Source organism: Poecilia mexicana, unplaced genomic scaffold (assembly GCF_051168715.1).
Source record: "Poecilia mexicana isolate PSO_F unplaced genomic scaffold, ASM5116871v1 scaffold_7, whole genome shotgun sequence".
In the NCBI taxonomy this organism is placed as follows: Eukaryota; Metazoa; Chordata; class Actinopteri; order Cyprinodontiformes; family Poeciliidae; genus Poecilia; species Poecilia mexicana.
Genome location: NW_028263376.1, coordinates 11660766 through 12218866, shown reverse-complemented (window position 1 = coordinate 12218866; position 558101 = coordinate 11660766). Strand labels below are relative to the sequence as shown.

The window sequence follows — 558101 nt, the reverse complement described above, 5'->3', positions numbered from 1 at the left end:
AGTATGTATAACTTTCTCCTGGACCTGTCTGGTCTCCATGGAGCCGTTTGTTTACCCATCCAGTTCACTTCTTAATGTAAATAGCTCCAATGGATTTTATTTAGGAGCATCAGAGTAAAGAGAGGTGATTATAAACATATTCCACATTTTTCAGATTATTTGAAAAAAAAAAGAAAAAATATAGATTATTGTCAATTATTCATTATTTTGTGTTTGTCTATAACACAAAACCCCCAACAGTTACTTTGAAACTTGTTGCTTGATTGTGATAAAATATAATATAAAATATAATAAAGTGTGAGTACTTTAAATATATCCAGTCTAACTCTGTTCATGACACTGGCAGATATGAAATATGTTTTTGTTTTAAAGTCAGAGAGAGAGAAATGTGTGATTTAAACTCAAAAGGTCAACATTTTTATCAAGATAAAAGTACATGTGGGCAGCTTTTTACCTAATGAAATATAAATTTGACCCACAAGAAAAACAATCAACTCTATTTCCTAAATCAACTGATTTTTTTTCATCCTATTATTTCCTACTCGGGGAACTGGGTGAAAACAGACACTATGGAATATTAATCTATTTTAACAGATTAGCTCTTTAACTTCCTCATTTTCTCCACTAATAGATTCTCTAGTCTTCTTCACTGATGACTCACAACAGAAAATGTCATTTTTTGAAGAGCTTCCTCCTTAAATGGACAATGTTAAAGTAATTTCGTTGATCAGAGCGGTCAAACTGTCATGGTCATGTTTGCTTTGCTCAGTGTTTAGGTCACTGTCTTGTGGTGAGCTGCTGCATTTTTGTCATGGCATTGCAACGCATGCTGCGGTTTGTCAGTTAACTTCAACCAGTTCAACCAGTTGCCGGCTGAAAATTGATGCACCTGAGGCTCCAACAGACATGGAGGGTGTTAACAGGAGCGTCTTTGTCAGGTCCAGATCACGTTTTTTAAAATCCTGTTTGATAGTCAAAAGTTATGTGAGCTTTAAATAAGATAAGTTAAACTTCCTGATTTTTCTTTTTTTTTTTTTTCCTGATTGATGACCTTTTGATAAATAAACAAATTCAGGCCTGGAAAAAAAAAAAGAAAAAAAAAACAACATTTGTAGACAATGAGTGCCCAAGTCCAGACCTTGAGAGTTCCTCTACCTGCAAATTTAAGATGCATCTCTGTTTCGACACACCTGAAATCATTTAGCCAAATTCTCTCATTAGCACACAGTCAGTCTAGGAAAAGACATCATGCAGTCAAACATAGCGGTGGCAGCATGATGGGCCTCAGACGCTTTACTGCTTCAGGACTTGGGCAACTTGCCGTAATTGATAAGATCATAAATTCTGCTCACTAGAAGAAGAAAATTCTTAAGAACGCCCATCCAGGATCTTACCATCGAGAACGTTTGGGTTATGAAAAAGGAAAAGGATCTGAAACACACCATCCCGTTCACTTCTGAATAGCACATAGTTGTAGTGGTCTATCCAAAGTCTTGACTTAATGAGATACTCTGCCATGGTCTTTAATAGGCTGTTTAAAGACCCTCCAATATGGCCAATATGGCTGATTTAAAGCAATTCAGCAAAGACGAGTGAAGTTAAATTTCTTCACAGCGATGTAAAAGACTTGTTGCCAGGAATTACTCATGTTTGCTGAAAGTCTCTGCTGGCACATGTTAGGTTCAGGAGCCAATTGTTTTTTTTTTCTCATTAAGTCAGGTGAGTCAGGAAGTTTTCTTCTCTCATAAAAAAAAAAATGACGTCATTAGTTGAAAACTAATGAAACTAATGAAATTTAACCAACTAATGAAATATAACCAGGGTAAATTTCATATTCACCCTGGTTATATTTTTGTTGTAAGTTTGATGACCATGGATTTCAGAGTTACTAAAATCAGTCAGTCTGTGAGGGGTAAAAAAACAAAAAGAGGAGAAAAGTAACTTTGAATGTTGCACCTTTTAATTAGAAACTGATTCCTACATATTTTGTCACACGAATGCATTGACAGGCATTGTGTTTGGAATGCCATCAAAGCATTGCTGTGATTCATGAGAAATGTTTCCAACCCCGCTTGCCAACAGCAACCCGTTATCATGGGAAAAGGAAGAAAACTCTAAATGTGTCTTCAACGTATCCACCTGAATATTTTCCATTTCAGTTTGAGGCTTTTAAAAACCTCAATGCGACGCTCTGGCAACATTACAATGGTAAGATTATTAGGTGTATTATCTACACTTATTATAAGCTCACAGTTCAAAATCAGACCTGTACGGTAGCTAAAGGTGTAGTAAACAAGAAAGAAAAAAAATGCTTTGGATACATTTCTTTATTTTTTTTTTTTAGCTTAAAATGTTGCTGTGACTTTACACAGTTCTTAAATGTAAACAAGGCAATGTAAACCTTCCCGGTTACAGTTTATAGAAACACATTGGCAACAGTAATCCGACATAGAAACACCACGCTGAAAATAGCAGAACTGACGCCCCTGATTGTTGAGCCTTGCTGGAACTTAATCCTCTAATTTGATTGGCTAATTTGAAGATTACCTTTAAGTGAAACTCGGCCAATGATGAAATTCTGCAGTAATGCTGAGCAGACATTAACACACGTTTCTGTTCCGCTGCTCAAAAAAAACCCAGCAAGACATCTCCCCCACCAAACCATAAAAAAGAAAAAAAAATACAGTGACTCATGTCTCCTTGAGCTCATCATAAAAAGAAACCAGCCGGTATGGGATCATGACGATACCCAATCAGTTTCAGTTGAATCTTTCCGCTGGGTAGAATATTTCTTTTCCAAGGAATCTCATCTAGAGGCGCTTCGAAGTTAAAGTGGGTAGGCAGACGTCCAACCGAAGTTGAGCGTGTTTTACTACTCAGATTTGACCGCAGATTGGAACAGTGGGATCCGCTATTTGTTTTGCTGCTAACTACTTTTATCAATACATCACAACAATGTATTTCTTCCATTTTATGCGTTCAAATATGAAATGATTATGTATTGACTATGTGTGTCACTGGTTACAAGCCATCAGAGTTAACATGATAAATGGTTAACACCAACAATGTTCTATGCATTCTGTCTACATGCAGCCGTATTGGATGCCGGTCCAGTTGGTCAGAGGGCCCGGTGGCGCCGGTTCTGGTTTTTCCTGACTGTTTATCTCGGAAAATCCAACTGGTGAATACAGAGAGAACGTAACAATACTTCCCTACATGCTAGCATGTTTAATTTAGCATTATTACTGCATTTTCAGGTGTTGTTAGCATAGCACTGAATACAATTGTGGCACATTGCAACTATTGTACCCACAACCTTATGTTAGATAATGCAAGCTGCTTGATGGTTGAAGTTAAAAGCATATTAAAATTTCTGAAGTGATATTCTATGAATTTGTGGTCAGCAAGCAGAATCTTGTTTCAGTTCGAAGAGATTACGGCAGCTCTATTTGCTAAATGCCTGAATAATTACATAAAGGCTTTTTGGAAAAGACTTGACACACACTAGGTCATCAATCCTTTAAAAGGTTTGGGAAAGCCCAGATGAAGATTTCATAGCTCTGTACACTGCAAATGTGTGATTTCACAACACTTTAATTACATGGAGGTTCATCTGTGGATGTTTCTAACCTGCACTGCTTCCTTGTGTGACATCAAGGGAAAAGCAAAAGAAAAACAAGAAGAGAATTGTGAAACGTTGGAAGCCCAGTTTATCCCTGATCATTTCAAAATGCTTGAAGGTGTCACATCCATCTGCTCAGCATATTATATGCTAGTAGAAATGCTAAGGGGATGTCCAGCCTCATATGTACTCTGCCTCCCAGAGGTGAACTGTTGTTGGTGTAAAATGTGATTCTCAACCACAGAACAAAATCTGAAAGACCTTGTGAAGATTGTAGCTGAAGCTAGTGAGAGAGTCTCCTTGTCCACAGTCCTTTACCGGCACGGACTGAATGGTCACTCACAGAGGAAAGAGCCATTACTGTAAAAGCAGCATAAAAGCCAGATTAGTTTAAAAATGTTGGGCGCAAAAAGCCTACTTTTTGGATGAAAATGAAGAGTTTGGCCATAATTGCGTCACATTTGGAGGAAAATTGATGAAGCTTGTCTGAGGGGAAGAATCCTTATGTGTGAAGTTTTTTGCTGCAGAAGGGGGAAATATCTGAGCAGCTTCTCAAGACATCAGCCAGGAAGCTTTTGTGCAAAGCTTTAGAGTGACCATCACAAAGCTGTGTTTCCAGTCCCATAGAAAATGTGTGGGCAGATCTGAGAACCTGTGGGATCAATGCAGACAACAAACCTGAGTCAGTTAAACCAGATCTAACAGAAACAATCGGCAAAAAATTACAGCAAACTAATGCGAGGAGCTCATGGAAGGACATCCAAAGGTTTACCCAGGTCACACGGTTTAAAGGCACTTTCTACCAAATAGTCAGGAAATGTATGCTAATGTCTGAATTTGAAGAAAGGTTGAATAAAAACATCAAGAATTCACACAAAAACAAAAAAAAAACTAATTTTCAAATGAACAATATCCTGCTTTTTCATCAGATAGACATCTTTTGAGATTCACGTCATGATTGTATCATCTTCTTTTCAGCTGTGCTCCTTCTGTCTGCTACTAGCTCGACGACTAATTTGTTTCTCCAAACTGAGACGACACCGATGGCAACCAGGTAAGGTACTGGCTGCAGATAGCAACTACAATGATCAATCTTAATACTTGTATATATTTGTATATATGCAATATTTGTCCCTCATTTTTCACTGGGAAGAGAAACCCCTGACTTATTATCAACAACAACTCTATAATAATTTCCAAATGCTAAGCCGTTTTCCATCAACAGCTATTTGAAAAACGTATTTATCTTGTTTGTATGCCGTAAAGTTAATTTGGATTTGCTTCATTTTCTTTTTTTTATGTGCGCCACATTAAACTGAAAGCTCTAGCCTTGCTAAAGCTGAAACCTTTCTCATTCTTTTGGACCTCGTCTCCGTGTGTGGTGGGCTGAACTTTGTCTCTCCCTGAGAAATTACTCGGCTGTGTTTTTCCAGACTCAGCGGGTAACTGCATTAGTGCTGAAGTGACACCTCAGGCCACTAAAACGGAGTCTGGATATGTGAACCCAAACATCGGGCGTCCATCTGAGAGGCTGAGGTGCTAAAGTTCTCACAGAAAACCACCACAAAGAAAAGCGTAATTAGACCCCAGATTTGCTTTGAAGGGATGATTAGCCTGATTCGGTTTCAGTCTCTGAGCTTTTTTCCACATTCTGCTCATGGACATGATCAAAACAAACAAAAGAACGAGTAAGTATGAAGCTGCTTTTACTTGCTGGTAAAAGCAGCAAGTAACAATAGATTTGTCAGAAATCGAAATGTGCAGAAATCAACTGAAAAAATTAACTAAACGAAAGTACAATAGGTGCAACTGAAACTGACTTTGGCTGAGACACCTTTGATTACCATTAAAAGATATTCAGAGTAAATAAGCATCTGATGTCCTTTATCATTATCAGTAATATTTAAAGAGGAATGACACATGCTTACTGATATCTTTGGCAAAGATATACGAAAAACCTTAAAATCTATAATTTAATTTAATTTGTTCAGTGAAGGTTCTGGATGGTTCACTTCAAGAAGTAATTATTTCTCACAGTATCAGCTCTGTCACAATTACCGAGACCCCTTTCAGTCTTACTTTAGACACCATCTACCTCTGGATAGAGGTAGATGGTAACCAAATGGTAAAAATGCACGTGCGATACAAAACTCCACCCGCAGCGCTACCATGGGAGCAACCGTGCATACGACAAGAATAATAACAGGCGGTAAAATACTGCTGGAGGAAGTTGGAGTAAAGAAAGAATGATGGGGGTAACCAGAAGATTAATGCAGGTGTGGCACTTATTAAAACATCTTGATGAATAAAGCCAGATCTGTCAGCTGGAAAAAACTAGATCTACCAGGAAACAAAGACTGAAAAAAGAAGCAGGAAATCCTTCCAAAAACAAGCTCAGCACTAATAAAAAAAAATAAAAAAAAAAAGCAATTCTGATACCAGAATTAATTTCAGGTTAACTTTATAGTTAGGGTTAACGAAAAAAAATGAAAACTAGACTATGAATAGTTTTATTGTAATGTCTAAATCATCTTGTAAAACATAATCGTCATCTGCTGAGGAATTTGAGCTCTGCTTGGCAGCAAATTGCCCTCGGTATGCATTAAAAGTAGATTTTATTGAACTGCAACTTCCTAAAGTTTGCATCCAGTGCTTGAGAAAGTGTCATGGTGATACGGCATTGTCGGCATGCCGACAGCTCCAACCTCTCAGCCCGATTAGGGCCTGCAGACGGGGACACCAGGTGAGAAAAGGGAGGCTGTGGCAGATAAGCTGCAGCAGCTCTTTCAGAGGGAGAACATTGGTCTAGACAAGCTGTAGCCTCATTAGCATCCAGAGAGTCGAGGAGATGAGCCATGGGTAGAGACACTCAGCAGCTGATTAACTTCTGATACATGCGGTGGATCGCATATTGAGGGGGCGCTTCAGTCTTATCTTGGCAAATATAAAATTCATTATGGTGATCACGTCAATCAGGCTTGTATCGAGAAATAGAAGTCTTTAAAGCTTCGGTACGACACTCCTGTGAGGCTGATTCTGTGGGAAACTATAAGTTATATAGAAAATCTTATGCTGATTTTGACTAGAAAGGAAATTCTCATATCAGAAAATATGAGACAGACCTCGCAAAAGTATTCAGACGTTAAACTTTTTCACATTTTGCCAGGTTACAACCATAAATATTTCATGGACAAATAAGGGGTTAAAGCCACACAAAGTGGAGAATACATGATAAGTGGAAGAAGGGGGACATTTATTTTTTAAGTTGGTACTTTAAAAACTGCCTTTCTCTGCTGTCAGATGTAAGTTTTTTTTATATTTATCCCCACCAGCTTTGCATATCTGCAGATTATTTTTATTTTTTTTTTTGTCTTTATTTGTTTATTTATTTGCTTTTCTCTTTGAAAAATACCTCAAACTAAATCAAACTGCACAGGGAGCATCTTTGAACATCAATTTTCAACATTTTTTTCACAATCTCTCAATTGGTTGTAGGTCTGAACTTTGACTAGGCCATTCCAAAACAAGGATATTCTTTAACCTCCCCTTGTAGCTCCGGATGGAAGATGAACGTCCCACCACACCGCATTTTATATGTAGGCAAGAAAAATACAATTCTGGCCACATCTGACCTGAGAAACTGCTTCCCCACAGCATGATACCACCATCACTGTGTTTACAGATGGGGAGGGTGTGTTTAAGATAATGTACAGTGGTAGATTTAGTCCATGAAAAATGTTTTGCATGTAGGGCAAAAAGTCCAACCTGGTCTCATCTGACCAGACCACCTTCCTCCACATGTATGAAATTCTGCTGAATATGCACATTTATCAGCCCTATTCACAAATCCCAAATGACTTCACTATTCTTGTGGTACATTTGCACACAGGTTTGACTCAGTGTTTTTGATATGTATGTAAAAAAAAAAAATTTCCTACTTTCTTGATAGACTTTTTTTTATGTAATTGTGCAAAATTTATAAAATAATGTCCCACAGTTGTTCTGTACAAAAATACCTGATTTATGGGCATCTAAACTCCAGTTAGTGGCTTTTCTCTCCCTTACCGTTTGCTGGTTCAAAGAAGTGTGGTGTTTAGAAGAATGTTTATATTATAATAATTTTCACCCACATTCTTGAAGATTAGCTATTTAACTATGCCTTGGCTATCTGCCAAAGTAAAAAAAAAACAAAAAAACCAAAACAACAAAACCTTGAGCTTAGTTTACTTCAAAGACATCTGTGGTGGCATCAGTCATTTGGAATGCATTCGTTGCATCAACATGCTTTCTTTTTAGTAAATAATCTGAACAGATGAATAGATTAGTTTTTCCCGGTGAAAAACTTGGGAGTCTTACACTTTTGGCGTCTGGATGTTTGGGTTTTGCGGAGTTGCAGGCGATCCGGCCGGGAGTTTCTAGGGGCAGCCACAGGTGTGAATGCCATGTGACTGAGGTCAGGAAGGGGAAAGTGAGAGTGTTCAGCTGTCCGTTTAAATCACTGTGATAGACGAGTATGTTGGAAACCTACCAAGGAAGTGTGTACAGTGAACCTAGCAACGACCTCGCTCTGCAGCACAACCTTTACTGTGTGTGTGTGTGTGTGTGTGTGCGCGTGGGTGTGTGTGTGTGTGTGTGTGTGTGTGTGTGTGTGTGTGTGTGTGTGTGTGAGTAAGAACATTTTCAAGGAAATCCAGCTGCTCTTCCATGCACAGTTGCAAACAGGTTCCACAGAAGCCTGTTGCTTTATTTGCAGTTTTAGTGAAGCACATCAGGACAGTTGCCACATCTGAAAACATCTTTATTTCCATTTTTGAGTGTACTGTATTGCTCCACTTCGCAATAGTGCAAAATTCAACATATTAAAGTCTGTCATAAATAACAAACATATAAATAAACACATATCACAACACCAACCACAAACTTAAAAAAAGAAGAAAAAAAAGAGTCTACAGTCACATTGACATTGCACAAACAGAACTCAGAAACTAAGCAATATATGTACATTTCAATCCAGAGAATGGAGGTTTTTAGTCTTATGTGAATTTGTGCAGCTTGTTATCTTAAAAGTTTACAGAGTAGTCACATTTTTATAAGGCCATCAGAGCTCCACTTCTACCTCATACGCCTTTGCACACTTTAATGAAACTGAAGGTAGTTTTAGAGAGAGAGAGAGAGAAAGAGAGAGAAAGAGAGAGAGAAAAACTAAACGGATAAATAAATCCTTCAAAATAAGGAGAAAAGGCAACTTCTTAGAAGTCTGGAATGATATCACATGAGCTGAACTCAACTATCATTTATAAAAAGGACAAAATGATCATTGTGAGTAGATCAGTTTGACAAAGTAGATTTTACTTGAGATATTTATGCAATGGTAATGCATTTCCTTTATTATTTTAACTGTTTAAACAAAGCTCAACTTATTAACCACAGTTAAAATAGATATGGTTCAATTTAAATAAATGGAATAGGATGGCATCCTCCAGCCAAGTCTATCCATCTTGAGGGGGAAAACAATGCACCTCGATGTGGTTTTGAAAAATAATTTAGGCAAACACAATAAATGCTGTTAGATGTACAGTGAGGTCCAGGGTCATGTGGCAGTGAATAAACATTAAGAAATGCAAATGAATCGCCGCACATCATAACACAGCAAGCAGTCCTCTCGTAGTCTAAACCCACACAAGCGTCTCTCAGACTAAGACATTCTTCTCTGTCATTTCCATTTGTGACATGCACGTCACACGTTAAATAAATATATTTAAAACACTCTTAAATAGTCATCGCTCGGATCCGTTTCTTTCTCTGAGCGTCTTTAAAACTGAATATATTATATTTTATAAATGCATCTACTTCTGTATTATTCGTTCTTTTATATAAATAAAGATCCAAACTCATTCGCAGTTCTGAGGGCCTAGCTTGTCGTTTGTGTCCATGCTTTCTTGCAGCGCTTTTAAACATTGCCCGTTACTGCCACCTAGCGTGGCACAGCAGAACTACAACTACATTTCTCATCTTTTGGGGTGGAAGGGTTTCTGTGTCGATACGTAGTCATGCATGGTACGACCACTGAAAAAAGCTACATTCCAAAAGTAAAATCATTCAGTTTTTATATATATATATCGATATATATTATTGTGAAAAACTCTTGACATGAAAAAAAAAAAGGTTTTGCAGGGAACTACGACATCAAACCAAAAAGGTACAGCACACATTACAGAATAAAGTGCCTACCTTGTTTTACGATATGTGTGTCAAACACTTATCATGGTGGGCACACCTTTTTTTTATTCTAGTTTTATTTATTTATTTTTTTTAAGAAATAAGTTTTGAAGGGTATGGTTTTGATATTCAGGAGAGACTCTGAGGAATCCAGACTAGGTACGGTGCAGTTCAGAGCTAACAGCAACGTGGCAAAAAAGTAAAGAAAAAATGACTAATAGGGAGTAATGATTAGTTTAAAACAACTAAAATTATCATAATTTAATAATACTAATTGTTTATCATCTAATGAGATATATTAAATTATATTTTTATTATCATATGGTAAAGTGTTTTTTTTTACAATTACTTTAAAAGTTGCTGTCTTTAGTTGCTATGTAAAGCAAGTCTGGTTTTAACCAAGTTTGCTAATAATTCTGGAGTGTACCGTACCAAATAAAGAGGCCTCATTCACACGGTGTGCCTTCAGTTCTCCCTCCCCTCGGCGCTCCCAGCAGTCCCTCCTCCTCATCTCACACCGAACAGTTGCGTCTCTTCCCAGATCCAGTCTGGGCTGTAGCAGTGGCGGCCGAAGTCAGCCAAACGGCGACCCCGTGTCAAAGGCTGGTGGAGGACACTGAGAGGGTGGGCGAGGAAGGCGGCGGGAAGTTCAGGAGCTCGAGCACCGCCACGCCGACGCTGCTGCGCCGCGTGAACATGCAGGAGGCCGCAACCCACTTGTTGCTCCGCGGGTTGTACTTCTCGATTGAGTTAAGGCTGGAGCTGCCGTCGTTGCCTCCCACCGCGTATAGCCACCCGTCCATAGCCACCAGGTCGTGAGTGCTCCTAAGAAAATCAGAATATTAAGAAATATTACAATATGTAGGTCTTCCATTAGAAATACATTTTTATTGCAGCTCTGCATGCGCCCATAGACTGTAGCACAGTCTGTCACTTCCCAGCCACATTTTATGCCGTTTTATGATGCATCAGGGGCGTCAAACTCACTTTCATTTCCGGTCACCTCAAGATCACAAATATTCTCAAAAGACCAGCTGCAGTAGAATATACTGACAAAACTACCTATTAAACTTAAAATATTAATAAATAGCTTTCTCTATGTTCAGTGATAAGCTCTTAAAATTTAATAATAATAAGCATGTTTCACATAACTGTAGTTTGGATACTGTATACTTCCAAACTGTAGTTTGGAAGTATACAGAAAAACTGCTTTGATTTGACCTGTAAAATATTTTAGAACAAAACTATTATCTTGAAGGTCATATTTATGTGGCCCTGCCGGCCACATCAAAACCTGTGGCAGACCGGTTTTGGCCCCTGAGCCTCGACTTTGACACATGCTCTCTAGATAAACACAAAATAATGCAGCGGTATGAGGTGGAAGGAAATTATGAATGATTTTTCTTAAATTTTTCCAAATCTATTCTGAGTATGAGTGGAATGCTTTTTTTTTTTTTGTCAAAGCCTAAACCTAAATCTAGCTGACAGTTCGTGGCAAGAGTTGAACATTTATGTTTTTATCCAGTCTCACTGAGCTTGAACCATTTTGCGAAAATGAATAGTCACCAGTCTCTAAATGTGCAAAAGCTGGTAAGAATATACCTCCCAAAAAAGACTTGCAGCCATGATGATAGCAGGAAGTGGTCCAACAGGCTCAGAGGAGAAGAACACAACACTTTTCAAGTGTTAAATCCAGGATATATAATTTCCTTCCACCTCATGAATGTATCCTATTATGTGTTGGTTTACCACTTGAAAAACCCAGTGAAATACATATTAGGTGTATTTTGGACATGATTTACACACATTGATATATCAGTGCAGTGGGATGTTTTAGATAGCGTAAATGGAGACTCACAGGAACTAAATAAGAAAAAAAAAAACCTCAGAGACAAACATGAGTTATTCATGGGCTGTTATCGGGTTTCCGTTCTCTCACATCCAGAAATGAACCTTTGTGTTTGTGTAGGAACAAGTGAATCTGCTGCTGTGTCTAAATGTTCCATCACGAGGCAAATCGGAGCCAACAGGCTGCTGGAAACGTGTGCCTGTTCGTTTTTAAAGACATGAGAAAAGGTTGACTTTTTCTGAAAGGGATGTCCTCCTTCTGCCTGAAGGAGGACAGAAGAGAAAAGACGACATGAAAGGACTGAAATCCTTTAGTTTGAACAGTGGAACGTTATTTACTCCAGGATTTTCTGCTGGACGCGCTACAAAAAGCAGATGAATAAATCACTCTACCTGACAAGAAAGCCTTTAGATTTTTAAAAATGATTACAAAAGAACTCCTCCATTACACGATGGTACTCTTCAAGCCTTCACACCCTCACACGTTTAACACAGGAACATCATTAACTTCAGTAATCTCTGCGGAACCATAGCCACTCACCAGTTGCCACAAGCCCAACAAATACATTACTTCCTCAGGAAGTTAACCTCCCTTGCAGTTAAACGTTTACCGATCTGTGATAGAGAGAGGTTTAACCTACTGAACAGAGTAGTTTTCTAGCTGCCCTTCACCAAACAGAGAAAACCTGCAGCAAGTGTTAACAGACCGCCATCTTCTCTTAAAAGACATGAACTGCACGCTGGCCGAGTCTGAAAAAGGTGGCTGTATTCTGAGAGACGACATTAATCTTAGACTGAGTCTGTTTTTACCATTTTTCCCCATCAAAGGAAGACAGAGACTCATCAGAGCTGCAAACCTGAACAAACCCGAGTTTTTCTGTGAGAGGCAGCAGACACCATCAGAACAGAAAATATATATTTATTTTACAAACTTGTTAGAATTTGTTTGGTCTACTTTTTCATGTCTGCTCATTCAATTTATCCATGAATAAATTATTTGCGGTTTGTTCTCTTCCTAATTGATGCCCTACACATTTCCAACACACTCCCTTAAAATGTTGTCCCCAAACTACCGATAAATCGTCAGTCACTATTTACAGAAGACTAAAACATTTATTGGATTAGAATGACTGAAGAGTTTTCTGCAGCTTTTTGTTTGAAGGATAAAACCGGGATATCTGTAAAATGTCGATGCCCGTTCAGGGTGTCGTTGCCTCCTACTGCTGAAGCAGGAGGCAGAACTGGGTCATCCTGATGGTTCAGCCGGTTAGGGTGCGTCTCATTTCATTAGCTTTCCTGAAAACAATCCAGGTTATTCATCGTCTCTCCCACATTCTTTCTCTCAAATCTTTCAACGTCGCAGCATAGAGCCAAAAACAACATAGAGAAAGAGAAACTAAAAAAAACACAACATAGCTTTAGATATGTCTAACTTTGTAATACTTAAAGAAACGATGGTGGGTCAGTGAGGTTTTCCTGCTGCAATATGGCTGACAAGGCTGCCCTGCACGGGACAGTGAAAGGAGCTAAAAGTGAAGAAGTGTCTCAGCTGCAGCAGGAAGTGTTTTAGTGTTGTACATTGTAACCGGTTGAACAATGTTGTCATTGTCATCCAAAGCAGAACCATCCAGTTCTTCACAGCTTTCTTTCTCATTGTGCACTTATGTCACGTTTTATATCCATATTGCGTTTCATTGATTAATTCTATTTTGCCCTAATCTGCAGAAGATCCCAAATAAATGTCTACTATTTTTATGCTACTTATTTTAGCTGATGGTTACTGCTTGAAATAACTAATGCTGCAGATGTTTTAAGTGCCATGGCTCCTACCGTTTGTCTGTGATGTTTACGTTTTGGGTTTCTTCCGGTTTTTAGACGTGACATCACCTGCAGTGTTTGCGTTGCTGCAGACTGACCTGCGTATGTTCATGGGAGCGACTCCTTCCCAGGTGTTTGTCTTCGGGTTGAAGCGCTCCACTGAGTTCAGGCAGCTGGTGCCGTCGTTGCCCCCCGCCACGTACAGCATGCCGTCCAGCACGGCCACCCCCGCGCTGCTGCGCCGGCTCAGCATGTTGGCGATGGCCGTCCACGTGTTGCTCTGTGTGTCCAAAACGAGACGCTGAGAATTAGCGACGCGTCCGCACTGCAGATTTAGCTGAAGTGATGCGTTTTCGACTGGAAGGTTCAGTGAAACTAAAGCAGCCAACATTTCTGAGGATACATTTGTGAGCGGTTTACCTGCGGGTCGTATTTCTCCACCGTTGCCAGATGCGAGGAGCTGTCGTAGCCTCCCACCGCATACAAGCTGCCGTCTGGAGGGAGAATAGGGAGTAAACGCGGTACGTAAATATTAGCAGACAAATACCAAGGCAGCAACTCCCTCTGTATCTCTGAGACTAAAATAAAATCAGAGGATATAAACGTGCAATAGATCAGCTGTTTAAATCTCTCTTCCCACCCAGAGTCGCAACTCGAACGTATCTCCTTCTGGTACTCATCGCTGCAATTGATGTCCACGTACTGGTCAGAGGGTCGTAACGCTCCGCGCTACAAGAGAGAAGAAGATCCGCGTTTACTAAAATTACTCTGGCAGTCTAACATCAGATCCACACAGAAGAAACAGCATACGATTAAATTCACAATGTCCTGCCATAACTGTTCAAACTCCTTGCAGTTTTTCGCATTTTTGTTTTATAGGATTCCCAGTGAGGCGATTCCTTTTTTAAAATAGCTTAAGCTTAGTCATATTGGACAAATATTCTGAAGTAGCATCGCCACAGCACCATATTTTACTCTGAGGGTGTCGTCTTTCAAGGTGATGTCCTGTGTTGGACGTCGGCCACACGGCGATTTGAAAGTAGGCCAGCCTTGCAGCTCTGGTTGTGTGCTTTCCACCACACCCAGCTTTTTGTTTGTAAGCCAAAAAACATAAGCCTGCTCTCATCTGACTGGAAGAATAGCCTCACCGCATGATGCAGCCACCACCATGTTTCACAGATTGTATGTAGGGGTATCAAAACAGAACTAAAAGCAAATCTTGAAAATCATCTTTTTATTATTTTTTCCCCCTTCCACAGACATACAACTTTAATACCTGGGAGTTTGTGGTTGTAAGAAAACTTCAAGGGACATAAACTGTGGATTTAAAATATCAAGGAGTTACGTTTGTCAAAATTTAGGTCTGTGTTTACCTGTTCAGACAGGAGGCGCCATCATATCCCCCAGCAGCATACAGCAGGCCGTGCAGAACAGCTACACCCAGACAACTCCGCCTCGTTCCCATGGAAACCTCCGGCTGCCAGGAGTTGGTGATGGGATCGTAGGACTCCACGGTTGCGAGGTCTGAGGTGCCATCGTACCTTAAGAGAAAGGTTTGTCGCAGAATGTCAGCGTGGTTTCCTGCACTCACTCTGAGGAAATTTTGCTTCCTGCCTAAAGGTTGCAAAGAGGCAGACCTCAAAGATAAAGGAAATTAGATGGTTATAATCAGATTCAAGGACGAACAAATAAAGACATGGTCTGTCTTTATTTTTATTGAAGCACAAGTCTGTTAGTGAAAAGTCAAAGCTTTGAATAAACAAGACTGACAGTTTTTTAGACCTTGAGATAACAGTGTGTTGATCTGTGATAAGACGGGGATCGCCCATGTTCAGCAGAGCAGTTAGCGCCAGAAAACACGCAGACAGGTGTTTCAGTCAGGGTAAGGAATGACCTCCGCTTAAGCTGTGCACTAAAGATTAGTCCCCAAATCTTCCATTTCCTGGCACCAGTTCATGTTTTATTAAAGGTCACCTCTGTGGGTGTCATCACTCACCCTCCGACAGCATAGAGTCTGTTCCCGATGGCTGCCACACCGACTCGTGCGCGCCTGGTGGACATGGATGCCACCATGTGCCAGCGGTCTGTCCTGGTGTCGTACGCCTCGCAGTCTCCGTGGATGGCGAAAAGGCTGCCTCCACCTGCAACAGAAGTTCATTTTTGTAAGTGCATTAAATATGCAAGAAAAAACAAAAAAAATCCAGGTGCATTTTCCAAATGTACCCTGACGGGTACCTTCAGGGGCACACTGACCGACGGCAAAGAGCACAGGGCTGGCCCCCTCACAGCGCCGAGGGCGCGTCCGGCTGTTGCTCAGCACCCCCCTCTGCTCGGGCATCAGGTGGTACTTCAGAGCCTCGATCAGCAGATCTTTGCACTCCGAGTGGTGACGCACCAGCAGCTCCGTATCGACGTTGCTCATCAGGAAGTCTCGCCTCAGCAGAGGCAGCCGCACGCACTTCATCAGCTGGTGAGACACGGCAGAGGTGATCGATACGGAGGAGGTGGGGGAAGGAAAATCGGTTGCGTTTTCCTCCCGACTTACCCAAGGCACATGCTGCCTGCGTCCATCGATGTCATGTTTCACCCAGGTCAGCACGGCGCGGTACACCTCCTCCTCTGACGGCACATTCAGATTATCACTTGAGATCAGGTCAAGCACCTGAAGAAACATGACGAGTAAAATTCAGCTTCACCACCACCAAAGGGGGCTTTCTTTCTAATTAAAAAAAAAACAATAAAATGAAAAATACAGAAAAAAAACTAATATAAAGCCGATCTGAATATTTTAACTCTGTCCATTCTCTCACAAACTCAAACCAGCTTCCCTGTCCCTGCCAAAGAAGAGTATCCCCACAGCATGATGCTGCCACCAACGTGTTCCATCATGTGGATGGTGTGTTCAGCATAGTTTAGTTTTTTTTTGCAGAAGGACAAAGATTACATATTGATCTCAACTGAGTATCTTCTTTTGTCTTTCCGTTAATAACTACTGTTGAAATGTAAAACAGGTAAACTGTTTTTTACTGCAGCTGAACTCTCTTATCTTCCTTCCTCCTCGTCTTAATTTCAAAATGCCACCAAAATGGAATCAGTCCAGATTAAATCCAGTTAAACATGCACACACACATAAACCTTTCCGTTTTTAAATCATGGTCTCTGTGCCGTTATCACGATGTATTTAAAGCTGCCATTATTCCGAGCACATAAAAACAAACGCAGCAGTCTGAGTGGCTGCCTGGCACTGTTCCCAGGTCAGCGCTAAGCTGGCCAGGCTGCAGGGGGAAAGGAGCGGCCAGCCGTCGGCTTTCCTGGCCGCAGCGACACTTTGCTGCCGCTGAGGAACACAGCCTCATCTAATCCACAGTTGCAGAAAGAGAGAGAGAGATAGAGAGAGAGAGACAGCTCAGGCCCCACCCTGCAGCCACTGCTGCCTCTGCATGCACATACTGCATCACGAGTTTACTAAAGAAGGAAAAACTCTACAAACAAACCATTAGCAGTAACCGTCCTCTTACTGGCGGTAAGGAATGCAATAAGCATGAACGACATGAGTTCCAGCAGACATTAAGACACAGCCATCACGCTTCAAAATGTCATGCGTGTGATGTTAAATCAGTGAGCCATCAAACCAAGCCGACTAGTCACAATCCTGTCACGCCTTCTTGATTTTCCCCCTCAGAGAACATAAAAAAATTAAAAATATGGGGAATATTTCACAGCCCTGTGAACTTCGAGTCTTTCAGAGCGGAGAGGATATACATCTAGATTTGGTGCAGATTTGGACCAGTTGTGGACAGAAAAAAGGAAAAAGCCACAGGAAAGAGAAGAAAGGGTCTGAAGGAAAACTGTATATCTTTAATTTGCTTTAATGTAGCTTAACTGTTGGTGCTTTAATGGCGTGCGCCCACACAGTGAGAGCAGATTCAGTTTGAGGCCTTTGAAGGGCTGAAACATGGTGAGGCTTAGCGTTCGACTCCCGTGGAGCGTCATCGCTTCACTGCTGCAGAAACCATGGAGATAATGGGGAGCGGTGTCTGCAGCTGTGTGTTTTTAAGCCACTGTCGTCTGACGTTTTGTTTTTCTCCTTTAGAGAAACTAGAAATTTTACCAAACACTTTTGAAGATCCTTCTAAATCTAATGACATTGGTGCTGAGCTTTTTGCTCTCAACACATTACAGAAAAAATACAGATTGAAAACAGAAAACACAACATACAAATAAAATCCAGTGGAAAAGTTTAGCATCACCAGCAGACCGGACAAAATCAGAAGAATCGCCAGACAATTAATTCAAGTCATTTAACCAGAACTAATAAGGAATAATTTGTTTATAATGTAAAGATGGAAGGTGCAGTAAGGACAGTCCCATTTTGTAAGATAATCCTGATTAAAGCAGAAACAAACTCCTCTTACATCATAATTGGTCTTCTTTTAAACAGTTATAGCAGCTAAATTTGAACTGTATGTTGTTAGCTGACCAATCCCAGCAATCATGCCACATTTTATTTAGCTTGTCCAAAAAATTTCAAATGACCTCTAAAATAGGAACAGTGCCATTTCTCATATAAATAAAGAAAAAGTCTTTCCAAATGAGTAAGATCTTGCTTTAATAGTGCACTTGCAATAATTAATAGTACAAATTTTGAAGTTTGAAAACGGACAGCTCTTACACTTTCACTATATAGTACAATATCCTGCATACCTGCAAATTACAAAGGACATCCTACATTTTTCTCTGGAGCACAGAGCAGAATTACCCCACCTGATCCAAAGCAGAGCCATTTCCCCTTTACTACCCCTGAATTAGTTTTCCACAATGGGCTGAGTTTGAAGATGCGCTTCCACCTATATGGCCCTGAAAGGTTGTGGAAAGTAGCTGCATTGTCATGACTTCCAGGGTTTCCTCCTTAAATGAGGCTCAATTACCAAATAAAGCAGCTACTGATTACGCTGCAAAAGAAACAAAAAACAGTTTGATCCAGGAAACCTTCACTCCTGTGAATCAGGCCAGTCTGAAATTGTAAAATTTAACTAAAGTGACACAACTTTCCGTGGCCTGCGGAGTGCAATGAATCATCAATCATATATTTGCCATTATGAAATGAAACCTAATAATTTTGCACCCGTTTGGAAAAATAATTCTCACTTCAGGTATTTTTTTGGCTATACGCAAATGAGGGCTAATGTGATTATACCACAGTCACGCAGTGCTTTAAATGACACAACAATTAGCACAGTAAATAAGAGGAGTCTGGTCTTTTCTCTTAAAACCCTTCATTTATTTTCTCTACTTGTTTCATCCTCCTCTGGGTCACAGTGGAAGCTGGAGTCCATCAGAAAACCAGGACAGGTCACCAGTCCATCAAAGGCCCTTGGCCTAAAATGTTTCTCATATTTAGGCAGACTGTGTCAGGTTCACTGCACATATTAATGAAACTGACACGGCATTTATTTCTATTCACTAAGCCTTCTTTGTTAATGTGTTAAGTATGTGTCATTACCTATTAACACCCAAATACCAATTTAATCCAGGACTCCTTGTATATTTTACCACATAAATAATAATATATTGGTTCATCCAATAAGAAAAGGCTTCAGAGGAGATCAGGCTAATAAATGAAACCAATTTGCAGCTTTGCAAGCTAACCCGATAATAAGAGAAACAGATTAGCTGCAAAATTGATAACTTGTATATACTTCATATCCATCTCTGCTCTTGAAGGACTTATAAGTATAGCTACTAAATTGGTGGATAAATCTATTCTAAAATTGGATTAAACTGGTGACAATAACATACTGGAGCCAGAATAGAAACCCTCATTGATATGCAAGAGGCGTAAACGTGGTTGTTTGCTCTATAAACAGTAGAGCAGCTGTGAAAATGTCACTGGCTTTACCTAATTACCACTTCCAGGACTGGAGCAGCAGCACTGCTGCAGCTGAACCCGAACAGGAGTGAGTGGTGCTTCAGCTGAGCTGATGTAGCAGATAAACCGGACAACAAGCCCTGAGGAATGATAATACCTCGGGAGGAAAGGAGTCAACAGAAAACACAGGGAGGAAAGAGGCTTCTTACAGGATGTCCCACCCACAACCATTTATCCAGGGCCAGTCCCACTGGAGACGACCAGCGATCCCCATCCCTGAAAACATAGCTCCACAGGGAAGCATGGTGGTGGCCTCATCATGCTGTGTTAATGCTACATCTCAACAGGGACAGGAAAGCTGCTCAGAGTTGGTGGGAAGATGGATAGAGCTAAACATGTGACAATCATGGAAGAAAACCTGTTAGAAGCAAAACATACCTAAATACAACCAAAGCCGCCATCTGATGCTATAGATTGACACTTATTTTAGTGTTGAAATGTCCCATTCAAAGTTCAGATCTAAATTTGAGTAAGAATCTGCAGCAAGACTTGAAAATTGATTGACATATGCTCTACACTTAGGTCGTAACTGCACTTCACAGTGTGTTTCTTTATGTTCCATCATAAAATCCTAATAAAATACAAGAAAGTTTTTGGTTTCAATGTTTCTTGAAAAAAAAGTTGAAGAATAAAAAAAGTAAATAAAATGGGAATGCTTTATATAACATGTTCCAATTCGACGACCTGCTCATAGAAAAACACAGGAAAGGTAGACAGCTTCACGGCCCCACAGTGAGAAAACCGCTATTAAAATTCATCAGGATGAGTCAGCAGAGCGCACAGCGGGAGGCAGAGACAGGCAGCAGCCCACCCACCTGTTTCAGCGGCAGCAGCATGAACTCCTCTGTCTTGGACACTTCCACAAAGTGCTGCAGCACGTACTTGTGCGCCGACTTGAGCAGGTCGCTGCAGGAGTGCGTGTCTGCGAAGCCTCGGATGCCCAGGCAGTTGGAGGGGTCCAGCTGACTGAGGAGGAACTTGCAGCACGCGTCCCTCACCCCGTTGAGCTGCAGCAGGCTCGCTGCTGGAAGCAAGGTCTAGAAACAAGGCAATTTACAAGTGGGGGCGGGGGGTAAGAGTAATATTTCTTTTTATATTTTCATGTTCAATTTGGCCAATAATTTAGGAAAATCTCAACCTCACCTGCACGTTACCTTCCCCGACTACGATCTCCGCTGTGTAGGCATACTGGACGAGCTGCTCCAAAGCCTGAGGGTCGATGTCGTGGAGGGTCACGTGAGTCTGCCGGCTCTCGGACATCTCGTCTGCACGCCCACACAGAACCAAATCAGCCGAGCGGCGGCCAGCAAGTCATTACTCCTCAAACTTCCCGATAAAAATCCCCTCCCTCTTCAGTCATGTTTGAAGCATGGCATCTGCTAACGTATACAACCCTGCTGCTACATGTAAGCACCACTCATTTCCTCCCGTCTATTTAATGAGATGTTATGACAGAGACATATTTTTTTTGCTAGTTTGTTAAACATAAACAGCAGAAATATGCAGGAGCTCCTGCAAAGCAGTTTGAGGTGTAGAGGGCGGTGTCTGAAGAGCGACTCGTCTGACCACCTGCACCTCAGACAGGAACAGAGCTGAGGAAACGATGAGCTGCAAAGGATGTCGGGGCTTCAACTTGACAACAAAAGGAAATGCTTGAAGTTTGCAGTCAGAGGGTATTCTGTCTCAGCCTTCCTAAGACCGACCTTGATAGATTTCAGATAAAACACGGCCTCACAAAAGTATTTATATCCTTTACACTTTCCAATATTTTATGATGTTACGACCATAAGCTTAAACGTGTTTTATTTGGATTTTATATAATGGACCGACACACAATAGTGCATAATTTTGAAGAGGAATCATTTTTATTTAAACCTACTTAAAAAAAAAAAAAATTGAGTCAATAGTAGCTGTTAGTGGTTTGTTTGTACAAGCTTTTCCCATTTTTCCATATGGATATGGATATGTTTCAAAATATCCGTGCTTACATTTTGGATGTGAAGAGCTGTGCATCGCGATACGAGAGGTTGCAAAGCAAAACATCTCAACTTGCATGGCTAAATATTCAACGGCAACATCGTCACATGGAGGTAGAATCAATTTGAGCTTGTGAGTAAGATTATCACGTGTGAAAAAAATTCCACACAAACAGGCTCTGCAATGTGAAGTTGTTGAAAATAAATTGCAAATGAGATTTGTGTTTATATGCAACAATGTTTCCACTATGGCAACAGGACAGTAAACACAACTTCTTGACTCTGTTGCTGTGCGCGTTCAGCTGTCCACTCCCTGTGTGACTTTTGAAACATTTCTTGTAGTTGTTTGTATCAAAACTCAAGTTGTGTCTGCAGAGGCAAGAGCAGAGCATGCCTGAGGAGTTGTATTCAAAGCTTGATGTTTTGGGGGGGGGGTTTCTTTAAATTTCTCCACAACTTTCTCCGTGACCAATCTGCTGTGCTCCCAAGTCTTCATAATAATGTTTACAGAAATGATTTATACTGAGATTCATTTTTTCGCTCGGGGACTCTGTTCACTGATTAAATGCTCTGGATTTTATTGAAGGACGCAAAAGTAAAGGGGACCAAATACAAAAGCACACTGCTTTTTTGTACATTGTTTTTGCACAAAAAAAAATGTTTGAAAATGGTTTGAAGAGTTTTAAATACTTTTCTAAAGTAGAGCATTAAAGTAGATGATCTGGTCAACTCACTGGTAAACATGGCATGGAAGTAAGGGCTGCAGGACGCCAGCACCACTTTGTGCGCCTTGATTTCCTTGTTGGAGACGTGAAGCACGATGTCACACAGCAGGCCGCGCTGTCGCATCCTGTTCATCGAGACGAACGAGTCGTGATAGTGCCGCTTCGAGTTGTGCGAGATGCTGTGCCCATCGCGGTTGAGCAGCTGCATGCCCCCCTCCATCATGATGCCTGGCGCTGCCGTGGTGGGTTTGTGTTTGGGCCGCACACTGGGCAACTGCAACGTTTAAAAAAAAAAAAAAAAAAAAAAGGTGTCATTAGTACCTTACTTGTTTGATTCCTTGAGTCTTGAGGGATTAGGCAGGTGGTTTGACAGGTGTCCTGAGCCTTCATCATAAATATCGTCACGGTGGTAGAAGCCATCTTGTCAGCGGTGACAGGAGGCCCGGCCAGCGTGGCAGAAACCAAAGTACGACAACAAAGTGCAGCTGGATGCAAAGTGCTGACGGGATTTTATGACAGTCGAGTCTAATTAGATTCCACTTTGACAGCTGAAGTGTCAAAGGTTTTCTCCCTTAAATAATCTTAAACCAAATAATTCGATTTTTTTATTATTTTTTTTTATTTATTTACAATTTCTTCTGACTTATTCCGAGGCAAAATGTATGAGAATGTGAAAATGTGTTTGTTGAATCTTAAGGAAACACACAGGAAGCAACAGACAACACAGTAAGGCTCCACAATACACTGTTATTGCAATATCAGTGTGTTCAAAATTGATTAGAGACACACCAATCGATCAACATCCACGTCTTTCTTTGTTATCAGTGATCGACTGGTGAAGTACAGTAAAATACTATTTTATTCCCTATTTAATGTTTTATACTCAATCATTTTTTTCCAATAAATGTACCAACCAACTCTGGTGCACTCTTTTTAGTTCAGTAATGAGATAAATATTACAGACATATGCTTCGATGCATAGATCGTGACAATCTTATTGTTCCTTCTTTTTCTGTCGCATTCAAAACAATCTGACACAAACTTCCATCAAATACATTAACTGATGCGTTGATACCTTAAAAGAAAAACAAACCTTAGAATACAATTTAATGAGCACAGACTGATTCATGTATTTTTTTTATATTTTTTTGAGAGGCCTACATGCCAATCATAAGTCCCTACATAGAACCAAGTTTTGGCTGGAGCCCAAAACTAACAACTGGTAGAAAACAAATGAAAGACTTCCTTCCTAAGCCACCTGGTCTATTCGCTGTGTCCCAAATGCTAATGTCCCTCACATACCTTCTTCCACTAGTCATAAGGCATAGATAGAAACACAAAGAAAAAAACAAATGGCAGGATATTTACTTCACGGTCCGAACAATGTGGTGCACACATAACAGCAGAACACTTGGCTTGCCACTAGTTCAATTAGCCCTGCAGCAGGTTTTGTTAAAATCCTTTATCAAGATACACGAGGTTCATTTAACTTCAGTCTATTTTAAATGGGGGAGTTTCAGTTTCACAACTTAGGCAGTGGACGTTTTTAAAAAGTTTTTAATAACCACTTCATGTTATGTTCTGGTTATATTATTGTTCTTCTGCTTTAAGACCTCATGACTGCTTTTGACAATACTAGAGCTAAATAGTTGGACTCCCATCTATAAGCTTGGTGAATGTGTCCTCTCTTCTTCACGTTCTTGAACAGTGCCTCAAGGCTCTCTTCTTGGGCCCATAACATTCACACTCCACAAACTCTCCTTGGACTCCATCTTAAAGAAACGTCACATCCCTCACATGAATGTGCAATTAAAGTCTAACAGTTTTCTTTCTCTTGAACTGTGTTTTGTTTGCTTGCTAACATCTAAAGTTGATTTTAACCTTCAGACACAAATAAAGTCTTTGGGAGGGAAAAAAAGGTTTCTGTAAGCCAAGGCTTTTATCACAGATAAAGTGCTTCTTTTGAGGTCATTTAGTGACCTCAAAATGGTGATTTGTGATTTTATTACCTTCAGACTGGTACATGTTACCTTTAGCTGGTACCTCCAGCCATCCTTATCAAAGCTCTGGTAGGTCCAGCTTATCGCTACACTGTTAACTTGGATGAGAAAGTAGGAAAATTTCATTCCTGTCTGCACAGGATCAACTTTAAGATTTTATTTCTGACATGCAAACGGTCAAGCTCTGAGGTATCTATGTACCTTTTAGATTTCACTTCAGTCGGATAGTGTCTTGCTCCAAGTTTTTTTAAGGGGGTGATCAAGGATTTTGCAGATTTACACATGTTTAAAAATTGTGTGGGTATTTTTATTTTATTACTTTTTAAATGTCTGTTCAGGCTTTTTCCTTTGCCTTTATATAGGCAGTATTTAAAAAGATCCCTGTTTAAATAGATTTCAGTTGACATGTCAGTGAAAATAAAGGGGAATGGTGCTCAAGTAACCCACTAAGAATATCAGAGCAAATTCACAACTCCCACAATTTCCTCCTGAAGAAATATTGACCAGTCTGAAGTCCACGTTTCACATACAACGTAAGCACAAGTCTACAGTTGTTGCTGCATCTTGACAATATCCACCAGCTCTCCCAACTGCACACTCTCCAGTATCCCACCGACATCTCAAATGTCATCACAGCTGCCTGGCGACCAGCTCCGGGTCCCATTTTTCCAAGACACAATAGACCACAGAAACACCAACTGTACTCCACAATCAGAAGACAATCCCCTCTGAGGCTCCAGAGGGAATACTGCTGCAAACTGAGACGTGCACACACAGGAGGGCTGAGCCTGATGTGACAGCACTGGATCACAGTTAAAACTAAAGAGCTGATCACCTTTCTTCCTTTCTGTCTCTGGCTGACATCCTGCTTGACACTGTCGAAAACAAATGTTTCGTAGCACAAGAGTTGTTCTTGAGTGAAATCTGAGCAATCCTCAACCTCCACTACATCTATTTTAATCAAGAGCACCCATCAGCTGCAGCTGCAGGAAAGAATGGATGTCCAATTTCTTTACCGGTGGTCGTGTTGCGGGTATCCTTGGACACTGCGTCCTCTTCGGAGTGATGGGAGAGAAATCACCAACTGTCTCAGTCACGCTGCCTTAAGATCGGTACCATCGTCTGGCTGTTATGTCCATATTCTGACCACAGCAGCATAGGAAATATGAAGAAAGCCCCTGTTTTGTGCTGTATGCACTGACGTCAATGCAAAAAAAGAACTGCATGAAAGCAGACATCGGTTTGTTAAGGTGGAGCCACTTCAGCTCAGAGTCCCAATAGCGAAACTGCTCAGGCTGCCTCAGTGTAAAGCCGCAGTAATAAAGACGCCCTAATGAAGCCCCATCACACGAGTAACTGGTAACCCAACACAAAGAATGTGGTCGTGAAAAGATAACACAACAGACAGAGTTAAAAGCCACCTTTTGTTTGGTCTGATCAGGAAGTGCGTTTGGTAAACACTTCCTCGCTGTCGCGAAAGGGCGGGGTTTGCCATAGCCGTATTATTGTTGAGAGGTTGGTCATTTCGGCTAGCCCAGACCAAAAATCAAACGTCCACCAACTAGCTCTGGCGATTCAATATTTATACATGTAACGTTACGCTGTTTAGCATAAGCGTCAGATACATATTATATCATTATTTTTCTAAATTGAAACATCAGCATCAGGTTACGAAGTATTTAATCCAAAATCTATTGTTACAGTGTGTGCTAGCTAGCTAAACTAGCATTGTCTTAGTTTGACAATCGGCTCGGTCTAGAAATAAAGGAGGCAGTCCTCACCCGCAGCCGCCTCCGGTGTCGATGTGACAGCGCTGATTTCTGTCGGTTCGTAAGCTTGCCCAGGTTTGTGGTCATGTAAAGCAACGGATAAATAGAAAGTGAGAAGCAAAACTAGTCTCCCAGTTTGGGATTATTTAATTTAAACCTCACGTGCCGCATCAAAACACTGCTCACTCTTGTGTGCGGACGCGGAGCTCTGGCTGTAAATATAAAGGTTGACGTCAACACTTGGATTAATTTGTGTTTTCCAAATTAAGTCATAATTTTTGAAAGAGCTTTTTCTTTTCTTTTTTTTCAAGTCACTCTACGTACAAGTGTCACCTTGAGTGCATTTAATATTTGGGATAACTATATTAAGTTAGTTAGAATTACAAGTAATGAAACCCGCACACGAGAAACATAAAATCAATTATGTGGGTGAGCACCATTTTTCACCCTGCGAGGCAAGCGGGGGCGAGGCTTACATGCTGCATACTCCATCCTGCTTGGGAAGAACGGAGGACTCCCACTTGACTACTTTGATATTTCACAACAGAGTTGTTTGGTTGATAAAATATGTGTTAAGTCCTGAACAAAGTGAATTAATTAGCGTAGCCAATAAGGCAGCAGTGGGTCAACCACCACTATAAATTTGTTGGTATTTTCACAAATTATCCGCGGTATAATACTAGGCAGTTGCATGTATAGCATGTCCCCTCCATCGACTGTTAACTGCTTCCCCAATCAGTCTGTAGACTGAGTTGGAGAATTATTATTATTATTTGTCTAATATCAGATAGATTTCAATACAACAAAAAATAGGAAAGCCATTGTTTGTTTTGGCAAATAGTGTAAATGTTGCACCACATCCAGGCCGGAATAATTCCCCTCCCACAACCGAAAATGCTTTTAACATCCTTTCAAGAGGAAAAGTCACTCAGCTCCGCTTCGTGCCCACTTCTATCCAATTCGTCTAGCGGCTCAATGTTAGGGAGCGCTTCCATTCCCTGAGCACAGGAGGATTATGGGTACTGCAGTTCTGCGTCACACCGGCGTCACGTTGTTTAATCCAGCATGGCAGCGAAACAGAAAAGGTTTGTTAGAGGTTTATTTATTTTGACTCGTAAATTGAACTGTTCATCTTTCGGCTCCGGTTGTACTTTAAAGGTTAAATAGTTTTAAATCACTGGGAAGTTTATTAGAACGAGTTTAATGCAGTTTGATTCTATTTTAGCCATCCACGCTGTTAGCTTAAGGCGGGCATGCTAGCACACTTTATATCTGATGTACTTTACGACAGTTTTAACACATACTTTGGGCTAATTATCAAATAGACATCCAAACTTCCTAACATATTTCTCGTTGCTTTACACTGCACGGCTTGTTCACGCACGTGTGAGAGTTTCTGACTTTAGTTTATTAATTTTAATCTACTACAGGAAATTAGAAGACCTCAGTGTGGACGAATTCCTGGTCTCAGGATTCGATTCTCCAGACGAAGATGAATCTGAAGAAGAGACTCCAAAACAGAAGAAAAAGAAGAAAGCAGAGCCTCCGACGTGAGTATTGTTGTAAACACAAATATTAGTCTGTTTTATTGTATCCATGTTTTATTGTTGTGTACATGGAAGGAAAAGTAATAATGATTTTAAAATGATTACAAATGAATTCTGCAAACGTTTTATAACTACATTTGCAGACTTCATTTACGACCCGCTTTACTCTGATATTACTACATAAAATCCAACCCTGGTGTCTTCAGGAGTTCATTAATTGATAAACAGAATAAGAATATATTCATAGGACAACTCTTAGCCATTTTCAAACAAAAACTGTAGAAGTTACATTAGCAGCTGACTGCAATCATAGACAACACAGAAGATGCTTTGGTCAGATGACACCACAATATTGTATTATGACAAAATGTAAAAAGGTCCAAGGGATATCAATACTTTCTCATGGTGCTGCACATCATTGATATGAACAAACCTCTTCAATGTAGATCTGTTTCTGTATCATGTAGAAATGAAAAGAAGGGTAAAGCCTCTGAGCATAAGGAGCAGCTGTCCCGGTTAAAGAACAAAGACCCGGAGTTCTACAAGTTTCTGGAGGAAAACGACCAATCGCTGCTCAATTTTGATGACACGGACAGCTCCGAAGAGGAGGAAGATAGAAATAAGTACCACAAACTACCGGCTGAACTGGAGGTAAGCCGGCCTGTGGTTTGTGCGTATCTGTAAGAATCGTGTGAAATGAAAGATGCTGAGACTTTCATGTTTTCCATGTAGGAAGCTATCTCTGAGGAGGAGGATGAGGAAGAACACACAGCTTCGAAGAAGATCAAAAAGGCAGTGGAGTCCATCAAAGTCACAGACAAAATGATTGAAGAGTGGAGAGCTGCTTTGAGGAAAGATCCCACTCCTCGCCTCTTCAGAGAGGTCACACAGGCCTTTAAGGCTGCCGTTGCCACGACGAAGGGGGAAGGAGTCGGTCAGTGTCGCTACAAGGTGGCTGACAGTTCAGGTAGGTCGTCGCCTAACAAATGCAGCCTGTGCTTGTAACGACAGAGGGATTTTATCTCCACATATGAAACCATGTTGGTTTCTGTTCACAGCATTTCTGTTCTGCATAATTTGTTGTGGCTTCTTATATTATCATATGAGAAAATTACAAATAGTAACATTTTAAAAGATGGCTGTTTTTCTAGAGAGTGGTGACAACTTGCACCACTGGGATTCCATGCAGCTCTGAGGCAAAAAAGTATCGCTCATGCTGACTTTCTTGGTATGATCAAACTCGTTAAAGATGATGTTCAGAATCCAACAGGAGTGACTTTACCTTTGCTTACACTTTACAAATTCAAGAAAAGAACGGACCAGAGCCTGCTCACATGTTATAACACCATCTTTAGGAATAGTACTGATAAACTACCCTCGTGCGTGCAGGTGGATGCAGTTTCCTTTAGCATAACAAACATATGAATAAGGAACATACAGGGTTGTGATTTGATTTGCAGTTGGACAGTTGTGAGTTTGATTCCAGTTTTCCCCTGTCACATGTTGATCCCAAGTTGCCTACTGATCTGCGACTCGGCGTCTGAATGTGTGCAGGTTAGCAAGTGGACCTGGGTGAATGTGGCTCTCGTTTGAAGGGTTAAGTGGTTAGGATGTCTAGGAAAGTACCATGAAATTAGACAACTTACATTTTGTTTTGCTGACATAAAATAATGCCAAGTTTGACACGCTTCAGTCCATGCAAATATCTGACATTTCCTTCTTTCATCTCTGCAGTGTTCAATGCGTTGATCCTGCTCTGTATCAGAGAGATTCACCTGGCCCTGCAGAAGCTGCTCAACGTGAAGCCCAACAAAGATCAGAACAAGTATAAAGTTACCCAAACATCTGCAGATCTCTCTTCTTATTGTTCAGCTTTACAAAGGCTGCATTGATTTGTGTTTTGTTTTCAGATTGGTGCTTCCTTCATCTAGTCCAAGATGGCAGAGGAATCTGAATGACATCAAGATGTATCTGGGTGGAGTAGTTCAGGTTTGGCCGATGTGGTTCAATGCAGAGTAAAACTGAGAATACATTTCACATCATCCCGCTAATTGTTGGTTTTCTTTCCCACTCCTCCGTCTGCAGCTGTTATCCTGCCTGACAGAAACCACCGTCATCACTGCTGTCCTGAAGCACGTCAACCAGCTCGTACCGTATTACCTGTGTCTGCCCAAACAGTGTCGGCATCTGTTGAAGGTTGAGCTTTAGCTCGGATTCGTTGCAGTAAAGAGATGCTCATGGTCAGTTTTTAACCCGTTGCGTTTGGTCTACAGCAACTTCTAAAGCAGTGGAGCACAGGGGAGGAAACGGGTCGGGTTCTTTCCTTTCTGGCCCTCAACAAGATCTGCAGACACAAACAGGAGGCGTATCTTAATATAATTTTAAAGGTAACCACAGAAGTTGGCTCAAGCTTTGTTCTACCAATAAATCCATATTTCCCATCTTGCCAGGTTTGAGTTTTGGGTCGTTTTCTACAGAAACGTCTTCTCATGTTAGTTTTCTTCCTCTTTGCAGCAAATGTACATTTCCTATGTGCAAAACTGCAAGTTCACATCTCCCAATGCGCTCCCCATGATTAACTTCATGCAACGAACTCTGACAGAGATGTACGCCTTGGACACTCACGTCTCCTATCAGCAGGCCTTCATCTACATCCGACAGCTGGCCATTCACCTCAGGAACGCCATGACCATGAAGAAGAAGGTTGGTTGGTTCAAGCCCCACTTTCTCAAAGAAATAAAGTTTTATTTGAAACATTTGTGAAAGACGTCGCATTACTTTTAACTGTTTCTGATCATTTTCACCGTTTGTTTTTGTAATTGTTGCGATCTTGGAGGTGCAGCTTTATCTGTTTGCTTGTTTCTACAAGTATTATAAGATCCAATATATTTCTAACCGTATTTTGCTAAATATATTGTAAAAGACATTCATAGCTGTTTATATTTTCCTACCAGACTAGGTTTTGTTGATAAAATATCGTTTTAAAACATTTAAGTGATATTAAAACAGGTTTTATCTGAAATCTTATGTGACAAGGGAGCAAAAAGGAGTTGATCAGGAGAAAAATACAACGAATAAAGCTCAAAACTGTTTTCATAATCTTTTATTAGTAATTATTTAGTGAACACTAAATATGTTCCTCTGCTCTTCCCCTACCATCATCCAGTCACCCTGTTTATCTTCATATTTTAAGATGGTAGACTGAATGAACAACCTGCATGCCTGCACACAAAATAGTTTTCTTTTAAATATTTTGTTAGACCTTTTGATCTTCTCCAGCACTCAGTGATACCGTCCACACCGAAGATTGTTGTCATTGTAGTCTTTAAGTATTGCATTCACTGATTGGGGAATTATCTGATTTTTAGTTTCTGACAGGCAAGTAAAGAACAAACAAAATTTCAGCCAGCCCTTTTCTTAGTGCATCTCTTAAGAATAAATATATCCAACAGTAAATACAGTAACAAAAAAAGAGCACAAATCTTTTCTGTGTACAGGTGTGGCATTGGTTGTATTTATTTTATTTTATTTTGTTAGGAGACCCATCAGGCGGTGTATAACTGGCAGTTTATTCACTGTCTGTATCTGTGGTGTCGGGTCCTCAGCACCTTGTATCCCAGTGACGTTCTCCAGCCGCTCATCTACCCTCTCTGCCAAGTCATACTTGGCACCATCAAGTGAGTATTCAGCTTTGAGTACATGTGGGTGGGTAATCCAAAAAATTATAATCAAAGGAATCACTGTAATTGTAATGTTTACTATGCAATGAAATGTTAACTGCTGTATCCTTATGTCACTTTGTATGAATAATTTTACTTTCAGTTTTGCTCAGAATGTAATTGTTCTGAGTAATGGTCAGTTTTTAACCAGTTGTCATGTTAATTGTTAATTCTTTAATCATCTCTCATAATATCAATATTTTATAAGTTTACCATTAACATTCTGAAGAGCTTCAGAATACTCTGTGAAGACGTTTTATCATTTTAGAGATACAATTTGTGAAAAATGGTAAATTTTTCAAAACTAAGTGAGAACTTAGTATACACACAAAGCACTTTGACACATTCTGAGTTTGTGGCTCTGCACAGGTTTTGCCACATTACATTTTTGATAAGACGATATAATACATAGTTTTTACAGAGAACAACCCTGTAAAAACACGGGCAACTAAAATAAACCATATTTGGTTAGTAGGGTTTATTAGAGTTTGTTTTCTTGTAACTTAAACTTTTCCAAAGATTTTGATTCAGTGTGAATTAAAGCATGCCTCACTGGTTATCTGAGTCTGGAAAACACTGGATTAAAGTGGTTGCTGTTATGGAAACTATGCCTAATAAAAACACCAAGCATTGTTTTTTTTGTTTTTTAAAGTTATATATCCTTCAGTTAAAAAATAAAAAGCAAGTTTTCCCAGAATTACAAACTAAAACAAATTTACAACATCCCTCATCTGAAGTTTCACTTTTCAACACCAGGTGGCGTTTGCCAGCAAGTCATTTCTATTTTTCCTGGTTAAAGTCCATTATTAGAATGTGTTGCTTCAGGTGGCATCCTTTCTGCTTATTTCCTGAAGTGGTGTCTAGCAGAAGGCAATAAAAATATTTGTGTGGACTCTGTGCATGAATGTTGCACAGCATTAAAACACAGACAAAAGACATAAAAAACAGAAGTGAGAGGACTTGAAATTATTCAATAAAATACATTGCTTGCATGCATTGCTGGATATAGTTTCTTTTTCTTTTTTTCTTTTTTTGGATTGTGTTGTAAACATTTAAGTAAACTAACTAGACCAGCTAACTTTGTAGTCCTTACTTTAACTTGGATCTGATTTAAAAACCTTGAGATTCACGTTTGTTCTACTTAATTTTAGTTTTTCTGATGGAGAGTAAATTCAGTTACAAATGGTAAATCAAAATTTTAGACTTCCTTAAAAGGAGAATAAAGAAGAAATCAGATTTAGAATGCAAAATGCCCATTGGCATTAACTCGTGTATGCATGTAAATATTTAAACTTTTAAACTTTTCTGATTTAAGAAAAATTTCAGCACTAGCAAAGTAGTAACATCAAAGTTTTGACTTTCCCAGAGGGATTTATATCATTTGAAATGGGATACAAATGGATATGAGGCAGATTGAAGTTGTTTATTTTATGTTTCAGCTCTCCGAATACAGGGACTACAACCCACATGTCTAAATCAGTTATTGATTATTTAAGTATTCTGGTGAATCCATCCTGTTGTTGCACATTTTTCCAACAGCAGGTGGCGACACTGACCGCTCTTTCTGCTTTCAGACTGGTTCCGACGTCCAGATATTACCCTCTGAGGATGCACTGCTGCAGAGCACTTACCTTGCTTTCTAGCAGCACCAACACTTTTGTGCCTGTTCTGCCTTTTCTTCTCGAGGTAAGCCCCCCAAACCCAGAAGTCACCACCCAAACCTCAGAGTGAAAGTCTGTTTCCAGCACCGTCAAATCAGGTTTTCACCATCAGAACCCAGTGCGAGCACCTCAGAGGGTGCAAATGATCTTCAACCAACAATAGTGCGTCGCTTGTCTCTGTCTCAAGTGGAAACAGTGAAAAGGTAGATGTGATGAAATGTTCCGTCGGTGGTTGGCTGTGGAAAAAACATCAGTGACATGTGAAGTGCATCTTGGTCTCAACGGCTACAACCGAAGGAGCTCAGGAGGAAACATGTCGAGGAGCAGCGCTGCGCTCGAGGCACCTTTTGTTATCAGACCAATCGGGGGTCACCAACCGACAGCTTTTTTTCTCTGGGTCAGGTGTTAATCACGTGCTCACACGCGCTGGTTCGCCTTGCGTCTGAAAGTTTGCGAAGTGTTTGCACACACAGCGAGTCTTTGTTGCGGTTCTTCTGGATGGGAGCAGCACCCTGGCGACAACAACAGGCTCGGCCCACCAGGGAGTGGTCACTGCTGGCTCTACGTATGCGTGTTTGTGTGCATTCAGCAGTTTGACCGAAGCGACACAGGCACGGTTGTGGTTCACACTCTGGTCCTAACGCGCTGTGCAGACCACATCCTCTTTGCCTATGGCCCAATTGCCCCCTCCAACGCACTCTCAAAAGCCCCTCCTTCTAACCCCCCGCAGCAAGCTGTGTTTATTTGTGACGCACAACACTTCCTGTGTTTCTCTTTTTTTGTTCTTTGTTTTTTCTTTTTCCTCCCTCACTGTTCCCTTCTTGTTAAAGGCAGTCTGAGGTGTGCTGCTGCAGTTTTAATTAGAGCAGCACAAGCACCCCCCCCCCCACTTTTCCTCCCGTGCCCCTGTGCCTGTGTGTGTTCTCGTATCTCCGAGGGGGGTGTATGATTTGGAGCTTCCTGCTTCTGTAGCTGTGTGTGTGTGTAGAATCGCACCAGGGTTGGCCCATGCCTTCCCACTTCCCCCTGGCTCCCCCGCAGACCGCCACCACATCCTATGTTTGTACAGACTGCACCGGCCAGGAGCGTTGCACTGCTGCGCACGCAGAGAGTATTAACGACCACACACACACACACACACACACACACACACACACACACACACACACACACACACACACACACACGCACACATACATTCTCTTACTGGGAGTCAGAAATAGCTTGTTTCTCAAAAAACAGAAATTCACTTGCACACTGTGGGCAGATGTGGAAGCTAAAGCTCGTAGACGAATAGCCCACACGTTAGCTTCAATGTACTTTCGCAAACTAAGAAAAAAGCAACACCGGTGCTTTTGAGTAACCCATGTCACCTGGTTATTGTTATAGCAGTCCACACACAGCTAATGAAATGCGTTTGGTGTGTGTCACACACTCTGATGGACTCAAAAAGTGTATAGATTACACTTTCCGTCTTTTCATTTTCATACCAATACAGCAATATTCGAAACGTACCAATCGGCCATTTCCAAGTTGACACTGATTTCTAGTTTTCTTTGAGGTTTGAGCTACGAATAATAAATAGTAGTCTTCATGTTTTCTGAAGACTAGAACACATTAAGGAGAAAACTGTGTTGCAGGTTCTTAGACTAACATTGTAGGTTTAAATCCAACAGGAAAGTGAATTACAAGATTATCCCTATTTATGCATCAAGGCACAGGCCAACTTCAGGAGAATTTTAATTGCGATATTATCACTGAAAGTATATCGATTATAATTAACCATTTATTTTTTTAAAGAATGAAATAACTGAAAACTAGATAAATAATATAGATATGTAAATCATTTAATGATGTTTGAATTTGCATAGTTGCACATAATCGTTTTAAGACGTCAGCGTGCGATCACTAGGATCTGATGTGACATTGCAGCCCAAACACACAATTCACTCTGCATGCAGACTCTTGTAGTTATTTGAGCACAGAGCGTACTATACGGTATAAAGTGAAAAATATACTTGAACTTCATTTTAAGCCTCCCCAACTTGGGAAACATCCATACTTTACAGTTGCATTGCCGTTTAGAAAACATGGACTTTCTTAAAGCGTGGTTGGTGACTGAATAGAGTTTTATCAGTTTTCTGTTAGACACGTTAAAACTACCTATTGGAAAGTTTGTCACATAGTAATTAAATAATTAACACATCTTTTGTTTTGTCCCTGCATTACATTATAGTAAAGTAGATTATCAGTGTAATGCTGACAGATTTAAGGCAGTTGTAGACCATTGGATGAAATTTGCGTGAACTTCCTGTGGATTTCTTGATTGGATAATGTTATGGGTTATAACGCGTCTCTTATCTTCTCATTCATAGTCTGAATCAACTATTTAAAACATAAAATTAAACTGTGAAGCATAATTGACGTTTGCTCTTGGTGCTGGCGTCATTCTTCTCCCTGCAGATGTGTTTTGTAATCATGCCTCCTGTTTTTAGATCATCCAGCAAGTTGATTTCAACAAGAAACCGGGTCGAATGAGCAAGAAACCGATCAACTTTGCAGTGATCCTCAAGCTGAACAAAGTCAACCTAATGGAGAAGGCCTACAAGGTAAGAGGAGAGAGGGCGTTTATTTCTGGCCGCTTCTGAGAAGAAACAGCTGATCAGAGGAGTAGTTCACACAGCCCGGGGTGTGTTCAGGAGGGGATTGAGGGCAACGCTGACAGCCCCTCGTCAAGGCTCTAAAACCGTCCTCGGGTTGCCAAGCTGAGCGCGGCAGCAAAGAGGATTGCGGCACGGCTCTCTGAGATTATCCCCCGCGCTCTCCGCTCGCAAGGACTGTTTGTACTGCTGTCACCTTAGCTGCCGCCACATAAACTCACAACAAACCGAAATGATCTGCCTAAAACTTTAGAACGCATTAGATCACACAGGCTGGAAGGCTTTTTCTTAATTGTATTTCCATGACAAGACTAATAATAATAATAATTTATTTGTATTACACATTGTATGCAGGTCTTCTAAAATCTTTGGGTTTTGAGGAAATAATAAACACAAATGTATAAAATGAGTAACCTAAACAATCTCGCATATTAATGTTTTTGTTCATCTTTTCAGCCTTTCGCTGTGATTAAGTAATGCTAATTTACAGCATTGGATCAGTTTATAGTTGCTACTTTTGAAAGTGAGTGTCCTTGTTTTAATTCGGGTTGTTTCCTGTTCTTCTGTATTTTGTGTATGAGGTTTGTAGAAAAATCTGTGGCTTACCTTTTTAATAGTAAAAACAGAAGTCTCTAGCATGCGAAACTAGAAGACATAACTGCTGAAATTACATTCCTAATGAAAAATCCATTTAAAGAAAATTGATTTATGTTTAGGTGTTAGCGTTTGCTTATTTTGAAGCTTTTTGCTCTCAGTAGCAATCAATGAATTTATTACTACAATGTCTCAATCTATGGCTTCAAACAAATTAAATGTCTGGGTAGCAGTCACATTAGATTGTCTGGTTAAAAATCTTAGTATTACTATCTTAATGTCATGCCATACTAATACAAATGACTTTTATAAGTAGGTCTTAATAAGTAGAACATTTACTGTTGTTCTTAAATATTGTGAGCAGATGTGCTGAAGGAGCTGAGCTGATGAAGAAACATTTGTTCAAAAGTTAAAAGTAGCAGAAATGTTGGATTTGTCAGGGTATGATTAAAGCACATTGAGTGGCAGAGTCTAAAAATGTTGCAGAAAACTGCTGAAGAATAATCACACTTATTGAAGATTTCTCTACATAGCATCAAGATGTAAAAAGGATTTAAGAAATAGAGTACAAGCGATTTAAACATCAGAAGCTAAAGTCACGGCAGACAGATCATCTGAGTAATTGGCTAACTTTAACTTCTAACATGAACACGATGACTATCAATAGCAAATATAATCTATGTTCAAATTGATTATTATTATCTAACTGCTAACATTAAGATTAGCATTAACTATTTACTGCTCTAATAGCAATTAGCTGTTATTGGCTAAAAATACTGACATTCTCTTAAAAGTTAACGTCAGTAAATATAAAGATGTTGGATTGCGAACATTCACTATCACTATGGTTTTACTAGCATACACACTAATGCTTATCATCTATACACCAGTATGCCAATAATGGCATATTATGAACTGCTAGATATTATCTTTCATGATTTGTTTTGTAAAAGGCTTGAATTTAATGAAAAAAACGATTGACTGCCAGCTATGTTCATTTGCATTAAGAGAAGCTGCTCGGTAAATTATGAAAAACCCTTGCAAAGCCATTGAGACTTTGAATTTTACGCACAAATATAATATCTTTTCCTCTGTAATTTCAGGATGGGCTGATTGACCAGCTGTACGACTTGATGCTTGAATACTTTCACACTCAGGCCTACTCTATTGGCTTCCCTGAGCTCGCCCTGCCCACTATTGTTCAGGTAATCAAGATCTGAAACCCATTTAACCGATATTTATCTGCACAGTTATACCTCGCTAATCCACAGGCCAACAATTAAACACATTCAGTTTAGCATAGAAGCAGTGATGCAGAACGCAACAGCAGTTTTTGTTCTGTATGTAAGATTCTCGACGGCTAAATCTGCTTCCCTCAGGGGAAACAATCACAAACTCTCTGCCTGAATGCAGCTCATCAGTAGACAGGATCATCTCTTCTGCTGGTTCCATGTTTTTTTTCCTCCCTCATCCATCTCGTCCATGTCCCTGCAGCTGAAAGCTTTCCTGAAGGAATGCAAAGTGGCCAATTACTCCAAGCCGATGCGGCAGCTGCTGGAGAAGATACAGGAAAACAGCAGCTATATCACAGGACGGAGACAGAAGGCCGCCTTCGGAGTGGCTGATTCTGCCGCCGTGGTGAGTACAGCAGGAGGTGTAGGAGGAAGAGGATTTAGTTTCTTAAAATTGTATTTTGTACCGGAGTAGTTGAAGTTTTGTGGAGCTTAAAATTTTAAACTAAGGTAGACAAGCTTCAGGTTTACAATTAAGATAGAAAATGCTAAAATATTTTAGTGCAACACGTTTTAGAAAGTTGATATTAGTTGCATCAGTTTTCATATTCATGTAGAAAATAAAATGTTATCTGAGGTAACATCACATTCAGAAGAATATCTACAATTGATCCAATGATGTATTTTGTTTGATGTCTCAGTCACCCTCTGCTGTTGTTGTGAGGCATTTTGGGAAAGAAATTTGACCAGTTCAGTCCCAATAATTTATAAATATCATATTCAATTGAGCATAATGTGCTTTAGACTATATTTTTGGATGTGTGGAGCCAGCATCATCTATCAAACCAAAAAAAAATCAGGCTCAAGTAGGAAAAATTTCTTTTCATGAAAATACCAGCAAGTCATGTCATTGTTGTTTCCTCTAATGGTCACAAACAACGGCGGTGTTTAGGATTCTGATTCATTGTCCAAAGTCAACTATGGCTCCAAACTCTTACAAAAACCACATGTGGTAGGAGCACGTAGGATGAACGCAAAATAAAAAATCAGCAGAACTGAAACAGAGACACCTGTTGGAAGAGTTGCCCACATAGTAGCAGAAATATAAGAAGTTTTTGAAAAGCGTGTTGGAAAAAAGAAAAGTAGCAGAAACTAAAACTGGGTTAGAAAAATGCTGAAGCATCCACAGACAGACCATCCGAATGTCATATTTTAAATTATTTTGGTGCAGAACAAGCATTACTAATTCTGCTGTTGTGTCAATAGCAGTTCTTATTCTTAGCGACCAGCCTACCACTAGCTAACATGCTAATGTTGGCTAACGGTCAACTGCTTCTTCAAATCTAAATAATTTTAACAAATCACATTCAGATGACTAACATTAGCTTCTAATATGCCACTTTGCTAGTATGGTTTTATTTTTTTTACTGTATTCTGACTTTTACGTCTTTCATATTGTGAACTTTTGTGCATCAAGTTGTTGTATTTTGTGAAATAAGTCGGGATGGAGATGCATAAATAGGATCTTTCAGTAGCTGCACTAAAATGTAAACAAATTTGTTTAGTTGTGGTTAACATTAAGGTGCTTCTTTTAGTGTATACGTAAAACTTAGTTTGTAAACAGTTTTCTTTTCAAGTTTGCACTTAATTTTCACAAGACTGTTTTGTTTGTTCATGATATGCATTTAAATATCAGTCATTTTAAGGGAAGGTTAAAAAATGTATCGCTGAGAATTTATCGTGTGAGCAAAGACATTTTTTTTCTAATCTCTTTTACTAATCAGTTTTTAATAATTAAATCATTATTAATCAGAATAAATGTTACCATAAGCAGGCAGCCCTTGCAGTAGGTTAGTTTGGCGTCTGTTAATCTTTTTAAAGATTATGCCTCTTAATAATAAAAATTTTAGCAACATGATGAAAATTAAAATTTTTCTAAATTGGGCCTTTTGGTGGCGGATCTTCCTAGATGATTGTTTCGCTTCTATTTTTTTTTTTATGGATCCGAATTTTTCAGTTTTTTTGCGGGTCAAAAAGTATTTTTTAGAGCAGCTCGTTTTTCCTTCTATGACTCTATAGGTGGTGGAGACGTTTCATGATCACAGATATTTCTGCTCTGAGACGTCATGCCAAGCAGCTCACTGCTCACTAAACTCCACCTGATTGATTGCACACTTCCAGTCGAGCAGCACACAGACGCTGCCTGGACGCCCTGCATGTAGTTGTTGCTTTGAAATGCGACTGTAAGGTCCCACAGGCCGCCCCTTTAATGTGTGAACCGAGCACAGACACGCCTCCTTGTTATTGGCTGTGTTTGCTCAGCCAAAATCGATAATAAAAAGAAATCAATAAGATTGACGCAACTTATTTGCTGTCTGATCGATTAGCCCGCCTCCATTTTACAGTTTTCCTCATTGTTTTTATCTGAAATCGTCAGCGACGGCCAGCCAGCTTCCAAAACGTGATCCGCTAAATTAGGAGGAAGCAGCTGAGGGTCCCTCCACTGGCTTAACTAAATACAGTGTATCTGTGAGGCTGCGCAGTGTTTTTATGAGGAATTATTTAGTGTTGTAAACGTTGACCTCTGAAATGGATGCTAACTTCAAATACTGCTACTCCTACTTCACTTTAAAACAACAATAGCTGTGACAAAGTGCAGTACAGAGCTGACCTGAGCTGGAGAGTTCAGATAAGCAAAATGGGTCAAGCTCATGTAAACTTTTAAAAACAAATGAAAGAATCTTGAAATGAACTCTAAATGCACAGGCAGCCAGTGGTACAAGTTTTATTTTTCTCAAATTAACTTGTACCTGCTGCTATGGTTCAGGTAATCCCCAGGAAGCTGAGGGTGTGAACTTCTTTCACACTTGACCTTCTTTGAGGCTTTTAATTGTTAAATGTTGCTAGAAACCTGTTATTGGTGTCACTTTTATAGTCGTGTCTGAAGTGTGAGGAACGTCTGAGCCAAAGTGACTGATGTGTAAATGACTGAATGCCGTTGGTTTCAGGCAGACGAAGCCTCAGTTCTTCACGTCTTGTAAAACTCAGCTGGGTACATATATGCAGAGTGATGCTAGTCACTTTACAGCTCAAGTTTTTATTAATCTGCATTTGTAATGAGTTTTGCCATTTTTGGTTTGATCTTCTGATAAAAATCATGCTTTATAATTTCAGCATATTCTGCTGCGGCGTGCCTCAGTAGTTCATCTCTCATCAGCCGCTTGCCACCTCGGTTTAACCATTTGTCACGTTTAACGGACTTTGAACTAACTGCTGGGTTATGACACATGTTACTTTTGAGGTTCAAACGGCGCACAGACTGACACACATCAGAGCCTTACATTACTGTATGTTGAAATGCTGCTGCAGATCTAATGGTCTGATCAGTGTCCCTCATTATCTCCCTACCACGTTTGTTGTGTTAAGGCTCTGAGCTGTTGGCCGTATATGACCTGCATCGGTAGCTCTGTGGTTTTATATTTATAGAGGTGTTCATGTTTCAACAGACTTCCACACACAATTTGTTTTTGTTTTTTTAATATAAAAACACTAACAATCGGCAGGTGAAAGGCTTTAATTGGCAACAAAATCTAGTAGTAGTGGTTACTGATAAAACTAAAGTACTCTAAAATGATGCATTTAAATCTGTTTTGTAAAACCAGAATATAACAATTGTCTAAACCGGTTTAGACAGATGGTTAAGTTAGATTTTTCCTCTGGGTGGTGCTGTAGTTTAGGAAGGAGGTGCAGGAGCAGCACGGCTGCTAATGGAGGAAAGTTTTGCTTTTTAAACTGAGAAATCATCCTGCGGTCATTTCAAAGCTCTTAAAGGCTTTTAAGGTAGCAGCAGGGCTGCATTAATGAGCATCAGTTGGTTTGTGTGCATTTTATGGCTTTATATTACAAATCAATTCATACACGAATGTTTTGATGTGACTTGGCTTCGAGTTGATGCCACATTGATATTTAGGAGAATTGCAACAAAGAGTGGATGTTCCTCGCTGATGGCTTTGTGGGGAAGAGTGTGTGTGTGTGTGTGTGTGTGTACGTGCACCAGGACGGCTCCGTGCCAGCGCCTGTCGCCTCGGATCTCAGCTCAGCGGAGGCTGTCGCGATGGCGTGGACTCCCCGGCATCATGGCAGCAGTGGAGGTGTCGCTACAGGCGGAGGAGAGGGGACAGCCCTGCTGCTGCCGCCGTGGAAAAGGCCACGGCCCCCCTCTGGGCGCCAGGCCCCCTGCTTACCAACATGTCACCCAAACTGAGAGCGAGCCTAATTAATTATGCCCTGCTTCCATCCAGGGTTCTCGCTGGGCTTTGTGAAAATAGTTTAGTTTGTGTATGAAAACCCAGTGCATGTCAGTGTCTCTCATGTTTAATAGCCATAGATTGTGGTAAATGTGTTAAGGCTGAACCAAACTGCAGTCTGCTCGCTCTATTGGGTTTGTCGGTCGGATAATGTGATTGGTTCTAATCAATATCATCCACGTAGACCTTTAAGAGATGGAGAAGATCTCTCCTTTCATCCCCCTGCAGTCGGTCTTCTGTTTTTGCTGGGGTGTGAAGATGCTTTTAAAACTCAGACCGTGCCTCGCAAATGTATTCGCACCACTTACCACCATTAACACGAAGTACACTGTAATTGTTGAGGGGAAAGGGAATGAAAAATGTTTTTCCAAGTTTTATGCAAATATAAACAACTGGATGCATTTTTATTTTTTACTCGCTTTACCCCATATGGGTTGGGATTTACCGTATCTTTATCATTTATTGTTATAAGTTTCTTATCTTGTCGCAAAAAAATTCCAATTGATGATTTTTAGTAACAGTATTTGTGGGGCTACGATTGCCGTCATGCAGTTACATCCATACAGTTACCTAAAAAATAAGTAATAACTAGTTCTTATCATCACTTTTCCCATTGTCTCAATAGTACCACAAAATACTGCGATAAAAGTCCATATCGCTCAGCTTTACTATAATACGACTAAATAAGATCCCGTGTTCAACTGTCTTTAAAAGTCTCATTAGTAAGTAGGATTGATTTAGGGAGGAGCGATATGACAGTGCTGTGAAATGATAGTTTTGCACAAACCATGAACTAAGAACCAACTCGTGTTTTGAAAATAGAAATGTCTCCGATCTCAGCTGAGATTAAAATTAGCTACTTGGCTATAATCTGATGTATTTATATGATGATATTGATTAATGTGTTTTGTCCCATTATCAAAAAAATGACTGAACTGAATAACAGGTTTTAAGATTTTCAGGGTTTTTTTTTTTTTTCATAAAATAAATATGTTTTCATAACAAAATGACACAACTAGTACCAGTAAAAAATTTTTTTTAGATCTATTGTTATTGTCCTCAGGTTTAAAACTGTGCTTTTTAAAACCATAATCTACCCAATCGGCAATCTATGAAAAAGTTTTTCTCAAATATTTTAAAACCTGAAAACAGAAATAAAATAATAGTTATTTAAAAAATAACAAATGTCTCCACAGTAAATATGAATGAAAAATTATAAGATATCATTTTTCATGTGTCATTTGCTGCTCTAAATAAGATTTATTCAACCGGACTGAGGGGAAAATGTCTTATGGGATGTTAAAGACTTCAGATCCAGGATCTAGAAGAACATGCAGATGAAACTAGAAATAATCTTCTTCTCCGGCCTCCATGTAAAATATCAGATGTGGCGGAAAAAGAACAATTCTTATTTTGACAGCATAATATGGGCAGGATGCTATCTTAAATTACAGCTAATTAAAAGAATTAGCTGTAATTTAAGAGAAAAGTGGTTCTACAAAGAATCAAACTCAAGCGGGAACAGAAACAAAAATGCGAAAAAGTTCAAGGCGAACTATTTTAAGAGGATTTCAGGGCTTAAGTGAACCTGCTGACAACTTTAGAAAGTTTCTGCGAGGCTCTGCGTAGTTTTTCTTCCGTCGGTGCCCATCCACGCCTCAATATGTCCGCCGTGTGTGTGCTCTGTGTCAGGCGGCCTGGGAGAAGCAGACCCAGCAGGAGGGGACTCCCCTCACCAGATACTACAACCAGTGGAAGAAGCTGAGGGAGAAGGAGATCCAGCTGGAGATCTCTGGCAAAGAGAGGGTAATTATCCTGTTAAAAGCCCCGCCCACATCAGCCTCAGTCCTCATGAATGGCTTCTGGCTCGTCTCTGCTACCAACCTCACTGTTACCCACAACAATTGCTCTTGTGCATTAATCATAAACCAGTCACGCTGAATGGCGGAGCCTCTTTACTGGAAGCAATATCATCGTTAACACCGCCGTCTTTTATGTGTTGTCTTGTAAAAGATGGAGGATCTGGACCTGCCGGAGATCAAACGCAGGAAGATCCAAGAGAGGAAGGCGGAGGACAAGGAGGAATTCAAGGGTCTGTTCCAGTCCGACAGCGACTCGGACGACAGCGACACAGGACTGAAAATCAAAAGTAAGAAAAGTCCCACTTTGAAAACTCCATACAGTCCGAGTCTCACCATGTCTTGCTCTGACGTGGGTGGAGTACCGATCTCGGCCTCTAGGGGGCAGTGTTTTGTCGCACCAGGCTGGAAAGCAAAGTTAAAAGGTTGATGACGGCTGCCTCTGATTGCTCTGCCTTGAGATTGGGTTCCATGGTCCGGATCACGTGTGTCGCCGTTTACTAAGCACGTCCTCCCAGGCTGTTCCTGTGGAAATTAAAACCTCTGCTTTATCAGACGCTTTGCTTCGCTGCCCCTCCACCAGGAGCCGGCTCATCCTTTTAACTCCCCGTACGATCTGAGCGCACGGGGTCGTCGGCGGGTCACATGCAGCTGGAGCCTCTCTCCCACAGCCTAGCATAGGGCTCGGACGCGCTCCAAGCAGAAAAATCCCTCTGGAGGAAAAGAGGAGGCTGTGGCAGGGTTTAATTTTCCTTTTTTTATTTTTTCTCTCCGTTTTTTTTTTTTTTTTTTTTGAAATGCATCTGGACTTCATTGTAGGGAGAGCCCCCACAAACGGATGGGCCGCTGCTGGCGAGCTCACACACACACACACACGCACACGCATGAGCTGAAATTCCCCCCAAACAGGAAGTACAGGCTTGCATCCCAGCAGGGAGGGGGCTCTAATTCAAAGCAGCCTGCTGGAACAGCCAGAGGTGGCGGCTCCCTCTGAACGCATGGCCGCCACTCCGCCGTCCAGGCCGGGTCTGGCGAGAAGCGGTGGGGAGGGGAGGGAGGAGAGGAGCGAGGACTGATGATTCAGTGGCGGTTATAAGTCATCCAGGTCATCTGGGGGCAAAGCTCTGAGGCAGCGCTGCGGAAATCTGCGTGCGGCGTGTGAGCCTCAAAGAGTGAGCGCACGTTTGTTGTCTCTAATTCAGACGGGAGCAGAGTGCTACCTGATGCTTCAGTAGACGTTGTTTATTTCTCTGCGTGTGTGTGTGTGTGTATGTGTGCGTGTGTGTGTGTGTGTGTGTGGAGCTCCACGCAGAGGAAGCAGCGCTGCTTCTCTCTCCATCATGCCGTCAGCCTCTCATCACGTCTCCAACTTCAAAGCCCGTGGACCCCGCTCTGTCCCTTTGGCAAGACAACACACACACACACACACACACACACACACACACACACACACACACACACACACACACACACACACACACACACACACCTACACACACAATCTCCTCTGAGGACAAGTTCAGAAGAACTCCAAACTTCACACACACACACACACACTGCCGTCCTGATTGTAGCTCTGGAACCTGTCTGCTATCTTCATTTGCTATATTTAGGCCGTGAGCAGGAGATGTCTGAAATTGCCGGTAGTAAACTGTCATGGGTGTTTGTGCAGCAGCGGCAGCGGCGCCTGTAATCGACTCTCAGCTCCATCTCAGGAGGAAATAGACACTTCCAGCTGCCTATGATACCTGGCCCACATATCCGCGTCTCCAAAGTCCTCAGACGTCAGCGGTGCGGCGGTGCAAGCTTTAGGAGTATCTGAGGGAAGAAACGCGAGACAAAAATCAGCGCACTTTGATGTTTTTTTTTTTTCTCTGCCTCTTATTTCCTCGCAGGTAAGAAGAGCAACCAAGAATCAGACGAAGATGAGGACTTGTCAGACGGGAGCGATGAGGAAGGGTCAGAGGAGGAAGACTCAGGTCAGTTATAGTATAATTGTTGAAAAAAATAAAGTTTTTTTTTGTATTTGATGGTAATTTCAGTAATTTTATTAAGCTTTCAAGTTTAAATGTGTAAAATAACAGTTTTTGTTAATTTTAGGCAAATGTGCACAGTTACTGGTCCTCCGACTGACCGTACTGTTTCCTACTGCTCCCCATTTAACCCATCGAGACGACACAACTGAGACTTTTCTCTGCTGATTTGGACAATTTAGCATCAATATTTTACTGGAAAACTCCACTGTGACTCTACCAGATCTTTATTTAGGTTCTTATGGTATTTAAAAACCTCAACGGTATCTCTAAAGATGATTCCCGGGCATTTGGAGGCAAAACAGGCCCACAGCATCACTGATCGTCCACCATGCCCAACAGTGAGCATGAGGGACTTTGCCTGGAGTGTTTTTTTGTTTTCTAATTCTCAGTACTCTTGAACAAACTGCACATAATCAGATTTGTGACAGTAGAACAGAAACGGCTCCGACATTATCTTCACCTACAAAACACGATTTCTTAGCAAATGAATCTTTTCCCAATTTAATTAATGTATGGAAATTAAGTTAAAGGTCACTCTCTAGGTTTGGGATTATGCTGCAATGAAACATGAGTTTATTTTTAAATTCTTCTTCACAAGGAGGGTTTGATCTTTAGAAATGAACTAGACACAAATTAAAATAAATTTACTTAAGTACACATTAATACTAATATAATCAGCAAAAATTCAAGATTTTTAATAATTTAATTCATTTTTTGGAACCTGTATCTTAAATACTGATTAAGGTACAGGCCTTGTGAGGAAAGTGTGTCTTTTAAATGTATCAAATACAGAAATTATATAAAATAAGAAATAAATCTGAGCTTCATTTTCAGCATTAAAACTGAATAAGATTTTAAGGAAAAAGTCAAGTAGAATAAATCTGTTTCACTGCTTTGTATTGCTATTAAAGCTATTTAAGAAGCTTCTCGCACTTCGTCTTTACAAGTTGAAGAGCTGCTGTTAACCTCATTTATACTCTAACCAATTAGAGCTGGAGTTCTAGGAAAATGCTAACTTGCTAAAATAATAGATTAAAGGGAATGAGCGTGTGGCTAATTGGTGTGTCAATACTAGCAGGCTATTTAGCGAAGCATTTGTGAGCCACTGCAGCCATAGCTTTGATATACATCAGTGGGAGAAAGTCTCAGAAATGAAATGACGCAGCATTATCTCGCAGTTTCATTTACTGCTGTTACAAACATTATAGTTTCTGTGAGCTAGTTGCCAGTTTTCGTTTGTTGTCCAACAAGATCTGCAGATGCAATTTTTTATTTTTCGCAAAGTGAAATCTGTCTCCTGAAGATCTGATTAGCTGCCGTCAAAATGTCTGTCAGGTGAAGTAAGGGTTAAATGCTGTTTTCCCGCATTGATGTGGAGAGTAGGGTTTTTGAAACATGCTTTTATTTTGAAGTAAGACAGGAAGCAGTTGTTTCATTACCCGATTAGGGATGACAGTCGACTAATAAAGATGCTCATCACAGCTTTTTCTGCAACTAGGATCACCTTAGATTGTGACAAACCTGTGTTGGATTATTCTAAACGGATCAGTTTGTGATCCCTGAATCCTTTTAATTAGGAAAACTAGGAATCTTAGTTTGTTAAAAACATTACTAGAATGTTGTTGTATTCTCATGGATATTGTTGCATTTAATCAAAAATAATTCTACGTGTAATTTAAGATTTTATTCATGCCATTGTGCATTAAACATAAGCGGGAAGGACAGATTCATGCAGTTTTCATCTGTCATACTTGCATGTTTTCTGATCGGACAGAGTTGAGAAAACACTAATTGTGGTTTCCAAAGGAGGATGATGTTTGAGGGGAACAACGCGGTTCAAATCAACCTGAACATACGTGGAAATATAAATGTTTTCTTTTGTTAAATATAGTTGTTAATCACCATTTTTGGACAGTGAGCTTTAAATTTCACTCACCACAGCCTGAAGATAATTACTGCTAAATCTATTGAAACAACTTAAAACACACCCGTCTGACGACATGAAGCTCATCAAAAAGTGACGCCTCATGCTCTGATGTATAGAAAATTCAGAAAAAGGTTGTTTTTAAGGTTTTCAGAATCCAGGAAACCACAGTAAAAGCCACTAACTACAAATAATGAAACAATGAGCCTCTGATGAGTATTGCTCTACCAAAATTACCCTTAGTTGCTCATTGGGGAGGTTACAAAAGAACCAAAAACATCAAAACTCTGCTAAAACAATGTGGCTAATAGAGGAACCAGGAGGCTGGTTGGTTAGTTTGTTTCCTGAATAATCCTTACTGAGATTATCTCCATCTGATCTTCAAATTAGTTTCATCTAGTGGGTCAAGAACAGAAGAAAACGTGCAAAGTTATCATCAGAGTAGTGAAGAACATGAATTTGGGAAAAGAGAAAAGTCTTAATTTTTGTTAGTCAGATTAATGAAATAAAAATAAAGAATAATAAAAAGAAATAACAGTATTAACTTGTATAGATTAAGTCAGAGATGAGAAATGATGATTGGGTGACCTTTACATTAAAATAATAAAATACAGTTTGTAAAGGGAGTTAAAATGATTCTTAATGCAATACTGAACAATAAAAACTCACACCATGTAGCTCCTGTCTTCTGTTATTGATGGTTTTATGTATCGGGGCTGAGATTTTAAAGGACATGTCTCAATTTATATTCCAGCCGATGACGACGATGAGGAGGATGAAGAAGCCTCCACGGCTCCCCAGCCGCTCTCCTCTGCTGCTCTGATAAAACTGGCGGAGGGAGAGGAAGACGTGGTCGAAGACCTGCAGCTGTCTGACGAAGACTGAGCCTCCGAGTTCGTTAACGTTCAGGCTCACTGCATGTTTTTGGACTTTCCACTTTAAAATTTTGTATCGCTTCATGTGTGCAGAACAAATAAGATCATAATGTAAGTTTATTGACCCAGAAAATGTTCTGGAACCCCCAGATTGTGTCATTTTTTATTATCATTATTAAAAGATTTAATCGGTTGTGGGGTGTGATGGATGGAAGTAAATCCTCTGCACATGTGCTCACCTGCAGTTCCCCTCAGGCTTTGAGAGAGGGAGCTATTTTGTGGCAGCTTTGAGCCGGGCCAGAGGAAGGGCGTGGAGAGGCGGGCGTCGGGCCCCGCGGCGGCGCTGCCTTGCCAGGACGGCAGGGCGCCGTCTGATGTGGTGCCAAGACTCTGCCCAGGTGGTGAAGCTGCAACACAGGCTGTTCTGTTTCTGTGCCAACTCCTGCCTCTCCCACCCCAACCCCAACCCCCCGCCCGGACCACTGTCTCCTCCGCCTGTGTGTATTCATATGCCCAGACGCAGCATTTCCACGTTTTTTTTTTTTTTTTTTTAAACCAGCGTTTCTATCTGGGCTTCCCTGCACATTTTCCACAGATTCACAGCTGAACTGAGGGTGATATTGCAGGAATCTAGCGCTGCAGTGTGGATTTGTTTTAAAAGCCACAAAACGGATTTAATTAAACAACCGCCTGTCACGTTTCCTCTGCAGTAGATTTCAGAAGCTTCTGGCGCAGGAGCTCGCCTGAAGCGGAGGGAAGTCCCATCAGAGTTAACACAGCGTGGTGCTTTGAAGGAGGAAGGTGAGTGTGAGTGAGGCGCTGAGGCTGGTGTGTGTGTGTGTGTGTGTGTATGAAGAGGGTCAGGTTTGCCCCCACAGGCAGGGAGGCCTTGGCCTGCGGCTGAACCTCACACTTCAACAGCTGGTGTTGACCTGAACTGTGCCCCTCATGGGTCACCTCCCCCTTCTACACACACACACACACCTCAGGAGACCACGTCCCTCCCCCCCCTCTCCGCTCGTTTTTTACAGAACCACCACAAACACACAAGAGACGGCAGAGTATTTTTCTGTAGGATTTATTTCACCTGTGTGGTGAATAGAAAAATAGGATGAAAACAAAACTTCTGAAGGGAAATCTAGAGAACATTTTTTTTATTAATTCATTGCTTTTTATAGTTAAAAAAAAATCCATAAGAAATTCAAAACACTTGCATTAAGAGCTTCTTGTGCCTTTTTTTTTCCCTGCAACCAAGAGAAAACAAAGTAAAAGTTATCTTTGGAATCCATCGTAAGGGCTGATTTTTAATACATATCATAATCTGCTTTTATCTACTACATCAAAATGCTATAAATATTTTTGTCCTCATATTTATATGCTGGGTTAGCATTTGAGCATTTTTTTTTATACTTTCTTTTTTTTCTTAAGAAAATGAACAAAAGTACCACCAAAGTTCAGCAAGTCACATTTGTCAGTAAAGAAATTCTTACTCGTGCAACTACGTTAAACAAAAAGTACCACCAGAATATTTTCATCTTAAGCGCAATTCTGTACAATTTTGCATGTTTGTCCTACTTTAATAGTAGTCAACACAAGTGTACAAGGGACGCCGGAGACGCCCTCTGAGGTTTCTCCATGTCTGATAAGTTGTCCTCAAATTGTCACGATGCATCAAAATAAACTAGAACATCATTAAAAAGGTTTATTTCCATAATTTCAACGAGAGGAACTCCATGTAGATTAATTACAAATGCATTTAAAATGTTTTTTGTGTTTTTTTGGCTTACAGCTAATGAAAATCCATAATTCAGTTTTCAGGCCAGCAATTTTTTTTTTAAATAAGAAAAAAAAATAATTAACCGGTTCTAAGTTCTGTATCCAAGTGTGTTCATTGAAAATTGAGTGGAGGGAAAAAGTGTGGTAGAAGTCACTACAAAAGTAACGCCTATAACGGCAGCCTCACATTTCCGTATTGAATCCTCCTTTGGGGGAGAGTGTTTATTTCATTAGCTGTACGCTAATCACCTGTCAAACTCGAGGCCCGGGGGCCAAATCTGGCCCACCATAATTTTTTATGTGGCCTTCTAAACCCTAAAGAGAGACACAAATAGAGCCTTCAGAGAAACAGTTGTGCCTAAACATTGTTTCATGAAGTCAAAGCAGGTTTCTCTGTATTTTGCCAAATTATATTAATGCAAAAAGATGTTCAGGATTAAGTCATCGAATGCAGACACCGATTTATTCATATTTTAACACTTTAATGTCGTTTTCTCAATATATTTTGCCACAACTGGCTCTTTCAGTACATTCATGAACTTGATGTCGCCCCAAATAAAACTTAGTTTGACATCCCTGATCTAAACCAACAAACTATTGAAGTACTGATCTACTGAATCTATACGATTTTCAGTTTCTGAATCAAATTACTGAAATAAATGAACTTTTCAATGATATTTGAATTTATTGAGATGCAGCTGCATGAGGCTCCTCCGTTTGGGATAAGCGCCAGTGGATGACGGGTCTACCTCAGAGTCCGCTGTACGAGGCCCGACCTCGGCAATTCCCTCTGGGGCCATTAATGCAAAAAGAAGCAGACACATGGTGAGTTCATGTTCCACACGTCCGGTCATCTTTGGTATCAGGACAGTGGAATGCATAGTTGCAGTGATATAAGAGGGAGCTGGTGCTTTTTCAGCACAGGGTGACGCTGCTGCTTGGCCTCAGGGAAGGAAGAAGAAGGGAGACGCACTGCTCTTTATTCCTGGATCCTGGAGAAACGCAGAGTGAGTGAGGAGAGCTTCCTCCTGCCCAGGAAGGAGAGAAGAGTTTCCGCTAGTGTCTGCCTGATTTGCAAGAATGTCGCGTCCTGTGGCAGGGGTCTGTTTCTTTTTCTTGGCAACCCGTCTGCGACCAGCTGTCTCCCCCCCCTTCCCCTCCGCTCCTCTGTCACTTCGCATTTCTCCCTTCCAGCCCGGTTTCTTTGGGTTCTGCTCGTCTCCAAGCCACTGCAGACTCTGTCCACTAGTCTCTTATTCCAGTCTAATTTTTCACCGTCGTTTTGAAATGTCTCAAACGTCGGCGAGTCTGGTTCGCTCACGTTAGCGCGTCTGCTCCTACGAGGGGGTTTTAGCCTCGTACCGCCCCACCACTGCGGAGCCGGTGCCGTTTTCCTGTTTGGGGGACGAGCATCCGGCCGTAGGGCCGCTGTACGGAGAAGAGCTGCTGCTGGTTGAGGTGGGCCGGTGCGGCATGGACAGAGACAAAGGTAGAGGGGGGTCAGACGCCGCGGGCGGGGGGTCTCTGTCCCGATCCGGGGGACGCAGCACGGCAGAAGGTGGAAACGGGAACGCCAGAGGAAATCCTGTCATGTAGAAGAGCCTGCCGACACGACGCGCCACCTGTGGAGTTGAAGAGACCAACACGAGTGTCAGAACGGCTCGATTAGCTTCACGCCACTGACTATCACTTTGAGAGAGAGAAGAAAAGAGGCTGCAGTTTGAGGGGCAGGCGAGTTCAAGGGGGGGGTCAGCTACGCTATGCTAGCAGCTATCCTAAGGACAGAAACACGCACACACTCGGCTCCACTCAAACACACCGAAACACACACTCGCAGGTGTGTGGTGCGTGTGTACCTGAGAGCGAATCTTGAGCGCAGGCCCCAGCTTTAGTCCCAGAGTGTTGAGCAGGTGCTCCTCAGTGAGCAGCGGCAGTGTCTCCCCATCAATGGCGTGCTCCCGAAACACCTGGCAGAGACACAGCCGCTTCAGCCACAGCCCCGACAAACACACACACACACACACTAGCACTACAAAACACCCTCTCTACTGAAGAAACCTTGCACACCCATCAGTGTTTAAACAGAAAGGCTGAAGCAGTGATGCAGAATGGGAGAGCTGATGGTTGGAGAGTTGTTTTCTCTATGGTAAATCCATCCTTATGTAAAAACTGATGTGTCAAATTTGGCAGCTTGGATAAACTTTTTTTTATCAGAAAAAACCTTCATTGCCTCCTAGTCGCTAGTTTATTGAAATCTGTCGGACAATCAAAATTAGGTCTTGGATCGATGCCAAAATATCGCTCACATCTACCAGTCTGGTGGTTCATCTCACCGTTTTCCAGGTCTAGATAAGTATGAAAAATCATCTTTCCAGTTGGAGTTGGATTAGCACTTCCAACAATGGGGACTATGGTTTTAAGCCAGAAACATCTGGTGTCTTCTCCTGGTCGGGGTTGGACAACTACCCCAAGTGTTGGGCTTCAAGTGTCTCTGGGTGTTAAGGAATGAGGAAAAAGTGGAGCAGGCGATCGATTGGTGCTGCGTCTGCAGCAATGCAGGCGTTGTACCCGTCTGTCGTGATGAAGAGAGAGCCGAGTCAAAAGGCAAAGCTCTCGATTTACCGGCTGATTTACGTTCCTACCCTCATCTATAATCACAACCTCGGGGTAGCGACTGAAAGAACAAGATGGCGGATACAAGCAACCGAAATGAGTTTCCTCCACAAGGTGTCCGGGCTCTCAGAGACGGGTTGAGAAACTCGGCCTTCTGGGAGGAACTCAGTTTTCCTTCCTCCTCTGATTCTTCTTTTTTTCGTTTGTTTGTTTTACTTTCCTTTTGTGGAATTTCTGGAAAGTTGGATCTGGAAAATCAATGATGGTTTGAAAGTCAAAAATCTGATCTTCTCTTTCCACCACTGAGCACATCTTAAAGTGCTACCAGGTTCTACAAACACTAAGTTTTAAAATGTTTGTTCCCAGACGCTGGACTGGTGATGCTTGTACATACATTCGATTCACACGCACACTTGATCCCTCTCATTCGCACACAGATCTTGCTGAAAGGAAGCTTGAGCATTCATGCGTCCGCACACACATTCCCAGTAAACCTGAAAGCTGTTTTACTGTCACCACCTCAACATGAGGACGTTCATCTTAAAATACCCTTCAGAGTACCTGCTGTTATTACTACTATTCTGTGGTTTTTAGCCTGCCCCTGGCCTCCGTCTCCTCCTCTCTGCTCTCACCTGCGCGTATTCGGCACATCCAGCCAGGCTGCTTATGAAGCCACACACATCCTCCACGCTCCACTTGCTGACGTCCTCCACAGGGTTTGACGTGGCTGAGTCCTCCCCGTCCATGAAAAGACCCCCCAAAGAGCCTGGAAATACGAGAGGGGAAAAAAACAGAAAAAAAATCAGCGGTGTGAAAATGATGTCAATATATGCAGAGGCCACACAGCTGCATCATATGTCAAAAAAAAAAAAAAAAAAAAGCGGTCACTCTTAAGCTGCGGGTGGGTTTAAGGAAGAAAGCTAATAATGAGATAAACAGATGGGGTCGATGTGGAGGGAGCAGATCAATCGATGCGTGTGAATCGACAGGATCGATGCGTCTGAGTGTCTTTAGTGATGGTCTTGTTTGAGTAATGTGGGGAAATGCCAATCAGCAGAGCAGTGAGGGAAAAGCAGAAACAGCAGTTCGACATCCTGGTTACTGTTGCTAAGGCACCAAGCCTTTAAAAAAACGCTCCTACTGTTGAATGCTAGAGAAAGTGCTAAAGTCGCCAGCTATATGGAGAAACACCATATATTACTTTGCACTGCTGGCCAGCTGACTGAAAGGCTGCTGCACTTTTCCCCCTTCTGTCTTCGGAAATATTTCAATTCACGGAAAAACAGACAGGTATGGTGTGGAAACTAAAGGAGCACCAAACATCAGTGTTAAATAAGCAACCAGCTAATATTAGCTTGTGCAGGTTATTCAATGAAGAGCAAAATGAATTCTGCAGAACAACTAATTGTATATGAAAGGAACTTCTAAATTGATTTCGTTTTTGCTTAAGTTTATACATAAAATAAAAATGCTATTTAAACACACATAACGATTAATCAAGAGGCTGAAGTTGGCTAAATACTGAAAGTCGTTGCCACCAAAGTTCTTCCTAAATTGCTGTCTTATTTTTTTCCAGCTAATACTAAAAACAAACTTCCCTAATAAATGATGACCACTGATTAATGAAATACATTTAAAAAGTCTAGGGAAGAAGCACTGAATAATCAATATCTAATCAATCAATCAAATTTTATTTGTATAGCACATTTCAGCAGCAAGGCATTCCAAAGTGTTTTACATAATTAAAATGCAAACAGCATGTGACATAGAATAAACAGTGAGAAAAAGAGATTTTGAAAAAAGATAAAAACATTAAAACCCACACCCCTTTTAGGACTTCAGTTAGCTAAGACCCAACTAAATATAATTTAGGACCTAAGATGGACGCATTTATTAAAATGTTCATTTCCAGTCATCTACAACTTGTTTCTGACATAAATATTGCTTCAGTTTCCTGTTGGGTTCCAACTCTGTCAAAGAACCTGCAGAGCATTTTTTCCTCTAATGTGTCGCAGTCCTTACAATAAAGAAAAGAATCTGAATCAATTGAAATCAGCAGGTTGAACCTTAAAGCTGCAGCAGGAAACTTTACTTATTTATTTTTTACATATTTTTTTAAAAACTGCCACTATGTCATTCAGATTATTTATATCCCAGCATATAGATAATCTGTTAAAAATATTTGAGCTGCTCTTCTTCATTGTGGTCCTACAGCCATCTACGGAAATGCACCGCTCTGTCAGAAGCATCCAATCAAAGCCAGGAGGAAGGTCTTATGACTGTCAATCATGTTTGTGTATGTGCTGCTCAAGATTGCTGGTTAAATGTGCAAAGAAAGGAGCAACCTAATGTTACAGGAAAACTGTTCATCCACCATCGTCTTTGGCTCCTCTGTGGGGAACTAGCTGTAGTCTAGCAAAGAGCAAGATGGAGGGTGTGAGCACGGCATACATGGACATGATTGACAGGGCGAAGCCCCTCCTCCTGGCTCTGATTGGACCACCAGGAAGAGGCAGAGGAGCTCAATTTTTTTAAGATCATCGGTCTCGCACTATGCTATCACAACATAGTGCCAGTTTTAACAAATATGTAAAAAGAAAAAAAATATGCATTTTGTAAAAGTTATGAACTGCAGTGCTAAAAAAAACAACCTCCAAATGTGGATTTCCAGGTTTGTTTTAAAAGCAGGAGCAGTGCAGCTGTGGTGATAGAATATAAAATAAAATAGTTTTTGCAGCAGTATGACTAGTCATTTATCTTTTTAATGAAAGCAATGAGTTCATGTTAAACTTTTTTTTAAAAATATGTTTGTAAAATATTCTGGGTATTTTATATCATAACAAGAGGCTGAAATACAGCGACTCTCACATCAGTCTAACTTCTGTTGCTCATCCTGAATTTCTTATTCTCAGGGAACGGTCTAATAAATGGTGTAGCGGCTGCTGTTGGTCCAGAAGCGGTCCGGCCTGTGTGTGCGGACAACAAACTGCTCCTCCTCCCCCTGCTTTGCTCTCGTGGCTGTGCTGCTGGGGGTGTGTGCATGGGTCACTCTGGGGTCAAAGGCAGGGCCCCTAACAAGTAGAGGTCGCCACACTGGAGACATCCACACATAGAGTGATGCTAATGGGTTTCACATGTCACCTCTAAGCTCCGAGTGTGTGTGTGTTGGAGACTCTCACCCGCAGGAAAGTAAGGGCTGGCGTAGGGAAATCCAAAGGGCAGCGACTGGGCGTGAAGAGCAGGCAATGGCGGTATGAAACCTGGTGGCAGGTGATATTTGAGATCGGCCTTGCCAAGTCCAGGGGTGAAAAGGTTGCGACTAGGTGACTCGGTATCTGCTGAGCTGGAGGCGCTCAGCCTCCCTGAGCTCCCTCCGGTCTCCTTGGCGCTCTCGCACCCCACCTTGCTGCCAGCCTCTTTGCCCCTGCTCCTCTCTCTGTCCCTGGGTTTACTGTCGGGCTTGGAAACCAGCCCCTCTCGCCTCTCTTCGCTCATCTCCGTCTCGCTATCCGAGTCCTTCATCTCCTCGTCGTGCACCTCCATGTCTCCTTCCCTTCCCCCGTCGTCTCTTCCTCCTCTGTGATCCCCGGCGCGGAGCTCCGTCTGAGCCTCCATGCGGTTGGCCTTTCTAGATTCGGCACCCAGCCCGACAACGGAGCTCTGCGCCTGCGTGTCCTTGGGCGTGGACGACGCCCCTGGCTGCTGCTGCTGGTTGAGGGTGAGGAGGGGAGTGGCGGCCCCGTGGCGAAGCACCAGCATCGCATTGGAACGGCGGAGCAGCTCCTCGCGTAGGGGGTGTCCCTCAGGGATGTCGTGGAGACTCCGCAGGGCTGGGTGGTCGGGGGGCAAGCCGGGAGGAAGGCCTCCCAGAGGGTCTGACCCGAGCAGTCGCTGCTGCTGCTGCTGCTGCTGGTGCTGGTGGAGGTTCTCCAACTCCTTCTGTCTCAGCAGCTCTGCCGACATCTCGAGTCTGACAAGAAAAACACACAGAGACTTTAACCAACAGAACTTCTCCTTCTTTTTCCTCACATCTCTTGTTTTTATGCAACAAATCCAGCTGCAGTTAAACATTCAACATATATTTTATGAAATGCAACAAACCTGGCCAGATTCTGCTTCCTTAAAAGCTCCTGTTGTCGAGCCAGGATCTCCGCTTGCGCCGGCTGCAGGAACCCGTAGCCTGGAAGAGACGCACAACGTCAGAAACACAAATTTACATCATTTCACAGCTCTGTGCTGAAAGGGCATGGGAATATCTGCACTTATTTGGAGCAAAACATGTCCGCTAAATATTTGTGCACAAAAAAAATGTAGCGGACAAAAACAAGAGCTTTTTGCAGGAGCTCTTGTTGTTGCTTTAAATCCAAATAAGCTGCAGCTGGCCACGCCTCCCAACTCAGTGTTTACACTCACACTTTACATGAAACTAGCTGCAAACAGATGCGCAGTAGTACAACGGTACGTCTTTGACCCGCAAGTCAGACCCAGAAGCAGAAGAGTGGAGCCTCCAACAGCAGCCATGAAACATGCAGCAGCAGTTTGTGAATCATAAATCAGCAGGAAAATACTCGTCTTGCTCGAGTTTTGCTTCGGTTGCTAGGTGATGGGCTGGGATTAGTGGGTTTTGCTAGGTAACTGCGCATTGCCCGCCAGTTCTGACTTAATAACTGTGAGCTTTAAGAAACGGTGTGTTTTCCAGATACCAAAAAACATTAACATATTGCCAGAAAACAAATGGCTGTTTTGGACTTGGACTGTTTTTAGAAGCAGAAATGGAAGAATAAAGTTCGAAAAGCGAATTTTATATAATACATCCTCCTTAAACAAAAGGCAAGCAGTCTCTTGCTGGTTTTCAATTTGCTTTATAGAAATTTGTTTTGGTCTGTCTGCAGACCAAAAACAGTACGTGGGCCACTCTTTCTTCAAAAGCTCCTGATTTTACCAAATTGCACAAGTCTGCTTTCGACTTGCACCATTTACTAGGAAATTAAAACAAAAATTCTTTGTTGATTCAAAAGACGCATACGTAATATTTATCATTTTAGGTAAATTTTCATTTGCTAGAGAAAATTTCACCAACACAAAAGCATCAAGGGACTGCAAACCTTCAGACCAGTTTGGACGCCCCTGTTTTAAGTGTTTTCCTTTTGGAAATTGTAAAAATAAAAACATTTGATTTAAATCAGCTGGAGTCATATAGATAGAGTATGTTCATCACTCACCAGGAGTCTGGCAGAGGGCAGAGGGCATGCCCAGGAAGGGGGGCCGCAGGTGAGGCCCTAAGGTGACGTGAGGAGCAGTTGGAGGGGACAGGAGGGGCGGCGGATGGGACAGCTCTCTGTGGACACAAACCAAAGCGAAGACATTAGTTCACAAATAGATTTCGCTATGCAGGTTTAGCCGAAGCGCACCTTCACGAACAGAAAAGGGTTCTCCCTGCTCTGAGCTTCAGAGAAGGGAAAAGTGTGCATTCGCCTCCAAAGCGAATGCACAAATACTGAGCAGAGTATTTTTATCAGAGGCGCTCCAGAGGCCCCGGTGCCTCATCAGTCTTGTCACGACGCAGCATCCGCCGTTGGCCATTGCTGTGCCCTGGACGGCAACTCTTTCCTTCCCCCTGCAGCCTCTCCGTGCACGCACGCACACACACATAATGAGGGCTGAATGCACAATGCCAGTGTGTCATGCTCCAACAGCTGGGGCGGCCCCTGCGTCTTGACCGGGGCCACGGGGCTGAAGGACCTTCTAATTAACACTCATCCCTCCTCTTCCCTTTTTTTAAACGGCCCTCGCTCAGCCTCCCTCCCCGCCGCTCTCTCCACCGCATTGAAAAGATGGAGCATCCTGGAACCTCTCGTTCTGAAAAGGCCTCTCCATTATTGCGGTCGTCTTTTGTTCTCCTCGAGGGGGAAAGGTGCCTCTCACCTTTCTCCCTCTCTTTCTGTCTGGTCTTTACTCCCAACTCTACACTTCTGTGTTCACAGATTTTTTTTTTCATCCCCCCTTTCTTTCACCTTTAAGTGTCTTCCTGCTCAAGCCCTTCATTCTGTCTGTTTATTCTGCTTATTTCACTTTTTCTTCCTTCCTTTTTCACTTCTTTCGTCTCAGCTAAAGAAGCACAGACGATGTTTGCCAATGTAACTTCACCCCTTGAACCTTTGCACATTTTGTCCTGTTACAAACCAGAAACATTCATATATTTTAATTTGTATTTTACGTGAAAGACCTTCACAAAGCAGAGTGGCATTGTAAAGTATTATGTAAAATCGACTTTTGGAGCTTTACATCATGTTATAATGTTGTTTCCTTATTTAAAAAATTCTTGGAGTGTTGCTTTGATTATTTCCTGCATGCTTAAGAAATCCTTTACTCTCCAGTAGCAACCATTAGCAGTGCATCAGTGCTTGCTAATCACTAAGAACCTCCTATTTCCACAAAGCTCCTCCTCAGAGCTGCAATCTCCAGCTGAGCTTCCTCGCTCTGCTCCTCCAGACTAGCGGCAGCAACTAACCTGGTGGACCGGCGCATCTGCTGAGCTTGTATAGAAACCACTTCTCAATCCAAAGCTCCTAAGAAAGGTTGTAAACAGAGCGAACACTGTTGTGACATCAAGCTTCTTAAAGAGACAGGGGCCAATTTCAAGGTGTTAAATTGAGAAGTCAACCCTTCTGTATCCTAATTCCTCAAAATAAACTTCTTGCATCCGACTGAGATTGAAGTTACTTTGCAAAAAGGAATGGGTCAGAATTGGGTAGTGGGTGTGCAAAGCTGTACCCTAAAAAGAAAAGGAACTGTAACTACAGAGAGAGGTTCTGACTCAGGAGCTAAACATGCATGCCACACAGACGTTTATTTGTACAGCATTTACCATTAATTTTACAATTAAACACCACTTTTTGTCCATGACATAAAATCCAAACAATATACACATTTAAGTTTGGTGTTATGTTAAGAAGCATGACCTTTTATTTAAGCTACCATAGGAAGCTGTGACAGGACTGAACCGCATCACTCAAGGCAGATGTCAAGTGGATGAAGCTTTGACCTTAGGGTGGGTAGCGAAGCCTTCTCCACGACCTTCCTTGGGGTTCAATTTCTAGCTCCGCATAACCTCTTCCCGTCACCACCTCAACGGTCGACTGTGTGTGAACACCGGCTCGACACACACACACAGGAAACGAGCGGAGCCAAACTACAAAGTCAAAACCAAACGCTGGGACGCATGAAACCGCAGATATTGTTTTGAGACCGTGTTCAAATTAGCCAGCGCCCGCCAGTCTCCCTCCGCTCTAAACGGCAAGGACACATGCTGAACAGGAGACGGCAGATGAGATTGAGGGGGGAGAAGGTTAGCCATCTGTGTGTGTGTGTGTGTGTGTGCGTGTGTGTGTGTGTGTGTGTGTGTATTCATCGATTGCCGCCGAAATGTTAATACTAATCGTATAACCGTTCTCTCCGGCGGTGCCTCGCACTCCAGTGGCAGCTCCAATTAATCTTGGGTGAGGGCTGTGGCGCGTGACCCCGGAGCTTCTAGCCAGGACCCCGTTAGCCGCCGCTTATGTAATTACACCGCCCAGTGTGTAATCACCTGGCCTAATCCCTCAGGGCCAGCAATTAGCCCCGCGACGCGCACTTCCACCAGACTACGCCACGGCGTCCGCAAAACTCTCATCCACCCCCACCGCGGCTCCCGCATGCCACTCTCATCACAGCCCCCCCCCCCTGCCTTCCACCTCCTCGCTCGCTCCCTCCTTCCTTTTCTTTCTGATATTCCCTCTCTCTTTCCTCTCCTTGCGCCGCCTTGCCTAGCGTTAGCCCGCAGATGAATAACGGTCAATTAAAGCTGCATGACTGGGGCTGCCAGGCGTCTGCGCCACCATAATTAGGCCTAATCACGGGGAGGAAAAAGAGGGAGCAGAGAACGAGTGCGTCTGACACTCCCCTCCTCTCCTCCATCTCTCCCTCTCTTCCTCCTTTTATAGGAGGCAATTTTGAGGAAGGAGTGGCAGACATTAGGCGAATGTGTGTGTATTGGATGCATGATGCACACATGTTTGTGTGCACTTATTTCTCCGAGTCTGTGGTTTTCTTTTAGCACTCTCTGTGCATTTTGTTGGCAAACCACTGACATGCTATAAAAAGATGAAGAAAAAACATTCACCTTTTTTTTTCTGCCCCCCCACCCCCCTCCAATCCCCACTCTTTGCAAAAAGGCTAAAAAGAAGCACAGATGCAAACTGGAAGGTGGACTCATCATCGCGCGGGACCTCTCCCTGCAGAGGGGCCGCAGGCTCATGGGGAATTCACTGGTGTGTGGCGACCTGTCAGAGCGGCGACAGCGGTCCCGTCCTGCAACAGCGCAGGCCCTGTGTGTGTATGTGTGTGTTGGTGTGTGTGTGTGTGTGAAGGGCTGCCCTTAATGACTGAAGCGTGGGGGGATTAGGAGCGCCGCGCGGCCGCCTTCGGCTCCCTCTCCGCAGGAACACATTTACACAGGAAGCTCATTAAAATGGATGAGGCTCCCTCCACGCTTGCTCTCTCTCCCTCCCTCTATCTCCGTCGCTCCCTGCACCCTCCCTCCGCCCCTATTCCTCCCCTTATCTCGCACTCTCTCGATTTCCTTACTCTCTATTTTAGTTCATCTCTCTCCGTCACCTCGCCGTCTCCTTTTGCTTCACCCCCGTTCTTAGCTCCCGTGTTTTCTACTCTCTTCGCTTCCCTCCATCCCTCCCCTGTTTGCTTTGCACATGTTTGGTGAGCCTAGTGCCATTTAAGGCCAGACAAATGGAGCGCCAGGCTCTAAGCCTATCGAGCAGCCCTAATGATTTGTTTTTAACAATGGGCCCTAATGGGCCCCAGATAATCAATGATGAGGGGTCGATGGAAAGGTGAGCTGCGGAGAGAGTTAGAAAGGAGGAAGCTTCCATCTCTCGCTCGCTCGCTTTCGTTTTGCTGCCGTTTTTGTTTTACTTTAACTGAGCAATTAGATTCACTCACAAGTTTCTCTTCACTTTTAACTCGTGCAACCCTCACGTTTCCCACCGGTTCTTGAGGACAACTGGTGCAGATTTTACACCATTACACCTGCCTGATGCATCCAATACACTGGCACTCATATTAATCAGGCTGGAGACGCTTTTCTCTACATTTTGGAACTGGTCTTCAGAACATTTCTTTATAGACCCCACAGAGGGGCATTGTCATGTAAAAACATGAGGGGGCTTCCCTAAAACTATCATTACAATGGCAACAGTGAATGCGCACTACGGCTCAGAGAAAATGTTATGCTGTGTCGTTTGGATTCTCTTCAAGGGGATGAAAAAGCCACGGTCCAAAACTTTTCACCGACTACAACTTTTCACCAATTTTTGGAGTATTTTTGGAAATACTCCAAAAATCATATTTCATTTTGGAGTATTTACCCACTGGAGGAGCCTGCTTAGCGTATTCAGGGAGATTTATCCCTCATTTAATAGAGATTAAATTACCCTCACATATTGTTGCTGAATTTCAATACTCTTCTACACGAAAAAAACAAAAAAAAATCTTTACATTTTTCAAAAGCAGCACCTCCAAGCACCAGAATAAAACGGCATAACAGAGAACTTCCTTTGGCCGTGTAATATGTATGCCATTACTATATGCACCTGTAGTAAGTCATTTTCAATGCTAATCTCTAAATGTTTGCAAAGCGAAGGACGATGTTCCCCATAACAAATCTAAAACAGGCCCAATGGGAATGCATTGGTCCAATTCAGTCATTTGGTTGATACTTCAACTTGACAGATGCAATCATCAACTGGTGGCTTGTTGCAGCAAAAACAGTGATGCTCACTGAAGGATCCACCTAAAACGTTTGTATCGGTTGTATTCTTAGCAGTATTTTCATGAATTAAACACTATAATAAACAGTACTGCTGTTCATTATACTTTATAAAGTAAAGCATAATACTGTACTTTATAGTAAAAGACAGTTTAGTATAGGGGTAAACACTAACTCTCTTAAATAATTTCATTGGAGTCATACTGCCATATTTCATTAGAACAGACTATGAACTGATTAGAGAAAGTTACTTTTAAATCCAGGGGTTGTCAAAGTGGGATGCGAACGAATTGACACATACTTGGCACAAAATGATCTGTGGAAGTCACTTTCCTTCAGTAAGAGTCAAATAGGAAAGATTAAGTAAAAGTTTTCTGCACATAAGAAAACAAAGAAGAGTAGCTCTAAGATTTTCCATCAAATTAGTTACTTTCTGTAAAGAAACTAACCTGTGGTGATTTTTTTTTTCTTTTCACTTATGCATGCAGACTTACAATAAAAACACAGCTTGGTATGGATGGATTCCTACTGTGGGATTTTACAAAATCAAAAAAAAAAAACCCGCTAATTCGGTTTTTGTGCGATTTAGCTGATGACATCACAAAAGGCACAGCAATCGAGTGCCATACTTGTTGTGCCTGTATAAAATAGAACACCTTTGAAGGACAAATTTGATTTAAAAAGTGCAAATAAAATGGAAAAAAAAACAAGAAATCCAAATATTCAATTGCCTTTTGTGATGTCATCAGGGGTTTGCGTGGAAGTTTGTTTTCCCAAGTTTTCTCTTCATTGAAAAGGTTTTTACAACACCTAGAGTTTGATTTTAGAAGAATAACTTCTATACCAGCACAAGCAAATAGAAGCTGAAGCATAGGCCAAGAGGCTAACTAATGTCAAGAGTCATAACCAGCCAGTTTAGCCTCGTCTTGTCCTGTCATCACACGGCCCGTAAGCAGATGATTACATACATGCCGAACACCAGGCTGAAGTTATCTGCAGCATGTTCCTCGTTCATCAATCTTTTTTTAATTTACTGCAAAGCACGTATTAAGAGGGATGGGGTTAAAGAGAGCTCACAGCGAGATGTGAGGATGGGTTTGGACAGTAATGGATGGACGGACGGTGAGGCGTGGGTAACTCTCCCCAGTCCTGTGTGGCTAATTACTCAGTGTTCTGTCAGAGAACAGGCGCGCCTCACCGACTACGTTCACACTGCACCACTGGCCTCTCACCCTCACACACACACAAATTAGTAGACATATTCACACAAACAAACCCAGATTTAGTACGCATAGATGAGCGCGCATCAGAGCGCCGGCTCAAAAAATGGAACAAACAAATATGCGCAAGCACTAAGCTACCCCCTCCTCACTCTAGCACACAAAAATATATACACCCCCACCGTCTCCCAGAGCTGCACCACACAGCGCCTGGCCGATCTGCTTCCTGCTCATTTCCCCCTCCTACCCCTCACCAATCTTTCTCTCTGCCTCGCTCTCACACACACACACACAAGCACACATAAAGATACACACACCCCCTGCTGCCGCACCGCCGGCCCATTATCGATCCCCCGCCTCTCCCGCGCCACATAAATAATCGACAAGCAATTACCCGCCCACTCCCGCTGCCCCTGGCTTTGTTTGGGAGGCGTAGGGGCCAACGCTGGGGGGGAGGGAGAGGAAGAGCAGGCGTGCAACTCCACAGCGGTATAGCTGAGATGTTACTGAATACATATATATATATATATATATATATATATATATATATATATATGTGCACGTGTGTGTGTGGAAACTGGGCAAAGCGAAAAAGCCCAACATAAGATTAAATCTTTCTCGAAAAGCAAGACAGAATACAAAGAAAAAACTGCAAATAGTGCGTTGATGAAAACTGACAGGTGTTTAACCCTTTCAGCTCTTCTGCACCTTCCACCTGAGGATGAGGCGATGCTTATTTATTTATTTATTTGTTTAATCTTTTATAATTTCTTGTATTATAAGCAGGGAAGGGCTGCAGCTGTTTGTGACGTAGCAGGTTTTTTTACCTGTCAGTGTAATGCGCGTCGCGGTGCTGCGGCAGGCCCTGCTTACGTCTCTGGCTGGATGATGAAGAGCTGCCCGCTGAGGGCAGGTGGGCCTCCAAGGCTGCGGGATTCCTGACTGCCGCAACCAGCGCCTCCTGACGAGCCCGCAGTATGTCTGCAGAAACAGGAGAAGCACAGAGATCAGTGAGACGACATCATAACGATCGGGATGGATTTATAGTTTTAGGCTGCTAAAACCTGACCAATTCCTCATCTACTAACTTGCTGTGCCTGAATATTGGTTTACTGGGAGACTAAAGGGCAATGAAAGGAAGCTTTTTTTTTAACTATAAAAACTACTAATTCAACATAAATATTTTAAAATGATACTAAGAATGGGTGAGAAAAAAAGAAAATCATCTGGTGGCTGAATTGATTATCCCTTACTGGAGACCGGCAAGTCCAAAGCTTAAAAATACCATATTTTTTTCCAGTCAGTAAACACACCATAAAACAGCTTTTGGCGTGAAAGTTCTTACTGAGTAAAGACAACTCAAAGCTAGGCATTTAAACCATAAGTAATGTTTTTTTTTTTAACAATCAATGTGTTACATTAAAGTAAAGGTTCCTACAACATGCTATGACATGCCTTGGATTCATTACAAGAGACTGAGAGAGAGCAAGACTTCCATCAAGTAACAGGAAGGCTAAATGGAGTTCAGCAAAGTTTCTCTGTTTCATGCTTTTGAGTCATCAGCATTAGCGCTGAAACATGGTGGACACGCTAGCAGGTCACACACAGAAATGGCTGTTTTAGTAATGCTAACGGCAGTAACCCTGCTAGTCGCTAATAAAAGAATCATTTCATCGTTGTTTTAAAATAGCAAAACAGGGATCTAAATGGTATTTAACCGCCACTGCTTTCCTACAAACACACACAGTGTGACTTCGCTTCTGATCCTACGGTAAATAACAGATGAACCTCAAAACAGTAAGATTCTAAAAATATTTAACATGTATCTTCTCATATTATAGTTCTTAAAGTGAAATCAGAATATGATTTTAAAAAATTGGCATCAGCAGATCAACACTATGAAAACTGGAGCTCAGATTCTGTTTTGAACAAATAACCAAAAAAAAAAAAAGCACACAATGTTTTTATTCCTCCCCACCCCTGCCGGCGCCGCCGCCATCATCATGCCCCCCTTCCTCCGTCCCTCCACCTCCACCTCCTGCCCTCAAACGCTCGCCTCATTCCACCTCTTCGCTCCCTCGGCCTCGCTCTCTCTCTCTCTCCCTCGCAGGAGAAGAGGACTCATCATTATCAGCCAGGCCAGGCCACACCAGGAGACATGGCTTCTAATGAGAGAAAAATCCATCCGGCTCTTTCTCTCCTCCCTCTCGCTCCCTGCCTCAATCTATCCACTCCCCCCCTCTAACACACACACACACACACACACACACACACCCCTCCGACCCTCCACCACCCTTTTTTTAATTAGACGGATCCCTCGGGAGCTAGGGGCCATTTCCGCCGCTGGTACGGGTGTGATGTGTGTTTTTGTGTGTCTGCGTGATTTAGGTGCCTGCTAGTGCGTGCCCGACTGTGTGTTTTGTGTGTGCGTGTGTGTACTGAAGCAGCTGAGTGGGCGCCGGGGCGGTGGTGGGAGGGGGGTGAAGCGACAGATATTAATGCGGCCTAGCTCCGGTGTATCGATCTGTTTGCTGCGCCGGGCCACAGGGGACTCGGCTGGCGGCAGACAAGAGTGCGTGGGTGTGTGTGTGCGTGTGTGTGTGTGTGTGTCTGTGGGGAAGTGGCGGGGTAGAGGTGGGTTGAGAAAGATAAGAGAAGGATGAGAGGGAAGTGAAGCCCCAGAGCGCACACACAAAAACACACAGTCGGGCTGTTGTGCGCCTGTGACAGGGAGGAACAGGTGACCTCTGAGTTCTCTGTGGTCACAATCCCGTCTCACCAATTACTTTGCATGGCTGGCTCTGTTAAAGGGATGCTTTAGCAATTTTTATTATGGGACCTTTACAACATCCTCCCAGGCAACTGATTTTAAAAGGAATCAATGCTGCAGACCCAAAGGCATCCCGACCGTATCCCATCGCCTAACTTTAGGCGTCGGATGCTGCTACTCGAAACCCCAAAACTCACGGCTGAAAAGAAAAGACGAGTAAAACTGAAAATAGCGTTTTTAAGTCATTTACATTACACAAAGTATTTAGCAAAAACAGATTTCTGTTATTTTCTTTCAGTTAAATAATAGAAGCATCCAAGATTTAAGTGCGAGTTGGTAACATGTGCGTTTAATGTAAGTTTTGATGAAATAGAGTCCTCGAATCCAGACCTAGGAGGCCAATGTTGTCCAAGTTTTATCTATGCTTCAACACACCTGACTGAGTCAAATGGCTGAACTGCCTCCTCTAACAGTGGCAGTACACCAGCCCTCCAGGCCTGGATTTGATAACCCCACTTCTATATGGTTGTGTGCTATACATTGTTTCTCTACGTAAAATAAAAAAAATCCTGAACTAATTTTAATTTGGATCTTTAGACTCCTTTCATACGCTATGTGAAATACCAAGCCTAGCAGTTTGCCAGACCTAATTGGTATTTTAGCAGCAACATGGAGCCATCTGCTGAGAACTGTTCTTTTTTTTTTTACAGCAGCTGATCAGGATGAGGCATCAACTCAGACTTGCTTTCTCTTGCTCTAGATAGTCTTCAAAGAAGTGAAAGTTATTTAGCTTTTCTGCTCATTCACCTCTCTCAAAGTAAAACAAATAAATAATTACAGCATTACAATGGACCGCCACCTATTCACAGATTCACCAATTTGCAGATTATTCTGTGGAACGTGACTCCAAATTATTCAGATTATTTTCAGAGGGTATATGTAAAATATTATAAAAGAAAATACAGCTTGGGAAGCTGAAATGCTTCGGTGCAACGCTACTTGACATGCTAATGGCTGACACTTGCAAAGCAGCCAATCCAGGAGCGCCATTCATTCTCCTTGGACGTGATTGGTTGGACCCCAAAAACGGGAAAAGGAAGAATATAACAGCAGTAGAGCTAATACCACACTACTGCACTGTGCTTATTAATACGCATTAATGTATAGCATGTGGCTGAACAGTTAAGTTAGGCTACTATAAGTGTTAGTAGACGGGATCGCATGTGTTCACAGACTTTGTATGTGCAAATATCAGCAGTCCACTTTAATTACTATTCCTTATTTGAAAGTCCTAACTTAAAGTCTAATGACAGAGAACGTGAATCTTATTAATAGCTATTTTCTGGTGCTAAATTAAAGGAGTATTTAAACATTTCTTTAAGAACTCTGCACTTGTTAACCTCTATTTCAATATTTTGCACGTCTGAACTGGTCAGACATCAACTGGACAATTCTTCATCAGAGAACACAGAATATTTAAAAAACACAGTTTGAGATTCATGAAAATTCAGTTCCAATTTTAAAAAGCAACATACCACGTATCAGTCCCCGCTTATAACTCACTATAACTCCTAATCAGTTATAATCAGATCAATATTTTTGGTTATGTTCTTATGTTTCTATTAAGTTGCACAGTAAACAGTATTAGATTGGACTCTGTTGGCAGGGTGGGAGTGTGTTTGGTGTGTGGAGGCAGAAACATGGATGCCAATTATTCAGGGAACCAATTGTGCAAGAACCGCCACTGCTCATGCAAAAAACACGATTTGAATTCAACAAGAAAAGGTGGTAGAAGTGATCACTTACATCTACACTGCAAAAGATAATTTTCTCAAAACAAATTTACAAATATGGAAAACAAAACTTTTTTTCCAATGAAAAAATCTGCCAAAGGGAATAGGACTTATAATCAATGTCCATTAATTATTGACTTAAAACAAACTCTCATATCTTGTAGAAATGTTCGTTTTTCCTTATTTCAAGCATAGCACGATATCTGCACTAGAAACGAGACAAAAACACTAAAAAATACTAAGCAACACAATTAAAACATGTAAAAACTGCTAACTGTGAAGTGGTAATTGTCTTTATTTTTTTATTTTTTTTTGGATTCTGCTGTTATTGACATCTATATTTATCCTGTGTATACTTGTAAAACCTCACCGAAGCAACAGGTCCATATTTTTTCCCTCCCTTTCTCCCTTTATTTCTCTTTTATGTGAGCAGAGGGGAGCGGGGTCACCCGAGGCGCTGCCCTTCTGCGAGTATGTCTGTGTTTGTGTCCACGGAGAAGGTACTCAGATGTTCCATTTTTCTACTAAAACTCTAGTCTTGTATTGCAGCTGCAGGATCGCACAACGAGTGTCCCTCCCATTACAAATTAAAGTCCTAATTGAGAACACAGAAGCACTAACTGGCCCCTTTCATTCCATTAAGTTGCTTCAGAAAGCAGTCCCAGTTTTTTGTACAGTCCCATTTTCCTCGCCATAATCATCCCTGAAGTTGTAAATCCCCGTAGGTAAGCTGGGTTTTCCTCAGCGCGAGAATAAAGGCTAATGCCGCGCCGATGCAGCTTGGCTGGATCGGCGATGAATTTCGTGGATTGGCAGGTTGACAAAAGCCAAAACCCATCCGCTAAAACTCTGCATGCACCAGAAAATTCAAGTATCTTTTCCACAGGAGGGCATTCTGCCAGTCGTCTAAGCCCGAGCAGCTGTAAAGACTTGGTGAATCCGCAGCGCCGCACGTCTTTGTCCTTTCACCAATCGCCTGCTTGAGTTTTCTCTACATTTTTAGGACAATGCTAAAGATGCTTCACGTTTTGAGTCGTGGCCGAACAGCAGGAGACAAAACATCCAACCCCTCCTCTCACTTTCATCTGGATCTCTACCCCCACCTCTCATTTTACTTTCCCTCTCCCTCAACCTTCTTTCATCATGTGAAGAGGGAGGGAAAGCCCTCCTGGCCATTTCTACAACCCAGCTACCCCCCCGATCCTCCCTCCTTCTCTTCTTTTGCCCATCAGGTCCAAAGAGAGCTTCTCAAACAACACCTTGCACCTAGACACATACACAACCAGACACATGCACACACAGAGATCCTCTTCACCCCCGCCTCTTTCGCGCGCACACACACTTTCATTTTCTGTGCCCTACACTTCAAACACATGAAAGGATGCTCTGCGGGGACCAAGGCTAAAGGGAGAGTTGGCAGTAAGGAAGAGGAGGAGGAAGAGGAGGAGGGGAAGGGGTGCTGGAGAGGGAGATGTATAGGAGACACGAGGGGCCCAGGGGGAGTAGGGAGGAAGGGGTCGCTGGGGGCTTATTTGAGACCAGGTCAATGTCAAGGAGGGCTCGGCGGGACGATTCATGTCAACCTCTTGAGAGACAAAACATCCATCTCTCCGCCTGTCCCATCGTCTGTCTGACAGTGTCAGTTTCTTATCAAGCTCCACCTGTTAATTAGAGGAGAGGAAGTCTAATAACGTGTCTTGTAAATAAACTAATAAACCGTCCTCAGGTATCTTGAGGAAGTCGCCCGGTGTGCCGCCTCGGGCTCCTCCAGGATGTGAGGACGCAGGCTGCGTCTCACTGTGCAGAGGTTTTTACCGAGAACTTACCCTCAAGCTCGCAGTCGTACAGGTTCCTATCGAAAGCATTGATACTTAGTAACTTTTCCCCTTTTTGTCACGTTAAAACCCACAAACATCATTGTGTTTTATTGGGATTTTAAGCAGCAAGGTCAACATAATCAGTAACTGTGAAGTGGGAGGAAAATGACTGATGCTTTTTAAACCTTTTTTTTTTTTTTTTTTTTTTACAAACAAGAATCTGAAAAAACAAAAAACCTCACGGCATTTGTATTCAGCCTCTGGAGTCGATCCTTTGTAGACCTACGTTTTTCTAATGTTCGCCAACAAACCTCTGAGGCTTTTACGGAACGGCTGCATTTATACCGAGATTAAATTACACTCAGGTCAACTTTATTTACTAATCAAGTGACTTCTGAACTGATTGCAACGGGTTTTATACGACGGTATCAAAGTAAAGTCTCAACACGAATGAATGCCACAAATTTTGCATTTCTACTTGTAAACAATTTTAATTTATCTTAACAATTATGCACTTCTTTGTGGTGGTAGATCGCATAAAACCCCCACAGACTGAAGTCTGCAGTTTTACTGTGACAAAATCTCAACAGTTCAAGAAAAACCTATTTTTTTTTATTTTTTATTTTTTTAAGGTGAAATAAATGTTTGCAGGACAGAAGATGATGTTTTAAAAAAAACTATCTGTATTCCTACACTAAGGAAGCGAAAGCAGGGAAGCCTCAGAGGGCCTGGATAAAAACTGTCAAGGCTTCTGGGAAACGAAGCCAGCGATTAGACCGAGCCATAAAACCCTCATAATGTGACGCATTTTCCCAGTAAATCCTCTACGACACAGGGAAAAGGCAATTAAAGCATTTACAGGCCTTCCCCTCTAGATCTGCAGCCAGCAATTAAAAATCAGTACTAATTAAATAAAAATTAAAGTTGATTGACAACAATTCGGCCAAAAAAGCAACTGAATTTATGCCGAGCGAAAACATTTCATAAAACCTGTGAGATCTGACAGCTGGGTCTTTAGAGGAGTTCAAGGAAATTGCTGACGTGTAATGACGGGAAGGTGAGAATCCAAACAAGTAAAAAAAAAAAAAAAATGTTTATTTTCCTCCAACAACTCCACCGTTTTTTCTATCTGTAGACACGCGTAAATCTGTGAAATGCTGGCGGTTTTCTGGTCGTTGGGAGATTTAAGAGGAGTCAGATGGCAGCCAATGAGAGTCCCCGAACCAGCCGTGGCACTGATGCATGTGAGGGCTTGTGGGTGTTGTTAACAGCAGAGAGCCAGGGTGGTCAGAAATCACCCAGAGTGACACTTTGACGCTGGGTGGGCAAGCACCGCAAATAGAAATGTCAGCCATCTCCGAGGGCCTGGGTTTTACCGTGCCAAACAGAGTAGCAGAGCGTACCGCAGGACTCTGGACATGACGCTGCAGACTGAGGTGGAAGAGCTGCACTGCACCTCGGCGGGTTGGTCGCAGCTGAACTGGAAATTGTTGCAGAGCCTCAATTAAGTTTTGAGTTTCACCTCAAAGTGAAGAAGGCAGGACTAAAAGTTAGTCTACACTGTTTCTGGGAAACGTCGGTATCTGCGGTGTTGGATGTGATAGCGAGGACGATGCCAACCACAAAAAAAAAAAAAAAAAATCCCCGGGCCCGAAGACTGACCGTGGCCGGGAAGGCCCATGCTGCTCGCCAGCTGGTAGAGGCGTTGCTGCTGCTCCTCGAAGGACCCCTGCTCGCTGAGCGCTGACATCATGCGCCTGTAATGCTCCACGGTGCTCATGTGGCCGTGGCTGCCGCCTGCCTCCACCACGGGACTCTGCGAGTTTTCTGAAAAACAGGAGAGCATATTCACCAACTGAGTTTCATCAGAAAGTACATGTGGGGTTAAAGAGCCAGGACACAGCACCGTAATGAACTTAGTTCTTAGTGCTTTTTTATTTTTATTTTTTATTTACCTAAAAATAATAACTCTGAGAGTCATAAAATGGAAGTTTATATCCAAGTAAATGGCTTTAAATATAAACCAGTGATAGATTTACGTCTGAGCACAATTCAAAACACACTGACTTATATTAACTCATCTTAAGCAAAGAAGAAAATGCTCTTAAAGTGGAAAACTTTCATTTCTTAGCAACCTACAATGTTTCAGGTTTAAGCTTTCACTAAAGTAGTATTGTCCTTTTAATTTATTGAGATGGGTCCTCATAAGCAAGAGTATTTTCATTTTAAAATTCCAAACTAGAACGATACAGAGAAATCGGATCTGAAATTGGTCTTAAAAGTTTGATTGGTGCATCTCAACTCTTAACATTTTTCTGACTTTGCGGATTTTCTTGGTAGTTTTGTTAACATTCTGCTTATTTCTTGTAAGGTAAAAGTGTGGCTGCCTTCTTTCAGCCAGGTGGCCACCACTGCACAGCAACATGTAGGGGAGGGGCATATCGTCCCTACAAGTTGCTAAAAACCAGGCCGCAGGACTTTTTCCATCATGTTGTTAAAATGAGTTTTTAAAGTACAGTGGATAATTTGTGGGTTTTTATCTAACCTAGCTGTACCATGTTCTTAAATGTCCAAATGAAGGAGAAAGTAGATACAGCAATAGCAAATTCATTTAAAAAAAATGTTTACAGGCCTGAAATGTTGCACTTTTAGAATTCATTTTAAGACATAATCATTCTTCAGATACCAGCCAGAAATTTTTCCATATATTGTTCACTAAGACAGACCGGAAACCTCCTCATATTAAGTTATATACACAGAGTCATAAGCAGAGACTGACCCCATGGTGAACTCTCGGTTTCTCTGCAGAAAGCTCTGCACTTTCCATATCCACAATGCCTGGATTTCAATTTAAAATAAGGAAAGCACAAATAAAACCCATAAGAATAAAATGTATGTGAATGCATCAAAGTGGTGCAGTGTAAATGATTTTGTCTATGATATCCACAGAGCTGTCAGCCCTCACGGTTAATCTCTCACTCTCTGACCTCACTCCTCCCCCCCTTTCTGTCAATAGTAACATGATCTAAGGCGAAGGTGGTGGGGGATTCAAGGGGAGGTGGTTCAGGAGTTAGAAGAAGGAGACAGAAGATGAGGCGGAGGAGGGAGAAGCGGAGGGAAAGCTGGGGTTATTTTTACCACCCTCCTCCTTATTGAAACCTGAGTCTGGCCCCGGGCAGGCGAGCAGGAGTGGCGCTGAGGAGCGGAGGTGGAGGTGCTGAGGGGAGGAAGCAAAACACGCAAGCATCTCTGTCTCCGCCGCCAAGCTCCCGCTAATCCACCCAAGGTCCTAAAGTGTATGTGTTTGCATGCATGTGTGTGCGTGTGTGTGTGTGTGTGAAACTAGTCTGAGCCTGTCTAAAGTTTTCCTTCTCTCTAAACACAGCGGTTGGTGCCGGCTTTGCAGCTGAAAGGAAAACAGACATCATTTACACAGCGGCGTGGCTCCATCCACACGCTGCTCTCTTTCTCTCTCTCTTTCTCCCTTCTAGTCTATTTCTTCACCTGCATTAGTCATCAAAAGATAGCGTCTGTCGCCAGACTTCAGGGCCAGTACATGCAGCCGGCAAATCCAGCTCATAAACAGGTGTAGCGCCAGGCTTTGGGCGTGAACAGAGCCAAAGGTTAAAACACAACATCAGCATCGTATTTTAAAGACTTTGATGCAGCTGGTTAACCATGCACAGGGACGACTCTATCCCCAGTTTGTATGTAAAGAGAACATATAGGAATAATAAAAAAATAAAATTTTCCCCTATTTGCCTTAAAAAAAGGAAGCTAGGACTGAATCCTAGCTTCAGCACTACGCAAACAGGCTGCCTCTCAACCAATAACTAACCCTATGCATCTTTTAGAAGCTGCCTTGTGTCTGAGTAAGACTATAATGGTCAGGAATGAGTGCCTCTGCCCACAGAGGAAGTGGAAGAGGCTCCAGGCAGGACTGCAGCCGGTCACAGGTCACCCAGTGGGCAGAGGTCAGAAGGAGGACCCAACAGGACCTCAAAGTCCTCCTACATGTGCCTTTAGCAGATTCCATCTCGCACAGAAACCATCAGAGAGGGTTTTGTGGGGTGCTTGTCTGATAGGACTGACTGTGTGGCGAGCTGCTGTATAATGCATCAGCTGAGAGGTCTTCCTCAAGCGAACAGGGACGGCGCTCAGCGGCTGCCATGGCCACACGCCGGGCGGCTGGTTTCACACTACACAAGGAGGGAATATGAATAATAGAGAGCAGCGGTGGGACTGCAGCACTACGGAGGGGCTGTAGTTTAACCCAGGTGAGATGGTTGTTACTGCTGAGCTATTTTAAACCAGCACCAAAACATGGTACCATAAAGCAGCTCGGTTGTCTTGGGTGGGAAGTTTCAGGCTGAGTGATATTAAAAAAGTTACATTAGTTTCAGGGGTTCAACACTCCAAAAAAAGTAACTTATTGAAATCTTCAGAGGCAAAAAAACAAACAAAACAAAAAAACATTAAAGAATATTCAAAATGCTGAAAATCAAACTTTGAGTGTAGCCTCACATCAACATTCACCGACTTGGAGAAGATTAAGGACAAAAACGGTGGACCAAGAAATTTTTTCCTGCAAGATGAAGACTCAGTTAGTTGTTCTCAGTCTCAATCAGGTGGAGGCCAGAAGAAGAGCAAAAAGAGAACAAAGCTGCTAGAAAGTGAACTACTTTCAGTAGATTACAGGAAGGATGAATCTGTTGGAGCAAAGCTGTGGTTTTAGCCATTTATAGCAGGGAGGAGTGTTTGGTGATTTGTTGCTGTCCACTAATATAAGGTGCTAAAGAGCTTAAAGTGTCAACTATCATTATATTGCCTTTGTTTTGAAATAATAGTAAAAATCATGTTTAACTGCAGAGTGATGACTGCTCTCTCACACAGTGTGACGTCACCTCTGTTTCTAGTGCAGTGGACAAAAGCCTTCTTAAGTACCGTATTTTCCGCACTATAAGGCGCACCGGATTATAAGGCGCACCTTCAATGAATGGCCTATTTTAGGACTTTTTTCATACATTAGGCGCACCGCATTATAAGGCGCATAGAATAGACGCTTCATACTCTATTATTACACATCCACATTAATAAAGAAATGGTCCCCGAGTACTTTATATAGTAGGCTGGCCCAGCCGTTGTTTCACTCACGGTGTTGGTGTTGCGATATTATGCCCAACTGCTTTCTGGGTAACACAGACCAACCGACACGCTGCCGCTGCAGTCTCTGTCTCTCTTCCCCTGCCCCTCCCCCCCTTTAAATGTATTATCAAACTTTATTAACAAACCAGTGTTCTGACAACTATCCCAGCATGCACCGCGCACCACTTCTTCTACGGGGAAAAAGAAGTAGGCGGCTGCTTACCGTAGTGGACCAACTACGTAAGCAGCCTACTGCATGTCTGTGTAAACATGACGTCTTTCATTTCGATCTGAGTTAATTAGCGTAGCATTTCTGCCGGATTTTCACAACATATCAGCCACGACAATGGACAGGGGAACCAACAAGTTCATGTCATCTTTTTTGGACGACATCAAGGTGTTTGAGCCACTGGATGCCTCCAACATTGTGCGCGTCACAGCTAAAAGCTACCGATAGATGAGGAAAACAGCAGATCCTCACACCCTCAGCATAAATATAGCTGTGGACAAGATCACTGATGCCTGTTGTTCTTGCAAGGCTGGGTAAGTCGGCATTCATGGTTTTGAATGTACATTAGCATATGTTTACTACTGTAGCTTGTGTTTGTGAGACGGTCACGCACGTGGTAGCTGCACTGTGACCTAAAATGGGCATTAGCCAATGAAACGCGGCCCCTGTGGTAAAGTCCGTTGCTGGACCTGTTGTGGCTCAATATTGGTCCATATATAAGGCGCACCGGATTATAAGGCGCACTGTCGGCTTTTGAGGAAATTGAAGGTTTTTAGGTGCGTCTTATAGTGCGGAAAATACGGTATCTCAAATAGTTACATTGAATAAATAATAAAACAATATATTATCTAACAGTAAATCAGAGCTTTTTCTCTAAAATATCTGGTAGAAAACATCTGCTCTTTTTTTTCGAAATGTAAGAAATAAAAGTCTTCACATTTGTTATAATGCTTAAAAAAAAGTAAAAAGTAAGGACATTTTAAATTATTCTATTCTATATTATTTACTTTCATTTAAAAATAAGCAATATGCAAAGTAAGTATTTAGCTGTAATTAATAGTTTTTTTTAACGGAAATTACAAGGATCTTATGTTCAGGGGTTGGAGTTGTCACCAATCCAATCTGTGATTGGTGGAGTTGATGAAATATTGATCATGATCATTATTACATGTTGCTTTTCCTTTTTTAATAGGGAGAAAAATCAAACATTAAACTTCCTCTGTGTAACTTGTCTTGATAGTTCTCCTAGATTTATTTATATTTGACACTTTTCAATTTTGTTTCTCCTTCATTTTGCTATTTTGTTCTGTCATCCATCACAAATGACATTAAACTCGTATGTTACTCCAAAAGGGGTCCATTTACCTTTGTTGTTATGACATATCAATCTTACCTTTTGGAGAGACACTGCGTGACTTCTTGCTATCAGAGGGACAATCGCTGCTGCTGTTGGGAGAGAAGCTTCTCCTTTTGCCCAGGAGGTCGTCTGCGAATGAAAGACAGAAGGAGAAGTCAGAAACAAAAAAGACAAAAGCGCGGTCACGATGCCGAGACTATGCTCTGCTGTGTACCTGCATACATGGCTGCTGCCGTGGAAATGCAAAGGAGAAAGTGATGGTTGGAAAGAAGGAGAAATGAAGGAGGTGAAGCAAAGCCACGGGCAGCTGGAGAAGTGCCTGTTCTGTCAGTGATGAGGAGGAAGCCTGCACCGCTGAGGATGACAGATCTCATCCAGCTAATTCACATGTGTGCTGCTCTGTCTGAGGCGGGCGCAAGGGCTCCGTTTTCCTGCTATTTCTCCAAAAATCTCTATCCATCAGTACAAACTGAACTGCTATCAGAGCCACCCTCTCCTCCTCGTCTTTCTCCAGATGTTGGAGCAAAAGTCTCTGGCCTAACTAACGTGCGCTGCATCGTCTCTCTTTTCTCCCTCTGAAGTTTTTGACAGGTGACGTTATGGCGAAATCATGTATTTTTACACGGCTTCGCTTACTCTCCCGTGATGAATGCTCATTTCTCCGTCTGCGTCAGTCTCCCTCTTCTCCCATCCAGATGTGTCGGAGCCCTGCTCCCATCAGGAGCTCTTCGTCTCTCCTCCCATTAACACTCGCCTCTTCCTCTCTGTTGTCTCTAACTCCCCCCCCCACCCCCAGCCACCAAAGAGGAGCATCTAGTGTACAATTACAGAACCTCCCCACCGCCATCTCCTCCTCTCCTCCCCTCTCATCTTCCTCTCTTCCTTCCCGCCCCATCCGCCTCATCTCTCCCCCCCCCCATCCGCCTCATCTCCCCCCCCCCCAAACACGCCTCAAATCAATATGGGCCTAATCAGCGGAGGGAGGGGATGCAGAGCACACTGTGCTCAGCGCCGGCAGGAAGGAAAGAGCCGTTTGTCACTGCTCCCTCGGTCTTCTTTATTTCTGGTGCACCTCTCGTTTTTTTTCTTCTTTTTTTTCCTCCCAACTATTCTGTTTCTTCCTGCACAAACGCAGCCAAGCCACGACAGCAACTGCTTCTCCTCTTTCTCACCTCTCAATGCATATTTTTAGGGATGGAGGGGCGGAGGAGATGGGGGGTGGTTTTTCCACCCTCGAGGAGAATGATTCCACTCGCTCGCTCCGTCTCTACAAAGCAATTTTTCATCATTTGCACAGCATGTGCAAACAGCATGCAAATATAAAAATAAAAAACGGAGCTACAAAAAAGAAAAAAAAAAAAAACAAACAACATATTTTTGTCGCAAAGCCGAAGCCGACTCAGTTTGATATTTACGGACCACGTTGGCTGTCAGAGTCGTCTGTCTTCGAGTAAGAAGAACTTTGTTAGCCGTGTCTAGTAGCCATCTTGAAATTTGTTGTTTTAAATGCAGGCTGAAACATTTATTTTCACGTTAATTCATAAAAAGTGGTGCTTATGCATTTAAATATTCCGAATTAGAATCACAAACAACTTTATTTGCTGATTTTGCACCGCAAACAAGGAATTTGACTTTGGTGCCACTTCGCTCTCAGTGGCGACATGTGAAATAAATAAGTTAGTTTTTATCTTGACAAAGATTGAGTTTATCCACCTGGGTTTAAATCAAAAAGTCTAACCAGAGCGCGATAAATTTATTGTACCAGCGGCTTCCAAATTCTCTGAAACGGCCTAAGAAACGTTATAAACAACACATCTTTTCCCTTTGGTGAAAACGGTGAAGCATTTTGATATTTTTTAACCCAACACAGATGTAGAAGATGGTTAATGTTTAATGTTCCATACATAATATCTAAAGCTCCTTTAATTTTAGAATGCTTTTTCATTTAATGCTCTTCGCAATGCATCAGTGCAGAAAACAAACATGTAAGGAAATAATAAGCATCAAACTTCCTCAGTTTTCGTAAGCTGCTTTTTTTTGGATGAGCTTTGAACACTGAAATGTCTTCATGCAGTTTTTTTTTCACACTTTTTGCACCTATGTAGGATATTCCCAAAACACATTTTATTTTTTGGGAACTATTACTATCATTATCATTAGAGCTATTTATATGCAAGTATGTAACATCTCACTTTTCAAAAAAAAAAAAAATCAAAGATGCTTAATGAGGTATATCCAAGTCTTTGATTGCAGTATGTGTTTGTCTGGATGATATTGATTGGGAACTTAAGCTGCTATAAGCTGCCTCTCATCCTGTTGGCATATGCAAAATGCTTTTAATGTTGGTTTAAGCGTGAAAAAATAGAGTCCATTTTGTGAAACGTCAGGTTCTATTGCATTTATGAAGTTTGCGTTGCACTACTGCTTTGTAACATACAAGCGTATTGGAATAATAATATATGTTCCTTTTTGCATATCCAGTGGTCACTTGACCAAAGGGAAAGTTCAACCCTCTATACACAGACTGGATACCCTGGAGCAAAATTAGCTGAACATTGTTAAGAAAATAGGTCAAAATTCCCTGGTATGTCACCGATTTGAAGAGGAGTAAATCTTCATCATTGCAGACAGAGTGTCAGACTAGCGCAGCATGAAATTACCACCAATAAGTCGGTGTGTGATGTATTTTCACAGCACTTACGCTTTGCACTGCCGTCTACGTTAGATATTCGTTGCATTTCTATGTTCTGCTGGAAACGTTACAGAAATTTTGGACATGCCAAAAAATGAATGGATGTCTGATAAATATTTATGTTTCACAGTCTCTTTTGAAACAGAAGTCAAATACACAAAGATATAAAATATTAGGTAAATTATGTTAAAAGGCAGTAAGACAAGAACAGCTCTATCTCATCATATTGCAGGAAAAAATTTTCAAATGACGATCCCTGACATCTTTTGCTGAGCTTATATCAACTTGTAATTTTCTGCTGCTTCACAGATACACAACATAATAATGTATTTGTGGTCTTATTGTACTTTTCTGTTTCTTTTAGAGTAAAAAATACCAATACAAATGCTGACTTGGTGAGATATCACTCATTGACTCAACAAAGAGTGATTTTTCAAACATCATGAGTACAAAAAGACGCACAAAAAAAGGGGAAAGAAGAAAAAACTTAGCTGGGAATCTTTGGATTTTGTTACTGTGGAATAATTCAGAAAGAAAAGGAGAAAAAAGGTGGTTCACTAATGACCTACTGTTCGATGTTTCTTTTCAGGTCTTAAGGAGATTCAGTCCTTATAACATCCAAAGGAGATGCAGATAAAAATATTAAAGAGCTCTAATGTACAAGACCACGTACACACACACACTTAATGCATGTGACAACCCTTTTATTTCTCTGTAATCTTCTTTTATGATCTCTTAAGTTGTTTTTTTTTTTTTTTTTTACATTTTCAAACAATGTACCGCTTTTGTGTTCACTGGTCCATTCACGAACAGAAAAAAAAATAAAAAAAATAAATAAATCGCTGATGGTCTCCATCTATCGTATTAGAGAGTCTCCATTAGTTAAACCTCTTCTTCTTCCAAACAGACACACACTCACATCCACACCCAGAGCCTCTCATGATCAAACACACAAAAGTCGAGGCGTCTCTCGAGCCGTCCTCACTCAAGACGGCGTGTCTCCTGAGCGAGCGCCCGAGGGCCAGAGATTTGAGGGCGGAAAGCTTTTAAAGCCAATTAAATGGGGCTTCTTAGAGCACCGGTGCTCCCTTTTAATGCCAAACCGAGAGCTTTGCAAGCAACTACACAAACCATTTTACCCCCAACGACACTGCTTAGAGTTAAGTTTCCAACTCTGTGCTTTTTTCCCCCCCATTTCCTAAATTTTACGGAGGAATTACTGGTTGCAGAGTGAGGAGCTCTGTTTCAGCTTCAAACCTGTAATTTTCTCCGTCAAAATACCCAAATTATTAGCCCAAGACCATTATCCTAGTAGTAATAACAGTCTAAATGGTAACTTCTCAAGGCATGTTTTAACTTTTGTTTTAGTGGGGCATTTGAGTTCCTCTGTATTCACTCGGTGAAGGACAGTTTGATCAGGGAAGGAGGAAAAGGCGTTTTAACTTTCATGTGACAGGGCAAATCTAAGGGCAAAAGGAGCAATTCCACCTCCTTTTTTCCCCGTTTCCTCCTCTCCTTCAAACGTCAGTCGCCCTCCTTCCTTCTCTCCGTCCCATAGAGCTTGTTGACAGTGCAGACAGCCAGACTCCTTAATTCCTCTCTTACTCTGTTAATCTGTCATCTTTATCAGGCCGGGGAGGAGGGAGAGCAGGAGAGGGGACGGCGAGGAGCCGGGTAGCGGCGGGGCGGGGGTGTGACAGGTGGGGACGTGGGGTGGGCCGCAGCCACAGCCCCCCGATCAATCTCCACATTACAGCTGACAGAATGGTGCTAATAACTTATTGATCCCCCTCCGTGCGCCGGGGCCTCCGCCGGCCCTGAAAGCCCTGCCATTGATTGGCTCACGGGCCGATGCAGCTGGGAGAGGGAGCGGCGGCGGGAGAGCGGGGGAGGAAGGGATGGGGTTAGCCGATGGAGGCGCCTCTGGTCATGCTGAGAGGAGGATGCACTGCCACCAACGTGTGCAAATCAAATGGCGAAAGGCACTTTTTTTTTTTCATGCACAAATTCAATGCTTTCCTAGACCCAAATTTCAAGAGAGAGAGAGCAAGTGAGGGTGTGAGTGATAGATGGATGGGCGGACAAACATTTGCTTGGTCAGCATCAGGACCAATAAGTGACTGAATTCTGACAATAATTTCACTTCACAGCCTTATGAAGCGACATAAAGCTCTTTGTGATGATGTAACTAATGTAACCTCTTACAAGAGCAAAACTTGAAGAATACACAATTTAAAACCAGAAAAACACATTTTGTTTGGACTGATTTCTGTTAGAATCAGTCTGACTTCTGATTTCAGGAATCAGACAGTCACCTGCTTCCCTCTGTGCACCAAACCATCAGACTGGATCTGGAAAGTTTGCAGTCTGCTACATGTCCTGCTGAAACCCGAGAAGGCCGACATGTCAGCAGATCTAGCTTTAAAACGTCAACAGGTTGATTCTGTAATGTTTTATGCTGTCTATTATGTCCCAACATCCATTTATTTATTTAAAATCTCTGATTCACAATGTCACAGAAGCAAAAAATATTTTTGAGCTTCATCTCTAATGAAAGTAATGAACATTCAGAGTAACTAGCAACAGATCAAACAAAAAAACTACCTTTCATATTTCTTGCATAAGCGATTTTGTTCTTAAATGAAGATTTTAAAAGTCCGTCTGATCTGTGTGACCAGAGCTTTGGGAAAATCAGACTGCTGATTCATGTCCTTTGACGCTGCCCTGAAGACAAGTCCTTTCAGTCTAAGGTGTTTTATTGGATTTTAGAGTTAATGAATACAAATGCTTCTCTCTGTTCTGCTGTGGGCTTATTAGAGGAGACGACAACATTACTATAGTAAAAGCGACAGGAAAAGAGCAGCCGGGGTTTTCAGCAACCAGAACAACAATATTAAATGCTTTGCAACAACAACATGATTTAATCATATTTTTAACTTTATTTTGACAGAGCACGAGATTCTGATTATTTACATGATCAGATAACATGCTTTAACTCCCCACAATCCTAAATCAATATGCATTTTAAAGCTTTCACATTAGTTTTTGATTTTAAGTTCTCCTTAGGTTGAAGATGAAGCGCATGACTAAAATCACTCATGACTTTTGAGAAGACCACATTAACAGGTTTCTGTTGCTTTGCTGCCATAAATCTGTTTGTGCTTTATTTGCTTTTGTTATTTTTAGTATGTCTTTAAGCTGGTGTTCTCAGTGTAAACAGTCTTATTTGCATGCACTTAAATTGTAGATTATTTTATAGTCTGATGGGTAATAATGGCACACTTCCTGTACGTTCTGTATGATAATAAACTTGCTACTCAATTCAACATGTCCATCAACCAACAGAATGCACTTTCCTGCTCTTTTGAAGAGTTTAAGCGGAGATGTCTTTGTGATTCTTGTGTGTTTTGTTGTATTTAAAGCTAGTGTTGCTATCAAATAACTTGAGGCACTCTGTTTTGTTTTTCTCTCTTTATATTTTGCAACCCTTAGTGATCAAAATTGTGTTTTGCAGGTGGGATTGTTAAGAAAAACTAAACGGGGACATAAGTCAGAAAAAATCTGATCGGTGCATCTTTAATTGCCACACATTCAAAGTAATCTGCACATGGCGAACATCAAATATGCAACATATTTACGTAGCACTAATGAAACCAATATGGCAGCTACATTTGGATGCCCTGGTTTATTTAGTACCAACAACTGAAACACATATCTGTTTGCTTTGCGTTAAACTCAGGTGTTTTTCGTTGATTAAACAGAAGCTTTCAGGCATAAAAAGAAAAAAAAATAGTTTATTGAGGAGATATTTTCTAAAAGCATTCAGGTGAATTTATGCGTTTATATCGGAACAGTTAAAACGTCCTATACAAATATATACCTGCTTTTTGCCTACTTGTAAAAACTTGCATCATTTAGACACGTTTGCCTTGAAAACATGCTAAACGACAAAAACAACTGAATAATTCTTAATAGTTTATCGATTTCATTCTTAGTTTAATCATAACAGCATTTTTCTGTCCCTTTTGTTCATGGCCACTGCATATAAAACTCATAAAACTCACTCGTCATTATAGTGCCACGAAGTTTTTAAAGCACCTTGAATCAAGAATGTGGCAGAAATTATTTAGCTCTTCTAAACGAAGAGTTAACTTCACAACTTTGTATTTATATCATCTTTAAATAAATCATCTGTAAGAACTGTTTTTACCTTTCTGCAGTAATGGGCTTTTTAATATAGCAGTGCACTAACACCTCTGTTAAGCAGTTTAATCTTTATAGCTGCGTTTCCTGTGTGTTTCAGTAAGATCAAGTTAAACATCACCGCTGAACCTAGTATGTCTGCTTTGATGAAAAAGTTCCTCTCTATGCTGCACAAACAATAACTTGCTGGGAGGACTTTGAAAGCGATCCCCTCTTACAATTAACAAGACAAGATGCAGATTCACATGCGAGCAAACACCTAAAAACCGTGCAGGGAAAGGTACGCATGCACTAACACACACATGAAAATGTGCCCCAAACCGCTGCTGCAACCCCCCCCCCCCCACACACACACACACACGCCGACAGGCTGTAACTGCATCTGGGAGCCTGAGCGTGCAGAGCGAGGGAGAGAGAGCGAACGGCGGCCCGAAAACACCTTATCTGCCTGTTTGAGTCTCTGGTCTGACCGCAGAGCCACAGTTTACAGTCTCCACAGGCAGCCAGACTCTCAACGTCGGCGCCCTGCTCCCTCCACCGCCTCCCCCTCCCCTCCCTCCGCTCCTCCACCTCTTTCCCACTTCTGTCTGAATAGCCAGTGGCTGTGGAGGGAGAGAGCGGAGGATGGAGCGCGGAAGAGAAGGAGGGAGGCAGCCCTCCTGTCTGTCCCTCAGATTTAATTAATGGCCCACTCCGGCTCAGAGACAACCCGGCAAGCCTGCTTCCCTTTGCTCCTGACCTCTGACACACGCACACACACGTGCACACTGAACCTTTCTCCACCATCGTTACAGCTCTCCCTCCTCTTGAACCGCCGCCTCACTCATCAGCTTTCTTTTTCTCTTGATTTCCAAACGTTTCTTCCATCGGTATCGTCTCCCACTGTTGCGGACTTTGAACCTGTCCTTCACAGTTCGCTTGCTAAGACTTCAGGTAGAGAATGTCAAACCCTGGGACGGACTGGGTGCACACAATTTGATAGCAGGAAGCTGGTGTTAATGTCTCATCTTTCGCTTGTACTTCATACACGTCTCACCCATCTGTGTTTGGCTGCAGCTTGTGTTGACGCTGCGTAGGCATGTCTTTACGGCTATGTGTTGGTCGTGTTTTAGAAAAATTTGCGTCTAATTTCACTGGCAGACAGAATCAGAGCCAGTGGCTGATCGGATTGGACTTGTTTACAGACACAAATCGAGCTGCTTAGGCAGCCTGTTAAATCTCCCGTTAGTGCTCAAACAGGCCGATTTTAGGGTCTTGTCAGAGGGCGTGCTGCGCTAACGCCGTCCCCACCATCATCACCCCGCGTTTACCTCAACCTACTTTTCTCCTCCTTCATTAGAAAGAACAAAAAAAATCTGGTGCAGGGTTTAAAAATCTCCATTAGCTGATTAGGACAGATTTTTGGGAGGGTGGGGAGAAATCTGTCCCAAACGGGGGGTCTAAGACTCTGCCTAAGCTGGTTGTGGCGCAGTCTGATAGCCTCCTCCTTCTAACAGCTCCACCTGATATCACAGGCACCGTATGGTCAATTAATCCGGCAGACAGAGGCGGAGAGCGCACAGGGAGAGGGTATGGAGGTGTCAGGTCGGGGTGATTATGCCACTTGCTGAGCCTCCAGCTAGTGGGGTCAAGATGAAGAGGGTCCAACTACGGAGAGACTTAGATGAAATGTATTGGCTCCATAATTGATTGATCTAAAGTTTGTTGGAATAGATAATGACATGTTTTTTTGTTTTTTTGTTTTAAATGCGTTTACCTACTTTATGTTGTCAGACTGGTTCTATTTAAGTGGTTTATTGACTCTACAGGGAGCAGGCCAGGCTGTGGCCACTGAAATGAACTCTGTTTTTCTAAAAAACTAACTACTGTTTTCAGAGTTAATTCAAGGTTTTCCACACAGGGACAGGTTGGCTGGGATAACATTTCTGTTCTCCGATATTGAAAATATATGGTGTTGTAAAAACATCGGGCATATTAAATGTTTATAGATGCAACTTTGAAGTAGTATGGGAAAACATACAAATAGTAACAATTATTTTAGTTACTAGTTATTCCATTAATCATTCTGACAATCAGATTTAAAAAAATGGCACATTCAACAGATTTTTTGGTAAACCACTTAATTTTTATATGACGTTAGAAATACATTAACAGCTAAATGACTTAATTATTAGTAAATTTGAATCAGGTGAAGCTAAATCTATACCACTTGAGGAGTTTTGGTTAAAACACATTTACAGACAAAGGTGTTTTTATATTAAACGCACAATTTTCTCTTAACTGCTCCAAGTACGTTGTTTTTTTCTGGAGATTGCCTCTTTTTGAGCCTGTTAGCGATCAATCGATTACTAAATTAGTTGATGAATGTTTTAATAATCGATTCATCGCGGTTGATCCGATTAATCGTTCCAGCCCTACATACAGAACACAATCCTATGTTCTGTATGGTAAGCCATTGAGTTTTGTAATACTAGCCAAAATGCGACAGTGACACGCGACACGGAGGTGAGCTCCGTTCGAGGAACAGTGACCAACGAGTAACCTCAAACGGTTTACCTGACAAATAGCTGTAATTAAATGCAGTCTGTGTCCTATGAGTAAGCTGCAAGAAAGGCTATTAGCCTAATACATGCACACTATGGTTCCTGGGCTCACATGAAACCAGATTAAAAGCAAACAAAGCTATTTATTCTGAAGTAATTTAAAACAGGGGGTTTAACATGAAATCCTGGGGTGCAGCAGAGAATCTGGGAAGAACATTAGGCGATCAACTTAAGAGTGACCTTTAGGAAGGAGTAATAAGCTTATCGTCAGTTCCCTCAGCTGAACAAATCAGCGTTAATTACAGAAAATGGAGCATGTACATGTGCAACAGGAGTTATAAAAGGCGGCATCTATCATAGAGCTAAATGCGAAGGCAGAGAGAGGGGGACTGTAGAAGAGGACAGAAGCAGGAGAGAAGGAAGATTGTGGGTTTCCTACCTGTGTGTCGAGTACTGGTGCTGTGGTCAGAGGCTGACTGCTCCTCGGGCATACCGTGCTGTCTGGTGTGGTGCAGGTTGGAGATAATTGTAGAGAGGTCACCGTCCCGACTGGAACAAACACACACAGGAAGGGACAGCGCACTGAGAAAGAAGCTACAAACTTAGCAAAAACAAACAAAAAAAAAAAAAAACACACGCTCATTCGACCAGATTTAACCAGAGAAATCCTCGACTCGGATAGAGCGGCGCTCAACTAAACACAGACTCGGCTGCTACAGGTAGCCGTCCTGTCGGCCGCCTCTTAGCTCTGAGGTCTGTAATACACTGTGACAGACTACCGTATCCAGCACTTTCAGCTCTCATCCCCTGCTCATCTTACGCACTAAGATGTATTAATGAACATATTCACAACTCATAAGGAGTTTAGCAGCTTAAAACCTTAATATGGCTCTTTTAAAACCGTAGCTACTGATGGCCGCTTATCAGAAATATGGTAACTACATTCTGTGAAAAGTTGTCTCAATATTTATATATTCCACCAAACGACAGTGTCAAACCAATGGCCTTCACTGTTATATTTAGTGATTAGTAATGCTTAGCAGAAAAAAAAAAACGACACAATCTTAGCTTAAGGTTTTACTTCGACCTTAACATGAAGTTCCTCACAAGCAAAGGAGTCCAAAAGCAACATGTTGTGTCCTTCATCACCAGACGTAGCATTAGGAGAACGGTTTGCAGGTCAGGCCTCCATTTGACTGAGCCGTGTCCTTCCAAATTTTCTATCTCCTGTTTTTCCTAAACTCCTCACACAACTGTGACATGGAGCTGTTTCATTTGCAGTCTGATTACCATCCTGATTGCATTAAAATGGAATAATCATAGGAAATAGGTGCTTAGCGTTTGCGGGGCGTATGTCGGCGCCGGAATATGAGTTGTTAGTGCTGTGGCAAACCATCTCTATGGAAGCTGAATAAACCCTGGTTTAAGGTTTAAAGTGCCGTTAACAACTGTTCTTCAAACCTTTTCACATTTTGTTCCATGTGGTTTCATGTGACAGACCAACACCACAATATTGCATAATTCTAAATATAATTTATTGGTGTCAAAGGAAAGGATTTGCAAAGTTTTCACAAGATTTCTAAATATGCATTTTCCCCTTGTGTTCACCCTCTTTTACTCTGTCACCCAAAAATAAAACAAAATGTTTTTAAAAGTCACCATCTGCGTGTAATTTTTCCATCCCATTATAAATGCAATTTAACTGGCAATATGAGGCTAAACTTGAAAACTGATGTTTACCAGGGGTCAGTGATTTCAGCTAAGACTTTACTTTTTGATACTATTAATCAAACCTGCAGTGAAAATATCAATTATTCAGCTGACTAGTTTTCAGCTAGTCAGCTGAAAACTGACTAGCTTTTAGCATCTCAGCCATTAAAGAAATGTTAGCATTAGTGGCATTTGGAACCCATCCAAAGGGAAAAGTAGATAATTAACACATAACATTTGAACAATCCTACCAAATATGGCATCTGAGAAGTCAATTACAATATATTGGTAATGTTTTGCACACTTATCATGATCGTGATTCGGTAAATATTGTGCAGCTCTAATGTTCTCATGCAATGTTCCTGAAGTTGAGCTTCTCTGTCAAGAAGAATGGTGAAAAAAAACAGTCTTAAGTTGTACAAAGCTGGTAGAGATGTGCCTGAAGATATAATTGTTGTGAAAGGTGCTGCTACAACATACTGACTCTGGGGGACACAAAAATAATTGAAAACAACACATTATTTTCCTTCCACTTAACAACTGCACTGACGTGTTGATCTGTCTCTAAAGATCCAGACAAAACCTTGACGTTTGTGGTTTTAAGAAGATCAAATTAGGAACACTTCAATGGGTGTCAATGCTTTTGCAAAGCAATGTGCTACAACATACTAGGCTGCATTGTCACATTTAATTTTTTTTTCAGTTAATAAACGTGCTGAATTTAAACTTCACATATCAGCAGCATCCATTGATTCAAAACAAAAATCTCATTTAAATCCTTGAATGGTCTCCCTACCGAAATCCTCTTTGAAGTAGATTTTGGTACGACACGGTAAGCACAGTTTAACGGGGAAGAAGCGGTGAATGGTTCTTAGCTGCCACCACCGTGACGAGGCCACACTGTTTGCGGCTGCTGGATTTGGGTTTTTTTACAGTCCCATGATTACAGGCTCCTGCTGTAATGTCAGGCTTTCGGTCTCCAGGCTGTTTTCCACACACTAACAGTAAAGCTGAAGGGTAGTACTGAGGGCGTCACGCTGGCCTCACCAGTCACCTCTCAGTCACAGAGAGCCAGTGACTCAGAAAACAGCCCCAGACAAAACAGCCCCCTTCGGTTGCTAGGCAGGAAGACGCTTGATTGGACTTTGACTTCAGACTTTTTCGACTAATTACAGACTTCATTTTTAGGGTGTAGCTTGCTAAAATTGGTAGCTATCTGTGTCTGCGAGCCCCGTGATTTTCTTCAAACAGAAAACGAGAAACAAAGGAGGTTTGTTAAAAGTCGTACAATAACGTATTATCCAGGGAGTCCGGCAACAAAACACAACCTCCACAAACACTACGATGCACCAGCCTAAGAAACTGCAGCCAAGTCAATCAGTCAGATAGCTGCTTTATAACACCACCCTCTGTCCATCATTTAAAGTGATCATGATAATGCCATCCTGAACTTCTCAGAGAGGTGACGGGGTTATTATCCCATGGCGAAGTGGCTCCTCTAAGCCATGAACGCCAAGGACATTGTTAGTTAGGTAATTAGTGCACTTCTCTTGAGCTGTCCCGCCTCAGCTTGGGCTAATGAGGGCTTAGCCCTATCCCCACCCACCTCTGCCCTCCCTCCACCATTCCTGTGGGTGGTGACAAGGTCATACTCGACTCATGGAAGATGGAGAGGGGGCTGGGGATGCGGTTTAAAACCCAGCCACCTGAGTCAGCGCTCCCTAAGGAGCTTCTGAGGCCACGGTAAACTGGGAAGGACGGGGGCCGCGGCGAGGATAGACGGGGTTATGTGGAGGCTATTGGACCTGGCGGCTAAGTAGGACATGAGCCGCCTCCTTATCACCTGGGCGCATGCCGGAGACAATCATCTCATCCTACGCTCATCCCTAAACTGGTCAATACCGGCCCTTCATCGGCTCACACAGAGCAGACCCGCTGACCCCAGAGACAGAGGGGCGAACTCAAAAATCTGTCCTGAATTTAACTGGTGTTCAACATCACTGATCATACCAAAACCCAGGATGATTTGATCTGTCATCCTAATGCCTTTGAAATCTGTGGTGGTATATAACAGCTTGATTTATATGTCCACCCCACAGGGGGCGGAGCACATCCTGAATAGGTTGCTAGTGCAACACAGAGGCAACACAGAGACAAACTCACCCCGAAGGGCAATTAAAAGCCCTTTGGTGTTGAACTTGCCTGGTTTTGAAATGTGGAAGGAAGCTGGAGTACCCAGAGAAAACAACCATGCACTTGGAGAACAGGCAAAGTCCACCTAAACCTCAGGCCTTGGTGATGTAAGACAGCAGTGCTAACACAATGCCCCACCAGTTAATAAAAGGTAAAACCACAAGTCTGGACACTAACTTTGTGGTCAAAATATGTATTAAGTGTTACATTTACACATAAGAGCAATAAAAAAGCAAATATTCTTTAAGATTTCAATGTAATGAACATAATGCAACACAAATGTGGCAAAAAAAAAACAAAAAAAAATTTCGATAAATTTCTACATCGTTTACAAATCCCTCCTATTAAAATGCATCAAACGGATGAACAACTACTTTCTTGGAGTTTAATGTCTGCAAACTCAGTAGAGACAGAAAAAAAAATTGTCAGTCCAACTTTACAAACATTTTAGAGGACATGGAAAGGATATTCTTAAAAATTAATTCTTTATCTTTGCCTCTGGAAAGTCATATAGAGACAACACTGCTGATTCCAGCATCAATACACTTTTTAATTTTGGATTGATGACAAATTTATCAAATTTATCAAAACGAATCTAGCACTACATCCACTACATCCAAAAACCCTCCCCTGGAACATTTGTTGAGCTCGGATCATTTTTCTAGGCGACAAGTAATGAGAACTTTGGCTCCATGTTTCTGCCTCACCAACTCCTCAGTCGTTTCCCTGCTTTTTGGCTGACATTAGTCCTGCTTCGCTTGTCTGCTTGATCATTTTTGGTCAATAATCAACTTGACTTTTGTAGAAAACATATCCAACTTTCACAAAGCTCTTCGATGTTACAAGCAAAGTTCATTCCGATTTCATAACAAGTGAGACTGGTCGCGTTGTGGACACTGAAGACATTTAAAGTGAGCGACGGCCGCTGCAAAAGAGAACTGTGGAGAAAACAGGGCGACGTTAAAGCAAATCCTTCTTTCCTTATAAGTGGATGTGCTTCCCTCAGCGTGTACTTCCCTAAAGTACATGCTGCAATTTAAACCAGCCCAAGCAACATAAAAAGCCTCTTCCACTCACATTAGGAGTCAGCTCAGTATAAATGCACAGTAGTGCCCCACTGTGGCATTGGCACATGAAGCTGAGGCAGCAGAGCTGGAGGTCACAGTGTGAGCTGGCAGAAGCTGGCAGCCCGGCACCCTGACGCCATGTCTCACACCAACGCTGGGAAGGCGCTGACAGTCAGACAGCAGGGATGTGAGGGTGTGCGAGGAGAAATGGAAGCGAAGGAGACAGAGGAGCGGGGTTGTGAGTGCTGCAGAACATCTGGTGCTTACAGGTTTGCCGGAGACAACAGCCGGACTGTGCAGGCTGCTGAAACCGGTGCAGGTGGCCCGGCAGCAACAATCGAATACAGCCAGGCGAGATGCAATATTCACCGAGCAGAGCACAGAGAGGCTAACGTCTCAGCTGCAACACAACAAAGCGTCTAAAGCGGGACGCATTCCGTTCCTGTTCGGTAGTTTCATTTATTTATTTATTTATTTTTGATAGTTCGGCTGGTTCCTGTTAGCGAATGTGTTCACACAAGTCACGCTCCTCGCCGTCGAATCAAGCGGGACTCAACAGTGAGCAGAAACGGTAATGAATAAATACAGAAATAGATACATAAATAAGTAAGAGTAGCCCGGCTACACTTCTCCCAGTTGTTCCTCTGCTGTACGGGCTGACATGAGGTCGATAAAGCAGCCAAGGGCGGGAAAAAAAATATAAAAAATACACTGAAACAGAATATGCCGCAATGCTGCCGTGCTGCACTGAAGTTCCTCACAGTCTTTATGGAGTTATATATGTTTTACAAGCTGCCTTTTTAATATGCTTTTAATAATATTGAGAGATATTCATGTTTCAAGCAACATTTGATCCTTCGTGCTTCCACAAAACTCTAGCTTTACCTGACTTAGTGTAATGTTACATTTTGAATGATAGCCTCTGTTTACTTCAAGTTAAACTCCTACTTTCAGGCTCTAGAGACAAGGCAAACGTTATTTTCCAGTAAATATATCTAAAATGATACAGCCCTACACTGAAATAATGAATGTTTTTGCTGCTAGCCAACACCCGATAAGCAGCTAAGATCTATTGACTGTGTTTCCATGGTAAACGCATGCAAACAAGGCCAACATGTTTCAAAGTGGAAAGCTCAGCTAAAAAGCTATAAAACCTCCGAGCTCTCTAATTAGCGCTTCAGGGGCAGAGCCATTTCCAGTAATATCACACTGTTCGTGACCCCTGACTGGCATAAGGTAATGACACGGCTGTTCGATAAATCCGGAGGACAAAATGTCAAACCCGTCACGCACAGAAAGTACACTATCGGTTTATTTCTCTTAATTTTCTTTTCTTTCAGAGGAGTCGGAGTCAATGCTTCTCCATGAAAAGATCTGATTTTGTGCAGAGAAGCTGAGATAGTCATATTCTCCGACAGGAATGAGGCAAGAATTTAGTTGACGTGTGATACCAATAAAGTATTCCTAATCTATGCATTATCATTAAGGTAACTCTTCCCATGCTAAACTTTTTACTCAAGTAAAATTGGTGTCATGTTTGTGACAGAGATTGAAACAACTATCATGTTAATTTCTACCAATCAGAAATACCAGGACGTTTGGGAGGGTTTTTACCTAGTTTTTAGGTCCTGGAAGGAAGGCATCATCAGCGGCTGCCAGATAATCACCCAGACTGACACAAACTCTAAAAATGGTTCTCCTGGCTCTAGAGTAAGAGGCCAAGAACTTCGAACCGTCCACTCTACAACCATCACATTCAACCCACCACCGTTTCATTGTGACAGTAAACAGTAATTTTGATAAGAGGAAGGAGAAGTGATGCGTCTCTAAAAACTGTGACGTACTTTGATGCTGTGAACCAAAAGGTCAACGCATCGTTTGACTACAGCCATTCAACTCCAGGATCTTCTGATATAATTTATATTAATCTGTGATACCATAAAGAAAAAATACAAAAACCGGCTGCAGCATCTAAACCAAACCAAAGAAAGTTCTCCTCAGCTATGATGTTCTCAGAAGTGACGCCTCCCTCCTCCTACCCTGCGGAGATCCTGTCTACAAACCCTTGAAAAAGTATTCGTACTACCTGACCCGTTTCCAGTTTTGCCTCATTACAACCTCAACTGAGTTTATTGGGAATATAATCTTGAAGGACAATCTCACACAGTCTAAGAGCTGCAAGTCAGAGAGCATCTCTGAACATCACTTTTTGAATCTTGTCAGATTTTTGGTTGGAAATCTGGACTTTGACTGGACCACCCAAACTCATGAGCATGCTTTGATCTAAGCCATTCGCTGAGGCTTCTGCTCTATGTTTACGGTTATTTTCTGGTGGATAGTGAATATCTAACCCAGTCTGAAGTGTTTTTCAACCTCAAAGTGTTTTTTTTTTTCCATCTCCAAATAGACTCTGACCATATTTCCTGTTTTTGACCAGAAAAAAAAAGCATGATGCTGCTACCACCATGGATCTCTGTCTTAGTTTTTGGTCTGTTCTGTTGAAAACAAAACTTCATATGGCTTTCTTATTGCCACCAGTCCATAAAAGTCAGATTGGTAAATAGCACAAGTAGTAGTTGGTAGATACCCTGATCTATGATAGGGAGACATTATTGTGATGCAACGTATTGGTCTCTCACATGAAATCCCAATAAAATACCCCCAGAGTTTCTGGTTGTAATTTGACAAAATTTACAATCTTGCCAAATTTCTTGACTTAATTATCTGGTGGTTTCTATCGCCGAAGACGATGAAACAAATTTATTCAAGAACAAGTGAACCAAACCTAAAAAAGAAATCAATAAAATCTGTAAATAATCTGTGAAAAGAGGACAGACTGACAGAAGGTTTTTTTTCAAAACACATGTCTGACTGATCTAAATGCCTCTTTTATGCTAATTAACCATAAAAGTCAACACTGCAAGTTAGCACTCACTCTAACTTGACTAAAAACAGGAGCGGAGGGAGAGCGCTGGAGCAGCACAAAAGACCCGTTTCTCAGTTAGGAACCGAAAATTGCCATGACATATCTGATGTATGTATTAGAGTACAGTAATAGTAGACAAGTTGTTGCAGCTGAGTGGGTGTGACAGACCTCCCGTCAGCCCCGATGATGTGAGGGAGAGGCAGCACAGATACACTGACACATGTACACAGAGGCCCTGTATTTTTCACATCCATTGACCAAATCCAATTTGTTAAGACCCTTCTACGACTCACTTACGAAGCTGCGGTCAATGGAAATCACATTTTCATGATTGGACATCCCATTATCCTGTTTGTCCAGACCCACGTCGGAGGGATAAAGCCTGGCCCAGACAGATGCCAACGACAGACCGGAGCTACGGCTCCAGCGTGTCCGCCGCCTTTCAAAAGGGTAAAAACCTGATATATTAGTCATAAGTGTTCTTTAAATTCATTATCATCTTAACACGCCAGCGGCACAAGTGTCAGGGGGAGGGGAGGCCCTCTTAAACGAGGTTAGTGGATCCATTTAAAACTTCACAGTTGCTGTGCTGTCCACCGCGTCACACGCAAGCCTCAAGAGAGGGAAAAAACATCCCCCATTTTAACAAGGTTGCACAAGCTGTTTGTGATGCAGATGGGGATTTTCTGAGTTCATCAATGAATGGATTCAGCTTCATATCGGCCAAATATAGCTCATACCCCCAAAAAGAAAAAAAAACTTGTACATGGATGCAATGTGAGTAGAAAATCCACGTGGTAATGATGAAACCATAAATCGAGACAAATTAAAAAGAAATCTACAACCTCATGAGTTTTGGAAGATTGTGTGAGTTTGAACATCATCTCAGGTCTTTGTTTGTACTTCCTCTACTGAGTTGCGCAGCATTTCAGAGGGTAGAGATGAACTCCATCACAGGTACGAATTAATTACACAATCAAACTAAAATTACCCATCTTTAAACCATGTAAAATAGATCATAGTACAACACCAAACATAAAGGTAAGCCATACTAAGAACTCCATCCTGATCAACACCCTCCAATCAAGCTGCTCCCCATCAACACGCAGCTTAAGAAGAAGCAGACCGAAACTCAGCCAAGAAAGATATAAGATTTAAAAAGCAGCAGCATTAACAAATAAACAGCTTCAAGCTTTCAGTAGCTGGTCCAAGCTCAAATTTAGCATGCGTTGTTGAGGCATGACTCCCTCTCTGTCTGAAAAACGAGCCAACTGTACCCAAGTGTTCAGCAAATGGTGCTGATCGAGGATTGTTTGTTTCAGTCTAGCAAGCCAAGCCACCACGTCGTGAGTAGTTTTTAAAAATCTCAGCCCAGCTTTGTGTGCCCACCTTGCAAAACCGTGTTGTAAGGTTTGCTAAAACAATTTGGGTTTTCCTGAACAAGTCAAGACTGTTTTACCCCTTACAAGGACAGTGAGTGATTGTAGTGGCTCCTGCAGCTCATGGCACTAGCAATGTATTTTATCATGTTCAAGGCAAAGCGTCGAGTTTATGAAGAGTTGCCTTTGTGAAAGTTTTATCTCAACACCACCAACTGAAACTTGTTACAAGACAAATGATCAGTGACTCATATCAAAACAGAGAGCAGAAACGCTAACTGAAGTTATCCAGTTCAGCAAACCCCTTTGGATAATAAAGTTAATTGAAAATCGCAGCTGTATGGAAAAGAAAAAGATAAAGTTATGCAGGTTCTAGACATTGGTTTGCGGCATTGTCAAAAATAATCTTTGGATATGTTGGTACAACATAACCTGGGCTTCCTGGAGATGCTATGATAAGGACAAAACAGCTTTACATTTTTAGGAAAAACGAACAGCTATGCTGACATCAGTTCAATGTGTTAAAAGCCACATATTTCAAATACAAATCATGCAATACTGATAGTGTGTCTTATCAGACAGAGACTCTGCATATTTGCTAAATTACTCAGATCAGTGAAGGGGACAAAAAAATCCTGACAGGGGCATTCCTCTATGAGACACAATATTTCTGCTTACAGGCAAAAGGACGAAACCTTTTTAGAAAGTGACGCATGAAATTTACTTCGTATTAATTTTATAAAATAAACAAAACAAAGATGGACAGAACCAAAGCTCCAGAAACGGGAAGCTTTTCAGGAACACAGCTGCCATTTTTCATGTCGAGAAGAAGACATGAAAAGACGGTATTGGCGTCACAACTTAGAGGTGCCTTACCTTTTTCTCATGATATTGTAATGCAAATCCTCCTCCTGCTTGATGTGGGCATGATCCCCGCTGGCCCGCTCGCTGCCTTCGCTGTCGTCACTGCTGAAAATTGAAGCCAGTTCCTTCTTGGGCACCCGGTTGGGCGGAAGAGGGATGGTGCGCTTCTCTGCCAAGCGCCCGCGGTTCTGCAAATCACACACCAGAAGAAAGTTTAGCAAGTTAATCCAGACAACTCAGAAACACGTAGGAAACTTGTTTCATGTATACGAGTGTTGTTTTAAAACGTACAAACAAAAATTAGGTCACCAATATTTTATTGGGATAATAAAGTAATTATTTTTCACAAAATGCGGGCAGCTTCTTTTATCATCTTCATTTTATGGATGATATAAAATTTAAAAAAATCTAAAATGTTTATTAGTAAAGTCACACAAAGTTATTCTGCTCAGCAGCAATTAAATGAGCAGTAAATATATTTGTCAACTTTTCCTTTACAAAGTTCTGGACACTAGTAACGAGAAAAAAATGCTCCAATCTTAAGTATAATTTCATCTAATTGCGTACTGCTATATAAGGTTTTATTTTTCACCCCGTTTCTGATTCCCAATTAGGACAGCTCATGTCTTCTGATAAAACCAAAATAACTCTCTGCATCCTCCTGTTGGCAGATCTCATTTATTCGCTCAACAAACCTAATTTCCTAATAGCGGACGATGATTGGATCAGGCTGTCATGGAGGGTACGAAACGTTCTTTAGGCCATAATCAATTGACACGCGGTTGGTACAAAAGCTCCCATGGCCAATGGCAGATGGCTCCGTTTTGTCCACAAAAAACACTGACAAATTTCACAACACTGATTTGAAAAACAGTGATCATTTTACAATATCAGAAAACTGAGAAACTTATAAGAAATGTATAAATTAATATTAATTGAGAACGATTTTTATGTTTTCGTATGTCATATTAAACTCGGATAGCCATCTGTATTTATGCTGTTTTAAAATAGTACAGCAATGTGGTATGATGTTTTTAATATAATCAGTTCATTTCTCTCTTGAAGTTGCATAGTTCTGGGGCTTTATGGAGCTAAATAATACTAAAAATCCTCATATTTTGAGTATAATTTAATTTAATGCTAACTTCGTTTGTTGGGATTTTATATTGCACCTCGTTTCTATTGTTTTATTGGTTCAGAACTTCATTTGAGCCAGTCGGCTCTTCTGTGACAGATTATAACCTCATATCAAACCAAAATAACTCTTCAGTTTTTATTTACTGAACCAACCAAACTTAATTTCCAAACAGAACACCATGAGTAGATAATTTAAAATGACGTTAAATTATCGGTTGTCAAAGTGGGTACGAAACGTCCTTCAGACGCGTACTGGTTGATAAATGGTCAGCACAAAATGTCCCATGGCAGACAGTTTCAATTTGCTCACACACACAAAAAAAATCTGTCTATTACCCAGAATCACAAAAGTACAGTGTCATTCGGTTTAGGAGATATAAAAAATAAACTGCTAGGATGCCCAAATAAATGTAAATAAAATTGGGAAATGAGGTTATCTGTATTTATTTATCTGTATTGTAATATGACAGGATTTTCTTCCTTCTCCTTTTGTTTGAATTTGTAAGTGAACACTGATGTATGTAAGTGGCATTTAAAAAAAGAAAACATGTACATTCTCTGAATCAGCTCACATTAATGCATCAGTGTTTTACACTTTAAATCAAATGGTCGGGGTTTTATACACAGAGCATTTTGATTATAGCTGCCAGAATTAGAGAAAAGAGATTTAGTCGAGTGTGGCCCTGGGGGAGCACCAGAGTAAAGCTGGGTGACCTTTAATGTGACCTAAAGAGGTCAGTGCAGATTACCGTGGTGCCATCGGGGAGGAAAAAGGCGAACAGGGGCAGGAATGGGAGCAAAGGGAAAAACTTAGCTGAGAGGAGCGGGAGATGCTGGGAGTAAAGAAGAATGAGTCAGAAATTGGAGAAGAGCAAAGGAACAATAGGCTGAAAGGACAAGCTAACACAGGAGAGAAGGCGAGCAGATGTGGGTTTGTACAGGAGGAGAGAGCAGATGAGAGAAAGTACAGAAATAAAGGAGAATGTGGAGGGTCGAACATTAAAGAGAGAGCACTTCGAAGTAGGAGCGCCTTGTCCAGTGTGGGAGACTGGACTTGGATTGGAAACTATATTCTCTTTCACTCTCTGTGCCTACATCACTGCTCTCGCTCCCGGTCGCCTTCGAGCCCTCCAGCTATCCCTTCCACCACACGCAACCCCACACTCCTCCACTCCTTCCTCGCTCCATCCATCCATCCCAGGAGGAGCGGTAGCTTGAGTGGCAGGCGGGGGCAGGAGGAGGGATATGGGGGGGGGGCTCCTAGCCAAAAGGCAAACAGGTGCAGCCCCTCTGGAGTATCTCAAATGGCAGACATTAAAACAAGTTGGGGGAGCAGAGAAAGATGAAAACATCCCTTAGGATGTGCAGGCCACAGGGTTCTGCACATTGCTTTCCTTTTTCTGCTTTGCCAGGAAAGAGATTTTTTTGCCTTTCTTTTACTTTATTGCAGTATGTTACTGCTGGTGGGTTTACACAAGTTGTACTCCGGCGTCTAAGGATACCGGTTTTACTTCCTGACACCACAGGTCCGTCCTAGCAGTAGCAGGAAGGATCTGCCACTGCTAGGAAGCCCAAACAGGACAACAGAAGAGGTAAACAGCGACAGAACATCACTTCCGAGCAAATGAGGACTTCTGGTCAAGACCAAATTTCTTCACACTGTCAGGAAAAAAACACTCAAGTACACATGTGAACTTTAAACTCCACATCCGCAGATGTGAAAGTGCATAAACTCTTTCTCACAACTGTTCAGGTTCCTTAAAATTCCCCTCCAAAGCAGAGGGGCTTTACTTGGAGCAAGCATGCGATGCAGTGCATACAAGAATAGCTATTCTAAGCGTAGTCGTGACTGCGCCTGAGTGTGTGTGTGTGTGTGTGTGTGTGTGTGTGTGTGTGTGTGTGTGTGTGTGTGCGTGCATGCGTGCGTGCGCGTGCGTCTGCGTGTGTGCGTGCGGAGACAACCACCCACATGGCCGTGACATACCCAGGCTGACAGCCCCCATCCCTTCCTCCCTCCTCCCGGAAAGCCCCAATCCTTTCTTTAGTGGCACTGACGCAGAACCGGGGGTGAGCTCCCACTGCTTCCGGCAACACTTCCGTAGCACGGAGGAGGGCTCTCCGAAACAAAAACATGAAGCAGAACACACCCCTGGCGGCCCACGCAGGCGTGCTTGAAGGAAGAGCGCCGAGCATGTGCACGCACAAACACACGGGGGTGCTTGCTGAGCCCGAGCAACCTTGCTGTGTGTGTGGTCAACCTCCTTTCAGCCATGGAAAAAAGTCTCTCATAAAAGTCCCACTAAAAGCACCTCTATGAATATCGCCTCCCACGCTTTCAGTCTGACAGTCAAGCAGCCAAGAAATATATCTGGGCTTCACGTTTAGATGCCAAAAAGAAAAAGAGAAACACATCCATACAGAGGTACATGCACGGAGACACACAAGATAACACGGATCCAAACAGCCTCAACAATTAAACTGAATATGCAATACGGGACAATTATGAAACAATATTTAAACCAACTAAAACATTTTAGACAATTAGCCACATGGGCTTGTTATAATTTACAACCTACTCTGAAGATATGCACTCTATATTAATCAGCCAATCTGATTTTTAGCTCATTGTTCATAAGTATTCTGTACTAATCTGTGTATGAAGTGACAACAAACACACCAGATCTAACCATTTCAGTACATTTTCACCGTCTCCTCCACGGCTCCTTAACCCTGTAAGTACTAAACAGATCATCGGACATCCAGCCAAATTTGCAGTACCGTAATTCCACCACACTTTGCGCCATCTGAAAAATTCCAACTGTTTCTGGCGCTTTCCAGCAAATATCGGGTTATTATGGTAGTTTCGGGGAGTGAAATTAATATGAAGGGTGCACTTGTAATAGACGGTAAAGTCCGAAAATAGCTTGCTAGATATTGAAAGTTCCAGTTGTTATAGATAAATGGGCAAACATATTTACACACAGGACATTTAAAGAACTGCGTACAATTAAAAATCCAGGCAGAGATTTTAAATTGAGATCATAAAGGGTTAAATATGTAAGTGCTGGACTCTCCGATTGGCCTAAATAAACACGTCATACTGCAGCACAATGGCATCCCAGAAAGTTGAATAAAAGCATTTTTAACATGACCCTGAAGTGTCACATTTAAGATACGTCTGGTCTGAATGCATCATCTCCTGTGTGGATGAATCATCTTACTTTACAATTTATGACTTCAGGATGAATCATCCTACTTTACAATTTACAGATTCAGAAGGATTTTTACAAGAATCTATGATTACTTTAACCAATGCAGCGTTTGATGTGTTAACTCTGAAATGTGAGCCTTTCGTTGCACATTGAAAACCTTGAACACAAACAGGGGATAGCATGCTAGCTATCGTGATAGGCTGTTTACAGCTAAGTCAGTTCCTAAGTTAAATCGTTATGACAGGAAAACAAATTGAATTTTTCTTATAAGTTCTGTAATGTGATGTGAACATGTGATCTTTTGACATTTAAATTAACAGATTTGCAGATGATACTGTGTTTTACTAGCAAAAAGAAAGTATTAAGATTATGCTGTGTAAATGCTTCAATCCCTCCCTCATGACTCATGTCTGCAGAAAATGTGTTCGATGTGAGCCAACAAAAGCACACAAAGGCCGGTCATGGTCACAAATTTTGCTGGACGGTGAATTATCCCAGAACTTATTGCGATAAACGATAATATTGCTGTTTTGAGACCATTTTCAAGCAATATGGTAGTAATAATGGGATAATAATCCAAGAACACATTCTGAAGAATCAAACTGGAACTGGAAGACATTTGAAATATTGAAAAATAAAGAAAGAAAACAACAGAAACAATAAATAGAATGATTTATGAAGTCTCTGTAAACAAAATTATCATTCAAACAAAAGGCTGGTTGAAACCAGAGCACCAAACTGAAGTCTTTTATCATTCAGCTTTTGGTAAAAAGAAAGAGAAAAGAGAAAATGATAAATCAAGCAAATGAAAATGATTGAGTTTCTTTCAATTTCTCATGCAATTAATTGATGTATTGTTTATTGTGACATGCCGAGGCATATAACAATAATAATAACTTATTGTATCAAATACTTTTTTGTTGTCAGCTCTCTCTTAAAGTGCTCAATGGTCTGTGGCATTCTCACAGAGAAAAAAACAACAGACGTGTTGCAATTCACTCCTGAACCATGACTCAGTGTGTTTTGATTCAACAGAAAGCAATTGGATATGATAAAATTGATGAGGATGGAAGACACTATGGTGTTATACTGAATGAGAATCATTACTAAACAAAGAAAATCTGTTTCTGCCCCAGCGTATCAGGCTAGTAGGAGTCCACAAGTACTGAAACTATTGGCCACAGTGCAGTGTTAAAAATATGTATTTATAAATAGAAAAATGTCACCGTTTTCAACCTACATAGAGGTTTAATGTGCCACACTGCTGCTGCAGTTCTCCTCCCACACAATAGGTGTTGCTACTGAAGACAATAATGCTGCTATGGCAGCAACCTCTCAGTCAATATGAAACAGACTCTTCTATACTATAGACCACTAGCAGCAGGAAGGATTTTTAATAAACACTTACTCTTATACATGTCAACATTTTAGTTCTCAATAGGAAAAAAGACATGTGCAAGTAAGAGCTTAAAAAACAGAGACTGAAACTTCACAAAATCTGATGGGTGCATTTCTAATAACTACGCATCCTGATATCAATGATCAGTTTTACTAACTAAGCAGGTTCAATCACAGCTTAAATAATTGTAAATGTACAGATTCAGTTTTGTGGGAGGAGGAGTGTAATAGTACTAACGGACAAAGTCTCAGCAATAAAAATTATTGCTCTTGCAGTACAGATAGAAAACTTAAGAAAGAAGTGGTAACGTTTGTGCAGGAATATGAAATCAACTTATTTTTTAAGACATAAGGAAGTGAACCAATGCAGACATACATAAACTTTAGTTCAGATGTTAAATATTCCAACAACAGGTGGGGATTCTTTTATGTATTAATGTTTTGAAATAATTTTTGGCTCTACTTTGAAATAACTAGGAAAGATGGTTGTTACAAAGCGGCACTTTGTCACTCATTTGAAGAGTTTAGTAAAGATGTGGAACAAAAGGTCACAGAAAATTAAAATGAGGAAAAAGGTTACATTTTTCGGTTCTTCATTATTCTATACCTATAGGAATATTGTTCTCTAAGTAGAGATACACAACATATACAACATACATTTCTGTCGTGGCGATGTTGCTAAGGCGTCCTTTTGCAGCAGGAGAACATTTTAAAGCCAACAAAATGCTTTTCAGACAAAGAAAGACGTCAACAGAAGCCAGGCCAGCGAGGGTGTTTTTCTGTTCAAGGAGACATCATAAGCTTTCCCTCAAAATTTTCTTCAGACTTTTAAATGAGCTCTTGGTGGAAAAGTGAACTAATGAGTGTGTTACTTTTTTTTTTCCCTCCCTCTCTTTCTCCTTGCGTTATTTCCTGAAAGGTGCAGTAGCCCGCCGCTGGCTCCAGCTAGCGTGAGCAAGCACACACCCACACGCACACAGCAGTAGCTGCCCGTGACATTCCTGCAGCTGCGCCGCTCTCTCCCAGCCTCACACGCGCCCCCCCGGCAATCTCCCTGGGGGACGAATGCCTAATGAGTCACGCGCCTGTCTGCCGTTACCTCGCAGCCTGTGTGTGTGTGTTTGTGTGTGTGTGTGGAGGCAGGATGGCGGGCCGACTTGGCGCGAGCACTGGGGGGAAAAGGGAGGGGGCGAATGAGGGATGGAGATGGAGGGAGGGAGGGAGCGTGAGGACGGTGGGAGAGGGAGTAGAGGCGGTCATTACAGCGATAACCTAAGAGCTTTGAAACAGGGCCAAAACAAACTATTACTTTGCCGTGAGTAAAAATCCTCCAATGTCTAAAACTCCCAACTCTTCTTTGGCCAAATTCCCCGCCGTCTTTATCACAAAATAAAACGTATGGACAAGACATTTTCACAGGTTAGCGTATGAAAAACGGGATTTTGATTCGTGTTTGTGAGCGTTTGGACAACGTGAGAGCAGTCAGCAGGCAAACATGACCTGCTGTAACCTTGCTACTGTGAATAATCAGATTAAGTAATGGTTTGATTTGAGTATTAACAAGGTTCACAGTAAACAGATTTTCCCAGAAACTCAATCAAGACATTTATTTTATTCAATGTGAGCATAATGTCAGAGAAAATAAGCAATATTAGAAAATCAAAAGGAAAAGTCAGAATAACAGTAATAATGGCGGCTAAGCTGAACTGGATGACTCTTCTGGTGACCGTCCAGAGACAATGGAAGCAAAAGAGAACAGCACACTATACCGTACAGGCCACAGAAAAGCTTGAAATCCGCCTCTTTGGTTATAGTCAAATCATATGTGAATAGCTAAAACAAACTTGACAAGCAACTGGTGAAAAAATGCAAACAGAAGCCTCATGGTTCTGAGCTACTGGTGGCCAGTAAGTCCTGTTTGCTTCTGTACCTGAGAAACAAATCACATCCTTTGTGTTTTTAATAGATTTAAATGTCAATAAATTGGACCTGAAACTGGTTTGGGTGCAGTTGTTAGCTGTGTTACCTCGTAAAAAAGGTCCTGTGATGTAAATCCCAGCCAGGGCCTTTTTGTTCATAGTTTGCATGATCTTCCATTGCATGCATGGGTTCTTTCTGGGTATTAGGTTAATTGTGCACTTTTAATTACCCTGACATGTGTGTGCGCGCAAGCGCTATTATTAGTTCTGTGTGTCTCTGTGTTGCTTGTGAAAGGCTTTCAAACTTGTAAAATAAAAATTATTTACTTGAAATAATATTTTTTTATATATATTGGCATTCCCCTTTTTACATAATTTCCCAAAAGCACGTCTTTTTAACTTGCATTAATCGGCATTTTATATCTACTGTTGATCGGTTCAAACTTCTTTTGTTACTGTAGTACGATCCATCAACCATCTGCTGTTTCCTACAGAGACACTTCAGCATTGACTTATGGGTTTAATGTCCATCTATCAGCCTGTTGGAGTTTCTTCCATATATCCCAAAGAAATAAAACTAAATATCTATCGACTTTTTGAACAATGTAACGTAATGTGATCCCACCAATCTGAAAAGCTACAAAGGTGAAGCTAGCGAGCTTTTTATCTAAGGCAGTGTATGCTTAAACTTCACATAAATGAAAGGCAGAAACACACAGGCGGTGGTATGAAATTCAAGCTTGATGTTTAAGTGTGTGATGCATTTTAGTCTTTCATACTGCAAAAAGAAAAAGGTGCCACTTCATAGACACAACAATTAGTCGACCACGTGATTACGTACCGATGCTTCATGAGGTAAAAATGGATAACAGCATGTGTGATGAACAAACAGACTATGGGCAACACTTGGTTGTTGAAGACCATGTGTGAGAAGGGAAAAAAAAAAAAAGTGAGAAGCACTGTAGGGCAAACAGGCATGCGACCAAGACCCACGCCTCGCACACACAAGGAAGGGCGCGCACACGCTCACGCAGACACACCAACACGCGTGCTCTCCTGCACACTCAGCCCCCACGCGCTGAGCCGAGCGGGCAGTTGCAGCCCAGTGGAGCGGCACAAGGCGGGGGGCGGGGAGGAGGAGGGGGGGCTGGTTCGAGGGAGGGGAGGGCGAGGGGCGGCGAGGTGGAGGCGAGGCTGCCGGCTCGGCGCTGGGAGGTCAGTGCCGGTGCAGTCAGGCGTGCAAGCGCGCCTCTTGCTCTCCCCCTTCCCTCTTGTTTCTTTCCTCCCTTATTCTATCGGTGTGTGTGCGAGCGTTTGTGTGTGTGTGCGTGAGTGTGTGTGTGCCTCCTCACTGAGTTTGCCAGAGGAAGGCTTCAGACAGGTAACCACTGTGCCATTCCTTTCCCCCTTAGCTAACCAGGGAAGGACGAGCCAAGAGAGACGACGCTTGATAAAGGTTGAAAAGTGTTCAAATTGATCTCGTCGCGTAGAAAGGTCTTCATTAAAGTTCAGCAATTTAGAAATCAGCTCATAAAGGCAAGATAATTACACAGATTTGCTGTCTGATCTTCAGAGAAGCAGCAGATAACCTCAGCCACGGCTTTAAGGGAGAAGACCAAAACTTCACCAAATGAAGCAACTGAAATTATGGAAAATTCCCAATCTAGTCGCAGCCTGTTATCCTCCCATACTTAAGTGAGTTTCTGAATGTACTGATTAATGTGCGAAATGTGGAAGATTGACATAACAGGCCTGCTGGTGTACATCTGCGGTGGCAGAAAGCAGCCAAAACTATCAGTGGAAATCACATGCCGAAAGAGGCTAGCACATATTTCTCCACACACCACACACAGATGTTGGGGAGGCGGCTTTTCAACAGACACCGCCATGGGCGTCATCGCGATAAACCACATTAGGCTAATAGACAGATGCTCCGGCATATTTGAGCCATATTTTAGCAGAGTGCACACCCAAACGCTCACACTCGCATCAATCACATCAGTGCACTCGCACGGTGTCACACGGAGCATGCAAATAGAGACAACATCTTCTAGCACGGAGAAGGACGCTTACCGACGCTAACGGCTAACCTTTTTTTTTTTTTTTTTAATAATTCTGAGTTAATAATTCATACGCAGGAAGTCTCGCACACGTTCAGACTAAACTGTGTGAAGCAGAGGACTAATTTGTCCAATCGAGACACACAACGAACGTGCATATTTATATTTGGTAACACTACGGTTCTACAGTCAGTAAATACTAATGTGCTGCTGTTACCATGGCACCGCTGGATCAACAACGGAAACAAAGCAACAAAAGATCCGCAAAGCAGATGGACTCTCTCCACAGCTGACTCCATCACGCAGGGTGCCTTGCAAAGAGTTTTCAAACACCTCAAACTTTTTCATATCAGATCTATCTGTGTCAAGTATTGCTTTAGATTGTAAATTCACAAAGTATGGACTTTGATTAGACCATTTCCTTTAGCCTTCCTATTTTAAACTTGACTGTAGGTTTAGGGTCATTGCCATACTGGAAGAGAAACTTCTGCCGCAATCATTTTACCTCTTAAAAGGTTTACTGAAATTACCTCCACCCACTAGCTCCCCACAGTATGATGCTGCCACCACCATGTTTCGCCATTGGTTCAGGGTGATTTCGACCACACACAGCCTTTTGAACATATGTGGTCTAGAAAGTTACGTTTTTGTCTTATCTGAACACCTTCTTCTAAGTCTTTGTTGTGTTTTCATGGTTTTCTTTCATCAATTACTTTCCTCCTACTCTTCTTAAAAGCCCAAATTAGTGGGATGCACAACTAAAACCTGTCCTGTGAACAGATTCTCTGTAGATCTATCCAACTCCCAAATACCAATAAAATGAAGCATGAAGTCCGAGATTGTGACATGACCAAATGTGAAAAAAATAATCAGCGGATATAATTTTTTTTTTTTTTTTTTGTTCTTTTTTTTTTGCAAGACTCTGAAACATCAGCAATCATCTGTAATTTCACTGATTATAACAAATGCTCATGACGAAAAATATGTTGCGATAGACTGAAAGTTCAGGAGCAAAAAAAAAAAAAAAAAACGTGTCTGACGTGTTATGATTGTGTGTTTGCAGTGAGTTTAATTCCACTTTGCCAAGAGGAGCCCTTGATTGAAGGAGGTCTTTACGAGCCGGAGGAGGGGAGCGCAATTTCCTCCCGGCCTCCGCCAGTTCCGCTGAAATAACAGAGCAGAGGAAGCCCAGCTCCCCCGGGACGAGACACACACACGGACACACTGATGCACACGCAAGCCCGACAAGGCGGCCAGCACTGGACTTACAACAATCATACACAAAGACACACCTACAAGGCAACCCAGACTTACGAACAGACAAAAACTCAGACAAACCGCCAACTTGTGATAGAATAATATGTTGAAAGGTCAACCAGAGGTAAAGATGAATCACCTACATGTGCACCATAATACGCTGGAATGTTATCAAAAGTTAATTTACTTCAATAATTAAATTCCATGAATGAAACGTTTAGATTCATCACACAGAAAGTGATAATACTTCACAGATTTATTTATGGGGATTTTGCCGCTTCTAGCTACAGAAACCCAAAAATTCAGGTTCACAGAACATTAGAACATTAGAAATGGAAAAAAAAATCCTCACAGAAAAGTCTCCACAAGGAGCATAAGGCACAAAAGATAAATGCTACAAATACAGCTTTTCCACATGGTGCAAGCAAGCAGAATACTAACAGAAAGTTGAGTGGAAGGGAAAAGCATAGAAGAAACCTCATTAAAGTGTTTTGAGGAGAACCACAAGAAGGGAGATGCTGCTGGAGTCAGAGCTTTAAGACGTGTTGCATCCCTTTTGTAAAGCTTATGATCAGAAACATCTTGACAAAGTCCTCTTTACTGAGTAAATTTAGCATATTATTGGATTTAAAGCTTCCAGCGATTGGAGCAAGAGAGAGACAGAATCTAAGGTGCTTCAGATTTTTGCAGTTTTCGCAACAAAAAAAAAGTTTGGGAGCAGAGGTAGACTGGGAAATGTGACTCTCATAATAACAACACATTTAGCAACAAATATTTAAAAAGTGGCTGAATTTGGACTTACAGCAAACACAAACGCCACATAATGAGTAGACTGTCCACCTTATCACCTCTTCTTAAAACTTTTTCTGCTGCACTAAACAAGAACTGCCAGCTAATATATGGGAGGCATAGAGAGTCTGAAGGTTTTATACTTAAATAGTCAACCAATAGCTACTGCAGTCCAGTAAGTTTGTCGCACTACTGTACTGCGCAACAAACAGTTGCATACAGTAATAACAATAAATTTAGGTTACATTGTGCAACCCTGCTGAAAACCGTCAGAAAGAGGCTGTTTTAATTTTCCAGCAGGATTTCCAGCCCACACAGCCAAAAGTATTAACACCTGCTACAATGACCAAGGTAGCAGAGTGATTGTCCTGCCAGCGAACTTTCCAGAACCCTACAGAGAATCTCTATTTTCAATAGAAAAAGGAGGAGCACCACACTAAACAACGACGACGAGCTGAAGGCCGCCATTACAGCAACCTGGACTTCCTTTACACCTGAGCAGAGGTGATCGCCTCCATGCCACGCCGCACTGATGCAGTAATTTATTAGCTGTAAGCCATAATCAGCCAAATTAACAGAAATAAACGTCTGACATGCATCACTCTCCGTGTACGACTTTACAACACAAAGCAGCGCCACCGTTTACCTAAATTACTGCAATAAATAAACTCTTTTTTTAATTTATCCTAGCCTGATTTCATTGTCGAATCCAAGTAATCAGAGTTCCCTGCATTTCTGAACTCTTCGGCAAGTTTGTGTCGTGATGAGCAGCTTGTGGGCAGGCAGGTGAAACCTCTTCCCAACAGCTGCTGCACTTTATGATCGCTTGCCTCATGCCTATAAGCGAAACAAGATCACTCAAAGTTCAGCCGTCAAACTTTCAAAATAAATGTCGGCATGAGGTAATTTGTGTCAGTAGGCAGGCCCGTGTGTGTGCGTGCTCGTGTGTGTGTGTGTGGGTGTGCGTTAGAGCTCATCAGCGAGGGAGTGCTGCTGCTGCAGCCATGCCCTGAGGGGAGTCAGTCAGTGGGGAGAGAGGAGAGACGCCAGTACAGGCCATACAAGTCCCGCTGCCTTACCTCCTCCGCCTAACCCTCACTGCCTCGCATGGACCTGCCAACATGTGCGTCAGTGTGTGTGTGTGTGTGTGTGTGTGTGTGTGTGTGTGTGTGTGTGTGTGTGTGTGTGTGTGTGTGTGTCAGGGTAATATTAACTTGGTGGGTTAGGCTTTAGGCTTCGCCACCACACAAGGAGAGGGAGAGCAGGAGAAAAAGACTGCAACAACAACAACCTTAAGGCTCTCATATCTCTGCTTACGTAAGTAACAAAGTTTTCTCCGTCACGACTGTAATTGAAGTGGAACTGCACAAGCCACGGCAGGCCAAAAAAACCAATCACTCTCAAATCTGTAATGAGCCTAAACATAAGCGAGCACACTCAGCGCCTCAAAATAATAAGACCCCCGTCGATCTTGCGTAATTTGTTTTGGCTGAAGCCCTTCCGTTAAGGCGCAGGTCTCCGTTGTTGGCTGAAAGAAATGTCACCAGTTTTACCTATATCACTCAAACACCTCCGGCTTATCAAAACCGCCTTTGCCTTGCGTGCCTCGCACACAATAATCAGCGGTAGCCATGCTCAGTAGCTCGCTAAGCCTCTTACACCCTTCCCTCAAGATTAGTGCTTGGGAGCGACGACAGATGCGCTCCGTGGTGATAAAAACACACACACACACACACACACACAGTCGGCTGCACCTGTGTGAACAGATTTGACGGCGTGCTTGCTCAAAGCTGACACACAGACGCACAGAAGGAGAAAAAAAAAAAAAAAAAAACCAGAGCGCGGTGATGCCATAATCGTGACACACCTGCAAGGCCTCAAGGTTTGGCTCGGCGCCCTGGTTCAAGCCCCCGAGGAAAGAGCTAGGCAAACAAGAGTTCAACGGCGGACAGGTGAGGAGGAAGAGGATTCAGTCAGGCTGAAATGAGTCTGACCAACAATATGTCTAACGTCTAGGGAGAGTAATTGGCAGCTCGGCGCCTTCAACTAAAGAGCTTTTCAATGCGGAAAAGATGAGAGTGGATCTGATGTTCACGCTGAGAAAAATCACCATCAAAGTTGGCGTGTGAGCCTGTGGGGTCCTCACCATGAGGGGTAAAAGAGCCGCAGCTTCCACATGTTCACACACAAATCACTCTGAGAAACATCACCAAGACTGGTCCAACTTTTAAACAAGCTAAACATCCTTTAAAAAGTTGTAGCAATATTAAATCAGTCAGTAGTGTGTGAAACAGATTTAGAGGATCTCTGATTTTTAGCTGTAAAAGGATTGATGTGAATCAATACGAAATGAAAAACCATTTGCTTAGATATTGCCAAATCTTGACCTCATCTATGGAATCAGATCCACATATATACAACCATATTGAATCTAATCTCAATCTAATTCACTCTAAAGCATAAATTCACATTCAGATTCAATTAAAAACAATCCAATTGGTGGAGTTCTCCATCTAACGAAGTTGGACCAATCCCACACACAAACATTTTGTCTTTATTTCCAGTGAAGTAAAAAAAAATAATTAAAACAAACAAGTGTTTTGACCCTAAATAACTGCGTTGTATCAATAAATGTTCTGTTTTGTACTGATTTTCCTTCGTAGGAGGCTGCATGACCCTCACTCAGCAAACCTTTAACCGTTTTTACTCTTAACACAAAAGTAGCATTTGTGTTTCGATAAAATAAATAAAAGCAGCAAGTATGAAGAAAGGTCTGAGATGACGCTGCAGCAGCATTCTTACCACTGGAGACGAAATCCGGCAGCCAGGACAGTCACAAATCGGAGGGTGCACCTGTAAGATTCCTTTGGACATGAGAGTCTTGAGACTTTTTCCTGAAAACCAAGAGAGATGCACTTCAGTGGACATTTAGGAAGGAGTCAACATTTCTCCTCTGTCTCATATGACATTAACAGTTCAGGCTTTTCACATCTCCTGTAGATGAACTGAGCATATACTCAGTTAAGTTCCAAGATAATTGTACCCACTGCCCAGTGTGGGCTGCTAACGAGACTACTGTCATCTGTCCATAAGAACTGATATAACTAACTATTAGGCTAGCAGTTTGGACCTGGGGGCGCCATCCCTCCCCCGCACGCACACACATCTTAATGCGTCCTGCCTCTGCCTGTTTGTGTAAGAAAGAGTGCAAAAAAACTGGACGCAAATACACTAGAAAATGCATCCAAACAAGGCAAGATAACAATAACACAACAGAATGACAGCTGGTCAGATTATTTAAGAGCTAAAGTACCGAACTCCAGCTAAATTCATCCACAACAGCAGCTATGAAATTGCTTGGAACACGTGTAAATGTGTCTAAAGTTACTTTAAATCCAGCATAAACTGCGTAAAGGCATCAACTCCCAAGCAGGACTCCACGATCCATCCCGCCAAAAACATTCAGTAAATATTTTTTATTTTTTTTAAATGCAGAGTGTCTTAATTTGCATCTATGTCTTACTTCCACCTCATCCCATCCAGATGCCCCGGTCTGGTGAGCGATCGCAGCCCAAAGTCTGTGTCAAAGCCTCGGAGGGAGTGTGGAGGCTACCCATGCGCCTTTTACCCATCTGTCTCCTTACGCACTGACGGCTGTAACCCTTTCACTCCAAAACCCAGCTCGCTTCGCGCAGAGTGGACTCCCTGAAGCTTTAAAGTGATGATAAAAAAATGTTTTCCTCCCCACAATATGAATGAAAGTTAGTGCCGCTCTTACCTTTGTGTCTAATGCTCCGCTTCCAGTCTTTGGCAGTCTCCCGTCCACTAACAAACTGGAACTCGTTGGGGGTGAGCCACTCGCCCCTGTATTTTATCGAGGGTCCCTTACTGCCCTGACACAGTTTGTTGATATAAAGCAAAGCCTTGTTCTCGCCGCACTCCACCTCGATGCACGGCTCCCCGTTGTCGAAGAAGGGCTGAAAGTCCGGGATGGAGGAGAACCTCTCCAGCATCAAGTCGTCCGTGTGGTGGTGGAGGTGCTGGTGATGCAGCGCCGAGTCGTGGAGCCCCAAGTACGCGCGGTGATGGGCGAAAATGTGCTCGTAAGGCGGCGGGTGCGGGGTCACCACGGGGATGGCGGTGGCATTTAAAGGGGCCAGGTATTCGGACTGGTTGAAGGCGGTCAGAGCCATGTCGTCTCCATCCAGCCGCTCCTTCTTGATGGCAGGCATGTTAGTGGGAGCCGAGCGCCGGGAACGAGTGAGAAGCTGCGCGCCCGATCCAACTTGAGCGTCCTCCTGGCGTGCAAGCGGGGCTGAGCCAGACTGGAAGACGCGCCGCTCGGTTTTACGCAGAGGAGCCCCCGTGTCGCCGTGAGAGAGCGGTCTGCTGAAGTTGCCGGATAGATTCCCATTCAGTAGTTTCCAGCTCGCAGCGGCAGCGTCGCAGCTCTCCTACCTCCCACATTTAATCTCGCTCGCTCTGCTAATACCCGACATGCTGGGAAGCCCTGAGCCACTTACATTAGGTTAGATCACCACTGCTCAGAGTGACTCGTCCTATCACATTTGGGTAAAAATTAAAAGATTTTTTTATATATTATGATTATAACGAGGCGAAATTTAAATAAACCCAGACCAATTACTTCCAAGGGCAAGTAAGGAGTTTTATATATATGACCAGTATTCAGTTTCACAGCTGATCTAAAAAATAAAAAAATAAAAATTTAAAATTTAAATAAAAATTAAATAAACCACATTGCCACACGTTTTCAATCAGAAACCAAACTCAAACTGAGAATTTTTTTTTTTTGCGTCATTAATGCCGCTGTAAGTTTAGAAAGAGTTGTTGAGATTCAGACTGCTGGGTGTTGCTGAAGTCACGCTGAAGTTCACAGACCCAGACCAAACAAGATTTGCACTCTCCGCCGCTTCTCAACTTGGCCCATTTAAACAGCGGAGGCTTGGCGAGAGCGCGGCGCAGGAAGGAAGGAGAGGGGGGCGGGAAGGAGGCCTGCGAGGGACGGCGCTTCAGCGACAAAAAAAAAAAAGAAAGAAAAAAAAAAGCATGCAGGAACCGTGAACTGGGAGCATGAGGAAGTATAACCTGCCACGAACTCAACAGATTAAAAAGAAACAAGCTAACGGTTTCATTTCCATCTACAGCCACTGTTCAGCATCAATGAACAGAAATATTCTGTAAAACTAGTCAAAAAGAGTTTAGTTTATGTTGCAGGTATAAGTGACATCAGCTCAAACTGGGATTTTTATTGACTTTGACACAATAATTTCAGCAGGCGCCAGAACTGAGAGCAAAAGTATGATTATCTACATAGGACATCATTATATATAAAGGCTGAAAAATATACATACAACGCGTTAATGTTTGGATGATTAGACAATTGAAGAAACCACAAGCTTTTTGCAGTTTCAGTGAATTTTACCCATCTTTTTCTGGCACAGTCCACAGATTTTCAATATCGCCAAGTCAGGGCCTTTGGTTTAGCCTTCTTTCGTCATTTCAAAACCAGTTCTCATGTGTCTGGAAAGATTGCACACCCAACAAGTATCAATCATCTTACCCAAACTCTCCTCCTCAACAGAAAGGAAATATGTTTAGGATCCACCAATGGCTCTTTTCACTAGCTCCTACTAGCTGCCTTATAAGTGTTTTTGATCACCTAGTTCCTCCTTTTTTGCACCTCCTTTGCTGGGGTTTGAACCGTGTTGAGTCAGGCTGAAAACCCAACATCAGAAGACTATTGGTCACAAGTAGAGAGAATTGTTGTGTCACAAGAGTGACTCTGTTGATGGCTTCTTACAGGTACAAGTGAACACAAAAACAAAGTCATGAGGAGCTTAAAAAGCTGCAGCGCCATTACCGGACCATCAAGGACCACAACGAATGGTTCAAACCAAAAAACAAAATGGAAGTGGTACGACCAAATAGCATTTACAGGCACTGATCAGCAAGCAAAGTTGATTTGACTCTGTCCTTGAGTTACTGGATTCCACAATGGATGATGGCGAGTCCTGAACAGAAAGCTGCAATCTTACAGTTCAAAGTAAAGTTACTTTAAGATGAACATGAGCTTAGAAGGTGGCGGCCAAAAAAAACAGTCCTTTCTTCAAATTGGATGCCTGCAAGTTAGTTTGGAATGTGTAATTCCCCACAAGGATAAACCAGATGCCTTTTGGAAAAAGGTTTTATGATTTGATGAGACAAGCATTCAGATATTTGGCACAGAAAAGATTTTGTACAGGTAGCTCAAACTTGGACAAAGACCCCAAAACACACCAAAAATCATAGGTAGCATCAAGGTGCAATTTGGTTAGAGACATTCAATAAAATGAAAAAACACTGAGTGTATGTATTTAAACCTTTAAGTGTTAATTACAGTAACAAATTTGGGCTACCAATTTTTCTAGTTTTAAAAATCATTGAACTTGTACATTGTTCTAGCATGTATGAAAAAACTTCAAAGAAATCACAAAGTGTCAAAGGAACCTGAAATCCATGCCAGTGATGAGTTTCTGTACATTTTCAGACCGGTTCTGGTGAAACAGAGAAGTGGGCTCCTGAGTAGAGGCCACAGGCCACCTGAGGTATCCACAAAGGCCCACACTGGCAGCTCAAACGCTCTGGGTGGGGTACAGCCTCCTGTCTGAATGCAACCATCTATTTGTTATACTTCACCTACGATAGCTCCACCTCGTCTCCTGCTACCACACAGCACCACCCAGCTGCTGCAGTCAAAGACGTCAAACCTAAACACCTCTTAAGCGTGTCAGGCATCAGGGTAAACATCACAAAATGTGAAAACGTTGAGAGACGTGACTGTTATTTCACTCACTAAGAAGTTGTTTTTAATTTCTTCCACTATGAAATAAAGCAAAACGAGTTACTTAAAAAAAAAAAAAAACAGGCTGTGGATTGTTATGTACTGGATCCCCAAAATACAGCGTAGTTTTGGTAATCTAGTCCAATTTTCTGATGTTACAGACACAATCAATGTCTTTTATTGGGATTTTATGTGGAAAAACCAACACTAATCAGTACATAACTAAAGTAGAAGCAAAAGGAAACATGGTTCTGAAAACAATTAGAAGCATATAGGAGAAGGTTCTCTGGTACAATGAGATCAAAGTTGAACTTTTTCACCTATATACAAATAACACCACAGATTACCCGAAATGAACCATTTGTGAAAACATGGTGGCGGCCGCATCATGCTGTGGGTCTGCTTTTCTTTGTAGGGACAAAGAAGCCAATAGGAGATAATGGAAAGACACATTTAAAAGACTTTAGATTGGGGTAGAGATTCATCTTCCAGCACGACTTCAACCTTAAACATAGAGCTACAGACCAAAGCACAAGCTAGATTGGCCCAGTCAAAGTCCTTTTGTCAATCCAATTAAGAATATGAAGCAAGACTGAAGATGAAAACTAATGCTCATAGGTGTCAATTTGCAGAGAAGAAAGGGCACAAATATGTCTCCAGATGCTCAAAGCTGGAAAATACACCCCAAATAAAACACAGCTTTATGGCTTTTATTGGTAAAATCTTTTGAAAACCGTCTTTCCTTTCACTTTCACAGCTCACAAGTATACACAACAAGCACTGATACAGAGAGGACCTGCAGAAAAACATCAAGCCTGTAGATGTGTGTCTCTATAGGTCATGTAGGCCTAAGTTTTAAGAGTGCCTTATAAAGAAAGCACTTGCAGAAAGGATTTTTACAGCTTCAGAGTTTTAAATTCCACATTCCTTCTGGTGTAGGCTAGATTTACCCTTTTCATTTTACTTAACCAGGTTTACTTGTAGAGATATAAGTAAACTGTGAACACCTGTGGCTTTAACTGAAGAACAAGCCTGGAACCAGATTTTTCTAAAACCGTTTTTTTTTCCCCCCTCCACGCTGTCTGCGGGGCAGGTTCCCCTGAGCTCCTGGAGCTGCTAAGCAAAACCACATCTGACCCCCATCCAGCGGAGAACCACCCAGGTGGATCTCACACAGACACATGGAATAGCCATTCCAACAGCAGAGGAGGGGTCCAAAGCGCAGTGTGTCAGGAGCTTATAAATCAGCCCAAACTGCCTCTGACACACACAGGAAGGAGGCACGCCACACACCGCAGGCGGAAGCGGTGCAGGAGGCGGCCAGGGTCCAGAGCCTGGCCGGAGCTGGTGTGAGGCCTGCAGCCAACGGCAGGCGGGCAAACACCCAGCAGAAACACACGCCAGCAGCTACCTCACTGTGACGGCGGACTGTAAACGGACATGTTTCCACTTGGACTGAAGGAGCTGTGATGTCTGAGGGGAATGTAATGGAATTAGTGGTTTTGTGGAATAGGCGAAGAGCGGAGAAGATTTTACACGCAGAGCAGAAGAAAAGCAAAAATAAAGAGGAGCTGCCATCACTCATCTTAAAAAAAAACAACTAAAAAAAATAAAACAGCCAAACAGCTCAGACTGAAAAATGAAATTGAAAGGTGACATTTTTTTTTTAGCTTAACAATAATGTCAGCTGCCACATGTCGAGTGCGCCGAGCAGCGCTGCTGACATCAATCTTGAACTGCTGACATTTAGGGCGAATGTTTACAAAGCCGTTTCAAGGAAGTGGAACGCTACGTTTCAGATGAGAAGCTCTCTGATTCTGTGTTCATCAAACCAGCCCTCGCCACATCGAAATGTCTCGATGGAAACCTCGCCGATCGATGCGTTGGCGTTGGAGCTGCACCGCCGGGAGAGCCCTGATGAAACTAGTCATAAAGGGGACACCCATGCCGACACCCACTACCAGTCCCTGATCAATGACTCACCAACTGGGGCTAATCACAGAGGGGTTCCCCAAACCTGAACAGTGACAACACTCAAGCTTTCACAACGCATTAAATTTGGCTCATGTTAAATGAGTAAATTTTTTCCATCAGCACGCAGTGTGGCTTTAAGAAAAAAAAAAGCTTTTCATACCAGGGAAACCTTCTCTAACCTTTCATACTTGTTACCGACTTCTCTACATATCTAACAGATATCTTCTGTTTAACGGTGAATTAGCATACAACCTTATTACAGTAAAAGAGGTGCGCTGTTCGCATGCTGCCTCCATTTTGTTTGTGCGACATTTGTCAACGACTCAGCTTCATTATCATTATCGATGTTGATAATTTCACAAAAATTTGACTATCGTGAAGTGGTTTTGAATCTTCTTACTTTTTGACATTCGACCTTCTTTAGCTACAGCTCTCGTCTGTTGAGACTCAAGTGTTACATTTAAGATCTGACTGTCTTTCAGTGAGAATTTAGGTGAATAACTTTGCGGTACAGCGCCTTACTAAAGCTTTCATCAGGTTTTTCCATTATGTCACTTTACAACTATAAGCTACAACTCGTCTTGCTGGGTTTTATGTGACAAAGTTCGCGTCTCGTACTGATGATACCAAATATTCATATTTTTTGGCCTGAAAATATGAGAACATAATGTCTTGTCTGGTGGCCAAACAGCTCAATTGTGGTTCTCATCAGACCAAATAACTTTCTTCCACTTGGCCATGGAGTTTCTCCCACAGGCCTTTTGGCAAAATGTCTGCAGTAGAGCCTTCATCTGAGTTTTCTTCAACCGTCTCTTTCTCATTGCATAAAGCTTTAACTGGTGATGAACCTGGACAAAAGTTGCATCCCTCGACAGTTGAAGCTTGTATCTCCTTCAGCGTAGTCATGGTAACCTGGCGTCCTATCTCGCCTCAGTTTGTGAGGACGGCATGATCTAGGCAGATTTACATACGGGACATAGTCCTTCCATTTTATGGTGATGGATTTAAGTCAACTCCAGGGGATGTTCAGGGCTTTAGAGATTTGTTTTTATCCATCCCCTGACTTATACCAGTTGCACCAACTGGATGGTCCCTTGTTGAATTAAGTTAGTCACTTTAAAGGGAGTGAATATTTATGCATTCGCTTATTTTATGTTAAGCATTTTTATGTAATTGTCAATATTTTTAGGGTCAAAAAGGTAAAACTCTGAGTGATTTGCAAAGCATTAAAACAAATGTAAAACATCAAAAGGGGGTGAATATTTGTTTAGAAAAATATTAAATTGTCATGTAATAAAAGCAAAGAAGTCCACATGTGCTTTAACATGAGTTGAAGTCTGAGTGGTGTGTAGTTTCAGCTGGTAAGCTACAACAGAAAAGGTCATTTGACTTTATTGCTAATGACACACCTAACTTAGACCGATATAGATCAAATTACTATGTTAGGATAAACTTCATCTTTAGGTTTGTCTTTAAACCTATAAGTTTAGGTCAAATGTCTGTAGAGATGTTTTACAAAGTAAAACCTGTGGTTATAATTCTAATTTAAGAAGATATTAATAAATAACTCATAGCTAAATCCAATACCGCTTTACGACTTTTTTTTTTTTTTTTTTTAATCGCTAATCCTGACAAAAGCTTCACAGGAAATATCCAGCTGGACGGCTCTCTGTTAGGGAAAAACACCGTGCAGGCTACTGCCTTCCCTCTCACAGTGCAGCTTTGTCCTTTCCTTCTCGTCATCGTGCAGCAGGAACCCCCCTGCAGGGGCCCCCGCCTCTGCGCCGTTGTTGGCAGCGGCCCCGGAGCCGCAGCGCTGCCGGCGGGGGAGAGAGGTAATAAATAACCCGGGGAGAGGAGCGGAGACCGCCGGGCGGTGCACAGTCTGACCTGACAAATACTCACTGGAAAACCATCAGAGAGCGAGAGCCCACCCCTAGCGCTTGGAGCCAGCCTTTCAGACATGAGCAGCAGAATATATAGGCCTGCCCCTGCTGGAAAAGAGGAAAGAAAGACAGACGGAAGCGTCTCCGTCTCTTCCCCCGTCATCCACAGCCAGACGCCGCCGGAGACACGGCGAGAGTAATTAACTATTAAAGGAGGGGATGAATTTCTGTTGAAAGGTTAGACAATACGCCTAGTCCAACTTTCCCACAGAAAAATAAACGACCGACACAAGAGGTTAAAGGAAAAACAGTTATCTGGACTTCTCTAAGCACCGAAAATGTTAAACTTTTTTGTTTTGTTTTTCAAAATAACCCTGCTGAAAACTCTGAATCAAAAACACACCGAGCTTACAAACTAGCTGGCTGCTGGATAAGTCGGATTCAACCGGATTTTTATAATTTAACAGTAATATAAAACTCAATCTGAAGATACACATTTCTGCTGTTTTTTTTTTTTAAACCACGTTCAGTCAAATCTTAAATTTTCACACACAAAAAAAAAAACAAGTGAATACAAAAAAGTTTTGAAATTATGTCATTTATTATAGAGGAAAAATATTTACATGTTAATCTGGATCTGACAAAGTTATTTCAACACTCAGGGTTAGTAAATGGAAACATTTCTGTGAAGAGTAGTACCCTAAAGGTCCTTCAAAAGTGAGTCGGGGGGTAGCAATATTTTGTCATACAAGATCCCATGATGTTAACATTATTGGGATTTTTCTGGTTGGGGGTATCTTGTGAGCAATAGCATAGTTACCATGGTTTTGAATGGTGAAGTTGTGATAAATAATAGCAGTCATATAATGTGTTTAGCAGCATTTTGGGTGACCAGTAGGAGCTATTAAAGGTTATTTAGTGAAAGATAAGAGACAAACAATAAGTCTGCAAGTTGCTCAGATGATGTAAGAGGCAAAAAAACTTCTCTAGAACAACCGATGGCTGGATATCAAGCGGTACATTGAGCTACATCACCATCACACTGCACCATAGTTGAAGCACTGTCCTAAGGTCTGGAGAGACTCAAGAAATCAGAAAGAGGCACCAGTTTGTTGAATTTGTGGCAAAAATCTGTAAGAATGCAGAATAAAGGCCTTTTCATAGCGTAAATTTGATCTTTGAAGTTTTCTTGAGAGCTTCATTAAAAGCTCATCCTGTTCTTATGAACTCAGTATGGAGCCTCGTATCGTGTTGTGAGCATTAGGTGCTGCTACACCTCTAAAAGTGACATAAAGGGCACATTCCCAATCTTCATATATGCTTAAAGGCAGATGTTATCACCAAGGTTGGTACAACCAGTTATTTTGTTTTTAGGACAGTATCTTGGATCCAATTCCAGATTTTGACCAGGCCTCTCCAAAACCTGTATTTTGTAGTTTATTTTTTGTCTGCTTTTTGTTGTGCAGCGTAGTCCAAATGTCCTTGAGCGGAAGCTTCTGTACTGATGGCTGGACATTCGTCTTCAGGATTTTCAATTAGAGGAAAAGAATATGTTTCCATTAATTTTAGCAAGTCCTCCAGGTCTTAAAGAAGGAAAGGACACCCAGACCATCACCCAGCCACTCCCTCATTTGAATCTCGGTGTGGATTTGAAATCCAGTGATGTTGCTTCTCATCTGTTCTTAAATTTCTTTGGATCAGGTCACACTGTGCTGCTTTCTAAGATCTTTTGTCCTACTTTATGTTGTCAAACAGTTTCTAGTCAAGTTATTTCTTTATTCTACTGAATATGCACACATATGGTGATGAAAGTACAAACTTGAAATCCAAAACATGGTTTATCACAATTATTTTGTGATTTTACAAAGAGGACCACTATATTTATTATCAAGTCTGGGTTAGTTTGTTTAGTTTTTTCCCCCCTATTTAAATAATCACTTGTAACTGTAAAGTGCTTTTTGTTTATATTGAGGTTTTTCTAGTCTGACTTAGGTTCAGTGAAATAATTCAAACTCTCTGATGCTCATCCTCAACAACATCTAAAGCCAGTAAACCACCTTGGTGCATACCATCGATCCCTGTTGTTCAGTCCAAACACCAAACAACCAGTTTGATACAACCAGAAGCCTTACTGAGCAAAATTTATGTTCAAAGTGTACGTTTGCACGGCAGCTTGAAGCTGTAAATGATTTTTAAACACAAACACTTGAAGCTGAGTGGTCGACTCTGTCCAACCAAAACCAGCTGCAAAGAAAAAGGTTGTCCTGAGAACACCTGAAAAAATAAACCAGGTCAAATTTTGTCTTTAAATTTAATTTAAAAAATAAACTAACTTATGAGTCCTGGGCTCTTAGTTGAATCAAAGCAAGAAAAGTCTGTTTCAAAACTATTCTAAACACAGCAGCCAAACTACTTCATGCTTGGTAAAAAAAAAAAACATTTTACCCATAATGAAAAAATTAACACTCATTCTTATTGCCGTCCAGATTAACAGGGGAATGTCAGGGGAATTTCTTCAACATTTTTATGCATGTCTGATGGAAAAGATGCAGCCATTCACAATAAATCAATCAGAAACACAGATGTTGTCTTTTCCCCTGTATTGATTTTGTCTGCATTGACCTCAAATACACGGATGATCCACAAGTTCAGCACCCTGCCTGTACGCCTAATGTGTGAAGACAGAATATACCACCTGCAGGCTCTGCCGGGCCTCCTAAGTGGAAATATCACGGAAAACCTGAGGATTATCGAGTGACAACACAGAAAGTGTGACCTTGCACCGGTGTCAGATGGTGAAGATGCTCAAAATAAAATGTAAACATAATAACAGATTTGAGAAGCATGCAGGATTAATTGAACTGAGAGCAGAAAACCGATTCACGACGCTCAAATTCACTGCTTAACTAACCTACTTCATCTTACGTAGAGTTGCTTCTTCAGATCAGCTCTTCTTGTAGTAGCCTGTAATATGCCTGGATCGTTAAAATGAAGCTCCTTCTGCCAACTCTCATTTTTATTTATCGAGACATGAAACTTCTCAGGGGTCCTGAAGGGAGTTCGACTCTCCGAAGTTGGAATTTGTGGAATTTAATTTCAGAAAACGTTTCAGGGGATGCAGACTCTGGGCCCTGAGAGTAATATTTTCCTGCGCACATGGAGATACATCACAAGTGGAAAAAGGGGGGAATTTAAGGATAAAATTGTTAAAAATTAGGCAAGAGTCTTTTTGGAAAAGCTTGAATTTTGGCATTTCACAACCATCCATCTGGTGGTGGTACTAAAAAGCACTACAGAAAACTCATCCAAAGTGTGTTTTACTAATTGCCCACCAGACAGTGTTTTTGGATGAAGAAACTACAACAGCCCATCTTTTAATACAGTCTGAGACTGAGGTTTTAAAACATTTATTTTTTTGACCGTATCTGAACCTGTACGCACAGGTAAAACTATCTTCTGTTCTAGAAATTTACCCAAGAACTCCAGGTAAATTTTCTTCAAAAAGCCTTTTAAAAGTGAAAGAGTGGGACCAGCAGTCCTCTATCTCCTGAATTTTAGAGTTGGCAAGCAGGCAGCGTAACATTAAACCAGAGGGGAGGAAGAGGAGGAGGAGGACTGCGAGAGAGGGAGGGGGGGTTATGCTGTCGTGTCGGCGCCCTTGGCCTCCCCCAGTGGATCTGGGGGGTCAGGCGGCTGTCTCTGATCCCACACAGCGGCTCTTCCACATGGGATTTATTTTCTTGCTGGATGGGCAGGCAGGCGGCCCAGGAGGATTCTCATTTTAGACCAGCGTCTGTAGCTGTCAACGCCAGCCGACAGAGGCGAGCGGACACCCGACCCCGAGTATCCTCCCTCAACACTCCCCTTTGGACTCCCTCCCCTCCTCCTTTTATTCCCTGTGCACGCACACACTGAGAATAAACATTTTTTACAGTTTCCCATCTCGTCTAAATGAAACTTTCACTTATTACAGCTCAGTTTAAAATAACTCGATTAAAAATTGAACATCATTGTTTACTCCGTTTTGTTTTTAAACCCCCGGTGCGGTCCAGGAGTCCTTATCTTTGGTTGTAAAGCTCCGTGGCGAACTTCAGGCTTCAACAAGCAATGAGCCAAGTCTATCGAGAAAAAAAAAAAAATGCACAGCGTCTCCCCTTCCTCCCAAGCGCCGTTAATAATTTGTGCAGTAAAAGATAGCGTGCCTCTCTGAGTTTGTGGGAGTTATTGGCACAGTATTCCCCACCATATTTGTGCGAGGCAGTGATAGGAACATAAATTATTTCTTATCTCTTCCGCAATCCATTTTTCAAAGGGCTCTCTCTGTGTTTGAAGGGTAGCAGCGCCAGCAGCCAAAGCCCAGATAGTGGGCTACATTAGCCTCCAAGAGATCCGGCTTGCTGATTCCAAACAAAGCTATATGCACAGAATTCATTGATATGTGCAGGGCCATTTAGGTCCACGGTTTAATAAATAATTAGGCCTCTGGAAGGTAAACCCCCAAAATATGAGCAACAACTACAACAACAAATGCAAAAAAAAAAAATTAAAAATAGAAGAACATGAGGTCGGAGCAAAAGCAAATTAGGATTATTGTCGCAAAGCTTCGACTGTGCAGATTCTACAAACAGACAAAAGCTGTTCATCCAAACATGAACCGAAACAAATTCGGAGGTGGGTAGTGAAATAAGAGCATCGCACTGGTTTCAAAACAGAAATCTGAAAAGCGTGGTGCACATCTACAGCAGTATTTTTGTGTAGTTTCTAGCACAAATATCTTGAAATAAGACAAGCCTAAATCAGAAGTAACTTTTCAGCAAGATATAGGAGCTTGTTTTAAGTAAATAACTTTTTCATATTGATGAAAAAGTGTTAGTTCCATTGGCAGATTATTTAACTTATAACATGGGAAAAATGCCTAGTTTTCATCTGAATTTATCTGTCAGTGGAACTAGCACTTTTTCGTCAATATTTAAACAAGTTCCTATATCTTGCTGAAAAGTTGCTAGTAAGTTAGTTTTTCTTACGTCAAGTGAACTGAGATATTTGCACTAGAAACTACACACACAAAAAACACTTGGCAAGATTTTGTATTTTTGCACTGTAAAGACTTTGATTTTTCTGCCCATTCTTCTTTGTACAACAAAGAAATTTATTTAGATTGGGCGGAGAGCATCTGGGAACATCGATGTTCAAATCTTACCACAATTATATTTATGTCTGGACTTTGACTGGGCCATTCAGTTTTATTGTTCTGCTGGAACAGAAACCTCCACCACAGCCTCAAGTCTTCTGCAGCTTCTATCAGATCTTCTTCCAGGATTTCCCTGTAATTAGCCTCATCTATCTTCCTATCAACTTTGTCCAGCTTCAATCAGTCAGTTTTTATTTTAGTTTTCAATATACAGAACAACAAAAATAGAACGAAATAAGCTAAACGAGGCAGAGGAAAATAAATCGTACAGATATTCGATGGTGATGTTGGTTTTAAGGATGTGCTTGTCTCTGCCAACGCATCCCACAGCATTATGGTGCCACCAACATGTTTAAACATGGGGATGATGTGATTAATTTTCCTCCACAAATGCAATCCAAGAAGCTACATGTTGGACTCATCTGACCAGAGCACCTTCTTATTTTCAACAAGGGCTTTTTTTCTGGCCAGCCACTCAAACCTCAGTTTTGTTCACAAAAAAAATCCTCGACACTTTCTCCCACCTGAGCTGCAGACATTTGCAGCTCCTCCATTGTTGCCATTGGGCTCTTGTCTACCTCTCCAATTAACGCTCAGCTAAGGCAGACAGTCACCTTTCTTCTCTACTTTTGCAGTTGTTATACTCCATCCATTTTCAGTTAAGGCCCTCAAGGTAAATCTGGATTATGCCAAATGCTTTATTATGTCACTTCACATAAACCAGATGGGTCATAAACAACTTTTAATCCATATTAAAAAAAACAAGAAGTTTTAGCTGAAACTCAAGAAACAACTCAGTTCATAAGTCAGATCTCCTGACTTATGAACCTCTTCCTAATCAGTCGTTAAAGTTCGGAAATAATCTCCACTTCTGGCTGATCCGCGGAGACAAAATGACAGATGATAAATATTACACTCTGCTCTGCAAAAGCATTAATGTCTTCTTGCAAAGAATAAACCCGAGTTGTTCCAGCTACTATTGATTTTTTTTCCCCCTCCCTGTGTGATGTGAAACCAGCAATCAGCACTGCGGTTCGAAATAGCCCTGAAACTGGAGCCGAGACGTCAATGAGTCGCCAACACATTTCAATTAGCAAGCCGCCCGGGCCGATCTCTCCCTCGGGGCACAAAGCACACACGGGGTCGACAACACCTAACCCAAGTCCACATATGGTCGTGTATTGGCTCAAATGAATCTGATAAGGCAGCGAGGGGAGGACTCAAACATGCCACAGCTGGCTCGTCGGTTGCCGTTTCTGGATGTAAAAATGCAGAAGATGAACTCATTTGTTGGCAGGTTAAATCAGCAAAATGAACGAGGGCCAAACAATGTGGCAAAGATTCGTGCGCCGCTGCATACTGCTGCATCCAAATTGTGCTAAAAAGTCAGACATGGATCCTGTCTGGATCCATGACACAGAAGTCCAAATTCTTCAGTATTTATTACAGCTGACGCATAAATACACCACAGTGAAGTTTGCAGATATAAACTATTTATAAGTGCTTTTGATCATTTGAATAGCATCAAACCAGATGCACACATAGCATAGTGCAACCTTTACCGTTTGAAAGCATAAGAACACTTTGTCATTGGCTTGTATTGCCACCAGTAATTAGCATCACAATAGGGAAAGCCCCAGTGGTTTTCCAGTTTGTGAACAGAACGCGTTCGTCCTGGATGTGAGATCCAAAACCTCCTGACCTCTGAGGTCAATTCAAGGCAGCAGAAGACACGACGACAGCAACCAACAAATTTTAGCTTTACAGATGCATCAGTGTGTGAAACTTACTTTGTTTCCCTTTAATACTGCTGCATTATCAGAAGGTCAATATTAAATAATCAGAATATAGTAATTGATGAAAAGACTGGAAGTACACAAACATATCAGGTGTTTACTCCTGTTCACAGGACCAACAGAAAGGGATTTTTAGCCGACTGTAAAATATGTCCATGTACTTCACTGTATATGATCAATACTTGGTTTGGGCTCCTTTTGCATGAATTACTGCATCAGTGCAGCATGGCACAGATGCGATCAGCCTTTGGTTCTGCTGAGGTGTGATGACAGCCAGCAGGTCATCTGCAATGCAGCATCTGGGGTTTGTAGTCTTCCTCTTCACAACAGGTCACAGATTTTCTACAGGGTTCAGGTCAGGATAGTTTGCTAAGAGCAGTAACACCACTGAATCGGTTTTTTGGATTGATACCATGTCCTGCTGGAAAATAAAAACAGCTTCTCCATAGAGTTTTTCAGCAGTAGGAAGTATGATGTGTCCTAAATGTTCTAGCAGACAGCTGCTTCTCTGATGCTGGATTTGATAAACACACAGTGGACCACCAGTGAATTTCCCTGTATGTCTTTAATGGGGTTTGCTTCGTCATCCTCTCAAAGCTTCTTTTATCTCTGGTCTATGCCATTTTTCCAACAAACTTTCTCCTTCCACTCAACTTTCCATAAGTATGATTGGATGCTGGACGCAGTAAATAGATAGCTTCTTTGGGAATTACTTTTTGTCCTTTAGCCTCCTTGAAGAGTGTCTCACTATTGTCTGCTGGACAACCGATAAGACAACAATCTTTGTCATGATTGTTGGCCATAATATTACGATTCTGTATTTAAAGTTATTTCTTATTGCTGTAATGTTAAAATTTTCTGACGTATAAGCTATAATTATCAAAACTATCAGCTATAAGCCCTTGAAATATGAAAATCTGAGTAATGATTATTTAGAAATGTTCACATTTGTATTGGATTACTAAAAGAAATTAGCTTTTAAGGTGTCTATTACCTTTACAGTGCAAAATCTAATAAAAGTGCAACATGTTAATAGGAATGGGATTTGTCCTATTAATGAACACACCTTTGCTGTTTAGATATCGGTCACCAAATGGAAAACTTAAACTAAAATAGAATAAACAGTATACATACACTAATTTGTTCAAATCAGACTTTTAGTTGATTAAAATTGTTCTAAATATCTAAAACGAGATTATATCCTCCTATTTTCTCTTAGTAACACACCCTAACAAATTACTTAAAGTAAGGAAGAAGTATTATATCTAGCCAAGTAATAAAAAAAGTTTAAATAACTCTCAGTCCAAAGTGTGAGACAAGATAACTGGATGTTTCTGTGTGTTTGTCAACCCCATGTCTCTTGCTTGCAGCCATGTTGTTTCATTCTCTGACAGTTCTCATCAACAGCAGCAGACTAGCGCTGGAAATGTGTGCAGGAGTGTGTGTGTACAGGCGTGTGCGTGAGTGTGTGCTGTACATTCTCCACCGAGAGGCCAGGGGGTTACGGTGGAACCACGGGGCCACTGCGACAACTCGCCGCCCTCCCCTTCGCAGCCCCCATGCCCCTCTGGCCTTTTGCTCTTCGCCTGGCTGGCAGCCCTGCATCAGACAGACACACAGTCACAGGCTCTGCTGCAAACCCCCCCTGCATCAGAGTCCATACACACACACATAAGGCTTCTCCACCATCACCACCACCACCACCTCCACCCCCCGCTCTGGGCCGATCGATACAACTCTTCGCCTTTCATCTGACCAGAGCTTTGGAGGAGCTGCGCTTCCACAAGAAAACCCAATACAGCACTCCCTCCCCGGGTAGCTTATTCTGTATGTGTGAAGCCTGCCTTCATGTTCATCCGTTTGTCAATGAGAACGTGTGGGGGCGAGCGGCAGAGAAGGAAAGGATTCATGCACTGCGATACAGTTGCTAAAAACGGCAGATAAATATAAGCTGTTTGATTAGACTGGTGTTGCTAGGGAAGATATGCTCTGAATAAAACATGTAAACATATCTAAAGCGATGCTGCCAGGATCAGATCATTCTTCCGTCCTAGCATACATCTCCTTGTTTTGATTTAAAAAAAAAAAAAAAAAACGAAAAGAAAATCAACTCACTAAACTTAATGTTCCAACCATGAATACCTTAAATCTCCAGTGAGTGAAATTTGTTTTATGCAGGAGCGCTCTCAAGCCAGTACGGGAAAAGTTCAGTCCTGGTGGAAGATCCCCATAAATACTTTAAAGCAAAGTGAGGCAATATTTGTTTCTCACAATCTGCCCTAAACTTATCCATCGCCTTCCAGAGTTGCTAAAGTATTGTGAGTTTTAGCTGCTCGTCCAGCAGATTCCCTCTGCCCTGCTTTGTGGACAAGGAAACATCACTTCCTGTGCAGAAGATGAGCCCAAGCATCCAGGTGTTGAAAGAAAAGATGCTGTTGAGGTCTTAGAGAGGTCGGGTAAGAAGCATCACTTCCCAGAACAAAGTCATACCAGATGCAGACAGCTGTGGACATTTGGAACATCGCACCACATGGGTTTAACACTAGAAGTGTCCAATCCTACAGTACCAGTTGGGCATAATGGGACAAATTTAAACTGATGCAACTGGGAAGTTACTGGTGTAGGCTGACGGTAAAGAGGAAGAGGATGCCACTTACTGATGCACCACCTCCAGTGGGCTACGGACATTTTGTTTCTAACATTGCAAAAGGAGCATTTTCTCACTTTATTGTACGTAGCAAGACAGTGGTGGTTAATGTTTATACTGAAGAGCTGGTGATGTGCTCCAAGAGACAAAGGAACTTGGTTTCAGAGATCTAAACTGTAGTCACCGTTTGGTGATGCTCAACTGTGTCTGCATTTTCCACAACAGCGCAACAGAACTAAACAGAAGCCTTGAAAGATGTGGTCGGCTCATTGAGGCACATTGTCTTGCAACGGTACAATGAACGTTTTCACATGCCGTTAGTTAAAACCACGCTCTGTCTGTTGGTGAGGACTTTGTTGTACTTTTGTGTCTATGGTAACACATTTGAATCGATTTAAAATTAAAGGTTTTATTTGTAAGATTGCATTTAGCATCATCTGTTTCCCCGCCATCAACTATGACCATTGTTCCTGTCCCAGCTGAGGAAAACAAGATTTCTCCCACTGTGTCATTATTTGTTCATTACATGGGAAGCAAAATCAGAAGGAAAAAAAAAAAAAACACAGTTCATGTGGTTATGATCAAAGTTAGCATAGCGCTAAGAAACATAATTTTACATTTTTAGACATAGATTTAGAAAAGTATTTAGAAAAGCATTATATAATCTGAGTATTATATTTAAATCAATAACAATATATACTGTGGTAGACACGTAATCAGTATGTATCGATACTGATTACTTGCTGATACTTGCTGAGGGTTAAAGTGTAAGAAAATAAAAGCTTGTGCATTTGTTTGTCACTACCTGAACTTTCATTTCAGTTTTTACAAATTAATGCTACAGTTACAGATCTTTTTTTTTTATCCAGATACTTCTAAATGCAAACCACTCAGCCACCTTAGAAACGCCAATCAGTAAGTTGTGAGGACAGATGTTTTGTCTGTCCAAAATAGCTCTCCGTCTTCTGTTTTAATTGGCACGATGAGTCAAAGGCTCGACTCAAGAGGTACCATCGCTGGCTAGACTAAAGTGACACCCTTGCTTTACCGCCACCCCCAACGCGCTCCACACAAACATCCAGCAGACCTTAAAGGTACGACGTGAACGGCTGAACAACAGTGGAACGAAGCAAGCCGTTGCCACATCCATGGCGCTGCGGCTGGCGCAGCGTAAACAAAGGTGAGCATTGCCACATGGAACTGGGACATTATCCCAGTGGAAATATCTGGCTCTGGATGACTCAGACGCACAATGCGACTGGAGAGACTATTTCCAGACTATCCAAAACAGGCTAATCCCAGACTGATGCTAACCAGATTTCAAGCGAAGAATAAGCATGTTTTGTCAAGGCAGAGCGCTTCAACACCTGGCCTGTATTCTGGCCTGTAGCACGTCAAGCAGGTTCAAAAATGTGAAACACATGTTCATCCTGCTGTTAACGTATTATCAGGTGATTAGATGGGATTTTTTTTTCCCATGCATTTCCTGCATGTTCAGTGCTGTGGCAAATTATTTGCCCCCTTAAAAATCAAGATATATTCTCCTTCAGGATTTTTGGCATATTGCAGAATTTATGGATCCACAAATTAGGACAAGTTGTCCAAGTCCTGAAGCAGCAAAGTAGTATCAGATCATCACGCTAACACGACCACATTTGACTGTCGTGGACTAACGCCAGGTGTAACGGGAAACACACCTCAGAGAGAGCTCCACCTTTGTCTCATCAATTTACAGAATATTTTATAAAAAGTCAAGGTACTTCTTCGCAAATGTGAGACAGGCCTTTGCCTTTCCATGGGTGATATTTTTGTCCAGTCTGTCTTTCTTAATGTTGAATCATTAACACTGGCCTTAAAGGTGAAGGAGGTAACTTCTATAAAGTGACAGTTTTGAGACAAGTAATTTGAGCAGCATATACGCAAACATGACAGACAGCGCTAAGACACTCCTCCTTGTTCTGGTTAGTTGTTTCTGTAGATAGCAGTAGGACCAGAGGGAAGAGGTTGAGGAGCAACATTTTTTCACAGCTTTTCCATCTCGTATATTGTTACAAAAGAGACAATTTTAACAAATATGTATAAAACATTTTTTGTAAAAGTCACTTAATGCAGCTTTAACAGACATGAGGCCTGCAGCGCCTTATGTGTTGTTTTGGTTTCTTTTGTGACCTCCTGGATGAGTCGTTGATTCACACTTGTAGTAATTTTGGTAACAATGTTCAATGTTGCACTAAATCTCCATTTGTGAAGAATTCCAAAGCCTTATAAATGACTTGTCCTTTCCAAACTGATGGATGTCAAGAACGCTGCCAAGAACCCCACCAGTTCTCCACAATCAGAGCTAAGAAAAGCAGGAGAGCGAGAAGAGAACGAAGCAGACGCTGCGGTGAGGCAACTGACATAGCAGGTGGATGAACGGAGGCTCAACCAGTCAGACAAGAAGGTGATTAATGCGAGAGGGAAGAGAGGAAAGGAAAACAAGGCTATAAATCAGTCGCCAGGCCTCCATGCTAATTGTGATTGAAATGAATTTGTCTGACCCACAGCACAAGGAGTTGTGTTTTCTACTGACCAACAGAATCACTTTGTCCAAAAACAAGGAGGCTGGCAGAGAAAAGGATCACTACATACTCTGCAAATAAAGTTTGACCAATACAAAATGGAAATATGTGATTCTACAAACAGATTTGTCCAATCGGTCCTATTAACTCTTCATATTCTTGACATTTAGAAACCATGCCAGAGGCGTAACCATTTGGGTAACACTTTATTTGACGGGGTGTGCATAAGACTGACACAACACTGTCATAAATATGACGTAACATTTGTTATGAACATGAAGGAGTCTTTATGAATGACTCTTGTCATAAAGTGTCATTCGGTAAATAATGACAGTTTTAATGCAAAGTTGGCACTTTTAATGGACTTTCAAGGCAAAGTTTAGAGCAACTTTGCAATAAAAGTGTCATTTATTTACTGAATGACGCTTCATGACAACAGTCATTCATAAAGATTCCTTCATGTTTATGACGGTGTCATTTCAGTCTTATGCACACCCCATCAAATAAAGTGTTACCACTATGGGTAATCATAGATTTAGATTTTTCACCTATACTTGCAGATATTTCATTGTTTTTCAATCTAGTTATAAGGTTTTACGGGTAAACTGTTTTGTAGTTAAATGGAAACTTTGTCCATTGTTTGAGCCGATGTAGTTTAATCTCATTTTACTGCTGGAGACAAAGTTTCAGTCATTCATAAGTTTTAATTATGCATAGATCCTAAGGATCAAAATTATTCATACAGACTGTTATATACCTAAACCCACATAAATGTTTGGTTAATGTCTAACAGCAAAACTATACACTTTCTAATGATCAAAAAGCTTTGCCACAATTCAGGGTAGCTATTTGTGTGTGTATACATATATAAAATATAAACACCCTGGTACACAATTTCATTTATATATTTTCTGTATAACAAGATCACTTGTGAAGATAACCTATTTGACTGAAAGCAAAGGAAAAAGTAACTTTGGACAAGAAAATGTGTGTGAACTAGCTGAGCATCCAATGCTCTGGTCTCAAAGGGATTTTCTCTCTGTGTTTTGGTCCCATATTGGGGCCCCAAGAGGCTGCAGACAGCAGCCCAAGTTTGCTCCAGGAGGAAAACACACAAAACACAGAGAAATACAGTATTTCATAATACACAATCATCAGATCATACTTAGATTAAACAAATATAGGTCGTTTATTTGTGACTTTTGTACTGGATAATTAAAATCAAGAATGAAGACGACTTTAGCTGGATCTGGAGAGTGTTGATAAATGCATGGCCTACTGTAAGGGGTGATTATCAGAGGTGCTGAAGATTTTACATCCTCTGACGAAAACTACGCATCAATCACCTCCACATCTTATTGTTCTTTGAACCCTGTAGGTACAACAAACAATAGCAGCGTTGCCTTTCAATTGGGTGGGACAGTGTGCACTGCTCAGCACAGCGGCCTTCGCTATAACTATCGGGGTTGTGTTTGCTAAATGAGCCAGAGCAACACTGCAGAGCTGATACAACCAGGGGCTTTTCTCTGCCTGCACACACTCTGCTCCCCCCGCCATCCTTCCCCTCCGTCAGAAATCTATATTTCATAAGTGAGCTGTGGAGCTCCAGTGCCCAATTATCAGCAGATAAGGCACAGGAAGCCCTGAAGCGCCGGCACGGCTATTTAGGCGGGGAGGGGGGAAGGAGCTGGAGAACGAAAGGCAGGCAGGCAGGCAGGCAGGGACCCAACCCCCCAGGGGCACTTCGCCCTCACTGCGTTATTTTTTTCCCCCTTTTCTTTCTCCTGCTGACAGCCTCCTCCTCCTCCTCCTCCTCCTCCGCTCCCTTACCTTCGCGGCAGGGTTCAATTAATGCCGGCGGCGGCCAGCACCAGTAGCCTTGCTGAGCCTGGGAGCTGGAGCCTCTATCAGCACACAGCAACACGCAAGGCTGAGTCTAACTAGCAAACTGACGTCAAGGCAAGTTGGATTCAGAAATGCAGGCGCAGGCACACGTGCACATAAACCGAGGGGCTTTCAGTGTCTCAACAATAAGCGCGATTTGGTCAGTCATGCAAGGTCTCAAATAAAACTAAACGTTTTACTTTGAAACCAGGAAAATAGGGGGGAAAGCATGCCGTTACTGCGAGCTTTAACCCCGTCTCATCTGGCAGAGTTCCCACATATCCATGTGAAAATTTCACATTTTTTGGGAACGAAAATGTCCACAGTTCTTAATTTCTTTGTAGCCAGTTGTAATGGATGGATGGATGGATGGATGAGTAGACTATAAAATTAAGATAATATTTTTCCCCTAATTATCCAGATCTGGAAAATTCCTAAATAAAATGCTAAGCTTTTCCAGATTGCGAGGAACTGTGGAATGCTGTCTTTAAATAACGTTCTCTTTGCTGAAAAAATGTCATTATTCGGTTTAATATTAAACTGAACGTGAATGCGATTCAAAATCCCCACCAACTACACATTTTTTTCATGTTATTTTCAGCCGCCTCCTCGGACCGTCACTTTTAAGTGAGGACTGTTCACACTCCTCAGTAACCACAGTCCTTTTTTAGTCATGGGGCAAAACTCATTGTGCCTCTCACGTTTTCAGACCCCAACGAAAAACAAACTCTTAACTGCCAACGCCGAGCAAGGTCGGCCAGGGGTCAGGCACAGCTCACGGATACGAGACGGATATCGATTCGCTGGGACAGGCCATTGCACGCACACACACACACGCACGCACACACACACACGCATTCTTTATTATTTCCCCTCCTCTTTTTCTCTCCCTCACTCTACAGTCACAGGGCAGGCATCAGCCAATAGATCAGCCAGGGGCAGGAAACGGACAGGGTCAGAGGGGACATCACTTGTGTGTGTGTGTGTGTGTGCATGCGCGCGCATGTGTGTACATATGATGATAAGACTAACGGCCTGCTGAAAGCAGCTCTTACCCAGGGCCATGCAGGACCTGCGGGCTCTGACAATTCACCTCCAAGCGGCCAAGAAAACAGCTCTGGCCAAACGCTGACGGAGTATTTATAAACTGATGGTCATAAACTCGCATCCAGACGCACAAGTGTTTGTGTTTATGAGATTGTCTGGTTTCAGAGTGCCGCACCTTGATATTTATCATTGAAAAACGATATCCCGGGACACTTGTCACCGCAGGACAGTCAGTGTGTGGACTGCGTTGAGCAATCCACCAGTGGCAAAAAGACTGGGCTACGGCCCAAGCGGGGCTTCAGCGAGTCTGGGCAGACTGGAGGCTCAGCTGGACTGTGCAGCCTCAGCAGTGCACGCGTGATCATATATATATTTATGTACCGTGCATGCGGAAACAACTCTGTGCGTGTGTGTGTGTGTGTGTGTACACACACTAAATGCACATTTGTACAGTATGTGAGAGAAAAATCGAGGATGGGGTGGAAGAGGGCATGCAATGCTCCCAGGCAGAAAAAGGAGGCCAACTCCATCGCCCAGTATGAGGAGAGACACCAGTATACGAAGACAGGAAACCAAGCAGAGCAGCTTCAGTACTTGGTGTGTTCAATTAACACAAAAACAACAACCCCAACACAATCTGGGAGATAAAAATCGTTACAAAGTCTTAAAACAAAAAAGCATTTATACCCCTCAAACCTTTTTCAAACTCTGCCACTTCAGGGATTTTATATGATAGAGTAACACAAAGCAGAGCATAATTGGAAAGTGGGAGGAAAAGGATTCTATGGTAGTCAAATGTATTTCAACAAACAAGAAAAGAATCTTTAAATAAAGTGTGGTGTGCATATTCAGCCTACTTAGATGTGATATCCCGAAATAAAATCCAGTTCAACTAATTGCTTTCCCCTAAGTCTTAAACAGAGTCACACTGTTTTTAATTTAATCTCGGTATAAATCTAGCTGTTCCGTGAAGGCCTCAGATGTTTGTTGGAGAACATTAAAGAACAAACGGCTTCACAAGGACCAAGCAACACAGCAGACAGGTCGGGGAGAAACTTGAAGAATTTAAGGATGAATTAGGTTATAAAATAAACCAAGCTTTGAACATTTCACTGCTAAGATGCAAATATTACATAGGAAGAGAATGTAAAACAGACTGCGAAGACTTGGCCATCCACCTAAAACAGAAGGTTTAATGAAAGAGTGAAAGGAAAAAGGGGGATTACTAATGGAAAGCTGATTTTAGACACCTTTCACCTCCAATTACCTGTTGTCTTTAGCATTCAAGAAAAAAGGCTATGTGTGGCAGAAAACTAACACCACACCCTGAACACACCGTCTCCATGGTGACGCATGTCGGAGGCAGCATCATGCTGGCAAAGGGAAGCTGGTCGGAGTTAACATGGAGAAGGATAATGCTGAATGAAAGGCAGTCTTGGAAGAAAACCTTAGAAGAGTAATGGTTGAAAGTTTTAATCTCTATCAATCAGTCAACTTGCTTTCGTAGCACATTTCACCTCCTGGAAACTAACAAAAGGTGCTTCTACAAGTTATTGACGCAGCAGTGTTGAATGATCCACACTTTCCACATTTTATATGTGAAAAAATTTAAAATACTGCATCATTTTGTTTACACCTCACACATATCCACCAAGTTTTACTGGTTTATCTCATAAAATTCCAGTAAGACGCACTCTAAAGCAGTTGAAAAAATTCAAGGAACATAATTGCACAGTCGTGCTCAAAATTATTCAGACTCCTGGTAGATTTAGTTGTAAAGTAATTTTTTTAGGTTTTCAGCAATTTTCTTATGATTTAAAGTAACATTTTAGAGTGGCCCAGTCAAAGTCCTGACTTAAACCTGTCTAAACTCAAAGACTTAGATCTTCTCACCAAATATATAACCCAAATACTGGTGGAAACACTCGCTCAGCAATGTTTAAGAAGGCCTTGATCGCTATAATGCTAAAACAGATTTGTGTATCGATTATTAGAAGGGTTAAAATAATTTTTTTCATGAATTTTAATACATTTAAAATAGCTATTTTTGTCCAAAATTGACACTTTACTCATGTTTTATCATTTGAAACAAACTTCCCGGTTGAAAAGACATGATTTTAATTGGAAACGTAACATAGGTATGAATAATTTTTGGCTCAGTTGCGCCAATTTCTCTGTGTAGATTATCAAGGGTTTCCCTTTTCTGCCTGCGCAGTATTGTAGTTTGCTAGCAAAATATACGAAACCAAGCCAAAGAGAGAAAAAAAAAAAAACGAAGAAAAAAGAAAAAAAAAAAAAAACAGATGCAAAGCCAAGACAGAGAGACAGTCAGGGGAAGTGAACTTCCCCCGCTGACGCTCTTGTTCCACAATGAGAATCCCCCGGCCGGTAGCCTCAGACATCTGGTTCCAGTTAGCTCTCTGCGCTTTGACGCGTTTCCTGTGCTGCTGCTGCTCCACGCAGCCACGGGTGCGACACAGCCCTCCCAAGGCCATGACAGCTCTGCTCTGTCGAGAAGATATACTTTAACTCCTAACACACCCGAATACGCAGTTGATCATCCGCTGTTTGTATTCAAACAAACACAACAGGGCTGTGGCTGTACCTCGCCCTGTAACGCAGTCAGGTGCAGATGAAAGACGTTTCACTGAAATTCAGTTCGTAAAACTGAAAGTGAGAGTTTCATTAAATAATCTGTGCTGCTCTGATACCATCGCACATCAATAAAGGCAGCGATAATCAGTAGATTGACTGATTCTCATTGGCTTTTAAGTGTAATAGGCGGCAATTGTATTGCCATGAAAGGTAACAGCTGCACATAAAGCGGCGCTGTTCACATCTGTTACCCGAGCCACACGAGGCAGTCGCCTGTTAGTTACTGTGATAAGACAGTAAAGAGATTCTGATACACGCAACTAATCACACCCCTAAACTTCACACATTTTGTCATTTTATAAGATGTCACTTACTGAGATTTTTAGACGGGTTTGAATATCACGTTGGAATAAAAGTCAGAATTTGTCTTCAGACTTTGATGGCGTTTTATAACCTAAACCTGGTTAGAACTTCTCCGCTGTAGCCATGGTTTAAAGGTAATGCGACAAAAAGTGAAAACTTTCAGGGATAGAAATTCTTTAAGACTTTGAAAGTGTCGCATTTGGGAACTCTTGGTACGGCCTCTTTTGTCACCCATTCTTTGGAAGTCGGATGTTTCAACCACCGATTTAGTCAAAACGCCTCTTGGTGAGGTGATTCCCTGTGTGGGGGAGTGGAAAAGGGTGACCCCAGAATGGAGAGATAGATATCAGAGATGCAGCGAAAAAAAAAAAGAAACAAGCGCCCACTCAGAAATGCTTCTCTGCAATATAACATAGTAACCTTGTACGCCACATCGGGGATTACGAGTAGTGAAAGTGAGAACGAGGGGGAGAGAGGAAGAAACAAAAGTGCATTGAGGGGGAGGTGGGGGAGGTAAAGAGACAGGAAGGAGCTTCTCAAAGGCTTTCCTGCGTTGGAGGGACTCCCTGCACCTGCACAAATTCTCTGTAAACAATTTCTCTGAAATCGTAGCAAGACTGGAAATTTGCTGACCTAACTTTTACCCTCTTTTTTAAAAAAAAAAAAATACAAAACAAAAAAAACACAAGTCAGACTCAATTCTTTCTAAATTTACCAAAGACATTATGCAGAGACACCGTAAATCAAGAGGAAATAGCTACATCCAAATTACATTTGAACATGTTTTCTTCAAAAGAAAAAGTAGCCCTTTAATTGAATCCAATTGGAGGTGAATGCGAGCAAAACGAGGCCAAATGAAAGTTTAAGGAGGCCGTATTGATCTGTGTGGAGGTTAGGGGTAGGTCACCCCTATCAGAGAATCAACAAACAGCCGCCAGCGCCCTCCTCAGCTAATCCAACCACCTTCTGACCTGCCCCACCGTTTCCATGGCGAATGACCCTGAACCGCACAGACCATACACTCAGCTCATTTCTGAGTGAAAGCAGCTCTGCAAAGATGCTGGAACTACAAAAAAATGCTTCGCACACAGTTTTCATTGTTTTTTCCAATACAGTTTGGTGACTATTCAGAAATGTTACCTTAGCTGTTTTGTTTTACGAGATTTGTAGTAATTTTTCCCACTGTAATCAAACATTCATGTAGGTTTGATTGGTATAATATGTGAAACCTCATTTAGATGAGCAAGACAAGTTGCAGAATTTTTTTTTTATGAAGCTTAAGAAGCTGAAATTGTTGCACTGTTTAATCTTTCTAGGACCAAAGATGTTTATTTGTGCTTTAACATACATTAATAACACTGAACTGTGCCAAGGATTAACTTAATTCACCAAAAAAAAATTTGCTGTGTCCTTTATGTCAAAGGATAGTTTAACTTCTAACAGATCAATGAGTGTCTTGCAAATAATGTCAAAAGAATTAGAAAAATGTCAGTCATTTTAAAACATGTTAAATTTCTGCATAAAGTGCAGGGACCGGTATATATTTCTTCTGAGGAACAGGTTGAGGGTTAAAAGGTCAAAGTTGGGGTCATCTAGACTGTCTTCCTTGACTTACGAATATTTGACCTATTTAACCCCAATACTCTCCTGGAACAATGATCTGGTTTTAACTCTTTTATAGTTTGTCTATTTTCCAAATCTCTCCCTTTTGTCTTCTGCCCAAACTGAAATTGTAACTTCTATTCCCCACATTAATCAGCCGGTGTTCCACACGGTTCTGTGCTGGGTCCAGTTTTCTTCAGTGTGAATGATAACAATCTACCTTTAACGTATATTAGTAAATGTCGATGACGCTGTTATTTTTGAGAAAACCACATAAGTTGCGAGCAGGTGTTTCAGTAAAGATTGCTAAAATGTTATTCTCTAAAATTAACTGTGCTCTGATTTTTTTTTCAGTGGATGAATGACTTCCATTTATCTCACCATATAAAGATTTAGTTTTGTGTTTAAATTCAACATTCACATAAATAAGGTCTGTTCAAACCCACATTACAAACCAAAGTATTAAATTAAATTAATTAATTTGACATGTTGGTCTAATACAAACCCTATTGTTAAATTTTAAATGTTTTTATAGTTTCCATCACTGCAATAATTTAAGGAAATGAACTTTGATAATATTTTTAAAAGTACAGAAAATATTCTTAGTTGCTGTATGGTGTAGCTTCTGCTCCTCTGCAGGGTCAGTCTTGATTCTTTCTTTACTTCTTATAAAATGTAAAGCGATGTGTTTTTGAGAATCAGAGCGGTCTGCATTGGAGTCATCTGTTTTAACTTGATTAATTATATTTATATTATTGTCTTGGACGACAAGCTGGATGCCTATTAACATCAAACATGTAACGTGGGTACATTTACATGCAACTTTCTTTTTTTTTTGCTTATTTATTAATGTAAGAAGTTCCTTTTTCAATCCTGAAACAGAGTTTGACAGCCATGCCCTTCATATAACATTTTCTGGTCTGAGAAATCCCAGATTCTAGCCTTTCCTCACCGTTTCCAAATCACCCTCCCTTCATCCTTCTCTCCTGCTCACACCCCTCCCTCCCTCCAAGGCAGGCAGGCGGTGGTGGTAACCAAGCCTCTGGCAGTGTGTTCCTATCCTGCAGGAGCCCTCAGGTTCCAACCTGTCAATATCCCAGGCAGCATCTTGGCTCTGCTGCGGCTCAGTTAACCTCCTCGCCCACTGCAACCGCACGAAGGGCTCCTGTCCCTCCGCCAGTCCAAAGAAAAGCACGTCACCCCTAAGCCATCTTCTCCAAAAAAAAAAAAAAATTTGCTCCAAACCACACACAGTGCAAATTACATCTGCAAAGGGCAGCATTCTGGCAGGAGCAGCGAGCAATATGGCAGCTGACAGCAGCTTTCTGCTCGGATGTTTTGGATGACGGTCGCACTGGAAGCTTATGATGGTGAAGAGGGAAGAGATGAAGCCCTGACGAGAGAAAGGCGCAGTAAGTAAATGACATAGGTTACTCCGTCTCATGATTATTCATTTCAGAGTGAGAAAGTGCTACTTAAATTACCAAAGCAAGGTATTAAAACGGATTTCAGGACGAGATGAGGACAGACTCAAGATGGTGGTCTTGGAGAGCGTTTTTAATCGTTACGTGTATATAAACCCAGTCCCAAGTGTGGTAGCAAACATGTGGCAGCATGTCACCAATCCCATATGAAACACACACACACACACACACACACTCTCTTTCTCCTCCGTGCCTGACTGCAAGGCACCGCGGCTGTCTGCCCGGATCTCAGGTTACGGCCCGACCAGACTTTGTGGAAGCTTCTCTCCCACACCCTCTCTCCCCCTCCGCAGGCTCCGGAGGACATATCGGGTTGCCGGTTCAGCGCCGGCCAGGCTTGGCGCTGGCGGCAGCTTGTGATCTTGGGTGCCGGTGTGTGTTTTTATCTCCCACTCTTTGTATCGGCACAGACTGCTAATGTCTCTGCAGGTGTGTAGGTGTGATTACCAATACAGTCCCTTGAACACATGAACCTCAGCTTCAAACCTCAAATTAATATACCGTGTTACAGGGAATTTTTAACCCAAACAAGCAAACATGTGGTGCTACTAAGGTGTGTGCAGCAGTGAATATAAGTTTGCTTTTAGGTTTATTCTTCTAAACAAAGAATACTTTATCCATATCTGAGCAGCTCGCTGTAGCCCGCTTGTTAGAAAAGCTGCAGGGAAGCAAGACCCACAGGTCAACATGCAGCAGATCTTCTATAGGAGAGGACCTTGTGATGGTTCTACAGCTAGCTCGCTTGCTTCCTAGCCCGGCATGGAACGGCACTCATGAATTATGCATAGAGACATCTGCCACCTCTGAATTATAGATCTGTAGAGGGCCCAGCATATGGGAACAGCCCAGCAAGTGCTAATGGCTAACTCCCAGAGACAAAATATGGGTTAGAGACGCATGAATGATAGTTAGGTCATGAAACCTTCCAGTCATTTGGGTGTGAGGTGGAATGTAAATGTGATTATTAACGTGTCTGTTTTTGTTTGTGGCTGTGCTTGTTCGTACTCAGGCTATAGAGCAGAGAGAGGCTGTACTTTTTGACAAGAAACAGGCAATCTTAAGACTTTCACTTTGCTCCCAGCCGTGGGGCGGTATGAGATGCCTATGGACAAAAATGTTGAGTAGAAATGTTGACAAGGAAAAAAAAACAAGTCTGGTATGATCTAAAACAGCAAACAGCTTTTATCTACAACATCAAAAATTACCCTGACTGATGCTCAGTGGTAGTTCTGGCATGAATGTCGCCCTGGGCAAGAACCGGTACAACACAATGACCCCACCCCAATCAATCATGCAAATAAGACAAAAACTCATTCAGGAAGAAGCTGTGTGATAACAAAAGACGGCCTTCTGCTAGTGCCTAATGCTCAGGGTGGCATGTTTATCTGAAACCGCCACTGCTAATGCACCTTAGCATGTTGCTTCAGTCAAAATACCAATGAGTTGATTCTGATGCGCAGATTTAAGCAGAAATATCGAATAAAGTCCTCAGTTTAGCAGTTTTTAAGTGATTATGGGTAAAACCTGTTTGTGCTTTATAGAGAGTATTACAAGAATAACAAGTTGATATCTTCTGGTTAACGGCTCAAAACAGTCTCAAAACACCTACCTGTTTATTTTAAAAGCACTAGTAGTAACTATACAGAGCCAGCAATTAAAACTGTCTCATAAATGTGTTTTCTGTCACAGTATTCATCTTTCGCAGTCATTGACTTCTTTAGCTTACATGTGAAGTTTAATGGAAACAGAATCAGGACAATGTGAGACAGATGTGCAAAAAATTGGCTAATTAAAAAATGATCCAGTGTTTCTGTGGGTTCCAACACAGAGTGTCAGGGTTTGCATGTGCAACGTTTGCTTCCTAGTCATTGTTTTTAATAACTTCTGGATATCAAAACAACAGCCATGTGTTTCAAAAAGAGGGTTTTAAAAATGTCCACGTTGAAAAGTGCTTTTAAAAATCTATGTGAAGAGGGTTTAACAAGACTGATTCACGAGGATCCTTTAGTTTCCACTGCCTATTTTTCATGATCAAAGATTCTTTGAAACAGATACATTTGCCCTTTTTTGAGGGAATAGCATGTTAGTAATCTTTCAACCAGCTGACTAGCAGTGTGCAGCAATAGATAAATCTACATACAGACAGGAAACCTTTGTTAAGCCGGTATGTCATAAAAAGATCTGCAAACCAGGAACAATGTGATGGAAATGTGAGGCTTACATTTACAGCCTGCACACTCTTTGTACACCGTAACACCAGGAAATGACACATGTGTGTATATACCACACATGACAGAGGTAAGAACATCTATGACTAATGAAACTTTCAAGCACCGGCAAGCTACTAAGCAATGTCAGTAGAGTGAAGTGTCGCGCTACAGTACATCAGCTTTTTAAAGCCCATTTCAGCCAAAGTGGTGGATGGAAATGAACAAAAACAGAAACCATGAATCTAACAACTGATGACTGGTGTCTCTGAGCCTTTTATGTAGGTTTCCTCCAACTGAAGCGCAGCCTGCCTGAATATTCTATAACCTGATTGCAGGCCCCGCTCTTTAAAGGAGCACAGCGAGGATGGGGGTGGGGGGCTATATTTTCTTCCGGCCCAGTCAAGCAGGAGGCCTGGTCTACCCAGGACCACTTCGATCGCCGCTTTTTTCTCTCTCTCTCCAGGATTATCCTCTTATCAGCCCTGCAAAAGCCAGGCTGCGAAGCGCCAGTAATTAGCCTATCTTTAATTAACGAGCACTCTGCTTCAAAACCACCCACGGCCGGCGTAGGCTCCCACTTGGAAGGCAGTCGGCGCAGCGCAAGGATGAGCAGACTTAATCTTGTTTTTGTCTGGGTGAGGGAGAGTGAACGCGTAGAAAAGGGCAAAGTTCATCTTCAAGTAGTTGGGGAGCCGTGCTGAGCAGAACATCCCTCATGCATGCTCGCTTGCAAACAACAAGGGAATCCTGCCACCCACAACTGTTCCACTTCACTGTACGTATGTGTTCGGGCGTTCATTTGAGGCTGTACGCTGGTGTGTGTGGATGAATTGTTGCACATAAATCATACTGCCTCCTCACTCTCATTAACAAACCTAAATTTACAGGTTTACTTAAGCCTCCTTCAGATCTGCTGCGGAAACTCAGGTGGGAGGATATGAGGGACAGAAGTCACTTTAATGAGCCTTACTCAAGTTTACAAGACTCACAACTTTGCTTGTGAATACTTTTCAGAACTTGGAGTAAAAGAAAGGAGTAAATGTTAATGCAAACCTCAGAAACTTTGGTCAGGTGAGTGTAATAGCTGTAGATCAAAGAGGACTGGGACAGGCGAGGGCGGTGGGAGTGACGAGACAGATCTGAATGAAACCTGGACAGGGAAAGGGGACGATGCCTGAGATCGGCCTGGTCCTGGGACTGTAGAGCAGGAGAGGCGACGGCGGCCCCAGCATGCATACATTAGTGGTGCTTAGGCTCACTAATTGCTTCTCACTTAGACAAATCTCCTGCAAATCACGGCTGCGCCGCCAGCACTGGCCGGGCCCCCCGGGAAGCAGAGACGGCAGGCAGGCGGACAGAGCGAGAGACAGGAGGGGGGGAGGAAGAGGAGGAGGAAAGGCAAGTGGAGCGTGTGTACCAGAGGCGCTTTGGAGCAGTATGGAGGAGGAAGGAGGGTAGGTGGAGGGGTGAGGCGGGGGCGGAGGGAGGGAGGGAGGATGCTCCCATGAGAATGGACAGAAACGAAAAGAGAGCGAGAGAGAAAAGCAGCACTTCAAGTGTGGCTCTCTTTCTGCTCATCCATAGTCCGGACCGAGAATGCCCCCCTCCCAACCTCTCACACCCCCTTCACTCACAAGCCCCACCGCTGCTCTGTTCCTCCATCCACCCCCCACCGTCTCTTCTACAAGCTCTCAGATCTCTGTTCTGCCCCCTCGCCGGCCCCTCCTCGCTCTCTCCATCGCTCCATGGAAAAGTGAAGGAAAGATGAAACTCTACAAAGAGGGTGGGGGGAAAAAAAAAAAAAAAATCAATAACACAGATGGATAGCTGGATAACAGGGTCCGGCATGCTTCGGCAGTGAGGCAATCCAGAGGGTGCCCACACAACTTCCACACAGGCGCAGAGAGATGGGAAAAAACAAGACGCCGGGAAGAAGGTGGTGATTAGCCTCAGGAAGTAAGCATCGCCTGCAACACACAAGCACGCACTTGTTCATGCCCTGCATGCGCTACAACATATGGGATGCACCCATACACGAAAAAATAATGCACAAGGCCAAACATGCAAAACTAAACAACCGCAACAAAAACACCTGGAACTTTCAACCAGGCCTTAATTTTTAAGTGGGTGAGATGCAGCAAAACAGTGAGACGTATGATGTAACCTGAGGTAGGAGAACACGCTCCACCTTAACAACAGAATAACTCTGAAGATCAATATTATTTTCTGATATTAACCGGCTGAAGGCAACACTTCTTTTGTTAGTTTAGTTTTTTAGGAACTTCATCAGGATAACTGTGTACAACAGGGGCCCTCGAATCCAGGTGTCCTGCAACTTTGAGATGTGGCTCTGCTTCAGCACACCTGAGTCTAATAATCAGGTCACTAGCAGGACTGGAGAACTTGACTGAGGATTCAGGTGTCCTACAGGTCAAACTTGCAGGACACCAGTTATCGAGGACCGTAGGTATACGATTCATTGTTGTCCGTGTGTTACCGAGATGTGATGGTGTGTGAGTGACTAAAAGGTAGCTTTGGATATGTGTGTGTGTTGGAGTGGATGAATATACATGTAAATATATGTTTACATCTGTGTGAATATGTGTATGTGTGAAAGCCAAACCAGGGACTAAACTACTTTAGCTCTAAACACATCAGATGTAGACGCTTCTCTGTTGCTATGGTTGTCTTCATCGTCCTTGTTAAATAAATAAAATATCCTGCAAAACCACTCAACCTGGAGCTGAGAACATTCAATACTGTAAACAGGTTTGAACCCTTAAGTCTCATGAAGAAGCCTGCGTCCTCGTGAACACGTTCACTTACATGTCAGAGTTTTGAAGGTGACAGTTAAGGAGTTAAACATGTTTATTAAAAATCTACTGCATTAATTTCTCTATGGCTGTAAATCCCCTGCTTTATCCTATGATACATCCATTTGCTTGTTTTCCAGTTTTACAAAATATGTCACAATACAATTTTGATTCAGTTCACAAATATATGACGAATATGATGCATATGGCCAGATAACACAATCATTTATGTCTACATCAACTCAGAAAAACGACTAACAAAATATGATTTGATAAATTTCTTTCTAAGCTTTTACAGACATCAGGCATTGACATAAAAATTTAAAAAAATAAATACATATCTTAAGTTTGGCCATGTGGATTGGTAATTACAATTAGCATTGATGTAATTGGATTGTTAATCATTTAATTGAAATATTGATAAAGATTATTGTTACACTCCCAAAATGTCACTCAGGATATCCTTGACACTTGCCAGCAAAAATAAGTAGCAACACCCAGAATTTATGGATTTTTTGTTCTCTGAATAAAGAAAAATATTCAACCAAACCAATTAACTCCAGTCCAACAGATTTCTGAACCACTTAAAAAAAACATAGATATGAACAAGTAACACTACTGTTTCTTTTTTTTAAACCATTTTGGCGATGTGGGTTGAGATTATCTAGATATCTGTGAAACCAGTCTGCTTGCTCACTTTGAGGTTCCAGCTTGGCCTGATGCTGGAAGATAAATGATATACTATTATCTATGTTTTTCTTCTAATCATCTCTGAATCACAGTTTAACTCAAACAAAAAGCAATAGCAAAAGAGGTTCTGACTTTCCACCACTGAGTTACAGTTAATGCACCACAAGATAAAGGTTAGCGGAGACATAAAAAAAATACAAGAGAAGCTGTGATAATGTGCACAGTGAGCTGGAAGCTAGAAGTCACTGTAGAGGGTTAAAACCATCCGAGTATAAATGTATGTGTCATGGCAGCATTGGATGACAGGTTATGAAAAACAACAAGATAAGTTTCTTTGAATCCTATGAACTTCACATCATCCTACAACACAAATAGCAAAATTGTTGCGCTGTGCTAACTAACGTAAGCAGAACATCGCTGGTTAGGTTTCCTTGGAGGAATGCGTTCATTAAGTAAACGTGGCAAACTAAATACCTTACGTAGGTTATTTGATTATTTCAAGTCTAAAGAGAAAAACATCTTATTCAAAATAGGCCTGCCTACAGTTTTTTGTTAATGCCTTCATTTCATTCATTTTGTCACAATTTACAGATACAGAATAATAACACAGGATCAAGAGCTGAGATCTATATTAAAGGCTCTCTTTGCACCCTGAGCTTTCTCATTGCCAACACCACCAACGTCCAGGGACCAAACAAAAAAATATTTAAATTCTGACATTTCAGAAGTTCTGGTTCCTCTAAAACACAGACAATCATGGGAATATCTCACTTTAAGCAGGAAACGTGATGTACTTCTCATATGCAAATATGTGTTGCTCACTAAAATGACCTTAAAGCTCCAGGTTTGTGTGGTTTTTGTGTTGATTATGACCAAATATAGTATAAAATGATTAATTCCCCTTGGAGATTAGTTTCCAAATTATTTTCATGCCACCAAAAAGTTTGCTCTTATAAGAAATAAGACGGGTAAAGCAATGAAAAGGTAGCATCAGTTTAAGGATTATTATATATTTATACACATTATATTTTAAAATGACATGAAGAAAATTATTCAAACCCTTCTTCAACTGAGGCATATTCATAGTCGTTCCAGAAATCAAACCTGTGAGCTTTCTACTTGTGTCCGCTGGTATTTGGATGATTTATCTTTGGTGCAAGGCCTCACAGCCATCACCCTCATCTTTATTTCCCTCCACAGATTCCCAATTAGATGCGAGTCCAGACTCTAGCTGGTCCACTTCAAAACATTAATATCACCTCCAGCCAGAAGAGGCACTCTGGTACATTTAAAAGCTTTCTTTAAACCTTAACTTGCAGTGGTGTATGAATAATTTTGGGCCTAAAATACAGCTAATTATATGTATTGTTTATGGTTGTTAAGACATTTTATATTATCCACCACGTCACCAGGCTTCACAACTGTCCCACAGCATGCTTTCTCCACCTCCGTACTTAGGAGTTTATACAGCTGAGTTTTAAATATTATCACCAAAAATACACCGGCAGGCATCATTATGGTCAAGTAATTATTTTTGTCTGTTTTTTCCTTGTTCATGTAGTAAAACTCATTTTTACTATCCATCTGTCAATCTCTCTGTAAATAGTAAAACTTTAATAGATGTAAAACCAACAGTATCCTGGTAGGTTTCCATATTTCTCAGTTCTGAGTCTTAATGTCTGAGCTCATGATCCGAGTCTAATTCTGAACCCAGCAAACTTTATTCACTTATCAAAGACCGGTAATTACATCCAAATGTTTTCACTGAAAATGTCGCAACCTGCAGTTGTTCATAAATTACAGTAAAGCAAGTCTGACTTTTTGAAATCTACGATGCTGTGAGATATTTCCAGTGTGTTGGTCGTTCCAAGGGGAGCCGTCACATAAACCGTTCTCATGTTGGCACGGAGATGTTAACAGCTGCAGTCAATCATGATTACTAACGGGAAGTGAAGCGGTCCTGGCAAGTTAAAAAAAAAAAACACACACATTTTGGAGCTCTTAGTTTTGCTAAATTAATAATCTATGTGGGCGTAAAGACGCTTTGGAATCTGTCAGTATAATTTGTACTATGTAGATTTCTGTAAAACCCTCAATAAATTCAAACTTGTGCTGTGAATTTATGGACTTTTTTTCTCTGTTAAAGATCAACAAACAATTAAGCTCCAGAAAAACAACATTTAAAGAGCTGACAGGACGCGCAATTTTGCAATAATATTATTGTCTCTACTAAACAACTGTTTATAGTGTTGCATGTTGTACCTTATGAAAAGCCTCACTTGTGGAAAAAAAGCATAACTCAAGGGCTGGCAGCAGCTTGTGGACTTTCTTAATTTTGGTCATGACATCCTGAAACAAAAACAGCATATTTGTAAAAAATCAGAGATAATTCAGCAATAAAAGTTAAAGTTAATACAAACAGACATCATGGAGGCATGTTTACATTAGAGGTGACCTGAAAATGTGAATATCCAAATTAGCAAGGCAGTTTAAGGTATCATGTTCATTCAGTCACTCTTTGGATTTTGAAGGTCTTGTTTTAGCTCAAGAGGGTCTTCAGGGTTCAATTACAGGCAAACACGTGAAGCACAGATTTTTGTGAAATACCTCACAGTGAAATTGGCAGTGCGTGCAGAAGGTGTGGCCAATTACATACCACAAGAAAATTCAACAATGCAGACACTTATGTCTAATGTTAACTGCAGGAGATGTCAGCACGTAACATTTAGGTTTTTCAAAAAAGTTTTGCAAAAATTTGATTCAAATTGCTGCTAAGAAAAAACATCAATTTGCTTCAATAGTCAGAACTTTGCTGCATTTCCGAGGCAAAATGAACGGCCACATATGTTGACAAATAGACGTGGGCAACTGTTAATCGGTTCAAAGGTTAAATGTTTAATAGTTATGAAAGAAGCAATTAGCACACCGAGTGAAAGTTTACTTTGGTTATGTTGAGGTACTTTATGTCAGTATTCCTCTATGTAAAAACCCTGATCTGAACTCTGATGTGGATTATAGAGATCTTCATATTCTTTCCTCTGACTGAAACCCGTACGTACTGGTCACAATGCTTTTAGCAACAACGGTAAAGGTGAAAGGTCAAAGACTTTATAATGATGATGATGACCCCAGTCTTCCATGCACATATTACATATACAAGCACACACTCACACACGCAAACAGGCACGTATTTCACCCCTCTTGCCTCCCACAGTCCAGTCAGTGTAGAAATCACTATAATTACCTCGTGGCCTTTTTAAGGTGATATTTTCTGTTTCAGTAAAAAGCCATAAGACTGCAAGACAGCCATTAACCTTAAGAGACTATGAAGATGTTATACACAATGTGGCAAATGTAAACTTGTTTCCTCAGATTAAACACAATGACTTGCAAAAAATTATCGTTGAAATTTCAGAAAAAGACAGATTTTAAATGACGCATTAATTTTAAGAAGCTTATGAAAGCAATAACCTGCTAGTTTCCTCCCACCACTGTTCATAACGCAGTAAAATGATCTTGACATATTTAATCGCACAAGTTTAACTAATTAACACAAGCATTAAACTAGTTAAATATTTACACTTATTCAAAGCTGAACCTCAAAAATTGTATCCGTCATAAAACGAATCAGCAGCACCCCCTGCTTGTACAACTGGCACCTCGACGATCCACAATCACAAGCAGAAACTCCTAAACCAGAGGAAAATAAATGCACTGGCTCCATCCTGTGGAGACAAACGTACATCTCGCATTTTGTGTTTATGACATTTTACTTATTTAGGTTGAAAGTAACCTCAAAACCAAATAATTTACACACCTCAGGAAGAACATATAATGTAGGAGTGGCAGCACAAAATGATTGAATTAGTGATTAATTACAGCAAAGGTACATATCCTACAAAACTTTAGTCTGACTGCTAATTAATTTGCTAACAAAGTCAGAGTAAAGTGTCTTCCATGTGCACTTGGGGACACAACTTATGAAAACAACATCTGAAAACATTTTATGGAGAGAAAAACAGGCAGATTGTCTTTTTTCTTGTAAGAAAAATAACAGAGAAATAATAGAGAAAAAATAGCGACAGTCACAATGACAACAGAAACTTTAAGATGCAAGAGTGATGGTCAAAGATGATAAAAAAAAAGTTTATTTTGCATTAATTTGAAGACATTTATGTAAAATCGAGTTTTCACTTGAAAACTGTTACAAGAAAATATTTTTTATGTAGTCAAGATACCAGCTCTCTCCGTTTTCAATCAAATAAGCTCCTAAGAGAAAGTGTGAACATTGCATGTTCATATGAATAATCCAGCATAGTTTCAGTTCTGTAAAGATAACCCAGTATGCGCTAAAACAATAAACTACAATAAATGTATTCTTTCTACAGGCCAGCAGATGGCGACCACTGTGGCTCCATAAAGGAGTGGGGCCCAATTCATCAAGCTCTTACCTGATATACTGTCTCAGGATTTTCATATTAACTTTCAGCAATCAGTTTTCTGTGGAAAAATGTTGATTCATAGCATAATTTCCACATTTAGGACATAACTATAAGCCAACACAGGAGAAAAAAGATTTATCGGAGATTGCAGCTCACAGGTAGCTGGATTTATTAGTTCAACAAAGAGGGGTTATTTCACCGTTTTTATTTATGAGCTACAGTGTATATAACCAGTATGAATCAACTGTTATAAAGGCCTTCCACTGTAAACATTATAATCCAATAACAGAGACATTCCTAGGCTGAAAGAGCGAATTACGGCATTTAAAGGAAACAGACATACCTGCCTAACAAGCATCATTTGTTATCCTGAGTAGCAGACTGAACACCAAATTAGAGGGGCAGATGTAAATAAAGGTCTGCAATACAAACCACCATTTCAAAATGTAATCGATGCTTTACATCGGATACACATCTTCTTGTGACTTCTGGAAGAGTCTTCAATGAGCCCTTGGAGTTATTTCGGTAAGCTAGCCGCTCCTGGAAGGTTCACTGAATGGCCATGTTTCTCCCTGCGTAGATGTTGGCTTTCACTGTGTTTTTTTTTTATCCCCAAGCATTACAATTAATCTGTTTTTGAATATTTTTTCATCTGCACATGATGCTTTGCTATTTAAGGTTCTTTCTGAAACCTTAAAGGACGTTTACTAATAAGCATGTCCTTTCGGTTTTCTCGACTCTATAGATCTGGTTGTGATCAAGCCTGGATGAGAATAGTTCAAATAATGTTAAAAATTGATTAACAAGTTAATTTAAGATTTAACAACAAAGACGACTAAAATTTTAAAATAGATTTGCATAACTTTTTGTTCCCTTCTAAGCAAAACCACCAATTAACAAAAGTCAGAATATTTACCTCTTGTCCTGATCTTTAAGCCAGTACACGACATCCCAGAGTTTGATGTTACATATTACAGTCCAGTCGGTTTCTGGAGCTAACAGATTGTCACACTGTTTTACTTTTTGAAGATGTTAAATACCATTTCACATGTACTTTTAAAATTAAAATAGAAGTTAAGCTACTTATTTTTCTCTTGAAGTTGTGGCTAACTCCAAGTGTAATAACTTGACTTCTCTAAGTTTTCTTTTACAGACGCTGCACCTGGCCTCATGTTTCGATGTGTTGCATCTCCTTCCTGGAAGAAGCTGTTGATTGATTAACTATATTCCATAATTTTATGGTTACTCTGTTCTTTTTACTTTGAAGACACAATAAAATAGAAATCAAAGGAGCCTTACTTGATGTCTGTCTACAGTTATAACTTGCTTTCTCATGAGGATGGATTGATGCAAAGTCTATAACGATGCATTTGGCTACAGTTCCTTATCTACATCACTTTTGACCGGTTGGCATTATAGTAAGAGACAGTCCTGCTTTACATTTAGGTTCAGACGGGACGGTTTTTATTTTTTGTGTATTAATAGATAAATGGAAACAAATTGGACATTGTGTACTTCCAAAGTTACTTGAGTTGAGATTTTGCATGAATTAGAAAACTAAAATAAACCGAATTGAATTTTTGGTAGGTTTGTTGCTACTCTATGGACTGAAATAATTTATGCAACTAGTATATTTCCAAGGATGCAAATACCTGCAATGTATCAGTGCGCAAACTTCACACCTCTGAGACAACCGAGTAGGAATCAGGTTTGTGAACAATGACTTTGAATATGGGCAGTTCCTGTGGATTGTTTATGAACAATTTTAAGTCCAAAGTACTTATGTTCTAAATTATATACGTTTTAATGTTTTGGTGTACTTTTTTTATTTATTATTTTCCCCATGTACTAAACGTATATAACAAACTTCAAACTTTGGAAACACAAAGGTTAACATTTCAAACATTTCGAAATGAGCTCCATGAATATTTAAAGCAAATATATCCTTACAAACATCTCATGAGTGAGCATTTGCACATATTTGTTAGTGATGGCTTCCAACACTTCAAAGAAATCTGGTTAAAATAGCAGCACTGTTAGATAATATCTGCAACTCAAAACATGATGCTGTTGCTAAAATGGAGAGCTCCTGCAGTGAGCGACTGCTGCATCCGAGATGCACAAAGGAGCATTATCACATGTCCTTCCTCCCAGCAGCTGTTGTACTTTAGAACCGTCACTACTCCAAAGAGCCTCAGTCTCAATTAGTGTTTACATCCCTGCTTATATTAGCACAGTTATTTAATTTATTGTAAATAGCTATTGCTGTTTTCTATGAAAAATATGGACTCTACTCATTTTAACATTTCTTTTTATCTTAGTCAGCTATTTTCTGTGGAGTCTCTTATTGTTATTAGATTTCCATTAACCCTTAACCTGCTTCTGTTACACCACAGTTTTTCCAATGTGGAACCAAAGGATATTTCTATTCTATCTATTCTGTCAAACTTCTGAGGAAAAAGTCCAGTCAGGCTTCACTTCTCTACTTGTGGCTAATTGTATCGTTGTTGCCTTTATATTCTCCTAAAAACAAAAGGACGTTTACTAATAAGCATGTCCTTTCGGTTAAAAGTTGTTTTATTAGTTACTCACCGAAAACAGGCAAACTGCAAACAATTTCTTTAATAGATGTGCCGAAAGGAAGCAGCCATTGCAGTTAGCTCATCCGCAGGCCGTCGGGTGACAATGAGGCTACTGACGAGCTGCCGTCAAGTGTTTAGCAAAAAGCTGGTGTTGCAAAGACGCCGTTTGAAAATATGAATTGTTGTTAACATACCATACTTTAAAAAACCTTATTTTACAACAAAAAGGTTTATTCTGAATTGTTATCTTTCAATTTGCATACTTACTTGAGTAAATCCTCCATCCAAACCGGAAGTGAGCGGCTGTAGATTTGGACGGTCTTACCCAGGCTGATTAGATGTTGTCACTAAGTTTTTAGGTTTCACATAAAATAATGGATGAAATCATCATTTAAAAACATCTTTTTTATTCAAATTATCTTTGTCTGGTATTAAAATGTGCTTGATTATGTAAAATCTTTAGGGATAAAAAGAGGATATCTGCAAGAAGGGATGAAATTTTGACTGCACCATCAATGTAGTGTCATAGCCTATGGTCATAGTGGCGGTCTGGCGCCCCCTTTTGGCTCCAGACTTAATAAACAAATTACACTATAAACATATTTTGCTGTAAATGATGAGAGGTAGAAGAAAAAATGAGAAAAGGCAGAAAAAAAACTTTAAATTTGTCTCACCTCATGTGTCTTTGGATCATTTAAAACCATAATCATTTATTCTAAATATTGTAACAAAATAAAATAAAAGATATAGACCACATCAAGGAAACCCAAGATAAAATGAGCAGCAAATATCTAAATATGGCTGCATAGAGCAAAGAGTAATGGGCTTTTTTGTAATGTTTTTACTTTTCTCATTAAACTTTAGACAAATGTAAGAACTTCAGTGTGATCCTTTGTGCCTTCTTTTGTCATTTTGCTATATCTAACTATTTAAAATAATCCTCTAAAGCATCAAAAATGAAACTACACCCTTTATGAATGTAATGTTTAACTAACTGTGCCTCTAGTTTCCTCTACTGTTGTAATTAACCTACCAGAAGCCTAGAAAGTCACAATATTCTCGTTTGGGCTTACCTAAATTGCTTAAAGGCAGAAAAATGTCTCTCAGTAGCATAATGAAATGTTTAATTAATATACTTCATTCTAGTTATTGTATGTTTTTAATGTCAAATTCATTGTATTAAAAATCATTCACTAGACCAACTTGTGGATCCTAGATGTCAAGAAGCAAATTGTACTTGCACCAGTTTCTGCAGTAATTGGATGGGATTGGGCCTAATTAAAACATATTTACTCTGAGACATGATCACCACACCCTGATACTGTGTTTTTTTTTTTTGCTGCCTTCTCTGAATTCAAAGCCATGAAAGTTGGGTTTGGTCAGCAGTTTCAAGGTTTCAGAACCAGAGTCATGACTGATCAGGAGGAGCAAAGTCTTGAAACGATCAAATTATGTCGGAAACCCTGTTTGTAAACTGCATGTTTTTTACAATACGAGATCAAACTAGCAGTCATTAATGTGGAAATTTAGAATGGTGGTTGTTGAGGCTCTTTGTGTTGGTGTTTAAGAGGCGTAGTAGAAATGTTTTAATTCCACTAGCAGAATACAAACTACAACTGTGCTGCTCTTCTTGTCTAGGTCTGCAGATTAAACTGTTGAGAGTTACTGGGTCACTTCAAGGTCCGTCTCTGCATTACCTCTGTACGTTAAGAACCACCACACAAACAGCATCTAGAAACACTCCTCCAGCAGTCCTCACCAGGTTGAAGGCAGCACCTTATGCCAATAGGTGCTTGAAGGTACTTGAGACTGATGTTGTGGTGGAACTGGGAATTGTCCAATCCTGACAATCAAGATGCTGTTACTGGGCAGAAGCAGTCTTTGAAAACACAATATGAGCATGAAGTGATCCATCTTGATGTCTGTGTAAAATGAACAACTTGGATTTACCAACCATGTTAGAAAAAAAAACTAATCTTGATAATCTTCCACAATCTGTTCCTCCAAAGCCTTTATCTTTTTTTTTTCTCGAAACAAGATCAACAAGGATTTACGGGGATTAGTAACAATATTGCACTTTTTCCCAGTTATATTTTACCCACTCCTTGCTCCTGTTACTTCACTTCATCCCACCACCTGCCCACAGCACTCTCACTATCAGTGCAGCTTTCATTATACAACGAATGATCTTGTTTTGAGACGTTATTTTTCTGTGTTCCTGGTTTCTCCCTAGCTGCTCTTCATGAAGGTTGCAATCCAGAAATTAGTGAAGCGAGCACAAAGGCAGAGCTGGTTGGTCTGCTGATGTGTGTGTGTGTGTGTGTGTGTGGGGTGGGGGGAGGTAAGACAAACAGGGTGTGACGGGTCCGCTCAGCCAAGTCGGAACAGAGGGTCACGCTTGTAACAGTGCTCCAGACAAGGTCAGCCATGAAGAGACTGACAAGCAACGCTGGTGGAGATTACACACAATAAGCCGCCTGGGCTCGCGTTTCCTTCCCCGGCCTTCTCATATCTCTCGCCGTTTGCTCCACTGAGAACCATTTTGTTTGTTCAAACCAAAACCATGCGTCCCTCAGCCAAGCGAGGGTGTTTCTTTCTTTTAACGAGGCCAAAGAGCCCCGTGTTTGCAGGAGACCGTCTCCGCAGTCTGCTTTCATTCAGAGACGTCACAAGGAAGAAGCAGCTTCTAGACTTAGAGACGCTGTGCTGTAACACAACGTGCGCCGACAACAAACCTGCCACACTTTACTCCCACACAGTGTCTGAGCTGCTTCTGTCAGCGGTCGGCGGGAGAGCACGACTCTGCGGAGTATTTGCAGACATACAGACTCTGCGCAAACACAACCTTATCGGTGTTTACACATATTGCCTGTTGAAGCTCATGTATGCACAGAGTAGCTGTGCAAACTGCAATAAAACTTACCTCAGCCTCAGTCTGTTTGGTCTGCAGCAGCTGGTTAATAATCCAGGAGGGGGAGAAAGAGGGGTGTCATTGTGCAGCGACAATTTGTTCAGCCTGCCAGATTTTAATGTGCATGTGTAAAATGTTTCAAACTGAAATAACAGGAGCAGGGAGACAATTTCTGAAGATTCAGAAGCATTCTAATTAGAGCTTCGACTCATTTTGAGTGTAATTCAGAGAGTGTGGCATAGAATGAGCAAGAAGATATGGCCATCAACCTAAGGCTTAGTAAGAGAAGCATTAATTAGGGAAGGAACCAATAGGACTTTGCTCAGGAGGCAAAATATGTGAACAGGACAACCATTGGCTGTACATTTACATAAGCGTGCCAGGAACAGGAAGCCATGAGAAGCCTAGTTTAGACTTTGCCATAAGCCATGAAAAAGACAAACCAAACATGAGGAAGAAGCTCAGATGAGCCCCAAACTGAGGTTTTTGTCCTTCATGCAAAACACTACATGTAGCAGAAAACCAACACTGCAAATTCCCTTGAACACATCGCCCCACCATGGAACACTTTTCTTTAACAGGGTTAGAAAAACTGGCCAGGTTGATATATGGAGCTAAATAGATAGAAAATATAGTCTGGAGACTCTGGCGAAGGTTTGCCTTCCAGCAGAACAATGACACATTATAACTTCAAATCAAAGTATACAGACCTGAATTCAACTGAGAATCTGTGACAAGACATGAAAATCAGTTTTCACAGACAATCTGACTATTTTGCAAGGCAAAAGAAAATACAGTTTTTAAATAAAAAGTCTCAAAAGACTTGATTGGAAACAAAAGTAGGCTAAACATTTCAGACTTTTATTTGCAAAACATGTTGAACCTGTTATTTTCTTTACATTTCACAATAATGCACTAATTTATATTGAGCTCTATTTTTTGTGTTTTTGGTTGTAATTTGATCAAATGTGACAAAATGTTCTGAATACAGTGGTTTGCAAATATTCATTTGAACGAGGCTTATGACAGCCAGATGAATAGAAAAAAAATCTAAATATCTCAGTAAAGTTGAGGAAATTATAGTTCTGGAGTGGAATACTTTTAAAAAAAAAAAAAAACTGCAGGTCAACCTATAAAATCTAAAGCAAATGCAGTAATTTTTGCGTGCTCCACTAGAGGGCTCTCCACACCACTTTCAGTCCAAATTTAAAGCACGTTGAAGAGCAGATGTGTTTGGAGGATTATGGCGTAACCTGAAGAGGGCAGCCTTGTTAAGTGCCTTTAAATATACTGTTATATCTGCTGCTGCTTCATAATTTAACAACCAACACCAAGCACACTGACACATGGGGGAATAGAAAGTAAATAGTGGCACAATGCTGTCAAAAAGCAAATACAGCTCATTTCTTTCTGCTCGGCGCGGATGAGATAAACTCTCATAATAGCACAGCAAACCCAGAGCTTAGAGTAAAAAAAAAAACACAAGGGGGTGTGGGGAGGGTTATCTAATAAACGGAACGAGCACAAGCTGTAAAACAGTTTTAATGGCAGACTCCAGGGCCCTGTGGCTGCACCCAGTTCGGGATCAGGCAGTCGCAGCTTGTGCCATGGTGATCGCTGCTCTTTGTTCTAACCAGAGCATATGCCACAAGCCCTCGCTGCTTTTCCTCAGCAGCTGCTAAACCCATTAAATCTGCAGCCAGCCACCGGAGTGGAGGGGGTGGTGGGGGCTCCACTCATCCAGCCCCGCATGCACGGCGCTCCTCCATCATAACCTCCGGGGGCTGCCGCCGCGGAAACGGGTCCAACATGGACGTAGATCACCAGGAGGAGCGCGCCGTGCGTCCCGTTTTGAGACGTGTGTTTGCAAGGATGTGATCGCGGAGCTGCTAATGCGAGGCGATATTGTCGAATTCACTTTAGGTCCTTATTATTGCTCGTCTAATGTAATTCGCTCCAAGTGGCGCCTCGCCTGCGAAGTGAGGCGCTGTAGAGGAAACGCATTGTTGAGCCTCGCTGCTCCACAAGGCGAGTGTTTAAAGGAGCCTCGTTTGAGGAGTGTGGTAATAATCCAACATCCATTCTGCATCATTACATGAACCAACACTCCGGCTGTTTGCTCTGCGGTGCAGCTTTGTGCCTCCAGGCTTTGAAGCTCAATGATTCCCAGTGCTTCTATTTGCTGTTGCTGCAGGATATCACGGCGCTGTTCATTTCCAGGCTTCACATCACCTCATTAAACTGACCTGTCCCCCTGCACGCTATTAAAAACTGCTTTATGTGGACTTTACTTTCTCTCCCCCCCCTCCAAAGAAGGGAGAAGAAAATTAGTGCGGTTGAATATCTGTCTCATTTGGAGGCTCGGTGTTTGTTCTGAGGTTTCTTCAGCCGGTCTGGACCCACTCAGCTCCACACTGCAGGGATTAGGAACATCTTCTGATTAGGGGCCCACCATGGCACCTAAAGCAGAAACTTATACACAAATTAGAAACACTTTCCTGATCAAAGCGCGCACTTTCAGTGCCTGCAGTAATTATTCAGCCCCTTTTGCATCTTTCACTTTGCAACTTGTTGTAGTGGGATTCTACACGAGGGGCAAAGACGTTCGTCACAGAGCTCAAGCTCAATCAACAGTCATTTCCAAATATTGCTGCAGATTCTCAATTAGATTTAGATCTGGACTTTGACTGGACCATTCTAACTCATCATTTAAACCTTTCCATTAGATCTCTGGGGGGTTGCTGCTCTGCTGCTACAGATTTGTTTATTGCACAAATACTAGTCGTCCTCTCCCCTGAGCTGCTTTTCTCTGCAGCTCCCCCAGAGTCACGTTGAGCATTCCATCATCTTCTCCAATCAATGTTTCCTTTATTTGCCCTTCCTCTTGGTTCAGACAGACAGCTGTGGCTTGTGCCACACTACCTTCATTCTCAGGTGAAAGGTTGAGCCGTGCTTTACAGTAGTGAGACGATCAAAGCTTGAGATTGTCACAATCTAAGATCCAAAAGTGCAGGTTTAAAAAGACACCCGAGTTTGATAAAGAAGGTGAAAACATAGCGGATGTTACCCATTTAAAACACGACTGGCAAAAAACCCCAAAACTCAACCACAAAAAGAAGGGAAAGTGGAGAAGCCAATGATAACAGCTTGAAAACAAGAGAAGATGCAGCAATGAGTGACTGAGGCCTGGAGGAATGTGTGCAGAGTGATAACTGAAAAGAGAAAGAGGTGTGAATAATTACCTGAAAGGGACCTGCTGAGAGAGAAACCAGGAGACTGAGTCTACGGAGGGAAGGCCTGAACAAAAACAAACACAGGAAGCAGAAAGATGTTCCTCAGAAACCCAACAAGACCAGCATGGAGCTCGGTGACCGAAGGAAAACAGATTTACAAAATAAAGCAGGAAATGAAGTTGATGGGAAACCAGTACGATTAGTCTAAGAAAAGTGGGAATATAAAGTAGAGTAGCAAGGATAAAATGGACACAACCATAATCCAAATCAAGCTACTTGTGACCCTTTGATTTAACAGAAATTTGGCTTTACAGGACGAGTGGTTGATGCAGATCATGGAGACTTTTTATTTTGAAGATTTTACCAACAAACTGAACCGTTCTTACAACAATACCACATTAAGTAGTTGACCGTTATTCCAATCGTGTGCACAAATCTGCCTTAATGTAATCTGTTAAACTTTCCTGAACATGTCAAATATTTGCACAGAAAGATTCATCCAAACTCTGTTCTTATCAATGAGAATACCTACTACTTCTTTTTTATTTGTATTTATTTATTTATTTTTTTCAATCAAGCTGGAAAAGTAGACAGGAGTGCAAAAAAAAACCATTTTAGACAGCCCTTTCCTATAAAACAATCTGACTACTTTGTTTAAAAGAGTTTGTTGTTAGAGAGATAAAAACAAATTAGGCAAAAAAACAAAAGTTCAAAGTCGTAATTTCAACTCTAACCCCTGATTTTTATTAATATCAAATTGCAAACAAAGTTATTTCAGTAACTGGTGAACGTGTGTCCACTATTAAAGCTCCTAGAAGACTTAAAGTGTTTTCTTTTAGGAAAACGCATGAACCGGATTATGATTAATATGGTTTAAAAAATAAACCAAAAAAAATCCAGCTGCACTCTTTCGGGTCTTTCCGAATCCCAAAGCCACTCTGTGTGATGTGGCCAGGTTTGGGGTTTTCATGCTCACACCACGCTGACACAGAACATAAAACAGTGAAAGCGCAGAAATATCCGTTTGCTTTAAGCCATTTTAGCCCACAGCCTTATTATCCTGTGAAATGGAGCAGAAAACGTGCGCTGCAGCTGAGCCTATAGGCAGACAGAAAGCAGGCCTCCGAGAAAAAAATAAAAAATAAAATATGTGACGGCAGCGGCGCTTGAGACGCTCTATTACTGCTGAATCTTCCCGCAGAAGCTATTTCCATCCAAGATAAATTGTGCTCCTGAGCAGGGGACAAATATTGTGCCTCACAGGTTCTTCCTTTTGATAACCAAGGTGATGGCGGAGGCGGCATCCATTTAAACATCTTCTTTTGCCATCTTCGTGGTGGTGGTGGTGTAAAAAAAAAAAAAAAAAGAAGAAAAAAGGCTGGTCCTACTCGCCCTGCCGGTGAGTTTTTATCTGCCAGCGGCCATATAGTCGCCGAGCACCTTCTTCCATGAAGTTGCGTTGATGATTAATTTCACAGTGGATGGAAGGGGGGCAAAAAACAAAAGGTCAATCCATCTGCGTCAGGGCAAGTGGACAGCCCTGTGGCGCAGCAGGTGAACGCTCTGGCAGCGCCATCTATCACAGGAGCGGCCATTACAGCATCACAAGGTCAGGGCGCCGCGTGTCCGCCGGACCCCCCGGCTACAGCGGGGAAGGACTCGGTTTCTGAGGTCCTGCGGTGGCGCACAACCAGATTTTCTTTATGGTTTCTTGATGCGGAAAGACAACACTGGGATCTTCACCGGTGGCGTCATCACAGTCACAGCGGAGGAAAGTGATGCTACTGAGAGAAACCATTAGTGAGCTGTGAGTTTACTTCTCTAGCAGCAGCAAAACAGGAGGAAAAAAAAAAAAGATCATTCCTGCTTGGTTAGAGGAGATGCTGACATCTGATCAGCTGATCGTCTCTTCTCCTTGATCTTATTAGAAAATGCAAACGTCCACTCGAGGAGAAAGTGGTCCACTCAGCAGTGCTCGATTAAAATACGTTTTAAATGGCTCTTCCAAATGGACAATGACTGAGTATTAACGACGCTGCGCCATTTCATCAGACTTTAACCCAGATGTAATCTCAGGGTCACGCTGTCACCATCTTCATGCCACTCTAATGGCAACTATTTACTTAAGAGGGAAAATTGTTATTCAAAATCATGAGAAGAAAACGGAGCATAGTGCTGCATAAAAAGACACACTCTTATTTTCTGAATCCCTCTTCCTGAGATTACAGACGGGGAACTCACGGCTCTGTCGCTATAAACGGACGTCATGTTGTCTTCACGTCCACTTTAACAGTCTGAGGTTGCTGCTTTGAGACCCTCAGCAGAACTGTGAGGCATGCTGCTGTAAAAGCTGTAAGCAATGGTTCCGTGCTGAAATATATTCTCAGGCTTTAAAAGGGAAAAAACAAAACCATAACATGTTTAGCTGATTAGCTGTTAGCTGGACTCCTGTTGCACCCTGGAAGGGGAGTGGGGGGGTAAGATAATGACTGCTACTCCATCCAACCCCACTTCAAGTGAAATTTCAACTGTTGATTTTTGTGATGCAAAAGTCAAATCTGAGCCACAATAAATCTTTTCAGAGTTTTTTTTTCCTTCTTAATTCTGTACTTTAAGTGTAAAATTAACCTTTAAAGGGGAAAATTTAAAACTAGACGATCCCACACTAAAGCTTGAAGGTCCTGTTGAGCTAATTTCAGTCTTGTGTCTTTGATAGGAGTCCATCCCTCATGTTGACTCGGTAATGTTTGCCTAATCTGCCTTGGAAATGATCTCCAAATGTCTCAGTCAGTCAGGAAAAGTCTCTGTTGTTCAGAGCTACGAGGTTAGCCGCCCTGTAGATTTTACACAACGTTTAGCTTTGCTCTCTCTAAGCACACCTCCATCTTCTTCTGGTGAAAGCTCTCTCTCTTCTTTGCTGCTTCCACTGCCGTGTTTGGCTATTTTTGGACACACTGTCCTTCTCAAAATGCATAACGTGCTTTCTGTAACACAAGGTTTTTCAGATAAGAAAGCAGAAAATTATGAACAACAAAATCTGGGCGTTCTCAACAGGTCAGCTATCCTCCCTTGGAAGGCCTCCCTACCATCACCCTAATCGCCAGCTCCCTCCACAGATTTCCTATCAAATTCAGCTCAGCACTATGGATGAGAGACTTCCAGTCAAAAGAAAAACACAGCAAAACTAAAAGATGACTTTAAACTGGCGTATGAATCATTTTGAGCTGAACTGTGTACCTTTGTTTTTTTGTTTTTTTTAAATCAAGCCTTGCAGTGAGGAGTGCAGGATGACCTGGTGTTGGAGAGGCAACATCTTTTCAGAACAGATTTGGAGAGAAACTTTTGATCATTGCTTTTGGATTCCTCTGTTCTTTAATTTTGTGCCTTTCTCTGAGCTTCTCCATCCGGTGTCAGGAAGAGGAGCCGATCCAGTTAGTATCGTCTGACGGAATTGTACCGACTTGGCTCTCGTACCGTCATGGTTTTAGGAATGTTCCGATCCCACATGCAGCAAAACACTCAGGAAGACTGAAGATTAAGGGTTTTATTTACAAACTAAATAATGTGGTATGAGTTGGAGAAACCATAAACAGCAGGCAGGCCAGAAGCGTCCGGGCTAGGCTTCGAAAGGACAGATCCGGAGAGGTGAGTATACGAGACCGACAGAGCTTAGGGGAATAACGTGCTGGGCTTACGGGGTCCGAAGAACGTCTGCTCGGGGAAGCAGAGGGAGAGGGAAGCCGACTTGGGGATGCTCGCTGCGTCAGGACACCCCCAGGGCGAGGAGATCCAGATCCCTGCTAGCGGGCTCGACTGGTCCCGGACTTGATCAAACCTGATCAAACCGGGCTCGATCAAACCTGAGACGAGGAGACGTGAGGTTAGAACAAGAACGTGTCACAACACAAGGCTTTCTAATGGCTCTCAGTTACCACAAGGGTCAACACTCTGGCGTGGAAGTGTTGGCTGGAGGCTCCTCTTATACTCCTGGAACTGATCAGATGATCTGCAGGTGTGTGCTGACACACCCGCAAGGTGGAGCGTCAGGAGAGAGCTGAGGGAGCCCCCTGGTGGCGAGCTGGCGGCAGCACGGTGACAGAAGACGACAACGCGTACGCATGTAAACGTTACAAGAAAAACACTAAAAAAATAAAAAATAAAAAAATAAAAAGCAGACCTTTTTATTCAAAGTTCCTGTTCTATTCCGCCCCGTTTTTCTCCGCACAATTCATAAAACGGCGCACAAACATCAAAACCCCGCACAGAGAGTCAAGCAGCTGCAGCTCTGCAACGCAGCGCGCTGAGCTCCCTGGGTAATGAAGGAATTTGTTTGGAAAAAAGCTCGGAGTAAAACAAATCTGTTTTTGAGTTGGACGGGGTTATGAAAGCCACATGACGGCATGTTAAAGGGGATAGGGTTAGCCACATGGCAGCGCGCAGACCGGTTCTGGGTTTCTCTGCCTATTAGGAAGAGGGGAAGTAAATCAGAACCCAGCCTGGAGTCTTATTTCCCCCCTAAGAAAATAAATTCATGACAGAGAGTGCTGCCAAAAGAACCAATTTTCCTCCACTGTCCCAATATTTTAAAATGACAGCAGAGGATGTTTGATTTCCCCCCTCCCCCCTCTTCTTCTTTTTTGTATGCCCTTATTTTTCCAGATTTTCCACTGGCTGACTGATAGAATCGAGAGGCTGTGAGGAAGCTGAAATGTCAGGTCTCTTAGACTCTGACAGTGCGCAGACACGGCGGCGTAAGAGACATGTACGAGGACAGAGAGAGGGGGCAGCGCCCGGGCCTGACTGAGCAAAAGCGAAGTCTCTGCCAGCTCAGTGCTTTATGACAACACATTAAAGAGGAGCCAGGAAGTCTGGGGAGCGAGCTTTGCATTGTCTCTGCTCTGCCAGCAAGGACCCAAACCTGGCTCGCTTTGTTGGACAAAGAGTTCCTGCGACTCCAGGCCGCTACTGCGAAATGAAACTCAGGACAAAGAGACAGAAATGAGGAAGGAGTGTATGTGCGAGGGTTGTGGTGAGCGACAGCAGAGGTCTCCTGAGGTTGCTGGTGTGTGTGTGCTGGGATGGGTGAGGAATGCGCCGCCCGTGCCAGTGGCCGCGCTGGGTTGATCCGCTGGTGCGGAGAAGGGGGAAATCCAGATCAGCTATGACAGGAATGTGAGAGCAGATATCATTAGACGTGCAGGAGCCTCAAACTCACAGCAGGCAGCAACACAAACAGATAATATGACTCTCTCTCTCTCTCTCTCTCTCACACACACACACACACACACACACGCACACACACACACACACACACACACACACACACACACACACACACACACACACACACACCTATACAGGTGCCGGTGAACTATAAGGACAATTTTCCCGAACCAGTCACAGTGGTGAATTATGGGAGCACCCCTTTTCACTTGTTCTACAGACTGGCTGAATGTGTCAAAAAATCTTTTATGAGCCACTCAACTAAGATCTCAGTTAAAATTGTGTATACACACTACAGAACTCTAAATATAATGACCTGACTTTATGCAACATTAACAGGACATTGATAATTAGATAGATAAGCCACGCCCCTGACATAACAGTATATTATAAGCACCAATGAGAATTGCAAGGACATTTAAAATAAGACTTCATAGAATGTCCCTAAAATATATTAAAGTACCCAAATGAACATCAAATGGATTAATTCACACCCTGCAATAATGGTAGTGTTCATTTGTCATGAACACAGGTATGGACTACAAAAATCTCAGTCCAAATATGAAAAAAATAATGATCAAATAGAAATATGGTCACCAATTGATTTCCCTTGTTCATTACCAATGGGGTAATGTTTAGATCTATACAAATTAAAATGTATAATGGAATAAAAACAACATTGTTTTTATTGCAATTTTTATTTTTTGGAGCAAACCAAAACACAGGCTCTTATCAAGCTTAGTTTTTCAAAACAGTTTGACTAAAACCTTTAAACCCAAGTTCTTCTAGATACCACACAATACACATGACTCAAACAAAACAAAAAATCCTACTTAAACAGATTCAGAAGCAAACAAATCTGTTTCAACACCGCTGCAATTTCTGTAGGAGACCAGGGCCATTTTTGATTTCTCTGAGGATGGTCCTTTTCAGGATAATCTACAAACAAGAGAGACAATTTTACTTTTTAAAATATAAATCATATGTGGGAGTGTGCTATAAAAGTATGCTTGTGATAAAGTTTTACATTCCAGTTCTGTTTATTGTGTCCATTGAAGAGAACCCTTTGACAATTTGATTTCTCAACGTGCAATGAATTAAATATGTATCCACCTAAAATTATTTTTCTCCAATTTTTTTATTATTATTAAATTGATTACCAAGTTGTGAAACAGTGCATTTATTACACATAGAAATCAAGAAGCTACAACCCTGGTGTGTCAAATATAAACTATCACTCAAAGCTTCATTTTATATTACACTGCAAGCTTTATTACCTGTTACAGAACAAGGTCATGCTTGTCATGATTCATATTCTGTCCTGTCGATTCTGTGTTTAAGCAGTGTATTACTTGTTCATAATCAGCAACTAACTTTGTAAGATTGTTTCAGCCTTATTTTTTAAAAATTGCACAGACCCAACCACTTCTCTGCATGTTTCTTACTGTGCTTTTTAAAGCTAAGGATAATACTCAATTCTTGTAACATGTTATGATGAGCCTTAAGTCAGAATCTCTAAACCTTACCACTAAGTAAAGAACCACCATGAATAGGAAGACAGCCATACCATCTTGGGGTTCTGAGGGTTTTTCAGTTGGTGGAATAATCTCCTTTCCCTTTCCTGCAATACATTAGTAATACTTCAGGCCAACAAAATAAAAGATACAAAATTTCAAATCAGTTACTAAATGACCAATGAAAGGTTAATTGAAGTAAGTCATACCAGAAGAGTTCCCATGTAATTCAACAGGAGATCGAGGTTTTCTGCATCCTGTCAAATTAGAGATACAAAACAAGTTGTCTGTTATATTAGTCTTAACTGCACAGAAACCTAACCTTTAGCCAAAATTAAAGAACATTATTATATTGTGCAATGATTACTATGTTAAATTATTGAAAATAAATTATTAATCAGGAGGAGGGGGAGGGTTGTTAAGGTAGTCATATCTTATACTGTATCTGACAGCTTTTAAAAACATTAATTTAGAATTAACACCATGGTAGAACACTTTCGAGTAAAACTGTATATAGAGCTATGGTAAAGCTAGGCTAGTTGTTTGGGAATAGTATTTAAAACAAAGTCCCAATGATTGCCAGCAATATTACTCTATGGGTCATCTACACACAGCCCTCATAATGCTGTCCCCTGACAGGAACAAGCATTGCTGGGACTGTGTCTACTCTCCCAAAAACCCATGTCCACTAAAATCCCTGTCAGAAAAATTAGAAAGATTTCCAAGTCAGAAAGCTGTTCACCTGGGTTTCAGGAAATGAAGATAGTGATCCCATCGGTTTATCACATACAGTTTTGTCAGAGTGAGCAGAAACCTGTGGAGAAGACAGCAAACGAGTCATTAAGATTCATTTAAAATTAACTTCAACGTAGAACACCATAGAGTAACACTCTATAAAGAGCTACGGTAAAGCTAGGCAAATTGTTTGGCAATAGTCTTTTAAGCAAGGTCGTAGTGATTGCCAACAATATTACTCTTCGGGTCATCTACACACAGTCCTCTTAATGCTGTCCCCTGACAGGAACAAGCATTGCTGGGACTGTGTCTACTCTCCCAAAAACCCATGTCCACTAAAATACCTGTCAGAAAAATTTGAAAGATTTCCAAGACAGAAAACTGTTCACCTGCATTTCAGGAAACGGGGATAGTGATCCCAGCAGTTCATCACCTACGGTTTTGTCAGAGTGAGCAGAAACCTGTGGAGAAGACAACAAACGAGTCATTAAGATTCATTTAAAATGTACTTCAAGGTAGAACACCATAGAGTATCACAGTATAAAGAGCTACGGTAAAGCTAGACAAATTGTTTGGCAATAGTATTTTAAGCAAAGTCCTAGTGATCGCCAACAATATTACTCAACAATATTACTCTTCGGGTCATCTACACACAGTCCTCATAATGCTGTACCCTGACAGGAACAAGCATTGCTGGGACTGTCTACTCCCCCAAAAACCAATGTCCACTAAAATACCTATCAGAAAATTAGAAAGATTTCCAAGACAGAAAGCTGTTCACCTGGGTTTCAGGAAACGAAGATAGTGATCCCATCGGTTTATCACCTACAGTTTTGTCAGAGTGAGCAGAAACCTGTGGAGAAGACAGCAAACGAGTCATTAAGATTCGTTTAAAATTAACTTCAACGTAGAACACCATAGAGTAACACTCTATAAAGAGCTACGGTAAAGCTAGGCAAATTGTTTGGCAATAGTCTTTTAAGCAAGGTCGTAGTGATTGCCAACAATATTGCTCTTCGGGTCATCTACACACAGTCCTCTTAATGCTGTCCCCTGACAGGAACAAGCATTGCTGGGACTGTGTCTACTCTCCCAAAAACCCATGTCCACTAAAATACCTGTCAGAAAAATTTGAAAGATTTCCAAGACAGAAAACTGTTCACCTGCATTTCAGGAAACGGGGATAGTGATCCCAGCAGTTCATCACCTACGGTTTTGTCAGAGTGAGCAGAAACCTGTGGAGAAGACAACAAACGAGTCATTAAGATTTGTTTAAAATTAACTTCAACGTAGAACACCATAGAGTAACACTCTATAAAGAGCTACGGTAAAGCTAGGCAAATTGTTTGGCAATAGTCTTTTAAGCAAGGTCGTAGTGATTGCCAACAATATTACTCTTCGGGTCATCTACACACAGTCCTCATAACGCTGTCCCCTGACAGGAACAAGCATTGCTGGGACTGTGTCTACTCTCCCAAAAACCCATGTCCACTAAAATACCTGTCAGAAAAATTTGAAAGATTTCCAAGACAGAAAACTGTTCACCTGCGTTTCAGGAAACGGAGATAGTGATCCCAGCAGTTCATCACCTACGGTTTTGTCAGAGTGAGCAGAAACCTGTGGAGAAGACAACAAACGAGTCATTAAGATTCATTTAAAATGTACTTCAAGGTAGAACACCATAGAGTATAACAATATAAAGAGCTATGGTAAAGCTAGACAAATTGTTTGGCAATAGTATTTTAAGCAAAGTCCTAGTGATCGCCAACAATATTACTCTTCGGGTCATCTACACACAGTCCTCATAATGCTGTCCCCTGACAGGAACAAGCATTGCTGGGACTGTGTCTATGCTCTCAAACACCCATGACCCAGTGATTGCCAACAATATTACTCTTTGGGTCATCTACACACAGTCCTCATAATGCTGTCCCCTGACAGGAACAGGCATTGCTGGGACTGTGTCTATGCTCTCAAATACCCATGACCCAATGATTCCCAACAATATTACTCTTTGGGTCTTCTACACACAGTCCTCATAATGCTGTCCCCTGACACAAACAAGCATTGCTGGGACTGTGTCTACTCTCCCAAAAACCCATGTCCACTAAAATACCTATCAGAAAAATTAGAAAGATTTCCAAGACAGAAAGCTGTTCACCTGGGTTTCAGGAAACAAGGATAGTGATCCCATCATTTCATCACCTACAGTTTTGTCAGAGTGAGCAGAAACCTGTGGAGAAGACAACAAACGAGTCATTAAGATTCATTTAAAATGAACTTCAACGTAGAACACCATAGAGTAACACTCTATAAAGAGCTACGGTAAAGCTAGGCAAATTGTTTGGCAATTGTATTTTAAGCAAGGTCCCAGTGATTGCCAACATTATTACTCTTCGGGTCATCTACACACAGTCCTCATAATGCTGTCCCCTGACAGGAACAAGCATTGCTGGGACTGTGTCTATGCTCTCAAACACACATGTTCCAATGAATGCCAACAATATTACTCTTTGGGTCATCTACACACAGTCCTCATAATGCTGTCCCCTGACAGGAACAAGCATTGCTGGGACTGTGTCTATGCTCTCAAACACACATGTTCCAATGAATGCCAACAATACTACTCTTCGGGTCATCTACACACAGTCCTCATAATGCTGTCCCCTGACAGGAACAAGCATTGCTGGGACTGTGTCTACTCTCCCAAAAACCCATGTCCACCAAAATACACGTGAGAAAAATTACAAAAATTTCCAAGTTGGACAGCTGTTCACCTGCGGTTCACGAGACGAGGGTAGTGATCCCATTGGTTCTTCTCTTACATTTTTTTCAGAGCGGGCAGAAACCTGTGGAGAAGACAGCAAACGAGTCATTAAGATTCATTTAATATTAACTTCAAGATACAGTAACACTATATATAGAGCTAATGCAATGATAGGTAAGCCAATTGGCCAAAGTATTTTAAACAAGGTCCTAGTGACAGAAAACAATATTACTCTTCTGGTTATATATACACAGTCTTAGAAATGCTGTGCCTTGACAGGAATAACCATTGCTTTGACTGCCTCGAGCAGGTACCTTAGGAGTATTCTTAAAATACATGGTGAAATGTCCTCACTAGTATGTAAACAAGCTATACTGTGCTTATATTGGAGACAGGTATGCTGAAAAAGACAGATATCTAAAAGTTGCAGGAAAATATACAGGACAGTGGGCCCTTAGTACCATGGTTGACAATTAAGCATAACAAAACTCCTCTTTGATTTAATAAAAAAGGGACTGAATGGGGAACAACTTCACACTATTTGTTGTCTGATGTTCCTTCCTGAATACATGCACTTATTCATTACTCACAGTTTTTTTTTAGTTTTTTTTTTTACTGCATTGTGTTCTTATCACAATCATGAAAATTAACATAGGGCTGCACTTCTCTTAACCTCAGTTGCAGCTAATGTTTCATATTTTCATATCTGTTTAACTTAGCCAACAATAACATCTACAAAATATTTAGAAAGCACTACTTTATAAAACGAAAATGTTTAACAGTAGACAAGGTTAGCTGCACATGCTAACATCATAACTGAAGTCAGCAGCCATTAGCCCATGTTGCTGTTTTTGTTTCTAGTCGACATCTAGTCAGTTTGAACACAAATGTAACATTCAAATTCCTGTTTTTAAATGGTCATTCCATTTAACACATGGAGTGTTTAAACCTTGTTCTAAGTGGTCACCTGTTCTCAACACAAGCTAGCTTTTGCTCATTAGCTTAATTAGCAAGTGCTGCATGAAAATATATGTTGGTCACATTGCAAATATCAGTAAAAGTTTGCTAACCTTGCTTATGTTCAAAGCACTTTAACAAAGACTTACCTGCATACTTCTCCACATCCATCTGAGTTCCAGTGCAGTATAATTGTGTATCCTCGCAGAGAGTGCAACATCAGTCTTGGGAGGAAAATGACAGGTGGGGAGGGATTAAGGCTCCACCCCTTTTCCTCTCTCCAATTTGGTGTTCTTTGATGAACAAATCATCCACTAGATTTTGTGATAGAATAATTATTTATCCACTACCTGGGACCTTCATGACAGTGATTTCCAAAATTATTACAGATGTCATTTCCATAGTGATCAGTTATATAGTATGTGCAATTGTGTATATCAGGGGTATTCAATTTATGATATCTTAGCAATATTTCATGATGCCAAGGTCTGAAGTAATATTATATATATATATATATATATATATATATATATATATATATATATATATATATATATATATATATATATATATATATATATATATATGGCAGGGAAAGTGTACATGGAACGACATAACCAAGTGGCGGGCATAGTGTACAGAAACATCTGTGCAGAATATGGACTGGAAGCCCCGAGATCAAAATGGGGAACAACCCCAAAAGTGGTGGAGAATGACCGAGCTAAGATCCTGTGGGACTTCCAGATCCAGACAGACAAGATGGCAATGGCGAACCAACCGGACATTGTGGTGGTGGATAAAGAACAGAGGAAAGCCGTTGTGGTGGATGTAGCAATACCAAATGACTACAACATCAGGAAAAAGGAGCACGAGAAATTGGAGAAATACCAGGGCCTCAGAGAGGAACTGGAGAAGGCCTGGAAGGTGAAGACCACAGTGGTGCCAGTGGTCATCAGGGCCCTCGGGGCAGTCACCCCCAAACTGGAGCAGTGGCTAAAACAGATCCCAGGAATGACATCAGACATCTTAGTCCAGAAATGTGCAGTTCTAGGCACAGCCAAGATACTGCGCAGAACCCTCGACCTCCCAGGCCTCTGGTAGAGGACCCGAGCTCAGAGGATGAAGAAGACCACCCGCGGAGGGTGAGAAGGGAACTATATATATATATACTTAAAAAAACTTAGCTAGGTAGTTGTTTCAGCATCTGCATGACTTGATTTGCTTTTCAAATTAAATGAATTCAGTCTTATTCGAGTACCTTTTGACAATATTTATTGTCATGAAACAGGGAGTTGAACATGTATGTCTCAATCACTGAGTAAAAGTAGGATGTCAAGTCAAAAGAAGAACATAGGTGAAACAAGAAAACTTGTTTACAAGTGACTAACCTCAGAAAAACAAATTGAAGAAAGCTTTATATTTTTGTTTACCATCTGGACTTAAACTATTTAAAAATGAACAGATTTAATAACTGAACATTTTTAGACTTAGATCACTTATTTCTTTTGCTTTCAGTGACAGAAGTGAGTGCTTGCTTGTCATGCCATAATTTTAACCTGTGCTTGAGTGATGTCAGAACCAGTCTCATGTATGTGGATGTGCTCATTGGTGAGCCAGGAACAATATTTTGTTTCTATAATATTCATTGTAGAGAAAGCTGACTCACGTGTCACGTGTGTGGAGCCAAACATAATTAAGATTTACCTACTAAGATTTAAGATTTACCTACTTACCTCAGAGCTGGGAAAGCTTTGAGGACAGTAGCCCTTTGGAGCCAGGGGATCAGTCCTTACAGACTTTTCCTTCATGGATAAATCTGCTTAGACCAGTGTTTCTCAACCCCAGTCCTCACGCCCCCCTGCTCTGCATGTTTTAGATGTGTCTCTATTCCAGAACAGCTGATTCAAATGATTGCATGACCATCCAATACTGCAGAAGCCTGTTAATCACCCAGAGATACAATCCAGGTGTGTGGCAGAAGGGAAATACCTAAAACATGCAGGACAGTGGGGGCGGTGAGGACCAGGGTTGAGAAACACTGGCTTATACTGTAAAAGCTGCACCAGTAAATCAGACAGTGCTCAACAAGATTTTAGGTTGTCATTTTTGTTTTGGGTCCACATGAGACATCATTTTAGTCTAGATGCGGACCAGGGTCCACCTATTAGTGACCTGTGGTGTATATCTTGATCTCATTGGGTCTTTATTCAATTAAATTCAAAAGTAGTTTGCTTATTCAAAACGGAAATTAAATGTTGACGTAACTAATTAAGGAGTTATAATAGATTGTGATGGCTGTGGCCAAGAAAGATCTCCTGTAGCAGTCCGCTTTACAACCAATCTGTAGAAACGTCTGGCTGAAGAGACTCGGATTTGAAATAACAGGATGGTGAGCATTGTCTAAAACTTTTTTTGATTTTATGCAAAATTCCTCTGTGGATCATCATCTTCAGAATTTTAACAGTCGTCCCCAGAACAGAACCAGCCTTCTTTATCAAATTGTTAAGCTTTTTAAGTCCCTGGGTCTGATGCTGCTCTCCCAACAGATGACAGCAGAGGAGACGGTGCTCTCAACAACAGACTTATAAAAGATATGCAGGATCTTGCTGCAAACCTTAAAGGATTTTAGCTTCCTCAAGAAATACTGTCTACTCTGTCCTTTCTTGTAGACGGTTTCACTGTTGAGTTTCAAGTCTAGTCTGTTATCTAGCTGAACACCAAGGTGTTACTCCATTTTCCTTAACCACCTCCACTTCTTCTCCCATGATGGAAATGGGGCTTGATCTAACACTGTTTCTCCGGAAATCAACAATAATCTCCTTTGTTCTATTTTCATTCAGGATGAGATAATTGTCCCCACACCATGCCACAAAGCAGTCCACCAGCTCTCTGTACTCAGCCTCTTGTCCATCTCTGATGCATCCCACAACTGCAGTCAGCCGAGTATTTTCATAGGTGACAGAAGTCAGACTTATCCTGAAAGCATGATGTGCACAGAGTGAAAATGAATGGTGAGAGTACAGTGCCCTGTGGAGCTCCTGTGTTGTTGACCACCTGGTTAGACACACAGTCCTTGTTGAGGCCTCCATCTGTGTCTTCTGAAGTTTCTCACAGAGCAGATCAGGCTGAATTGTGTTAAATGCACTGGAGAAATCAAAGAACATGATCCTCAAAGTGCTGCCTGCTTTGTCCAGATGACAGTGGGTTTGATGAAGCAGGTATATGATGGCACCATAAATTCCTACTCCATGGCAATAAGCAAACTGCAGGGGGTCCTGATATGTGCTTGTCAGCTTATTCAGGTGGGCCAACAGGAGTCTTTCCATGACCTTCATGATATGGGATATCAGGGCAGAAGTCCAACAACAGAAGTCCAACAACAGAACACCTATCAGGTTCAGGTCAGGAGATCCATTTCTTCCTACCGTGCCCCTCCAGGTCTCATTGTTATTGCCCAAGTGAGCATTGAAGTCTCCAAGCAGAACAAGGGAGTCCTCAAGAGGTGCACTCTACATTAACATTCAAAGGACTCCAAAAAGGGTGGGTAATCTGAACATGCACATGCACAAACCGTCAGGACCCAGCCCCCCACTTCTAAGCAGAGGGAGGCTACCCTCTCACTCACCGGGACGAACCTCAATGTGTAAGCACCGAGATGGGGGGCAACAAAAGTATGTCCACTCTGGCCAAATGCCTGTCACTGGGGGCAACTCCAGAGAGAAAGAGTGTCCAACCCCTCTCAAGGAGACTGGTTCCAGAACCCGAGCCATGGGTCAAGGTGAAACCGACTATTTCTAGATGGAACCTCTCAACCTTGCACACCTGCTTAGGCTTCTTCCCCACCAGAGGTGACATTTCGCATCCCAAGAGCCAGTTTCTGTAGCCAGGGGTCAGATTCTCGGTTTTCCTCTCTCAAAAGAGGAACATTGGAGTAACCATAGGGTACTTGGTTACCTTCCTGACTAAGGCCCTTCTCTCCTGATTACTCAATTTAGACAACCAACTAGCTCTATACAGAGTACTAGTTGTTCCAAACTGATTCAATTTATGAATGAAGGAGGCCACTGAGCTCATTGGGGCCTTCAAAGCAGGAGAATGTTTTATATCTTTCCCCAGATTTTTGCCTCAAAACAATGCTGTCTCTGAGGTCTACAGACAATGTATTTGATTTCATGCTTGGTGTTTGCATACTGATATCCATTGTCCATTTTGGGACTTTATAAAGACAGGTGTGTGCCTTTCCAGATCTAATCAAATCAACAGAATTGGCTATTACAGGTGGAATCTATTTAAGTTGTAGAACTTAATCTCTGCAATTATCAGTGAAAATAGCTCTATTTCGAGCTTCATGAAAAAGGCTGTGAATACTTATGTATGTAAATTTAATTTCTTAGTAATTCTGTTTTTAGTTAGTTTGCAAAAATTACACATTTTTCACACATCGTGTCATAATAGGGCATTTGTGTTATGAATCTTGAGGAAAGGGACTAATACAATTTGGAAAAATGTTATAACATAGCCAAACATGGAAAAATTGAAGCGTTGTGAATACTTTCCAGATTCACTGTATATATGGATAAAAAGGTGTTGTCCAGGGATGTTCACATAACCTCTTACAAGTCTAAGTCTCTTTTTAGTGAAATCTGCAACATCTAGTGAGTTGCATTACTCTAGGTTAGGATTTAGTTGGGTAAAGTTTGTCCCTATACCTAAGCTATTACATTTGCATGTGATAATTAACTTTCAATCTCCCAATATTTATTAACAACTATCTTTTAATCATTCAAAATTTAATTTACAATCCAAAAATATGCTATGGCCAGTAATACCATACCATTAAGCCACTGAAATTTTTAGACTCAATATTATCAATCCTCTTACATCCTTCAGTATACTATAAAACCATAGATTAAAGATTAACTTTGTTGAAATGAATCACTCAACAGCCAGTTACAGATTTAGTACATCTAAAATAATCAGTGTTTTAATTTAGCCAGATTTGCATTCAATAAAGTAGCATATTTTTAGGAGAATTGTTATTTAACACACATTTTCCTGACAAAAACCTTCATTACAGGGACCCGCATATGCTGGCCAATCAGCGTGTCTAAAAAGATACACATGTGTGAATTATTCATGAGCAAGTGCAATACCAAGAGTTACCACCCGGGGCGCAAATCGATACACACATTATACACACATGTCTTGTAATTGTGACTTATGGGGACTTTGCCTGATTTTTGGAATTTAACCCTTTGACATCCATTCAAACCCCCTCCAATCATTTTTATGTTGCAAGAATTATGAGGACATCGGCACTGTCCCACTAATTCAAAATGTCCCGTTAGTGTTGCGTGTATACAGGCGAAATGTCCTGTTAATTCACCTGTGCAAACACACACACACACACACACACACACACAGCAGCTCAGAAGGTGCGTTTTAGTTGGCCAGATCCTGACAACGAGGCGCTGGGATGTGATGCGCATGCGGGCCAGGGAAAACGGGAGGGATCCGCCGGTTCACCGGGTCGAAACAGATCCTCCTTTAAAATGTTCTGAAACTGGAAGACAAAACTTCCTTCGTGTTTTTCTCCATAGTTCTTGTGTGAGGCTCGCAGCAAAAAGATCACAGTGTGCACGTTTAATCCAAGAGCAGCTGCAGAGAAGCTGCTTGAAGTGTCACTCGGCTGAACTTTTTTTTTTTCCTCCACGTTTTGTCATGTTACAACCACAGTTTCATAGAGCAAAATCTATAATTTACAATTCTAAAGAGAAAAGAGAAGCAATACATCACTTTCAAAAATGTCAAGGGTGGCGTAAATTTGGATTCAGATTTTTCTCAGATTCCAGAAGATGAAATCCAGTGTAACCAAATGACCAGGAGTCCTTCTTAGTCTACAATTAAAAACAATGTATTAAGGCACAACAAAACTAATCAATATTTCATCTAACTTGATATAAAATGACATCATATGAGCCTGCATTGTTGTTCTTCAGTTTAGACATTTAGGATCTAAGTTTTGGGAGAAAAAAAAAAAGGCAGAAATTTTCTTTGTCAGGGCAGGAAAGCAGTTCCCAAATTGTAATAAGTTCAAATGCCAGGGCTTTGGGCTTTTAGACTATCGTTTTAAAACTTTCTCCTTCAATTATAGCACAAAATAATACAAATAATGATTAAAACAACAACAACAACAACAAACATTAAAGCGATTAAGAGGGAACCATAAAAATTACAACAAAAGATTCAGCAACCCGTCTGCATGAGAGAGCGTTAAACCTCTACTGATAGAAAACCTATTTTACCAAACTGATTGTCAATGCTAAATGCTATGTGCAACAACTCATAATTGAATCCACCCCAAGTCCATCTGAAGACCCCAAAACATGATGCTGCCACCACCGTGTTTTAGTCATGTCTTTCTACTAGTTGACTTTATGCAACAGTAGATGGACAGGAAGAAGGACAGAGGGAGAGAGGGAGAGCACAAACTGTAAAAATCTCCAAGGAAGATTTTGTTTTTAAAGTAATGCACATCCAACAGTTACATTTCACATCTAGCTTTTAGCACTGGTTCAAATAAATGATCTCTATTTCCTTCCATGTTTCCTCTCTGTGTTTTCCATGTGCTGAAGCCCAGGAAGGAAGCAACCCGTTCGAGGAAGAGGAAGTGGTGATTAGAGCGACATGAGAGAGAGGTCAGAGGTCAGTAACCTGGAGCCCCTGATGGATGGATGCGTCTGCGTCCAGATGTAGTTGGGATTTCATTTATTTTATTTTTTTAATGATGCCGTTTTGACAGATATAAATATTCAGGCTGCAGAAATGTGGAGATGGAGCCCGTTTTAAATAAATCACACACGAACGAACGAATGCATATTTGGCTCATTTGCATCTTGGAGGCGTTTAATTACTTTAATCACATGCATCAAATTCTGACAGCTGCGCTCCATTTATCGAGAGGAGTTTTTTTTTTTTTTTTACATAAATACAGGTTTGCTTGGTTTGTAAAACGACTGAATTTTGGCCCAGATGCTGAACAAGCTAAGCGGGTTTCAGCCCAATAACGGACGTGTGTGTGTGTGTGTATATATATATATATATATATATATATATATATATATATATATATATATATATATATATATATATATATATACACACACACACCTGATACAGGTTTGCTTCTGTATCCGAGGGCGGCTTTTATTTAGAGATAAACAAGAAAGCTGCCTTCCGTCTGAACGCACTAAAATCTCAGGCTCGTCTCTGCAGCAGCAGCAGCAGCAGCATCATCATCCAGGCCCGCTGGAGCGAAAGGAGAGACAGGAGGCTCTGTGGTCTGAGACCTGCTGCTGCTGCTGCACACAGTAACAGCACAAGACATATTGCTATTCAGACGGAGAGATATTATTTTTTTAAGGCCATGAATCCCTGTGTGCCTGCCGGAGGGGTACACACAGTATTATGAGGAGGATTTGAGCTGACACAAGTCACAGTCGCTCCATCGCTGGTGTGAAGGAGGACGAGGAGGAGGAGGAGGAGGAGGAGGGGATGAATTATTCAGGCAGCCGGATTTGAAGGGCTCTGACGTCTTGTTGTTTTATTGGGGAGGTGAAACAAGCAGCCAGAAACAAGCCGCTCCTCCTCTCAAAGCGTCGTTACCTCACATCCACAGCTTCAAAAAAAAAAAAAAAAAAAAAAAGCCACAAGGAAGCTCAATTTTATCCCCCCCCCCCCCCTCCACCACCACCAGAGGACAGGGGCATCATTTCAGAGGAGCAGCAGTGGAATAATGGCTCCCTCTCAAAATGACAGCCATCGCTGCGGCGCAGCATCACAGATTGCAGGTCTATCACTCCCCACACGGTGAGGCGAAATGACAGCCGCGGCTCGCTGATAGCGGAGGCATCTCAAACCCGAGAGGAGGTGTTCCTCCTGGCTTAGCCCGGCTTTCATGTTTTTAAAGCGCAGCAGAGCAAAAAATATTCAGCTCAGAGATTTCGCAAGCAACCTGCTGCTGGCTGCCGCCGCCGATCTCTCTCTCAAAAAGCTGTTTGTTGTGAAGCAGGAGAAAAATCGAAGGCTGCAAGAAAACAAGCCGGAATGAAGGGCTGGTCTTCCTGAGACACAGGGAATTATGAGCTTCTTTTTAAACCAATCAGACCTACTTAATCCAATAAAATAGAAAAGGATTGAAGTGTTTTTATTGGAGACGACCACAATAGGAGGGCGCATTCCAGAAGTAATCACACCAGTTGTTTTTAGCAGTTTCTCGTGTTTCGACAAGCGGCTCCAGTGTGTTTTATTGGGATTTTATGGGACGAACCGACACACACAGTTGAAAATGGAGTAAAAAAAAAGAGACACAAACACCATTTCACCCCCCTCCCCACTCGCTCACCGTCAGAGGTTAAATCAGAGCAAATCTCTCGTTTTAGAACTTGCAGTAACTTTGCAAAAAACAAGCAGGTGGTGGTTTGGAGCAAATACCATTGACTGATTTATGTTTTGACTACATAAATCAGAGGAGAGAATCAATGCTCACAGATGCTCTCCATCCAATCCCACCAAGATTGAGACGTTTTGCAAAGAAAAATGAGTAAAACACAACATTTCAATGGGAGACTGATTGAAGCGTACCAGAAATCACATAGTTGGAACTGCAGTCAAAGGTGGTTTCAGAGCCTGAACCCAAAACCATGGCACACTTTTCAGATTTTCACCGATGGAAAATGTTGAAAGCCGCCACTTTTTACTGGTGCGCCACCTAAAGTCCAGAGAAATCAGCAAAAATAAATCCACGTCGGCGACTGAAGCAGGACGACGGCGTGGTCTGTGGTGTAACTCATTCGTTTATTTCAATTCCACAAATTTTTCAAAAAAATTACAAAATACTCAAATGGAGAGAGAACACAGGACTCACAATTTTTCTTATTATTTCTACTTTTTGTTTTACATTGTGTCATCCCATGGCGACTACTCGTATATACAATAAGCTTCAAGATACCAGTATATATATAAATCTTAGCAGTCAGAATTTACATTCTGCTATTGCCGCTTTGAAACAAGAAGCTAAACCATTGACAACACTTAACATCAAAGGCTTCGGAGACACAAAAAAGAGGGAATCAAAAGGCGAGGCGAGAGGATGGCGACGATGATGATGAGGAGAGAGAGACGAGGAGAGATGGGAAACGGTGAGACGGAGTGACAGGCAGTTGTCAGCGTTTCAAAGTCCTTTTTTGATAAGTTTGAATTTTGCCGCTGTTTAGATAAAAATATAGTGCTCCGTGGGAAAATGTGTTGCAGTTTCAACTGGCTAGACAAAAAAAAAAAAAAAAAAACACACATAAGAAAAAGCCACAGATGTTTTTTTGTTAGTACGTCCATGACAAACAGTCTTAGTGCACAGGAAAATAGCAGAACCAATAAAAACGCGAGCTTGTGCACAGATACGACGGGTAACAGTCAGTGGCACACAAACGAGTCCAGAGCCGCAGGAAGCTGGGCGTGTCTTTAAAAAAACCCCAACAACAACATAAAAAACCCATAAAAACAAGGCATACAATGAGAATGTGAACAGAACGGTCCCTTCGCCTCCTGCTGGTCAGCAGAAAACCAAGGAGGCGGCACAAAGGGACTCCAGGCAGGTCCTGAACTTCTTCAGCTCATGTGTTGCTTCTTGACGTCTTTTGGCCTACTTCATGTCGTCAGGCAGATCCTATGTAAGTGGTTTCCTCATACAACATGTGCAGCGGGTCGTGCACTACTATTGGAAGGTTGAAAAAGTCCTCTTGGGCTCTAAGATTGAGCAAAATTCAAATCCTGCTCGATTTGAAACAACAACAACAAAAAAATCAAACAAACAGAGAAAGCGCCTCTTATTTGGCCTAAAATTGGTCCATGTGGTTGAAATTAAAACCGTTCCACCACACACGGCGACGGTGCACCGCTCCCTCCTGCTGATGACTTGGACACAAATTAAAAAGGATGACACCGCCTTAGCCGAGCTCCAGGACGCTCACTCAGTGCAAAGTTCTCCTTTTTCCCGTCCGTTGCCTCTTCAAGTGTTTCAGATCAGTAACTCAACACGCCAACTCTGACAACCCCGCTGCGCGTCACAGCCGATGGATGGATGGATGGATGTGTGGGGCGGGTGGATGCGGAGGCGTGCGTAATGAGGGGGCGGAGGGGGGGGATCGTGGTTTACATACAACAAGCGTATGTGGGACTAAATCTAACACAGTGAGGTCACAACCGAACCGCAACTCTCAGAAACTGCTCGTATAATGCCATGGTGCTCCCCTCTGAAACAAGGGATAATGCTTCAAAACAAGTTATATTGGAGGCTGAAACGACTTGGAGTCCACACCTAGTAATAATAATAATAATTATAATTATATGTTTATATATACTATTTACAGACTGAAAAACGCCATGCTGTAGCTCTTCTTAAAATTATGAAAAACCTCCAACAATGTATTAAAATAAAGGTTGAATTTAAGATAGCACTTGTTATTTTTCCATAAATGGTCTGACAGGTCTTTATTTGTTTTGTTTTTTTCTCTGTTCTTTTTTTTTCTTGATAAGCACAGTGTCTTGTTCTAGCACCTACAAAACATCAGGGAAGCTTGTCATGCAGGAGTCTTGAGGATGTTGTCACTACTGGTTATATACCAAAGAAAGTCAATGTCTTGGAAAAATAAAATAATAATTAAAAAAGAAACAAACAAAAAAAAAAAAGGGAAATCAAAGGTCCTCGACGGGAACAGAAACTGAAGAAACTCAGACGATCCGCTCGGCCTGTTCCTGTTCTTCAAGACTGAAGGTGTTCAGAGGTTCGTGAGGAGCCTCCAAGACCGCTGCTTTTGTGACAACTTCCTGTGTCCTGCACTCGTCGGTCGCCGCCTCCTTCCGGTTGGTTACAGCTGCTTGTCGCTCTCCTTCTTCAGTCGGCTGAAACACAGAGGGGAGTTTTAAAGACGCGGAACGCCGGGTTTTTACGTTCCTGGCGTTTGGCGCTCGTCTGACCTGTAGTAGTCCTCCTGACCAGGAAGCGGCCCGCCGTGCATGTGGTGGTGGCCGTGGAGCCACTGCTGCTCCATCGCCAGCCGCTGCAGCTCTGCCGACTGGGCGTGCATGGCCTGCAGCTGGTGGGCTGCGGACATCTGCGGCGGAAGACCCCCTGGTAGGTCCCGTGGGTACGGAGCACCTGGAGGGACAATATGCGGTCAGGAGGCGCGCCGGAACACAGGGGTGATAGATTACGTTGACTTGGAGGAGGGGAGGTGTGCTTACCGAAGACCGGGTGGCGCAGCATCTCGTGTTCATGCGGCGGCTGGCCCAGGAGAGGGTTGGGGATGGCGCCGGGCGGGTAGGGGAAGCGCGCCAGGTGAGGTCCGGCTGCCAGCGGGTCGACGGCCAGCGGGTGGGCCCCCGAGCCTGGAGGACAGACAAGACATTCACCACCACCTTCTGGGTGTCAGAGTCTTAGGGTCAAGGTGCACTCATCACATCATAGTGCATCAGCAGCAGGTCATGCTCTGCTGCTGATGCACGGTTTCATTCAGTGGCACTCCTCTCATGGAGCAAAGCAGCGGCTTGCAATCGTTTCGGTTAGCGCGGATATTTAAACATTTCGGCGATACGGACTTGAAGTTTCATCGCAGTATTTTCTGGTACTATTGTGATCACGATAGAAGAGACAATAATAACTATCACTTCTTTTTCAGGTGACTGTAGCTGTGACTGCATGATAGCAATCATATCCATACAAACATAAATATGTAATCTGTAAGACACTTCACATAAAGAAGTGTAATTTCTGCCACCAACTGCATACAATTACATTTTCAAACTTATTTATATTTATTGATACTCTCATTGAAGAAACTGGAGAACATTGTAAAACTAACAATCAAAACAATACCGACAGTTTTGGGGGTTTAATTGGACTTCATTGTGACAATAAATCAAAATGCTAATCGCGATATGAAATTTATTACGGTAGATGGCAAATAATACGATAAACATCCGCCCAGTTTGGGGTAAATTGTTAAAGGTTGAACGGTGAAATTTCCCGGTTAGCCGCTGCTTACTGCGATGAGAGGAGTAAAACAAGCATTGACAAAACATCACAACTTCAATACAGAAAATATGACATTAATTATCTACTAATAAGGCCTGTAACTCCAGGCCTGCACTGTCCTGCAGCTTTTCCATGCATCCCTGCTCCAACACGTCTGAATCAAAAGGCTGAATTTGCAGCCGTTCATTTGGAGCAGAGAGGGACGGCGGCAGTGAAGGCCTGGAGCTGCAGATTCACGTCTTCAGAGCCTTGCAGAAGCATCGCCTCCCCTTAATCTTCTCCACATTTTGTCACATTAGACAACCACAAGCTCCATTGGTTTCATTTGGGGTTTTAGAGGATTGATTTTCAAATCTTTTCATGAATAAATAATAAACTCATAAAAATCACATTTTACTGCAAATACAGCAGCATGGGTGCATCTCTATCAGCTTTGCACAATCTACTCAAGTTCAGCTGCGCTGGATGTCTGTTAACGTCACTTTGCTGGTCTTGCCACAGACTCTTATAAGATTTAGGCTTGAACTTTGACTAGGCTAATTCTTCTAATGCAAAAAAAAAAAAGAAGCAAAATTAACTATTCAGTTGCAACTCTGGCTATATAATAATAGTTTATCTTCCTTGAATGTAAACCTCAGCCAGAACAGCTGGTAAACTATAATTACCAATTAGGACAAAGAATGTACAGTATACTTTTCAGATTTTTAATTGTGAAATATTCTGTAAACTACATTTATTTTTCTTCTGCTTCACAGTTAAAAAGCCTAAAACAAATTGAAGCTTCTGGTTGTGATGTTACAAAAGGTTTAAGGAGTGTATTATACTTTTGCAAGGGACTGTAAACTTATCACAGAATATAATTTGACCAAATAACACTGACAAGTTCAATAACTACAAGTACAAAGCATCTTATAAAACATCTAATATTTTATTTAATTACTTTAATAAATCTTATAGATCAAACAGTTTTAACTTCATGACAAAGCAAAAAATCTTTGAGCTAAAACTACAGTAAGCAACTTTTATAAAAAAAATATATATATACATATTTGTTAAAACTGTCAAGTAAGGTATGAGACACAATCTGTGGAAAAATTGAGTTCTTCTGCCTTTTCCCTATAGTTCTACTGCCACCTACAGAAATACACTGCTCTGTCAGAAACAACCAATCAGAGCCAGGGGGAGGGTCTTAGTGCTGTCAATCATCTTTGTGTATGCTTCTGCTTGCTCTCTGCTATGCTACAGCTGGTCCACCACAACAGAGGCAAACTACTCAAGCTAGTTAGCGTGACCATGACTAATAGCGGATAAAAGGTTTTCCTGTAATGGTAAGTTGTTTCTTCACCATTAGCACATTGAGCAGCACATACATGGTGTTGACTGACAACACTAAGGTCCTCCTCCTGGCTCTGATTGGTAGTTTTTGACAGGGAGGAGATCGATCTTTCCACAGATTATCTGTCTCATAGTAAACTATCACAACATGCTGACAGCTTTAACAAATAACATATTTTTTATTAACTACATACTGTAGCTTTAAGCTACCACAGCATGTTAAAATATCAAGTTACCTAAACTTTCCTGACAACATGCTGTAACTATCACAGTAACATTGTTAAATATAAGCAGGGCTTTCGTTTACCTTGGTGGAGCGGGTCCTGCTGGTGGAGGTGGAGGTGGGAGTGGATGTGCGAGTGCTGGTGGTGGTGCGGCGTGACGTTGAACATCTGCAGGCGGGCGATGGGGTCGTTGGCCACCGTGGCCATCCGCTCCGCATGGAGCCTCTCTGCTGCCAGCCGCTCTGGGTAGGTCATGTCCGGCCGCAGCTGGGGCCCCGGGAGGGCGAGCCGCTCACGCTCCAACGGGTTCAGGCCCGGGTGGAAGGAGGCGAACGGGTGAGGGCCGGCCATGGGGGGCAGGGTGAGCGCCCCGTGCCGGGCGAAGTGCTCCATGGGGTTTGTTGAAGGGTGGAGCGAGTCCATCTCTGGGGGTTTGACTTCGAAGCCCGGTTTCATCCGTTCCCTCAGCTCGCGCTCGCGGATCTCCCTCTCCCGCATTTCCCGCTCCCGCAGCTCCCGCTCCCGCATGGCGGGGTCGGCGTTGTACAGGCTGGGCATGTGATAGGCCAGCAGCTGGTCGGCGGGGTTGAGCGAGACGAAGAACGGGTGGTTCCTGTTGGTGGGCGACATGACGTGGGGTCTGGCGTACTCGCTGAGGGTGCGCAGCGCGGGCGTGTCGGGGCCGATGTACGGAGGCACCGCTGCGATCGTGGTCGGGGGGCCGTCGAACGGGGGCCGCATGTGGGTGGGGCCGGCCATCGGGGGCTCCCCCATTCTGCTCTCGTGAGCAGAACTGGAAGCTTTCTGTGGGGAGAAACAAAACATTTGCGCTAAATGTTTTGTAGAACCTGACAAATAGGAGCTTTTTCTGTTCATTTAGGAGAAGGTTCTTCTTCTATGGCTCCTCTGATTTGCAGCGTCCCTCAAGGCTCTAGTCTAGGTCTGCTACTTTTTAACCTTTACATTTTGCTTCTGGGTTGCTTTTTTTTTTTTTTAAGAAAATATAACATTTCACTCCATTATTTTTGCAGCTGATATTCAAATGTATCTGTGAACTAAGCAAAATAGTGTCAAGTTGTCTTCAAACACTATTCAAACTGCCTGACCACCATTAAAATCTGTTTGAAAATTTGTTTCTTGAATTTAAAAGAAAATAGGACTGATGGTGGAGGTGGGAGAGCAAGCAGCAGGGTTGTACATTTGGGAAATGTACAACCCTCGACAGTCTTAGCTGCCTTGCTTCATTCCTGCAGTCAGGAATTGTGTTTTATCTTTGATGCCGTTTTTAAACTAGATGAAGAGATAAATGTTTTAAAGTCCAGTTTTTTCCAACTAGACAAATTACCAAGGTAAAGACCTTGAAAAAGTGATTATCGTCATGCTTTCTATGTTGGGCTGAACAAATCATGTCTGCATCGCCTACAAACCGTCCACAATGCAGCAGGTCGTCATTTAAAAAACGAGAACGCACATCTCCGCTTCTGGCTCCTCTTCATTCATTTCCTGTTTATTTTAGGATTGTTTTTAAGACTTTATTGATAATTTTAAAATGTTAAAAGCCCTTCATATCTTTGGTCGACCAACCAGTTTCTCTTACATGTTCATAGATCCTGATTAAAATTCAGAGGTGATTTTGCAATTTGTACTCTTAAACTTCAGAAGGGTCGAAACTGTTGAGACTTTTAAACTTTGCTCAGCATCTATTTTTATTCTTTGGTGTTTGATTCAAACAGAGTTTGAGTTTCTTTTATAATAACATTTATGGATTATTTTTGGGTTTTGTTTTAATCTGACTTTTTCTATTTCTTGCTTCGTTTTATTGGTTGTGCAGCAATTTGGTCAGCATCTGTTGTCTTTATACATGCTTTCTTAATAAATTGACATTGACAAATAAGATTAAAAACAAGGGAAAAACGAAGGAAGTACTCACCGCTGCACGCTCCACCTCCTTTTCCCGCTCCCGCTCTCTCTCTCGTTCTTTTTCCTTTTCCCTTTCCCGCTCTTTCTCTTCCCTCGCTTTCTGCTCAGCTTCTCGCTTTGCTTTCTCCAGAGCTTCCTCTCTCTTCTTGGCCAGCTTAGACGAGGCCAGCGGAGTGAAGTAGAAATCTGTCCGAGCGCACGAGTTATAACCTCGGTCCAGGTACTTGTAGAACCTGTCGGAAACACAGGACATTTCTGGTTCGTCAATTCGGACCAATCAGAGGCGAGCTACAACTCAATTTTACACTCTGAATGTGACTCTAATGCCCTGTCGTGTATTACAACAGTCCATTATTCAACGAGGAAATAAACTCCCACTGCAGCCACTTTTGCTGCTACGCTGACTCTGAATTAAAATCCTCATTGCTATTCATTGGCAGCCTGAGAGTCACTTAAGCACAGGGCAACCACAGATAGTCATACTCAGAAGCCTGGGGTTTGCTCACGTGTCTCTGTAATTAATCTGCCCCAGCTCCGTCCTCTGTAACTCTAAACTATCTGCCACCTCCGGGCTAATTGCGGCCTTGGACCGATGTTCTGCTGACCACATTCAATCTGCTGCCACAAAACGCGGAGCCAGCTTTTTTGATTATGGAGCGAAGCAAACCTGTAACCACGCAGGTAAATATTAGCTTATGTCCAGGCTGCAACATATTGACTAAAGACGCATCTGCTGTATTTTAACTGCAAAGCTTAACCCACATTTCCTCACGCTGCTCTCTCATCACCATGACGTCTCCAAAGCTGCGCATCGGTTTTAGGATTTGGGTCACTATAATCTGTCAGCTTTGGGAATCAGGGGCAATTAAACTTCGTCTGACAAGTCAAATATATGGTGGACGAGCAAAGCATAAATGGGATTTAAAGTGACTGGCCTCTCCCAGCAGCCTCTGCAGTTCTGATATTGTACGTTTTGATTGTGATTCGATTGTGGAGCTCCGGTTTGTAGATTGTTTTCTTCGGGTCAGTTAACCAGTTCATTTCATAGAGCCATGAATTCCCTAAACAAGTTTGTTTTTCTTTCTACTAAAGTATTGTCAAGAATAATGAGAGGAAAATAGTCATAAAATAATTTCACATAAATGTGTATTTTTTTCTGATGATTGTATTAGATCCTATTTTAATTTATTTTGATTCTGATCTCCATTTGAGCCGGTTGAGTTTCATTAGATCACTCTGAGAAACCTCCAGTTATACCAGTTAGCATGCGCGGGATGGCTACTGGTGTCAAGGCACATGCATGTTCATTAGTTTAGGTTTTTAAAACAGCTAAGTATTCCAGCAGGGACAACAGATACATCTCTGCTCCCACACATATATTTTCCAGGCACATTGTGCCATTTTATAACTCAATAAAGTAATTACATTACCTTCAGTTGTTTTAAAAATGCTTTATGTACCAAACATGACAAAAGAAATTTTGACTTTGTAATTTGATGCCTTGAAATTGAGCGCCTGTCTCTTTAAGACGCTCCGGCTCTTTCAGATGCTCTGCCTTCAGCATTTAATTACAACAATGCTCCTCCAGGAGTTTGCTAATTGCTGCTGCCACTAGTCTGCAGGAGCTCGACTGGAGCAGCAGCTTTAGATAAACAGGCGGCGCTTTGTGAGGCACCCCAATGGTTACAATGGGAGACTCAAAGATTTCTCAAACATGCACAAATGAATCAAACAAACACTCCAGGTATGTTTATGGTATAAGAATAATGTTATAAAAGGAAATAAAGCACAACAAAGTTGATTTTACATAATGCCTCCCTTTATCATACCAGCCTGAGGCTGAATTTTGGTACGAAACGAATCACTGCCGATACGAAACAACAATAACTGCAGAGGTATGAAATGAACAACTCTCTCATCCCTCCAAACGTACCGTGCTGACTGGCTGGCGTGGCTGGGCGTATTGACAACAGTGGGCTCTGGGGAGGGGCTCCTCTGCGGGGGAGGCGGGCTCTCCGGCTCCTCCGACTCATCTGGCGGCTCCTCTTTGATGTGTACAGGCGGGACCGCCTGGGTGGGCGGAGCGCAGCTGACCGAGGCAGGGAGTGGCATGGAGATGGAAGAGGACGGGGCGGAAGAGGGCGGCTGTAAGCCAGGCATAGAGTTCGATGAGGAAGGTGGTGGGCCGCTTGGAGGTAGAACTGTGCTGAAAGGATGTGAGGAGAACGGGGGCTGTTGTGGCGCCCCGCCGGGATGTGAGGCCGCTGCCGGAGGGGGCAGGGGCGGCGGCGGGGGAGGCTGGTGGCTGGCCGACGGGGGTAGGCTCTGGGACTGGGTGAGAACCGGAGGCTGGGCTGGTGGAGGCTGGAGCTGCTGTCCCCCAGACATCAGCTGGAGGGGCGGGGGGTGTGCTGATGGAGGGTGGTGGTTGGATAAAGAGCTGAGGGGCTTCAGGGCAGGAGGAGGGGGCAGGTTTGAAGGCATCTGAGGGAACGGAGGGACAGACCCGTGAGGGGGGTGTTTGTGAGACTGTGGGGTGGGCATCTGGGGAATGGGGGTAGTGGGAGGGGGCTTGATGTGAGGCATGGGCATGGGCGCAGGGGGCAGAGGTTGCTCTCTGGGAGGCTGGCCTCCGCTCTGAGAGGAAGGCTGAGACTGAGGAGGAGGACTGTGAGACCTCTGCTGTGATTGGCTAGAGATGGGCGGGGGCAGGACCTGAGAGGCAGCCACAGGGAATCCCTGAGCGGTAATGGCGTGAGAATGCGGCAGGAGTGGAGGTCCTGGCTGTAGTGGATGTGGCATGGGGGGGATAGGGCCATGATGGGGGCTGGGTAACGATGGAGGCGGGCCAGGGGGCGGAGCCTGAGTCAGAGGCGAATGAGGGGACGGTAGCCTCTGGGGGTGAAGCGATGCCCCGGCCTGGATGAGAGACATCGGGCTGGTCTGGGGCAGCGGCTGAGGAGGTAGAGAGGTGGAGGTGGCAGTGGGCGCCACCTGCAGAGGCAGAGAGGGGGCTGAGGTGGTGGGAGGTACAGGTGCTGAGGAGGCGACTGATGAGCCCGGTTGACACTGGATGACCGGCGGATGCTGGCTCTGCAGGAGCTGCTGCTGCTGGGCCGAGGAGTCCGAGTCGCTCTCGTTGTCACGGGGACTGGGGATGCTGGGGGAGGAGCTGCGGTTGTCCTGGTCAATGTCTTTTGGATCGCTGCTGAGCTCCTCGTTGATGCTCCGCCCATCGGAGCTCTCGCCCTCCCCTTCTCCCTCCCCATCACATTCAGAGGGCGAGTCCGGCCGGGTGAGCTCCTGTGAGACACAGAGGAGGATCGGATGAAGCTCATCATAAGAAGCTTCAAAAAGAAACAAATATGGAAGATCGAACAACTGAGTTTTTATGGCGGCAAAGCTGTGATGTGAAACTCAGAAGATCTGATTTTATTTTTAGAGATAAATCCACTCCTATAATAGATACACATTATTATTTTATATTAAGTTTTTATTTTGTGTATTTTTATTCATTTCTTTGTATTTCTTACTATTTAATTCTTTTCATGATGTGCATGTGTATGGTTTATGATGTTGACTATGATGTTGATTCCTGTTTTGTAAAATAGGAATCAATTAGGATTAAATAAAAAAAAAGAAAAAAAAAGAAGCTAATCGCTACAGCACCAGACTTAGAACAATAGAAACCCAGACTCACCTGTGTCTTGGACTTTTTGGCACTGGCCCTTTCAGGTTCCTCCGTGTCCGAAGCTCCCTTCTCTCGTTGCCGTTTGACGCTCTTAATAGGTGACGGCGCTTCCTCTTTAATCTTCTGCAAAGCAGCGGCACCATTAGAGGACACAGTGCAAGCAGTTGCAGAGCAAAAAGGCTTTTTTGATGCATCTGTGTGATGTTTACCTTGCTTGTCTTCTTCATGGAGTCCGTCTTGCTGTCGGTGCTGTCAGTACTCGCTGCGCTCGGCGAAGTGCGGCCGCTGGAGCGCAGATCCTCGTTGGTAGGTGAGGCTCGGCCATCAGGACTGACTGTCTGCTTCTTACGACCACTGCGTAGCGTTGACATCTGTCATCAGAGTCGAGACAAAGGGTGTTAGGCCTCCACGTACAACAACATCAAAAGCTGAGTTCTTACAGATTTTATGTCCCAAACTCAAAATCACTCCAGACTCTCACTAGCAAAGATAAACATTATAGTTCCCTAGAAACGTACAGATGTGTAAATTTCTACATAGAATGGACCTGTAAAAATCCAAGACCGTAAGGCTGATGAATAAAATAATTGATGGATGAATGGATGGGTAGAAAAATACCCATCCATTTCACTTTCACTCAGATTTTCTTCATTTTCACTCAGACAGTGAAAAATAGAATAAAGTCTGAAAATACAAAAAATTGCCCAAGCCTGCATTATTTTTGTTCATATTAACCTATTATAATTCTTTGAACAGGTTAGGATATGCACCATACAAAACATGTTCGTTACATTTTCAAATTAAAATAAGCTGCTGGTAGCCGTTTACACTCACACGTGAAAATGGCTGCAAACAGATGCACAGTTATACAACTGTACATATTTGAAAAGCAGAAGTGGAGCCTCCTGCGCTACCAACAAGAATGCAGCAAGTGGTTTCTGGATGGTAAGTTAACATCCAAACTGTTCTTTCTTAGCAGCCATTGTAGCCATTGTTTTCTCTGTAAACCATTGTTTACAGAGAAAACAATGGTAAAAGTGACTGCTAGGTGATGGGCGGGGCTTGGCTGGAGTTGCTAGGTAACAGCACAGTGCCTGTCGTTTGTGACTAAACAACACAGAGGTTTCTATAACACCTCATTTTCCAGACACCAAAAAAGGCATTAACTTAATGTCAAAAACAGCTGGATTGTTTTTTTTAAGCACATGGGCTGCTTTTACAAGCAGCTGACGTACATAAATGGTCCCCTTTAAATTAATATCCATACATTTCCAGACTGTACAAAACTCTGAATATAATAAAAAGCTATTTTCCTGTACTATTTATTTATTGTCAACAGGCCCTGTAGTCTAGCTGCTCATTTCTCCAGGGGAACAGCCAGAGGATTTGTTTCGTGAAGGTGAGAATAGATGGATGGGTGTGGGGAGCGAGTGTTGGCGCACCGAGCCTCGGTTCCGTCGAGTCCTCATGCTATGCTTCCCGCCGAGGCCATCCTCTTCCTCTTTGACGGGTTTGAACATAAATGGTGGCGGGTCCACGGGCTTCTCGATGGGGGGCAGCTCCCCGTACTTCTTGAAGTGGATGCGGCAGTCGGTGCACAGCAAGATGTTCTCCCGGCCCCCGTGGTGCCAGTCCTTGGAGGCTGAGGAAAGCCATTTACAGTTGTGAAATAAGACACTCTCACTGTGGGTCGGAGGGGGGCAAAAGGAATAAACAACACACTGCAATAAACCGACAACTACAGAACACAAAGAAGCGCCTTGAGCAACGTCTGACTTTACATTTCCAGTGCTATACCCTGCACCTAAATTGTCAGTGATTTATTATTCTGTGTTAACAAGGTGAGGCGAGACGTATTAGCCACCCGTGTGATGGCAACCTTAGACTGTTCAGCTGGCAGCCCGGTTCTGGGAGCCAGCTGTGTGGAAAAAAAAAAAAAAAGAGGGAAGGATAATGAGGTGGAGAGAGTGAACGAGCTGTGGGCTCATGTCTGATTTGATCAAATTAGTCCTGACATCCTCTGATGCCCATCTGTCACACGGCTCTGTGTTGGGGCGGGATCACACGGATCCCGGGACAGACCAGGAATAGCAAGCCGAGTCCAAATGATGAGCAGTGTGCCGAAGCGGTTTCGTGTGGTTTGCTTACTGGTGGTGAAGCAGTGGCGGCAGGCGTAGCCCTTCAGCTCCTGTTCGCTGTCTTCACTGTCAAAGTCATCTTCGCTGGCAGAGCTCAGGTCCACTGGAAGAGAGACAAATGCACCACATTTTCACACCGGATCATCCAGGATAGGCGTTCGTCTCAATGTAATCTGCCACATTCAAAAGTATTCACACGCCTCGACGGCCACAATGCTTCAGCGTATGCAACTGTTGGTTTATGTGCAACGCACACACAACAAGTAGGGCATAATCGTGAAGTGAAAGGAAGAGGATGCTGTGGTGTGCGTTTGCATTTACCATGTAGATCCACCTCCAGCTGCCGTTTCAGCTGCAAGTCGTTTGGGGTATGTCTCTACAAGCTCTGCGTGTTTACAGACTGGAATATTTTGCTGTTCTTCCTTGTAAGAGTTCCAGATTGCTTGGAGGCATCAGTGAATAGTAATGTTCATAGATGCTTTATAAAGATTCTCAACTGAATTTAGCTCTAAACTGATCACAACACAGGAATACGCTTAAATATAAAAATCACAACACGCCTGTTGGTGCTAAACAAACAGCTTCCCCACAGCTGGACTGTGCCACCGTCAGAGTTGGGTATTAACTTGTTACATTTACTCAGTAACTTCTATTGGGGTAACTTGTTTTGGGGGGCAGGGGGCTACTTTTAGGAATATATTTACTCTGCTTAACTATCTTTACTAATGGTTTCAACATATTCTTCCACCCAAGCTGTGAATCTCTGCACTTCCTCCAGAGTTTTAAAGTTGATTAAAGTTGTAATTGTTTCGATTTAGTAATTTTAAATACATTGTTCTATATCCATTTTTGATTATTTTATTGTATTTACTGTTGACCTCAACTTTTCATTGAAATCACCTGTTAAAAGTCCTTGTAGGTTTCGGCTGTTGTATATTAGCCTTTTCTATAAACACTATGATGAAGGTATAAGATTGTCTTGATGTACATTTCTTGTCCATACCAAATAAGCAAAAAAAAAAAAAATTAAATAAAGTGCCTCTTGACTGCTACTCTGATTATTTCTCCACCTCCTGACTTGTCAGTTTAAGTGGGCAGTTGTTTCATACCATTTTAATTATTTTATTATGATAGAGCAACAATTTATACTGATAATAAATTACACAGGTTGGCTCTGTTTACTAATTAGGTGACTCATGCAGGCAATCGGCTGAAAATAATTTTATTTATGTTAGTAAAGGGTTAAGAGTAAAGTAAGAATCTGAACATAAATCTTATTTGTGGAAAATAATTTTCTTCCTTCCGCTTTGGTCTACCCTTATCCACATTGCCTATCACATAAAATCCTATTGAAACATCCTGAAGACTGTGGCTGCGACCTGACAAACGAACAAGATTTCAAGGGGTGTGAATACTTTTGCGAGGGAGAGTAACTGGGGTGTGTGTGTGTGTGTGTGTGTGTACGCACAGAACTCGCTTGAGGGCGGGCGTGAGGGGGTGTTGACAGGAGTCGAAGCGGTTCGTGTTTTGATGCGGCGGAAGACAGGCTGGCGGCGGTGTCTCCTGTGGGCTCGGCAGCTGGCTGCCTCCGGTGTCTTCTTCCAATAATAGTAGAAAGTAATCAACTCCCCCTGAAAAGAGAGCAGTTAATACCATCAAAAGAGTGGCTCAGGCATTGTGTGTTTTGGCTGCATAAAGGTGTCTGGATCAAAAACAACGTTTTGAGTCGACTTGCTAAAGAATATGCGTCAACTAAATCTGCGGTCAACACAGCGTTTGGGAGCGAGGGGCTGCGGCGCAGGTCAGTCCATGTCGGGATTTGTAGGTGCCTGAGGCGTGTTTGTGCTGCAGCCCTGTCTGTCCCTGGATTAAGCAAGGAGGCTCGCTGAATGCGGGGATATTAGGATCAGTGCTTTGGTGGCTGCCTGGGTGGCAAGAGGTTGAATGGGAACAAAAGAACATGTCAGGCAGCGCTTTGGCGCTACAAATAGGGAGTGAAATGGCTCCTCGCCCCTTTGCTGGAAGAGTCAATTGAACTTTAATCAAACATTCGGTGGGGTGCACTTGCCAGCGAGCCGGGCGGATAAATCCCACGCACAAAAGGCCGCCAGGAAATCAATACCCGACTGAAACATTTACACATGCAATCATGGATCGGAAAGCACTTTGCTGCATATTAACATCTGCTTTGCAGTATCGCAATAACGCATAACAAGCTTTGGAAAGTGCTGTGTGAAGTAGTTAAAGCAACCTTTCCTACCGACCGTAAACTAACTAGTGGAAATATCTGGATGACAAATTCATGAAGTCATGCTGTGTGACTGTTTAGTGAGCAGTAAGTCACCTGTAATCTTTAAAGCCCAGAGGGCAGCCATCTACAGGCGGCGGTCTGTTAAACTGCTGTTCGACAAAGCTCCCCGGGTTTAATGGCTATTGACTGTTTTCCTTCCCGCTTCAGCTGCAAAACTTGACATAAATTAGTCAGCCAGTTGCGCTCTGAAATGCATTAACGGCTTCTCAGCAATAGCGCCACGTCGTCTGTAAAAAATTTTTTTTTGCCAAAAACAAAGAGCTGGGAAAACCAGTTTGGTAAAAAAATTAATGTTTATAAACGTATTTAACCAACACAAAGACAGCTGTTCAGAAGCATTGTACGTTGGACTAAAAGGAAACAAAAGGGCTGCAGCTGCTTTAATTCCTTATCATCAAAGAAGTCTGCTTGAGGCGGGTAGTTGTTGGCTGTGAAAATACAAGAAAGCAGCTTTTTTTAATTTTATTTCTTATTTCAACAAGTCATTTAGGTTCAACATTAAGGAGCAAGCTTGGTTTTACTGAATTGCTGCTTTGATTGGTAGATGATGCTCAACTCAGTGGGATTTAGGCCAGTTAATGAGATCTCCATTCATGTGGTTCTTAGGGGAAATTCATATCTACCAGAAACAGTAGGGACTCCCATTTTATCAGGCAAAGCAGCACTGGAAAGTATTTACTGAAGTGCGTTGGGGTCTAGAGGAACCTGCTCCAATTTCAGAGGAAATCACGGTGCTGCAAAACACATGCAAGAGTTTCCTTCACATCTCCACCAAACTCCAGACTGGTTCTCTATGCTGATGACATATGAAGATGCTCTAGCAGATATTTAAACAGTGGCAGGACTGAAGCTGGTACAATAAGCAATAAATCAATTAATTGCATGATAAATTAAAACGAGGTTGATCATTTCCATTTGGATGATTGGTTTTCTCACGTCTCTCTTTTTCTACCAAAGACTCGATGAGAAAAGGCTTCAGTGTAGTGCATTGGTCTCGACTAGCCCCTTTTTTTGAAAAGCAATTTTGTTTCCAGGGTCTTTAGTATCTGTTTTATTTTTTTTGGGGGCGGGGTGTTTTATTTATTTTGGATATTTAAAATGTCTTCCAGTTCCAATGTGAATTTATTGATCTTTGACAGTGTGTGTTTGCTTTATTAGGCCACAACCACTACATTACTTGAAAATGGTCTCAAAACAAAAATATCATCCTTTATCAAAAATAACTTCTGGGGCAATTTATCGTTCAGCAAAATTTGTTATCTTGACAAGCATAAGGAGGAGTGTGAATTTGAAATCTACAAAAATGCCACTGGAAAGATGCTTAGGATGCATGGACAACCACATGTTTTAATAAATAACTGGTTGAATGCATGGACACATGATGAACAAACCGATGTACGTATTGCTGAATAATGGACAGATTGCTGAATAATAACAGATGAAATGTTATCCAAATGTTATCCAAATGCATGGATAACAAATAAATGGATAGACAGATGGATGGACAAGTGACTGGAGAAACTGATTAAACTTTCAGAAAATTGGATAAGGAATAAGGCCTGGAAACACAAATATTTGTCCATCTTCGAGCTTCTGTCTCTGTAGTTGGATCAATTACCACATTAGCTTGTGTACAAAACCAGCTGAAGATGGAGGCCATCTTGAAAAGTTGGGCCAATTCCACTTGCAAAATTTGCATGAATAAAAAAGAAACTATCTTGGATAAATAAAATGAACAGGCAACTCAAAACAACATGGACTTCCTGCTCTCACTCCATAGAAGCAGGGAAGTTAAAGATAATTCCCTGAAAGCCGTGCTGTTTGTGCATCCATTTCAGGCGGTTGCGGGGCGCGCGGGTCGTTTCCTGTGCGCCTCCCTCCTCAACCTGGCCGGGGCCAGCTGGAAAGGCAGGCCGCAGGTGCAAACTGAGGGAAAGCAGGCGTCCTGATGTGAAATCTAATTGAAATGTGCAGATCAAAAGTGTGGAGCGGTGCCGCGCGCTGGCTTTGCTCTGTGCTTAATGACTCTTCTCAGCGGTGCTCCGCTGCCTCCTCGCTGCGGGCTGACAACCACACGGCCTCAGCACCAGCTTGGCAGACACGGGGAAAGGTCACCCTGCCTCTCCATCACTTGCACTGTGTCAAGTACCATTACATTAGGGCGAGCCTAATGAAAACATTAACTCGGGCTTTTGAAAGAGAATTAACAGGTGCACTGATGAGCCGCTGCAGCCGGATGGAAATGAAAACCGAGCTACAAAGGAGGCGGATTAATAACGTCTGGATGAATTTAAGCAACCGAGTGCCGTTTCTGATGAGGAAGGACGGCTAAAGTGGAGTAAAAGCCAGAAAGATAATCCTCTCTGTGCGGTTCAAAAACAACCACTTCCAATGAGTCACTGTAAACAAAGGAGATTGATTGTGAGACATAACGGGTTCAACATGCAGCCAAGTTCCACAATATGCGAGATAAAAGCAGCTGAAGACGAACACGGCATTACTGCGGCTGAGGGAAGCTTTGCGCTGTAAATTAGTGTCAAAGGGAGACAGACAGATTACCTCTCGGGCTGCCTGCATGTCAAATTTAGGCCCTCTGAAGCCACATCAGTCGCGTCTCTCACTCCGACTGTGTGCTTTTCTCCATCAAACACACTTTGTCATGCCGCCGCAGGCCCCCAGCAGCACTTTAACTTTCATTACCTTCTGTTTCTGCCCCCGCGATCGGACGTCTGGGCCGCCAGTTAGGCGCTTAAAAGCGAAATTAGTACCAGAAAAGCTGAAAACGCCATGAGCCACGTTCACGTGAATCTGGTTACCAAAATTACGAAGGTATTTGAGCGAAAACCTCGACAGGTCGTGGCTTTCGCTTAATAATTTTCTCAGACTCCGCCGAGTCGCTGTGCGACGGCACAGACCTTGCTGTTGCTGCTCTGCAGAACATGAGATAGTGACAACATAAGCTCAGCATTATAAGACCTTTTAGATGGCTTCCATCGGCAGGAGCTTTCTGGCTGCTGGATTATCCGACAAGCAAAGGGCTTACCCCTCTTATCACGACACTCAGAGCTTCCAGGGCAGTTATTGCCACTTAAAATAGGACGCTGCACACAAATACAAGAGTGTGAAATAGATTTAAAGTTGGAGACCATGTGCTAAAACATTTTATCAAAGTTCTGGGACGGCCAGGGAGCAGGTCTGGGCTTTTCAAATTATACAATTTCTCCGGTATTAGCGAGGAAAATGTTTTCTTGAATTCAGGAATGGCCATCTATGACTTTTTCTGAAACATTTTTAACATGAACTACTTTCATTTAAAACTTTGAAACAATTATTCGCTCTCACTAATGGACTTGCTGGCATAAAAGAGAAACTCTGCAGCTCACACGCCTCTCTTGTTGCACTCGGTCAGCTGCTATCTGTCAACTTGTCGACGGACATTTCCGGTTCCTCACAGATTTCCAAAAGAGCTTTTACACGTTTCCAGGAGAGGTAGAGGCTGAAAGTTTAATAGTATGCAACAGAACAGAGATACACAAAACATCTGATATTTCAGTATTTATATTATAATACATCAGAGATTTTCTTACAGGTTCTCCACATCTTTACTTGTAATACATTTCTCAACACATTCTTCAAATTAGGAATTTCCACATATATATTTTTATTTGCCATCTAGAACAAATTCAAGTCACTGGTCAGAAACAGAGCGGCAAACGGCTCTAATTATGTTTTCAAACAGCAACTCTCAATAATTGTTGTGTACAGGCATTATAAACGGCGCCGTTTTGTTCCATAAAACACAGATTTCAGCCTTGGGATTTGCAGTAAAACAAAAACCTGCCGTTGTGCCGCAGTCTCCACCAGTTGGACCGTATTTCACTGGTTTTATATTCCTGATGAGTTAACACATGTTGAATTCATGTGCTGCCATCTATGACAGCTGACATAATTAATCTAGACGCAGCGGCTCTGAAACGGCTTCAGCGATGCGCAGATGTACTGATATGCTAATTAGCCATGTGCTGCGGCTATAACCGATATACAACAGATCAGGAGCGGTCGTCAATGAACCACATGAACCAAAACTACCGTACGTGATTAAAAATTAGGATTTTTTTTTTCTCTGTGTCAAATATCTGTCCTTATAAGGGTGCAAACACGGCAACATTTTATAAATAAAACATCAAGTTTTATTTATAAGCTCATTATACATACACAAAACAGCTTTTAGCCACTAGCATTACAATACGTTCCATGATGCAGAAACTGAGGTCAACAAGTTATAACGGATGATTTATCACCCTGACATGATTTAAACTAAATATAATTAACTATTGCAGTAATTTCGGCTGCAGCCTAATTGCCAGTAGGACCTGTGGAGGAGCTGGAGTCCGTGATCCTGCGCTGGTCTAGGTGGTCCAGTGTGTGCTGGCAGGGCGGAGGGCGAGGGCTAAACTCGTGTGTTTACACCCTCATCCGCTCTCAGGCCCAGGCCCGGACAGATGGTTTCTGTTTTTCCTGGCAGATTTGTGACAGAGCCACAAAAGGCCCCTGCTTTGACACGGAGCCAAACGGTTAAGGCTGTTGCTGGCAGGGGAAGGAGAAGTGTTCGGGGGAAGAGGCGACGAGGGGGAGGGCCGAGTCCGAAGCCGGGAAGAGGCGAGGAGGAGGAACGAGCCAGCAGTGGATTACAATAGACGATCAAGGCTGAAAGCCGAACGGTTTTTACTTACCGAGGCTAATTCAGCAAGTAAAAATGCGTGATAAATATTTCAGGCGGTAGGAGGGAACGGAGAGCACTGGGACGTCGTTTCTGGGCTCTGCTGGCCGACGGTGAGTTGTGTAAACATCCATTAGAGGAGTGTGAAGCGGAGCTCCTCCCGTTTCCTCCTCAGCCTTCACACGGAGGAGGGCAGATTGCTTCCTGATTCATTTCAGGCAGGTTAGGGGGAAGTATTTCCAAACTAAATCAAACCGCGGTTTATTATATATGCGCTTGACCCATGGACCTTGAATTCCTCAACAGCTACGGCAGCCGTACAGCGTTTCGTTTTGGAGGGCGCGCTGACTTCCATCACCTTCGAGCTGACTGCTAATGTAGGAGGAACCGTGCTGCGTGCTTACAGAGTCGAGGAGGCACGAATTTAACTCCGAGGGGATTACAGAAACATTTTAGTGGAGAGAAACCGATCAGCCTTTTCTTGGCTTACACCAATGTCTGGTTCTCCGGAAGTCTAACCTGCCGATTCTGGTTTTTGCTTGTTCGTAGGACAACCCACAAAAAAGAAAAAGATGTGCAACAGGTTTTCTGAGTTTTGAATACAACAAAGAGTTCAGTTACCCCCTTTTATGCATCAAAGTATTATGCCCAAAAACCTTTGATTTCTATGAATCTTGAGGAAATAAAGTTTAAATAAGTAGGAAACATTAGTTTAGCTGCATTAATTAAAGCAAAAGCCAAAAAACAAAATCAGATTTGAAATTTTATCTGGAGATCATCAGATTCCATTAATAGAAACTGAAAATGTGTAACTACTATGTGAGAAATGTGTCACAGGTGGAAACTAAAAAAACGGATCAACACTAATGACTTCACTACCACTGTTGGTCTATGAACGCATGAACCAGCAGCATGTACTCTGATGGACTTTTCTTCATTAGATAAATGCCAAATAATGGAGGATAATCTTGTGATTATTTAGTTTTCTGTAAAATTCAAAGCTGATTCAAAGCCAATTCTGCCTTCAGGCACATAGTATCTGGATCAACTAGTTGCCATTTGGGGCTCTAGATTTTAAACAAACTCAAAGCAGAAAAACATCAACATCACAGACTTACTGGAATATGTTCACCTATTTGTATCTAGATGAAATATGTATACAGACTCACCTCACTATTTGGCAATGTTTTCTTTCTCATAGTGTTTCCACATTGATTAATAACATATCTAAGCTATGTTTTTACCCATTTACAAGAGGAATCTTACTATACAGAGGTTCCATAAATGTTAACAATTTAACTCTTACAAATTGGATTGGGATTTTCCATTTTAATAATTTAACTTGGCACACAAACTAGTTAAAAAAAACATGAATCAATAAAAGAATGAAACACCTTCTAAAAAACGTGGTGGCTTTGGGTTAACCTTTACAAAATGGCTCAACTGCTCTTTAAATTGCCTTTATTTCTTAACAACAAATAATTATTTTTAAAGAAAGGCTCAACATTTAGAGGCTAATTATGTGTAAAATCAGACAGAAACAGTGTTTAGTCATTAAAAAGTCCAAACAAAGCAAAGCGATGAGGTCGAGCGTGGAGGAGGATCTCTGCATGTGGAAACTGGTTAAACAGCCAGCGACGGCCCTGCTGCGCAGCGCCTTTCTGCAACGGGGCGACTGAATGAGCTCGGCTTTCACAGGTCAGGGATGCACAGGATGAAGAATCGGCACTCGTGTTTCTCCTGCTGTAAGCGCTTTTCCCAGTGAAAGCAGAGTGGAAGGCAGCAGCGCCTTTGCACTGGAAGCTCGCTCGGTCCGGCGTGTTCTGCTGATAAGCCAGTCTGCAAAGCCCACACAACACGTAGCCTACCAAAGACTCAATTACACAGCGAGCGCCATCTATTAATCTGCCTACATTCAGCTGTGCCGAGCCGCCTGTTAAAAGAACATCAATATGTGCTGGTTGGGTTTATCTCAGCTGACAGCAACATTACTACCTAAACACACCAACCCACTGACCAAGCACCGATCCTGTTCTCTCATCTGCCGTCAAACCCACCAGGCCACCGTAATCTTGCAGCAGCTTTAATTAATGTTTTAACCTAAATATTTATAATCACACCTATCCGCCCCCCGAGGTTGGGACCGCTGGGCTAAGGACAAGGCAATTTAATCAATTTGACGTTTGTACAGATTGTACCAGGGCAAACATCTGCTGTGAGGTTGTGTTGAGAGCGGCGCTCTCCTGTTGGCCGTCTTGCAGATGACAGCAGCTGGAGGGGACAGAGCGCCGCTTCTACACACAGAGACGAGAGGAAACGAGAGAGAGGCTTGGCACGTCACCTTCTGGTTGATCTGAGAGCTAAAAGATCAAGATGAGGTAAAAATAATAATAATAATAATAAAGATCACAAGCACAGACGAGGTCCGTGCTGAAAACCAAGAGGTTAATGGCAACGTTTCTGAATGCTAACAATCCAAGCGGAAACGCGTAAAGATAATCTAGCGGAGGCTAATTCAATCACCTTCCTGTGGTGTAGGATCCAAAAGTGCGTTTTAGCTGCTTTTAATCTGATTGTGGCTTTACCAGTTGTCAGTTTGTACAGCTTTATGGGCTTTTTTTTTTTAAACCAGGTAGGTGATAAAGCAAGAAACACAATCCTTTTGTCGTAAAATTAATAGATTAAGCATAGTTTTACTCCCTTTAAAATAAAAATAATTATGTTAGGTTCATAATTTTGCATTTTTGTAAAACTAGAGAGAAAAAACAATGGTAAGAGTAAGAAAACACGTTGGTTTAAATAACTTTCAGATTTAATATTCTGCATCACTTTACTTGTTTGTGGTTTATATCAACTAACAAGACATATCCAGCAAAAACGTTTAAGTTGGAGGACATTTTATTTGTTTCTGCTGCGGACCTTTGTCTTGGAGGCATTTTCTTTAAGTAGCAAGCTAATGCTATCTTGCGTCTCGGTTTTGATAGGTCTTGTTGATTCAATATGTGGGGACGCCAACGTTCATCTCCTGCTGCCACCCGAACGAACGGACTAATCCAAATGTTTGTGTTCGACTCTTGAGTTTTTCTTGTAAAGCTTTGACCTCCTTCTCTTGGCTCTGATTTACCTTTGAGAACCAAAATATAGAAAATAATAGAATATATAAACAGGACTGAAAATATATTTTCCAACCATCCTGCTTTGAGCAGCCATTGGCCATCTTCCACGTTGAGTCTTCTTTCCTCAGCAGCACCAACCACACACAGCAGGAATAATGATATAAAAGAACTAGTTGATAAAAATACAAACATACAGCTTTTGCTCTAAGCTTGTAAACATTTTATGCTACTTCACTGGGTTTATTAGATTATAGTTGCTCTCTGTTCTCTTGCTCATCAGGTTAACAGTCTATAAATAAACTTTATAATACACTTAAGCGTGTATCAAGTTAATAAATTACTTGCGCTTTCATGCCGTTTAAAATCTCTCAGGACACAAAGAAAAACTGAGCACAGTTTCAAGCATGAGATGTTATTGCAATAGTATTTTTGGTCAGCGAAGCGTATTTAACTTTCCAATTTCTGTGAGGTGAAAAGAAACGAGTGACTGAGCTCTGAAAATTGTTTTATCTGTCACAAAACAGTAAGGTTAGAGATGCGTTTGTGTGTCCTAAACGTCTAAATAATTAATTTATATATTCTGTGTGTATGATTTATAGGATGTTGGTTTTTTCCCTCTTTAATCTCTGGAAGTTTTGGCCTGTCCATTTCTGTGTTGAGCTGCACTGCAAACAAAGCTGAAGCTGATACAGCTCTGTTTAGCAAATACAGTCTGTTGACCCCCCTCCCTCCATCCCCAAACAAAATTTTTCCTGAAAACCTCTCCAGTAAAAAAAAATAAATAAAAAAAAACAGCCGCAGAGTTGATCTCTAATCTGCCATTTTAGCATATCTGAGCTGTTCAAACAGTGGACTCGGCGAGCTCGTGCTCCATGACGTCCTCTCAGGAGTGAAGGAAATGGTGGCAGCACAGCTAGCTTGCAGACGGTCAGACGGCACACCCACTTCCCCCCGCTGGGCCTTGCTGTGACTTTATATAAGGCATTCCTCACTGCTAGTCAGGCCTGGTGTGTTTACACAGCGCTGGGCGCTTACCCCTGGCACTGGCTGTTCGAGCTGTGCTGCTTCAGGGGCAGAGCGGCTAATGCGAGCGAGGAGGAGCAGCGAGGGGCAGACACTCTGTACCGGACCTCCGTAGCCCTGGATATCCGCCCGAGGGCTTTAAGCTCCGCGCTACGCGCCAGGATTTAGAGCGGGAGTAAGCAGGCATGAGACATACTGCTCTATTTATGAAACAAAATATGAGTAAAAACGCGAGATCAGCCCCGACAGAAATCCATATCATCCTTCTGCAGTGACAGGCAGATATTAAACGCAGCGCTCCTTGAGGAATTGGCGCGCAATAACCGGAATCATGTAATGTTTTAAATCCTCCATGTAGCAACCCCGGCGTTTTTAGCATCTAAAACAAGCTGTATCCATTCTTCACATGCTACGACAGCCGTCCCTTCAAATGTTTACAGGCCAGTTTATTTTTTGTGTGCAGGAGGAAAATGAATCTCCCTCTGCTTTGTGGTGGCAGGCCTCCGATCCTCAGGTAAGGTCTATTACCTGCCAAGTAAACTCCCCCTCCAGGTTCGACTGCGTTAATACCGCCTTTATAGCCAATCAATAAGCCACATATTAAAAAATAAAACTCAAAATAACTGGAATGACTTAAAGAATAAAAGGATTCAGCTTAAGATTTTCATGTCAGAATAACCAAGGAAAAATATCACCAATATATTTTATTTTAATATACAAAGAGCTTTTGTATAAAACAGAAGCACAACAAGTTTTCGAAATACTTAGAGTAATATCACATAAATCACTAGAGATTTTAAAAAGCTAAATAGATTTTGACCAGAAATTTAGTGATATTTAAGTGTCTACGATGCAGAATATTCTTCCTGGTTTTATAAAATAACCAAAGTACAACAAGCTGATATTAGCTGGTCAGCTAGGCAGGCTATCTGCTCAGGTAGCAAGCCTGCAATCAGCTGCTTAAGTGTAATTTTCTCTTGAAAGGAGCTACATCTGCTGGAGTTTCTCTCCTGGGTGTATTTTTAAAGAACAGAATCTCCTGAAAAGATCTAGGATGCCTCTTTTAGCCAGCTAGATCAAACTCGTCACTCCAGCATCTCTCATTCAGGCTTGAGGACACAGAGCTGCTAATATTCTTCATCGCAAAATTGTTGTTAAAACAAAAACGCCATCATGACTGGAGCTTTTTTTGCAACACAGTGCTGTTCCTCCCCCACCTGTTGCTGTTCACTGTCAGTCAGCTGGCTGAAAGGAGGCTTAAATACTTGCAACCGAAAAAATACTAAATTGATTGATTGGAAATATTTTCGATATAAAGAAAAATTCCAATGATTGTGAAGTACAACTCCTTACTAGAAACTGGTCCATGCCTAATTCAGACGTCATCTTTTCAAAAGGCCTGAATTAGGTCTTCAGAAATAAAAAGAAACCATGACACAGAAGCACAGAGGAGTTCCTGAGTGTGTGAAAGTCTGTGTGTTTGACAGAGAGGTCTGCTGTACCCCCGCCCTGCAGCAGACGAGGAAATGAAGCAGATGAGAAGCATGACAAACAATTTGGGTTTTTTTTTTTTTTTTGCTTTGATGTCTGTGTCAGCATTGTGCCGGCACGCTTCCAGCGGGAGCAGCCGCACAAAACAACAGGGTCTGCAAGGTTCTCTGAATCTAGGCTTCTCTCAGAGAGAGTAATCCAGCAGCCAACTCGAAGGCGTGAAGCTTTCTGCTGTAGGAAAATGCAGAATGCCGCTCTAAATTTCTCCTGTAGTAGAGCGGAAACTTTGCATTCTGTTGGCGGTGCGTTGCTTTGTAATCATTATTAAACTTCAGCAACCAGGAGCAAAGTCAGAACAGTGTTTTGTTTTTGCTACGACTTCCAGTCAATAAAAGTTAGCAGTCGTTAATCATTATCTGGGCTGGGATTTGAGCTTTTTCTGCACCGTGACAGAGGTCATGCACAGTTGTTCAGCGACGATTACCACAGTGACGTTTGTGTTCACCCATCGCAGCGGAGGGAAATATTGCAACAGCAACACCCCACGCTACCAGTGCATGCAAATAACACAATTACAGAGTGTGAGAAAGATTAAATAACTGCCTCCACAAATCAACAGCGCTGGCAGTGACATGGAAAACGCTCAGCTACAGGATAAAACGGCCGCCTCCATTGAGCCTCAAGTGTTCGGAAAGTTAAAAACAAATCTCATTTATTCATGTTTCAGGGTTTTGTTGCCCCCCCCCACTTTTTTTTTTTTTTTTGCAACTTTGACACACAAGTATTCCATAAAACAATGGAAGCATTAGACAACTGACAGCTACTGTAAAGGTTGACACTAAACTGTTACAGTTTACAGCACACATGCAGGACAATCGGGTTACGAGTGCTGCAACTTTACAAGTTGCAGCACTAGATCATGTCTAGTCTTTGAAGCAGATTTTCAATTTTATGTTTCCTGTTCCACGGAGTCTGTTAATGCAGGTCTTAGTAATTACAAAACAAGGCCTGTAGTTGGAAAGCAACAGTGCTCAAAAGACGCACCTTGTTTTCTGTGCATCTGTATTTAAAATGAGCAAACTCTGGAAAAGTTCAAGCTGCACAAAAATCTAAATAATAAAGATAAAAAAAAACATCTTACCGTTTCTTTGTTGGGCAGCAGCTCCTTTCGGATCCTGAAGAAGTTTTTGCCAAACTGTCTCAGCCCTTTAATGAAGCGCTTCTGCAATTTTTTTCACAGAGGAAGAAAGAAAGAGACAGAGAGAGAGAGAGAGAGAGAGAAAAAAGACAAGTTAGTGTATGTGAAGTCAGCTAAACTGCGGCTGCAAGAAGTTACTGCTGAGTACCACAACAACAAGGAAGAAAAAAAAAAAGGTTTTTCGTTTCTCTAGTCTGTGGTTGCAGAGGTTTGATGTGTGTTTGAGAAACCTCCGTAGCTCCGTTTAAACTCCGGAGCAAACACAGCCATGTCAGGGCAAAAACGAGAGAGGAAATGACTAGTAAGGCAGGGAGAGACTCTGAGATTAACCTAGTCGTTTCATGTGCTGTGAAAACACAGTTATCCAAACACTGCTGGATACAGAAACATTCACGATGTGCGTGGATGTTAATCTCAAAAGGGAAAGTTCAATGTCAAAACCTGAACTTGGGAGTTGACAAATCACGAAAACGCCACTAATTTTAAAATCTTTAGAATCAACACAAATAATCTGGTAGGAGTCAGAAGAAATCAAGTACACCAACACAGAGGTTGCCACTCCATGACATCGGCTCTAATCTGAAATAATAATTAAAAAAAAAAAAAAAAAAAAAGCAAACGTGAACATGCCGCCTGACTTCACCAAGAGCAGAAACAAAACCAGAAATCCAAACTACCTAAAACGCATTCGTTCTCCTTTAAGAGCCACAGACTGCGAGCCATAAAAAGCGGTGGCTGAAAACATTCACAACCAGCGAAGCAGACGACCAACAGATTTACTTTCTTGCTCCAGAGGCAAGCCCCGTTCTTCAGTGATCTCAGCCAACCGTTTCCAACCAAGTAACTCCGGCAAAAAGCGGGGAAAAGTCCACAGGGAGCGCCACACGAACCTCCACGTCCAGCAGCAGGTAAAAGAGGGGGAAAACAAATAAATCAGGGGACAAATCCACAAGGTCTCCGACAGCACAGCGATTCTTTTTCTTAACAAGAAAGAAATAGCTTGTCACTCTGTGCTCCTCCACTACAAAGGGGAAGGCTTTACATGTGATCTTTCTGCAAGAGAGCCTCTGGTTTGCGGCAGGCTGGAAAACCTGAAGTGGACTCCTGTTGGGCGCAGCGCTCATTTCGGCTCGTTTCTGCCCCATCTAAATCAGCAGGCGCATGATCTTTTCCCACCAGAGGAAACACAGACAACTGTCTGCTAACAACAAATCAATAAAAGCTGCCTCTTTAACAGGAGCCTACGCCGCTCCTTTAAATGGATTTACAGCTTAGGGTGAGCAGACACAGAGGTAAAACTAGCTGCGAGCCTGAGAGGGGAGGAAAAGCAGGCAAGGCTGACACAATTTGTGAGGAAAAAGCTCCTGGTCATGATGGAAGGGAAAATGAGTGGGAAGTAAAACCAGACACGGAGCCTCTAATGAAGTTCACTTTCCAGCACAGTGAGTTATGTAACTGCAGATTGTTTACATATCCAGCTTTGGTGTGGAACAAAGGCCAAATTTACTGAAGTAAAAACAGCCAGCTGCAAAACACAACCGTTACCCAGGGGGGTGAAAATACAGACATGCACAGGAGAAGAGCTCAGCGTAACCAGGAGGGGCGAAGCACTTGCATTTGAAGTCAGATATTAACACAAACACGCTCTCAGTTTTAGGGTGTAACTAAATTACTACTCAACAAAAACTACAGCAGTCTAAACAATCAAACGCTAAAAGGACTGATTAGAAGCAACACATGTTCTGCTGACATCTAAAACAAAAAAGGCCTGTCACATCAGTCTCTTGGGACATCAGGCAATTTCCATGCATCAACCTCATGTTGATCAGCCAGTAGATGGAGCAATCTGTAACAAAGCATCTCTAGACACTCAAGAGGTCAAGTGCAGATTACCATTTGGATCGTCACTAACTGCTGATCGACAGACCTATTGAATTTATAATAAAAATTAAAAAAAAAAAAAATCAAGCTGACTGAAAACACTAAACACAAGTTAAAAAGTTTTTAAACACTTGAGTAATTTGTGTGCGGCCATTTTGGGAACTACATAAAAAAATATTAATGAACCGATCGACTGCAAGTACGTCAGGAATACCTCAACAAGCTAACTGTTAGCTACCAGCGATACCAAAGTCAGCATCTGTTTCTAGCTTCCCAAAGCTAACGATCTATTTCACCGTTTCCTAATAGGCCTAGCTCGCACTTAATCATCTCTATGTGAAAATCGACAAACACTGTAAAACTGTGACTGGCTAAGAGTTAGCCGCGAGTGATGAATAAGTTAGCATTTGCTTCACAGCTTATTATTCATCGTAAACTAAACGGTGAAATTCACTGTTTTCAAGTGAGCACAGGAAACCTTTGATCCTATTTGGGCATTTTAAAGTGAATTATGTCATAACGAGGCAGCGGTTAAGACTGATGTTGACCAGCTGCTGAGTTCCTCAGAGGATGGAGGATCTGAATTTGGACACAGCCGATGTCAACACAAACACAAACTACGACTGACTAAGAGCTAGCCACTACTGATGCTAACATTAGCATCTGCTTACTAGCTTTCTATTGGTGATAACATACAATGCCACTTCACATACCTTAAAAATATGTCTAGATAGTAACAATCTGTATATAAAAATGTGAAATACTTACAGTGATCAAACAGTGTGAGAGTATTGCTGCTAACATTGACATCTCCTTGAAAGATTCTTATTCATTTGGTCTAATTGCTTTTGTGCAACTTAAAACCTAAACTGCACATAAAATTACATACTAAGAATACTACACATTACTAAATGTTAGTCACTAACCACACTAAAGGTGTCTATTTTGTCACTTCTTTCAGTACTTAAATAAAGGGCTTCTGCTTTTATTTAGTCTAGGTTGCAATTCATCATTTCTACTTCATGACCTAAAAAACTTCAGACTGTTTAAGCCCTGAGAATACACTGACTGGTTTTAGTTAGAAATATGAAATTTCACATCTAATTTATAGCCTTCCATCAATGATAAGATAAGGGGTTACTTCATCTGTAGCTAAAAATCTAAACCAGTGATAGCGAGAGTGCTTTGACTACTGAACCACTAGTTACTAACCAGATTAATTTAAAACCTGGTTTATAGCTTCTGACAAACCCAAATGGAAAGAGCTGTTTGATATATATTTTTAATAAGCTGAGACTGCATTTGATCATTTCTATGCCAACATTTAGTTTGCTTTGAAAAAATATGAACTGCATTTGTCGACACTAAAAACTGAGTTTTTTTTATTTATTTTTTTACAAAAAACAAACAAGTGGTTCTAATGTGTTTCTGACATTTGGGCCTTAAAATCAGACAAGAATGAAAAATGCAATATTTGGACTAATTAAACTGTAACTACAGTGGCCAAATTTACCAAATGAAACAAAACCAGGGCAATAGTTCATTGTTTAATACATTAAGTCAAAGAGCTACTTCTCTCAAAAATATAGGGTATTTTTGATCTAGCCAATAAAAACTGACTTTATCTTAAAATGGCTGAAGCAAAAAGTGGATCACAGTAAAACCGTGACTGTAAAAATGTAATTGTTCCAAGGGACCCAATAGTTACAATTTAAGAGACCATAAGAACTTGATTTAGCATTATTTCTTCAGTACAGGGAACAGGACCAGTTCTACGGGGCCCCTGGCCCCTGTCATCCCCGTCTAGAACCGCCCATGCTGCACTGGATTATTCTACAAATATTACAAAGCCTTGGAAAAACAGTAGTGGTATGTGAAAAGATATTGCTAAAAATCACATCTTGCTTCATTCTAGTTGATCCGATTTGGTGTTAAGTGAAACATTCAGGTCATGAGTCGAGACGACACACGAAACCTTAAAATATTATTAGGTCCTTTTTTTGTTGCAAGGATTAAACATTTCCATGTCTCTTTCAATACATCTTTACAAAAGCCAGTGAAGCTTTTCTACTGAAAATCAATTAGACCTGCTCGTGCAGTCTGACCTAATCAGGTCATCTTAATTATGTCCCATAACTGTACTTTTTACCCAGTCGAACCAATCATATCTTAATAGCTGGGCTTCGTGCGTGCTCCCCCACTCCCGCCTCCCTTCAGTTTTCTTTTTCTTGCTGGCTCCCTCCCTCCTTCTCTACATGTCGGCTCCAGTTTAAGGCTCCATTTCAGCTGCCTAGGCTCACTGCTCTCCAGCCCAGCTAATAAATCATCCGCCAATCTGCTCCCTGAATCGTTCTGCCCCTGCTCCGACTGCTCCAGCCCTCGGTTGCTAGGGAACAAAGGCAGAGGAGGGGCTCCGAGAGACGGAGAAACGAGGGTGGGAGGCGAGGGGGTTTTAGCTGGGTGGAAGTGCTACCAAATGGCCATCCGCTGTGCAGAAACAACAGGCTTCTCTCTCTGAGCGTGTTCCAGAGAGCTGGCGCTTTTTACCCTCCCCGAGTTTCCCCTCCGAGCCGAACAGTGCACCATTGTGAGGCTTGAGAGGAGACGTATGAAAGGAGGACGAGAAGCAAAAAAAAAAAAAGAAAAAGGGGAATATTTCAATGGCCCATTGTGTAAGCATACGTCCTGCTCGAAGGCCGATTGTTCGGAGTTGTAAAACTGGTTAAGATAATGTAGACACAGGCACACAGATGGTATCATGATGACAAACAGAGGGCAGGCTCGCACATGGAACATAATTCCCACTAAATGTCATTCCCCAAAAACAGTGACGCAGGGATTTCGGACGAAAAACAAAGCTACATTCACTCAATATGGAGTCATTATACTTGACTTGTAAAAAGATGACCTTTACCGAGCCTGCTGTGCGCAAACCCAAAGGGCTGACACTCAGTAAAAGAGTCAAAAATAAAGAGAACGAGGGGGAAAAAAAACAAACACTTTCTTCCATCAAGCGTCAAGCTTGTAGTAAGATTAGCCACAGTGTAAAAGGGAGGAAATCACAACACGCTTGAATAGGAATAACCACACTGACAGACACTTTACTACCCACATCCTCTTTGCATAGACACACAAAAAGATCTATGTTTAGATCTGTAAAAAGCTGTGCAGATGTTTAGGGAGGCATGGCCTTTTAGTGCGAGTCTAAAAGAAAGATGGCTCTCTGTAGACCCGAGGTTCGTCCAGCAGGCCAAGTGTAAACGGTTTATATTTACCCCATAACAAATGTGGCAAGCCCTCACAACACGACCTTTGGAAAGCAAAGTAACAACCTCTGCTTTTCTCTAGCATGTACTGACACAAAAGGTGACAGGAAATTCCAGTACACACCCATCCTGCCCGCTACTTAGTTACAAAACACACACAAAAGAAAAAAAAAAAATAACTTTGTTGGCACTGTACTGTGAATGCGATACAATACACTGATTAAAACAGAGATGCTGGACAGGTTTTTTTTTTTGCTGTGTGTTTTTGCGTCTCTGATTGTGAATGCTTGTTTTCTACCACTGGGGGGCTGCTGGTCCATCATCTCTGTTGTTTTTTTCCTCCTCCATTTTTTTTTTTTTTTTAATGCCCACCCTCCTCCCTCCACCTCAGCACCTCAGAGCAGTCATCCATCAGCCACGGACACGGCCGGAGATAAGCCGCGGCACAGTGCAGCTGGCTGAGAAATAGACCTCCCGCCCTGCAGCAGTCATAGATCAGCCCATGTCTCCGACGTGGCGGCACACAGCGAGACTGCGGCTGCTGCTGCTTGCTTCTGATTGTCTGTATGGCACCTCCTGTTGGCCGATGCAAGGTTAACACCGCTTGGTAACAAGTGCTAGAGACGGCTGCCACAGGTGACGAGCCATCGTGTTGGTTTCCAGGAGCAAAAAGATTGAGATTGAAAATACTTTGTGTCTGGCAGACAGTGTTACTGTCAAGTTTTGATCACAACTTTCAGTGGGATTTAAGAACAATAGGGAGAGAGAGACAGAGCGGGAGAGAGAGTGGGATGAATGTTTTGAAAAAAATAATATAAAGACAAATCATTTGTATTCAGCTTCCCCGAATCATTTACAGAACTCTGTTCAGCTACAGTTACAGCTGCAACTGTTTTGGGATGCGTTTTTACCAGCTTAGTACAAAACAGTTCTCATAAATAGCTTCCACACAAATATTCCCACAGCATGATGCTCTTACCGCCATCATTCAAGTTTTTATAAATGACAAAATAAATGTCAGCAGAACTGGATTTTCCGCTTTATGCGACGCTCACACTCTAATATGGGCTGAGGCTAGCCATAAACTGGAACTGAAATGGATTTCATTACAGTTCTTTTCCTTTTAAAGACTAAAAACAAAATCAGAAGTTGTGCAGAGCGACATGGCAGCCAGCTGTGGTTTCACGCATAGTGAGCACAGATGAGCAGGCAGAACTTTGTTTGGAGGTAAAACATCGTTTCCTTTTTGCAACATCGCTGCAAGGATCGGATGGCAACATATAACCAGAGACAACCTGTTTGCCTTCCATTTAATGTGCTCTCTGTTCCTGGGTTGGACTTGTTGGGTTCTGCAGATGAACCCAGGCTATAATGAATAGGACAAGGTCTGAGGTAACGTCTTAAAAACAGACGACTGGCTTCATGTCTGACCGTCAGACGCAGCTTCGACAACAACAGATTACATTGTCTGCTCTTTTGCTGTGGCTAAATAAAAATGGCACTCTGGCTTTAACAGCCCACTGCAGAAACGCAACAGGGAGGGTTAGGCTACACACTTGATGTTTCTGATGAATTATTCATAGGTTTTATATGTTATCCATTTTATAATGCATGAGAGTTTTGTCTGGCGTAATCTACAAGTCGTCGCCGAACCCGCGGAAAGGCAACGTGACGGGTTTACGGCTCGTCAAAAGGTGCTCCAGTAACATCAGAGCGACAAACTGCTGAGGGGACGACTGTCTCAAATGTTTCCTTCCCGAGCAGGAGACCAATAAAGTGCTTTCCAGTGGTGTTTGTTTCTGCGGAGCGGTCTGAAAAGGACTTTTAAATTAGCTATCTTTATGTGTGCGGTGAGATTAAATACATTAACAGTGAATTCAGAGGTTAGACCAGGTTTAAACGCTACACTTCAGGGGAGGGAAGCTCGCAGACGTAGGTTAGGAGAAGGAAAAGACGCAAGAGGGTGACAAGAGACCCTGCAGACAGGCTGATTCTGTCATTTCAGCGTCCCCGCTGTCACTTTTATTCACATCTGAAACCATCGGATGGGGTGAAAAAGCGCAGGCAGAAATAATTACACCAGTCCTGGAGGAGAGACAGGAGGGGGGGGATAGGAGCAGAGGAGAGGCAGAGCGAGGGTTGATAAATAAATGAAGAGCAGCAGGGCTTGGCTTCTGTCGGTGCGTCAAGGTTGGGGCTACATTTACACCTGTCCTTCAAGGCTGCGGCGCTGAAAAGGCTCGAGTGGTGATCAGATCACTGCGAGCCTCAGTCCTCGACGGGTCGGTGTCGAGATGCTGCCTCCGCAGGCAGGTGGAGCGCCAACAGCAGGCCGAGTGCCTCCAGAAACAGATGCAAATGCACCCGGGCCCTGAACGGGAACCAAAATAGAACCGAAATACTCTGGACACACTGATGACTCCTCGGCTGCCCTTACGTAACGGAGCAGACACACGAATATGTAAACAGGACTTAATGGACGAGTCTCGACATGCGTGATTCGTCATGTATCCACACAGAAATGGAGCGTTATTATTCCAGTGTGTTTTTGTTTGATCTTTTAGTCGGGGAGGGAAAAAAAGTTTCCTGGCTTACTTCCACTGAATAATTAACAGAAAGTGGAAAAAAAGTTCACTGCATTTTAAATTGGATCGGGATTTATTTATTTTTTCTTACAGGCAGCTTTGTAAAGATTATTACAGCACCATGATTATTACAATAATCTCTATTATAAGATGTGCAAAAAGAGGCAATGATGCCAAGCAGTACTCCAATCAGATCCCCCAGGAAATACAGGTTTCCAACGTACTGCCATCAACAAGCTGACCTTTTTTTATAAATGCTAAGCTCAGAAAGTGCAACCTTAGTCATATCTGACTAAAGCCTAAGGTTTTGGTAAACATCTTAGTGGGAAATTGAAAACTCCATCCTAGGGGTGCACTGATTGCAGTTTTCTGGCCGATCACCGATCTTTAAAAAGCCGGACCTGCCGATTCTTTTTCTTTTTTTTTTTTTACAGCCGACACTCTCAGGTGTTAAGAGGTCACGATACACCTTTAATGTTCCAATCTTAATTAAAAATCAAAACAAAAAAAAACATTGAATAACACCACAATACTACAAACTTATTTTAGCTGCACAAGCTAATGCTCTCAAATACAATTGAGAAATTTAAACTTGATCCGTCAGTCAAGTCCTACGTCATGGGAGAGCAAACGAGGACAGTGGCTGATCTTCAGAGCTTTGCAGCAGGTAGATAAAATCTGTGGATAAGACTGCATCGACAATTCACACAAAATTAAAGAAATCAGGGCCAACCAATCAGTCGGCTGATTGGTCTGCGCAACGCTGTTACATCCATTTATGTGTGTGACAGTAAAACAGATAAGACTTTTTACCCTGCTGTTTTTTTCTTCTTCTCATGTTTATAAATATAGACACATCTGCCTTACGTGAATGGCTTGTTCCCCTTTCTTTCCCATGTTGAATAGAGCCTTAGACCTCTTGCTCAGATCACCTTCATGCAGCTTTCAAAGCCAGGTGTCAGCAAGGAAAGAAATACAGGTAACCTCATAACACGCAAAAGAAGAGCAGAGGTGATTTAATGTTGCCAAAGAGCTCCTGCTTAACTAAAATGTACCAGTCATGTGTGATTGAGACGCATGTACTCATTAGCAGTATTTGTGAGCAGGCGAGGGAGAACAAAAATGCAACAAGAGAACATCTGAGATCAACAAAAACACACCAAAGTGGAAAATGAACAAACTGCCTGAAAGACGAATAAACTCAGAGACCGAGCCGTCTGAGATCTACAATCAGATCAGGCAGCAGTGTTATCTTTAAAAAGCACTGGGTATACAAACACGCGGCCCAGTGTGTCAAAACGCATGAAAGCCATAGCCGCAGTGCTCATTCGGTTTGACATGCTGTAATTCAGAGCTTTCATTTCCCTCCTTCCCACCCATAAAGTGGTGTTTGATCAGCCATTTTCTGATTCCAGCCCTCCGGCAGCTGCGGTGAAACTCACTTCTAAATACAAATGGAGGCTAACATTACCAGCCCCCAATCTTTTCCCTTTCCAGACTTCCGTGCAAAAAGATTTATTTTGTGGGTGATAAACAGGACGCAGCTGCTCTTAAGCCGCGGAGGAGCTGGAAAACTAAAGAGCGTTTTTGCTGAAGCCGCGTGAGGCCGGGCCAAGAGCTCTGTTACCTCTCAACAGCTCCCTCTAAAGACAAACGCTGCACTGACCTGAAGATGCTATTAGTGGATGGATCAAGAAAACAGTGGCATTTGATGAATCTGCATTAAAATAAAAATACAAAAACAGCTTTTCTTACCACTTCATCCTCAGACCAGCACTTCTCTATCAGTTTAGGTACCGGCTTCTTCACCAGACGCTGCAGAGCCTTGCCTGCATCGTAGCTGCTCTCATGAAGCTGAAAACAAACACCACAAAGAAAAGAAAGCATACAATTATATCAACAAGGCAACAAAATGCACAAAAATAAAGAAACATGCTTTTTTACTTTGTCACATTACAATTAATGTTTCAAATAGTGCATAACTGAAGTGGAAGCAAAAGGGTACGTTAATGTTTTTTTCACTAAATCTGGAAACGGTCAGCCTTTTTGAGGTGAAACTTTGTAGAATCAGACGGACATTTTTACCGTTTCTTCTTCACATAACAGGTCAGATTGGATGGAGACTTTCTGCAAACATTTTAAAGTCACTGGTCGACTGGTTTTGCGCCTAGACTTTGACTAGGCTATTTTAGCACAAAACATGTCGTTCTGCACGTACAACAAAAAGTTAAATTCTGGTTTTATTTGATCAAAACATCCTTTGCATCTCCTACATGGCTTGAGGCAAAACGCAAACAGGACTTGACGGTTGTCTTCCTATAGTGAGCTGTGAATCTCTGCAGCTCCTCCAGAGTTACCATGAGCCTCACGGCTGTTTCTCTATGAGACTTGTGAGTTTAGATGTCTTGGTTTGCAGCAGGACTTTATGACGTGCAAATTTTGAGGAATGTTTTTATAGCCCAACTTTCTTCCTGACCTGTCTACTGTGTTTTTTTTTGTCTGTTTATCCACTAATATTTTCCAACAGCTGGATTCATACTGGTGTTCTGCTGAGTATCAGGGTGAAGGAGAACCAATTACAAATGTACGCAATATTTTTCAGAGTTTTATTTGTAAAAAAAAAAAAAGAAGTGTGTATCATATTTCTTCCACTTCACAAGCATTTGTTACTTTGTTAGTCACGGAAATCCAGCTAATAGATGGTAATTGCAGGGCTCTAAAATATGTCAAAGTTCCAGGAAGCCTGCAGATGGATATTTGAGCTGTAACTAAATCACATGCGAACTTGATATGCAAGATAAGAAAAAACAAAAAAAATATTCCACATCTAGGTGTGACTGGACTTGTCAGTACAAATCCTCCAGCATCAGAGGAAATGCCTGCCAAGACCTGAAAACCAGTCTGGGGATGAGGAGCAACAGTGAAAAGAGGCGATAGCTGTGGAGCTTTAAGCACTCCGTCACATTCAATTGGGTGAAACAGGCAGCGCCGGTGCTCTCCCTCTGAGAACAAACAAGCATTACTCATTGGAATTGCAAATGGAGCAGAAGGTCAAGAGACAATGACCTGTTCGCTATGCTAATTTTCTAGTTTATAGAGTCGGCATATAAATCCCCTGTTTATGATGATTCTAATCTCTTTGTTGTGCTCGATTCCCCTGCATTCATTGTCAATGTGACGGACAAATCTCTCATTATGTGCAAAGTATTGTTCGGCTCTGAGGTTGGGTTCACAGACAGGAAAACGGGGAGCGTGTCCGCCGTCTCAGAGGCCTCATCACTGCAGTGATACAACTAACTAAAACTGCAAAAACACTTTTAGCAACTAAGAGATCTTTACTGTGCAACCATTTAGTTGCTGCTGCGTGACGACTTACAGTGTTAAGTGCGTTTAAGGTAGTGTCATCTCGAGAGGCGGCTAGGCAGCCATCTTCTGTCGATCCTCCGTCGCACATCCCTGCAAAGGCAGCCATGCTCCTGAAGACAGACAAACAATACATAGTTTTAACATTAAAAAAGCAAAAAAAAAAAGAAAAATTATAATAATAATAATATATATATATATATATATATATATATATATATATATAATTCTTTATATATATATGTCTGGCCTTCAACTATTTCCCTCATCATAGTGAATTTCCCTCATCATAGTGAAAAACAAATAAATATAGTGACCTTGATTGTGACCAATCCACACAGACCAAAAATGAACAACCAAGTAAATGTACCGACTGGGTTTAAAATCATTCTGTTCAGCTTTTAAGCCATTAAAATAATTACAAAAAAGTTTTTTACAAACAGAATGATTTGGTTGTTTTCCTCACAATTAAATGGAAACATAGAGCTAGAGAGCCACAATATATTGATCCTAATCAATCGATATTAGTCATTTTTCAACATATCAGTATTGGCCCGATGAATAGAACTAGGCCAGTATTAACAACCCATGTTTATTTTCATCTTGTTGCAGTTTGTTTCTGGAGGCTGGTCATGTGATGGTGATGCAGCAAAGGATTGTGGGGGATGTGTGGTTGTTCTTTTTCAAGGTGCTGAAATGGTAATATATCATCGGTAAATACTGATGTTAAAATCAGATTGTGATATTTTCATATCGGTGTATCCCTACATACAGAAATATATATGTGTGAGTTCATAACTGGTACTTATATAAGCTAGAGTTAAACAACAATATGTACAACACTGTAATCCAACATTATTAGCAGAGTACATTCCATGCATGATGATAACACAAGATGCCTCAAAATAGACTGGAAGTAATGAAAATAAACATGACATTACAGGTAGTGTTGGTTCATAATAATCTTCCTGCCTTCGATGACATTATCTGATATAGATGCTGAAGTTTAGGAAGAGTGAAGGTTAAATCATGAAGATGAGAAAGAAGTGTTATAAATGCCCGTTAACTGCAATCATCAGGACTGAAATACCATTAGTGAATGCTTCCCTTATAGTATGAAGACTTGCTGAACCGAATAAAAGAATTAAAGTAGTAAGTGACATCTTCACAGCTTTGTCTTGACCGTGGCAGACACCAGAAACACGTGAAGAAGCTACATGGCCCCCATGATGACGTACTAATGAACTCCAACATCAATAAGTAGCATTACAATGTCAATTATGAACTACAACAAATCACAGATGTTGCACTTTCACGGATATTCACGTCAGGCAGACATGTTGTAAGATAAAATTATGCAAATGCTCTCAGATGTCAGCTTTGCGATGGCAGGATGACGTGGAATGACACTTTTAATCCATCTTTAAAACCCCACAGCGGATGTCTTTAGTGAGCTAAACGTAGAAGCTTAGACGCTCCAGACTTGTGCATTAGAGTGGATTTCTGTTTCTGCGGGCTCACCTTGCAGCTCTGAGGTACATAAGAAGGTCACAGTCGTTGACCCCTGGCATCCAGACCAGCTCCTCATTCTCGGTCACGGCCTGGCCACCAGGGGAGGGGAAAGGCTGCAGCTCTGGGAGCTTGGCCTAATTAGGTCCACAGAGAAGAGGAGAGACAGATGGTATCACACTACAAATAGCACACACAGGCTTGGAAAAGAAAAAAAAAAAAGAAAGAAATATCATCTTACAACCCCTTGTCATCAACTTTTCACTTTGAGCCTGAGTGGTGGCAGTGGGGACGAGTTAGAGTCACAACGATTCACCATCACAACAGAGAAAGTCATTACGGAAAGACAACAAACAACTCTGAACTTCTGTTGTTTAAACAAAGATGTGAGTTTGCATAAATCCTCCAAATGAGGCAGTGGTGTTAAAAACTTGCTGATATTTCAAAAGGGATATTTAACACTTTTTTTTTTTTTTTTTGGACATGAAAACACTGGCTTCTTCAAAGCACCAAACGCTTTTTGAAACTATGGAAACAAGGCGAAATTAATTTTTAGTTCCTGTCTACAGCGTTTTAATCAGGATGTAATTAATGAATGAGGAGTTTGAAAATTAATCTACAGAATAATCTTTTTTTTTACAATGCTTCCGTAATTGAACTTATATTGACTTGTATATATAGAACTAAATTACAACTACACAGCAACAGTTCCTAATAATACTGTTCTAATATTCTTATTGGTAAACATCTGGCAACAAATGGTTTGAGTAAAAGAAACAGCCACTCTCATGTCAATCACGGGATCAATACAAAAATATTTAATATTATCAAGCTGTTTTTACTTGAAAGACCAGAAACTACTCTTCTTGTTGCTAAAATTGTATTTTGATCATTGCGGTTCTAACGGTGTTACTAATGGTGCTTATTTATTGTGATGATTTTGATCAACTTTAGCAAAAGTTTAGAATAGTGGCAATTCCCCAATGATTGTTAGAATATGATAACCTTTTGCTGCTCTGAGTTTTATAGGATAACAAAAGCATATCATGCTGGTATTAACTGGCAGGTCCTGGATGGAGAAACAAACATGTCCGTGTTAAAATAATATTAGCTTAACAACAGAAAAGGGAGACGCTGTTCGAGCTTTGGCACCAATACTTAAGCAAGGGAAAAGTGTGCCAGTCTGTTTTCAGGCAGCTGACTGGAAGTGAGCAGCAACAGGTGGGGGTCACACCGAAATGCTCTATAGGGCCAGAAAATCTCCAGCAACAAATTAAAAGGACTTTAAATGATAGTAACAATACAGTGGAGAGTTTGATATATCCTGATACTCATAACGTTTACAAAGAGGTGAAATAAATTAGGTCTAACAGCACTGTGAGGTACCTATACATTTAATTAATAAAACTAACTTAGAAAAATACTACGGTCGGGGAAAAAATGCATTTTTTTAACCCATTACCTAAAAATTATGCAATAATTACTATGGGACCATTACATGTATAAAATTAGGGTCTCGTGGACAAATTGAGACTCCACTTTCCAGTGTTCTCAGTCCTTTACCGTCATTTCATAATCTAAAAAAAATAAAGTTACCATGAAAGGTGGAAGGGAAGGAAGGACATAGGGATTAAAGGATAAGGAAAGAAATGAGGAAGCAAGGAAGGAAACAGGAGAAAAGGATAATGGAGAAAAGGAGGATAGAAGAAAGGATGCAAGGAAGAACTTAAAACAGAGAGAAGGGGATAAAGGACAGACAGGAGGAAAGACAAAAGAAAAGACACAAAGACAGAGAATAAAGTAAAATGAATTGATATTTTGGAGATCAAACTCCAAACTTTTTCCAGACTGAGAAGGAACCCCTGTGAGAATATTTCTACAACAGAAGAGTTTTGCATAGAGGACAGAGCTGTTTTGCTCTTAACTAGTAAATGTTGCCAGTTTATTACACATCCTCAGAAAGGGTAAAAAAAAACACAAAAAAAAACACCCAAACAACCAACACATACGTCACATTCAGTTTGGATCTGAATTTTCCACATGAATGATAAGAGTGGTCTACTCTCAGGGTGATAACCGTGCGGTGAGCGGCAGCATCTCATCTCCATGCTGATGTGTGCTGTGCAACGACTTACCTGGTGACTCGGTCCCACTCGGATTTCCCCCTGTGTGCTGTTCAGTCGCCTGGGAAGACACAAGCGCAGGAGATTGAAACTAAATATTTATCCACTGACATTTATGTCATGTAAAAGGTTTTGCTAATTAAATAAGGCTGGCACAACCCAACAAAAAAAAAAAAGACTGAGGTACAAATTATAAATACCTAAAGCTAAAGGGGAGGATAAAAAGCAGTAATGTGAATTCATGACAAGGAGGAAGATTGCAGCAAAGAAGATAAAGACAAGTGTGTCAAAAGTGCAACAAGTACACCGTGTTTTATTCTGAGGAGCAAACACAGATTTCAGGAGAATATTCTCGACTCTGCTCAGAGAAAATGTGCAGGCCTCGTATTATGGATGCAGCAATAAAAAAAAAAAAGCAGGAGGAGGAGGAGGGGAGGATGTGGAGTAGCTGGCTGTGGATGTGCAGAGCGAGGAGCCTCTGGAAGCGGCTGCCGGTACAAACGCTGGTAGCCATAGAAACTGCTGTTTAATAATAGTGTTCGGATTCTCCAGCTGCAGTGGATTAAAGAAAATGACAAGATGTTCCTTTTGAAAAGCCTTTCCCCCCTTCCCGTTGCCAAGGCAACGGCTCTGATTTTCATACAAGCGAATGCGAGGCGGCCCAGAATCTGTCAGCGTGATTTGCACCCGGAGAAGCTTGCACTCCATCACCCGGACCTGGAGGAAACTCAAGAGGCCGAAACCCTCTGGTTCTCTTTACGATCCTCGCATCCACACAAAACCCTGTGGTACTCGGGGCTCGCTCTCCGCACCCCCCTTCCCGACACGTCTCCTCCTACACAGTTTCTGTGTCAGGACCGGGTGATTAAAGGTGTAACATGAGCTACGGCTGACAGGGGTGCTGGCACAGACGTAGATACAAGCGCAGCCACAAAAAAATAAAATAAAAACACAAATACGTGACCCTCGCCTTAACAGCCCACTGCTCCAGAGAATGTTGCAACGATCCGTTTTATTTTACAAGAAACATTAGCAGCAGTTATAAAAAACCAAATGTAATGCAATGAAATGAGAAGCATTAAAAAAAAAAAAAGAAGAAGGATGAACGCTGCAGATAAAACTACCAGAAGTGCACCAATTATTCGATATGAGATTGGTAACCTTGGTCGCCTCTAATCGCTGATCGATTGGTCAAAACAAATCATTTTATTTTCCTATTTATTAAATCCATTAAGTAAAAAAAACTCCCATCTTTTCTTTTTTACCTCTATGAAACACACCAACTTACAGGAAGAACTTTAATTTTTAGTGAAGCTTCGATAAAGGATAAGCATATATGCTTTGATGCACAAATTGGGCTAATCTGCTGACGTTTTGCAAGATTCAAAACTGTTGACCTTAGAAGAAGAACAAAAACATCTAAATTGGTCAGCATCAGAATCTGTTGATCACCACTTAAAGGCAACCAAAAATATGCATCAGAATGAAAAGCCTGATTGGTGCATCTCTCTCTATTTTCAAACATTCAGCGCTGATGACGCAGAAAACCATCAGAGATGCACTAATCAGGTTTTTCTCTGGTTGACGTACGTTTTTTAATTTTCTGTGAATTAATGACCCTCCAAATTAGAGTCAGAATATTTTTTTAAACTCACTAGTCTGAAAGACAAATAGTGTTATTGAGGTATTTTACACTTATTTTTTGTATGCAGTCATGACGCTTTTCTTGGACTATACCACAATATTGTGTTTCTCTGACGTCTGACCTAATCATTATTGACTTCTGTCAATTTTGTTTAGAGACTAACATAAAATAGAAAACTGCAACTTATTTTGTACAAGTGGTATATTTGAGTCCATCAGAAAATAAAGAAATTACAAAATGACTCCCACTTATACAACACAGCAAATGGTCCAGATCTTTAACTGTTTAAAAAAAAAAAAAACAACATGGAGGTGGTTGATTAACTTCTAAATTAAAATAGTGCCAGTTATTTATGTTTATGGATTGAATAAATACAAATAAAATTAGTTTCCTAACAGTATTTAACCAGTTAGGGCCAAAAGAAAAGGATAAAATTGGCTGATTCCCATCTGAATGTTTTAAAACACGGTTTGAGAGGATTAATGTGAAACCCGTTTGCTTGGACTTATATAAGAGAACAATGACCTGCAACATATACAAGCATTAAATTATATCTGTTTGGGGTTTGCAGAGTAAAAATATAAACTAAACATACTCTAAACTAATACGGCCTCTGTTCTTGACAACCAAAGTTGTGCAAATGCGTTTTTGACGATGTGCAGTTGGACAGGTCAACAGTACGTTTGGCAGGAAGTTGTAAGGATGACAAATGAGGATCTATGGTGCAGGATAAAAACAGTATGTCTTAGGAAAACCGTGCTTTAATGCTGCAGACTACAGCAGTAAGATCTGAGGAATTTCCTTAAAAATGGAGATGCACCTAATTATTTATTTGATCAGCAGATCAGATACAAAACAAATCCTCTCCTAATCTTTTTGATGCACTAAAAGCAACAATTTTCAGCCAATCATATAACAACATGGGACGTAAGCTATGAAATTTAATGGGGATAATGTCTAAATTCATTTCATTTTATGCTGCGTTCAAAACAAATACCTCTATCCAGAATGCAGCACATGTTTCTCTTTTATGCATTATAATGTTCAGGGCAAAAAAAAAGAAAAATCAGCAAAAGTAGAAACGTGATCGGTGCATCTCTAAACCGTAAAATAAGCAGTTTGATTAATGTAATACAACTAGTGCTTTGTAAATTAATAAGATATCAAAAATATATATATTGGGAAAGTTTTAATTAATTTTCTACACCAACTAATGGTGTTTATATACGTTTCACCCCAATAATCCCCTGAAAGCCTGCTGCCGAGTGCAATAAACAATGTTAAACCTGTCCCTTTATTCCTCACAAGTTCAGCTTATAGTTAGCATTAGCACACAATCTTGTCAAGTAATTATAAGCTTATTTATAAAACCCAAACAACGTGACAGTCGGGGCAACCTAGCGTGTGTGTAATCAAGGAAAACCCCTCCCACTCCATCAATTTCAGCCAATCAGAGCGCCAGACTTGTGGCACACTGACATAATTGCAGTCCAGCTAAGACAGACAAACTTCAAGGTATTAGTATTAGTAAGCCGAGTCGGCTGAGCTTTGACTGCTCCTCAGCGGCGCTTTAACACGCCATGTCATCCGGGTAGTAAACAGGAGCTGCAAAATGGAGCCCGTCTCATTCCGTTGCAATAACCCAGCTGGGAGCACATTTATCGGCTTGGTTGTCGAGGCAAGCCCCGCTGCAAACACACCGCGCATTCAAAGGGACGATACTGGACACGGATTTAAGGTGCAGCGGTGCATTTTCTGCGCTACTGGCAGCGCAGACGGAATGCAAAGCTGCGGCGACACTCTTTTCTTCTCCCCGACACGAACACAGCCGCTCCGACGCAATGACAGCGATGCGGGCAGCTCGCAAACATCCCGGCTCAAATCAGACAGGACCCTGACGCTGCAGCTATTACCCCGGCGGAGCGAAGAAGAGGAGCGCAGACCTACCTCCGGGGGCTGAACAGGTCGTCCATTTCTGACATGGAGCCCCGAGGCTGGGTGGTGACACGGTGTGTGTGCGCGCGCGCGCCGCTCGTCGGATTGAACTCCCCCCCCCCTTCCTCACACCTATTCCTAGGCGCTCAAAATGGAGAAGCACGCATTCGCCTGCCTGCCACGGAGAGGTGCTCACTGAGCTTGTGCTGTGACCTCAGCCTGCACGCACAGCGTCAAGAGCTCCACTCGCTCCTCCGTGGGCTCTACTGAGCATGTGCCGCGACCTCACACATACACACACACACACACACACACACACACACACACGGAGCCACATGCGGGATGTGGGATTCATCTCTGCGCCGTGATCATGCTGCAGACACCGCGCTCTGAATACCCAACGAGGGGAGGGAGGAAGGATGATGATGAGGAGGGGGGTCTTTACAGTCACAGGCAACCCGGTGGCAATAACAAGGACTGCTGTCAGTGCAACATGAAAGATGCTCCCACCAGCAGCAGCAGACAGCTGCCAGCGGTTCTCCCATTGTGCACAAATACACCTCATCATCTAAAGTGAATTCCTTTACGGACACATGACTTCTTCACTGCTGTCTGAGTAGATACTGTACGGACACACAACTATAAAGCCTCCAAACGCAGCACCTCAACACTGACTGTTCCAAAACACAGCTAAAAAAAAAAAAAAAAAAAACTATATATGCTAGCAACATTTTTATGAGTTGCACGAGTCAATAAATAATGTTTACATGAAGAACATTTCCAGGATTAAAGAATTAATGTCCAAACAGGATTTTTGAGAAACTCATGAGCTGAATTGATCACAACAGAGATTTCACAAGTTTGCCAAACAGACAACTACATTCAGAACGCCCACGTTCTCACTAAAACTAGATAAATGGCTAAAGTCCCTATGCACCAATTTCCTGTAGTTGAAAGAATAGACTTTAAAATACTTTTGCTACTTCATAAATCACCAAATGAATTATGATTTGCACCAAAACACATTAAAAAACTGTTTTTGTATCATTCCAGACCACTCAGGTGTTCTGGTTCTAAGTCTGCTCTGCATCTCCAGAACCAGAACCAAACATGGAGAAGCAGCATCTGCAATAATCTGGAACAAACTTCCAAAAAACTGGAAAACAGCCAAAACTATCTTTAAATCTAGGATCAAAACTCATCTGTTAAGAGTTTCCTTCAATTAATAAATAAGTAGAACATCACTAATTGTAATCTGTCTTTCCACTCACTTTACTTTGCCACTGCAAAATAATCTTTTTGTTTTTAAATCAAGTAAAGAACTTTGAACTGCCCTGTTGCTGAAATGGACTTTACCAATACTCTTGCCTTGCCTTCAAACTATACAAAGATTATGCACAAACAGGTGATTAAAAATATTGGATGCCTCATTAAATAATCGTTTTCTTAAAAAGTGCTCATATCAACGTCCACTGTATTTTATCTAACCAAAGACAGAGAATGATTTAAATTGAGGTAAAGAACAAAAAGACAAAAGTTTAGGACAATTACACTAACACTTCGTTTCTATTCAACATAACGGCACAGACTATTTTGTCTGTTTTTGTTATAAAATTGGCCCATACAACCGACCCATACCGCACCATTCCTGGGCCTCCTCTGGTTGTAGGTCCATAGTACCGTGGTACAGTACGGTTAGGACGGCGCTACTGGTGTCAGAAAAATGAGACCAATTAATGCAGTGGTGCCCAAAGTCGGTCCTGGACGGCCGGCATCCGGCACGTTTTAGTTCTCTCCCTGGTGGTAGTGACAACCTTTTCAGCATGTTAATGTTCTTCTTAGGCCTTCTAATGAGCCATCATTGGATCGTTAAACCAGGGAGGGAACCAAAACATGCAGGATGCCGGCCCTCGAGAACCCACTTTGGGCACCACTGAATTAATGCATCAGGCGTTTGGGTTAACCACACCTGCCAAGAGGAAATCCAACTGGAGACGCTCTCCTGAATAAGCCGGACCATAAGATGGCATACTATCTTAAAGTGTGCTAAATCTTATGATGTCTGCAGCGACCTGCTCCATACCACTTTGTGGACATGCAGTATACTTGGTTAGTTCTTCTGGTCAAATACTTCAGGCGGAACACTTCTCATCTCTGACGTCAATCTCAGAAAAGTTTGCTTCACTCCTTAACTTTAGCTGTGAGACATACGAGCGGTTTCTTCCATATTCAGCCCTTTTCAAGCCACCCACAGCATCTCAAGCAGATCAAGATTTAGGGCTTTGATTCACCTCAGGACTTTCCGAGTCATAATTCTCAGCCGGTCTCTCGGTGGATTTACTAGAACGTTTTGGGTCATTGTCATGTTGAAGGGTCCAGTTCCAGTTTAACTTCCAATTTATTCACCGATGGTCTCAGATTTTCCTCATGCACCATCTGATACACATCAGCTGCAAATTCAAAAGAGAGGAACACACGTAGCAAAAGCCTGGATTTTACCACCCATGTCTGAAAAGGTTGGGCTGCTATTCAAACCACTCAGTAAATTTGCTCTGCAGCTAGACACCACATGTTTGGCAAAAGGACTGCACAATATATTAAGAATACTGTGCCATGGAAAAGTATCTGTTCCACTACTAATGACTTTTTATGATTCACTGAAATGTTTCAGATCAAACTAATTCTTAATGTCAGACAAAGATAATTACTGCGGGTGATGTTTTTTTTGCCCACTCTCGAATTGTTGTCACACGGGAGGGTTTTTGAGCCCTGAATGCCATGTGACAGTACCTCAATTGTGTTTAAGTCCAGGCTTTGACTACACCACTACAAACCTTTTTGTTTTTCAAGGCTTTCAGAGATTGATTTGCTGGTGTGGTTTGGATTATCGTCCTGCTGCATAAACCAACTGCTCCTGAGCTTAAGGTCACAAACTGAGGGTCAATTGTTCTCTTACAGATTTTTATTTTTATTTTTTTTGTTATAAAGCAGAATTCAGGGTTCAGTCAATTACAGTGAGACATTCAGGGCCCAAAGCAGCCCTAGATCATCTCTCTATAGAAGAATTTTCAAAAATGTTTATTTTACACCAAAGGTTTCTTGTTTTTTTCTTCATGACACCACAGATTATTTTCCAAAAAGTCTTGGGAATCATCCACGTTTTATTTTCCCCTATTTTTCTTTTTGGCATGAGATGGACCATTTATCCAATGTTTTTTATTTTTTTATTTTTTCATAAATCTCTCCTATGGAAGCAGATTTTTACCAGGTTGCTTTATGACATCCTGGCTGAATTGCTAAAGAGCTTTCAGAGTGATTTTGGGAGACTGAAGTTGAATTCAACATCAAATGAGCTCCTTTTTCCAGTCCCAGCAAGCAGCATGTTGGAAGTAGTTAAACTAATTTTTATAAAAAATATGACCACACTTTAACTAAAAGGAGAAGAGAAAACAGAGGAAACACTTAAGACAATAAAATCCACAAAATCTGTGTTTTCACCGCACAAAACCTGAGGTAGGGAACAAATATGTAAAAAACAAAGATCCCAGCAACAAAAAAGACAATCCATCAGCATTTTATGTTTTTGCAATTTTTTTCTCTTTCCTTTTTTTTGTATGTTCTTGCTGTAATGTGACACAATGCGCTTTGAAAACAGAAGAAAAAGATTAGTGAATAAAACCTGGTGCATAATTTAACTAATCTAATCAATGCCAAAACAATTTAGAAGCCACGGGGGTTTCCCCAGTTTATTTCCCATAATTACACTGCATGAGGATCAGTCTTTGTTTACTGATAAGATTATCAACGTAATGAGCAGAGGGTATCGTTGGAGTATGTAACCGCAGACGAATAAGGCGGAGGGATGTAAAATAAAAATGACTTCTAATGCCCTGAATGTGTTGGAGGATTAGTAGTAGAACGTTGAAACAGTTTGTCCAACAGTGTGCAACCTGCTTTTTTTAATAAATACTGGAAACATCAGCAGCTCTGCTTTCATTTTAGCTTAAGTCCATCAACTACATGCATATAGGAAGTTATTTACACAAATGGAAAACTAAAGACGTAGTTTAGTAAAAGCCTCAAAGTTAAAAAAAAAAAATATTTCAAACTTAATTTCTGAAATTTTATCTTTATGTTAAACTAAATCTCATTGTTCTTGATTTACTTTCCCTTATCAATATCTTATAAAGACTTTCAAGTTTAATTTTTTTTTTTTTACCTTTTTAGCTTAAGAATAGTATAAAATACCTCAGCTGGCCAAATAGAACCACTGGATGATTGCGTATGAGAAAATTATTTGTGACAAAGTAAAAATAAACTAATTATGTTACATTTCTTTCTTGTTTTGACATTTATTTTAAGAAGAAACATAAAACATTTAAGAAGGAAAACTTTCAGCTTATGTTGTCTTGATTCATTTGTTTTTTTGTTTTTTTAAGACACAGTAAAATCTACCCAGTGCCTTTCAAAAGTCCTTATAACTCAAACTTTTTCCCACATTTTATCACATCATTACCATAAACTTCAGTGTGGAATTAAACCAACACAAAGCGGCGCATACATCGAAAGTGGAAAGAAAAGCTTAAGTGGTATTTAAAATGTTTTACAAATAAAAAAAATTTTTTTTAAAAAGCGCTCTGTGCACATCTGGAGTCTTAAAGTCTTGTTCATTCCTCTTTGTAAAAATAACCCAAACTCAGTCGGCACAGACACAGAGCGACTTTTCCAGTTCAGCCACACATTTTCAACTGGATTTAGGTCTGAGCTTTCAGTGGCTCATTCTAACAAGAACATGCTTTGATCCACAGCGTTCTGTTCCAGTTATGGATCTATTTTTATTGTAGCCGCCGGAGGGTGAAAGTCTGCCTCAGTCTGAAGTCTTTTGTGGCCTCTAAGAGGTTTTTCCTCCAGGACCGCCGTGTAATTTAGCTACATCAATCTTCACTAAAACTCAGCATCTTTTTCTTCTCTGTCCCTTCTGAAGAAAAAGCATCTTGCACAGCATGATGCAGCCACCACCATACGTCATTGTGAAAACAGTGTGTTCAGAAAAAGGTGCAGTGTTGGTTTACAGTGGCATGTTTCTACAGGTTGGCCAAAGAAGTTCAGTTCTGAACCAGGACGATTGTCGCGTCCTCTACACCGCAAACAGGACTTAATATTATTTTCTTCCACCAAGGGGTTTCTTCTTACCACTTTGCCAAATTGATCAGATTTGTCAAAATCCTCCAGAGTTACAATTTCATAACCTTAACATGCTACTTTTTGTCCATCTGTTTAGCAAAATCTCATTAAAGAGCTTGAAAAGTTAGCTTGGAGTTATGACATGACAGCATTTGAAATTGTTCAAGGGGCTTTTCAAGGTACTGGATGAGGAATCCATTCTAGCTCATCAGTCGGGGTAAACAGACGGCACCGGCAGCAGCTCACCTGGTCTCTGGGTTGTATCCCAGGATGTAGAAGAAGGAGTCGATCCGGGCTTTGAACTCCCGGGCAGCAAAAATGTCAGAGAAATGGGAAATGTTGCATTTCCCCCTGCAGGACAGAAGACAAAACTTCTTAAGACACGAACAGTGACATGACAACAACAAGCCTGAGCAGAGGAATCTGGAATTAAAAGCTTTTTGGGTATTTAATTATTTGAGGGTAAAAAAAAAAAAAAAAAAAATCCAGGCAGCAGGTTTCTATTGTCATTCAGTGACTGCTGACTTGTGATGAGGCATCAGACTGCGCGCTGAAACCGTAAACATCAGCTCAACATGTCTGCTTCAACCCAGCGCCTGCTGCTGAGGTGTTGGAGACAGACGCCACAGAGATCTAGAGAGATTTTCAACCTGCCTGCACCCCCACCACCCAAAACCCCAACCCTCCACAACGAGCAGGAGGAGCAGGAGGGGGGGGGGCGAGGCTCTGACCACATCTTGATACCATTTCCCGTTTCCAGCGCCCTGGTGTCTGACTCTATCAAAATAACAGACATCACACGCATGTGGGGCTCTGCTGCCACGCACAGAAACAGTATCTTCCTCTCCCCGAAAAGATTAAAGGGCGCTAAGGCGAGCCGACTTCGGAGAGCTGCGGCATTACAGCATCCCGCTGGAATTCCCTCCCGTTTATCTAAAGCCTGGAGAATAAGTCAAATCAAAGGGAGCTCTGTGTAGGAGAGGTTGCAGCTAATTTTCCCTGAAATCAGTGGTTTCTGGAAGACATGGCTTTACTGCTCACACATGGTTCTGGTTGGAGAGGAAAAGGGGGGGGCGGTGGAGTGGGTAAAGGAAAGCAGGGGTGAAGAGACGGAGGCGAGGACAAAGAGTGCTTTTTTTTTTTTTTGACTGCGCCTGCACGCATTGTTGCTGACGTTAAGGAGAGACGGCCAATGCTGCACCGCAGAGCAGCAGACAGGTGCGTCTCTGCGAGTTTGATGCTGAGGCACAGTAAAAGGAGGAGTTATTGTGTCTATCTTCACACATCTTGTGAATTTAATAACCCTTTAAGTGGTAATTACATGGATTTTTACCTGCTCAGTGTTGCAAACCAGAAGCATCATCATTTTACTGCTTGCAAAATAGAAATCTGGGTATTTATTACAGGACTGTGAAGCGGAGAGGCCAATTCAGGTTGTTCTCATCTTAAAATACAACTAATGTAGTTTAGCTCTAATCAAAAAGTGTATTTTATTTTTTGATGCAAGTAGTTTTCCTCCCAAGATTATAATATACATGTGTGTGAAAATCTAAATGTGTAACAATCACAGTATAGCGACAAAAAGAAGGAAAGCATGTGAACCTAATGGACACCAGAGGGCGCCATTAAAAAGTGCCTCAAATGTTTCTGTAAAACTGGCACAAGACAAAACAAGGGAGCTAAATTATCCAACATTTAAGATTATACATTTAGAGTATCTCACATCTGTTATTTAAAACGTCAGGCAGACGGCTGAGATTAAACACACCTCATATAGTTTAAACAAATCCAGGGAGCTGTGATTACAAAGCACCGCACTGTTTGTACCTGAGAGCAGCAGCATGATATGTGTCCACGTAGTCGGAGATGAAGAGCTCTCGACTCCTGACCACCGGGTCTGTGATGACCAGTTCGCGACCAGAATCTGCAGGAAGGGAGACATGACTGACATGAATCTTCTGTAAACCCGTCGCTTCACCACAAAGAAGCAACAAACACCGACTTCTTCCATCTCTTTCGTCTCATTCATGAGGTCATGAGCACAGGTTTCTTGTACGCAGCTCCACATTTCGCTGCCTCGACACAGTCGACCTTCACGCTTGCTGAAGTGACCTTGGCGCAGGCCGACACAGATCTGGTCGAGAGCCGTGGCACGCTGGGGCCACCCCGCTCCGGCCTTGTGACCACAACTCTGAAAAATCCAGCGCTCCTGGCTGCAGGGACAGACTGATAACGGCAGCGTGCTGTGTGGAGCTGAGGCAAAAGCTTTCAGGGTTTTTAATGGTCGATATTGATTTCAGGTTTTCTTTAGTGGAGCTCCATTTTCTTTCTAATTGCTGATTACATGGTCATATTATTGGTTCTTTGATAGTAACACTTTTTATTCTGTTTTTATTAATGTTATTATCTAGTTTATTGCATTTTTAAGCTAATGCACATTTTTACTGCTTTACCTTGAATGACTGCTTTGCCAAGTTTTAAAAAAAAATTCTGGCTTAATAATATTTTAATTTAGGATTTTCTGCTTACTTGCATTCTGTTCCTTTGCTTTTAACTTCTACAAAACACGTTGGCTTACATTTGAGGATAAAAACAGCTCTATGAATAAAATCTAACCAAACAATTAAATATATTAATATATCGCTATTTTATCTGCTGGTCTCAAGTCAGAGCCAATGACAGAGTTCCTATACATGTTTTCATTTCAAAATGTCCATTTCTTAGGCTAAAATGTCTAGATTTTTTTTTCCATTAGTTTTTATTCTAGTGCAAAAATATTCACTTTGAACTGCAGGGACACTAATCTTTCCTTAAGGTTTCAAGGCGAAACACACAATAAAAACTGAACAATATATCATCAATAAATGCGAGTATGTGCAACATTCATACTTCTGGAGAATGCTTGGAATGCAGTATGTGTTGGCTAATATAATCGAAAGGTCAAGGGGTCGCACCTTGAATGATGTTGCGATATTCAGCCTGTTTAATGGGTTTCACAGCAGAAGATGCTCAGACCAACTATCAGACCACAGTCCTCAGAGTGCTGAAGGCCACAGAGAGGCCTGGGAGCACGGGTAGGTCAAAAACCACAATAACAACCAGTCAAGAGTTATGTGAAGAAAAGATCACAAACGTCATGTAAGTCAATGTTAAAGCCACTTCATGTATTAAGAATTATTAGATACTGGTCCTTTAGAAAACTGTAGTTGAGAGAAAAAAAATGTAAAAAACATTTTTCTGACTGTATAGAAACGAAAAACTTTCCTTCGCTGATTGATTCATATTTGCACAGCAGCTTTAAATTTGTGATCAAGTCTGATCAGACCTTAGACTGAAACATTCTTTTTACCATGTACACAGTGAGGCAAACGGGGTGAGAACAGATGAGTTATTTTGTCATTTATTTTATCCTAAAGAAAGTTTAACAACAGACTTAAAATATATTACAGTCTCATTATTGCAATGTGTTCTCATTTTGGGGCAATGACAATAAAATGGAAATGGTTTATGGTTACAGCTAATGATGTTTAACTTAGCTGTGATATCTTTAAACACAGTTTAGCAATGTAAATGTGTTGTTAAGGTTTATCCACATATCCATGCTTCCTTCCAGTCCTCAGATTTGATACCGAGCAGCAAACTGTCCTTGACACGGCCCGTGTTCCTGTGGATGTGTATGTGTGAGAGCACGATGAGTCCTCTGGCGCTGACGGTGTCGAGAGTGCGTGTGCTCAAGGGCCACATGACACCGCGGGTTATTAACACTTGACAGTGCCGCTGTCTGGCCTGAGGGAGTGTTACCCGGGGAACAGCACAGATCCACGCCATCGGCTTGGCTGCCTGGGATAGTGTCATCTGGTTTCTGTTTGAGATGCAATTCACAGCCAGCTCTCATATCACCCAAGACCGGGGGGAGCACAGACAAGCATGTGTGTGTGTGTGTGTGTGTGTGTGTGTGTGCGTGCGTGCGTGTGTGCGTGTGTGTGTGTGTGTGCGTGTGTGTGTGTGTGTGTGAGGCTGGCGATGCGCGGAGATAAGGGTATCTATTTTTGTGCCTGGTGTGGATGTGTCGAAGAGCCTGCGACCCGCTCTCACCGTTCTCATTGTTGCGATCCTGCACCAGGTGCTGGTACACGGAGTCGGGCACCTCCGACTGGCGGTAGTACCATTTCACATTCATCAGCAGATGGTCCCGTTTACTCTGAAGCACACACAGAGAGAGAGAGAGAGAGAGTGAGTGAGCAGGAGACACTGAAAGCTTCCACAGCAAGATAAACAGACATCATTTTGTTTGATTACAACGTCACAGGCTGGCCTTTTTGGCAAGCGGCGACTCTGTGCAGATGCATTGTTCATGACTAACGCAGAGACGCCAAGAAGCCTGCAGAGACACAGAGTCAATTAAAAAGGGATTGCGGGGCATTTAGAGATTTAATTAGGTAAACAGTGGTGGAGGGAGGGAAAGGGTGGATCACTAATTTTTTTTAATTTCACCTTATGATTAAATAAATAATTTTTTAACAATCTTTTGAGCTCTTTCTTAGAGCATATCCTTTCTATAGTCTCCACTTCATTTTCTTATTGCTGCCACCAACTGGGCACTTCATTAAAGCGCAAGTCAGAAAGTTACTGTAATCTATTATTTGGCCAGCAAGTGGCAGCACTAAGGCAATAAAGAGCCTTTTCAAGCCAAAGGGAATTTAAAAAAAAAAGAAGAAAAAAGCAGAGACATGGTGAAGGAAAGAGAAGGGTGGGGGGGAAGAGTTTGCACAGAAATCATAAAATCCGAGGCCCATGCTGAGGTGAAGGATGAAAAGGGCAAAACACTGTTTTCATTTCATGAAATGAAACATTTATTGTGCCTTCATATTAAGCCTAAAAGAGCGTCACAGTTGCTTAAGAGAGCACCAGGAGAGGCTGCTCTCCACTGGGTGCAGGAATGCGACACAGTCCCATTGGCCCGAGCCATCTTTATTACAGATTCGACTGCGGCGCGTCGAGCAAACACACCGAGACACCTGCACTACCTGCAGACAGAGGAGGAAACTATGCAGCGGGGTAAAAGGTTACGGTAATCAAAGCCAGACGCTTAACATCCGCCCTGTCCGCGTCCGAGTATGTGAGCGTGAGGTCAGAGCAAAGATATTTAAAGCCTACATTGTTATGCTCTGTCACCGAGGGAGGAGATGGAGCGCACAGGCAGCCAAGCAAATCATCACCTCCCTGAAACCTCGAGCCCACCTCTGCTTTATCCGTACTCTCCTTTACTTCTCACTACAACCTCCAACACATCTTCATTTTATTTCCTCCTGTTTTTTTTTTTTTCTCCCACTCTCTGCCGTTCCTGAGCGGGGAGGGGAGCGAATAAGTGAGCCTGGACGTGTTAAACAGCAGCTGGCATGCAGTCAGTCAGCTGCATTTACTGCTCTGGATGATTACAGGAGCATGCACGCCACATTGTGCAGCCACACACAGACTCTTCTTGTGATTCAACAGAGACCCAAACTGATGGAGTGAGACAAGAAGCTCCCCCCACGTCGCCGCTGCACACCCCCACCCCAAAGCACACAGGCACACTGTGTGTGAAGAAATCTGTGCAGTGACGTCATCTCCCAGCAGTCAGCCAGCCTCGTCTTATCCACACGGTTTTCGCCTTCTAGGACTAACAGCAGAACGAGTCGTTATCTGGAGCTTATGCATATTTAATGACTTAAAGAGACTGTAAATGCTACCTGAGCGACATTCTCTGCTACGGAAATCAGAGTGCAAAGGCAGACTTGTTCTGTTTTTGCTTTTTTTTTTTTTTTGTCATCAAAGAACGCATAATAAAAAAAAAAAAAAGTCAGACTAAAGACAACCCGGGGTGGAAAAACAAAAGCAGCTTCCCAATGATGATTTCATTTATCAAGAATTGTGCTTCTCAGACTATCCAAACCAATCTGGTCCAAGCTGAAAATGTAATAGCCCATTAAACCTAATAACTAAAGACAACAACTTCCATTAAGTGTTTGGACTAAAAGGCAAGGAGTCTTTTTTTTTTGTTTGTTTTTGAGGAAATGTGGCACGCTGTCCTTTGCAGAGTTGTTTTAGTTGAGCCGTATAAGAGGGCTCTGAGAACGAGTGGATGACTTAAGGTCCAGACTTTGAGACTAGCTTTGAGTCTTTGTTATTCTAGCCCTGTACATCTACTTTAGATGCCATTTTAGTCTGGAGACTTTTATCTTCTCTAAGCATGAACTCTGACATTCATTGAGGTCAGCGAGGCCTTTCGCGCCCTCCTGGATGAGTCATCTTTGCGATCTTGGAGTAATTTTGGTAGCAAGGTTCACCACTGTTACTCTCATTGTTGCTCACCAGAGTCTTGAAGTATTAGAAATAGCTTCATAAGCTTTCATAGTTTGTCTGAGCGAAAGGAAATGTTTCTTTGGATCTGGACAGGATCTGTTGCTTTATGAGTTGTTTTTTTTTAACCCTACTTTGTTTTCAAAAAGGTTCTATTTAAGGGATTTCTTCATTATGCATGTCAGTCAGTAATCAGGCCTGGGTGTAGGCAGTGACGTTATGATTAATTATACTCAATCCATCATTTTACAAGGGAGGTAATTATATTTTCACATCGGGTCAGGTTGGCTAGGGGTTTTCCCCTTAAAAGAAAAAAAACAAACAAAAAAAAACGAGGTTATCTTTGATGTTGAATTTGTTTGACATCTGAGTGTGACAAAAAGAGCAAAAAGCATGAGAACACCCTTTTTTGTGCCACTGTACAACGAGTAGAAACATACAAGCACATTCACAGGGTTAATCTAAACTTACAAAAAGCAGATACCAAATGTTACTTCCACTATAATCAGCGTCTTTGTCACTGCAAGAGTAGCTGCCACTCACCAGAGCAGATTGCTGCTATGAAGCAGCGTTAAGCCCTCTCAGGCAAAAAAAAAAAAAAAAGAGGGAGGGGGTGAAAGCTGAGAGAAAGGCGGAGAGTGCGCAACATATGGAGCACGTAGTGGGAGTGGAGCACAGCGTTCAATTATCGCAATTCTATAAACATGCTGGTTGGAAAAAATGAGTAGATAATGCAAGGAGAAAATGAAGCGAGATGACAGACAGTTCGGGGCCCGGCGAACAGAACTACTAGTTGCATTGTCTGGGTTTTGGCTAAGCCTGCCACGGAAAATGACAGAGCGAGAACATACGACAACCACAATGCTGAATTGATTAGAGACATTCCGTGCTGCCCCGTAGAGAGTTGAGGATGGCTGAGCCTCGCACAATGTCAGACATCTTTGTCTGTCCTGCCAGAGGCTAAACACAGCGCTGCCCTCCCTCCACACAGGCCATTCCACACAAGGAATGCTTCTGCACAAGGGCCAGGAACCTTCCTAGCTCGCTATCGAGAGGAAGAAATAAAACAAAAAGAGAGAATGTGGAAACAACTGGAGGTGATAAAAAAGGGGCAAAGTAAGGAGAGACAAAGTAGCTGGATTAGGATAGGAGTAGTATGACCATCTCATTTCCTTCAGATGTTAAATGAAAGCCATCCTCCTACTGCTTTACTGAAACCCCCCAGGGTACAAAGCTACCCCTTTATTCACTGAGGTGATATAAATCTGACAGTCATGCTTTGGGGGATGAATACAATGGCAACCCCTCCCTCCAGTGGCTCAGACTGGCCTGTGGCGTTCTTCGGCTTACCCATCAGACAGGGATTACGGCACAGGAGAGCCATTCCTCAGAGGGTAAACATGACGAGGTTTAAATATATACTCGGTCTGTCAAAATTTCTTCTATAGCAAAACAAACAAACAATGCATTCACCTCGGTGTTCCCAGCAGCCAAGACAAACCCGAGAAGTGTATGAGCCAGTTAATTCTGCCTCTGACTGGCTAAAGGTGGCTGGCCCCATAGGTCCATAATGGCTGCGCAGTGTTCTTTGTGTGGCCGCATGTGTGTGCAGTCAACTCTGGAGCCGGGGCCCCTGAATGCAGCCACAATACTACAAAGATAGGGAGTAAAAGGGGGTGTGCAGGGGTCAGCCTTTATAAGTGCTGTCTCTAAATGTGAAAAGAACCAGCTAGGTCATTTGATGGGGGGTGAGAGGGGGGAGCTACAGATGTATACACTTAAAAAGATGGACTGAGAGAAGTATGGATTCGGGTTTAAAGAACAAGTGAATGATGGTGATTTTTTTTCATAGCAAAACACATTCCAGTTAGTGTTTTTATTTTTATAGAGCCAACGAAGCAGCTGGAGCTACAGATTTATGGGCAAAATTATTAGCACAAATCAAAACTGTTGGTGAAAATAACTCGTTTATTTTAGTTGAACATTCATTTAATCACATCCACTGAATTTCTGCACCTTACTTCATTAAAATAGAGCTGTATTTAGGTTTTTAAAAACTAAATTAAGACTGAATATGGCTGTGCAGATGGATGAATTAAGCGTATAGGCGATGGGCCAATGGTTGCCTTGATTATTTTATGGATGGATACAAATCCTGCACAACAGATATAGTTTGGAAATACAAGTACTATGCCGTGCTAAATTTTCTGTACGTCTCTTAGAAAATGTAGACCCCTCCCTCAACTCTGAGATTCTGAAATAGCTTCAAACATTTCCAAATCCAGCGAGCTCCATGACAGCTTAAAGCTCAGACAAGAATTACAACACAGCAAGTTTGCTTCAATAGGTTCAGCCTACCTGCTGAAAAACTGAGCTCAAAAAGTGGCAGCTTGGATGAACAGCCTACGTAGAAAATACTGATTCCTTTAAAAGCGGTTTCTATATCTGTGAGCTTCCTCTGACTTTATTTCTAAATACCAAATGATGCCGAAGACGGCTAACTTTAAATATTCACTCTAAAGAGTGTTTCAACCTTTGTTTTCTGTAAACACTGAACTGATACTGAAAATTCCTAACCTTAAGTGTTCTTCAATCAGCAACATCCATAAGACCAAAGTATGAATGTTGCATTCACAGATGTGTGATTTGGACTATTCACCGGCGGCTGTGGTCGAAACACTACTCTTTCTGTTTTATGATTGATTATTTTTAGGGATGCACCGATACCCGATATTTATATTACTGTTATGGCTGAAAACTAATATTTACCAATATTATCAAATATATTTAACAGCCCTTTCAAACACCATTAAAAACAGCCACACAGCTGACATTTCCCCTACAATCACACTGCATCACTATCACATAACCAAACAAATACCACACGATCAACCTCCTTCCCCTCTTGAAAAACACACACAGTTTGTTAAACATTGGTTGTTAAGATCAGCCCAGTTTTATTTATCAGGCCGATACCATCAAGTTAAAATATGACTAACATACCAATGTCATTGCTATGACATGCATGTAACATGCATCCCTTTTTTTTTTACATTCTGGTTTTAACATGCAGACAATGAAAAACAGTGCAATCCAGAGTTGGCCACATGTAAACCAGATGTAGCAACTAAAAAGTTGCCCAGTTCAGGTTCAATGTGGACAGTTTCTACCCAAATTCTGGGATGGATCACATATTGAGGATCCCCTTATCTCATGACATTCTCTGGGTGAAGTGGAGGAATCAAAGGTTGCGTTGGGATTTGTCATCCTGGCTGCTGTCATAATGTTGTGCCAACTCTAAATACCTGCAAGTTTCTCTCAAATTTGCTGAAACTAGCATTCACTTTACTGCCATCCTGTCAATTACAAGCCATAAGCTTAGACTCTGATGCCAGATTCCTCCTGCTCTCAGCACCTTACTAATGGGGCTTTGCTTTAAACAAAACCAGATCCTCCTGCTTCCACACGACAGCCTCAGCAGTGCACCTTGTTAACAGGAAACCTCTGTTTATTTTCTGCGCTTTCCAAACACTCTCCTCTTCCTCTGCCAAGTCTTTTAGTGACCCACCGCCTCCACAGTCAGCGCACACACTTCCCGTAACATTGGTGACAACGGCAGCCGGGCTCTATGGCTTCCTTCAAGAGGTGGCAACCAGGAGTGAGGAAGCCGAGATAGATCTCAAACTTGCAGACAAAGGAGATGGCGCAGAGCGAGGCGAGGCGGGAGGAAAGAAGGGGGAGGAGGTCAAACAGACAAGAGCGGCAGCAGAGACTGGATGTTAGGAAGGAATGCCAAGCAGTTCGACACTGCTAGGAGGCTGCAGAGCTAACAGCGTAGTTAGCTAATGCCTCAGGGGTAGGGGAGCATTTGGTATGTTAGATCAGGGATGGTGGCTGTGTGACAGCGACACCGGGCTCAAAATGGCTGGAAGGGTGGCGTGGGGGAATGTTCACCTTGCCTGTCGCTAGAGAAGAGCAGGCAAGACCGAAGAACAAAAGGCTGATTGAGGCATTTGGAGGCAGAGATGAGATCTGGGAGGACTAATCTGCTGCTCCAACATGATAAGATTAGAGAAGGGAGGGCAGGAAAAGCTGGCTGGGAAGATCACACATATACTTGTATAAACACGCACACAGTAAGATGATGGATCTGATTGGAAAGGTTTTCCCCCCCTCCCTCATTTTCTCCTGCTCTCACCGAGACGGAGCGATGTGCCAGCACACCAGTGCTCAATAAGCACTTCCATCTGGACGACAGAACTCCAGCACGCGCTCCAAAAACCTGTGTATGTGTGGCAAAGTATACTGGCAGGATACAAAGGATCTGCTGCGGTCATACAATCTCCAACATCTCAGTGACTGACAAGGGAGATTGTTTTTAAGGACGGATCACAAACTAACAGTGTGAAGACGTCCTTAAAGATTTCTTCAGGTTTTGCTTTCTTGTCACTTTTAGTTGTTTTAGATCCAACTAATTCTAATGTTGAACAAATCTTTGCATTTTTTTTAAATTCAGCTACAGTGGAGGGTTCTCAGCATCTACTGAATTAAAGTTTCTGGTTGTTTAGCTGTTTTAGAGGACCCATCTCTGGGCTTTTCAATGTTGAATGACCCAAGTTTGCTTGAGCTTTAGGTCATAACTTAATGAGCAGAGATTTTCCGTCAGAACTGTTTGCTAGAGAGCAAAATTTATTAAACCATCCAGGTCCTGAAGCAGCAAAGCAACCCCAGACCATCTCACCACCACCCTGTTTGACTCTAAGTTTAAATGGTTTCACTTTTGTCTCACCTAGGTACAGTCTATTTTCTCAAAAGTCCTGGGGATCATCAGGCCGATTTTTTTGGCCTTGCCTGGAACTCTCCACAGACACTGTTTTTGCAGGAGGATCTGGTTAGCCGAGTCTTTCTTATTGTTGAAATACAAATACTGACCATAACTGAGGCTTGCAGTGCTTTAGATGTTGTTCTTGGTTCTTCTGTAACATCCTGCATCAGTCACCAACTCACTCTTGCTGTAATTTTGTAAGGCTAACCACTCCTGGGAAGGTTCACCACTGTTCTTTGGTTCTCATTGTGGTTTGCTGGAGTCCCAAAGCCTTAGAAATGGTTTCTAACCCTTTCCAGACTGGTAGTTGTCAGTGACTTTGTTCTCGTCTGTTCATGAATGTCTTCAGATCAAAACATGATGTGTTTTCTCTAAGTTTTTCTTAAGCCTACTTTTTGTCTGGCAGGTTCTTTTAAAGTAAATCTCCAGTTGACAAAATGAAAATTCAAAATAAATCTGTAATTGGGGAAAACATTGTTTGTATGGAGTGTGTATACACGCAAACCAAGGACATCAGAGAAAGTATCATTCATTTCCTAACCCTGCAGTGGAGTGGTGCCGGTTGGGTGTAAGCGGTAAACTTACACAGGATCAGTCTGTCAGAGCCAGCGGCAGCACAGTCCGACTCCTATCCTTATTGGGTTTCAATCTACACTCTTTGCTACCTATTGCCTCCTGGGTCTTCTTCTTTGAGGCATGTATAATAACACTAAACAAATGCTGATTACAATGTTTGAGAGGGAGGACTGTGCACAAGCTGCTTCCCTGCCTGGCAGCAAGAACAAATGGAGAGAGTGTGGGAGGAGGAGGCAGAGAGGAGGTGAGGTGAGACCCAGCTGTGGTGGCGCTGCTGGCAGGACCTCTGCGCCGCGTCTACACAGGGGTCTCTCACTCTCTCTACTTTTTTTTTTTTTTTTTGGCTTGACCTGTTAGGATATTAAATCGGCACCCTCTGCTTTGAACACACTGAGCCCATCTGTCAGCCCAGGTCCATATTGGATTGGATGAGCATTAGCTGAGTCAAAGTGGGCAGATTTACTCGTTTCTCTTTGTGTATGTTGGGTGAGTGCTTTTTAGGCGTGAGCGCCCATCCCTGACTTAAATCCAACCTCCCCCAGTCCTGGACCCCAGAAGACAAACATAAAATACTTTGACTGACTCACTAGCTGCTTTACTGTGCAAATTAATGACAGGCAGCAACACATCTGAGAACATTAACAGGTCCTGGTCTCATCCAGACAAAAGACAGATAGAGGAGAGGAGTAGAGGGGGAAAAAGACGAGGGGGGTTGAGTCACATGAAATTCACAGATGATACTAATTAAGACTTCAGGGCTGAGGGCCGCTAATGGCGGATCGTACAGGCAACAACAGGCCCCCTTTACACAGTGGAGGGTCACAAGCCCAGCACATGACTGCTCCATCTGAGGTCTAACACATTGCTCCACTCCATTTTAGGAACAAAGAGGGCTAATTGGAGCCGTATTTGTTTAATCTCCCCTTTTATATAAATGCTTCCCAAAGGCAGAGGCAGCATGACGAATCCATCGAGCTGACCATGGTGCTTTCCCTTCCAGACACCGTGAACAGCAGTGAGAATTGAGAACACTAATGTTGACTACTCGCTTCATGAAAAAGCTACGCTGCGTCCAACTCAAATATTTGTCTTTGCCTCCAACACACTTCTGCCGCAGGGCAGTTTTTAGCCAAGAAACTCAAGAAGAGCTAAGTGGTGGTAAAGAGAGCAGCACTGTTTCAGGCAGAAGGAGAGGTCTTATGAAGAATATACTCTGGAGGAATTACCTGAAGGACAATTATAGGTCTATCCGGGACCAGACGAAACATTTGTGGTGATTTAGTCTAAATTTGAATGCAGTACTTAACAAAGGTTTGTGCTACAGCTACAAACTTTAATGTCTTTTTACTGGGATTTTATGTAACAGACCAACACCAAGCAGCATGTAATAGTCAAGTTTGTTTAACACGCAGGGCTAATTTTCACTGCATCCAGTCTTTTGCAGTGCACACACGTAGAGACTGAGAATTTTATCCATTCATTTTAGCAAAACAGGTCAGATTAGATGGAGAGTAAATGTTCATATGAATTTAAAAGTTTTGCCACAGATTCTCAGTTAGATTGAGGTCTGGACTTTGCATTCTTTGATGCAAACTGCGTCATTATGTTCCTGGCAGTCCATTTAGGTTCGCTATCCTGTCGGAAATTGAACCTCACATTTTTTTGCGACCAACGGGTTTTTCTGTAAAAGTGATCCTCCGTTTAGCTTCATCTATCCTCCTATAATCTCTGATCAGCTTCCACACGTCCCAACTGAACATCCCCCCCACCTTGTTTCACAGTAGGCATGAAATGGTCTCCACTGTTAGCCGTCTCACACAAAGCATTTTGGCAAGAGGTCAATAAGTTCAATTGGATTATGTCAAACGTCAAGTACATTTTCTTGTGTACATTTTCAGAGTTACAATAAACTATTAGGTTCTTCCTGGATTAATGATATTCCTACCCTGCATATACTGGTATATTTGCACTTATGGTAGAAGCTGGAATGATATCGAAGTCATGTTGGAGTTTCCATGGTCTTCACAATTATTTTGTTGGTCTTTTCCATTAAATTCCCAAGAAAACAAGCAAGAAGTTTGTGGGTTTTAATGTGACTAAAAGTGTACAGCTTAAGGTTTTCTTACACCATAGCGCATTCGTCAGTGTAGATGTGCATGTGTATGACCTAAGACTTGTCTGGTCCGAGGATAATACTGATGAGTCAGAACTGCAGCCTAAAATGTGGTTTAATGCTAAAATTAAAATATTGATGTACTTTGTGTTGCTCAGCTGTTTAACCACTTGGCGTTTTATGATCATAGAGTGAGAAGGTAATGAGAATTCCTTTGAACACTATCTGGTCCACTGCAGCAAAGCAAAGCTCACAGGGAAGAGTGTGCAGGAAGGATGTCAGCTTGTGTGTTTGTGTGTGTGAGTCTGCATGGATTTACCATATTGGATGTCTGCCCAGGCAGATAATCCAAAACCCTCTTGTGTGTACGACCACCAGTGGCAGTCCCGAGAAAGCTGAAGCAAAGATAGAGCAGTGTGCTGATTGAGAGCTGTGAAGAATGGCTGGAAATGAGAAGGTTTGCTTTAGGCAATGCTAATCAATGTCTCACCTTAGTGTAATTGACACACACACACACACACACACACACACACACACACACACACACACACACACACACACACACACACACACACACACACCTTTTTAACTGACGGGCTTAAGTGTAGGTTTTCGGAGCGATGTGTGTGAAGGGCGGAAAGGTTGAGTGTGCAAAGGAATGAGTCAGAAAAGGTTTTCGTGGTTTGAGAGAGATGATAAGACCTGGTGGCAAGGGAGTACGTGTGCATGTTTATGTGAGCAGGAAAGCATTGGTATGCATTATCTTAGTGCAGGTGTGAGGCCATCAGAGGACTGTCTGGAGGGAGCAGGCTGGTTACTGGTAACATGTTATCTCAAGGTCTGAAATAGTTACAGTTTCAAAAACTTCTAAAACTTTCAGGAATGTCCCTGATAAGACCTGTTGTTAGAGCTGCACAGATCAAACAGAGATCAAAATCAGCAGATTTTCTGTCGATCTGCATGATTGACGGTTGATGGGGCTGGATGATATCGCTGCAAAACATCAAAATATAGAAGGGTTTCATATTAGTTGATACCCACAATTATTGAGTATTTTCTTATTTTAAATATCTGAAATAATGCCATACAAGTGACCTGATATTTCATGCATTCTCCGGTTTTCTCTCAGGTTGTTGTACTTATTTTCTACTTTCACTCAACACCACATGGTGAAACTGAAACATAAGTTACTCAACAGTCTGTTGCTAGGTAACCAAAGCGTGAGTTAGTTAGTTAATATGATGCCACCAACCTTGCTTAGCAGCTAATGTCTTTCCTCTGCCTACATCCCCCCAGAGTGCCATGCGATTCTGGTTCGGAGTATAGTGGCATTATTGAATATTCTGTCTGACGTACATATTATTGCTATTGCAATGTTGTTAGTGATTTATTGACCAGCATTAACAAATAATACTAACAAATTTGTTCTGTCATCCCAATTCTTTCAACGCATCAAAATCATCTTTGTCACTCAAACTCATCTAAAAAAACACATCTGATGCGCTTTTTTTGAGTTTGTTAGGGATACATACTTGACATAAAAACAGGGATCTTCTAATTCCTTCTTTTCCTAATAGATTCAAAGCTACATCCATCAAGGAAGAAGAACCGATGTTTCTCTTTTGTGTAATTCAACTTTAAAAAAATTATTCAGTCAAAGTCGATAACCCAAACTTAAAAGAAAACTGGAAATCAGGCAGAAAAAGGGGCACACAGCTTTTTGGAGTACATTTATGATCCCCCCCCTAACAACACAGATGCCAAAGCTAATTTCCGCAAACATGCACGCAAATACAAACACGGACACCCAGGAGGAAGAGGAGTGGAGATAACCAGCTTCAGATAGAGAAAAATAAAAAGGAGGATGGGTAGTGAAAAGCGTGCAAACACAGATCTTAACGGCACGTGTGAAACTGGACAGACGACATTACACACTGCCTTGAAGAAAACGCGAGCTTGAACATTTGTGATTGTACTGTTTTTATCTGCTTCTAAAGATATCCATCTCTCAGTCCATCTGCACCCTTCCTCTATCCGCGTCTGAAGGTGACCTCGTCTGTCTGTCAGTCTCCAGCGATGACACTGGCCGTATCAGTAATACATCATGTAAGCTGTGTATCAGCCAGATGCTGCTTGAGCTGAGCAGTGGGTGGTCTGTCAAGCACGCTCGGGTTGTACAATATGCAAATAATCACATGCAAATTACCTGCCTCAGAGTGTGACAGTATATCAGCAAAAGATGCAAATGAAACACGCTAGTCGATGCTTGTCTGAAGATTTAAAGAGGTTGCGGGGCCCTTTTAACCGAAACACAGTTAAAATGGCACTCAGAGAAGCTGCGGTATGAACTCTGGAGAAGACCTGGACTGCGCACACACATGCACACACGCACACACACATGGACACAGAGGCCAGAGCAGCCTCCTGCTGTGCAGCAACAAGAGGTGTATTGTAGACGACACAGCTGCAATAACAAGGCTGGCTCAGTTCTGGAGCGGGATGGGCTGCGCGACCCTCAGACTACAGCGCCGATGATTAAGGACGAGGTTAAGCGCGTGCCAGGAAACCACGTTTGTAAAATGTGTAAACTGATAATAAATTTTAAGTCACAGTGATAAAACATTTTACTTCCCTAAATGTGGAGCGAGTATAAAACCGGTGTAAATTCTCACTCTGCAAGGTCATGGTATTTCTAAGTGCGTCAATAAAAGAAAATGGACTCCCGTCCTCGTTTCTCGGAAATCTTTTATCCTGTCATCGAAAGGCCTCTCCGGTTCGGATTATGGACTGAGAGTTATTGACAGGACATGTTAACAATGAAGCTAATGGGTGATTAAAACCACAGAAATCTTTAAGATGAAAGCTAAAAAAAAAGAAAAAAGAAAAAAGAAAAAACGACGGGGGGAGAAGAAGAGGTGTCCTGTTTCTTTTCAAACAGGTGTAGCTGAGTTTCCATATATACAAAAGATTCAATGTCGTTTATTTTAAAAGGGGAAATAAATCAAGAGATACAGTTCCCTGAAAGTATTCATGCCCCTTGAACTTTTCACGTTTTGTCATGTTACAACCACTATTTTATATGGCAGACATACAAAGTAGTAAGGGAAGGAAAATGCTTCCCAAATAATCTGTAAAAGTACAGGCTTTTAATAGCTTTCAAAATTTCATCCCATCAGCCCTCTTTACACCGACACCCATGAATAAAATCCATGTTTTAGAGGTCGCCTAATCAGGGAACACAGTCACGGATTTGTTTAAACCACGGTTGGGTTTCATTTAAACATCTCATTGGGCACCACTTCATCCTGCAGCCCCTTTTAGTCTGATACCCCAAGAGAAAATCTGGTGTAATTGTGGGAAAAGCTGCTTCTGCCATGTATTAATTTAAACTATGAGCTGTTTTCCTTCCTGCAAGTTACACTCATGCACTTTGTGTTGTAGTACATTAAAGGTTGTGGCTCCAACATGACAAAATGGAGAAAAGTCATGTTTGCTTACGATAAACAAATGTGTGAATATCTATAAGAATATGTAAGAATATAAAAATACTACAATAAGAAGCTTGGATAAAATCACTTCAAGATAAGCTGATAAGCTGATATTTAATCAGGGTAAAAACTGGTAGTAAAAGAGGAAGGGCGTACCAATGTATAAATTATTAATATTAGAGCAGGCGAAGCAACAGACGAATCCTTCTGTATTTACTGAGCAGATACGCTGTGAATACTACACAAGAAGCTGCAGATATTCTAGCTGTAGTGCATTAAAATTCCATCTGTCGAGCTCAATGCTTTTGTAGTATATTCAGCCAGATAAGGTTGTGTATTTTGTAAAAAAAAAAAAAAAGGTCTACATGTTGCATTGAAACAGTGAACGCATGTTTTCAGCCGGGCCAATCTAAACGCAGCCCCAACGCTGCAGACTTCCCAAACTGTAAAACCATAAAAACACAAATGGTTAAGCAAACAATTCCTCACTAATTGTGAACAAGAGGGAAACAGTTGAGCAGTGATGAACAGTGTGTGTAAAACACGGTGGTTATTGTTCACACACCCACACGCACGCACACACACACACACACACACACAAGGCAGGGAGCACCCACAGAGACGAGAGAGCGAGACAAAGAGGTTGAACAGCACACAAACATCTCGACTCGGTGCAACCCGTGCACATCAAAGCCTTCTCCGCCCATTTATCTGTGCCTGCCTGTAAATCAAAAAGCGTTCTTTCAACATGCAAACACACACACACACGCGCACACACACTTGCAAACTGACTGCATTTGCTTTGTGCAGCAGCAGCAACATTGTCCAGGATGGGGTAGGTGAGGTAAAGATTTTCCTGCAGACAAAAACGTTGAGTGCTTTCTTCAAAAAGCTCTAGTAGGAGATGAGAAGTCAGTTTGTAATTAAGATCAGATTAAAAAAAAAAGAAGAAAAAAAAAAGCATCAGCATGTTCAGAGGAATGCACACACGCACACACACTTATATAATCTGTGCATCCCAGTGTGACCATATGGTTTGGCGGGGACTTCCTTCCCACCACAGAGGAAGTGTCCGTTTACAGCGCACAGCTCAGTTGTCCGCCATTACATCCTGTCTCCCAGCTCTAAACAGCCCCGCTCAGGCGCAGCCCAGCCTTGGCTTTGAAGTCAAATCAAGCAGAAGGGAGACACAGTTCGCTACGCCGTGCAATCAGCATGGGCAGCAGATCTGTTGAAGGGCACGCAACCCGGGGTTTATGAATGAAGATGCTTCATGTTAAAACTGGTTGTTTTTGGGGTTTTTTTGCGTTTTCTTTTCTGAATCTCACCGTTTGGTGTCGCTGTGATTGACGTCCAATTGTCCGTGTGAGGAGGGCTGTGTTGGGCCCCCTTACAGCCGGCTCTCTGGAAGAGTGGACGAGCGTAATGGATTGCACGTGAAGAGTGATATGATCGGCTGATGATTGAATGATCCGGCAGACACAGACTAACAGTGTGTGGAACCCAACAGGGCGTGGTTATTGATGACTCTCTGGCACGGTGGGTATCATTGCCATGGCAGCCCATACATTATCATCGCAAGGCCACGCCCCCCCACCAACGTCTTGAACCAATGGGCAGGCGTCGAGGTGGTTGAGGGAAAGAGGAGAATGCTGAATGTGCGACTTGATTGACACGGAGCCTCTTGTTTACCGGCGCCAGGGAGATTTGCATCTTTTTACAGCCGCCCCTCCTTCCTCTCCCCTCTCTTTCTCATTTCTTTCTCCTCTGCCGCCCCCCCGCCCCCACCATCACCTCCACAGAGCCTTGCTGCCACAGTCCTCGCTGTTTTTGGCGTCTCTGCGTGAAGTGGATATTACCCCACCCTGCTGGTGAGATATTGATCAGCCTTCTCCTCCACCTTCTTCTCCTTTCTTTCCACTCTTCACAGGCCACTGCATTGATTCTCCGTCTCTCCCCCCCCCAGAGCCCGCCAGCTAGGAGTGATTACACAGGCTGCTCACATACAGTGCAGCAAACACAAGCATTAGAGCCTTTTGGAAGGGGATGCGGGGAAATGTAGCCGGGCTGTACTTTAAAAGGCTATAAAGTTCAGCGGCTGCAGCACCAGCCTTGTGAAAACACTGCTTCTTTTCATTCTTTAAAGAGGGAAAAAAAAAGAAAGCGAGCTTAGTGTGACATATTACCACAATAAATACGGCTGTTACAGCATGTTAGCATAACACATAAGCCATCTGGCATCAAGCTGAATCTGCTATGGTGGTTTATCTTTTTTTTTTTTTTTCCCTTTTTCCCCCATGGCTCATGTTAAAGAGGGCTGTGGTAGAGGTTGACAGGTGGACTCCAGACACCTGGTGATTCTGTGCAGAGGCACACAGCGCTAATACAAGCTCCTTATAAGGAGCTGAGGTGCAGCACCCACCAGATAAAGACTATAAGCCTGCCCGCTTGAGTCAACATGGCTCATTTAAACAGCTAGGAATGAGTGTTGAAACTATACAAATACTTTAAAAGAGCAAATATCAACAAGGTACGGCTGCAGAGCCGGGGGGTTAAATATTAATTCAACTCCGTGCCACTAGGGGCGCACTAGTAATCAAATTTGTATTTCGATCTCAGCTCAGAATGACTACAAAACCAATGCAGTGGGAAAAAAAAGAAAGTGAAACTGAGTGTCAGTCATTGTGTGCTGTGTGCAATTCATGAGCAACTGCAGTAAATCTAATAATTTAGATGCTGAGCATTCAGGCGCTCTATGCCTGGGATATGTGGTGACACCCGTTGTTTGATACAGCCTCAAAAAAGTTTGAAAGGTTAAGAGTTGGAAAAGTAATTTACAAACTAAATAAGTTATTTCACTGCCAAAATATAACCAAAGGGAACCTTTTCCATAAAGTTTGGTGATGTTTTTATTGTCCAGTAGTTTTTTTTAAATTACTTTTCATTTGATCAGATTATTTGATACAAAACCAATTAATACATTTTTAATTTATTTATCTCAAGACATACTGTTATTGCAACATTTGCCATATGCAATATTTAATCACCTACTTAGTGGCCAGTGTGATAAACTCTGCATACAGTTTAGTTTGTTGAGGGGATCGAGTCACACTGGGATGACACCATTTACGGTTCAACACAACAAACGCAATAGAAGAGACAGACTGTGGGAGGAACAATGCTTTCTGAGCAGAGTAAACAAAGTTGGGTGTATTACCTTGCAATAAAACTGGAATCAGTTTAACTTCATTCCTAAGCATGAAAAATAACAGCAAAGATCTGGTTCATTCACATTGTAGGGGTCAAACAACAAAAATGGCCCTATTTACATGGCGTCTTTATGTAGAAGGAATTGCCAGCACTTATTAAAGAGATGTACCATTTCACTGTGACATATTCTAACCACCAATCCTCAAACTGAAATAAGACCCATGGTGTAAGATTACAGGTTTCCCTTGTAAATCTTGAAAATGCTCTGCATGTCCACAACCAAAGTATGGCTCGTCTAAACCGTGCAAACATCAGGAGCTGTTGCCTCATCTGTTCAGACCGGGGTAATAATTAGCAGACCAGCCCTCTGCTGCTGTTTACCATATGCCAGCTCTGCTAACAATAGCCCACAAAGTATGAAAGGTTTTGGAGGAGAAGTCTGTTAAGCGAACAAAGGCCAGTGTGGGCTGATTCAGCGAGTGCGGGCACTTATCTCATTGTAACCTCTCTCTGGCACCAGCAACAACCCAGCCGGGAGTCTAAAGCAACCGGGCCACAGGTCCCATATATTGTACACGCCCTCGCTGCCATTTGGCATTTAGACGGCATTTTCGCATGGCGACAAACTGTTTGCACCTAATTATGGTCAGTTGCTGCTGTGCAAAGGCGATCCTCACATGAGCCAGGCTGTTAAGACATGTTCTCACGAGAATAACGGCCGCTGCCACTTTTACAGGATCTGGATGGAAGATGATGGTCAGGATGGAGGGCCCACAGTGTGTAAAATGTTAACAGGTGCAAATAAATGTGGGAGTAAGGGCAGCGTGGACTTTCTCTTTCGTATTTCTCTCCGTTTCGATTACCGGCAGCAGTCCTCTTATTTGGACTAAACGTCGTCAACAGGTCCAAAGCTAATAAAGTTGGTTTCTGTCCAGAAAAAGGGGCTCACTTATTTTTAAAAAGTCCCGATTACAGCAAGGGTAAGTAAGATACTCCCATAAAAGCCGAGAGAAATCAGCTGGTGACTGGAAGCAGACTATTTTCAGCGTGATACTCTGGGAACCAGTCAGCCTTCTTTTAATGGAGACCTCCTTCCATCCCCCTCCCTACCCTGTCACCAGCCGGCCGATGGAAAAGTGTAAAGACAAGCCCCTCTTCGCTGCGCATGCTGACGAAAATGAAGGAAGTGTTTTGAGCAAATGTTTGCACAACTCGGCTCCTCAGGAAGGAGAGGACGAGAGGTCGCCGACTCTCCACCAAGCGAACCCGGAAAGACCAGGGTCTCGATCACCTTCGTCGGTCCTCCGCTCGATGGAGAGTCTCTGCATTTGTACTCCGACTCCATTAGCCGCTCTGACAGGGTTGCACATTAAATCATCCCATTTCACCTGACAAGGAGTGTGAAGAAAGAACCAGAAGTGTGAATGTTATTTTCTTTTTTGTGCGTAGCCTTCTGTCGCGACAGTAAAAATATTTTGTGATGCCCACATCAAGGAGGAGACATAAAAGCAGAGCGATATTAAGAGAGAGAGAATGATAGAGATCTCACAAGAACAATCGGAGAAGCCAGATCAAACAGAGTTTCTGAACTCTGTTCTTTTGTAAAGCTTAGATCTGCAGCTATAATTCAGTTAATATTGAAATAAAGCAAAGGCAAAATGATCAACAGGCTCCAAAAGGAATGTTTTATTCTAGGGAATGTAATGATTGTCTTTTTGTGAAGATATAAGAACATAATTTGTAGTGAATATTTCAAAAAACTTAAAATATCACATTTTATTTAGTAGAAGCAAGTGCAAAAAATATGTTTATAAAATGTAGCTCTACATTCTGCAGAGAATGTAGATGATCCATTCTCTGGAGAACATAGACCCTTCCCTGACCTCTGACGTTCCCAAAAGGCTACCAACATTCCCAAATCCTCAAAACAACTAAGCAGAGAAACTGTCCTGTACTCCATTCAGCCTTCCTGCTCCCTGTTACAAGTCTTGCTCTCTCTCATTCTATAGCAGCCTAAAGGAAATGCAAGCATTTTTTTAATTGTTACATCTTCTTCTGACTTTATTTTTACACAACCTCAGGGTTGTGCGAAGCCCAATGGTTGGGGTCCTCAGGCAGTCAATCATCCTGTGGCCCGCCGTGTTTTTGAGTCAAAAAATGTTTAAAGTTAACAGGAGACTTGAAAATATCACCTGATAATTATGTGTTATTGAAAGATTAATACCTGAAAACCAACTATAAAGCCTTAAGAATGCAAATATTTAAAAAAGAAATTAAATAAATAAGCAATGCTTAGCCTGGTGGGGGCACAAGTAAAATCTGGTGGCCCGCCAGGCTTATAAATCACTGGGGGAAACTCTGCATCCCGCCTGTCCTGAAAATAGCTGACTGAGTTTTCTTCACTCAGTTACAACTTCCACACATCAGGAGTGTTCATGCCAGTGATCAGGAAAAATATCAGACACGAATTTCCAACTACGTGGACATATAAGAACGAATTTTAAGCTCAACAAGCTCAAATTTACAGTCAGGTCAAAAAGCACTGCGTCGCGTTAATGCTCTTTAAAGTGAGGCCGTTGAGGTCGAGCATAATAATAAATAATGCTTTTTAATGTAGCTCTGGATGAATTACTTTTCCACAAAGCGCATCTGACACAACAAACTTGTTTTGCTGCTGCTTCAAAAAGAATTTCAAACCCACTCAGTTTGTTTTAGCAGCTAAATGGATCAAAACACGGGGAAAAAAAGGAAAAAAAAAAATTGAGCTCCAAACAGAGTGAAATGCAGCAGCTTGTCTTTACAACTGCTCAGGGGGAGAAAGAAACCTTTACATTCTGCTAAAGACAGAAGAGATTTGAGCAGAGAGAGAGAGGAAGAGTCTTAAGGGAGGTCTGCATATTTTAAATCTTTTCATTAAAACAGTGGTTCAGCTAATTTAACTGAGCTTAATAATGCAGACTTTCCCCCCTTTTGCTCTGTATACAAGTGTTAACCGCCTGCTGGAACAAAGGCGGCTCTGTTCGCAAACACAACACAGTCGAACTGTTAAGTACATTCCTATAAAGAGAGGAACAAAGAGCATTTGAGCGTGGCGGGAGCAGAAATGAATACAGCTACTGAGGGGGATAGCGCAGCTCGGCCCTTTGATGGCAGGAAATGTCTTTACCATCACGGATGTGTTTATGCTGCTTTGTAGCACACTTTCAGGACTGAGGCAAAAAATAAAACAAACAGGCTTTGCTGGGGAATCTCAGTAGGAATCGTGCTTGGAAGAGATTAAGATTCGAAAGAGAAGAGAGAGCCAGTCGGAGGTGTGTCCTCGCAAAGAGCAGAGCGCGGTGGAGGAGAATTTAGAGGTTAGGGTGGTTCAGAGCGACAATGAAGGAATAATAAAGTGTGCAATCTCTTCTGTCTGGGAAGGAGAAAAAAAACACCTATCCGCAGACTAAATAAAGAGTGTGCACAAGTGTGGTGAAGCGCCCCCCTCCAGCACTGGCAGCTGTGGTTCACTCAGTCGATCCGCTGGCAGTGACAGACAGGCAAAAACAATTTAGACTCGCCCATCAAAGCGCATGCTACGCCAACCACAGCGGGCGGAAACGTGACGCACCGCATGGAAAATACATAATCCTCATCCTGTGTGTCTGGGGGTGGGAAAAAAAACAAGTGTACATTTTGCTTTTCACAAAACCTGGAAAACATACATTTGGCTGTGATTTTCTACTTTCTCTTGAAGTAACCAGGTATGATCTGACATTCCAGAATAACTTAAAACCGCTGAAGCTGTTTTGTGTGGAGTGCTAAAGAGCAATGGGGAGGTTTTTTTTTGTTGTTTTTTTACTTTTTATTTTTTAAAGTCGGAAACCACAAGCCACATTCGTAAAAGTTTTTCTTTTATTCTCAGTCCAGGACATGACAATCTCCGAAAAGAATTGACTTAGATTGTTGTTGTTTTGCTCTTTTTTTCTTTTTTCTTTTTTTTTTTTTAGGTACGTACACAATTCTGAAGTAAAAAACAACAACAAAAAAAACAGATCTCTAAAATCAAGGGATTAGGCAATGTTGTGTTTGCACATAGATAACTTAGGCAGGAATGCATTTTAAGTCAACTTAAACATGTTTTATTGAGGTTTTATGATCAAAATTATTGGCTGAAAAGAAAACTATATGGTAATTTAAAATTTTAAGTGGATTTTTCAATAGAGTTTCAATAAAGCTTGCTTTCTTTTCTTTTAGTACAGAACTTAATTAATTTCACTCCACTTCATAATTAAGCGCTGTACATTTAGTTCTGTTGGTTGTGCACAGCCCCACTTTACTGCGATCCCTCTAAATAAATTCCAGGGAAACTAAAGAGTCTGTGTGTGATTTAGTCTTGGTATAAATCCAGCTGTTCTGCGAAGGCCAGAGGTTTGTTAGACAGCATTAGGAAATAAACAGCATTGTGAAAACCAAGAAACTCTGCAGAAAGGTCAGGAACAAAGATGTGTGGAGAAGATTGAAGCGGGTTATAAAACAATATCTCAAGCTCTAAACTTCTCAAAACCCATTATCTGTAAATAATAATAATAAAAAAAGCACCGCAACAAACCCAATACAGACACAGCTACCAGCGTTTTTAGATCATCTTTGTAAAAGCGTTTTGAAAACAAAAAAAAAGGAAAGGAGAGAAGTCGACATCCAGCAGATGGTCGAATCGAGGCGAGCAGATAGAGATTGGAAGTGGCTTCACAGTTTTTTTGCACAGTAGTGTGCATCCTGGCTGCCTTTGCTTTGAGAAACCGTATACGAGTGATCCTTGGACACACAGGGATCCGTCTTTTCGCGATCAAAGCGCGAGCACATGTGCGCCAGTTGTATTGCATTAGAACAACAAGCATCCAGAGATGGAGGATAGATGGGGTGAGCTGGGAGTCAAGCTGCAACACATGTACAAAATGTCAGCGGGTCTGTGTGAGACTGCAGAGGTGCTGCAGGGGAGCCGTGGCGGATCGCAGCCTGTGGGGATGTTGCTGTTGTTTTAAAGGCTGCGGGTTCAAGGTACAGAGCGTGGACATTCCTCAGACCTCACAGCAATCCTTGAAATTTCCTCTTCTCCCGGCTGCTCCTCTCTTTGACCGATGCCCTTCCTCCCTCTTTCCTTCCCTTTACCCTCCCTGCTGGCAAGAGTTAATTTGCACCATGTGTTCCTTAATGGAGAAAGAGAAGGGGGGGAAAAAAATAGGACCCTGGTGGAAGCGTGTGAACTCGATACCACTGTAAATCTCCACTTCCACAGCGTTGCAGCCTCCGCCCCTCCTTCCCTCTCTCCTCTCCTGTTCTCTCTCATTCGTATTTTATTGGCATGTCACACATTGGACAAGCTGGAAATTACACCGAGCTGAGCTGAGAACCAGCGGCGAAGCACGCCAGATATCTACTTCAACTGAGAGAGAGAGAGAGAGAGAGAGGAAGAAAAGGGGTGGGGGGAGGAAAAGGTGTAGACGCAGAAAAAGGAGGAGGAAAAAAATGAGGGGGACAGAAGAAAGCGGTAATGTGGAAGAAGACTGGGAGGAGGGTTAAAATTAGCCTTCCATTTCCAGAGCAGAGGGCAATCCAATTAAAGCTTCACCGGTCCACACAAATGTGTTTAGTGTCTGCTTACTCAGTGCTGGGTGACCAAGAAAGAGACAGGAGCAATGTTCAATGCAGCTACTGAGACACTGAAAACAAAAGCGCTGAAAGAACAAAGTGAGGAGGGGAGAGGGGGAGAGGAAAAAAAAAAAGAGGATTTGTCTACAATCCAAGCCCCAGTCCCAACTACAGCACCTTACAAATAGATTTCATTGGGATTCTGGGAGATAAAACAACAACAAGCTGCTCATAAATGTGAAGAGAAAGGAAAAATGATTCATGGTTTTAAAACAGTTTTACCAATGTGTGGCTTGCATTTGTATTTAACCTCCTTTACTCTGAAACCTTCAAATGTAACGCAGTGAAACAACTTGATGTTTATCCACAAAGGCTGATTCAGGGAAAAGCTCATCCTTTTACTCTATGGATTTTTATAGTTTTGAGATTTTAATTAATAAAAAAGCAAAGGTTTGAAAGCCATGCATTCTTTACACCCTACAAATGTTAATATTTTTCGAATAAAATGTTTTTGGTTGTAATTTTGTGTTTTTTTATCAGTTATGTTATTGCTTTTAATTTTAATATTAATTACTACCACAAGCATCGAGGGATCTTTACTAAAGAGAAAACTTGACCGAAATAAAGCAAGTATGAACCACATCATGTTTTTGTTGCTGAAAAGAAACAAAAATCTAGAAGAAGAAAAAAAAAATTACCAACCCGAAAAAATAGAAGATATATTCATGTTTTGGATCTACAGTGATTTGGCTTTTCTGCAGGAATCAGACTGCTTTGCTTGTGTCATTAAAATACTGTATGTTTGGTTCAATGTTGAGCAAGTACAAATAAAAACTGAAATAATTTCTGCGATTTTAATAAAATACATAAAATCTTTTATCCATCCACAGTTCACGTTCCTGCAGGAAAACCGGCACAGCTGATTTAACAAGACATCAATTTTACAAGATCAGCGCGTCTGTGTGATCTTTTCACTGCTTAGAGTAACACAAATAACGATTTCTCAGTGCTGCGTCTCCCACTTCTAGACTGAATCTTTGCACAAAATAAATAAAACCAAACCGCATTTCACAAAACGGAGCTGGGACACATGATCAACGTCTGAGAGGTGGTGGGCATAATTTACAACCTCAGAGGCGTCTTTGTTGTGGAGAGTCAGGGAAAGAAAGAAAAGCGAGTTTTGTTTTGTGTTTCTGGTGATTTCAGACAATCCAGGATGTGGTTTAGTTCTGCTGAACATTTCCCTGGTCGTTTAAAGTAATGAACAAAAAATAAATAAAATAAACAAGATGGAGGAGTTGCCCTCACAAGATAAGAGAAATTTTATATTCAGACACTCCTAGATGACTGAGCGGTTGATGGCTCATTGTATAAAGCCTGTAAGATAAAATGCAACGATGCATCACATTGCATTAAGAGTGCTTGGTGAATTTACTTTAGGAGTGAAACTTTGATGAATATTCACCCCCCCCAGGAAAAAGTCTTATTTATTTATTTATTTATTTTTAGTTTTGCTAGGCGTCTTCTGCATAACACGAATGAATCTTTGTGAAGCTTACAACCGCTAATCGAATGAAAGTCCAAAAGAAGAAGCCTTTTGTGATGAATAATTTAGTAACCAACAAGGAGATGGCCATTGATTGAGCTTTTAAATAGCCTCTGACCACTGGCCCCTCCAGCAAGGCAAAGCCCCCACCCACTCATTGTCTGCAGGCTGCACCCACTCCATATCTGGGAAAGTAATCATCACACCAACACCTAAAACTCTGCTCTGATTTCTCCTCTGGAAGTCAATCCGAGAGAGAGAAAGAGATGACTGAGCAGCTGGTTTCCATAGCAGCATTTAGGTAAAGCACAGGACAGACAGGAGAGAAGAGGGAAAAAAAAGGAGAGGGGAGAAAGAAGAGATGTTTCGGCCCAAGAAGATAAAAAGAGGCGGTAGGAAGCCGCAGTGAGTACTGAGTGTAGTGCTCAAGCCCACCAAGAGGGCTGGATGCAGCTCTATCCGGGTCTGAACTGGGCTAGCTTAACTTTGGCTGCTGTGTTAATTTATCGCCATGCACATGTGAACAATCAATCTCACCTGCCTCCCTAAAGACACCAAGTTCTGGCGCTGTCTGAGAGATGCATGCCTGTCTCAGTTTAAACTGAGCGACGATCCAAGCGTGCAAACTGACACCAGAGTAGGACTAATACTTTGCGGCGTTGCAGGCCCGCGACCGCCTAAGAGCGTGTGTGCACAGAAACAGCAGCTGCTGCAGCCTGTGACCCCGCCACCTTGGCTAAATGACCTAATGTTATTACAAAGAATGGATTAAAGGCTTCACCTCGGTGAAAATTCAAGTGTGTAGAGACAGAGGAGGGGAGGATGGAAAAAAAGGCAGGATTAGCAGAGTGTCATGCCTCATAGACGAGTAATAATCGAATATAACATCGTAAGCGACGTTACCTTAAAATAATTTTAAAAAAGCCTCATCAGTAGACTCAAGTTAGTTATTTGTCAAATGGAGTGCCTCAAGAAAGCATTCATACTCTTTGTGCTTTTTCACACGGTCACGCCTCAAATATTGGTTTATTTTAATGTGCCAGAGAGAATCCACCATGTTCCTTTGTCTTCATGGTAATGTTTGTCGTTCTGTAGTTTTTGCCAACACACGTCAGCTGGGTTTATACTGAGAATAAATCAGATGATTACTTACAGGTGACTTCTAAAGTCAACTGCTTGAACTTAATATGACTTCGGGGGTATTGGAGTGAAGCTGACAGTTATACACTACTTAACGTTTTTTATTTTAAAATGACATGAATAATAGGGTGTTTTAGGAAAGGAAAGTAGGAAAGTAGACGATAGTCTAGTAGACTCAGTTCAGTTGGGGACCAAAATTGGAACAATTGTTACACTTTCACCTGGAGTTGTTCGCTTTCACACTGCAACGTGTCAAACCGACCAAACCCAAGTTGAACAAACTGTTTTACCTCCGTCCCTGTGGGGGGCGCCGCACCAAGATCGAAACAAAATGAAAACCTCTGAAGAAGAAACTGAAAGCAACTTCCTTCTTCAACAAACGCAAACAAAAATGGAGTGGGGTTAGATTTTAGTGACTGCAGGACTCATCTTTGGAAAGCCTCGCATTTTAGTCCACTTCTTGGTTTTGTAGCTTCGTTTTGTCCGCTTGTATTCACATATCCATTTGAACTGAGCCAGGGTTCACTTCAACCGAACCGAGATTAAACAGACTAAACAGGTATGGTGTGAATGCACCCTGAAATAATCATTAATAAATTCAGAAGGCTTTGTACACCTTAAATCTGTTTTTCAAGCTGTAAATAGATTTGCATCCACTTGGCAGCTAGGAGACCAAAACATGGCATCAGTTTTCTGTCCTCAACTCAATTTGAATATAGGTGACAGTGAAAGGATGTTCAGGTTTTAGCAGCTGCTGTGCTTTGGTTCCTGTTGCTTTAAGGCTGCTACTCAGAGGTAAACATGACAGGAAGAATGCTTCAATCAAGCAGTTTGCAGCCAGCTTGCCTGGCCGGCCCCCGTCTACAGACAGCTAGATGCCCTTGTCAAAGCCGCTTCCTCACACAGAGCACAAAGACAAGCAGACACTTAAGACAGCAACACACACACACAACACACACTGTAAATGCCCACATGTTAATGCTTGCGAAATGTACTAGCTTGCTCACAGCAGCTGAGTGGACTGTGGAATGGAGCGAACACACACACACACACACACACACACACACACACACACACACACACACACACACAGAAAATAGCCTCTAATGACTGTAGCGCCCCTCTCTCAGGAGATGGCAGCGGCTGCTGCTCTACTTGATAAATATTAACAAGAAGTGCGACTGATGGTGGTGCTCACTGATCCATAATTGCATTTCAAATGTTCAGCGGGGGCTTGGGTGGAGGGTGGTCACGAGGGGGAGAAATGGGAAGATAAAGAGGGGGAAACTCCAGCTCCTAGGCAGTGACAAGAGAGAAGCCAACAACTGTCTAGTCATCCAGCGCCCATCATCGCAGCGCCTCGGCACCAACCAGAGACTTTTTCTAGTCTGTACAGAAGCTGAGCGTTACAGTCCAGGATTGTCACATTCACTGACTTCCCGCAGCATGCATCATCACAGACCACTGACACCGCTGCTGTGAATAACGGGAGAAATCAGAGCACAGAAAGATGGAAGGAAAGTAGTTTTTTTTCTTCTCTTTTCTTTTTGACAGCAAATGTACATCAAGTGGAATGTTTTCATTGATCTGAATGTGTGATGGATAGAAGTTAATTAGCCTGTGGATTTCATTGTTAAGCTAATTCAGAGCACTTTGGATTCCATTAGGCCTGGAAGTCAAGGTCTGCAGAAAAACTAATAGCTGCTCATGTTAAAAAATGCATATTTATGCACATATATTTGCATCTCTATCAAACATTTTTAATTATGGGGTTTGAATAGGTGGCTTTTTTCCAAGGCGGTATGATGAGCTTTCGGCTCATAACAATCAGTGGTGAAAAGTGGGATAAACATCCAGTTGATGCACAAAACAAAACAACACAAGTTGTCCCATGTCAACATACATGTATGAACATTTACAATCACTGCAGACAGTGAATATATGTCCTGATGAGGCATTGGCTAGTAGGACATTCTCACCGATTGATAAATATGAGTAAAAATATGATGTGTTTATTGGGCAGAATTAATTCTTATACTGTTGTATAACAAGCAGGAATTAGCTGGTAAACTACTGGGGATATCTGCCCTGGAAGTCAGCTGCTAACACACACACGCATGGACGTACAAAACAACCTTATAAGAGTGATGAGTGGACTGACGCCATGTCTGTCGGTCCTTTTTACAAAGGGAAATATCTACAAAAGGCAAAATTTGTCTTTCTTCTAAGCAAGTCAAAACTGCAAAAAGCCTTCTTTCAGCCCACTGACAGAAGTGGGCTGTCAGTGGGCTGACAGCCCACTGACAGCCCACAGGAAGTGAAGGACACTTCCTGTCCTTCACTTGACAGGAAGTGTGAAGCAACAGATGAAAAATGTTTAAAAGCACCGCTCTCTCAACTCTCTCAATAGAAGCATTACTCAAAGACTTGATAAGTTTATTTGCAAAAGTCAGCTAGCAGGTCAGGTCAAGAAAAAAAAAATCATTTTATTTTGAAATACATATATTATGGTAAATCCACAGCGGGGGGGGGGGGGAAGCTTCACATAAATTACAAAAGTTCTGAGTTTTACATTTAAGGAAACCCTCAGAATAGCAGATTTAGGGGGATGTTTTAGTAAGAGTAAATATTATCATAGAAAGGACAACTTTCCCCCCCAAGTGGCTCCAGTTACCAGCAATTAACTTTTCGAAGGTTGGTTTTACAATTATTATTCATCTTATTTGGCCATAAAAAATAGTCTTGGGCAAATGCAAGTGGTCAGGAAGCAACGAAGTGATACACAACCTGGGTTAATTCAAAACTACTATTTCTATTAAAAAAAAACCTGCAGAACATTTAGCATCTTAAGCGCTTTACTCCTTTGACAAAAAAGTAAAAAGTAAAAAAAAAAGAAAATCGCTAGTGGCCAGAAAAAGCATGCTTGTTGGATTGCTAGTAAATAAAGTAACAAATCAAAACATCACAAACAAAAGCTGGCGCACGTTAACATCAATTAAAAACACAGATTAAACATGTAGAGGACAGCCAAATCCACTTCCACAAAATCTTGTCTGTAAGATAAACGGCCAAACTATCAGCGTGAATAGTGATTTACAAGCACCATTTTTGTTTTGACATGTCTGATAAATTAGACTGACAGCAATAAATTAGCTAAAACCATAGACGAGTTAGTTTCCAGCTAGCGCAGTGCTAAAAAAAAAAAGAAAGAAAAAAAGCAGTGCATTTCACACATTCGCTTAAACATATTTGATGGAGGAGAGAAAGCCCAAGCATATTTCTGATAATTATAGACATACCGCCTGATTAAACGGGAAAAGAATGTGTAAATACAACGTGCACAAATGTTCCTCATTGGTAATATGACTGGGAAAGTCCTCCGTCTCCTTAAGCTGCTCAGACCTACAACATGCGAGATGGACTTGTGGCAAGATAATTGCATTGTGCGTGGCTCTAATTAAATGTCCAGAAGCAGGAAGATCCTTGGGTGGAGATTTGTGTGTGCGAGACTAACAGTGGGAGAGTGAACGTGTGTGTGTGTGTGTGTGTGTGTGTGTGTGTGTGTGTGTGTCTGAGATGGTGTACTAGTCTCCTCAATCCCCTCGTTCCCAGAGGGAGAAATGCTGCAATCACTCCATTAGTGAAAGAGGAAGGGGGAACAGAGAAGCTGGGAGGAAACAGAGAGAGAAGGATGTGGGGAAGAAAAGAGGGGAGGGAGGACAGGACACAGCTGACTTGGCCAATAACAGCAAATGAGGTTAGAAACAAGCAGAGAGAGAGGTAGGAGGGTCAATGAGCGTCGAGGGCATGGACACAATGACTCCAACGTGAGATGAGAGGAGGAGGGGGTGGTGGTGGGGCTGAGTGACAACAGATGAGGAGGAGGGGAGAGGGGATGAGCTGTAGAGACAGATGGATGAAAGAGAGAGAGATGGAGACACAGGAAATGGTTAAGGTAAGAGAAGGAAGATTGATCTGTGACGTCAGGGTTGGAGGAAAGATGTGCTGATGGTGTTGCTGCCTCAATGTCTAAAGACTCGGCGCTCACAACAAGCAGTTCACACGTTGCTGTGTGTGTGCGTGTGTGTGTGTGTGTGACCGTGTCGCACTGAACCAGACAGTCGAGCGACAATCTGAAGAATCACAACCGGTATGGAGATCTATCAGACAGTCATGACACAAACGTTCACCTCAATAATGTTCCTCCATTAAGCAGAGAAGGTAAACTAATTACAAAATCACAACAGTAATCAAAACCAGGCATCGAGGACTGAAGGGCCCCAATTAACCTCACGCACAACGAGAGAGAGAGAGAATGAAATCATCACAAGGAGTCTGTGTGTGTCTAAGGAAGCAAAAACGTTACAAATCAAGTGGGTATTATAAAAATGTCCTACTTCACAGTTTCCATATACAAATCATTCGTCTATTAAGAAAGTCCTGATTCAGACCTTGCTGTTGTTGTACTGTCTGTGATTTAGTCAGTCAATCCCCCTCAGTGACTTTTTAAGGCTCAATAGTCTGGCAGATTTAAAAACAACAGCTTGTTTTTATATCCACAGTTAGCAAAATCACATTTTAAACCATGCACCCAATTTTGTGGATCTAGTATAGGGTTTTCCTTTCAATCACTATGTTTTTCAGTCTTTACAATGTTTCAAAGAGAAAGGAAGACTGTGTTGGCTGCTGCATCTATCCATACGCGTGTCTGTGTGATTCCCAGCCAACTTTCAGAACAGAGAGCTGCTGAAACTCCAGTCATCAAATGTTATGATGTTCAAAGCAAAAGACTGCATTTATGAATCAGAAGTTGCTTTTTAGTAAGTTTAGTCAGCTCATGAATAGTTAACACTGTATGTTATGACCTGAATTATCAATGAGCCATATGAAAGCAAAGAGCAAACATGCTAACATTAGCCTAGGATGTCTACAGGAATCGGTTACTAAAACAATACTAAAGATACTCTCTAAAAATGCTTTTAACTGCCTATTTTTATAGTTCAAATACCAAATATGCCTTAATATGTACTGATACTCATAGAAGAAAGCAACATCCAGTCTTTTTTATTTCTGTTCTCAGGGTGCAGCCAAACATCACCAAGGACAATAAATGCGTTTTTTAAAAAATATTTTAAATGTGCTCTACAAAAAGACTGATACATGGTTTTTCCAAAAATAATTAGGAATTATGTTTCACAAAAAAAATGCACAACTAGGAAGTGTATACACACACACACACACACACACACACACGACACTGATTTGTTCATTTTAATGAAATTTAGTCAATTTGGCAAATGCCCGGTAACTTGGATTGGTATCGCTGATAAAAACCAAACAACCGATACTTGGTATGTTTATAAAAATAAATGTTTGGCTCCCGTCATTAAAACTTAAATATAGGCCGAGCTATAGTAGAAGGTTAAACATTTTGTTGAAATGACTATAATGGCTTCCCAGTGGTCATCTTTGTAGCCGGCCAGACATGTTAGGAGGAAGGCAGGAGGCTGAAATCTATATAAGTGGATCAATAAGTCACAGAGGTTGCAGTGGTCACCGCAGCTGCCACTGTTGAGTAAACAAGCGGAGGAAAATGATTGTCCTCCAAGTCAAGAATGACCCCAATCATGATCTAAGAATTGATTCTGTTCCTCCCCTCTTATTTCTTTCTGTATTTTTTTTTATATTTGCATGCGTTATTGCCGACAGTCCAAGTTTCTGTACAGAAGATCAAATCTGGGTATGAAGACAAGACTGCAGATTTCTCACACAACATGCGAAGAGGAAAAGAGTCAGCCCATCCCCACACAACACAGTGATGGTTTATACACGGCACTAATTGGATTCACAGGTCATTAGATGGAGAACACAAGTGACACTCTCTCAGCTTAAAGACTGGATCAGACAGGCGAGAAAATGGAGATGGCTGCGAGAGGGGTAATATCGATGGGGTTGTTTGGTACAGGACCAATAAAATGTTCTTTCCCTGTGCTGTGCCTCTGAAGCCCGGTTACACCATGAATGGCAGGGGTGTTAATCAATAATTTGTGAGGCAAGAAATAAACGGTGGGGGGGGGGAAGGACAAAGGCGAAGAAAAAGAAAAAGAAAAAGGGAAGACGAGGAAAAAGAGAAGAATGGTTTCTGCTGTTGCTCCTTTTTTAATGCGTCATTACAAGGACGAACTCGTGCGATGACACTGCTGCACTAAACAGTACAGTGGTCAAACATTTCCTTTATTCCAACAAGGCCCATATAAAACAAGCTGGGAGTTTTTCACTGCACTAGCAGCAGCAGCAGCAGCAGCAGCAGCAGCAGCAGCAGCAGCAGCAGCAGCAGCTGCAGCAGCAGGCCCTTTTTTGTGATTTGTCGCCGTGTGACAAAGTGAACTCACTTAAAAACACTGTAGTTGTTTAAAAAGCCAGCAGGGCTTGTTGTTTTAACATAGGAGGACAAGAGTGTAGTCTGCTCATACACATTCAAGCATGCAGATGGCTGGTCATTAATTACAGATGGACTGGGGGAGGGAGTCACAGAGAGACAGATACAGAGAGTTGAAGGGAGAGGTCAGCTAAAGCAGCCAGTTTTCTGTCAGTCTCTCTCTCCCTGGACAATTACCTCTAACTGCCCCTGTACCTCCCCGGACCCTGTTAATCAAGGGGCAGGTTTGTAGCTTTTTCATGCTAAATTCTGCGTGCAAGAGAAAGGGGAACTTGCGGTACTCAGCACTTTCCAGGTACAATCCGATTAAAGTCACACTGCTGTGGGGAGCCGGCTGCAAGTCCTACGGCTCACCTTAAAACCTCCTGTCCACACAACAACTGACCTTCTTTCTTTTAAAACGCGCTCTATCCAGAAAGATCCTCTGCACTTTTTAACATTTTGGTCAAGATGCAACCAAAGATATTTCTGTATTTTACTGGTACTTCATGAGATGGGCATGCTTTGGCTGCTACGTTTTTAGCTCAATTTATTCTCCCCATCGCACAGTTACTACAGAACTAATGCTATTCCCACAGCATGGTGCTGCTAACGCCAACACGCTTTATGTTGAGGATGCTTCCTGTGGCGCTCAGACACGACACCACATTTCAAGTGGGATGAAAATGCAAACAGCACTGATATTTCTGGCCTTAAACATACAGTTTCAATAGCCATGAAACGTGACCACAGCGAAACCACAAAAGACACAGAAATTTTTTTTTAAAAACTAACAAAACTGCGTGTGTGGTTTCAGGTTCAGTCAAACATACATTTCGTGCAATTTTCATCCGTCAAGAAGAAACAAGCAGTTGACATCAAGAAATCCTTTATTACAGATGGCGATGAAACACAGAGGGACAGGAAAGCTAACCGAGATCACGCTGCGCGCTACTTGAAAGAGTTTCTGCATGATCGGCATGTGGCCCTGAAATATTCATGATTCATGTGTGTCAGTGAAGCAAAGTATGTGAATCTCTCCAAAAATAATGCACCGTCTTTCATCTGCAACAACAAAGACCAATCTGTTGTGGTGAACTAGCATGCAGCGTTCCTTTCAGAAGACGGAGAATTTAGTGCAAGACAACAAACTACAAGTGTGTGTCTGTGTGTGTGCGTGTGTGTGTGTGTGTGTGTGTGTGTGTGTGTGTGTGTGTGTACAAAAGTGTCCTATTGCTTAGAAAACAAGCCCCTCTTTGCTAAACTGACTGATCTTGATGAATCAGCCATTCTTGCAGCAAATTAAAAACTAATTTCTTTCTTTATGCAGGGAAAGAGGTAATTTGGTCACATTAGGTTGTAGAAAAATCAATTTAAAACCGGTGAGGGTTTCTCCTCCATTAAATCAATTAAGTGCATCTACAAACATCTATATTTTCATTACGAGCATTATTACACACTGCATGCAGTGGACTGCAAATGTGGTAAATATTCAAAGCAGACTCCCAGAGGGCCTTCCTGCTTGTCCGGGCAACAAAACTCGACACGAAAAGTCTTTTTTTTTTTTTTTTTTTTTTTTTTTTTAAATCAGCGCGGATGTAAGCCACGTGCACAAGCAACGCAAAGCAATTTTCCAGCATTAAACACCCAGCTTGATTGGTTTGTGCTGCATCTCAGGTTGGCAGGAGGAGGAGAAGAAGAAGAAGAAGAAAAAGAAAAAAAAGAGAATAGACATAAAAATCTACTCACCAGCTTGAAATCCTGAATGCTACAAATAAAGTATGGAGTATTGGGTCGCCGACTCTCGATGTACACACAATCTGCAAGTGAGAAATGGGAAGAAAAAGGGGTTTTAGAGATGATTTTCATACTTATCAGAGCTTTCATGATGTTAAGCAGTCAGACTTGGCAATACATTATTTCTTGTGCCGTTACCTCTGCTGAAAAGACATTTTTCTCCTCGAGTCAAATTCAATTGGAATGCGAGTAATAGGATTAAAGACTTTTGGAGCGCTACAAGGTTGCCTTTCCAAAGCAAACATTACGCTCAAGGGGAATTATGTTATTGTTCCACTCCGTTTATACACCAGTGAGCAACACTGACTTTAACCTCATCCCACCCAGCCCCCACCGAGTCATCGCCACATGGCCGTAACCATGGAGGCAACCTTGGAGGGGACCAAACCTGCAACTCGTTTGCTGACATTTGACGATTTTCCTCGCATTTTAATTCAACTTTTGACTACATTTTCTGGGATCATTTTCAAAGTGCCATCCACATTTACTGGCAATCCTAGCAAAGATGTGCCAAACGTCTTAAAATCATCTTTTACTTTATGATGTGGTTATGTTAATAGTTATACAAATGCAGCTTTTAGTTTAACTCGATGTGTTCATCCTATTATAAAGTAAATGCTTAATAAAAATCACCAGTGACAACTATTGCAGATCCTGTGTTCAATATTTGCAGCAGCCGTGACAGGACAGCATCTACTTTTCTTCTGCAACCATTTGACAATGTTGGAACAGACAAACACAAGGATCTTTGACCGTTTCTCAGAGCCCAAACTTTCCCTTTTGCATCATTGTCCTGCTAAAAGGCCCACTGATGACATCTGAGGTTTTCTAGCAGAGGCCACCAGACTTATATTTGATGTCTCCTGCTATTTTAAAAAGTTTATAACCCCAACAAGTTCTCCACGCCTTCAAAGACCCCAACTCGCATCACCAAAGAATATGACGTACTTTTCCTTATGTGCAGCCTTTGTTTCACCCCAGATCCACACGGAGTGTTTCTGCCTCCAGACTTTAGTTTAATCCCATCATATTTAAAAAGTCCATCTTGCTACAGATTCCGACAAGAAAATATTGATATTAAAGGAATTTTAATTGCATCAGTTTTGTTAAAAACTTATTTGACACCTTGTGATTTTTTTTTTTTTCTCCGCTCAAAAGATTTGAGTTCAATGCGGTTTTCAATGTCAGATCATGTTCCTGCAATAAAATCTGAATTTCTTTTTGTCAATTTTTTTCAACACTGTTTTGTCTTTCAGATTCTCTTGCTCTCTTGATTCTCTCCCATGATCACATAAAATGTGACGCATAGTAACCCCCAGAGACGTCCCACTCAAATGATCCTATAGCATAGCACGTTTAAATTAAGAGGATATGTAATCCCCAAACGCACTACATGTCTAACTAGCTTCGGATTAGATTGAGAAAAAAAAAAAAAAAAAAGAAGAAGCAATCCGCCCTCTGTCTCTTATCCATTTTTAAAACGGTGGTTAGTGATGTCAGTCCTGTAGAGAGGAGCCGGCTGTGTTGTTGAATGAAATGTGACTGATGGTATGACCAGGTCGTGAACTTCTCATCTCCTTAACAAAAACATTCACGCTGCCGAGGACGGAAACACACGGCCACTTCTGCTGAGAAGAAAACAAGAGGAAGAGGAAACAACTAACGGCCCTCTCCAGACACAACCGCGTGTTATTAAACTACAAAAGGAAGATTTCGAACCGCTAATGTCACACGTATTACAGCATGTGAAACCGAACCGTGAAGAAAAGACAAATCTCCCTGCTCCGACTGATACAAAAATATAAAACACGGCTCTATATTGCTTTTTATTGATTTAAACAAAAAAAAAAAAACAACCAAACAAGCTCCCGGTTTTTGCTGCGACGGCTCACGTCTCTGTGAGCTCTCTGCCTCAAAGAAAGCCAACGGAGGCAAGATTTACACTGACAAACACAAACTGCTGGCGCTCATCTCACCAGAAAACACACGCTGAGCGGGTCTGATGCTGAAGAATTAACAAAAGATCTGCAGCTACCTTTTTCTTCCCCCCCGCCCTCCACTTCTCTCGGTGACTGACGCTGCCATCATCTGTTATTTATTTGTTTGTGTCAACACAGCTATCGATCCGGCTGTGGTTTATCTTACCGCTGGCAGAGGAGAAGGAGGCAGGGGGAGATATTAAATGGCCCCGACACCCAAGATACCGTTTTGTAGAGGTGCTGGTGTGTACAAGAGCATCCCTGACATCATTTGCTTTGTTTTTTTTTTTCCTAAGTGTGTCTGCATGTGTGTGAGACCCCAGGGTGGGCTTGTTATCTGCTGTGAGCTGAATGAGCTGTTCTAACGGATGGAGGGATGAGAAGGAGGAGGAGGGGGGAAGCGGTTATCGCCCACACTCGGTCTGAGTAACGCATTATATCTCTTTCTTACTGCTAGCCTCTTCCTGTCCCCCTTTTACAGCATCCCTGGAAGTCATTTACAAGATAACATGAATGAAAACGTCCATCAGTCCTATTGTGTGATCTGTGAGCAACACAGGCAGCGAGAGAGACGGAGAGAAGTTGGCGAGGGAGCAGAGGGGGGTTGGGAGGGGGTCGGAGAACAAAAGAGACTAATCTGAAGGAGATGACATGTTTCGGAGGAGTCAAATCAGGGGAATTAGGGTTTAGTGTCCCCTCACCTTGGCGGCAAATTCATTTAGAGGAGCCAAATCTCCGTGTCTGCGCCCACATCAACAGGCACAAAGGAGAGAGAGAGCGAGAATGAAAAAGATAGTGGGGGTGGCGGCAGCGGGGGGAGGAGGAGGGCGGGGGACAGGGATCTACTTTAATCACTTACAGACAGCGTGGCAGTCCATTCTTCAAACGTCAAAAGCACATTTTGAGTTAATTTCGGACAGTGAAAAGTACACTGCCCTTCGGGGCATTTCTCTGAAAGCGACTACGAGGCAAAACTCTATGAATTTCAAAAGTTAAAGCAAAGTTGGCACCTTAAAATTTGCCTTTAGAATGAAAAAAGGAGGGAAGGAATTGGCGCCAGGGGAGACACTGTGAGGAGGAAACGTGGTGGAAACGGGCCTCCTGGTTCCTCAACGGTCGTCGGAGATTGTTAAACATTCCTGCCATTTTGTGCTTTTGGAAGTGGGTCTCCTCGCTCAAGTGGAGAGGTGAAGAGGGGAGGGAGGAGAGAGGTTTAGCTGTGGAGTGGGTGTACGTGTGGGGGATGGGTTTTTTTTTTTTTTTTAAAGACTGAAGTGCATGCTGGGTGCGTAGATGTAGCCTTCACCATAGGAGGAGGGAGACCACAGCAGGACCTTAGCAAGAGGAGTGCTCCCATTCCTTCAGCAGCAATAAGTTCAGCTTCCACCGCACCAAACCAGACACGGAGCAAAGGCTCCATGCTCACACTGACATGGCGCCGGAGCGTTTTAATGCTCAATTTACAGACTTTTACAGAATCAAATCTTTTCATCTTCATCACCATGGAGTTCTACAGCAGGGTACATAATAAAAACAAAGGAAGAAAAAGGTAAAATGAAGTAAAAAAGGAAGGAAAAAAGTTAAAGGGGAGAAGGAAGGAAAGTAGGAAAAGAAAGTTAGGAGGGAACAAATGAAGGAAGAAAAAATGTAAAAAGGAGGGAAGAGGGAGGCAAATAAGGAAAAAGGTAGGAGGAAGGAAATAAAGGAAAAATGGACTTAAATTAGCAAAATGAGGAAATGGGAAAGGAAGAGGAAAGAGATGGAAGATATCACACAAGGAAGGAAGAGAGCAGGAGTCAAGTAAAAAAGACATAGGAGTAGGGCACAAGGAAGAAAGGAAACAAGTAAGAAAAGAAAGACAAGGTGACAATGTTGGAGACGAGGAATAAAGGAAGGATGCAAAATAAAACAAGAAAGTAAAATGAAGGAAGGGAAAAGAATAGGAACCATTGAAGAGGGAGAGAACTGAGACACAAAAAGTGAGGGAGGACAAGGAAGGAACGCAATGGAAGAAAGAAGGAAGGACAGGAGGAATGGAGGCAGGAGACAAGGTGGAAAGGAAAGAACAAAGGAACAGAGGTCACACTGTCACCGCTGACTCCAAAGAGCAACGCCATATTGAATATTATGACCTACACACACACACACACACACTCACACTCACACTCACACTCACACTCTGACTCTTTGTTCGGGCTGCTGTTCTCTTACGGCTGCCAAGCATGTCTAATCTAAAACACACCTCAGCGAAAAGAGTCGTGCATTACTTCGAAACAAATACGATGCCGTTTAATTTGCTGCTGCATTCCAGCAGCGGGGCGGGGAGGGGCGAGTTCCTGATAACATCAGTCAGGCTTTTACTTCGCTGAGCCAAAAACAATGAGCGAGTCACACCGTGAACACAGACGTATACAAACAGTGTTTTGTAAACACGGCAGCGGAGGGCGGCGAGGGGGGAGATGAATATTTTAGGATGAGAGACAGGCTTATTAAAATCAAAGGGAGTGTTTGTTTAAGTCAGACTAGCAGGTGGTGAGAGTTGGGCATGAGGCAGGATGCACCTGCATTGTTAAAAGTGGAGCTGGGCTCAAATAAAAAAAAACAAAAAAAAAACACACATGCATCAACATGCCGGCATGCAACAAAACTCCTCTGGTACAATGGTCCAACTGATCTGCACATTTACAATAATGCAAATGCAGACGGTGTAGGGGTACGGAGGTAAAACTAGTAACTGTCTTGTCAACAAGGTCAGATTGTAATTTGTAGATTTAATTTGAAAAGTATGTTCTCATTTTGTTGTAATTTCTGATGGTTTATCAGTGATTTTTACGATCTTCAGTCATTTTTACCCTGGCATGTTCTATTAAATGTGTCTACACTAGCAAAACCTACAGCAACATTTCTAAATCTGTATATAAAAAACAGGATAGAAGGTTACAAGATAAGAAAATGTCTCTCTTGCAACATAAAAAAATAACCCGAGTCATTCCGTAGTGGAAATTATTTGCAGAAAGCAAAAAAAAAAAAACCACACACACACACACACACACACACACACACGCACACACACCACACACACACACACACACACAAAGGAACTTTTTCACAGTCTACACTCTCACAACAAACCAACCTTTGAAAAAAGGATTGTAAGTTTCAAACACAGGGTCATTTTCATTCACACAGAAACATGAAAAGGCCCAAAATAATGTTTTTACTGCCACAGCAACTGAAAGTGCCACTAAATATGGAATATTGGACGACAAAAGTCGACCTTCTTGTCGAGGTGTATTGCAAAACTAAAACTACAAGACGAACAAATAACCCACTACTGTTATTACATATGATGCGTTTGGGGTCATAGGTCAGGTTAGACTTTGTGCTAAAACATCAAAACTTTAACAAGAGAGTTGTTGTTGCTATCCACAGGTATGAGTGGGGGACATTAAAAAAAAAAAAAAAAAAAAACTGTCTCGGGTCCAAAAAGTCGCCGTTTCCGTGTGGAAGGGGGAATAATTTCTCTGTCTTAGATGGAAAAAAAAAAAAAAAAACGTTACCATGTGGACGGGGCCTAGTAGCCACTGTAGCTGTAACTAATAATCCCACTGAAATACATTTCCTCTGTGTTGAAACAACACAAAATGTTGAGACGTTTAAGAGGCAGTTTGTGCATTTTGCTTAACCAAACACTGCAGATCAAAGTTTACACACAGTGTCAAATTCCCTTCATTTCTACAGCTTGCAGTTTATCAGCAGCACAATGGATGTAATAATGAAAGTACAGAGGGAGTGACGACACGGAAGAGCTAACACAGACAAGGGAGGAATAATAAAGGTGTTTCAACTGATCCAACACAGACTCCGGCAGCTTGCAGAGACACACCAGCTGATGTGTCCTGTTTGCTGCTTCCTGCTGGCTCGCTCCCACTAGGGTGGTGTCACAGGCAGACAAGGCCTGGAGGTGCAAGGACACGCGATTCCTCCACAGCTTTCCTTCCTGTTTTCCCCTCCGCCGACCCAACAAGTCCTACTTCTCGCTGGAAAAGCAAAGGGAAATACCTGGCAAGCGATACCATCAGCTCTCTACAATAGGGGCAGGTCTACAGCTGACTTAGCTCCTCGGGGGAAAACAGAGGCTCTTTGACAGCAACACCCCCGCCCCTCACCCCCTCCGTCGACCCCTCTCCTCTCCTCCTCGCCTAGCCCACGCTTTCTCATTTAGCAGTCGGCAGGTGGTTGGATTTCACTAAAAAGCTCTTTTCCCAGAGTCTCTAGCGTAAAGGAAGAGAGAGCAGAGCAGAGAGAGGCTCTCTTAAAAATAGATCCGCTCAGTTAACGGCGGGCTACGGATTCACACTGCTGTGTTTCACCAGGAAATGATTCCCAGGGCTTGTCCCTTATGTTTGCCTGACTAGAAGCAGCTAAGTGATTGACGGCTAGCCTTTGCAGCTCAGAGGATATGTTTTGCTAATGTGCAGTGGCAGTTGTCCAACGCTGAATGAGTAACATTTTACTGGCTTTTTCACAGTCGACACTCTCACAACAAACCAACCTCTTCAAAGCATCGTGAGAAAGAAATTATCTTGGCATGTGAAATCGCAGAAGCTAGTATTTTTGTTAAATTGAAAAAAATAAAATAAAACAACTCAAATGTAGCAATCAGAAAGTCAGACAAGTTTCCACACTTTTCCTCCACTCTGTTTTTTACAAAGGAGTCAATTCTACTCTTTTGAAAATCATGTTAAAATGTGGATCTGGTTAAGTTGAATAAAATGCACAGATTGCCTAACAAAAATATTCATCATCTCTAAATCATTTTTGATTTAAAAAAAAAAATTCCCAAATTAAAAACAAAAGTATACAAGCTACTTATTAACCTCAGTTTTTGTTGCAATTACACTGGAGCTTTCTGAGGGACATTATACTTAATGAGATTTTAAACAAAGGTCACATGGTTCAAAATATATATAAACAAATTCCCTTTGAAATGATGCACTGCTATCAAGTGCCATCCCAATAGGTTCACGCATCTAAATTTAATTTAGCCATAAGTTGCCATGTTTTCAGTTAACATGTCATGCGAGAATAAAAACAAATATCTGGAGGAAAAAAAAACAAAACAACTATACATAACTCCTAACGAACCCTTCCATACCATAAAATACGGCAGTGGAAGCATCATGCTTTGTTTTGCTCTTCCTCAGCAGGAAAGAAGATGGGGAGAAGGGTGGAGCTAATTACAGGTAATCCTGAAATAAACCCAAAAGGCTCTGCTTCGGTTGAAACAAAAACATCACAATTATGCAAATTTGTAAGAAAAAATTTTTTTGATTTTGTGTGCGAATTTCCACTCTTGCGAAAATAATGAGGGACTGCCTAATAAAATATATCGATGTACGTCGACGTAATGTGGAAAAAGTCTTAAAAGACGACGTTTAATACAACATAATGTGGAAACTTGGAAGTTCTGGTAATCGCCGAGAAAATGAAATGTTTATACGACTACAATCAGTGAGGCTGAAAGTTAAGGGAAACTGGGAAGCCTGGTTATTAAGCTCCGTGTGTGTTTGTGTGTTATATATCTTACTGCTCTGCAGCTTGCTTTAAATGCACAAAATCTGATCCTGCGAGAGCAGAGAAGACTGGAGCAAGAATCACTGGCTGTCCCCATCAACGATGAAACGCAGAAGGACTGTAAGTCTGTAATTTGTTTCTGTATGCTGCAACAAACAAACCATTACCGTCTCTCATCTAAAATGACCTAAATCGCGTCTCTCTGCAGCTGATGAGGCAACCGGGCTGTAGGACAGATGCTGAGGTTCCATTTTGATGGGTAGAAGGGAAATAAGGAGACATGCAGCGGCTGGAGCCAATAGGTATTTAGGACACTGGTGCGTGGATGAGAAAAATCACATTTTAAACGCGCGTTTTTAACGTGGCTGCACTAGTATAACAGTTGCAGATGTCGTTTTGCATAAGAAGTAGCTATCAGAGTGCTTTGCATGCATGCGTACAGGCAACTTTTGTGTCCGTCTCCTATTGATCCCCTCCTGGCGATGTGCATGCTCTCCGAGGAGAGGATCTTCAGTATGGAGTGGGGGTGGATGAGAAGAGAGAACTGGCTCGGAGGAGTCTATCTGGGCCTGGAGAAGTGGTGCGAGCTCAGCCACAGGGCTCCAATCGATCTGGCATGTCTGCTCGCCCTGTGCAGGGCTGCTTGCCCCGCACAAATGGCCTGGGACACAGTCCCCAGGCCGCCGTCGCAGACACTCTCCTCTCTGCGTTTTAAGCAGCAGCAGCAGCAGCAGCAGCAGCAGCAGCAGCAGCAGCAGGGCTTTAGTTAGCTGCAGGCCCACCTACTGGCTGCTCACACTTCCTTTTGCACCAAGTCCCCGTCCAATCGATGAGCACTAAGCTGCCTGAATCCATCTTCAAGGGATAGAAAGGCTAAGCAGAGAGATTGGAGAGTGGTCGGAGACCGGGAGGGTTCAATACTAGATTACCTGTTATTTTGTATGTGATGACACAGGGCCTGCATTGCTTCTGAAGCTCCATGTGACAAAAAGCAATCAAAACCCACAACCGGAGCAGATTCTGTCCGCTCTCCATCACGGTCCCGTCGCTCTCCATACAATCTGGGGGTGGCGCAAATCCCCCTCTGAGGGTGGTCAGTTTTACATATTGTATGTCACTAGACGGGTATAAAGGGATTTAACATTTAGTAAAGCATAATCCATCGCAGGCTTTGTGCCTGCCTAAGCTGCACGCATCAAATCTGATTGCAAGAAGGCTGCTACCAACGGCTAGCTGGGAGGGGGGAAGAGAACACCCACACACACACACACACACACACGCAGATAGACACACACACACGCACACACAGGCATGGTTTGTCACTCGAACAATGAGGATAGGAGACAGCAGGAAGTCTGTCGGGGAGGTGGAGGATCTTCCATGATGACACCGGGAGGTAAATTACAAACGAGCACGTAGGTGCTGAGGCTGTAGTACCGAGTCGAGAGCCGTTCTTAATATAAACCAATCTAACAACCCTCATCGTCATGGTGGGGGTGGGCTGTGACATTTCAGCCCCTCGAAACCTGTCAATCTAACTGGGAGGAGAAGACAGGAAACATAAATATTCCCCCCCGACACTGACTACGCTGCGCACTCGGATGTGGAAATATAAATATTGGATAGAGCTAGCCCTCCGAGATGGTTGGTTGTGTTTATACGCCTTTTGAATGTTTCATTGATGTGATTGGCTGTTTACATTATTCTTCCCTCCCCCCGCCCCCCATTTTTTTTCTTCTTTTTTTTTACTTTGAGCTGCATGGCGAGTCAATGCAGCGCAGACTGACTGCACTTTTATTGGTTAACCCTTGGTGTCGGGGTACGAATGGGCGATAAAAGTGACAATTACATTTATAACCCGGCCTCTTAGCTGGAAGTCTACCGCCACATTCAGTGGAGCTGCACAGTATTAATATTGTAAAACCCTGTAAGTGGGACATCGTTTGTTAATATTTCAGCTATGCTATCAGTTATAATAAATCTTTTTTTTTTTCCCAAGCTCTTCTCTTTCATTGCCAACAATCTGTGGTCTTAAGCATCCACCCAACAGGATGAACATATTATATTCACGCAAAGTGACAATTTCTGACATCATCACAAACAACAACAGCCAGAAACGCTTGCTATTAATACATCACACAATGACTCTGCATATTTACGATGCATTACGTAGCCCCAGCATTTTTAACATTAGAGATTAAAAATAATGCTACACTTTTGAAAAAGAAAACGATTTATTACTGGACAGAATAACCAACACATCTTCACCCCATAACAACAAATACTGCTCTGAAAACGAGACTTCAGTGTTATCACTCAGGCTACTTCAGTTATAGTAAGCAGCCCAGAGATGCTGGGAAATCAGCGCACAATAACTCTGAACAAAAAAATGATTAAAACCAGCGTCAACAGCAAAAGTAACAATCTCAAACATAATGTCAATTTTTTTTGTGATTTCAAACAACAATTTGATCTAACGCGTTAAATCCAAATAGTTGTTCAAGTAATTGGCCAAGCGGAGTGGAAAAATGATCAAAACAGCAAAAGAATCAATTAATGCAAACCTCCGATTTAGGAAGGAAACCTTCAATGTTTCCTAATCAAACACTTGAGCGTCTCCTCCACTACCTGACCTTTCACCAGCTCCTACATAAACGAAGAGATGTAACGATTTAGTTGTAAGTAAGGCGCGCAGCAGGAGAGCAGATAGCAGTCAGCTAGGCCTCCATCCTGACATGCTCACCTGCAATACCAACGCTTTTATAAACACAACACGTGAAAAAGAAGCCACATTTACAGCTCGGGATGAGCTCGGCTCTGTTTCCATCTCCTTTACGTCCGACTCGACGAAGGCGTCGCGCTGCAGCTCAAACATCTCTCCAGGAAGCTGGAGAACCCGCTAGCCCCAGAAACGATGGCAGACTTTCAGAGAGTCAGACGGTGTTAGGAAGAAATCGTTATCGCGGCTGTCGTCACAATCACATCATCTAGTGGAGCACCACTTTGCTTTATTGACTCAGCTCAAGACAAAGCTCAGAGTGGGTCACAGGATTGATTGCATGATGCATCGGCCTTTAGCCTGAGGGAGCGTTTCTGCTGTTGGAGAGTTGATTCTTTGAAGAATCCGCAATCCCTCCGCAGCTCATCGCAACCGAGATGACTGTTTCTTTAAGGGAAATCAATTGGGTTTTGTTTCCGCGCATCTCCTAAAGCTAGTTTCACATCAGCACAGTTTTACAGGAAATTAAAGACTTTTCCAAACTGAACTTTTCAGACTTCTTAGTGGGGTTTTTTACCACCTTCACTTTGAATAGAAATACTAAGATTTGTATAGAAGACATGTTCACTTTCGGAAGGAAGGAATGGAAGGCATGAAATGAGAGAAGGAAAGAGAGAAGGAAAAAAAGAAAGACGGAAAGAAAGAAGAAAAAAAGAAAGCTACTGAAGACACCAGGAAGGACCTAAAGAATGTGAGACAAAAATGAAAGGAAAGATAGGTAGGACACAAGAAAGGACACATGTGAATAAGCAAAGAAGAGTAGGAAGCAAGGAGAGAAGAAAAAACAGAGGAAATAAGGGAGAAAAAAACAAGTAGGATATCAGGTAGAGAAAAAGACAGGTTGCACATGTGGAAAGAACAAAATATACAATGAACAGAAAGAGTAATATGAGGACAACAGGGAGAACAAAAAGAAAGAAGGGAAAAATGAAAACTTGTTTTGGAGAAACGTATAAAACACACCAAAAAAAAGTTAGGAAACAAGACAATAAAGGAAGGAAAGAAATTAATTCTGTCCTATCAAAGGAGTACACCTTTTAGAAAGGACAGAAGGAACAGAGAAAAGAAGTGAGAAAAACAAAAGGACAACATTATAAAATCGTATTCTTTGCTTTCACAGACGTGAAAAACATAGACATGAAATTCCAGACTCTACCTGACAGCATATCAGTCCTGTCTTATAAACAATAACGTGGTGACTGTTAGAAAGCCATCTAGATGGCAGAAGTTGGTGAACTGAACCCAGTGATGGTGAAGCGACACAGATCAGGTCAACACCGCTGAACGAACTCACCTCCGGGTCTGTAAACAACGTCGTCTTCCGTAATGAAGGACGTAATCTCTCCGTTCTCTGTGCGCTCGTAGTGCGACTTCTTCTTGGGCATCTTCTTCTTGCCCTTCTTGCCGGCCTCCTCGGCCGTGCCGCTGCCTCCGCCGGTGCTGCCGTTGTCGTTGTCCTCGTCTTCGCTGTGCTCGCTTTCTGCATAGTTCTTGGCCCCGCCCTCCAGCGTACAGCTGCGGCGCGGCCTGGAGCTCTCGCTCTCGCCCCGGTCTCCGTCCTGCCGGCGAGATTTCCCGGCCTCCCTTTTGTCCCGGTCCCTGTCTCTGTCTCTGTCCCGCTCTTTCTCCCGTTCCTTCTCTTTGTCGGCCGTCATGATCCGCCACGTGCCTTCCTCAGTCCTCTCACGGCTGGGCCTCCGTGAAAGGTAGACTGTGAGCCTGGGCTTCAGAATTCTGAATTTACCAGTCAAATCCAGGGAAAATTCGGCCACACCAACAACCCCAGTGTTTCAGGAAACCTGCGGAAAAAACAACAACGATTAGCACAGGTTTGTTCCTGTACGACTGTTAGCTGGTAGATGCACCATTTGCATCTTTGGTGATAAAATACAACAACCTCCACCAGGAGCAAGGCCGGTTATTCTTAATGGACGTACATTTTAGGGGAGGAAATTTCTTTAAAAACAATGTATGCGCCAGAGAAAAACAAACAGTGTTAACAGTTTTGGTTTTAATAATTTCCTCTTGATAAAAGATATAGAAGTAGATTTATTTAAATGTGAAATGGAGAAGAAGAAAGGAAAGAACCTGAAGGAAAAATCAAACCTTTTTGTAGCTCCAAGGAGCTTAAACAGAGCCGAAGAAAGATTTTATGTGTTGAACTTTGTCACGTAGTGACGTATTACCACCACAAGCTTCAATGTATTTTGTCGTAATTATACATGATAGACCAAAACATTAATTAAGTCTAAAAAATAAACAAAACATTTTTTTAAACTTTTCACAAATTTGAAATCTGAAAAGTGTGTCTTGTTTTTAGCTGCATCCATCTTCTCACTAACTATAATCAATGTCCCTGTCCCTCCTGAAGATGGATATCCCGTCTTATCTCATGTTTGCGTGAAAAAGTTTTTTTTTTATCTTACCAGGTCATAGTTTACCTGTAGACAGAGTTTCAAACATTTGATTGAGTCAAATTTCCAGTTAATATACTGATCAGTTCTTGATGCTGATTGTTCACGAATGTTCTCTTAAAAAAAATACAAAAACAAAACAAAACTGTGTGCTTCCCTGAACAGCTGGATTTTTACTGAGTTTAAATTACACACAGGGAGATCTGGTTACCAAGTAACTGACCTCTAAAGAAGGAAAAAAAAAGCCAAGTTGGCAGAGTAATTTTTCACTCAACATCACAATTATGCACTATTTTGTGTTGGTCTACCACAATAAAACACACTGAAGTTTGTGGTTGTAACATATGATCAGAGGTGTAACGCTGGGGTTTTTTTTTATTATTATTTCAGCAGTAAAAGTAGTAAAAGTAGTAATCTACTTGGTTTATATGGAGCTCAATCCTCAATGACAAAGTTAACAGACTAGCGTCTTCGCAGGCCACTGGTGACATTTCTGCCCATCCATCCATCCATGTGTGCTTATACTTCTAGACTGCTCCCCACCCCAACCCAATCCAGCGCTTAGCTGACAGTCACTGCTGTGATAATGTGAAGTGACAGCTCCGAGGGGGGGGAGTGGGGGGTGGGAAGGGGTTACAGCAATCCGCTGGGTGAGGGAGGGGAGAGGGAAAGAGCCAGAGTCAGTCATTTGCCATGCTTAGTTCGCTGCCACTTACAGCTATCTTCACCGAGCCGCCACTTTTTTCATAAAAACCCTCCATAAACACTGGAGCACGGCAAAGCTGAAGCAGCGCACTGTCTGCGCCACACTGCTCCTACACACAGCACCCACAAAGGAGGCTACTCATTTACTGGCAATGCTCACCTCCACCTCCGCCCCCACGGCAACAATTTAACTAGAAATGGTTATTATAGCCCCTGGAGGGCTGAGGCCGGGCAGTCGGCACCGGTGTTACCATGGCCATGGTGGCAGAGAGGAAGAGGGGAGGCATGAAAGAGACAAAACCACCGCTGAGGGAAAATTAAAGAGCGCATCTTCAGGCCAGCGAGCGTTTATTTGAAGAGCCACAAAGATGGAAAGGTGAGCAGTGGGGAGAAGGTGGAAGGTGAGGGGCGGGAGGGGGGGGGGAGAAAAATGCTTTTGGCTCAAACTAACACACAGTGATACACACTGAAGCCTATTTGACAATGGCACTCCTTAGCAGCGGGCGCTGTCATCTCGTGAGCAGACACCAACTGACAGGGCAGCTGCTCTTGTCGTCGGTTTCAACACAAACACAGAGTCTGATTAAACCGCAGCCTCGTCACAGCCCCATTAATCACCTAATGATGAGTTACCAGGCGACCACTGGGCTGCTGGCACACACACACATTAGCGAACAGAGGGAAGATGAAAGGGCTCTGGAGCTTTGTGACGGGCATGTTCGTGCACGGATGCGCAGCCAAAACCAACACATACAGATAGTGTGAAGAGACACTGTGTGTCCTCCTGCTGTGTGTGTCGGGTCCAAAATTAACTTTCTGACAGAATAGCTAAGAGTTCAAGGGGAAAACACTTGATGGATAAGCATTTTATGGAGTTAAATATCAGCTTCATCAAAGAGTTTGAGCGACACGTTTTGGCTCATCTAGAAGGTCGGAAATAAAGTTAAAAAAAAAAAAAATCATCTTTAGGTGTTGAAATGAGTTTCGTATTAAATCCACGTGATACGAGACATGAAAGCTGTCTGTAAACACATCACATGCTTAATTAGAGGAATCTGACGGCTGACTGCTCGTTACAGCCGAACCACTGACATTTAAATGGTTTACCTAAACGTAGGCATTAAGTCCAATCAGAGCATTCCCATTTATTCCTGGAAGCTGGGACTCGGATCGGGAAGTGACGTCGCCAAACCCAAGCATGCTCGAACTGGCAATTAGAAATCCAGTTAGATTTGGTAATTGTTGTGCTCAGTAACCAGAATGACCACTATTAGCTATACAGGCCAATATAAATTGATTTTCTTTCCCCCCCCCCAGCATTTAAATGCATGCAACAGCAGCAGCTACATATTGCCTGACAGAGGCAGCACTGCTGATTTATTGGAATACAAGCCAACAAAAGAGTAAATAAATAGTCTACTGCTTCTTATTTCATAGAGAAGCAGCAGCTTACCAGCAGAATTTGAGGTGAAAAACTAACAACGTTAAAGCAAAAGTAAATACTGGTGAGAACATGTTTAGATGCATCAAGAAAATGAAGAAACTGACCTTTACATAAAAAGGTTAAGACAGCAAAAAAAACACTAAGCGGCAGCAACTTGAAGAAGTGTCACTCTGTGCTGTTTATTATGTAGCTGTAATTACAGCATCTCCGTGCCTGTATGTTGGTAATATATTCTTAAAACTGTCGTCTCCTGCAGTGAGACGACATCAAACAGGTTGAACATCTTATAGAGATGCAGGATATGCAGACAATGTTTCGCTCAGCCGCTACATTCACCGTTTTCAGTGTCAGTGAGGGTTTTAAAAACGGCAGAGTAAACACAGAGGTGTAAAAACAACATATGGAAACATTCCCACAGCACCTTCTGGCTGCAGGAGAGCGAGCGAGAGCAAGTCTTTCAGCAGAGAACGAAAGGCCTTTGTAGTTCTTAAAGAGCAAAGCAATTAGCTAAAACGGGGTATTAGCAGTTCAAAGCTTTCCCAGGTACCAAAAATCCATCCACAACGCTCCTATCGGCGCCTTTCTACATACCGCTTTCCCAGCAAAAGTAAATATCCACTTGTGTTTTACAGCTGTTTATTCCAAACGTTTGGCTCTACCGGCAAGTGTAGAAGGTGCTAGGAACACCAAGACCTTCACAACGGCACCATTTGATAGCTGGGCTCAAATCCCGAAGGCTGCTAGAATCTGTGTATACACTAAGCACCTCCTCGCTCCTCTAATCAGTAACATAAGCCTCTTCCAATGAAACCAACAAGGACTCTAAACTGTTGCAAATGGAGGGCTGACCCCCTCTCCTTTGATGTCAGAGGCAGATGTAAGCCCCTGCACGGATCTTTACAACCTAGGTACGATTAGTTTGCATCTGGAGACGCTTTACGCAGCTGCTTTGCAACAAATTCTTTAACTTTGACTATTTCACCAGGGATACACACACGCACACGCTTGTGTTTGTTAACCCTAGAAGGGTAAAAAGACAGAAAGGAAAATCTTAGATGCTCCAGTGAGGTAATTTTACGCAAGCAATGGAAGATGAACAAGCAGGGAAATGTAGAAGCAGTCAGTGATTCTGTACCAACGGGAAGAACAGGAATGAGAAAGTGAGATATATGTAGAGAGAGAAAGAACCATTTCTTCCTCCAGTACTCAAAAAAAAAAAAAAACCCACAAAGTACTCAGTGGAAAGCGGCGCTGGCCGATGAATAATACTGCGAGGGGGCAGGTGAGGCCAGGAGCTATTACACATCAATCACTGGGCCAGGACCCTTTGAAAGATACCAGCTGTCTTAATGGAAAAGCAGAGGAGGGGGAAGTGGCTGAAGAGGGGTTGAGGAGGTCCCAGCTAACGACACCTAATCCACCATTTACATTACTGCAATGAAGTCGAGGGCTAACAGCCAGGGGGGCCTCAGCTGAAATACATTTTTCTTTTGCGTGCCTTTCACAATGAGACCTCTGGCCTGAAAAAAAAAGAAAAAAAAAAAACCCCACATAGTTTGTGGCTCGTTTAACACATCATCCCCCCACCGGCGGCCGCACAGCAGGTTTGTGTTACTGAACGCAGCTTTTTCCTTCGCTCTCAAAAGAAGGTATGTTTTATTCATTCCAGTCACTCCCATGTTTAACTAAATCCAAGATCTGTCGAAGAATAAACAATGAAATCATCGAGCAGAGTGATGATTCAGTAGGGTTAATGTTTTATCGTGCTAAATCTAAGTAACCGATAACAAATATTGCTCAAGTCGCACATCCTTCTCCTTCAATCTTCCACTAAGCATGACGATAATAGAAATTTAAGTGGGGGGAAATATAACCAAGGCACAATATGACCAGCGCGCCGATTCACTCAGATTAGGGAGAGAGCCTGAGAAGTCATTCATGGCATATTCAATCGCAGAATTATGGAGTAGCAAAAATGTGATTGGCAAGGATTTAGGGCCGGCTTTGCTTGGGGATTGAATGAAATACTCGCATGAATACAGATTAGAGGAGAACAATGTTAGCATGAATATACACAGGGTTATTAACAATGAGGGCGCCTCAAATTGATCCGAATAAACCAGCCAGATTCTCGGTAGAGCGGGGATCCTGGCCGTGGCGGTGTGGAGCTGCAGCGGGTTTTCGTCAGCTCCAATCCATTACTCAGAGTGATCTAATCTAAGCTGCCGTCCAAGCTCCCTAGAAACAACAGCACAATGAAAGACTCAGCTGGAGGCTGGGGTAGGCCACTTCATAAGGGATTCTTTGTGGTCTCTGCACCCTTCCTGCTTTGTCTTACCTGCTGCAATCATGCCTCGCTTTGCTCTCCGAGGCCTGCTCTGTTTTAGTGCGCACAAGACTTGTTTTTCAATTTACAGATGATAACCACGGTTTTTTTTTTTTCCCCTTTCCGCTAAACTTGCTTTTGCAAAGACTATTTTTAGTCAACATCCGGGGTTACTTTAGCAGGTAAAAACCACGCTTGAGAGAGAAAACAAAAAAAAAAAAAAAAAAGGGCAGCATGGGGGTTTCCAATGAAAACACTCAACCCTGACTTGAGACTGAAATGGTTTAAAGCATATCAGTGCTGCACCAGATCAGATTTGAAAGCAAAAGACAGATAATATCGCAGACAGAAAACATGAACAAACTATATCCCATAGATCATAATAAAAATGGATGCTTTCTTTCAGCAGTACAATTTAATCCTGAGGGCAACAAGGATGGATGGATGTACAAATTGGTAGACAGACTGTGGAAAAGGTAGATGCATAGATGGATGTTTGAATGGGTGAAGAACACATAGTTTAATTGAAGGTTCGATGGAAGGACGCATTAATGGATGAATGTGTAGATGGATGAAAGGATAGCCATACCAACTGCATGGATGAAAGGAGGACTGTTGAATGTACCGAAGGTTGGAAGATGGATATTTGGACAGAATGACTAAGAACAGAACAGATGGATGTATAGATGACAAATGAATGGATGGATAAATGGAAGGATGCAACTTTCAGAGAACAGGACAGTGAATAAATCTGGAAAAACACCATCTTTTTCCCTACATCAATGTCTTCTTTCTACATTCCTCCAGCACAGCAAACGACTTAAATCAAATTCCAGACTGTTCCAGACTGCGCAGAGATCCTGTAATCAAACATATTTCTCGCAGTCACACAGAAACACCCTGCATTGCTCCTCACAGTCTAAGCCTGTACTCCATCTCCAGAAGAAGGCTAAATCCCCCCTCCTCTCCATTTGTGGGATTCTCCACGAGAGCCTAAATTGACCCTGAGGCGGCCGTGCCGCAATCCAGCACGTCCATTACCTCCAACGTTTGTGAGCTAGTGCTTCACTTGGCGGCCTAATGCCGGCTGCTTGGAGACACATGGCACCTGCTGGTTTCTGCAGCCCGAGCAAAGCTGCTATTTCATCGTCACATTTTGACATAACTCCGAGGAGGGGAAATGCCAGGGCTGTCCACCTTCAGCCTTTTTGCCTTTCTGCTAAATGAGGCACTTTTAAGAATGTAATGGCGAGCGAGCCGGTGAAGGACCTCTCCCAATGTGCCATTGATAACAGAGGCTGGAGAATGCGAGGTATGCGCTGGCAGACAGAGCTATCATGAACGTGGCTCATAATTGAGTTACCCTGTAGCTCTGTGAGAGGCTGTGTGAAAAAGAGAGGATTTCTAGTGTCTCACACATTCACCAAGGCTCTGACAATTCAATTTTTTTGGTATATTATGCTGTTGAAACGGAAATTTAGCCTCCGGTGAAGCTGGGGTCAGGAGGAGTATAAATACCCACCGGGGAGACATCCAACTCTGATTTGTACCAGAGAAGATTTGTATCATGTTTGTGTCTCCAAACGTTTATCATTATGAAACAGAGCAGAGGGAAGGAGGAGGGAGTAGGGGGGGCTTACACGACATTTTCTCAATCAGATGCATGCCGGAAAAAGATTTACTAGTATAAAAGTAGAGATAGAAAAAAAAAATCAACAGTGATTTTTTTTTTGCCTACTGTTGAAAAGACTCTTGAGATTTTAATATCTGAGCACTCAATCATGTAGCACTTCCACTGATATTCTGCAATCAAATATCCCCACTCTTCCTCTGCAATCTGCCTATCAGCTTAACAAGCCTATCCATCAGTTCAACTTCAACTGGTAGTCTAAATGAGTGTGAGAGGGGAGGAAATGTATTCATACAGCTGCCCTACATCCTCCAGCTACACTAATCACTATGCCACACAGAGAGAGACGTGCCAACGCAAAGGAGGAAAAAAAACAACAAAAAACAAAACAACAAAAATAGATTAGAGTGACAGATAAGACAGCTCTGAGGTTTCAGAGTGACGGTGCGGGCCAGCAGGAGCCATGAAGGATGCCGTCAAGAACAGTGATGCGGAGAAAGCAAAAACAAAGCCGCCGTGGTCAGCACACAAAACGATTTCTCCGCCTAAATTATTAAGCGACGTAACGGCAAATTCTGCTCAATCCTCGAGCAGATGGTCGGGGCGGTGGAGGACAATCCCCTCCTTTCAATGCCTTTTACTGATCAGGGGTAAAGAAGAAGGGGGAGGAGAACCTCCACCTCAATATGCCACAGGATGATATTACCGCTAATTAAGTAGGTATTTTGTTTCATATGCAAACACCTCTGCTCTAACCACTAACCGCCACGACACAACCATCTACACTGATTTCTAGAGGGAGAAGAGTTAAACAAAGCGTTCCTTATTTCTCTGTAGTTTTCCACGCGTGGCGTAGTTTTAATGTGCAACCCAGTGCTTTCTATCAGGGTGATGTATGAACGTTGCAACTACAGGCTGTGAGTTAAAAATCTGCATTTTGAGTGCTTTTGTTAAAGGAAAAGGCCGTGAGCAGGGCGGTGAGTGGGCGAAGAGCAAGATTCAACCTCATCACCTCTAAAGCCTCGTACACATGTAGCCGGGTCTTTATAAAACTAAATCTCTCCAGTATGTAATTTAAGAAAATAATATCATACGCAAGGGACAAATCAACTTCCTGTTAGGAAGCTGATTTGTCTGGACAGATATATAGACAAGTTGAACTACTCTTAAATAGCATATTATTAAGCCTGTCGCGATAAACGATAAATCAATTAATCGCACGATAAATTAAACCTATCAACCTCATTTTAATTATCGGCTTTATCGTCTCTTCCTGTCTTTTTTTCTTTCTGTTGATGGAAAAAAATGAAAAAAGGCTCAGCTCCGGTGCTCTCCACTGACCCTCCCTTCCTCATTTCCTTAGTGTAATGTCCAGCGCACACTGCACGAGTTGTTGGCCCATTTTCAAAACCTGAGAGACACATTAGTCGACAGAAATCCTAGGTGCAACGGTTCGATCAGGTTCGATCGTGCCGTGTCCAACAATGGGCACAAAATAGCTGCAAGTCCAGTTAACTAATTTTAATATCAGGCATTAATCAATGCTTTACTAGAATCTACCTGCAATGCATAGAGTCAGCATAAAGTCCTGACTGAATGAAAATCAGGTAACACTTTATTTGAAGGGGTTGAATTAGACTGACATGACACTGTCATAAACATGAATAAGCCTTCATGAATATTTATGACTGTTGTCAAAGCGTCATTCGATAAATTATGACACTTTTAATATAAAGTTGACATTATTCAAAATGTCTTTGTTTTGACAACTTGACATTAACCAGGAAATCATTATTGTTTAAACTTTACCTTTAATAACATAAAGTTACCTGATTTTTAAAGTGCAATCAATAATACTTTTATAACAAATTTATATCAGTAATGATTTATTGGCTAATGTCAAGTTGTCATAACAAAGACATTTTGAATAATGTCAACTTTGTATTAAAAGTGTCATAATTTACTGAATGACGCTTTATGACAACAGTCATAAATATTCATGAAGGCTTATTCATGTTCTGACAGGTGTTATGTCATGTTTATGACGGTGTCATGTCAGTCTTATTCAACCCCCTTCAAATAAAGTGTTACCAAAAATCATTATAATCTATTTATGTCACCTTAACTCAGAACAGCTGAAAACTTAACGGGTTTATCAACTGCGGTAGCAATTTGGTAGCAATTTGGCTCCAACTCCTCCCCTTGTCATTTCTATATTCTTTGCACAAAATGTTGAATAAACATTAATGTTGTTTCCACACATCATCTCCAATGTCCGCTGGACTTTGGGTTGCGCTGTGTCAGCTGTTTGGGTTTCCCCTCTGTAATTTCCCCTCAGAAAGCAGAGGAGAATCCACGCTTTCTGATTGGCTACCTGTCACATTCAGCGTTAAGCTCCCAGTCGAAAACCCCCGATTTAGATTGGAGCTGCCACGACAATCTAAATTACACTACAGGATGATCGGTTACGAAATCACCAGCGATAATCTTAGATAGGCCAGCAACCCAAGATTGTCCATCCATCCATCCATTTTCCTTCACCCTTGTCCCTCAGTGGGGTCGGGAGGGGTGCTGGTGCCCATCTCCAGCTCACGTTCCGGGCGAGAGGCGGGGTACACCCTGGACAGGTCGCCAGCCTGTCGCAGGGCAACACAGAGACACACAGGACAAACAACCATGCACACACACACTCACACCTAGGGGCAATTTGGAAAGGCCAATTAACCTGACAGTCATGTTTTTGGACTGTGGGAGGAAACCGGAGAACCCGGAGAAAACCCACGCATGCACAGGGAGAACATGCAAACTCCATGCAGAAAGACCGGGGCCGGGAATCGAACCCAGAACCTTCTTGCTGCAAGGCGACAGCTCTACCAACCGTGCCACTGTGCAGCCCCCCAAGATTGTCATAAGGGGAAAATAGGGGCAAAAATCGTGTAGTGTGAATTATTACATTAGGTAGTCGGATGTGCCCATCTTCTCTATTTAAATCTAGTGATTACTAAAAGGCAATATAGTATACAGACTTTATAATCTGCACTCTTTTGGTTGAATGCAGTATTTATTTCCACTTTGGTTTTATGTTGTTTAGTTTTTATTCAAGTACGTTTTTTGTTCATTTTATTTTTATTTTTGTTTATTTAGTTTATCAGTTCCAATATATTATTTTGAAAATAAAGTGTATCTATATATGGCAGGAAATCGCAGACATTATTACGTCATTTTCATTAAATCAGTGTCAAAAGGTCTTGAAACAATATTATCGTTTATCGCAATAATTTTTTAGACAATCGCTCAGCAAAATTTGTTATCGTGACAGATATGATTTAAAGTTAATAAAACGAGATGATGTTGATTAGGAATCATGTCAAAGCAGGTAGGTGGATGAATTGATGCATTATTTGTCACACACTGTAATACATAGGACACCAAATACAAGTTTCTCCAGTTTTCTCAAATCTCCATGCTGGTTTGAGTTTTCATAATCACCTTAGTATTAAACTGAGACTTCATATGGAAAGGCCAACAAGCATAAAACTTTATTTGTTCTCCTAGATATCTGTCTATGTGTTGACTAGATCCAAGTCCGTTTCAAAGTTGGTGATTGTTGAAGAGAAAACACTCAACAGTATGCAAAACCTGTGAGAGGACAAATGGAGGGAGGGTATGATGTTAGGAATACAAAGTGTTGTGATGATCTTGAATGCTGTACTGATTATATTGGTTAAGGCTACAACTCCTGCTTTTCCTTCATCGTGACAAACCTCCATTCTCATAAAGCAGGTTGGTCACAAAGATCCACATCAGGCATGGAAGTCATCTGGAATGCTTCAATCTACCAAATATCGCATCCAAACAGTCCTTTGCAACAGCAGCTATTTTTCTATACAATTGTCATGTGAATTTTGAGCAAACTTCTTAAAATGTCGCATTAATGAAAAATGTGAATTAGGCATGTTTTCTATACACTGGCCTGGAGCAAATCTACCAGGATATGCAGAGCGTGATTTCGTCAGACGTTGACGCCGTAATAAACAAGATGTAAAGGTTGCAAACTAGCATGGACCAAACATCTCAGAAAAATGAAGAGCTTTTCCCCTCCATGCTGGAGGCTTGAACTTTGAAACTATTCCAACTTTTGTTTTTCTAGTACGGCACAGACTCACTAGCGGATGGAAAAGTTTGCTAAGTCAGAACTTATTTGGCAAATGTGTCCCCTTTTCCCTCCCCTTTAGAGCATTTTGTATTTTTCAGAAAAGCCAAAAACCAGCCCAAGCAAGCATAAAAACGTTTTTAGTAGAATTGAGGAAGTTATTTCAGATTTTGCAGTTTTAATCAACCTTTTCACATGTGACACTTCAAATTGCGGATAAGAAAAACACTGATGGAAACACGGCTTGTGATACAGCACACATAATATTTCTGGACAATTACATTCATATCTCCGAAAAAATAAAAAATAAATAAATAAAAAAAATCATGCTGACATTGTCTAAAAAACCCACCGTCTAAGCTCTGTGCATTTCTTTACAATTTCCTAGAGCAGAAGTTATGAGCTAATGAAGGCAGTGAACACTCACCAGGCTGTAGCCTTTACTTCAAGGTGCCTTACCTTTAGTAAATGACGGAGACAGAAAAACAAGCATTTAAAGTACAGTTGGGCAGAAGCTGAGGCTATGAAATAAGTAATACTTTTCTGTTCTTGCTGTATACGGAAGATGTGCTGCACATGAATGTACCGGCAACACTGGAAATTGACTGAAATGACAGTAGGAGAGACGGTTTCACTAGCCAATACCAATTTCCAGTTTTCTTTAAGGTCTGACCACGCCGAAAAATGTGCTTTGTGTTCCTCATTAGAAGTAGAGGTTTTAAATTGTAGGTAAAATTAGGAAATCACAAGATCCCTTCCATTTATGCATCAAGCATGTTCTTCACATTTAATTTGATTTCTATTAGAAAACATATAATTATGAACTTGCTGCTGAATGATGTGTAAATGATGAGCACTGTAGTCTTTGACGAACAGAGACAGGTGTGTAATTGACTTGCCAATCAGAGATCACATCCAGCTAAGGGAAAATTGACTAATTCTAAACTGTGGTTGATTTGTTGATTGCTTGGTTGGCTGATCTCCATCTGTAGCATGTTTGTTCTGAGTAAAGGTGTCTAAGTGAGAAATTTACAAAAATCTGCTAAATCTCATTGCTTTGCTGAAGCCTAAAAATTCATCTCTGTTTACATAAAGCTGAGTGCGCGCTGAACATTTTGATGCCTAACACATGGGTATCGTGAGGAACACAAGTGCTTCAAAATAATGAAAATACCCGTAGGGTTAAGCTTGCATGCTGCTAAAACTGCAATCAAATCCAGGGTGGCATTGTAAATATTACCACATTCTTGATGCGTTTGCTTTCAGTCATTCCTCCTTAACGATATAAAAAATAAAGGGAGGAAAAGGGGGCAGACGTGATGAAAATGCTGGTAGGGCGACCAGCATCTGAGAGCTCAGCTCATAAAAACAGAGTACCTGGGATTTAAGCCTCTTACAGCAGTCGAGGTTTTTAGGTTCTGCACACACACGGTTCGACCACAAATACACACAATTAATTTCTAAAAGCGTGAAAGGGCCAGACCCGTGTGGCTTAGCGCTTTGACTAGAAGTGAATGTTTAGATCCTCTTCCATGTTTAGACGTCGGCGACAAAGGGAACTATTTTCTGAAAATATTAACAGCAGGGGATTGCTGGTAGAATAATGGGCTTTTGGGGAAGGAATTTAAGAACAGAGTATTGAGTATTATACAGTGTACTGTGGTGATCCGGAGATTAACTCTGTCTGTTCATGTGTGAAATGGAGACTTGATCCCCGACTGATAGCGTCCTATGGCTCCTGCAAACACAAGCTGCATTATACTCACCCCCCCACACACACACTCACCTTAAAACTGCAAAACACCAGTTTAGAAGTTGCACCCTTAGCAATAAAACAACAAAAGGCATGTTAAAAACACAGCCCGACACCTACATAACTCACACTGCCTTCAGTTTGATTGTCTCCTTGATACAAGAGGTGAACAAAGCTGGCTGTGTATCTGAGCTGCTGAGTAAGCCTCAGATATTCTTGGAATGTTAATGTTAGGCTTTGACCATGGCAGTCTCACTGACTTCTCCTCTTGTTACAACTCCATTAATGACGAGGAGAGCGCTGCTCTGCTCTGCCTGTGCAGTGTGATTTTCTGATGGTGCTAGTAGAGTAACTGTTAAACTGACACTGTGTTATGAGACCTAACAGTGAGCTAATCCTGTGCTTACGTTGTCTTTAAGCATGCCATATGCTGCGTTCATGCACAGAAAATCAGCTTCAAATACGTCTGCCATTGGCATGGCCTGTCACTAAAAAACAAACATTTCTTTATTTGATTTATTTTTGGACTAATTGTTAAAGTAACTGAATACGGTGCGTCGTCTCCTCTTTGTGGATTATTTTTCATAGAGTATGTCTATAAAATTCAAAAGAAAAATGCAGCTTTGGAAGCTGAAATACATATCTGCAATGCTACTTGACATCCTATTGGCTGGCGTTTGCAAAGCAGCCAATCCAGGAGCGCCACGCATTCTGCTTGGATCTGATTGGCTGTAGCACCAGGAGCGGAAATAAGGAAAATTGTAAAATTAAGATTCTGCAGTAGTGCCAGAACAGTTTCCACTGTGCTTAAAGCATATTAAAAAAATACTGCGGATTCAATCTAAATGACCAATTTTATTTTTATATTATTTTTTAAACCAGCCAATAAACATGAAGAAAGCACCAAAATCCCTAATGGTCTATAAAAAAAGAGAACAAAGAAAGAAAAGAAAACCTTGAATATGCATGTTGCGTATCTCAAATATGATCAGCCTGAGGTGGAAATGACCAAAAAAGACTCGTTGCAGTGATGCGTGCAACACTGTTGCCATTTTAAGACATAACATGAATATTCAATATGAATATCAACTGTATTTCCTAACTGAGTGTTATTTATCAGTTTGCCTGGTCTAAATGTCATTCATTGAGACAGTAGCATTATCTAAACAGTTAAATGTCTTCACTTAATGTGGTTGGCTGCATTAAGCCTGACCACACATGGACAAAGCCAGGGCTCCTCAGATATTTTTATTACTCTATTTTTATGACATCATGGAGATGTGACTATAAAACCATATTCGGGTCAAGAAGCTTGGCTTCGGTTTTAAACCCCGGCAGTGTAAATGGATATAGAGCCCCCCAAAAAACAGTGAAATTGCTCTTTTTGCTTTTAGAAGGAGTGTCTCTGTTTTATTCATTACTGGCTGAAAATTGTGATCAGAGTTGGAGAAATAAACTCTTGCTGTGACAAGGCAAATTTAAGAATAAGGGTGGTCATCTAAACATAAGATGGCATTTATTTTTCACAAATACTTAGATTATTAGATAAAGGGATGATGCTAAAGTAAATTCTGTACAACCAGAAGGTTCTCAGTTTGAATCTGCATATATGTGTGTGTGCGTGCTTGCGTGTGGGTGTGTGTGTGTGTTTTCTCCAGGTAGTCCAGTTACATTAATCCATCTCTCTATATTGTCGTAGAAGTGAGTGTGTTTGCACGGATGTTTATCTTGTGTCTCATGCGTCGTGTCGTGTAAAACTACCAAGCCAAGCAACGTGCTCAAACCTTCTATTAAACACCATCTAACGTAAAAAACCGTCAAACTTCAGACCTCTTAGTTCAGTAACGCACTCATTAGTCGGTACGCACACATCTATCGGAAATGCTTTGATTATTGCCAAAACAATGGCGATGACAACCAACAGTGGGTTTTGTTTATATACACAACCCACTGCTGCAGCTGAGCGACTGTATTAGCAGTGCTGGTCAGACTGCGTTCCCCACCAATAAATGGCTGGAGTGTAATGTGCCTTGACCTTCTAGCTTTCTTTCAGCAGCTCTTTACGTATATTGCCGTCTCTCCTCGTAAATCACTTGGGCAAATGGCGTCCTTCACCCCGCTGCCTCCTGTCCCCTCCCTTAAAGGCTGAGGGGACATCTTTGCCTCGGCTGTACTCAATTGACAGCCGTGGCAGCTCCCTCACATGAAGGCAGGGAGAGGGGGGAACAAGGCTCACAGAGGGGGAAACGATACAATGAATAATTGTCTTTCATAACACGCCCCACCCCTCCTTTATTAGCATCAAACAATAATTAACAGGGAACAAGGGGCGATGGAAAGTCTGCTTCCCGTTTTCTGGAACAAGGGGGTCAATATGCCCCTCAACCCTTCCCCCGTCCTCACCGTCAAGCAGAAGACACCTCATCGCTCTAAAAACACACTCTTAGCTTATTTATGACGCTCGGCAGGAGAAAAAGGCGGCATTCGTGCTGCGCTCAGCAAAAACTGGCCAGGCCACTTTACACTTTTAGGCGGCGTGGAGATAGAAAGAAGTGAAATTTCATTTCTTTCCATCTCCACGCCGCCCCGCCCCCCCCCCGACATTTCAATAATGAAGACGAAACAAATATAAATAAATTGTTGTCGTCGGGAGTAGGAGCCAGTGAAAATGTTTTTGTTTAACAGAAATTTTTTTAAAAAATAGCCCCGGACTGACAGTAACAAAGCCATTTGTGATCAAATTAGCTTTGCACTAAGAGCTCCATTGATCTCGCAGCTCGTCTGTGCGGATGACTCCTGGAAAGGCAGCTGGTAATCCAATAGCAGGGATGGGGAAGTGCTTCAAGGACTCCGCTGTGTTTACCAACCTATTCCCCCGCACAGACGGCCCGACAAGTCAGCGAACGGCACTCTCCGGACTGATTGGAAGCCTCGGGGCCATGGGAGCGACGGTGAAATGAATAAGAGCCGCAGTGTGACTGAAACCAAGGTACTTGAAAGCCGAAAGTAATTGCTTTCACCGCAGCTATCATGTAATGAGTAAACAGGATGATTCAAGCAGAGTTTAAACGAGCGCTTAAATGTACTGAGCAGTAACACTGGCGCCCTAATGGAGGCTTCCCTTCTTAATCCACACGTAAACTCTACCACAAAATAATGACCATCAATTTAAAGGATCTGGTCTCTCAATGCTAAGTGTTAGTGCTTCAAAACCGCGTCATCTTCCAATATACTCTTCCTGCAGTTTAAAATTATCCTCACCAGATGACCGAGGAAGTGCTCGAGTAGTCGGGGGAGGGGTTTTCCAAGCTGGACAGAAATCATTGAACACATGGGTGCCCCTCCCCCACGTGTAGCTGCACAGCCAAAGTCAGCTACCTAAAATAAGGCTAGTTTCTTTTGGTTGCATTAAGACTGAATTTGGCAATCTGGAAATGCCCTGTTAGATCAAAAACACTTTTTATTGTAGGTGTAATATTTCATTGGGCTGCCTTTAGATTTGATTATAGCACACATTTTCTGCAGCTTTGTTTCAATAAGTTTCCACAATGTCACAAGACTTATTTCCATCCAGTGTTGCATTAATTTTCACCAAGACCTTGTACCGACCACTGCTTTTCCAGAATATCCTCTGGCCCAAGGAAGAGGGTAAATCTGGACCAATCAGATGACACATGACATTTTTATGTCACTCTAGAGTCTAATTTGTATGCTCCCTTTCAAACTAAAGCCTTTTTTCTCCGGTGAGCTCCACTGACTAGTGGTTATCTATGGCTCCACAGCTGTAAAGTCCCAATCCTTGTTGGTACAGAAATGCTTTCTTTCAACATTAAAAACAGCCCTGAGCGTTATGGTTGTTTTACTTCAATTTGATTTCAAAGTGATCAGCAACTATGACCATTCAGGATTTCTATCCAACCACATTTCATCTCAAAGTTGGTTTTTAACAATGCGATGGACAGTTCTTAACCTGATTTTAGTGGTTTCCGCAATACTTTCAGATGTTTTTTTTCTGCTTGATACCAATTATTCGACCATTTGTAAACAAACCAACATCTTTTCCATGACCACGGGATGCAACTTTCTTCATGGCTGTTTAAAAAATGAGAAGCTACTCATTGAATCACTGGGGATTAAATAATTTGTTGCCATCTGAAAGATTATCTCCCAAGAAGTACCTATGCAATTTGGAGGCTTGTAGCTATCTGCTTAGTTAAATATAGATGGCAATTCAGTGCCAAAAAAAAAAACACTAAAAGTCATGGCATAGACACTAAAGGAGCACAACTTCTTGTCTTGGTAAGGTCACACCATTTTAAATTACAGCTTGCACGCTACATGCTAGTAAGGGGAGGACTGTCCTTTTTCAAAGATTTGTGAATATAAAAGAGCTGGCTTCTTTGTTTCCCAAATGTATATTCAGCTGGCATCTTTCAGAGCTTTCAATTATTATGATTATTATAATTATGTCTTAAGCAGAAACACTTGATTTTCTGTTAACAGCAATTAAATCGTGTGTTTCCATTTTTGTGTACCTACCATAAAATTGTGTTTTTACTCCAAGTTATAATAAAATGAGATGCTTGTACCAACCTACGGCTACAGAACACAAAGTGTAATGTGGGGAGAATCATTGAGGGAACATCTGTCTTTACACTGTAATGGCTTCTCTGCAGCCAGGACAGACACTAACCTTAGCAATCAATTTTGCATGATCTGAGTGACATGCAACAAGCAGCCAGAGGGCAGAGATCCCATGACATGAAACAAAGCAAAAGGGCAACTCGTAGTGCCATTTCCCTCCGCCTCGACGCCAATGCTGTTGTGCATTAAGTGTAATGCTACAACTACAACAGTGTCGTTTCTCACGCAGGCATGCACGCACGTCCGTAATGCATCAAGGATTCATGAGTGAATGCTCAACAACGGAACGAGAGAGAGCATTTCTCTCTCCTTCGTGTCGCTGCAGCAAGGAAAAGCAGTGAGGTCTCTTCAGCAGCCCCCAGACACACCACGAACACACACTCCTCTCATACCACACTAATAACCTTGGGCTGTCTACCAATGACTTTATGAAAGCGTATGGGCTCTAAATAGAAGCTCAATTTCTCACCAGCACTCTGTAACGGCTCTATTTCAGCCACCCTGTCATTAAATATTTATCTTAGCAGAGTGGCAGATATCAAGGTGATAACCATTAAAAAAAAAAGAAGTTGTTTTTCTTTAAAACCACCTTTTACAAACCATAGCTCTCTCCAACACTGATGTAACATAAACCTATTTTTTTTAAAGGATTATCTACAAGTGTTCCTTTAATCAATGCGAAGCAGAACCGAAGAAATCCCTGAACAACAGTCCCAGAGGAACACCTTCCTCTGAAGCTCTATCAAGAGGAGGATCTCCTTCACCGACAGCAGACTGTCTGAGTGGGAGTGAGTGTGTTTGAGGATGAAAAGATGTGCTGCTACCTCGCTATGATGTCTTCTCCAACAATCTCAGAACAAAGGCCTGAATTTTGAAGTGGAGTTATGATGGCACAGGGGCTCTTAAGGTCTTCTGTTGCTGTGTGTCCTATTGGTTTCAATCCTTTCTTGTAGGCCGGCTGCTTGTTACGCTCGTGAGATAAGTCACGGCTGTGGGTGGTTGGGCTTACTGCAGCAACCGGTGTGCAGCTCTGGTGCCAAAGCCGACAGTCTGTGGGAGGGATTGTGGGCGTTATGGATCACTAGGAGACAGATGTCCAGTTTTCCCCCAAAGCTGACTCAAGCACTAACCCCTCCCCACCAAGTATCTGGATGTTTGCAGACTGGACTGCTTTCTGTTGGGATGGTCTTTTCTCAGACTTCAGCACACAAGCCAATCTTATCAGCAAATGACTGAGCAGCTTAGTTATTTATGACACAGTGAACGGGCGCTAGTCAAGTAGAGACGCACGGACCAAATCACTCCGAGCCAATACCGACTTCCAGTTTCCGTGAGACCTGCTGACCCCAATTAAATAAAACAAGACAAAATATGCTGCAGTTCCTTTCATGGAGGTAGTAGTTGTGAATTCAGAAGAAAATGCAAGAACGGGAAATATTACATATTTGTTAAACTCAAAACACTGCATCCAATGTACAAAGAGTTTTGGTGGATTCCTTGAGTTACGATGCTTTTCTAGTTTGTGAAAACAGACGAGGGAAAACTGGCCAATTTTAATCTCTGGCAGGATGAGATTACTAGCACTTAACCCTCAATAGGGTAAAGTGGATAGCTTTCCAATACATTTGTGTTTCTCAAACTTCATGATACCAGCAGAAGTACAACATAACATCCAGCTATAAAAGTAAAATATAGGGGTCCAGAGAACAAGATTATGTGAGAGTTTAGTGATGGAAAAGATTTAACATTTTTGGTCAGTTTGAGGAGCAGCGTTTATTAGCACCGTCAACAAAACAGGCCAACCTAAGAACTACTTACTTCAAAACAAGACTTTTACTCCAACACCAATATACTCTGTCAAGTTAAAAAGGACTTACAGTGGACCCCTGTCGAGTTGTGGTGCAGTATTCGTAAATTCAGCTATTCAAGAATTTTTATGTGGTATATGGCTCTAAATGTGTCTATTCTCAGATGTCTTTTATAGAGTATATCTAAGATATTCCAAATAAAAGCTGAAATTCCTAGCTGCAATGCAACTCAACAAACTATTGGCTGGCCTTTGCAAAGCACTGGCCAGCATTCATTTTCTTTGGTACTGATTGGCTGTACCATCTAGAGCAGAAATAAGAAAGACAGTGTGTGTTAGCTTCTGCGGTAGCGTGAAGATGGTTTCTAATGTGCATATTAAGGTATATTTGGTGTTTAAACCGTTAAAATAGGGGGGTCTCAAGTATTTGCCAATTGCTGATTTTGGCAGTTGGTTATGGTCCCTCACCCTCAACCAATACTGGATGATTCTGTACCTTAATATTCAATAAATCAATAAATATTCTTTACACTCACTAGACCAGACAAAATTCCATGGCAACCACAACAAGATGGCGCTTCAAAAGGGAAAATCTATTTCGATGAAAAATATTGTTTAATCTTGGAATTACACGCAATGGGCAGATGCATACAAAAGATTTTTACATGATCCAGAGTATGAAGCTTTCATTTTTATGAATAAAAATATTGCTTTGTTGCCAGTAGCAATCTAGTGAGAATATTAGCCAGACTTTACGGGGCAAAAAAAAAAAAAAAAAAAAAAAGACACCAGGCGTGACCACACGATGAAATGCAACTCTGATTAAAGTATCAAATCAATTCTGCAATTACCCCTTAAGAGCAGATGACTGGCATGGTACGACTGTCTTCCACAAACACAATGAGATCTTCTGCTGCGCTCCAGTAAGCAGAATCAAGCCCTTTGAGCATCTGTTGTCTTTACCTCACCCCCTCTTTGTTTTAGCGTATGCTGTCACAGTTAATGATTTCCTCAAGATTTCCATTTGCCGCGTAGCATTTGCATGCGCGGAGCAGGTACGCGAAACAATGCGCTTACATCCGAGGCGTAGTCAAAAGAGCGACTGGGCAGCGCTTAGAAATTTCAGTACCGCCTTACAGTTTCTGCTTGTTTACATATCTGGATTGTGCAGTCATCCCTTCCAGAGAGAATCACCGCCAGCAAAAACAATTACACCTCCTCCTCCCCCTGCACCCATCTCTTTTACAAGCACAAGCCTCTCGCTGACTGCTTCGCCTCAGCTTGACAATCAAGCCCATTAGGTCTTTCTGAGAATTAATGCTGGTTAACTTAAAGCACTGACACAAATCAAGAATAGTCATTAGGCTGTCTTTTTAGCATAAAAAAAAAAAAAAAAACAGGAATGATTTGCCGGTTCAGAGAGATCATCTCCCTACATGGAGCCCGGGGCAGCTTTTGCTGTCTACCTCATTATTTTTCAGAAGAACAAGGGCGCTGATGAATCCTGTTGGATTAAATGAAAGGTTGTCTTATTATGACCTGCCTTACATGCAGCAGCAGCAGCAGCCGACTCCTGTAAGCCCGCTCTCCTCAGCAGACAAAAGAAAACGAAGCAACTCGCCAGCACAATAAATATATAGATAAATCACACTCAGCTGAGCTGCGAAAATCAAAGTGAAATAACTGGAGTACATCACTCCCACACTTGCTGTACATTCTTGCTGTGAGAAAAGCTGTCAAGCTTTTTGTGGATACTAAACTGAGTAGATGAGTGCCGACTGTACAGCATAAGTGATAAAAAAAAATAAAATAAAATAAAAAAAGGCATTCATTTCTGCTTGGAGAGAATTTTTCCAGATGTTTGCCTCTGTGTTGTTTCATTACAGAATAAGACGAGGTGGATGCTGTGGGTTTTTTTTTTTTTTTCTCTCCCCCATTTAGGTTGCCAGGGCAACAAATAAAACGCAGAATCACCAACACAACTAATCAAATGACAGGGTGACAACAAGTCAATATTGTCTCATTGTGGGGGGACAAGCAATGCTTGTGGATGGTTACAGCTAGCGCTTTGAGGCTTCGGCTCGGGAGCGTCATAATGTGCCAATCTTCGTGCAGCTGTCGAGACCGAATGAAGACGCTGCATTAACGGGAGAGCCTCCGTCCGGCAGGGTCTCACTTACCAGCTCGACTGACTGTGTCTCGACGAGCATGCGCCGCTTGTTGCGAAACAGCTGCGGGTCGTCAAAGACAAAAATGTAATTGCACCTTGATCTGTTGAGGTTTGAGGATGAACAACTCGCTCCGAGAGCAGCAAGAAGAGTGTATTAACAGAGAAACCTGAGTTATTAGGAGAAATTAGAGAAGCACCAAGTGCCATCCGCTCAAGAAATCCAGGCTGGATCCATTTTGAGCCAATTCCTTTGGGCTCACTTCTCATCTTTAAAGGAGGTTTTTTTTTTTTTTTTTTTTTTTTTTTTTTAAATAAGGAAACCTGACAATTAGCTTTGCTATTCAGTACATCTTGTAAAACAAAGACGAGGGGGGTGGGAGAGATACTTGAAACAAAATGGAGCACACATCATCTCTGCAAGCCTGGTTACACACAAGTGAGATCAATGGGCAAATTTATCAGCAAATATTACCATTCGCCGCCTGGCAAGTAATCATTAAGGAATGGCACTGATGAATTATTCATCGGCTAATGTATAATTCAGACTTAACAGCAGATTCTATGCATAAATAAAGCGGTGGTACATTTAAACACATTAAATGTTTACTTGATAAAATAGGATGTGAGCGAGCCGCGTGAATACTTCCCCCGGTGATGTCGTTTGATTGCCACTCTCCCGTGGATGCGGGGTTGAAAGGTTGACACCTGAATACCGGTTATGGAGACAGAATGTGTGATCTGAACCAAAACGGCCATCTGGGTGGGGTTCAGAGAGGAAGGGAGGGAGGGGGGAAAAAATATAGCCCACCCTGCATGGTTTTAAGTAAGTAAAACCATATTCATCATATTTGGTGAATAAAACCAAATATGACAGCCATGCAGTAATTTAATTTTCTGGCACATGATGATTTATGTTCTGTCACTATCTCCCTCAGACATCAGCAGTGTTTAACCCTCATATCGAGAACGGGAGGCTAAAAGGAGAGTCAATGGGGAGGAGAAAAAGTAGAGAAGCACCAATTAGGATTTTATAGATACCTTTTCTTTTCTTTTTTTTTTTTTTAAACCAAGAACATTTACACATGTAAAAAAAAAAAAATCAAATGTGTTTCAGGCTCTATAACATCAATAGCAGTTTAACAGAAGGTCAATAAATTATAAGATGTCCCGAACCTTTATCTATTTTTTATTCAACTTACAAAAATGTCTTTTATAGTTCATATGGCCGGCTGACGCATTGCTGATGCATCGACTTAGAATGGTGAATCTTCTTGGTTTTGATTCATGAATAGCCTTTGCTTCACAGTCCTGTTGAACCACGTGTTCTTCTACATCTAACTTTAGGCTTGCTTTCAGTCTTGCTGTCATTTTCCGTGTTTCCCACACATTGTGAGTTTTGTTCTTGATTTTTTTTTCTTTCCCTTACAATTCTGACAGCCCGTCTGCTTTGCTGTCTGAAGTTGATGCTATCAGACCTTTAACTTCATAAAATATAAGGGGAAGATCCCACACCCTAAAATGAAGCGAACCTGCTCTTATTAAGATTAAAATATCAAGATGCAGAACAGGTCGAAAGAAGACAAAAAGAAGTCATGTTGCATTTAATGAACAAGAAAAAACATCAGATTTTTCAGTATTTCAAATGTCAATCACTGCTCGGGTCAGATTAAGGGATTGACTGTTTCACAGGTACGTTTCTATAAGAAAAAAAAAAAACATCCAGGGATCTGATGGTGCTTAGAGCAGGTGGATCCACAGAGAACACTATTTATGACTGAATTAACAAGGACAGACACCCCCCACCCAACCCCCAACCCAACATGTGAGAAAACGGCCCTCTGATGGGCTCAGCTGCTTTAAACGTGTACAGACACAGATGATTGGAGAGGTGGTTTTCAATTACCCCAATTCCTAACTCTCCGCTTGCTCCTGAGGTTTATTTTAATTAAAGATATCGTCCCCCTCCTGCAAAATGGTCTGATTTTTCTATGAACACTGAAAGCTCCATTTCTGTAGTCACCCACCAGAGGGTACTGCCTCCTTAGCAGTTGCTACCATTGTTACCATGTCCATCTGTGGCTAAAGTGCTCTAAATGTCTCGATGGACTATTTGCAAGGACAATAGGTCACGAAGTGCAGAGAGAGCTTGTTCCATTTAGAGATGAAACCCGTATACAGTCTCAAAAAAAAAAAAAAAACTGAAGAGACTTCAACACCAGGGGTGAGTTTCTAGAAAGGGGGGGATGGATGGAAGTGGTGGAGACAATAGTATAGAGTCTCCTCAGTGATTCCCCACATGGCTTTTTGACAAAAACCAATCAATCTGGTTTTTGTTTATGATCTAAAAATAGACTTTTTAATGAGTCTATATGCTTTCATTCAGGTTGGATATTACGAAAAACAACAGCGTCGAGCCGTTGTAATTACGACGGACGACAACAGAGACATCCAGTCTATTACCCCAAATGGAAACGATAAAGACCCCGGCAGACTTTCTCATTAGGGAGAAAATGAGAAGAGGCCTGGCGACGCTGCATCAAATGCAACTCAGCGTTCTGCGATTCCTCACACGTTAGATCATTCTGTTTAAAACAACAACAACAACAACAACAACCTCAAAGTGTTACTCTGCCACCCAGCCGCTGCCTTCATCCAGACAAGGGGGAGGGAAGGAGGGGGGCATGGTGCAATCCCAGTGAGGGCCATCATGCGAGCAGATTAAATAATGTTTTTTCAATGCCCTGTCAAACATCGAGCCAACCTCTGCGGAGCCAGACAGCCGTTGCACGGCGTCACACTATGAAGCGTCTCTTCCCCTCCGCATGGTCAGAAACAGCCTCTTTGATCCTGATATCTCCTCTCTGATTCCTCAGAGGTGACACTTGTACGCGCGCCCCGTATGTGAGCTGCATGTTTACTTGCGCTCCGTACCTTGTCGGCGGCGAGGCTCGTGTTTGTGAAGCAGGGGTGACTCACGCCGCTGCTATGTTTCTCTCACTCCACCCCCCCACCCCCCCAACCCCACCACATCGGTTTACATGAATCAACAACGCCGACTGCGGACTCGGACCCCACCGATCAAATTCCACACTGGATTTAATTTCCCACAAAACGCTGGAGCGAAGCTCTGCAAATAGAGATGATTGAAATGATACAGACAGGGGGGAACGGATGTGTGTGTGTGTAAATTAAGATTTAGGCCGCCGTATTCTCCTCTGAAAGCCGCTGCACTGCGAAACACTCGGCACTCTCGAGCCATACAAATCCCACGGTGCAAAACAACTCAAACTCCTGTGTACGACTCCATTAAGAGGGCTGACCACTTCCTATTTCATTCAGTCCACAAGAAGTGAAACTAAATGGATATCCTAACCTCTGGGGGCGGGGGGGCTGCAGAGGAAGAGGATGCCATTTCTAAAATGAGTTCAGAAGGACAAGCTATGCAAGTTTTCCCATGTGGCAGGGCAGCCCGAGATTATGATTACATGTTATCCAGATGAAGCTGCAGCGGGAATGATTTCTGTCACACTGTTAAAGTGTTTTAAGATAGCAGAGATTAAGTCTTTTTAAAAAAAAAGAAACACGTGAGCTGGCAATAACGGCAGAAAATACATGCATTAGATTTTATTTCACTTGTATATAACTTTGTAAGAGTTCCCCGAATGCAGAAAACACACGTTAATGTGGAAACTTAAAAAAAACAAAAAAAAAACATGACATCATTGTGCTGCTTTCACACAGTCATTCAGCAGACGCCATTCAAAACTACATCTGGAAAGCAGCTAGCAGCATGTGTGTCAAATAAGCTGCTATCCAAACCAACATGGCTAAATAAATGTAATATATATATATATATATATATATATATATATATATAAAACGCTGTTGTTACTGTGATTAATCAGTGTTATTTCATACTACAGGCAGGTGGAATAATTATTGCTTTTCGGTTGTAAATAAGAGCGGTTAGATCATGCCCCGTTTACTTTTTGTGTTTTAAAAACCATTATGAGTAACTAGGGTCTTTTCACTCAAGCTCATCATCCAGTGAGAATCACGTTCTGGCAGACGCCTGCTCCAAACATTAAAACCAGCTGAAAGCATCATACATTACACACAATTTCCATTTATTTTGGTTTGGGCCCAACCAGTCCTATGATAGATGATGACTGATTAGCATCACTCATCACATCAACACAGTTACAAACAAACACTAGCAAACAGATAATATTAATTGCAGTGATATAACTTCTCCTTACACCAAATTATGAGTAGGACTTAAAATAACTTTAAAATTGTCAAATCTAAAAGACCTTATAAAAACGTCCCCATATTGCATGGTGCTGAGTTCCTCCTTTCTGTGCCTGAAAAATTCATTCAGAGAACGCACCAGACAAATTCACATCTATATGAATTTTAACGCTGTGTGAGCGCTCGCACGCTTAAACTGTGCGAGAAGTAGATGATCTTCTATTAACCTTCCACAGCCTGTAATGTCACATTTATTAATGAAGAGGTATCCCCAGGAAACCGAGGAATCGTCCAATCAGAAGCAAATAAAACAAACGTATACTGCAGATGGGAGGGATTAGTTCCCCCTGTTAGTAAAGCAACATCTAAGTTCATTAAACAGCAGGGATTTTGTTTTTATCTGCCCCACTGTCCACACACCACGTGGATTTAGTAGGTGATGATTATTTTGATCTGTTATTTCTTACATTTTTAATGGTTTCTTTCTTTTTCAATAAACATTTCAATATAATAAATTAGGTTGACACCATTTTTGTCAACCACGGATCTAGTAATTTCCTGTAATCCACCCATCGTCAAGACTCCAATACATAATTAATACCAGCAGGAGATGAGTTTTGAGTTATTTTGGCTTGATCAAAAGTCACAATCTGTCATAGTTCATAACAGTCTGAATACTGAACCACAGAGAGGAGTAAAATGATACACAAACGGTTCCAGTAAAAAACAGTTTTTTATGGTAACTGAAGAAGGCCGAGGTTGAAACGGGAAAGCCTGAGTACGCAGCAGTAGCACAGGTGCAAATTGATCTGGAGCCGTCACAGGCGCAGCGAGAAAAGCAAACGATGCCGTTTCCTACTTGGAAGCTCAGCTCAACAACACAGTGTGACGTGTTCTCATCCACATGACTCCGAAAAGGTGTGTAAACTACCAAGAAGAGGAAAGGCAGAGAATCCCAGCCTCTCACTGTCTTTATTGCACCATTCATCCCACTCAACCTGCATTACTCACATCTGAATCATCAACAGCAGAGGTCACCTCTCGGCTAATAAAGGAGCTTAAAAAAAAAAGAGAGAGAGAGAGAGAGAATAAAGTGGGAATAGAGGAGATTAGCTCCTAGCAATTAGCAGAGCTATATCCAAGCCCATTTAGTAGTGAGGCAAGAATTTAGGAAGCAGCCGTTTTATTTGAAAGAGTTAACCACTTCCTCTTGTCTTCATTTGAATCTCTGTCAGGTGGAAAGCTGTCTTTGTGCTCATGACTCCATACACAACATGGATCTGTTTGCAGTTATTTAGGTAAACAAGCCCACCTCCCTCTTCCCAGCGACCCGTAAACACCACATAAGCCGTCTTTTAGACAAATAACTGTAGACTGCGACTAAATCCTAAGCTCCTAAAACACACACCCAAGCACATACATACATCCATATCCCTCCAGCCAACCGTCCCCCTCCTCCCTCCTGCTCTGTTCAACAACAGACTAGGACCCCCACCATCACCAAGCACACACAAACAGAACGAGAGCTGCATGTGCTTATGCCAGAGTTCATAGCCTCTGGGGTTGAGAAGGGGAGAGGAGTGGAGGGGGGGAGCGGGGGGGTTCAAGTTAATTTGGCCCTTCAACAGTTTGGATCTTTTTGAAGCTGATCTCACACCCACACTTCCCTAGCCACATTAAAAAGAAAGAAACCGAGCTATTTTCCATCTTTACAGTGTTATGACACCAGAAAACTCAAATTGATAGTCCCATTCATTAAGAGGGGCCTCACCCTGGGTGGGGGAGGAACAGACAGCACTGTTGCTGCTGCCCTCCTTATTTTTCTTCCATTGCCGTTTTATTTACCTGGATGTGACTTGGGGACTTTCTTAAATCAACCACATATAGGCAGAAAAACAAAAAAAAATAATTGATTCAATATGCGAGAACATGCGTGCCCAATTAAATTTCAGGATCTGGCCGAAAAGTTTTATTTCAAAGGGAATGAGAGACGAGTGACTTTTAGTTCACTCTAAAGAAATGTGGTTATATGACTCCAGCAAACATTTACTAGCACAATCACTTTATTATTTTCGATTTAATGGTTTCTTTATAGTTACAAAAGTAGAGTCGGAAGGGATTATAAAACTATGCGCAGATAAAAATGAGCAACATTTAGATTTGGACGTTTTGTGGCAATGTTTTGATTGTTTATTTTGAGGAGGGTCATAACTTACAAGCATGTCCAAAATTATTCATTCTCCTTACAGATTGAGGTTTAAAATGATTTTTATGAAACAAAATACTTTGTTTCTGATTAGAAATGAGACGGATTCACCTATCATCAAAAAAATAACAGTTGAATTTAAAGTGTCAGTTTTGTTTTTATTAACATTCCAATTAGAAAAAGTCATATTTATACCCTTCTCAATTAGAAAAAGGAAAACCTTTCAGTGCCAATTAAACCCAGAGTTGTGCATGTTTCCACTGGTGTTTTAATTATTTAGCCTTAGCAATGAGCTCCAAGTCTTTGAGGTTGGAATTGTCTACTTGCCATCACCCTAATCTTTAGCTCCAATCACACATTCTCTTTGATTCAAGTCGGAACTCTCGCTGAGTCGCTCAAAAACGTTAATATTACACCCAGTCAGAAGAAACATTTTGGGTAAGTAAAACAAAAAACAAAAAAAAACAACATGACTAAACCTAAATCTGTCAGAGTGGGACTAATTCATTTTGTCTTTAACCTGCATTCGTGACCCCCAGTTTAATTTAACAGACTTTTAATACTTTGGTGAAACTGTTTTGACAACACTTTCTGCAAACATGCCTCCTTTAAAGTAGTCCTCAGGGCAGAGAGGTCGTCATGCTTACCTCATTCTCCACACAGCACAACCTATCAGTTATTAAAACGCTATTACAGAGCAGCCAGGTCACTGAGGGAGCTCCACAGTCTACAGCCAAGTTTTACAACAGTGCGGCCAACTTTCAGCTCCCCAGAGCACTCAAAACATTTGACTCCAGGTCACTCACGCTTCCTCCTCCGGGTATAAACAAATTTAGGAAACTTCTGACTGAAACTACAAGTGTTAACCCGGCTATCACCCACACATTGCTCCACCTTCCTCAAACAAAACTATCCTGCAATCATTTCTTTTTCTTTTCTTTTTTTTTTTAACTCACCCGCCAGTCTGCTGATTCTTGGGAGTCCCAAAGACCGCTGCAAACAAGTTGAAAAAAACAAAAAAAACAAACACGATCCTTGACCCGCGGAATATGGTAAAAATCCAAGAACCGGCGAAAGACAAGGGGAAGCTGGACACTTTGTGTGTTTTTAAATCCCGTGTTTAAAAAAAAAAAAAAAAAAAAAAAACGCAGCCCGCACGGGGGAGAAGGGGGGCTCAGGCAGGCGAGTAGTACTACTTGCTTCAACAAAAGACGGTTTCACTTCACTGATAGACTGCTCACGTCCGAAATAACCGAGGAAACGGGCGCTGCAACGCTAGCTCGGCCGCCCTCGGAGCCGCTCCTGCCGCCTTCGGCCGCGCTGTTGTCGCCGTCGATGATAGCGTCCACATGAAAAGTAGCACGGCGCTTGTTCCGAGCGGTAGGAAACCAGCGAGTTCTCCGTTAACAGGCTCTGCTTCCTTTTTCCACACACACACACACACACATACACTCACACCACACACACACTGCTTCCCCCCAGTCTGTTCTCCCTCTTTCCTACACACACACACACACTCTCCCTATCGCTCCCTTCGTCTCTGTATGCCCTCCTCCTCCTCCTTCGCCTCCACCACCTCCTCTTCAGCTGTTCAACAGACGCATCCACATGGCTGACCTAGTCTTTCTTTATCCACACACTAGTGAAGGAGAATCACACCGAATGCACTTTTGTTTAAAAAAAAAAATGGAGAAAAAGCGGAAAAGAAGCAGAGTGAAACAAAAACATGGAGTGGATTTAAAATAATCGTCGGGGACAAAAGGGGGTGGAGGTGAAGGTGGGGGGGGGAGGTGGACGTCAATGGGGCTGTTGATTGATGGGGAAGAAGGGCTGTGTGCAACTGCATGAGGCAAAGTGGCCTGGTCGACCATCATCATCATCATCAGCGGATCAATGATAACGCTTATGGGAATGTGACTGAAACACAAGGGCGAGACAAAGAGAGCCGTGAAAGCCTTAATAGATTATAATATGTTTCCCCCCCCCCCTGCACGGAAATGACGTGTTTTAATGTATAAATAACTGCATATCAGAGCAGGTCGCTGGTTTAAATCTGAAAACATTATTATATGCACCTCTGGGGGAAAACACACTGAGACGGAGGCGAGTGGATCAGGCTTGTGCATCTCATTTGCATTTTTGTACAATGAATTAATTAGTCACCCCACCCATTAAAAAGGCAGGAACAAGCAGGGATGATGATGTGACTATAGTTCATTAGCCATATTTGGGAGGCTGATTTTAACAGCCTGCACTTCACGTTGGATTTTGATCACACTTATTTTCCAGTCTTTGTGCTGCTTTTGTTTTACGGCAGCCAGGCAGCCAGCAGCGGTTCTGGGTGAGAACCTTCTACCACGCCCTAAAAATAATAACCTGCGAGACATTAGGTGTTATGGTTTACGATACAGGTAGCTCAACTAGTCTGCCACTTTAGATTCCATCTGTAGTGTCAACAGCAAGTCAAGGTATATCATCTTTTCCTGCAGTTATGACAATATTTACAGTGTGTGAAACAGAGGGGAGCATCAACTCTAAATTGATTGGACAAGCCGTAAAAGGAAGTGACCTTTTTTTTTTTTGTTGTTGCTGCTGCTGCCGAGTGTCTGTGCCGCCCCCCAGGCCATGGCACCCTGGGAAGTGAGCTACGTCGTCCAACAATAAAGAGATAAAACTGTTCAAATCTCACATAATATATTCAATATATCTGTATTATTTTCTGAAATCTTGGATTACACACAACGACCAGTTATTATGATTTCCATTTGGTACAGTTGACTAATGAAATGTAAAGGACTATGGAAAATCATCAAACTGTAATGGTTTTGGGGGAGAGATATCAAATTATTAGATTCACATTTTCTTACAGTAAAGTAGGAAATGTTATAATCCTACGTAACTCATAGGTTGTCAAAGTGGGTATGAAGTAACATGCTAAACAAAATCTAAAGCTATCAAAAACCAAATGTAATAGGTTTAAGGGATCGGCTCAACTTTCTTCTCGACCATGATATTAATGATTTAAAAAAAAAACCATAACTTTGGTAATTAAACAGATTTTAACTGTAGATAATTGTGTGAAAACTGTATTACAACCCATTTATTTTGCTTGGGTCAGACAGCTGTATAGAAATAAAAGATTAGGACACCTGATCGGACCTTTAACAACTCTAAGCAACCTTTTTATGGTAGATGTTATTTGTTGTTGGAATCATTCAACGATATTTTCCGATACTGTTTAATGATGAAATTGCTTTTAAGTCATCAGGTGTCAAACATCGTACCAATAATCCCAAGCTCCACTTAAAGAAGTCCACTGCAAAAAATACTAAATGGTGAAGGGGCAAAAAGATCAGAACGGCAGACTATCAACAACTCCAGATTGTTTCGACTTTGTAATAAGAACTCTCGCCACACATGTAGAAGTGAGAGCGGCAAAACAAAGATGGCCTCTCTTAACTTATAAATTAAAAGGATAATTTTCATTAAACCAAGCTAGTAGCTTGACACATTTTCATCGTCTTAAGCGTGATATTGGATCGCTGTCAGAATCCAATTAACTAAAGCAAATAGTCTGGTGCTGTGGGCTCTTTTTTTTTTTTTTGCACTAAGCCAAACAGGGGCAGCAGGAGAGATGGGCAGTGAGGATCAATAGAAATTGAGTTGAGGACGGGATGGAGGGAGGGAGGGGGCTTCATTGTGCTACAAACCACGTTGGGTCGTCTTTGCTTTAGCAGCGCTGGGGGTGGTAAGGCTTCTGCTGTGTGCTGCTAAAACCTCCCTCCAGCTCTACGGGCAAAATGTCCAGAGAAGTCGTACTGCCCCCCCCCCCAACCTTCACACAGTAACCCAACACCGCAGCAGCCGTTGCACCTCCCTTATCACAGTATGTATACATTTCACAAGGTCAACGTTTATGATATTTACTCCCACCCACACACAGTTTGGACACCGTTCCTCGGCTACACAACCATTCGAAGGCTTCGAGGCTGATAAGGAGGTGCAAATGCACATCCATCTCGACTTCTAATGCACGACTTGACAGTTTACCACCAAATGTTTAAAGAAGAAGAGTCAAACGCCAGCGTTTACAGGACAACGCGAGACACTCGCCGAGCTCGGGGCATCAGCGAAGCGCGCCGAGTGCTGCGAATCCTCTCTGAGGGCTATGCACGGCAAAGCTGGATTGGCTGGAGGGGGAGGCTTCCCTTCCCTAGCAGATGAGATCCCATTATCAGGCAGACGAGAACTCCACCTCCAGGATTTCACAGCTCCTCTGTTTATCACATGGCTCTGTCAAGTTGGGCACCATTAACCGATAATGAAAGAAGACAACCGGTGCAGTTACAAGCAAAGCACTCCACATTCTACAGGCCTAAGCATGTATCAGGGAAGCTGACTGTGTCTATTCAATTCTGCTCTGCATTCAAACAGGCCATCACAATACCTTTTTTTTTTCTTCCCCCTGAGCACCTTCTTCTACAGCTATTGTGCTTCAGATCCTGACAGAATAAAAATGCTACTAACCTGCTCTCTGTTCTGAATTCAAGGGAAATTAAATCCAACAGGGCTGTGAGCTCTTTGGAGAAAGGAAAATACTTTTCTCATCAGTTTAAAAAGAACGCTTCCCTTTAAGAGGAAATAACCGCACGGGTAGATGCATCGTGAAAAGCGCAGGTAAATTAATCCACAGTTCTGTCAAAAAGCATTTGCCCATTTGCATATGTATTTTACTATTTGTTTCAGCTCAGGTCATCAAATGCATTTCGATGGCAGAGAACGTTAACCTGAATGTACACAAAACTGTACATTTTTAGGCCTGACCTGTAGAATGGAGAAACCAGAACTTGTCCGACCAAATGTTAAAAATAATAATAAAAAATTTAAAAAAAACTCACAAAGAAGCACACCATGCATCGATCTAAAGACATGATGAGAAACACAGTCATTGGGATCCGTTAGTCTGGAAATAGTTACAAGACCAGAGAACCACATGGAGAGTCGTTATCCACTCAGAGAAAACATGGAACCTCACAAAGAAGAGACAAAATAATTTTAAGAGTGAATTAGCGACTGCGGGCCTAATTGATCTCAGATCAAGTTTATTATTGAGCAATAAGACGAATAGATTTGGCAAAAATGTCCTCTACGAAAGAGTTTAAAGGTCAAAAACTACTGCTGAACATATAGGCTTATATTAAATTTACTGAAAAACATATTGATAACCGAGATTTTTGGGGGACATAATCTGCAAATTGGCCGCCAGTTAAACATAACGATGGCAGTGTGAAGATCTGGAGCTGATTTGCTTCTTCAAGATGTAGATGAATTGCTGTAATTCAATTGTTAGGTTTAGGGAGAAACTACTTGTCACATAGGCACAAGTTGGTTAAATAGCTTTTTCCCCCTTCATAAGTGAAATAATCATTTGGAAAACCACTGGTTGAATTTACTCAGTTATCACTTATTACAATGAAAAATGTAATCAAGGCAAAGAAAACAACAAAACCCCAACTATCCCCATACCTTGTCTGTCTAATCCTTCCACACCTCATGTGCCCTTGCAGACACGTAAACTCATTAAAAATGGATACTTGGTTGACACAAACGATTTGCTTTAGTCTGATTTCTCGACGGAGGAGGAAGAAGAAAAAAAAAAAAAAAAAAAAAAACCCACACAGGTCACTTAGAGGAGGCAAATGGAGCAAGCATGGGAGCCAACAGTAAAAGTGCTCAGCAATACAAATAAGTCAGCCAGTAGCTGAAACAACAGGGGGAGAGAAAAAAAAAAGTGACACGGATGACTGAGCCAAAACTGAGAGGAGAGAGACTTGGCAAGCCTCGGAGGACTCGGCCTCTTAAGCACTCGTATCTAGTAAGTTAATTTAATACATTCACCGGGGTGAGTGGACGAGTTAATGTGAAGAGGGGTTTGGGAGAGGACAAGAGACTTGTAAACCAAAAAGCGGGTTAGGTTTGATGGTGGTGCTTGGTAGTAGGTGAGGGAGGTTGTAAGTCAGTAGCTCAAGTTTAACACATGACTAAATCTCTAAAGTGTAACACGCTCACCTCCCTGGTGCAGAAATATCATAAAAAGCGGGGGGGAAATGACTGTGCTCGATTGGACTTCATGCAGGCATTATCTGAAGCAGCCTCTCTTCTTGTATTAGGAGTAGGAACAGTGGTTTTCCAGATGGGGGCTTTAAAGCAGCCACACGTACTATATCCATAAAGAACAAAGGCTCTGTGTGAGCGCTGTTAGAAGTTACTGTTCCTCATACGCCGTCCCTCCCCTTTCTCTTGCTGGCAGGCAAGACCGACTTCAAATCATTCGTTGCCCTTTTTAGCCTTCACAGAACCTTAAAGGGAGCACTTTACAAGTTGGGGGGGGGGGAATCTGAGGGAAAAATAGGCCTCAACACGACTAATTAAAACAAGACAGTTTGCCTGGAGGGGGTCGGGAGAAAAGGGGAAACTATAAAACAATCCTATTCAATTCCTCAGAAAGTTACTCAAGGAAATCACTCAAGGAAGTGTTTGCTTAATTTATTCTTTAAGGACTTTTCATAAATCTGCCGAAATGTTTTTCACGATTCACAAACACGAACCTTAATTTCATTGGGGTTTTATTTTGATAAGACTCATGCAAAGAAGCACATAATTGTGAAGTGGAATGACAAAAACACATGCTTTCCACAGGTTTTTTTTTTTTTTTTTTACAGATAAACATTTAAAGGATATGGTCTGCATGTGGGTTAAGCCCCCTATGAGTCTGTACGGATCACATTTTGCTGTAATTGCAGCTGTGAGGGATACATATTCAAGGTTTCGCCCTGAAGCCTTGCTAAGCCCGGTGGTTGGGTGCTAGGGCAGTCATTTATCTAGCAGCCTGTTGTGCTTTTGAGTTAAAAAATGTTTAAAGTTGACAGGAAATTTGGAAATATCACTTGATAATTATGTGTTATTGAAAAATTGGAAGATTAATACCTGAAGCCCAACTGTAAGGTCTTAAGAAATACAGACATTTTAAAAAGACTTAAATAAATAAGCAACACTCAGCCTGGTGGGGGCACAAGAGAAGCCTGGTGGCCTGCCAGGCTTACAATACCCTGAGGGAAACCCTGAAATTTCTACCAGCTTTGCCACATCTAGACAGTGACATTTTTCAAACTTTTTTTTTTTTTTGCAAAATATTTGAAACTCTGTCAAATTGGAAGATGAAGTGTTTCGAAATCCCTGGTAACAAAATCATCCCCACAGCACTCAGTTCTGGCTGAGTAATTAAAGGTTTTATTAATTCATTTTTGCATTTAGTGGTGTACCAAACAAACAAACCCCAATGTTTTCAAATATAATTAGTCAAACTCTAAACATTCGGTCTTGGTTTTCGGAAACACCAGCCTCGAGTCCAAGCCTGTCTTCTTGCCCCTCTTCCATGCAAACCCAGATTTATGGACTTTATGCATATACTTTAAACAGATTCCTTCCATTTAACTGCTGTGGGTTAAACATTGTGTTGGTTTACCAAATAAAATCCCAACAAAGTACAATGAAGTCTCTGGTTGTAACATGAAAATGTGGAAAAAGTTCAAAGCCTATAAATGCATTTGGAAGACATTGGTATCACTTAAGCACAAATTTAAAGAAAGCATAGCAATATCCTCTCATCAAAGACCCAACCTGTGAGAACAAAGACGCGCTATCCAAACATATTCTGAGCGAGCTGCTACCGAGCAAGCCTTTATTTGCCGTCATTAACACAGCAGTAAAAATGCAAGCGAAGCTGAGGAATAGTGTTTCACTTTAAGGCAATCAGTGCAAGGTCTACCGTCACATAGCTATCTTGTTTACATAGCTATTCACAGTCACATTTGGCAGCTCCGCAACGCTGAAAACCAAGACACTTGTAGGCTACATATGTCTAATCTCTTTGCCAAGCTACACAAGCTACTCAGGAGAGTAAAACTCAAACGCAGCTGCCATTTTGTCATCTAGAGTTTGTTTTTCTTTTTTTTTTTTAAAGTAAACCTTACTCCAGATGGACGCAGCTGCCACCGCGAGATAAATTGATCGAAAACCCTTTTCTTCCAAAACACAACAAAGCCTTAGCGTAATATAATGAGACTACGACACCTATACGGGGAACAAGATTTTCCTAAAGCCCTACAGTTTTAAAAAAGATCTGGCTTGCGAGACGGAAGCTGTAAAAAGCTTAAAAGAAATGAGCAGAATGAGTTGCAAACAAATGCACACATGGATTACTTCAGATAGTGTTTCCCTAAAGCCCCTGATTTTCCACAGACATTCTCTCACATGGACTGTCTGTGTGCTGATTCTCCAGGCCAAACAGGGCCTCATTCATCAGAATAAAAGAGCAGTTCAGCTTGCTGTAGCTGCACAGAGAGAACAGGCTCCGAGGAATGAGACTGTATGTACTTCCAGGAGGCCCAAACGAAGAGAGACAGACGGGGCGCTGCGGTGCAAAGGAGGAAGTTTACATTTCGGGCAAGTCCTTTTTGTGAACAAAGACACGAGCAGGATAAACAAACAGTACATGTGTCTGAGTCCGGCGAAGGAAGAAGAAGAAGAAAAAAAAAAAAATCCTCTGCTTGTACAGAAGCACAGTGATTAAGCGTGGTCGGGCGTTATCTAAGCATATGAGGGCCTGAAAGCATGAGACAGAGTGGCAGTTGGGGTGTGTAAGTATTGTGTGGTTACTGTCTCCGGGCTAATGCACTCAGATAACCACTGACTGCTCCATTTCACACAAGGCACAAAGTGGTCTCACCTCCACACGCTGCCACCCTGTGGACAGAGAGCGGGGGTGCAGCTTTGTTCAATTTGGGGTGACGGGGGAGTACGGGGGGGCTGAGGCTGAAAGACACAACATTACCTCCACACACAACAATCCTTGATGTGTGTAGGTTCAGTGTTGTGTCCTTTTTCTGTTTTACCGCAGATTTTTATTCAGCAATCACTTCCTCTCTGCTCACGCTGCTAACAAAGTAGAAATATAGTTCACAGACGGTGATGATCAACGAGTCATGAGTGGTTCAAGACACATTTTTTACACCTTGGAATATTTTCCACCTCACATTATTCACCCTTCTCCCTTTCTACGACTTTTATTCCAGCGGTCTCCAACTCCAATCGTCCAGCGCCGCTGTCCTGCAGCTTTTGGTTGCATCCCTGCTCCAACGCACCTGAATCCAATGAATGGTTAATTACCAGGCCCTTTGCAAAACACTGCTGACATGCCAAGGAGGTAATTCAGGTTTTTGGTTCAGGTGTGTTGAAAAGCAGGGATGAATCCAAAAGGTGCAGGACAGCGGCTCTGGAGGACTGGAGTTGGAGGCCGCTGCTCTGGACGGTTCCAGGCTCTCCAGAGCGCTTCGTTCGCTACAGCTAAAGGCTGAATACAAAAACCGGCATGGATTTATGGTAAATATTTTTACAGTAGATAGAAAAACCTGAAAAAAAAACAGGAAGGAAAAAAGGAAGTAGCTTAGTAAGGAAAGAGGGAATTAAGTGAGGAAGGAAAGAAAGAAACGGGACCAACTGGGGCATAAAAAAACAGGAGCAAAGGACAGAGAAAAGGAAATATTGAAGGCTGGAAGCAGGGAAGGAAGCAATGAATAAACAAAGAATGAAGTGAGGCCAGAAGTAATAAGGAAGGGTGAAAGGAAGAAACTAAAGACAGAAGAAAGGAACAAAGAAATTAACTAATGAAGTAAATTCGTAATAAAAAAAAAGGACAGGGAGGATTAAAACAAGGACGAAAGGAGAAGTTGGAGGAAAAAAAAGAGGAAGCCATGGAAGGGTATGAAGGAGTGAGGAAGAAAAGGTTAAAACAAGGATGAGGAAGTAGATTATTGCTATCAATAAAATAAAATAAATCTGATTAAATGCATGAAATTACTCTTTTTTTTATTTATTTACTTGGTGTCCTGAAGAATCCCATTACAAAGCAGGTAATGGATCAGTCTTTGTGTTTGTGTGGCTCTGTTAAAGTGGCGTTCAGTCAATCCAGTTACCTAAAAACGAACGGAAAGCTCTGAAAATCCTCACTTTGCACGTGATCACAATAAACGCCACACACAACAGAAGTAAGTAGCAGAGAGGAGGAATGAAGCGGGGAAAAGGAAGGCACACCGCTTTTAAACAATCAGCTAGGGAGTCAATTTCCAGAGTTTTCCAGGCTGCATTCGAACCCTGATGAATAAGAGCGGCGTAATCTGATAGACAGACGTACGGGCTCAGCGTGTCAGCACTGGATGCAGCGAGAAACCGAGAGAAAGGATGTGGAGGCAGCAGACAGTCACAGTGCTGAGGCTGCATCAGAAGATTAGACTGTTTTTTTTTTTTTTTCTGCAGGTCCGAATGGCTAAACTGCAAGTCTGTGTGCAGTCAGAGCAGACAGTTTGGAGATCAGCACTGGGGTCAAGAGGAGCCACTTAGCTGTGCTTTGGCCTTCCAACCCTGACAGCGTTCAGAATCAACTATTACACTGAGGGAGTAGATAGGGGGGGTGAAGCTTGGCAGGCGTATGGCAGCAGGAGGCAACTACATTTTGTAATTCATGATGGCTTTACTTACAACTTTGCAGACTTCAAAGCAGGACTAATGGGATCAGTAGGAAGGTGGTAAGATCACTCCTTAGCCAGAATCTTCCTTATATTAGTGAGCGGCACTGGCACTGATCCCAGTTAAACATCCTCTAAAAAAAAAAAAAAAAACCTGCCAGACTGAAGTGGCAACCTTATTTGAGCCACAACCGATCCAACTCCTGACCGCCTCATTAATTAGCACATTTGGGTTATTATGAGATTAAATGGGATTTGCAAATAAGGCCACCCAGACACTTGGGTATGACTGAAAAGGAGAATCTTGAAATCAAAGGAATGAATTTTATTTTGGATTAGATGATGATGATGACATGGCAAATTGACGCCTACGCGCCTGCTAGCTCTCGTCTTTTATTGTCTAGACAGAAATAAACTAAGAGAAAAATCTACTATGACCACACAGACTTGCTACTCAAGAGTAACTGAGCGGCAGCTTTCTGTGAAGTCCTCGCAAATACGTCCATACCAAGTATCAGACGTGAAAGACGGCCTGTGTTTGCAGAGGGAGTGTTTTTTTTTTTTTTTTAAAGAGAAAGCAGCCCGGTGAAGTGAGTGGGTGAGAAACAGAAGAGCGCTGTTTATTTTACATATTGTGTGGGGAAAAGCTGCATCGTAGCTGCCTCTCTAGAACATAAACAGTGTGGCATTTCCACAGGAGGCTTGGGTGCGACATTAGATCCTGCTCATGAAACACGGACGGAGGGAGACGAACGGATGGGCTGAGGAAGGAAACGGAAAGAAAAGGAACGAATGTCTCTCTGTTCCTGCACACGTCAGCAGCAGGAGGGCAGGGATGCGCGGAGGCCACGGCGAGCCAATTACCGAACTCATTAAGTAACCTGCTAGCCGGCTTTGAAACTCAGCCTCATCTGCATTGTGGCTGGGTCCTCAAGCTGCTGCTGCAGAAATTTCAGATATGTGCTGGTGTTATCAAAGCACTTTCCTGCCTCCAAAATACAAACCGGGAAGGGAGGGAAATAATCAAACGGGAAGTTAGCAAGTAATAAATAAAACTGTAGCAAAAAAATGAGGCCGGTGTGGAAGAGTGTGCATTTCATTTGGATTTCGTGACTCACTAACAAAGCGTATTGTGTGCTGAAGCGGAAGCAAAAATACGAGAAGGATTTCAAACAAGCTTTAGCAATATCAATCGAATTGGATGGAGAGCATCTCCAAAGTCTGAACTAGGTCAGACTTTAACTGGGCCACTCTATAAAGCAAACTAAATGAGTGACAGGCTTCCCTGAGGAAAAGCATCCCCAAAGCATGGTGCTGCCAACACCATGTTTCACATTAGGGACGGTGTATTCTGTATGCCAGTGGAGGATTATGAGTGTTGGAGAAAATCTTTGATTTTGGTCTCATCTGACTGGGTAAAGAGGACTTCTCATGGATTTATTCCACTGTCGACTGTTCCTTTTTCTTTTTTTTTCTTTTTTTTTTTACGCCACTATTCTATCAACACCAGATTTGCGGATCGAACAGCTGCCTCCCTCTTCACATTAAGTCGGACGTATATCAAAAAGTTCTGACTTAAACTCGTCAGATCTTCCTCCACATGTTCACCGTGTCCAGTACATGACTTGTGGCAGACTCCAAATGGGTGTGCTTATGGCCTTTATTTTTTTTTCTTTCCACCACACAATGCACTGCTCTGTGTTCGTGGAGCCCTGGGGGGTCCAAAGTGCAGCTCGGGGGCCATTTGCGGCTTTTGGAATGGTTTTCTGTGGTCCCTGGACGCAGTTTAGGAATGGTACAAATGGTACTCGAGCAAATGGAGCTGATCCAAATGGAAACTTTTTGTCTGAGATTTTCAATCACAAATTTACAGTTTTGTAAATGGAAAATGTTATGTACAAGACAAAGTGTTTTTCTTCTATTATCCACTTTTTTTTTTTGCTTTTATTTTAATGACACAGTACTTTTTACTAAAAACTGACATAGGCGCACCCAACAACTAAGGCAGGCTAAATACATACCATAAGTGTTTTCAAAGATAGTTCTCTTATTTTGTTGCTAGGAGCAGACGAACAAAAACAGTATCTACATGAACATAATAGAAAATATTCAAAATATTAGGAAACTGTACAACTTTCTTTTATTAAGCCTAAGGTTTGAGAACATTTTTCTTTTCTTCTTTGTGTCATTTCAATATTGCATGCCAATTTGGTGCTGAGCAGGTAAAAAAAAAAAAAAAAAAAAAAAGATTCACAACAAAAATGTTAAATGAATAAAACAAAAAAAAAAAGATGGCCTCTGAGTGCTTTCAACTTGGCGATTTTGTCCCAGTCAAATCAATTCGGAGGCCACTGGCTCATTAAAAATGGAAATGGTAGTTGTACCATGACAAAATGTTCAAACGCTGCAAATACTTCTGCAAGGTATCGTCATTAATAGATGCATAAACATAAAGAAGACCAGATAAAAAATCTAAAAAACACAAATTAGCATGTACACGAGAATTTGGACATGCTAATTTTTCCATGACTGAAAAATTAGCATGTGCAATTTTTTTTGCATTCCAAAGGAGTGTTTGGGAATAAATATGCAGCGTTCAACAATAATATTGCAAGTTGGCATATTATCCTGTTATTGTGCAGCCCTGGTTGGGACAGAGCAAAAAGCCTCACATCAGTCATTGCCTCTGCATCAAGAGCCATTGTTCTCCAATCCTGACTGCATTCAGGTCCTACCTCGCTGTCAGGCTGCATCCAAACGACTATTGACACAATGACAGTCTGCAAGAGAAATACTGGAGCAGGAAAAAAAAAAAAAAAAAAACCATGAACGATGTGCAAATGGAACAAACAAGGTGAGAACAGACTGACAGTAGAGGTGTATGGCTGGGTGAAGACGGCTGGCATATTCTGCAAAGACTGTAGCAGCGGAACGTCACTAAGATGCACGAAAAAAAAAATACATATATCACAACACAGCCACATTCACAGTGTCATTTTCAATAAGGAAACTGCGAGCTGCTATTCAGAGCCTGAACTCTTCTACCTGTTCTCAATAAACCTCTGGATACACACAGATACAGGCACCTGCAACACACACTGTAACAGACACACACACTCACTTTTCCCCCCACCCCTGAACCTCCCCCATTATCCCATGAGCTCTCTCTTCTCTGCCTCGCTCTACAAGAGCTTGGAAATAAAAACATCACAGCTCTGCCTCGGAGCACTTGTTCAATAACATTGACATTTCACATTTCACATTCAGCATCCGCACACTGAGAGATTCCCTGCATTTACTCTCTTTAACTGGCAGAAACAAAGAGCACACGCTCACGCACGCGCAACCGGTACGTGTTACTGTAAGCAATTTCAGACACGGCAAAGATGAGGATGTCAATGTTTGTGCAACTCGGTCCTGAATGTGAGCCCGTAATCACGCAACAATGCCATAATTGGATTGGAAAAGACTCGCAGCTTGATTTTAGCAAATATTTACAAGTCAGCTTCGTTTGATCGTCATCATCTGAAGTCCCAGAAATGCGTTTTCAAACAGCAGCAGACGGGTTCAGGCTCATCTGTATCACCACCGTGCACCGATATCTGCATGTAATGTTTCCCCCCCGTTATCGAAAAGACAGTAACACTAGGAATACGCATTTCATAAAGCTCTCACCAGATGCCAAATTTCTCTTTAAAAAAATATAAAATCTCTGTCCTACTTTCAAGATCAACTGATTTTTTTTGTTTGTTTACAGTCCAATAAAACATCAAACTCTGAAAAACAGCCTAAAGTTAGAGCCGTGTTTCCCTGCAAAACTGAAAATCTTCAAAAACAGAAAAATCCTCCAGGTTATGAGACGACAGTATACCAATAAACCACAACTAAAGAGTCCTTTATTCCTGTAATAGACAGGCCACGCTTGAAAATATAATGTGCACCATTCAACTAAGTTTTCTTTTTTTTTCCCCCACAGGACAGATAAAAATAAATAACTGTTCGCCAAGTAATATTTGAGAGGAAAAATCCCTGATGACTTTAGGCCTTTAGGTCACCCATTGACTGCAGGAAGATAGGTACCAGTCCTGCAGAGGGAACGGGGATTGCTGAGTCTTTAAAAGCTCCAAAAGTCAAATAAAGCTCATACTATGATTTAAAGAAATGGTCTGGTCATCTACAACAATATATTCATTCACCCTTTTTTTTTTTTTTTTTGCAAACCTTGCCTTTTTGCTGGCAGATACTTCTTACTTCTCTTCTCATTTTTTTTCTCTGGAGCGTGGAGAAGACAACTCAGAGGCTGGCTTTGGATTTGTAGGGTCAGCAGTTAGTAAGGCTCCTCTTCTGCTTTTTTTTTAAACTGTTGTACACTGATGGCGTCTTTGTAGGCTTCGTTAACTCTTTGTATCCATCCAGCTGATCACGGACCAAGCGAACTGGTTAGCCATACTGGAGTAGACAGCCTTTCTAATAATTAAAAAGCAAATGATTCTAAAACTAAAAATAACTTGTCACAACATTAGTGTTCCAGAATCTGTGCAAGAAGCTAAAGATTAGGGTGATGACAATGAGGCCTTCTGAGTTCAAGCAAAGGCTGAGTGGGAGTAAATAAACATGGATTGTTGCAACACCGAAGAGGTTTCCATTCGTTGTTGACGAAGGTATAGAACGGCTTTCAAAATGCCATTTTAATTACAAATTAAACAATTAAAAGCTTCCAAATGTTGCTGCTGGGTGCATCTTGAGCATCAGTCTACACATTAATTCAAAACAGCAAACAAATGCATCATTGCTGTAGATAACATGCCTTTATCCCAGCATTGGTAGAAATAATTGTTGCTATTCTTTTCCAAAGACAAAAAAATAAATAAAAAATTTGATCCCGTTTTAAATTCTTGTAATTTTTTTGTGTAAATAATGTGAAGCAGCTGCATTTTTTTGCTCAAGGTCGTCATGCCCCGAGGATCTTACGCCAACTTTCAAGCAGCCAACAAAGCGGGTTATACAATACTGTTGTCTAACATTTAAAGGAAATAAATAGAACAACCGCCCAGATACACCATCAACACCTTATCCAACTGGTGTCTTTAGATGTAACCGTGCTGCTCTTTCCAGAGTTTTTACGTAACAGTGGCCGTCTGAGTGCAATATGTAACCTGCTGTGGGCCACCTACTGTCAGGGCTGAATGGAGTCACCAGGTGCAGCCTCACCTGGGTGACTGAGCAGGGACATCTGTTTGACAGCATTAGCGCCATAAGAGCCCAGCCATAACCACAGATTAAATGGCAGCAAATCTGAGGATTAGGTCCATGCATGAATAGCCAACATCGATTTTCCGATCTCTTCAGCAACTCTTGGGATTTCCACAGTGATGGACAATGTGGCCAGAAAGGAAAACTCAGCAACAACACGCTAGGTGTCATCTTTCTCCCAGTTATTTTGTTGTGTTTTTTTTTAAACCAAACCATCTCTGCTATAATCTGCTCATGTCTCAGTCTACTGGCTGTATCCAAACAACACGAGACACACAACATCATTGCTTTAGGTAATGCCCATCCAGCCTCTCCCACAAGTCACAACAAGAGACACTAAAGCAAACTCAAGAGGCCTAGAAACGTCCGCTCCGATCTTACGGTACGGATGCTCATGTGAGAGGGAGATTACTGTTGTGCTCCGTAAGTTGAGGTTTATCATTTGTGAGCGGTTTGGGCAGATGTGGATGATGACACAGACAAACTGGCCTTTCCCTTCTTTAGCTGCCTCATCTCTGCCTAAACAGATGAATATGGCCTCCCGGCCCCTCCCGACTGTAGTTTACTCATTTCCCCACTGTGACCTTTTTTGGCACGGCAATCGTCCAAATCCTTTCGCTCCAACCCTAATTCGCTTTGACCGCCGCAGCCCCTCGATGCTGGCCGACATCAAAGGGGAAGCGTTTTGCTGTCGTGACGTCAGCCCAACCCCTCAGTGTCTCTGGTTGGCTGCCACATGTTTGGTGCTAATGCTGCTATTTGAAACACAAGGTTAACAATGTGCAAGCCCTCTGCAGCCAAACATGGAAGGGAAAAATAAAAAAAATAAAAAATTAGATCTAGTTGCAAGTACGCTCTCATTGGAAGATGCAAGGCGTGTTTGAATATGACTCATGATTCATGAGTTTTCCACAGGGAACATTGTTAGACTAAAACACTGGATATGAAACTGTACACACCCCTGATAAAATAGGCCGTTATAAAGTCTTTACAACCTTTTTCCACTGTCACTTAATGTGATACATCCTGCACAAACAAAACTGAAAAGAACTATTAGGGAGAAAAATGTAGCGAAATGACAAAAACCTAGTGCACACCCATAAACAGATGTTTTACATGAACCAGCTTTTGATCCAACAGACCAGGGGTGCCCAAACTTTTTGAGCGCAAGATCTACTTTTTCTCTCACCAGCCGCCTCCGATCTACCTCATGACACAAAGACATAAAAATTGCAAACTAAACTCTATTGACTTATTTTATATGTGAATATACATCAGTTATAGCAGAAATAATAAAAACAGTTGATCAGCATCACCCATCTTGATCTGACAATGTACCGTTATTACTGTTAGGATACCACAGATTTTCTGCCTGATCTAGTTCGCTACTACAATATTACAAAACTTTAATCTTGGTGTAATAAAGCCATTTTTGTTGGCTTGGACTTGTAATGCTGAAGTCTAACATTTCTCTTCATCTTTCCAGCAGACATTTGTTATACATATTGGGTACAGTGGGTTTCTTTTCTTTTATCAAATGAACATAGGTCTCCTGTTTTGCAACTGTACGTCTTTGTCCAAACCGCCGACAACAACTAGCATGTGCCAGACTTTTCTTCTCCATGAGTGCTGCTACCAAAGACTTGGCCTCCCCAAACAATTTCTGTTTTGCCTTTGCACGAGTTATGGTGAAACATCCAGTTTTCATATATTCTCCAATTATTGATGGCTGTTTTTACTGCGTCTTGGCAAACAAGTAATGCCAAATAATCTCTTTCTCATTCTTCTCTCAACTCACAGCGTTGGAAAAAGGAGACCCTCTCATAGTTTAATAACTTCTCCTTAAACTATGGCTTCAGCTAAACGATGAAAAATAAGTAAACAATGTGAAAATCCAAGTTTATTTCTGGTTAATCAGATTTAATAGAACTTATGGCGTGGGTGAACTTCGATCAAAAGCTGAAATGTGAGAAGATGCTTTTTTTTTTTTTTTTTTTTTTACATTTATCCAGAAACAGATATGCATGTTTTTAGTCTAAATGTACAGAACACACCACAATAAAAGGTGTGTGTGTGTGTGTGTGTGTGTGTGTTTTGAAATGATGTACCATTGTCTCGTTTTGACACATCACAGCTGGCATTTCAGTAGGGGTGTGTAAACTCGCGAGCTCCGTCGTATTTTGTCAACAAAATGCATCTAGAGGTACGTTTCAAAATGGCTGCCCCGGTCATATTGAGCCCAACGAAAGCAACTGGCTAATGATTACAGTGTCTTACGAGATAACTCCATTAACCTTTAAAAAAATGTGTGGTTAAGGGGAACAGATGAGGGGAAAAAATACAGGAGCGGGAGTTAGGTGAGAGCGAGAGAGACGAGGAAACTCGGCGTGACAGTAGAGCTGCTCCAATTAGGTAAGCACATTGAGCCGTCAGGCCGGCGCATTCATCAACATGCAGAACGCCAGTCAGCAGCACCAGAAGGCTCGCCTGCCTTTTCCTACTACACCACCGTTTGTGTGCGAGAGAGAAAGAGAAGTGGAGAATGACTGGGAGGCATTTGCAGAGCAGATTTGAGCCATTCTCCACAGCATTTGGCAGTGCAAATGTTTCTATGCATGGTTTGGGTGGGTTTTGCTGGCATTTACCCTCCTACGACAAATTGACCGTGAGCCGCTGATGATATCATTATCATACATGCAGCGTAATTATCTGGAGCCACGGAGTGCCAAGATCAATGGATGGCAAAAATCTGATTTCATTGATTAGTCTGCCGCTGTTAAGCTGCTAAAACATATTTTGCACACAGTCGATGTGTTGTTGGATGGGCTGTGAATGAATTGGTTCCCTGCCTGTTTACAGGCTGCAGCAGGCAGACATGGGGTTAGGCAAGTCAACCGACTTGGCTGGGGCCGGCGCGCTTCCCCAATTCCTCATGCTGTCAACCACAGCAACAAATGGTAAACAATTACACAGTCACATAAGAAAAAAATGATTTGGGCTGAGCATTTTACTATTCGGCATGACTAAGCCAAAGTTGTTGATGGCAAATTAAACGCAGCAATAATTTGTAGAAAGCTGGGTCTCGGTTTATGTGTTTCAGTCATGAACAGATTCTGTCATGTTTAATATCACATGAACAAAACCGAGAGGAAAAAAAAAAAAAGGTACTTTTGCTCTTAATTATGGTAAATTTAGAATCTTAAAAGTTTTTAACAACCTGGCTTTATTATAAAACATTACAGATACAAAACCGCTCAAGTTTCCTCTCCGATGGTTTTCAAAATCTAGGTTCGTTTGGATAAAGTTATGGAGAACATGTCAGGAGACCAGAGCGCCTGCAGCTCTATAGAGCAAATAACACCCTCTGCAGTCTCAGTCAGCTGGTGGAAAAAAAAACCACCAGCCTGCACTGGTATTTCTTTGCACAGATATCTTGAATAACTGATTTAAATAAAATTATGTCAGCTTCTTATTCTTGCGTTAGTGCATAATGAGCAGACTGATTTTATATTGCATTTCTTTATAACTTGTTATAAATTGTTGCGGCTCTTCCTCGTAATGTGTCTACAGAGGACATTTGTGGTTAATGGGAACTATATAAACTGAATTGGACAAAAACGATTTCTGTGCAAAACATTCTTTCAAAAGAAACCTAATACATTTCACAAGAAATTATGTATTTTGTTTTAGTCACTTTCTCAAAAATAACAATTAAGGCAGCACAATACATTGTGACTGCATCATATAGCAAAATGAATATTCAAAGAGCTATTGGAGTTCAGTATTTATTGGCTAAACCATTCCAAGAGTCACAATTACACATTCTGCATGCCAATTATGACGTTCAGCCTGGTGGATGAATTCATACAGCCGAAGATGACCACATCCATCACAGATTACTGTGTCCGACGTGTCAAAAGGTCACGGAGACCTTTTAGCGTGCAAGAAAGAGGAGTGAGCAAAATGGAGATCTATCATGACTGATATCACATGATTTTATTATATTGAGCAACCTTAATGACAGTAAATGATTGTCAAATAAAACATAACCACAGCCGCACAATGTGTTTAATTGCAATTGTTGTAATTTCATAAAGTTTGATGCAGTTATTGGTAGGGCATATTTCAACTGTGAAGCTTTAACGCCAACGCTTAAGGCAACGTCTCCTCAAGTCCGTTAATGTTTTTTTCATTTGCTGAGCATTTTTCAACTTTATGACTCACTGAATGAATCAAGAACACAATTAGTTAGACTGATTGATTTAGAAAACTCATTTATTTAAAAAGAAAAAAAAAAAAAAAAAAGAAGAAGAAGCACGGTCCAAACATCAAGGCAACGCAACAGAACGCAAAACACAAACAGAAGAAGAAATATGTACCCAACTTTCACTGCTGTGTGTAAAATCCATCTCTCGAGCATCAAAAAGTGCCATCTATGTCAGAGCTATTGGATCGCTTCATCGTCTAGAAACATTTAATCACCAGGTCTTCCTTCTAAACAGTGCTCTCGCTCGAATCATAAAACCGCTCGCATATTCCTGCTGCTGACTTGCCCTCCATCCTGACTGTAATTTGAGAGCTGGCTGATTTTGTTAGGATGCGGCTGATTGCACTGATGAGCAAAGAGGCACTGCAGAAAAGAAAAGTGGGACATGTACGATGAACAAATACTGATTAATAACATGACACCAGCAGCCATGTGAGAGTGATATAAGGTTGCCAAATGGAGTGCATCGGCACTGAAGGACTCCTCTGTTGTCAAACAACAGTAAAAGAAGAAGATGCACCCGTCAGGCTTTTCCCGGTCGGTACGGATTTTCATGTTTCACCGAGGTCTGACCTCCAGATTCTGATTTTTTTTTTGTTTTTCCCCCCAAGGATTATAACACATGGGAAAGAGGGGGGGAAAATCGTTTCAGGTTCATGATGAAGGTCATGGTTTGGCATCATCGGTAAATAACAGAGCTACATTATTCCCATTTTTACATTGGAAACTAAATCTGTTGAAAGAAAACCATTAAAGCAGTCTGGTTGCTCTCTCTATTTTCCAAATCTAACAGAGAGGAAATCTGTTGTGTACAGCCCTCTTCGGGTATTTTTCTGTTAAATTTAGCTTTGTACTCGTTCGTGTGCTTTTCCTTATCGAGTCTATGTGAATGCATATTTAAAACTCACCATGATGCTAACAAATAATTAATCTTCAGATGCCTGAAGGTTTTGGATCAAAACTACCCGAGGGCACACCTTCATCCAACTTAACACAAACCTCAGCTTCATGCAAAAAGAAGAAGTCTGACCATGACGGTGCCACCACCTTCTTTTTCTGCGAGTGTGGTGTTCTTTTGGTGAAACACAGAGGACTCTCTTCGCTAAACACGGCTCTAAAACTGCGGCCCAAAAGTTGCAGTTTGGTTTCACTAGACCACAATTCAGTTGCCCACAAAGTTTTAAGATGTTTTTAACAGGCCAAGATGCTTTCTTTGGGAGATTCTGTCTGGCAACTGCATTCCTCGGTCCAGACATAATGAAGAATTAAGACGACCGTGGTCATATTTTGAAAATCAGTCCTAATGAGACATTCCTGCAGCTTCTTCTGTGGGTTTTATTTTGGTATCTTTCTCTTGACGGTTACCTCTGTACAATGAAATTCTTTTGGAACTTTTCTGTAAATAAATAGCAAACATAGGGTAAATCCAGTAAAAACCAGCGCCTTGTTTTACGCTTTGGAAACGATCATAAAACAATTGCTTGCTGGAGGCGTGGACTCTGTTGACGTTTTAAATGACTGAATCGCTCAGGTTTGGTCATGATGTATATAATGCGGCAGCTACGTTACGAAACTTACTGGAAATCGTTTGCACTGAAAACAACCCCATGATATCTTTGCCAACATTTGTCGTATTCCGACTTTAATGGCTCAATACGTGGAAGTGTGATCAACACGGACTGGATGACTTTGTTTACTTCCTCTGCTGCTGTCGCCAAACAATAACCATAAAGCAGACTACAATTTAAAAATAGAACATTTACAACTTCGCCTTCTGTTTGCCGATGGGTCTTGTTGAAATTCAACCAGAGAAATTGAGCTCAATGGGAGGAATCTCAGGCAAATCACTGTAGGGAGATGAGAATCAAGGGGAATTACATAGGAAAGCAATGACCAAGTTAAATGGATCCTATCAGGACAGCTGAAAAGTATCTACAGTTTCGGAGTCTTTGTGACTGATGGCAAAAGAGAAATCAAGAAGAACGAACACTGCAACTTGAGCGAAAATGTTCTTCAACAAAGTTTTACAAAAATGTGAACATTTAAGCTACAAAGTTAATGCAACATTTTAATGCCTTATTGTGTCATTAAAATCCAATTCAAATCCCAAATCTAGCAACATAAGGACTCCAGATTAATTATCATATATGCATTTTGAATAGTGCAACAAAGTGAATGGCGCTGCTAAATGATGCATTTAATTTGCAGGAGGGGAGAAGGTATCTCAGGATTTTATCTGCAAATTTCAGGTCAGAGCCAATCAAAGTGATATGATCTGATTAAGGTTAGCACCACGAGAAAATGGACAACAAATCAACCATAAAAGATGTGCGAGGCCACAACAAGTAAACCACCTTTTGACAAATCAAATCTATCCACAGGGGTTAACTCCATTCTTGGGACTGCCGACGCGACGCAACTCATTTCAGTACACAAAGTCTAATGCAGGTAAATAGCGCCGAGCGGACTCCGAATGCTTGACACTAAGCTTCCCGGCATACTAGCTGGCTCGAGTGGGCGAGAAATGAACCTTGTTATGTGTCCTGACACCGGGCCCTGCTCCCCGGCAAATAAAAACATGCCTCTCACTTACTAGCTGCCTGTGCTCACAGCCCCATACATCAGCATTATAAAGGAGATCGGCAGCCTCAAGGTCAGCTCAATTTCCTCCTGCCGTTATGAAGTATCAGAATCACAGCAAGAGGGGGCACCCACACGCATGTAAAGAAATGATTTAGGGAGCGAGGGAGAGGGAGAGAAGGAGACGAAGGAGGAAAGAGGGAGAGAGAGAAAAAAAAAAGGAGGAGGGGATCTGGAGTGTGAAGGAGAGGTGGTGTGTAATACAATAGGGAACTGTGACAAATCACCAAGAGAGAACCAGCCTCTTCAACAGCAAGGATGTGTGAGTGTGGACATTTGTGAGAAAATGTAGAACGCATTAAGCCTACTTGTTCATTCCACGCACTAAGAATATAGTAGCCTGCAGTAGAAGTAATAGGATTGAGCAGATTCTGTTTAACAACCTGATTCCACTTGTGTAATCGCTCAAGTGTAAGTCTGTGAAAGTACTCGGCAATTAGGCCCACTGAAATATTGTTAAAGAAAATGTGAATGCGATGTTTACCGCTGACTGTAATTAAATTCGGAGCTGTTACATGGGAGGAACAGCACCCTAATGCAAACCTAATGCCTTTTTTTTTTACCCTTTTGAGATCTGAGCCCATTCATCACATGCCCAAGCAATTTGATAAATTACACAGAAGCATGAAAGCTGATCATAAGCGTAGCAGAGTGGTGGTGCCTGCATGCGTGTGTGTGTGTGTGTGTGTGTGTGTTTGCCTCTGCCTCTGCCTGAGTAGGCAGTCATCCTTGGCTGCCTCACTGGCTGAGGTTTGACATCTTCAGCAAAGAGCCTGGGGAAATAACAGCAAATTCACTTAATGGCACCACCTCATCATACAGAGAGAGCAGACAGAGAGGGAGAGTTTCTTGAGGTGTTACAAAATGGCTGTGTGCTCTCAGCGGCGGCAGCGCCGTCTCCCCTTGGTGGGGGGTGCAGGTGTGTGGGTAAACACAGAGTGCACTGAGATCCATCACGGGCCCCGGTCGGCCAACAGCTGTAATTTGCACTCAACTCTGACCCGTTGCAAAAAGCCGGCCAGCCTGCATTGCCTCTGCAGAGCTTTTTGTGGCACAATCTGTGTGTGTGTGTGTGTGTGTGTGTGTGTGTGTGTGTGTGTGTGTGTGTGTGTGTGTGTGGCCACATGAGTGTGTGACGATCGGTGCGTGCATAGTCAAACACACACGGGGCTTTAAAATAAATAAATAAATAAAATAAATAAAAAAATAAAAATCAGCCACAATGTGGAGTGCGTCTGTTGGTGCAGGTGTAAGCAAGCGTGTGTGTTTGTGTCTGCAGGGAGTGTTATAGAGCCAGAGGTATAATGGCCCCACTCCATCTTTGTGTGAGGTATTGCAGAACAATCCAGAGCAGAGCACAGCAGCTGCTGGGAGGAAGCCTGGATTGGGTAACGTCTCAGGGTAACACAGCAGGTATGCTATCAGCGCAGCCCCCAATCACCTTTGGGTTATTTTCAGAGCCTCTGACCCCAGCATGACTGGTTGGATGACACCTCCGTGCCAGCAACAGGGGGGGAAAAATAAAAAAATAAAAACCCTTCCTCACACAGCCACGTTTCATTCCAGCAGCCCCAAACGGCCGTGCCATTCTGGAGCTCTTTCATTAGAAAGAGCTCAATCAATAAACGCACATGCCGGTTTTTTTTTTTATAATTTACCCAACAGAGATAATTCTCTGAGTAATAAACTGCCATGTAAACACTGGATTCAATTACCTCAATCCAACTGGGCATAGTCACAGGAAACGTTACAAGGTGCGTTTCAAATCTCTTTCGGCAGCGCTTTGGATGTGGACTTTAATGAAATGACGACTCACAGCTGAAAGTGGCAGTAATGAAAGCACAAGAGAGATTAGATTATAGATTAAGTCTCAGTTTCCACGCAGCTGCGAGATGAAAAACACAAATCAAGTTTTTATCCCAAAATGACAAAGATAAACCTGAAGTTACACAACGAAATCCCCCGAGTGTGTCAAAATGATCCAACGTATTGTAATAATTCCAGCATTATTTATCAATATTAGGGGTTTGATGACTCATTTATTCATTTACGTTTAGATATAATATTCATTTATCATACGAGATGAGACTGTACAGCACATCAGAGCAAGGGAACGGTTTAGCAGTATTTTGGGAAAACTGAGGCCGTAACCAGAGCAGAACAGTTCAGTCCAGATTTGACTGCTTCACATGATTTTATGAAGTCCTCATGCTACTGTGGTACAAAGACAAAAAAGAAAGCATTCTTCTTAGTATTTTCACACACAAAAAAAATTAAAGCTTCATTAATTTAAGAATTTCAAGCTCATTCATTCAGTTCAGGATTGCTCAGAACATTTTTAAAATATTTTTGGACCAATGATCAAACACAGATCTGACCAGCTTGCTGTGGTATTCTTAAGGTTATTCAGATCATCTGGATCTTTTCCGTCTCTCTCTTCAGTCTGTCTTTTTTTTATGCCTTTTTTTCTAACTACTCAAAATGCTGCCATATATACAATTTGAAAGCTGCAGGAGCTTCTTCAATGCTTTTGTGGTCAAACAACAAGCTGGAAAAGCTACTTTTAATAGTTGATTCTGTCAAATCAACAGGAAAGAAACCAAAACCACTTCCTGTACATTTCAAAAATAATCGTCAAATTTGGTCCCCAATTGAATTGAATCTACCAGGATTATCAGGTGTGAAAAGACTCAAAGATAAGCCTACCATATATTAGTTATCTGCATTGTATAACTATACATGTAAAGAGATGTTAAGCGTCCACAGTTTAACGTTAAGCCATCACAAATCACCCTAGGTTCACATCACACAGTAATCTCTTCCTAACTTTCTATTCTAGCTGTGGTGACTGTTAATAGACCAGCTGATAACAGGTGGGTAATCTGTACCAGTGCTGCAGGAGGAAGATGGATGCCTCCTGGAGCGACGCTCTTATATAAAGCCATTTCCACTCCCCTGTTACTGCACGCCTTCCCACTATTTGGCTCCCCGCTGTTAGCTTGTCAGCCCCGCTCTCCATCTCTTCCCTCTACACCTGCCAATGACACTTCGACTGCTCTGTCACCCACCTCCCCCCCCGAGGAAAACCCTCGGCCCCGCCCTGCTAGTTCCCAGCGGCCCCTGGGGCGCGGGACAATTAAAACGGGGTAAGCTCTCAGTCGATCTGTCGAGTCTCGAGTCTCCGATGGGACCTTGCCCGTTTGGCTGCAGATGTGACTGAATTGGGTCTTGCGCATCCTTCTTCCCTCCCAAAATAATAATGTGCGGTGTCTGTTGTACTTGAGATCAACATTCGCTGAAGTGCAAGGTGATGGCAGCACATCAACATCCCGAATGCTATGCAGCCCGGCTGGAGCGATATATTTGGTCTTACTGCATTCAGACATTGCCCAAGTGCACAAACGCACGCATCCACAAATCCACCGCTATATCCCAGTGTCAGCCAATTACAGGCCTGCCCTCACTGCCCTTGACTACTCTCCCCAGCCTCGCTCCACAATCCGTGTCAACCCCTCAGTACAGACTCTTTTTTTTTTGCCCTCCTTGCTCCCTTCTTTGCCTCCTCTTCTTTTGCTCTGAATATCTGTCTTTAGGGTGTGAAATATTAAGCAAACCTATCTAGCTACACCTTCAGGCACAGGATCGGAGTTGTCTCCTGAGTCAGGTAGGAGGCGATAAAAAAGAAAAAGAAAAAAACGAGCAAGGGGGAGAAAACGCAGGAAGGGCTGGTGTAATATGCCTTCAACATTATTAAATAATTTCCTCCCTCAGCGGTCCCAGTGTGGTCCCAGGTTCTGTTATTCTTCAGTCAGGGTTCAGCAGGCTCAGCTCCTAGGGTTGAGTCTGGCTGCTCTCCTTACCCTGTGCCGCACTAAGCAGGTGTCAGGGGAGTTTCCCCTCAATTAGGCAGAGGTAAAGTAATGCCTCTCACTATGGCAGCGCCATGAATACATTAGTCTAGCTGTCACCAAAAGCTGCGGCACGGAGATGTGTGGAGACGACAGACAGCTGTAGATTATGCAAACTACTGCAAGCACTGGAACATTTCAAAGTAATACTCTACTACCGTGGATATATGATAGCCTCAAGGAGGTTATTTAAAACCCTTTACCTCAAGTGGAAAAATACTAAAATAAACCAACTCCTCAATGTTTTTCTCAGTAAATATATCTCCAAAGGCACTACTGACAAGAAATTCACACCACATCTTGGTAATAACCTGGTAATCCACACATACTGACAAATCATAACAAATTAGGCTGTAAGTTACGGGGAAATGACGTCTGACCACATAATAGAAGGTGACTAGTTCGGCTCCCTATCATTGAACATAGACATCAGCTGGTTTAGCCCTAATCAATGTCCTATGACACCGGACCGTAGCTTTCGCAGCCACACCCAGGACTTCTGGTAGAAAATTAAAAACAATAATCAGAAGAGTTGTCTGAGAGGAAGGGATCACTTACAGAGAGCTATAGAAAGACCCGACATTAGAAGGCACTGTCGTTACAAGGAAACTGACAAGTACAGGATTATAAGCCTGGCGGGCCACCAAGCTGTATTTTGTGCCCCCACCAGGCTTAGCACTGCTTATTTATTTAAGTTTTTTTTAATATCTGCATTTTTTAAGACTTTATAGTTGGTGTTCAGATATGAATCTTCCATAATCATCACATTTCCTGTCAACTTTAAACATTTTTTAACTCAAAAACACGGCGGGCCGCTGGATGAATGACTGCCGAGCGCCCCAACCACCGGGCCTAGCAAGTTTTCTGGGGGAAACCTTGTACGTAATGAGCTCAGCAGCAATAGCTTCAATGCACAAGACTCCACTGCTGAAGAAATAAACATATAGAAGCTTGTTCAATGTGTTGTTGTAGAACAGAGTAAAGTCTGTTCAGATTAAACCAAACTACAACACTAAACCAACAAGAAAGGCACAAATGTCCCAGTCAATCTCCAGACTTTAATCCATTTCTAAAATCTATAGAAACACCTGAAGATCAGAGAGTATAGATGCCCCACCAGTACACCTTCAGGATTTGTAGACTGTTTGCAAAAGACAGGACAAAAAAAACAACAAAAAAAAACATCTAAGTCAATGGTTGGACTACTTTCATCAAATAAGGGGATATCTTGAAGCCCTCATTACCGAAAGAATGCTTTTCTACTTGGTTTCAAATAAATGTGAGTAAGCATGTTCAATCTTTCTCTGTCATTCCACTGTATTAAACATTCATTTATTTCTGGACTTATGTTTTAATCTATTTGCACAGGTGGATTACTTAGGTTAAAGTTCTTCTCAGTAGTTCCTTTATTGACAAAGGAAAACCTGGAGGAAAACCTGGAGAAGTTCAATACTTATTTCTGCCAAAGTAAGTATACACAAACCAAGACACAAATTTCAAGATTTAAAGGAGTTAAGACTTTAAAAACGAATGGTTATTTAGAATATTTTGGGTTGCAAAAAATGGACACCGTGTGGCTACCCAAGACCACAAGCTGTCCCCGAGTAGATGGCCTGAAGAACAGCCCGTCCAATCACCTTTGGCTATTTACTAGCTTAAGTCTAGAAACAAAATTATCAAGAATTTAATGGTCGTACTATACATCTTTGTTTTTAAATTTGATATCAACAGTAAAACACTGTGAACCTGTTTCGTGATACAACGATAAGAATTTATGCTGTGATACTGATCCATGTTTCTTCTACACTTTTTGCAAATTCATAAAACATTTTACTCTGACAGGAAGCCATCTCCAAACCTGCCATATAAATGTTTTAAACAGAACCAGTCATCCCCCCCTCTCTGTGAGCCCTCTGCTGAATTACACAGCAGCAGACGTGCATCGAAAAGGGCTGACTGATGACTTCACGCTGTCCCTTTCTCGTCCTTATGAGAGACGTCAATGTAAAGACACATGAATGCAGCAGCCCGTCCTCCATTTTCCTCTCCTCCTCCTCCTCCTTCCTTGTCAGAGACTGTGGATGAGGAGGTGGGGGGCGAGGGGGATGACGCAGTAAATACAGATGCAGTGTGAAACCATAATTCTGGGGCCCACTGTCTTTTATCTGCCATGACAGCCTCTGCTGCTGTCAAAATCAAACAACCGGGTGTGAGAAGGCAAGGAAAAAAAAAAGAAAAAAAAAAGGCTAGTATTCCCTTTAATAAACTGCCAGGCAAAGCAGAGTAGAAAAGGAGGTACTCAGCTCTGTTCTCCACCGGCCAGGCTTGGCTAGGAAGCAGCAGCTGAGGGAAGTGTTGAAATAGAAATGAAGAGAGCGAGCGCTCCTTCAGGCTTTAGGAGGTATTATGCTGCTCACGCAGGCTCAGGCATCCAGCATCATTGCACTTACCAAGAACCGTCTGAGCCAATCGGTCAGCGGGGAGTGTTGGGTACTCGCGGTGATATGCACACTGAGATGAGGACTGGAGTAAGAGAGGGAGGACAGGCAGGGGGGGTGGGCCGGCGCCCACTCAGCACCTGCTCCCCAGCTCGGCTACAGCCCCTTTGAGCTGCCAGGGTCAATTAATTACGTCCCTCCCTTAATGCTCTCTATTAGGATAAACAGAAGTAAGTGAAGGGCAGTCTGACAATAAGCAGAGCTCTGTGCCATCACCCAGCACGACAAAAGATTAGCTCCTATTAATGTGCAAAAAAAAAAAAAAAAAGAAATCAGTAGTCAGTTAGGGAAAGAGTTTTGATTTTTCTCACAAAACAAAACTTTGACCTTCTCGTCAAAATTACAGTATGTGAAATGTGAGGATTTAACTACAATAACCCAAAAGGGTGGGCATTTATCGTATCATTTATCATCTATCGTGATAAGTTTCGTATCACAGTAACATTTTGATTTATCTCCATCGTGACAAATTCCAGTTAATTGTTGAAAAACTATACAACTGTCTATAGTGTCAAGATTATTTTTACTACTTTTATCCACTGTTTATTCAATAAAAGTGTATCAGTAAATATTGATACATTTCAAATTATTATTAAATACAGTCATTATGTGTGTTTCAGTGATACAAATCCAGGGTTTCCCCCAGTGTATTATAAGCCTGGCGGACCACCAGGCTTTCCTTGTACCCCCACCAGAAAAAGCATTGCTTATTTATTTAAGTCTTTTTAAAATGTTTGCATTTTTTTAAACTTTATAGTAAGTGTTCAGGTATTCATTTTCAAATTTCCTGTCAACTTTACACATTTTTTAAACTCAAAAACACGACGGGCTGCTGGCTGAATGACTGCCCTGACGCCCAACCACCGGGCTTAGCAAGTTTTCTGGGGGGAAACATGAAATCACACTTCTTTATGTGACTGCCATCCTACAGAAGCGCATTAAAAATAGTATGCTTTTCAAGAGCCGTATTTGTGCTTGTGGGGCTGTTAATGCTGTGTCATTCAATTACAGCCATACGGGAAAGTAATAAATAGTTCTTAGTCACTTTTATCACTATCACAATAGAATCACAAAGTATCGTGATAAAACTTTACATTCACGTCGTCCAAATCAATAAATAACTGAATAATAAATCATAATACAAGCTCTCTCCAAATGATCCTAGTGACTCCTTGTCTTTTAAAGCATTTGTGTTTATTGAAAAAGAGAGGATAAAGAGAGCTGTTGCTTGGGAAATAGGCAGCTTTTTGTTCCGACCTCACAGCTGTCACTAGCACAAGAGGGTCAGTCACTGGCAGCACACACAGGCATTTTCCTTATACGCACAAACACACCTTTGTGCAGCAGAGCAGGGACAAGAATGTAAGGGCTTTAAGGAGCCAAAACCCTCAGGAGGGTATTCTGCTGAACTGTTTTAGGAGGATGGACGAGTAAAAACCACAAAATACCTGGCCCAATGTTGGTAAATCACGGCGCACGTAAACGGCATTAATGCGCTTCCTTATAATCCAATTACGAGCCATGTGTGTCCACATAAATCAGTCGTTTTCATTTGAGCTCGAGGTGTTCTTTATCACCGTTACCGCTGCAGTAATTGAGGCAGTGCTGTGGAGAGGCTGCGCAGTTTTACCTCCATCCGAGAGGTCAAGAGGAAAGCAATTGGTTGACAATGATTATGCCTTGGCTGATTAGGCTATGGTCTACTGCTGAATATTTAGCACTGATTAGGCTAAAGCCTGCACAGAGCCATGTGGCTCGCTAACAAAAGGGACAAGCCAGAGGGCAGGGAGAAAAGGCTACTAATCAGCAGAGGCTCGCTGAACTCGGCTATCTCACAATTAATGGCTGGCTCAATCGGACTTTTACATTTTTAAGTTACAGATAGTGATACTCTATGGTAATGTTATCTGGACGAAGTAGCTGTGAATCAACAGGATTACTTGTGACCAATACGGATCTCTGACATTCAGTGCTTTGCTCAAGTATTCGTGATTTCTAACATGTTGTGGACTTACAGATACAAATGTTAAGGTTTTTGAGGATTATAGGATGTGGACCAACATAAAGTAGCTCATAATTATAATGTAAAGGAAAAATAACATTATTATGTATCTGGGGTAAACTTTGCATCAGCCATCAACAGTCAATATTTTCTAGAACCAACTACACATTTACTGAATGAAAAGTTTGCCTGTTCTTAGCAAAATAGGAATTTAAACCTTCACACCAGTTTCAAGTTTTTTTGAGCCTCAAACCCGTTTTCCTTTAGCATCACCCTCTTTTTACCTCTGCATGTTGCTACCGAGACATATTTCGCTTTCTAGTCTGAAAAGGTTCTCGTGGTCACGTCTTACCAAAGTTATAATCTATGGCAGGTCTTGATGCAACAATTTTTTGCGCGTGGTTGCGTTCATACAAATTAAATGTGACCGCAATCAGAATTGTGTGTGAACAATCCAAAAGTGGCTTACAATCGCAGAAGAAGAAGGTTGACGTCATTAGGGCTGAAACGATTCCTCGAATGATTCGAGTACCTCGATTACTAAAATTCCTCGAGGAAAATTTACCTGCCTCGAAGCTTCGTTAATTTATGTTTTATTAGTTAGCGCACCGTGTTCCGGCCGGGACTTCATTTGCGTTGCGCGGAGCTCTCACTTCCGCCTCTGAGTTGTTGACAAAAGCTAAGTCTCAGCGGCATAAAGTCCAATCTTCAAGATTGGCCCGTGGGGATTTTATGGATTGATGATAATGCCCGACTTTTTATCGTTTTTGGGGAACCAATAAGCATCCTTAAAATGACTGGGGGATGCCTGGAGTACGGCAGCATTTCTCCTCCGGGGCTGCTGGTTGAAAGCGAACGGCGGGAAGAGCGCTGAGGTGAGCGGATAGACTGAACAGGGCGGGCGGCTGAGTAGCTGATGCTTACCGTGTAAATGTAGCTTTACCGACGAACCGCACAATAAATTTCATATCCCGGTCTGAAGAAACGGGTGGCGGAGCGCATCGTACATGGCTGGTAGATGAGTTTCTGAGTGTGACCAGTGAAGGTGTTGTAAATATCCCGTATTGCTTCCCCCCGTGTTCGTCCCCCGGTCTAACGGTTCGTCAGTCCGCTGGTCTATTTCCTCCCCTCCACCCCATCTTACGTTCGTTCATTCGCCCTCTCCTCCCACTCCAGGCGGCATTTCCCGTATTTTCAAACCCAAAGCGTGACAGGTTAGGTGGCAAGGTGAGTTTAATTAATCTATTAAACTCACTGAAGATGAATACATAAACTAAAAGCTGGATTGTAGACATTTTTTATAAGCATATTTGTGAGCCTGCCTCTTTGTTATTAAATTCAATATAATTTCAGATTTTTCTATAACTTTTCTTCTGGTTAACTTAGAAAGTGAGCTATTATTGTTACAGGTTAGTTTTCTAAGCTACAAAAAAGCAACTGTTAGGGATGCTCAAATATGACAAATTGGACTGATATTGATATCTGATAGTAACACCGGTATTATGCCAGATTTACCAATATTTCATTTTATAATTTTTTTTATCCGATTACTCGATTAATCGTAAGAATAATCGATAGATTACTCGATTACTAAAATATTCGTTTACAACAGCCCTAGACGTCATATCAGATTTAGTAACCCAAATTCAAGTGGCACAGGTCAGATTATTTTGGGAGAGAACAAATCTTTATTGGGCCATTCACTGCCGATAAAAAGCTGGATACGAGTCGCACTGCAGAGATGGAGCAATGATGTGAAATCCATTTTACATCAAATCCAAGAAATTAATTTTTTGTCACGTCTCATGCGTTTGCGTCACATTCTATAAGAAAATACCACCTTTTTTAGTCTTTTTAGATTGAGTGGCCAACTATTAGTCAAAATGTCAACAGATTCTCCTGACAAAATGTGAAAAAGTTCGAGAAATGAACACTTTTGTGAAGCATCAACAAAATTGATGGAGAAAATGGAGTATAAACATTCATGCATTCAGGCAAAATTAGGTAACCTCCGTGAGACGAACTCTGTCTGACTGTTAATCAGGAAAACCCAACAATTTCACCACATTAGTAACTGACATACAAAATGGCTTCTGGAGCCCACTTATGGAGCACTTTTTCCTCCATCAGTTATTCAGATATTAAAACTGAAGTGCACTACTGATCAAAATTGAGAAGAGTGCTGATGAGGAAGACTCTTTGACAGCGAGGGGGGATGTGGGACAGACTGGACTAGTGAAAACGAGACCAGAAAAGGGAAATGACAGCAAGGTAGAGAGATGAGGGGAAGGAAAAAAAAAAAACAAGCAGATGGTTGGAGAAATAGACTTATTTGCAGATTTAACAGTCTTGATCCTCACTGAAGAGGTGAAACTGATTAAATTTATATCAAACGGCTGCTTGCAACACACAGTGCAAATCACAGTCAAGTCAGGTTTTTCTTTTTCTTTTTTTAAACACCCTCTCTTCTCACTTGTCTCTCTTTTACTCGACATCGTTCGTGCTTCTTAAGCGTCAGCTCGTCAGACTGACAGATGCAGAAACAACCACTGACCTAAATCACTCTTTTCCAGCACATTAACCTCTGTGTCCCTCCTCCTTTTAAAGGGGCGGTATTATATATTCTCCAGGCACATAGTGCCATTTTATAGCACTATCAAGTAACTATGTTACCTCCACTTATTAAAAAAAAAGGCTGAATATATCAAACATGGCTTAAAAGAAAATTGACTTTGCAATTTAATGCCTTGAAATTAGCTAGACACCCAATCCTCAGAAAGTCCTCTGTTATTCCAGGATTGAGAAATAATTTGAGATTCAAGGATTTCTCAAACATGCTTGAAAGAATCAAAAGCAACACTCCAGGTATGTTTTTGATGAGGGAACAACATTATTAAGTGATATAAAGCTCAAAAAAGTCAATTTAACACAAAAACTCCCTTTTTAAGTGAATCCAGAAACACCAACATAAGGAAACTCTTTGACAAAATCCTCAAGGAAAACTACACGACGAGAACAAGAACCACAAAATCCCGCCTTAGCTGTAAGCATCACACCCACATCTGAATGCTGGCAAGCTGAACCAGAAAACATCAACGATCTGTTCCAGAAGGTTTTTCTCTCCTTCACTCCAACATTGAAAAGCAGAAACAACCGTGCAAAGTGCAAGGGAGAACATGGGGGTGGGGGGGGACAAAAACGTTATTGAATGGCTGAGAGCAAACATGGAAAGGATCAATAATACTTTAATTACTCTAGCCCATGTTTATGAAATGCAATAATCATTCATTAAAGATGCAGACAGAGGCAAGCAGGCGGCCTGGCCGGGCGTCACTGCTGCGTGCGATTGTAGGAGGAGGGAGGGGGAGAGGAGGGCTGGCGTAAATGATTCATGGTTTGATATCTCTCCTGTATAATGGGCTCCTCCGGGGAGCTGCTGGGGCTTCACTGCAGCGACTGCCTGCCTGCCTGCCTGGCCCGGCTCGGCTCGATTCAGCTCTGCCCAGGCTGCTTCTGCTGCCGCTGTCTGCTACTCAAGATTAAAAATAAAAAAAAAGCACTGCCTAAACCATGAAGAGCCGCTCGCTGAAAACAGAAAGCAGGAATATGAACACGCGCGCATAAAAGGAGCCGGCTTGATTCAATATTGTACGGCAAAGAATCTGAGCACAAAGAGGGAGAGTGAAGGAATGAAAAAGCTTATTCTGGAGGGAAACACATTTGCTGCAAAAATACTGGGGATATATGTTACATCTAGCGGGAATATGGTAATGTTTCTTGAAAGATGGAGACACCGCGTGCTCTCCGTCCCAACACCGACACTTTTTTTTTCTCCCTGACAGAACAAGCGTTAAGAGATGGGTGACAAAATGCAGAGGCCTTACATCCTGAGAGAAGAGAGAGAAAAAAAAGTCTCCTAAGAGGCTCCAGCAGATCCAGGAAGACGAGCTGAAACAGATTTAATTCAAGGCTATGTTTAGCTGCAAAGATTGCACTTTGATTCATTTTAAACATCAAAATCAGCATTTAAAATAAAACAAGATTGTTTTTTCAATCATCAACATATGATGTCTTATAAGAGCAATACTAAAAGCTATATTTACAATATGTGTACATAACTCACGCAAACAAACATTCTTTGGGCTATTTATTTAGCAATATATATTATTTTAATGCGATTTTGTATTTTTTTTCTCAAACATCTTTTCTGTTTGATTTGAATGTGAATCTGTCTGTTCAACAAGGGATAATACACTAGTATTTTTGAGCTATTTTGTTTACACACGTTCTAATAACCCCCGATATTTATTCAATATGTACACAGCAGCCTATATATACGAATTTTAACTCTCAGCCACCTACTTCAATTCATTTGAATTAAATTCAACTCAAAAGTGCTTTATTGATCCTAGAAGGAAATTAAATGTCGTTGTAACTTATGTTAATCTTGGTATCGATGCCGACTGTTGTAGGGAGGAAGGATCTCCTGTAGAGGTCTGTGTTACAGCTAATCTGAGGAAGCCTCTGACTAAACACACTCTTGTTGTTGTATTGCACTCAAAGAGGATGATCAGGGTTGTCCACGATTTGCTTGATTTGATAAAGAATCACCATTCCCTCCAGTGGTTTCTGTGCTGCCCCCAGAGCAGGTTGTTCTTCATCGGGTTGCTGAACATTTTTTAAGTACCTCGTTTTGATGTTGCTACCCCGACAGAAGATGGCAGGAAATAAGATCTAAAGTGTTCCTAAATCTAAAGACAACAGTGTTTCAAAAGCCAAAATACGGCATTTTAACCAAAAAAAAAAAAAGTGTTAAAAAAAATCATTAACTGTGCTTAAGTAGTGGATAATAATTCAGCTCACTTTTAACCAGTAAACAAAATATTACAATATTACAACAGCGACAGGAAAGATTCAAATCAGGTATCGACTTCAGTGACATTATCCAGGATTTAACAAGCTCTTTCCACTCAAAGCATATAAAATTTCCTACATGTCATAATTGCAAATGAGGAGCACTTGACAGGGTCAATTTCAGATGTTACACAACCAACAAACACAGAATTTCACTTATTCCTCTATCATGATAAAGGTATAAAAGTAAATTTATTGGCAAGCTAAATACAAAGGAAAAAACAAGCAAACAAATGCAAATCATAGCCTTTGTTTCTTGAGGATTGCATTTTTCATTTTGCTGCCAAAATATTGCACATCTGCCTTTTATTTCAACAGAACAAAACCAAATCCAGGCTGTCACGAATTTCTCTCAGATTAGATTTACATCGGACATTTGACACTTTTACAGACCTAAATCTGCATACAGCAAAAGCGTCCACTTAATGATATTTACTCTAATTCTACACCACAATGGTTCACTCACCTCAGCATCTCAAATGCTTAAAACTAAGTAAAACTGATAGCATGACCAACCGTTTGAATATTTTGGCTAACAATCAGCTGACCACCTCAACGTGGAAAAAAAATTAAAGCCAGAAGGTGAATCACAGCAAAGGTAAGATACCCCATTTCACTAGAGCACGATCAATACAAACATGCAGTACCTAGAACAGGAGTGCTTCCACAAAGTTCCCTTTATGTGCTCACGTTTGGAGCTACGCTAACATATGCTGCTCAATATGCAAACATAACATGACAAGATAGGAGAGATAGAGTAGAAAGTGTGACAGCTGCAGCCCTAATCACCTGGAGGGGAGGCATGGAGACACGATCGCCTGATGAATGTTTCAGCTTCAAATTGCTTGTTTTTTTTTTTCATCAGTAAGACCTACTGACTAGGTTTAGCCTCAGTTACAAACTACAGCATGATGTGCATTTTAACATCGAATGTGTGCTTCGCAGTGCACATCTTATTGCATAATAAGATAGCAAAGGAACTCAAGTTCAGAGTGAAAAATAGGAATCATTGCAGAAAACAAGACCTATTGTCACAGACATTACAGTTTTTAAAATAGATTTGGGGGTGGAGAAAAAAATATCCTGAACATATCATCTCTCAGCCTCCGCCCTTCCCACCCCCTACTTTTGGACCTCCTCTTCACCGAGCCAAATCTGGTGAAAAAAAAAAAAAAAAAAAATGAAGAGATTAAGGTTGTAACGTGTTGGGCTAATCATAACATAGACAGTTTAGTGCCATCTTGCATAATTAAATGCTTTGCACTAACCACCTAATGCATACTAATTTGGAACAATCCACTCCCCGAGTTGGCAGACCATGAAGCTCCCTGCAAAGGAGGAGCTCGTCTCTTTCTCCCTCCTGTGTGCTCACGCGAGATGCGCACACACACAACGCGCGCAAACGCTGATTTGCAGGAGCAGCAAGGTGCTAAAGGTCAGGCCGTGCACTTGAAAGAAAAGGTCAAGCATTATTACAACATGACTAAATAAACAGGCTGTGCACATCGCACGGTCCAGCCGCTGTGGATGCAGGAAACCTCCAACTACAAGCTGTACTACCTGCCTGCCTGGCCGGATGGGATTCAGCTTCATCCCTCGTCTTTATCCATATATCCCTCAAGCTCAACGACAGCTGACATGAGGACTGTCATATCCTGGCTAGATTCTTATCCCCCCGCCGGCTTTATTGCCCTCTTCCTTGAGTCTCACACACACACACACACGCACAGACACACGCACGTAAGCACATAAAGCGAGAGGAGCAAAAAAGACAGAAAAAATAAAAAAGAGAGGCGTTGGTGCTGGAGCGTGCTTTAAAGCGCATTAATATTAATTGCAGCAGTAGCTGGAATGATAACACAGACAAGATGCCCCTGCGAGGGAGACGGGCGCAGTCAGCTCCTGCTTTTTGTTCGCAGCCCTACTCATCTGTAGGACAGGCGCAGACAGACGATCGCCTGACGAGTATTTCATCTTCAAATTGCTTGTATTGTATTAGAAGGGGGTCTACCCTCGCCGGAGAAGGGGGGATTTGTGTTTGCAGATATAGCCACGCTGTGTGTGTGTGTGTGCGTGTGTGTGTGTGTGTGCGTGCGTGTGAGGGCGTGCGTGCGCAGCGATAAAAAGTAGCAAGATGAATTATTAGACTACCGACATCAACGGCAATTGAAATGTGCTTCAAATAACAGAGTGCTTAAGTGATTCTGCTTTTATCTGGCATACAACTCCTGGCAGGGCTACCTTTTATGTCCTTGACGTTGAACTCTTGATTCACCGTACAGAGAGCTCAGTTTTAGATGTTAAAAAAAAAAAAAGAAGAAGTAGTAAATCTACTGTTCTGGTACGGAGGAAAAACAGAAATTGAGTTGAAGGCTGGATGTCGAAGGCTATTTCCACCTCCTGGCTTATTTTCCTCCCCTCATGTAGAAACAGAAAGACGCTGCAGGTATCAACAGATGACAGCTGCTGTGTGTCCTGTAGCTCTACATTTTCCAGAAGCCTTTAGCACTTACGTTGCGTTGCAGAAGTATTCATGCTCTATAATATCCTATACTGGGATTTTATGCGACTAAAACAAAGTAGCGCTTAGCTGTGAATTAGTAGGTAAAGAATACACAGATTAAAAAAAAAAAAAACTAAGTCTTTTCTTAAGTACATCTACCAGTTTTACAATTACTGAGACTTGGCTGTTTTGCCCTTTCTTCTTGGAAAAGCAGCTCAAGCTCAGTCAGGCCAAATAATGACCATCAGTCTTTCATCCCATTCTCAGTTGTATTTTGGCCCGCACTTTGACTAAGCCGTTCTTAACACATCAACATAATGTAATCATACAACATTTCCTCGTAGTTCTGACTGCATATTTAGGGCCGCTGCTGGAAGGAGAACATCCAAAGTTTCACAACCTTGGATCTCCTGTCAGGTTTTCTCCCAGGATCATTGTTCGCTCTGTCCATCCATCAAAGATTGTTTTGGATCAGTCAGTTTTTGGGGGCTGTGTAGAGGGACCAGAGTCATATTTCTCGGATGTATAGCCAACTCCATTTGGGTAGGAGTGAAAGCTTTTCCAAACTACGGCAAGCCGGAAGATGTCTGTATCTTTTCACTCACAAGTTTGCAGTTTGCTTTCAAGGCTGCTGCACTTTATTCATTTATGCAAGTCAACATGCAGGATAGATTGTTGCCTTTCTTGTTGCACATACTGGACAACTTCTGGTGAAAAAGCAAATAAGCTTTAACACATCAGCATCAAATTAGCAGAGCTTTGAAATGATTGAGTCCATTTCATGTCGGAGAACTCTGACCAAGCTTTTACAACTTTTCTCTCCTAATTTTCAGTTGTTCTGGTAAAACTGTGTTTTTATTCTGCTAATATTGTTACTATAATCTTGGAATCAAACAAAACATTTTGTATCCTGTCCCTAATACTTAGCCTAAGCCACTTTTTTTTTTCTGTCAATTGCAATTTCTTTTTTAGAAAAGAAATAAAGAAAAAGAAAATCGCTTAAAATTGGAAATCCCATCTGGTATGAAAAAAAAAAAAATACATCATACTTTTACGCCATATCACTCAGCCCTACAAATAATTTAAATAACCATAAATAATTTTTCTTTCCACTTGCACTTCTTTGTATTGTATCTTTCACATAAAATCCTAAAAAATACACAAAATTTTAAGGATTTGATGTGACGAAATGTGAAAAATGTCAAAAGGTATGCTTTTTTTCCCCCCCTTTTTTCTTCTTTGTCAAACTGCGCTTGAGAATCAACACACATCCTTCATTACCGCCTCACAGCGGCAGCTTCGTTGCCTGCACGGTTTCGTGCTCCTTTTCCGATTTCCCCCAAGACTCATCAATGCCCCATTACCAAGTCAAATCAGGTGGTGCTGCAGATATTTGCCCAGAACCGAGGCTGCAAGGCTCGACACAGACATTAGAGGATTCACTCAAGAAGCCTGGGAGGTTTTCCACCAGCAGCACCGCTGGATAACAAACAGGGCGAGGAGGTGAACAGACAGGGAGCGAGAAATAAATATATATATAAATAAATAAATAAAAAAAATCACTGCTTGCTAAATGTGTTTGAGTGGTTTATGGCTCAAAGGGCAGCGAGGGAAAAAGAGACGTGCAATTGCATCTCACTGACTCTCCTTTAAGCAGCCCACCAGACTGTAATCTCCTGGGCTCCCTAGAAGTCGCACATTATTGTTTCTCATTTCATGTGTCACAAACAATTAAAACGAGCCACCAGATTCCTCTGCCCCACGAGCTCCATTTGGAAAATAAGAAAAAACAAAAGCATTCTGCATGCACATCCACATCTTCCAAAGCTGCATTTCTAGAAAATGTCACACGCATTTCCCCACTTTCATCGTCTTTATCTCACGGCAACAGTAGCTACAAGGCAGACGAGCCCCAGGTAACGCGAGCGGCTACGTGATGAAGAGAAAGGCAAAAAGAGATGGGTTGGGAATGGGGGCTGGCGGGGTGGGTGAAGAGAAAGTGTCCTTTTAGTTTCCAGAGCCTCCTGTCAACATCTTCATAGCTGCAGCAACATGAGGAAGACAAATCAAACTCCTGGCAGCAGAAAGGGAAATAAGGAAACAAAGCAAGGCTGTAGTTTTATATATTTTTTTCTTTTCTTCCCTATGTCACTGATTAGAGGAAACATAAGAGGAGGAGGTGAACACTGCAGGTTCTCCGAGGAAGGTTCTGCTAGGGACGGTAGTGAATCTCTCCCCCCGTGACAAAGCTGTCGCACTCGGGAGTGAAATTTAACCTCGTATTGCTTTATTGTTTTAAAGCTGCCACTACAAACATGCGCGTCTGTGCGCACGATGCCACCTTCTTCAGCTGGTGTTTTGCAGCGAGCTTTGTGGCTTCGTGCCGAGCACATCCATTTGCTTTATGCCAAGAATAAAGAGAGAGACAGGGAGTCTGACAGAGCTCTGCTCGCCCTCAATCATCCTCGAGAAATGCGTGCGAGCAAACAGAACATCCGCCACCTTGGTGAGAGATTTGCACAATAAAGCCTGCCGGAGAGTCCCGCCTGACGCTCTCGTTAAAATTAACCGCGGCAAATCAAGATGGGAGCGCAGCTGACTGGACGCGTCCAGCGGGAATTTTCTGAGATGTGACAAGCACTTAATTTAGCTGTCATCGGTAGCACCGTGCTAATGTTGAGATGTTTAAAATAAGGAGGCGTCGATCCCTGCCGAGGATATGTATACGTGGGAACGAGGCTTTTAGCGCCGCCACGCCACATAGCCGTGAGCTTTATTTGAGAAGATGGTGAAATAAGGAGGAGCAGGAGGAGGATATGGCCTTTAAGAGAGAGCTGCCGGGCCCCGGCTCGGCTAAGTGACAATGAATCCTACGGTGAGTCGATTTGCTGCTTTTGAAAGCCTGGAAACTTGTCTGGTCGAGTGCTCACAGGGGAGACGCGGAGATGGAAGGATGGAGGGACAGAGCCTCACCTGTCGCTGTCCTCTATTTGTCTGAGCCTCCCTGGAGGCTTTTGAGCTGCTCTCTACAACAAAGGGGGGACTGGTGGGGGGGGGAGGGGGGGGGGCAGAGGGAAAGCGCTCTGTGGCAATCCACAGACGGCAGAGGAAAAAATGGACAAGTTTACAGGTAAACAAGGGGGAAGAAACCGAGAGCAGAGGCAGGCTCTGTTTCAAATGACAGATTATAGCACAGATCTGAATAACATAAGAGCCTTGTTTTCATTTTAGTACTCAAGTTTCTTTAAAGGCTTTTAATCCCACTGCAGTTGCTCGCTAGTTTCTTCCTTGTCTTAAGGAAGACGAGGAGGATTTAAACACCTCTGTGTACCTCTTTATTTAAATCAGAGGCCTTTCTCCCTTTTAAAAGGCAAAAGATGTCCCTGAATGCTCAGTAATCAGGCTAATATTTTTAATAATTTAATAAGACAGAAAGTTGCTGATGCATCTCTACCTTTATGCCAATTACTTAATTATCTATTGTCTGCAGGTTGAATTTAACATTTTTTAGGTCCCCGTCCACGCCGAAACAATTTTTGTTTTTTTCTTAAACTAGAAATTTCTTAAACATTTTTGCCCCCTGATCACATGAAAACGGAGTTTTTGGGGGACACAAAGCAATTTCCAGAGTGAAAATGAATGTGGATAGCAAAAACACTGAATGCATTGGCCCGACCTCTAATTTGACCTGTATCGAGGGATGCACGATATTATCGGCGTGGTCCGGCAAAATAATTCACCGATATAAAAGCCATTGTCTTTATATGACAAACCAGTGACAATGATGCCTGCAGCACAATGTCTGTGCTGCAGGCATCATAAGAAACTGTTACATACTGATGCACGACTGATGTGCTTTTCACTTGCCGCTTGTGAACACGTTGAGTTTAGTTCTGTGAAGATTTTAAAATTCGCACTGTTTTTGAGTGTTCCCATTAATTTTACATTAAACATAATGTAAGTTGAAAGTGTTTTCAGACTCATTTTTGGCATTTTGCATTTGGTAGCATGCTAAATTGACAAAGATAATGCAGCATTTTAATGCCACAGTAGAGAAAGACATACAGTTTCAGTAAATAGGTGTAGGAAAAAAATGTTGGTACCGGTATCGGTTATTGGCCAAATGAGATTTAGTATATTGGCATTTTGGATATCGACTAAAAGTCCAAAATCGTGCATCCCTACCTGTAACCACAAAGGCGTCAGGCATAACAACAACAACAACAACAATAGCAGATTAAATGTTTGTGGTCATGCCAAAACTGCTACAGAACCTCATTAAAGGTTACCGCTGCAAAGAAAGCGTTCTACTCGAGACTCCACAAATGTTTCTTGACATCCTTGTTTTCTTGTTGTGTTCACAGCTAATCTTGTGTGAAGACTTTATGTTAATGTCCCATACTCCCATGATTAGCACCACTTCAGGACTGGGGGAGTAAAAACAGCGTTTTGGACCTTTCTCTGCATTTCTGTGTGGATAAATACTAGGGATGAAAAATGTATCAACATCAACGTCGGTATTGGCCGATAACATCAATATAAAGTTTTAGGAAAATATGAACTTCTGTGGACAGGGCCTTAAGTTATTTTTCTTTTGTAGAGAGGGAAATTAACTTAGCATCTTTGACCTATAAGTACGTCAGCAAAATGTAATCAAATAACTGTTATGCTTTAATCGACCAACCATTATTTTACTGGTTTACCATCACTGAATCTCATGGACTACAGCTACATAACTACAGCCTGCACTCGCAGTCTGTTACAACATTTAATATCCCTTCAGTAAGTCCAGGATTAGGGAAACAGGCAATACATCCTCCACTAGGAACTACGTACAACAGGACCTGAAGTTGTGCAGATTAATTCAATGTGACGATTTAAACACATTCTAGAACAATCGAGAAAGTAGTTCTCAATAAGATTTATCTATAAAAATGAAAGGCAAAAAAAAAAATCAGCAGCAACAACTTTACAGTCGAGTTCAAAGACGGCGCCACACAGGCAAACAGACATCAGATGTGCACAGCAAGATTTAACCTGACTTTCAAGTCCACAAAGGATGACACAATGTTGTTTGAGTATGGGCAGCAGATGACAGGAGTAATTTGCCACATCGCTGATTTGAAAAGGAGCCCTTGAAGATGACACAGAAAGACAACTGTATTGTCATCCTAAAGAGGATCTATGAAATCAATGGGACGAGATCAATGCCGTCTCTCCCTCTCTTTCACAGCACTTTACATAAAATATAATAACCATCACAGAGGCCACCGTCTAGCCCACCGATTTTCTGTGCGGGGTGTGCAGACGTCTACACAGCTCATTTTTGTCCCATCGGTTCAGAGGTCGCTTGCACAACTTCACACGCAAGGAAGGATGAAGGAGGAAGCAGAAAGTGAGAGAAGAGGAGAAAAAAACAAAAAAATCCCCAGGCAAGTCAGAGCCGAAACTAAAGGCAGCGGGAGAAGAAGAGGGTTTGGGAGAGACTAGCGCAGTGTCTTCATTAGAGTAGAGAAGCTAGCCAAGCAATGTGGTAAGAGCTCCTCATCCTCTCAGTTAATTAGGATTTCTGCTGCTTCATTTTAAGGCGAGGGGACAGGATGTTGGAGGCTTGATTGCTTTTTATTTCTCAACCTAACGGCTCGGCTGCTGCCGCCGCTTTATTAGCAGAAGATCTTGCAGATTTACAGCTTTGCAGCAAACATCAATTTCAATAATTACAAGAAAACTGTTGGCAAGTACACAATAAAAACACACGCTCCCTCTTTCTTCCCCTCCCTCGATTCGGTCGCCATTCAAAAAGTATCCACACACACTCCCCCTCGCCCCCTCTTCTGCGCGAGCTAATTTCCATAGATGTGCCCTTTTCAGGACCGAATATTATAAACACACTGATTTGCCTCAGTCGCACTTTAGCACTTCAAATATTTTACAGCCGTTTCCCGGTCAGGAGGCGGGAGCAAGTGGTGAATGCCACATTTACATCCAACATCCAAACCTGGGCATTTCTGCCGTCAAAAATCCAAATAGATGCAAAAAAAAGAAGCTGGTTTTATTCACTACACATTATACTAGAGGTGTTAGTCAAACAGCCAGACAACAGGGTCTGCTTTTTTTTTCCCCCTCTTGATCGGATCTGCTCAGTCACAATCAGGTCCAATAATAAAAAATATAAAAAATAAAAAAAAACTGGTACTGCTTTTCCCTATTTATTAAATGCATCAAAACAATAAACTCACAATAAATGCATCAACCAAATGCATCTACTTTGGTTTGAGAGAATCAAATAGAGGTTAGGGACATCTACCTCTGGATAAACAATATAAAATTACATAATTATATAATAGTAAATTTTAAACACTTTTTTCCCTGTCTTTCCAACCTTTATTTATTCTACATATAAATACAAGAAATTATATAAATAGAACTATTAATAATTATTAATTAACTAAAATAGTAGCTGGAAAATTGAAAGAAAAAAAAAGTGACTTGTTTTGTTTGAGTCAAACCTATTCCCGCTATAAAAAAAGTACATTTTTCTTTTATCTTCTACCGTACTTACAAATAAAAAGAAAACAAAAACCAAAAAAAGAAAATGTACACAGACAACGATCAGTGCATCTCATACTTCTTGCAAAAACCCCACATCACCCAACGGGTAAATAATCCTCATGACTAGAGGCAAGGTATTTGGGATTGCCCTTTATTGTAATGGTAATGTAAGGCTAATGCTGCATGTATGAGAACAAACCGATCCCACACAATAGGTGCAAGAAATCACACTTTAAAGACAACAGTTAACAGCTTCGGCGCGGAGAGCCACAGTTTTCATTTGAATAAAATCAATAATTGTGTTGCCTTGCAGTATATTGCCTTCCTGTCATCTCATCTTGCTTACTAATGTTTCTTTCATGAGCCAGCCCACTGCTGGTGACATTATAGCTACAGCGCTCGCACAAGTCCCAGATGGATCAGTGAAAATGGTTGGCGTAAAACACAATTAGTAAGGTCCATATGGCTGCTAGAGGAGGAGGAGCAGGAGGGCTCCCTTGCGGTTGTGATTGAAGGCTGCTTCTCTGCTACCTTAAAGATCAAACTGCTGTCATAATAATTGGACCATTTGAATTCTGCCACTTGCCTCGGATAAGAAAAGCAGCACCTCTTCAACAGATTACCACGAAGCCGGAGGATTCTTGGTGAAATAAATTCGCCAACCTTGACTGATCGCTCAATCAATTGCTCTTTCATCAAGATTAATGGTTCATATTGGATAATGGAGGAAATTTAATGTGAGGGGAGCATTGCTTCCTGATTCCAGCGTTCAGTCGCATCGATTGGTCCGCAGCCCTGGTTTGTTGACCAATGGAATGTGCTGATAAGAGAGCGATGCGTTCGACCTATGTAAACCGAGCTCAGAGTAAACGATTTACTGTGCTTTAGGCGCGTCTCGTTCACTGATAGCTCTGTATGCCCAGCCTGACAAGCATTTTCTTGCCTGAGAAACGCAGACACCTTTTAGTGAGTAGAAGCGAACAACAACAGCTTGAGGCAACAGATTTATTACAAATTGATCTATTAGATAGCACTGCTGTGCTTCACTGTTTTCTCTCTCCTCCTCCTCTCTCTCTCTTTGTCTCTGACAACCTTTCCCTGATGGTAGCTGGAGTGTATCAGAGAGGAAGTGCTACAGTGGCAAATCTAAACCCAATCCTCAGAACTCATTTTCTCTGCACCGACTCCTGGCACCGAGGTGCAAAAGACAAGACGTCCATCTTTAAACCCAGTCGATCCGACGCAACAACCTCGCGCCCAACCTGAAGCCTCGGCACTCGATAGGGTGGTCTAGCCTGCAAGGGCGATCAAGGACGCGCTTCACCGGAAGCACCTTATGAACAGCCGAGCAGGCGGACACAGTATCGCCAGGTCTTTTGCTTCTGGCTACGTAAACCCCTGAGCCCTCGCTGTCTTTCCTGACACCTCCACCAAAACGTCAGACTCAAAACAGAGCCTGGTGTGTACAGTCACAACATCAGTACGACGCCCGCACTTGTCACAGAGACGCCAAAGCTCAACCAGCCCCTTATCAAAGGATCTACATAATATTTAGCGTCCAGGAAACACAAACGCACAACGATGGTGAGCCCTAACGGACACTTTAATTAATGACCGAGCCACGCTGGTCAAAACAATAGACTGCTGCTATTGACAAACCACTCCATAAAATAATCAATTGAATCAATGGTATTGTTTAGACTCGCTAATGAAGGTTAACTTTCATCACCACGACAGAAGTCAAATATTTTAACGAGGGTTGGAGGGGTTACACATCTTCTAGGCACATAGTGTCATTTTATAGCACAATCAAAGAACTATGTTACCTCCAGTTGTTTTGAAAATGTTATTTTTTTTATGCCAAAAACAACTTAAAGAGCTGACTTTACATTGTAGTCATATCTGACGCCTTGAAATTGGCCTCTGTCCCTTTAAGAAGCCCGACCTATTATGACACTCTACTGTCATCATCAACAAAATGCTTCTCCATGCTGTCCACTGATGCCATATACAGCCATTACTAAGAGCGCTGTTTGCATAAAAAGCTCAGCAGATGCCCAGTTCCACCAGGTTTTTGCTAACTGCTGCTGCTGCTAGTCTGGAGGAGCTTAGTGAGCTCCAGTCTATAGAGGGTCACATAAAAATAACCTTCAAAGAACAGTTGTGTGCTCATATATTATGTTATCAATGAAATCAAAGCAGTTTTCATCTGTACTACATGTGGAAAAGAAATTGAATATTGTTTAATTTTAACATGTCTGACACAATTGGGCCTTTTATCATGATCTTGATACGGCCCGAAATGAAAATGAGTTCAACCCTGGTGGCTTGGATCAAAGCACATTCATGTGTTTAAATGGTCCAGTCAAAGTCTAGGCCTAAATACGTGCAACTGTTGCAGCAAAATTGTGGTTCTTGTTAGCAAGTCAAAAACCTCAAGATTTTTGTGTGCAGCAGCAGCAGCAGCAGGTCAGAAACTAGGATAAAAACAGGTCCAAATAGGAACAAAATATCACATGTTCCTGCTGGAAGCTTAAGGTTAAACTAACAGCAGGAGGTTATGTAGTCCATTCAGCCACATATATTTGCTGAAAAATAGTAACAATGAGTGCTGATAGAAAAGTACCCAGTCTATTGTGCTCCCTCCCTTTAATCACCTCCACCTTTTATCTGTGCTACGCAGGAAGAGCGCACAGAAAAGGGCTTTCGGCAGAATAAGTGTGTATCTATGTGTCCCCTGGAAAACTTCGACATGTTGAAATATTCCAGGGATAGTGTACATGTCTATATAAACATCTTGAGGCACGCAGCTGCAGGGTGTGTGTGCAGTGTAACACTGGTATGCATTGTTTGTGTTTCTGCACCACGAGCACCATGCAGTGTCATTACATGAGGCAATCTCTTACCTAATCAGTACTGACACACACACACACACACACACACAGCGCAGTCCTCCTCCTCCTCCTCACAGCCCCCTCACCCCACAACTCTTCTCTCGTTCTCCTCGGGGGCCAGCCAGCTGATCTTACACCATTTCATTTTCCTCTTTTACTGAGATGGCGAAAGGCTGGCTGTTAGTTTTGACTTACAATTTCAGCTTTTTTTGCCACGTCAGTGACAAAGAGCTATTAATAGGATCCCTTGCTCTGAAAAACAGGGTTATGACCTGAATCTTATGCTGCCTTTTTAAACTTTCAGCATTTGAAAAAAAAAAAAAAAAAGACTGAACGTTTCACTCACTGCCTGAAATCTGTCGATAATAAACTGTTACCATTTTAGTTCAGCTGGGATTTTCAAATTGTTTATTTCTTTCTTTAAATTCAGGATTTCACATTAAGATTAAGCCTATAAACAGTTTTGACAACAGCTCCAGCATTAATAGAGGCAGAACAGTCATTCAGCAAGGAGTAAAGTGATGCTCAATAATTTGCACATTTCAGAATATTTTCAGATCGTGTTTCTTGATAATTTCAAATAAATGTATCATAATCAGATATTTTCCTGTCATATCTGACACATTATGGTTGCCAATGATATTTATCTGAGCAGAGTGACTGTCCATCCCTTTTTTTTTTTTACATTTTACAGCGTTATCACCTATCAAGACATGTTTTTTTTTCCCCTCCAAATTATTCCAGCAGATCATTGTAGCATTATTTTTTTATTCTTACTTCTTTCTTAACAAAATGTAAACAAAAATGGAATAGTGTCACACTTTAGCGGTTGTAGGATTTTTTTTTTCGTCTTTGGTAAAAGACCATGAGCCACTTCTCCCTCTTGAGTTTAGACTCTTGCGTTTGTTTTGGTTGTACTGACCCAGAATTCACCTGCGCCATAGTCCACTTCCTGCTTTAGGAGCGCTCTCCGGTCATTTATCCAGTCAAACCAGAGTTCGCTTTAATCAAACCGAGGCCTAGGTTTGATGGCGGACCAGAGTTAGATTACGCATTCACACATCCCCGAATGAGCCTGACCTTCTAGACAAATGAACTAGAGTTCGATTGAAGTGGACTAAACAAGGCTGGTGTGAATGCAGCATAAAGGGAGGGAGACACCAAAGTTTCTCAGCTGTCTGGGGCTGACACCCTCTTCTTCACGCGTTTGTTTTTGCTGTTGCGTCACACCTTGAACGTTAGCCAAGTCTCCACTTCCAGTTTCCACACTCTCCATTGTACAACCACTTGGGTACACAGAGCAGAAAGGACATCAGAGTGTAGCCGGTTTCAACATCCTAAATCCAACACAGAAAACATGCAGAGAGCCGCGGCTACGGCAAAACGCGCTGTGCCTTATTAGTTACGATGCATGCATGCATGCCAAGCCAACCAGGAGGATCCAGGCGGCATTTGCGAGATGAAGACGAGGCTGACTCGCGCAGAAAACAGATTTGATCACATCTAGTACATCAAACACCACCGGCGGCATGTGGCAAGACAGTTCACAATTGTTAACACGAGCGGCGCTTGCCGATACCATCTCCTTGGCACAATTGTTGGAGCTGCAGAGCTAGGCCCGAATCAAACAAAGATGAGAGAAGATGCGGCGTGCTTGGATCTCCTCTTATGAGAGGTGAAGGGAAGCTGTCACACAACACAAAACGCATCTAGTCTTTCCTTTCTCTGACATGCTGAGAGGCTGGGGGGGGGAGGAGGAGGAAGAAAGGGGAGAAAGAGGCAGGGGAGGGGGCTGCTCGCCTCATTTCTGCCAGTGTGCCCTGTGCGTGTCAGTCCAATATCTTAAAACAACACATGCACGGCTTTGCTACAGCCAATTACCCTGCTCTTGGCACGGGAACTGAAAAACATCTTCGGAGAACAATAAAGAGAGCTTGGCTTGTTGTGCGTGCTGTCAGTAAGTGCTGACAGATTGTTATTTTTAATGAATATACAGCACTTGAATTGCCCATCAAGAGGTCTTTGAGCGAACATTGCTCCTTTGTTAAGGGCATTAATTTTCTGTGTAACCGCCAGATATCTAGCAATGAAACAGATACTGAACACCACAAAGGAAAGTCTACTTGCCTTCCCCCCCCCTTTTTTGTTTTTTTTTGTCCGTTGCCTTACATTTGCTACAAGTACGCCTAATCGTTCGAGCTTTATTTCTTAGCAGGCGCTTGACAACATCCGTTTCCCTGCTTACCTACATCTCTCAGCAACCAAACAGTGTTGAATAAAACAACAAATCAGCTCTAATCACCTCCTCTCTGAAACGACACAGTAGCCTCTTACAGTTCAAGCTTACCTCGACATCATGTGCCATAAAACAATGCCGCAAGCCTGGAATGGTACAGGACGAGGCAGTCGGAGAGAACAGGAGGATTTTAAGGTGAAACCATTTCTCATAACAAAAGGTGGAAAAAAAAGAAAAACAGCAAGCTGCCATTTGTGTGGAACATGGTAATAATGAACACCAGACCGTGTGTGCATTGACACGTCATCCAACAAAGAGGTGTCGGAGCACAGGGGAAAAAGGATTTTCCTCATCATTGTCTGGCCTTTGCCACATATTACTCACAGCCAGCTGCCATAACTCAAACACATACTAGTCATTAACGGGAAATAGCAGGTTTATTACACTTCACTTATCATGACTCCGGTGCTACAGCAACCCCACCGGATTACCCTCCCATAGGCAGGGTGTGTCGTCGGATGTGCGACTTTGCAGACCACTCAAAAAAAAAACAAAAAAAAAAAAAGCAACACGTACCACCTGACAGGACCGCGAGCGCCACGGCAGAAAGCAAAAACAAAAGGCCGCAAAAGTTCTGCTTTGAGCCATTCTAAATTATCCTCCACACAAACCCCGAGGAATTTCAGCTGAACAAGAACCACCCATTAAGGTGGTTTTCAGTCAGAGCGGTGGTGAAGCAGTAATCAACGCACAGCCGGTAATGGCAGATCTCTGTACCTCAACACGGCAAGTCTATATTTTAAACGGTGAGTAAAGAAAACCTATGTCACAGCCACTGAAGACTGCCAGAATGAAATACAAACCACCAGGCATCTGAAATATGATGATTATTGAGCTCAGCAATGAAAAGTGGATCATTAAAGCCAAAAAGAGATAATAATGTGAAGCTAATCTCTTACTTTATGCAAATATTAACTCGTCGTTTTACACCGCTCGCATAGTCCGGTCATTATCAGCTAGTAGTAGAAAGAATATAGTAGGATTGGTTGTTGATAACCACGAGCCATGTAACCAGAATCGTGGTAGACAGAGGGGTTAAAAACAGGGTTTCCCTCAGGGTATTATAAGCCTGGCAGGCCACCAGGCTTCACTTGTGCCCCCCCCAGGCTAACCATTGCTTATTTATTCAAGTCTTTTTAAAATGTCTGCATTTTTAAGACTTTATAGTTGGTGCTCAGGTATTAATCTTCCAATTTTTCAACAACACATAATTATCAAGTGATATTTTCCAATTTCCTGTCAACTTTAAACATTTTTAACTCAAAAAAAAAGTTGAATGAATAACTGCCCTAGCACCCCACCACCGGGCTTAGCAGGTGTCCTCGGGGAAACCTTGAAAAAGTTCTGGTTTCACAACTGCTCGTTTTTTTTTTTTTTTTTTGCCATCATATCGATCCAATAAGAACAACACAATCTATCAAACTCCAACCGTCATCATGGGAATCAAAAGGGACTCCTTGGATCAGCCAATACGTGATGGAATCGGATTTCAGCTATAGATTAGATTCTGTGTGTTCATAATACCGCTCTCTATGTCCACAATAGATGTATATTTTTGACAGGTTAAAGCTCACAAAAAACGCTGAGAACGCTGTGATTAAGGAAAAAGAAATATCCTAATCGATACTGTCACTGCAAAACTCGGCAACAAAACCACAACCGGGTTTGTTCCAGATGTTGCGCAAGCCCTGGCTCTTCTAGCGGTTTAGAATTATTTTAATGTAATCTCAGGAAAATGGCCAGAGAAACCTGAATGTGCTCCGTCTGTGTGGAGCATCAAGTGCATCAGTGCCCCTGCTTCACCTGTTGTAGTGCAACCAGTCAAGCTGGTTGAAAGAACGGTCCAAAGCTTTTCTTTCTCCTGCTAACAAGAAAGACAAACTCTGGAATATGTCTGGTCACAAGAAACACATAAGTTATTGTTTGGAAACCAAGATATTGTTGGATTTTTTTTAAACTACAGCTAATAACCTACATGTCTGTTTGACTGTTTGCTCTATACAAGCTGAGTCAAACTTAATAACCCGTTATTGCTAGCCTGTAATACTAATTACTCTATAAAACTCACAGCACTTATTATATTTCTGTGCAAAATACCTGAAATAGTACCTGAAAATTACTGCTAAATTAAATGGGTGTTTAATATGCAATTCTGCTTCAATACTAGGCATCAAAATCCAAATAAACGGCTGTTAGAGATGGCATTATTATATCTATAAATAATTAATGTTACTTTATTTATTTCTTCAATGGGAATTATTTTTGATTTTGTATTTTAAATCAAAAAATCATCTTGGTTTAACCTTGCACAAGCCGAGCTGAGGATACAAATGCTTGTATTTCTACTTTAACGTACCACCAGTTGACAAGTTCACGCTGTTGGCAGTTCCTTTTTTAGTTTGACTTTTCGCTAAGAAATTTCTGTGCTACTAAACACACACCTTCGGCAGAAGCATGAAAATGTATTATTTTTACTACCTCAATTAAAAGAGCATTGGAACAAGAGCAATACATAAAAGTCATGAAAAATCAAGCTTTAAGCAGTCCAAAACAATATGAAGATAAGATTAAAAATAAAAAACAAACATGACTTTTTGTCTGTTTGATGTGGCTTTTACCAGTTTATCAAAGTTACTGGACACGATTCAGCTGGAGTCAGCACAACTACATCCCTTCAGATGATTATGTAACAACTGTGACAAACCGAGCGACCAAACAACACATTACAAACCACATGTGTGTATGAAGTTTCATTTTCTGCACCGTGTCTCCTCTATCCAGCATGCCATTACTCACAGATCTGAGCAGTTGCCAGGGATTATTTAGATGCTTAGAGAGGTGCAGCAGCACAGCACAAAACCTTTCCTTTTTAAGCTACTCAATAAGATGTAGCGGTGAGTTTGTTCTTAAGCCAAATGTTGTCAGGGTACCTATGAAGGATTTCCCTGCATCCAGCCTAATGGTTACAAGTGAGAAAATGCAGATGCCGTCAACATTGAAATCTGTTTCTTTCGGCACACTGGAAGGAAAACAAATGTTTCTCTCTCCTTTGATCTGCTTGCATATTCATTAGCTGCAGTGAAATTCAGTTTATCGGGCAAAAAGGCTGGAAAAATACCAAAACACTGCCACAAGAACCATAACACACTTTATATTTTGCAATAAAAATGTGCAGATTTTGTCATAAGAGTTCAACTGACATCTTTATTATCCAATGCAGTAAAAAAAATGTTTGTTTACTATTATTAAACTTGCATTACATCACTTATCCTTTAATTATGCAACTCTTTGTTAGATAAAAATGCAAATCCTGCAAACCTAACTTCTGGACAGTGCACCTTTAGTTTTCCAGTTATTGTTTTTAGCAGTTTAGAGTTAATTCTGCATCATTTGTTGTCAAATTTCAGCCACAGACACATTTTGGAAGTTTCTCCTTTATGTTTCCACAACTCAGCAAGATTGTGCAGTCACCTCAGCTTTAGTATGGTCTAAAACCAGGCCATGTTGTCATCTCAAGTAACCACAAACTACGAGCAGCACAACAACAATTAAGGTAAACACACAAAGCCTGCAAGTTAGCTTCGCAGGCTAACGTTTCCTGGAGCTAATGACAATAGCTCCTTGGGCTGCGTCTACTTCCTGGAATAAAGGCGCTACACTAGGTGAGTTTAAATTACGAAAACACCTCTAATGCTGTATATGAATAGCACTACAGCATTATATAAAAAAGCAATAGATAAAACAATGTAAAGTTGCGTGCTTTGCAAGTACTCTAAGCTAACCGGTGTAAACGAGCCGTTTGTTTCCAGGCATTAGACTGCACCTCGCTGGCATTCCCAATCAGTGCTAGTCACTAGCCGCTAACATTAGGTTCACGGTAACCAGCAACAGTGAGGGGCAAACAGCAGCTACCAAACAAGGATGTGCGTTAACAGCACAGCGTTCCCAAACTACTTCCTCACGCTTGTCATTTTATTATTATTTACTGCCGTATATTAAAGGTGAAAAGAAGAAGCTGATTGCAGCTCACCGCACTTACCTTAAAGAGCTTGCTCTACAACATCTGTGATTTGTTTGATGAGAGACTGCAACAACAAACAATAGCAGCAGCAGGGGCAATTAGCCAACGTTAGTTAGCCAAGTGTCGCCACTACAACAGTAGTAGTACAACAGCTGCAGTGCCACCTGTGTGTCTTTTTCTTATGTAGCTGGAACTAAGCGAGCGGCTTTTGGAATAATGCTGTCATAAATGATGGACTATGAGAATACAGAGGGAGTAATCGTTGCCGGGATGCTCAGACTGGTGTGTATGAGAGGTACTCAGCATGACAGCATCCTTCTTCATCTTGGGGTGAAAGCAGTTAGAGGAGGGGGGGAGTTATCAAAGTTCAACCGGTGAAATACCGCCACCCACTGGTCAAAGCTGGAAACACCACGCTCAACTGGGAGTCCTGGAGGCGTTAACGCTATCTTCTTCATCTTGAAGAAAACCTGCGCTGTGACTCACAGAGAATAGAATAGAATAGAATAGAATAGAATAGAATAGAATAGGGTCATGAGAATGCAGTATTTGGTATGGCAAAGGCACAAAGGTCAAGTAAAATAGATTAGAGAATAAACTGATTTTTATTTTACATAGTGGCAACAAAGAAAAAATACTTACAAAAAATATCATATATATGTAGCATAATAAACGTCAGTGTTTAACTTTCTGTGATAAGTGCAAAAATATATGTATCTGTTTCTATTTATTGTAGATGATATAGTTTTTATTTAAATATTTATTACTGTGTGCATTTTACTGGTGGTTAAATAAATCCATAATCACACTGTGTTTTTGTTTTTTTATGTTTTTTGAAAGCATTGGTTTTTTTATTATTATTATTATTATTTTAAGCACTATTCCATGCAAAAATGTTAATAGTTTTTATACACTTTTTATAATTATTTCTTTTTTATTATTATTTTAATTTTTTATTGATTTTCTACTTATAAAGAGAACAAACACAAACGAAAATAAAAATATAAACCTTTGTGGTTGGCACAGGCTAATTTACATTAGATTTTGTACATTGTACATATTACAGTAACAGGACGGCATTGTATACAATTTAGGAGCATGACATAATCAAAACCCGATAACTAGAAAAGCATGTAGTACATTTCAGAAGTTTAATATTTGCCTTTTTCTCAGCAGTCTACTTTCTTGTGTTTGACATTACTGACCAGTTGTATCCAAATTTCAACCGCTGAAACCCAAACGCCATCACACTCAGAAGAAACTAAACGTATTAAGATTTTCAGGAACCACCACTGAGGGTCCAATCTATCATAAACTAGAAGATACTTGAACAGCAGAACCCACAAAATGTGCTGTACAAAATCTAGAGATGGTAGAAGTAGTAGCATCATGCTGAGGGCCTGTTCTACTGCCAGCAAGACTGGTGTGGTGCACAAACCAAGAGTCTCTCCAAACTTTTCAACTTCGTATTGCAGCAACAACTAGCTGTAGAAACGCAAATTTGCTTGAAACCTTTTTTTTTTTTTTTTTTTTTTTTTTTTACTGCTCCCACAAAATTGGAAAACTTCTTAAAAGTAGGGTTGGTGCTAGAAAACCAACTAACTAAAAAGAGCTCTGCCATTTCTGAAAAGTTCTGAAACATTAAAAGTGTCACTAGAAGCTTGTTGAGAGGCTCAAAAAGGGGTTAAAGCATGCATGTTTTACGGTACGTTCACCCAAATGTGGGGTTGTATAATGTAAATGTGAAGTTTTAACACGATTTAGAGAAAATCTATCCTTATTTAACTAACTTCAGTCACACATTTCCTTGCCAAAATTGTGAGACGCATTATCAGGCATCACAAAGAACAATTCAAATACAGAATAAAATGCTAACCAAAGCTAAGTCGTGTATGAGCAGACGTTGGTAGCAGCTAGAACATTTATTTACTTTAGTAACTTTTTTGAAAACAATGTGTTTGTAGGAGTAGTTTCACTTCACTGTACTTTTTACTTCTATTTGAGTAACATTAATTATTGCTTCTGTTACTTCAGTACAGTTTCTGGATGCTTGTTTCCTGTTGCGTCCCCTGGCTGCTCTGGAGTTTATAAGGGACTAAGATGGCATCTAAGGTGTCTAGTTTCTGATGCAGTTTGGCTCTTTTCAGTACCAGCTGCCATTTACCTTCAAGAACAGTTCATGCCAACATAAGCAAAACAATGCTAAAAGAAAATTAAATTACCTTACCTAATTGTAAGGGGAAAAAACCCCTTCAAAATAACCTACTTAACAATCACATAAACAGGGGGAAACAGAAAGGCAGCTCTCGCTTGCAGACAGTCTGTCCAAAAAGTTACATTACTTCCAGAGTACAAAAGGCCTTTCAAGCCGGCAAAACAAATGAGGTTGTTTGGCTGCGGTCAGTATTATAGGGAACTGCTATTGGTGGTTTGCTTGAATCCTGGGAAGCAGGAACAACATTTCTTCTCTTCTCTCAGAGGATGTAGTAATGCTCTCCCTAGTAACTTCACTGAATGATGATCAAACTTGTTTTACTTTATCTAGTGAAACAAGATAAAGTTTGTTTTACTTTACCTTAAACACTAATTAAACTTATTGGTGTTTAAGTTTAATTTAAACACAAATTGTTTAATTTAAACACCAATAGTTTAAATGAAACTTCTGGTTTGTCTTTAGTTTTTTTTTATTTTCCATCAGTTGCAGTTGATGTCAAGTACAGTAGACAGTGCAGAAAGACCCTGCAAGCACTTTGACATTTATACAATACTTGCTCTAGGTTTTATGTTAAAACAAATTTGGAATAAGTGCATAATCTGCCTAAATGTTATTTTGTAATTGTCATATTTTAGTTTTAAATTACCTAAAGTCGCAGAGCATAGGCTGATTAAGTAATTTCTAATATATCAAATGTCATTCTACTTTAGCTTTATTTGGAAGTATTTTTATTTGAGTAAATTCTTGGAGTACTTCAGTAAAAAAAAAGAATGTTTGACTCTACCGACGAAGGCATGACGAGCTGTACTCTGTAAATTAACGATTTCACAATAATTCAAATTTGACTTTTTAGCACTAAACGTCAGTACACGGCATCTCTAGACATTTTAAGAAGGCAAACCCCTGTCCGATTCACGTTTCATTTACGCTACAACTGCTACGTTCCGCAGTTTTCTGACGTTAGACCGTCAGTGAATGGTAGCTGCATTTCAACACTTTGACCACGAGATGGCACCAAAAACTTAAACTTAAAGGACGTTGAAGTTTTAATCCTTTGTGAAATTCCTCATGCACCCTGGCTCATTAAATAAATTTAGCATTGCAATTGGTTTAAATCCATAAAGTTTGTCTATTAACAGTTTTTTTTTTCTTAACACATTTATGGACTACCCGTTTCGTCTTATTGCAAGAAAAAAAATCTTCATGGTTAAATGATGTAGACAGGTTCAGGAAAGCCTCAAAATAAATTGATGTGGCATAAACCCAGCGGGCACCACCCAGCAGACCGATGCCACTGGTGAATAGAGCCTCATTTATCTTTGCAGTGCTCAGTAGAAAGAGCTCACACTGAGCCTTCAGATTCCTGCACCCAGGGGACGGACAGAAATGGAGTCTCACAGGCCTGAGCTCAAGTTTCAACCCCTCACAGCTCACAAACTTACAGCACTGAGAGGAAATGATTTATACAGGAAAGCTTTGGTTTCTGGGTAAATGCTCCCCTTAGTGGATAATATTTTAATCATGATGCAGAATGTTTGTGCGCAGAAGGGCAGGAGTAAGAACCAGACACTTTTGAAACTATATTATTTATTACACATTTCTGTAGGGGCTTACAGCAACACAAGATCTTGTCAGAGGCGAAACATTGAACGTAGACAGCTCTTACCACTGCTTCAGGCAGATCCCTACTGGAGTTAACTTTGCTCAAATAATCAGAGGACCACAATCACTACAACGCACAGGAAGCTTAAAGAAATCACACAGAAACGGACACCAACAAGGACCAACACTACTCAGGAGCTAAAGCATATTTTGCAGATGAGCTGAGCCACATAGCTGTACTGGGACATGGCACCGCTTTTCCACGCCGCAGTCTTGGACCTTGGATAATAGATAGAGGCGTCTTTTCCATCTTCACTCCATACAGGGCAGGCAAACCTAGCGCGGCGAACATGTGTGGGGGGATTATTTATGAGCAATGAACACGCAGTGGCCCGAGGAAGCTGACCCGGTTCAGATGGGGCGCCTGAAGTTCTTGCCGGCAAAACGGGCCTTGTCACCGAGCTCCTCCTCGATCCTGAGAGAAAGTTACGACCATTTCAGACTCAGAAATCGAGGAATTCGTTTAGGATTTGTGGAAGTTTGTGGGAAAGTCTCACCTCAGGAGCTGGTTGTACTTGGCCAAACGCTCGGATCGGCAAGGAGCGCCAGTCTTGATCTGCAACACGTTTAGCAATACGTTACACAGGGTTCATATACTTCACGCAGTAAAACTCAAGCATTTACAGCAAGTTTTCCACTTTGAGATAAAAATATAATTTGAAAAATGACAGATATATAGTTTATTACAGTTAGGTCCTTGTGATCATATTCTACATCCTACAGCAGGGACAAAGTAAACTGAAATATAGCAAAATTAGACATCTCAATTTTATGTTTTGAGATAAAAAAAAACCCAGTTTCAATAATGTTGTTAAAAGTATAAAATACAAGAACTTTTATTTCAGTTACACTGATCAGTGAGTCATTGAGCCATTAGGAATAAAAACTCATCACTCATTAAAACAATCCCAACAAATCATGTTAAGGTAAATTAACTTTCTGCTCAAAGCAAATGCTTAAAGTTACTTTAGAGATTTTATTTTCCAGGTTTTCTGGTCTAAAACAAGAACACTTAGTCTGATTCAACTTCAGCCTGAAAAGTTAAATCTCAGTAATGATACAGCTTTGCTATGTGTATGAAAACATCTGGTTTCAACAGTACGTAACATTTTCCAAATTTAGGTTTTTTTAATCAAACATCGCACTTCATCACAAACCCTGATTGGATCTTGACGTGAACAATGAGGTTTTTTTTTTGCATCGTCGGCATTAAATTGATTACCTGTCCAGTGCAGAGGCCGACCACAAGGTCAGCGATGAAGGTGTCCTCGGTCTCTCCGGAGCGGTGGCTCACCATCACCCCCCAGCCGTTGCTCTGGGCCAGCTTGCAGCTAAAACAAAGGGTGAGTGTTTCAGTCTGCTCAAAGTGCATTTACTGCTTTGAATTTAGTCAATAGGACCGCCGTGTTATGGACACTCACGCCTGCAGGGACTCTGTGACAGAGCCGATCTGGTTGACCTTGAGCAGCAGGCAGTTGCAGGCTTTGTCGGCGACGCCCTTGGCGATGCGTTTGGGGTTGGTGACGGTGAGATCGTCTCCCACCACCTGGATGCTGGTGGTGGCTGTGAATTTGGTCCATGCCTCCCAGTCGTCCTGGTCAAAGGGGTCCTCGATGGAAACGACTGAGAGAGAACGGTGGATGTTTGGTATTCTGAGGTAAAGCCGCTGCTGTTGCCATTTTTATTCGCCAATAAAAAAAAGGAGTTAAAACTCACCTGGGTAATCCTTGACGAAGCTCTTGTAGAGGTCAGCCAGCTGGTCAGGGGTGATGTAGCGGCTGGGGTCATCTGGAGACTTGAAGTCCAGGTCATACTTGCCCCCCTTGTAGAACTCGGAGGCAGCCACATCCATGCCGATGACGATCTTGTCGGTGTAGCCGGCCTTGGCGATGGCGTTCTTCAGCAGCTCCAGAGCTACAGACGAGCAAAACATTTCAGGAGTTTAACCTCTAATTGAGAGATTTGCCACAGCAGCTCACCGCTGATGTCAGAAACTAGCAACGTGCAAGTCAAATTAATGCTTTTATTTTGAAATATCCAAACTTAAAGTAGGATTGCAGCAAACGACTATTTTAGGAATCAATTTTGACAATTAAGTTGATTTAAAAAATGTAAACATCATCAAATCTTTCAACCACTTTGGCTTATTCTATACAGTATTAGAAGTGCACAAAAAAAGCAATTATAAAATCCAACAGCACTCCTTTAGTTATTGTATGCAACAAAATGAAACGCTGAGCTCTTTCTGCTCGACGCATCAGTACAGTACAAGGCTAATATGACGATTCTTTTTAATTAACCAAGTAAGTAAAAAGCAAATGGTGCTTAATAATGAATCTAAAAAAATCTGCACCGAGTGAGTTTAAGGTAGAACATATCTACAATCCAAAATGTGTTTTTGAACAGTTCTGGTTCAATTACAGCCGACTGTGTTTTATGGAGTCCATATAGTTCAGTTAATGATAAAGTGATTCAATTAGTCGATCATTCAATTATCGATTCATCACGATTAATCGTTTAATAGTATCAATTCCTGTTCAGGATTATGCAACCTGCTGCGTTTTTCACACCTTCTTTGTTTTCCAGGATGTTGGGGGCGAAGCCGCCCTCATCTCCCACGTTGGTGGCGTCCTTGCCGTATTTCTCCTTGATGACGTTCTTCAGGTTGTGGTAGACCTCGGCACCGATGCGCATGGCGTCCTTGAAGTTGCTGGCGCCAACAGGCAAGATCATGAACTCCTGCATGGCCAGCTTGTTGCCAGCGTGGGAGCCGCCGTTGATGACGTTGAAAGCCTAAAGCGAGGCAGAAACGGGTCAGCTTTCGAGCGCAGCGACTTTTTGGATTGGACGATGTTTGGAGATGAATCCTCTCGGGACACTGACAGGCACTGGGAGGATGACGTCGGGGTTGCCAGCCAGGTCAGCAATGTGGCGGTAGAGGGGAACGCCCTTCTCCGCTGCACCAGCCTTGCACACAGCCAGGGAGACACCCAGGATGGCGTTGGCACCAAACTTGGCTGAGGGGAGGAAGACGACCATTTCAATGCGATGTAGGAGTATCATAAACCTTTAAAACTCACGAGAGTTTAGCGACAAGATTTGTAAGCAGCGAGCATCTTACACTTGTTTTCCGTGCCATCCATGTCCAACATCAGCTTGTCGATCTTCTCCTGCTCCACAACGCTCACATCCTGGATTCAGACACAACAGGACGAGTTCAACTGGAGCTATTAAAATTAAACTGCTTTGACTTGTTGGTTAGGAGCACACTCCAGTCACCATCTGAGAACTTTACTGTACTAATGCACGTTATTTTTAGACACAAGAGGTGAAAGTCATTGGTAACAAAGGCTCATTTTACACGGGAAAACTGTAAAGTTAGTCATCTGGTTAAAATATGTTCTGTTAAACTGGTTTTCAAACAAATTAGCCAAACAATGAATGGTCCTACCTTGCTGACCAGTGCAGGTGCAATAGTTTTATTGATATGCTCAACAGCTTTAGAGACACCTGCAAGGGACAAGGAGACCATGACTGACGGACAGGAGAAGACCATGCAACGCAGGCCACACAGATGAACACAGAGCATCCGATTTATGTCAATGTATGAGTGAATTATTAAAATATTATCCACTAATTCAGCAGTTTATTCCACCATTTATTTATTCATTTAAATCTGTGAACATCTGTTAGTGCCTGACGGACATTAGTCTCCAGAAGCAAACTCATTCTCCATGCTGCTGTGCAGTGCAAAGAGAGTCGCCCTTATTTTCCACTTTATTTACCTGGTTACATAACGCAGGCGCCAAGAACTCATTTATATATTTAACAGCTCTTTTGACTCCTGACAGGAGGAACAGAAATGGGGAAATTGAAAAGAAAACATGATGAGGAAAGAGAGCAAGAGTTTATAGGAGTGTTGAAACAAGCTGAAAGGTTGCAAAAGGATGGAAGTGACCAGAGTTTAGAGAGAACAAACAGAGATAAGTTACCTTTGCCCATGTAGCGTGTTTTGTCATTGTCACGGAGCTCTAGAGCCTCATAGATACCTGTGGAAGCACCGCTGGGGACTGCAGCCCTGAAGAGACCTTAAACGAGACATTTGGTTTTACAAATGCCGCCTCATGGATAAAGAAAGCAGCATTTAAAGACAACTTCACCAAGACGGCCTGCTTCCTAAATTCCAACTCTCTGGTGCACAATCAAACATTTGAACCCTGTGGTCTGCACCACGGTGAGTAAAAAGCACAAATATTTGTCCCCTCCAGTCAGAGGGGAATAAAACACGCAGGGAGGAAGTCGTGCTGCAGATGGCGGTGATGTAATAAGGGAATAAAAAAACCCAAATCCACCAACTGAGCATGTGCAGAAAATCTGTGGCAGGATATCAAGTCCTGCCCACACAAGCTCAAACCCACTTCAGTCAAACGTGAATGAAAACCTGAAGAAAAAAAAAAAAAAAGCACCATTCGTTTTACTCAGTGGAGCAGCAGAGATTGCAGTCTGAGGGGATTTAGTGCTTAGGCCAATGGGGCACAGTCGCTGTCGAGGCCCGAAGGTAATGCCCAACAAATCATCCGCAGCTAGAAATCGGCACGAAGCAGCAGGGGGCTGCAACCAATCAGACCGTAAATCAGGGGCTTTGCCTCTTCATCTGCCAAATCTGGGGCTAAATGCAGTAAAAGAGGCTGAATAAAACGCAGGCCGTTTACATACAGTCCTACAAGTTGGAAAAAAGATGGTGGAAATGTCCAGCGGGACATGAAAAGGCACAATAATGATGGCCTGATTGGATGCAGCAGACGCTCTCTGGGGTTTATCTGCTGTCAAAACAGAGCTGCTGGACTTAAAAGGTTGTCTTCATCAAAAGAAGTGGAAAATAAACGAGCTTTACAGTTCACAGAACATGTCAGCCACCCTAAGCTGAGGAAAAGCTGAGAGTAGCTCTGCAGGGTTTTTCAGGCCAGTCCAACTCTTCCATGTCAGTGGTCATTCAGGTTGCTTCATTAACATTCTCAGGACATTTCAGGGGTTTGAGTACTTCCTTTGTTTCAACCCAAAGAACAGAAACGACCCCAATCCGATACAAAAAAAAAATAAATGGTGGGCAGGCCATTAGTTGATTAAATGAGCGAATCAAAACCTCAGCCAAATGAGTCACAGGTTGAAGAATTTACAGCTAAACTGAGCAAAGCAATTTAATTCATAGATTTTAAACATTACTTTTCTGGGCCAAAACAGGTTTATCATTTTATTTGATGTTTGACTTCCCAGTTCAACTTTAGAGGGTAAAAGAAAAAAAGTGACCCTAATTTATGAGTTAAAACATATGCTATTGAATTTAAATTTTTTATTAAACTAAAAAATAAAATGCAAAGAACAATTTGCCGATGCTTTTATAGACATGTTTTCTTCATTCCAATCAAGGAGAAAACATGAAACATAATTTGACAGATTGTCCCACCTCTAATAAATTCGGAGTCTTGGTAAAGATGCTGCATGGTGTTGTGATCCAGAGCCGTTACAGTAACAGTGCGCTGCGGAGGCCGTGTGAAGTTACAGGAGCTATTTTCAAACATTCGGTTTATCTGATCCACTCTGCAGCAGCAGCAGCAGCAGCAGGTCAACAACCAGCTGAACTGTCCTCGGCTTATGTGATACTTTCCAGGAAGACATCTTCATTACAAGCCATCAAAGAATAAAAAAAACAAACAAACTATTAAGGTTTTCAGGCCAATACTGAATTTGAGTTTTCTTCTAAGCCTGGCTGGCAGCTAGCCGTTTTCCTTCAAACAAAAATCTGCAGCAGGTTCTTTGATGGAAGAAGTGGTTTTGAATTCAATGGAAAGTGAAGAATTACTAGATTATTCCCATTTATGCATCAAAGAATAATGTCCCCAAACTTTATCAAATACCAACTTTGAAGGGAAAATCCCCCCCCCCCCCCAAGACATTTTATAACTAATGTTTCGAGTGAGTCAACCCTTATATTTTCATGTTTCTGGTCCAACCATAAATCTGATGCATGACTGACATTCGCAAACAGTAATGGACAACATTTTTTTTAATAAAAAAAAAAATAATCTGATGCGACTCTGGAAAAGACTATTGTTCTGTGCAAAAAGGAGTTGGGCCATCACTGAAGCTAATCAAGCCTAAAATAGAATCTCAACACAAAATATGTTGCAGAAAGCACAGACATCCTCAACTCTAATGATTAATATATTAACTGATATTAATAAATGACAGACCTGGCGATTAAGATTTTAATAGACTAAAAACTATCAGGTATCAGGGCTTGCCTTCTCTACGTTCAGAAAAAAAAAAAAGCTAAACTCTCTGCAGACCCCACACATCCTGAACATGAATCATATAAACTGTGGTACAGAGCGCCATTTGTAAAAACAAGCTACCACAGTTTCCTTCCCCAGAACGTCACTCTGATGAATGTCAAAGCGCTCAGATCAATACATTCCTACATATTCAAATTTGTCTCTTTTGTAAAAATAGTTTGATACATTTACAACGGTTTTCATTTCCTTCTTGTTGTATTCTAAACGTCTGAGATTAAAGCACAACTGAAGTCAAATTCCTTGTTTTTGTGGGGAAATAGAATAAATCTGGTATCGATTCTGAAATGCAGTCATTCAACACTTAGTTCTATTGGTCCGCTTCCATTTCAGAGTCTTGGACGCTTTAATCTTGTCAAACATGGACTGGATTATCCTGTGCCTGGCAAGAGATCATTAAAAGAATGCCAGGTGCCTTACAGAAAGAGAGACAGGAATACCTTTCTTGGTGTACAGGTCAACTTCCACAGTGGGATTACCACGGGAGTCAAAAATCTCACGAGCGTGGATCTTGAGGATAGACATCGTTCTTTATCTGTTTGAGAGCAAAAGCAAAAAAAAAACTCATTAATTTAATGCAGCTCTGCAGGAGAGCGGTCAGCCACACTGCAGTCTCACAGCAGAGTAAACAATGACTTAGCAAAAAGCAATCAGAACACACTCCGGATCAATGTTCTTATGTCTTGAGCTGTACACGCCACCAGACTGATGCAGTCTGACCAGGACGGACGTTATGTTGAAGTCAGAGAGGCGTGGCTTCCTGCAGCAGAATAATCTCTGCAGGTTCATTCAGGTTATTTGACATGCTGGATTACACACAGAAAAGTGTTGCAAAATTCTTGCACAAGCGTCCTCTACTGCTAATAATTATGCAACCGCTTTTAACTGCAGCATTTAAAAGTAAATGTAGCCGACAATGGGGAGTGTTTGGCCTCTTTTTATTAAAATGATATGGACTGCAGAGGCGAGTGCAGCAGCAGAGGTCAGAGAGGGGTTTTCAGTCTGGCCGTGACGCCCGGAGCGGTTCATGGATTAGCACTCAGTCTATGCAAACCGTTCCAAATCCAGACTCTGCAGCCGGAGCGGAACCAATGGAAAGCGCTGCCCATAAAAGCCTGACTGGAAATGTGCAAACAGCACACACTCAAAAACACAAATGGAAAAGGCTAAAGTAACCTGAGGCTAAACATCACCATCGATTCTTTTAATAACTTTTAGCAAGCCATCATAAAATTAACCAAATTTGACCATTATGATGATGGCCAAATCTGATTCTACTGTGATCTGAATGTAGATCGAGTTTCATATCTATCAATTATCCATTAGACTGAATATGAAGGGATCCTAGATTTGAGCATGCAAACTGCATTGAGGTACTGAAAATAGAGATGCGGTCAATCAGGCAGAGATTGGACAAAGATTTTTTTTTCTTATTTCTTAAATGCATCTTAACCAGGAACATTGAACAAGTAGGTGATTTATTTCCAATGTAGACACAGAGTGGAATGAGTCTCTTCTGCTCTGACTGCTGGCGATGGTATGGTATTGACCGGATAACTGACTGCAGTGCGTTCAGGCAGAGGCTCTCGGTAGCTGATGGGCTGGACAAAAATAAAGTCTCCAACAACAAAAGGAAAGTTGTTAGATTTAATACCCGTTTTTTTAAAAACACACAAAAAAAGGGTAAAGATCTGAAAAGTCAAGCAAAGCAACAAATTGTTTAGGCCAAGAGTGTCATTACAAATGTGCGCAAAACTTTGTCGATTTAGCTTTCAAACAAGGTTAGTTACACTCAAAAAAAAAAAACAAAACAAAAAACTGTGGGATCATTTTACAATTTAAATTTTCTGTTTGATTCAAACTACCCCAATTAAGAAACTGAAGTCCATGAAGCCAAGTTAGGATTGGTTACAGTTAGCATAGGAAAACAAAACCTTTAATCAGCATCAGCCGGGAAAAACCTCATCTGTTGGGAAGTAGTGTTTCACATTTAAATAACTACCACGCCCACTTTCCATAACTGACATGTGTGACATTGAAGTCATCTTTCAAAAAAGAACTTTAGGGAATAAGCAGGAGAGCTACCTGATAACAAAATGGCGTCCATTGATACATAAATAATTACAGACACCTGACACTTTCTGAAGAAATGGTTTGATGAAAATAACCAAATAAAGTTCATTACTGAACTGGGTAAGTTACCAGTAATGTTAAAACCCTACAGATGTGCATTTGATGGAAACGGACCGCTTGAAGCAGACACTGGAGCCTGTGCCGGCTTGCTGCACAGTAATTTTCCTTTTCCTGTAGCAGACACGCCTCCGCCCCTGCTGCATTCAACTAGTAGTCCCAACTAGCGTGGCACCACCGTGTCCTCCACACACCGCCGAACAACAGCCTCTAATAATGTTTTTAAACAAAATGGAGGGGCGCATTTACTGCAAGGTGGACCCGCAACTTGACACCTCCTGTTCCCCTCCACACACCGCGGCTCTAAATGGAGCGAGACATCCATACAACTGACGGCCTGGTTTAAAAATAGACGATGTGCTACAGGCTGCTGCATCCTGGAGATACCAAACCCTGAACAGAGGAGGAGGAAAGCTGTCCGAGCTGGGGAAATCATCGGCTAACTATTTAGGTGTCGGCTAACCCAAGGACAAGCGTCCGAGGATGCCATCGAGGACAAAAACCATAATGTGGATTTTGAGAAGAGAATAAAGTGCTAATATTAATATACGACATGGACTAGACATGTACAAGAGTTAATAAGTAATAAGAGCTTGGTCAAAGTAGGAAGAAAAAGCAGCATAACGCAGTTAAAGTTACCTTTCCGGCCTAACTGTGTGCAAGGACGGTGCTGTCTCTCTCGTGCGGGCAGGCAGAGAAGGCGCTCGTGACGCCGAGTGCCGAATGATAAGTGGACGGAATCAGGAATGACGCGGCCTGATTGGCTGAGAGTCACCACGCAGAGGCGCAGGAGTGAGGAAGCACGTTCGCCGCCAGGCGGCTATGGCAGGCCGTTATAACATATAATCAAACCGCACTAACTGGTTGGGTATTTCAAGGGAAATGGAAATGAGAAAAGTTATGAGACCACCACGAAAAAGAGACACGGAATCATCGTATTACATAATATGGCATTTATATTCAGTTACATTTATTTGTATTGTATCAGTCCATAATACGCTGCCTTGAGGCACTTAAAAAAAAAGACATTCAATCCAGTCAGAGAGGTGTATTCAAAGTCAAATACATTCCAGTTCATTATATCAATCAAACAACTTAGTAAAGTGCAGTTTATTTTTTAAATTGGTGAAAAAGTTTTGTAAGGAAACCCAGAAAATTGATTTCAGTTAAGCATTCACTCCCCCTGAATGAGCATAGCAATACTAGAAATTCGATTGCATTGTGTCATTGAGCTTGGTGCAATCCCTCATACTGAGCACGCAGATAGCAACCGTGGAGTGAAAAAACTCCCATTTAACAGGAAGAAAACTCCAGCAGAACCAGAACTTGGTTCAGCGTGTACGGCTATCTGCCACAACCATCTGGGGGTTTGAGAAGACAGAACGTACAAAAAAATAAACAGAAGCACTGATCTAGGAGTACTTTCTATGTTAAAGAAAGAGTCGGTTTTAAATGCTACAGGATTAATTAGAGCACATACAGTTAGTTGTGACAAAAACTCAGCCAATAGCCTCGACTGGGAGAGAGACAGGGTTTAAGACTGAAATACAGGGCCATGTGCTGGCAGCAGTGGCTCAGCAATCTAATATGAAAAGTATGAGAATTGAACGTGGATATCTAGAATACAAGTTTCCCCAAGTTAGTTTCTTTCCTTTTCATTCCGTCTTCTTTTTTTTTTTAACTGCATCTGCTATCCGAAAGCCAAAGACTCACAAAAATAGAACATAAAGATGATTAACATGTGGGAAACGTGTTCGGCTGAAGGCCGTGTATTATATGATGCGACAGCTTGCCACACCATACGACTTAACCGAGAAGAAGATGCGGACTTTCTTAATAGAAGCATCGTCTAAAAGAACAGAACAGACAAACACAGTACAGGTTGACTTTTAAATTAAACGAATGCTGAGAAATGTATGGTTTTACTTGTTTTCATTCATATAAATTCAATGATGGCGTATGCGGAAAGAAAGATGACGCAGAGGTGAGTACGTGCAGAGGAGCAGGCGTGCAGAGGAGCAGGCATGGATCTCCCAACTCTGTGTTTCGTTGTTGGTCACATGTTAGTTGTGGTCTCGTTTCCCGGCAGTGACTCCCCCCTGCTCATTAAAAAAAACCCCATGAAATGAATGGAAATGTGGAAATGAATCACTTCACCCAGCGTGAGACGTGCACTTCAAGTAACACGTTTTCTGTTGATTTAAAACATACTGACGACGGGTGAGTATAAAAAATAAAGTACGTAACAGATTTAATTAGTTTTAAAATTTTCAGCCAAGCTTTGATTTTCCTTTTTCACAAACTGCACTCAGGAAATGATATGAATTAGTCATAATGAGCAATTTGCGGGTTTCCCCCTCTACCAAGCTGCCATCTAGTCTCTGTGTGACACGGTAACTCTGCAGCTGCGCAGTCCACAGCGTGCAGCATCAATAGCAGGAACAACAGAGAGGGAATGACTTCTGCAATGACCTTGAGACTGCAATGTCAGATGCGCCCCCTGGTGCTCACAAAAGTCACACACACACACACACACACACACACACACACACACACACACACACACACACACACACACACATACACACACACACACACACACACACACACACACCAAACTCATTTTAGACACATCTTTAGATGTGAGTATTCCCTCAAGAGTTTATTTGTAGATTAATTCAGAAATGTCTTGTCCAAATTAGAACATCTGGCGTTTGAAAAGGCCAGATTAACCAAACACTTAGATTAAAATACAAAATTTCAACCTGGAAAATAACTAAGTTGTCACAGTAAACATGGTATGATGATGAGCGGTGGAGGAAAGAGAGGGTAATCAGATAATATGACAGACGTGTTGAATATAGAAACAGGTGAGCAGCAGGTTGCTGAAAGGAGACTTAAACTCTAGAGACCCCTGGTGGATCATTGAAGACATGACAGATAAAACCCAGAAAGTTCTTCAAATATTTTTTGTGCTGCTATATTCGTTGCTCTTGGCCCTGGTAGGTAAACTGAAAAATGTGCAACAGATGTAAGAATTTGGACATCGTGCAATATACATTTGGTTCCCTTCTATAATATGAGATGTGGCTATAACTTAATCCACACACATGGAAAGGTCAGATGAAAGTTATTTCCACACAGTTCTTAATACCTTTTTTTTGTTGTTGTTGTTTTTTGTTTTTGTTTTTACCCAGAATGTTCAGTTGTTGGTGAGAATGTTGAAAATGAAGAGGAATTTTTAGTTTTCAACAAGAAGCCCAATAACATATCCAATTTTGCAAAACAAAAGTGGAAAATTCCAGTTTGGAAAGTCTTGAGCCCTCATTAAAAATTTTATGACACACCAGAGAAGACCGTGTACAGGACAGGTCGTCACAATCTGATAGATTTGGACAAGCTCGGGAAAGGAGAGCAGACAAATATTACAACGTCAATATGAGGTACGTTAGTAAATGTGAGGATTTGGTTTTTTTCTGTGTGTTAATTTATGTTTCTGTGTTCTGTTGTGTTTCTGTGTTGCCCCATGTTTCTATTTTTAGTTGAGGTGCACAGAATAAATGTCAAATCGAATGTGGAAAAAGTTTTGAAATTATTTGTCAAGGTGTTGTTTTTTTCCCCAACAGAAAAAGCTGATACTTTTAAGAGACAGTTTATGTTACTCTATATTCTTTGTTGGCTTTCCTCCATATTTAAAAATACAACGTTTTTGTTGCTGCTCATGTAAATGTAAGTGCCATCAGTCACCACTAAGAGAGGCTGCAGCCCAGAAAGTCCCTTAGCTTGTGCAATAACATCTTTGGATGCTTTGCTACTGCAGCACAGTAGTAGCAAAGCATGTCTCTCACAGCTGGGCCTTTTCTATCCAAACAACCCAAAACCTCCAAAACACATGCCACTGCCTAAGCAACACCACCACTCACACAGACACACACACAGACACACACACAGACACACACACAGACACACATAGAACATCTCAGGCCACTTTTGTCGCAGCGGATCTGCGGTAGACTTTCAGCACAACCACACAGCCCAGCCCTCTGATGTTCTTAGAATGATAATCAAAAACAAACACACCCAGATAGAGTAACTAAAGTACCTAGTGTGTGTACCTCAACACACTCACTAGTTATTACTGCACAGCAGCACAAGCCAAACAACTTGAGAAATAAAACCAACATGAAGAACAAACAAATGTGAACTTTCATTTCACATTTGTTTAATCATTGGAATCATTGGCGCTTTAGTTTATATGTTAGTGATTGATTATTTCATTATATATTTTTCTTTTTTTTTCTTTTTTTACTGTTCTTGTTTTGTCTGTTTATGGACCATAATTGTGTCTAAATAAAGAGATTGATTGATTGATTGATTGATTCATTGATTGATTGATTGATTGATTGAATAATGATAATGTAAGAATAGTAACGCAACATGCATTAAGGCAAAAGTCTGAAAGTTGAAGATTTCACACAGAACTTCAAGCAAAATCAACCCTGTTACGGAAATACAAGCCTGTCACGCAGACATTGCAGCACTTGCCCTGGAACTTGCCAGTGAGCTAACCACAAGCTGAAGCATAATTAGCTTATAGGTCTTTCATAATTCATCAATGCTTTCAAGATCAGTTGCAAAGTTAAGGCATCATCACCAGGAAACAAAGCATGGCCGTTTAGCTCTTCGTGTAACAATAAACCCCCAACCAAACCAGGTTAATCCAGGTGGCACAGAAACGTAAACACAATTCATTTGGAGAAAACACGTTTAATGTGGTTTTCAATCAATTCGAATGAACACATCCTGATGAGTTGAAATGGACGCCTCTCTTTTCAAAATGCCACTCTAGAGCAGTCTTCACACGTCTAGAGGCAATCTGCAAAAGAGATTTGGGTTTCATTGGCATTTAAATGTCAATTTGACTGCCAAACTCATAAATCCCAGAGGTCTGAACCGACTCATGATTCATTGAAGTCAAAATGATTAACATACGAGTATTTTTAATACAAAATGTTATCTCTAAAAAAACATACCGATGGCAATACTGTTATCTTGACGTCTGCAGACAAGTTTTTTTAAATGATCAAGACAGTTCCTCTTAAAATATTCTTTAAATATAAACAAATTAGTAAGTAAGAAGTCCAGATTGTATAAAGCAATAAGTGATAACAAAGTGACAAGCCAACTGGAAGCTAAAATCTGGTCCCGCACTTTGTTGAACCATTTTCCATCTGTCAATTGAACTGTTCTATTGATCCGCATTTAAGTCTTCCCACACCTCTGCTTTTACTGGCTCAAAGATTAAACTGGTTTGCACATCTGGACAGGACCATCCAGTAGAAGTAGATTGTTGTTCATTCTTATGCCTTTTGTGTTTGCTGCTCAAGGGTCCCTTCAGTAACTCCCGTTGAGTTTTCTCATCATCTTCAGAGGACGTTTTTATACCTTGGATGCAGACAGTGCTAACAAACAGACTTTGCCTGGTCTTTCTAAACGGATTCAGGATTTTTATTAATGTTGATCGATGTTAACTTTGAGTGAGTTGAGAGAACATGAGACATGTCAACATATGTGACACGGCATTAATCTATGCTGCACATGTCAATCATTTGGTCGTAGCATTGATCCTTCATAAAAAGTGTTTGCAAAAAAAATAAAAAAATAAAAACCCAGGGAGGTTTGCAGTAGTCAGCTGTGGCCACAGTTTCTGTGTCAGAAGCGAACTTGTGACATTTTGGTGTAAAATGGAAGTGAGAAAAGTGCTTAAGTGTGAAAAAGTGCTAAAGTGTAAACTTTGCTTATTCAGAGTCTTGTCTGGTCTTAGATGAAAAGATTAACAGGGCTGCGTTGGACTCATGCAGCTGAGCTGTAGAGCTGAAACGAGCAGAAACAGACAATTTTCTACAAAACCATAACAAAACAAGCAACTCTTAAACTAATTAGTTTTTCATTGCAAAGAAAGAGTAAACATCTTTCAGACAGATAATCTTCCTCGCAGTTATGTCAGTTTATTGGTTTGTTAATAAATGAAACACAAAAGAGGATGTTTGGCTGAACGATGGTTGCAAGTCTTGCACTTCTTGATCTTTCCACTTTTATAAAAACAACCTACCAAGATGTATCGGCCAAAATGTCTGGTGTTATGGCAGGTGTTGAACATTGAACATGTCTCATGTTCTCCTGTGATTCAAGTACTGAGAAGTTTAAGCTTTCAAATAGAACAAACAATTGAAGTAACACATTGATGGGATTCTTTAGAGGAATGCTTCAGAAAGCATCGGCTTCCTTGCGGCACTAACAACAAGAGACAGAGAAGAGGAGCTGAACTGCTGACACACTGGCTGCACTGGGCAACTTTCAGGTGTGGACATGTGTTGCTTTGAGAGCAGGGCGTTGCTGGGAAAGAGCAATGGATCTTCACGCTCAGCGGACTTCTTTTAGAAATGGTAAACAAAGCTGAACTTCTCAACTCGTCAGCTCCTTTCCTCGATCCAGGTCGCTGGATCAACAATGCATTTTTGCGCAAACGACATGACTCTGGTCCCCCCCGACGACCAGGTGATGTATTTGCCACAGTGGTGAAAGGTGCCGAGAAAGACGGCTTCCCTTCTTCGCTTGGGTGACTTTTTGCTGTAATTTGTGGAAGGAAAATTTGAATTGAAACAATAAAAAAAAGCCATTAAAAAATGTGTTGGTGTTTATGTTTCCTGTGAACAGCTTTAATTGCACTTTATTCAGATTTTAAGTGACCACACAACACAAGCAGTTCATGACTAAAGGGGGAAGGAGAAGTATTTATGGCTTCCAAATTGTTTTACAAATGAAAATCCCTCAGTTGTGAGTCATTTTGAGTTTGTTTCTACCAGCTTTGCTCATCTGGAGAGAAATATTTGCCTACTTTTCTTTGCAAATAGAAGAGTAGAGTGACTTCAGGGAAGGATTTTTAAGTCGTGTCTTGCAATGGACTGCATATTACTGCTGTGTTTGGAAACTACAAGTAAATTTAACATGTTTTGTCATCATTGCACTTTCTACTTATGGTTAATCAAAGATTTTGCTTGGCTTAAAGCATTAAATGCACGCTGTGGCTATAAATCTGTTTTCATTGATTACAGTTTCTTTGAAAAGTTTTAACTTTTCAGTCATGTGGTGAAATTATTCATCGACAGCCTGACATACCTGATCAAAGTTACACTGTTAAGTCTGGATGCCATTTGTCTAAAGCCCAGGAAAGATGGCACAGACTACCGTAGATTGAATACGATGGATTTTAGCCGTCGCATTTAGAGCCATCGCGTCAGGCTTTTACACTTCATTAGACTGATAAGTTGACTTTACAACTGTTATCCTGAAAGAAAGAAATTCCTGCTTATGCAAATCTGCACCCTAAGCAGGAAAGAAAATATTTTTACGACACGGGCGTACAAAACGAGGACAAGGCCAGATGTGTTCAATCGTTGTGGAAAATTACAGTGCAGAAGTCTAACAACTCTGATCTTGCAAAAACAACAAGAAAGGGTGACATTAGAACAGGAACTGGTTGAAGATGAAACGGTTGGGTAGTTTTCAGGACGATTTCTTTAAAACCTGCAGGACAGATTGTTCACTGTAACTTTTATGTTTTGGTAAGAAGCTCATTGTCCATTTCAGGATATTTCTTTTTTTTTTCATTGCTTGAGATATATAAAGCCGTCTGACCAGAGAACTAAGCTTGTGTTTTGTGCGCGCGCATCTCTTCTTCTTTGCTGAAACATGTCGGCTTTAAATGACCAGTTTGGTCCTGGCTTCTTACTGTGATCCCGATAACGTCCTCAAGATGTTAAAAACCATCATTGTGGTCATGGTGGGGATGAACCTGGTAATTTACTGGGGAAGATGACAGCCAGGGTTCTTGTTTAGTTAGACACTGAGGGGCATCATGTCTGTGGCTTCTTAATGATCTCACTCTTTGTGCGTAGGGCAGTCTTTCATGTCTTTTCATGTCTCCCATGATGCCCATAATGATCTGGTATACTGGCTTCCTTATCCCGGCTAATATAGTTTAGTTTTTGGTTGTTTTTGACTCAGTGTTAAAGCAACTGCTGCTAATGAACTACAGATAGCACTTGAGAAAGGAACATTTTTAATCCAATTTGTCGATTGGATGATTTAACACATTTGTTTGTTTTTTTTTTAAGTCTTGTTTAAATCTTGCTTACTGTTGATGAATTTGCGCCACAGTTTTTGTCTAAGCTTTTGTACTGACATCAGGCAACTTTAAAGAAAAAAAAAAAAAAGCAAGATTCCTTCAACAATGGATTTGCTTCTTGCTTGTTTTGCATCTTTTTGTGTCTAAGAGCAATAATTTATGTGTTGGAGAGGGTTACGGCTTTTCAAAAACAATTCATTTACAAGAATCCCACAAATCATTCAACAGTGTTTGTTTTTTCTGGACCGTAAAACATTTAAAACTTTTAATAAATCAATCGAGTTCTTTGCAGAGACAGACTTTTTTTGCTGTGAGACGATATTTACAGTGATGGGAAAATGTGTCGATAACGCCGTGTTAACCCCATGAAGGGAGAGGTTGTAAAACCAACTGGAGCAACAACAACATGAAGTACCGTAATCATTATATTATTATATTTTCGTATATATATATTCATATCTAATCCTTTTTTTTTTTTTTTACTGTTGTTTTGTTAAGGTTTGCAGCACTCCAGTCATGCTGGGGTCAACTTAAGTTTTTTCTGCCGTTCTGCAGTAGATTTGTTGTTTGGGCTCGTCATCTTGCTGCAGAACTCAGGTTGGATAAACCTTCAGCTGCAGCCTTATGACTCTACAATGCTTTGGTATCAAGGAGTTGACGGACTATTTAGTAACTGCAAGGCTGGTAGGTCATGTGGCTGCAAAACAAGCCAGTATCATCACCCTCCCATCATGCCTGGCAGTTGCTTTACTGTTTTTGGTTGCAAACATGGTGCTGTGCATTAAGACATGATAACATCTTCGTCTTATCTGTCCAAAGAAGACTGTTGCAGAAGTCTTGAGTTTTCTTTTTTTTTTTTTTTTTGAAAGGGTTGGCTTGCTTTTGCAATACTGTCTAAGAAGACGCACAGATAACAATAACCGTATCCTGTTGTCTGATATATAGAGATTATTTTGACTGTTTTTGCCATTTCTGTAAAGGTTGGATGGTCTGACATTGAAGTGAAGATCGATTGCTGCTTCAAATGTTTACCAGTTTGTAAATGGCCTTTTAAATCTTCTTAGACTTGATGAGCAGCCAGCAAGAACTGCTCCTTGAAGGTCGCGGCTCGTCTCCTCCCTTCTTTTGACATCGTGTAAACTCACTTTTGATCAGCGGCTTTAAGCTGCTACTTTCTCGTTTAAACTTTATAGAAGGAGCAGATAAAGGTTTTTGTAAGACTCACCGAGAAGTCATAGAGACGTACTTGTCACCATGACAGCGCCTATAACCATAATGACAGAGTCAAGAAAAATGTAAAACATAATAAGGGCCCTCACTCTTCCTCACTTCACTGAGGCAGACTCTGAGCTGACACAAAGCAAACTCAGGGTATGTTACCCTGCAGTGGATTAGGTTCCTTATTTATCTAGTCTGTGTGACAAAAGCTTTACTGCAACCATTCAAGTGCATCAGCTGCGCCAGGATGGCTTTAGGTAACAATCTTGCATGACAGAGCTCATGGAAAGAAGCTACAGCATCAAAGTAATAGGAGACCAGCGAGGATCTGCAGACAAAATCCAGAATGTTTATATATATATATATATATATATATATATACCTAAATGTTACCTAAATGTCGTGTTTGTGTCACCAGACTAAGCAAAGTATGTCTTTTTCTCTGGTGATCTTCAAGAAGTATTAAGTTGTACCGTCAGAAGTTCATATTTCAGGTTCCCACTACGTCATTTGGCAGATTTACTTGCTAATAAAACCCACCAAAGCAGCATGAAACATCAATAACGCCCTGCAGAGTGGGAGCTTAGTTTGGCTCACAGTTTTTGTCTGTGGCAATTTTGTGTTCAATGTACAAGTTTCCTTTGGAAAAAACCCATTACCAAGGGGGTGGTAGTGCTGAAACCAAATATAATGGACCAAAGGCATCACTGCTAAAAGAGTTCTCACACCCACTTCCAGCTTCATATTAGAATTCATTCATTTTTAAAATGTTTTTATCTTATGTTTTTGAATACCTACTCAATATTTTCTCTATTTTTTGTGTTTAAAGTGAACCAAGTGCAGCTTTAAATACAGTTTCCAGGCTGGTATAAAGATATCAAATAAAACTCCACATCCAAAACTTCAAACAATTCAAAAACTGGCAGCCACACCAGAGGGTGAATAAATTTAAACAGTGGTGGTAACAAAAGTTGTCCAACAGGTAGTAAACCTGCGCTTGTTGCTGTGAACTGACAAGGAGTTCCTGAAACTCTAATGGGAGCGGTGATTATGGGAAAGGAGGCAAGGCAGGTGGGACTAACTGAGCTGTAAACGTTGTGAAGAGAACGATGAAACTGAGGCCTCAAGGGAAACTAACTAAGCAGAGAGACAGAGATCGAAAAGGTGTCAGTGGGACACTCAGAGTAAAGAAACAAGATGTAAACCGGACTCTCCAAGACTAAAGAACCGTTGTTTGGGTATTCTGAATCAGACACCCTGGGCCTGAAAACAAAACATCATTTGGATACTCAAGTTGTTGTCCAGGCAGCCGGAGACTGGACAGGAGGAAGAAATCACAATCTAAAGAGAGAAGAATACACTTTGAGGAGGTTTCATCTACATAACCTGACACTGTACAGGAGTTGCCGGTTAGAGATGTGGAGCAATGGCCATCAGTCGAACCCGAGAACAAGAGAGGACTGTGGACCAAACTGGAAAGGAAATGTTGGTTGAAGAAAATGGAGTGATTCATATGAGATTAATGGCGTGGTTTTATTTCACTTTTATTTCACCAGGAAAATTCCGTTGAGATTAAAAATCTCTTTTGCAAGACAATCCTTAGGTGGAGTAAACTAAGATACTGGCAACAAAAAAATAAAAAAATAAAAAAAAATAAATAAAAAAAATGGAGGAACGATACGTATCGAAATAAGGAACAAAACAACTGAGTGTTATTTTTGAACATGCAGCAGTTGGAAAGCATTTGTGAAACACACGTTCACCTTTTGGTCCAAGTGAGGAAAAAAAAGTGCCTGGGAATGAAGGAAAAATACTATATATTGTTGAGCAATCCAGTAAAATTGCTGATTCATTTATCCCTGTTACAACATCCGAGGGCTGCCAGGGCAAACCGTGCATACACACACTCACACACTCAACGAGTAGGAAAATCAGGTTAACAGCGGGTCGGACATGTTGAAACTGATGCGCAAGGTGATGCTCTGTATAATTTAGTGTTACTTAATCAGATCACGTGATAATGGAATGGCTTTATCAACCCGGAGCTGTCCTCTTCTTTTTTTTTTTCTCTCAGAATGTTCTGAGGTCTGCACCAACACAATGACACTGACATGACTCCGCTTGTTCAGCTTCCTTTGAAGTCTGATACAAATGTCGCGTACTTCTGTTAGTCTGAGCACCTTTTCACAGCTACAAACAACTGGAGAGATTACGAAAGAGACTCTCCCAGTAGAGAAAGGGTAATAAATGTAAACATATGTTCAACTAATATATGATTCTTTAAAAAAAAAGAACAACTAAAGAGACCAAATTTGTCCTTTGCACAAATTGCAACTGTTCTGACTTAAACAGCCACTTCATTTTCTTTCCCAAAGTAATTCAATCCAAGCCCGCACTAAATTAGGAACACATTTCAGAGTCGGACTACATCAGATTGGTGCCTTTTCCAGTCGCTTTGGCATTGCTGAGAAGCGCTCTGGGCGGTTTCAGCAGAGCGCAACACCTCCCCTCACCACATGTGGGTTAAATGCAGAGAGCAGCCCTCTGCGGGGTGTCAGTGTCCTGCGTGACGGATCCGAGGCGCAGTGATGGAGATCCTCTCCGCGTTTATCTCCGCCGCTCTTGTTTGCCTGGTTAATGCCGGAGCCCATACTGATGAACACTGGACATACAAAGGTGGGCTTCCTTTCCGCTTTTTGAATATAATTATTAAAGTCTTGTTTCACGTGATTGAAGCCGACTGTCCTGGTGCGTAAAACGCGCGTAAAGTAGCGCTGCGCGGATTAGACTTTGAGTAGGGCAAAGAAACGGTGAAAAAAAAAAAAAAAAAAAACTTTTGTTGTTGGCGGTTTTATTTTTTATTTTTGTAAATCAAGTCAGTTTATTACGATTTTTACGTGAATCCTGGTTTCTTGCCTTGTGCGTTACATCTGCCAAGCACATTTTGGAAAACGACCGCTGTGGCATTTTTAGCTTGTTAGTACACATTCATCGGAACAAATTATACTGGTAGTTGGATAGAGCAGCTACTGTTAACATTTCTGTGGTGAATAACCAGCAATATCCAATTTCCGCACCGGCAACATCCAGTTGAACAAGTTCTGTGCGTTCATTTTTTTTTTTTTTTTAATCCTTCTACAAACAGTCATAACATAAACATAATGATCGATGCTAATATTTGGAGTCGTGGTATTGCGCTGGTGTGTACCTTTTTTTTTTTTTTTCTGAGGGTGGATAAATGTCTGCCTGTTTTCAACACAGAGGGAGCCTTGGATCAGATGCACTGGGCAACCAAATACCCAGCATGTGGAGGCAAAAAGCAGTCGCCGATTGACATCCAGCGGCGCAACGTCAGGTTCAACCAAAACATGCTGCAGCTGGAGCTGAGCGGGTATGAGGCTCAGAAGGGAAATTTCCGCATGACCAACAACGGGCACACAGGTACGAGTGATAAAGAGCAGAAATGACATAAATGTTTATGTTGATTATTGTCCCTGATAGTGAGCCATATGAATGATCCATATCAACAGTCAACACTACTTCATTATCTATCTATCTATCTATCTATCTATCTATCTATCTATCTATCTATCTATCTATCTATCTATCTATCTATCTATCTATCTATCTATCTATCTATCTATCTATCTATCTATCTATCTATCTATCTATCTATCTATCTATCTATCTATCTATCTATCTATCTATCTATCTATCTATCTATATCTTTGTCACAGAAATATAAATAGATTACAAATAGTTCCAACAGGAAAATAAACAAAGCAATACAAATTAGACACAGTAGAAAGTCTGTCTTCTCATTTGTTTTCATGCCATCTGGCTGTAAACGTCTGAAACTCAGCAGCTGTACTGTAAAGTATTCATGATCGGTGATGAAATCTTTATGCTGGCTTCAGTTCAAATCGACCTGCCTCCCTCCATGAAGATCACCAAGGGTCTCCCGGGACAGTTCACAGCTGTCCAGATGCACCTGCACTGGGGCGGCCTGGACCTGGAGGAGAGCGGGGCGGAGCACACCATAGACGGCAGCCGCTACATGGCGGAGGTGGGTGGGCGTTGAAAGCAACAGTAAAACTGGGCGCTTTTCTTTTTTTTTGTTTGTTTTTTAGAAGAAAAAAAAAATCCGGAAAGGATTGTTTTGTTTTTTTTCGGTTCAAACCTAATGTGTTCTTTGTTTTCTCCTTCCCCCGGCAGCTCCACGTTGTTCATTATAATTCTGACAAGTACAAGAGCTTCTCTGAGGCCAAAGATAAGTCGGACGGCTTGGCAGTGCTCGCCTTTGTCTATGATGTACGTGAGCCGCAAACACTTCTTCCTCTACTCAGTTCAGCACCTTATTCACCTCAGAAAAAAAAAAAACTTGAGAAGAAAAATGAGCGTTTGTTCTTTTGGAGGAAGTTTCAAAGACGCCTTTGTGCTAAATATATATATACATAAAAATAGTAATCCGATGGTCTTTGAAGTTGTTTTTTTCCCATAGCGTATTGAAGGCTTTATTGCGTATTTGGCTGAGGACCGACTCGTTTGAAAGAGACTTTTATCCAGCAGTCTGCGACAAGTCTGACCTCTGAGACACTTCAACCCGCGTCCTTTGAGGTCGTTGCTGCAGCAACGACCTCAGCCGACAACCACTTTGACAGCAGCAGAGAGCAGTCTGTCTGTCTCTGTCGGAGAATTTGATTTAGGAAAAAAAAGGGATGCTACTTAAGGGGAAATTAAATTTTAATTTGGCGAAACAGGCCTCCATGAGATGCTATATGCTAGCTAACTTCTATGGACATTTGAGCTGTTGCCACATTTGCATCTGATGGATTTTTAAGCAGGATTTTTAAGCACCCAGACGTAAAGTCGTAACAGTGCGTGACTCTACGAAGCAAAACTACTGGAGTAAAACACGAAGGTTTTCCTTTGACACGAGTGAAGCAAGCCTTTAAGACTTTCTGCTTCTTTTCCAGTATGGTCATTTTGAGAACACCTATTACAGCGACTTCATATCCAACCTGGAGAAAATCAAGTATGCAGGTGAGTCCTCCCTGCACGCACAGACTCCTCTTCGTAGCTCGACCTCTTCAGAGCCCCTGTGACTGGACGTTGCGTCCCTATCAGGTCAGAGCATGAACATATCCAGCATCGACGTGCGCTCCATGCTCCCCGAGAACCTCAGCCACTTCTTCAGGTACGAGGGCTCCCTCACCACGCCCCCCTGCTTCGAGAGCATCATCTGGACCGTGTTCGACACGCCCATCTCTCTGTCACACAACCAGGTATGACGCCGGGATGGATGGGTGAGTGGGGGAAACACGTGGAGAGAGGAGCAAGTCCTAACTAGAAGCGGTCCTACTGGTTTCATTTCTCTTGCTCTCTTTGCGCTGCACCCAGATCAAGAAGCTAGAGAGCACTCTGATGGACATTGATAACAAGACTCTGTGGAACGATTACCGCATCGCTCAGCCGCTCAACGACCGCGTTGTGGAGTCTTCCTTCATGCCACGCCTTGGGAAAGGAAGTGCGTGATCTATTACTGATTCCTCAGAAACCGAGTGAATCTGCAGAGTTAGTTTTTTTTCTTTTTCTTTTTCATTTTCACTCATCTTTGGTCTTTTTGCCTCCGCAGCGTTTTGTCAGCAAGATGAAATCGAATCTAAGCTCTTGAAGATCGAGGGCCTGATAACTTCTCTTGGAAAGAATATGTATTCAGGTGCTTGAAACTGTTGGATGTGAGCACAGTAAATGCAAAATCTCCTCTTGACCTGTGTGACCGTTTTTATTTATTCCTCTCCAGGAATAGGAGGACGCTCCAGCTCAAGGCCTTCCAAATATGGTACAGGAAATTGATTTAAACAAAAAATAAAAGCATGTAAATGAAGAAAAAATTAACCAAAGAGCTTTTATTTTCAAACAAGCTAAAGGTTTTTGAGGACAAAAACTAAGAAAAAAAAAGCTCATTAAAATGACCAAAAAAAAAAGAGTAGGTGGTAGCATTTGCCTTATGTGGTGTCAGCAGAGGCAGGTATTTTATCTTGAGTGCAACATTTCATAGCAAAACAAACAGAAAACCCGACTCTTTCCCTAAAGAGAATCCAAATTATTTCACCAGTAGCTTTAAAACCACGCCACGCTTTAAAGATGTCTGTCGTTTGATTTCTTCTCCAGACCACGGGGAGCTCTTTCCTCTGGTGCTCAACTTTGAAGACAGAAACTCCGTCAGCTACGCTCTGGCTCCCCTCAGCCGCATGACTCTGGACGCCTTCACGGTCTGCATGCACGTTCTCCTCAGGGCCCCGGGGGTCCACACCGTCATCTCCTACTCCAGCAGCATCCACGACAACGAGCTGATGATCTCCATCAGCGAGGACACGAATGCGAGGGAGGTGGGCCTCTGGATCGGCGACGATTTTGTCAACATGCCGCACGGCTTCAACACCCAGGACTGGACCAACTACTGCGTCACCTGGTCGTCCCACTCGGGCGGGGTGGACCTGTGGATCAACGGCAAGGTGGGGGAGCAGAGGCACCTGCAGAGCAGCCACATGATCAACCTCGCCGGCGAGTTCGTGTTGGGCAAAGACCAGGACGGGGTCCTGGGGATCTCCGACTCGGACGCCTTCGTGGGCAAGATGACGGACGTGAACGTGTGGGACTACGTGCTGACCACCGCGGAGATCCGAGACCAGGTTTTGTGCGAGAGGAACAGCACCGTGGTGGGGAACGTGTTGAGCTGGGGGAGCAGCCGGTTCAAGATGTACGGCGGCGTGCAGCTGGACAACCAGTACAGGTGCTCCTGATGTGGCTGCACGTTTTCAATAACTTCCGAGTAAAATATTCCAAATTTGACGCCCTCCGTGTGAATTTGAGGGGAATTAACTGGCATTTGGAGGTCATTTAAGCATCATACGCAAACACGAGCATTAAAACTTGCTTTTATCATAAACAGAAATATTTGCAAACGATAAACAACTCGTGCTTGACTTTCGGCGATCTGTGGGTTCGAATGTGTGGCTTCAATTTATAGCCTGGGGTTGTGGAAATCATCTGTGGAGGAATGCAGAGTGCATGTGGGTGGGGGTGGTGTGCCCTCAATCCCTGGCAGTAAGCAGCATGCTACGGCTACGTGAATGTGAGGTATAGTAAAAAGCGTGTATCCTTGAAATATGGTTGTTGTAATCCCAGTAATCCAATAAATTATTTTTACAAGCTGCAAAACTGAGGTTTATTCCCATTTGTTTCTTTGAATTCCAGTTAATTCCCGTGGAAAGGTCCTAACTTTGAAATATGCCACCGTGCTCCTGAAAACCCTCCTCTGCTGGGCTTTGAAACGAGCTAACCACTCTGCACTCCCCCCACCCCCTTCATAACATCACCGCTGATGTTCTGGTGTGAGCTTTTGAAATGTTTATGGTCATGAAGGATAAAATGCCCGTCAGGCTCTTGCAGATCAATATTTAAAATGTGTGTCACAGCTTCATCCATGCATTCATGTCTTTGCTTCATAAATAAAGACCTACATGAAAGGTTTTGGTTTCTTTAATGACTCGTGCATGCATTCACACCTCTGCCAGTGGAGTGGCATCTGCTTGTCGTATTTTTAACCTGCAGAAGAATGCTCAAAGATATCCTGCCAAAGACAAACAGCTCGAGTCTGAATCCTCGCAAAGACAAAGAACAGAGCCTAAATAAAACCACTGAAGTCTTTTGCTGCATCACGCAGCTAATATTTTCTCTCAGTGCTTATAATTTATTTTCTTTATAAGGCAGTGATCTTCTCTATTCCTTCCAGTATCTCCTTGTCCAGTATCTCCTTGTCCAGTATCTCCTTGTTGTCTTTCAAATCTTCCTCCCAGATTTTGATCTCCGTGTTGTTCCTCTCGTTGAACATCCGGGAAACCTCCAGGAAGGTCTTGCTCTTGGTTTCGGGCATCACCATCAAGAGGTAGATCAGCGTCACAAAGCAGACGACAGAAAAAAGGAGGAAGCTGAAGGGGCCAAGGCCTCGCTGAAAGAGAGAAGGACAGGAAAAGCAATTTGTTTGTCCTCAGGAGGAGAGGTTGTAAATATGTCAGGAAGACAGAAGTCAAGTCGAGGTGAAGTGAGATGAGCTGATTTTATGGAAATGCTCTTCTAGTTTTTTTGGTTTCTTCTACCTAAACACATTCCGCACTTGTTTCCTTTTTCATTTGTTGTGTTTTTCTTCATCCTGTAGGTTTCGCCAGCATGTTTATTAAAAGAGAACGGCTTGAGTCAAAGCTAATGGGGCGCATGTTGTTTTCTTACTGGAAAGGCCCAGGAATGGTTTACAAACCTGTCACACATCCAGAACTGCTGGATGTAAACCTTTTTTTTTGTTTTCTTTTGGCAAATGAACATCAACAGACGTCTAGCTACAAACTTTGACCATATCTTCTAAAAGTTTAACGCAACACCGTCATGGCGGTTCCTGAGGAGTCTCAGATTCAGCATGGATCAACTCAAAAATCTTGAGCCGTAAAATATTTTTTGCAAAAAATCTTCATGGCCACCAGACTTTTACGTTTTGAGACTTTACAACCACAAACTTTATGTTATTGATATTTTACTGTATGTGTGACAGACCAACACAAAGATCATTATGAATTATGATGAAAAAGATAGCCTTTTGAGGTTATGTCTTTGGTGTTTGTTTTTTTTTTTTTTTACCTTTTCTCAACCCATCTTTCTATCAACTCTGACTTGTTTCCTTGTTCTTGTCACAGAAGCCTCAGCATGCTGCTGCTGCCACTACCATGTGGCTTGGGGGGACGTGCAGTGTTTTTCACCTTTTGCCAAAAATGTCCAAATGATCTCATCTAATCAAAGCAACTTCTTCCACATGTTCGCTGTGTCCCCTTCGTACCTTGAGGAAAACTGCAAACTTTCAGTGGATTTCTTGTCCAGCTAAAGGTGAGTGGATGGATCCAAAATATCTATAACATCGGTACTAAGTCGGTATCAGTATTGGATGGATAAGATTGATACTTTAGATCCAGTTTCCATCTTGAAATTTTATTCTATTTTTGTATTGTAGTCTCTCAAATCTACCATAAAAAATATTTTTGCTCAAATTGTAATATTTTGCACTTTGTTTATTTAGGAAAAAATGCAAGTAAATTGCGTTAATGCTATTAAAATATTTTGCAGATACTTATGAACTATGTCAGGATTCTGACCTAGGTTTGAACAAAATAATTCACACCTACAAAAACACCTAAAGATGAGACATTAGATGACGTATCAAACATAAACAAAGAGCACTGGCATCATTAGTATCAGAGGTACAAGCCCTGTATTTACTTGCAACCAGATAAATACTAAAATATGCATGCAATATCGCACACATCTAATAAAACCAGATGAACCCTATTAACTAAAGAGATGGCTACTGGAGATTAGTCGAGAAAATGTATGAAAACCATACATCCTTTTCCTTTACTTACGCCACTTTGTGTTGGTCTATGACACAAAATCCCAATAAAACAAAACATGGAAAAGTTCAAGGGGTAAATACTTCAGTTTGTCTGTTAAGTAAAATTCCCTTTGTAGAAGAAATGTAAATATATATGTTAAGTGGAGGAAACTAATGTTTTTTACTAGACATAAATGCTATAATGTTGATTTGCCTTGCTGATTTCACTTTGAACAAACAACAACAACAAAAAAAAACATTTGCGCATAATAAAAACATATTGAAATGATAAGCTTCAGCTGCTTTGGTGTCTCTTGTTTAACCAACCTCCATGAAGGGGAAAATGAGGCCCACGGTAAAGTTGGAGAGCCAGTGGATGGCGCCAGCAAGCATGAAGGCCGCTGGCCGAGCCGACTGCATGAACATCTCAGTGGTCACCACCACTGGAATGGGGCCTGCCGAACACACACACACACACACACGCGCACACACACACACACACACGGGGTTAACCACAACCGGAACACTGCAACACACACCAGTCCTCTCGAGCCAAAAGAGAGGAGGCTGCCATGACAGAGAGCTGAATTTACAGAATCTGTGATTACATGTCTGGTCCAAGCAGCACTTCAGATAATGGATAATGTTGTAAGCAGCGTGTGGGTAAATAACCACAGGTGGGTCAGACTTACTGGGTCCGATGGCATGTCCCATGACGTAGATGATGACACAAATGATACTGATGTAAGGCATCCACGACACACTCGCCTATCAACAGACAGGCAATGTTTTCATTAATCCCATCATTAGTTTGCAACAGAAATGATAAACAACCTTCTTACACTTTGGCAAGAGAGTATTTTGACCACATCATCTTTTTCTAGGCATATTTTCTAACTCCAAGCCGGACAAACTTGAATGCTGATGGATTTAGTCACTGTAGGTGATGTGTATCCGTGTAATGACGGACCTAAGGAGGTCAACACTATGTGTCAAGATGCTTAAAATTATTAGTCGGATTCTTTTCTTTAGGTAAAATGGGATTTAACTGACTCTGAAAAGTAAAAACAAAATTACGTCTCAGAGAGATGCAGAACTCTTGAAGTTAAAAGAAGATATTAGGGCTTGGTCTCAGAGGGCTCTGCAGTTGGTTATTAACATAAATAATCCTCAATTATAAGTCTTGCCTAATAATAATTGCCCACACAGCGTTAAATGTCATAAAGTCTGACAGGAAGCAAAGCAATAAATAAATGAGATATGAATTAGCATTTTTTTCCCCACAGTAGCCTACTGCGTGCACGCTCATTCATCATCATTATGCGGTGTCACTGCTATCAGTCTGAATGCAACACTTTCAAAGACGGACTGTGCTCTGGGCTACGTCTATCTATTACTGAGAAGCTCTTGCTGGCATTTTGGTTTTTAGTGTCTCGGATTTTTAGCAACCTCAGCAAACAGAGATGCGGGATCATCGTTTTATTCCCTGGACCAGGTGGAAACTGCAGGTGGAAACTATCAAAGCCCACAGAGCGGTTTTCGTTATTTGGGCCTCGTACTTCAGCTGCTTGCCTGATTAAAATGTCTAAATTAAATGGATTATCTGCGCCATAGTCCCGTTGCTGTAATATTTCTTTCTTTCATTTTTCTGCGGTAGTGACTCTTGTCAGTGTTACTTAGCAGGTTGTTATAATTACCAAGAGTTCTCTGGCATTCTGTTTTGTAAAAACTTAATGTTTTGTTGTTTTTCTTCACTTTTTGTGATTGCCTGTGCTTCTTCAGACTGCTTTGGGGCATTTCAACCTGCTTTATCCAGACGGTTGATATATCATATAATAACAGCAGGATGTTTTCACAACCTTTATTGAAATAGAGGCGGCGAAAACAGCCAAGCGGGGGGAGTGTGTGCATTAAATATACGCATCGCTGCAAGGTTTGGGCATTCTCTTATTGAACTACAGAAAGTAAAGGTTAAACTTTATTGCTTAAAACATTTTCACAGTCTTCCGAGTGTAATACACTTTTTTTTAAAATTATTATTATTTATGTGGGACCTTTACAAAGTTACACAGTCTTATGTTTCCATCCCAAAAATAAAGGAGACAGAACGGTCAGAAACACTTCTTTTCAATTGAAGAATTAAACCTTTGATTTGGGGGGAAAAATATTAATACCCAATTTTAACACAATGTTCAACAATCCTATCAATCATAGTAAGCTAATACAGCTGAAATATTTTGCTACACTTTTGTCAATTGATCGGAGTAACTATGGACTTGTAATAGTAATCAATTACTTTGTGTTTCATTGGTTGTATAAAGATGTTTTTACACATCCTCGTTTCCCTAAAACTGCTTTGTCCCGGGGTGTGACTTTAACTGGTCGTTTCCCAGTCTGCTCGGCCAGATTCATTTCCTGAATGTGTCATTGACATGTATCAGTCTGGAAATGGCTACAAGGTCACTTCAGGCTTTGGCATCAAGACTGAGATCCATAAATACAAACTGCTTTTGCCACAAAAATATTTTCAGGTTGTTATTTTTTGTTGTTGTTGTCCATAAATAAAAATGTCTGATGCTTTAAAATGTCAAAGAATGGCCAAAAAAAAAAAAGAAAACCCTTAAAAACAGAGGACTCTATTAAAAAAAGGCCAGTAGAGGGCACCAGAGTGACGTGTTGGATCCGAGTCACGCTGCAGCTTTCGCAGTTTACCTGCAAGTTGAGCGCCACAGTCAGCAGCACACAGGCCCCGCAGCAGATCCCGAATCCCAGAAGAAGAAGCAGCCGTCGGCCTGAGGACTCCACGATGAAGACCTGTGAGAACAAGCTTCCTGTTCAGAGCTGAAGCTTCCAGCTGCCACAATTAGACTGCAGATTTCAGCTCTTCTACTTTATTTATTTATTTATTTTTAAAACTTTTTCAGGATACTTACAGCAGCTATGGTCATGAAGACATTCACTGCACCTGTTCCCACTGTAACGTACTGGACGTTCTGCTCGTTCACTCCGGCAGATCGGTAAATATTATCTGCGTAGTAGTAGATCTGTGAAAGAAACGCATTGCTGAAAGAGTTGAGGAAGGGGCTGGTAACAAATGGCGGTGCTTTGTAATAGAAAATGTTTAAAGTAAAACAGGTATCAGCGTTTTGAACGAATGACGCCTCGCCTCACCGCGTTGACCCCGGACAGCTGCTGGCCCATGTTCAAAACGATGATGGTGAGCAGCTGCCAGCGGAGAGACTTCTGGGTCAGCAGGGAGAACACCGACAGATGACCCTCTGCTTGTTCCGACTGGTCCTCGAGACGCATCTCTTCGATCTCTTCGTCCACATCCTCCCAGCCACGCAGAAGCTTCAACGCTGAGAGGGGCAAATCACAACCAAAACTCGATTGCGGTTTAGTTTTGATGCGGCCACGTAAAGCGGCTGGTTTTCTGTCCCGGGTTCTCACCTTTCCTGCTGTTCTCCTCGTCTCTCTTCTGGATGAGCATGTACCTGGGACTCTCCGGGAAGAACGGCAGGAAAATCAACTGGATCACAGCGGGAATGGCGGTCAAGCCGAGCATGATGGTCCAGCCTGGATCAGAGCACAGTCAGGGTTTTGTTTGACGGCTGAGTGCGAGGAACAAAATAACGGCAAGCAGCCACTTGGATTTATGAACACCTGTTTTGTTGCCGAGCATGCTCCTGATGCCAAACACTTGTGCAACGAGGATGCCAACAGTGATGAAGAGCTGCGGGATGATTCCAATGGCTCCTCGCAAGTTTTTGGGTGCGAGTTCGCCCAGATACATTGGCACCACGTTGGATGACAGACCTGCAAACATGGATGGGGTAAAATAAATATATGTACGCCAGCCCGAACTGCAACGCTTTGCAAAAGTATTTCAACCTTTGTAGCATTTTCCCATTTCACCATGTTACAACCAAGAACATTTTTCTGACTGACTTTGTAACATAGTGTGCTCAAACAGAATCAAGATGTTTCATTCAAGTTATCTGACAATTATTGAGTATTAATCTGTGTAATAACGGGTCAAAGGGCAAAGAAACAAACTCACGGCAAATCCTATCTGATTAAACGTGACTACAGTTAAAAATTAATCTACATGGATTGATGTGCCACGTTTCATAATTACTTTTATGTGATAAAAGCATTGAAATGTGTGAATGAGAGGAGTTTTTTTTTTTTTTTTAAGTCGGTGACTTTAAAGTACAGTTTATGTGAACAAAAAGACTGAATTTGGAAGTAGTTCTTGTTGAAGACAAACCGATGTTAAACAAATGTAGTGACATGTTCTTTATCATCCTCAAGAGGTTATTATCAAACTCATACCAGATAATAAAGCGGTCATCAAGTTTTAAACTTAATAACTTTGTCAATTTTTTTCAATGTAAGTGAATTTACTTCCAGGTATTGATCCTAAACTGATTGGCTACAGTAAAATATCATGATAAAAACTTGAAGAAAGGGGGAGCGGCGGTGTGGAGGGGTAAAGTGCGAACCAAAAGACGTCAATGGAGGCAACAGAAAGTTATAAACTTAAGGGAAGGAGAGGTGGCCAGATTTGATTATTTTGCTAATTGGGGAATTTAAATGTTTACATTTTTAGGTCACCAAACTGCAAACATCTATCCTTCAACGGTCAAAAACATTAATCTTCAAAGTGATAAATGATAAAAAATTGTGTTTCTTTCTATTTTATGCAAATTGGCAGAATGTAGTGTCAGTCAAATAAACTGACCAGTCATAATTGTTGAGTATTTTATCACAGTCTTTTCAGAAAGACTAACTCTGCGTAAAATGAACAGTGGGTTGCTTCGGCTCCCAAGCATCCACACAAAAGTAAAAAACAACAACAAAAAAAAACCTCTCAAATTATTATATAATAATTGGGAAAGTCCTAATTATTTTAAACAATAAGATGTTTCTTTTAAAAACTAACTACTCAAACAGCACAAACAAAACCTTTAGCAGCGCACACGTTTGTCACCCGTTTTGTTTGATTTTGGTGTTGCACGAGTGCTGGCAGACCTTTCGCCTACATAGACCTTTAAACCAAAGCAGCCAAACATTTCTGCTGCACGAAACAGAACAAAGGTAGCAATTTTGATTTCTGTGACGTTGGGGTTGATCTTTGACTGCCTTTAGAAACATTTACTAATACCGTACAGATTATGGAGGCACAAACATTTGACACAACTCTTTTCTAAGAGTTGAAGGAATTGTGGGGGCTAGCTGCATCCAGGTGTCAGACCATGAAAAACGACTGAGTTGAACGCTTTTCTTCGGCAAACGTTTTCAAATGAAATGTCCAACCTGCACATATTCCCACTAAGATCCTGGCCAAAATGATGAGCTCATAGGACTTGGCCATCTCACTGGCTCCCATCATGACCGCCGGGACGATGGAGAAGATGTTGTTGAAGAGGAGGGTGCCCTTCCTGTTGCACAGTTAAAACTAATTAAAGACACAACCTGCTCCTAGATGCAGAACCGCAGAGCTCGCTGTGAATGAGTTTTTACCTGCCGAGCTTGTTGACCAGAGGAGCCACCATCAGAGATCCAAAGAGGCCTCCGAGCGGGAACATGGACACAGTCACTGACCACAACACAGTCAGGAGGCTCTCTGCTATCGGCTCATTGTAACGACTGATGTAGGTTTTGTTGTAAAAGTCTTGCATGAACTGCAGAGAACAGAACACGGCTGAAAGCGTCTCTGATCCGAACCTTAGCATGAATGATTGTTAAAACAAGAAAACAGTTACCGGTGCCGGAGAGTTGACTGCAGCAACGTTGTATCCATACTGGAAGGATGAGCCAAACGCGGAGACGAGACTGGCTAGTACCAAAACTTTTGTTAGTCTCTAAAAGGGGAAAACATGAGGAAAAATCTGTCACCAACACAAATGTCATCCATAATGATTATTTAGTCACAGGGACAGATTGGACAAAACCAAACACTTAAGTGCTACTCACCCCTTTCCGCTCCTCCGAGTTCTCCAGCTCCTGCTTCTCATCCATGGTGTACCTGCCGATACATTCTGAGACACATTCTGCAAGCATAGCTGCTTTTTGTTTTTGCTGCAGCGTTCACTCTGCCCTTTGGACATAAGATCAGAGAACGTGGAAAAGGTTTATGATACAACTTGTAATTATTGCTCTCATGCTGCTGACTTTGCTATCAGGTCTAGGAAGTTAATTTTACCTTTATGTAATGAACAGGAGATATATTAAATGATAGGATGAAATTAGCGCAGATATACATGCAGTGCCTAGCAAGAGTGACCCTCTCACGTTACGTAGCATTACAACCAAAAACGTAAAGGTATCTTTGTTTGACTTTGACTTTTAACGTGATTGAATAGTCCATAAATGTGAAGTGATAGGAAAAAGATGCATGGGTTAGATATAGATCACTGTGAACACCTTTTTTTTTTTTTTTAAAGACTTTCCACAGTCTCAGTTTGGACTTTGCGTGGGAATATGTATTTATCTAAACCCTTCTACTGAAGCTCTGGTTGCATGTTTGAGGTTGCTGAACAACCTGCTTCCCAGTTTGAAGTCTTCTGCAGTGGCTGCAAGGTTTTCTTTTCTTTTTTTTTTTTTTTTTACCATGTCCATTGCTTCGCTGCACCAATATTTCCATCAATCCTGACCAGTGAGCCTGTTCTTGTTGAAGAAAAGTATCCCCACAGAGGGATGCTGCATTTTTTTTTTTTCACCGTTGGATGGTGAGGTGAGGGTGAGGGTCAGTACTAGTTTTCTTCCACAAATAGGTTTTTCCATGTAGTCTCATCTGACTAAAACGCATTGTTTCTCAGGATTGCTGTAAATTTGAAGATTTACAATGCTCTTTCCGCTTTTGGGTTGCTAACAGAACAGCATGAAATATTGTTTTATAAGCTAACCCCGTTTCATGATGCTGAAGGATGCTATTTTAGAGAACAGCTGCATTTATACTGAGATTAAAGTATGCAATTTCATTCAGGAATCACCTGACTTTTAGCCATAAAAACTTGAAACCGATCGCACAGTGTTTGTATTGTCCAGTTACATTCTAATGAAATACATAAAAGATTGTTGTTGAAGTGTGACAAAGGCACTGCATTAGTATCACACCACAGCTTTGTGATATAATAGCTGTGTTTATCGATTTGCCTAAATTGATAAGAACAGTAAGGGTGATTACTGCCAATAAAAGATAAGTAGTGATAAGGCACCTTTACTGCTTTTAAAAAGAATTACAGCAGGACACTAAAGTGACAAACAGCTGCCAAAACTGTCACTCTTCATCCCTCTACAGTTTATTGGATCTATCTGCTTTTATGGCACACTGGGAAGCTACATGAAAGAAGAAACTTCTGCAGGATCAGTACTGCTGCACGTTTCTTTTTCTGCTTGCTCTGTTTACAATATGTTATACGGTTCTTATCTCCGAAGTTAAGTCTATTTGCCTATAAAAGATCGCCAGTGTTGTTTGCTCATAAAGCTGGATGTCAGTTCCAGGGCATCTCGGTGCAAAAGCAATCATCCCAAATATAGATCTCATATCGGAGTTAAAAAAAAAAAAAAGAAGATAAAGTGTTAACAAAATAAACTCCTCTGAAGAAAAGAAGAAAGGCATATAAACTTAAGAATCATTTGCAAGATGAGTCAGGTGAGACTTTAAAAGGATAAACCAACATGAGGGATTGTGTGTTAGGAATCTTATCAAAACATTAATAAATAGTTTCCGGGTTAAATTTGGCAAGGTGTTTCACTGGAAGCCCAGCTTACAATGGATAGAAACATGAGGTTGTACCCACATAACATTTTGAGCAGCACTATTACAACGGTGATATTGAAAGAGTGAAATTTTAACTATCATTTACAAACTGTAACTGTAAAAAGGTTTAAAAATATCACAGCAGCCCAAAGACAAGTTTTATTGTAGGTTTAATAGATTACTTCTTGCTTACATAACAAGGCTCACAAACCTTATGCGGCTATAAGAGACATGCAAACATGGTTCTGTTTGAGCTACTTTGTCTATCAAATAAGATGCTAATAAAATCTGTTTAAGATTGTGTTTGTACGAGAAAAAAAACAACAACCCTAGGATTTAATAACTACGAGTCCCTGACATTTGTGTAAAACAAATCAATCAGTATTTATTTGTGCCATTATATATATATATATATATATATATATATATATATATATATATATATATATATATATATATATATATATATATATATATATAATAAATTACTAAATAATTTATTAAATTAATTATGAACGGCTGTGTGCTTTGTAATATGCTCTTCATACATCGATATCAGAATATTCCATTCCTATTCTATTGTTATAGCCACTAAGCATATTTAAATATGATGAACTATGTATTAAAAACATACTTAAAAAATACAATTGTTTATAAATGTAGCTTTGATAGATGTTTGAATAAGGTTTCCAGTAACAAAAAAGTGTGTTATGATCGATTAAATGCGCTGATACGTCATTGTGCCTGCTAAACACATAACGCTGAGTGGAGTGGTGTACCGCTCCAAGATGGCCGCCCTAAACTCGTCAGCGACAATAGTCGAGAGCGGTCCATGAGGCGTCTATCCTTATATTATGTCTATGCTTCGGTCAAGCCAGAACACTTCCGGTTCATGCTAATTCACTCTTAAGTTGCTTTACAGCAACTATCGAAGTTTAAGACTTCCAATTATTTATTATTAATTAATTGTTTTTATGAAAACGAACAAATACATTGTTTGTGTAAAAACGCTGAGAGCAGCTGGTATGAATTGCGTAGGAAGTCAAAGAGCTAGCTAAGAATCTGACATTGCCCATTATGATTGATGGAAGAGATGGTTTGGACTTCCTCGTGCTCTCTCTCCTTTTCCGGCTCTGCATCCACGACTCCTCCTTTTCAACTCCTCCAGGGTTTTCTGGTTCCGGTTGTATTATTTCAGCTTTTGCATTGTTGCCGTGGTTACGCATAATAACAAATGAGAAAATATTAGCAGAAATCAATCCAGCAGAACAGCATCCTAAACCAGAAAGACGGTCCTAAAAAAACAATTTTTCCCGCCAGAAACGCAGGAACGAAAGCTTCCAGAAAAAAAAGGATACAGAGCAACTCCAACTTGCTGCCACCTTGAGCGGCGTAATTCTTCACAAGTTCATGCTTTCTTTAAAAGGTACGTTGCTATCTTTCTGTTTTCCTTTGCTATAGAAATAAAATACACTTACTTGCATCAATGGAGCTTTTCTGTTGTCCTTATTATATGTACCCGACCCTCCACCTGCTAAAACGGAGCTACACGAAGCAGCTCTGAAAATCAGAATTCTTGTTTCCAAGGTGGCGGCTGTTGCTAAGTGACGTCTGCGTGGACGAACTATCTTGTAAGGATGATATGTGGATCAGTACGCAGCCGAACATGAAGCGGCCGGTGGTGCTCTCCATTAGAGATAGATGGAGAGCAAACGAGGACCGCTGCTTCTTCACATCGAGAGGAGCCAGTTTAGCTGGCTTGACCATCTGGGTAGGATGCCAGGAGAAGGCCCAGGACATCCAGTGGGTCTATTTCTTGACTGACCTGGGAATGACTTGGGATTTCTCCAGAGGATCTGGCCCAACTGACTGGGGAGAGGAAAGTCTGTGTCTCCCTTAGGTTGCTGGGCTTCCATATGTTTTGGCCCCATTTACAAATATACTTAGAAATTTGATCGATTCATTATCCATGAAAAACTAAAGTAATCTTCATTATACCTTTAAGTTTAACCATAAACTTAAGCAGTGGCTTATAAAAAAATAAAAAAATAAAATAAAGCAGTGAAACCCTTAACATCAGCACTGAGAAATATTCTGCAGTGGCCATGACTGCAGTGAACAGCTGGTGGAGCTAATGTGCAGGGCAACATCACATGATCTAAAGAAGAGACAGAGGATGTCACATGCTTACCACAAACTCGTTTTACTGGGACTTTTAGCTGCTTGCTGCCTGAATGTCCAGATTCTGAAGTAATAATAAACCATAGTAGCTTTATTCTCTGTGTGCCCTCTCTTAAAGGTGTTTTCATGTTCTTGGTGAATGCTGTTCTGCTATCAGGTTGCCATTCAGTACTTGAAGTTATTCCTTATTTAGTGAGTTGGACAGTGAATTTGAGAATTGGCTCTTACAGCAACAGAATCAGCTAAATGAACAGTTCGTGTTGAGTATAAAAATGACTCCCGCTGACGAGTGGTCACCACAGCTGAGAGGTACACTGAACGTAATGAATTAACCGGGCAGGGAGCCAGCAGAGAGGAGAGAGAGCACAAACTTCTTCCTTAAGTGTTTTCATCAGCCCGAGGTGTTTCAATGTCAGCCAAATCACACAATGGATTAAATACTGGAGGAAATACAGAGAGAGCGGCCATCCGTGTGCTTCCTGCTGTCCGCAAGGACAAAAAAAAAGAGTCTGCTAACCGATTTAGAGCACCTGCAAATAATCATACTACTTTAATTTCTATTGAACATTAAAGTAGTTCAATAAACTGCTTTATCAAACTCACAAGACAAAAGATAAATGGTCAAATGGAAGACAGTTTCCACAACTAAAAATTCAAAATGTGTGACAGGCCTATGGAGGACATTCATGGTCACATGAGACTAAAACTGAACTATCTGACCTACATGCAAACTAACCCTGATAATTTCCCAGAAACATCACCCCTGCAATGAAACATTGTGGACAGCAGTCCAACCAATTAAAATGCAAGCAGCTATCAGAACTTGCTTTCCTCCAGAAAGTAACCTAGTCTCACAGCACTCAGCAGCAAGCCAGGGAAACTTATGCCACTGCATATGCATACAAATAGTAGCAAACCTGCTCAGGGGACAACAGACAGATGAGGTTTTTTTTTGGGCAATCTGTATCAAAAATTAAGGATCTGAAACCAAATGTATCCCAAAGTTTTCTCATTTTTATTAATACATTTAAAACCACGTATCATTTTCTTGCCGCTTTACAATTATGCTCAACTTTGTGTTGGTCTATCATGTGAAATCCTTATAAAATACACCAGAGTTTGCAACGGTGACATCTGTTGTGAGACAGTGCAGACCCTCCACATCCGCACACAGTCTTTTCCCAGGCTTGCCGCCCACTCTGTTGTCATTACTCTTATATTCCCCGGCATGAGAGAATGAACTGTGCACTCTGTCCCATTACTCCAACTAAATGTTGAATTAAACCTGCTTATTTGAATAAGAGCAGTGTAAACAGTGGGGATCAGACTAATGTATGGGAACCAGATGCTCTAAGAAGGATGCACACATTTTTTTTCAGTCGCTAAGTGTGTTCGTTTTGATGCTTTCAAGCTGATCAATCCACACATGCAGAAAATAATTCTCATAGTGTGTTTCTTTATGAGCTTAACTCAGCCGCTGCTTCTTTTTTTTGTCTTGTTAAACTGCACTGCTCCATTCTGTGTGGGCAGAATACTTCCCCTAACGCCTGTTCATGCTGCATGTCCTTCCGTACAGCTGCATGTCATATATAGGGTATGCTCCTGTGCTATTTTTTTCCTCAGATGATGGCGTCAGGAGGAGTTGTTCACAAGCTTTCAACTTAAAGAAAGCCAGGATCCACTGCGCTAATCATGTCAAAGAGCCAGATTCTCTAAAAATAACCATTATGGTTATAGGTTAGGTTAGGTCGATGCCACGGTCTGTACGCGTTTATTCAAGTTTACAGCCTCCCCTCTGGTTTGTTGACGTCTGGCCAACACAGGCATCTAGCAGCAGGGGTCAAGCGAGACGTTCATGGTCACGAGAGCAGCTCAGGTTGCAAGGAGGAAGGATGACATGTGATGATCGTTCATGCTTCTCCTGACCACAGTGACCAGCAATGATGAAGGTGACACATGAAACTGTTGATTCGCAAACGCTGTAGTGAAATATGTCGCAACTACGCTATTACACAAGAGCGATGAGTTTTAAATAATAGAAAAGCAGCAAACTATAGCGTGCCAGGAGAGTAAAACGGGGTTTTGCACTTATAGTGTTTTTGTTGCATTTAAGCTGATGGAACAGGCACTGAAAACCCGGGATATTCTAACAAACGCTCACATAGAAAAATGTTGAGCTAGAAATTGTAGATCAATTTCCCACAGTATCTTGGTTTAAAACTCTAGATTAGCTTTCCTTAAATTCAGTCCTCAGAGACTGAATATTTTAGACGTCACTGTTCCAGAACGCCTGATTCAAACGATTCCCTGACCTCCTCTGCAGCCATCAAGTGCTGCAGAAATATGTTAATGTTTTAGGTGTTAGGAAAACACCTAAAGCTTGCAGGGCAGAGGCCTCCGAGTGCTGCAGCAAGTTTGATTTCAGTGAGTACAAATGGTGACCGTTATAGCAACCACAACCACAGCTTCAACTTTTGCTTCCACTAGTTTGCTTTCAAAATTATTTCTCTGTCCTTCAAAATTACTTGTAAAATTGGTAAGAAAATCAAACAAAAAACAAAAAGTGGGAGGAAAAACCTTTAAAATAATTTCACGTTTGATGCGACAGCGCTAAAAATAAGGACGATAAAGTTTTAATAAACAATTATTTAAAAATAACTTATGTCAAACATTTAAGCTACTCTATTAGATTTCTTTTTTTTAATTTCCTGGTATTTCAAAGAGTTTATGATGCCATATTTAACGTTTGAAAGAGAACCAGGTCCATAGATCCTCACATCAGTAGGAATAAAGTGGTTTTGTTTTCACATTCTCAAAACAAAACCACTCATTTGTTTTCAGAAATGACCCACCTGGGTCATTTGTTTCTGAAAAGTTTAATCTTACCAAAGCACACAATTGCAATTAAGTATCAGCAGTAGAAAAAGTTTATTGTCCCCATAAGGCAACTGGATTTGCTACAGCCACAATCACAGACACAGCAAAAATATCACACAGACAGCAGACATGGGGCAAAGAAACCGATAACATGAGGAACAGTCTACTTACTCACACTAATTATTTTTGGCACCATTTATGAGTTAAAACCCTTCATGTTTTACATTCTGGCTTGCATAAAACCCACTGACTTTCACATATTCTTTCATCTTTCCGTATTAGTTTCTCCCCTTTAAAATAAAAATACTGAAATTAAAGATGAAATTATTGCAAACTATTTAAATATCTGCACCAGGGATGCCAATAAGCACGGAAGGGACCGGAAATTTAAAGCATCTCTTTGGGAAGAAACTTCAAAAAATCACTCAATTTATAATGTAAAACGGAAGAAAAGTTTACACTTCGACATTGAGCTTATCACTTAGATTTGATTTGATATGCTATGCAGCTATAATAAATAGTTCAGTATTTTCAGATTTTAATACTCTATAATATATAAAAAGTATGCTGAGAAACAGTAGAAATTTATTACAATACAAAAACTGTAGGACAAACCTCAACTTAAATATTGTGCATCAGTTTGATCCAAAAATAATTAATGCACTCTCAAAATATATCTAGTGGCAGTCGATGAATAGGTGACCAGAGCTCATTAGTTTAAAACTATAAAAAAAAAAAAGAAGCACAGACAAGATCTAGAAATAAAGTTCTTTTCCCGCTTTAACGAAGACATTATTTTGTTTTTCTACAAGGCAACTGCAAATTACAGTGTAGAAAGCAACAACAGGAGTGTAGACGTTAAACTGGCCAGAGAACATATCCGATTGGTCTCAGGGAGGAAAAAAAAAAAGTAAAAGCGAAGGAGACCCTAAACTATTCCACAGCTTAATTCTGAACTAAAGTTAGAAAACGGCACATTTAAAACATCGCGAGTTCGACTTCAAAGTTTCTAAATCCTTACAATGAGTTAGTAAACTAGGACATGTTGCAACATCTGCTGACATCACGTTAGCATCAGATATATATGTATTATATTCAGCTCACCCACTACACTGATCTTAGTTTCATTTCACATTCCGACATAGTTTTTCTGGTTGCAGAAACATTTAGCTGAACTAAGCACAAACCAGTATGGAAATACAGTACCGAACATCCTGCTGCAGGACTGGAGTAAGACATGTTAAAATAAGAGGAAACAACATTTCAAGTCAGGCAGCCACATTTGGAGTAATGCGAAACCTTCTAATCAGCGACGTCAACAGGGTAAAGAAGTTTTGGCAGATTATCTTCTTTTATGTGATTTGGAAGCACAATCACTTGGACAAAATATGAAGCTTGCCCAACTGTTACTTCACAGTGGTAACTTTGTTACAGTACATGATAAGTAGAGGTGCTACAGTAACATGTCCTTCATTTGGTGTAACAGACTCAAGAAACATAGCAGAAGAACCAAAAGTGAAACATCATTTTAAGAAGTCATCAAGTGCTCAGGTAAGTATCAGTGTAATTCAGGCAGCATCAACCCAACACCCAGAGTGCAAGTATGTAACCTAGACGATGCGTCTGCAGCATCTCCATCCCTCGCTTTCATAAGGCTTCCTGCTCAACCACTTCCTTCACCTCAGCGGTTCGGCCCGGTTTCACCGGTCACAGAGCGAGGGTATCATCTTTCCCTCTGCACTCCACTGGTACCGTTCTCTTCTTCTTCTTCTTCTTCTCCTTCTCCTCTCGAGTCCCGTCTCGCCTGGTGCCGCTGTGGGGCACCGTCCGGGTGCGGCGCCTCGGCTCGACAGTTGGAGCAGCAGCAACAGAGCGCAGTGCAGAGGCGAGAGCGGATGGGCTGCGTGAAGAACACAAACATGATGCAGTTGGCTGCTCCCTGAGACGTGTTGCCGATACCCTAAAGGGACGCAGAAAATAAGCAGAGAGACACTTAACTGACCAAGAGAACTGGAAAAATTATTTGTTCTATTTATTAATATTTTTTACACACTTTTAAAAATCCTGTGATGGCTAAATGTAGAAATATAGTCCCTAAAAGGGCAATATTGTGTATTTGCCAGTCAATCGAGTAACCATATTACTTCCAGTTATAAAAATGCTGATATATGTATCAGACCTAACTTAAAAGAAATTCAATTTTCCAATTTTACGGCACTTTCTGACACTCCACCTTTACACATCACCTGGTAGAGAACGGCTTTATGATCAGAGGAGACAAAGACAGATCTTTAGATCCAAAGGCAAGAAGTATGGTTGGATGAGTTGAGATTATGATTAAAACCTAAGAACATTTTACCAACTGCCAACCATGGCGGTGGTTGCATCATGCTGAGGGTATGATGCATCCACCACAGCACCACAAGTATCATGCATTCAGGCTCGCCATGCTAATAACACATTGGAGATGTCTGCAGAGTACTGGCTGTGAAAGAAAATTTTTCGTCACCAGACGTCTTTGCATGTTGCGTTATTCTGTGCAGCTTTGATGCTGAGGGTCTGTTTCACTGCCAGTACAAAAAGCCGTTGGAATGATGGAGAACTTCATCCAAATTCTTCCTCTTCACTAAAAATTAGCAACTCATTTGGACCCAACTGGAGGTTCCACCCAAACACGTATCAGATCTGGCTTCGGCGACGTTCTACCGTAATGGACATTTGTAAAGAACGGTGGTCCGAGATGTGGCCAGAGTTATGCCAGAAGCTTGCTGATGGCTACAAAAGGTGCCAAAAGTAAGGGACATCTGACCAAATAGTAGAATATGTTTGAGCATGTATGTATATTGTTCAGTCTATGCTGATTAGATAAAATCCACAATAAATTCAGCCTCATGCACTCGATTTTCGCTTTTTTTTGTTTTTCTTAAACATTGCTAATTTCACCCTAGAAAAACAACGGCTCAGATGAATAATAATATTCAAGTTATTGATAAGTCTTCCTTTTACTGCACATCTTCTGTTTCAAGGAGTTTCAAACAGAAACCACTGGTTTATAAAGAGAAACTGCAGGATGATGGTGCGATGAGTCATGGATTTAATTGCATCCTGTCTCACACTCAGGTTTAACAGCACATCGGCTAATGATAGCGAACACATGCTGATGTGCTGCTTGCCAAATACAGCAGACGACAAAAGAAAATGACTAAATATGAAAGGGTGTCATCTCCACTAAAAGCAGCTATTTTCAGACTTTAAACTCACGTGTAGCGTGACCAACACCGGGTTCTGTCTGACCGGGGAGTTAGCCAGCAGCAGGATGAAGCGCACCGTGCTCCAGATGCGCAGGACGATGAAGATGATGGGGATGAGAGTTAGCTTCACATCTGCCATGGAGGAGAAGGACTGCGACGGAGGCCTGGTGGCCAAGATGGGACGATATTCCGACAGGGCCGCATGCTGGACCAAACAGAGGACACAGATCGGGGGACACGACACAGCAGGAGAAGTGAGGCGAATGCGATCCATGATTCATCTGAATTTCATCAGATGAAAGAATTGCTGCAAATTTTTAAATTTAAATCCCAATGAATAAAGGAATATGGGCATGTATTTAAAATATGTAAAGGAAAGAATACAGTGCCTGTAGGAACTATTCACCCCACTTGGATGTTCTTCTGATCAACAAAATTAGGCTTTTTAGACAAATAAAAAAACCAGGCATGCACCATATATCTGCATTAACATCAGTCATGGGTGATATTAGTCATATTAGCACGATGACTTTTTCCTTACTGTTGCTTTCTGTGTTTCTGGAGAAGTGAAGGGATTGTTCCTGTGGGTTTTTGTTCGGTCATATGACTGACAGTAGGGCAGTGCAGGATTGTGGGTGTTTAAATGAAGCAGTTTAAATGAAGCATTGTTAACGTGGTGGTACATTTTTCAGTATTCAAAAGTTAGAGAAACACATAAAATGTACATTATATTATATATATTGCTGAGAGACGTCAGTTGTCTGCCATAACAGATAGATTAATATCGACGCATCCCTAAACATTGTGCAATGTCAGAATAAAAACCACTTTCTACAAAACAACAACAATTACATCAGAATATTAAAATAAAACTTAAAATCTGGGGTGTCCAAACTTTTTGTCACGTGGGCCAAAATTGATGGGTCAAAAGTACACAAGAGTCAGATTATGAGGAATCGCAACAGAATGGCTGAAAAACTGCACCAGCATCAATTTGAGATATTCTAATTTCCACAATGGTAGGAAACAGCAGAACAATTTGAGGTTTCTATAACAAATCCTTACACCAACTCCATGAAAAATCAGCCTGCCATACCAGAAAAATATCCCACATGATTGACAGAACTGTTCCAATAACACTTAATGACATGAATATTCATAAAGATTTTCTGACAGATTGTCATTTACAGTCTGACATTGGGAGGGACACTGCAGATGCTGTAATAAAGCCAATAGTTCTGTCCATCATTCATTCAGATGAAGTTAGGTCACTTAACTCTTAGACTGGCTTGGTGCTTTAACTAAAAGTCCAAATTTACTTTGTGATCAATGTTTCTCCTTTAATCAGGGTTCCTACACATTATTTTAAATGTAATTTCATATTTTCCACAATCAAAGGTTCCAAAGTTCTTGATTAATGGTTTGACTTGTTCAACTATAAATACAAATGTTCATAAGGAAATTTGCACAGCCTTTAAATTGGGAATTAGAAAAATACCTATATTTTCTGACCTAATAAAAATGATGGTAGCTCAGTTAATAGTTGATCTGTTATAATAACCGCTTAAAGATAGTATATACTACTGTATATAGTCAGGATGGACAAGAAAAACAGGTAACTCTTCCTCTTAAATAACTCTTAAAGTTATTTAAATAAAATAGTTGTCAGTTAAAACAGAAAAACATGATGGACCCCTCACCGCCTTGTGGATATGCCACTTGATCAAGATGTAGAGCACAGGAAGAGTGAGGTAGGCCAGGAACTCCCAGATCTTTCCAGTCAGCAGCATCCACAGGACCCGATCCGGAGCCTCGATCCTGACCCAGCACCAGCCCACAGACACCTCTGATGCATCGTAGCCGATCTTGTTGAGGCACACAGCGGTAACAGTGATGACCAGAGGGACGCCCCAGCTGGAAAACAAAAGCAAAAGCAGAGAGTCAATGTTAGTTACCTCAAATGTCGTTTTTTTGTTTGTAACTTAAATTAATGTTTGTGGGTGGCTTTCTCTATCTATCTTTATATACATATATATATATATATATATATATATATATATATATATATATATATATATATATATATATATATATATAAAAGTCTGTTTTAGTTTATGCATGGTAGAACCACAAAACCATTGCCACTTTCTGAAAACAGCATTCACCATTTCTTATTTAAGCATGAGCTGTTCTCTTAAAGCAATCTCAAATATACTTTATTTGAATATCATTTTATTATGAAAATAGGGTAGAATGTTATAAATGCCACAATGCTTAAGACCTAGTTGTGTTTGAATGCATTAAATGGACTCTTGCATTGTTGAGTGTTGCAGAAACAAAATTCCCATTAGATTATATGCTGTTATTTTCTGTCATTTGTGTAAGGCCCCTTGGTCTGCAGCGATCCTTCTAAATCCAGTCCTGAATACAAATACATGCCACACGTTTCAGATTTCTATTTGTAAAAAAAAAAAAAAAAAGAATGAATAAAAAAATAAACTTACTTTCTAGCTAAAAACAAAACGGTACACTAAAATTTTGTTTGTAATGGTACAATATGGAGAACAACACTTCTGCAAAGTGCTGTAAGTGAAAGCATGTTATTAATTTGTTCACTGAAAAAGAAGAGAGAAATATAATACAGTTTGAATAATGAACTAGCCTGGACTAACTTTCAAAGAGTTCCCATGGAAACCGTACGCGCTGGAGTAGTTCCACTTTACGCTAGTAAAGTTAGTCATGTTCCCTTTCCTAATATTAGCTAAAACCCTATATAACATTTGAAACTAAGGCATAAATCAAGCCAAAGTCGTACTTCAGCATTTCCCGCAAACTTCCCAACATGCCTCAGGCTGCGCTCGGTTTGTCTTAGAAGCTACTTTTACAGCTAGCTAGACTGGTTTCACGGCGATATCCATACCTGACCAGGTGGAAGAACACTACCAGGCTGTCGGCGACCCTCTGGCTAGACCTGACGATGAAGACGTAGAGGTACACGGCGATGGACACGGTCCAGAAGAAACTGCTGGTGTTCGAGAAAGTGGATATGGCTCCCTGAGCGACGCACTCGGTCGAGTCGGTGCGGAAAACACTCCAGACTCCGACGGCGTAGGAGACGGCCGACAGCCAGTCGGTCACCGAGAGGAACACCAGCAGCCTCCGCGGGGTGGTCCTCAAGTCCGTCCAGATAATGTGTGTGAGGATGATGAGAGAGGAGCCCAGGACGGACAGAGCGCAGGTACCCAACACCACCACCCGCTCTGACAAATACAACTCTGTCTGACTCTCGTTGGCCATAGTTTACACCGAAAACTGGCTGCTACTTCAGAGTTTGCCCAAACACTCCTGGGAGCAGTAGCAGCAGATTTGTACTAGATCTTATCATGATTTCCCTCAAAGGCAGTGTAAGTTTAAAACTTTCAGTCCAAACGAGGCAAACAAAACTTTTCGCCCTGCGTTTAAGCCCTCCCTCCCCGCACGCCTACTGTTTGCACCAACCCCGGAACCCAAAGCAGAAGTCAGTCAGCTGGTAAAGGGAAGAAACAAGTTTATTTTTGTCCGTAGATTATTTTTTTCTTAGCTAGTTACAGCTGTTGGATCACCGTGTGACACATGACATTAAGGTTTAAACATAGATTTTTAAATTATATAAATCGTGACCCACGAATCAAGAAAGTGTTTAGAAAAATGTTTTTACGTTCTTGTCTCAAAGTTTCACATTTTAGCAGAGGCGTCACCGAGGGGGGCTTACGGGGTAGTGGTCACCATATATTTATGCAAATAATTTTTCTGTCCATTATTATATGATGAATTTGAATGTCCTTCTCTCATTGGGTTACTTTCCCAGTGTTGACTTTTGTTTTTCCAAGTTAATATTTAGTTCTGGTTGCATTTTTAGTTCGATTTCACTGAATCTCACCTCATTTTTGTCAACAAGTCAAAAAAAAAACAACAAAAAAAAAACTCATACAACTTTAAAGAAATTTTTTTTTAACCTACTAGTGAATCGAAATAAAGTTGTAGTTTGGAAAACAGAAAAACACATAAACGTTTTAAAGCAAGCTTATTACAGTTTTTGGACAAAACAAGTAATTTTTGCTTCTGTCTGATCTGTAAACTAAACTTGACGTAGTTACGTGAGACTGAATTAATGAGGGGTTACTCAAGGTTTTTCCTGAGTAGGCGCAGACCCTTTTAAAATAGCAGTAAGCCTCTTGACATATTGTATTTTATAAGGTAATAGGTAGCAGGTGTTCTGCTTGAGGTAAGCATTAGTGCATCATAAAAGTCAGAATCAATAGAGTGATTAGGAAGGCTTCTTCAGGCCACTACAAGGAGAGAAAAGGGCTGCATTAAAAAGTGCTTTGCAACGTAAAGGTGCTTCATCACACATTGTTTTTAAGTGAAGTTTATTTACTCAGTGACTGGTGGTGGCTTTGTGTTTACTTTTTTTCTTAACAGCTCAGAGGACAGTGTGTCCCCTGCACTGTTCAGATTGTTCATGAACTGATACACTGATGAACATTTTAGCCAATAAATATATTTCTGTGAGGGCATTTGATATGAATTTCACACTAAATGTGAACCAGCGATTCACACATTTGAAAAATAAAAACATATTGATTCGATTCATATATCAAGTTATATTTTATAAAGTGGAACACTATGCTTTTTGTTTCCACTGTGTCTTTTTCACAGAAGACTCGTCTAATAATTGGTAAAAACAAAGGGCTCTTTCAAGAACTTTATAAACATTGTTGCAAAATTGGTTGAAGAGATATTTAGAAACTTGTGAATGTTCAAGTGAGCACTGGAAGTATTGGGCCACAAGATTTACAGCAGAGGAATCAAAATGAGAAAAATTACTGAGCAGCCAAGGAGCACTCACGCAAAGTTTAAGAAAGACTTTTAATTAGCAAATACAGTTTTTCTATGAAAACAAGCAGTAATCCACTCAACCATCTTGGTCTCTATTAACACTCATTGCACAAAACTCCACTGTTGAAGAAAAAGCAAATGCACGCTTGTTTAAACGTTTAAAGACATGTTTGATGAAACCAAGTTTAAGTCTTTAAATGTGAAACAATGTTGTATATCGACTGACTTTATCTAGGTGTAGGAAAGAATAATGGGGAAATTTGCTGGTAGAGCCATGAAAACTACCAGAAGATACAATTAATCCAATCACACATCCATGGAAACTGTCAACTTGTGTCAAGGAAAGAAATTAATTCGACTGAAAATTACCTGACTAGAATATAACTGAATGTAAAAGAGGCAGCAGAGCCTTCACGATCTATTGTTTGGATCACACCTGAGCATTGCATACAGCTTGTTGGAATTACCCAGAAAGTATTGAATATATTTTGGTCGGGGTGTTCAGATCTTAGTACAGCGTCCTTCTATTCCACTACTTGAAGCTTTATTTAGACTGATTTGTTTTCATTTTTTTGAATTTGTGGATTTCTTGGGTTGGTGCTGCCATGATCTGCTGCAAATTTCTTTTCCAATGAGAAATACCTTTAATGTAGAAAAACTTTGATGTCAGTACTTATTTCCCCCAAGATAAGGAAGTCTTGTGTGTGTGTTTATGGTGTAAAGCACTTTGAATTGCCTTATTGCTGAAATGTGCTATACAAACAAACTTGATTGATTGATTGGTTGATTGAAGGTGCGTTGCAGGTCCAGAGTTATCTATGAATGGCTTTTTGGGCTTTAAATGTAGCTTGTTCAGACATGTTTTATTGTTAACGATCTGGATTTATAGCTCTTTGACTTAGTAGAAAACACGTTTCCTTGTTGGAGTTTAGTCTCTTTTTTATCTAATAATGCAAACTGTATAAAGAAGGGTGTTATTGATATGTAGTAAACAATGTACATGGCAAATATTTCTCCAATTTTAACTTTCAGCTCTTTTTATGTTATCAAATATACTTCCAGAGGTTTTACATTTTTTATTGCTGCACTTCAAATCAATTGAAAAATGGTCAACAATTGACTGGCCTGGAATTCCTTATCGTTTTTGTTTCATTAACTACTTTAAAATTAACCCTTTCATTTTGTTGTAATTTATCTGCAACAGAAGCATTCCACCAATAAATCAAAAAGTACAGAATATAAACTGAATTAAAGGTGCGCCGCTGATGGGCGTCCTCGGCTCTAGAGTAAAATTTTTCTCTTATCAAGCAGCTTGCAGGGCCGCTGTAATGAGACGACGACTCGTAACCTCTGTGATAAATGAGCGATGTCTGCTGTTCTTTGTGTCCAGCAGCTGTTAATTATTTCTTGGCCTCGAATTTGAGGGTTTCCATAGAGCTAAAATCTAGGAAGGCTTAAAGTCAGCGAAGCAGTGACCTTGTGTGCGAGCCGGCGTCTACTGCTTCTGCATCGCTGCAGCTCAGGAAAAACTGCAGCCCCCGTCGGCCTGCAGCAGTGCAGTGAAATAGCAGGCTCTTTTTTTTTTCTTCTGCAGACTGCAGCAAGCGCAACATCTGCATTAGAGTCAGCAGCGCATTACGAGTAGCACTGATGTGTTCTTCATTCACGTTCCTCTGATTCTTTATGCAAAAAAAAAAAAAACATCAGAGGAACAAGATCAGCTGTAATTACTGAGTGAGTCTTTGAATTGATGTGCACCTGGTTCATTTGCACTCATTACTTCTGCTTTGTTATCCTGGCAGCATCAGCTTTTCAGGTGCGTTGGTGCTTTTACACGCGGCAAAGCGGTTCACACACAGCGCAACATTTCCCCCCCCCACAAAAACAAATGAGGCCGAATGATAAATAAGTTATTATGAAACATTTATTACAACCTTTTTACAATTAAATATCTAACATGGAGAAATGTCTTGGCTAATAAGTTTGATACATTCACAAATTAAATTAAGCTTGGTTACAAAGAAGGATGGACTGGAAAAAGGGAATCTAGCACTATTAAGACGTGCAGATATTTTTTTGACGCTAAAAACAAAAAAAAAGATCGATGTGGGTTCAATAAATCGGTGCAGACTTTAATCAACAAAAGCATGCAGAGAGGCTGCTTTCAGTCACAAGATGGCAGCAGAAGAACATGGAACTACAGCTTAGAGTTCAGCGGTTCGGATGCCTTCATCCCAATGTCAATGTTGGTAATAAAAAAAAGCCATGCTCTTTTGCTCTCTCTGTCCGTCTTCAGATTATCCTGTTTCCATTTTGAGTTTACAGCCCGGGTCCGTTTCCACGTTATGAAAACCTTTGTTCAGTCTCTGCACCTCGTGACGAGCATTGATCCCAGGGCGTCTTATTGCGAAGAATTTCTGCGGCAGTATACTTGCTGATTGCTTCGTTCTCACTCCTCACAACAACCAGCTAAGACACTGCCAGAGAAACACCCACAGCAGCCGCAGCCTACCGTCCGTCCGCCCGTCTGTCCGCCTGCTTACTCTCAGCAGGAACTTGGCTGGTTTTAGCCGCACAGTTTGACCCCTTCAGTCTGGCACTGCTGACGTTTGCATCCCACTTTCCCGGCTTTTTGGTGTCGGGATGCTTCGCCAGTCACTGGAAGACCTATGGAACGGAAGATGTGGGGAAGGAAAGGATTGAGCATTATTTTGAATGGACGCATTTTCATATCGCATAAAAAATTCAAGTGGGTAGGAAGTCTTCGCTCCCTCCTCAGTAACCCAGAGCTTGTTTCTGAACAGATACTTCACATCCCTCCAGCCTTTTTTCTGCAGCATCACTTGAAGTTTGCATAACTTGGGCAAACACAAACACCCGCGAACTAAGAATAGATCTGTCATGACTCATGATTTTGCAACAAAACCTTGGTCTGGTTTAGCTCTCACCTACTTGTGTTCACTTGAGTGAACCCGTTCTGTGTTGATGTACCTCAGGAACAACAACTAAACCCCCCCGCCTCCACCTCCCCCCGCTCCTTGGTATCAGTAGCGTTCGCTCGCTGCAGAGCTATTTTAGGCCGGCTGACCGCTGCTGTCTCCGTGTGGGATCTGCTTCTCCGACAGGACAACGGGAATACTGGAGACCGGCGTTTCAGCTGCTAACGAATGGAAAAGAGGGACTTCTGTTTTGGATTCTTCAGTAGGGTTACCTTAGTCATCCGTCCACTGTGTTTTTGTGAAATTTATGACACGTTTATGGTTGTGCAACTGGGAATTCCAGAGCTTGATTTGTGCCTGTAGGCGCTGGTTCTTGTCTGATGTAAAATAATTTAAGCGTTTTACTAAAGCGATCTGCAACATTCACTTTTTAAAATTTGTTTTTACGAAGAATGAAGAAGTCTTCTCCTGTCCGCACAGAGGGACAGGGACTCCTCTTGACCCGCTTTCTGATGCCAAACAGCTGCGTCCGCGTCCCTTTGTGTCTTTGTCTGGAGGCCTGATGACACCTTCGCCGAGCACATGACGGCAGGGATTCCTCCCTGCTCCGGCCTTGATGTAATCCCTAATACAGGGCTGAGGAATGCCAAGGAAAAGCAGCGCTGCTGCTCGCTAAATGAATGAAAGGTTGCCGCTCTGCTTCAGTCCGCGGCGTCGGCACGGAGCCTCCGCTCATTAAGAAAAAGGGCTGTGAAGATTACGTTTAGAAATGTTATTGTAAGCAACTGAAACTGTCATTTGAGAGGATTGCAATAGGTTATTGCATCTCAGCTAATTGACACTAGTTCATTCACAAAGTTTTTTTTTTTAAAGAGAAGTGTAAAGAAGTGTGTTTGAAAGACAACTCCATCAGAGGTCTCGCTTTGTCCACAACACAACAAAATCTGTTTATTCATTCAGAACGTGTTCAAGGCTACGAAGGTGGAATTTAACGTTTGAGTTTTTAAAATTTGAATTAACTGGGTATTAATACCCTATGACTACTAATTTAATAAGTAATTACTTTGTGATTAAATGAATTAGGTTATGTTACATAAACAGAGGAGGAGTGTGTAATCTCAACAATTTAAAATAGATTCTGATTAAATCACTGGATTAAATTGTCATGTTATTTAGTGCATTTAAATTTTGTTCAAGATAAATTTACTATGATTCAACACAAAGGACTATTTTGTATTTTATTGTATATATTGTATATTTTTATACTTCTTGCAGATTAGGATTAAAACGGTTTCGTTCAACCATGAAGTTTGTTTCTAGTAGGAAATGAAGTACGCAACTTTCAAAAAATTATGAAGCAGTGTAAAAGGAGTATCGGTTTTCAAGAAAAGATTTTATTTAGATGTGAAGTAAATGAAATGTCAAATAGCACTTATGCTATTTTCAATAATCAATGGAAAAATCTTTAATGGCATCACAGCGTTCAAGCCCTTCCTATCGTTGCTGACCAGCTGACATTTTATCTTTGGTGATGAGGTCGTTTAAAGTTGAGAGACGTCTTTGTCATCAAACTAACATTTTAGGGTGATGACAAAGATCCTTCATCATATTTTTGTCAGGACTCTGGCTGTGTTCCTCCAAAGCATTTATATCGCTAACAGGGAGAAGAAACATGCTGCTGAAGCTAAAAGCTAACCCTGTAAAAAGTAAACGTTTCTTTTATTAAAGAAAACATCTGACACCCTTTTTTAGGCATATAGTAATTAGTTATTTTCTCCGTTGTTTCATTAAAATATTGCGTGAGTAAGTAAGTCATTTGAAAATAATTTAGCATTTTAAATTGAAAAAACTAAAATAAATTCTGTCAAGGCTATGAATTGTGGACTTAACTGTGTATATCTGTAAAAAGACATAACCACACATTCGATGGTTAATCTTGAAATATGATAAACATAACATTCATTAATATTTAGAATAATTGTGGGCAATTACCTCTGGGATTTACTCCCATTTAATCCCATTGAGGATATATTTCATCCTCAAGTAGGATAAAACATATTCTTCTTCTTCTGATGATTATGATTATTAATAACATTTAGAAACGGTGACATTGTTTTCATTTTGTCACCTTCTAAAGTTAGCAGCAGATACTTTGGGGGATCTCTTACCTTGTTTGACAATATCTCTTTTAATTATGCAAAATATAATTAACCACATATTTATTGTTGTAGTTCTTTAATTTGGACGGCCTCTAATAAAATATCATGTACTGAGTTATACTGTTAGTTTGACTCAAGATTTGGCCACAACTGATGACGGTTAAGTTGGTTTAATTTACTAAAGTTAAACCTGTTATTTCCATTTTTTGTGCTAGTGTCATAAGATGGAGTGATGCAGTTTTGTTTGTTTAAAATTGTTTGTTAATTGTTAATTGTTCATTCTTTCTTACGATCACATGGCAAGGAAACGGGTCATCTCAATCATTCAAACATTTTTTTTCTGCATAAATATTTTACACATCATGGGGATTTTAAACATGTCGTAAAAATAATCTAATTTTAAAAGTTTTTGTAAATAAAGTGATCAGTGTGAGCGTTGGGTTCAGGTAACCACAGGGCCTCAGCAGCGACACTCCTCTATAAGTCTGTAACTCTGTGACACATTCAACCTTCACCCAGCATTTCCTTTCAAGAGCAAAAGACACGTCTGCACTGACGCGAACTAACACTCAGAGCCTAACCCAAACCAAGGCTCACCTACACTGGATCCCACTGCTGTCAGGCCTCAGATTGTGTCGGCTAATAACACGGCTCCACCGTGGCAGCCGGCGGCGGCGGAGGCGGCGTGCGTTTCGTTTCCTCATCTCCAGCGCCGCTCTGCGCTCCTCGGTCGCACTAGTGTCAGCTCACAGAGCTCAGCAGTCATGCCTCTCTGGCTCGGTCCCTCTGTGCTCACATAATCATCTTATGGCTGACAAAGCTGTTAGTAGTTATTGTATAGGGAGGTTTCTGAATAGTAGCGAAGCTTTTAATTTATAAATTAGAGGCTGGAGGCCTTTCAATTCAGCGTAATGAGAAGCAATAAATAATAATTGCTTCTGTGCTTTGAAAAGCATTTTGTTTGTGAGGAAGCGAGTCATGGGACAGTGTGACCTCATTAATATGTAAGGTTTTCCTGGTATTATGTTAATAAAGAAAATAATAAAATATTAGCTAATTGCTTTAACTCAAAACAAAAGTACACAAATATTGCGATGGCTGCTAAATCAGCTAACATGTTGATTATTTTTGTTATTTCAACTTTTATGTCTTGACTTTAACAACAAAACCCCCTAAACATGTTAATAATTCTCTAGTGCCTATTAAGGAGAATATTATCTTTTAGTTTCCATTCTGCTCTTTAATCAGGAATGCAAGTTTAATTTGTCAGGCTGTTTGGAAGACTCCTAGCTTTTAAAAATAGTTTTAAAACAGTTACCCTAAGATGAGTGATGCATTTCCAAGTACTGAAAATGAATTTTTTTTGCGACCAGAAATATTAGCCAGGAGCTGACTTTGTTCTTCTTTTCATAAGCTGGTGCAGGAGCCTGGGGGACATTGGAATAACTTTCTTTTTTTTACGGCTCCCGATCCTTTATCAGAGCAAACATCCGAGACCCTTTTTCAGACCTACAGTAATTATTTATTTTCTACCTCGTTTCCTGGAAATTTTGCTGATGAGTTTGTTGCTTAGTAGTTAAAAGGAAAATGATTCGTTTGTAATATATTTGCCTTTTTCATTGACGAAGTAAAATAAAATATGGCAGTCGAGTACTTTCAAGTTGCCGATTCTGTTCTGTGGAGCAGACGATTTAGACTCCATGGCACTGTACAGAAAAGTGTTGGGGGTTTTTGCAGCTAGCTGACTTTCAGTTTGCAGCAGCAGGGAGAGAGGCATTGCTGTGTAACTCTATGCTTCAACAGCCGGACACTCAGACATTTCCTCTGACTTCACAAAAAAAAGGTACTTTTAGCTGCATGATGGAAAATCAAAACCATTTGAAACCGAAGTTTAGAAACAATCTTGCCATGCTTTTGTTCTGGTAACCAGTGTGAATAAATCCCTTCTGCTTCCACAGAGAGGAGTGGGTTAATGGTCCAGTCGTCATGGTAGGCTCGTGTGAAACACACGGGTCATAGTGCGCCGGACGGTGAACGGTCACCGAGGGGTTTGTGTGTTGTTCAGTTTTCAGACGTTTCAATGTGATTTCTCTGTTGAGTTTATCAATAACATGTGATGAGAGCGACAACGTGGAAAGCCCGTCCTGGTGTTATCAGCGTCTCTGTGTACACTGTAGTGCAATCTGGCAGAAGCGCTGACGACACTTCTCCTTTGAGAGCGAGAACGCTCTGAGTGTATCGTCACTCCTAAGTAGAAGCTGTAGGAAGTCGTCGTCCTCCTCCCGGCTTTGAAGAGGGGATGTTGCTAATTCCACATTTCTCTTAGTTCAGAATCCACACGGATGTTATCATGGCCCTTTGTAATTTGCCCGGCTGTCCTGTGCATTCAGCAACCTCTTCCCTAGTTACCAAGACACTTTCACAGCACCAAAAGCTGTCATTTTAAAATTAACCGTTGATATTTAAATAACTCGCAACCTTGATTTAGCCTGTCTGAGGCCTTCGAGTCAGCTCTTTTTGACTTCCCTATGCTATAAAATATGAAATGCTCCACGATTAACTGGCTCTGTATACAGCAAAAGTGAACCATGTTATTGAAATAAGTTCTAAAATTAAAGTCAGAAGCGATTATTCACACTCACCAGGGAATAAGGCGGCGGCGGCGGAGCTCCTCCATCCACCCAAATGTGCAGGGCGCTGCAGGGTCACTTCACACAAGGTTCCAGTTGACCACCAGCCTCTTCTCTTTCTCTGTGCCTCCTCTCTCTCTCTCTCTCTCTTTCTCTCTTTCTGTGTGTGCTTCACCCAGACAGCACAACAAGTCAAGGCATGTTCCAACACGCCACCAGCGGTCGAACCCGGTTCATGAGCCTAGACCACAGAAGGGGAGGAGCGGAGGATCAGAGAAGGGGGAAGCCCAGAAAGGACCCAGCGTGACTCAGCCTCCTCTGTTAGCTTAGCTTTCACTTTGAGACACTTCAGCAGATGATGGGGGTTACTGCTCCAGCTGATGACGTGACACGGCTTTAATACGCTGGCCTGGCTTGTCTTATTATATTAATAGAAAGGGGAAAACAACTTGTGTTTGCTTTGTTGAACAGGGCAATTCTTAAGTTGTTGTTGACAATGTGGATTTTTTTTTACTGGTTTTAGAAAGTTGTAGTTTCAAAACGGCTCAAATTTCTCGTGCTGTTTCTGGTTTAAAGGGATTTTAATGAGACGGCAAAGGAGTGTTTTACAGTAGAGTGACTCTACACTGCCCTTAACCCCCGTGTGGCTGAGCACTGCTAGTGAGCTGGCTGAAAAAAGGGCTAAAATATGAATCCTCATTTAATTATCTGTGAAACAGTGTGATGCCTGTTGCATCAAGCAGACACGTTTAGGCCTGTCACAATAATGTTGTTTTGAGACCTTTTTCGAATTGTATATATTGATGGTGACATAATAATACATGTTCTCCCTTTCACAGGCCAATAAATTAAAATTTTGTGAAGAACACCTATCACTGGAACTGCAAAATATTTTAAATAAACACAACCAAAAACAACGAACAAAATAAAAATAAAAAGCACACACTACACCAAAACCACCAAAACCATTAATAAATCTGGGCATGAAGTCTCTGTAAACAAAATTGCCCTTCAAAAATTATTAATCATCAGAATGGAAATTATCGAGCCCGTTTTAATTTGTCATGGGATGAATTGATTAATTGCTTATGGCGCCAGACTTAGCCATGACTCCTGCCGGATCACAAAAAGAGTCCAATTTATTTTAAATATGCCCAAGGGTGTGAATAATATTCAGCTTACCTGTAGACAAGTTCATTATTAAATCAACTTTAGATATTTTTATTGCACACAGAGATCTTAAATTTAACTTTCAGATATTCTGACTTCTAATGTGAGCTTTTTGTTCTTGCTTGTTATAAAGAGCAGAAGTGTAAAATGATGTAATACTCTGCACAAAAAAGCTAATAAAACTACTTTTTTATTTTTCAGCTTGAATCTAATTATCAAAATAGTGATAAATATTATTGACAACATCACTAAAACTGGAATAATCAATATTCTTATAACTTTGGCAACTATAGGAGTCATCTCTCTGTTAGGTCTTGTTGCACTTTGACATTTTTTTTTGCACCAAAAGCCACAAAAAAACTGCGGTATTTTTACTGAGGATTATTGTCCCATGAAAATGTCACACCGCCGCCAACATCCGATACTCGGCACCAAAATCTCACTCTTCATTGGTGGAAGCTGAATAACGTGAAGCGCATAACACATAAAACGCAAAATCTGAAAGATCGTAAGTTTACCTTCAGTTCTGTCTGCGGTGGTTCGGGTTTTATCTGCACCAGAAGCTGTAACTGGGCACCAGCACAGCATACTAATGAAAGCTGCTGATTCATCAGATCATATTATACAGTAGGTCACATCAATTACAGATGAAGCCCATCAGCATGAATTATAAAACCGAAAATCAGAGGGAATGCATCAGCAAAGATTTGGAATCCATGTGAAATATTAATGCTTCCTTCGCGACATTTGATGTTTGATCTGAACTTAAAAGCAATTCATTAACGTAGCGACGAACGGATCTTCCGTCAGACGGATCAGGGAGGCGAATTTGTTTGCATCGCGCTCTGCTTAGCCGCTCAGATGGTGAACCACGCTAAATGTGCCAGGTCATCAGTATCCATGAGTGCTAATTACGTTGAGTAGCCGGGTTTTTTTTATCTGGAGGAGGAGGTGATGCCAGTTCATCACTGCTGTTAGAGGAAGTTGATCACTAGGCAGATTCTGGCTTCAGCAGCAGAAGCCAGCTCAGCAAAACTCACCTGCTACAATATGGCCCGAGTTTGGCTACCTGAGCGTCTCCTAAAAGTGGCGTGCTACACATCAGCGGTGTCGCCCTCCGCTGCGGCCCGTCAACAAGGCCGATGACCTCATCAATGAGAGAGCAAAGTCACCAGGATGCCACACTCGCAGAGCTGTGAGCTGTGCCTGGAGCGTCGTCTTTGTCCCACTGCGGGCGACCAGACAGGAACTCTGTGAAGAGGGCAGGAGAGGGGGAAATTGCCTGGATGTGGTGGCGTTAATTCACTGACAGCCATGATGCAGCACTGCATTTCCCAGGGTGTTTTTTTTTTTTTTGTTAGAATGTCAGTTTGTGAAAGTGCAAACTGACATTTTTTTTTTTTTTAATTTATGCAAGAATTGACCTTCTGTTTACACAAGAGTGAAATATGGACGTCCACTGAGCGAGGCCACTCAGAGGAAATTATTTTCTGTTGTGCAAAAGTCAAATCCATGCATAAAACCTGAATTTATTGCCTGTCCTACCTGGGACTGCAGTGAGGCCTCACTTTTATTTCTGTCAGTCAGAGTTGTTGGTGAAGGGGTGGGATGGGGGGGGGGTCGTGCAGAGGAACCCCTAGCCCAGCAAGTTCAAAGCTTGCTGCATTGATTACATCATCGGAACAGGAGTGCTGGAATGGGACAATGCACCATCGGGGGTGAGGAAGGAGGGAGGGGGGGAGCAGTTCAGAGTGGAGGGTGGTGGTGGGGGGGGATTCATCTGTTTCTGTTCTGTCTTTAAACTCGGACGTGTAACGTGAGAAGAGGACTCTCTGACGAGTAAATGATAGAGTTGTGAGGTGGTGTGTATCTAAATATTCCTACGTCTGTGTATGTGAGAGTGCGTGTATGTGCGTGTGTGTGTGTGTGAGCGCGCTGCTGTGGGCCAGCACTGCAGGAGTACAGCTGCTGCAGGACACTGCAGGATCGGTGTTCTGCTGCCTCCTCACTGGCTCTTCCTCTCTTCTCTCAGTTCTCTGTCAGGCAATTTGCTCAAGGAGGATGGTGAAAGGGTGAAAGCATGTGCTGCATACTTTTCAGCGGGTGGGGGGGGTGCTGAAGTAAAGGAGAGAGAGGAGGTTGGGGGTGGGGGGTGATCACTGAGGTGCAAAGCATGCCAGTGAGGCGCTTTGTTGGCCAACTGTACCTGCAAGCAAGATTATAGTAGGAGAAACTGGAGAGCAGGAGAAATGGAGGCGGAGGGAAGGAGAGGAGAGGAGACGGGTTGGGAGGTGGGGGGCAGGGCAAGAACAGAGGTGCAAGAAACATCAGGTGAGTGCGGCAGTTTCCTGTGCCGGCAGTGCAGCATTCAGCCCAGTGAGCCGGCGTGCAGGAGAACTGCAGATGTTCCTGTTTAATGTGACGCTCACAGCGCAGCGCCGTAGAGCCGTCCTCTGTGAGTTCTTCCACAGAGAGCCGTCTCAACGCCACGTCGTCTTAGCACCGTTACCTAAAGTGAACTCGCTGCTGACCCAAACCCGGCTGCTCTCAAAACTTGTATTTTACACCAACTCACATTTTGAACATGTACCACCTCTATAAACTTTTTTTTTTCCTTTTAAATCTTGTTTTTAAAAGCTCTTAAAGTTTGGTATAGAACGAGTAACGTCGACTTTTGAATTCTGACAAACTGCTGCAGTGAAATTATGGACTGCAAGAGTATTTGTGCATCCAGAGGCATCACTGTTTCTCTTCATCAGCGTGAAGTCTGTAAAAAGCATCCTCATATAGGACATCTGAGGAGTCATATTAGCACAACTTCAAGACTGCACCACAGCTTCCCTGTCCCACACAGGCCACTGTGGCCTCATTTTCATTTTCCCACTCGCTACCTACTCGACTCAGTCATTGTTGCAGATCTTCCTTACACACTTCAAGCATTTTAATCACAATAAACTCACTATTTTAAATGTAAACACAAAGCTAGCAGCGGGCAGAAAAAAAAAAAAATCAGCAAAGTCAGCAAAGATGGAAGTCTCTCCACTAGAGGAGGGGAACTCTTTGCATCCCGGTTAAGTTTTCAGTGCCCTTGTGAGAAATGGAGTCCTGTCGAGCGGCCGCTATCTGACACGCCAGCTGCTATTTCCAGCCTGTACTATGTGTTAAACATGGATGAGGGAGCAGTGGAGCCTGACTGCTAGCCGAGTGGCTCTGTCTGTCTGGCCACTGCCTGCAAGTGATGAGGCAGAGGCAGCCTGGAGCTTCGGCACTGCAGGCATGCACACCGACAGGCACACATCAACTCATCTAGTGTAAATCCGAGGAATATGCCATTCTTTAGAAACAGGTCAGTAGCTAAAGCAGATGAGCATGCGGGGTGAAGCGGACTAGAGGAGGACGGGATATTTACCTACAGAAGAGTCTGGCACCGCATCACAGCGAAGGAGGAGAGGACGAAAACTTCTCTTCACTCTCTGCGAGCCTCCTGGTCACTGGTGATGTGCTTTCATGGCGCGGCAAAGTTGACTGCAGCACTGCCTCCTGAACAGAATGACATTGTTTGCACTCTCTCTCTCCCGTTACTCCTCCTCCTTTCTCCGGTGCACGCTTGTTCCCCCCCCTCCTCTTCTTTGCACGCTCACTGGCAGCACAAACTGCACAGCTCAGCAGTGTTCCCCCACTGCCGCAGCAGATCCTGCATGAGCTCTGCGTATCTGAGAGGGATGGGACTTTTAAAGGGGAACGCAACCTCCAGGGTCAGTCGGTGTTGCACATCCTCTCCTCCCCTCTCTCCACATTCCTCAGCATCCTTCCTTCTCATCCTCTATCTCCCCTCCCCCCCCCCTTCTTCCCAGAAGAATCATGAGTGTAAAGGACTCCTCTGAACAGAGAGACCCCCTCTGTGCAAACATAACTCACCATCCACTCATACTCATGTTAACACCAGTAGCCGTTCCTCATATGCACATCCTGTTTCTTCTGTTTATTATCATTATTACTAAAAATTTTCTAAAAGGTATGGAAATGTGTATTTTATTTAAATATTAAACAAAATATTCAATAAAGTAAAAAAAAAAAAAAAACGGAGTGGTGTGAAAGTTTTCAAATGCCTTAGAAGTCTTAAATTTCCTTTTAATAATTCTTGCGAGGATAGATGTCTCCCAACTCTTCACATGCGGTTTGCAATATTAGAAAATGTGACATTACCCATATTAATTTATTTTGGTCTTAAGGGTTGACAAAGTATATAAATTACATGAATTGATGTCACAATCGCAGCCATGCAACCCTGCAAACTGTCTCCTGAAGTCCTGTTTCAAGTTTAATTGTTCTCTGAGGTACAGAACGAAATTCCCCTCAGTGGAGCAAAATGTCCTTAATCTGCAACTGCCTACCTTTCATTACCCATGATGCAATGTTCTACTGGTGCCATTCTGCAGTGCGCTAGAAACAGAAAAATCTTGACCAACTGAATTTGTCTCGTATAGATTACAGTGAGGGTGAGATCATCCATCATTTAGTCAGGCTTTAAGCGTCACTTCCCCCCCCCCCCCCCCGATGATGTTTTTCTATAAAAAATGTCTTTTTTTTTTTACAGGTTCAATTCCCAGCTTTCAAGTGATGATATTTGGACACTGTGCTGATAATGGTGTCTCCATAAGAAATCCTCTGTGTTTTACCCATTAGCGTCTTGGCTGTTTTCCTGCAGCAGTGCAGTGCTCTCTTCTTCTCACTGCAGGAGTCTTTCTTTTTTCTTTTTTTTATTCATGGCTTCGTAGCGCCTTGGCCCTCAGGTAAATGCCTCGAGGCTTGATTTACTGGAAATAAAAAATAATAGCTTCATTTATCTCAAGTTAACCCTGATCCCATCTAGTCTAGGTTTATGCTCATCTCTTTCCAGCTCATTAGAGTTTGTATATTATGCAAAGGCTTTTCCCCCAATTAGCTTGCAGCTTCACTCGTGTGAGATGCAGCATTGGTGGTGCAGATTATTGAATCAGCACAAGTCCCACAATGTATTGTTGGAGATTCAGCTGTGTGAGGCTTTTCATATCAATAAATGCTCATATGAGTAATATGAGTAGTTATTGAGCTGTGATGTTATGAAAAATGTGACAATTTTGGATTATGATTATGTGCAAATTCATCATCTATCAATTTGATCTTTTTTTTTTTTTAACTGTATTCGAAATATTAAAAATGTTAATTGAATGCCCCAGCAGAATAGTGCTAGTAGCATTAATATTATTATTTTGATAGTTATTATTATAGTTATTATTGTAGTCATAGTAGTCACCGTAATAGTAGGACCAGCAGTAGTTTTAGTGCTAGTAATAATAGAAATATTTTTAAGCATTTCACTCAGTTACACTGACTTTCCCATATCTCACACAGAATTATATTTATTATATTTATATTATCTTTTATTTATCTATCTTAGAGGCCATATACTGCTATATTTCAGAGCCAGAAAATATAAGAATCTTGAAATCACCCTTTCCTTTTGTTTTTAAAGCAGATAAGTTACAGCAAAATGCACTTTTTAAAAATCAAAAATCGTGTGGCGAAAAAAATTAGAATATGTTGAATGTATGCGAATATTCGTTTTGCTATACGTAAAAACGTAAAGATTTTTTTTTGTGTGGCTTAAAACACTTTTTTCCTGAGTATTATCCCTGAATATTATCTTCAGTGTAAGGAAATCAACAACCCAAGGTGTGACAGACGTCTTTATATTTTCAACAAGGACATTATTGTTGCATATTTAAACCCTCTGAAGTAAAACATGAACTGTTTATGTGGAGAAAAGTGAGACTTGCACAACGGCGTTCTGGTGACACAACTACATCTCTATAAATAAGAGTAAGAATCCTGGTCAGAACTGCAGTAGAAATTATGCCTACATTAATTTAGGCTGGAAGACAGTTTTGTCACAGGTTTTAGTTATAATTTATGTGACAAGTAGTAATTCATCACTGTTTTGAATTAAAGTCAGAGAACTTCTCTAAATCCAGGATGATGTCATGTCATGCAGTCAAGCTGATCAGCTGCTGCTGCTGCAGTCTTGCAGCTCCCATGCTCTCCTCTGCACTCTGTGAGTCCAGGTGAAAATGCCCCCACCAGCACATCCCTCCCATAGCCCAAACCGCGCTCGGTAATGACATCCCTTGTAATGAATAAGCCATGAGGAAGGGCCCTTTTACACATCCTATTAGATTACCTGGCTGTTCTTTACCTGGCTAATCTCACTTCAACACCTCTGGTTCTTTTTGACTTAATGTTACCTATTGTTAGCGCACCAGAGGCTGCCATGTGTTGGAATAAGTGATACGGATCATAGATCATAGTGAGCAGAGTCCTCTATGTGCACTTATACAGTCATATTCAATCTTAGAGCAGGTATTAAAAACAGTTTTTACTGAGCCCACATTTTTGTATTAAATGTTTTTTATTTTATTGTTCTGAAACAATCGGGATTAACTTTTGCATTATTTGGTAAATTTGTAGACTTTAATGCAAAGTTGGCACTTTTAGTGGACTTTTATTGCAACTTTTAGAGCAATTTTGCATTAAAAATGTCATTATTTACCAAATGACTCTTTACATCAGTCATAGACATTCATGAAGACGCCTTCATAATCATGACAGGTGTTATGTCATGTTTATGAGATTGTCATGTCAGTTTTATGCACATCCTTTCAAATAAAGTGTTACCTTGGAACCTTTTAGTGTGTGAACAATATTGTATAAAAAGGCCTAAGTGGTTAAAGGAAAAATCTGCAGAACGTGCCGATTTTTTAATCCAATTAATCATCAGAATAATTGATATAATAATCGATTACTAAAATAATCAATAGTTGTAACCCTAGTGTCATGTCCTAGTATTACGCTGTGTTCTTATTATTATACATCATCATGTTTACAGAAATAATGGCTTGAAAACATCAGTCTGGGTTTAATTTGTCTAACCATTGCATGGTTTCCCCTAGTGTTTTATAAGCCTGGCCGGCCTCCAGACTTAGCATTGCTTATTTATTATTATTATTATTTTTTTAATGTTTGCATTTTTTAAGACTTTATAGTTGGTGTTCAGATATTCTTCTTCAAATCTTCCAATAACACGTGATTATCAAGTGATATTTTTCAAATTGTCTGTCAACTTTAAACATTTTGTAACTCACAAACACGACGGGCCGCTGGATGAGTGACTGCTGAGCGCCACAACCGCCGGGCTTCGCAAGTTTTCTGTGGGAAACCTTTTATTGGGTTTCACTTAGTGAGTTGAGGTACTGAAATGAATTAACTTTTCTATGATATAAAAAATGTTTGAGCACGGCTGTGTTTGATCCTCTTTCACATGATCTGAATAAAAGCTTATAGACCTAACTCAGTGATGAGGAAGGCTCAAGCAGGGAGCAGCATAAAGGCACCTGGTGTCGTGGCATGAACCGTGACAGGATCCATTTGAGGAAGTAAAGGTTATCTGTCATGTGCGGACCTTCTTGACACATACAGATAATGGAGTTAAGCCCAACCATTGGCTGGCGAGTTAGTGTTCGTTCTTTTTTCCTCTCTCTCAGTGTTTCTCTCCTTTTTTTGTGATTCACAGCTCATTGCTCAGCTCTATTGATCTGTCCGGAAAAGATAATAGACACATTGATCCACGAGCTCAGCAGCTTGCTTGGTTTACACATCAGTTCGGACTAATTCTCAGTAGTCCTCAGTCAAGATGAAAATTGCTTTGACTGACATTTGACTTCTTGGTCTTGAAACCCGGGCGTTTAAAAGTTGTTTTGGGAAGATATTCAGTTTTTTCCTGACATTTTTGTCAAAGTAAAGAAATAATTGTTCTGCGAATTTTTTTGTAATATTGTCAATGAAAAAAAAAAAAAGATTAGTAAAAACAAAGTCCCACAAAAGGTTACAATATTAGACGGCACAACCAGTTAGAAATATTTTAAAAATATAAATACAGAATTTAAATACTTCAAAGCAATTTCCGAACAGCCACCAAAAGCATTAAACGGTAAGACGATGTGAGATTAGCTCATTTCATCCAGCAATGAAATAAGCCCAGAGATTTTGATAAAGCTTTTTTATTTGCTAGAAAGCTGTACAAATCCTACTTAATATGAAAATCAGATCAGAGCTTGATTCCCGATGGTGAGAGCCATGACACATCTTTCTACGTTTACTGTCTTAAAAACCACAAAATCTTATAAATAAAATGCCGAGAGGGCATTACAATATTCATTGATGTGAATACATTGTAAGTTGAAGAAGGAAAGAGCAAATTGTAAAAAAAATACAGAATTTCAGTAACTACTTAGGCATGTGGGTTGTTTCTAAGCATGTTTTGATGCCAGCTTTGAACAGTCAGATGTATTATCTATGCACAGTTTTAAACAAGCGCATTAAAGTGTTTTTATGTTCTGTGAAGGCCTCAGATCTTTGATAGAGAACATTAACACAACAACATCATAAAGGCCGAGGCACAAAGCAGGGTTCTGCTTTGGACGTGTCAGCGTAGGAAAAAAACTAGAGAGAAGGTGGCACATTAAGTTCAGACACAATGTCCATAGGATTGTTAGACATTTTGAACACTTTCCTTTTTCAGTTGTGAGCCATATATGAATGCTGCGCACTTTCCCAAAGCGCTTGTCCCTCAGTGCAAGAAATTTAACTTTACTAAATGAAAACACATATAAAAAACAACAACAACAACAAAAACATGTGTGTTAAATGGCTTAATCGAACACAAAGTGGAGAGTTTAGTTAAGGAAGACTAAAATATTTCTTCCTCAGTTGTGTCTGTCTAATAAGACAAAATGTAGCCTTGTGACATCCACGTGATAGTAGGGATTTATTTCCCAAAATAGACCTGACAGTAGATGGTCTTTTTTGGACCTGGGGCAAAGTGCATATTAAAAACCTGAACAGTTCATCTGGGTCACATTGACAACTAAAACTCTGTGTTAAACGGGAGGTTCTTAATCGGCTGCTTTGCATTTTCACAGGCTCGGCCTGCAACGCATTGAGTTTGGTCATCTGGGAACTTTTCTGTTCTGATTTTATGAAGATCTAAGAGTTTAGGGTCGGGGCGGTGGATGTTGGTGTGGAGGTTTCCACCGCTGCCTCACAGCAGCCTCCTACGTTCACATAATATCCTGTGTTTGCATGGGATTTCTGTGATGTAATGGGATTTCTCCAGAGTCCTCCTCCCATCCAAATACCTGGATTTTAGTTAGTTGATACCGTTTGACTTAGTGTGTTGTTGCTGACTGGCAGCGTGCCCCCCCCCCACCCTTACACTGCTGTCCTTGGCTAACTTAAGAATACATGAGATAAATGAGGGTTGTTTTCTGGTTCTTGCATGATGAATTATAAATTGCCTTTGTGGAAGCAGCGTTAATTTTCTCTCCTAAGTGTTCTTGAGCCGAAGCTGCGGTTTCCTCCACACAATGGAGCCCAGTTATGCTGCAGTGTTGCTCGAGGATCTGGAGATTACATCTGTTCAATATTGATTTCAACTTGGTTTCTTCAGTGCAGGAATGCATTCAGATTCTCTGAATCCTTTACTGACATTAACTTCTTCACGTCGTAAAATCTCCACATTCCGTTTCATTTTAACGCGACGCGTGTACTTAAATTGTTCATCTATTTCACGACACATCAGAGTGGGGAACTCGTCCCAGAGGTTTTCTAGATGCTGTTTTCACAGTTGCACCCAAATATCTTCAACCCTCATTACTGCAGATTAGGTTTATTGCTAAAACGTTTATTTGCTCAGATAACCACAATGAACCATTTGAACAGGATACGTTTAAATAGGTAAATATAACAGGTACTTCATGAGTTTTATACAAGTTAAACACTAAATCCTTCTTTCAGTGACTTCTACAGTCTCAACAACTGCTACTTTGTGTATTTTGACAATAAGCCTAATTTTAATATATCTGTGTAACTGTGACTGTTTCCTAATTTGCCATCTAAAACTCTGTCACATTTTTAACACAATGCGTCCAGAAAGTATTTGTAGCACTTCACTTTTTCCACATTTTGTTATGTTGCAGAATTATTCCAAACTTTGTTAAATTGATGTATTTCCTTAAATTTCTACACATAAATACCCCATTTTTTGTGTGTAGAAATTTCAGGAAAGATATTAATTTCACACATTTAGGATTAACATAAGAAAATGTGGGGATAAAACTTTCATAAATGTGCTAATTGTTCGCCTACACTTTTATCTATGTTATTTCAGTGACTGTGTGAGTTCAGATAATTCTTGTGTTATTTTGTCGTTTGTTTTCTTACGCATTTAGCACAATTTACCTCTAGTTGGACTGGATGACGTGATTCTGACTTTGCAGATGAAGATCTCTATTTCTCTGGACCAATACTTCTTTGCTGACCCCATTTTTATTAAAAAGAAAAAAAAAACAAACAGATTGCTCACAGATTGTGAAGTGGTGCCGTAACAACAAACCAAAGCAGCTCTCTTTTGCTGCCAGAGGAAAGACTGCACACACACAGACACTCTCAGGTTTTTACCTGCATGGAGAATCCCAGATTTTTTTTTTTAATTTCTCGTTTTGATTTCTTCAGAGTGACATTAAGCGTCCTGCTGTGAAGACACAAACGATACGAAGTGTGGCGTAACTTTGGGGTCTCCTTCGGCGTGAGATGGATGGCGGTGAAGGAGCGGTGATGGAGAACGTCTGACAGCTGGCAGCTCTGTTGTAGTGAGAGAGCAGATGCTCTGTCAGCCGGCCCGCTTCTACAGCAGCGCCGAACACACGCATCAGTCATAACGCATCTCTGTGGATGTGGATCGAGCCATCACAGAACTTCAGTTACATTTTTCAAGCACCCCTTCAGTCATTTTTTAAGACTAAAACTATAATTCAGCCATAAAAGTTTTATTTTGTCTGTATTTACCCCCGCCGACTCTTTGCATACTTGAGATTAACTCGTATGCATGTTTCTGCTTCAGTCCACCAGCGCATAATTAAAAGAAACAAAGTAACTTTTACCAGAAAACCTGGGAGCCAGCTCTTTATTCTGTTATTTGTGCACTGCAAAGCTGCCGAGCTGCTTATTTTAATCCTTTTTTTTTTTTACTGCTGCATTGTGTCCAGGTTGCTTCTTGGAGGAGTGCCGCATATCCTCGACAGCAGCTCGTGTCATTTGCAGAAGTGCGCTGACTCCTGGCCTACATTCACCGCTGCCGTCATGCTACAGCCAGAAACGAGTCGAGCACGCAGGGGCAAAGACAGATAATGCACCGTTTCCTCCAGAGGTGCTTTTTCAACGCCCGTGTCTTCCTGTGAAGGTATTCAGCTGCTGCAGTGTCTCTACGGGGGGAGTCCTGACTCATGCACTGCTTCCGATTAAAAAAACAAAAACAAAACAAAAACGTGCTCAGCCTCTGAAAGGGTTGAAAGCAGCTGTACACCGGCAGAGCTGATTTACAAAGAGACAGAGTAAAAAAAGATGAAAACTTTGCTTTATTTGGAGCCTTTCATCAAATATGATACTCTATTTGATAACTGTGTACAGTGCTAAAAGACAGAGCTCCTCTTACAGATTTCTGTTTTTGATTTATAGTCAGATTAACTAATTTTAAAACCAGTCGGGAATATTTTGAGCATTTACAAAATGCGTTTTTCAAACACCATCACACAAAGGTGAACACAAAAGCGTGTATTCTGTTATATCTGCTGTAAAACTAACATGCATTTTATTTAAAAAAAAAAAAAAAAAAAAAGCTCTTCCAGGATCTGGATTTGCTCTCTACCAGAAAATCCTGAGGGAAAATGTCCAGCCACCAGTTTGTGATGTTGAGCTCAGGCACACTGGGGTTGTTCAGCATAACAATCATTCGAAGCTGTCCAGCAAGACCACCTCTGAATATAAAAAAAAATAAAGGTATTGGAGCGGCCTGGTCGAAGTCTGTCTGAACTGGCTGCTCAGACTCAGAAACCCTCCTGTGTGCCTGAATTAGAGCAGTTCTGCAAAGAAATGTTTGCCAAAATTTCTAAAAACTGATTAAGAAAACTCACGACTCCTTACTGCCAAAGTTTGACGGCATTTGCCAAGAGTCGGGGAGGAGACTACTTTCTCACATGAGGTCATTTGGACAGCTTTTTTTTTTTTCTCTCGAAATAAATTAAATTATTATTTGGAAACTGCCTTTTGTTTTCACTTTGCTTATTTCTGTTTCACATTAAAATCGTTTAATGATCTGAAACATTTAAAGGGGCAAACTGTTTGAGTCAAACTAAAAAAGTGTGGTTTTTAATTTGTAAGTCATGGCGCAAATCCAGGTGGTGCAGTTGGTGGCACTGTTGTTGCCTTGTAGCAAAAAGGTTTCGGGTCTTTCTGCGTGGAGTTTGCAGGTTCTCCCTGAGCATTCACGGCTTCTCTCCAGGTACTCTGACTTTCTCTCACAGTCCAAAAACATGATCAGGTTTATTGGTTTCTCTAACTTGTCCTATTCCGTGTGCATGTTCTCTGGATGGCTAATGCAACATCTAAAAAAGGATGGTATATATACATATATATTGCCTTGTTTTGTATAAAAACTGTCTGTGGCTAAAACGGAAATAACTAGGATCGCATAGTCATGCGGCTCAAATAGGAATACTTCACACGAGGATTGCAAACTTACACCCACAGAGACGCACTAGAAAGGATTTCCGGCCAGAGAACACTGCACACACCGCAAGGTTTAAATAAACATCTCATCATGTGAGCTGTTTTGTACTGAGGAGACTGTGTTGCCCATGATGTGTTTTAAAAATTCAGTAGAACAAAGGGAGGAATACAATTATTTTTTTCTCATATTAAGTCTGTTTTTTTTTTTTTTCTTTATTATTTTTCCCCTAAGACAAATATGTAATTTTACAAGACTATATGTCAAGTGAAATAATAATGCATTGAGAACGTATTATTTAGCCAAGCATAAAACCCCCTCTCCCCAAAAAACAGGCTCTTCATAACTAAATTAGTCAAGACAATGTAGCAATTGATACAGCGAATACATAATACCCAACAGAGAGGCACCAGGAAATTGGCTGGCCAACGGAAATGACTGATTTTCAGCTTAGTGTTTAATTTTTTTTATTTTTTGCTTAGTGACGGCCAGCGGGTCAGAACCTCCTTTTTTTTATTTTTTCCAAATCGGTGAATGCGCCACATCTAAGTGCTACAAGGTCACGCGAACACCACCCTTTTGCGTGGATGTGGTTAGCTACGCACATCAAAACTGGGTTTGGAAAACATTTAATAAGCTTTCTAAAAAGCCTCCACAAAAGCCCTGACCTCAGCACCAGCCGGAGCTGTAAGCCTTTTAAGGGCTGCAAAAAGCATCTGGTTTCGTTCAAACTTGTGAGGACGAAACCAAATATTAGCAGGAGTCAAAGTATATATGTCTGAGATTGTGTGGATAATTTGTGTGGGGGAGCAGGAACTTGTGCACCAAGCTGCTTCAAACACGTGCTGAATGTGTATTATCAAGTCTACCCGGGACCGAGAAAGAATGACTCAAAAGAAATTCTGGAAATTTCCAAAGTAACATTTCCCCGTGATGCGTGTGTTTAACCCTGCAGGCTTGAGGATGACCAGTGGACTGGTTGACATCGACCAGCAGAAGCGGTTCATTTTACCGCTGCGCCGTTATTCAAAGCGTTAGCCTGGATTCGAATTAAAAGCCTTACCTTGTCACTGTAAAGGCTGTTAAATGTGAGACAATTCTGATCCGTTAGCATGTGTGTGTATATGCAAAGACCGCTCTGCCCATGGCCCAGTGAGGCGCCTCGTCCACCTGGGAGCCATCCCGGTTGGATGAGGTGTGCTTGTTCCACTGCTGATTGCCTCGCCGTGTTACAGCAGCAATGCACCATTCAAGTATGCGGGCAACTTGACAAACGAGCAGCGATCTGAGCAGTGGGGGGATGCTTGTACTGCACCACATCCTGTCCCGTCCACATCCCCCTGCCCTGCAGTGGTTTACCTCCCTTAACAGATGCGCTTTTTACTCCGAACCGGCAAAAACACCAATAAAAGTCACATAGGAGGAATACGTGTTCGCTGCACGCCTGCTGACACATGTGGAGAGTGGGAAGGAAGCTGCAGAGTAATTTCATTTTTTATTTATTTATTTTTGTAAAATATTACTTGTTTTTGCACGTTTCAGATTGATTGTATTGTGGAATTAATAATGTTGTTAAATATTCAAATTATAGTCATGTTTAGGTATTTAAAATTATGTTAAGTGAAATAATAATCTTTAAAAAAGTCTTTCTGGCTTTCAATAGTATGGACACCCCTGTAAAAAAAAAACACACTTTAAAATAATTTGCTTTTTCATCTTTAATATATTTATTATGTACAATATAAATGATAAAACAACAACAAAAAAACTAATGTTTGTAGGAATGATATATTAAAAAAACAAACAAACAAAAAACACATTTTTAATTAATTTCAGCATCCAGTGCCTGCCATCAACTATGGTGAATATGATCAACCTGAAATAAAACCCAGCTGTCCCAGTAGGATTTTCCTCATATTTGTTCTCGTCTATCCTTTAGCCAGAGCTTTAGTATGCAGCTCAAAATGATCACTTTGTACAAAGGTACAGATGTACTCTATAAAGTAACACACCTTTTTCCCCTTTAGTCAGGCAGATTTTTATCTGCAAAATGAGAAAAAGTATTTTTGACTTCCTGATATCTTGTGAGGCTGATTCAAAATTTCATCCTATTCTTTCCACTTTTTGCTACGTACTTTGAGATGTAGTCCTTCCTGCAGCAAAACAGCCCCACAACATAACACTGCCACCACCGTAATTCACAGTAATGGCGGTTTCTTTGGCTTGCACGCTTCTGCCTTTTTTCCACCAAATGTAAGTTCATCTGTAAGTTGTGCCTTTTTAGTGCAAGTTTCGACTGACTGCAAAGCTGCTTTGTGCAGAATTTTTTGTCTCTTTGAAGGGGACAAAAGTTTTAAAATGATGATTTGTCTCAATTTCAAAGTCTAGAAACCTGCTATTTTTAACAGTAGTGTTTACACTTTTAGTGAGCCTCTATGTTTTCATCTAGGACTAGTTGAGCTGGAACATGGGAAATATTTTTTGTTGTCTTATGGCAATTATTTTACACTAATAATCATCACTTATAGCATTATACGTTTAGATTATTATTCGTATTACTGGTTTATAAAAATGTATTAAGTTTGTGCATGTTCAGTATTGTAGCAGCTGTTCTAAATCTGAAATTAAGTGTGTTGAAGTTAAGTGTATCAAATTTCTCAAACAGTTGTAATTGTTCACCTTTTTTTCTCTACATGCTGCTGACTAGAACAATATAAATAAGATGCAGTATAAAATAACCATACTAAATGTTCTTTTTTTAAAATCCTTCCAGACACAACAGAAATGAAAGATTTTCTCATTCATGCCCACCGTGCTAAGAAAAGACAACGATTATTGTTATCGCTGTGTAAGGATTTCTCCTTTGACCTGAACCCTGGAGGTCTTATATTGCAAGCGATACTTTGAAACACAAGATGTCTTCTCACCTATAAGCATCAATCTATTTGAGTTCTCCAACAGAGTCGAAGGGTTGCGGAAAACCAAGGTAAGGCACTTGAAGATATTCACAAAAAGGAGCATCGGTTGGCGACTTTTGCATCAGCTGTCAAGCTGAAAGTCAGAACCACGAAGCGCTTAGCAGCTGAACTAGTTCATCAGCTCCACCGCCACGTTGGCTGCAACTGCATCCACCCACCGGCCTTCTTCAGAAACTGCAGTTGGGAGCAAGCGAGCGGCAGTGTCTGACGCAGCATGCGATCATTCACCTTGACTGCGTGCCGCCGCTCGAACTTGCCTCCGTTGCAGCTGTCAATGCATACCTCCACTCGCCCCCCCCACCACCTCCACCCCAGGCCTCCATCCTCTCTGGAGGCAGCACACTCTGCCAGCCGTGGAGTGGGATGTACTATCGATCCTGCTGAAGTGATGGTTTCTAAAAGGGAGCCAGTAAGCATGTCTGCTTGCCCCTCCTCCACCGTGGAGCGGCCCTGAGATATCACCCAGCTCAGCACATTGCACCATCTCCGCATGGGAAAATGGGATTTTTACCGGGAGATGAGCTGAGTGGAAGGTAATTCAAGTCGTCGAGCTATGTTCCTCATGGAGGATGTAAAATGAGCCAAGTTACCTTCAGAAGCCTCACACGTTGGACAAATAAGGTCACATTCAAAGGTCTCTCCTACTCCGGTCCACGTCACGGAGAATTCACACGACGCGTGAAAAACTAAGCACGAGGATTGAGTAATTAGTCCATGACTGGAGAAACTCATCAGTGAGGTTTTCAGTTTTTGACCAGGATGAGTGTGCGTGTGCGCCAACTCTACGTTGGGAGGAATAAATATCCTGAATGTGTTCAGACTCTGGTGGCCTTCAGACAGAAGGAGGCGTACGCCTCAGAGCAGCCGCTAGATGGCACCAGAGTACTCAGTTTTCACAAAACTCACCTCAATTCTGCTGCATTTACTTTGACTCACAAATGCCTCCGGATTTGAAACCTAGCAGTCATTTACAAATCTGTTCCTGAATCATTTACCTGAGCCACTGTTGTAGCTGATGATTATAATCATCCTTGAAAGATTGGAAATGACTGGACTGGCTGTCCAGATTATGAAGATTATGTGAAGAGTGGATCATTCTGTGCACTGATAGGTAATTTCACAAGCTGTGGGAGATTGAGTTATTAGGATTTTGCTGGGAAAAAAACAAACAAATCTTCTTTTCATGTATTGCTTTGTTTTAAATCTTCATGTAACTTGTATGGAACAAGTTACATGAAGATTTAAAACAAAGCAATAGTTTAACACAATTCAAAAGAAAGTACAAAGAGGTAATTTTCAATAGATACACATATGGGTGACAGAAAGCAATAAGGTGTGTATTGCAGATAACTTGGTGTAAGGGTTTAGAAAGACAAACCAGCATAAAATGGGAAAATGTATAGGTAAATATTAGTAACTGTTACTTCTGACTGCCACTTTGATTGTGATTTTTTTAATGACAGTAGGACTCTAAAGTTTCAAGTGTTTAGGGGGTAGGAGTTTATAAGTTCTCACTTCTTCCTACCCCATTTTGAGCATGATATGTTAACTGAAACAAAAAAATCTGTATTTTCTCTTCTTTCTTATGCACTTCTTGTTACTGTGCACTATTTTATTTTTATATTTGTATCATGTTCGAATAAAATTTCATTTCAAATTTCATTTCATTTCAAATGTATGAAACAAAATGTTAGGTAACCATTTGCATCACATCTTTTAGTCTTCATTGCATTCTCAATGGGGCAAAAAGTTGCCTATAGGAGGTGCTGCAGTAGAGAGGTGCTGCAGCATTGAAACGGCACGAAAGGATATTTTCATCTAAAAAGAAAACTGGACTTCAGTTAAGTTTTTATAGAAAATCTCTTGTTTGTTTCTGGAGTTTTAAGTGTGCTGATCTTATTGAAAATGAGGCCATCGCTGAAATCCATCTGTGCTCTGGGAGGAAGGAGCTGAGGAAGTCAACGGGAGGCATGGAGATGACTGCAGGTTTCAGCGCCTCCCATAGAGCTGTGGGGATAGACGGGGGGCCTCAGGGCTCAGAGGATGGCAAGTTGATTCCTGAATAGAAAATTTGGAAGATGCGGTGTGGAATATTGTGGCAGTATTTTGAGTTGGCGTGCTCTTTAGTGTCTTGATGGGGTACGGTCTGCATTCTTTTTTTGGAGGAAAAAGTATGACTTTAGATTTCTGTGAGGGAAAGAAATAAAACGTCAAGTCAAGTTTGTAATATGTATACAATTTTTATAACAACTGAATGAGCCTGGAAAATGCATAAAGCGGTCCCTTTAAAGGGGCAGTATTATGCAAAATTGACATTTTTGAGCTTTACATCTTGTTATAATGTTATTTCCTCAAAAATCTACCTGGAGTGTTGTTTGAGAAATTCTTTAACCTCCCATAGCAGCCATTCAGCGGTGCAAAACGCGTGGTGGGACAAAGCGCCACCTTCAAGGATGAAGCTCCTAATCGGAGCTGCAGCATTCCAGCTTCTGCGCCTCAGCTCCTTAAGACTAGCCAGCTGGTGGAATCTGCTGAGCTCATTATACGAGCTACTTCCCAGCGCAATGCTGGTAAAAAAATTTTTTAAAGAGTTAATAGAGGAGTGTTGTGATTATTTCCTGAATATGGAGTGTCAGAAAGAGTAGGAGTTTCTTGAAGAGAAGCTCTTCAAGAGAATGGCCCTCTCATGTAAATGAGAGGCCCAATTTCAAGGCATAAAATTACAAAGTCGAATCATATTTGATATATGCAGCATTTTTATAACAACTGAAGGTAACTTTATTGTTGCTCGATTGTGCTATAAAATGGCATTACGTAACTGGAAAACTCATAATACTGCACCTTTAATGAAAAGAAATGCCACTCACAATATGGCGGAGATTAGTTGCTTCCGTCCGACCTCCGGAGCTCTACTGGATTGAGTGTCTGCAGGCAGAACCTCTCGTCTTACTGCAGATCGTCACGGGGAGGTCCTAATCTGCTGGTGCAGCTGGGAGCATTTTACCACGTGATTCGAGCGATGTCAGAGCAGTCATCACCATTTCACCTAATTCATGTCGGGGGCTCAAATGGTAAAAGGTGAAACAGCAAGGAAAACTGCTATGAAGTAGACGGAGAAACCCGACCCCGTTTTCCTGCTACTAATCGCCGCCTCGCAACTTAAACAAGGTCGGTTTTCTCTGTTCATTTAAGCGTCTGTTTTCCTTTCGGTGTTCCTCTGTTCACGTCCTAAATACATATTTGGTGTCGGGGAAACAACGGCTGGCCGTTAAGGACTCCCGGTTCCCTAACGTTCAGTGTAGCTCCGTTAAATATCCGTGTTTTGTCTTTGTAGCTTCTTGGTACCATTAGCCGTGTTATGTTGCTATTTATGCTAATCATAGCAGGTCTGTGTCGCTGTCTCTTCAATTTATTTAATAAAGAACGCGACTCGATTTAAGGTAAACTGTTACAAAGTAACAAGGCTTTAAACTAATGATCTCCAATGTTCTGGTTTACTCCCTTGGAAACCCGTCGAACAACGAGTGCTTGTGTGGCGATTAGCCTGCGTTAACAACGGCTAACATGGCAAGCTCAGCGGTTAGTAGGCCCACCGATGGTCATTTTCTCTATTTGAACGAATACGCTTAATCAAAACAAGCCGGAACATTTTAAATCACATTTAACACTTCAAGGACTTGCTTTAATCCTTTTCAGCTAGTAGTACTGACGAAGAGTAACTAGCTTTTTTTGTGAAGAGGTGAGTGTCTTAACCTGTTTTAAACGGAAGTGTCGTTATTTACAGAGTTGAAGTTAAAGAAGGAAGGTAAAAGTAGCTAACCGGGAACCTTATGAACAGCTTTCAGAATGTTAGCTTGTTAAACACACAATGTTCAGGTAGACATTAATAGTTCATAGCTGTATTTCAGGTTTTGTCGAGCCGTAAAACGCTGTTCTTCTGGGTAACTCTCAACCTACAAGTAACGCATGTAATTTTCTTTTTAAGATTAAACACGTCTAAAAGAAACAGGAAAAAAAAAGCTACCTCATTCTGTTGAACCTGCATTGTCTTATCAGTATAATCAGTGCAAGTCTTTGATGTAAGCTGTCCTGAGGGCTTGGTATAAACATCCCTAAACTTGGACAATAGGGAACACTAAGGAAGTCAGTATGTGCCACAATAGGGTGACCTGGGAAATTAAAGTATCTTTCCAAAACGAATTGGGATAGGGGTATGGTACAATTTAAAAGTAAAAATTCTTACCTTTCATAAAAATCTTTTTTTTTTTTTTTTTTTTTCTTTAGCCTTATCAAGATAAAACATTGTGTGTCCTGAAAGCTAAATAGCATGCAAGAGTTTTGTTCTCCTCACTGATGAAAGGATAATGACTTTGGTAAACTTTTACCCAAATGTGCCAATCAACAATCTGCCTAATTTAAACTGGGCACAGTTTAAATTGAGCCTTACATGCAAAACAAGTGTTTCCTTGGCTCAGCAAATTCAATGAGCCCTTCCTCTTGCATTGCAATCAACTCTAACCCAAACCAGGGGCCCAGGAGCCCCAGTCAGCCCAGGCCTTTAGCCTGCTAAAACAAAGCGAGCCACAAGCCAGCTTTTACTACTTGCAGTGTTTTATATTTATAAAAATTTACAACGCAAGAAGTAGAGAGACATTTTATGTGCTCTGTTTAGGTATTTTGGTTGGTGAGAGGAATAATGGTAAAGTCCTTGCCCCAAAGGTTGCGAAAATTAACGTTTCATTCTTTGAGTGCTGGACAGCCAATGAAAAGAAGATGGTTTACATTTAAATGCAGGCCACCCGTTGCCTGCTTTTTCTTCCCCCCTGTTTTCCAATCAGTGAGGAGACATGACCCATTTAAATGGTTGTTTACTTGCATTAGAAGAAGAGCCAAGGCGGTGCTCAATGAACTCTTGTCTACAATTTAATTAGAGTGGGCTTCCCAGCAGCATAATTTTCCACATTACAAAACGCTCTGTACTGTGGCAGTGCTGTACAGTCAGGCACAGATTGACCTTCACCTGCATAAAAATCTCCTTTGAATACTCTTGTATGGGTAATTCGTTGTAAAGCAAAAAAGAGTTAGAACTGTAAAGTGAGATTTCGATCCAAAGGCGTCCATGTATGTTGCGTTGTCTATAATCTTTTCGTAAAACGTACGCATGATGTGTGTTGACACCTCGGTTATGAACTGGTGTCCTGTCGCATCTGAGCTGCTCTTGGTATTTGGTGGGAAAATGAAAAGCCATATATTTGCCGGAGAGTGTTTTTGTACTTTATCTAGATGTGTTTACGAAGCCACTTTTTATTATTGGAGAATGTTTAACTTTCATTTCAGCAGAATATTGCTGCCTTATAAGGATAATGTGCCCCAACATTTCTACTATTAATCTTTCCCAGTTTGGAATATATTACATGTACTGGTCTTTTCTGTTGTTGTTGCATTCATATCCTCAAAGTCCTCGGATTATGTTAAGCGTTGTGTCGGTGCTATTTGATTATTTAGTAAAAATCAAGAGAATAAATAAGAAAACTCTGTGATCTGAGACAACTAATCAAATTAGGTTTAGATGTTTCTCACCATGTCTGTGCAACCCAATTTAATCTTTATTTACATAAAACAATTTAAAAATCGCAAGCCTTCATAGACGGTGTTATTCCTCATAGACATGTAAATTCACAAAAAAATGTATTCCTTTTTTTTTCCCCCCCAAGTTCTATAAAAGCTGTAGAGTTTAACAGTAGAACTCATAAATCTGGCTGTGAATCAAGTTCCAGCAATTAAAATGTATATATTTTGTGACATTCGCCTTTTTAAAATACTAATAATCATCTTATGTTTTTTATTTTTGTTTTTGTTGTACGATCTGGTCTCGTCTCTTAGAATTGAAGAACTCTGTGTCTATTGTGGCATATGATTCAAATTGCCTTGCCAGCTCAAATTCTTTAAAAAACACACAAAGAAGTTGGCGTGTTGGAGCTTGTTGTGTACAATACATAGCTCCAGTTTCTTCTTTCTAAAGACCGTGTTCACATCAGCTGGAAAACTCAATTAATGTTTAAAATTTAAACGGCTTCCTCTGTTTGGGTAATAATTCAGTCTATTACAGTTAATCTCTAACAGACGTTAGACTGTTGAATAACAGAAACTTGTTGGTCTTGTTCCTCTGGGTTGGCTTCAGGTTGTGGTGAGCTGATAAAAGGGGAAAAAAACAATGTCAAACAACCCAAGATATTAAGCGAAACCGAGAAAGTTATTCATAAATGCATCATGCCGTCAGTTGTACAGCTCTCTAACAGCTGTAAGACAGCAGACGCAAGTTTTCTGGTTGTGTCTCAGGATTTCTTGGGACACTGTTGTCCTAACATGTTTTTCCCTCTCTCCAAGAATCACATGAGAACAAAGACACTTTTGAGGCTACTTTGCAGCCCTGCAGCTTCTCGGGCTTTTGCCCGCTTTTAACTAGATTCAGTTGAAACATACCGTTTCTTAGTAGATGTAAACATTAGATCTAATTCTTTGTTTTTGGAATTACATGACTGATGCAAAAAGAAATCTGCTTGGGACTGGAGTCAGATGATTTTAGTTTGATCTACCCTTTGTAGCCAGTAAACACTGGGATTCGATAGCAACACTCTGCAGTGTAGAAGTTGTTAATGACAGAAGAAGACACAGTTAACTATTTCAAGTATTCATGATGTGTTTAATAATAATTTGACTGAGATAACTTAAACATAGACATTGTGGTGCTTCATAAAGCAGCAGCAGCAAACAAACTTTAACTCATTAAACTGCACTGCAGTAAAACAGTTCATGGCTTGCTTGCACACCTTTATTAATTTACTCACCCACTGCATCTAGGCCTGTCGCGATAAACGATAAATCAATTAATCACACGATAATTAAACCTATCGACCTCATTTTGATTATCGGCTTTATCGTCTCTTCCTGCCTTTTTTTCTTTTGATGACACTGAATGAAAAAAAGGCTCAGCTCCGGTGCTCTCCACTGACCCTCCCTTCCTCATTTCCTTAGTGTAATGTCCAGCTCACACTACACGGGCCGATTGTCGGCCCATTTTCAAAACATGAGAGACACATAAGCCGACAGAAATCCTAGGTATAACGAACGGTTCGATCGGGTTCGTCATGCCATGTGGTGTCCAGTCACATGGGCACAAAATAATGGCTACAAGTCCAGTTAACTAATTTTAAAACCAGGCATTAATCAATGCTTTACTAGAATCTACCTGTGATGCATGTAGCGTCAGCGTAAAATCCTGACTGAATGAAAATCATTATAACCTATTTGTCATGTTAACGAAGAACAGCTGAAAAGTTACCGGGTTTATCAACTGTGGTAGCAATTTGGCTCCGAATCCTCTCCTTGTCATTTCTATATTCTTTGCACGAAATGTTGAACATTAATGTTGTTTCCACATATCACCTCCGATGTCAGCTGAACTTCGGGTTGCGCCATGTCAGCTGTTTGGGATTCCCCTCAGTAATTTCCCCTCAGAAAGCGCAGAGGAGAATCCGCGCTTTCTGATTGGCTACCTGTCACATTCAGCGTTAACGCTCCCAGTCGGGGAAAACCCCCGATTTAGATCGGAGCGGCCACGACGATCTATCGTAACACACCATACACTGCAGAATGATCGGTTACGAAATCACCAGCGATAATCTTAGGGATTATCGTAAGGGGAAAATTGGGGCAAAAAATCGTGTAGTGTGAACTACTACTGCATTAGGTAGTCGGATGTGCCCATCTTCTCTACTTAAATCTCTTGATTACTGAAGGGCAATATAGTATACAGACTTCATAATCTGCACTCTTTTGATTGAATGCAGTATTTATTTCCACTTTGGCTTTATGTTGTTTAGTTTTTTATTCAAGTACATTTTTTGTTGATGGAGACTGAGAATCCATTTTATTTTTGTTTTTGGTTGTTTTGTTTATTTAGTTGATCAGTTCCAGTGTTGTGTTCTTTTGAAAATAAAGTGCATCTATCTATGGCAGGAAATGGCATGGATTATTACGTCATTTCCATTAAATCAGTGTCAGAAGGTCTTGAAACAATATTATCGTATATTGCAATAATTTTTTAGACAATGACTCAGCAAAATTTGTTATCGTGACAGGCGTAATTGCATCATAAATATGACTGGATATTCCACATACAGAGATTTTGTGCATTGTATGAAATGTCTTTCAAAGAAAAGGCCTCCGCTGAAATGACCAGTACCAAAAATGAAATTCACCGATTGCATCCACTGATTGATATAATCCCAGCTTTCTAAGAAAATATTCTTTATATTTACAGTATTCTAGCTAGTGAGCTTTATACATTTTAGATAAGCTAACTGCAGTGATGATGCATAGCTATTTCCCTTTTTTTTTCTTTTTTTTCATATGAAATAACTATTTAACCATTTATAAGTGTGATTAAGTATCCAAGGTCTCAATGAATCAACAGTAATGAAAATAGAAGCAAAAATTAAGTCAATTTGGGGGTGTTTTTCAACTATTACTAATCAGAATTTATCATTGTCACTATAAATCTTGTCACATTTTCCTGTCACACTTGGCTAGTTCAAGGTGTGAATGGGGCTTGTTTGAATCTTTGTCTTGTGAAATTTGCTGGGATTGGAGTAACTTGATGTTTCCAAGAAACATCAGTTACTGCAAAGCGAATACATTCAGACTGGTGTTTGTAAGTAATACTAACCATGCTAATTGAGATATGCTAAGGACAAAACAAATCTTAATTCCATAATTTCTACTGTTTTAAAATAATAGTAAACCCCTTGTACAAATGACCACTCGCACTAAGAGGGTTAGAAAAACATTTGACTGTTCGTAGTTTTTAAAACACTCCAGTTTGGAAATTGGCCACAAAATGTTGATTGGTTCACCTCTCTACTCTTAATGTTCACATTTAAAGTCTACACACAAGAAAAACAAACTTCCTGACTTGTTTTCTGTGCTTTCATCTCTCAACTGTCCAGACTGGTCTTTAACATCTCGTCTTGGTGGTCCACATAAGACGCGTCCCAGGTTGCAGGAGCACGGCGGAGGAGAGGCTCTGAGGCTGACCACTCCCCCCATTAGTCTTTGAGGCGGGGGGAGGAGAAAGAGGCGGGGATCGAGGAGCTGCTATACCCACCTGGAGCATGGGGCAGAAAGTCCCAGGTGGCATTAAAACTATTGACATGCGGGATCCGGCGTTCAGTCCCCTAACATTGGAGTTGCAGGCCCTGAGTCACACCAAGCCATCTCGTCTAGACCTTCTGCTGGACATGCCGCCCGCCAGCCTGGACACTCAGATCCAGCATTCGTGGAACAACGACGACCGCTCCCTCAACGTTTTTGTGAAGGACGACAACAAGCTGGTGTTCCATAGGCACCCTGTGGCGCAGAGCACGGACGCCATCCGCGGGCGTGTTGGCTACACGAGGGGACTTCATGTATGGGAGATCAACTGGGCCATGCGTCAGAGGGGCACGCACGCGGTGGTTGGCGTTGGGACGAGCGACGCCCCTCTCCATTCTGTGGGCTACACGGCATTGGTGGGGAGCAACTCTGAATCCTGGGGCTGGGACCTGTGCAGAAGTAAGCTCTACCACGATGGCAAGAACCTTCCAGGAAAAACCTACCCGGCCTTCCTGGAGCCAGACGACACCTTCATTATACCAGACTCGCTCCTGGTGGTCTTGGACATGGACGAGGGCACTCTGGGTTACATAGTGGATGGACATTATCTCGGAGTGGCTTTTAGAGGACTCAAAGGCAAGAAGCTGTACCCAATAGTGAGCGCCGTGTGGGGACACTGTGAAATACGAATCCGGTACATAAATGGACTTGATCGTAAGTATGAATTGTAAATGTTTCAACATATTATGTTGCCATGAGCGACTCTGTGGCTGTATATAGAGATTTTATAACCAGAGGATTTATTGATGCTGTAAACTAAGGTCGAACAGTCCATGCCTTGTCCTCACATCAAAACAGGCTTCCTTCAAAGCATAGCAGGACTTTTATTTGTAACCCTTTTTATGCACTGGTTATAGCTCAAAATTATCTGCAGTGTGCTTTGCAGTTTGATCAGATTAATTATTTATGTGATGCTTTCAGCGACTTGCTGTTTCATCATGTCAGGGATTTGTGTCCTTATGAAGAAGGATTTTTCACTGTAAAGATTGGTCTTCAAGGGAACTGCCCTACTTTGTCACAAACTGTACTTTGGCTCCAGTAGTTGGTTGGAAAGTCTCCTGACTAGATGTTTGTGAAATATCAAGAGGTTCCTGGTTGTTCAGGATCAAAAACTGATGCTGCTCAGTATCACAGAGACTAAAGCAAACAAACTGCGACTGGATTAATCCCATTTTGCCCAGCTTTTTGGTCTGGAAACATTGGTGCACATCAGACCGTGTATTACCCATCTATCCCAAGTGCTTTGTGCTCATTAGATTTTTATGTTTGACTCAGATCCCTTGACCTAGTTTTTTGCCTGTGCAAGAAAAGCTCCACAGATAATCTCTTATTCACAAAAAGCAATCTACAGTTTGAAGTGACGATCTCTCTTTTAGCTGAAGAGCAGAGCTGATTCCACGCCTTAAGATGGAAGCCATTTTCAGACTTGGCAATGCTCCCTATGCAGAGGTAGACATGTAGCCGATGTTTTAGAAGTGTGGCTCCAACACGGGCCTGCTTGAACTCTGATAAAAACCCACACCCTCTTAGCTGCAGTTAGTTTCTTCCTCCTCATCAGAACAATAGTTGCCAAGTCTTTTATCTGACAGCTTGACTGATGTGTTCTACAGAAAGGTTGCAGTTGGAAAATCTACCTACTTCCTGGATAGATTTGGCAACTGGTGCCAAACGTGGGGCACAATTTGCCTGTGTGGGCCCGACTCCTGCAGTGGGTACACACTGCATCCTTCCAATACGTTGTGTGTTTTGCCTCCTTGATGTTCATCTGACTGTATGTTAACCCTTTTTTAAAAAAAAAACAAAAACTGTTTAGATTACCAATGAGCAAAGGAGATTCTCATTTCTAACCACTGACTGCCATTTAAACTTAGAGTTCCTCCTTGGGATTTTGTACATTTGTTACTCCCATCAATTTATATGATAATTGTACATCAAATAGTCTTGATTTTATTTGCAAGCAGGCATGGGGCAGGACAACAAGTACTACAATATGATCTAATTTTATTTATAATTAAAACAATTATTCCCACGTAAACATATCAGTGTTCACAACTGGTGAGCAACTGATGGTGTGCAGAATTATTGTAAAACTAAAAGTATTGTACCAGGCCTTTATTTTATGTTTTTTGTTAACCTATTTTTAATCCATTTACCTAAGAATAAACAAATGGAATCAAAATTTCAACCCTTTTGGACATGAGATCAAAATGTGTTTTGTACCTTGTTTATTTTTAGTTGGATGCTGAATCTACATGCCGCTAATTCCAACTAAACGACCCAACTTCAACCAGATCTTCCCCTTCCTGGTTCAGCTGCTTCAAACCTGAACTATTTTGATCAGCTGAATTTAACTTGCTCATAAGGAATGAAACAATGTCTTTTTTTCAGCACGCTGTTTTTTTTTTATTTGAAACCTTGATAATGTGCTTACAAAGCCAAGCAGGTTTGCAGTTTAATGTTCATACTGTAACTATTCTCATTGATTCTTATGTAGGTCACAGAACGTATCGGTTGCTGACCAATTAAACGACACAGTCCCTGCAAGCCGATCCTGTACCTCACCCTTCTGCCTCTTTTGTCTTCTCCTAGCTGAACCTCTTTCGCTGATGGACCTATGTAGGCGTTCGGTGAGGGTGGCGTTAGGAAGAGACCGGCTGAGTGAAATCCACAGACTTCCCCTGCCAGCCTCTCTCAAGAACTACCTGCTCTACCAATGACGAAGTTGACTGACGAAACACATTCTGCACTCCCTCGTTTCTTTCTCTGGGATCGTCCTTGGGTTCAACCCGTTTGGCAGCATTACTGAAGCCTCCAGGACTGATATAGGCACCTGCGTGAATCAGCAAGTACGCTTCTCTGTCAGTTGCAAAACTCCTCTGGAGTTTCTTATCCTGTTTTTATGACTCTTTTCAATTGTAATCTTTAACTTTGTAAAATCAGGAATCACTGAGTACTATGCACACACTGATCCAACTGATGCCCTGACAGTCACCGCGCTGGTGAACCACTTCTAGCTTGTAGGGTAATGTGGCATCTGCTGTGACCTCCAAGCTTGAGTTATGCATTCCTGTCTTTGTAGCCTTGGAAATCTGAATGAAATTGTGCTGAGACGACACTGAGGTGAACACTGAGCCAAAAAAACACAGCAAACACAGCAGTGCTCTGCTGTTATCTGACCACAAGATGGCAGTACACTCGCATCAGTCTCAAATTAAGCATTATGAAATTCTGGGTTTTAGAGCTGGTTTTTAAATACATTTGCTGTTCACATGACACAGGAAAGAGCTGATGACCATTTTATAGAGTTACTGGTGCTCTGAGTCCGTTTATGAGCAGCACAGGCCACTCACTGCGTCCAGGTCTCTCTGTAACATGGACATATCTGCTCAGCTGCTGCTGCAATGCAGGAATATCATCAGCAGTCTTCTACAGAAAGATAATGTCACTGTGATTCTTTGTAGCATGCACCTGCAGGAAACTCTTTTCAACAAACTATTTTTTTTTTTTATCATTTTTTTGTCACTCCTTGTTTTTATTAGTGCAGTAGTTCTTGACCATGTGCTGTTGAGGCCCAAGAGCATTTTTTTTTAAACTCATAATCTCCATGTTTGAGCACTGATTTGCACATATTAAAACAAAGAGAGGAGGAAAACAGAGCATTTAAATGTTTGACTCTTGGGTCCCACTGGCAGAAAACCATGAACCATTATGTCTCGTTTGTCTATGAAGTGTAAAGCTGGGGGTCAGGGGTTTTTGGATGCTGACTTTGTAGGTGCCTGACTTGATAAACTTTGGTTTTAAAGCACCATATTAACAGAAAGCGACAATCTACACAGTGCTGCACAAAATGTAATGGAAGTAGGTCAAATTGCCAACAGTTTGTCAAATGCCATATCATAAACTTATATGTTTTTAAATGTGTATAAGTGGTACACCCTACTTTTCCTTGCTTGCTTCCACTTGATTTGTATTACTTGGTGTAAATTTGTTTGTAAGTATCTATTAAAGATTATTTCACATTATCTGTGGTGTTCAATCTCTTATTGGATCAGACTTGTCATTCTGCTTGCTCAGGCTGTTCTGTCGAATACAGCAAATCCTATCTAAAAGTGATTTCTGGTATTTGGCTACAGGCGACAGTGGTGCAGTGAGCAGCACTCTTCTTCCGAAGTTCGTCCCACAGCCCAAAAACATAGCTGTTGGGTGAATTTTTCTCTCTAAATTGTTCTTTAGGTGTGTGTGTGTGTGTGTGTGTGTGTGTGTGTGTGTGTGTGCGCGCATGGTGGCCTGTCTCTCCATGTTTTCCTGCAATAGACTTGCAACCTGCCCAGGGCGAACCCCGCCTCTCGCCCAGGGACCACTGGAGAGATGGGTACCTGACCCATCGCCACTGTGACCCTGCAAGGATAAACGGGTAAAGACAATGAGTGAGTTATGGGATTCTCCTCCTATTTGTGATTTCACCATGTGGATTTAAAAACTAAAAATGCAGTCAAAAAATATTCTGCACCAATTTCAAAGGCCTACAGTTTTGTTAAGCTATAATGACTATCTTTTTATTTTTTCTTTCCCTTGGATGAAAGTTATTGGCCGGATTTCTTACTAGTAAAAAGATGCCTATCAACTTCTAAATTTGCTTATGCCTTAGGCTGGCTTTTTGTTTTTTCCGGTAAGTTGTTCGAGTTGTGTTGGGCTTTGTCTAGTGGAAGAGCTGCGGTGTGATATCGACGGTGACGATAAACTGGGTTATTCGTGTGTTCTGTTTTGCATCCATTGTGCTGTGTAAAAAGAATCGGCCCTCGTTAAGTTCTGCAGTTCTCATCCGAGTTGAATTGTGTTGTGAACAAGCTGTGCTGCATCATCAGGCTCCTCCCACACAAGGTGCGTTTTCAATCTTTCCGCCCCATTAGCCTGTGTCAACGTCATGCTGGTGGTTACTTCAGGTTCAGTTTTCTTTTTTTCCTCTCGCCACTGAACAAACAGAGACGGTAAGTGGAATGGCTAAATATAAATGTACCGCATATGTTTCTGCTTAGCAGCTTTGTCTCTCCAGTGTTTTAATCCTGGATCAAAACTACAATGAATCTGAAAGTTGAAAACATCCCTGTGAAGATCTATAGAAAATAAGGCCAAGCGCATCACTTAAGATGAACATCTCTGAAACCAGTCCTGTACTTCTGCCCTCTGGTGGCGGACTTGGATATTACAAGTTCCTGGCTTTTACAAATTGAGACTTTTAAAATGGTTGCAGGAAATGTAGTTATCATGGCACACAAAGGCCTTGCGAGACTGTTGTATTGAGTTCAATGTAAAAAAAAAAAAAAGTAATTATTTTGTAAACCCATTAGAATAATAAAACTGTTATATTAAAAAGCCTACTGTGAAAATGTATGAATTGTTTTAGTGGTTTTCTAGATTTAATCAGTACTATGTTGAAAGAATAGTTTAAAGACGGATGTTTTTTCCCCCCTGTGTATTAAAAGTAAATAGAAAACCTCAGCATCAAAAGAATTGATAATTTCTTTTGTCCATCCATGTTACCAAGTATATTTCAAGTAATTATTAAAACGCATTGAAAATTATTTGTGAACATTTTTTAACGTGTCGTTCTTAAGTAATATTTTATGTATATTTTTTAGTTGAGCAATAAACTTTTGTTAAAAGCGTCAAATTAATTCAGTTTTAGAAAAGAAAAATGTTCCGACTTGTATTCCTCACCTGGCTTTTAACAAATAACTTGATTGATCTTGGATGTCTTGCATAAGTGGACATTTCGACCAGATGGTTTTCTGAAATTGGAAAAGGTAAACTAAATAATGTAGAAGGACGTAAATTCAGATCTCCAAAAAATAATTGTTAAATCTTTTGCTGCTACATGTTGCCAGTTTTAGGAGCCACAGTCTTGCTGTTCGTGATGACTCCAAGCAGCGGCAGGTTTCAAATATACTCTTCGAAGGAAGCTGTGGGAAGGAAAAGAGAATGACTTTAAAGTCTCCATCTGTCCAACATCTGCTGCAAAGTGAAACATTCATGGATGTGCATGCAAAAATGGTACATCATCTCTTGAGCACCAGCAAGTGAAATCATTTTTCCTGCGTAATTAGAACAACCAAACAATTCAGAGACTGTTGAGAAAATGAATCACTAAACGCCAAGCAATCTGTCCGCAAATAGCGCAGAGCAGAGCTGCTTGAGTGTCAGCGAGATGTGACGCCTCAGTTTATGGCAGAAGGGAGCTCTGCTGGACACCAACGCACGTCACTGGCCTGGAGACATAACCGTTATGCAACTACATGTGATTCACTATCTCTGCGGTGTGGTTTATGGGACTACTTTGTTTGCAAGTTCAAACGCACAGAAAACAGCAGATTATCAAAAGTGGGACAAGTTTAAACCTGTGAAATTTTGATACTGATTGGTATGAGCACATTATTATGTTTTTTCTTTTATTTGATATATTTATTTTGGATTTTTAACTCACTGGATTTTTATTTTTTGTATTTATAATGTAAAGTACTTTGAACTGCCTTGTTGCTGGAATGTGCTAAACAAATAATGTCCTGTTTGAAATAATCCAAGCATGAGATACAAGTGATGCTGGACACTAGCAGATGATATGAGCTTCTTCCCACAGAGGTGGCCAAGTTCAGTCTTATAAATGAGGAGGAATGCCATCGATCAAGTCCAGGTCGGAGTAGATCTGCGGAGTCAAGTTTGGGAATATGATCCTACGTCGCAGAAATGTTTGATCAGCGTCTGGGTTTCTCTGTTGGATCGGTGACCCGTGCAACCTGATCCCAGATAAGCGGAAGACGATGGATCAAGAAATGTGTGCCGATTTTGGAATAAAAGATGTATGATTCAATAAAAGAGATTTGGGACATCGATTAAGTTGAATACATGGGTCAATAGGTACCACTGGAGGCCCGGAGCAGTCAGCTGTTCCCGGTTTCTGTTCCATCATTGTGTGATGGTTTTACACAAAGATTTTAATCCGCGCATTTGTTCATCTTTTTACATAAGGCTCGGGATTAGGAACGGCAGCTGGCAACAAAAAAATTAAAAGCTGGCAGATTTCACAAAGCTGGATGCAACTGAAATTATCAACAGCAAAAGTTGTGACGCGAAACCAAAATAAAGTTTGGGTTTAACTTTAAAGCAGATGCGCATTGGACATCTGGTCACTTGGTGTCAGTATTTCCAAAACCTGAAAACCTTTACATTCTCTCAGCTCACAGACAAAATGGATGTTTGGCATTTTATGACTGTATCTGATTTCAATCATAGCAAATACTTGGCCCGGCTTCTGCTTTTGTTGACAGAAACTGGTGGGGCTTCTCAATGTAAACATATGAAACAAACAGGAGGAAGAAGTCGCCTCCTCTGCTCATCTCTGTCGAATCAGAACACAGTATGAACACACACCCCTGAGCACACACCCCTATCACATTTATTCTGCAGAACTAGAGCTGCGTGCTTCTTAAATGTGGCACATCAGAGATATAAATACAAAAACAGAGCAGCTGTATCTAATGTCAGAGGTGCAACAATTTACACAAGTTTAAATTAGATCTGATGGCATGACTGCAGGAAAGTACACCCGATGTTATATAACGTAAGACGCTACACTGCTACTCCTAATAAAATAATATGCAAATACAATCCAGCACTGCCTCACTAAGCAAAATGAACCATGTTTTTCATGTCAACACCATGTTATTGGCTGCCAACAAAAACACTGTCATAATTTTAAACGGCTCAACATGCAAGTGTGTCTTGTTTGACGAGATGTTTTGGAACAATAACCAGGATGTTGCTGTGACAAACACTGAAGGTTTTTTCAAGGTGACTTCATATCTTTCCTATCAGCAAATATCCTTCATTGTTTTAGTGCATACACTGTAGGAGAAAATGGACTATAATGCAAGATTTTGCACACACACACATGCAACATTTCATGGTCTGCGTTCATATGCTGACCTTCTGGAGGGGTTGTTTTGCCTTTTCTTCTTATCTCCCGACTAATTCCAGGCAAACAGGTTAATGGAAGATTTCTAGAAGCTATTATGTCAGCAGGAAGTAAGGGTACAAGATAAGCATATAGTTCAGCATGTCCTGCATTGTTGTTGTTGTTGTTCTAGTAGCTTATTTTATATCTCAGGGTATTGCATATAAATTTACATTAGAGCACTGTTTTTGCGGCACATCTCTCCATGTATTTATGGGAACGGCCCAGCGTTACGTTCAGCGCAGAAGCTTAAGCATCGCATAAGAATCACAAATCTTCATTCCTCAATCATCTCCTGATATGATGAATTTAGTTTCCAATTGCGCTTTCAAAATATTCTGGTTTGATCAATATTTTTCAAGATGTCGAATTTGAATGATGATTTATTTAATATCCAATACTAATAGGTCCTATCGTATAGGAAAATAGCCATTTAAAGAACAGGTAAATTGGGACTAGAACAAGCTCCATTTGAAATCCTCGTTTTCTTTTTCTTTGTCAAATTAGTCTTTGAAATACCAGAATTTGCACATAAATGTGTATTTCTGATTGTCTTAGTAGCCTTTTCTACAAAGTATATATGTATATATATTACTTTTGCTTAATTTAAGCTTAAGTAATTTCTTGGGAGGTTAATTTTTAGTTCTACTTAAGTAAAAATGTGTTGAAGTACTGTTCTTACTGGAGTGTAACTTTTCAGTACTACTCTAACCAACCTCTGTGTATGGGTGATTGCTTTCTTGTTCACTCTTTTACAAAACTGTCAGCATAAAGCAAACTGACACCTCGCTGTACAAGAGATGGCTGTAATGGAAAATTTTATAATGTGCACCCCTTTTGTGCTTTAGATTGTGTCTAATGATGAGATCATGTCTGCATGATCTTATCATGAGATTGGTCAAGCTGCTCTCCTGTAGACTTCTACAGTGCCATAACAGCAGGGGATGCCCTTGATCCTGGCTAGTGTTACTTCCCCAACCAGACTCGTTAAAGTAATTTTTTTCCACGACAATGGCCGACATGGCCATGGTGGTCGTCCTTTTCATTTGTGAAAGACGGTTGGGCCGGTAGTATCCCAGGGTCCAACACTGTGCTTAAAAACATGCACTGTAATGAATGCATATTTTACAAACACTGTAGTTATGAAACTCATAGGGCTGTATGAAGTGTGGCGCTTTAATATTGTCACATCTTTATTAATGTATACAATACTCAAATATTTTTAAATTCTGCAGCTACAGTGTATTTTTATTTGGGGGGGGGGCAACATGGAGCCATCTCACATCTTCTTCTTCTTCTTTTTTCTTTTTTTTTTTTTTTTTTTTTTTTAGGAAATGGCACCAAAAATGGCTCTAGCCCAGGGGCCCTTATCTTTCTAAATCCGGCCCTGAAGGTGACAACACTAATTATAAGTACAATGCTTATATTGAGCCTGCTTTATTTTGTTCTAAAGCTGCTCAAGGTCAGCAGTTCAAAGTATTGCCCGGTTGTTGATTTTTTTGGAAGTTGTGTTGGTGTTCGTGGTCTAATTGTGCAACACTTTTGAAAAAAGCCAAGGAGACACTGAGGAGCACATGTGTCAACGTCAGAGCCGACACCCCCGTCCGTCCCTTTTACGTAAATGGGACGGAACCGGGCAGCACGGCTGTTCGCTGACAGATCGAAAAAAGCCGGCGACGGGGTTGGACACGCAGATACAAATGACCTGCTGAGCACCGGTGACTTAAACTCTGTCCCCGTCTTTCTTTCTGCGGCTCAACGCGGTTTCTACTAGAACCCCAGTGACAACATGGTGGCTATTTGAACAGACGTGAAAGATGCCACAGAAGGACACTCTGCTGCATCTCTTCGCCGGGGGGTAAGTCAGTTCAAGATTATGTAAACCTAAAATGTGTGAACGTTATTTTAAATATTATACTTGTTTGGATCCGACATGTTTTTTTTTATTTATTTAATGGTTTGTACTTGCCTGTGATAGTGTTAAATCCAGCTAGCTCCTGTTAGCGCCGCGCAACCTCTCGTGTGCCGTCAACGTCTTTCTTTATTTTATCCTTTAATTCAGTGACCGACTGATTATTTAGTCATGTAAATGGTTTAAAGGGCGATTAAGGTATATGGGAAGGCTGTGAACTTTAGTTTTAGGACTTTATTAAGGTTGTGGTGGACAATGACCGGCCGGCGTAATCTCCCCAGAAACCTTCTCCATGCGGAAGTTTGCTAATCTTCTGCCGCTAAGGTTGCCTGAGATGCGCCAGCTAGTGTCTCGTCGAACGACATTCTTATTTAAAAAAATTACTGTCAGTTTAGAGATTAAACATCAGCTTAACGGGTTTCATAATGACGTGGTTTGGTTGACTGTTTTACCCTCGTTGTCAATGTGGCTGTATTTACCGCGGTCGCATTTGTAGCTAGCTTTTAGCATCAACATGTCCTTCACTGCATTATGTAAGGGGCAGCAACCGCTCCTGTGACATGACGGTGACGACAATCCCAACACGCAATGTTTGCATTTCAAAACTGCACATTATCTCGCAATAAGCAGCTTGGATTGCATAATAAAAGCCATAGTTGAAGGAGGAATTATTTTTAATCCCGTCTTGCTAATGGCGTCATTTAACATTTCAGTTTTAGCTCCGCATATGAAATTTACAGTAAAAAATCAGGCTTGTTGGTGTAATGGGTAGCTACTATAATAAGTCTGAATCTATTGTCTAAGTTAATATTACAAAAATTTAAACAGAATAAAACAACATTTAGTCTAGTTTAGACATCAATTTCTTCTGTCAATGTATTTCATGTTTTGTTTTTTTTTAAAGTTATAACCTCAAAATCCTGGAATCATGTCTGTCATGCTGTTATTGTGGTTTAAAGCTTTTCTATGTGATGTTAGACCTCTTTTTCTCTAAGAGCAGAGTCATTTCACACTCCTATGCTAGAAGGCTGAGGAGAAGAAAATGACTAAAAAGCAGGAGCACAGGGATTTGTCACCAGGATATTACTGCATTCTTGTCACTGGGAGAGAAAATGATTCACTCCAGGAAATGACACATTTTTTAATGCTCATAATCGTGAACTTGATTCTAAACTCTGACCGAAAACAAAATTGTTTCGTGGTCATAAAAATCGTAGCTGCTTGTTGATGTCCAAAGAGACGGCTCGCAGACACATGCGGGTGCGTAAAAGTGATGAAATTTGTACCATATATACTTTTTTGTCAGACGGTAGCGTGGACTTGAAGGTTTTTTTTTTTTTTTTTAAACCTGGCCATACTCTTATTAGCAAAGAAAAACATGTTTTTAATTTTTGAAACGGTCTGTTTTGAAAATTTAAGTAGTCTAGGTGTTGGAACCGTCCATCGCTCTCAGTGAGGTAATGCTCCATTTTAAAACTATCACAGGTGTACCATAGGGTTGTTGGCCAGAGGACGATACCCAAACTGGTTAACTATCTAAAACCAGCACGTTATACCAGTACCCTACAAGGAACAGGACAGCGAAGCAGTGTAAGATTACGTAGACTTAAAAGGTTTGCTTGACATCTACCACTGCTTCTTTTTAAGCTCATGTGAAACTAGTAATGAATGAATGGTATAGATAACATTATTATTATTATTTTTATTATAGTACTGTGCTTTGTCCGGATCTGAAGGACACAAAATGATTAGACTGTGCTTTCAAACCGTTTAATTTTCACCTTGAAGGAGCTGGTTTGAAATCCTTTGGTTTCTTATCTAAATAATATTTTGATTTGAAGCCCGGTGTTATTGCCCTGGCTCGACTTGTCAGCTGCATGCATAGCAACAATTCAGCATACCTGCTAGTGTTTGGTTTTGTCAGGATTGCAAGAAGGTGAGGGAAATGTGCACGGTTTCTGGTAGTTAAAGACGGAAAGTCAGGGCGTTATGTCGAACTTCTTCTTGTTGAACCCGTGTTGTTTCGTGAAGACCAAAATGTCAGAAAAGATCTAATATTCTGCACAGTCAGCAATCCTTGGTTCTAAATGTATTATTCTTTTGCTAAAGTACGTTTGAAAAGTATCATAAGCAGTAGGAAAATGAATTTTTATTAGTTTTTTTTATTTTTATTTTACGTGAACACTGCAGGAAATCTCTGTACTTGGTGCTAGGAAATCCACTGCATCTCTCATACCAGCCTACGCCTTGTGAAAAATGTAATGAGTTTTAATTTCTCCTTGAAGGATTAATAACTGGATTCCAGGTAATCAGTGATGAGATAATTGGGTGAGTTGTTACTTTTGCCAAGATATTTGACTTTGTCCTTCAGACGTGACGCAGCAGAGAGGCTTAGTGTAATCAGCTCTGGTCTGCTAAGCTTGCTGCTGGTGAGCTTATGCTGTTTGTTAAAGACGTTCTGCTTTATCAACCAGTTGAATAACTTTGAAAGAGTTGCCCTGAAAAGGCCTTCCCTCAGGAAGAAGCTCCTTTTTTTTATGTGCAATTAGGATGTCTGAGTTGAAGAACCGTGTCGGCCAGATGTGTTGGGTCCGCTCGAACAATTTCCACTGCGGAGTGAGGAAACTGCTTTAGACCATAATTGTTCACTGGTCTCCTGGCCTGTAGCTCTTCAGCTGCGCGTTGATGGAAAAACACTCCTCAGTGGAAGCTAATAAGTTGCATCCAACGGCAACAGATGATTCTGTGGCTGCGTACTTGGGTTTTCATATTCGCGTCTCAAAGCTTGCCGAGTTCCTAACGCTCCCGATTCGTCTCGTAGATGCAGCGGCACGGTGGGAGCCATCGTCACCTGCCCGCTGGAGGTGTTGAAGACACGGTTGCAGTCGTCCGGCTTCACCCTGCGGCCCGTGTTCCAGGTCCAGCTGGGAACCCTGAGCGGCGCCGGGGTCATCCGACCCGGGACGGTTACACCGGGGCTGCTGCAGGTCCTCCGGTAAGACGTTTGTTTATGTTGTCAGCCAAACGGTGATGCAACGCGGCGCACCCTGCCATCTGCCTCTGGAGATGTTTTATTGTTCCAACTGCAAACGGAGGGACGACTTGTTCCTTCCCAGCAGCTGGTGAAACCTGATGTTTATCTGCACAACATTTAGAGCGACGACTGGAAATGGTGTGTAATAATTAAAAAAAAATAAAAAATTCAAATGATCTCAAAAGTAAAAAGCTTTATTACGTTTCTTTTTAAATTCCTGGAAGCATTTCCAGAGTCCTGCTACTTTTATAATCTTTAAATCAAAACGCCTTTTAATCTAGTCTTACATAAAGCAAGGATTAAGTACACTGTGTCCTGCTCTTGTTTAGAGGCTTTAACCCGCTGCTTGTTCAAGTGCAAACTCCCTCTTTTCTTCTTGTCCCGTGATTTGACTAAAACCGATTTCTGTGATGTCTGTGGAAGTGGTCCATCTTCATGTCTGCAGAGATTGGTTGAGAAGAAATAGACTTTACCCCAGTTGGCTGAGAGAGAACGAAGGAGGGGCATTAGTCAAGCGCGGTGCTGGGTCAGTGTTGTATTACGCTCGGACGACTAGGTTTGCAAACTCAACTGGTTTAAACTGGCGCCGGCTGCTTTTGTAGGCTGTAAATCTTGGAGATGGTCCTCCAGGACTGCCAAACAAATAAATCATCAAGTCAAGTCTAGAGCTGACATTTATTTCATTTGATTTTGTATTTACTGACTCAATTATAGCGATTAATTAAATGTAGACTCCCTCAGCCACTGATCAGTGCTCGCTTTGCTCTGCTTTAATTTTATAAAGTTCTGTATCTAATTATGCAACATTGTTGTTTTATAGAAAAAAAACCCTGCATTTTAATGGAAAAAGAGATTAAACAAAATGAATGAAGCTTGACTGGACATCACTTTGATCTAAAAGATGAGTCATGATGTTTCAGTGTCTATTTGTTCAAAATGTATCTTTATATTTACGTAATTATGCTGATTTCTAGAAGAAATCGAATTGAACGTGTTTTTTCATGCAGCCACTGATGGAGAGCTATAAATAGCTTGTTGAAGAAATGTTATTGTCTACTTTTATTTTACTTTGAGCTTCTGTGTTTTAAGATGCAGCAACATTTGTTTCCTAAGAGTGGGACAGAAGCAGCGCACAATAAAAAGGATTATAACAGATTTCATGGACAATGAAACCTTGTCACTGAACATTGCTTCGACCTGAAAAGTGGTCAGTTTGTCATTGTTTGAGAAGAGGCGTCAGGTGTCGGTGACAGAAGGGAGTGGAGTTCACGAACCCTGCATGACCAACAGAGTGTGCATTACAGAAACACTCCCCTCTTCTCAGTTCCAGTCAGGCCAGAGCGAGCTGTCACATGGCTAAGATGGGTCACTTCCCTCAAAGGGTTAAAACGTCTCTGAGGACGCACCTGGCGTGACTCACCAGACGCCAACCAGGGCACGAAGTTCAGAGCAGAATCCACTGAACTGAGCTGATGCAACTATAAGGGGGATTGCAGCAGAGTCCTCGCATCCATTCCCCTGATTTAAAAAAAAAACATGAACAAAAGTTGGTTTAATTCATGTTTGTGTATTAAATGTTTCTGCTTTGTGTCCATTACAGATCGATTCTTGAAAAAGAGGGACCGAGTTCTCTCTTCCGAGGACTGGGGCCGAATCTCGTGGGTGTTGCCCCTTCAAGGTACAGCAGACTCACTGTGCACACTTCTCAGTTCCTCAGGCTTTGCTGTGCATCTTTGCTCCAAGTGTATTTCAAACATGGCGCCCTGTCGGTGCAGATGAAAAATCACACATACAAACGACTCAGTGGATTCAAAAACAATAAACAAAGCACATTCAAAATAAAGCGTTTTAACTTTGACTCTCCAGAGGTTTAAACTGAATCTACGGGGTAAACAATAAAACACAAAACGGTTTATTTGTCTTTTTTTTTTTTAACGGCTAACAAAACTGGACTTGTTACATAAACAGGAAGCCGTTGTTATGGCAGCGACTTCCGAGTCCCATACAGTTTGCGTGTGATGCAGCTGTCGACACGAGACTGCTGTTTTTCATAAACCTCGGGGCACGTTTGTGTGCGCGTGTGTGTGACAGAATAACAAACAAAATACCGGGAATAGGTGGCGATTAATCTACAGGGAAAGTTTGGACAGGAGAACGTACTATGACGTCTCAACTTCACCTTTATTCTATGTTTAGTGTCAACAAAGTTGTGCACTTTGCACCGTTTCCCTTCGGCTGATAGCCTTGCCGTACCAAATACCTTCTGATTCACCTTGCATTAAATGTTGATCGGACTTTAACACAGAAAGGGAGTTATGCGTTACTTATAAGCTTCGTCTGTGGTTGAATAGTAGCCACAGCATTATTATGCGCTGCTGTTAGACCGGCGAGCGTTTGACAGATTTCAATGCAGAGCGTCCCAGTGGGCATCTCTGGCTTGGCCGGTGCTTATTCAGCGTGTTCTCGTGCAGCGACAGTCTGTTCCAGAAGCAGAACAGAGAGAGCTGGCGCTAGGAAAGAGATTCCTCTAGGCACACCATCAAAACTTTCACACAGTCCTGTTCCGCTTTCATTTATAGCTTCGCTTTCACATTCGCACCGAGTGGCCGAAAGCACTTTTACTGTAAAACTGTGAGCTAATCTGCAGCTGCTTCTGATTAGAGTCCTTATCAGCATCTCTCTCTTTCTCTCTCTTTCAGAGCCATTTACTTTGCTGCATATTCAAAATCAAAGGAGCTGTTCAACGGGCTGTTTGTCCCCAACAGTGGACTGGTGCACATGTCCTCAGCTGGTACTGCAGGTGAGCAGCCCAGGCGTCTCTAATCGATAAACGAAACAGAAATATTGTGCAATTCGGTGCCATATAAACTATTTATTAAACCTGATAACATGAACTATTAATTAACCTCATCATCTCTAACTTCATTGTCTCCAACATTACTATGGCATGCTTGAATGGTTGAGTCTTGTACTGTAAGATTAAAATGTAAATGTTCATTGTTTTCAGCTTTTGTTACCAATTCTCTGATGAACCCCATCTGGATGGTCAAGACAAGGATGCAGCTGGAGAAAAAGTATGTTCTGCTTCCTGTTGGTATTTTCTATAGTTGTTTATCTTCTTAGGCGCATAGTGTTGTTGAGTGAAACGCCTATATTAGGGGGTTGACAGGTGCTAAAGTATAATTGACCTTCAAGCGAAGGCATGTGGGGGGGGCCTGAGTTCACGGCCCCACTGCTCTGCAGTGCGAGGCCGAGCGTGTGACCTGCCTTTATAAATACGCACCACTGACGCACTGTCCTTCATCCAGTTGGCCATATTTACGTTGCCAAGCTTGAAGCAGTAGTAAGGTCACAGAAAACAAGTCTGCTCTCTCTGCCCCCTAAAAAGACGGGTTCTTTCCTGCTGCGCAAGCAGGTGAATTTAGAAGGATAAAGAACTCTGTGAGCAACAGAAGAAGCTGAGTTAGACTGGTTAATAATTGACCAAAATAAGGAAAACATTGAATTGATCTTTCTTCCTTATGTAGGGTAAAGGTGACAAATCACGTAAAGAGTGAATCGTATCCATGCCTTCTCCTGTCCAGGGCTTTTAGCTTGTAGTCTGGTGTTTTAAACCAAATTGTCAGGTTCCACTGAAATTTTGTGAGCATTCTGAAAATAATCCATCTAAAAAAAAATTAGACGCACCACACAAGCAGAAACGGCATTGATGTTCAAAAGCAGCTCAAAGGCTTCATATCAAGAGTGGAAGGACTAGTTTTGGTGCTTTTATTGAAAACAAAACAATCTATTCTTTGTTTGATCTACCAGTTGCTACAGCCAATGGTGCATCTCTAGCTTTAAGATAGACTTGTGTTTAAGGTTGTGTGCATATGGATTTCTTTTGAGGGACTTTTGTTTTCTTTATTAGGTGGGTTACTGACAATGAGAAAGATGAATCTTAATTCAGACCTTTATTATGATGCATATTCAAAATGACCCACTAAATAGAAATGGTCTGGATCTTTGTACCAATCAAAGCTCTTTACACTAAAGCCACAATTGATAGGCAATGCATTTATTAACCACTTTATGGATTGGCAACACATGCCTTGCCCTTGTGACAGAGGAGGAAGCTGGAGTCTAACCCACAACTTTCAATATTGCACAGACTGTTATACTTTTCCCAGTAAGCCATAATCAGCTCTATTAAACAATAAAAGCAAGACGATGTGGCCGTTTGAGAGCCGACCTACTTACAATAACCACAAATTGCTTGTTTTCCTTAAACGTCTGTCTTGAATTGGTTGTCATTGCCTGTGGCGTCTTCTACCTCATGGAAAATAAGACCATTAAAAACCACACGTGACCTCTTGTCACTTAACGATCCATATCGGTTTGACTTTCAGAGCCAGAGGAGAGAAGAAGATGAACGCGCTGCAGTGCGCTCGCTACGTTTACAGGACGGAGGGAGTGCGGGGTTTCTACCGCGGCCTGACTGCGTCCTACGCCGGAATCTCCGAAACCATGATCTGCTTCCTCATCTACGAGACGCTGAAGAAGCACCTCGCCAAGAGCCAGTTCGCCTCGCCGAACGGAGACACCGAGAAAGGAGCGTCGGACTTCCTGCGGCTGATGATGGCGGCAGCTTTTTCGAAGGGCTGCGCTTCCTGCATAGCTTACCCACATGGTAAGTTCGCTGCATTTACAACTCAGAGTCCTGACACACTTCTGTTTGTCTAACTGTTTATTCATTGTGTCCACACAGAGGTCATCAGGACCAGGCTCAGAGAAGAGGGCAGCAAGTACAAATACTTCTTCCAGACGGGGAGGTTGATAGCTGTGGAAGAAGGCTACGCAGCTTTTTACAGAGGACTCGTTCCACAGCTAATCAGACAAATCCCCAACACAGCCATCGTCCTGTCCACCTACGAACTTATTGTCCACCTGCTGGGAGATTCCAAGTGACGTCGTGTTTGAAAGCTGGGACTTTCCTCGCACACAATGGATTCCAGAGTAATCCCAAGAGACTAAAGAAAACGTAGCATATACATGCATACATACTTAACTTTCAAAGCGGACCTGCACAGACCGCTGCGAAGAAACGGTAGCAGCTTGTACTGACATCCAAAGAGTTCAACACATTATTTAATTCAGAGCTTGTTAGTTTATCAACACAAAAGCCTCGGTACTGAAACTGCTTACCTGCGGAAGGTCATGTTTTTAGATGACTAGATTTAAGTTAACTAAATTATTTTTGTTTTGTAATTTTGAAGATATGTGTTTATCACCGTATCATAACGAATGATGTGGGGAGGTTGACGCGATTAGCTAACAATATCATTCAGGAGAAGTTGTAATACTAGAGCTGTTCTTTTAGTCGTCGTAACACGGGCTACTTAGATTTCTGTTTTGCAATCTGTTTGAAGTTGTTTGATCTGCAAAGAGATTTATCGTATTTTTCCATAAATGCACAACTCTACAGAGACACGTGTGTTTCCTTCGTGAAGACATTGACATTTTGCCAAAAAAAAAAAAAAAAAATCAAATTGGAGGTTCACTTGATCACTGTGAATCAAAAATGATCACTTTACTTTTAGATATTTCACGTTAAGATACCGTTTTATTTTTTCCCAAGACCCGTCTCCACATAAACCATTAAAAACACACTAAGACAGTTATGTGGTTTTAAGATTTATAAAGATGTCAAAATGTTTTTTTGCTCTCATTCTTGAATGACTGTCATAGTTTTCTCAAACCTCTAAACCGGTTTGAGAAAACCGGTTTAGAGGTTTTCTCAAACCGGCAAATACATTTTACCCCCTGAAATATATTTGCACCTACCCCTCGATAAATTAGAACAATACATTTATTTCCACAATTCAAAGTGAAACATCAGATTGATAAAAACACACATGCTCAGTTTATTTTAAAAGTTTTGGTTTACCTCCCCAATTGAACTCTGTCAAGGTCAACTAACTGCAGTAACAGCCAAAATAAATGAATTTAGATTTGACTCCCTGAAGGCAGCCAAGGCTGTTTTAGAGAGAACAAATGGCTCCCTTATTATACAAGGTTTCATTGTTGGCTCTATTGTTTATATTTTGCCTTGTCTACATCAGCAAGTTGATGGGAAACAGGGGGAAACAGGACTTCCTGAAGCAGTTTTTTTTTTTTTTTTAGTCATGCCATTTGAAAGCCCCATGATGACTCAGACATGAATCAGCAGAACACGTCCTCTTCCTTCTGTTTTGGGTTGATTTAGCTACAGCGTCCGTCTCCTCCAGCCGGTTGGAACCGACTCGTGAGCAAGTGGGAGGACTGAGGTGGGAGCTGTCATGAGGAGCTGAGTGAAACTGCCTGTTCCCACCAGAAAATGTTCACACAGTATGAATCTGATAGGTCAGCCTAAAAAAAAAAGGAGCTTTCACATTTTTACTAATGTCTCTTACTAGAACAGTCACTTAACTTTTTTTTATCTTGTATTTTATTAGGTGACACAGAGGTTAGAAAAACATTTGAATAAATTAATCTACTGCAAAACTTGATTGCATACTGAGGAAGTGATGTACCTGAAAGTTGCAGGACTTTGTTCTATTGAGTCTGACTGAAAATGTAGTAAAATCAGATCAAATGAATATACAGTGGGGGAAATTATCCCACATTAAAAAATTTGTTTTTAATAACAGCATTGGTGGTACCCTTCTAAAATAAATAGCTTTTTTTTCTTATTAATTCTTTTATCTTTAAAATTGATCAGTTTCAGGAACTTCTAAACCATGGCTTATGTTTCTCTGGGGTGTAAATATGGTGCAACAACACCTTACCAGTGGAAATATGCCTAATAAAAATGGGCTGATTACCATGATACCATCATTGAGAGGGATAAATCATTTTTGACAAAACATGAAAACAGTGTTCTATACCCATGTCTTCTTAATCTCTACATGGAACACAAAATGTTCAAAATAGTCTGTGCTAAATGTATGTAAAAGTGAACAAAAACACCAAGTATTTTGATGAGCAACAGCACTGACTTTTTACATAACAGAGTAGTGAGACAGGTATGCTTATCATAACACATCTCTGGTGGTGTGCCATGAGGCGATCAACAGTCCTATAATAAGTAATGTGCTTATAACTCACAACGGGGCGTTGCAGTTCACAGATGACAGGTTTGAGCAAAACCGAACGGATGCCGAGGTATAAACATAAATTAGGAGAAAGCAGGTTCATCTCTGCGGCAGCCTTGAGAAGAACACACCCTGTTTTATCTGGCTGCTTGATGAGAACAAATTGTTCCGTTTTTGTCTGTGCTGACCGATCAAAACATGCAGTTTTGATCGTTTTCCCAAGAGATGTCCAAAAGTGTTCATACGCTTTTCAACATTTAGTCGCATCATAAGCAGAAGTTTTAGCGCATTCGAATGGGATTTCAGGTGCTAGACCAGCACAAAGCGGTGGATGATTGTGAAATGAAGAAAATAAGATTCCCTAAATTTAAAAAAAAATAAAATATGAAAGGTTCAGCATGCAGCTGCAAATCTTTTGAGGCATGTCTCCACTTTAGTACACTTGGAGGCTAATTTAGCTAAATCAAATGGGAAGGAGACTGTCTATGATAATCAGTATTCAGGTCTTGCCACATTTTCTTAATGCAACCCAAGTCCAGACTTTGACTGGTTCAATCTAATACATGAACAAACTTTGATGCAAACCATTCCTCTGTAGCTGTGTGGTTAGAGGTGAATCTCCCCTTCAGTCTCAAATCTTTTTTTAGTCAGTCCTAATTTTAGCTTTCCTGCACGGGTCAAAGATGACTTTATCCATTTTATCGACCATATCTTTTAATTTGTGTTAAATTTGCATTTTAATGATTCATTCCTTTTATGTGCTCCTATATGTTAAAGTCTTATTTTGTAATGGGGTTGTAATATGATTGCATGCTTTTGAGACGCAAAAGCATCTCAAAAGCTCAAATAATACCTGATTTATGACCAGCCAGCAATTTAAAGAGGAATAGCAAAAGCAACCGAGGTGGATAAGCAGTGGTTTCCAACACAGTAAGAATATGTTACTGTGAGATATGTTTTCCACTTCCTGGTTGTTGGAATGTAAGCATGACATTCATTTATTACAGTCATGAGACAGCAGCAGTGTCTTCAGTCAGAGGCTTCTTTGCAGTCGTTGTAAGATTGACTGCAGAGATCCTTCCTCACAGCAATGACAATGACTGTTAAAGATACTTGAATGAAATGAGTTAAATTTAAATAATTTTTTGAATTGAATTGCAAGTCACTATTTTCTTGCAGACTTTATGTAATTCTAAGTGGACAAGTACCTGATTTAGTCTTAAGATCCAATAACATTATGTTTCCATATTCAAATTGCTCATGTCTTGAACGATTGAGTGTTTTTACATATATTATAAGAATGTTGTTATTTTAATCACTTGGAATTTGAAGCCACGCCTCTTTGCGTGCCGAGCCTCCGGAAGCGGGAGCAAACATTGTGGTGTACTTGGCTTGTGCTGACCTCTGTCTGCTGCAGGGAAAAGGGCTCTGCCTTCGGCTCGGAGCTAACTCAGCTGCACAAGTGTGAAAGCCACCCGGGTTCACTAGAAAACTTCTCCAACTCCACTTTAGCGCAGAGGTTTAAATGTGAATAAAATGTATTAATTAGCCGGACAATGCCTCCAAGCTTGCTCGCGCTTCGTGTGTATCCGTTGGTCACCGTTGGCTAGCTGTTAGCTCCTCATCCCGCCGTGTCCTTTGTTGCTCCGGTTAGCGGATGTTTTCCAGCATCTGTCAGCGGCTCCGTCACTAGGACAACACCCGGACGTCTGATGGGAGGCTGAGGGAACAATGTTGAGATTCCTCCGTGTCATTTTAACAGGTACAGCATCAGCGATTAGCCAAGCTTGTTGGCTAGTTAGCACAGTGTCGCTTCTTTTCTACGTGATTATGCAACGTGATTACCAGCGAACATTTGAGCTATGTTGTTAAACAAACCGAGAGGGAAGCTTACGTGCGTGTTTTATTTTTAAGAATTATTTAATAAATATTTTATTGGTAGATGTTGACAAACACTAAGTTAGTTAGTACTTGATTAATTCGAGTTTTTGGGAAATCACTGTAGCTGCAATGAAGTATGTCTTGGTTTTTATTTATGTTATTATTACTTTTGGTATTTTACTGCCAATTTTATTGTTATTGTCATTATTTTTTAATCAAACTTAATTTTATTTCTTGCTTCATCATTTATCTGTGATGTTGTGAAGCACTTGGTCAGCTGAGGTCGAGGTTGTTGTAAATCTGCTATTGTATAAATAAACTTCCACTTGACTTCACTTTAACATATGAGGACGTCATAAGTGGGTATTGGCAGTGTAAGGTTTATCATTCCAGCTGGTAAACAAGCTATCTATTTAAAGAAAGTCAGAAGATTGACTTATTGAAACTCCCCAAAGAGCTAAATTAGTCATTTGCTTTGCATCAATCCTTCATACTGAGTATGCATATAGCAACAGTGGAAAGGAACATCAAAAGTTAACCATGTTAATGTAAATAGATGTTTTCTATAGCTTTGAATCTGTAACTCTGATTACTTACTCTTCCTTCGTAGGCCTGTTGGGTTTTCTGTTTGATGGAGTAGGAGCTTTTGGTGTCGGGGCGTATGGTGAGTCTGGGATTACTGCTATGAATCTTCATTAATTGCAGCTCATGTCTCTTAAGTGAATTTTCTCCGATCCCGCAGGTGGGGTGAGAGTAGTGAACGGGGATCACCACTGTTCTGGCAGAGTCGAAGTAAACCTTCACGATAAGTGGGGGACTATTTGCGACCATGACTGGGATATGCAGGCAGCTACTGTGGTGTGCGCGGAGCTGGGTTGCGGCATCGCTGAATCCGCTTCACGTGGCGCTGAATTTGGCCCGGGCGGTGGAGAGATTGCTTTGCGCTCCATCCATTGCAAAGGGCACGAGTCCAGCTTGATCCACTGTGATGCCTTCATTAGCAGGAACTACTTTTGCAGTCATCAGAATGATGCTGGTGTGAAATGCTCAGGTGAGACCTTGATCCGTTGTTGTCATAGTGTTGATTTGTTATGGGAGCAGTTTAATGGGGTGTAAGCACATTAGAAGACATGGCTGGGAATTTAAAAAATATATAGGTCAAAGTAACAACGTTCTGTTCAAAAATGCTAAGGACATCTGCAGTTGAAACCAGATGTTTACGCATACTGTGTGAAAAGACTTGTAATCTTGTTTCCCTCACAATCTGATTTTAAATCAGACTAAAGTTTCCCTGTTTTAGGTTAGTTAGGATTACCAAAGTTCTTTCTGTTTGCTTAACATTAGAGTTTATTTTACTTTGTTCAAATTCAGAAGTATGCACACACTTTTGTTACTTGGTAGACTTAACTAAATAAGTTGGGTCTTTTAGAGTTGCAGAAGCTTCTCACAACAGTTTCCTGGAATATCTGAACAGAGCTAGTGTAACAGAGTCTGGTTTGTAGGCTGTCCGGCTCACACACACTTTTGATCTTTGCCAACAAATTTCTTGAGAATGAGATAAGGGCTTTGGGATGGCAAAGAAAAAAACCCAATATAGTCTGTTACCTTTTTGCAACTTTCTTACTATTTTTTGTGTAGCTTTAGCAGGGTTTCCCCCAGAAAACTTGCTAAGCCTGGTGGTTGAGGCGGTAAGCAGTAATTCATCTGTGTTTTTGAGAAGTTTTTTAAAGTTGGCAGGAATTTGAAAATATGACTTGATAATTATGTGTTATTGGAAGACTAATACTTGAACACCAACTATAAAGTCCCTAAAAATGCAAACATAAAAAAATGTAATTAAATAAACAATGCTTAGCCTGGTGGGGGCACAAGTAAAGCCTGGTGGCCCGCCAGGCTTACAATACAGTGGTGGAAACCCTGGCTTTAGGATCAGTGTTGAGTAAAAAAAAAAAAACATTAGACTTCTTGGCTTTTGTCTTGAGATGCTGATTTTTTATTCCCTAATTATGTGCTTGCCTGTGAAATATTGAGAGGTTTAGCTTCATCTCATTTAATGTCAGACAGTGAGGATTCAAATGATCAGGCATCTTTTTACGCCACGTAGACAAACATCGTGTTTTAATTTGTAATCAATGAACTACGTTGTTGCTTTTCCTCACAGGTACTCTAATGGAGCCCAGGCTTTCAGTGCTGTCACCTCACTTCGTGTTTTCTGCTGGAGAGTCTGTTCACTTCTACTGCAACATTCAACCACGTGACCGCGTCAGCAACGTCCACCTGTACAAGCACGGAGTCGAGACGCCGCTGGTCACACAGAGCGCAGACCCGACCCAGATCGGAGTCAGCCTGGTTCTGTCTGATGTAGAATCGTTTCAGCAAGGCAGCTACAGCTGCCAGTACAACATACGGGGTGGTTTCCCTCCCCACCGGATCACATCTCCAACCAGTCATCCTGTTAATATTACTGTGGGTGAGTATTAATCTCTGTCGTGCTTTTATACAAAATATTTTAATCCTCACTTTTGTTTTGTTTTTTCTGTGATGCACTGCCCTGAAAGTTTTTCCAGTTTATGTTACAACTCCAAATTTGATTGCATTTTTAGGATTTTATGTTCTTGGACAAAGTCAGATTTATAACATGCAAGGAAACAATATACGTTTTCAGACTTTAAAAAGTAAAAATCTGACAAGAAGCTTATATTTGTAATGAAATGCATTTACGCTGACATGCTTGAATAAAATCCAGTGCAATTATTTTTGCTTCTGAAATTAGGAAATGAGGTCAGACTTTGTTGAATTTAGTGTCAATATAAATACGGATGTTTCCTTAAAGGCAACATCATCTTGTGTTTTATTAACTAAGCTATTTAAAAGTAGTTCAACTTGTATATTTGTCCACACAAATGAACCTTCTGGCGCAATGTTGGTTGTTTTGACGCGATCTGATTGGACGACATAGGTTTCAGTTTTGTGCAACGCTATGCGTTTATCATGTTAAAAACAATGCAAGCAATTTGCATTGTTGTTTGCATTTTCTTAACACAATAAGGCGGAGATATTTATTTTTTTTTAAAGACTGTGTACAAGGCCTTAGCATGCTAAGCCATTAGCTTTTGTTTTCGCTCAGCTGAGAGGAATACTTTTACAGAATATTGTTTGGTATTTTGTTGTGCAGTTTAACGTACTGTTTGCGTGAGAAACAATTTACCGATTTGTACTGCCAACTACTCGTATGCTCAAAAACGTTTGTACCTTATCTGTAATTCATTTTCCCTATTTTACTGGCAGTTGACCTTTTAACTCCCCATCACTGGTACAACACGTCCTCTGAGGCCCCGACTGGCTCCGTCATCAAAGGCGAGGGTTTTAACATCACCTGCTCCACCCCGCGCCCGTACCCCGGCGCCTCCTTCCAGCTGCGCCTGGTCCGCTCCAACGGCACGTTGCGCCAGTCGCTCCCGGCCGTCTCCAAGTCTGTCACTTTCACCTTCCCCAACGCCCAGAGCTCCAACGAGGGATACTATTACTGCCTGTATCGGGTCCAGCTGGGCGGACGCACGTTTGTCTCCAGAGAGAGCCAGCCGCTACCTATAGCCATTAAAGGTAAGGCGCAAAGACGGGGAATCTTGAGTTTTCTGAGTGAAACTTAGGGAATGACTCCGCCCACTTTCAGATCCTGACCCGCTACTGAGCCCCATGGTGATCAGCTGGCTGGTGTCCGGGGTGACATTCGTCATAGCCGTCATCATTATTTTTACTGTGGCGAAGGTAATGTGCAACAAGGAGAAGCAGCCCTCTGAATTAGAGCGGGAGACCAGAACCTGTGAGTCAGCTTCACCGTCAAAAGACTAAAAATATATCTAAGTCCTCGTGTGATTTAGAGTGAAAGATGTTCTTCTCTTCACAGGTGTGGACAACACATATGTTGCCTTATCAGTCCACAAGCTATGATGGAGTCCTCAGATGACAGGTGCTTGTGCACAAAATTTAGCATGTTTTAGAAATGTTTACCACTTGGAAATTTGTAAATGTCTGGATTCTACCTCATTATTTTTTTTAAATAAATTTAAATAAATACACCTTATACCTGAAAAATTGAACCTAAAACATCTTAACCACACTACCTGACTGAAAAGTGCTTCATTGTTTCATTTTAACCAACGCCTTTTAACATGCTGCGGCTTTAAGTTAAACAATTAGCTAATGGTAGCTATCAGGCGGCTCTGTGCAGGATAATCCCAAGAGTTGGGGTGGATGTGAATGTAGCGGCTAGTCCTTCAGTACGACCTTTGACACGTTTCCATTTTAAATCAGCTGTCGTTCTGTTCCTGTGACTGGTTTGAGCAGGAGCTCCATGTTTCTGATTATTTGACTACAGCTCAGCTTAACACAGGTGATTTCCTGATCCTAATAATCACGAGTTACAAAGACTACCTGTGAATCTAGTTGTAATTTCCTGGTATTTCTATTAAACGGAGGAAAATATAGGTAAATATATTTATAAACTGTCATAATATGGTCCTTCATTTGATTTTAATTTGGATTCTGCTTAATTTGGACCAAAAACTGTTGAAATATTCTTTGATTTAATGTAGTTAAACTAGTTTAGCTCTTATTGTGTCTCTTACGGCACATAAAATTGAGGGGGAACAAAGGTTATTCATGAGTCGGAAAGACACAGACCTAAATTCAGCTTAAACCTGAAGTAATTTGTAAAGAATCATTTTCAAAATGTCTGTAGATGTGAAAGACGAGTAGACGCGTAACAAAATAATTACAACAGTAGTCTCAGTACAAGGTGATTCTATAAATTATTAATTTTACAGATAGCCGACAAAATGTGAGAATGTTGAACAAATACATTTGGTAATTTATTTATTTTTGCTTATTAGATGTATAAATTTCTGTCCTTATTTTATCAGGTTTAACGTTTAGACATCCAGATGGCTCAAGTTGTCTTCATCCGAACTGCAGAAGACGGGGGAGACGGCAGCAACTGGATACTTGCTGCTCGCCACCTGCTGGTGACTGCTGGAACCAGTTTACAGCTGAGACTTCTATTCAGCACTTCCATTGGGACGCAGTTTGAGACTGCACTGGCTTCTTTACTCTTACTGGAAGACAATGAATAAGATTAATGTTCAGCACCATGTTATTGTAACGTGCAGTCCGGCAGCCATGTTGGAGCAGCAGTAGCATGTTTGTTTCTACGCTCCTGTTTAAGCCAGGTGTAAAGTATGCTTAGAGCGTCACTGTCTCAGATGTACACTAAACCTTAAATCTGTGAAATGAGCGAATACGTTTCTGTGTTCTATACAGAGTTCAGCAGCTTTTTGTTCCAGATAACACTAATAACAGACTGCTTAATGATTAGATACCTGCCCTCAGAACAATGATCCTTAAAGGATTATACGATGTAATGTACTTAAAGACTAACACTACTATGCATCTTCGTCAGTTGTTTTTTTTTGCACTTTTTGTAAATAGTAGCTGTAGTTGGTTAAAATGCTGAATTTTTGTGTGCAAACTGTTAGACAATCTAAACATGTTGCTGATGGTACTTTTCTTTAGAGCAAACTACAACATAGCTTTTTTTTTTTTTAGACACCTTGCGGTATGCGGTTCATTTGTTTTTCTATACGTTATTTATCTCGACACTTTTGTTCCTGAATAAACGACTTGAAACTCTAAAATGCTTACATATGCAAGCTCTTTATTATATTATGAAAACCAATTACAAAACAAATTACAAACTCTGGATAGATGGATGATGTGGTACAAAAGTGCTGCACACTTGAGCAAAGCATAAACTTGTAGCACTACAGCTTGTATTGAGCAATTTTACATTTTTACTTTGGAGAAATCTTCATGTACTTATTGGACGCAATTTACAGTTTTATCAGAATTGATTGTAAAACACAGGCACTTGAATTTAAGTCTGTCCAAAGTATGCATAAATGGCTGTGAGCAAAATGGAAGCATCAGTACTTGTTTGACAAACATTATTCAATTCAGCCACGCTGAAAAATGAGTTAAATCAAAATTATGTACAATAAACAAACGTGTGTCGTCGTCAGTAATATTTGCTCTGCAGCGTTTAAATATGCACACATTAAACAGGGAACTTCAGGTGTAAGTTTCTGATTTTTATTACAAAACCGATTTTTATTTTTAAAAGCGAGAGCTGAAATGACAATTTAGATCGCATAACTACACTTTAAAAACCCAATATTTACCCTACTTTCCCTAAATCCATAAGATTGGTAAAAATATTTCTTTACTATGCTCTACCTTTAGACCAAAATGATCAACAAAATAGCAGCAGGAGCTTTGAAGGATCATACAACCCAGCAATTATAGGATCAGCAGAGAGCCGCCACCTGTATTCGACAAAATTGTTTGTTCTGCAGTTTGACTCAAAGAGGTGTTGTAGTGAAACTTGGTGGACAAGAATGTATTTTACCCTTACCTGTACAGCCATGCAAAAAAACAAGACATTCCTTTTAAATCCAAAGTTTAACGGGGGTCTTGCTCACATTTTTTCCCCCCACTTTGGTGTCAGTTTTCGCTTAGTAATAATAAAACGGTGCCGCTTGTGGTTTACATGCAGTTTTCTACTCTTCAGTTTAGATTTAAGTTGTTTTAGAGGAAGTATAAGGGAGGGCCAGAAGGTGCAAACTCTTTTCTTTTTTGCTAGCCACAGCAGGTAGGTGCAAACAAATTTCAGCATAAGAAAAAAACAAAGAAAAAAAAAAAAGCACAAATATTGCATCAACCACAAAGTCAGGAAAGTCTAAAATCCCCAAAAGACATCCATCAACTGTAGATGTAAAATAAAGTATCTCATCCCTCGACATCAAATCAATTTGAATAAAATCACACTATTCCTTTGATGGCCTCGTTTGCCTCCATGTTGGAGAAGACCAAGTAGAGGAAGGCTGCCAGAGCCAGGAAGAAGACGAACTGGAGCCACAGGGGGATCAGGCGGGACGACTTCTGTGCCTTTGGTTTCACTGGTTCCGACTTCATGGGTTTGGCGTACGAGTTGCTGCTGTAGGTGGACGGAGTGTCGTACATGTAGGGCCTGAAACAACAAGTCAGGGTGCGGCTGAGGATCCGTCATGCGTTGAATTAAATCTCCAGAGCTACCGTGAATGTACCTGATCAAAAGCTGGTTAGACTAATTCAGATTACAATTCAGCTTCTGTGCACTGATGTTCCTCACTGATCAGTTCAATTAAGTTAGGCAATTCATAAATGTGAAATCTGGGTTGGAGTTGAGAGTCACAAAAACACAAACTTTGGCAATGAATACAATTTATAAATGGTTTGCACTTGCATCTTTTTTCTTTTTTGTATAAATGTAAGAAAATTTGTTTCCACAATTTCCAGAAACATCATTCAGCTTGTAGGAGAGCGAGACTTTGCAGAGTTGCTGCCATCTGGGGTTTCTATGCAATTTTGAAAATGTATGAAATTCACTCCAATCAATTTTCAGGTCTAGATAAGTATTGTGATCCATTGCCTTTCATTTTCATAATTAAAATAGTCTGTTAATGTTTAATAAATGCTGTAGTTTTAATTTAGTCAATATAGCATTGATGTTTATTTAATGTTTTTCATTTAACATTTTTTCCCCCCCACATACAGACTAGATTAAAAAATAAAATGCCAAATTACTACTACTTTGGAAATTTTGGTTGAAAACAAATGGTCATTTTTGGGAGTTTTTACCAAAAGTATAAAGACAAATTTCACAAACAATGTTTAAAAAAAAAAAAAAGAAGAAGAAGGAAAATCAGCTTTTAGTCCAGGAGATAAAGACTCTGCAATGAAGCTGATTTATCTGTAACATTTAAAAAAATAAAATAAAACTTGCTTAAAAGTAGTGCATCCAAATGGCACAAAGTATAAAATGACTGGACATTTTTCTGATATTTTTAAAAAAATTTCAGAATAACTGATAAGGTGTTGAAAGAGTGCAGCTGAGGTTTGTAGAAGAAAAAAATGGCTATGTTACAGCAGCTGAGGTCAGGGTAGGATATTTCACAGATGTACTTACTCATCAACCAAATCCCTTCCTTTGTATTCAGGCCTTGAACTTGAGTAGCTCGAGTAGGAAGTGCTGCAGAAAGTCATATAAAAGTAGAAGATTTAAAGGGCTTTTGAAAAAAGAAAAAAAAAAATCCAATTTCAGGAACCGCTGATTCTGACTTACTCATGTCCATATTCCCCCTCAGCCCATTCTCGTCTGGATCTCATGTAAGACCCCCTGTAGCAACAAGACAGACTGGTTTGTAATCGCTATCCCGATTTAGTGACATAAATACAGTTCAAGAAATAAAACAGAGAAACTGACCCGTCTCCAGAGGTCTCACTTTTGCTCTGAAAGAAGATGGAAACAAACTGTAAGCACTGACGTTATACCCAAATGTGGGTGTGAAGGCAGCAAATCTACGCTATGAGCAGCTTCCACCGTTAAGCTACATGCAGAGCTGTTGTTCAGGGTGCTTGGCTCAAATTTTCAAAAATAATCGCATCGCCAACTTTTATTTGAAACGAATGTTAGTTTCGACTGTAGAGAGTGAAATAAAGTGTACATCCAGAGACCTGGAAGTGCACTTTGCACCTTGTAAGTAAGCAATTCCACAAACACCTGAGCAGAGGGCGAGGAGAGATACTTACTGGTGTCCTGTAAACGTAAGTGACTTCCTCCTCTGTAAGAAAACACATATCACATTGAATAGAAGGTTTTCTCACAAATACAGGTGCTGGTCATAAAATTAGAATATTGTGATAAAGTTCATTATTTTCCATAATGTCATGATAAAAATTAAATTGTCATATATTTTAGATTCATTGCACACCAACTGAAATATTTCAGGTCTTTTATTGTTTTAATTTTGATGATTTTGGCAAACAGCTCTTGAAAACCCAAAATCCCTGTCTCAAAAAATTAGAATATTATGAAAAGGTTCTCTGAACGAGCAATAAAAATAATCATCTGAATCAACAAAGTAACTCTAAACACCTGAAAAAGATTCCTGAGGCCTTTAAAAACTCCCAGCCTGGTTCATTACTCAAAACCACAATCATGGGTCAGACTGCTGACCTGACTGCTGTCCAGATGGCCATCACTGACATCCTCAAGCAAGAGGGTGAGAAACAGAAAGAAATTTCTGAACGAATCGGCTGTTTGCAGAGTGTTATATCAAGGCACCTCAGTGGGAAGTCAGTAGGAAGGAAAAAAGTGTGGCAGAAAACTCTACACAACGAGAAGAGGTGACCAGACCCTGAGGAAGATTGTGGAGAAGGGCCGATTCCAGACCAAATTAAATTTTCATCTCCATAAAACTTTTCAGCAGATGGAAGCATGAAGTGCCCCAAAATCTCCTGATAGCTGCTGCATTGATCCTGCCCTTGATAAAACCCAGTGGACCAACACCAGCAGCTGACATGGCACCCAGACCATCACTGACTGTGGGTACTTGACACTGGACTTCTGGCATTTTGGCATTTCCTTCTCCCCAGTCTTCCTCCAGAGTCTGGCACTTTGATTTCCGAATGACATGCAAAGTTTGCTTTTCATCCGAAAAAAGTACTTTGGACCACTGAGCAACAGTGGTCCAAAGTACTGCTTCTCTGTAGCCCAGGTCAGGCGCTTCTGCCGCTGTTTCTGGTTCAAAAGTGGCTTGACCTTTGACCTGGGGAATGCGGCACCTGTAGCCCATTTCCTGCACACGCCTGTGCACGGTGGCTCTGGATGTTTCTACTCCAGACTCAGTCCACTGCTTCCCCCAAGGTCTGGAATCGGCCCTTCTCCACAATCTTCCTCAGGGTCCGGTCACCTCTTCTCGTTGTGCAGCGTTTTCTGCCACACTTTTTCCTTCCTACTGACTTCCCACTGAGGTGCCTTGATATAACACTCTGCAAACAGCCGATTCGTTCAGAAATTTCTTTCTGTTTCTCACCCTCTTGCTTGAGGATGTCAGTGATGGCCTTCTGGACAGCAGTCAGGTCAGCAGTCTGACCCATGATTGTGGTTTTGAGTAACGAACCAGGCTGGGAGTTTTTAAAGGCCTCAGGAATCTTTTTCAGGTGTTTAGAGTTACTTTGTTGATTCAGATGATTATTTTTATTGCTCGTTCAGAGAACCTTTTCATAATATTCTAATTTTTTGAGACAGGGATTTTGGGCTTTCATGAGCTGTTTGCCAAAATCATCAAAATTAAAACAATAAAAGACCTGAAATATTTCAGTTGGTGTGCAATGAATCTAAAATATATGACAATTTAATTTTTATCATGACATTATGGAAAATAATTAACTTTATCACAATATTCTAATTTTATGACCAGCACCTGTATATGGTCCAGAAGTATCAGACACTTTGCTGTCTTGAATTTTCTAATGGAAAATCATTTGGTGATGCTTAATATATGCTGCAGTTTTTACACTGATTGGTAGGTAGACATAAACACAACACTTTTGTTTTTGCACCCATTGTGCACGAGCCCAAAGACTTCTTCCACGTACACAAAAGGCCTCGTTCTCTCAAATATGGTTCACCAATTTGTCTTAATCTGGATTAGTGAGCACTTCTTCCCTTGTTGACATAATCTGTCACACTCGCATATCAAGACGAGGATTAGACGGTGTGATTACTACACGGGAGTGCCTTAGGCTGGCCACAATAAAAGGCCACTCCAACCTGCAGTTTCACTGCATTGGGGCTTTCGAAAGCCATTCAGTATCTGGCGTGACTTAAATTTGACTCTGGTCAATAAACCAATCAGTCATCAATCGGGTTGATGATTGTGGCTTGTGGAAGGTTGGTGCCCTCCTCTTTAATGTAAAGTTCTTGGATATTTGCAGGACCTGGAACATAATGTTGCATACGCCGATCCAGAGCATAGTGACAAGTCTGGTGAGTCTGCTGGTTGTAGAAGAACTGGGACCTTTTCAGCTTCAAGGGATTGTGTACAGATCCTTGCAACATGGGGTCATCAATTACCATCTCCAACATGAGGTTGTGGATGCATGGTACGACAACTGGATCTTGATATTATATCTCTGTGTGTTCAAAATGCCATCTTAATAAAATGCACCTGTGTTCGTTGTGCATAACATAACCCATAACCCTATCATCACCATGGGCCACTCCATCAGCTCAGCTCAAAACATCTCTTCCATTGATTATAATAGGCATGTATCAGATTTCCAACTCCAACAGCTCTCTGTATGGCCAGCCAAAGATTTAAAGAGGCGATGCAAAAGCAAATGGGGTGGATTAGCAGCTATTGCCAACAACCTAAAGTGTTATTTAGGACATGTTGCTATGAAATATCAGTACATTTTATTTCCTTTTCGGGGTAAATACAGAAAATTTAATTGAACTGAACTTATTGAGAGAGATCGATATTTAGATGGCACCCTGCAATACTGTGTGCATTTGGATACATTGTGCAGCCCTAAAAAGTACCAAGGAAAACCTGTGATAAGAGAATTAAACTTTTACTACGTCAACCTTATGAGCCCAGCGTATGTATAAAACTAAATGAGTCTATAAGGACTGTTTACCTTCCTCTCTGTAATAGGTTTTATCAGATGATGGTTTAGCTTTCTTCCCCTTGGCCATGGCTTCCTTCAGCTTCTTCACATACAGACTCTTGGTAGTTCCTGAGAACGAACAGACATCACACACAAACCAACATTAGGAATGATGAACAGCCTGCAAATCACACCAAACACTTCACAGGTAGAAACTTCACACAGACAGACAGAGGGACGGACGGACGGACAGGGGGCCCGCCGAGGTCCACTGACGGTGATTCACTCACCAACCACAGGTCCATGTTTAATCCCGTACTCATCCAGCAGATCGCTGATTTCCTGTGGAGACTTATTGTCCAGCGAAGCCATTTCAATCTATTCTATACGGTTTCTGTCTCTGGTTAAAATGGGCTATTTTTTCGAATTTATTGGCGGTTAGGAGTAGTTTAGTTTCTTTTGGCGTCAAAAGAAAACCAAGTCGACTCCTCCTACACATGGGAGCTCGATTTCTATGCCGACGAGCCGCGGTGAAGCCGTGTGCGTTCAGAGCCCTAACCCCGCCCTTTCAGAATTGATCTCAGACACAAAACAAACGCTCTCCTACACAAATTGCGCACAACTTCCGTTTCTCCTGGCTTTTTCTTTGTTGGAATTGTTTTCAGTGTCTCATGGAAGCAGCGCCACCAGCAGGCAAGTATGAGTATTTAACCCTTTATACGGTAAAACCAGAGAGGCGGTTTGACTGAATTTTTTTAAGAGGTAATACTGTAAGGCCATAAATACAGTATTATATGTAAAATTATGATTGTACCAATAGGACAGGCTTTTACTTTTCTGTAAAAGCGGTCAATCTAACTTTGGCTATAGTTTATCACCTATGGCATGTAGGCTATTTTTTATTTATTTATTTTGTGATATAGTTTATCACCTATGCCTATTTTTTAAATTTATTTTTTAATTATTACATTTTAAATCTACCTTCACAATTTTATGCTGCACATAAAGAAAACCTTTTCATTCAGTGTTTGGTTTAGTCAGATTATTCTCACACAAGAATGCAGTGCAGTGCCAGAAGCAATAGGTGTGGCTACATTGCCTTCAGGTAGAAAGGTTTGATTAGTGAGCTTTTCTTTGCCCCTGTTTGCTCAATGTGTGGCTGGCAACCACAGAGATGCTTGTGTTATGTAAGATTAACTTCCTTTTTATTGTTATTTAACAAGAGAAATTTGTATTTTTTGCCAGTCTTCCTGACATGCCAAAGAGTAATTCAGTCTTTTAAATGAGGTCTGTTGGCACAAGCATGTATAAAAACGTTGCAGGACACCGCCCCTCAACCAGAAAGCCTGGTTTGTTTTGTGCTTTTGAATCATATTTGTATTTGGTTTAAAATGTTCAGCTCAGTAAATGAGATTCATAAATTCGGTTAACATTTCAGCATTTTAATTCACAAAATCATTACCACAAAATTCATTAAAAAACTTTTTTTTTTTAGTTGTATTTTACATTTATATATTTTCAAAGTAAAGATCTCCATTGTAAACAAAAAAATAGTATTAAAGGTAGAAATGCATATGTGTACAGAGCTTTTTTTTCCTTCATCCTTTATAACCAAAATGAGCTGCAGCTCTAAAAGAAGAGAAACTGTGTGAGCCAGTCGGGCTGGTCTGTGGTCAGGCTGAACATCATCAGCCCCGTCGCCGTCAGCACTACCAGCGTCACGATCATCTTCAGTGTGCTGAAAGACTGGGAGAGCAGAGGACAGTCACTTAGAAAATAAGCTAAAAAGGAAACACTTTGGGTAAAGACCTTGAGTAAAAACACACCCTGCGTGTTGCTGTGCAGGTTTGTGTGTCAACGACGTCTGCAGGGCTCTGATGCTGCTGAATGATTGGGGGATCAAACACAGATTTTATGTCCTGGTCTTCTTCAGGCTCCTGTGGTTCCTAGGTACAGACAAATCAATCCAGTTATATATTTATCACCAAATGTAGGAAGTAAATATGTAGGGCTGAGTAGTAAACCTGAAAAGCGAAAGAATGACAGAATTTTAAGGACACATTGTGAATCTGCTAGCATACTGCTGATTAATGCAGCACTGCAGATTAAACATGACTAGATGTATGAGATGTCTTGTTTATATACAGTGGATTTTATAGAATAGAATAGGATAGAAAAATGTTTTGCTTTGGGTTGTTCTGCTAAAGATGAATGCATCTCTATGGCTATATTACAGGAGACTGTAGATAGCATTACTGCACAATAGTAAATTAATTGAACAGATTTCATTTTGAAAGAGTAGAAATTGTGACATCATGTAGAAATTGGATATGTACATTTGCACATGGGATATTTTTAAGTGAGACAGTTGGGGGAACTGGATATAAAAGTTTTGTTTTTTATGTTTGATAATTATGGGGTCTTTTTTGTTTTTCTTCTTATTTGCTTTTTTTTTTGCTCTGACATTTTACATATTTGAAATAAATATAGATTTAATTCCATTTCATACTAAATCCCACTTAAATCTAAGTTTGTGGTTGTAAAGGGTAATATGAAGCAGTTCAAGGTCAATGAATGATTTTGCAAGGCGTTGTTTGCTCTGTGCTTCTGTGGTGTGCCGTGTAAGTGAATTAAGATCTTCTTACATCAGATTGTTCTGAAGAGCTCGAGTCTTCTTCCTCATCTTCAAATTGATCCCCAGAGTTCAGGTCCTCTTCCTTGTCATCAGATAGTTCTGCAGGATTCAGATCTTCCTCCTTATCTTCAGAATGTTCTGCAGGATTCAGATCTTCCTCCTTATCTTCAGAATGTTCTGCAGGATTCAGATCTTCCTCCTTATCTTCAGAATGTTCTGCAGGATTCAGATCTTCCTCCTTATCTTCAGAATGTTCTGCAGGATTCAGATCTTCCTCCTTATCTTCAGAATGTTCTGCAGGATTCAGATCTTCCTCCTTGTCTTCAGAATGTTCTGCAGGATTCAGATCTTCCTCCTTGTCTTCAGAATGTTCTGCAGGATTCAGATCTTCCTCTTTGTCATCAGATTGTTCTTCAGAGCTCCGGTCTTCCTCCCCGTCTGAGGAGCTGCTGATCGAGTCTCTGTCACTGTTGAGAAGCAAAAATCAAGCATGAACCGTTTTTGTTTCATCTGCCACGCTTTGCTTTACAGTACACTTTAGCACTGACTGAATTTTACCCACCTGTCAGTTTCATAATAATTCACTTGAGATAAGGGGTCTTCACAAAACTGGACTTTTATCTGCCTCTCTGAAAAACACAGACATTTGGAAACCGATCAGCTGTTTATCACACGAGGAAAGACTGATTCTGCGTTGTGGACACTGACCTTCTCGCCCGTTCTCGTAATCGCTGTTGTCGTAAAATTTTTTGAAAGCTTCGATTCTCTGCTTCATCTGTTCAAAGTTTCTCCTCTCTTCGTACTCGTCTTCTTCCTCCTCCTCCTCCTCATCCTCCTGCTGTCCGTCATCGGTGAAGTCATTGGGTTCACTGTCGAAGAAGAAGCTGTCGTCGATGGATCCCTGGACGAACGGACTTGCTGGTATCGAGTCTTTCTTCTGCACCACAGAGTAGCTGTTGACATCTTGATCCGGACACTGATTTCTGCCTGAATTAGGTGATTCTGTCCCATCTGTGTCCTCTTGGCCCATGAAGAATTCATACAGAAAGGTTTTGGTTTCTAACGCACCTAACTCTGAGCTGAGGAACTCAGCTGGATCGCATCTGTCACGCCCAAAGCTGCGGTCATCAGAGCAGCTGGCACCAAGAGATTTAATGTCCTCCAGGTTTGTGTCGTCTTCAAGGAGTCGGGTTCTGGACTTATGTGAAAATACATCACTGGATCTTCTCGGCAGCTCTTCATCATCACTGGAGCTGTAGGAGTCGCTCTCACTTGTTTTCTCTTCATCATCAAAGCTCGTCCCTCTCAACAAATGCTCTGCTTTCCTTTCAGCTTCATCTCCAGCTGCTTCATACAGGCTCATCATCATCTTCTCAACATTTACTTCTATGTCTCTGCTGAACAGGAACTCTTCCTCCTTCCCAGAACCCGCCTCCGCAGACCCGTGGCTCCACACGCTTTCGGTCACGGCTCTCTCCGGGCCTTCTTCCTCCCTTGGACGAGGCGAGGCGCTCCGTGCAGCATTTCTGCCATATTCACCAGAGGAAAAGTCTGAGGGGTAATCTGCAAAGCTCTCACCTGCCTCCTGGTGCTCGTCGCCGGTGAAGTCTGACATTTTCTCTTCGTAAACCTCACCATCCACTTCAGAGATGAGATCCTGCAGATTCTGGAGAGACATGCAGGAGAACTCCAAACCAGAATCTGCTGTATCGACAGTGCCAGGTTTTTCCTTTTCTTCAGTTTTCACGCCTTCATAGTCGGATTCGGAGGAGTCCTGTTCGACTTGTTGTTCCCCCTCGCTCTCGGGGCTTTCTGCAATGTTCTCGTTTCTACATGCGTCCTCCTCTTCATCACTGTGCGCATCTTCTTGCAGAACTTGAAGCTCATCAGCATCTTCCAGGATCTCAGAGTCTTCATCCTCCAGGATCCCATCCACTGTTTTATAAATCAACTTCAGCGTATCGTCTTCTTCCTCTGGGCTTTCAGCCTCCTCCTCTTCATCTCTTGCAGAGCAGAAATCGCTCCGTTCTTCTTCTCCGCCGGAGCTTGGGCATTCATCGTCCTCTGGGGTTTCACTGGTAAAACGGACCCCGTTAAGCCCCTCTTCATCATTTTCTTCATCACTCTGCTCTTTGTAAGCGTTCTCATCCGAGTTCAGTGCGTCTGCAGTGGGGCCCTCCACCAAAGCTGCACCTTCTGCAGATGCTTCCTGAAGCCGAGCCTCGTCGTTCTCTGTCGTTGGGTTTTCGTCTTGTTCTTTTTCGCTCTTCTCATCAAAGCATAAACTCTCAAAGTCCAAATCTCCCGTGGAGAACGAGGGAACTGAACCCTCTGCAATCAGGAAAAGAAATCATCAGTGAAATCCTACAACATGAAAATAATAATATTGCTAATGTTTTGTTATGTTGTTTTTTTTTTTGTTTTTTTTTTTACCTGAAAATGCATCAGTAAGAAGATCAGCAAAGCCCTCCATCTTAACAAACACAAATCAATGTTAAAGCAAGATTCATATGAACACTAATTTAAATCTGTTGTAACAGTCAGACTGGCTCTAAAACCCCCCCCAAAAAAACAAAAAACAAAGACAGCTCAAAGTAACTCCTCTGCTTTGGCTGCAAGTGACTTCCTGTCGAACAGATCGAGCATAAATTCACACTCAGCCGCTGAAATATGTTGCTGAAAAGCAACTAAAATGAACTCACCATAAAAGATGAAGACGGAAGAAATTTTTATATATTTTTTTGCCTTCTCTGAAAAGCAAAATCTTAAGACCCGAGCTGTTTGTGTTTGTCTCTTGCTGCTCTAGCGCACCTTCATGAGCTCATGAAATGATGTCAGCTTTGATGTGGGTTTGGTTTCAGAAGCACAACACAAACTCCAGCAGACGAAAACGCTTCGTGCAGAAACGCTGTTCGCTGGCGCCGCTGTGACGAGGAGCGAGACGAAAAGCACCAAAACTGTTTCTCTTGACTGCTTTATTCATTTATTATTAAAAACAAGAAAACATAAGTTAAAATAAGTGTCGTTAGAGGCGACGTGCTGCGACCTACAGCTCGCTCCTCAGGAGGTGGCGGTGAGTCGGCCTCAGATCAACTTCGACAGGAAAATGGTCGCTCACCTCAAGAGCCTGAAGGGACAAAGTGACACAAATATTATCACACCACATGCAGAGATGAACTACAATCAGGTATTTTTCATGTTTACCTCTTGCTCTGTAAGATGGAAGTTTTCCTTAAAGTTAAACGCTTGAGCTGAACCAGGAACTACGCCAGAAATAATCTCCCGGCCGTGAACAATGATCCTGAGTGGGGGGGAAAAAAGGGCAACATTGACCATCAGAAAAAGAAAAATGGAAACATGCACACCTCTCCCTCTGACCAAGACTGTTTCAGAGGGCCTTCATTATGACTGTCATGGGACTAATTCATTGTTTTATTCTACAGATGATAAATGAATTAGCACAGCTGCTTCAAACCAGAAATACATTAGTTGGTGATTTTAAACCATTTGTCACAAAAATCATAAAAACATACACTTTTTTTTTTGCTTTCATTGTGTAATATGCCACGTAATGTGTTTTTTTTTTGTAATCAGTGTCTAATCACATGACACTGAGTCTGACTACACTGGTAATGTTTTTATCCAGTGTAGCGTTCTGTTTCCCATCTAATGTTCTCTAAAGTTCTTGCACAATTTGTTTTGTTTTCCCTAGACTCAGTGGGAACAATGTTACCACCTGGTTCTGGACTCAAAAGAGAGGAACCACCAGACATCCAGGTCCAACAGCTGGAGTGAGGACCAAGGTTCAACACGTATTCTGCCCTGATTCTCACTTCCCGGTAAAATGAATTGCTGACTGACTTTTCCAAATGTTCTCTGGGAGTTGAACATCAAAAAAAAGGGAATAATGGTGATGCTGATATACATTTCTGCTTGCATGGATATATCTATTTAGAATGCACAACCAATTAAAATGTCCAATTTGTGGACAATTGTATATTCTACTTTTGAGTGAGAAAAAACCCCCTACAAAAATAAAACACCCCCCACTCTCTATGCAACAATGCATAAGGTAAAAGTTAAATTTAGCTCTTACATTTGACGCAGATATTTAGAAGGTCAGAAATAAGAAGATATAAAAAATTTTAATTATTAAAGTAAATGTGAGAAACTAGTAAAGATTCATACAAATCAGTCCCTCAAGTGATGATACTGATTTTGATCAAACCACATCTTTCCTTACTCTTTTCTTTTCCCATCAGCGTTTGTGAATTTAATTTGTTAAATTAAATCTAAACTTGAGCATCAACGTGAGTGAAGCTGACCGAAAGAGTTATTTAAATTTAGAGCATTAAAACACACGTCTCCTAAAATACAATACCACATATTGCACCCAAGCAAACGCTGCTGAGACCGCTGTTATGATTGGATATATTTATAGCCCCTACCTTAAGCTGAGAAAGAGAGAGATTGACCTTTTGGAAAGGTCAGATCTTTGATGTCATAGTTTGGTTTCATCTTTTTATAGTTGCGAAGTGTGCAATTCGAGATCACCGCTGAAGAGGAAGCCACTCTTCAGACTGATTACTGATGAAACTGAAATGATGAGATTCTTCACGCACGCCCGCAGTGGCGCAGCCATCTCTAGTGACAGAACCGCTTAAAGATGTGTGTGACTCGGCCTGACCTGTCGTAGGCGCACCGAGTCTTCTCTCTGACCGTCGTGTCCTGCTGGTCTCCAATTAGCCAGTGAAATCCGGGGTCGTTCCTGAGGCGCACAGCCTTCCACCCTTTAGCGGTGACGTAGCTGCAGCCTGCGTTCAGGTCCCCCAGGATGATCACATTCTGGAAAAGAGGAAGCGAGGCATTACTCATGAAGTGTACGCATAGAGAAGGGAAACCAAATTGGATCAGGGCGTTTTGGCTAAAAACAGAACCGAGTGAGATAAGACCGATGCTGATGATAACGGCGAGGTTTCACCTACCTCGGTTTTCCACTTCTTGTGAATCTGTTTGACAACACTGTACAGCTCATCGATCTCCTGCATGGCTGTCTTTGGACATGTGTGTTGCCCAACAAGGACAAAATCCTTCACCACTAGAAAAGAAACGCATTTAGCAAATGATTTACTTCAGATCTGCTGAAGTAAATAAGAAGATCTGAGCATGTTTATGTTCAGAAGGCCCCACATATTTGAAGCTACAAGTCGTTTCATTTTGAATGTTGCTTAAATGAATGTGCCTTTTCATCCGAACGTCATTTTAGATGACTAACTCAAGTCATCTCTGATGATTACAAGGAAACATCTGTGCTTAGCAGGAGTCCATCCTTCTGAAAACTGTTTTTATCATTCCAGAAGATGTTTGCATGGCTTGAACAAATTGTTTTTGTCCTGTTCTGGTCCGGAAAAAGTCAGAATTGATGTAAACTCTGCGATAAACCACCTTATGACCGGGTAGTGGATACATCAGATATATTTGTACAGCTGCTTTTTGTCATATTGCTAGGCTTCATTTAATCAGACAAACCTTAATATCAAAGATAACCTGAGCAAACACAAGGCACTGTTTAATAATGATTAGAGTTAAGCTGAGTTGGGTTTTGCAGCAGGTTTTGATCCTAATCACACCAGCAGGTTCACCTCTGATTGGCTCCGAAACAGACAAAATCAAAATGAAGGTGTTAGAGTGATTTGGTCAACGTTCGGTAAATCCAACTGAGAGAACTGGACAGGCTGTTCAAGCTCAGATATAGAACATTTTCAGTATGAAGCCTTGGTGAGTAATATTAGTAAATATTGCAGTAGTAATAAGGTAATTCTTGCTGTGACCTATAGCATTACGTTTGCATCAGATGTGGTCATTTCCAGCTGTTTTACATAAAGCCAGGTTGTCCTGGGAAGCTTTTTGTCCTTTAATGAATGAAATCAACATGTGAAAACTCCTTTTGTGTTAACCCAGGTTATCCTTCTCTGACAATAACAAATTTTAATGATCTGAAACGCCGACATCAGACTTTTATGGAGCTTTTCTGGGCTCTCAAAAGATGAAACCAGTCGTTCCCATTGACATGCTGAATGTGTTTTAAATTTGACAAAAAAGCAAAAACAGAAGAAACCCGTGAGGGGCCAAAAAACGTTTTCTTGACAGTTTTTTTTTTTTTAATCGGCTCTTATTTTGCTGTGTTTCTTACACGTGGTGGGAGAGTGAACGCGGATGACAAAAGGCTCTCTGGAGAAAACGTCCGTCTCATTGGTTCCCTCTCCCTCCAGTTTAGGACGCTGGAAGCGCTCCTTGACCTTTAGCATATTATTCCTGCAGATGATCACAGAAGAGAGATCATTTCTGGTCCAAAGCCAATCCTAAGAATCAGATCCGGTTCACTTCTAATTAGCCGAATTACTTGTAAATGTAGACGTATTGCTCTTTGTAGCTCTTCCTGCCCAGCCGTTCACTTTCCACATACGAATAGGAGTTGGATTTGTCGAATCTGATGACGGCAACATCAAGATATGATAAATATACCGACTTTCTCACTTCAGACATCTAATCTTCCAGTTTGTACCTGTTAAGATCCTTGACCAGAGCTTGTATTGCTTCCCCTTTAGAGTCCCGGACCTCCTGAATGAGGCTCAGGTCGCACCGAGAGAGGATCTTGAGGACAAAAAGAACACAGGTAGATCTGTCAGACACCTGGTTTTCCTCATGTAGTTTGTTTCAAACTCCCAGCAGAGTACCTTCAGTAGAACTCCCATCACCCTCTTGTTGTTTGCCTTGGATTCACCAAAACTCTGAACATTGAAGGCGCAGATTTTCAGAGAAGACGCGACGCTGAACGCGCACAACCCGACGACAAGCAGCAGCAGCGGCCCGGCGGTCCTCATCGTTCAGACGTGAGTCGTTCTGTGAGTTAACGAAGCTGCAGAGCTTCACGGCGACTCTGCTTACCGTCAGAGAGGAGGATCACCAGCAGACTGACTTCAAGGGCCCATCTCCTCACTGGTGCGTTTGGACAACATGCAGGTGAATTTGGTGGTGAGAGATGGGGAGGGGCTGTGCGCTGTGGATGCGCTGCGTCAGTGGATTTTGAGAATGGAGCTTCGTCTGGAACAGTTAAAACAACCAGAACACAATAAACAATGGGAGAGGAGCTTTGTGTTTAAAGTTTGAGTGTTATCAGACAACAGATGATGCTGGAGGCTATACCTCTTAGCTTCAGGAACGATGACATGGAAAGAGCTGCAGCATAATGCAACCACAGCTGGTAATGAAGATACATGTTATGTTTTAAGATGATTTTACTGCTGCCTAACAGAGGGAAGTAAACAAAAATCCCAAATAAACCAGAAGAGCAATTTAAAAAATCTACAGACACAACAGTGAAGAATAATAAGTGAAGATGGTTCTGTTAAATAAATAAACTGAATTTATTTCTTGTTTTTAGTGAGCAAACTGAAGGATGATAACCCAATTTAAGCAATTATTTAGAAGCACTCAGAAATATTCGCCCACTTACCTATTTCAAGCCTTAGAAAGCGGAAACATAAACCAAAATCGGCGTCATTTAAAGAGAGAAGTGTGTGTGGTTTTGTTCATCTGCTCTGTGTGCCAGTTCCAGTAAAAACCAGTTCACCGTCTCTCTTATCTCACTGACACAACAGCATCTTCCTGAATGGAGCGTTTGGACGTTGTAACGGCAGTGGTATCACTGTGGTGTTGTGGTTTTCTTTTGGTCTTTTCCTGTGATTTAATAATGTTCAAAAGGTCTTGCCGTATTTACATTCAGAACATCGTTGTCACCAAAAAGGTGTTGCCATAAATATTGTTTTTCTGTTGTTAGATGACAGGAGGGCACTGAGTTGAAGAGAAGTTACATTTTAGAAAATAAAGTGTGACTGTAGCGATATGAACAACTCCACAAATCAAACTCAAAAACTACTCTTGCTGGGTAGATGTTTGCATCTATCTAATTAGACCATCCCACCAACCTGACATGTCTTCCCTATCAACTAATATGTAAAAAAAAAACAAAAAAAACAAACAAACAAACTGGTTTTCATTTAAATCTCATGTTCTTTGCAATCTTTGTCGTTTTTGTGTGAGGGTTTGTTTGCTGTTCTTGCAAGCTGCAAACGGGATTTCTAAAAGCTTTCAATAATGTCGTTCTCCTCCGTTGTGGCTAATATTTGTCTAAGAGATTTTCTCTCATGAGCAGCGGATGTCTGCAGCTCCTCCAGAGTTACGGTGTTCCTCTTGGCTTCTTCCTCCTTGGCTGTCATGTTACTTTAGATGGGCGGCCATGTCTTGTTCTCCGGCGATAGACCGGAAGAAGCTCGATGAGACGCTCAAAGTTGTCGACTCACTGCTTGTTTAAAGCAGAAAACTTTCTCTCTGTGTTTCTTGGTTTTCAAGATTTTTGTTCTCTGGGCATTTCAGTAAGAAACACTTTTAAACACACAGATGGACCCTATTGTCTACGTTGGTCGCTGCTGAAATTTGATTGAAATCCAGTTTATTTAGGGGCGTCGGACTAAAAGCTGCTGAAAATATGTCAGAATTTTTACATTTTAATTTATTAGAAACTTTGAAAATCTCGCATCCTTTTTGCTCAACTCCACAATTAAATTTCACATAAAATCTCAATAAAGTACGTGGAAGTTTGCGTTTGCAACGGGACAAAACAAAAGAACACTCCATGGGGAAGGAAAACATTTGCAAGGTGCTGCATATATTGAATTTAATCATGTAAAATGTTAATATTTCTCTTCTTAAGACAAATTCAGATCGAAACAATCTGCAGTGAGGCAGTTTATTTCACCTTTACAAGAAGTTTTGATTTCCCTGAACGATTGATCGTTTCTTGTACATTTTTTCCTTCCGGCGTCTGGATGTGATTGGTCAGATACTCAGAACCACTTCCTCAACTCCAGCAGCAGCAATCAAGAGATTTTAACCATTAGAATGAGTTTGCCTGATGAAACCCTGTGACTGAAACATTACTCAGCAAAAATTACAGGCTTACAATTGAAGGGAGAGTTTTGTTTTATTCCAGGAAGAGCAAACAGTTAAAAATAATCTTGAAATGCTCCAAACCCAACCCTGGCAGATTTAGATTTAATAAGAGATTCAACCAATAAGTCTGTTTCTGAAAGGAAATGTGGGAAAAAAGCATCAATAAAAGAAACAAAATTTGTATCTACATTTTATTAAAACATATAGATATCTATTTTCTCCTGATTGCTAAATGAAAAAAAAAACTTCAGTAAAAATATTTATTACAGCAGCCATGCCTTCATGTTTTCACTGGTATTTGATGATTTACGGTGAAGAGCTCCAGGGTTTTGAGGTCGGAAAGCCTCCTGGCCATCACCCTAATTCTCAAGTCAGGCCTCTGGCTGGTCTGCTACAAAATGCTAACATTACTGACAGTCAGAAGAAACATGTCAGGAAATTAAAAGATCACTTTAAACCCATTTTTTTCCCCGTTTTAAGCTGTATATCCTGAAGGTGACATGCAGAAGTGATGATGTATTTCTGCTTCATCTGCTGCAGACCTTCTACAGCTGTGTGGTTCCTCTTTCCTTTCAATGGCCTTTCAAACAAATATTCAAATGAATAACCACAAAAAACAAAAACAAACCAACAACAACTGATTTGATTGTTTTAGTTTTACTTTAATAGATCCAGGAGGATTTTAGGTTTGAGAAAAAGGAAGGCAACAGGGAAAGCCTTTCTTCACGTTGTTAATGACAAAAATATTTAAATGAATGAATTTATTTTTAATTAAGGCTGTAATTCTGGCTACGCAGTCCCTTTACAGTACAAAAGATGATCCCTGTTCTTGCACAAACCTGACGTTTAGACTCACAGTTTCTGAAAATGCCTTGTTGTGAGCTGTAAACAACTTAAAATCATTTTATCGTTCTGCACAAACGTACAGTTACACCCGCCGCATTTCCAACACATCGCAACAAACTCCGAGTTCCAAGTCTGAAAACTAACACACGAACCACAAGCATTCATACTAAAAGTTTTGAAACTAAAAACGAAATCTACAACGGTAGAAAACGACAACAACTTTAAAACTCCACATTGTCATATTGGCCTAAAACAGCCGGAGTTTTGAGGAGAGGCCATTTCCATGAGATAGTCTTCTATTCTTGTCTCTATGTCTGCGCACAGGACCTCTACTTGCTCCCTGAAAGGGGGATGCCATGACCACAACATGGCAACCCCTGCCACAGCGAGGAGCAGGAGGAAGAAGAGATAAATCCTCCACCCAGAGCTGCACAGCATCTGAACAGAGAGCGGGGGAAAGCATCACATAAAAACATTAAAATCAGTTTCTGCTCTGAGGGAACAATGACTTCCTGCTTCTCCTGTGAGAAAAAAAAACTGCAAAGAGCTTTGTGAAGAAACACACACACATATACACACACGGAGGACTGACCGGTCTCCTGCGGCGGTGGCTGAGCTGCCGGAGCTCGTCTCTGCACTGCGACAGTCGAGCCTGGCTGGACTGACACTCCTGCTCCATGGCGTGCAGCTCCGTCTGCAGCTCCTCACACTGCACACACACACACGCACACACACACACGCACACACACACACGCACACACACACACACCATATGTAGACTAAATTTAGCCACAGCCCACCAGAACCACATCTACACTTCAAAATTATATCTAAAGGACAATCTGCTAAATGTGCTTTAACTCTATTTGTAAAATGTTTTACCAAAATGGAACCTGGGAAATTTTTGTTGCTTAAAGATGTGCTGGGTGTACATTTACACTTAAACTTACTTTTTTTCCCCCTGCTATACAGATGGAAAATGATTTCTCTAAAGTGTGGGCAGAGAGTGGCTCCAATACAGAATGTCCACAAGCAGCAGAACAGGAAATCCTGTGGTGATTTTTGTGTTGTTTCTTCTTTTCTGATAAAATTCATGCTCCTGGATAAGCCGCAAAACAACTAGTTTCCCTTGGAACATAAACAAATCACCTGCACTGCTATTCTGGTAGAAAGAAATCACCAAAAGATGGAGCTATAGTTTAGGTCAAGATGTTTAGCTCCATTTGTATGAACTCTTTCTGCCTTTCTTTGCCAAATGGCAAAAATGCAAAACCTTCTGATAAAAATCTTGACATATTGCTTAAACTACACTGAATTTGTATTTTATATAGAGATGAAGCTGAAGACAGTAGCTTGGGATGAATTTCTTAAAATGAGAAAGCTGTGTGCAAATGCTGAAGAGCCTCAGCTTGAAATTGTTCACATTTTTTAAGGGGGTAAATAAAAGGTTTTTAATAAAAGGGTCGCTAAAAGGCAAAGTTATCAAAGCAATAAAAACTCGATATCTGAGCACAGAAACCAATTTCCAAAGAAATTTCTTTTTATTTTCCTTCGTCATCACTGAACATTTCTTAACATTGTTGAGCTGCTGAGTCCAATAAAATATAGTTTCACCGCATCTAAGTTTAAGAAACTTGTGTGTTTTTCTGCGCAGTGACCCAACAAATCAACCTGGGAGGGATCGAGACCTTTCATTCAGTTCTAGTTTACCGTAACGATCTGATGATGTTGTGCCCTGCACGGAGAATTATTCATCCATGTCGATAAATGTAAAGTAAAATTGACACAAAGTTTTTTTTGTAAAACCCCTGGAATTGTTTTTGCAAAGTGCTTGGCTGTATTATTTCTTGTCTGTTGCTTCGGAAACCACCAGCACATGAACTGTGTGAACTCGTCCAAAGGTTACCTCCTTCTCTTTAAGCTGCAGTTTCTCCTGAGTGAGTCGGAGCTCCTCTTCCACCTGCGAGTCCCTCCTGACGGTCGGTTTTGGTTCCACGTCGCCCGACTCGAGACGCTCCGGGACGAAGAAGCTCTGGCCCTCGTCGCCCCCGTCTTTGGGACGGAGAGGAAGGATTTCTAAGCATCTGCTGGTTGTCGAAAGTGCAGGGACAATTTCTCCGAGCAAACACGACTGATGCGTTTTTACCTCGAAGGTTCTGGATCTCGTCTCTTAAAGCCTGGTTGTCCTCCTCCAGGAGGCAGATGTTGTACTGAAGCTCCTGCTTTTCCTGCCTCAGCGATGTCACCTCCCCCCTCAGCTCGGCCTCTCTGGCTCTGGACAGCTGCACGGCACACACAGCCAGGATTGTATTTGTATATATTTTTTGCATTCAAATCTCTTAACTCTCCTTGTGCACCATACCTGGACTTCAGTGTGCAGCTGCTGCAGCTGGTCATTGCTGAGGTGATGATTCTCCCTGAGCTGTCCAGAGCTCAGCATCAGCTCTTTGTAAAGGCTCTGCCACCTCAGTGCCTCTGCTTGCGCCGTAACGAGCGCTTCCTGTGCACAAAACGTAACATCCTGAACAAATCCGCTCCAGAGCTGGTGGACCAATAAGTCCAGCGAAATGTGAAAGTTGGGGCGGGGGGAAGTAAACTCTGATGTGAATTTCACCTGCAGCGTCTCAGCCTGGCAGAGAGCATCAGCTTTCTCCTGCGTGGCTTTCTGCAGAGCAACCAAGGCCTTCTCCTCATACGTTCCCCTCTGCTTCTCCATCTGCAGCATCAGCTTCTTCACTCCATCTTTAGGAAACTTCTGCAAGAACACAACACTAGATTGTCACACCTCATAAAATATGGGAAAAAAAAAAGAAAATCTGAGCGGTGTAGAACAAGAAAATGAAATTTTTCACAGAAATCATGAAGAGACAACCAGCTCTGACTTTCTTTGTTTTGTTTTTGATTTAAAAAAAAAAGCCTGTTTGGTTTCTGCTTCAGTTTCCATCTGCTGCTGCTGCTGCTGCTTACCTGCAGGCAGACTTGCAGCTGCGCCTCCAGAACCTTGATCTTGCTTCTCAGCAGATCCTCACTGCAGCGAGACTGTGTGGGTTAGAGAGGAAACGAGAGACTGTCACGCTTTAAACCAGCAGATGTAAAATTAATGGTTCGTGCAGCAACAGCTGTGACAGCAAGCAAGTTGATTCATGGGCTCATCTAACAGGTGCACACACACACACACACACACACACACACACACACACACACACACACATATACATGCACACATAGCGAAATAGGTGTGCCCTTGCACTGAAAGACACAAAAATAATAACATACCTTTGCTAGAGTCTAGTTTAAAATGTCAATACCTTTTAACTTAGCTCACTTAACTTGTTCAACTAATTTTTAAGAAGATGGTTTAGTATTTCCCTCTCATGCAGAGCAACCAGAGGAGCCAGAAGAAAGCTCAGGATCCTCCTGCATTGCACCTATAACGGTAAAAGAGAGCTACACCCTTCCTGTGTAACAGTGACAGCTCGCGCTCGTCCTATAGATGAAAAACGGAAGCAGGAAGTTTGAAACCACAAGCTGCACAGGCCTTCCGTAGCCGCCAAACGCTGCTGCTCGGTACGAGACTGACACATTTCAGCGTGAAAGACAAAAAGGACCGAAAACAAAACGGCCGCGTGAGAAAGAATAACCCGATCTGAGGTCCCAGAAACAGAAAAAAGCATCTTACTGTCCACAGCACATCTGATGAGTTGACGAGGTTTGTGGAAATCTCCGTAAGGACTGCCAGCTTCTTCTTCACCGTCTCCTCTCTCCACAGGGCTTCCTGATTAGAGAGCAAACAGAAATGCACACTGAGCACATTCATATAACCTGTTGGTCTACATAGATCTGCTTTAAATGAAGAAAGCAAAAATAAACAGCTGAGGATGTGGTTTCGTTTACCTGCAAGTAGTCTGATAATCTCTGAACTTCCTGTTGTGACAGAGAGGAGACATACTTAAAACAATTCAAACTACTTAATGAAAAAATAACTTTACGTCACACCTGAGAGGAGATTCTAGGTAAAGTCGGCCTTTAACCCCCAAATCATCCCAAATTTTCAAATCATGTGTTAAACAGGCTCCAACTATTCACCGAGGGTGACAGAACATAATCTAACATGACAGATGTAATCAAATGTGCACCAATCATGTTTACATACAAAAAAAAACAAACAAACACAGAAGTACCTGACAAATAAAACTACAAACAGCTAAATATGCCCAAACATCATCAAATTCACACAAACGTAAGGAAAACATGACCAAACGTTCACCAAACATGTAAACAGTCGCGTTTTGAAACTTACTGATTCTTTGACCGTGACGAACCCGGACCTGCGAAGGTAAACGTGTCATTACTGAAGACCCAGAATGCTCCTGCGTATAATATGTTATTAAAAGATTATATTTCATGGAAAATGCGAATCGAGCTCACTCTGTTTGCACACTGATCTCTTTTTGTATCTTTTTTTCAGTTTGTGCAGGTGATTTCTGGTGAATCGTTGCGGTCTTATTCACTGTGTTGGTGCTTGTGTTCTGAGCTGTAGGAAAGAGGAAAACCAGATATTATTTGGTGGAACAGATCAGACGCAGCCTGCTGGAAAACTGAAGGAAAAAAATGCTCCTGTTTGTTTTACTTTTTCTCCTGTGTTGGCTGGTTTCTGTGGCGGAGGTAGACGTCTGTTTCCTTGCCTGACCTTTCTCCTCTTTCGTTGCTGGTGTTGATTCTGACCACAGCAAAGCCTGAGGGAAAAGAATGGATGAGAGAAGAGCATAAATATGCACATTTAGCCTGAAAAGAGCACAAGAGTCTAAAACAACCTGAAGAAGAAACATTTACCCATTTGTTGGTGCTGAGACAATCACTTCCCCTCTCTGGCGTTAGAATCATCTCTTGATGCCCATCTGCAGAGGACAACCTTTGTGTTTTTGTGAGCGGTTTCTCAGATTTGCTCCTTGATCTATAGAGTCTGTACAGATGTGACTCTGAAAGCGAGTACAGGTCCGTGGAACAGATGATGCACTTTGAGCTCTGTGGCTCCGGACTCAGCGATCTCCGGTTCAAGAACTCCCACTGCCTCTTCTGCTTTAGCTGCGTCTTGATCTGTCTCGTGTCGAGCTCTCTGGTGGGACTTCGGCACAAAGTCACGTTGTTGCGTCCTCGCAAATACTCGCGTCTCTCCGCTCGATAATCCACTTTCCTGTCAAACTCTCTCTCTTGGAAGTGTCGTGTTGCCCCGAAGTCCAGGTGTTCCATGGCAGCTCCTCGGACTCTCACGCCGCCCCGATGCTACAGGGGGATTACATCATGATACAGGGCATACAGAAAATAAACCTTTAGCAGGTGGAGAGCAGTGAAGTCAAAGTTATAAATTCTAAGCTTTATAATCTGAAGATTTATACGCTTTTTGTTGCTGGCATCGTTTAAAGTGAAAGCCATCATACACTCTAAACAGCTTAGACCCATTTTCTCTGTGAAGCATGCAGGTTGAGCCGAGTTTAGAGGCATCTCTCTCTCTAAAAAAATGCTACTCAGAAAGCTTCTTTAAAATCTATTTCCACAGTTGTCAACAAGAGACTCCTGCAGGCCCTGCCAAGAGTTGATTACAGCCATCCAGGTGCAAGATAATTTAAAGAAGAAGAAGAAGAAGAAAGAAAAAAAAACACCGAATGAACATAAAAGCGTGAAGATGAGGCTCACCTTTTAGGCCAGGCCATTCATTGAAGAAACTTCTTCTAGCGAGGCCGAGAAGTCGTCCATTTTCTCCCTCTCCTCTCCGACAGCGCCCGGGTTTTTGTCTGCGTTTCACATGTAGCTGTTTCTGTTGAGCATAATTTTACAGGAAGTGAAGAGAACCACAGCGTCATATGTTCCTCTATCTCAGCAGCCACTCGCACCACGCTGATGCCACACACGGGTGGGCCCCAAGATTACAGACAAACCCAGACAGGCCAGACCCCCCCTACCCCCCCACTCGCTCCAATGCAGGCCAGCCAACTGGGATAAAATACACCATTTGGACAGAGAGCAGTGCTGTGTGAGCAGACGTGTTTTTATTTTTATTGCTGAAGCTTTAGTCAAGTATGGTGACAACTGGTGATGACATAGTCAACTTATTGCCCCATTTGTGGCAACTACAGGCTGACAATCTGACATTCACAACTTTAACGTTAACTTTAGGACAAAGTTTCATACACAGATTTTCCTCTACAGATGTCTGTATTATGTAGCATTGTATATAATATAAAATGTAGTAATACATGGATACTACTTTAAGATATAGTATGCTAATACATAAAACATCATGATATAAATCTAAAATATTAATATGACATAATAGCATAACAAAAAACTCCAAAACAATTCAACTTACATGCAGGTACTAATAACGGTACAGCTTAGTTTTATTTATGTATTTTTATTCATTATTTTTATTCCTTTTTATTGTATGTGGTGTTAGATCGAAGACTCCCACAGGGATTTCCGACTTTTTATCTCCAGCTCCAGAATCATCATGAACACAATTTTGTTTACTTTTCAGTCATTCAAACTAATGTCACTGCACATTTTGCCATTTTTATCCATGTTTGTCTGGCTTATTATTTCCTTTAAAGTTTAATTTTTTTTTGTTATACTTCTTACCTATTACCTCCAGTTTTTTTTGTATCATTGTCCTGCTTTTGTTGCATGTAAACAGTGTCTGTTTTTTATATTTTGACCCTGTGTGGGTCAAAAAATTATAACAAAGTTAAATTTGTCAACCAAACTCTTGATAAAAAAAAAAACAGAATTAAAGTTGTATGACTGGAGTGTATATTTCTTGTTTTATTGAGCAATGTTAATTTTGCAGTACTGATTTTTGATTTAATCGACTTGTTTATGTCGATTAAATTTACACTGAAGTGAATAAATGCATAAAACAGCCGTAAATTAACAGATCCAGGCCTAGAGTTACAGATAGAAATCAGTGACTGAAAATGTTCAACATGTTTTTTTCTTCTGAAATTAATGTGGATGCTCCTGACAGATAACAAAAATAAATGCAACTTATTAAAACATAAGTAACTAATTATTAATAATTATCTGCAAATCGTGAGATTATGATAAGCTTGTTTTTTTTTTTACACTGAAAATAAAACGTTTGTTATAGGGTTTCATCATAATACACATGAATGCGTCCATAATTTATATGTGCTAGTTTTTGGCGTTAAACAAGTCTTACCTGACTTCGTGTTTCTTGTGTATTTATTCTTCTAGAATAATGTTTTGTTTTAAAACTTCGTGTCAATGGCGCCTATTTTGTCTGACGTTCACAGACCTTGCTCCCACCGCTGTGGTTTAATACTGAGTAGATCTCTTTATTTTTGCATCGGAACTTTGGAGCAAATTTGTAAATTTTCTTCTCTCAAGAAAAAAAAAAAAAAAAAAAAGTCTTGAAAGTGCGAATACCGCCATCTGGTGGTTTCTGAGTTTGGTGCCTTTAGAAAAAATAAACAAGGCTGTCTCTGTAGTCTCGCGTTGTTTCCCGAGTCTCTGTCATCCTTGTGGCTTTGCAGAAGGGCACGGAGAGGCCGAACCCGGTGAAGTACAAATTGGCACTTCACTCTTCAAACATGTTGTCCAGACTCGTTTTTCTCTCAGGTTTGTGATGAGCAACTTTTGTAATGTCACGTCCGTGAATTGTTATCTGTTTTTGGACACTTTCCAGTTAGAGAAATTACATTTTAAATGACTGTATGTGAAGGGTAAATTGTAGGCCGCGCACTGAATGAGATAGGCCGATGCTAACATGCTAATGTTGAAGATAATAATATTTGTGTATTTGAAGTTATTGCTGATAATTCATTGAATGCTTTATTGTTTTAATTGCCCTGAAATGTAAATGTAGACAGCATACTTATTTTAAATATCCACATTAATTTCCTTATGGTGTAATAATCTGAAGCTACATTAGCTAACGGTAACTGCACGTCTGCTAATGTCATGTTATTAACGTCTCTGGTTTAAGCATTCCAGACTTTAAAGCTTCTTTTAAAGCTTATTTCTATTTGTTCACAACCTATTCATTTGAAATTCATCAGATATTTTTCTTGCACTGTTGTATGTTGTGCAAAAAAAAAAAAAAAACTACAAGTGGCTTCCCTTCGTGTGATCATGCCATTTAATGACATTTTACACCGGCATTGTCTTTGTTTGGGTAAAACCATTGTTTGCATTAGTTCTGACGTTGCTCTAAATCGCCTTGTCCCTCTATTTGCAGCAAACTCTCTGAGAAGCAGCGGCCTCATTGGAGCTGGGTTTGTATCTTTTAATACTTATGCCTCAACAATTATCCTAGAAACAGAGATTTGGATTTGAATGTATATGGTGATTAAAAAAATAGTAGCAATTACAATCAAACAGACTTCCTTCTATGAATTTTTCAAAGTAAGTCTGAAGAAATTTCACCTCATGTTTCCTGGGGCGTTTCTGACAAAATCAATTCATTTGATGGTGTGTTACTCTGTATTTTGTGGTCAAGCTGCTCCCACAAATGAGCTTCGGTTTGATCTCAGTATCTGAATCTTGGAGTTCTGTCAACAGCACCTTGTCTTCCAGTTTCTAATTTGTGCTCTCTTGTCTCACTTTTGTTTTATTGGTTATTCTAAAATGGCTTTTTAGTTGCAATTTTGATGTGCAACAACCTAATGCCGCAGCTCCACTGTTGGATGCTGAAACTGGTGTTAAGTTGTTAATTGTCACTAATTGTCGGCCATGCAAAATAAAATACAGACGCTTTTGGATCTTATAACCTGATGATCTGTTACAAGCAGGTTATACAGTAGCTGCAATAAGTATGAAGCAGGCAATATCTGTTAAAGTTACTGATCCTTTTGTCTCTCTCAGTCTGGTTCAGGCGTCTCGCTCCCTCCAAACATCCTCCCAGAGATTGGCCCCCGTACCTCCTTTACCAGACCACGGAGGCAAAGTCCGCCATGGCCTCATCCCAGAGGAGCTTTTCGAGTTCCTATATCCAAAAACCGGAGTCACAGGTGAGTGGTGTTGCTACGCAATCTGAACTTTTCTAAAGTCACTTCATTGCCTTCTCTTGTAAAAGGATACAGTGAAGAAGAAAAAGTAATTTCTAAACTATTTCACAAAAACTGCAGCTTGGATGTTCTACTAGTTTAACTTGTTAAACGTATTTTCGTCTTTCTCCAGGACCATACATGCTAGGCACTGGGCTTATCGTCTACTTGCTTTCCAAAGAACTCTATGTCATCAACCATGAGACCATATACGCCATCTGCATTGGCACAATCATCGTCTATGGTGTCAAGAAATATGGTGCAACTGTTGCAGCTTTTATTGACAGTATAAATGAGGTGCCTACATATTTGACTTTTTGCAAATAAGTAATTCCATATGTGTTTGTAATATTTATGCAAACTGATGTCAGGTTGTATTTACAATAATGCAATAAGTTACAGTCGAGGGGGTTTGGTGCCGTTGTTGTTTCAGAGAGTTTCTTTTTATAATTTCACTGACTTCCGAATCAGATTTTTCTTTTAAAGCACACTAAAGTATTTTCTGTACAGAGATTATATCGACTGAGAATATACTGGTTGGTGATGGGTTGTATTATTAGCAATGTATTTGGTCCAGTTGTTAAAGACTTTGACCCCAACTGTTCAGTTTTTTTCCCCATAGCAGCTTTGTTTTAGTATGTTCTGTCAGACCTTTAGTTCACAATGGAGGTGCACCAATTTATTGGTGCCGATTTTCTTAATTTTGGGAGATCGGTGATCGGCCGATTTTTATATGTGAAGCCGATCTTCTCCACCGATATTATCAACCTTTGCAAAGGTCTAAAAATCAACCACTGTGCTTTTCTTTTCTCCCGTGAGAGAAGTTTGACTGGCAAACCGGCCAACCAGGTCATATCTGCACATTTACAGTTAACAATAGTCACCCCATTGTTGCCAGTTCAGCAACTTTCTTGATATATTGAGCAACATTTCAAACAAAAAAATGGTACCGGCCAAAATCGGAATCGGTAAGCTAGGCTTTTTTAAAAGATCAGTAATCAGAAAACTGCTATCGGTTCACAATGTTCTTAATGTTCTTCTCTGTCAAACTTGAAAATCATTTCTCTGATCTTTCTTCTCTCAGGAAAAAGTGGCCAAGGCCCAGGCGGCGAAGGACTCCCACATATCCTTCCTGACTGAGGCGATTGAGAATGAGAAGAAGGAACAGTGGAGAGTTGAGGGACGGGGGATGCTGTTCGACGCCAAGAGGGTAAGCACCTGTGGTTCGCGACATTAGCTGTGTTTCCATTGCAAATGTGAGCAGAAGGTTGTCCTTCTTCCACTAAAGTTTGAAAAACACAGTTTCCTAATTGTGGCATTTCCATTAAATAATGTGAATACGTTTGTTTACTCTTTAAAAAAAACGTGCCACACCATCTTCCTCCTAAAAGAAGACCACTTCCTGTCTTCTTTGCTTTTTTTTTTCCAGCAGTAGTAACGTCTGGCTGGTGATCACATGACTCGCGTTATTCAGGAAAAATGCTTTCACTGCAGTTTAGTGAAATGTACATATTTTGATATGGCTGAAAAACCACCAGGTGCAAAAAACGTTATTGAAAACGCTTTTGTTTGTTTTTTCTCCATATTGCTGTTTTCATTCAGCAGATTTATTTTCGTAATTCTAATTTGCCAAGTTTTATGGTTAATGGAGGGGAACCACTGTCGCACTCGTATTTTATGGAAATTAATTACAAATTAAATACCCAAATATCGTTAAATAATTAATCCATCAATAAATGTCTCCATGAAACAAAAAATAGAAGCAACTTTTTAATAGGGTGTTTATTTTGTCACTTAGTTTTATTTATTCAAGATTTATACATTTCATTGTTTCATGAAGGTGTTTTATTTAAATGGGGAGGCCCAGTTTTCTTTGTGGGGCTCGTCTGCGTGAGATATTAGAACTTGAACTGATATAACAGGCCAATAAAAGAGGTGGGATAACTTTTTGTCAGGAGAACTCATCTCTGTTTAATCAAATGTTCTTCTTAACTTGCTCAAATCAACCCAGTCGCAGCGATGGCGACCTCAGGAGTTGTGTACGTTTCAAAATAAGAGCACATGAACAGCAGACATCCTTTGCTTACAAGGGAAACGAGGCCTGCAGCGCAGGGGAAACAAATTCTCCCAGGGAGAAAAGCAAATCATCCTGGAGCTCTCCGGTGTCCTTCATATTGGCATCTAAACAAAATGTAAAGTAGCTGAAAAAATAAATGTCACAGAATAAAACACCATTATGAAATAAATGAAATGCATCAAGTAATCCTGAAATAAGTAAAAAAAAAAAAGTCTGGACATAACTAAAACCTTGAGACAAAATAAGCTCCCCATTAAAAGTATCTGTTTTTTTTGGAATAGTTATTATGATCTTATTTCATGGGGACATGTACTATTAATTGATAACGGTGTTTATTTAATTTTGAATAAAATGTTTCTCCATAGTATTTACGATTTAATGAGAGCTGTAGGAATTAAAAGGAGGTTTTACTGACCTCTTCTGGTTACAAATAAAAACTGCAGCAACATTATTTAATGTGTCTGACCACAGAAATTAATGTGCAGTAGTTTTAGGAGCTCTGAATTTATTTTTTTACACAAGCATGTGTATGTGTATTAAATGAACAATTCATAAGCTGCATCTAGATGGTGAGGTCACATTTCTGCATCCCGGTGACCCAAGTTCTGACCCAACATTTTGGCCTTTTGTTGCTCCTCTTCTGCTGCAGAACAACGTGGCCATGCTGTTGGAGACCAACTACAGGGAGAGGCAACACATGGTGACCAACGAGGTAAAGAGGCGCCTGGACTATCAGATTGCCCTTCAGCACCTGAACCGCCGCCTGCAGCAGGAACATATGATCAACTGGGTGGAGAAGAACGTCATCAGCAGCATCACTCCTCAGCAGGTCAGTCCCTCCCTTTTTTTTTTTTTTTTTTTGATGGGAAAAGCCGAAGCTTAATGAGATCTTGGAGCTTTGCTGTTGTGCAGAAAGGCCCCACTTATGGCCGGAAAATTATTTAGAGCAATAAAGATAAGTGCCTCTTTATGGCTGAGCTGTTCTTGTCATTTATTTAAAGTATTGACTTTGTTACAAGATAATGGGATTAAAACATAATCAGCTGTGTTCTTTTTTTTAAAAATTTGTTTTGAGTAAATATTTACATGTTTGTTTTGAAATGCTACAAATTGTTCATGTCGATTTTATTTTGGTTATTTATCAAAAACAGATTTTACACTGATATTTATGTTGCTGCCTCAATAGGAAATCAGAGAGTGATACACAAATGTTTTTCTGATCATTTAATCAATGATTAATTTGTGTGAGATATTTAAAAATTGCCAGTTTGCCAAGTTTTGCAGAGGTCTGTCTTTAAACAATGGCGAGGGAAAAACACCATCACTGACAGGATGATCAATTAGACGATGTTTCATTGATTTTGAACTTTAGGTGAGAGATTTTTATGGCAAAACGTATTACTCATTTTATTAACTAATTGATAAAAATGTGATTTCACGACAGTAATATGGGTTATCATATTTAAATTATGTTCTTTTAATCTTAAACTTCCTGCATAATAACTTACATTTTTTGTCCAACTCACTTATTTTTTTATTTTTTCTATTTTTTTGAGTTATTTACCAGGAAGTCAACCCAGGATATTTACAATATTGACCCCAAAGTATTTTATAAAAATACAGAGATATGAAATTTAATATCTGAAGCCAGTGAAAAGATTTTTTCTTTAGTTTTTTATAATCTATAGGTTAACCAAATACAAACGTATTTAACCAAATACAAACGTTAACCAAATACAAACGTTTCCTCCCATAATCTGCATTTAGTCCAGGAAACTTTTGTTCTGAGAATAGACAACCAGCTTCAGCATTTTTGTTACAGTTTGTTGAACATTAAACGGAACAGGGTAAATGTTCTTCTCAAGTGTCCTGAATGTTGTACAAACTGCTGAATAAGAAATCATGAAGTCTGGAAAATAACTTAAAAAAGTAAGATTTTTAGGAACCTGTTGTTTATAAAACCCTGGTATATCTCAAGGTCTGCATGTTAAAGTTTATTACAGGACAATGAGGAAAAGACTGCAGCAGTGTGTTTGTTTGGGAAGGTTGCCTGGGGAAAGTGTTTTTTATATTTCGTGTCCTCATCTTTTATTTTCTTCCTTTTCCAGGAGAAGGAGAGCATTGCCAAGTGCATTGCAGATCTCAAAGTGCTGGCTAAGACCACCCAGGCCAAAGCCGCGGCGTAATCCTCCCTGATGAAGCCTAATCGGACCCTCGGCTCAAAAGCTTCTAGACGAGGCGTTATGTTTATTTTACAAAGTGAACTATTTCTCTTCAACAGTTGTCTATGTCAACATTATGGGTGTGTACAGTATTTACACGTCATCAGACGGTAAAATAAATGGTTCTCTTATTCAACCTAAAGTGTGTGCTCGGTTTTTGTTCTGTCCAATATTGTGATCAAACATTTATTTGTTTGCTATATTACCTATTCAGACATAAAGGAACCTTCTGGAGCTGCTTTGTTGCATAAATGCGGAACAATCCTTGAGACCTTAGATAAGTCTGAAGAAGGCTATATAAAGCTGCACCTACCCTTTGGAGTCATAATGAGTCACAGCGTTTCTGTCCTTCAGGTGGCAAATCAGGCCGCCTCTCGATCCGTCACTTCTGAAAGAACGTTGCACTTTGACCCTTGAGTTTACAGGCGGAAGTCCAGGACGTTTTCTAGGCGATGGTCTTGAGTATCAGATGTTTTCTGCCATCAGACGTGTCGGAGGGAAGTTAATTTTGACCGGAGCGATGACTCCGGAGCGGAGCTGATACGCGGAGGTGAGTCCTGAACGATCTGCTGGGCTTTATACGAGGGGAGGCTGGACAAATAAACCTTTATTGGTGACAGCTTTGGTTGCTCTTTTTAAGATTGAAAATGTGCTTGCTTTTACAGAAAGTGGCTTTCTGTTAGTTGTGAAACTTACTTTGTGTCTTGCATAAAATCCAGGAGGTATGTGTTAAATTTGGGGCTAAAATACAGAGCTGAAGTTTAGGTTTTTTGGTCAAACATGATCAGCTAAAAAGCTTTAAATTAACATCTTGAAGCGTAAATCAGAAGTGAACACAACGGCCAAAATCACAAAGCTGATGCACCGCTTTTGTTCTTTCAGTCATGAGGAAAAATCTAGAGAACAGTTTGATTATTATTCAGTTTTTTGTTAATTTTAACCCAGAATTTATCACAGGTTCTGTAACTGATTAACTCAGCATTGCCCTTTTAGTGCCAACAATCTCTGAATCTCATTTTCATGCCTTCTTTTAGGTTACCAAGGACAGTTTTGGATAATAATCAATGCTCGGTTGTAGAAAGCAAACACTTTTGAGTTCTTTTGCTGAAGAGGCTCACATTGGCGATTAAAATTCCCTGAAGATCTTTATTGAAACTAAAGCAGCATTATTACATTTGTAAGAAATGTTAATCTGCTCTGGTCAGATCAGAAACGGAAAACAAATGCTGAAGTTAACTGGGTAAGCCAACTATAAAGGCCCTTTTGTTTTAAATCATTGCTTAGTGTGAATTTATAGAAATAGCTTTGAAATAAAACCTTTTGAAACTTAAACAATTGACAAAGATACCCATAGCTCTGTAAAAACGGTAAACTAGTTGCAACAAAGGATAAAATGGCTACGAAGAATCGCCTCAAACGGGTCAAAAGGCTACAAGAAGATATGCATAGACAATAGTGCAAAATGAGTCGTGTTTGTATGACCAGCTTCTTTCTTTACAGTTGAATGACATAAAAACATTTATATTGAACTTTTTCAACTGGTGAAAGTCATTAAGAAGCCTTTTAAATTTCTTGCCAGAGTCCGCAGCTTTCATTTTCACGTTAGGTAAAAGAATAACCCAGAGCTCAGATTGAGCTTTTTCAACAGCATTTAAGTACGAGATGTAAATGAAAGAAAAGCCAGACAGTCAGAAAGAGACTAGATTAATCTGCAAAGCTTAAAAACTATCTTAAAACTCAGCGTAGGGCTTAAACTTTTGGTTGTACCGTGTAAAAAGCCATTTGCAGCTAAGTGAAACTTAGGCTGACTGTGGATGTTGAGCTTTATAAAACTGTAACATAAGTGCAAAAATGTAAAACTATACAAATATGACGTGACAGCCAATAATACTGACACAGAGGATAGCTACATAAGGGCCCCGAATACTGAATACTGCTAAATGAAGTGGATTTGAGATAAAACTATCCGCCTGTCCACATAGGAAAACAGGTGACCAGTTAGAAGATGGTTATCTGGAGCCGGACAAGGCCTGATTTGTTTGTTGTTGCCTTGACAGACGTCCTTTTTTACGCTGGTTGGGGTAAATTCCAGATTATCCCCTCCGCCCAGACGTGTGGACCTCAGTAGATCCACAATGCTTGGAAACGGCCGACCTTTCTCCTACTCCCCGAGGTATGTTTAACAAGCAGCCATGTTTGACTGGGATTTTAAAAGCTCTCCAACTCTTAAAAAGTCTCACCCTCGCTGATAACACAGTCAACTCGCATTTATTCATGCTTTCTTTCCCAGAAGCCAGACTTCCGCAGTCAATATTAATTCAGGCTTGATGAAAGTTGGAGTTTTTCAGATGTAAAACGGCTCCTGGGCTTTATAAACAAACCGGTGTTGTTGGGTTGTTCTGACTTGCAGTCTATCTCACAGAAATGTATTTTCCTCATTATTTCCAGCTGAGTCAATGAAAAACACCAGAGATGCCGTAGTGTTAGCTGTGTTTCAGCGTCACCAATGTTAACTTATGAAGAACCACTGCTTGAAAAACTTTCGCTAAAACTTGTGTGCCTGTTTGCTGGATTTTTAAAGAATTTTCTAAAGATATGGCCTTGAGACATTGCTCACTGGGTGTGCTTAGTGTATTCGTCCTGGAAACATGTCTCTCCTTAACCTTTGTACTCCCTTCAGCCTTCACAGTGGCACAATTAACACGTACAATAATTGGGCAGAGAATGAGTAAAAAAATAAATAATAAAAGTCAAAACAAATTGATGAAACCTTTGATAGAAACAACTTTGTAGAAAAAAAAAGGTCTGGCTCCTTGGAAGTAAAATGTAAAGAGACTATCAATGCCTCTTTGTATGTTTTGAAACTGAGCATATTAAGTTTTTTTTTTTAATTGGCTGCTGTCCAGTTGCCTCAAAAACATAGTTTCTTCTTCTTCTTCTTCTTCTTCTTCTTCTTCTTCTTCTTCTTCTTCTTCTTCTTCTTCTTCTTCTTCTTCTTCTTCTTCTTCTTCTCCTCCTCCTCCTCCTCCTCCTCCTCCTCCTCCTCCTCCTCCTCCTCCTCCTCCTCCTCGTTCAGGGGTTTCTCTCAGGAGGACTTCCCTCAGAGGCGAGCGTTTCACCAAGATGAGCCCAAAGAATCCCTGCTGCAGAGACAAAGCATGTCCAGACCCAGTGGAAGATCCATCTACAGTATGTCCAGACATCAAATCGCACCTCCTTAATTAGGTATATTTATGTTTTCTGAGGAAAAAAAAAATGTTTTTTTTTTTCATCAGTGCAGAGAAAAGAGTACGCAGAGACGCTCCACAAAAACCCCGACAGCTTTCAAGTCAGAGTGGAGGTAGGAAATCTGCTCTTGCGTGACGATGCACTTATTGTTTTGAATTTAGTCTCAACTTCTCTTCACAAACCCGCTCCTCCCACAGCATCTGTTAATCTGTGAGCTGGACAGCCAGGAGCTGAAGACAGAGGACGACTGTGTGACCAAACTCAAGGAGCTGGACGGCAAAGGTCGTCTGTGGCCCCAAGAGATGATCTTAGAGATAAAGGGACCCTACGTCGTGCTCTGTGACATTGAGACCAAGGTTGGTGTTGATTGTCTAAATAATGACCTGAATAACTTGGCAAACAGAAATGAAATAATTAGGTGAATGTATTCGAGGTAAAAAGATGTAACATGAGGAATATACAGGAAATCCACAGTTATTAGCTTTGAAAATAGGCCGGTCACAATAACAAATTTTGCAGGATGATAAATTGTCCCAGAACGATAAACGATAATATTGATGTTTTAAGACCATTTCCAAGTAATGTAATAGTAATAATGGGATATTAATGGCAAAAACACACTTTCAAAGATAAATAAATTTAAATTTACTGAACATTTAAACACTGGAACTGGAAGTCATTTTAAATATCCAAAAATAAATACAGAAAACAACAAATAAAATGATTTATGAAGTTTGTGTAAACAAAATGATCTTTCAAAAAAAGGGATAGTTGAGACCAAAGCACCACACTGAGGATTTTTTATCATTCAGTTTTTGGTAAAAATAAAAAGAAAAGAGAAAAAAAACGATAAATCAAGCAAATGAAAATGACTGAGTTTCCTTTAATTTATTATGTGATTAATTGATTTATTGTTTATTGTGACAGGCCTATTTGAAAATCAGTTCAGATCAAGTCTCTTCTGTATATTGATGGTGAGCACTGACACAGGCTGGGTTCTGTTCAGATAATCTGGTGCTGCTAATCCAAAACATCTGATTAATTTATAAACACCAAGTTTGACCAATCTCTAGAAAAGCTGAACTTTTGTGAGTTTCTGGGAAAATAAACCAGCAACGACTTTGGAAAACCAACTGTTGCCTCCCGTCTGCATGCGATCATGAGGCTATTTTCAAACAATCTGAAGTTCATGATATGCAATTAAACAAAAGGAAATGCAACAATCTAATTCCTGTTTTGGGCTCTTCTGGAGTTCGTCTATAGTCACCCTGAGCAAAAAGCCACTTGGTTTTGTTCACTTGCTCCTGTAATCTATCCAGTATGCCTGAATCTGCTTCAATAAGCAGATTATGATGGCTTTATGAGTTTGTTGATTAATTTGTAGCGACTCCTTCTGACCTTACAGGGGGAGCTGGATTCAATACCTCTGAGGAGCATCGTGAAAACCCGCGCAGTGCTGGAAAGCTGCGCCTACAACTCTCTGCTGATGTTAACCGTGCAGGAAGGGCGCAGGCGCGGCGCTCAGGTCTTCATGTTCCAGTGTGAGGAGACGGGGGTGAGCTTTACCTCTCACGAGAACCCAGGACGCTTCCAGAAGAAGGAAATATGTGAAACTGCTACCCCGTACAGGGTGTGATTAACGGCAGGTCTCGTTGTTTTATCAGGCAGAGATCATTAAGGCTGATCTGGACAAGGCAATACAGAGAGGAGGCAGCGAGATGGAGCCACGCAGAATGACGCCTGACATCAGGTACGCGACTGAGCAAACGTCACATTTACGAGAAGCTGGAGAGATTTGACGTTTAGAAAATAATGCTGGGAATACCTTCAGTCGGCAGAGTACAACCGGTTTCCGGCGGGAAAGGTTCAGTCCTGTGCAGCAGGAGGAGAACCTGCCGCCTGCAGACTACGTGGCCCCGCAGTGGGACAGCAGACAGTCAGGTACGCTCAAAGGAGGCTGGGTGCACATGTAGCCAACAGCTTCAATGTATTTAATTAGGATTTTATTCAGCAGAACATATGTGAGCAGGAATCCATTGACGGATGTTATTTTTATCAGGATAAACGCAGCTGTTCTGTGAAGGCTGTGTTGGAGAACGTTAGCAAACAAAAAGCATCACGACGAAATTAAGATTGAAGCATGTTTAGGTATAAAACAACATCAGGGATCATTATTTAGAAAAAACAACCAAGAGGCCCATGGTATGAGCTTTGGATGAGCTGCAGAGGTCCACTGCTCGGGTTGGAGAAGCAGTCGACAGGTTAGCTTTACCGACGTACTCCACGGGTTGGGACTTTATGGATAAACAGGAAGAAGGCAGCCATGGATCTCAGTCAGATACAATCTAGTTAAACTTTTGGGCCAAGAGGAAACTGCTTTGTGAAGCAAAGCAGTTTCCTGCTTTGCCTCACAAAATGGTGAAAATGGTGATTTTCACTATGGAAATCACCGTCTCCATGGTGAAACACGGCTGCTTGATGCTGTTGTGATGCTTTTCCTCAGCAGGTCAGGGCAGCTGGTTGGAGACGATGGGAAGATGGCGCCGTAAAAGGCCTCTAAAGGTTTTTATAGCCTTTTAGAGGCTGCAAAAATTTTAGACAGTTTCACTAGATGTAAACATGCAGCCAGAGATGCAATGAAATGGGTTTGATTAATTCCTTTGATTAAGTCCAGAGTTGAGCTAATTGAAGAATCTATGACAAAACTCAGGGGGAAAAAAATGTCCATTCAGTCTTGAGCTATTTTACGTAGATGGTAAAGACAACCCCCCCCAGCTTCTGTGAGTTAAAATGTCCTCTGAAAAGTATTTCAGCAACAAACCTGAGTAACCATCAACGTCTTCTGTCATTTTTATCTCTTATCCGTTTAGATTACAGACCTGACTCGCGTCCCTATACCCCACAAGAAGAGATGTCGAATTATTCCGATTTTCAAGATTCAGACATGGCTATGCTGCGAGCGGAGATGGAGAGAAACACGGTGAGTGCTTTAGCAACTCTCCTCATCTCTCTTTCTCTCTTTGCTCCCAATGAAAAGACCGTCTAAGCTTCGAGCTTCTGCAGCCTCCGTTCATGTTTTCATTCCTTTCCTCAGGACATTTTTAACCATATTTTAACTGATGTGGAGATCTTCGGGGACAGAGTAGCAGAAGTTATGAATAAAGCTCAGGAGAAAGAAAGCAAGGGCAAGATGATGAAGTTTCCAAAGAAGAAAAAATCCAAATCAAACGGTAATAATCGTCAGAGATGACGTGCATAACACAACACGCTTGATGGTTACGTTTGTGATGTGATTGTTTTCGCGCAGTGCCATCCAACCTGCCACACTGGACTGAATATGTCTCATTTCTTCAGAAAATTAAATATGCTTTCAATCTGCTGGTACGTACCGGTTTGGTCTCGACAGTTTGGCCGCGCAGTAACCTGTTACTGCAGTGAAAAAAATAACTAAACTTTTCTCGACATCACAGGCCCAGCTGAATGGAGCCCTGAGCAACCCCACCGCTGATCGATATGTGGATATCTTCTTCTCTTTCCTGGGAAATGTAAGCTCCTCCCGCTCCAGGTATTTCCCCCCATCTGGTCTCAGTTGTGACAGTGCATGTATTTTTTGTTTTTCCCGCAGACCATTCCTCTGTATCCCGAAGATATACCTCCATCGGTCACCTCCCCCCTGCTGACGGAGGAGGCTGTGAGGCTCCTCAATCAAGTTTTGGATCCTCAGAAGAAGCAACTCTGGATGAATATGGGAGAATGCTGGAGCATTCCCAGGTTGGTCAGATTTTACAGGCACCTGGTTCTCTTTTTATTCCATAAAGCTTGTAAAAATTCCTCAGACACAACTCACTCACGTAATTTCTTGACCCGCCAAGCCCAAACTGGGCGTAGGCATCCAGCGGTATATAAATAAATACGGGTCAAAGTTTAAGTTGATTTTCAAATAAGAGGAAAAATGGCAGAAAGGTGTGTTTTATTATGAAGCATAGATGGAAAAACAGACTCAGTGCAGCAATATCAGCGTTTTGGTTGATGCAACTCAAGTCAATCTCTACTGACAACCTTTGGATTTTATGTGATGAATCAGCACAAAGTAGCAGATTATAAGGGGAAAGAAAAAAGGTTCTTCCAGGACCTTTTTTAATCTGCTCTGACTAGCTTGCCTCTCCCTGCTGAAGAAAAGCCTCCTCACAGCATGATGTTTCCTAATAATCACATTTGTTTGATCTGAAATCAATATGTGTAGCAAAAAACAAAAGCATAAAGCGTTTTCTCTGTGCTGTGGTGTTTTGTATGCGTCCCAGAAGTCTTTAATTTTGGAACAAACTGCACCCTTGAAATACAAACTACCAAATACAATCAACTCATAAAGATAATTATTAAGCTTCTAACTGTTGCTTTGTCTTATCTGTCTGTCCGTCCGTCTATTTATCTCTGTTGTTTCTGTCCAGCTGGTAGGAAGCCGACTTTGTACCAGCTGAAAGTAGGTCGACATGGATTTGAACAAATCCATGCGTTGATTTGTTCAAAGCATCCGTTCAGTACATGGTTGTGTTCAGAGCCACCTGGTGACATCATAATGTAGAGCTGAGCATCATCTGCATAGCTATGGCAACCAATCTTGTTGTTAAACCCTGAGCTAGTGGGATCATGCAGACATTAAACAGGAGGGCTCCCAGGATCGAACTGTTCCAGAGTCCTGCCCAGCTCTCCGGTCACTTCAGCAATATGTCATGGCCATCAGTGTCAAATGCTGCTCTGAGGTCCAACAGAACCAGAACCACTGTGGTTCTTCTATAGTCTGTGTCGGCATCAGTTTCTTAACCCTCCTTTCTGCTCCCAGGTCTTCCTGGCCGGGCGATGTCGATCCTTACATCCCGGAGTTTTACGACGGCTGGCAGCCTCCTGCACCCCTTCACTCCCCTCCTGATCCTCAGCGGAACAATCCACTGAACAGAAACACCAGCCAGCGCTTCCCGCCCGGACCAATGAACAATGACCGGAACTACTCGCCCAGAGCCACGATTCAGCGCTCTGAGGTGGTTAACACTTACCTGGTCGTCAAGTGAAGGAATGTCAGAAATCATGGGGTTCTCAGCAGCTGCAGCAACAGATTAAGTTGTGTGTGTGTGTGTGTGTGTGTTTTTAAAGATATTGTTTAGCTGTTAACACAACACTATAAAGTTCTGGATGTGTTTTGAAATGACAGGGAAGAGTGAAACTTTTAACCAGTTGACAGGGGTTGAAATCACTACATGTAGAAAAAAGGCCAGAGCAATCATTTCTATGATTTTCCACTCTTACTATTCGACAAAGCAGCACTGGAACATGCTTGGTTTGAAGAAACAAGCTAAATGTCCACTGTTCTTATCATGATGTACCTTGTGTCTTTTACAGCCCAGGTCCAACGGTCCAATGAGATCACCGTCATCTCAGTAGTGAGTTTTATCAGCAGTGCCTGCAGGGTCGCACGCAACAAACATTTCCTTGTTCCTTACTCTGTTCTTCACAGTTGTTATGAAAATTGTTAAAATGTTTTGGTTGTCGCGGTTCCAGCCCGACCGAGCCTCCGCTCTACATGCGCGTCATGTACAATTTCTCAGCAAGGAACATGCAGGAGCTGACCGTCACGCAGGGAGAGGTGGTTCAGGTAAGAGGTCCAACATGATTGCTTAAAGGTATACATTTAGATTTATAGTACACATTACTGGTTTATTATACCTAGCATAGCTATTTGTATTTGTCTCAGTATCTACTGCCCCTAGAAACCCTTGATTACCGTAGAGGAGCTGCAGAGATCCTCAGCTTAGGTGGGAGAATCAGTCCACATTACAGACTGGCCTTTACAATAGATCAGCAAGAAGAAGTTTATTGATTTGAACCAAATAAGTAATTTTTCTGGTTTGCCAGAACCACATAGTGAACACAGCATAATTTGGGACGATGGTGGTGAAGGTAGTAGGAGTTTGTCCTGCAGTCAGTGGGTTGACGGTTTGATTCCAGCTCTGTTTTTGTCTCTATTGTGTCCTTGAGCGTGTCAGATTGTAGCTTGCCACCATCAGTGTGTGAATCACTGAATGCAGTGTGAAATGTTTTGGGTTTTAGGCCATTTACATGTTTTTTGCATTTATCCAGCTTGTTTTTTGCAGTGAATCATAGCTGCAGAGGTATCAAGGTATCTGTAAATTTCATGATCTGCTCCCATTCTTGACAGGTGGTCCAGAAATCCAGGCCATGGTGGCTTGTTCGAAACTCCCGTAACGAGGAGGGCAACGTTCCTCCAAACATTTTGGAGCAAGTTGAGAACAACGAATCCTCGGAAGAGCAGCGGGTGAGCCGAGTGGACGGTGGCGCTGCATCGAAACAAAACTAACCGATTTAACACGCTCTTCTTCACTCTGCTTCACAGTGGGACTCACGGAGCCAGGTTACTCTCGACTACAACTCCTCTTCTGCAGAAGTGAAAGCATGGCTCGAGAGCAAAGGTTTCTCTAGAATGTAAGGACCAGTCTCTAGCTTTAGGATGGTTGTTCAGTAAAAAAAAATATGATTTACAAAGAATAAACGGGGAATTATTGGTTGCCTACTTCTCTTGGCCAGCACTGTGTCTAGCCTTGGTGTCCTGACTGGAAAACTGCTTCTGGGAATGACCAAAGAGGAAATCAGGATGGTGTGCCCGGAAGAAGCTGGAAAAGTCTTCTTCCAGCTTCAAGCTGTTAAGTCACAACTTGCAGTAAGTCGTGATCACTCTTCTAAAAATTTCATTGATTACAGTTTTGTAAGTCAGAATTTTTTGTTAAGCTGCTGATGCTAATTTTGATTCATTCTGATGACTGGGAAAATGGGTAACCACGTAGTTTAATTTCAGCAGTGACATGAACAGACAGGTAAAGCTCATCCGTCTCTTCTGCTTGGACAGTTTGATTGGTCACAGTCAGTTTGAGGCATCAAGACTAAACCTGTACACCTATAAGGCCCAGGCATGCAGGGCACCAAAACAAACAACTTTCAGATTATTCTCCTGGAATCAATATAATCATGTTTTGCCTTGGAATCAAAACAATCTGGCTAGCAGCACTATGAAGTTTGTTAAAACACCATACTACTTGCAACTGCTGTATACTATATATTACTCCCAAATAATTAGTCTCAAAAAGGAGAAGTCAGGAGTGTAAAAACTGTATGTTATCTAGTAGAGAAAAAGTCTAGCCGTCATGAGTGACCTGTATGTAACAATAACCCCCCGGTTCTCTCAGATCACATCTCTACATGGAGAAAACATCTGTAATACTTTTTTTTTTTTTTTGTCCTGCAGCTCGCCAGTGAGCCGTCACAAATGTACAACAACCGCTACTGACAACAACTACAGCTGTGAGGCTTAGACTTCTGGACTTAACGGTTCTGGATCCCTCTGAATCTAGAGATCCGTTCTCACTCTTAGGATCTGCTGAACTTCATCCAACCCGGCGTGTTTTTGTATAGCATATATATATAAAAAAAAAACACAGTCACTTGAAGTAATCTATTGGTTATTTCACTTGTTAATAACTAACCTTTGTATTAGGCTAATCAGCACTATTGCCTCTAATCTAATCATCCATGAACATGTATAAATATGTCTAAAATTGTGTAATAATTTCTACGTCAGTAAGTTATCGTGTTTTTTTTTTTAATTAATGATTCTCACATGATTTATTGTAGAAAGTTTAATAAATAAAATCAGATTCAAGTGAGATTTAGTTAGTTTATTCTGTCAACAAAACATGTTACAAAACTAACAAGTGCTTTGATTGAAATTAAAAGCATTCAGCTTCATATCTTTACAAACCGAAAGGACATGAAGCCTTCATGATACAAAAAAAGATGATAAATTTACGTTTCTCCAGTAAGTTGCACTTGTGGAAAGCACTTTGTATTTCTAAGGCAGAGGTGAGTTTCGTCTTCACTCCTTCTTGTGTCCCCATTTGGCCATCTTGTTGTTGACGGGAGTCTTAATGAACCTGCTGGACTTCATGTAGGCAGCAATCTTCTCCAGCGCCTGCAACGACAGCAGAGGAGATAAGTGAACGGAAAATGGAATGAGCTCCTCTGGCTCCGATTACTGAAGTAATCCGTAATCTAAGGTTATGTAATTACTCCATAAATGTACTTAGTGATGTCACAAAGACAGTTTCTCACCAACCAAAGAATGGCAGCATCTTTACATCTGCCAGTATCAGAGTTTTCTCACCTCAAAGCGGTCCAAGAAATCTTTGAGGTTTTTGAAGTCGTCCAAGCATGAAGAATGAAACATCCTGTGCTGATCCAGCAGCTCATACATGACGAAGTCCACAAAGGTGATCTAATGGGAATGGAAATTATTACCAAACAGTTTTTAAAGTACACAATGAACTCAGGCATTTAGTCATATTCAGGCAGTGAATTCATAATGAATATGTGCCAGTTCATTTATCTTTGAGCTCTCATCTTCATTTCCACCAGAAACTTAAAACACAAATAACGGGAAGTTCGGAGCTCATTCGATCTGAAGAACCACCAGGTTTGTGGTTCTGGGTAAGTGGAAGATCACCAAATGTGTAAATTAAGTTATGAATTAATTACTGCCACATAATTCAAGCAGAAATGGATCTTGTTCTAATTGTCAGGATTTCTACATCCCCCCCCACTCCCAAGTAAAATTTTTTAAGCCCATGTTGAGACATAAAACACAAAACTTCACAAAGAATTGGAGGCAGACATTGGATTTCAGTATGGAACTGTAATAACCAGACAATGTAAGAAAGGAAGAAATACAAGTACATCTGAAAATTTTGAATATTGTGATAAAGTTCAGGTATTTTTATTAATCTTCATAGGAAGAGTTTCAATTTCTGAAAGATATTCAAGGTATTCTTTTTTTAGATGAGGTAACTTGGAAGAAAGGATAAAGGAAAACAATGAGGAAAGGAAAGATAAAAATGGAAGACAGGGATATTAGGTGGCTAGGAAGTAAGGAAAGAAAGGACAAGAAAAAAATGAACGGCAAGGTGAGAGGGAGGGCAGAAAGGAAAGAAGCAAGAAAGGAAGGACAGACAACTATGGAACGACATGAGGACAAAAAAGGAGCTCGGGTTGGTAAAAATTAGAGAATGGAGTACATGGGGGAAGAAAAAAATAAGGAAGGAACTAAGGAAGGAAGAAGGAGGCCAGGACACCAAGGAGGAAGAGAAACTAGACAGTGGGATAGGGGACAAAGTCTGGAAATACAAATAATACAAATAAGTTTGTATTTTTCTAAACTTATTCAGACCTGAAAAATACAAAAAAAATAAATAAAAAAATACACACACACACACACACACAAAAATCACAAATCATGTGTTTTCCATACTGCATATGAACCCTTTACTGTGGCCTTCAACACATTTTGCAGAAGGTTTTGATAATTTTGGAGCCAAATCTGAGAAAAAAGTGTGCTTAAAAATAACAATTACATATTTTTTTCACTTTAATCTGAAATATTTTAATCTGCATAGAGCCTACACCGCCCCCTGCTGGTGTAATTCTGTAACAGCTGAAATGAAGCTCAAAGGGACCAAACTGATTCCTCACACAGTTTAAAATTTGACGGCTAGATGTTTTCACAGCATGTTTTAAATCCGCTTGCATCAATAACTTGGTCTTTAAAGAACATACTTAAAAACAACTAATCAGCTGAAAGGTGGCCAGAGCAGCAACCAGCAAATTAGATGAATTACTATTGGATCAAAGCTATAAAGCTTAATTTTTAGCTTTCAATATAAACTCAAACTGAGACAACTTACTTTGTCACCAGCGAACCACTTCCTGTCACCCAGGAAGTCGGAGAACTGCTTCAGCGTACCTTGCAGCGAGCTGAGGTATCCTGGCTTTAGCTTTTCCTGATTTTACGGAGGGAAGGCCGACTTTAGTGGGCGTCCAAGATTTAATGTGAAAACATTTAAAGAACATCTACTTACTAAGTCGGTGTAGCACAGCCTCACAAAGCCGTTTCTAAAGTCCATGGCCTGGTTCTCCAGCACGTCCACTCTGACCTTTTCATCCTCCGTCTCTCCACCTGTCATCACCCCAAAGTCCACAGAAAGAACATTTGGCATCACAAAACTATTAAATTAAAGAAAAAAAAAACCCTTGATTTTGTATTATGAATGAAGGACCCCAATACGTACACAGGTTGTGTTTGCGAGCGATGTATCTCATAATGGCGTTGCTCTGCGTTATCTTCCTGTCCCCATCCAACAGGTAGGGCAGCTACAGTGAGGGTCAATCATCATCATCATCAACAAAACACTTGAGCCTGCTCTACGGTGAAAGCAAAGCTGAACAATTCTTACGTTGGGGAAGTCAATTCCAAGTTTCTCCTTCTCATCAATCCAGCAGCTTTTGTCATAGTCCGGAGCTAAGAGAGAGAAATGAGTGATTTATTCAAATCTTCTAATGTAGTGGTAATGTAGTGGATTTTCTTGATCTGTTAGCTGAAATAGCGCATCACCTTCACCGCAGGTGTAAAACTTTTCATTATACGCAGTGCCGGTGTACTCCAGGAGGAGGCGGACGGGCTGGGCGAGCTGCACGGATTCAGAAAATGGGGAGAAATTATTTCATTGTCAGGGTTGACTTTGACACCAAATACAGACACGGACAAACTTCAGAAGACGCGCAATTGAATTATCCAGTTTTATATAAACAAAACAAACAAACAAACATTCACAGCATTATTTAAGTATTAAGACTGAGACTTGTCTAGGCTTTATGTAAGGTTTAGATTTCAACTTCTCAAAGGATGATTATATGATTCATCACTTCACCGAGTCTAGTGTCTAAGTTTTAAATCACATTAAGACAACAGCTTGTGAAAAAGACACTTGACCACTCTCTATGTGCTGTAATGTAATTATCTCGCCACTCACTGTCTTCATGAAAACCTTTTCAAGTTAAAGTCTCTCCATTTGTCTCCAATGGGACACTTAAACAGTTCTCTACGAAAACCCAACATCAGCAGAGCCTCAACACATTCGCAAACAAATATACATTTACCAAGGATGAACATAACTGTTGCATTCTTCCGCAGTCATCAAGAGGAAAAGACTAAGGCTATAAGCTAATTGAGAAGATGTCATTATGTTCTGATCTAGTCGTACAGGTTAAAGTCACATGGCTACACAAAAATTATTTTTGCTTTGACGATGAAGATTGATTGTTTTCTAGCTTGTAAAAATGTGTAATGCCAATTGTAATATGCAGCAAGCAAAAATACTTTATTTTACAAAACATTTGACGCAATGTCAAATGAAAGCCACAATCTAAAAATTACAAATCACCAAAAACAGTTCAATACCACATGTACTGAAATACATTTCCTTTAATTACATTATGTTTGTTTTGCATTCTACCTAACCCAACTGAAAGTTACTATTTGCTGTCATTAGTAGTCTTTAACAAAACTGGCCATTTTAAAAAGGCCATGCTCTGAAAAATTAAAAATTAACCATTGCATATAAATTGGTTTGTTATATCAGTATGACTGTTGACCACCAATACATGCGGCGGTGAATAATTAACAAAAGAGGCTGCAAAGTAGAAACAATGCATCATAGGCTAAATGATGAATGGCCATATGAAAAGTGCAAGTCACATGAATCAGCACATGAAACTGCTGATTCATGTGCAAGTCGCATGAATCAGCAGTTTTATATTTTTGATACTATTCCTTATTAGGAGCTAATATTCTCTCCAGGAAGCATTATTTTGTAAGTAAAATGCCAAAGTACAAGCTTACAATCATATCCATATCTGACATAAATGAACAAACACTTCAGGAGTCTCATTTATAAAACATTGCATAGGCACTAAACTAATAGTGTATTCACACCTGACACATTTAATATGCTTTAAACAGACCAGAGTTTGTATTCCCCGTTGGTCCAGACTTTTTGTGCAGGTGTAAATCCTGGTTTTTTAAAGTGAACTTCAAGGCTTAAAACTGGGAGCAGCAAACCTGTAAAACAGGCTGTTTCAATTTTTATTAATTCTCTTGCTACGGTACACAAGTCAGGTATTCTCCTAGATGTTTTCTAAAATACAACCAAACATATACGATTAAGTGTTTAATTGTTACATGGCTTGTATGTAACTGTAATTACATTTTATTTAATTATATACAGTCTATCCTAGCAGCAGGCTGGCTGTAGTCACTCATCTGGTTATCAGCTCTCTAAAGGGCACTCATTTGGTGTTCTCATAAATCCACAATTTCTTTAAATTGGAATGAAAAGGTAGTTTTAAAACCACAATAAATTAGCCTCTATGCAAATAAAGTGATAGCTGTTTTGAATTGTGGCTCATTGAGGCAGACTTCTCATTTAATCAGTAAAAAGGCAGCTAAAGTAAATCTTACATGCTGCACTTTATACATGTAGAACTTTTCAACATATTTAAAAAAAAATCACAAAAACTTCACAAGTCAAAGTTGTCTAAAAAAAACAATCTAAAGAAATTAAGAAAATGCAGTTTTGAAAAGAGTCCACCAATCACAAGTCTAAGGGAAGAGAGTTTCAGACTTTGGGGCCACTGAACAGAATGCTTTGTCTCCCCCTTGTTATCATCTTAATATGAGGAACCATCAGCAGGTCCTGTTCAGGGACCTTCCAGAGACACAGGGCTGCAGAATCCCTGTGACATAGTTCAGTGCTTGTCCACAAGATGATAAAATATTCTTAAATTACACTCTTAACCGGAAACCAGCGTAGTTGTATAAAGACTGTGTGGGTTATATAACCCATATCAGACAGCACAAAGGAGTTTTACTTCCCCGTATACTTATGCATTTGAGCAAAATATCACAGTAAATGTTCTACTTGAGTTTAGTATTTGTGTGTACTATTAAAACCAGTTTTAAGAACCACTGACCCAGACCCAACCTTCAGGTGTTGATAAGAGTACCAGTATGTTGAAGTCAAGCTTAACCATACAGTGACTTAAAGATTATCTGCCTGATCTTGGACCAGGTTGAGGCATTTTAGTGCTCAGCCGTTTCAAGTTACCCATAAACGCCACTTGCCTAACCTTGTAGTAAGACGGAGTATTAGGGCCAGACAAAGAGTAGTTTTCTTTTTAAGAATTAAAGTAGTAATTTTGAGTGGTAAGACTACGGAGGAGTAGTCTTACCACTGCGCTAAAATAAGAGAAATGTTAAGCGTCTTGAGAAATTATACTTTGGTATTAATTTTACAAATATTGAAATACTTATTATTTTATCAGATTAACATCAAATTGTTATCAGTAGCAGGACTTTTGCTACTGATAAAAAAAAATGCTTACGACTGTCGTTCAAAGAAAGAAATATACAGATTAAAGAGCTGGGTCAGATCTCACTCGAAGCTTTTTGTTTTCTCGACTTTCTTCTGGTAACATTGTGTCTTTATTCTGCTCATATTCTCATAGTGTTAAAAGGACTTCAGTCATAATATTATGATTTCATTCTCGTATTTAAATAAAGTCTCGCCCACAGTCTGTCAGACGATCACCCAGATTACAAAATGTGAGCAATTCAGTTAATCCAGCTAATTAATTCAAACCATAAAACCGTTACTAGCCTCGCTGATAAGGGCTGCACGCGCACAGTCGGCAACATTTTAGCGGCTAGCTAGCGCCTCAAATAACATCGTTAACTTCGACGACCAGATATAATAGGAACAGTAGTAAAAGACTGTGGCGGTGGAGGGTGAAAAGAAAGCTGGCTGGCTCTGGTGGGTGTCACCGTCTGCCATTAACAGCTTGAAAAGCTCAACTTACCCCGCGAATGTCCCAGTAAGCTAGAACCATGGCCATTTTGATTCAATGTTCGGTGCCTTTCGTGTTTTAGGAGGAAGCAGCAGGAGCAAACAAAGCCCAAATGTGTGTGCGGAGAGACACCGAGGAGCGGAGGTCTTTCACGGGCCGAGAGGAGGAGGAGGAGATGAATAGGTGGGTGGGGTAACAGTCCAAACACCACAGTATTGCTCTGAACCTGTTCTGCAGGTTGCATTAAAGTTCAGCCTACACCATTTTTGCATAAAAGCACAGAAATACTTCGTAAATCCTCCCAGTAAAATTAATGCATATGACCGACAGCGAGGATAATGAGCTAAAGTCAAGCAAAGTCGTAAGTAAGGACTTTCTATGACAGCCTGATTGAAAGTAAATTGCTGTAAAATGATCCAGGGATTACTATGAAAACAATAAGTCGTGTTGTAACAAGCACATAGATTTTGGTCATGGGAGGGTTTGAGTTGAAAAAGAAAAAAAAGTATCAACCAAGCCCATCACACACAAGAGCTTAAAATCATAGACATTCATATGGCAAGGTTGAAGTTCTGGAAACAGCTATGCTTCTGCAAATTCAATAGTAAGACAATTAACGACATGCAAAAATGAACCTTTTTTTTTTGCATTTGATTTAAATGTAAAAGCGCCACATTTCTCTAACTTTTGTCTGATGTTGCAATAGGTACACCTTGCATTGTGTTTGAACTTCATATATACTTTAGTTTTTCATGGACCTGATTCAACATGATGTCAGAATCTTCTTCCTTGGAGAAATGGTCCATATCGACATGATGGCATCATACAGTTTCTACAGATTTTAGGGCTGCACCTGTCAAACAAGCTCCTCTTCTATTGTATTCCAAAGATCATTCCTGTGGCCCCCTAGACTCCAAATTAGACCAATAAGTCTCCAGTTTTTCACAAATTTGCAAAATTTACATAAAATCAACAGATCTAATTTTTTTTCTGAATTTACTGCTTTTTTTGTGTCAACATTGGGCAAAAACATTGGTTTTAAGTGACTGCTGCTCAGCCTTACTTGGTGTCAAGTTATAGTCCGTGATCGATATGGTGATTAATAACAGTCACATTTAGCATGATACATTCGTGCATGTATCATAAAAATTCCTTACAAATATTTCTAGTTTAACACAACAAAATCTTTGATTTTAATAGCAAAAAAACCTACACAAAAACAATCACAAAATCCTGGATGGACTGACCAGTGTGAAAAGATGTTCAATATTATTTAATTTTAAGAAACACTTACTGAATGCTGAAACGAACAGCTATTTTTTGATATTTTAACAGTGTAATGGGTTTTATCAATATATTCTGGCACAACCGGCCCTTAAGAACATTCAGATTTTTGACCAGGTGTATTATCGTGTTGGAAGTAGCCATGAGAAGATGTTTGTCGTGATCCTAAAGGAACAAAATGACACGCAGGTAGGCAGAGGCATTTCAGTAATGGTCAGTTCTCACTGAAGTCCCTTAAGCTTGCCAAGAAAATATTCCCCCGCCCCTCTACCAGCAGCAGCCTGAACCATTGATACAATGGAGGATGGATTTATAGTCTCATGTTTATGCCAAATTCTGAGTCTACTATCTGCATGTTGCAGCGAAAATCAAGAGTCATTGAACCAGGTAACATTTTTCTAAACTGTTGTCGTAGACGCAGTGTTTCGTTCTGAAGTGACACAAGTGGCTTTCTTTGTGGTTTTCCGCTGCTGAAGCCTTCAATGTTTGTGGATTTGTTCCATTATTTTTATTGTATCAACAAAAGCTGAGATTGCTCCACAATTACAACAGCATTGAGATGCCGTGACAAGTCAGCATGATTTGTAAGTTTTGATGATTTATACGTGAGCTTTTACATTGTTAAGATTAAGGGAACAGACAAGAGGGATGATTGTGTGGGTAACTGAACTGCACCTACATGCTCATTGTCATAGGGAGCAATGAGCGATCATAAATTGAAAATGATTCATCAAACCTGTAAAACGAAGTGATTTATGTATGCAAAGTTACATTATATATATATAATAAACTGTTTTATTAAAACTTTGCTTAGATTATGACACGCAGATGTTTCACATTTTAGTAGTTCCTATGGATAACTTTTTGTATGTTTTTGCTTGTCAAAAGATAACATAGCTACACTCCTATAGAGGTTCACAGTATGCTATGTATTGTTTTTTTTTAACTTTCAGAAAAAATATTATCTATTTGGTCAACATTTCTTTCTGAACTCCCAGCTTACTTCGACCTACATTAGTGTGTGCTGAACTGAATACACTCAAACAACAAAGTCTTTGTTTTGCACCTTTGGATCATTCATTTGCACTCTCCCACAAAACCCCTTGTGATTATGAAGTGCTGGCTGAAAAACAGAGGAGCCCTTATTTCTTTCTTTCTTTCTCTTTTTTTACGTGAATCATAAGAGTTTCATTTTTTTATATTCTCCCTTTTTATTTGTATCTAAGCTTTTAGGTAGAAAAAAATAAAGCTTCCTGAAAATACAAAAGACCTTCAGTACTGACAAAGAAAACATTTCTTTGTGGGCAAAGCAGAAAGATTATGACAATAAAACTAAAGGCAAAGTAGGACACTAATTGGGGCTTAACAAGTTGTTAGCTTTCAGTTCCTTAAGCCTTAATTTGCTTTTCAATTTGGTCTAGCTGAGCTTTGCAAGAAGGTACACATAGATCCAAAATAATGGATCTATGTGTATTTTTTTTTTCTTCAGTTTTACTCAAAAAGGCATGTAATGGAGATGCACTGTTCAGTCATCCTGCAATTAGAATCAAACAATTTTCCATTGAGCAACTTTTACTGGCGATGAGCAAATCAAATACTGACAAATCTTATCTAGCCAAGTAATTGTAAACCTAATAGCTATGCCAATGTTATCAACTGTGCTAGCAACTGACATCAAGAGTTGCTTTAACGGAGAATAAGTTTATAACATCACCACTAATTAATTTTGGACCATTAACTCAGCCACATTGGAGGGCCTTTTGATTATAAACAGCATGTATGATGTTATACCACAGCATCTCAGTATGTTAATTGAATTTTGGCCACTGCAAAACATTTACTTGCGTCATTCATAGGTGATCATGCTACAGTGCTTTGGATTATTGTCTCGTTGCAGAACCGAAGTCTCCTGCAGTATTTTCTGGTCGAGATGAAAATTCACGATTTTATCAATCATTGCAGGTATCCAGGTCTTGAGAAAGTAAAGTAGCTCTTGTTGAGAAAATAAATTTAAAATAAGCTAGTTTTAAAACTTAACATGTCTTGATTCAAATGGCCTAATTGTGGTTTGAAATTAGTAATGTATTCTGACTTTTTGACCTTTAATTTACCTGTAGTTCCAGCAGATGGTTTGCTAGGATCGTTTGAACTGCCTTTTGTCTGTGGGAAAACAATACAGTGGAAGTTCTAGCTTTTCACATTCATCTGTGAAAGGCCGTAAACACGGCAGGGGTTTCTGGCTTCAGATAGAGGGTCAGAGATAGCTCCTGGATTGGATGAGCAAAGATACGCCTTATTTGAATAAATTAAAGATAAGAATACGCCTTTTACTATAAAACTTTCTACACAGAAGTAACAAATCAGATTTGCTCTTGCAACTCTCCAAAGATGTCTTTGCACGTCTTTGCTTTTCTTCTTCTTTCCATTTATGTCAGGTAAATGAATGTATGTCTCCGTTGTTCTGCAGTTTCTGGTGTAAGTTTATGCATTGTCTTATATTGGATTAAACTCTGTAATTCTGTGACGTCAACACGCATTGCTGTTGTTTTCCTTGTGGCTACACGTGGCTCGCCGAGAGGACCTGGGATCCAGAGGAAGAGAGAGCCAAACTTTTTTCCAAAGTTAACCAATTTAGAATTTCTTCCTTAACACTCTAAACCTGCACACAATCCCCACCATGTCTGACACCATGTTAGGTTTAGGTCAGATGTAACATGACCCACATCTTCCAAAAGGGTCAACTTTTAGGTCACTGTCTGAAAGGATGATCTGAAAGAGGCCTTTGTTAATAATCAGTGTGATAAACTGTTTGCTTTTTTGTGGACCTTAGAATTTTCTTATACTTTTAAGAATGCTTATTAAAAGAAGTGAACTTTAAATAATTTTTCAGTTTTTTTTAATTGGGGAACAGCAACTTTCTCTAAGGAATCTGTTAGACCTCCATTTTTCAGGACCACAATTGAGGTGGTGGTGTTGAGGATGGGATATACAATTTGATATTTTTACACCACTAGGTGGCCCCACATCCTAAAGAATAAATCTTAAACCTCATGGGTGTAGGATTGTCTAAACCTCCCACCGCCCTTTGAAGCTAATATTAAGTACTGTGTCTTTTTTAACTATCAAAACCAGTTTTAAAGTCTAAACAAGTCATATTTTTGTGCCTCTCTATTATATTGCAAAAGATCTTCAGCTGAATTTGTAGTATCTCTCTCTGTTCATTTAGTCTCTACTCAGTGGTGTTAAGTAAAAATGTAACATCTAGCCTGAATCCTAAACAGAAAGAAGCGAAGCCAGAGCAAAGTTCAAAGTAGATACATTTATTTTAATCCGTCCAAAAAGTTGCACATGTAAAAAGAGTTTTAAGCAAACCATAGTTTTCCTAACATTGTAGCATTAGTATGAAAGTAATGAAACTTTATATGTTGGTCCATCTGTTGATGACGACTTTTCCTGAGTTGCTAATTAATTGTTGAATCAAATTCTACTTCTTAGCTCTCAAACTTTTTATCATGTCGTCCAGGAGTACAGCTGTTGTTCTTCACTTTTACTTCACTTTCTTGAATGACCACTGGGCCATGCGGTTGTTGATGGGCTCCTTGATGTATTTATCTGACTTTAAGTAGGCAGAAACCCTGTCCAGAGCCTAAGATAAAATACAAAAGAAACAAACATCACTTTACAGTAAATCCTGGCTTGATCAATTATATTTCATTATATCTGCTGGAAAGATTGGAGAGGAAAAAAATAACATTGACAGGAACTTAGTTAAGGTAAAATAATGGAGGCGTCAGAGAACAAAATTGGGGGGCAATTACCACGGTGGTGGACAGATCATTGTAAATTTTAGACAGCAGAGTGTTTTCTTACCTCAAAACGGTCCAAGAAAGCTTTGAGGTTCTTGAAATTATCCAAGCAGGGAGGATGGAACATCCTCTGCATATCCAGCATCTCGTACATGATGAAGTCCGCATAGGTGAGCTAGTTTAAAAGAAAAGACATAACATACTTAAAATGATGATTAGCAGTCAAAGTCGACAGATTATGTAAATAAATCTAAAATAATCATTTTGATGCAGCTTTAGAGTGTACGTTTATTCATTTATTTATTTAAGAACCCTGAGAGAAGAATAAAAACTAATAAAAGCCTCAATAAAAAACCGAACCAAGCTGTTTTATAGCTGACTATTAACTCTTTTATGTTTATAAGATAAGTTACCTTGTCACCAGCAAACCACTTCCTCTGTCCCAGGAAGTCAGAGAACAGCTTCAGTGCTTCTGGCAGCGCCTTCAAGTAGTCTGGCTTTAGACCTTCCTGATTTCAGAATATATATATCAGCATTAGAGGACATTGAGACTTATAGTAAGACTGAATGTTGCACAGTTGAACAGTTATATACGTACAAGGTCAACATAGCACATCCTCACAAAGCTGGCTCTCAAGTCTAAGCACTGCTGCTCCAGCATGTCTATTCTGATCTTCTGCTCCTCTGTGTCTCCACCTGTTTGAGGATGAAAGTTTCCAGTATTTCTGCAACTTCAAAATTTCTATATTTTGTGGCTGAATGAATGAACTCTCCCAAACAAAATTTCTATTTACGACAACTAACACTCACACAGGTTGTTCTTTCGTGCGAGGTACCTCAGGATGGCCATACTCTGTGTGACCTTGTTGTTTCCATCAATCAGGTAAGGCAGCTATTGTGAAATGTAAATATTGTCCTCATTAAAAACAAGAAACATAAATAAATCCCAGAATAAAAGTAAAATAATAATAAAAAAACAAGTCTCCCTTACGTTGGGGAAGTCAAGTCCAAGCTTGAATTTTTCATTAAACCAGCCACTTTTGTCAAAACCCGGGGCTGTCAGAGAAAAATGGGGGTTAAATTACCAAAGTAATTAAGTTTTAAATAGTGATATATCAATAGGCTGAAATAAATGTTAATTACCATCACCAACGACGTAAAACTTTTCCTCGTACTTGGCCTTGGTGTACTCCAGCATGAGCCGTATGTGTCCGGCAAACTGCAGAGAAGAGAGTTTAAGGTTACTCCAACTTAGAGATTTTCACAGGAGTGCAATCAGAGGATATGCCGACACACAGTTAACCACACAACCAAAGACACACAAACCAAGGCGAAGCTTAATCTCTTCTTTGAAATATTTTTTAGTTTAGTTAACTAAGACCTTCTGACTCCTTGGTTATGCTTAACCATTACTCTTCAAAATAAAAGTTATTTTTAGCAACATAAACATGTGAAGCATATAATCTTTCTGAAAGTTTTTAAAGCTACTGCAAAGAACAATGAGCTTGCATCTCACTGTGACATATCTGCAGCTTTGCTACAGATACGCATTTATGGCAGTTATGCAATTAACCTTTCTTGCATAGATGTCATAGCAGAGAACCAAAAGGCTTCTGATTGGTCTGTTTGCAGAAAACACTGCAGGCGTCACAGGCTTGTCTTTTCTGTGACAATTATTGATATGCAAAAAGGACAGTGATGAGTTTTACAAAGTATAAATTAGCAAATAATTTCTATTGATCTGCTTATGCTACTGTTGCAAACACTGTGTTGGTCCCACTTCTTATTTCTTTATAAAATAAGAGAAATGCTGCGTAGTCTTTATTAGAAGAAATAGTTTGGTACCAGTTGATTTGTACCAATCTATTACTATTTTTTTTTTATCTGTAAGATATATGTTGTCACTGCAGACTGTAAAATAAAAATAGTACCTCTATGACTATTTCTAAGGTGATATGCAGATTAAAAGGCTGTTGAATTTTTAATCCTGTGGAGCAACAAGTTTGCTTTAGAGTTAAATTGCACTTTCAAAAGTCGTTCTGAATTGTGTGGCCATAAAGAAACGCCTCTCAGTTAATGTGTCCATAAAAGCGTAGTAAAAACAGTCTGTGGCATCTTCTGGTGAAGTAAAGTGACAGCAGCTATCTCAAATCCCTGCAGCGACTGACCATTAGGAAGGAATTCGCTCTGATTGCTGCTCTGCAATATGCACAATATGTCAGAGAGCTGCAAAAACATCAACCGATACTTTTAAAGCAAAAGTATTTACTTACCCCTCGGACGTCCCAGTAAGCCAGTATCATGGTCATCTTGGTTCCCTGTTTTTTGGAGCGAGTGTGGCTCAGAGGAAAAGTGGCTGCTGGTGGTGCTGCTGCAGAAGGATTGCTTGGCAGTGAAAAGGAGAAGAGAAACAAAGTCTTTTATATCCTGTGATCCAACTGGAGGAAGAGGTGGGAGGGGTGGCAGCCGATGGGCAACTTTGTATGTACACAGTGCGAGAGGCTAAGTTGAGAAAAGTGCTGACTCATGATTGACCTTGTTTAACTGCCTGCAGAAAAAATACTTCTCTGTAAATGATCTCTTCCTGTATATTTTCAGCTCAAAATGACAGTCAGGCATTTGCTAGTCGGTGTGGGGATCTGAAACATGCATGGATGGGAAAACTAAATCAGCATAACACAACATGAAGTGGAGAAGCAGTGAAAGGGGAGGCATTCAGAGTGGTTAGAGTGAAGTTAGGACTGTGAGTGCACAGAGACTCCTTCACAAATCATTAGCCTGTTTGAAAAAGACGTATTTTCAACCCTTTTAAATTTTTCCAAACTTTATTATACATTAGCCTGTTGAGTGAAAGACAGAAAATCAAGGTCACACTGGATTGTAGCCCACACCAGAACTGATAACATGTATGGCTTTGATAAGACAAGCGAGCTCATGTTTACTCAGCATTTTTTTTTTTTTTGCTTATAAAAGATCATTTTATGGCTGTGCTACGTGACTCAGCATATCTTTCAAAATTGTGCTGAGTCACAGTTTGCTGGCCCAATCTCATTCTAAGATGAATCAATCCAAAGAACATGATAGAACAACGTAAAGCAAATAATTATTAATTTCAGTTTCTAAATGATAAAAGGCTTTGATTTACGCAGTTCAACTGTGGTCTGTATGTTTTTCTGTCCAGTTTATGTTTTTCATCCACAAATTAAACACTTTTTTAAGTATTGCATTCAGAAGAATTACATTTTTGGCAAAAAATGTTGAATGTATCAAAATATGAAGGGTTGTTACCAGTAGAGCAACATGTCATTATTTCTTTTTCAGTTTATTTTGTTTTAAATCACTGCTTAAGATAAAATCTGCCATCCTAAAAATCATCTACTAAGGCATTTTTCTTGCGCGTTGCCCATTTCTAATTTTCTTGTTTATTTTTCTCTTATTTGCTGTGTTTTTAATCAAAAATCTACTATGCTGCCATTGCAGCAAAGTGTTTTAATACCAGATAAGAACATTGCCCTGATTTCAGGAAAATTTAACAATAGCTAAACAAATTGATATTTGTGAGAGAACTTCGGCAGGCTGGAGTGGCCCGACTTTAAAATAACATTTCTTCAACAATCATTTCAAACCTAGTCGGTTTGGGCATTGCATTTAGTGAAGAGGTTTCTCAGCGTCGCTTCCTGCAGAACTCCTAGAAACTGAATATGATTCTGCAAAAAGTACCCTCGAACATACTTATTCACACTCTGATTTAAACATTTTACCATAAGGACCTTGACTGTGGAAAATGTTTTCAAGTGACATAACTTTTAACTACATAATCTTTATGTCCACAATCTAGGGCTCTCGAGATTATTTAAGTGCAATATTTACGACATGCTGCTTATTCAAGCGGAGATGTGTTAAAAATGATCTCTGACTTCTCTGAGCTCTGAGTGCTGAGTCAGTGCAAAGAAGAGAAGACAAGAGGGATCATAATGATGGACTGACCAGCTGACAGAGAAAGATGTCTGACCTTGGTTACAGTTTGTTTTTATTGACATGGTTTTATTTGTCTCCCATGAGATCATTTTATTGATCTTTTGTCCCTTAACTACCATCGGAGGTTAAATAAAACTTAAATAAAACTTTAGCAGAATAAAGCAAGTATTAGTAAAACTTCTCTTCTAGATTTTCAGCTTTATTTATTTGGGCATATGATTCGGGTCTTTTATTTAAATCCTAAATCACCAACAAACGGTCTCTAACGGTCCAGTCAAATCCAAGCCATAACGCCATAAATACCCTGATTAACGTTTTTTGCAAGCTTTATCTGTTATTTTACATCAAAAAGTGTCTGTAACCGTTTTTCTTCCTGTTTGTTTTTATTTGAACTGAATTTAATCATATTTGGATGTAGAGAAAAATGATGTGGTCACTTTGCAGAAAGACCAAAGCCCACCTACCAAAAATGAAGGTTTCAAAATGGTAATCTATGAACTGTTAAATGATGTTAAAACATTAAGACAAAGACATTCCATCTCTTTGAGCTATCAACAAGTAATACCAGAGAGAAGCTTACCTTGCTCTATTTACGCACTGCTTGCTCAGTATAAGATGCATTACAAACTGAATACTCATGTTTAACAGCATAAATTATATTTATTCTTAACAGACACAATAATATTCCACAAATGACACATGTACAATTCTCAAAAAAGGACACATTTAGGTATAAATAGCCCTAATGACACCAGAATCCATAAGGCAGGAGTTTTAAAAATGATTTTGCACTTTATCAATTCTCAGTTTATTAATAACTTTTTTTTTTTTAATATCTGGCACTTCTCTATATGTGCAAAGAGTGTAAACTGAAGGAAAAGATTATACCATGTACAGCCTTACGTATTCAGATATGTCTTTGTAAAGAGCACATGGTGGTGATCAAAGGTCAAACCATCAGTAGATACAGAGTCGTAAAGCTAGTATAATGTTTTACTACAGAAGTGTAGTATCACAAATATTGACTTGTCCTCATTCTACCTTTATAAACCACTAATAAGATATATAACAAAATGTTGCAGGTAACTAAAGACGCAGATGTTCTCTTTGGTACAACACGATTGAAACTCAATCATCTAACATTTTCTCTGTTTGAGCATCAGTTCTCTAATTTTATTTATTTTGGTTTTCATCTTTTGTTTACGTAACAAACTCATCTGGTAATTCTCGTACAGAAAGGCAAAATCTCATTAGGTGAAAGACTTAGTGATGAGGTCGTAATTTAATCCTGCTGGCCTCTTCTGCACATATAACACAAATTTTGTCCTTTTTTTTAAGTTTGGACATCTTTACGTTTGCAGGTCATTTGTAAAAAAATAAAAAATAAAAAATCCAATGGTGTTATTGCGTGAATTGTTTATTGTATTTGACAGCAGCTGCATTCAACAGAAGTTACTGTGAATGACGTGCAAGGGCGTCAAAGTTAACAAAATTATTTCTTCATTTGACGTCTGTTCAAGTTTAAGTTAAAGAGAATTTTAATAAAATCGAGGAAGATGATGTGTGTGAGGGCTTTTCTGATTTGTTAGCTATGTTGCCACAGTTGATCATGGGTAACAATTAAAGCATCACCTCTAATTATCACTTGTTTATATAAAATGTACAGAACATAAAATCTCAGACGTAAAGCCACCAAGTAAGAAACCTAAAGTGGAATAACGATGCCATCCAAAGAGAGATGCTTCCATGCTCGAGCCTATTCCAACTTCACAATGGAGTAAGCAATAAAGGCAAACAACCATGCAGACACAGCTTAAGGTGGTTTAGCTTCACCAATAAGTCTTACATGCACGTTTAGGACAAGAGTATTCAGAGAGCACAGAGACCACATGCAAACTACATAGAAAACAAGATTATTTTTTTTTGCCAATCTTTTACCTAAGTTCCTTTTCAATGGATTTCTGTTTTTCCAAGACAGATCCTACTCTGTTTGACAGAATAACTGTCCACCCACAGCTTTTGGATGTAGAGAAAAATGATGTGGTCACTTTGCAGAAAGACCAAAACCCACCTACCAAAAATGAAGGTTTCAAAATGGTAATCTATGAACTGTTAAATGATGTTAAACATTAAGTCCATCTTTATGCTCTAATTGGCATCCTGAAGTTTAACATTGGTCCACACACTGTTACTACAAGTGCAGAGATTTTATGTACATTCCCACATTAAGTCTTAGGAATACACTGCTTAGCTTTTTTGAGTTTCTCGTCTTACAGCCTCAAACATGAAACCTGAAAATTGTGACTTGTTATTGTATTTAACCCCTTTTGCTCGCATACTGTGAAATAAAATCCTTCTGAGACCAACTAGTTTCTGACTTGGTGGGCACTGTTTGATTAGTAAACATTGTCTACCAGTGTGTAATGTAATATTTTATATATAAATATAAGTTTTTTTTTCAATTGACAGATACTGTCAGGTTTGCAGACTCTGCAGATGGCTCTACTGTCACTTTTTCTGCTGTCTGTAAGATTTCAGGGATGGTAAATCTATCTATTCACTTCTTTAACTCATGTTATTATAGGTTTGATGTAGCTGGAGGAATGGGCCCAAAAACTAATGAAGGACTAACAGAGATAAAATAAAAAAAAGAAAAAAACTCCTAAATAGCCAAAGAAAAGTAACCAAGTAACCTGATCCTAAATGCAGCTATATATTTTGTTCAAATTATTTTTCTTTTCACAGTCAATCTTGGATCCTGTTTATTATTCATGATATTTTTGAAAATGTGCAAGACTTGGTACAGCAGTTACAGACACTGGACATACAGTAAATGGTGACAGAATATGGTAACAGTCCATGATACTCTTAGAAGGACTTAGTCAAGAGACATTTCGGGGAAAAAAAAAGCATCAAGAACAAAACAAACGACTCCGGGAAACTAAAGGAAGAAAACTGAAGATACACAGGTTTTAATTTCTGGTGTTAGCAGCTCGTAATCATCCCATATGGAAGGTTCTTCTTTTCTTTCACAAGTGATATGTTTCTATGCAAACGTGTACAACGTCCAGATGTGGAAACGTGGCCTGTGTGCTGAGCCGTCTGTGCTGCACGTTCACTTCTCTGCCTGCACCGCTCCCATGCACAATGCCCCCTCCTCCTCTGTGGTCTCCAGCTCATCTGTGCGGATGGCCTGCGTGATCAAATTCAGCTCCTCACACATGGTCTCGTAGCGGTACGCCACACGGATGTCGGGGACGTTGGTGCGCCTGATGTCATTACTCTCCTGGCCTTCTGCGATGTAGTCTGGGCCGAGCCAGTAACTCTTCATCTGTCGGGGACAGAGGGAGATCAAACTGTCTGCATGCTGATAGTCTGTTTCATAGCCGTGAGGCAGGTTAATATGTAGCGTGCTGTAAAGATGAATGCTACCTTGTGAGAGAATCCGCTCATTAAGACGCTGTTCCTGGCTAACTCACACATGTCACATGAGCTCAGTTTCCACACCTGAGCAGCGATGCTGTACTCCTCCATCAACGGCTCCTGCACAAAATAAACACATGCTCTGAAATCAGTACCAATATAATTTAGAGGCAGTTTCCACCAACAGGATTTGAATTTAACCAAAGTTTCCAGTTAAATCTATGTACCATATTAAAATGTAAAAAAAATAAAAATAAATCCATAAATAAAAGTCTGTAAATGCAGACAGCATATGTATTTATCCAACCTTTACCCTGGTGAAAATAAATAAAATTCACTGCAACAAACTAAGTAAGTTTCAGAGGTCACTTCATAAGAAGATGTTGAGTTTGTACCAGCACATTTACCAGGGAACCAGCCAAGAGGCCCATGGTAGCTCTGGAGGAGCTGCAGCGCTCCATAGCTCAGGTGGGAGACTTCATAATTAGCTGTGCGCTCCAAAAAGATTCATTTAATGGACGAGTAGCAAGAAAAAAAAAAGCATCCAACCAGACCTAAATAGATACTATCCTGCAATTTTTAGATGCTCACCTGCTCCGACACACATGAATCCAATAAATAACTGGTTACTAGGCTTCTGCAGAACCTGCTGACATGGTGTGGCAGTAATTTTACCATTTAACTCAGGTGTGTTGGAGCAGGGATGCATCTAGAAGTTGCTGGATTGTAGCTCTGAAGGGCTTGAGTTGGACACCGCTGAATGAGATCAAAGCAGGTGCAGTCAAAGTTCAGATGTAAATCCAAATGTGAATCTGTAGTAGATACACCTAAAAACTAGCAGCTGAAATGACCATGAATGGTGGTTCCAAATCAAATCAAATCAAATCAAATCAAATCAAATCAAATCAAATCAAATCAAATCAAATTTTATTTGCATAGCACATTTCAGCAGCAAGGCATTTCAAAGTGCTTTACATAATTAAAATAAAAATAGCATGTAATAAACAGTGAGAAAGAGAAAAAGAAAAGATAAAAACATTAAAAACACCGAAAACGAAATTAATAAATAGATAAAAACTAAACATAAAAACATTAAAAACATCAAAGACATCAAAATCCACAATCTAAAAACCCCACAAAGTATTAACGTGTGGAAGTGAATACTAAAGGTCACACAAATGATCAGAAAAAAAAAAAAAAAATATATATATATATATATATATATATATATATATATATATATATATATATATAATATAAACATTACAATTACTGTATGACCTACTTTGTGTGGGCCTGTCACATCAAAGACCTGTTTATTATGAAGATGCATGGTCACAAAGTGTGAAGCAGGAACCCTTTTTGCAATGACTGTAAATGTGAAGAGCACTGCAATTATCACAAAACACTGATTGCATACTTTCCTATTTATACATTTTAAGCTTTAGATATTTACACTCTGTGCTGTGTGAACTGAAAGTAAAAGAAAGCAGAATAAAAACTGATATAAAAATATTATTTTGTTAAATGTATGTTGCAATCATGAAAGAAGAAAAACTAATAAAATATATGCTACATGTATTTGTTTTTAGATCAACTAAGTCAGTGTATTAGTTCAAAGGATTTTTTTAGGGTGTAATAATTTTTAATTGTAGTACGTTGAAGAACTTTATTGTATGTAATCATTAACTTCTTTTGTCTCGTGGCTCTCATAAATTTATATGCAGATCCAACACTTGTCAAGTAGGCAGGACAAGCACACCTACTCCTTTTAAGATCATTTTACTTCAAAGTTTTTAACGTTCTCGCTGCTAAAGGTTCTGATTAAGCTCAAGACTTTGTTTGTGATTTGGTAAGCGTTGTCTGACCTTGGTAAAGTGAAACTGCAGAGGATCGTCTGTGGACAGAGAGACCATGAGTCCTCGAGACAGGTACTCTGGCAGAGGGTTGCGGTGGTAGCTGAGGAACAGGCTGTTATTGCTGAGAGGAGACATGGCGATGCCAATCTGAGCCAAATAATACAGGTACTGCAACACCGGAGCCTGGAAGAGAAACAGGGGCATCGTGTTGCGACATGCCCCAAGAGAATTTTCATAAAGTACAATAAGAACGTTTTGTGGTTTGGGGCGTCCCACCTTTCTGAGCAGCAGCCCATGGGAGATGTTCTCCGACAGCATGAACCCAGACACCAGGTGATGGATCGGCCCCGCTTCCCCACAGTGAGGCCGCAGAACAAGGGTGTGAAAGCCGCGCTGCCTGGGATAAAAACACAGTGTAGAAAATACCGGGAACCCGGCGAGGAACAAGACTGAACAAATAAACACCCACAGATCTTCTCCAGTGACACGCAATCAAAGAGATGAGAGAGGAAAGCAAAGGATCTAAAGAGTTTATTTTCTGAACAGTAGCCTTCAGTAACATATACTATTAGCTGCACTAAGGTGTAATCTAACTTACCTGCGCAGGTGATTCAACACTGTCATGTTTGCATACATGTAGTAGAGGTAGTAGGAATATGGCGGGTTGTCCTCCTCCGTCCAGTTGGCTGGCAGCGGACTGTCCAGGTTGAAGATATGTTGCTCTGGTTTGGATTCATCGTCCACACTGTCAAAGCCAACAACCTGCAGGACAAACAAAGTGCAGATCTGTTAAAAGAAACTCTCCGAGGAGGATGTGAAGGTGACGATCAGATTCGGTGGGTCAGTGAAGTGGCCGTACATGCTGAAGGAAGAGGTGCAGCTCTGGGTGGCTGCCAGGGTTGATTGTGACCTCAAACAAAGGCCTGAAGATATTCTCAAGCATTTCCTGGAAGTTGGACAGCTGTCTCTTCGTGTGGTAGACATCACTGTGAGAGGAGAACATCAACAAATAATAATAAAAAAAATCACTTATAAATCATTGTTTCTCTGATTTAATGAGTCAGATATTCACAAAGACTTCTGGCTGTTTGGAAAACTAAAAGAGAAATTTATTTTATGACAGATTAAGTAGTAGATTCATTTATTTAGATGAAGGAATTTAAATGTAAATATTTAACTGTAATTCAATGCAATAAATAAATTATTATGACAGTTTAAATAACACAGCAATAAATACATTGATTAAAGAAGCAACAATAGATATAAAAATGTATCAAAATATACACAGCAAATGTACTAAATTGATAAATTATTAATTCAAAACATGAATTTATTTCACAAAGTCTTTTTTGTACATTTAAATACGGATATTTCAAGATTAATTGCACAATGGTTAATATATATATCTAAATATTTTATATCTGCAAGGATATTTATTTATAAAATGTATTTATTATTTGGCACAAGTATTTATTGGACACTATCTCTTTATTCCCTCCGTAGTTTTGAGTGAAAATTTGATTTACGCCAGTGGAGAAACTCACAACAGTCGTGGCACCTGTACGAGCCACCGCACGTTGTTGGAGTAGACCTGGTGTCTGACGGCCCACTTGGCCAGCTTGTCCCACTCGTTTCTGGAGCGGCCGTAGATGGACAGCCGGAGCTCCACGTTCTGGTACTTGCTCTCCTCCAGGTCCGCCATCACTTCCTGAGAAGCAGTGAGGGGAAAATAGCCACCAGAGGGCGACAGCGCTTTAAAAAATACACAGGCAGGATTTCATAGGAAGTGGCTAAAGAGGTTGTGTATGCTTTGAAATGAGCACCTTTATAATGTGACCGAAGTACTTCCCCTCGATGTAGTTGTCGGTTTTGATGAAGATCTCTCTCAGGATGGATTCACCGATGGGATTATATTTAGCGTTGAATTTGTCAAACCGATGGAAGGTGTTGCGGTCCTGCAGACGGAAAACAGTTGAAACGTTTCTTTGCACCTCGTGGTTCTTGTTTATCCATTTTTAATGCTGTGTTGCTTACGGCATGCATGTCCAGAGTGTCCACACTAAGGTCAAAGGCGGTCAGGTTCATGCTCTCGAACACCTCCATGAGTGTCTGACCTTTGCCTTTCTCCACATGCACAATCTCTTTAGGATATTTCTTCATGGCTCTTTTGATGAAACGAAGAAGATGCTTCTGGTTCATACAAGACGAAGCGTGAATGTGAGTGTCTACCTGCAAAACAAACAAACAAACGGGGGGAAAAATACATTTTCTTTTTCTGGGTTACCCACAAATGATTATGATGGAACGAGGCACAAGAAGGTGTGATTTTTACCTTACGAATATTGTAAAAGTCTCTGTGGGGAACCTTTTTCTGTGCTGCAAGCTCCTTCATCTCATTCAGCAGGATGTGCATCTGGAATTTGGAGCTGAGATACTGAAGCCGACGATAGCAAAACGACTTTCTGTTGGGAAGGGAGACATTTCACACTATTTGGTTTTAAACTGATTTCAAACAATCTGCGCCTTGCAAAAGTAATCATAACCCTGTGACCTTTTCGCTCCAGACGATGATTATGAGTTTTATGTTGGCTTATCCTATTGAATCCCAATAAACGTTTGAGGCCTAGGGAAACTTTTGCAAGGCTGTGTTTTCTACAAAGTAGTGTTCAGTATTAGGAACTAGAGCTTACACGGGTCCATTAATAATGAGGGCCATCATGACGTTCATATCAGCGATGTACTCTTGCAGGTCTGGGTACGGCAGGTCCAGCTCTGTGCTCCTGTTTGCGACATCACAGTCAAACAAGTCTGGCTGCTGCCAAGGGAACACGTGAACAGAGTCTAAAAACAGAAAACTCCTCTAACAGAAGATGAAGCACCAAGAGATTTGTCCCCAATATCTTACTTTTCCATAACGTCCCTGCTGGTGTACACGTGCATGACGCCGTTCACCATCTTACAGCCGTAACCCACATCGGGGGCCATGCTGGCGGGGTCCTGGTTCTCGTACGGGTGCGTGTCAGAAGTAGGTGGGTGCACCGTGGCATCTGTGAGGGGGCAGAAATCCATGCTCGGTCTGAGCTCAGCGGCCCACACACTGCGGCAGCATGCTCAGGGGGGTGTAACAGATTGTAGAGCTTTAAATCTGTGGGGGTGCCAGGGTGTACTCCACTGAGAGAGTACTACTGCTGTCGCTTAGCATTTTACAGTCTGATCCAGAAAAACTGGCATCACATATTCACATTCTTTAATGTTAAGCAAATAAAATATGAAAAAGAAGAAAGACTAAAAAAGAATTTGCAGTAACCTGTTTAATTTCTATTACTTCTTTTTTAGCGTCTCACTCCAGAAAGGTAGTCATTTCTTTAACTGGTCAGCTGGTGGAGTCGAAAATAGCAGAGTTGAACAAAGGGGCACATTTGTTGTTTGAAGCGTGCTAAATGAGTTGCTAGGCGTATGCAAATGACGCTCGTGGTGATGTCTTTAACCAAAAGGACAAAAGCTTCGGCAGCAAGTGAGACTTTTCAAAGAGCTCACCAGTAGCATCTTCTGTTGGATGAAACCAGTCCCTCTGCTGTGGACATCAGAGATTTTGTCCATGCGTAAAAATCTATACTACAGTGAACTTCACCTGCTGGCCCCCCATGTCTTAATAACACCATTACATCTTGTTAGCAGCTGCTAAATGTATGAATCTTTACCAAAAAGGGTGAGTGATGAAGCAAACAATTTGTCAGTATAAGCAAGTACTCTGTACTTCCTGTTACATTCATTATAAATTATGTTATGCATTCATCGGTTTAATATTGATTTTAAACTAATCTCATTTAACACTGATTTTAATGTGCAACATTTTGCAGGTAAGCCACAATATAAACTGAAATATTTAGTCTCCCCAATGCCGTTAATATAAGACATAAGAAGAAACTAAACAATAAAACCACAAATATTAGGGTCTCCTTTTTGTAACACTAAAGGTTCCAGGAATAAATAAAACATGGCTCTCTGCTCCGGGTGAGAACAGCCAAGGGGCGGCACAAGCAAAAAATGTAATTTCCTGTAGTGGCCTGACAATTTTTATATTTCCTGTTTGTCCACTTAAGAAGTTGGGAGGGGCTCTCCGCTGTTTGGTGAACGGCAACCAAACAACTGGCTGCACATTTGTTTCTGTTTACTGAATGTGTTTTGGACATTTGTTTGAGTCTAGAACTACTAGGACAATAGCAGAGGTTTGAAGCTGGAAACTTCCAGATAATTCTCTCCAAACTTCTCTGCATATTTCTTTTAGGAGAGCAGTAACTTCTCACAGTTAATATCTGAGTTAACGTCTCTGTTTCATAGCTCTGGCTCATTGCTGCATGTGCTGACCTGCGGTGACGCTGGTCTCGGTGGTCTCTGCCAGCTCCTCCTCCTCCTCGTAGATGTCCAAGTAGAGCGGTCTCTCGCTCAGCTCCTGCAGGTAGCGAGCCGTGGTCCTGTAGAAGCTCTGCAGCGACAGACCCATGTACTTTTGTCTGATGAACAGAGCCTTCACCACACATTTGGCAGCGTCCAGCAGATCTGTGAAGGGAACCTTCAGGGAAAAGCAACAGATTAAAAAAAAGGTGCAAAGATAGAGTACGTCTTCACGGTGGAGGAGGTGTTACATTAACGGTGGAAAAACGCAGAAAGTTTTATCCGACTTCTCCAACTCACCCCACATTTCTCCTCTCCGGAAATAGTGACTCTCTGGTACTCTCTCTCTGGGACCACGTCTCTCTCCTGTTGATTAGGAGCCTGGCTCTGCTCCTTCATGAATCTGATGACAGGTCCACAAGTCCATGAAAATGTGACAACAATAATCATTTCATAAAATCTTTGCTGACTCACTCCAGGTCTGTGGCACTGTCCGTCTTCATGAACTCTTGTTTGGCTCGGAGGAGGATGTCTGGTTCGAACCTGAGCACAGAGGCGCTAAACTCACTTTGGGATCTCTGATTTGCAAACAAAACCACCTGAGTGGCTGCATCAGTTGCACATTTCTGTACTTTCTGCCACTTACTTGACATCCTGACTTATCTGGCGCTCAAGGCGATGGCGTTTCTCTTCCAGCTGTTCGATGGGGCTGTCCTCTGGAAACTCATAGGGGGCGCTCCGCATCTCACTCTCCGCCAGGCTGCGGGAGAACAGCTCCTTCACACAGAAGCAGAAACGGTAAGTTAAGCTGACGTATTAGCTTAAAAGACATATGTTCACTTCAGGGGGGCTCAGTGGGAGAGTTTGGACCTCAGCTATCTCCTTGTATTTCCCGTCCATGGAGGTGCGCAGGTCGATGGATTGTTTCAGGGCCACTGGGATCCCGGGCAAGGAATGCTGGGAAGTGAGGAGTCGGCGAGGGCCACGAAGTTCAACTGCAGAGGAAGAGAGAGGCAAAGTGGTGTATTAGAAACTAGTGCGACACTTGGAAATTATTTTTTGTTAAGATGTTGGCTGAAGCTGGTAAAAGAGCATCATTATCCACGGCGAAACAAATTCTGTATGAAGTTGGGCTGCGAGGCCACTCAGCGATGAAGAAGCCATCGCTCTAAAAAGCAACATAAAGGACTGTTTGCACATGGACCTTCCTTTATTTCTGAAGACATGTTCTGTGGTCTTATCAAGATAAAATTTAATTGTTTGGACATATTGACCATTGGCAAAATCAAAGGAAAAAATGGGGACGCTTGCAAATCTGAGGACAACGTCCCATCTAGAAATTTAGGTGGTGGCAACAAACTGTTGTAAGTTGTTTGACACGAGTTGTTTAAATATTTCTATGAAATACTGAGGAAATATTCTAAAGTTGAATAAGAGGAAAATGAAAAATGCACCCCTCATTATTCTTGCATTTAGGGAATATAATTCGTTTTGGTATTCAAGCCAACTTCAATCAGAAAAAATTTAGTCTGATTTAATGGCAAGAAAAGGGAATGTGTGATTTTTTATAGTGCATGTTCAAACAAACAAATCTAAAACCATTTTTGCCTTATGTTTACAGTTTAAGCTAAAGACTGTTATTTTTGAAGTTGTTTTCTTTTGCTATGCACTGATGCCTAAGCTTGTTGTTCCATATGTAACAATTTACTTCTAGTTGCCTTCTCGACTGCTTCATCATGCATGTTTTATTTTTTCACATTCCCTGATTCTGTGACATATGAGCAAATTTCTCCACAGTGAGCCAAAGGCGGCTTGAGAATGTGATAGTTTGTTTTGTAGCTAAGTTCATCTTAGTAAGGCTTTACACTGGTCAAAGTTTTGACCTCTTTACAGTCTCATGTGCCAGATTTTGGACCAGACTGTTCTGTTCTTGCACTCAGGCTTTCATTATTCCTTAATCATTTTCACTTAAACTTTTGACAATCAAAAAGACTGCGTGGGCTTCCTCTGCTGGTCAGATCTCTTTGAACAATTAGTGAGTGACACTGGAGCTTTTTATAATCCTATATAAAACCTGGAGCCTAAAAAGCAGAAGAAGAAGAGGAAGGAAGATTATTGCTGAAGAAGCTCAGATCTAATTTACACTTCACTCAGTGAGCAGTGACTAAAACAAGTCCGCTCGGTGGGTTCCCACAGTGCAGTGGAGCTCAGCGCCTATTTGTGCCTCCGTACACAATGAGCCATTTAGGTGAAGAGCCATCAGAGCAGGAGCACACAGGCCATTATCGCTCTGCAGGACTCAGTCCTACACAGACTCAGCTGTCACAGACAGATGAGGAGGCTCTCAGAACGTGAGAATCCTCGTGACAAGGACGGAAGTGAGTGAATGCATCTAATAAGCAGAAAGAAAGACATAAATAAAAAGAGAAGTTTTTCTGTAGTTTTTAGACAGATATCCATCTTTAACTCGAAACTACCTGTCACTGAAATATTCATCATCATGTTGAATATTTCATTGCATGCATGGCAGAGTATCAGTGGGGCTGATGTCCCTCGGTATTTATAGACCATGTTCAGAAAGAGGTCAGAGAGGATGCACTGCATGTTACAGTCTGACCTCTTGGACAGCAGCTCAGACAAAACGCACACATAACCCGACAAGAAAACCTTCTATTAAACCAGGAGCATCCGCCACAATCTTCAAGCTTTTTAAAACTATTTATTTTAGAATTATTAAATTGGCATTTTTGTCTTTTTATTTTTGAACACCTCTTGTCTTTGTATAAGTCTAAACGCTTACAGAGTTGCAGAAAAAAAGTAGTTGTTAAAAACTAATTGGCCAGCCCTCAACCCACCACACATTTCATCGCACTCAGCCTCACACTGTCCAATCAACACATCCCACTCAACACAGAGAACAAGTTTGCTGGGACCACATGGCTGCAATGTCAAAACATAGACTGAATCTGAAGCTCTGAGGAACAATGAGAGGAACACACACGTCTGCTGCACAGAAAAATCCAACTCAGAGTCGACGTTTGCAGGAAAACTGTACGCTGAGTAAGCAAGAGACATTTACCATAACTCTTTCTTTCAGCAATTTTAATGAGAAAAATTCTGGATAATTGTTGGAAAAAGTATATATATATTTACTTTTTCCAATAGTAAAAAAAAAAAATATATATATATTTTTTATTTATATATATATGAAATAATATTTCATAATGTTTTTTGAAAGTCGGTTTGATTTGCTGCCCTGCGAGGTTTGCGGCGTCACCACAGTTCGCCCCACTTCTTGCTCTATTGACTGAGAGATTGGCATGGCTCGCAGTATTGACGGTGCAGATAAAATGGAAAAGGAATCACATTCTGTATCTGATGTGGACGTGCACCATAGGTAACCTTCTCACTGAATGACACTACGAGCTTAGATGGCAGGAAGATTTTCTGAGCTTGACTCTCTTTCTGACAGTTTCATTCAAAACCTTCAGCTCTAGATTCAAAAACAGTCACTGGATTGTTGTTGTTTTTTTTGTTTTTTTTATCAGAGAGGTGACAGCTGCACGTCACAACAGCCACAACAAATCCAGCTGCAATTCCCAAAAATATTTTTTGGTGTAAAAACATCCCGGTGCATCGCCAAAATAACACCCATACCCACAGTGAGACAAGGTGGTGGCAGAATCACTTTTGTCTGATGAAAGGATTTTTTTTTGTTTTGTCTGGAGGAAATGAATCAGTTTCTGTCAAACACATTCAGGTGTTAGAGAGAAATGTACTTTTTTTATGAACACATTGAGTCCAAACATACATCCAAATCAACAAAAGAATAATTTCACCAGAAGTAAAGCAAAGTAGCTGAATCTAGAACTAAATTCAACAGAAAATGGTTTGGAGACTTGAAGAGACAAAAGTATCAAATAATCGACGTCTAAATCTAAATACCATGACTTTACCAAAAGTCATATTTTCATACCAAGTTCCTTTGCCTGATGTTACACATCCTATGTTCAAAGTCAAAAAGATTTGCACTGAATGGTCACATTTAAGATACAAAACAAAGCTGTCTGGATTAAAAAGAAAAACAGAACAAAAGCATGAATAAGGCTTGATAGACTGCAGTTTGTCTATAAGACACAGATTGATGCTGCTCTGTTCATAAGATCAGGGACGTCTGTGCAGCGCAGCAGCAACCAAGGATATTATTTCTGCTGTCAGTTCAATGGATATTAAGCCGCTCTAATGACACCGGACACTGGTGTGGAGGGCAGGATGCGACAACCACACTGGGATGCAGTAAGGCCAAGCCCAGCCACTGCTTCCAGACCTGAAGCTAAGCCCCTAATGGCTGCTATATTTGGATCAGTGGCGTTTATGGTTATATAATGACTCATCCCCTCACGGACGGGGAGCAAACCGCTCTGAAATTAAATCCATCAGTGTTTTTCTTGGAAGTATTTTGCCCGCACGGACGTTAAATTGACCAAAGTTCTCCTGCAAAATTTGTTAAACTGGTTTATAATTGTCTACGGGATCTAAGAGATGCTGGAAAAAAAAAAAAAAAAGAGTCAACACTCACTGCTTGATATCTACCGAGTCAAAATGAGGTTAAATAGGGTTCACACAACAGAGAGAAAGGCTGGAGATGCGATCTCACTGGGGGCTCTTTAGTAGAAACGTTTGCTCAATAACTTGTTAAAATGAACTGCGAATCTGCCAGTCACTTGTTAGGGACTCAGAGCATTTATCCACACAAAGTAAAGCAAGTGAATAGAGGGTCAGAAAGGGGAAGAAAGGGGATTAAATTATTTTAACACAGTATGGCTGTTTGTGTCAGACAGAGATGATCTGCTGGAATCTCCGAACAAAACATTCCTTTCAGATTTTCCAGATTTATAGAGAACGGATTAAAAAACCCAGAAACTATCCAAGGAAAAGCATGCGTGTGAACAAAAAGACCTTGTTGATATCAGGGGTCAGTAACTCTTAACAACTTGTTGCAACCAGAGTAACGTGGTTGTAACAAGTTCTAGTCCTGGCCTGTGAGTCTAGATTTCTGCTGCTGCAATCAGACTGCAGGACCAGAATGTGGCAAAAACATCAAACCCGTCTTGCTTTGTATCGACACCTCAGACTGGTAGCCGTATAACAATGTGGGGATGCTTTCATGGCGCATTTTGGACCCCAGGCTGCACTGTGGTGCAGCTGGAAGCACCGGTTTCGACTCAGGTCTTTCTAGAGTTTGCATATTCTCCAGTGCGTGCGTGGGTTCTCTCCGGGTACTCCGACCTCTTCCCACGGTCTAAAAACATGACTGTATAATTGCTCTCTCTAAATTGTGAGTGTGTGCGTGGTTGTCTGTCCTGTCTGTCTCTGTGCTGTCATGTGATGGACTGTGCAGGGTGTACCCCGACTGTCGCCCAGAGACAGCTGGAGATAAGTCCCAGCTCCCCCGCAACCCGGCGAGGGCAAGCGGCAGGTTTTTAGACGATGGATGGACTTTAGGTCCGTTATTGTATGCGAGAGACAGACAAAGTCATGTGACTCCGCATAGCTTCGAGATCGGTATGTTTTATTCCATATCCATGTCTGTAAATGTTTGCCTTCCAACTTATTCAGAATAAATGTTCAGCATGAATAAAATTCAACATCCTCCCTTAATCTCTCTGGTTTTACCATCAAACAGGCCGCTACGCAAGCCACCATCGTCTACCTGCGCCTGTGGGGGGCTGTGACTCATCGCCTCGGTGGAAAATATTTTTCTCAGTAAAACTTACATATCCTCACAGAGGCAAGATTGCTTTGGGATGCCGGAGACTAACAATGCCGTAGAAGAGTTTTATTTGGAAAACTCCAAGCAGAAATCGGATTTATTTCTGATACTTAGAGAATGTAAATAAATAAATAAATGAATAAAAGGTTTTCTGGTAAAACTGTCAAACGAAATGCAAAAACCAAGAGTTTTCAAATCATACATATTACACATGTTGTTTCTACAAAAACATGCTTCAAGCTAACCGTCTCTGGTACTGACTGCTGTCTACAGCCAAATAAATCCAACAGGATTTAATGCCCATCTGATAGACCTTCATATTATGATAACTAAGCAGCATTTAAAAACTTGTTTCCTTGTGGTTCAACATCCATCTGAGGACCCAGAAACTTGCTTCTGTCTGCAGAGACGCTTTTTTATCTCCATGCCCACAGGCCAAAAGTGATATAAAATCAGCCTCTTCTGTTTTTTCTGCTTTTCGTCAGCCTGCCCTGTGGAAACTAAGAAAACATTAACAACCCAGATACGGTCCAGCATTACAGCCCTGCCAAGATCCCACAGCTTCGGCGAGTTGCAGGCATTATCGATCCGGACTTCTTCTTTCTGCACACTTGCACCATTTTACCCAGTCTGGAAACGCACCAGGAAGCAAGTTTGTGGGGCGATCAATCAGCACGCCGTCTCCTCTGCACTCTAAAGACAGCGCTGCTTGGGGCTGTAGCACGAAGCCGTCAGAGGACAGCCAGAAGAGAGGTGGTTGGGAAAGAGGGAGAGGAACAGAGGAGGGGAGCATTTTGTAATGAGGGATGAGGGTAGTGGAGCATACCTGTCTCCTCAGAGCCAGTTTTAACCAGCAGCTAGCAGAGCCAAGGGAGGACAGACAGACAGAGGGAAGGAGGGAAACAGTCGCTGTCCTGGCTGGGAGATGGAGCATGCCAAACAGCAAATGGCCCAGGATGGCGACTGCTGTCCTTTCAGCATGGGCTCAACATGATGGGAGGCAAAGGTGGGATGGAGAGAAACAAATGAGAAACACTCCAAGTCAAAAATAAAACAACTCCAAACACACTCGTGCCTGTACATCAATGCACTCACAGAGTCAAAACCATCAGTCATCTCTGCTGCCATCCATAATCTGTCCCTGTCATACATACACAGAGCAGGTCCGGCAGATCCATGAACTCGCCCTCACAGCCCCCCTCTGCTCTGCCTGCCTCCTGGTCCAGGCCAGCTGTCACTGCACCAGCCGCCTCTGGAGCCGATCTTCCTCATTTAAAAGCCTCTGACATCTATCTGGACCGTACCACAGGAGGATGAGGAGGCGGGGGTGGGGGAGACGAAGGAGCATCAGCGGAAAGCGCCGTCTCTCCTGGGCTGAACTGGTCCAGCAGCATCCCCCGCCCCCTGTTCTCCGCGCAGTCGCCTGAGCTGTGTTTGGCTGAAGGGACCATGTGTTCAGGATGTTTGTGTCATGTGTGTCTGAACAAAGCGTTGCTGTCTCAGCTGTAAGGTTTGACATTTCATTGTCCTTTTTGTTGTTGTTGTTTTGATAGTAGAAGTCTGAGGGGGGGGGGGGAAAATGTGTTCAACACGTGACCAGAACTGAATCTCCTCTCATAAATCCACTTAAAGAGCCGCTTCGTTGTTCCCGTCTACCATGGCTTATTAGGGACATACTAAAAAAAAAAAAAATTAATTAAAAATAAAAATAATAATAGTATTGTTATAATAATTTTATTTATAAAAAATTATTTTTATAAATAAAAATAAATTATTATTTTTATTTATTTAAAAAAAATAGTATTATGAGAATAAACTCATATGAGAATAAAGTCATGAGTTGAAACAACATGAGAATGAAGTCGTAGTAATATGGGAATAAAGCCATAAAATTATGAAAATAAAGTCCAAATAATACAAGGATAAAGTTGTGATAATAATATGAGAATAAGGTAATATTCTCATATGACTTTATGAGGATATGACTCATAAAGTCACATATTCTTGCAATACATGTGTCTTATACTACAGGAATATGTCATAATATTATGACTTTTTTCTTGTATTTTTATGACTCTGTTCCCGTAAACCACTCTGCACTGAACTTTACACTTTCTGGTTGAAACTATTGACCAAAAACTCCATGCAGAAAGACCCCAGGCTGGGATCTGAACCGAGGACCTACATGCTGCAAGGCAACAATGCTACCAACTAATAGATGAGACGATTATTATTTCATTGTTTGTTCATGTCATGATTGCTGATCTTTGATTGATTTTTGTCCATTCGACATCACTGCTTCAGGGGCTCTTGTGTTTTGTCTGTCCTGCTTGTCAGCTCAGTAAGACATGAGCTGCTGTTCTGCTGAAACTCAGCTCAACTTTTACCTTCAATTTCTGGACATCCTCTTACCACAACATGTAAGTACCAGTAACTCTATGCAATCCCACATGACTGGAATCACAAACAGAGAGAAAAAACAATCTGTTCTGTAAAGCCCTCCTGATGGGGATGACATCATGGAGGGTGAAGCCCAGCGTGACACTTTTACCAAAAAATTAAACCCCCCCGGCCAGAGCAGCAGAAAATCCACCTTGTCCCTTCTTATGCCCGTTAATCTTAGACGCTACTCAAATACAAATTAGTTTTGAAGAACTCTTATTGGTTTTCAGTGAGCATTGAGACATGGATTTATTCAGAGCCGGCGCTCTCTAATGGTCATGTGAGGCTTTACAGCCAAATAACTGCATTTATGAAGACTCATTGTGATGGATGAACATCTGAATGACGTTCAGCAACTTCAAGAGACAAAATTAAACCTGGTTTTAAACAGATGTCTGTCTGCATTTTTCTGATGGTTTCGATCTTAGAAAGGTGTTGTAATTAACAAGATAATAACCTGCTATAAATAAACTATTCATATTAAATCATGTGAAGACACTTCCATCATATCCGCACATGAAAATGAAAGTAGTTCACAGTGCATTATGGGTGTTTCAAGTCAATCTGGCATCTTATCAAATAGATGAAAGTTATTTTTACAGGCAGCTCTTAAAAAAATCATCTGAGAAATGTGTCAAGCTGTGTTAAGACTAAACAACATTTTTTTTATGAGAGAAAGTGCAGAAATTTCTTTTATCTTTTAATCTATTTTTTAATCTTTAAGTTTCCCATTCAGCTTAGTTAAATTCTAGGTAATTTAGTGTTTATGGGCCAAACGTGCCACATTATTCAAATGATAAGCAGAATTTAGAGTTGAAGCTTGATCATGAAAACATTTTCAGCCATTAAAAAGTGTGGTCTAATGTCTGTACCTTCCAAACTGGACCTCTCTGCGTGCGACCAGCAGCTGCTGTCAAGGTTTCTGTCGACTTATCGACTGCATCGACACACCATCAGGGCCCAGGACAGCGGAGAGGCGACCCCACCCTCCCAGGCCCCAACATCCCACGCCAGATGTTGCTCCATCCGAGCAGCGGGAAGGACACAAAAAAGGTCGGAGTGTCTGAGCTCAGGTTATCTGATGAAGGTGTGTCATTGTTTTGGTCAATCATTAAGAGAAATGTGTGTCATTACCTCAGATTAGATTCTTGTGGCGTCACAGTGTTTGCCTGCGACCTGCGCCGTGACATCCGTGTGGGATTGTGACAATGGCAACAAGTGACACAGGCAAAAGAGGTGTGAGCAGCATGTGGGTGAAGCCCAGCGTGATCAAAGGTCATTCATTGCTTCCTGAATGACCTTTATGAAGCAGTGAGCTGATTCATAAAGGACTAACTTTGGGAACGTTTCACATTTTATCACAGGCTATGAGCTGCTTTTACAAACGTGATGAACGTCTTTCTGGCTCTTTCTATTAATCCGAGAAGCAGATTAATGGGGGTGATTGGGATGTGATTGAGAAGCAGATTTTGCAAACATGCCATCATCTAAATGTCATGATTCATGAATGTTCCAGTCAAAGGAAAGACTAAAGCTCAACTAAAAATCTGTGGCAGGACCTGAATATTACTACTCACAGATTATATTCACCCAATCTGACTGACTTTAATCTGTTTGTCAAAGGAGGACAGATTCAATTTTCTCATTTCTTGATTTTCGAAACTGTAACATTTCTGCAAACCGTCGACTGGATCTGAAAAAAAACAGACACCTTGTTTTACGTGTAAAAATGTTTTAGAAATACACTCCACTTTGTGTTGGTATATCACATGAAATCACAGTAAAATAATCTGCAGATTTTGTTTGTACTGTGACAATAAGAGGGGTATGAAAACTGTTGTCATGTAGTGTGTGTTTAGAGCTGGACCAAAGAAGCTTTGGAGAACCGTGGTAAAGTTTGAATAAAGAAATCAGAAAACTTGCAGCAGAAGCATGAGGAGAGTGAAACGTGAAGCACGGATGGAGGAACAGGGAATAATTAATGCAAAGACGCTGAACAAAGACTCACAGAAACCACAAACCAGGGGGAAAAGGTTAACACTAAGAAAATAATCTAAAGGAAAGAAAAAAAAAGAAATATCATGGCAACACCTACTAACAATAATGAATACAGAGATGAGCACAATATGGAAGAAATAAAGATCAAAAACACAAATGAAACCCAAACACACACCGTAATGTATGATATTGTTGTTTTTTTTCACCCTGCTGTTAATGCATTTTCCATTAAACCGTTTTGGTCTCAATTAATGTCAGACAGCTGTTATGACTCAAGCAGACAGCTCCTGCTGCATTCATTTACAACCATTTGCACACATTTCGGTGCCTCAACAAGTCCAAATTGTATCAGCGCGGTGTGGGGGCGAGCTGGAGAGTGGGTGTCTCTAATCCCAGAACTACCTTCCTCACACCCGGAGAAGAGATTCATCTAAAGCTGCTCTTTGCCGAGCTTCGCCCTGCAATGATGTGACAAACACAGACACTGTGCTCAAACATGCTGCACAAAATACACTCCAACTCTGAGCTGCTCTGATCCTGCAGCATACTTTCACATTTGCTCCCTTTCAGCCGGGCACGTTTACTCGTTAAAGGGGGATAATCCACTTTTGCTGCATGCAGGTGTCGTTTAGATGTTGAAAGACGTCATGCTCTGACCTCTATTTACAATTCAACTGAAAGTGGCTGAAGCAGAAACGAATCCAATAAGCGCTGATTAATTATTTGACAAGACTGTAGAGTTAACCATCTGATCTTACGCAATCAAATCAGCCTAATTTCGCTGCATTCGCACTTACAATACTGTACAATCTGCCCCCCAACTACACAAGCGCCCTTGCAATAAAAGCACAAAACAAAAGAGATGAGTCACCTAAATGTCACATTTGCTTACTCAGTTAGTTCCCTGGAAGCTTTAACAAAATCAAATGTGAATGTTGCTTTTTCCACGTGCCTCTGCAGACTGAAAGTCTCTAACACTGAAGAGGTAAAAGAAAAATGGACTTGAAACAAAAAAAAAAAACAGCATCTGTTCAATTATTCCACCCAGCATGAGAGCATTTATTTATAATAATGCTTTTGTTTACGAGCTACTAAAGTGGATAATTGCTGAAAACATCCTGATCTGGGAGCTGATGATTCGCTCAGCTTTCCTGCTGCTGGATTAGATGTGAAATTCCTGAACACGCTGACCGTAAACTAAAGTCTGAGCATGCCGCTGTTGGGTCCCAGTGGAGATATGAACAGGAAGAGATTACTGAGACAACTTTAAATTTAAACAATGCAAAATTTTGAAGAAATATGACTATAACAATTGTCCAAGTCAAGATGGAGGACATGGACTTCAAATTTTCATCATGATACACCGCTGTGGCAAACACTATGAAATAAGATACTCTGCTATCACAATAACACAGTGAGGTGCAATTATACCACTAAGCATGATAGCTGCTTTTATTCCTGTTGCCAGAGATTTTATTCTTTGATTCTCTCATAAAACCAACAACAGGAACGTAGAGGTTTTGAAAAGTGTACAGAGAGACTTTGATTCACCATTTTCAAAGCTTTTCAACGTACAAGGATAACAGTCTTACATAATCCAAATGGAAAACAAAGAGCTTTATTGAAGGAAGAATGTAAATATGCTATAACCTGGTTGCATAAGTGTGCCACACACTCTGCTGAAGCACCTTTTGATTCAGTTTCAGCTTTTCTTCATTTCAGATAATCAAATTAACTTGAATTGGAAGAACCAAGATGAGCTCTGCAATGACCAGAATGTAGCTACAATTTCCTTCATTTAGTGGTTTTGTTCGACTTGACAAACATCTCCTGGATTTTCCACATGTCTGCACTGAGGGTTGTGGTGTCAACATAAAAAGTCTTTCTTCCAACGAAAACATCTAAAATCGGCTCAAATCTCCAAATATCCATAGCAGAACATGCTGTAGTCTGATGAAACATTCTGTCCAAGTATTTAAGTAGCAAAAAAAAAAAAAAAAAAGTTGACATCACCAAGTGAATACAAAATGAGAGGCTCGTTGGCAGCATCATGCCAGTTTTTGTCCAAAAACTGTTGGTTTGTAAGTCTAAATATGGATTCGAATCAACAAAAGACTCATTTTATGGAAGATAAATGAATGTTTTCAAATGGTGCAGAGCTAAATTAGAGAATACATATGTGGGGTCGTCTGAATAGTACTGTAAACAAAGGATGTCAACAGATTTAGTGACATTTCACAAAATCAAAATCTGTCCTCCTAACTCAGAAAGCTGAACGCTGAAACTGATTGAAATGATGTTTTATCCAAGTGTGTTTTTGCAGGTGTGCATATTTATGCAACCAAGTTTTAGCACCTTTGAACTTTTTTCCATAGAAAAATGTATTTATTTCGTAGATGAGTTGTTGTACAGGATATATGATTTTGTGGAAAATGTTTTAAAATGATTTATTATGCATTAGTTTTTTTTTGTATTAGAGTGACGTGGCATTTTGGAACAGTACTGTACACTTCAGAGAGCTACTGCAGGTTAAACAGCAAAAGTAATATCCAAACCATGACAACATTTTTTCCTAAATTACTCCAACCAGTATTTCCATCTTACCATCCCCTACACTAAAAAAAATCCCTGAAACCTGCACAGATGCAGAAATTATTTTCTGCATTTTCCCTGATGAAAAGGAAACCCTATCGCCTGAATGTGGGGCTAAAAGAGACAAATACAGTTTGCACAGAGGGACGCTTCCATCTCGTTTCAGAGAGCGATCCCTCAGCCTCACATCACTCTGGAACGAACGAACAAGTTTTGCATTTCAGAGAAAGTGTGGCTGGATCGGCATATGATGCCTCCTCTTTGTGGTTTGGATAAAAGGCCGTGCATACATCAGAGTGGAGGCTAATCCTCTCTTTCAGCCGAGGACAAAGTCCTGAGGTACCAACATACATATTCTCTTTCTGCAGTTAACCAGCTTAGCAAAAACCACAGTCATCAAGTTTCCTCTCTCTCAAGGAAAAAAAAAAAGACAGGAAGAGTCAATTTGCAAAATGCCTTAAAAACATTATCCCTATTGCAAAGTAAAAATTCAGTCTAAAACGTGACGGCTAACAACATAGGGGTGTTCACCTGAGAAAAACAAGTTACGCAATGGCTAAATTGTTTCACACTGGTGGGGCTCATTTGTGGTGCAGCTCTGTGAAACTGTGACAGATGAAGCCAGAAAAGATAATAATAAAAAAAAAAAATATAATAGAAAGACTGTAAACATGCTGTCAGCAAAGGAGTAAAACGCCTGAAATCTCCCCCAGAAAACAGCCTCCGTTGCATCTTCCTGCAATCAACAGGTTTGCATTTCAACTACTGCCAACCTCTTCCAACTCAGGGGAAAGTAATGCACACCGAGTGTTTCTATTTACACTGTCATACTTTTTCTGTCACTCGTCCTGGAGAAGCTGTCAGAGCAGAAACATGATGTTTAATGTGCGACTCCTCTCACCTCCTCCACTCACCTGTGCTGGCCGTGTACTGCAGGCTGCCCCGCTTCTTAAAAGGCGAAAGAGGCTTGTTTTTGACCCCGGAGCCACCGGCTGCGGTCCCGGAGGGCACGTTGGAGGACATGATCCCGGGTCGTGTCTCTCGGCTCGGCTCGAATGAGGGGAGGAAGAGGAGGAGAACCGAGTGAGTCAGGCTGAGCTGTGGAGGACGGAGAGATGCTGGGCGAGTGAGGAGAGGAGGCGAAGAGAGGAGGAGGAGGACAGACGGGAGAGAGAGAGAGAGAGAGAGAGAGAGAGAGAGAGAGAGAGAGAGAGAGAGAGAGAGAGAGAGAGAGAGATGTAGCACAGATGCTTTCAGCTTGAGGGAGTCTCACTGCAGTCGGTGTATTAGCGGGGGTTTCCAGACTCACTGGTCCATCAGCATCAGCATCCCTCTGCAGAGAAACAAACTCCGCCCCCCCGCAAAAAGACCCCGGCGCCTGAGCTGCAGCGTTGGTTGGTGGGGTGGGGGGGTGATGTAGGGTCTCGCATTCCACCCCGCTCCCCCCCGGCCCTCCCCGGTCATGCGCAAAACACACACACACTTATACAGCCACGCACAACAACCAACCACTACAACACACACGCACACTGTTCTGCTGTTGCCATGACGACCACAAATCTGTGCGTACTCTGTAGTGCAGAGTGTTGGCTAGAAAACTTTCTATTAATATATTATAAAAGGGGCTGCATAAAATTTGATAAGTAAGTGTGAACGTGGCGAGGCGATAATATCAACAAGCACAGCGAGTCAGTGAGACATGGAGGAAGATCTGCAGAGGTGATGCAGGTAGATCCACGCTCCGCAGCATCAGTACCAACAAGAGCAGGCGCTTCGCGTTCATGGTTCAGCACTGACAAAATATGGACTGAACAGAAAGTTCTCAATAAAATCAATTCACTTTGTTGGGCTCCTATGTTCTCTGTTCTCACATATCGTATCAAAATGTGACTGAAGTCGCTGCAAAGCTTCTGTCACCGATGTGATTTCAAAGATGCAGCAATAATTAGCTGGTTATTAACAGGCACTGGTTAGCAGTGATCATCGGAAACTCAGAACTTCTTCACGTTTGGCTGTTTTGTTTTTTAATTACAAATTTTATTTCCAAGTGTTCTTGTTTGTCACAATCATTGTCCGTATCTTCCCCTGTTTGTATAATTCTTTCCCAATTGTCTCTTTGTTATCACCCGGTCTGCTGCCTGACACCAGCTGTAACTGGTGTGGCAGCGGAAATGTCCTATCTTCTTCATTTTGTAGAGTAAATGTTCCTTTGCGACTAGAAGGCAACCAGATCTACCCTACTGCTTTACAAAGCAGCAGATTTTTACAGCTAGAAATGCTAACTGCACTAATAATCTTCTATGAAACAATGAGACCTGCAAGAACCAGTTTCTGTGAGTGATTCTACAGAAAGTTACAAAAATGTATTGTTTTACAAAAGGCCTTTTTATAGACCTCACTTTTTACCTGCAATAACTGTGTTGACAGGCCTCGTAATTTTTCAGATTAATTATAACAATGTCTTTAATCTCCTGGAAACATGTACATGTTTGATAAAAAGTTAGATTAAAAAAAATTTGCTCTCTTAAACCTTCAATTTCTTATTTTAGCATTAGTGTTTAGAGTTCTGTTTGTAAACTAGGTATGTTGCTGTTTTCTTCTATAATCTTCTATAAGCTTAATGAATTTCATCATCATGCTCTTTGCATTATGTATTCACTGCTCGCTGCCATTCATTTTCACCTTTTGTTACTTTTGCTAAAAAGCATCAAACATGTACTTTTTCTTTTACCTAATTCAGTTTTGTCTTATTTTTCTCTATTAATGTTTTTTTATGAACATTTTCATAACTCCCTTATTAATCATTAATTTTCATTCCTAAACCTCCATTTCCACATTAATAATGTATTTATGATATAAGAAGACAATGCATGTTCAGGGATGCATTTTTCAGGGCACCTGAAGTAACAACTTTAATAAAAGTTAAAAGATAAACATGCAGCGCCTTGATGAGCATTTAAACATGAGCAGGTTTCGACTGAAGCCCTCCTGTGGTACAGTGAGACCAGCTCACCGCCAACCAAAGGGTTTAATGGGGTCAACCATGAATGAATGCGCTCATCAGGAGGGTCTCTGTGTGTGTGGTTTCTTATTACTTATTCATGCCACTGAAACGCTATAAAAACATGTAGAAACAGTGGGAAACATGCGCCCTCTTGTGCCATGAACAGAAACTGCAACATCTTGTGTAACCCATCTCCACGAGGTAGTCGTCATTTACTTTTTATTAAAACATGGTATGTTGAAAGTGACTGATACCCTTATGAATAATCAACACAAAACATTTACTTGCATTACAGCAATCAACAAATTTTCTCTAATTGTTGACTTTCTCGTGTCTCCCCTCATATTTTCGACAGTTTAGCTCTAAGTCTTAGAGATCTCGACACATGGATTGTAAGGCATCCTTACCATCACCCTAATCTTTAGCTTCCTCCACAGGTCAGTAAAATAACCCAAGGTAAACTTGAAAAGCTTAAAATGCAAATTTATACCAAAGCAGAGAATTTTAAACTGTATCTCAGGATTTCTCAGAAAACAGATTGCTTAGACATGTAAATATCCAGACAACCTGCTGATGTCGTCTCATCTATTGGTAATCAATACATTAAAAGCTGAGTGAGAGAATATATTGAAAGACTATTTTCTTTTTTGAGCTTTTGACTTTTGCTCCAGAGCTGACCCACCTCTTGTCCTCAGTTGGGAGGCTCTTAGACTAAAACCACGTGAGCTTATCAGCCTGCGGTAATGGAGCCTTCTCAGGATTTCACACACACCAAAGGCAAAATCACACTTCAACGCGCATCTTTCAGGGAGGAAAACGGGATTTCACTGGATCACAGAGGTCTTCGATCCAGTTTCGTCATCCGCCGAACAGGATGCTTTGTTTAAAGGAGGCTCTCATGTCCAAACACATTGAAATTCCCATTATTAGCAGGAGAATGAGCCTTTTTCATTCATTATGCAGAGAAATCATTAGCAAGCTTTCACCCTGACCAGCTCATCCGTACTAAAGTGGGGCAAAGCTACTTTTTTCTCTCCCCTTCCTTTGGTCATGATGTAACGTGACTCGTTCCTGTCACTCAGGTGGATCTAAGGCGGTAATCTCGTCAACAGATCAGAGCCGCGGTGGCTGCGCGCCGGGCGCGGCCTACTCCGACCACGGCCTAATGGGATTGGCTACCACCACTCGATATGTTACAGCGATTAGCCTGCTTGAAAGCGTTCGGGGATTTAGGCTGCATGCAATTAGTGGAACATTAGCAG

The 558101-nt window shown here is 41.2% G+C and overlaps 20 protein-coding genes and 4 long non-coding RNA genes across 35 annotated transcripts; 9 read left to right on the top strand and 15 right to left on the bottom strand.

Annotated features, from left to right (window-relative positions):
• Positions 1-8403: 8403 nt before the first annotated feature.
• klhl17 (kelch-like family member 17) lies at positions 8404-26281 on the bottom strand. 3 transcript variants are annotated; one of them, XM_014985853.2, is made up of 12 exons: positions 25919-26279; positions 22147-22411; positions 20580-20701; positions 20252-20473; positions 16053-16169; positions 15761-15974; positions 15504-15648; positions 14881-15048; positions 14148-14236; positions 13928-14001; positions 13606-13787; positions 8404-10666 (listed from the first exon to the last, which is right to left on the bottom strand). In XM_014985853.2, exons 1-12 carry the CDS (start codon positions 25991-25993, stop codon positions 10438-10440), a joined length of 1902 nt encoding a protein of 633 aa, XP_014841339.1. In that variant the 5' UTR covers positions 25994-26279; the 3' UTR covers positions 8404-10437. The 3 variants fall into 3 exon arrangements, with proteins under 3 accessions (XP_014841339.1, XP_014841338.1, XP_087863191.1); XM_014985852.2 differs by having other exon boundaries at positions 15761-16169; positions 25919-26281; XM_088007065.1 differs by lacking the exon at positions 25919-26279 and adding an exon at positions 25154-25793 and having other exon boundaries at positions 15761-16169.
• Positions 26282-26861: 580 nt separating this feature from the next.
• On the top strand, positions 26862-48513 carry noc2l (NOC2-like nucleolar associated transcriptional repressor). Its single transcript, XM_014985851.2, has 18 exons — positions 26862-26991; positions 27337-27456; positions 27921-28104; positions 28186-28420; positions 29188-29278; positions 29364-29442; positions 29539-29649; positions 29727-29840; positions 29968-30156; positions 30991-31130; positions 32747-32858; positions 35329-35442; positions 37191-37292; positions 37582-37725; positions 43319-43432; positions 43640-43775; positions 45381-45464; positions 48200-48513. The coding sequence occupies exons 1-18, from the start codon at positions 26972-26974 to the stop codon at positions 48328-48330; spliced, it is 2220 nt and encodes a 739-aa protein (XP_014841337.2). The 5' UTR covers positions 26862-26971; the 3' UTR covers positions 48331-48513.
• A 2044-nt stretch (positions 48514-50557) lies between these two features.
• samd11 (sterile alpha motif domain containing 11) lies at positions 50558-113430 on the bottom strand. 2 transcript variants are annotated; one of them, XM_014985848.2, is made up of 13 exons: positions 111772-113430; positions 110796-110887; positions 96234-96409; positions 86522-86631; positions 76681-76773; positions 71795-71959; positions 64580-64733; positions 57932-58047; positions 56811-56889; positions 55889-56679; positions 53342-53475; positions 51953-52063; positions 50558-51718 (listed from the first exon to the last, which is right to left on the bottom strand). In XM_014985848.2, exons 1-13 carry the CDS (start codon positions 112223-112225, stop codon positions 51434-51436), a joined length of 2760 nt encoding a protein of 919 aa, XP_014841334.2. In that variant the 5' UTR covers positions 112226-113430; the 3' UTR covers positions 50558-51433. The 2 variants fall into 2 exon arrangements, with proteins under 2 accessions (XP_014841334.2, XP_014841335.2); XM_014985849.2 differs by lacking the exon at positions 51953-52063.
• A 51217-nt stretch (positions 113431-164647) lies between these two features.
• LOC148158377 (uncharacterized) lies at positions 164648-165711 on the bottom strand. Its single transcript, XR_015763866.1, has 2 exons — positions 165536-165711; positions 164648-164907 (listed from the first exon to the last, which is right to left on the bottom strand). It is a non-coding gene; the product is annotated as an uncharacterized LOC148158377 (long non-coding RNA).
• Positions 165712-178778: 13067 nt separating this feature from the next.
• On the bottom strand, positions 178779-360332 carry rerea (arginine-glutamic acid dipeptide (RE) repeats a). Of its 6 annotated transcripts, none has more exons than XM_088007060.1 (22): positions 359964-360332; positions 277406-277910; positions 265729-265799; positions 232786-232891; positions 230518-230614; positions 228937-229041; positions 219939-219987; positions 217816-217940; positions 216308-216407; positions 214687-214785; positions 205143-205223; positions 192809-192971; positions 191351-191443; positions 190645-190844; positions 189412-189573; positions 189212-189325; positions 187445-188814; positions 185522-185744; positions 183675-184395; positions 181243-181416; positions 180976-181156; positions 178779-180900 (listed from the first exon to the last, which is right to left on the bottom strand). In XM_088007060.1, the coding sequence occupies exons 2-22, from the start codon at positions 277764-277766 to the stop codon at positions 180867-180869; spliced, it is 4629 nt and encodes a 1542-aa protein (XP_087863186.1). In that variant the 5' UTR covers positions 277767-277910; positions 359964-360332; the 3' UTR covers positions 178779-180866. The 6 variants fall into 6 exon arrangements, with proteins under 6 accessions (XP_087863186.1, XP_087863187.1, XP_087863185.1 ...); XM_088007061.1 differs by lacking the exon at positions 359964-360332 and adding an exon at positions 306571-307330 and having other exon boundaries at positions 181243-181386; XM_088007059.1 differs by lacking the exon at positions 359964-360332 and adding an exon at positions 306571-307329.
• Positions 360333-363730: 3398 nt separating this feature from the next.
• On the bottom strand, positions 363731-373122 carry eno1a (enolase 1a, (alpha)). Of its 3 annotated transcripts, none has more exons than XM_014988385.2 (12): positions 373002-373122; positions 370613-370707; positions 367815-367910; positions 367608-367666; positions 366944-367013; positions 366706-366839; positions 366393-366615; positions 365539-365736; positions 365244-365445; positions 365045-365153; positions 364320-364378; positions 363731-364237 (listed from the first exon to the last, which is right to left on the bottom strand). In XM_014988385.2, the coding sequence occupies exons 2-12, from the start codon at positions 370695-370697 to the stop codon at positions 364174-364176; spliced, it is 1299 nt and encodes a 432-aa protein (XP_014843871.1). In that variant the 5' UTR covers positions 370698-370707; positions 373002-373122; the 3' UTR covers positions 363731-364173. The 3 variants fall into 3 exon arrangements, with proteins under 3 accessions (XP_014843871.1, XP_014843870.1, XP_087863184.1); XM_014988384.2 differs by lacking the exon at positions 367608-367666 and adding an exon at positions 367274-367332; XM_088007058.1 differs by lacking the exons at positions 367608-367666; positions 373002-373122 and adding exons at positions 367274-367332; positions 370834-370856.
• An 11135-nt stretch (positions 373123-384257) lies between these two features.
• Positions 384258-389300, top strand: ca6 (carbonic anhydrase 6). Its single transcript, XM_014988380.2, has 10 exons — positions 384258-384444; positions 385030-385209; positions 385686-385834; positions 385984-386079; positions 386745-386811; positions 386896-387053; positions 387169-387295; positions 387404-387487; positions 387572-387610; positions 387943-389300. Exons 1-10 carry the CDS (start codon positions 384357-384359, stop codon positions 388572-388574), a joined length of 1620 nt encoding a protein of 539 aa, XP_014843866.1. The 5' UTR covers positions 384258-384356; the 3' UTR covers positions 388575-389300.
• Positions 389301-389503: 203 nt separating this feature from the next.
• slc2a5 (solute carrier family 2 member 5) lies at positions 389504-397231 on the bottom strand. Its single transcript, XM_014988381.2, has 12 exons — positions 397187-397231; positions 396976-397074; positions 396734-396894; positions 396527-396651; positions 394871-395023; positions 394658-394783; positions 394379-394566; positions 394141-394251; positions 393920-394021; positions 391900-391975; positions 391535-391662; positions 389504-389782 (listed from the first exon to the last, which is right to left on the bottom strand). The coding sequence occupies exons 1-12, from the start codon at positions 397229-397231 to the stop codon at positions 389534-389536; spliced, it is 1563 nt and encodes a 520-aa protein (XP_014843867.2). The 3' UTR covers positions 389504-389533.
• A 6834-nt stretch (positions 397232-404065) lies between these two features.
• On the bottom strand, positions 404066-410776 carry gpr157 (G protein-coupled receptor 157). The gene is made up of 4 exons (XM_014988377.2): positions 410205-410776; positions 408985-409198; positions 407295-407489; positions 404066-405993 (listed from the first exon to the last, which is right to left on the bottom strand). The coding sequence occupies exons 1-4, from the start codon at positions 410579-410581 to the stop codon at positions 405757-405759; spliced, it is 1023 nt and encodes a 340-aa protein (XP_014843863.2). The 5' UTR covers positions 410582-410776; the 3' UTR covers positions 404066-405756.
• Positions 410402-433255, top strand: LOC106918533 (uncharacterized). The gene is made up of 2 exons (XR_015763765.1): positions 410402-410522; positions 432202-433255. It is a non-coding gene; the product is annotated as an uncharacterized LOC106918533 (long non-coding RNA).
• Positions 414069-421028, bottom strand: LOC106918532 (uncharacterized). Its single transcript, XR_015763865.1, has 2 exons — positions 419903-421028; positions 414069-414829 (listed from the first exon to the last, which is right to left on the bottom strand). It is a non-coding gene; the product is annotated as an uncharacterized LOC106918532 (long non-coding RNA).
• A 6347-nt stretch (positions 433256-439602) lies between the features above and the next one.
• On the top strand, positions 439603-449931 carry spsb1 (splA/ryanodine receptor domain and SOCS box containing 1). Its single transcript, XM_014975751.2, has 3 exons — positions 439603-439864; positions 445705-446563; positions 448499-449931. Exons 2-3 carry the CDS (start codon positions 445870-445872, stop codon positions 448624-448626), a joined length of 822 nt encoding a protein of 273 aa, XP_014831237.1. The 5' UTR covers positions 439603-439864; positions 445705-445869; the 3' UTR covers positions 448627-449931.
• Positions 449932-455538: 5607 nt separating this feature from the next.
• On the top strand, positions 455539-464330 carry slc25a33 (solute carrier family 25 member 33). Its single transcript, XM_014975750.2, has 7 exons — positions 455539-455775; positions 458651-458824; positions 460464-460541; positions 461563-461663; positions 461871-461937; positions 463252-463532; positions 463611-464330. Exons 1-7 carry the CDS (start codon positions 455735-455737, stop codon positions 463808-463810), a joined length of 942 nt encoding a protein of 313 aa, XP_014831236.1. The 5' UTR covers positions 455539-455734; the 3' UTR covers positions 463811-464330.
• A 2979-nt stretch (positions 464331-467309) lies between these two features.
• LOC106918520 (uncharacterized) lies at positions 467310-473549 on the top strand. Its single transcript, XM_014988368.2, has 8 exons — positions 467310-467737; positions 468467-468520; positions 468599-468907; positions 470018-470326; positions 471145-471459; positions 471530-471679; positions 471764-471826; positions 472779-473549. Exons 1-7 carry the CDS (start codon positions 467707-467709, stop codon positions 471805-471807), a joined length of 1212 nt encoding a protein of 403 aa, XP_014843854.1. The 5' UTR covers positions 467310-467706; the 3' UTR covers positions 471808-471826; positions 472779-473549.
• LOC106918526 (uncharacterized) lies at positions 473550-479949 on the bottom strand. The gene is made up of 7 exons (XM_014988374.2): positions 479697-479949; positions 479437-479535; positions 476542-476573; positions 476216-476241; positions 476075-476128; positions 475919-475981; positions 473550-474940 (listed from the first exon to the last, which is right to left on the bottom strand). The coding sequence occupies exons 1-7, from the start codon at positions 479776-479778 to the stop codon at positions 474733-474735; spliced, it is 564 nt and encodes a 187-aa protein (XP_014843860.1). The 5' UTR covers positions 479779-479949; the 3' UTR covers positions 473550-474732.
• An 878-nt stretch (positions 479950-480827) lies between these two features.
• On the bottom strand, positions 480828-484906 carry LOC106918516 (uncharacterized). 2 transcript variants are annotated; one of them, XM_014988361.2, is made up of 7 exons: positions 484744-484906; positions 484475-484514; positions 482750-484372; positions 482604-482670; positions 482052-482508; positions 481233-481352; positions 480828-481152 (listed from the first exon to the last, which is right to left on the bottom strand). In XM_014988361.2, exons 1-7 carry the CDS (start codon positions 484744-484746, stop codon positions 481036-481038), a joined length of 2427 nt encoding a protein of 808 aa, XP_014843847.2. In that variant the 5' UTR covers positions 484747-484906; the 3' UTR covers positions 480828-481035. The 2 variants fall into 2 exon arrangements, with proteins under 2 accessions (XP_014843847.2, XP_087863179.1); XM_088007053.1 differs by lacking the exon at positions 484744-484906 and having other exon boundaries at positions 484475-484731.
• A 116-nt stretch (positions 484907-485022) lies between these two features.
• On the top strand, positions 485023-488934 carry LOC106918528 (uncharacterized). The gene is made up of 4 exons (XR_001418423.2): positions 485023-485228; positions 485754-485880; positions 488650-488717; positions 488846-488934. It is a non-coding gene; the product is annotated as an uncharacterized LOC106918528 (long non-coding RNA).
• Positions 485088-488925, bottom strand: dnase1l1l (deoxyribonuclease I-like 1-like). Its single transcript, XM_088007056.1, has 8 exons — positions 488779-488925; positions 488607-488695; positions 488445-488531; positions 488235-488386; positions 487027-487139; positions 486729-486886; positions 485246-485342; positions 485088-485168 (listed from the first exon to the last, which is right to left on the bottom strand). Exons 1-8 carry the CDS (start codon positions 488923-488925, stop codon positions 485088-485090), a joined length of 924 nt encoding a protein of 307 aa, XP_087863182.1.
• A 2760-nt stretch (positions 488935-491694) lies between the features above and the next one.
• traf3ip3 (TRAF3 interacting protein 3) lies at positions 491695-497737 on the bottom strand. Its single transcript, XM_014988363.2, has 14 exons — positions 497594-497737; positions 496733-497182; positions 496530-496635; positions 496328-496433; positions 496200-496227; positions 495794-495823; positions 495579-495674; positions 494867-494938; positions 494514-494654; positions 494262-494399; positions 494046-494181; positions 493806-493951; positions 492492-492608; positions 491695-492337 (listed from the first exon to the last, which is right to left on the bottom strand). Exons 2-14 carry the CDS (start codon positions 497147-497149, stop codon positions 492137-492139), a joined length of 1734 nt encoding a protein of 577 aa, XP_014843849.2. The 5' UTR covers positions 497150-497182; positions 497594-497737; the 3' UTR covers positions 491695-492136.
• A 1651-nt stretch (positions 497738-499388) lies between these two features.
• atp5pb (ATP synthase peripheral stalk-membrane subunit b) lies at positions 499389-505402 on the top strand. The gene is made up of 7 exons (XM_014988371.2): positions 499389-499534; positions 500154-500190; positions 500780-500925; positions 501095-501258; positions 502046-502171; positions 503688-503867; positions 505147-505402. The coding sequence occupies exons 1-7, from the start codon at positions 499507-499509 to the stop codon at positions 505222-505224; spliced, it is 759 nt and encodes a 252-aa protein (XP_014843857.1). The 5' UTR covers positions 499389-499506; the 3' UTR covers positions 505225-505402.
• Positions 505403-505508: 106 nt separating this feature from the next.
• eps8l3b (EPS8 signaling adaptor L3b) lies at positions 505509-516218 on the top strand. Its single transcript, XM_088007054.1, has 20 exons — positions 505509-505810; positions 507318-507433; positions 508337-508449; positions 508536-508600; positions 508686-508844; positions 509894-510043; positions 510153-510238; positions 510320-510429; positions 511359-511468; positions 511583-511718; positions 511796-511869; positions 511959-512033; positions 512114-512259; positions 513329-513524; positions 513883-513923; positions 514042-514135; positions 514700-514816; positions 514895-514983; positions 515086-515218; positions 515801-516218. The coding sequence occupies exons 2-20, from the start codon at positions 507396-507398 to the stop codon at positions 515840-515842; spliced, it is 1974 nt and encodes a 657-aa protein (XP_087863180.1). The 5' UTR covers positions 505509-505810; positions 507318-507395; the 3' UTR covers positions 515843-516218.
• Positions 516216-522459, bottom strand: LOC106918525 (glutathione S-transferase Mu 3-like). The gene is made up of 8 exons (XM_014988373.2): positions 522298-522459; positions 518996-519071; positions 518838-518902; positions 518673-518754; positions 518463-518560; positions 518289-518384; positions 516716-516826; positions 516216-516523 (listed from the first exon to the last, which is right to left on the bottom strand). The coding sequence occupies exons 1-8, from the start codon at positions 522331-522333 to the stop codon at positions 516428-516430; spliced, it is 660 nt and encodes a 219-aa protein (XP_014843859.1). The 5' UTR covers positions 522334-522459; the 3' UTR covers positions 516216-516427.
• Positions 522460-526873: 4414 nt separating this feature from the next.
• LOC106918524 (glutathione S-transferase Mu 1-like) lies at positions 526874-529792 on the bottom strand. Its single transcript, XM_014988372.2, has 8 exons — positions 529649-529792; positions 528519-528594; positions 528367-528431; positions 528186-528267; positions 527974-528071; positions 527789-527884; positions 527440-527550; positions 526874-527215 (listed from the first exon to the last, which is right to left on the bottom strand). Exons 1-8 carry the CDS (start codon positions 529682-529684, stop codon positions 527117-527119), a joined length of 663 nt encoding a protein of 220 aa, XP_014843858.1. The 5' UTR covers positions 529685-529792; the 3' UTR covers positions 526874-527116.
• A 4306-nt stretch (positions 529793-534098) lies between these two features.
• Positions 534099-555184, bottom strand: ampd2b (adenosine monophosphate deaminase 2b). The gene is made up of 18 exons (XM_014988350.2): positions 554750-555184; positions 541901-542025; positions 541677-541807; positions 541505-541573; positions 541331-541433; positions 541004-541208; positions 539541-539682; positions 539326-539415; positions 538968-539097; positions 538670-538864; positions 538459-538590; positions 538180-538343; positions 537495-537621; positions 537234-537397; positions 536912-537032; positions 536645-536818; positions 534786-534896; positions 534099-534684 (listed from the first exon to the last, which is right to left on the bottom strand). Exons 1-18 carry the CDS (start codon positions 554856-554858, stop codon positions 534469-534471), a joined length of 2508 nt encoding a protein of 835 aa, XP_014843836.2. The 5' UTR covers positions 554859-555184; the 3' UTR covers positions 534099-534468.
• Positions 555185-558101: the final 2917 nt, after the last annotated feature.

Excerpts from the sequence above, each read along its gene's own strand:
- dnase1l1l (XM_088007056.1), bottom strand. The coding sequence starts at position 488,925 with ATGAGGACCGCCGGGCCGCTGCTGCTGCTTGTCGTCGGGTTGTGCGCG. Across the intron at positions 487,140-488,234 it reads CGTTCACTCTCCCACCACGT|TGGTGAAGGATTTTGTCCTT; the intron begins GTAAGAAACACA and ends TTTCTTTTCTAG. Across the intron at positions 485,343-486,728 it reads ACTCGGTGCGCCTACGACAG|GATCATTGTTCACGGCCGGG; the intron begins GTCAGGCCGAGT and ends CCCCCCACTCAG.
- LOC106918525 (XM_014988373.2), bottom strand. The coding sequence starts at position 522,333 with ATGGCCATGGTTCTAGCTTACTGGGACATTCGCGGG. Across the intron at positions 518,385-518,462 it reads GGCTGTGCTACACCGACTTA|GAAAAGCTAAAGCCAGGATA; the intron begins GTAAGTAGATGT and ends CCGTAAAATCAG. Across the intron at positions 516,827-518,288 it reads AGTGGTTCGCTGGTGACAAA|ATCACCTTTGTGGACTTCGT; the intron begins GTAAGTTGTCTC and ends CATTCCCATTAG.
- slc2a5 (XM_014988381.2), bottom strand. The coding sequence starts at position 397,231 with ATGGATGAGAAGCAGGAGCTGGAGAACTCGGAGGAGCGGAAAGGG. Across the intron at positions 397,075-397,186 it reads ACTCGGAGGAGCGGAAAGGG|AGACTAACAAAAGTTTTGGT; the intron begins GTGAGTAGCACT and ends TTCCCCTTTTAG. Across the intron at positions 394,252-394,378 it reads AGCTGTCCGGGGTCAACGCG|ATCTACTACTACGCAGATAA; the intron begins GTGAGGCGAGGC and ends TTTCTTTCACAG.
- atp5pb (XM_014988371.2), top strand. The coding sequence starts at position 499,507 with ATGTTGTCCAGACTCGTTTTTCTCTCAG. Across the intron at positions 500,191-500,779 it reads AGCGGCCTCATTGGAGCTGG|TCTGGTTCAGGCGTCTCGCT; the intron begins GTTTGTATCTTT and ends TGTCTCTCTCAG. Across the intron at positions 500,926-501,094 it reads TCCAAAAACCGGAGTCACAG|GACCATACATGCTAGGCACT; the intron begins GTGAGTGGTGTT and ends GTCTTTCTCCAG.
- gpr157 (XM_014988377.2), bottom strand. The coding sequence starts at position 410,581 with ATGGCCAACGAGAGTCAGACAGAGTTGTATTTGTCAGAGCGGGTGGTG. Across the intron at positions 409,199-410,204 it reads GTGTTCTTCCACCTGGTCAG|CTGGGGCGTCCCTCTGGTCA; the intron begins GTATGGATATCG and ends TTTGTTTTCCAG. Across the intron at positions 405,994-407,294 it reads CGGTGTTGGTCACGCTACAC|GGTATCGGCAACACGTCTCA; the intron begins GTGAGTTTAAAG and ends GCGTCCCTTTAG.
- klhl17 (XM_014985852.2), bottom strand. The coding sequence starts at position 25,993 with ATGACCACAAACCTGGGCAAGCTTACGAACCGACAGAAATCAGCGCTG. Across the intron at positions 14,237-14,880 it reads GGCGCCTCCTGTCTGAACAG|CGCGGAGCGTTACGACCCTC; the intron begins GTAAACACAGAC and ends TCTCTCTTGTAG. Across the intron at positions 14,002-14,147 it reads CGTTCGAGTTGCGACTCTGG|ACGGCAGCTTGTATGCGGTG; the intron begins GTGGGAAGAGAG and ends TTCTCCCTCCAG.
- rerea (XM_088007060.1), bottom strand. The coding sequence starts at position 277,766 with ATGACGGCCGACAAAGAGAAGGAACGGGAGAAAGAGCGGGACAGAGAC. Across the intron at positions 214,786-216,307 it reads CCTTAAACGCACTTAACACT|CTTCATGAGAGCAGCTACGA; the intron begins GTAAGTCGTCAC and ends GTTTGTTTTCAG. Across the intron at positions 188,815-189,211 it reads CCAAAAAGTCCAAGACACAG|GAGCTCACCCGGCCGGACTC; the intron begins GTGAGTCTGGGT and ends TGTGTCTCACAG.
- eps8l3b (XM_088007054.1), top strand. The coding sequence starts at position 507,396 with ATGCTTGGAAACGGCCGACCTTTCTCCTACTCCCCGAG. Across the intron at positions 512,034-512,113 it reads TCTTCTCTTTCCTGGGAAAT|ACCATTCCTCTGTATCCCGA; the intron begins GTAAGCTCCTCC and ends TTTTTCCCGCAG. Across the intron at positions 514,984-515,085 it reads AGCAAAGGTTTCTCTAGAAT|CACTGTGTCTAGCCTTGGTG; the intron begins GTAAGGACCAGT and ends TCTCTTGGCCAG.
- slc25a33 (XM_014975750.2), top strand. The coding sequence starts at position 455,735 with ATGCCACAGAAGGACACTCTGCTGCATCTCTTCGCCGGGGG. Across the intron at positions 461,938-463,251 it reads AGGATGCAGCTGGAGAAAAA|AGCCAGAGGAGAGAAGAAGA; the intron begins GTATGTTCTGCT and ends TTTGACTTTCAG. Across the intron at positions 463,533-463,610 it reads CTGCATAGCTTACCCACATG|AGGTCATCAGGACCAGGCTC; the intron begins GTAAGTTCGCTG and ends GTGTCCACACAG.
- LOC106918516 (XM_014988361.2), bottom strand. Across the intron at positions 482,509-482,603 it reads AATTATTATGAAACTGACAG|TGACAGAGACTCGATCAGCA; the intron begins GTGGGTAAAATT and ends GCTTCTCAACAG. Across the intron at positions 481,353-482,051 it reads GCTCTTCAGAACAATCTGAT|GAACCACAGGAGCCTGAAGA; the intron begins GTAAGAAGATCT and ends GTCTGTACCTAG.
- spsb1 (XM_014975751.2), top strand. The coding sequence starts at position 445,870 with ATGGGGCAGAAAGTCCCAGGTGGCATTAAAACTATTGACATGCGGGAT. Across the intron at positions 446,564-448,498 it reads GTACATAAATGGACTTGATC|CTGAACCTCTTTCGCTGATG; the intron begins GTAAGTATGAAT and ends GTCTTCTCCTAG.
- ampd2b (XM_014988350.2), bottom strand. The coding sequence starts at position 554,858 with ATGTCCTCCAACGTGCCCTCCGGGACCGCAGCCGGTGGCTCCGGGGTC. Across the intron at positions 539,098-539,325 it reads CTCATTATTAATGGACCCGT|AAAGTCGTTTTGCTATCGTC; the intron begins GTAAGCTCTAGT and ends CCTTCCCAACAG. Across the intron at positions 538,591-538,669 it reads ACACTCTGGACATGCATGCC|GACCGCAACACCTTCCATCG; the intron begins GTAAGCAACACA and ends TTCCGTCTGCAG.
- samd11 (XM_014985848.2), bottom strand. The coding sequence starts at position 112,225 with ATGCCTGCCATCAAGAAGGAGCGGCTGGATGGAGACGACATGGCTCTG. Across the intron at positions 56,680-56,810 it reads AGGAAGCAGAATCTGGCCAG|ACTCGAGATGTCGGCAGAGC; the intron begins GTTTGTTGCATT and ends TTTTCTTGTCAG. Across the intron at positions 51,719-51,952 it reads CGCTCAAGATTCGCTCTCAG|GTGGCGCGTCGTGTCGGCAG; the intron begins GTACACACGCAC and ends TCAACTCCACAG.
- traf3ip3 (XM_014988363.2), bottom strand. The coding sequence starts at position 497,149 with ATGGAACACCTGGACTTCGGGGCAACACGACACTTCCAAGAGAGAGAG. Across the intron at positions 492,609-493,805 it reads TGCAGCTTAAAGAGAAGGAG|TGTGAGGAGCTGCAGACGGA; the intron begins GTAACCTTTGGA and ends GTGTGTGTGCAG. Across the intron at positions 492,338-492,491 it reads GCCACCGCCGCAGGAGACCG|ATGCTGTGCAGCTCTGGGTG; the intron begins GTCAGTCCTCCG and ends CTCTCTGTTCAG.
- noc2l (XM_014985851.2), top strand. The coding sequence starts at position 26,972 with ATGGCAGCGAAACAGAAAAG. Across the intron at positions 31,131-32,746 it reads GTCATACTTGGCACCATCAA|ACTGGTTCCGACGTCCAGAT; the intron begins GTGAGTATTCAG and ends TTCTGCTTTCAG. Across the intron at positions 37,293-37,581 it reads CCCTGCCCACTATTGTTCAG|CTGAAAGCTTTCCTGAAGGA; the intron begins GTAATCAAGATC and ends ATGTCCCTGCAG.
- eno1a (XM_014988385.2), bottom strand. The coding sequence starts at position 370,697 with ATGTCTATCCTCAAGATCCACGCTCGTGAGATTTTTGACTCCCGTGGT. Across the intron at positions 366,840-366,943 it reads GGATGGCACGGAAAACAAGT|CCAAGTTTGGTGCCAACGCC; the intron begins GTAAGATGCTCG and ends TCCTCCCCTCAG. Across the intron at positions 364,238-364,319 it reads AAGTACAACCAGCTCCTGAG|GATCGAGGAGGAGCTCGGTG; the intron begins GTGAGACTTTCC and ends ACTTTCTCTCAG.
- LOC106918520 (XM_014988368.2), top strand. The coding sequence starts at position 467,707 with ATGTTGAGATTCCTCCGTGTCATTTTAACAG. Across the intron at positions 467,738-468,466 it reads CCTCCGTGTCATTTTAACAG|GCCTGTTGGGTTTTCTGTTT; the intron begins GTACAGCATCAG and ends CTTCCTTCGTAG. Across the intron at positions 470,327-471,144 it reads TCCTGTTAATATTACTGTGG|TTGACCTTTTAACTCCCCAT; the intron begins GTGAGTATTAAT and ends TTTTACTGGCAG.
- LOC106918524 (XM_014988372.2), bottom strand. The coding sequence starts at position 529,684 with ATGACCATGATACTGGCTTACTGGGACGTCCGAGGG. Across the intron at positions 528,268-528,366 it reads TTGGACTTGACTTCCCCAAC|CTGCCTTACCTGATTGATGG; the intron begins GTAAGGGAGACT and ends ATTTCACAATAG. Across the intron at positions 528,072-528,185 it reads CGCACGAAAGAACAACCTGT|GTGGAGACACAGAGGAGCAG; the intron begins GTGAGTGTTAGT and ends ATCCTCAAACAG.
- LOC106918526 (XM_014988374.2), bottom strand. The coding sequence starts at position 479,778 with ATGGCTTCGCTGGACAATAAGTCTCCACAGGAAATCAGCGATCTGCTG. Across the intron at positions 476,242-476,541 it reads CTTACGTTTACAGGACACCA|AGCAAAAGTGAGACCTCTGG; the intron begins GTAAGTATCTCT and ends ATCTTCTTTCAG. Across the intron at positions 476,129-476,215 it reads AGTGAGACCTCTGGAGACGG|GGGGTCTTACATGAGATCCA; the intron begins GTCAGTTTCTCT and ends TTGTTGCTACAG.
- ca6 (XM_014988380.2), top strand. The coding sequence starts at position 384,357 with ATGGAGATCCTCTCCGCGTTTATCTCCGCCGCTCTTGTTTGCCTGGTT. Across the intron at positions 384,445-385,029 it reads TGAACACTGGACATACAAAG|AGGGAGCCTTGGATCAGATG; the intron begins GTGGGCTTCCTT and ends TTTTCAACACAG. Across the intron at positions 386,080-386,744 it reads TGCTCGCCTTTGTCTATGAT|TATGGTCATTTTGAGAACAC; the intron begins GTACGTGAGCCG and ends CTTCTTTTCCAG.